The sequence below is a fragment of the Triturus cristatus genome, chromosome 3_2, assembly GCF_964204655.1.
Source record: "Triturus cristatus chromosome 3_2, aTriCri1.1, whole genome shotgun sequence".
NCBI classification, from domain to species: domain Eukaryota; kingdom Metazoa; phylum Chordata; class Amphibia; order Caudata; family Salamandridae; genus Triturus; species Triturus cristatus.
In genome coordinates, this window is record NC_140584.1 from 922,042,081 (window position 1) to 922,618,796 (window position 576,716).

A 576,716-nucleotide genomic window follows, 5' to 3' on the forward strand; every position below is an offset into this window, starting at 1 on the left:
GTTGCTTCGTGTGGATCATAGTGTTCTCCTCCATATCAAATGCTCGGACAGGCACCCACAGTGCCATCCATCTGTGCCTCATTTTAAGCCTGGCCATTTTTCATGTGAATCCTCGACCTCCTTGAGCTAGAATTCCAAATGCACCTGTGCCTCCCTTCACAGCTTGTTCACTCTAGAGGCTGTGATAAAGCGTTTTCACATCATAGCCTTGAAAGATCCCATAAAGTGCCCTCCCCATTTTCCCCTCGTCATTGTCAGCATATATAATTTTAGGATATAATCTTTCACCTCTTCTCCAACCACTGAAAAATGCATTCTTTCAAGTGCTAGTGCCTGGTCCTGCTCACCTACCCCTCCTCTCAATCATCAAGTATATTGGTGCAAGAGAGCGATGTGCCTAGTCTCAGACCACTTAATTCTATTTACAACCAAAGTGCCAGCCTGAAAGTGGTCTAATCTGGCATAAATTATATGCACCAAAGTAAATTAGGTATAATCTATCTTGTTCTGATGTTGGTGTCTCCACATGTCTGATATAGCCACGTTAGCCGTTTGTTAGTATCTTCAATCTTTTTTCCTTCCTTACCATATCATACAGCTGATCTGCTTTTGCCTGGTCTGTGACAACACAAAAGTCACCCCTTAGAATATCTCACCCTGGGCTATTGAAATAGCGTAAGGCGCAGATTTGGTGAATTTGTTTTGTCTGTTGTGAGGGATAAACAGGCCACAAATGTTGTATTTCTGAGACTCCACCCCTTGTGGCCAAAGGTAAGGACCTGCGATCCTCCCTAGTCGTGACCCTTAAGACTTCATGCTGAAAGGATTTAGCCATCAGGATAGCTCCCCCTCCACTGGATTTCGAAGGTCCTGAGCTGAAGAACTGCTAGGAAAATCACTGGAACAAATGTCTGACTCAGTTTCTCTTCATCAACTGAGTCTCTTGTATGAGGGAGAGATCACAACCTGGTTTGTGCAACAAATTCAGCACAGCCCTGGCTTCACTAGTGCTTTCAGGTGAGGCATTTCAAATGTAGGCTAGTGCATATCAGTGTCTTATCGGAGCTTACGATTTAGTGCCTGTGAATGAGGCGACCTAAACTTCTCATGAATAACCCAGTATTGGACCCAGAAGGAAGAAAGTCTTCCTTGTTAAAACTCACTTAAAGCGTAACAATCCCCAAAACCGAACAACAACTAATTGAACAATTTCCTCTCATTCCTATCGCATGTAACCAATAACAGGTGACCATGTACATGACATGGACAATTCCCACTCTTACCAAGTGTACGAGTCTGATAGGGAAGAAGGTTTGAATACTGACCTTCTGGACTATCAGCCTCCCTAGGGTACCTCAAAGCCCATTCTTGTGAAAAGGGAGTCAGGCATGAAGGAACCCATTAATAAGGAATATGCGACGTTACAAATTATGCAATACATCGCATGCCATTACAACGTGGTCGTTACAACGACCGCGTTGTTACATCGCATACCATTACAACGCAAGTCGTTACAACGACTTGCTGTAGGGGGTGCTAGATGTTGGAATAGTATAACTTACTATTCCAACTCCAGTCTGTGCAACAGTAGGGAAGGTGTTGGATTTTAAATCCAACACCTTCTGCCCCCTACAGCAAGTCTTTGTAACCACTTGCGTTGTAATGGTTTACAATGTAACACCGTGGTTGTTGTAACAACCCCGTTGTAATGGAATGCGTTCGATCGCATTCGTTGTAAACAAGGTCTCCCATTAATAAGGGACTGCTAATGAGCCATTTGAGAGTCTATGTTCATTCCCTTATTTCTCGCATCATCTTGTTTTGAACCACAAAGCACTCTCAGATGACACAGGATGTCTTCCTTAGCAGCAGCCATTTCATTCTGTTTGGTCGCTGCCAAACTCCGGCTATCCCTACCTTTTTTTTTTTATGTTTCAATGTCAGCATGTCCTTTGCCAAGGGACTTACATTTTATCTATTGCATGCCCTTGGTGAAATATGCCCACTACAATGTGGGCCTGTCCTCATGCCTCAATTAGAGGGCAAGCAAGTTAGGCAGTTGCAGACAGGTCTTCCATTGTAAGCTACGGCTGTGGTCTCTCAGTCAGATGCTAACTCACCCCAGGAATCACCATCCTCCTTGGCACTCACTTTTAGGGTCGCTTCTTACTCTCAGGGATCCAGAAAATGTCCCTGTCTGGCTTTTGTTTCCTTCTATACTTGCAGCATGCCACTCAGTCAGCTCAAGGTGCCACCATTCTGTTTGATCTTGCAGTTGTTGTTCACTTTGTTCGGCCAGCAAATTGCCTCGGTTCTCAGTTTACTCCTTTCCGCAGCATCTGAAGAAGTGCTTGCTGCAACTGCGATGTCTCGGATGCCTGGGTGTCTGAGAACTGCAGTAGGGTTCCACAGTTCCTAGGTCTCAGGAAATGCTGCAAGAAGCCCGCAGCTGTGGTCTCTTGAGTTTCACTCACCCCAGGCTGCCTTCCCTCATGCTTCTGGCATACTAGCTGCTGCCATTGCTCCTCAAGCTCCAAAATGGCAATCACCTGCTTAAGGGTTTGCGTATGCCTTTTAAGCTGCTTCGCAGCTAGCCCAGTTAAGGCTTTTGTTCCTGTTTCTTTCCCACTTCCATCAAGGCTGTTTCTTTCTTGACTCCTTTCTGGTTTTCCCAATCCTTTGTGTTTCCTGTCGTGTGATTTTGGTGCTTAAGTTGTTAGTGAATGAGTGCTAGTGCCCAATTGCTCTACTCAAAAGCCTGTGGCCTGTGCTGTTAAATGTCGGCGCTTGGATTAGTAATAATGTTTAGTTTTGAACCCACCTGATGCCTCTTTAATCCACTACCAGACATTTCCTGCCTCTTTATCATTCTCCTGCGGGTACCTTCTTTCTCCCTTTGTGGCATTTGTTCGTCTCTCTCTTTGCTCTCTTTCCACTTTGTGTATTTTACCCTTTTTTTGCTCTCAGTAAATGTCTGATGAGGCAAAAAAAGGTGCTGGTCCCCAAAAATGAGTATTGATGGCCCCCCACCTGCTCAGAGTAAGCACTAGATGTTTGATGTAGGTTCTTTTCCTATTCTTTTTATTACATAAAGGCTGCTGGTTGTATGGTGTGTCACAGCAAAGCTGTGTTCCTTCACTTGTTTCCTCGTTCTCTCTATGTGCTGATCCTGACTCCTCTACGGAAGACTTCAACTATAGGAATCCAGACTGCTAGTTTTCTGGACCCCCTTTGAAGTTTCTGTCCTGCTACGAATCTTTTTTACCGCCCTTGGCTTTTTCCTCCTGAGAAGGCAGCAGCTTCACAAAGGTACTTTCCTACTACATATTCCAGTGTATGGTGACATCGTGGCTTTGGGGGGGGGGGGGGGAAACACCCATACATTGGACAGTGGAAGATCCTGAGCGGATTATAGATAAGCATTCAAACCTGAACAAGTACTTCACTTTCTCTCCATGGTGTTCCAAGGGAGCATCATCTGCAGGGGGCTTGCTGGGTATGCAACACAGGTACATTGTTTGGAACCCAGGTTTTCCCCTCTACATGGGGCATGAGTTTCATCTTGTTTGAAACTATTTTGGGATTATCTGATACTACTGACTCACAGTTTGATGAATTGTAAATTTAAGATGTCTGATTTATAGTGTTGCTGAGGACAAGGCATACAAGTTGATAAACAATTTCAGGTCAGTTATTTCAGCAGGACATGTCAGAATGGAATTGAAGCTTGTAATGAGCACCCCATGGTCTGGGGATAATGCATACTTGCCAACGTTTTAGAGGAAAAAAGTAGGAGATTTCAAAAAAGAAAATCTGGAGGATGTATTTCCCCCATTGACTTCTATTCAAGCAGTGGCCATTTCAGGCCGGAGGCAGCCAAAATAAAGCATTGTTTTTGCCTAAAAAATCGTGAGTCCCCCATCTGAATTGGGTTTATTGGCATGTATGAGAATGAAAGTAGTTAGGTTGACCAAAAATATTCTCAAAATTGTTTTTAAAATGGTTGCTAATGAGATTTTAAGAATGAAACAGATTCCCACAAGGATGACTATTCTTATCAGCCATTTTCATGCAAGAGAGCGCCAGGCTTCAACATTTTAGGCACAGCTGTCTTTTATGCCCGATGATGGAATATTTAACATTGCCAAGTGAAGTAACCACAATGTTTTAATCTGGCGTTTTCAGATGACCTGAAGTTGTGTGTAGCCCACTGCATCAAGGATTGCATTAACAGCAGCATACATGCCAATAGACCTGATTCGGGTGGGAGACACACGATTTTTTAAGGCAAAAATTGCTTTATTTTGACTGTAGAAGTCATTGGGGGAAATACATTCTCCCTCTTATTGTTTTAAATCTCCCACTTTCCTCTTTTAAAATGTTGGCATGTATGCAGTTAAGATATTAGGCTCAGATGACTTGACTATTGCCTTAATAAAAACATATGCACGTGAGAATGGCAAAGATGGCAGAGTGATGACACACAAACCTACAGTCTCTTCTGGGCCCAATTAGCGATCTGCGATCATTTTGCTGCCCACATCATCAAGGTTTGTTGGGTTAGCCTACATCTGAGTAGACTGAGTAAGAGCCCAAACGCAGCTTTTTGGCACAGATTGGAGGGGACCTGTTCCAACTAGAAGTCAGCCAACCCACAATGGCAGGTTGAGGCAGTGGCCCAGGCCGGGTCCCATTTCATGAGTGCTGTTTCATCTGCTGTGGGCACCCAGCGGAGAGCCGAGGCAAATGGTTGCCCGGTGGAGGGAACTCTAGGCTGTAGACCGATAGCTTGCAGCCACTCCTTTGCAGAAAGCGGCTCCTAGTGGGTGGTGACGGATGTTCTTTTGTGACAATCCCAAGGGAGGCTGCCGATATGGGTCTGGGCTGTTCCGTTTTTGAGAGACGACCTACCGGGAGGAGGACTGAGAAAGAAGTTTTTGCCCCGGGTTTGATAGAGGTGAGGGGTTTAACAAAGTCGGCGCCACTGCATTGGGTAATCATGGATATGGTCTCTCTGTAGTGGAATTGGTTTCCACGTTTTGGAAGGAGAAGTTGATAGTTCATGCCTGACAGCTTAATACTTGATGTGCCAGATGGCGGATACCCCAATCATTAATCAAGTTACGTTTCTTTACTTACTATGTCCTGAAGAGGCCCAAAAAAATACGTCCCGAAACGCATCAACCTTTTTTTATTGGAGGAGTCTGAACCTAGCTAAATTTGATATAGTTAATAAAGGACACCGCCACACAAACATTATAGAGGATAGGACGTGTCCTCATGGGTGTCACCATAAAGGACTATAATATGGACTGCCAAGTATATTGAGACACTGCAGTCATTCATTTGAGGAAAGAATCCTTATAAGAGAGATGGTTCCTATTTCTATAGGGACTTTAAGTATATGTATGTTTTTGTCATTTTTGTATTTGTTGATGTATTTTGTTATTTACTGAGCTATGTATTTTTTTTAAGTGTGTTTTGTGGTGTATTGTGAATAGGTATGTGTTCTATTATTGTTATATGTGAATACATTGCTTCTTAGACCCCAGTTTATGAGTTTTGGGGATTCGCGTTGTAAAAAGATGAGTAGAAGGCTGAATAGGGCAAGAGGCGGGAATACCATTGTGGTGCCTAGTTACAGGAATTCTATATCCGGACCAGAGGCTCAGATTTGGCTTCTCTCTCTTTACTGTATAAAATCAACAGCAGGCAATTAAAAACCATACAAATGAAAATCTACAAATCCCATGAACTTCTAGTCAACAATAATTCAAATGCTCAGATCCCTGCTAACTCAGTCCTTGAAGAGCAGGCACCTCCATTTTAGAATCCTCTTTCTTTGCTGCTTTGCAGCCAATTACGTGCTTTTTAAATCTGCTTTTATCTTGCTTGGTCATACGTAGCACAGCCTCGTGCAATTCGTCTAATTGAATTTCTGCACCCAAGGTTTGTCCTTGTTCAGCTGTGATGTGGGGGATCAAAACATCTTTGTTGTAGCCCAGTAGGGTATCAATGGAGTAAATGCCAATGACTCCCAAATGATCTCCTGCAAAGTTTGATATATCGCAAGCCAAAAGTGGTGTACTTCAGGACAGTAACACGCTATGTGTGCGAAGCCTGTGCCATCCAGACCACAACGCAAGAATGTAGAGTCCCTGCCAAGTCATAACAAAATAATCTGGCCGGTGTGTGATATACCTGATTAAGATATTTAAAGTGCACCAGTCAGTGGCGCCCATTTAAGAACAGAGTACGAGTCACGAAGCAACAATAAGCCCACTGTGCTTCGCTATTCTCTTTGCTCAAGTCCTCTTGTTAATCGTGGTATACCTTGGGCACGTCAGGCCTCTTGTAAAAAAGAGTATGACCTTACAGTCGCCCATAGTGGCAAAGTCGCCTGCAATAGATATGTGAAAGCCGAAAGCTCCAATGTCTCAGCTACTGAGTCATCATGCAATGCGCCCATCATGTGGTGTGCCCAATAATACTGAGATTGTGCTAATGTAGACGCCTCATTTCGTGTGCAAACCTGTGCTCAATCATGAAGCACTCCGTCTTGGAAGAAATCACCCATGTATCATATTCCGAGGTCATGGAGTGCCTTCCCTACTTCCTTCGCTTGCCCCAACGTGAACCATCAACACCACTCCAGGGGGAATCGTTGAGAATATAACAGCGGTCTTTTCATCAGGTCTAGTGTCTTCCTCCAAAGGCTCCGTGTGGTACTGTTAGAGGAAAATATATCTAATAAAGTAACACCAAGAATGACAAGTTAACAAGACAATATGGGTTTATTACAATACTGTAGTGAGGATCAGTCACTATAGGAGAGATCAGTTCACTTCAAGGGAGATACAACTCGATGTCTCTGCCCCAGCTTAGAGTCAGCTGTATTTATACCTCCAAACCACAAGAGAAAAAATTTACAAGCATAGAATGTACGTCACAAATGAGTAGATTAAAATCAGCAGTTACAACAATTTCCTGAAAACAAAGCACATATAGATATGGGCCACATGCCCCTCGCATCTCATATTGGCAGAAACCTCCTCCGTGGTTTTCCTATTCTCATACTTTTCAAACCCATCTGTTTCCCTGTGAAGCAAGTGGTTATATTTTTGCCTAAGGCTTTTTGGCCACTCTTAACTGACCTGTGGTTTCATCCATCATGCCTAGCATCGTATCAGTGAAAATCCGATTGGCCGCACTCTGCTAGTCCTACCAGCGTGTTACCCCAAAGAATTGTGGTCCATGAAGAAGCGTCGGCGGGTACGCCTATGCCAAAAGTTTAAAATGAAAATAAGTGTTGCGTTAGCCATCCCTGGACACGTGTTTCGAGGTAGTTGCCTCTCGTCAGCAGGGAGTAGGTATGTGTGTAGGGTTGCTGCGTAGGCTGCCAAAAAATATTCTCAGGTAAAATACCACTCAAGGCGCGCAGGTGCGTAGCCATGGGCTCGTCAGCCCCACCGGCTCAAGGGAGCCTGAATGTAAACAAAAATCCGATTGGCCGCACTCTGCTAGTCCTACCAGCGTGTTACCCCAAAGAATTGTGGTCCATGAAGAAGCGTCGGTGGGTACGCCTATGCCAAAAGTTTAAAATGAAAATAAGTGTCGCGTTAGCCATCCCTGGACACGTGTTTCGAGGTAGTTGCCTCTCGTCAGCAGGGAGTAGGTATGTGTGTAGGGTTGCTGCGTAGGCTGCCAAAAAATATTCTCAGGTAAAGTACCACTCAAGGCGCGCAGGTGCGTAGCCATGGGCTCGTCAGCCCCACCGGCTCAAGGGAGCCTGAATGTAAACAAAAATCCGATTGGCCGCAGTCTGCTAGTCCTACCAGCGTGTTACATGTGGTTTTCAATTGAAGCAACATCCACGTCATTATGAGCAGTGGCAAGGCTTTCACTCGGGCCAGTCCATCCTGTGTGCGTGCTTAATCTATGTGAGCATGCATTAGTAACACGATTGCAAAAGACATGAGTGACACCTTCCAACTCAGTTTCTCTAGCAGATGGGCTTGTGGTTTATGGTTTTTGTAGTTCCATCATTTAAAACACTACTGGTTTCCAGAGTCTGGAAGAAGATGTGATCTACGATTCATTCAGTAGCTTATCTTTGTGACTGCAGGCAATGTCCTGACCTTTCAACAAACTCTGTGACCTGATAAGTTCAGCTAAACTCAATGTCCTTTGTAACATGCTTTTTTCTGACCTATTTATCGTGCAGAGGCCTGGGCCTGTATTTCTACTGAGGCCTAAAGCTGCTTTTAACTTGAAACTTCTGACTAGAAGTTGCAGGCCTTAACTCTGTGTGTGTTTGCACAAAATGTATCCTATTTTTCCCTATATCAGTACCTACAAGATAAATCTCATGAAACCAACGCACCAACCTATCAAATATTGGGGCAAGAGTAGTGGAGATGCTGCATCTTGTTCTAGGCTGAGATGTGGTAATTCCAGTGGCCCATGAAGATAAAAATAGGAAAACATGCATTGTGCCGCCCTGTAGTAAGCCTCCAGGTCTGGAGCGTTAAGTCCACCCATTTTGAATGGTAGGGTGAGTGTATCCCAATGCATGCGCAGCTGCTTACCAGCCCTCACCAACCTCAACAATATGCCACGTAGGTTTCGAAAAAATGCATTAGGTAGGAGTAGCAGAATATTTGCAAAGAAATAAAAAAATCTGGGGAGCATTACCCTCTTCATGATGGCTATGTACCCACAAAGCAATAGGGGCAAGCAAATCCAACGGTCTACCACTTCTGTGAGGCGATGCACAGCCTTCCCGAGTTGTCGTGCAATATGACTTCTTGGTTAGTATGAATTTGAACACTCAAATAACAGACCAGCTCCATCGTCCAAGTTTGAAAACACAAGTGATACCAGAGTCATAGTAGCGGTTAGTGGGAGCATAAGTGATTTGTCCCAGTTTATACATAAGCTGGAATAGCCACCAGAATGCTGAACCTCTCTGAGGACTGGCGAAAGGTTATGTTCGGGGTCATGAACGTATAGGAGTGTATCGTCAGCGTACCAGCAGCGGCCCATGCAGGTAAGAGCGGTGGGGTCGGGTGGTAGGGGGATTTCGACAGACGACGACAAGGGAAAATGAATGATTTATTTAATTTTCCATCGTGATCGTCTATCAAATCTCCCCCCAACCTACCCACACCACCCTACCGCTATTACCTGCACGGGCCGCTGCTGCAGCATATGCTAATATGATACGTTCATAATGTGGAAAGCGAATACCACGATGAGTGGCACTCTTGCAGCACGCAGGCCAAGGGTTCGGCAACCAGTTCATAGAGTTAAGGGGATAAGGGACATCCCAGACGTGTGTCTCTTGTGATAGTTAACGGCACCAATACCCTACCATTTAGACGTACACATGACCTCGGTTCCAGGTAGAGAACCTGGACAAGTTGCGGGAAGACATCGCCCACTCCCACATGTCTCAACACAGAAAATATAAAGCCCCACTACACAGAATTGAAAGCTTTTTCTGTGTCTAGAAAAATCGCAGCAGCGCGAACGTGAGGAGCAAAGCGTGATATTACCTCGAAGAGAGTACGGAGGATATATATGAAAGACCGACCTGGTATAAAACCAGATTGCTTGGGCCCTACAATATTGGGGGTCAAATGCACCATGTAAGTGGTGAAAAAGCCTTGACAAAAAGCTCAGAATCTGTGTTTAGGAAAGGGGTTGCCGATAAAAAGACCATTAATCAGCTGATTTTCCCAGTTTAAACAGAGTAATGAGTAACGCGTAACGCTTCGCACATTGTTGGAGGCATATAGCCGTCCCGAACCATCTCAAAAGGGTTACCAGGTGTGGTATGAGTTTATCTTGGTAGGTCTTATAGAAGGCCACCAACTCCCTGGGATCATTAGTCAACCACTTCATGGTTATGTGCATTAGGTAGTCAGTCACAGCTTGCTCATCGTGTATGGTACACGAAGTGTAAAGATAAATATAATATCGATGGAATCGATCTGCCAACTGACTGGCCTCATGTAGAGGTATTCTTAATATTGCCCTATGTTTGCAACTAGGTTGTACAAGGGCGACCAGAGTAGCGCCCAGTCGCTCTCCCTCACCATAGATTCTGGGTGTAGCATACCTGCCCAAGTGCATGACCTCATCCTGAGCTAGCTGTTTATCGCTCAAAAGCACCTATTCTGCTGTCTCACCATGTGCGTGTTCCAGTGCGGCCAATTCTCCATCTAACCTTGCAAGGTGGCTTCAAACACACCTGCTTGTTTTGAGATTGTAACTTCCCGGACGTAAACTTTAAAAGCCTCCCAGACAGTGGCAAAGTTTGACACAGAACCCAAATTAGTGCTAAAGTAATTATCAATCTCATGCACCAGTCCTTGTTGAACACAGTGTCAAACAATTAGTATTTCGGGAATTGTAAGAGAACACACATGGTAGTGTGCCCTACAGCTCAAGAACTAATCGTACCGATGAATGATCTGAGTATGTTCGAGGCAAATGTTCACATTGCCGGACCATGGGCGTCAAACTGCGTTAGATTAGCCAGTAATCAATTTGTGTATATATGTTATGAATGACAGAATACTGTGTGTATTCCCTACCCTGTGGAGAACGGCAGTGCCATACATCCATCCGACCGGATCGGTCAGCCACATCCGCTATGGCACGGGCTGCCTGCGAGGATCGGCGAGGCGGGACCCGAGAACAATATAAATCGGGGAACTGAACGCAGTTAAAATCGCTGCCCCATATCTAGGGTAAACTACCATAATGGGCTAGCTTAGCATGGAACTCATGATAAAACTGTGGATTGTCATAGTTAGGCCCATACACCCCCACTAATACCACCTCGAAGTATTCAACGCGGCATCGCACCGCCACAAAATGCATTCCAGGGTCTAAACACACTTCCTGTAATTAGATCATGTAGTCACTTCTGGCCCAACCAGGACCCCACGGGCATGGGTTGTGAAACCAGCCGCATAACATGTCCCCTCTTGCGTCTCTGTGTGAGTAGTCCACTATTGGGAGCCAGATGTGTCTCCTGCAGTATAGCTATATCTACTTAATGACGTTGTAAATACAGGAACACTTTACGTATTTTCCTGCTGTCGTTCAGCATTTCTACATTGGGTGATGAGGGAGAAACTGAATAAACTGTTACAAATGTACCTGCATATAACTGATTTGTTATGCCAACATCCATCTCCCACACCATGTCCCCCCAACATATGACACGGTAGAGTACATCCCATCCCAGTCCCAATCGATCCCCAATCAATATACCCCTATGAAACCAATGTGGCGTACACATGGAGGCAGAGTAAGCCTGCCTAGTACCCCTGTAACACAAAATCATTAAGGGGCTGCATACTAAATAGATAATGCACCAATCATGCCGGAATCATTCAGGAATATGTTACCCCACCCCATGACCCTGCAGACAATGAAAATATCTTACATATTATAATATATCATCAAAGCTACACATTGAGATCCCAGCATCTCCAAGAGAGAACAACTATGCAAGTCATATTAGCAACAAAAAAAGCAAAGCCTTGCGATTTCTGGCATGCAGAGGATCGAAAGATAATTCATTATCAACCAGGTTCATCTAAATTAGAAGAGGTCCATGACTCTCAATCCTCTGCCCTCAGGGATCTCCCATCTAATGCCCGCCAGCCGACGTTGTTTAAGAAATTGTAGCAAACTTTTAGGATCACTGAAGATCTTTGATTTTCCATCAACAGTTACCTGTAGGCGAGCGGGGTAAAGCATAGCATAGTCGATTTTCAGTTCCTGTAGTTTCCTTTTAGATGGAAGAAACTGTTGCCATGCTTCCTGGATCTGTGGTGAAAAATAGAAAGTTCTGCACCTTCATATCGAAGGGTTTGTAGTTCTCTGGATTGGTGCAATGCTGAATCTTAGTCGCTATAATTAGCCAGTCTTGCTGTAATAGGATGGGACCTAGTCCCAGGTATCGGCTTTGGGGCCAGTTAGTGGTGAGCACGCTCCACAGCAAACATATTGGAGAATGTCTCTTGCCCCAAAAGGTTTACTAGGAGCTTCTTCACAAAGGTCTCCACGTTGCCCACATTCATAGATTCACAGAGCCTGGTAATACAAAGGTTATTCCGGCTACAGCGGGCCTCTAAATTATCTGCCTTGGCCTGCAGCACTGAAACTGCCTCTGTGCCCCTACCACTGAGATTTGCTCATCCTCAGTCTCCGATACACGTCTCTCAACCATATCTAGGCGCTCTGCATACTTGTCAATGCGTTCTGACATCCTATCCATGCATAGGTGATTTATCCATCGATCTTTGTAAGGCTGAGTTGTATAGAGGTCCAGATTTGGCGCAGGTTACCCCAACAAAGCTCAGGGCCAGAAGTACCTGCGTCTCTCTCCAGTGATGCTGTCCCATTCTCGCATAGTCTGGATGTTTTCACTGCTCAAACTATAGTTCGGGTTAAGTCTTGTCAGTCTTGCCCATGGTGATGTGCACAGAGTCTTTGCAAGCAAGAAGCTGTGAATGCGCGCTCACTGGAAAAGAAGAAGTCTCGGAAGGACAATCAAAAGATCCCTGTCGTACCTCAATCCTTCTAGCAATGTAGGTTATATCCTGAGGGTGCCACAGCACTATTCCCAGGGGAATTTGTGTGACAAAAAATCACCCAAACCAGGGGGCCTGCACCCCCAACTACCACTTCAACCCCCACTGTCAAAAGGCCCAAGAACCTCGGAGAGGGGCGACACAACGGTACAGCAGGGAAACTCCACCTGTGGCAGCAGTGGCTGCCCTGTAAGCTTAATGAGGCACCAGAGGAAATCGTTACAGGTCAAACGGCAATGGTGGCCACAGCCCAGAGCCACAGGCAGCCCTCACGTTGCAGTATTGTAAATAGGGCCCGTGTAAAGAATGTGGCGAAATCTCAGGCAAGTATTAGGCCCCCCATTCCAGTCAGGGCCAACAGTCATAAGGATCTGGTTTTGTCTCAAACAACAAGAGCTTGGGGATCTCTTACAGGCGTCCCAGGGACAAATAAAGCAACGCTGCAATCAATTAGTGCCTCCCTCCACCAGCCACGAAGGGATCAGACGTGGGACACAGTTCCAATAAATCCAGCCGCCCCACGCAATAGGGCAAGCTTTCAGGCGTAGGGGCAGGACTCTCCACAGCACACTTCCGCAGGGTGACATTTTGGGGTATCACCTGGGGTCCATGTTTCTAGCTCCCCTCAGAAGGCAGGGAAAGGCTGGAGGACAGATTGAGCTCTCTGCTCTGACGTAGGCCCAGAGAGTCCAACCCCTTCGCACAGTGCTCGGCCTACAAATATCACGGCGACAGCCACCTGTCTCTGGAGGGGGTCCCGATATGGCAAGGAGACCCCACCAAGCACTGGGGGCTCCAGACAGAAACCAGCAGAGGCACTGCAGTAATGGCACTCGGGACCAGACTCCGCGCGGCATGCCCCGCCTCCGATATGGAGCTGGCCGCTCTCCCAAGTTGAAGACCCCAAAAGAGGCATCCGGGTGCAGGAAACATAGGGCGATCGCTAGATGTGATCTTAAAAGCACAAAGGTGCAGGATTATGAAGGATTCTTGACGCAGCCGAAGGAGCACGAATAACAGGCGACCATCTTCTGGCCAGGCAAGCTCCCCCCCACTAGGATAACGTATTTGCTGGAGAGATCTGTGTTTTGCCTAGTCCTACTTTAGCATCAAAGTAGCAAACATGGTTAATATGTCTCCTGCGAAGCACATTCGGTAACATGCAGATGACAGATTTTTATATTATGCAGGGGCGGATTGTGCTAAGAAGCGTAAGGGGCGTTGACCCACTTGTAGAGTGCCAACCGGCCGATACGATAATTTGTATCGCTGCACCACCCCTCGTGACCGAGCTCGGTCCGAGGGGATAAATAAATGGGCCCCAGTTCGCACGTGACCTTCAGCCGGAATAAGCACTGTGCCTGGATAAGTGTTCACTGTGCGCGCCGGGTAGGCCGATTAAATTTACTGCCCTGGCGTGCTACACTGGCGACGAGGTGGTTAACGGATCCTTGTGTCTCCCCGTGCTACGTGGCCGCTGAATCTGGTGGGCCGAGTGCAGCAGTGTATGCCCTGGAAGTCCTGAGTGCGCGCCCCACATCATCACCTGCGCGGCCCGCCCGAGGCCTGCACGCGGAAGGCTACCGGCCTGCCGCTCGCAGCGGCGTGGTGAAGAACGCTGCAGGAGTGTGGAGCACGTCGTCGGCCTCCCCTTTCATGCCCAGGCCAGCCGCGTGTATTGTGGAGGGTGTGGGTGGGGCTACAAGGCTGGATGAGCAAGGAGATTCCCCAGCAACGGAGGTCGGTGTCCCGATCGGCTGCCTGCAGCGAGAAGGCCTGCCAGTCAGAGCCCTGTATCTCAGAGGACCAAGGTTCGGCAGGACAGTCCGGAGCAGGGTGCCTCCTCCCCTTCTGAAGCAGGGCAAGGTCAGTCTGAGAGAAAAGCACAATAAGGACATACATGGTCCACGGGAGAGGAGAGACCCATGCACAGCAGAGTAGTCCATATGAGGGAAAGCCCATCCCAAGCAGGTCATGGTAGACCCTCTGCCACCACAGCAACGGGCACAAATACCCACAGCGGGGTATTCTCATGCGTCAGTGACGTCCATAGCTCCATTCAGCCAGCTAACCGATCCGGCCACCGCCGCACCCAGATGGAAGCTCTGGGTAGGTCGTTTGAACCATTATTTCACAGGGACCTGGGAGACAGACGGGATAGTGACGCGCTCTCTACTAATGCACTTAGGGGCGTGCTCTACGAGCTGTTTGAGACACTACCGGTCACAGGAGCGGCACACGAATACGACGACGCCATTGCAGGCCTTAATAGGTACTTCGACACGCAAATGAACCCCGATTACCAGTGGTTCATGTTGCATCAGGTCCAGCAAACCGAGGCAGGAAAAGTAGACATGTTCTATGCCCGACTCCGAAAGCTGGCATGCACGTGCACAGGCATTGATCAGAATGAGGAGATCAGAGCACAAATTATTCAGGGATGCAATTCCGTCGCCTTGAGGTGCCAGATGCTCTGACAACCGGGGATATCCCTGAATGACATCCTGGTCCTAGCTTGCTCTCATGAGCTGTCAGACAAGCAGGCCGAAAAGATGGAAGCTGTTCGAGTCAGAAACAACCGGCTGCGTCAACGCAGAGATAGTACATGTGAAAGAAGAAACCGTAGAAGTCGTGCAGAGGTGACCCCCACCAAGCCAGAGGTGAAACAACGAAAGCCGGCCCGGCAACAAGTGTGGTCACTGCGGATTTGACTACAAGGAGCAGGACAGATGCCCTGCAAGAGGACAGACTTGCTCAAATTGTGGTAAGGCCAACCACTACGCCAGCGTCTGCCGCAGCAGTGGAGGACAATCCTGCGGTGGCACACCCAGGGGGTATTCGACGACACTTCGACACCTAACACTGGAGGAACGCGACCACTCAGAGACTCCACTGGAACAAGGTGCTGCTGCCTACTATGAAGACGACGATGACACATTCGTCATCTCGTTCGCAGAAAGCCCCGGACGGAAGGGACGTCCACCACCAATGTGTAACATCACAGTCAATGGAACCTGGGTACAAGCCCTTATAGACACTGGCGCATCCGTCAATGTAATGGACTAAGAACAGTATGAACAGTTATCCCCAAACCACGGCTCAGTCCAAGCGCGGCCAAGATCTACACCTAGGGAGGAACCGAGCCAATACCACTCCGGGGGATGATGGAGGTCGAAGTCTCGAACTCCAAGTACTCAGTGAAGACTAAGTTTCACGTGACCGAAGGGAAGAAAGGGACCCTGCTGGGGTGTCTCACTGTGGAAGATCTGGAGCTGGTCTTCTTTGCCAAGCAGGTTCATGAAAACCACGTCGAAGACATGCTGAGCGAGTTTGCCCGACTTTTCCAAGGACTAGGCAAGCTCGGAGGACGCCAGGTGAAACCACATATCGACAAGGCGGTCCAACCAAAAACGCTCCGGCGCATTCCCTTCCACTTTCGTCCCCTGGTGGAAAAAGAGCTACAGAACCTGGAGGACTTAGGAGTCATAGAGAAGGTGTCAGGGTCCACCCTGTGGGTGTCCCCATTGGTCGTCACGCCAAAGCAACCAGGCACCATTAAGCTGTGTGCGCACATGAGGATCCCCAATCAGGCCATGCGAAGGGAGAGACATGTGACCCCGACGATGGATGATATAGTGACGGATCTGAACGATCCCAGTGGTTCTCGAAACAGGACCTGAACTTCAGGTACCATGAACTGGAGCTGGCACCATAGAGCCACTACATTACCACCTTCTCCACGCACGTTGGTCTCAAAAGTATACCCAGCTCAGCTTTGGGGTGTCCTCCGCAGCAGATGTGTTTCAGGGCACCATCAGGGAAGCCCTCTCCGGCCTGGTAGGTGTGATCAATTTAAGTGATGACATCCTGATATCCTCTCAGAGTCTAGAAGAACACCATGCCCGACTGGGAGCTACACTACAGAGGTTGGCAGACTGCTGGCTCACCCTCCACAAAAAGAAGTGCACCTTTTACCAAGGGTCGATAGACTTCTTCGGCTATGTCTTTTCGCGTGAAGGACTTCGCGTAGACCCACGCAAGGCGGAAGCCATCTGGAGAGCCTCAGTTCCGCAGAATCCAACTGAAATAAGGAGTTTCCTCTGGATGGCAACCTACTCGCCACCATATCCGAGCCACTCCAGCAGCTGACAAAGACCGGGACTCCGTGGGAGTGGAAGCTGAGAGAGGAAGCGGCGTTTCAAGACATCAAAAGAGTCCTCCTGGATCAAACGACTATAGCGTACTTCCACACCTGATGAATGTTACTTTTATCCTTCATGCATTAGGCACTTTCACCATAAATATACAGCATTCTCTGGTAAAGTTCTAAGAAAAATATCACAATAAAAGTCCCAATTTCATTAACGTAGCCGTAGACATCCAAAATCAATCTTTATTCCTATATATAAACACAGCAGCCAGTTGGCTATGTTCAAGAAATTGGGACTTTTATTGTGATATTTTTCTTAGAACTTTACCAGAGAATGCTGTATATTTATGATGATAGTGCCTAATGCATGAAGGATAAAAGTAACATTCATCAGGTGTGCTCTGGTGTCTTTGGTTTGGAATGGTATCTGGACTGCTTCGATGAGTCCGGAAGTTTGATACTTAAGGTGGATAAGTATCTGACACAAAAGAAGCACCCAAAATCAAGTGGAAGTATATTGATATGCGCAAAAAAATAAAACAACCTAGGAGACATGATGATACGCAGATCTTTCTGAAGCATATCCACCTTAGCTTGTCCTTTAATGATTTAACTTACTGCCCTGGCATGCTACACCACTATGCGAGCGAGGTGTCACATAATGTTCTCTTTCTGTTTCACTGTTTTTGCAACTTTACTCTGGCCGGCAGAAGTGGGCTGCTCTAGGTAGATTGGCATCCAAGCTGCCTTTCACTTTGAAATGAAGTGCATATGTCAATGTATCCGTTTCTTTAACCACGGCCAACCCGACATGCCTACTTCAGCTCTTGTAACTAACGCTGTGTCTGTGAGCCAGGAGGAACCTAGACGCAGCCTCCTGGTCTCAGTGTGAACGCTGTGTCTGCCTGCTCTAACCAATAGCAAGAAGCAGCTTCGAGATTGGTTTAGATGACAGGATCCGTAGGAGTGCAGCAGTGAAAAGCGGTTTACAACTTTGATTGCAAAGCCATCCGAGCGTGGCACAGGGGAGCATGCCTTATTATTATGTGGCGCAGAGGAACAGCTTGGGTATCGTTTATTCAAGCGGAACCCAGGAGGTAAAATGGAAATGATCGGGCCTGTGATTGTTTAAACATCAATCAATCAATCAGTACATTTGTAGAGAACACAACTCACCCGTGAGGGTCTCAAGGCGCTGGGGGCGCTGCTACTGCTCGAACAGCCAGGTCTTGAGGAGTCTCCTGAAGGCCAGCAGGTCCTGGGTCTGTCGTAGGCAGATGGGGAGGGTGTTCCAGGTCTTTGCGGCGAGGTGAGAGAATGATCTGCCGCCGGCGGTCGCTTGACGGATGGGGGGGACGGTGGCGAAGGCGAGGTCAGAGGTGAGTCGTTCGTTGAGGTTCACTGGTCCGGTGTTGTGGAGAGCTTTGTGAGCGTGGGTGAGGAGTTTGAAGGTGATCCTCTTGTTGACTGGGAGCCAGTGTAGGTCTTTCAAGTGGGCTGTGATGTGGCTGTGGTGGGGGATGTCAAGGATGAGGCGTGCTGAGGCGTTCTGTATGCGTTGTAGTCGTTTCTGGAGTTTGGCTGATGTTCCTGTGTAGAGAGCGTTGCTGTAGTCCAGTCTGCTGCTGACGCGGGCCTTGGTGACTGTCCTTCTGGTACCGGTGGGGATCCATCAGTAGATCTTGTGGAGCATGCAGAGGGTGTTGAAGCAGGAGGAGGAGATGGCGTTCACTTGCTGGGTCATTCACAGTGCGGAGTCCAGGATGACTCCCATGTTGCGTGCGTGGTTAGTGGGTGTCGGTGTAGTTCCCAGTGCGGTCGGCCACCATGAGTCGTCCCAGGCGGAGGGGGTGGAACCGATGATGAGGACCTCCGTCTTGACCGAGTTCAGTTTCAGGCGGCTGGTCGTCATCCATTCGGCGATGGCCTTCATTCCTTCGTGGAGGTTGGATTTGGTGGTGGTAGGGGCCTTGATGAGGGAGTGGATCAGCTGGGTGTCGTCGGCGTATGAGACGATGTTGAGGTCGTGCGATCTGGCGATGTTGGCGAGCGGTGCCATGTAGATGTTGAAGAGTGTCGGGCTGAGGGACGATCCTTGGGGTATGCCGCAGATGATCTTGGTGTCAAGAGCGGAAAGGGGGAGGCAGACACTCTGGGTTCTGCCCGTGAGGAAGGAGGTGGTCCAGTCCAGTGCTCTGTCGTGGATCCCTGCATTGTGGGGGCGTGTGCGGAGGGTGTGGTGGCGGACAGTGTCAAAGGCGGCCGAGAGATCCAGTAGGATGAGGGCCGCGGTTTCTCCATTGTCCATCATGTCCCTGATGTTGTCGGTTTCGGCGATGAGGGATGTTTCGGTGCTGTGGTTGCTGCGTAATCCGGATTGGGACGGGTCCAGGATGTTGTTGTCTTCGAGGAAGGAGGTCAGTTGCTTGTTGACGATCTTCTCGATGATTTTCACCGGGAACGGGAGGAGGGAGATGGGGCCGGAAGTTCTTGAGGTCCTTGAGGTCAGCTTTGGGTTTCTTGAGTAGGGCGTTGATTTTGGCGTGCTTCCAGCTCTTCGGGAAGGTGGCGGTCTCGAAGGAGCTGTTGATGATCTTGCGGAGATGGGGTGCGATGGTGGAGCTTGCTTTGTTGCAGATGTGGTGCGGGCAGTGGTCGGATGGTGAACCGGAGTGGATGGTGTTCATGATTTTGATGGTGTCTTCGTCGTTGACGTGGGTCCAGGACAGCAGAGGGTCGATGTCGATGAGGCTGGGGGGTGGTGAGTCTGAGGTGTCTGTGTCTGTCGGGGGCCTGGTTGCTGAAGCTGTCGTGGATGTCTGCGATCTTGCGGTGGAAGAAGGTGGTTAGGGAGTCTCAGAGGTCTTGTGATGGCGGGATGTCGCTGGAGTTAGAGCTGGGGTTGGAGAGCTCCTTCACGATGTTGAAGAGCTCTTTGCTGTTGCGTGCGTTGTTGTCAAGGCGCTCTTTGAAGGAGGTCCTTTTGACGGTTCGGATGAGCTGGTGGTGTCTGCAGATGGCGCTCTTGTAGGCTGTGTTGCTGTCTGGTGTTAGTTTGTGGTGCCACTTCTTCTCGAGCCTACAGCAGGCCTGCTTGGATGCCTGGAGGTCGGCGGTGAACCAGATGGCCTTTCTGTCGGTGCGTCTGTTCGTGGGTTTCGTGATAGGGGCGAGAGTGTTGGCGCAGTTCTCGATCCATTATCCGGGGGTTCAGGGCGGTGGAGTCGGTGTCGATAGTGTCTGTTGGTGGGTTTCGGGCGAGGGTGGTGACTAGCTGGTCTTTGGTGACTTTGCTCCAGCTGCGGTGGGGGGCTCGTTGTGTGCAGTGGTGCGTGGTGGGTTTCTCGAAGGTGAAGTGGACGCAGCGGTGGTCGGTCCAGTGTAGTTCGGTGGTGTGGCTGAAGGTGACGTGGTTGCTGGCTGAGAAGATGGGGTCGAGCGTGTGTCCGGCGGAGTGGGTGGGGGTCGTGACGAGATGTTTCAGTCCGAGGTTGGCAAGGTTGTCGAGCAGGGTGGTGGAGTTGCTGTTGTTGGTGTTCTCGAGGTGGAAGTCCAGGTCTCCGAGGAGGATGTAATCCGTGGACGCAAGGGCGTGCGTGTTGACGAGGTTGGCGATGGAGTCGCTGAACTGCGGCCAGGGGGCGGGTGGTCTGTAGATGAGGGTTTCTCTGAGGGTGGTGTTGGGGTCGGTGTGGATCTGGAAGTGCAGGTGTTCGACGGTGATAAGCGTGTCGTCGCTGCTGGTCGAGATTCTGAGGGTGTTTCTGTGGACGGTGGCGATTCCTCCTCCTGTGCCGTTGGTGCGGTCCCTTCGGGTGATCTTGTAGCCGTCAGGGATGGCTATGGCGATGTCGGGTGCTGAGGAGGGGTTCATCCAGGTCTCCGTCAGGAAGGCGACATCAGGGGAGGTGGAGTCGAGTAGGTCCCAGAGTTTGATGGCGCGTTTGCGGGCTGAGCGGGTGTTGAGGAGAAGGCATCGGAGGCTGTTGCAACCTACCCCTGTGGGCGTGATGGTGGAAACATACTTCAATCTACGAAACAGCGTTATCTTAAACGAAGGGCATTAACATGTGCTTCAGTCTATCGCAGTATGAATTTCTTCTCTTTCTGTGCATTTTAAAATAGGAGTTTTGACCTTGAGCAGAGGTCTGGATTTCAGAATTCCTTGCTTACGCATAAAGACTTTGTGCATAAATGTCTAATGAATCAGACCCTTAAATCTTCTAGAGAATGGAGATTTACATGCTGTTCTTCTTAGACTAATTAGTTGGTAATTTCACCCGGCTTGTAATATAAAGCGTTTTATGCTCAATAATAATAAAACCAGTGTAAACTTTACTCTTTATTAATAAACATAATGAAATGAAATGAAAATTTATATCGCGCACTACTACCCAAAGGTGTCTAGGTGCCAGAGAGTTTGGACTAAGAGATAGAATCTGGACAAAGATGTAAAATCGGGAACAGAGCTTTAATTGTTGAACAGCCAGGTCTTTAAAGATTTCTGAAAGGACAAAAGATCTGTTTTAGTCTTAAGAGAAATTGAAAGACCATTCCAGAGTTTGGCTGCACCTACTATGAAACTCCTTCCAGCCCAGCTAGCTGTTTTGGCTTTGGGATGATAAGATTGAAAGTAGATGAAGATCTAAGTTGTCATAGTAGGACATATCTACAAAATGTATTTTTAAAGTAGTCTTGCCGTGGCCTTACTGTGCCTTGAAGGCAATGCAAAGAGATTTAAACGGAATCCTTTTTTTTTCATAGGGAACCAGTGTAGGAGTGGTAAGAGATAAGAAACTGGGTGGAATTTTGGAATTGCAAGCAATAGTCGAGGGGCTGCATTTTGCAGAACCTGCAACTTATTGAGGCCTTTCATCCGAATGTTTAAAAACAAAGCGCTACAATAAGCAAGTTTTCATGGAATAAGGACAGAGATGACAGATTTCCGCAGCTCCAAGGGAATGAAAGGTAGGATTTCCCAGAGGATTTTTATAGCTTGGAAGCAGGAGTATGTTATGGTATTAATTTGACCTTCAAAAGAGAGCTTATTGACAAATTAAACACCTAGGATTTTACCTTCCCGACCAGGGTAGGAAGTTCTCACATCTCTACGGGCCACCACCTAGGTGACCAAAAAGACCTGTCCTTCCCGAAAAAGAGGACCTCTGTCTTACCTGTATTTAATTTAAGACAGTTTCCAGACATCCAGTTTCCCTCAGAATGCATACAATCCTGAAATCTAAGAGCTGTTGTTTCCAGGTCACTGATCAATGAAATCACAATTTGTGTATCATCGGCATAGAAAACCATAGAGAAACCAAAAGACTTGATGAGCCTAGCTAGCAGTGATACATAGTGACACCTCTATCCTGTTTGGGGCTGAACTGCAGGCCGGGCTCTGCTCCGCCGCTCTGCTTGGCCGGGTTTGACTCCGCTGAGCCTCCACCCGTGATACCTGGCACACCTGTAGCTGCTTCCTGCTTGGGGCTGAATTCCGGACCGGGCTTTGCTCCGCCGCTTTGCTTGGCCGGGCTTGGCTCCGCCACACTGGGACTACATCTCCCATCAACCCTGACTGCAGCGAGGACGCTGCAAACGCCATCCGTAAGCGCCAGGAGGCGCATAAAGGACTGTTTGGATCTTCGTCCCGCGGGACACGCGCGGGATGTGCCGGGAGAAGCCAGGGATAAGGGCGGGTCCGTCTGTGGCCATCAGGGGCTGCAGGAGCCTGGGCCGGGCCACCCCTCTAGGCCCCCCTGGAGGAGACTAATTGAGTTATGGAACTTCCACATATGTGGTAACCGTTATAATACATTGTAATCAGTCAAAGCTTGCCCCGATACTTGCCTGTCACTATTAGAAGTGTTTCTGTGGGGCCATATTTTGTCATTATCTCTTATTCTGTTTATCTTAAACGATTGGTTTAACCTGTGCATGAGATTTTATTGTTATTGGTAGTTAGTCTTGTCTAAGCCTTCACAATGAGCAGCAAGGGCAAAAATAGTAAGCCCTTTGCTGCTCGCCCAATGACTAGACAACTAGCGGCAACGACCCAACCATTTCCGACCCTTACAGCCATTGATAAAATGCTTCAAAAAACAATAGGGGTAGTGGTAACAGCCATAGAAAATACTGAAAGGCGTTTTTCAATTACCCCCACTATGCCCCCTCTTATATCTGTGGATAATTGCTCCGTAGCCACAGCTAACCCCGCTGAATTTACGTCATTCCTTATGCCCTCTTTTTCTGATCTTCCTTGTGCTCAGACTGAGCCTGACGAAAATGTTCTAATAGAGGTTGCCCAGTCTCCATCTCCCCCGGTATGCATAAAGGCCCACAAACTAAAAAGCCAAAACTGGTTAAAATATCGGCTAAGAGATCAGCATCAACACCTGTTTATGTGCAGTCCGACCTGGGCCCTACATCTCCTTTCATAGGACCTCCTGTTTGGGCTACTCATCTAATAATTGATCTCCAGACACATATAGAACAACTTATCAACACCCATTTTAAATCTTTGTCTTCCAGGATTGATAAACTAGTCTCATTGATAAACAATAAAGGCCTAGGGAGATCACAGTCAAGCCCTTCGACGGGGAATCCCGCTATTATAGGGGCTGCAGGAGTAACCAAGTCTGCTATTAAAGGCCCAATCCAAGGTGCAAGTATTTGCCCTGACATCCGCACACACGATTTGGCCCCTCAAAATATACCGAATCCTACAGTAGTCACTGTGAGAAGTTGGCCTGATATGTAGTGCTCACTATTCTAGTGATCACTGTGTATCATTCCAAACGACCCTTATTGATGATTGGTTGTAAGTCAACCTTTTAGACCAGCTATCCTAGTAGCGTGGATACGAGCAGTCTTTAGGCTAAACTCTAGAGGGCGTGTTAAGCCAGCTGTTTACCATCACATATACCCCTTGAACACCAAGTGAAAGGACACCACACAAGTTGTTATGAAAATAAAAGGATATTTATTTATAACAAGACTACCCTGGCCCTTTATGAGCCAGGGAGCTAAGCACACTACAAAACTCTTAGGAAAATACTTCAGTTGCACAATTTACACAAATGCCCGAGGGGCACGAGAAACCATCTACACTAACAGTGAAATGCGAATGGTTAGAGTCTGGAGGTACTGATTCCGGAGTGATCCGATCAGTGGGACTAAACGAAAAAAGGAACTGGACACTTGTAGAGCGAACCTGCGATGGAGCACCGAGATGCTCGAGTTACCTAGCCCGGAGGCTGCGGCTGCGTGAAGTTCGGCAAGATGTCGGGAGTCCTCGTGTAGTCTCAGGAGCCTGAAAGAAGAAGTTGCTGGCAGGCGACCAGTGACGATGTTCAGAGCGATCCAAGCCTGGATCGGTGATGAAGGAAACCTGAAAGCAGAGGGGACTCAGTTCTCAACCGCTAGCCAGCGATCGTGTGGGTACCAGGAGGGTACCGGCTGAAGTCACCTCGACCAGGTGAGTGGGTGACGTCGGACTCGGCTGTTCCTCGGGCCAGGAGGCGCGGCGGCGACCAGGATGGAGGGCGAGCTGTCCCACGAAGGTTTCTGCTGTCGATGATGCTGGGCCCAGGCAGGGGCAGCGGATCTTGGCAGTGGCAACCCAAGCGGGGGAGTCAAGATGGCGTCGGGAGTGGACCAGGAGGGTCCGTGGTACTCCTCTGTTGAAGGGGAGCAAGAGCCAGTCTGGAGCAACCAGACTAGTGATGAAACAATCGTGGTGCGTCGTGAAGAGGGCCACAAGCCGGTCGGCAAGTGGTCGAACAACGCGGTGAACAACAAGGAGCGGAAGGGCCCCCACGCAGATCTCGGGGATGCTGGGGAGGCAGACTTCGATGCTGGAGCTGCTCAGGGTTAGGGCTTCTCAAACCCTCGGTGCACTCACTCAAGGGTCCCTCGGTGGGCGTGCTAGATAAGCGTCGTGCAGGTTCTGAAGATGGCCGGTCCCGCGGGTCTCGTCACACCTACGTCTCTCAGCTGGGCTGATGAGGTAGGTAAAAGGTCAGAGATGGCAGGGTACTCGGGTCTCGTCGAGCTGGGCAGTCTTGATCCGTAGGAGAGACTTACAGCAAACCGCAAGCGCTTAGATGGTGCCTGCTGGTGCAGGGTGGCTACTCCTTAGCCACAAGGGAGAGTCTTCAGAAATAGTCAAGAGTTCCTTTCGTGGAAAGTAGTTCGTGATTCGGAGTTATCCGATTATCTGATTATCCAATTTGGGAAGGGGACTCGCTCCTACCTTTATTCTAAGAAAAGGGGCTGGCCCGTGACTAGGTTCTACCTATGGGTGGAGCCAGGAGGGGGGTGGTTACACCCCTAACCTTTGTCCGGCTTCGCGCCAGCTCAGGGGCTGGTGTGCCCCCGAAACTGGTTTGAGCCGGGCTATGCACAGTGAGCACCGGGGTGCCACTTGCAATCACCTTCCTTTCAGCCCTGCCTACCTGGGATACACAAACCCTGTCTGGGACGGTGCTAACACCGCCCTCGACAGGAAACCCTTTGTCCAAGCTCCCCTTGCTGGAAGGTCCCCCAGCAGCAGGAGGTCAGACTTGTGTCTGGTGGCAGCATCCATTTTGTGATGCTGAGGCTTGAGTCAACTTTAACCGGGGTTCAAGGTTACTTCCATGTCGTGTCCCTCTAAAAGGGGGGAATGCTAACCCCGTCACCAGGACTGGCGAGGGGTTCGTATTCCCATTCGTATGACACCTTACTCGACATGTATAGGTGAGGTGAGGCCAAAGTTAGCAATTGCATTAAAAGTAGTTGGCCCGCGTCACCATGGAACGGCTATTAGGACTTGGTTCCGCAAGCCGTCGACGGGCTCAGCTCGCGCCAGAGCACCGTCCCACATGATCCCCTGCACTCTGCCTTCAGGATTGATAAGGCCTGCTATAGGAGTGACTGATAGGAATCCATGTGTCCATTTTAGGGTTTAGGTGTAGGAATACTACACCTACAGCAACGGGTGATTACACCACGTGGCCCCAGCTGTCGTGCAGCCAGTTGTGTCAGATTTGGGCGGCCATTCCAGGGGTGGCATAATACATGCTTCAGCCCCTGGTAGGCCCTGGGTACACCGATGCCCTGGATACCTGTGGTATGCTGAGACAGGGACTGACAAGGCGGCCCAGTTCCAATTAGTGGATGCACCTAACGTACATGTGTGTTAATTTCGAGAGAGAACAGCTAGGCTGTGGGTCTGATTGGCAGGCCCACAGCCGGAGAAAGTCGTAAACCAATGAAGCAAAAGCAAAAAATCTGGGTGATCATAGGATTGCAGACCCTACTCTCCTACATGACCCCCCCCCAAACTTCGGGACAATAAGCTAACCTTGACCAGGTGAGTCTTCTTGCTCTAAGTGGAAATACCTGGAGAGCCCATCTGCATTGCCATGATCAGTGCCAGGTCTATGCTCCACTGTGAAGTCCATCCCCTGTAGGGAAATGGACCACCTAAGTAGTTTGGGGTTTTCACCCTTCATTTGATTTAGCCACAAGAGGGGCTTATGGTCGGTCTGAATCTTGAAGTGAGTGCCAAACAAGTATGGCCTCAACTTCTTCAGGGCCCAAACCACAGCAAAGGCCTCCCTCTCGATAGCTGACCAATTCTTCTCTCTGGGGTCAGCCTCCTGCTAATAAAAGCTATGGGCTGGTCATGACCATCAAAATTCAGTTGCGATAGAACAGCTCCCACACCCAGCTCCGAAGCGTCTGTTTGGACAATGAATGGTTTGGAGTAGTCTGGACTCTTTAGGATAGGTGCTGTGCACATGGCCTGCTTTAGGTCATCGAATGCCTTCTGACAGCTTGCTGTCCACTGAACTTTTTTTGGCATCTTTTTACTTGTCAGGTCGTTTAGCGGGGTCACAATGGATCCATAATTTCTGACAAATTTCCGGTAATAACCAGTCAGGCCCAAGAAAGCTCGAACCTGAGTCTGGGTGGTTGGAGGAGCCCAGTCCTGGATGGCCTGTATTTTGCTCTCCAATGGTTGAACCTGGCCTCCACCTACAAGGTGGCCCAGGTATACAACCTGTGTCTGCCCTATCTGGCACTTGGTGGCCTTGATAGTGAGGCCTGCCTTCTGCAGGGCCTCTAACACTTTCCTCAGGTGGACCAGGTGATCCTCCCAGGTGGAGCTAAAGACAGCGATATCGTCCAGATACGCCGCACAGAAGTCGTCCAACCCAGTGAGAACTCGATTCACCAGCCTTTGGAAGGTGGCAGGTGCATTTTTCAAACCAAAGGGCATTACCCCGAACTGATAATGCCCACCCGGGGTAGAAAATGCTGTTTTGGGCTTGGCCTCCTCAGCTAACCTGATTTGCCAATACCCAGCTGTCAGGTCAAACGTACTTAAGTAGTTGGCCGAGGCCAACCGGTCGATAAGTTCGTCTGCTCTTGGTATCGGGTGGGCGTCGGTCTTAGTGACCGCATTGAGACCTCTGTAGTCCACGCAAAACCTCATCTCTTTCTTACCGCCCTGGGTGTGAGGTTTCGGCACGAGCACTACGGGACTAGCCCAGGGGCTGTCCGAGGGTTCAATGACTCCCAGCTCCAACATTTTCTGCACCTCTGTCTTGATGCAGTCTCTGACATGATCAGGTTGCCGATAGATTTTACTCTTTACGGGCAGACTGTCCCCAGTGTCGACCTCGTGGGTACACCACTTGGTCTGACTGGGTGTCAGAGAGAACATATGTCGAAAGGATTGAAGAACCTGTTTACAATCCTCTTGTTGATGTCCAGAGAGGCTGCCACAAAAGACAACACCATCTACTGATCCATCGTCAGGGTTCTGAGAGAGCAGGTCTGGGAGAGGGTCACTCTCCCCCTCCTGTCCCTCATCTGTGGCCATGAGCAAGCCCATGCCCTCCCTGTCGACATATGCCTTGAGCCTGTTTACATGGAGCACCCTGTGGGGGCTCCGGGGAGTTCCCAGGTCTACCAAGTAGGTGACCTCTCCCTTTTGCTCAATGATCGTGTGGGGCCCAGACCATTTGTCTTTGAGTGCTGCTGGGGCCACTGGCTCCAGCACCCACACCTTCTGTCCAGGCTGGTACACAGTCAGGACAGCCTTTTGGTCGTGCCAAGCTTTCTGTAATTCTTGGCTCGCCTCCAGGTTTTTAGACGCCTTTTCCATGTACTCCGCCATCCGCGAGCGGAGACCGAGCACATAGTCCACAATGTTTGATGCCGGCTTTCTGAGAGGTCTCTCCCATCCTTCCTTTACCAAACAAAGGGGTCCCCTTACAGGATGTCCGAACAGAAGCTCGAAAGGGCTGTAGCCAACCCCCTTCTGCGGGACCTCTCTGTAGGCGAACAAGAGGCAGGGTATCAGGACATCCCATCTCCGCCGAAGCTTTTCAGGTAGTCCGTGAATCATCCCTTTTAGGGTCCTGTTGAATCTCTCAACAAGCCCATTGCATTGTGGGTGATAGGGTGTGGTGAACTTGTAGTTGACACCACATTCCTTCCACATAGCAGTCAGATATCCCGACATGAAGTTTGCACCTCTGTCTGAGACGACCTCCTTAGGGAAGCCCACTCTGGAGAACACTCCAAGTAGGGCCCGTGCCACCACAGGTGCCGTAGTGGTCCTAAGGGGAATAGCTTCAGGATACCTGGTGGCGTGGTCCACCACCACCAGTATAAACTTGTGCCCTGATGCTGTCTGGGGTTCCATTGGTCCGACAATGTCGATCCCCACTCGTTCAAAGGGTACCCCCACCACTGGTAGTGGTATGAGGGGGGCCTTTGTCGTGCCACCTGACTTACCACTGGCTTGGCAAGTGACACAGGAGCGGCAAAACTCCTTCGTATCTTCGGACATGTGGGGCCAGTGAAAGTGTGGAACAATTCTGTCCCAAGTCTTATTCTGGCCTAAGTGACCTGCAAGGGGAATCTCGTGGGCCAAGGTGAGAAGGAAACCTCTCAGAGACAAGGGGATGACCAGCCTCCTGGTCGCACCAGGTTTGGGGTCTCTTGCCTCAGAGTACAGGAGTCCATCGTCCCAGTACACTTTGTGGGTACCTGTGGCGTTCCCTGCAGCCTCAGCAGCGGCCTGCTGTCTGAGGGGTTCAAGTGAGGGGCAGTCTAACTGTGCCTTCCCCAGGTCTTCCCTAGAGGGTCCCCCTGAGCCCAGAAACTCAACCTGACCAGGTTCAAGCTCTTGCGGCTCAGTTTCCCTCAGTTCTTTAAGGTTAGCCTCCTCGGAGACTTGATCCACGACCTGGGGCAAGGGGGAAGGCGAAGCCTTACCCTTACTGCTCCTTTTCTTGGAAGGTGTCTGGTCCGTTCTTCCAGGATCCAGCACCTGTTCAGTGGGGCATCTTTTGGCCTGTGACCTGGTCACAGCAAGGACATGTGCTGGCAAACCTAACATTTCCATGTGAGTCCTCTGCTCCACTTCTGACCATTGTGACGTTTCCAAATCATTGCCCAACAGACATTCTACGGGGAGGTCTGAACTAACCACAACCTTTTTCGGGCCACTTACCCCTCCCCAGGAGAAATCAACAACTGCCATACTGTGATTGGTAGTGACGTTGCTGGCATTGGTCACTAGGTAACTGGTACCTAGCATGATCTGTCCAGGGTCCACGAAGTTAGGCGTCACCATGGTGACACTGGCACACGTGTCCCTGTAGGCCTGAGCCACTCTTCCATTTATCAAAGGTGTCTGCCTGTATTTGCCCAAAGTATTGGGACTGGCATCAGGGGACATATCCATATCCCCTGTACAGACAAGGACGGCCTGAGTGAGCGTGCCGACTAAGTCGTCACTCCCGTCGGTTCCCAAGGTTAACCCAACTAATGCCTTGGGAGGCGCACTACCACTGCTGACTGTACTAGGGGGCGCAGGTGCCTTAGGGGCTGCAGTGGTAGGAGTTTGCCCTCCTTTCTTGGTGCACTCACTAAACCAGTGAGTCTTACTTTTACAGTATTGGCACCACCTTTTTGACTGGCCTTCTTGAGTCTTCTTCTTCTGTGAAGCCTGACCCCCACCCTCTTTGGTTTGTTGGGGACCTGTCGAAGACTTCTGGTCATTTTGTTCGTTCTTGTTACCCTTTTGGTCTGCTTTCTTCTGACCACCCTGATTCTGATTCTGGTTCTGCTTGACCCTTGTTCTGACCCATCTGTCCGCCTTCTTTCCCAATTCTTGGGGAGAGGTCAGATCCGAGTCGACAAGGTGCTGATGCAACAATTGGTTCTGACAGTTATTTAAAATCTGTTCTCGCATGATAAGATTGTACAATCCTGTGTAATCAGTAACCTTGCTACCCAGCAACCAGCCTTCCAAAGCCTTAGTGGCACAATCGACAAAGTCAGCCCAATCCTGAGACTGAATTTTCTGGGTGTCCCGGAACAGCACCCGGTACTGTTCCGTGGTTAAGCCGAACCCATCAATCAGTGTGTTCTTCAGGACTTGGTAGTTGTTAGCGTCCTCAGCTCTTGTAGTGAGGAGCTTGTCCCTTCCTTTACCTTCAAAGGAAAGCCACAGTATAGCTGCCCACTGACTTGGGGGGACGCACTGGACAGTGCAGGCCCTCTCCAAGGCAGTTATCCACTTGTGGATGTCGTCCCCTTGTTTAAAGGGGGGCACTATTTTACTCAGGTGTCTAGTGTCTATACCCCTGTCTTTCTCTCTATTGAGAATGCTGCCACCAGCGGGATCTAACCCACTTAATTTCTGCTCTCGGGCCAAGGCAAGTCTTTCTTTGGCGAGGGCAAGTTCTTCCCGCTCGATCCTCAGATTGACCTCCCGCATCTTCGCTTCATGCTCCCTCCTCTGAGGGGAAGTCATTCCTCTCTGAGAAGATGCCTGAGAGACATGTGTATGAACCGATCTGCCAGAGCCTCTGGAGAGAGACCTAGCTCGTCCGTTCCCAAGGTTAAGCCTGCTTGAGCGTGGGCCCGGGGCTCCCCCAGCTCCATTCTCATGCCTGCTTAAGTTGGTCCTTGTAAGCCTGCCGACTACCACTGGACCTTTGTCTGCCTCGTCTCCCGACAACTCGTCCTCGTCCTCTGTGCGGAGGTCGAGGTCTGGGTCACCGAGGGTTCCCTCTAAGGGCGGCATGTTCCCATCTGCACTGGGGGGACCTGTGTTAGAGGACCTCCTAGCATCGTACGCCTCTAAGAGACCTATCAGAATTGCGATGGTAGGGTTAGAACCCTGGTTTAGCTTCCTGGAGGCACACAGTTGTCGCATCTCCTTGAAGCTAAGAGTTGCATATCGTGACACGACTTGTGGAGGGTCACTGACCACTAAGGGAGTCTGCGAAGACTCTCCGTGGATCGACATGCTTTTCTAGTGAGGTGTAAGTGTTGCACCTACCTACACTATGGGTTTACCTACTGATCCCTTACTAAGAGTTGTAGTCAGGGTGTGCTAAGCCCTGTTACACTACAACAGCCGGTTCAGTAGAACTCGGAGTATTCTAAGTTAAGTTATATGTACCTGGGTACTTATGTGATCTTTCACTGCGATATTCTTAGGATACGTGTGTGGTAAAACAACAGCAAGCTCAAATCCCAACCGCTGCTCACCAATGTGAGAAGTTGGCCTGATATGTAGTGCTCACTATTCTAGTGATCACTGTGTATCATTCCAAACGACCCTTATTGATGATTGGTTGTAAGTCAACCTTTTAGACCAGCTATCCTAGTAGCGTGGATACGAGCAGTCTTTAGGCTAAACTCTAGAGGGCGTGTTAAGCCAGCTGTTTACCATCACATATACCCCTTGAACACCAAGTGAAAGGACACCACACAAGTTGTTATGAAAATAAAAGGATATTTATTTATAACAAGACTACCCTGGCCCTTTATGAGCCAGGGAGCTAAGCACACTACAAAACTCTTAGGAAAATACTTCAGTTGCACAATTTACACAAATGCCCGAGGGGCACGAGAAACCATCTACACTAACAGTGAAATGCGAATGGTTAGAGTCTGGAGGTACTGATTCCGGAGTGATCCGATCAGTGGGACTAAACGAAAAAAGGAACTGGACACTTGTAGAGCGAACCTGCGATGGAGCACCGAGATGCTCGAGTTACCTAGTCCGGAGGCTGCGGCTGCATAAAGTTCGGCAAGATGTCGGGAGTCCTCGTGTAGTCTCAGGAGCCTGAAAGAAGAAGTTGCTGGCAGGCGACCAGTGACGATGTTCAGAGCGATCCAAGCCTGGATCGGTGATGAAGGAAACCTGAAAGCAGAGGGGACTCAGTTCTCAACCGCTAGCCAGCGATCGTGTGGGTACCAGGAGGGTACCGGCTGAAGTCACCTCGACCAGGTGAGTGGGTGACGTCGGACTCGGCTGTTCCTCGGGCCAGGAGGCGCGGCGGCGACCAGGATGGAGGGCGAGCTGTCCCACGAAGGTGTCTGCTGTCGATGATGCTGGGCCCAGGCAGGGGCAGCGGATCTTGGCAGTGGCAACCCAAGCGGGGGAGTCAAGATGGCGTCGGGAGTGGACCAGGAGGGTCCGTGGTACTCCTCTGTTGAAGGGGAGCAAGAGCCAGTCTGGAGCAACCAGACTAGTGATGAAACAATCGTGGTGCGTCGTGAAGAGGGCCACAAGCCGGTCGGCAAGTGGTCGAACAACGCGGTGAACAACAAGGAGCGGAAGGGCCCCCACGCAGATCTCGGGGATGCTGGGGAGGCAGACTTCGATGCTGGAGCTGCTCAGGGTTAGGGCTTCTCAAACCCTCGGTGCACTCACTCGAGGGTCCCTCAGTGGGCGTGCTAGATAAGCGTCGTGCAGGTTCTGAAGATGGCCGGTCCCGCGGGTCTCGTCACACCTACGTCTCTCAGCTGGGCTGATGAGGTAGGTAAAAGGTCAGAGATGGCAGGGTACTCGGGTCTCGTCGAGCTGGGCAGTCTTGATCCGTAGGAGAGACTTACAGCAAACCGCAAGCGCTTAGATGGTGCCTGCTGGTGCAGGTTGGCTACTCCTTAGCCACAAGGGAGAGTCTTCAGAAATAGTCAAGAGTTCCTTTCGTGGAAAGTAGTTCGTGATTCGGAGTTATCCGATTATCTGATTATCCAATTTGGGAAGGGGACTCGCTCCTACCTTTATTCTAAGAAAAGGGGCTGGCCCGTGACTAGGTTCTACCTATGGGTGGAGCCAGGAGGGGGGTGGTTACACCCCTAACCTTTGTCCGGCTTCGCGCCAGCTCAGGGGCTGGTGTGCCCCCGAAACTGGTTTGAGCCGGGCTATGCACAGTGAGCACCGGGGTGCCACTTGCAATCACCTTCCTTTCAGCCCTGCCTACCTGGGATACACAAACCCTGTCTGGGACGGTGCTAACACCGCCCTCGACAGGAAACCCTTTGTCCAAGCTCCCCTTGCTGGAAGGTCCCCCAGCAGCAGGAGGTCAGACTTGTGTCTGGTGGCAGCATCCATTTTGTGATGCTGAGGCTTGAGTCAACTTTAACCGGGGTTCAAGGTTACTTCCATGTCGTGTCCCTCTAAAAGGGGGGAATGCTAACCCCGTCACCAGGACTGGCGAGGGGTTCGTATTCCCATTCGTATGACACCTTACTCGACATGTATAGGTGAGGTGAGGCCAAAGTTAGCAATTGCATTAAAAGTAGTTGGCCCGCGTCACCATGGAACGGCTATTAGGACATGGTTCCGCAAGCCGTCGACGGGCTCAGCTCGCGCCAGAGCACCGTCCCACATGATCCCCTGCACTCTGCCTTCAGGATTGATAAGGCCTGCTATAGGAGTGACTGATAGGAATCCATGTGTCCATTTTAGGGTTTAGGTGTAGGAATACTACACCTACAGCAACGGGTGATTACACCACGTGGCCCCAGCTGTCGTGCAGCCAGTTGTGTCAGATTTGGGCGGCCATTCCAGGGGTGGCATAATACATGCTTCAGCCCCTGGTAGGCCCTGGGTACACCGATGCCCTGGATACCTGTGGTATGCTGAGACAGAGACTGACAAGGTGGCCCAGTTCCAATTAGTGGATGCACCTAACGTACATGTGTGTTAATTTCGAGAGAGAACAGCTAGGCTGTGGGTCTGATTGGCAGGCCCACAGCCGGAGAAAGTCGTAAACCAATGAAGCAAAAGCAAAAAATCTGGGTGATCATAGGATTGCAGATCCTACTCTCCTACAGTCACGACTGGTCTTGGTCTAACCACTGGCTCTAATTTGTCTTCAGCCGTATCGGGTGTGAAACAGCCTGGTTTACTTACTATTCCAAAATATTCAGAGCCCAGATTTGGGTAGGCCTTTACATAACCCTCCCCGGAAATCTGATGTAAACGGAACATCAAAATCTCAGCCTCGCCCCCAGTTACCCCTAGAAGCGTCGCCGTATGTGGTGGTGCTCACGGGAGTACCTCCACTGGATAGTGATCGAGAGGAAACTTTCCCTGAGTTAAAGAATAAAACCATCTTCTGGCTAAGTAGACATAGACCTTTAATGGGAGCCGGCCAGGGGGAGATCCTATTTGTGCGAAGAGTCAGTTGGCTGGGGACTAGACCCAAAGATATTTGTGGCGATTGTGTAATTATCAACTTTAGGGATCCTAGAGTAGCTGGACTCATATTAGCTAATGGAGGGCCTTCTAAGAGGGGCACTATCAACACTTTTCACCTGGGGTATTTCTATTCTCGATTCCTTATATCGGGAAGGCCACAATCATCTCTCCCCCATCATGGTGGCAATGAATTCGACTACAACATCTCAGTGGGCAATAGATACAGTGCATGGAGCAACATAGATTGACCATTATCACCATCGCGTGTAGACGGAACGGTCCCGAAGCAGTCTGGGAGTCACGCTGTGGAGGGTTTGAGTATAGAGGAGGGGTCCCTTGAGCAGGTGGCTAGAACCAAGGTGGGTAGTGTAATTATACCCCCATCTTCCCAAAATTTTGGCCTAACAGGAGGTGAAAAGGAGTTGGACACTCGTATACACATAGCACCTCCACCTCCTAGCGTGTTCCAACCCCTCAAGGATTCCCCTGTCCACGTGGTGCCACGTAGACCACTAATCGGGTCTTGGAACATAGCAGGGATAGGGTCTAAGTTGCATAATCCGGAATGGGGAGAGCTGATGGATAGTTACGACTTATGTCTGTTGCAAGAGACTTGGTTATTATCTGTGACAGTGAGGATAGGATATGCGTCTTTTGATTCTCCAGCAGAGCAGGGACCCAGGGGAAGACCCTCGGGGGGCTTATGCATTTGGGTTGCTTCCCATTTAGGTTGTTCAGCTAAGAAAATAGACTCTCATTGCCCGGACATCCTATGTATTATACTTAATTTTCAGGATGGTTTATCACTGGCAGTGATCACCATTTATTTACGTCCCCAACCGCACCAGTTGGGTTTATCAATTTTGGATGCCCTAGAGGTTCTCCTTCATTCTTTCCCCTCGTTGTATCATAAAATCATTGGTGCTGATCTCAACTGCCACTTTGAACCGCTTATGGGGATCCCCTCGGTAACCTCGGACGAGGATGAAAATTGGCTGATCCCAGACTGCACTATGTACCCAGAAAAGCACTTACTCTCTTTGGCCCTTGCGATCAACAAGTTGGTTGTTTTACAAGGGCTTGTAATGTCAGACTCCTCCCAGATGTTCCGGGTTTAAGCACTTTTAACAGACCAGGGAAAAGCACGACTATAGATTATATCCTGGTAAATGTAGAATTTTGGGCCAGATTGAGAGCTTTTTCTGTCATCCAAAGGGATGATAGTGACCATAACTTATTGTCACTAGAATTATTAAATACTCTGGGCCGCCGTAACGAATTTGGGGGTGCTGAGATTACCAGTAACTCGAACTTGGTTAGCACCTGACAAGTTAGCGGAACTATATTGTCATGTTGTACACTCTCTAACAGAGGTTCTTCACCTCTTGAGCTCTAATGGCAATCCCCCCCATTTCCATCTCCAGGGTTTGCAGTGCATTCACAAGAAGCTTCTTGGCTCCCTGACCGGTTATTTTTATACCACTGATATTAAAAGGCAAAGGGTAAATAAGCATGATCACTGGTTTAATAAAAACTGTAGGCTGGCTAAAAATACCCTGCTTAAGGAGGTAAAATCGGGGTCACAGTCAAGCATTAGAAACGCCAGGGAAATCTACAAAACTTTGATCAAGGAGGCCAGGTTTGAGTGGGAGGCCTCAAGGTGGGAAAGTATTAAAGCAGCCCTGGAAGCTCGAGACTTTAGGTCCTTTCGGAACCTTGTCCAAGTGGGGTCGGCTGAAGGGTTGTCTGCCATCACACCTAACCTTAGTGAAGAGGTTTGGCTGGATCACTTCAAACCTCTTTATTCACTTAGTAACTCTGAATCTCGAGTAGATCCAGTGACTCAAACATTTGTGAACCAGTACACTTGGAGGCCTTGCGCCTTGTTTGCCCACCCTGCTCCCTCCTTGAAGTTCAGGTGGCCCTCAAAAGTTTGACTCTAGGGAAAGCTCCAGGCCTCTATAGGATCCCTGGTGATTTATATCTTAGTGAACAAAAGGTCTAGGCCCCCTATATATGGGTTTATTTTAACGCCATTCTACAGGGCTTGGAGATCCCCTCCACTTGGCTGGGAGCCGAAATTATCCCAATTCACAAAAAAATTTCCCCTCTCGACCCGGCTAACTACCGCCCCATTAGTTTTATTGACGTCCTCCAGAAATTATTTGCCCGCTTTCTTTTATCAAGGTTGCAGAGCTGGATGGATGAACATCACATCCTAACCTCCCTTCAAGCGGGCTTCCGTGCAAAAGTCTCCACCATTGACCAACTGTTCAGATTACAGTTGGTCTACTGGAAGACGGTCACTATTGGGGCAGGTAGCTTGTATCTGATTTTTGTGGACCTCCGGTCCGCATTTGACCTGGTCGAAAGGGATAAACTCTGGGCAATCCTGTTGGAGATGGGTGCTCCGGCCTACCTGTGCCATCTATTTAAACGTATGCACCAAGGTACATACGCAAGGGTGAGATTTGGGAGGTGTGGGGAGCTGTCGGCTCCGTTCCCGGTGGAAAAGGGAGTAAGGCAGGGGTGCGTTTTGACCTCCACGCTCTTCCTAAACGGGTTGATAGACCACTTATATGGAGCAAGAGATCTGGACTCTCCAAGTTTAGCGGGGCGGAAGATACCTGCCCTAATGTTCGCTGATGATATCCTCTTATTGTCAAAATCATCTACAGGTATACAGCGCACATTAGAGGCTTTTAGCTCCTTTTGTAGACTGAGGAACTTGGAGATTAACCTTGCTAAAACCAAGTTTATGGTCTATAATATCAATTTAGCCAATTGTCCCCTCCCTCACTTGGATGGAACCGCTTTGGACCGAGTGTCCACCTTCGATTATTTGGGGGTCACATTAAATGATCAAATGGATTGGGGATCTCATATGGTTAAGGCTAACCTGAAGCTGGCCCAATCAACTGGCGGTATTCTAAAGGTTTTTAATGACACCTCTTCTAAGCTGTTGAGTCCGCCCATGGAAATGTATAAAACCCAGGCGAGAGGGGGAGCACTTTACGGTGCAGAGTTATGGGGTCATGTCAGTGCTGCCCCCCTATCTTTCACTGAGAATAGTTTTATTAGGCGCCTTTTGAGACTCCCTATGAGTACCCCCCTGACCCCCCTTCGGTTGGATCTGGGCTTGGTTCCCATTCAGGAGATTGTCTCAAATCGCCCCCTCCTGTATTGGAGACGCTTATGGTCGACCCCAGAGCTCTCCATTTACAGGGAGGACCTAGGGGACCTTTTGTCCAGGGGGAGCAAGGGAAAAATTCCATGGTTAAACTACATCAAGCAACTTTGGTATGCTCTAGGTAGGGGGGACATGTGGTCGTCCCCCGAGGAGAAAGGTGCCCTGTACTCCAAGAAATTTCTGAGTGGGGCTTTCAAGCGCTACCGTATGGAATATATAACAACAAACTCTTCCACGGGTAGGCTGACTGACACCTTTTTGGATATCAAAGTCCATCCTCATTTTGAGAATTTTTTGGATGATATCCAGCCTCCCCTGGCCAAGAAACTACTTATTCAGTTTAGACATGGTTCATTGCCTCTTAGGGGCGTAACACAAAAGTGGTCAAACGCCGTATATACCACGAGTTCCTGCCCAGGTTGTGCGTGTAGCAGAGAGACAGATTTGCATGTCTTGCTCTTCTGCCCCTTTTACGGCAAGGCAGGAGCAAAATGGATCATTCAACTTTGTAAGTCTAGGGGGCTTAAGGACTACAGGGACGTATTTAGAATTTTCAAATATGATACCACCCCCATGATAGTGTTTGTGACTGCTAGATTTCTTTTGTCTATGTGGCACTCGAGGTGTAAAAAATTAAAATCTGAAAGTCCACAAACTATTGTTCCTGCAGTAGTTTAAATACTGTAATGAATGTGGTCTTCTATATATATATTATAGTCAGGGATTGACCATTAGGAGTGCTGTGCCCTTTTTAATGTATCTAAAGAAATTTTATGATCCTTTTTTGATTTTGTTATGAACTTCTTAAGTGTCCGGACCACAATGTATGATCTTTTAAATATATTTGTTTTTAGTTGTAATTGTGCTTTTGTTTATTGTAAATTTGTATATATGTCTTTTTATGGTTTTTTACCGATAATAAAAGCCTTTGACTGACTGACATAGATGTAATAGCTATTAAATAGCGTAGGGCTTAGGGAAGATCCCTGTGGAACACCACATGGAAGCGAAAAAGCCTTAGGCCTAAACTCATTAATCTGTACAAACTGCTCTCTGTCTGAGAGAAAAGAGGATGGGAGGATTAGAGCCCTACCTCCGATCCCTATGGCAGCGAGACTGTCAATGAGGATAGTGTGGTTTACTGTGTCAAAGGCTGCGGACAGATCTAATAAAATCAACGCAGCCCTCGCACCCTTATCCATAGTAGTCAATTTCCTTTGCCGCCATGACCATAACGGATTCTGTGCTATGTTGACTTCTGAAGCCGTATTGGGTCGAATCTAAAAGACTATTGTTCGACATGAAAGAAGATAATTGTGAATTTATAGCCTTCTCTACTAGTTTAGCGGGAAGGGTAGGCAAAAGATTGGCCTGTAGTTATTAGGGTCCTTTGTGTCAAGGTTAGATTCCTTTAGTAAAGGTAGAATAGAGGCCTGTTTCCATTCCTTGGGGAAGTATCCTTCACAGAACATCTTATTAAAGACATCCTTCAGATAGTTAGCGATAGTCACAGATACAGGATATAGAGCGCTCGGTGGACAATGGTCGAATGGAGACCCAGACTTAGCTTGATTTAACAGGGCCTGAATTGATTATGCCTCCAAAAAGCTAAACTCGGTTTAAACTAGACAATACTGTAGGAGAATGAGTGGCCAGCGTTTCAACTTTTGGAGGGGTGACAGTATCATCTCGTGCATGCGAGTCCACCAAAAGGGGTATTGAAGAAAGATTTACTGCCTTACTAATTCCTTGATGATGAATCTCTGAAGAATAATCAGAGATAAAAGAGTTAAAGACCAGTTCAACCTTATTAAAAAAAAGTCTGCTAATGACTGACAGAAATCTTGATTTATATCATTAGTGACCTGTTCAGGCAGTCTATCTAACTTACGTACTGTCTTGAAGAGTAAATGCTTCTGTCTGGCGGAAAACCGTAATTAATTTCTCTCTCTTCAATTAATCGGGATTGCTTACGCTTTAAAACGCTTAAAGCTTTGGATATTGGCTGCGTTTTTTTCTACTCAAATATATGCAACAATACAAAATGTAAGTGAAATTGACATGATATTTTTTCTGGTAACCATGAGTTGGCAGAAGTAAAAAGTCACCAAGGTCAGCGGTATGGCAGTAAAGGCTGTCGGAGGCAGTCACCTACCTGGGCCTTCCAGTATGGGGCTCAGATAGAGAGCAAGCAGCATATTATGAAATTGGTATTGGGTGAGGAGAAAAAAGAGACTTAAGTCCAATCTAAAACCATCAGAAACAGCTAAAAAAAAAAATTCATTCAACGTTGCTTTTTTCTAAACATAGTTTAAATGAATGAAAACACTTTAAAAAAAACTTTTTTCACCCAGGGAGTTTCAGTGATTTGGAGAGAATCAAGGATGTTGAACGGATGCCAAGACTTGAACCTATCTCTCTAGTTCAGCAGGCCGCATTTCTTATACATTACACGCCACCCATTCTCTCCTGCAATATGCTTTCCCTCTCATATGTCTCCCGTTTGCCTGTGCACCATTCGCCCGCCCCAAAAATTGCTTTCTGGGCCATGCTTCCTTTTCGGCCACTACTGCTTATTCCCACCGATAGACATCACATTTGAGCCCTCAAAGTTTGCCTTTATGTGACCCCTATCTCCATTCACCCCCTTCAGTTTAAACATTTCATACTACATTTCTCCACAGTTATCCTGTACGTTCCTCCCCACATTTTGGTCATATGCTTGTCTATAATTTTACTTGTGGCACTGCTGTACAGCAGGTAAAAAAAAATAGACAAAGCCAATACATTTCGCTTAGGCAAAACAGATTGGCTTTGCCAGTGCTTGTTTCACTTTGGGCTCGCTCGCATGGTAAACTTGGGTTTAGAAGTTATGCCCACCACTTTTAAAATCCACCAGCCACCACTGATGTTATGTAAATGGATAAGTGGGTTACTGCTTTTAAGAAAGAGGTCCTTTTGTTACTTACAGTTTATAAATTGTAATCCCTCTAATATAGCACAGTGAGGTATGAAGGACATGTGGCTCCTACACCTTGCAGTCCTCACTGCAATATGTCACACATCCTTTATATGGATGTACACACATATGATTTATTGTCGATGTATATGTGGTGTAAAGCGTTCTGACACCCTGCATTGGGATGAGTAGTGCTAAAGGGCTCTAAAAAGAAATAAGACATAATAGTGGTATTTAATTACTCTTTGTGTAAATACTGGGGCGACCAACACATCCGGCATTCTTACAGTGTTTGCATACCTCTTATATTCAGGGACTGAACAAAGTCAAAGGTATCTCTCTCTTAAGTACCGGTGAAGTGATTAGATGTGAGCCTTTGTTTCCCCTTCATGGCAACTAGGTGTGAGGCTCCTGATAGCTCCCAGGCAAGATACTCCTACAACACAGTGCCTAATGGCCCCTTACCTTCCGCTTTTGTTATGGGCACAGCTCGAATCTGATGAGCCCCTTCCTCGTCTGCATGTTGCTGCTTGGAACAAAAGCAGACAATGTTCACGCGCTGCTGAAAGTGTCCTGGTGTCAGAAATTACACAAGGACGAGTTCAGCACATTTCTGTGATTTCCAATAGAAGTAGGAAAGGAACTTGGCGCTCCGCTGAAAGGGGCCTTCTTTGCAGTAGGGTAGATGGCATCTACCCTCTGAAAATAGTGGGTCGATAATGTTTAGCTGCGTCTACTCTTGATTCGAGCCCTGTGTGACCCCCAGTGATATGTTAAGCTAGGATGAACACCTGGTCCACAAACACACAGACAGAAAGCCACACATCCTAGTCAGCAAACATCCACAGTGCTTGATACTGACCAGGAGCTTCTGATCAGTTTAGAAGGCCCATCGACTTGGTGTCTCAGCAAGGACAATCCTGATGGAAAAGGCTGTCAGTAGTGGTGCTGGAACAACTTTCAGACTGGGGGTGCTACCATCAATGTTACTGGTACATCACTGAACTCCTAGGGATTCTGAAAAACCCAAACATCACACAAAGAACAAATGTTGCAAGTAAATCATGCCCATTCAACAGAAGTGGTAAAGGGTGTAGTATGTAGCTGGTGTTGTATTTAGGAGCACTCCGTCACAAATGAAATACTAAAGTGTGATGTTTGAATTTGCTAATAAAACTTTACAATACATGGGCTTCTGTAATCCCTGTAGAAGGTCAGTCTCTAATTTCTTTATAATCGGCGACTTGTGATGCACTCACACGCTGATTTATATATAAAAAGAAAAGATATCTGAACTCGACTATTATAAGTAATTACAGTTGGGTTCTGACATCACTATGTCTGAGCCAGAGCCAGCAGGCAAGGTGAGAGGCAGGACACAAGCTTAATTGAAGCAGCTGTTTTAAAGCAGTGAAAACAGATAGTTGTTTATCTTTCTTCTTCTCTATTATTATAGCTACAAAAAAAAAACTACCAGATGAGGAAAAGAGGGTCTAAGGGAGGTTTATAGACCTGCGCGGATAACTCCCCAACCCATATACATTAACAACATATAATCCGTGGGTCTCAGGACAAAAATATATAGATAGACGTAAGGACTGTACACAACCCAGGAGAAAACAATAAAAGAGAAGTCTCAATTAAGAGGACGGAATCCCATCACCCACCAAAGTGGCATGCTTCATCATTTGGGATCTCCTCTTGGCTGCACACTAGTGCAACCAAGGAGCTACCACTCCTTGCTGATGTAAAGGAGGAGCTCGCTGATGTTTTAGTATAATCCAGGGCTAGATCACCTAAAATCGATGAAGCATAAGGCAGTGTGTTGACAAAATGTAGTGCAGAGTTTATAATAAGTGCATTTAAAATTGACTACCAGGAGAAAAATGAGTTTTATTGAGTATCCCGTGGTGTCAAGGGTTAAAAAGCAGTAGAAGCGTGATCTAAATAAATGTGCGGGCGGGTTAGGTGAGAAGGTCTACATGTTTCAGCCAACCTATAACTTATATTAAGCGTGGCTTTCTTCAGGACCAAGTAATAACTACAGCACTATAAGTATAGTGAAAAGAAAAGAAATGACACAAACTGTGTAGAACAATACAACCTTATACCTGTGTAGTATTTTTATGTAGCCACTACCGGCATAGGTGTTGCACTCCTGTTGAAAGAAGAAACAAGTTCAAATGTACAAGTTACGTCTAAATATATATAATATAAAGCATTTCACAACAGTGTAGAAATGTTACAGTCCTCAAATTGACTGCACGAGGACACTATGTCAATCGCCTTACCCGTATCAAATCGGTAGGATACCCACCGCTCCTGGCAACAGCTCAGGGCGTGAGGCAACGCTCTGTGAAAAAAAGAAGAAGAAAAAACTAAACCTACAGAAGATATAGGTTTTTTATTGAGAAAGGATGGGCTAACGTTGCACCACCACTATGAATACTTTCCAATTCAAAAAATGGGTTTGTCAACAGCAGCGTCATGTCAATATTAAAAGAGAACTGCTGAGTGTGTAAAAGACGGGGACAGACAGTTACACTCAGCCCTCTCCTAGTCAAACGCAGCACCCTCTGGCAGTAAATGAAACTGTATACAGCACATGTGCCAAACGAAGCTGCTAGAAAGTCTATTACCACGGGATACACATCAGGGAAAAATAAGTTTAAAATGATAAAACTAGTCTGTACTGAGTCTAGAGATCTCATCTAAACACCACAAAATGACCAGCTACGCAGAATAACCAGCTACAGGCTTGAGCAGGTGAGAAAATAACAAGGAAGCCATGCAACAGCCGTTGCGCTTACCTAGTCTGTTGTTACCCGGGCCAACTGCTGGGTATTGCAAGCGGTGGCAGCCAGGAAAACGCGCACGTTTAAATAATCGCCCCAAGTACCGCAATCAGCCGCACCGGACGGGCGACAAAGTCAGAGAGTCACCATCCACAATGTTGGACCGCGTGACACGCGGTGCGGCAGAATGACACACACCGCGATCATTGCAAACTACTAAGGACTACGAGAACCCTGGGAAATGTAGTTTGACTTATGCGACTATCTTATTTAAATACCCACATCGGCTTAAGCCTCGAAATAGTTACTTTATGTTATCACCAAACTACCGACCATAGTAAAGCCTCATGACTGTTGTGACACAATGCAGAGAAGTGGCAACTGTATCAGGCGTTGTAAAATGCCGAAATCAGTTGAAGCCATCTACTAATTATCATGTTACAACTCCGCACTAGAATTCATAATGAAACCCTGCTCAAGTGGAAAACAGCAAAATGCTGCAAATCAGATACCATGAACCACCGGCCCTAAACTCTCGTGTGTATGTGGAGCACTTTCGTCAGGTCCCACAAGGCTATTAGATATCAGGATCGTCTATCATCTCTGAATATGAAGATCTATGGGCAGCTATTCTGGCAGTTTCCACTATATTTATAGTGCAGTAGTTATTACTTGGTCCTGAAGAAAGCCACGCTTAATATAAGTTATAGGTTGGCTGAAACATGTAGACCTTCTCACCTAGCACGCTCGCACATTTATTTAGATTGCGCTTCTACTGCTTTTTAACCCTTGACACCACGGGATACTCACTAAAACACATTTTCTCCTGGTAGTCAATTTTAAATACACTTATTATACACACTGCACTACATTTTGTCACCACACTGCCCTATGCTTCATGGATTTTAGGTGATCTAACCCTGGATTATACTGAAACATCCGCAAGCTCCTCCTTTACATCAGCAAGGAGTGGTAGCTCCTTGGTTGCACTAGTGTGCAGCCAAGAGGAGATCCCAAATGATGAAGCATGCCACTTCGGTGGGTGATGGGATTCCGTCCTCTTAATTGAGACTTCTCTTTTATTGTTTTCTCCTGGGTTGTGTACAGTCCTTACGTCTATCTATCTATTTTTGTCCTGAGACCCGCGGATTATCTGTTATTAATGTATATGGTTTGGGGAGTTATCCGCGCAGGTCTATAAACCTCTCTTAGACCCTCTTTTCTTCATCTGGTTGTTTCTTGTTCTCGAGCAGCTGCGGCTGTGGGTCTTTTTACACGGCACACAGCAATACTGTTGTGTCCAGTCACGCTCTAGTGATTTGTGTTATTAATTTTTGCTTTCACTCAATTTGGGTTTGTCGTGAGTTTGCACCATGGCCGAATTTATAGGTTTGGCATTTGATGAAGATATGGCTAGAACCATCTTGACCACTACTCCCAGAATTATTGACTCTATAGCCACTGCAGGGATCAATGTCGGGGGTGATTGGACTAAACTGTTGGTCCTCAAGAAATCACACACTCGTACCAGCATTCATGGCGCGATTAAGACGGAGTACCTCCGTGGTAATTGCACCCCTACGGGCTTGATTGTTACAAATGCCCCCAGACTCTTTCTGCATGATAAACAATTTCTGAAAGACTGTTCATTAATAGCATGGCGATGCACTTGCGTTTGGCTGATCCTTATTATCAGCACAGCGAAACGTATCGCCGATGCTATACTTATTGAAATTCAAGTACTTGAGGGACAGATTAAAACTACACTATCTGGTGTAGCCTTTAAGACAAATCTTGAGGAAACTAATAAATCCAACAAGGAATTTAAAGACAGCATTCTCCTCACTAAGATTGAAATGTTTAAGAAGGATTTGGCATGATTTTCCATAGAGAAGGTGTATCCTTATACTCATGCAAGCTATGTACTACCAGAGTTTAATAAAAGAGGAAGGAAATATGGCTCTAATTATTCATCTTCAGGGTCAGAGGGTTGGTAGAGTGATTTTGATTCATCAGAGCAGGCTGCACCACGCACAAGAGGTAGGGGTGGCAACAACAGAAGACAGTGGAGAGGCCAACAGCAGGCTTAATGGTGGCCCCCGACTCCTTGGCAGTATCCCAATGCACCATTACATCCACAAATGATACCCTTCAACCCACCTCCTCAATATTTTCAAACCCACCCTTTTTTAGGACAGGGCCGTGGCCGCTCACGGGGAAGCAGAAGGGGACAACAGGCCCAAGTGCACTGGAGCCCCCCCGAAATCCCCCCGGAGTTTACGCAGCATGAAGAAAGGTCCACCAGTGGCAGGACCGAGCAGCGATTAGTGGTCAATTTGAGCAGACATACATTGACTGAAATGGAGGAAACAGTCCTCAACAGAGGTTTGGGGTTTGTCCCAACTAACACTGGCGACCCGTTTTTAATCCAATGTGAATTGGCTAGATTCTTCCAGAAGATAAGACTTCATTTTTTTCTTCAAAAACCAAACGGAAGATGGCACACAACCTCAAGCTGAGGGCACAGATAGTGGTTTAATACCCAAATCCACCTTTAGCCCCCCCAGTCATGCAGTACCTGATCAGGCTCTAAATTTTGAAAAAGCGGTGACTTATGAAGTCTCCAATCTGAGTATGACATCTAAGAGTCACTATCAGAATCTTCCCACGCTAGAAAAACAAGCATTAGATTCTCTTTCTTTAGACCCTTCGATCACTATCAAGCCCGCTGACAAGGGTGGGTCTATTGTTATTTTGGACACCTGTGACTACCGTGCTGAATGTCTTAGGCAATTGTCGTACGCAAGGTCCTATCGTGCTTTGACCATAGACCCCACGGCTAGACTCAAAAATGAGATTAGTGAGCTAGTCGAGGAAGCCAGAGTAGAGGGTTGGGTGTCTGCCCACGAAGCCAGTTTTCTTCTTACTACCAATCCTTTGATGCCCTATTTTTATGTGCTACCCTAGGTGCACAAGCCTCAGCGTCCTCAATCCGGGATACCCATCATTTCGGGTCTAGGCTCGCTTCTTGAACCTCTTTCCACGTTTGTGGATCACGTTTTGAGACCACTAGTCAAAGCGATGCCTACTTACCTTCAAGACACTAAGGATGTCTTACAATTACTTCCAGGGATTGATTTCAACATTGAGACGGATTTCCTCGTTAGTTTCGATCTTGACTCCCTCACACTTGTATCCCCCAGGCCGAAATGTTGGATGCCGTAAGGGGACGGCTTGATCATAGACCAGGCCCGATCACTTTCATTATGGAATGCGCCAGGCTGGCAATGACTGAAAATGTTTTCATGTTTGAAGATCAGATCCACCTCCAAACATCAGGTACATCGATGGGCAGTGTTTTCGCTCCCAGCCTTGCGAATCTGTATGTTCATTTATTTGAACAAAATTGTGTACTTATTGAGGACAACCCTTTTCGTAGTCACATTATTGAGTAGAAACGCTATATTGATGACATTTTTGTCATTTGGAGAGGGGAGATGGCCACATTAAATTGTTTTCATGACTGGCTTAATGCACAGAACAACTACCATAATTTTACAATAGATGTGAGTAAGACGAGTTTACCATTTCTCGACTTACGCATCTTTCCATCACCTAGAGGTTTAGAAAGCGAACTGTACACCAAGCCCATGGCTAGGAACTCACTAGTAACATTCAACAGTTTCCACCCTAAATCCTTGCGTGAAGGGCTTCCATTCGGACAGTTCCTTGGTCTCCGAAGGAAATGCTCGACTACTGATGACTTTAGGAAACATGCCAATGTGTTCTCCAAGAATCTCCGAGCCAGGAAATATCCGAAGAGGTTGATACGCCGATCATACAAGAGAGCCTCGAATAACAATCGGGAAGCACTAATAAAACCGACGGCGCCCAAACCTCCACACAACAGACTTACCTTTGTCAATACATTCAGCACTCAATATAATAATATAAGTTATAGGTTGGCTGAAACATGTAGACCTTCTCACCAACGCGCCCGCACATTTATTTAGATCACGCTTCTACTGCTTTTTAACCCTTGACACCACGGGATACTCAATAAAATTAATTTCTCCTGGTAGTCAATTTTAAATACACTTATTATACACACTGCACTACATTTTGTCACCACACTGCCTTATACTTCTTCGATTTTAGGTGATCTAGCCCTGGATTATACTAAAACATCCGCGCGCTCGTGTGCAGCCAAGAGGAGATCCCAAATGATGAAGCATGCCACTTCGGTGGGTGATGGGGTTCCGTCCTCTTAATTGAGACTTCTCTTTTATTGTTTTCTCCTGGGTTGTGTACAGTCCTTACGTCTATCTATATATTTTTGTCCTGAGACCCGCAAATTATCTGTTGCTATTATTTTAGCTTACAATGACAAGCGGAGAGAACATGTTTATTTTTTGTGTTCCTTAGATAGATGAATGTATAATCTTTCTGCACGTTTCTACATATTCCGACCTACTGCAGTTTTTTTGTAAAAACTGACTTATATTGAACTGTTTCTAATATCTGATTGGCAACAAATAACTGACAGGGTTTAGATTTTGCACAAGAGGTTTTATTTTTATTCTTCATTTTTGCAATTAGGTTTGCTCTTTCATATGAAAGCTACACACCAAGGTTTTAACTGGTTTATGGAAAAGGAGATGGTGTCATCATATTATATGGGATAAAGTCCCCCCTCCGTCATACATGATAAGCATATTGCAAGTCACCTCGGAGTGCCTTATTCTTATTAAGAAACTTGGCCTTCGGCATCGTTTCATATATGGAACTCCTTGGTGACTTGCAATATCCTTAAAATGTACGGCAGAGGGCACTTTATCCCTTATATAGCGCACAAACGATAAAATGTGGAAAATCGGTTTCAGAGAATATTGGCATTTGCGCATCACCAAGTAAAGTGTATTGATCCTACTACAATCTTTCCTTCCATCAGGCTTCAGAACTAGAAACAATGTGCTTCATTTGCGCTTTCCTGTTTATTTTTTTAAAATATTTGTATAGTTCATTTATTGGTGTTTAAATGTTGTTGTATAAGAAGAAAACAACGTCCTACAGCCTTTCCTTTCACACCAGCTCGTCGCATACTTCACTTTACAAAATCCCCACACTTTGAAGTAAGAGAAAGAAAAGTAGACACCAGTCTCTGTGTTAAAGAAATAAGCAATTTGCCAGAAGATGACTCACATTTGATTTTTGTGCATGAAAGCACAGCAAATGAGACATGAAAAAAACACAATTTATAGTAATCTTTAATGTTCATTCACCTTTGTAATTCCAAAATGGCTACTGTCGGGGTGCTCTAGTACCCCCCGCATACCCCCCCCCCCCCACCCCTCCACTCCCTCCCGCACCCTTTTTTCCAGCAACTATGGTTATCCGGAGCATTTGCAAGTGAAATTAGCCCACATGGGGCTTTAACGCCAACTGGCAAGATGCCCATTTGTCTGAAGACTGCCCAAGACTGTCCATTTGGATCCCTTCAAAAGGCTTAATGAGTTGCATATATGGCCTCTATGAAATAAGCAAAAACAGCTCCTATGCAGACACATGCCGACCAGAGCACTGGCAAGGAAGCACGAAAATCAAGAAAAGGAACAGACTGCTGATTCCAACCTAGACCCTGTCTGCGGTTCTGATATCCACCTGGTCACAAGACAGTTCCTAGAAGAACTCTTTCAGGGGCTGAGATATGGCTTTGCTGAATTTTGTGATGACCTCAAACAGGAGTTGCAGGAAGTCTGGCAAGATGTCAACGACATGGGCTAGAGTTTGCGATCTGGAGGAATCCAATGATGGTCTAGAAGAAGAAATTAAGTTCTTCAGGGGAGAATGTGGAGATATGGTAATAATTAATCACACAATATGGGCTAACACACTAATTTTTCCAGTTTATTGATCAGTTAATTTATATTTCACACATGCAGTTAGTAGTACATTGCAGGTGAAGTTATTTTTGGGTATTGATGTATTGTTGTTGTTCTTTCCTAGGTCCCAGACAGTCTATGCCCCTTCCTGCGGTGGTCCTCAAAGCAAACAAAAATAGCACCAGGTGAATCGTGGGGAATGTAACACTGGAAAATAAATGGAGAGGAAAAGGGGGTGGGGAAAGAGAACAAAAATGTTATGGGTTTAGGCTGTGCCCTAGCAAAGTAATTTGTGGATGAACACTTGACCCTGGAGTTCTTTAACCCATGCAAATGAGTCACATGGTAAGAAGAAATCTTAATTATTTTAATTTCTGGAGTAATCAACATACTGGCCGTACTCGTATTTTAGTGGATATTTAATATTAAGAAAATACTCTGTTGGGTGGGTGATCAGTGACCCTGCATGAAGATCTATTCCTTTCTTCCTTTTTCAGTTTAAGCAATATAATAATAATTTAAAAAACCTAATGAAGGAAATTAAAGGCAACATGTTTGGTCGGGCTCGTATGAGTCAATATGTTCCTAAGCAATTTTAACAATCTGCTTCTTACATGAATGGTTGTCTCCAAAGCAAAAATAAGGCCTGTTTTTAATTCATCGGGCAGGAAGCTCACATATTTAACATATAACATCAGTCTAGGCTTATCATTTACACTATCCCTATAACGTTTTGTGAGTCACCAATTTTGGTTATTTCCTTTACTCAAATCGGTGGGAGGTTTGGTTGGACTGGAGACCATCCCGAGTCCTCCCTGCCACTCTTCCTGCTTTCTCCTAAGACCAGCACCCACCTAGTATGGCCACAACCCTCCTAAATTGTTACAGCAGCCTTCTCTCTGTCACCGTTGGAGGAGGATTCTACCACTTCCCTGACCAGGTATCAGGTTCTTCTTCCTTGCTTGCCTGGTCCTTGCTCACATCCATCGGAGTCTCTGTATGCCTTCTTTCTTTGCTTTGTGTCTCCGTGTTCTCTCCTGTTGCTTCTCTCTATTTTTCCCTTCACTACTCTCCTCCCTTCCTGTTTACAGAAAGGTTTCCTTTCTAGTCTTTTATTGTCGCTTTTTTCTGCCTGTCTTATTCTTGTTCCTTCTTCTCTCTGTTTGTCCCCGACGTTGTCCCTTTTCTCTTTAAAGGCCCTCCAGACCAGCATCAGGTTGCAGCAGCATGAGATCCCTTGCAGGGAAGTCGATGTCTTTATCCTCCTCCCCCTTACAGAGAACTACTTGCACTCCTGCAGGAAAAGCTCAAAGATGTCAAGAACGGGTCATGTAGGAATAATTTGAGATTTCATGGCATTCCAAGCGGTGCTGAGGGCATGCACATCAAAAGCTTTACTCAAAGTCTACTGTACTCCCTCTTGGAGGAAAACAAGGCTCTGGTTAAGTTGGACTGAACACAGAGTGGTGAACAATCCCTCTCAAGGTAATGGCCCTCCTGGCCTTATCAAACTGGCCTATCACTTTCAACTGAGTGTAAAGATGACGGCAGCAGCCAGATCTCAAGTTAGATGCTTGTTTTGAGATTCAGCAGTTCTACATATGCCAGGGCTTGTCGAGAGTAACAACATTCCTCAAGAGAAAATAATTCCGATAGGTGACACAATTCCTACTACAATGAATGTAAGTACCAACGAATACAGACGAAGTCCCTGATAGAGGTGCAGGGGCTTCAGAGCATATCCTTGGAAAACTCAACATCAACCATTGGCCTTCCATATCGATCAGAAAGAGACCCTACCTCCCAAGCAAAAAAGGGTGCACATCAGAATGGTGTAGATTAAGCAGAGCATCAGGCCAGAGACCTTTAAACAAGAAAAGGTAGGTAAAATCAAAAACCGTAGCAGGACGGGGATTGTGATTTGAAGCAGAGATGGACAACCTGGACCGGGATAAGGGTCAACTACACAGCAGCTTACAAGAAAGTAGTCTGGGGTTAGAGGTGCACCGGAACTGTAGCTGCCAGGCAGAAGAATGGGGGAGACAAATACACACAATAGACATTTCTCATAGAGAGAAGCATTGGGTAGGTTTGCTGTAAGGTTTCTCAAAAGGGAATTTTATATCCTTGAACTAAACCAGGGTTATAACTAGGATACTTGAAATATGGTTACAAATTTCAAAGTTAATTCTGTTCATTGAGAAACTCATCGGGTTCACGCTCAACGATAGTGACAGTTTCAGGGAGTTATATGCAGAGTCTCTCACACAAGTTTTTACACACCAGTCCTGAAAATGAGTTAGGCTGGCCCCTCAAACCAACAGTTCTCAACCAAGACGTTTAGTACTTGGATAAACGTATAACATTGACATCCTTCAATGTCAGTGGCCTCAACGCCTCGGCCAAGAGAATTAGGGTTCTACAGACACTTAGAAACCTACACAGGATCTCAGTTTTATTCAGGGGATATACTTTGAAAACTGGGAGACTTGGCAGATGAGAACATGTGCCTCTCCTCAATAATACTACTACTCTGCCTGACGAAAACCAAGGGGGTGGGCATCGTAATAGGGCAACATGTGGGCCTTTCTGTTGGGAATGTCCACTGAAGGAGAGATGTCTATTGTTAAATGGCTCAATGAGTGGACACAGTATATCCTTAGTGGCAACCTTTGGACTAGACCTGAGCCAGGAAGAGTTTTTTCACTACACAATTCATAGACTAATCAAGTTAGCCTCCGGACCCTTATGGGAGAAGGTGCGAAGAAAAACAGCTCAGACTGCAAAGAGGGACATACCGTTGCCCTGTTTGCAGTAGGGTGCAACTGGCTAAGCAAATTGGGTCTGGTAGATGTTTGGATACGATTATACAGTGGCAGAGAGGGATTACTCACATTTCTCAGCATCCCATAAATTATACTCTGAGATTGGCTTTCTGCTTTATGACCATACACTGTTGGACAACATTTGTGGTGCTGAGATTGGCAAAATAACTTTATTGGTCCACTCCCCATTCACACTTCAAATCTCATGGGGAGAGGCTGACCAGGGTGGGTCGCCAATATGACTGTTTAATGAATACCAATCCAGAGATAAAGTAGTCGAAGAAGCAGCGCAGCCACAGATCAAAGATTTAATATTCCATAATGACAGAGGGAAGTGCAGTTATCAACACTCTAAGATTTTGTGAAGCCGTTCTAATGAGGTCATGCATAGAGTAAAGTTCTAGGCTGTCTGAGATTCACAATTTAGTCATACAAGGCCTTCAAATTATCTTGCAAAAGCTAAAAGAGAATCATAAGAAAACTCTCTTACAAAGAACGTGGCACTAGCTAATGCATGTCTGTGACTAGCTACGACCCATAGAACTGAATATTCTGTATTGCAGTTCCAACAAATGTTTAATGAAATGACAATGGCAATGTGCAACAAGGCAGGGAAATTGCTAGTGGCTAAACTTCAGAAAAAGCTACAATTTTAGCCTTAGGTTTCCAGGCAACACCCTTACAATAAAGAAACATAACAAGCAAGAAGCTTTCACGTGTTTCTGTCAGGCTCTTTATACAACGCAACCGGCAGAAGCTGTATCTATTGCGGAAAAATCTGCTGAGAACACAGTGTAAATTAAACCCACATCAGTTAGATGTTTAAGGAGCTTCCATAACATCAGAAGATCTGGGCCATCAAGGACCATACATGCTCCAGGCCCCAAAGTATTCACCCTGACCTACAGCATCTGGCCTTGTCTGTGGCCACTAACCACTAAAGTCCTTAATGATATAGCATGAAGAGGGAAGGTTACTACGTCCATGACAGAGGTGGGGGTCCCGGTTCTTCTTAAAAAGGAAAATGACCCTGAACACTACAGCTCCTACAGGCGGATTTCCTTTCTAAATGTAGGATTTAAAATATATAAAAAATTGGTAGCTAACAGGCTACAACCCATTTTAAGAGACCTAATACATGCTGACTAGGTGACCAGGTGGGATTTATACCCAAGAGAACTCTTTGGACATCACAAAAAAGTCTTACATCTTCTCGACGAAGCTAACAAGTGCAAAGATGCAGTGCTCCTACTGTCTCCCAACACTGAAAAGGCTTTTGATAGAGTGGAACGGCCTTTTCTGGAAAGAGACCGTGAGGAACCGGGGAGCAGGAAAATTCTTCATTAAGATAGTGTTAGCATGCTAAACTAACTCAGATGCAAAAATCTGTGGTAATGGATGGGACTTAAGCACTGTGCGGATTAAGCGGGGAACCGGAGAGGGTTACCTGTTGCCAACCTTGGTCTTTACCCTCTATTTGGAACTGCTGGTGCAAAAGATCTGCTCCCACCCATGAATCTAAGGGGTCAAACTGGGAAAAGATGAATTCAAGCTCACCCTCTTTAATGATGGTGTTCTGATCTTATTGGTGAACCTGAAGGTATGCCTGGGCCCATTAGATGAGCTACATGCTTTCTAAGAGGTGGCAGGATTCAAGTTAAATATGCACACATTGGTGACAAATGGAACCAAATTAAATACCAGTGATATAAACTGGTTGCAGGAATGCTCGTACTTCCAAATTACTAGTGGCACCGTTAGATATTTGGGGATACATCTTGGGCCCACCTCGACAGTCATTCATGATGTCATCTTCCAGTCACTAATGTAAGAAGTAAAGAGAGATTTACAAAGTTGGCACGGTGTCCCTCTCTTGTGGCTGGGATGTTTAGTCTGTCAGGATGTATGTTTTCCAAGAACTTTCATTTTCCAGGCAAACCCTTTAAAGATTGATGTTACAAAGAGTTTAGTGGATCAAGAGTATTAAGTCATATTACCAAGTGACACATCTGAGCTTCTTGTTAGAATGTCTAGGTCAGAATCAGAGAAGCAATGTTGCTTTATTTACTATCATTTGGTAGGGGGTGTCCTGTGGCCAAAACCAAAGTGTAGGACCAGCAGCGTGACACATTTCCCCATAACTAGGACAACACTGCAAATATGGGATGCAACAGCTAGGATCACAAAACATCCATCCCTCTTTATGCTCCTGTTCGGGAACCTGGACATCACCCCACGTCTGGACAGAGAGACTTTGAGGCAATGGAGGGAAGCAAGGTACATTAAAATAAGTGGTGTGTTCCATCAAGCGGAAATACAATCCCATGAACAAGTAATGAGAGACTTTGCTTTGGGGGAAAAGAAACACTATAGGTACTCTCAGATTAGACAGCTGGTTCTGCAGAAAGAGATTAAAGAGCAAGCTAGCCGCCCACTTATAGGCTTTGAAAAACTACGACAGCTATGGGACCTCTCGGATATACGAAATACCAGTAAAGGGTATAATTGCTGTAAAATGTGCTGCCCAAATAAGTTGGGAGTAAGAGCTGCCGGTAAAATAAGCTAAACTGCAGTCATGCTGTTGCCTCTTAGCTGAGACAGAGCCATTGAGGTACAGTAATAATAAAATGGCTGGGCGCCAGGCCTAGGCTGCCAGAGCACATTGACTGGAATTGCGGCCTTCCATGGAGGGTCTAGGGACCACATGGGGTGCTGTCATAGCATATACATTGCCAGAATGATCGCCAGAATGTGAGGTTAGATTCAGCTGGAAGGGGAATATCGGATCTGGAAGATGACACCACTACTGCTTCCAAGAAGGTGCTGAAAATTGAGAAAATGCTCACATCAACTGCTGCTAAGAATCAAGATCTAGAGGTATATTCTCGCTGCAACAATGCACAAATTATGGGAATTGAAGAATCGACCAACATGGGGCATTCTGATGCGTTGGTTGAAATGCTACTAGTGGAACTATTCTGTGGGGCATCTATTTTGGAGTCATTTCTGGTGGAGCATGCGCATTGCTCTTTGGGTCCAAGGCTCTTGAACCTCCACGATCAAGACACAGCACTGTGATTGGCACACAAGCTGGAACCCCTTCAGTATTGGACATACCCATCTATCCTGACATCTTGATAACTGTACAAGAGGCCAAGTGGACACTCTCCACGCGAACACATGTTGCGGGCTAAGGGCCTCATATTTGCCATGCTCAATCCAGCCCGATAGAGAGTGGAACTGGTTTGTAAGACTGTAAGTATGTAGGCAATACCTCACGTCCAACAGCCCTCCTGTAGCTCGCAGGAGAGAGCTAACCGACCTCAGACATCATCCACGGAAGATGTAGAGTAACGCTGGGTAACAGCGCCTTATCTCAATGTTCTTATACTGATTTGGTATGAACTGCCTAATTCACAGGCACAATCATTTGGATATTGCTGGTTGGTGAAGAATGTTTTGCTGACTTGTCTGCTCTCCCTGTCCGGATGGATTACACCACAAGCTCCAAATACGTTATGTGAATGTGCTTTTGTTTGGCATCCAGCATATATGCAGGTTTAAATTACCAAACCGGAAGGTGGGGTGTGATGGTGTGCGATTCCCGAGGTGTATATCACCACGTTTTGCCTGACCTATGTTCAAATGGAATATGGGTGGGTCCCAGGGCACCAAAAGTTTGGGTCTTCAGTGTGGGTAGGAGGATGGTTAAGAGGATTTCACTTGTTCTTGTAATGCCAAAAATCAAGTCCCTACAAACAATTTTGCTAACTTTTTGCAACTTCACATCTGACACAGATATGTTAGATGTAAAAGAAATGACAGCCCTGACTAGCAAGTCTCTGAAACTACTATCCTGGAATGTTAGGGACGTAAACAACCCCACAGAACATAAGGAGGGTCATGGCCTACCTTGACAGACACAAAACAGATGTGGCGATGCTTCAAGAAATGCACATATCAACAACAATGCCTGGCTGTATAACCAGGAAATAGAGTTCTCACAGATACTTTTTCCTCCTACAGCTCATATTGATTATGAGTGTGTATCTTAACCTGTGGGCATGTGGATTTTCGGCTGATTAGACAACACGTTGACTGTGAGGGCCACAATATCATACTAGTGGAGTCACTTTACAACAGAACATATCGGTGGTAAATGTCGGGACTTACTTCCCAATGGCAGAAGAACCAGTATCCTCAGGAGCGAAGACAGGGCCCCAACTCTCCCCTGAGGTACAGCCACCTTCAGTCAAATAAGGGGTAACAGAAAAAATGACTAATACCCCTAGGGAGAGAAGAGACAACAATAGGACCACCAGGGCAGACCTTCAGCAGGGCTAGCAGGTGAGAAGAGTGAGAACCAGGAGTTCTTGTCCCAAAAACTGCATCAACCAAAAAATAAATAAAAGAGAGGAAGAGAATTGGCAAGTGTTGATTAGGTTCTCTTCTAACAACGGTGAGAGTGATGTATTGTAAAGGCAAAGTTCAGAGAACACAGGTTGTGTTCCATCTCATACTCAGGGATTTGATGAGGTCTCTTTTGAGAATTGAAGAAAGAAACAGTGACTCTTGTCACGTTGCAGAGCGTGTGCGGCAGCAAAGCAAAAGTCGAAGGCATACGTCTGCCTACAGGGCAAATACAATGTTGCAATAGCGGAGTTTAACTGTTGCTGAATTTTGCAGGAGCTTCCCGACAGTAATGCGCTTCAATAAAGTTTTGTGATTCAAAAGGACAACGAAAATAGCACAGTCATCACATCCAGCTACATGTATCACATTGCGTGATTGTGAGAAAAGAAATCCCTCACATTTTATTTCAGGAGTGCTAAAAAAAAAAAAGATAAAAGCAACGCTGGCTGAGTCATGAGGCAAACGTAAAACCTCGATACCCAGCCTCGCGTCGGTTTAACAAAAAGGCAATCTTGAACTGCACTAAGGCAGCGGTATAGTAATGTGTCCACAGCGCGTCCTTGCGCTGACGGAGAAGTGTCCCGGCAGGGTAATCAAGGGAAAAGATCCAAATAACGCGGCCAGTCTACCAACTCCTCACCGCGTAATGACCAGAGATGTGCGAGGGAGAGGGCGGCGTGTCAGCAGGCAGGTCAGGCGGGGCCAGAAACGCTGCGAAGGAAGCGTGAGCCGGTAAAAGCTCCACGCGCGGCGGGCGAGAGGATCAAAATCAATTCCAGATAACAATCCAGTAGTAGCGTTCACCACTTTCCAGGAAGGACTGGCGAGGGATGAGAAATAACCATGAGGAGTCAGCAAGGAACAGTCCGGTTCAAGGAGTGTGGGCCACAAAGAGAAAGTAAGTCAAGCACCTGAGCTCGGGGGCAAGCTTCTTTTAATGCCTCGAGGTCAGCTGATCATGTTTTCGCAGTGTAGCATGGGATAGCACACAACCTGATCGCCAGAACCAATGCATTATGGGAGGGGTAGTGCTCTAATAGGTAACAGGGACAAAGTGCAGGAAGCCTGACAGGTAACAGTAAACACATATGCTCCCAATGTAGACACTCCCAAATATTTCCAAGAGATATACTCTATCCTTAGAAATGCAGACCCAGAGACTCCAATTTTTTTGGGGGGGTGGGGAGACTTTAATCTGACACATGATCCAACTTTGGACTACAGCTGCCCCGCTGAGGCCAGTAGGCCCCTATATGTAGGTCTGTTAGAAGATATTTTCTCGATATGTGTTGGTTCTTCGATGTCTGGCGACACCACAATCCCACAAAACAGGCGTACTCCTACTCGTACCTTAATAACTCATCTTCACAGATCAATAACTGGCTTATTACCAGAGACATTGGCTCTTGGATGAAGGATGCTAAGTATCTATTCCGGGCCCTGTCCTATCATTGCCCGCTGCTCCTGAAGTTTCAAATTCCACAATGCCAATGGCAGTGTACAGAAGTTCCCGACGGAGGTAGCACTGGACCAAATTTTCCTAGATGAGACTTGGATGGCTATAATTGATTACCTTAAACTAAAAGAGGATTCTGTGGCAACTTATATAATGGAATAGTTATTTTCAAATGTGTGGAAATACCCTGAGACATTCACATTCAACTATTCCATATTGAGTCCAACCCCTGGAGACCAGAGTGTCCTCACTACCACAGGCCCATTACCTCACTACAAAAATAATGAGACCTTACTGACAGATAAGTAAAATATTTGAGAAAAAACACCTGAGTTCGACACTATGGCAAGGACGAGAGACCTGGGAAAACACTAGCATGGTTGCTTAAAGGTGATCACCAGCGTCATCATATACTGCAGCTCTTCAATACGTCGAGTGAATCGGTCATGACAAGCAAGAATATGATAGAAATACTAGTCACATACTGTGAGTCTTTACTCCCCAGGCTAAGTGATAGCCCTTAAGGAGTACTTAAAGGAAGTGGCTTTGAGCTGGCTAGATGATTGCTACAGGCTGTTTTTGAATAATCCAATCACCACCGATCAGATCATGGCAGGCATAGAGGGGCTTGCAGGAGGTAAGGCTCCAATAGACTTCCATCAAAGTTCAACAAAGCATAGAAACATCCTCCCACCCAATTTACTGGGGGTTTACAATGAAGCCCTAGCAGCGGGATTGCTCCCACCGTCTATGCGGTAAACTATCATTAGAGTACTTTTCAAGACAAGAAAGACCAGAGAAGACATGCATCATATCCCCCATTGTCTCTTCTAAATCTCGATTATAAAATACTTGCCAAAGTGTTAGCCAATCGCCTCTCGCCACTCATGGAAAAAAATTGAATCCCCCCGTCCATGCTTGTTATGTGCCACGCAGGTCTATGGCAATAGTGTGTTGCAGGGTATTCTCGCTTATGCATCAAATTGAGCAGATGTGGAGCAGCTGTGACATTGTTGGATGCTGAAAAGGTATTTGATTCCTGAGAATGGCCTCTTCTAATGACCACATTGTTGAGATTTGGTGTCCCAGATGATTTCCTGAAGCTTCTCAAGCCACTATATGTGCAGCCGGTCTGAGCTGATGGTCTAATGTTGGGCCCATTTCCAATATATAGGGGCACCCAGAAAGGGTGCCCTTGTCCTCCTTACTATTTGTGCTTGTCATGGATCCACTGGTCTGATTCTTACAAGAACGGCGCATGCATAAAAGCATCCATTTTAACACTGGGCACAGTTTACACTCTATGTATTCTGACACTATTCTTAAATTATTCGGGACCTTACTGAAAATCTGCTGTCACTTGTATGTGAAATAATTCAATTCACAGGGATGTCTGGTATAAATATCAATTAAAATAAGACAGAACTATTTCCTCTAACTCAGCACACAAAAAGGCAGGTATCGGGAAATTCGGATTGAAGATTCGGTTAAGTACCTCGGGGTGATTCTCCATAGGCCTTCCAGAGATGTTGTCTGATTAAACTACGTTCCGGCAGTTCAGAGACTTTTACAGCAGCTAGAATCATGGAACATGCTTCCATTATCGCTGGCAAGCCGAGTAGTTCCTGTTACAAGGATAATACTCCCCATATTTTTATACCTGTTCATGACCAGTCCTATCTCTTTAAGTAAAGCATTCTTTTGCACACACAGAACACACCTCATTAGATTAACCTGGGCAGGTGGACAGCTGATAATTAGTTGGGATTCTATGGTGTTGCCGTATAAGGGAGGAAGTTTTAAAGTCCCGGTCTTTAAGTCGTATTGCCTAGCAGCGCAGTGTCATTCTGCGCGCCACTAGTGGTACTCGGGCAGACATGTTCCATACCAGATACCAGACAAGGCACAGTCAGAACCGGTGAAGCTGGCCGCATTGCTGCCAGCTGGGCTAGCACATCCGCAACTTGGGGATTAACCTGGGTGCTGCAACCTGCTGGGCTTGGCACTGTATGGGGAGGAAACTTGCCCTACATTTCATATATTTGCCTACAGTTCAGCCAGCAAATAACTCTCTCCTACGGCTCACAAATAAAAGTTGAGTTGTCGACTCGCTATTAAGGAGCTCAGACAGGTGTACAACGAGGTTCAGTTGCTCACAATAACTCAGCTTCCATCCTTATCTAAAACCACCCCCCTAGATGATTTTGTATTTTGCAGGCTTAGGCATACGGCCTGAAATAAATGACCAGGGTTACCCGCAGACCCACAGGAACTCACAACTCGTGACACAAGCATTCAGATCTCCGGATACAATGACATGGGTCTCAAGGCTGTAAACACTAATCCCTCAAGTGAGGCAGGGTGGGTAAGCAGCAATATAGACAATCCTGGGAGGAGTACCAGGGGTGTGAAATAACGGACTCGATTCTGGAGTATTACTGCCTTCAGATGACTATATCCTTAAATCCTAGGCATAAATGAACAAGTTACTTACCTTCAGTAACTCCTTATCTGGTAGAGAGTCTATCTAGCTGCAGATTCATTATCTTGGACTAATCCACAGGCATCAGAGGGGTTCCAGAAATGTTTCAAGTAGTACCCCTGCATGCCGATAGTGTCATTTGGTTCTGCTTTAGTATAGTCAGCAGTGACGTATGCGGTGCCTATATAGGCCCACACCAGCACACTGATATCAATTACTTGTTGCGACCTTTCAATGCCAGAAGCACAGTGCCACGAAGGTTGCTGATGCACCAATATGGAGACACTAAGGACCTCATAAGGGTTACCCTATGGAGAGAAATCTTCACAGAGCGGGTGGGATGGGAGGGTCAGCAATGAATCTGCAGCTAGGTAGTCTCTAGAAGTTAAGGCATTACCAAAGGTAAATAACTTGTTCATCTGATAGAGACTTCTAGCTGCAGATTCCTTACCTTAGAATAAATACCCAAGTAATACCTCTCCAAGAGTGGGACTGGGGACAGATTTAGACCAAGCAGTACCAGTGGAAAGAACGGGCAAAGTGCCTGTCAATAATGGACCTGACTGTCCAGACAGCAGTGCTTGGTAAACATGTGCAGTGATGCCCACGTCGCAGCCTGACAGAAGTCCAGGACAGGGACTCTGCAAGTACACGCAGTGGCCACAGCTTTAGTTCTGGTGGAATGAGCATGCAAGCCTTCAGGTTGCTTCTTGGCCAGTGCATAGCAGATTTTAATACAGAGTACAATCCATCGTGAGATGGTCCTTTTTTGAATGGCATTTCCCTTCTTTGCTCCAGTGAACCCAATGAAGAGTTGATCGTCCACCCGGTATTTCTTAGTATGATGAACGCAGAACAATAATGCTCTTTTTGGGTTTAGCCGTTGGAGTCTATCCTCTTTGGAAGAGTGAGGCCGAGCAAATGTTAGCAGTGTGATGGTCTGGCCGACAGGGAAGGGTGTCACCACTTTCGCCAGGAAAGAGGCACGTGTCCTCAGAACCAGTTTGGACAAAATGTGTTGTCTGGAGGGTGTATCGATGGTGCCTTCAGTTCTCTACCCTCCTGGGCGATATAATGGCCACTAGAAGTGCAGTTTTATGGTCAGACATCGTATAAGGTGGTTGTGGAGAGTCTCAAAGGGCGAGCACATCAAGAATGTTTAAACCAGATTCATATCCCATTGGTACATAATGAAGAGGTTTGGAGTGAACAGATGTTGTAGACGTTTTAAGAATTGAGTTACAACAGGTGATTTAAACAAGGAGGGCTGATCCGGCAACTGGTAAAACACAGATATAGCCGAAAGTTACCATTTAACTGTGTCCAAAGCAAAGCCTTGCCGGGCTAATAAAAAAATCGCTGACCGAGGTGCACATAGGGGATCAACTTGTATGGTAGTACACCAACCCACAAATTTGTCCCAATGACAGGCATATACAGTCTTGGTTGAGGGATGCCTGGCTGCCAACATTACATCACAAACTTTAGTAGGGAGGACGAAAACTACCAATTGCCGCTGCTCAATCTCAATGCATGAATGCAAAGTGTGCGCAGGTTCGAGTGTAAGACCCTGCACTTTTGCGTGACAGTAGATCCTCCCAAGAGGGCAACCTGATTAGAGGACCAATGCTAATGCTTAGGAGTTCGGGATACCATACTTTCCATGCCCAATCCAGGACTACAAGAATAACTTGGGCCTGGTCATTCCAGATGGTCTTGAGAACTCTGGGTTGGACGGGTTTTGGAGGAAAGGATTACAAGAGGCTTGAGCTCCTTGGAAACTTCATCGTGCAGAAGTGCTGACATTGCGTGTTCTTGGCGGTGATGAATAGATCTAATCAAGTTTTTCCCCAATCTCTGAAGAGACCTTGTACCACCTCCAGATGGAGCCGTCATTCATGATCTACTAGGGATCGGGCTGAGTGCGTCCACTCTGGTGTTCAGAGAGCTCGCCAGATGTTGAACCTCCATAGAAATACCTTGACATTCCAGCCATGTCCAGAGGTGCAAAGCCTCTTGACACAGGATCCACAACTACATCCTGCCCTGCTTGTTGCAATTCCACATGGCAGTCGTGTTGTCCTAGAACATCTGAACCAGCTTTCCCATGATAAGAGGAAGAAAGGCTTTCAATGCCAGTTGGATCGCTCTCAGCTTTGACAGGTTTATGTGGAGCTGATCTCTAGCAATCCTCACCTCTCCTAGATGGCCACTCCAGCCCAGGAGTGACACATCTGTCACTACAGTCGGCTCTGGGTGGGGTGCAGTGAAAGAGCCACTCTTGTGGTTGGGCATCCTATGATGACCTTCAACTACCACCATTTTAATTGACTTTAGTGTGTTATTTTACCCTGGCCTGGATATATGAGATGGTCCTGCATATGCCTTCTTCTCTTCTTTCTTGTAATCTTGCTGTCTTTCAGTGGGAGCTGTCACGGAGTAGAATAGTCTTGCCAAGAATAGAAGGTGTGGGATGTGCATTTGAAAGCATGAGAGGGAGAGAGAGGTGTGGAATGTATTCTTTGGTTTCGAAGTGCAGTGTTGTGAGCGATGGTGCACACATGTGCTCGGTGTTGCTTAATGATGAGTTCTTACTATTGGCTTTGACATGGTCTCATGTCATCTTGTTTTCTGATTATGCCTTGCTTTTGCGTGCACAGCAGTGCTTGCAAGTTGTTTGGGTTAATTATAAGTTCTTACTATTGGCTTTGGCATGGCCTCATGTTATCTTGTTTTCTGACTTTGACTATTGGCTTTGACATGGCCTCATGTCATCTTGTTTTCTGACTTTGACTATTGGCTTTGACATGGCCTCATGTCTGACTTTGCCTTATTGCTGCGTGGACAGCAGTGCTTGCGATTCATATTCAAGGTCTTTCTGCTCCTCCCTTGTTTTTCGCTCCTCACTGACCAGAGTGAACTGGATATTATCTGTGAGAATGTGCAACTCTCCCTCGAAGTCAAAATACGGGAGGCTGGCCAGCCTCCGTCTTGGCCTTGACGCAGACTGGTACAACCAGCTTGGGTTTTTCCAACGAGAAGCGGAACAAAGTTTTCTAGAAGCGTCTCCTCACGTTGAGTAATCGTTTTAAAGCTGGGAACCTGCGGGGGTCAGGTGGAAGTTCACCACAGAATAGACGTATTGCTGTGGAGGTGACAGAACTTGAGGTCTGCTTGAAACTCCTACCTGGGCTTTTGACAGGCTTCCCAAAGCTTGAGTTGGCAAGGATGATGCAACTTCAATCAGTGAGGTGTTCCTAACCATTTTGTATATATTTTCTACTCTTTGCTATTTGTGTATATACTGCATTTTATTTTACTTGTTCATTTAAAAGTGTGTGATACCTGAGAATCTGCATTTATTGATATATTTGGCCTACCTTTTTAAACATTGCATTAATAAACGTGTGTGTTATTTTAAAAAGCACCTGAATTTGTCTTTTTGTCTCCAGAGTGGGAGTGCTGTGCAAACATGTATTATTTAAAGGTGCAGTGGTAAATGTGCCTCCCAGAGTGGCAGTGCAGGGTTTGGATGTGTCCTTTTAGTGAAAAGCACATTCATCACATGGGGAAGGAAGAGGGTTCTGCCGCTGACCGAATCACGGTTTGTCAGCCACCACTGCAGGTCTTTTCCAATTCCCTCCAATATCTAGATAAGTTTGGAGAGATTCCTTTGATGCTGTGGCCATTGGAGCTTCAGGTCCCACTGCAGAGCCTGCATATGCCCTCGGGCATGAGTCACCAGCTGAATGCAGGAGGCCATGAGGCACAGCAGTCTCAGAGTCAGTCTCACCAAAATTCAGGATTTCGGCTGAAACATCAGAATCATAGCCTGAATATCCTGCACTCGCCGTTCCGGAGGATAGGTCCGAAACTGCACTTTATCCAGAACAGCTATGATGAAAGGGAAAGGGAGAGGAAGAGGGAGTCTGGTGAGTCTTCATCATGTTTATAGTGCATCCCAGTAAATGTAGGTGGTCTGCTATAGTCTGGAGGTGGGAGATGATTGCCTGGGATGAGCCAGCCTTCCATAGCCAATCGTCAAGGTTGGGGAAGACTAGAATCCCCAACCTCTGCAGGTGTTCTGCAACCGCTGCCATCACCTCGTTGAATACCCAAGGGGCGCCGGTGAGGCCAAAAGGGAGCACAGCAAGCTGATAATGCCCGTGGCTTACTGTGAACCCTGGGTAGCATCTATGAGCAGGCAGGACAGGAATGTGGAAATAGGCATCCTGCAAGTCCAGCGCTACCATCCAGTCGCCAGGGTGTAGGGCAGAGAGAGCCTGAGCTAATGTGAGGGTCTTGAGTTTCTCCTTCTTCACAAAGAAATTGAGAGGACGCTGGTCTAAAATCGGGCATAGCCCTCTGTTCAACTGGGAAGTCTGTTGGCCTTGGTGGCAGGGTGTGATAGTTAGTTAGTAGCCACTATCGTAGCCACAGAAGGGTCAAAGGCAAAAAGGGGTTGGCATGGGGTCATGGACAGGCCCTGAAAGTGGCTCAGCTGTACTTAATGAGCTCTAGTGCTGAGTCTGCCTAGTCTCCGAAGGGACACGTGCCATCAATAGGCATATCTATAAGGAATGCCTGGACATTCCCCGAAAAGCCAGTCAGTCTCAGCCAGGTGTAGCATCTGAGTGCCACTCGCGACACAATCGCTCTGCCTAGCAAGTTGATCGTATCCAGTCCGCAGCGAATTGTGAACTTTGTTGCATCTCTTCCATCTAAAATAGTAAATAGCCTGTGACAGTGTGGCTCAGGCCTCCGACAAGACCATGGGCAGCACTTGCACAACCTTATCCCAAACCATGTGGGTGTATCAACCCAAAAGTCACGCGGCGTTCACCGACCGCAGTGCAAGGCTGGCGGAGGAGACCATGCTCTTGCCAAAGGTGTCTAGCCTCATGGATTCCCTACCTGGTGTAGTGGTAGGGAATGCGCCAGGATTGACTTTTGATGTGGAGCCCTGGACATCCAGACTTTCGGTGGTGGGATATTGTTTGATGAAAGCTTGATACCCAGCAGCGGGGCGATGGTGGTGGGCAATTATCCTGTGCACAGGCGGCCGTGTACAGGGCTTGGTCCAGGCCCGAGTAGGACAATAGTGAGGGCTTTGTTAAAAGAGAGAAGGATTTCTGAAGGGGTGACTCCCAGTTGACGTACCTCTGTCAAGATATTAGTTTTGACTGCATCCAAGGGCGGGGTATGGTCCACGACCTAACCCGCCTTGTCACCACCATAGCAAATGAATGCCCTTCATCTGTATCCACACTAGGAGGAGAGACCAGGTCAGTGTCTTGGGAGGTGCCTAGGCCACTGGCATCTGCCAGTTCCTGGTATCACATACCTTCTGCCTCATCAAGTGGGTTGGTATAATCATAAGGATTCTTAGATCTTCCCCAGTCATACTTCTCTCAAGAAAGAAGGCAATGTGTCTGACTTGGAAGGTCGAGCTCTGGCTGGAGTCATCGGATAGCACCGATCCGGCACCGTATCTGAGTTGGGTATAATTATGGGGTCAGTGCCAACTGGAAGGAGCTCTGGGGTAGGCTGCAGTCTTGTGATCAGTCGTTCCACATCCAGAAGCGGATCCAAGGGGCCTGACTGGTGCCAAGGGCAGACCTACTGGTGGAACTCCAGTGGGGGGCACCTGCCTAACCCATAGGACCCAAATGCGCTTCAAGGGGTTGGCCTGCCTAAAAAATGAGGTGCATGTCCTCACAAATTCTCAGAGCTGAGCGGGGGTTGTTCTGGCTTCAGGAAACTCAGGGAGGCACTGAGTGCAGCCAGAGGCAGTAACAATACCTTGTCTGAAGATGTGGACCAGCGCAGTGAAGTTTAAGTTGAAGAGTGCTTCGACATGATTTTTTTTAAAATTTGAGACTTACCTGAAAGCTGAGCGTGATGACAAGCGCTGGAATGACTCCACAAATGCTCCGGGGGCATTCCTCTTGACTGTGACCTGGAAAATGTTGGAGGTGTCAGTAGTTGGGTGACAAGGAGTGCTCCCTCAGCGCCTAGGGGTTTATGTTGCAGCAGTCCTCACGTCTTGGTTGTGGTTCGACTCCAAGCACCAAAGGCAAACCAGATGAGGGTCCGTCACAGAGATCCATTTGTGACAGGAACCAAAGGGCTTAAACCCCTACTGGTGCATAGAAGTACTGCTCAAAATGTTTCCGGATCCAGCTTGACGCCTTGGGATTATTCTAAGGTAACAGAGCAGTAACAGAGGACAGATCCTTCTAGCTCGCATCACTGTCTCTGTTGTCAGGCAGAACGTGCAGGAAATATGGTATGGGCATGTGCCATCATACCTAAATTGTGGAACTATGGAATGAGATGGTAGACCACATAACTCAAACAACTGAATGTAGGCTGATTCTAAATCAGTTGACTGCATTACTCAGCTATGTCAAATTGATCACAGTGATCAACAGAAGGTTTATGGTCCTACATTAGCGAACTGGCTGCGCGACATATCGACATGCGATGAGAAAGCACTTTACAGCTCCTTTCTCAAAACTGAGGGACATATAGAACCACCGGCGTTCCTTTGTAGCAAGACGTGAGGTTTCAGTGGATGCAAGTTGAGGGTAGAGCACATTAACTAACCAGTGTTCCTTTACAGGTTAACGCCACCAGATGACTGTGTAGTCAACTCTTGTGTGGACTCTATATGTGAAGGGCTTTTTGGAGAGACTCATGTTAACGGCATGAACATATCGCCACAGGAGGATCTGTAGGCCATTCTGCATTTACATGCACACCCGTTAGACAAACTGCTTTGCTTGGCTTGGACAATGGGAAAGTGAGCTGTTTCTGGGAGAAAAGAAAGAACGTTTCTTAAGAGTTTTAACTAAAAATAAAGCATGTTGAGGTAAATGTATTAGTCTGTTTTTGAAATGATAGGGAAGGATCAAGGATCACCTAGCATTTCTCACCAAACTTGCCAGCTCTAGGACAGGATGAGGAGAGAATCAAGCCACCAACTGGACAATCAGGTATAGGAGAGACCTACTTGCATGGTATTTCTGGTTCCCAGACGAAAAACTCCTGGCAGCAGCAGCTATGTAGATGGTTGCCTAGCAAGGATGCTATAGACTACAAGGAGCCTATACTCTGGGCTTCATGATGGCTACCATCTTCAGCAAGTCTGTTAGAGTCCTGCGGACTCATGAGACATGTAGTCCTTGTTCCTACTCAAGTTTGTTACGAAATGTATCCTTTGTAGACGCAAGGTTTATGTCCAGGCAGCACACCCTTTAATACTCTTCGCTCTTGCTGACATGCATGCTCATGAGCCTCGGAGTAATGTGCTATTTTCCCAGGTCTGCAAGGTAGGTTCCCGAGATGCTATAAAAGGCTATTGGCTTTCCATCTGTACCAGAAATTCTCCATGCCAGCATCCAAAATTGCACTGATACCAACATGAGAAGTAGATGGCCTAATAGATTCGTCATAAGAGGTTCTGTTAGAGGAAACAGAATCAGGAAACCACTAAGCAGTTCCAGAAGTACTGGGTGCTTGTGGTCTCAGCCATGGAGTCACTAGAATAAGCTCTGCCTTCTGACGGCTGACCCATGTCATGACCCCAGGCATACTAGAGGCACACTGACCAATCCTGGAGTAAGGCGCCTATGGTCACTGCTTCAAGGGGTGGCTTCCAGCTGAAAAAAAGGAGGAAGTTGTTGAGTTAGGAGACAAAAAGATTAAAGGTTTCCTTAAAGTACAGCAGGTCTAATTTTCACTTGCTGGAGTCCCTAAGATGCCTGGGATTCCAGTCTGCCAACAGACCATCCTTATTAGGTAGGCACACTGTCACTACAAGTATCTGGGATTGGTGCCTCCCAGTTTTTTGATATATAATGTGCTGCCAAGATGTTGCCTAAATTCAGCAACACATAATAGCTTTTCCTAATCTTTCCGAAAGCCTTAACTATTTCAAGCAATTTTTATACATGCTCAGTTCCTCCTTTGACAATGTCCCACCAGTGAACAGAAAGCAGCACCTGGCTCCCCATCTCAGTCTGATGGCATTTGACTCTGACTAAGGGCTTGATTTCGAGTTTGGCAAACCGATTACTCCATCACAAACGTGAGGGATATCCTGTTTGCCTTATTACAAGTGCCATCGTATATAATGCTCATGTAATACAGCTGATGGAATATACGTCACATTTGTGATGGAAAGTATCATATGCCACGTTACAGTCTGCACACTCACGCAAGTCGTCTAGAAGCGACATGAACCCCACCTCACTAAGGTACTAAAGCCAGGGAGAAAGACAGCTGCCCCAAGTGGAGAACAGAAGTGGCATTTACAAATTGATAGAAACTACAACAAGCACAATATCTAACATCAGCCAGACAATTACAACTAGTATCTGTACAGACTGCCATTCATTTCTAGGCACCCATATCTTTCTTGGCATGGTTAATTCTGTTCCTTTAAGAATGGACCATATTCTAGTAACATACTGTGTAACATCAATTGCTTTTCTGTTAAATAAATAAAGAATTAACATACTCACTTAAGACACACTGCTTCAATGGGAAACTGAAACTCAGAGGGTCTGGCATCCAGGTTTATTATGATATGTCCAAAACAATAGATGGTAACATTAATAAAGCACTAACAAACTCTTGTAACATAGTTGTGTTCTGGAGGAGACTCCCTCTCTCAACCACCGGACGAATGTCATTATCCAAAATGGTGCTACAACCAAGAATCTTGTATTACTTTAGAAATATCCCAACAAAATTACCCCACTCGCTGTTCAAATTCCGGATCGTTCTCCGAACTGATCTAAGATGAGTATGGTGCAGGTGCAGAGTGGGACTTTGCAAACTCCAACTCTCACCTAGAAAGGGCAGCTCACGTTCACCAGATTATGAGAATTACTACTGGTCAACGCAACTGCAGTGGTCGCTGAAATGGCTTAGAGAGATAAAAATTGAAGAAATAAGGATATTAAGATACAAAATTGCAAACACTTCTCTGTCGGAGGCACTGTCTGGAAAAAGCGATTAACTGTTCAAAATTAATGTTTTGATAGACACTGCTAGGTATTGCTAGAAGTGATGTTTCCCAAAACTAAAACAGAATATGCCCTGAGCCTGCTGCTGTGATGAACTCTCGAAATTAAGGAATTGGTTGTAATTGTAACGCCCTGAACGTCTCAGGATCGTTTAACAGACACGACAATGAGGACGCAACCACTTGTGAAGGGTGAGTTCTTTTAATGAAGGCAAATAAAATACAAAGAACAAACAAAAGTTATAGTCACTGGAATCCTCCAGGCTAAGTACGTTACCAGCCCACAGCACGGATGGTCCTAACCGTCCTCTGCATATACGCCGATCCCGGCGTATGCCAACAGAGGGCAGAAATGAAATGGCCGACAATGCCAATCGGTAGGCTGTGAGGGGCACGAAGAGTGTTGGGGAGAATCGAGGAGTCAGGGAAACACCCAGCCGGGGTCTCTACCTGAAGGGAGCAGCCGCTCAACCTCTTCCTCAGACTGCACCGGGACGCGGAGTCACCTCCTGGTGATGCGTCACCGATACCCCAATCACAAGCAAGAAGACTGAACCGAGAGCAGCCGCTCGATCGATCCTGTGGACTTCCGAGTCTGTAACGCGGCAAACACCTCCTGGTGTGCGTTACAGCTGGCAGTCCCTGTGTCTCTGGTCGGGCTGGGAGTTACGACTCCAACCAGCAAAAGCGCCACTGCGCTTGGACTCAGCCGAGTCAAAAAGCGAAGCTCAATGGTTGACCGGTAGAGCTTCCGGGTCCTTCACAGGTGACGATGGGGCAAGACACGGCCCAGGGAGTAACGACTCGACCTACCTCCGTTCTTGCCTTACTGGAGCACCACTCCGGAACACTGCTCTTCACGAAGCAGGTACGTCGGTGTAAACACATATCCGACAGCCTTGTACCTCCCGGTTCCTCCCTTTATAGGGCGTGTTTTCCTTGAGTTATGTAACAGCTCTCCTGTTTACATAAGGGCGTGTTTCCCTTGAGTTATGTAACAGCTCTCCTGTTTACATAAGGGCGTGTTTCCCTTGAGTTATGTAACAGCTCTCCTGTTTACATAAGGGCGTGTTTCCCTTGAGTTATGTAACAGCTCTCCTGTTTACATAAGGGCGTGTTTCCCTTGTATGACAGGAATTCTTGACAGTACATCCTCCCTCTCAGCGGCTCCCCACGGGTCCAGCGCTGGCAGGAAAACGCCGATGGAACAAGGAGACCAAGCGCGGAGCATGAACCCCTTCAGCCGGTTCCCATGAATGCTCCTCCGGGCCATAGCCTTTCCACGCAACCAGGTACCACAGCTTCCCCCTGCGCCATTTGGACGCCCGTATGCCCGACACTTCATACTCCACCTCCGACTCCACGCATACCGGCCTAGGTGTCCCAGACGGCTTGGAGGGTGCTGGTTTGAGCAATGATACATGAAAGACAGGGTGTATCCGCAATGACTGGGGCAAGCACACCTTCACGTTCACGGGACCCATACACTTGGTAATTCGATAGGGGCCCATGTACTTGGGATGGAACACACTGTTCTTTCGAAACCTCATGTTTCTTGTGGATATCCAGACGTAGTCTCCAGTGCGGTACAGTGGCCCGGGCCTTCTCTTCCTATCTGCCGCAGCCTTGTATCTTCTCTTGGCCTCTATTAGGACAGCCCTTGAGCGCATCAACGTGTCTTTTATGTGTGCCACCCTGTCCGCTGTGGCGGGAATCCTGTCCTCTCTGAACGGATGTAGAAATGGCAAGAACCTGGGATGTTGGCCATAGTTGCTATAGAACGGAGATGACTGTGTGGAGCTGTGAGTGGCGTTGTTATAGGCTATCTCTGCAACCCATAGCAAGTCGACCCATTCTTCCCTGCCCTGGTCCACAAAACATCGCAGATACTGTTTGAGCGTTTGGTTCAGGCGCTCGGTTTGGCCGTCCGTTTGAGGGTGGTAGCTGGTGGACAGGGCGGTCTTAACATGCAGCGCAGTGCACCAAGTCTTCCAGAATTGCGCAGTAAACTGCGACCCCCGGTCCGACACGATCACCCCAGGTAATCCATGCAGTCGTACCACATTCTTTAGGAGTAGTGACGCCAATTCCCCGGCCGTAGGGACTCTCTTGCAGGGGATGAAGTGCCCCATTTTCGTCAAGTAATCCACCACCACCAGTATTGCCGTCATCCCCTGGTCTACCGGTAGGCCCACCACGAAGTCCAGTGATATGCTATCCCATGGTCTATCCGGGGTCGGAAGTGGATGTAAGAGCCCTTGGGTTCGGCCATGGTCGGCCTTCATGGTAGCACACGTAGGACACTCCTGTCCCCACCTCCTGACATCCACTCTCATGGTTGGCCACCAGAAATGCCGTCCCATGCTAGCCACCGTTTTTTCAAAGCCCAAATGACCTGCGCATGGAGAGTCATGGCACCAGATGAATGCTTGTTTCCTTAGCCTAGGCGTGGGTATCAATAGGCACCTGCCCTTCAGGGGTATCCCGTCCTTCAGCTGCCATTCTCTGTGACTGAGGAGCCACCTCCGCCATGCGAATGACCTGATCCCTCTCTTTATTCCCCTCAGGAAAGTATCCGGTTGGATAACCCCCAATACCATCCTCGGGGAAATGATGGAACGCTCGGTTGCAGGCAAAGGTTCCTTAACTGCAGATTGACGGGACAGGGCGTCCGCCTTCCGGTTTTCCGTCCCCGGCCGATATGTGATGCGGAAGTTGAACCCCGCAAAGAAGATCATCCACCGCAGCTGCCTGGGAGAAAGGTGTCTAGTGGCCGTCATGAACTGTAGGTTCCGATGGTCCGTGTACACCGATACCACATGTCTTGCCCCCATCAACCAATGCCTCCATTCGGTGAAGGCGTCCTTGATTGCGAGAAGCTCCTTCTCCGCAATATGGTAGTTGCGTTCGGCGTCGTTGAGTTTGCGGGACATGTACGCAACGGGATGAAGCACCCCTGTGTCGTGGTTGCGTTGGGACAAGATAGCCCCCAGCGCCACATCCGACGCGTCCGCTTCCACCACGTAGGGGAGATCCGGATCGGGGTGAGCCAACACCGGCGCCTTACCAAAGGCGCTTTTCAGGGCCTCAAAGGCTTTGTTCGCTTCAGGGGACCAGACAAACTCCTTGGACTTCCTCAGTAGCTGTGTGATTGGGGCCACCACTCCTGAAAATCCATCTATAAACCGCCTGTAAAAGTTGGCGAAGCCAATGAAACTTTGGACGTCCTTCACGCTTTGGGGCACCGGCCATTCTTTCACCGCCTTGATCTTTCGTTCTGCCATCTCCTGTCCCTCTGGACTCAGCATCACTCCGAGGAATTCCACGGATGTGACGTGGAAGTCACACTTGCTGAGTTTACAAAACAGCATGTTTTCCCTCAGCTTTTGGAGCACAGCTTTGACGTGGTGTACGTGCTCCTCCACACTGGACGAATAGATGAGGATGTCGTCGATATATACGACCACGTAGATATCCAACTCCTCTCTGAATACCTCATTCAAAAAGTACTGAAAGGCTGCCGGGGCGTTGCACAGACCGAACGGCATGACGAGGTACTCAAAAAGGCCGAACCTGGTCTTAAAGGCGGTCTTCCACTCGTCTCCGTCCCTCATGCACACCAGATGGTATGCCCCTTTCAAATCCAACTTGGTGTAGATACGAGCTTTCTTGACCTGTTCCAGAAGTACACTGATGAGAGGCAAGGGGTACCGATTTTTTATGGTTATCGCATTCAATGCCCTAAAGTCCACACAGGCTCTCAGCTCCCCATTAGCCTTCGGGATGAAGAAGAGTGGCGAGGCGGCCGGAGACTTGGACGGGCGGATGAATCCTAGCTTGAGGAGTTTATCCAGGTACCCCCGGAGATGCACGTTCTCAGGCTCCGTCAGGGCATACAGCCTGCCGCTGGGAACGCTGGCCCCTGGCACCAGGTCGATCTGGCAGTCAAACTGTCTATGTGGTGGTAGCACTTCCGCCTTCACCTCATCAAATACATCCTCAAAACTGTGATAAGCCTGGGGGAGAGCCACATCTTTTTCTGCCGCTGTAGCCACCGTCTGACTCCCGCTCTCATCTGCGTCAAGGGATTCCGTTCTTATTCCACAATGCAGGATGCAATACGGTGACGTCATTTCGATGCGATGTGTTGGCCAATCCACAAAGGGGTTGTGTTTCTGTAGCCACGGCAATCCCAATATGACGCCATATTGGGGCGCTCGGATGATGTTAAAATCGATTTGTTCCAAATGGTTCCTCCCATATCTCATCGGAAGGACCCCCGTGTGCTGTCCGATGGGCCCCGTCACCAATCGCCTTCCGTCTACCGCATAGACGTCTTCGGGTACTGCTTTGGGAAGAAGCACTAGCCCTAGCCTGCATGCCTCGTTGTGGTCCATAAACATGCCAGTGGCCCCTGAATCCACCATGGCCACAACGGGTATCCACTGGTCATGCACTCCCACGTGCACCGTGATAAACAGGTGTCGTTGTCCCTTAGTGACCGAGTTGGAAAGTGAAGGGATGGATGAGTGACTCCGAGATGCCCCTTCTCTGGTCTTGGAGTCCTCTAGTTTTCCGCCGGTATGTCCACCACGGCTGTTACCGACCGGTTGGCCCGATAACGTGACGTCTTCGGTTTGGCAGGGCATTCACGTACGTAGTGGCCTTTTTTGCCACAATATAGGCACAATCCTTGTTTACGGCGTGACTCTTTCTCCGTGGCTGTGAGGCTCGCTCGTATTGCGCTGATGTCCATGGGTTCTCCCTTGGATGCGGTGGAAGTTTCAGGACTTCCCACCGTCACATAGGATGGAAGGGATTTTCCTTTTCTCCCATGATCCCCCTTTCTTTCACTTAGCCTATGTTCCAGCCGTAATACCAGGTTGATAAGGCCCTCACATGTCTTGGGTTGAGGGTCAATATGAGCCACGGCGTCCTTGAGCTCATCGCACAGCCCTTGATGGAAGAGCGCCGTCTGTTTAGCAACAGGCCACTTGGTTTCCGCAACCAGCCTTCGGAACGCGTTGAGATACTGCACCAGGTCGTTGGATCCCTGTCTCAACTCAAGCATTTCACGGTCCGCCGTGTACGAGTCAGCCCTTCTGTCGAATACCTTCAGGAATTCCTCGCGAAAAGCACCCCAATCACATAAGAGGGGGTCGTCCCTGCTCACCAGAGGTACGGCCCATTGTGCCGCGTTTCCAGCCAAATAGGATATAAGGAAAGCCACACGAGCCTGACTCGTGGGGAACGCCTTTGGTTTGCACGATAAATGTAGCGCCACTTGTGTGAGGAATACCTGCACTGTGTTAGGATCCCCACTGTACCTCTCTGGTGTTGCCAAGGGGATGGCTACCGGCATTTCCACTACTACCGCAGGGGTCTGGTTCGTGAGGGAGGTGCTGGGCGTGAGCGGGTCCAATTGGATAGCATCCAGTCTGGCTTTTACATCGGCTGTTTCTTGCCTAGAGGCAGCCACTTCAACTTGCATGGCCGTTAAAGCAGCCAGCACATCATCAAGTGTTGCCATGTCTGTTATCGACCAGGAGACAGTTAGTGTTATTAAGGTCGGATATTTTGTAACGCCCTGAACGTCTCAGGATCGTTTAACAGACACGACAATGAGGACGCAACCACTTGTGAAGGGTGAGTTCTTTTAATGAAGGCAAATAAAATACAAAGAACAAACAAAAGTTATAGTCACTGGAATCCTCCAGGCTAAGTACGTTACCAGCCCACAGCACGGATGGTCCTAACCGTCCTCTGCATATACGCCGATACCGGCGTATGCCAACAGAGGGCAGAAATGAAATGGCCGACAATGCCAATCGGTAGGCTGTGAGGGGCACGAAGAGTGTTGGGGAGAATCGAGGAGTCAGGGAAACACCCAGCCGGGGTCTCTACCTGAAGGGAGCAGCCGCTCAACCTCTTCCTCAGACTGCACCGGGACGCGGAGTCACCTCCTGGTGATGCGTCACCGATACCCCAATCACAAGCAAGAAGACTGAACCGAGAGCAGCCGCTCGATCGATCCTGTGGACTTCCGAGTCTGTAACGCGGCAAACACCTCCTGGTGTGCGTTACAGCTGGCAGTCCCTGTGTCTCTGGTCGGGCTGGGAGTTACGACTCCAACCAGCAAAAGCGCCACTGCGCTTGGACTCAGCCGAGTCAAAAAGCGAAGCTCAATGGTTGACCGGTAGAGCTTCCGGGTCCTTCACAGGTGACGATGGGGCAAGACACGGCCCAGGGAGTAACGACTCGACCTACCTCCGTTCTTGCCTTACTGGAGCACCACTCCGGAACACTGCTCTTCACGAAGCAGGTACGTCGGTGTAAACACATATCCGACAGCCTTGTACCTCCCGGTTCCTCCCTTTATAGGGCGTGTTTTCCTTGAGTTATGTAACAGCTCTCCTGTTTACATAAGGGCGTGTTTCCCTTGAGTTATGTAACAGCTCTCCTGTTTACATAAGGGCGTGTTTCCCTTGAGTTATGTAACAGCTCTCCTGTTTACATAAGGGCGTGTTTCCCTTGAGTTATGTAACAGCTCTCCTGTTTACATAAGGGCGTGTTTCCCTTGTATGACAGGAATTCTTGACAGTAATTGCAACTTGCAAACATGGGTAGAAGGGGGGTATATTACATATGGATAACATATTTTAAAATGGAGAACGGCATACTTTTGAGAGCATTAGGGAAGTATATTCTATCCCTCTGGGCCTATTGGTGGCACTCAGAATTTTAGTAATCACAACAAAGCACACGTGGATTCTGAGCAAGTCAACACACTTGCACTTTACTAGCTACTTGGCTTACTATTGAAAAAGTAGAAGAGTGATCACAGTATTACATACGTCAATTAGGAGTATGATAAAGGTTGCATTACAGCAATTCAGGACCAGGTTGGGTAGGGATTTTGATAAGGAGATTGATTTACAGAGTGGGCTAATAAGCTGGCATTTCCAGTACTGGTCTCCAGAAATACCAGATTTAAATTCCATGACAGGATCAGGGGCGATCATTATGCTCTTCTTTACTTACTTTAATATAATCAGCAGATATCAAAGTGAAAAATACAAAAACTACAATAAACATCAGTGCAGCCTACAAAACACACGATCAACAAGGCCAAATCAAGTTTTTAAGTCAATACATTTCTGTGCAGCAGCCATCCTCTCCTCTTTCTTTTGCTGAGCAGCTCAAATAAGCGATATTCCAACCTCTTCTTATTACTGATTGCCTTAAACTCCTTGCGCCTAGCTTGGGGTTTACTGTTTTATATTCTATGACTAAATCCTTGTTTTTTCTTACAGCCTCCCTGACCTGTACTGTGCGATATAAGAGTGCTAATGCATGGGGCCTATGATGCATACACATGTGGCAATGTCCTTTCAAGGTTTATTTTGGTGCTTAAACAGTCTGAGACAGTTGCGTGCCCTTACCAATGTCAGGAGCTTATAATACCCCAACCCTGCTTTTAAAATGATTGAGGCGACTGTTGTGTTGAATCCCTTTAACGCCATGTCATGTTGTAGGCTGTTGTGTACATTCTTTTTGGAATGCTAGCTGTTGCTGGCTAACTGGCTCCTCGTGGGCTCTGGATGAGATTGGAGCAGTTGACCGAGGAAGAAGCTGGCAGTTCATCAGGGGCCATTTACTACATCAATAAATCTTCTTTAATTCATGCGGTGGAGGTCCTTTCTTTGCAAAACTGGCGACGAGGATGGGATGTGACCCTCCATCATGGACCTTGGATTTTTTTTAATAATTGATGTGTCTCCAAGGATTATCACGTGATCTGTGGCCCTTGAATTCATTATCTTTTTTGTGTGACTTTTTCTAGCCAGTTTTCGCATATACTCAGGAGAGTATTTCGTTTGAGGTACGTTTGTTTCCTATATTTCGACAATTTCAGGATCATACCTGTTAAAAGACTTGCAACCATCAGGTTCGCGCTAGACTTCTCTCTCGCTCGTTCTGCTCGAGCGCTTCAGATGCTGCAGGGTTCCTTGAGCGTCTCTGGAACTCCCGAGAGTGTTTGTCCAACGTGCATTCCTGATGTTGTTTCCACATGAGGTCATGTACTGGCCTACAATGTGCCTCCATCTTGGAACCAGGCAGGCTCAGACGTGTTTGCATCCGATGATCCACTAGTTCAAAGGACTTTTGGTTACGTCCTGATCAAGCGGACTTACGCTTGAAACGCTTTTCACATATTTACCACGTACGTTGCTTTGCCTGCAACGGATCAGAATTGTTTCTTCAGCATTTATATCAGCTGACCACCTGGATTTCCCAATCAGTTTGATAAACATCTACATTATCTCAAACATACTATCTATGCGGTATTGTGATGTGTCATTTCATTGGTGATACGCACACCTTTCTCATTCATTACATTTGTGGGCAATTTAAGGATTATCCATCATTATTTTGTGTTTCCTATTATATATTGGATGCAGAAAATTTCTACTTTCTACACAGGTGATACTTACTTTATTCTTGTTTTTTTTTCTTTTCTCTTCCATTTTTCGTTTGGTGAACTTTTCTACATATACCATTCTGCTCATTTATGTATATTTGTGCACCATGACAACGCAATCGATACCAGCACCTCTGTTATTTTTGCAAAGTCCTGGGCAACCATGCATGTTGTGGGAAGACTGGAAAGAGACTTTTGAAACTTATCTTGAGGCTATAGGAGGTGATGTGTATGTAGAAAAGAGGAAATTGGCTATTATTTAACATTGTTCCAACGGATGGTTACAGTTCCTACAAAATGAGGGGGGAGTAACAGCCAGCAGGTAAGATCGTGTCATTGTGTTCATGCGCAGTTTGAAAACAGAGTGCTAGGATACTGCCCAGCGTAAATGAGAAAATCATTAGTTTGAACCAGGGACCTCTTGATTAAAATATTTAAGGTCCCTGTCTCATTTTTAAACCTGCACTCACTAGCACACCCCTACCCACACACCCTCACTCACAAATGCGGCAACTCCTTAAAAGAACTCCACCAGAGAGCCTCTAACCAAGGGCCCGTGAGGGACTGCAGCGCCACCCCCACGAGGAGCAACTTTGCCCAATGATGATGCTATACATCCGCGAGGGTGTGTGAGGGCACTAAGTACCACAACAAGGAGTACTCTCTCCTCACTCTGCACACTCACTCTACCCTCGGAGACATCCCCTACTATTTACAGCTTATCTGCTGGCTGTTACTCCCCCCTCATTTTGTAGGAACTGTAACCATCCGTTGGAACAATGTATGACTTTTAGGAGCATTGGTTCAGGACCTTTTTCAAATTGCTCCTAGTCCCTCCTCTTATTGATTTGTAGAATATTATTTAACATTCTCTGGATTTAGAATGTAGAAGTGTGTTGAAAATCTTATCTGGGATTAACAGAAATATGTTAGAAGAAAATTCGGTTGAAGATGGAGGTGAAAATGGTGATAGTGGAGTAGATGTTTATTGAAGTTGCGCTGAAAGCATTAGAAGAGAACTTTGGCAGAAAGGTTAGCGCAGTAGTGGAAAGACATAAATTCGTTTCACGTGCTCAATTACAGGGAGAATCAATTGAGCAGTTTGTAGTCAATTTAAGGAAGTTAGCAGTCAACTGCAAGTTTAAGGATCTGAGAGATGAATTAATCAGAGACCAAATGATTAATAGATTATATAATGTCAAAGTTCAAATGAAATTATTAGGCATGAAAGATCCTACATTAGAAAGATCTATTAAGGTAGCAAGGAGAATTGAAAATATGTCTAGGTATCTAAAAGAATTGGGTAGTAATTCTTCTGAAAAGGATTTCCAAGATGAGTCTGTACATAGTATAAACAATTCTGGTAGACAGTTCAAGAAGGAGAATGATGTTAAATGCAGTGAGAAAAACATGATCAGTCAAAGATCAAATCCAAATATTGTTTTAGATGTGGTAGTCCCAAGCACACTGCGGATGCCAATCATTGCCCTGCAATAAAAAGTAGGTGTTATAGGTGCAAGATATTGGAGCATTTCGCAAGATTGTGCAAAGGCACAAGTGGTTATTCAGTCAATAGGAAATCCATACATCTGGTGAAAGAGGATGATTTTTCTTGAGAGTGAAAATGAGGAAGTAGAATTATTAATGATTGATTCTTCCCAAGTTTGCATTTGTGATGGGACCAAAGACAGTTATCGTCCTCCCAAATGCAGCGTTGGGATCCAGGGGAAGCAAATTCATGTGTGGGCAGACTTGTGTTCTTCTTTTTCCATTATTGATAAAATCACTTGGGAAGGTTTGGGTTTTGTGATGGAGGATTTACAAGCTACTGATGTCACGCCTGAAGGATATTGTAGAAACAGACTTCCTGTTTTAGGTTTTGTGATGACTGAGATCAGTTTTCATGGCAGGAGAACTATGGCCAAACTTGACATTGTTGAAAAAGGGAAATCTCTGCTTGGATGGAAGGAGCAACGGGCATTAGACATTATTTTGGACTCTAACCATCCAGAGCAGGTTTTAACTATTGCATCTCTTGGCACCAATTTTTGGGTCACCAAAGCCCCGGATCTTTTCAAAAGTTCCCTTGGTTGTTTGAAAAGATATAAACATCGCGTCATTTTAAAAGACAATGCTGTTCCCAAAGTACATAAAGTAATAAACGTTCCGTAAGTTCTGAGACAAAAATTGAGAGAAGAACTACAGAGACTATGCTCTGAAGGCGTGATTGAGCCTATTGAGGCGTCAGAGTGGTTAATTCCAGTCGTTTTAAAACAACGGAAATATTAGGATGTACATTGATTTGAGAGACTTGAATGATTGAATATGGATTGATCGCCATCCTCGCCCTCGAATCAATGAAATGTTAGCCAGTGTAGAAGGAGGTGCATGCTTTACCATGCTGGACCTGTCCAGCGCCTACCCTCAAGTTCTATTACACGAGGAATATAGGCACCATACTTCTTTTATCACTCCACAGGGGGCGTTTCAGTTCTTCCACATGCCATTTGGACTTGCTTCTGGATCCGCTGTCTTCCAAAGAGTAATGCAGAAAGTTTTAGTTTTTCAAGACGATGTAAGTAGAGTATTTGGGCTACACTCTTACTAAGGATGGTGTCAAACCTAAGACCAGTTTAGTAGAGGCCATTGAAAAAGTGCCTCTTCCTGCTGGCAAAGACCAACTTATTAATTTCTTTGTCTCTTGGAATATTACTCCAAATTTGTTCATCATTTCACAGACAAAGTACAAGAGTTAAGGAATCTCATGAAGAAGAGTGGGAAATTTGTGTGGACCAATGAATGTCAGCTCACTTTTGATGCTATAAAGAGGTCTATAGCAAGTGCTGTTAGTTTAAAACCTTTCAATCCTGATTAGGAGACCATAATTTCTACCGATGCCAGTAATCATGGTCTTGATGCTGTGTTAATACAAGTGCATGAAGGCAAAGAAAGAGTTGTAGCCTTTGCCTCTCGCACATTGAAAGGTGCTGAGCATACTTATTCTACTGTAGAGAAAGACGCCCTAGCTTGTTGGTGGGGTGTTCAGCATTTTCGGATTTTTGTGTGGGGCATTAAATTCATACTACGCATGGATCACAAACCTTTAGTGGATTTGTTTTCCGCGAGAGGCGCAGGTAGAGTGTCGCGATCATGTGCCGGAGAAATGGGCTCAGAACGCTAAACCGGCTTCCCATTTCCTCCAACCGAATGAGAATGCCTGTGTACGAATGGGCTGCCAGTGGGGGGGCCACTAGAGGGTGAGCGGAGAGATCGGCACTACAGTACCCGGAAGCCTGGTCTGCGGCATACCGGAAGCAAGCTCCGGCGCTCCAACCGCAAGAAGGCTACAAAGCCGCTCCTCATCCGAGGATCGGGGCTTGACAATAATTCTCCGTCGAGGTCGGAGGACCTATCCGAGAAGTGTTCCTGCCGGATTGTCACGTAGCGGCGCTACGGCTTCCAAGCTGCCTTTCTTCCGCGTCCCTGTGTTTCGTTTTCTGCTCAACCCCGCTCCGCATCCACGCACTTCTGAGACTCAGCCAGCGGAAGGTATTCCCCGCGGGAGTGCCGAGTCTCAGGACACTCCTTTCTCCTGGCTGCCTTCGGAGGATGGAACGGACTTTGTTTTCAAACCTCCGAAGGTTTGGATGTCAGAATACCTCCTCAGTGACTCAACTGAAGGGGGAAGCAGAACGTCAGCGGCGCTTTGCTCGCGCCAATATCAGGCATATCGGTTTTGTTCTGTTGGGGGGCGTTGCGCAGGAGTGCTTCCTACGGATTTGAACCCTATATGAGCTGGGATCTCCCTATTGCTGATTTTGGTTTTACTTGACATACATGTTGTGAATGAAATGACATGTTTGACTGCACAGGAAACCCTATTGCTGATTTTGGTTCTACGTGACATATACATGTTGTGAACGAAACGACATAAGTAATTGAACAGGATTCTAGACTGCACCTTTATTTTCCCTTACTGAATGCACGAGCTCCTGCAACCTGAAGCATTCTTTCTATTGGTTTCTGCGAGGTGGAGTGTGTGAATGTGATCGTTATTTCCATGTGGTTGGGATAATTGGGGTCCTGTATTGTTCTTCTCTGATCCCCGGCTTCTTGTCTTGTTTCCTTATGCAGTTGTCTCTACTGGACTCCCGTACTCCTGTACTGATGCGGCATGAATGATACGCAGAAGTAGAACTAGGAGAAACCAGTGTGTCCGCAGTGTTTGTTATTTTATCCTCTTCCCTTTTTCCCTGGGGTGCATTCGTTCATAACGGTGTTCGTTTCACCCTGTGTGGGTCTGCGCCCAGGGAAGTAAGGGGACCTCTCTGCCTACCATCGTTCCTGCTGATGATCTTCCGAGGTTAGTGGCTACAAAACCCCCTTTGCTACTAACGCCGCGACATAGAGATACACCTAGGATAGCCAAATGGCTTTACCGTTTACAAGAGTTCACTTTTAATGTGAAGTATGTTCCGGGTGTGAAAAAAGTCAATGCTGACTGTTTGTCCAGATTGCCATTGGAATGTTTGCCATCTGATGATGAGGATAAGTGGATGTTTGTGGTGCAATTTGTGAGGAAGAATGGAAATCAGCCATCGAAGAGGATGATACTATCAAAATCTAATTGAGGCTCTGGGTCATGCTCAAGGGTGGAAATTACATCAAGGTTTAGAGCCTTTCAAACTTATTTGGGCTGAGTTTGGTATTGTGAATGACATTGTAAGAAGTGGGTGTCGCTTGGTTGTCCCTCTAAGGTTAAGAGAAAGACTTTTACGTCTCATGCATGAAGGTCATGGCGGCATGTCGGCCATGAAAAGGCGTATCAGAGAGGATTTCTGGCGGCAAGGCATGGAGACCCAGATCGAAAGGTTTGTACGTAATTCCATTGCCTGTACTGTTAGTGACAAGTCCCATTCTGCCCATTGATACTTTACCATTGCCCAAATTACCTTGGGAAAAACGTGCCACTGATATTTGTGGACAATTTTAGAATCTTGGTATCAACTCCAGGTTCGCCATTGTCACGGTTGACTATTTTTCTAAGTGACCTGAGGTAGCGTTTGTAAAGTAAGTTAAATCTAATGTCATTATATGCTTTTTATGAGGACAACTTTAGAAGAGAAGGGTGTCCTGCTGAAATTGTCTCTGACAATGGTCCTCAGCTCATTTCTGGAGATTTTGAGAAATTTCTATCCAATTGGGGTATCAAACATACCAAGACTCCTGTTTATCATCCTCCCAGGGGAAATGGTTTAGTTGAGAGATTTAATAGAGTGCTTGTGGAGTGCATACAACTTGCTTGCAAAAGTGAATTAAATTGTAAATAAACAAGTCAAGGGCATGTTATGGTGTTCTAGAACCGCTCCACATTCTGTCATTAAAGCGACTCCTTTCAATTTACTCAAAGGAAGGGTACCTTGCACGGTTGCCGTGCCTGCCTGGATGAACAGGGCTGGTAAGCGCATTGTTGATCATAAGAGTATGCAAGACAGAGTCAAGAAATACCAAAATACGTATGAACAAAGGCACAACATGAGGATTCTTAAACCTAGTCGTTATTTCAAGTCTAGTATGTTTGTGAGAGTTTTTATTGGTGACAAAGCCAAAAAAGGATCTTCTAAATGGTCTTGTCCAAAGAAGGTTGCATATGTAATAGGTAATTGTGTGAAATTGGTGGATGGCAATTGTTGGAATACCAGAAAGCTTTCAATTTGTAATGCCACTGAGCTAAAGGAATGGTTGAGGCTCCACAATCCTGGGAGTTCTCAAGAGAATTCTCATTGTGATTCCAGTGTTGCTCAAGAAAGTTTCCATGATGAGGTTGTAATTGATTCTGCTGTTCTGAGTCTGCGTAACATTACCAATGTTGATTCCAATGTTAAGATGGGGGAAATTCCAGTTTGAGATCGCTCTTTTCGTGTCAGAGTTAAAACCAAATATCGACATGATTTTATATGTTCTTAAATGTTCTTGTTTTTTTTTATTGTTCAGGGGGAGGTGTGTTGTGTTGTATCCCTTTAACTCCATGTCATGTTGTATGCTGTTGTGTACATTCCTTTTTTTGTAAAACATTTTTATTAGCATTTGAAATAATTACATATATCACATCTATCATTGCCGATGGTATTGGCGTACAAGTGAATCATACATGGACATAAGAGCATATACTGTTGTGTACATTCCTTATGGAATACTAGCTGTTGCTGGGTAACTGCCTCCTTGTGGGTTCTTGGTGGGATTGGAGCAGTTGACCGAGGAAGCAGCTAGCAGTTCATCAGGGACCATTTACTACATCAATAAATCTTCTTGAATTCATGCGGTGGAGGTCCTTTCTTTGCAAAAGTGATCGGCAGAAATCTCTTAACAGGGCTGCTCTCGATGAAGTTCCCTCTCGCCACTCCTTAATGAGATATCTTGTAGGGTGCAGATTAAATTGAGAGACTCCATCCAAACCAAAGTTTGAACAAAAGCTTGAAGGGCGTGATCCAGGGCCTTCCCTGGTGTCTTCTACATGGCCTGTCATGGCTGCCAGGCAATGGATTCCTTCAGCAGGAGAATAGCTTGTGCCTACATTCATGTTAGAGGATAACCTAACTCATATTATTGATTTGCAGTGCAGGAGAAGGTAAAGCCAATCCAGTGCCAGGTTCTTAGCTGTTCAACCATTCCATTGGAAGGTGAAAAAGACCATAAAACTTGTGTAAATATAGAATATGGTTATTGTTGGGGATAAAAAGTCGCTCGCATGGTGATGGATGTGCACCCCTGCCCTGATTGCCCCAGCTGCAATGATCTCTGGATCCCTGATGCTGATTTTTGGTGTCAAGGGCATTGCTTGAACATGAAATACTTTGAAAAAAACAAGAGACAAGAGACGTTTGATGAAACAGGAACAGTTTGTTTAATTAAACAGAGCGGCCGGGAAACAGTTACATGCGCAGGGTCTGAGGACTGTCTCAGTTTACATTCGGTCTGCGGCCTCATTTTATACAGTTCATTGTAGGCAATAAAGTATTTGTGGATGTCCAAGTATGGTAAGGAATGTAAGTTGCTGCTTTTGAAGTTTTAAATTAATTGTCTAATAGAAAGTACAGGTGGGCCTCGACCTTGCCTGAACACAATGTGGCCAGTGGGCAACGTGTCCAAATGTACTGCATGGGGAGTGCATGATCGCTGCATGTGCTGTATCCTGATTGGCTACATGCTCATTACACGTGACATCTTACTTTATGGTATTTTGGGAGCACGCATACCCCATGTGCGGTTTATTGGGGCCAATCTCCCTGGACCATTGTAGTGTCGCTGGGCATATCTATGAGATTGATCTAGGGTTTTCCTGTACGTGCGTTTATCTGTTGGCTACGTGCCACCCCACCTATGACCTATCAATCAGTGACTTGAGGCCTAGGTCTCAGAGCCTGGCTAACTACGTATTTGCAAGTGGGGGTTGATGTGGAATTCGCAACGGGCGAATTCATTAATAAAGATGCTATTTCGTTCTCATATATGAATGTATTGTTTTTCATTTTAACATCTACTTATTCAATATTAACATGGAGGAACATGTTTCATGCCTGTCCACCATGACAAAGGCCTGTATTGCAGATTGTGATCTTGTTAGCCTGGGAGCGGCACCCAAAACGCTACCCTCATAGTGTTGAAAGGCTACTGCCTTTGCCATGAGTTAAGCAGCACTAGTGCAGTGGTGGCAGCATGCCATATGGTGATCAGTAGAAGTTAACAGGACTTTTTACCTCTTTCACTGGAGTAAGGCCTACAAGCTTACTCATGTAAAGTCCCACTGCTGTGTGCTTAACTCACCATTGTCTTACATCAAGTTTTGATGTAGTGCTGTGCAGTGCATGTGAGCATTATGCATGTGCTGTGTGTGTGTGTGCCTGTGAATGGTACAGTACATAGAAGATTCTAAGTTTTATTTTGGTATACTCAGGGCTGACTGGAAGAGCATGAGAAGGTAGAGGAATCCCCCCAGGCAGATTTGTGGATTGGTTGCATTTGTGTGAGCTGGTTGGGAGACACACAGGAGGAAGAAGAGTCAGGCTCTTCAGTGCATTTCAAAGGGTGCTCGGTGATGCCTAAGGCTGTAGGTGGTGAACTGGGAAGGGGTCCTTTTTTTGTGAGGACCCATTAGAATACAGAAGTAGTAGGCATGGCTTGTTGTTACTATGCTTCTCCTTTTGCTTCTTTTCTTAATGAACCAATGATTCTTGTTAATCCTGATGTCACACAATACACATATATTGTCTGTAGTGGGATCGAATTCCAGGGGTATGTATTAGTTTGACGCATACACTTGTACTGTGCTGTCACAAAACCTGAGAAAAATGGTTAAAAAAAAGAGTGCTCTGTGATTCATGGAGAAGTCACTGGAAAGGGGCCTGGGGACATCTCAAGAAGGAGATGGGACGATAAGAGAATCTTTAAGAGTAATGTTGAGGTCTGAGGTAACCTTTTGATAGACACATCAATGTGGCTGCAATCCAGTGGTGAAACTTTAGTCAAACCCATGGCCTGTGTTGTGGGGCTGTCAGATTTGGAGTCGCTCCTGCTGTGACAGACTGCTTTCTGGAGGAAGGGCGGGGCAGAGGTGAGTTGACTTAAAAAAAAAAGCAGAACCCCCAAAAAACTTCAAAGACTCAGACCCTAAATGACATTTGGTGTCTGGAAATGGACTACAAGAAGAGGAGCTTGAGGTCCCCAAAACTGTCTGTCAAGCAGTCAGTTGAGTTGTGTGAAGAGAAGCTCTGCCAAACTTCTGGCTGTAAACAGGGCTGTAGGCTAAGGCCTGCCATTTTCCCAGCTGGATGAGGGGACATTTCAGAGGAACATCCACGATCTCCTGCCCCTGGAGCATCAGTGTCTGCCCGCTTGCCAAGACCAGTGTGCCCTGTTAGGAAGGAGAAAGTGATGGAGGAAACAACGTCCAGTGGAGGATCCAGGCGAGTAAGTTCCTGTACCTGAGGAGAATTCTACTGTATTTATCAGGCCATTGCCCGAGTACAGAGGAAAGTCAGTGACTCCATAAAGCTGAAGTCTTCCAATTTTCCTTGAAGAATGATGTGCTACTCCTCAGATTGCATCAGTCACATCTGTAAATGTTCAGTAGTGACTAGTTGGGATTCAATAACTTCCTTGATAGTTATTTACTCTGTCTGCGACGTCTCATTTGGTCTTTCAGATTTCATTGCAGGACAGTCTTCACCGCCTTGATTTCATCCTTCACTAAATGGAAGGCGATGGTATGCTTTTAGAGATTTCTCGTGGGTACCATAGGCTGCGTTTTCCCCATGATATGTGGTGGAACAGGCTCATAGATCCTTGGCCACGCGACCTCCCCCTGGAGAGTCACCACGCCCGTTGATTGCTCAAATGCTCAACTTCAAAGACACCATCCTCAGACTAGCCTGTCAACACACTTCTCTCAATTATTAAAACTCTTTAATTTTTTTTTTTAACAAATGTTATTGACATTTAATGAGATCATGATAATCATAGGGTAGGCATGGCAATATTCAATAATAACCAGGCAGAGCATATAGAGCTGCTAGACAGTGAGACATAACTAATACAGAGTTTGATCTCTCGAAATAACAATGCAAAGTTTGTTCACAAGCCCTACCTCATGATCATAGTCCTATGTAAACGCTGCTTAATTCCCACAAGATGTAGCTCCCTCCTGTCCACCCAACATGGTCATGCCCTGCCACATACTGCAGTCAGGCATATAACATTGTGCTGTATAAGGTTCCAGCTTCCGAACATGTTGGAAGTTGTATTTAATTAGGATGCAAGCCCCTTCAAGAGTTAGGAACAGCTAGCGGGTTACCGATAGTCTTCCTGGTGAAGGGAGATCAAGGTTCTGCAGGGCATCTACCAATGACTCCCAAGCTCGGGCTCTATCCAATACACGACGATCATGCTGAGCCTCCCTCTTTTGTACCTCCCTCAACACCACCACACTCTCATAACTCGCCCATCTCTCCAATTCTCTCTTCCAGATCTCCACCTGGGGGGGCCCTCAGAGATTTCCTGTTTTACGTGATCTCGCTGTTAAAATATAGGCCAAATCTTGGAACCCACTTGTCGCCTCATTCTTAACTGTACGTGGGTACCAATGTAGTAGGCAATGGGCAGGCATGCACGTGACTTCCGGCTCAGTCACTATTGCTAAGGTCCTAGTAACTTCCTTCCAATAGTGACCTAGCTTTGCCCAAAACATGTGGGGAAACTCGACCCCCACCTCTTCACATCTCAGGCAGTTCACACCCTCAATGGCAAAATGTCAGGCAATCTGTCCAGGCGTAAGATATACCCATGAAGCACATACAAATTAATACATTTAAACCTGGCATTCCTGGGAACCTTAGACATGCGTTGTGAGACAGTCTCTCAGTAATCTTACGGGATGGGAATCTCCAAATCCCTCTCCCACAGTCCTCTACGGGCCTTCAAGGATAGGATCACATCACAGCGATTTATCCTATAAAGACAAGTGACCACCTTAAAGGGTACCCAATGACTTAACCTAATATTGACAGCTTTTAGAATGCGTGGGTTCCGACGTGCCCCCTCACCAGTGTTTGTGCATGGCCGCCGTTGCAGCGCTGTAGAGGAGGAACTGGCCCTGTGATAAGTCATAACAGGATCAAAACTCTTTGAATGGGAGGAGCTCACCATCTTTAAAGAGGGACCCAAGTGTTGATGCTCCTGCTTCCACCCAGTCTGTTAATAATTTCTAATTCCCCAGTGCAGTAGTTCCTCCAGGAATGTCAAGGAGATATCCGGAGAGTGAGGCAGTTGAATACCCACTAGTCGCAGACTCCGTGTCCAACAGCAGTATAGCACTTGAAACTCAAAGGGAAGCTGAAGGAGCACCCTGATAAAATTGGGAAGATCAGGTACAGATGCTCCCATCCTCCTCCCAGTGGTAAGGCTGCCGGCTATCCAGTGAGTGAGCCATTGCAGTTGTGCCACCAAAGAGTATGCTTCAAAGTCGGGAACACCCAGACCATCCTCCTCTAGCTTGCTGCATCATGAACAACGGCACATGTCTTTGACCTGTACCCCAAAGGAAGTCTGTGATAAGCTTATCAGTATTCCGGAATATGTCCTTAGGAATCTAGACCGGCAACACCATGGAGAAATACAGCAGACGGGAAAGGGCCATCATTTTCAATCAAGCCATGCGGCCCGCTACTGAAAGAAGAAGTGTTTGCAAAAATCAATGCTAGAGTGAAGCACTCGAACAGCCTGTCCTACATTCCCTTCCAGTAGGTCCATTGAATTATGGTAAATTTGTTCCCCGAGATAAGGCAGGCATCTGGACTCCCACTGGAGTGCCTCCATGCCTTCAGACGGGTCTCTAACCGTGGACTGTGAGGAAGAGATAAGACTTCCTCCAATTAATGTGCAGTCCAAAGGGAGAGCAAAATCGCTCCAGCAACCCCCGACCCCCCATAAGGGCCGTCTCCGCATCCCATAGAAAGAGTGAAAGATCGTCAGCGTATAAAGCAATATGATATTATTTGATTCCTACCTTAACACCCTCATAGGCATTTCTGGTCCTGGCATGGCAAGCCAGCGGCTCCATAGCTAGGGCGAAGAGAAACGGTGACAGAGGGCAGGCTTGACTAGCGCTGCGTTCTACCGCGTAACTCTGATATAATGTGCCCCGTTCTCTCCCTGGCTAAGGGAGTAGAATACAGCCATCTGGTCCAGTTGATAAAGTCTTGCCCCAGGCTGAAACAAGTCATCACATCATCAAAGAAGTTCCACTCTAAGCTATCGAAAGCAAATTCGGTGTCCGCCGCAAAGAACACAGCCTGCGTTTTATCATAGGAGTCTGCCTCCAGCAGCGCGAGGAGCCTGCAGATGTTAAGTGCCTTGTTTCGCCCTGGAATAAATCCCGCCTCATCTGCATGGATTAGAGTAGACATGTGGTGCAAAAGCCGAGTAGCCAAGATCCTGCTCAATATCTTATCATCTGAGTGGAGTATAGACAATGGTCTATTGGCATTTTTGGCACATGCCGATTTCTCTGGCTTCAATAGTGGCACAATCAAACCCTTCCTGGTAGATAAAGGGAGCAATCCCGTATCTCTGACAGACTTGTCAAGGTCCACTAACCCTGGAGCAGGTATGTCCACGTAAGTGGAGTAGAACTCAACTGGCAGCCCGTCTGCACCTGGCGTCTTGTTCAGAGCCATAGACTTTATAGCTGCCTGGATCTCTAGGAGAGTAATATCCCCTACCAAGACCTCAGCTTCTTTAGGTGGCACAGTGGGAAATCACAAAGATGCCAGAAAGGTTGCCACGTCTGCCGAGGAGCAATCAGTCATACTGTGGTACAGCTGAGAATAGTAGTCTAAAAACTCCTGGCTTATGGCATTCTGTCGATATAGCCGAGAGCCTTTAGCAGCAGTAAGCTCTACAATGATCGAGCCCCACTTCCCTGGATTTGCCAACCAAGCTGACAATGAACTGTGCGGTCTCTCTCCGAATGCGTCTGTACTATATACTGCCCATAATCAAAGCAATGCAACAACTCCACCTGCACCGTGACCTTCGCCCTAGCCGCCAGCACCTCCTGCTGCAGTTCAGGGTATCCCGGTGTGCACTGTTCCAGAGCCCTCAAGTCCTCCTCAAAGGACAAGCCCTTCGACAAGAGTGTCCTACAAATGCCAACTGTTTCAGAAATGCAGGACCCACGTATCACTGCTTTGAAAGCATCCCACTCCACCGGAGGGGATGACCCAGAGAGTGCATTCTCATCATAATAGCGGTTCGGATCGAGTCCTGAAAGACCTGGTCCCCCAAGGATTCCGGTTTCGCTCTCCACACCGGAATGCAAGGCCTGTCTCTTGTCCAGTCCAAACCCAATAGGAGGGAATTGTGATCAGAGATAGTGTGGGTTAGGTGCTCTGTAGTACAAACTATCTCGTGAACACCTGGCGAGCACAAAAACGTATCCAGGCGCACATGCAGGTCGTGTAAGCCAGAAAAAAAGGAATAATCGCGCCCTTTCAAGGGTTATAAGCACAAGGAGTCAACAACTCCCAACTCCCTCTGCCAAGCAGTAAATGCTCGGGCCACCCTATAGGTCGGTGAATCCCGTAACGGTGGATGGGAACGGTCTAGAACGGGGTCAGCCACACAGTTCTAGTCCCCTCCCAAAATTATCAAGCCCATCTGGTGAGGGGCCAACACTCGCGAAGGATCATCAGAGAACACAGATTGATCGACATTCAGGGCATATATACTACCTAGTGTCGCATCACGCTTATCTAGACGGACAGTGACCACGACATAGCGACCATCAGGATCCACCATTTGTCCCGTAATTGAAAAGGGACCCCTTGCACACTCCGATCATAGCCCTTCTGCCATAGGCCGCGTATACATTAAAATTGACCTGCCCTCTCCATCAACATTATAGCGCTTTACCCTCTTTGGCTAAAAGATGGGTCTCCTGAAAGAGCGCTATCTGTACTTCTCGTCTATTAAGAAAGGAGAATACATTGTGTCTCTTCGCTGAGGTATCCATCCATCTAATGCTCCAAGACCATGTTTTGTAAGTAATAGGGGTAGCCACTGCGAATGAGAGATTGATCTCATGGGGCACCGCCTATTCCCCATGTCCCAAAGATACAACCACCTGACCCAGCAGCAAAACAGAAGACATTGGCACAGGGCTCGCACCACGGTTTCCCCCTCAAAGGTCAAATAACAACCACCCCAACTCCCACACCCCAGGACAAGCAGGCAGGTATCCCCATCCAAACAACCAACTTGCATGCATTTGTGGGTGAACCCACCAAAACTATGGGAGAAGTCGGACGGAAGGCCCAAAAGGGACGCCCAGCCCCCCCCCTCATCCAGCCAGTAGTAAATAGTAAAGCAATAGGGTTCCACCATCTCCTTAGGGGCCCCTCCCAGCCCCCATAAGGATAACATAGGGATCTCAGCATAGGGATTGTGTATGCAGATACATGTGCCATGCATTCTGTGGGATCTGGACAACAGTAGCAAAATCACAGAATAGATAACAATTCACCTGTTAACCCACTGAATATGGATTGTCGGATTTATATGTTTCTATGACCATGCCCATTCCAATTATTTATTTTTGGAAGTAGGGACATGTTTCAGTGATGTTTAACAAAATGTCATTTAACTAATGGAAGAATAGATGGCTTCACATTAGCCACCATAAGTCTTACAGTAAACCAGGAAATTCAAATTATTTCATCTGCCGTGCCCGGGATAACAGTCGGTAGATTGTTATCAGAGTTCACATCTGAGCTGGCATCCTGGGTTCGAGCGGATTGCTGAGCAACGTTCGCATCCAGCAAGGAGGATGGACTCGTCCCTCTCCTACTCCGCGCCGCCGCCTCCTCCACTGTGTGTTGTTGCGCTCGCTGGGCCTCCCCTCCCATTGAAGCCGTCCTTCGCGGAGGCCCACCTCAGCGTCTTGACCTTTTCCGCCTACGTGTTCCATTTGGTAACACCCCATTATGATTGGTCTGCAGTTGTGTCTCGAGCCAGTCCCACAGGCAGAAAAATTGTACTCCCTTAGAAGGCACCACTCTCAGCCGGGCTGGGAATAACTTAGCATAACTTAGTTCCATTTGGCAGAGGCTCCACTTGGCTTCTCGGAACGTGGAGCGTTGCTTCTGCACCTCTTTGGTGAAGTCAGGGAAGATCATCATCAGATTGTTGTCCCCCTTAATATTGCCTCTTTCCCTGGCCTGTGCAAGGATACGGTCCAGGCCTTGGAAGTGGAGCAATCTGGCAACCACCGGCCTAGGTGGCGCACCAGGCAGTTGCGGACGGGCAAGGACCCTGTGCACCCTCTCCAAGGAGTAAAATGAGGAGAGGTCCTCTGGCGCCACCTTCGTGTGCAGCCACCGCTCCAGATAGGCCAGCATGTCCACTCCCTATGCGCGCTCAGGGAGTCATATAATACAGATATTTTTCCTCCGTGACCCATTTTTACTGTCCTCGGCCCTGAGCTCTAGAGTGCGCACCTTGTTCTCCATCTGTGTCATTTGCTCATGTACTGACACCATGTCCGTAGGGACATCGCCCATATCTCTTTCCATGGTTTTGACTCGGTTAGCCATGCGGTTGTGGTCATCTTTCAAAATGCCAAAGTCTGAGCGCAAGCCATCTAAGTTCGCTTCTAAAGCCTCCCTAGACGCAGTACTTGCCTGCAAAATATCCATCAGAGTAGACTCCCCTCGTAGATACTCCGGTGGCGGCCGTCTCGCATTGTCCATTGCCTCGCATGCCAGCACAGTTCCAGCTTCATGGCCAGCGCCCAGGTTACGCTTCCTAGAGACCGTACCCATGGTTGAAAAGAAGCCGGTGGCGGCGAGCAATCTACAGAGGTAAGTACGTGTGCTAAATGCGGCTGTCTCCATTAGCTGGTAAACTCCAAATGGATGAATCGGCCATATGACCCTCTTAGAAGCACGGCAGAGTTTGCTAGTTAACAGTTAGATTCCTGGCATATCTAGTAAAATCACAGTGGAGAATGGTAGCCAGGAATCCGCAGTGATGATGATCAGAGGGGAGGAGGTAGCTGCTCCCAGATGCATGAGGCTCCCACAGCAGGCCTAACTTTGACAGGCCAAGGCCTCCAGGTGCCAGCTCCCAGAGATATCTCCCAGCCACCGGTGCTAGGTGCAGATGATCAGGAGCAATGTATCAGAGTCCCAAGGAAGGTGAGCACCAGTCAAGGGGGGTGTCCGCTGAAATGTGGGTCGATCAGTGAATTGCGAGTACTGCGGTCAGTGCACCCTGCATGAGCACAGCCAAAACTGCTGGGCTGCAATTCACTACACAGGATCTCATCGCCACAAGCAATTGGGGCAGCTGGGGCATTGCACTCCGCACCCGGATCAGGACGGTTGACTCATCTGCCTCAGGAACCGCCGCACAGCAGCTTCGTGCTCTGCCCATGCGGGCCCCCACGCAGGCCGCACCTCTTGGAGAGAGCACCACTGCTGGAGCAGGTTGTGGTCCACCGCTCCTCTACCCACCTACCTGCTCCGTCGACACTGTCCCTCCCGGTGGCTGTAATAATGCGGGAGACAGTGGAACAGTCCACGTCTCCTATGGCGTTAGGGGGTGGTCCTGTTAGACCACCACCCCCCTGTGAAAGTGCAGGAATGGGTTTGGCTCGGCGTACGCCGAGACCACGTGTATAAGGTAATAAAAGCCCAGGGCTCTGGGCGTGGATCAGTTCAGAGCTGGCCACTAAGCAAACTACATCTCATAGCACCATTATTGTGTTAAGTCCAGGCCTTGGCCACGATTCTACAGGGGCCACCAAGGATTACCAGACGGCCGATTGCCCGGTCTATGAGATTTTCCTGACTATTCTAGAGTGGCCCAACAGCGCTGTCGCTCCTTTGCGGGGATCAAACAGAAACTGTGTGCACTTAATTTTCAAAATATACTGCTTTTCTCTGCAAAAATTAAAGTGCTCTTTAGCTTGAAAACGTAGTTTTTTTACATTCCTAAATAGGCCTGGAAATGGGTGACGAAGAAGAGATACTTGCAGGGAGCTGCTGGATGAGTAGGCCCAAGGGAAGTTGTTGAAACGTGTTGCTTTACACCACACCACGCCCGTAGGTGTTGTCAGTAGTTCCTCCACTGCACCACACACACACACACACACACACACACACAGTCCTTAACAGAAGTCGTCATCGACGGTGCTCCCACCACTTCCTACTGGTTGGGATTGCTGTTCATCCATTATCACACTTGCATCTCACATGTCTACCTTTAACCTGATGTCCTGTAACGTAAATGGCTTGATGGACATCATTAAGCACTCTGCTGATTTGCATCATGCCAAGCGTTTCCTGTCCGCTGTTTTAATGCTTCAGGAGAACCACCTGTTGGGTGCTCATTGTTCCTTTCTCATAAGGTTTGGCTATGATATATTCTATCACTCTGGGTTTGTCCGGAGATCCTGGGGCGTGGACATCTTGCTGCACTGGGGTTTCCCACTGATGGTCACCAGCATACACATAGATCCCGAGGGTAGGTACATTGGGTTGGAGGGCACCCTTGAGGGTAGGCAATACAACTTTATAACAGTGTACATACCTACTCATATGCCCTCCTCTTCGTTGACCACCTTGACTGCACTGCTTTCGAGCTGACCCCTTGGTATTACCATCAAAGGCGGTGACTTCAATGCAGTGCGTATTCCAGAGATTTATTTGACTGGACCCTCTAGCCCGTGGCGAGCCTCGCACGCCAATGACTCATGTATGGAGTATCTGGCAATCACATGACCAGGCATACACACATACCTCAGCGGCCCACAAAGAGGAGTCCCGAATAAATCTTGTTTCTGCTTCCTGCTGCCGACAGCCACCAAGTGTCAAGTACTGACATCTTCCCCTGGGGTATCTTTGATCATGCACCACTCACTCTGCCTGAAAGCCAAAGTGGCGCCTCAATGCATGGTACCTTACTGATTCCCACTGTGCGACCTACATATAATCTGAAATTCGCTCATACTTTGAGACCCACCAAGGAACGGTTGGATTGGCAGGCATGCTCTGGGCGACTAGTAAACCCGTAATTGGAGGACTTGCTAAAGGGTTCATTCGAGTTAGGGAAAGGGACAAACTGGCACAGGTTTCTGCCCTTGAGTCCCAGATCTGCTCCTTGGAGCGCCATGCCCTGAAGCATCCTTCCCCGGACCACGCACTTCGTATAGAGGTGGCTAGAGCAGCACCGCAACAGATCTCGTTGGAAGAGGCTAGACAGTGTTCGAGGACGAGGAAAGTACATTAATATGGTGATACATCTGGGAAGATCCTGTACTGCTTGGCCACTCGAGATGTGGCTTCTAGAATTGTACCTAAGATTAGGGATGTGGAGGTGTGCCTGCAGACGTGCACCCTTGACATTCTGCAGGCGTTCGCTGCCTTCTAATGGAACTTCTATGCCCACAGACCACGACCTTCACAGGAGTTGGCACATCCTCTGCTGGTGGGCATTTCTCTGCTTTCGATTCCTGCGTTGTTGGCCCTGTGGAACACTATCAGAAATTCCAAACTGAATTGACACTTTTCTTGCTCTGTATGCAGAAGCCACCACTAAGAAGTCCTTTCCCCTAGAGCTTGATGTGGCTGTAGTAGCGTTATTTACAAACCTGGTCACTCCTTAGACCTGTGTGCCTCATACAGGCCTTTGTTTAATTAACTCTGAGGTCAAGATATTTGCTAATAATCTCGTTAACTCTCTGCAGTACGTCCTTCTCTATTTGATCCACTGCAACCAGTGCAGTTTTATGCCGGGCTGTAGTACTTGGCATTGCATTACGAGGGTCCAAGTGGAACTTTCTCGCACGTCCACAATCCAACGCCCGGCAGCAGTTCTCCGTATAGTCTTTGAAAAAGTCTTTCACTCGTTGGACTGAGCATTTGTACATAGTGTCCTGGTAGGGACTGGACTGGGGGCTCATCTTCGTAGCCTCATTGGGCTCTTATACCACCAACTCTGCAGATCCAGGTCAATGGGTCCCTCTCTGCCCCGTTCCCTGTCTGTAGAGGCACCCAACAAGCATGCCCTCTCTCCACTCTATTATATGCCTTAGTAATCGAGCCCCTGTCTAGACTCACCCGTTTAGATGCCCAGTTTCAAAGGTGGTCCAGGGATGTTGGGCCATATTGTGTTGTACGCTGACGATGTTCTTCTCTTCCTGACCAATCCATAAACCTCTGGACCATGATGTCTGCATCTGCTGGACTTGTATGAAGACGCCGACTAAGGAACAAATGAAAATCCCTTCTGGTTCCAATTAAGGGTGACCACTCCTAGCAATCAGATATCCCAATGCGCCGTCCCTCCTTTGAATACCTGCGGATCTATATTTCCCTGCTTCCGGAGCTCACAAACATCTAAATGTGGCACCCCTAGTGTCAACTATGAAATTTAACATCCAGAAATGGACGAGATTACCGCTCCACGTTTAAGGTTGTATATCCCTATTTAAAATGACTATTCTGCTCCGTTTCTTCACTTCCCATTCCTAGTCAGTGATTTCACAATCTCAACTCCATTATTCATTCATTTCCCTGGTCAGGGGGTCGTGCCCGGATCACATTTGCCAACTGTTGACAATCCCCATTCACAGAAGGCCTAGGTATGTCTGATCTTTACTGTTACTATCGGGCCAGATTTTGAAAGTTGCCTTCTGAAAGGAAATAGGGTGGTTTCACAAGTTAGGAAATTCCATTTAGTGTTCTTGGAAAATACCATGTTCATTGTATTGTATGTTAAAAGACTGACTCCTTTATTTGACAGCAAGGGACTTTTCTTATATGTAAGCAGATAGGCTTTTAAGAAGAATGTAACCTAACTAATTTGAATGACATTTGTACATTGGAAGTGTCCCAAGACCAGAAATCATTGTAATGTGTACAGCAATGAAAAATGGAACACATTTAGAGAGATTCTCAAAAACAGCTGTTCCGTTGAAAAGGGCTAAAATTATCTAGTGACTGTAACAGACAGGTGAATGGTGGTTTTACAAGTAATATCCATCATGGCAAGGAACAATTACATTGATCCACTGACCAGACGTCTAAACTCTTGAAAGCACAGTTTGACAAATTAACTACCATAATTTAATTAAGACAAAACACAACATTTGAGTTGGAAAATGAATAATCGACAACACAAATTAGATCTGGGAGTGTGTACCCTCCAGTGTTGGTTGACAGCACAGAAACAATTTTTCTTGCTTCAAACACACAAGTACTATTTTCATATATAGAAGCGATTGGTAAGGGAAGGCTGGGCGCCGATGGAGATGGGAGCCTGAACTTGAGCTCCGACTGGTGATCCCCCATTACAGCCCATCCTGCCCGCTAAAGTGGGGCCCTGTCAGAAATAAACCCACCCCAGGACGGGTCAAGGACTGGGAACCGGCAGATAGCGACAAGTTGAGGGACAACAGATTTCCCCTCCTGAGCGCCGCGACAATTGGAGGAGACGCAGCCACGCAGGGACAGCTAAGATAGCGCCCGCGACCTAACACTTGCGACAGAGGAGGCAACCGGGGTCTGTCAGCGGCGTTAAGCGGAAGCGTAGAGCACCGGGGCACTGAAGTTGACCACTGCGACACAGGCGGGGCCGGACCTGCAAATCGGTTGCGAGGAGCAGAGAATCCAGCTGGCGAGGGGATCGGGAGGCGCCGAGGGCCGAGAAAATGGCGCCCGTACCCTGAAAGGAGGCGTGGACGAGCCTACAGACACTGAGAGAGCCCCCACCTGGAATCACTGCGAGGGCTTGCGGGGGGCTGTAACCGAGGCCCGCTGCCCGGGGTTTCGGCCGGCTGGGGCGAGCTGTGACCCAGCTACCAGGCGTGATGAGTGGAGGTGCGGTGGCTGGGGTCCTAAGTCGAGGAGCGGCTGATGCCAGGGACCGTTGCACACTGAGACGATCCCTGGCCCTGACACCGGAGGAGCGGCAGCTGGGGTGCGGCGGATGGGACCCTGGGCCGAGGCATGGCTGAGAGCGGCTGCCAGCGGTGTGCGGGGGCCCCCGTGAGGCAGGAGGAGTTAGCGGGACTCCCGGGGTATATGTAGAGAGAACGAGTGGCGGCAAGGAGGACCAGCAGCAGGGGCGAGGTCGAGGGCAGTCTACATGCGGTGAGAAGAGCCTGCCTGAGCTAGCAGCAGGCCCGGACTGACCGTGGCGGGCACCGGGCAATCCCCCGGTGCGCCGCACGGGTGGGGGCCGGTTTTGGGCCCCTGGGGGGCGTTTTTGTTACAGGACCGTTTTTGCAGCATAGTTGCAAAATCGGCCCTGTAACAAAATCGGCCGAAAACCGGCCCTGGCAAAGAGCTCGGCGGCACCCCCAAGCCCTGTGGGGCCGGCCGAGCACTTTACCAGGGCCGGTTTTGGTTCCCAGTCCGGCCCTGGCTAGCAGAGCCACCGGTGAGCCGGAATAGTGAGGCTTTGAGGCCCTCGGTTGGAGGCAGCGGGCCCGACAGGCGACTAAGTGGGAAGAAGGACTGCCGCAGAGAGTAGGCGCCGGGAATCCGGGCCCGAGAGGAGGCCGCCTTGGCAAGTGCGAGGAGCCCACAAGTGGAGGCGGCCAGGACCCCCAGGGCTGCATGGAGCAGTAGCAACGCCACCTGTGAGGGGACCTCAATGGACTTGCTGCGTGGGAGAGGCGAGGCGGGCCACTACAGTGGGGTGCTTAGATACTGAAACCCACCTGGAGAGTGGATCAAGGATGAGCGACCGTACGCAGCAGGGCGGGCCTAGTTGATATCGCGGCAGAGGAGAGCAGAGGAGCCCTGCACATCGGTGTCTGTGGTACGGTGGGACGCCCAGAAGTGCGTTGGGCTTAGCCTGCATCTGTGATGGGGAGAGTCACCAAAAAACACGAGGTGGAGTGCCAGGAGTCGGCGGGCGGAGGCAGCGGGGAATTGAGAACACCACTGGGGGCAGAAGGCGACAGGGCCACACCTCAGGTCGAAATTTCGCTGCATGATATACTGCAGGCCATAGAAACCTCGCGGGCTGCTGTAGAGACCAAAATCGACACTCTTAAAGAGGACCCGGGCCTCCTCCAGGCAAACCACAGGAAACTGGCGGAACGAGTCACGACAGTGGAGGAGGAGGTTTGGGGCCTGAAGCCCCAAGTCCAGGCATCAACCCATAACTTCACGGCCATAGAAAAGAGAGTCCAGGTGCTGGAACAACGGGCAGAGGATGCCGAAAAGAGGGCAAGGCAAAACAACATAAGGGTACTAGGCCTGCCAGAAAAAGTGGAGAGGAACGGCATGGTGGCTTACCTCGATAACTGGCTTCGCACGGAGGTAGCAGAAGAAGGCTTATCGCCCTATTTTGCACTTGAGCGGGCCCACAGGATCCCGGCGCGGGCACCTCCGTCAGGGCGACCTCCCCGGCCGGTAGTGGCTCGCCTCCTATTTAATAAAGATAGAGACCACGTGTTGAGCCGAGCGCGTATTTAGGGCCTCCTAAAGATTGAGAATAGTGTGGTTTGGATCTTCCCAGACTTATCCAGGAAGGTGCAGAGGCAACGCGCATCGTTTGTCACGGCTAAGCGAAAGCTACGTCAAATGGAGGTGTCGTACTCGATGGCATTCCCAGCCCGGCTGCGGATAGTCCATGCGGTGGAGATTAAGTTCTACAACACTCCACAAGATGTATGGGACTGGATAGAGGAACAGGGGCAGAGAGACAGGAGGCCCACTAGCAGAGATCAGTGAGAGCAGGAACATGCACGCTCCCCCGGGAAGGGAGGGTCACTCAAAGGCCATCCGACACAGGCTGAAGTATGCCGGGACAGGGAGAGGGCTGTGGTGGACATAGCCTCCCTGAGCGCATCGAGTCCGAGGGGAGATCCATCAGAGTTCGGGGGAGGATCACAGAGAATCGAACTCAGATACCAGCTCAGCTACTATAGGGGACGACAGCCAGACTCTACCGGAAGTGACCCCTAGAACGGTGGACGACCTATTCTGAAACGGTCATGGTCATCACTTGAAGGCTGGGTAGCCTGCCTAAGAGAGGAGGAGGTAATAGCCTGTGGTTCCGTCGAGAGCCATTGGGGCCTATAGAGGGCGGCAGGAGAGCTCATTGAGGAATGGGGGATCCGGAGGGGTGAGGAGGGAGGCTTCCCTCCAAACGGAAGTACACATAGCTACCACCTGAACGTTAGACATTTGAATGTTACCATGCCTGAGGGCAGTTTGGATGGGGGGGAATCTCTCACTTGTCCTGGGGAGGGGGAGTTGGGGAAGTTTACTTGTTCACAGTTGGGGGCACTGCTGTCTACAGATCCACGGGAGCGAATGAACGATGGGCCTGGCCGCCGACCAGAGGTAGCGCGATCATTTTGAGATGCTGGCTAACACGTCCTATAATCTCCTATCTGGGAATGTCCGGGGGATGCACTCCATGCGCAAGCATTACAAGATCTTTTCACATTTAAACAGAAGAGGGATCCACATAGCGATGCTACAAGAAACGCACACACTAGCAGCGGAGGGGGCAGCACTACACATCAGATGTCGCGGGCAGGCGTATTATATTTCCTACTCCGCATATGCCAGGGGGACTCTCATCTGGTTCATGGCGGGGGTCCCCTTTGAACACACTGGGCACAAGGTGGACCCAGACGGACAGTACGTAGTGGTCACGGGGCGACTAGATGGCCAGGACATCACATTTATGAATATTTTTGGTCCGAATCTGGACCAGGGACTATTTTTAGAACGACTGTCAAGGACCCTGGCGCCGTATCTGATGGGGACGGTTGTTATAGGGGGGATTTCAATTGCATTGCAGACCTGACGCTTGACCGTTCGCACCCGCTTCTCAGGGATTCTCCGGCACATAGGGTGGCCAGGGCATTTAGGGAATGGCAATCACAATGGAGGCTGGTGGATACATGGAGATGCACACACCCAGTAGATAGGGAATATTCCCATCACTCGCAGGTACATGATTTACATGTAAGGTTGGACACGTTTTTGTGCTCTCCGGATGTAAATGTCCGATTGAGGGATACGCAATATCTCACCAGAATGGTCTCCGACCATAGCCCAGTCCCGACCAGATTGCGCTGGGGATCTCAACAACAACCCATCCCTACGTGGCGCCTTAAACCAGAGGCACTGGAGGACCAGGTAGACCTACATGAGATCAGGGCCTAGATCACCACGTACTTTGAGGACAACGCTTAGACCATGGACTCTAGAGGGACAGAGTGGGAGGCCTTTAAGGCCGTAATTAGGGGACGATGTATGGCATTATCTATTGGGGTGTGGAAAACGCTCCTTACGGACGTGGACCGGGCTGATAAAGCACTGCAAGAGGCAGAACGCCGTTGCCCAAATCACCCAAAACTCCGCCAAGAGCTTCTGGAAAAGAAAGAGGAAGTGGCCAAGCAGGAGGCAAGGCTGAGATGCTTTGATTATAAGACCTATATGGACAGGACACACGCTGAGAGGGATAGGGCGAGCAGATTGCTGGTGTGGTTGGCCATCCCCACGAACAGGGGGAACACAATCATAGAGATTGCGGACCCTGAGGGGAATCTCCTCAACCAACAAGACTTCATCAACAACAGATTCCGTGACAATTACGAACAGCTCTACAGGAGATCGGGACCCCGACGGGAGGGGGAAATCGAGGGATACCTGGCAGATCTCCCACTACCTACGCTGACGGCGGAGGACGCGGACCAACTGGGAGCGGCGATATCAGAACACGAGGTACGAGTAGCTATCAAGGCGCAAGCCAGGGGGAAGACTCCGGGTATGGACGGGTTACCCAAATAATTTTATGCTGCGTAGGTCAATGAACTAACTCCCAAATTAGTAGAAATGTGTGCAGAAGCAGGTGAGAGAGGATGCTTACCAGCCTCCTCGCTAGAGGCAGTGGTGATACCGTTACTAAAGCCCGAGAAGTCCCCTCAGGAATGCACGGCTTACAGTCCCTTGTGGATGTTGAATCTCGACTTTAAGATCTTGAGTAAAATTCTGGCAATGAGATTACTGCCGCATATGACATCCCTAGTGCATCGGGACCAAGCGGGGTTTATTCCCCGCCGGAATACCATCCAAAATGTCTGCCGCTTATTCTCGGTACTTGAACACGGGGCAGCTGCCAATCAGGCGGGGGCGGTGTTTGATATCAACATCGAAAAGGCGTTTGATAGCCTTGAGTGGAGGTTCCTCTATGCCGTTTTAACTAAGATGGGCCTCGGACTCGGGTTCCTGCGCTGGGTACAGTTGTTGTATACCGATCTGTGGCGAGGGTGCGCACGGGGCGCACGATCTCTGAACAGTATTGGGTGGAGAGGAGCACGCAGCAGGGGTGTCCCCTCTCCCCCCTACTCTTTGCCTTGGCGGTGGAGCCCTTGGCTTGTGTAGCAAGTTCGGAGGAGGCTTACCGTGGACTCACCCTGGGGGAGCAAAGACATGCCATAGCGGCATGCGGGTGAGGACCAGTCAGGGGCACAGAGGATGATGGACGAGTTTGGTTCCCTGTCGGGCCTGAGAGTAAATTGGCAAAAATCCAACCTGTTTCCTTTGGCGGTAGATGTACCTCCGCCAGAGGAGCTCGGGGACCTCAGATGGGAATCTCGGTGCTTCCGATACCTGGGGGTACGCATATATCACAACATGGCAGACGTGAAAGAGGGGAACATTGAGAGAGCGCGGCGGTCACTCAAAAACAACATGGCGTTCTGGGGGAAGCTTCCACTCTCTGTGATGGGCCGAGTTTCCCTACTTAGGATGGTGGCCCTTCCCCGGTTACTATATTATTTCACAATACTACCAGGGTGGATCTCGGCGACATGGTGCAGGGAGTTGGACTCCTGCCTGTCGGCCTTCATATGGGGAGCAGGCCGGAGACGAGTAGCCCTTAGCACACTCAAACGACCTCGGGTGGAGGGAGGCCTGGCAATGCCAGATATGGGAATGTACTATCTGGCAGGACAGCTGCAGCGATTCACCCAGTGATTGGCGGATGGTCTCGACCCGGAGAGGGGGATACCGCCCTTCACCCCAGACAAAATGGCGGTGCTCCGCACAATGTTGGGTATAGTTGGCCCGCACCAGGTCACTAGTGCAGAGCACAGAGTGATCCGAAAGTGCTGGAGCAGATGCCTCCAGAAGACCAAAACAAGACGCCCATACACACCACATATGGCGATGACATTGCTGTGAGCTCTTCCACATGGGGGCCAATGGCATGGGTTAGAGGAATGGGTGCAGGCAGGAGCCACTAAGATAGGAGATCTCTACCGCGACGGGGAGTTGCTCTCCTTCGAGGACTTTAGCACGGACTGGGGTATCCCACAAGGGCACTTCCTCTTACATAGAGCAGTTACGGGAGCTGTGAGGCGACACTGGGGTACAGGCACAACGGAACCAACCCGACATGCAACCTGTGAATATATAAGCCTTGCAGGGGGTGTTATTAAGGTGGTGGCATGTCTGATCAGGGCCATGGGGCAAGATTATATACAGCCGCTAGACAGATTAAGAAATCGGTGGGAGGAGGACTTAGCCAGGCCCCTGGCAGACAAAGACTAGGAGCATATTCTGGAACGGGCAGCCAAGGTCTCCCGAACGCATGCTTTAATTTGATCAGCTTTTACACATTCCACCGTGTATACCTAACCCCGGAACGCATTAATAAATACTTTGTGGGAGAGGAAGCCCAATGCCCGAGATGTGCAACAGTGGGGACGACTTACCTCCACATGCTGTGGAGCTGCACTTCTTTAACACAGTACTGGCGGGAGGTGACACAGGTGACGGCTAGAATCAGGGAGGGGAATCCCTTGCACACCAGAGCATGCCCTACTGGGACGGTTCACGCACACATCTAAGACTAAGACTACTGATAGGTTTCAGGACCTCGCCTTTGTACTTGCGAAACGAGAAATAAGTCGAAACTGGAAAAAGGCAAATGGTCCCAGTGTGAGTGGATGGAAAAGGGAGCTGGTGATGTGGGCTGGGTGTGAAAGTAAGAGTCCAGATGCGGAATGCACAGCGAGGGATAGGTAGGGAAGAGAGGGCTAGAGCCTGGGAGGCGTTGGTGGATAGCATGCGGAGTGATGATAGGGCTTCGGGCACGTCAACACCCGAGCGACTATCGCAACAGGACCACCTTAACCGGGAAGTACAATGAGGGGCCACGAGGGAGTTACAGACAAGGAGAGGGATATGCCACACTCCTGACTTTGGTGAAGTTGAGGCAGACTGGGAGGAGGTCATGGGCAAGATAAGGTGCTCAGGTTGGAACAAGGGAGGAAGGCGCCTGGGCTGGGGTGGATCTACCCGAGAGACAGCAGTGCAGGGGGGAGCAGGAGGGTACGGTTGGTGGGTGGGATTGTTGGGGCAAGGGAAGGATAGGTGGGTCGGAGGTTTGGGGGCTAGGGAAGGCTATTATGCAATAATTTCTTTCTTATGAACTGGCAACGAGCAGAAAAGAGAGGGCGAGAACAATAGCATAAACTCTATGAGTATGTAATTGTCTTGACATGAAGGTAGTGAAATTGTGTATGACCTAAATGCCAATAAAATATGTTTTAAAAAAAAAAAACGATTGGTAAGGGAAAATGATACACATTCAAATGCGCTTTATGATTAGCTCCACAAAGACTAGGGTATTGAAAGTCTAGTTTAATTACTGGATTGGCTCAGATTATAACAGTGGGTGGAATTACACTTATAATGGTGATTCTGTTAAAGAAATAACAGTAGACCGAATGAGATGCTTAGTGTGTAAATCAACAGGACAATGGGCTATTAATAGCTCACAAGCACAAAAGCACTGTATCCTGAAAAACTAGAGTGTTTGAGGGCATGTATGTTGGTACAACGCATGCCATTACAATGCATGCCATTGCAACTCGGTTATCTCAATGCATATGCCGTTAAAATGCATTACCATTACAACTCAAACTTGTACCGCGCATATGTCTTTTCAACGCATACCTTTACAACAAATTTCATTATATTAGCATGATTAGTAAAGGCATACGCGTGATCAAGGTTGCGTCTGTAAATGTATGTATTTTACAGGTACTTATAAACACTAGATATATATATTGTGTGAATGCTGAGCGAAAAACGAATCTAGGAGGCTTGATGTGTCTCTTTATCTATGCGTTTTATTGGGAAAATGATTTTAACAACAAACAAAAAATATTTTGAGCGATGCCGGTCGTAAACTGCATTCAGTTCATCTATCGCTAATTCCACTCCTTCTCTTTCTCTTCTTCTTAGGTGAGGCCTTCTTCAGTGGCGTGCCCGGGATCTCGATAAAGAAGACAGGGAGATGGCGGTAAGTATAACAATACTGGCTTTCTGGATGTAGGATAGAGACCAGTATCACACCGAGGAGACCCAGCCAGGGATTAAGGGAAGTGGCATGAATACTACGTGCCCCCCCCTCTTTCTTTTTCTCCCTTTCTCTCTCTCTTTCTTTCTTTCTCTGGATAGAGTCATAGGATTGTCTTTTGGGAAGTGAGGTTATGGTTGACCGAAGATAAGGAAACAAATGTGGTCATGCAGAGTCAATCCCCCCCTTGTTTATCGGTAACTCAGTCCCTTTATTTGAATTTGCTTTACCAAAAGACCACTGTCCCCAAACGACACATTTCTCATCAGGATTCTATTGGCGTTTTGCTATGAAATAAATTGTTTGGCCTCTTCCTTGAGCCGACTATATCAAGTCACACAAACAAAGCGCAATAGAAAAAAACAAAAAACTAAAGGGCTGTGGGATCACGACAACCAGAGACTACCCTCTTTATTTGTTCCAGATCCTCCCCTCCCCCACACAGTCATCCTTTTTATTCCCTTAATTTTCCTCCCTCCTTCTCCCCCCGGTCACGTAGCGCAGAAGTCGCATCTCTCCGGAGTTGCAGCAGCATCTTCACATCTTCTGGGGTGACCATCAGTCTTCACTCCAATCTTCTGGAGCTTCGTCCTCCTACTCTGCTTACTCCTTCTCGATTGGAGGTGAGGGCGTCTTTTCTTTCGTGCTCCGCCCCACACTCACGTTGGGCTCCGGGACTGCTGGGATATACTGTAGCTCCTCTCCTGTATGCCTCCTCACTGTCCTTCTCCGCGTATTTGGGTTCCTCTTCCTGTCACTGCCTCCAGTTTCTGTGACGCTGGTCTTAGCCTTGCTTTTAGACCCTGGTTGGTGTCGGTAAGTCTGCCCACTCCTGACGTCGTCGGAGCTGCTTGTCACGGACATGCTGGGATGAGAAAGGTAAGTGAGGGGAGGTTATGGTTGTCGGGTTATGCCTCCCTAGGGGTAACGGGACAGGGATATATATATATATATATATATATATATATATATATATATATATATATATATATATATATATATATATTTATATAATTATATAGCCAAAGGTTACAGGGATGTTATAGTTAGGCTTACATTTCACTCTTACAAAACCAGGGAAATTCAGCTGGTATAGTTACCCGAGTTAACTATAAATCGCACCCCCGCAATCCACTGCTTATGATCTCACATATTACATCACTCATGACATGGTCAGTGACATCACTGATGACATCATCCACAGCATCTCTGATGCACTTACTCACACCCCAATAGAACCTTTTATATACCCATTGCCACACCCACACAACCATTCACAAACCCATTCACAGACTTATACCAGTACTTATACACCCACTCACTGATTCATAGGTCTACACACATATACACTGGTTCACCAATACTGCTACTCATACACCCACTTACTCACTCACTCACTAATACATCCATTGACATATCCAGTCATACACCCATACAGGCACTCACACACTGAGTGAGTCAACCATAGAACTACTCGAACACCTAGACACTCACCAAAACAGTCAAACACAGCCTCTTACTCACCCAAACAGTTACACAATCCCACTTACTTACTCATACAGGTAGTAACATGTACTCACTCACCTATAAAGTTAGTGATAGAAGCACACATTCATCCATATAGCCACTCTCATATTCACGCACTCACACATACAATCACTCATATACCCTGTGACTCACCTATACTACCTTTCATATACTCAATTACTCACCCATACTGACACATGCACTCAATCACGGACAAAGCCATACAGACACTCTCTCACTTACTCATACAACTTTTCAGACACACACACATATCCCATATGGCCACTGACTCACCCACTCATTCATCCATGCAGGCAGTCACGCACCTCCTCACACAGACACCCATACAACCATAGACATAGTCAGACAACCAATCAATCACCCATATAGCCATTCATGTACCCACCAACACACTCATACACCCACTTAGACATCAACTGACAGACAGATACACTCATTTACACAACCAGTGACTCACCTATCCATTCACTGAGACACCTAATCACTCACTTATACAGTCAGTCATGCACCCACGGACTCATCCATACAGACGTCTTAGCAGTCCCGCTGTGTGGTACTTACTGGAGGTAACAGGAGGGGTAATTGGCCCCCAAGGACGTCCTTGGGTCCCAACTACCCCTCCTGTTACATCCAGTAAGTCCCACACAGCGAATCATAGAAAGCCGCACCTCCTTTCTCCACCACTTTGCAAACGCACCTTGCGGTGCACTACTAGTAAGGGGATGAAGTCCTCTTGGCTATGGAGGGTCCTTGAGGGCCAACTACCCCTCCTGTTACCTCCAACAAGTACCATACAGTGGGTTTGCTGAGAGGTTTTTGGTGGCCACACCCCCTTTCTCCACCACTCTGCAAACGCGCTTGGTGGCACACTACTAGTAAGGGGATGAAGTCTCTTTGGCTCTTCAGGGTTCTTGGGGAAAACTAGCCCTCCTGTTACCTCCAGTAAGACCCACACAGCGGGATTCCTGAGAGCTGGTTGGACGCCCAGACCCCTTTCTCCACTACTCTGCAAACGCGCCTCCTGGCGCACTGCTGCTTGGGGGATAAGGTCTACTTTATTCCTGAGGTCCTGAGGAGGCCAGTGGACTAGAACCCTGATGGTCTGAAGCGCTAACCAGTTTCCTGAATACCCAACTGAGACCTTTCTTTTTCTCAACAGCAATTATACTACAGCAGTAATACTACAACAAACACACTACACTATGTTAGTCACAGAATTAAGCACTTGCTGAGTTTTAGTCAGTATACAAGATAAGGCAAGGGATGGTCAATTATGACAATAGGTGCTCAAGTCAGGGGTGTCATATATGGCAGGGATCTCGTACAATAATAATGCATGTTACATGCAAGACATGCTTGTAAACATGACAATTATAGAGAACAAATTGCAGTGGTAACAAAGCAAAAGTCAGCACCTCCGCACTATCTGCCACATGTATTAAAATGTCTATGTACAGGCGTGCTCAATGTAAAACACTGTGCCATTCACCCAGTGTTGTCCTGTATAGAGAGAAACAACATTTTCTCCATACAATCAAATCCAAAACATTGATTACAGAGCACAGCCGCAAATTAGTTTGTCAACCGACCTTGTTGTCAGTTTGTTTTAATAAACACAACACCATGCAGAATGTACAATAAAGTGAGCAACCAACTAAGTACAGAGGGCAAAAAACACAAATAATCCTGGTTATGTTGACGCGAAGTACGTGGAATGGATGGAATGGAATGGAAATGGATTTGTTAAGCGCGGTTGCTGCCCACGGGCGTCCAAGCGCTGAGTAGAAGCAGAGATGTGACGGAACAGGGAGATTAGGATTAGAGAGATTTGGCGAACAGTAATGTTTTCAGCTTTTTCCGGAATGCGAGCAAGTCGGGGTTGGAGCGAAGAGAGAGGGGGAGAGCATTCCAGAGCTTGGCGGTGTTCAGCGAGAACAGCCTACCCCCGGTCCTGGCTCTTTTCACTCTAGGAACAACTGCCAGGAAAGCATCCGTGGATCGAAGGTTCCTATTTGGGTGGTAGGGGATGACAAGATTGTTATTTATTGCTGATCCCGTCTTCCAAAAAGCCCGATGCGCAATACACAGCGCCTTAAATGTCACTCTTAGCCTCACTGGCAACCAGTGCAGGCTAAGTACGTAGCATAGATGCAGACAGCCAACACGTGGTTCGTCATTTAGACAACTTTTTCAAGGCTTAACAGCAAATTGATTAAGATGAGGAGTATGCTCATTAGATCCCGTAGTTGTTCGGGAAAGACAACAACGATAATGGTAGTCCAAACTTCCAATTATCAGGAAACACAGCTTCGGAACACTATCAAAGGTGTACAGTGCTGCTAAGTTGTGCGTTGAATAAAATGATATAATTCGGTGTATTCACTATTCAAGAAGCACAAGTACTCTTGTGAAACGTCAAAAATCAAACCACTCGTTATGATAAGTCGAGCCTCAGGGCAACGTTTATTGCAATTAGTAGTACAGCATCCAAAGTCGTAGCTGTACTGAACTGGGCATGTGACAACGCGCCCTGCTACATGTGGAGAAGTCGGTTGCTCACTTTATTGTACATTCTGCATGGTGTTGTGCTTAATAAAACAAACTGACAGCAAGGTTGGTTGACAAACTAATTTGTGGCTGTGCTCTGTAATCAATGTTTTGGATTTGCTTATAAACATGACTACAATTAACATTAGAGAATGTGCTTGTAGGCTTATAGATCCCAGACAAGAGGACTGTTTCAATGGTAATGCTAACAAATGTGTGTTTGATCGCCATGTTTTCAGTTTAGAAGCTCTTTTTTGTCTGACATTGTAGGAAATTACCATCTTTTGCTTGGCATTGACACAGATTTTTGCCTGAAGTGTTTCTGTTGACTTTAGAACTTTGCGGTCTTTACCCCTGCTAACCAGTTCTGAAGGGTTGTGCTTACCCTTAAAAAAACTCTGAAATTGACATATACCCGATTGAAACTTTTTTTTAATATATAAGCCCCTAGCATATGGTACCATCATGAGAACTTTATTTCGATCGATAACGATCATAAAGATATAAACAAACAATTATAAAGGTGTAAACAAACAATTATAAAGTAAACAAATACAAATACATGAGAATACAAAAATTGCGATAAGTAGCATATTTGTTAAAAAGAGCACTAGTACCCATTACACAATCACTGCTAAAAATATATAAAATATCAAAAATTTTAAGAGGCACAGATAGGTCATTTGTTGAAAGAACTCTATTACTAAGTTCACAGGAACAACCCCTAGACACGTCCTCTCTCTGCAACTGCCAGCTCTCCTCTCCTGGTTAACTCTAGAACCCTAGCATCCTGGTTACCAAGAGAAGAATGCAGAGCATGTTGCCAAGACACCATATTAAGATACAACACATCTTCCTTCCTTAAAACAAACACAAAACAAAGTATTATATATGTTACAACAATAAAGAAAAACAAAACAAAATAGAGAGTATTGATAAACTAACATCATAAATTCAACTTCACTTCATAATATAGAATGCATATGATATGTCAATAAGTCACATAATCACTGTGCCATTTTGGACTTTTCCTGACACGTTTGTCGTTGTTTACATCATCACACCTTTTCATCATATGATTGTCACCTTCCTTTTTCAACCAGGAATTAACTTCCAAAGCGTTGCACAAGGTGATACTACGAATATTCCACACCTTGCCATCACTCAGCCAAACACTGTTACCACAAACTTTGTTTATACATTTGGGTACACACCATTTTGACATACCTCTTTTTTTGTAATCCCACCCTCGTCGCCCCTTTTAAGAGGCGCAGACAGGTCATTTGTTGAAAGAACTTTATTACTAAGTTCACAGGAACAACCCCTAGACACGTCCTCTCTCTGTAACTGCCAGCTCTCCTCTCCTGGTTAACTCTAGGACCTTAGCATCCTGGTTACCAAGAGAAGAATGCAGAGCATGTTGCCAAGACACCATATTAAGATACAACAAAAATCACAAAATGTACCTCCATCTTTAAAACACAAAATGTCACAACTCAATGCCTGTCACATTAAAACCATTCTCATGAAAAAACCATAGCAGACTATAAACGTTTTACTCGCTTAATGCAAACAGCCCTAAGGAACATGGCCACGTAACAGGCTACTATCTGGTTAGTGTCATTCTGTAATATTCTGAACACCTCCCTGTGCACCCTACAACCCAGAATTTTACACGAGGGAACAAATCATCTTTTTGCACCTTTTTTTGTTGCCATCGACTGGTAAATGACCTTATGGGTAAGGTGCCTTACCTAAATAGCATATAAAGTTTCCTAGCCAGTGGAGGAGCAATTTCGTCAATAATACCTTCATAGGTGGCTAACGGTTTCCGGTCAAAAAAAGACACGGATAGGGAACTCATACACATCCTGATACTCTTAACAGCCACATTTTCCCAGAAAAGTTCTTTTATACTAGACTTACCAATCATGGACATACTTTTAGGGTTTGTCCAATACTCCTCCATATTCAATCTATTGAGCTAATCCTTCATAGCACAGAGCCAGGGTATTTTCCGTGCGTAACTCGGAGACCAAAAGGTCTTTGACACCCTCACTGTAAAACTGAAGATCAGGATTAGTCCATAACCTGTGCCAAAAGGTCAGCATTCTACATTCAATCTTATCTACTATTTTCTTTTTGCCAAGGTCTGAATAAAGAGGGGACAGTTGTGTACTAGCGGGCAGATTCAATATGGTGCTTAAAAACTGTTGCTCCACTATGGATAGGCCTTTAGTGTGGCAGTAACCCCCACAACTCAGCACCATAAAGAACCGCCCATTGGGCCTTCACATTATAAATTTCCAATGCTGGACTCACCCTTCTTGATATTGTTTTCCTGTGGATTTTTCCTATATGTGTGTTGAATTAAGGATACGTGGGCTTTTTCCACGTGTGGTGTGCAGCATAGGTTTTTGGTCAATTTAATTCCCAAGAACTCAAAGTCTGGTACCACATCTAAAGTTGTGTTGCCCACTAGCATCCTCCTCTTACAAGAAGTCAACGCATATGGTACCAGATGTACCCATGGGCTGTACATTAAATACTAATAGTAGACTCACACTACAATAGCACTTTAAAGCATGGTTTCAGGTCTGCCAATGCATCCTGGCTGTGCTGTCTTTAAACTGCCAATTCGACCTGTCAAAATCACTGCTGCGACAGGCATAAAACTTTCTTTTAAATATTTGTAAGTCACCCCTAAGGTAGGCCTGGTTACTAGTAAGGCAGGGTGCATGATGTCTACAAGTAGGACATGTAGAAATTAATTCTACACTTGTCCTGTGAAAAGGTTCAAGCTGTTTTCACTGTGGAATGTTTAGCTGCCCCATAGGAAAACACTGGATTACATTATAACACTTTATAATGATAATCCCTAATTAGCTGCAGCTAAAAATATAATTCAATGAGTCATTGTTATTCAAAATCCATTTTAATGATGAAATTTGAATTGAGACTATGTTGTAAAACGTATATTTTAGAAACATTATCTCTCCCTGCCTATGCCTCTTGTGGCCTTTCTGTCAGTATTCAAGTGTCACTTGATTACTGATGGCCCCTTGTGGTGAGATGTGGATTGCTCTTACAGAGAGGACAAAGTGCTTGGAAAGGTGTTTGCCTTCCTTGATAGGGTGGCCTGGGAGCAGTGCCCAAGTATTAGTAACACTTCAATGAGGCCTACCTAGTCACAAACAGATGAACCTAACACCAGGCTTTCTCCCTTCCTTTGTTTCTCTAGTCTGTCTCCAAACCCAGTGGGAGAGGGAGTTGCCCAATAACTGGTTTTGAGTGACCACAAGGGAGAGTGCCCACTATCATCATCTCAAACTCCAGGTGTGCCCAGTGAGCTCTAAGGGAAGAAATGCCCTGTCATCTTGGATTCAGGTAGAAAGGAGCACTGTGGAATAGTTTACAGTACAACACACAGGAAATGCTGCGAAAAGTGGGTAGTTTCACCTCTGGAACGCTTACCTCATTGAGTAGGGTGTAGCCAGTGGTTGCCCCCACCCACAGACTGGCACTGAGCATAAATGTGGCATCATCAACATCCTCTTCACAACACTTCTGGACCTGAGAAGAATCAGAAGAAGGACTGTCCTGCTATCTGAAGAACCTGAAGGAAGACTTGAACTGCTTACCTTGAACCCAAAACCACAGACGTGACTCAAAAGGTCATTTGACTGACCCCCTAATTGAGCTACAGGGCTTTTCTTGCTTTCCAATCCCAACTGGCCCGGACTTTGTCTCCTCTGCTGGCCTCCGTATGAGCGAGTCATGGCCCCCAAGTACTGTCCCCCAAGGAGCTCGGCTAATTGGTTATGGAGGAGAACAGGGCTGAAGCATCCGCAGCCAAGGCCCCGGAGAAAAAAAAAGACTGTTTCAGGAGAAGAAAATGCTGTGGCCGATGAAGTTAGAAAAAAAAAAAGCTGGACCTCAAGGTGAGAGGGGTCTCAGAGCCCAGTAGAGATGGTGGCAGCCAGACAGAGGTGCCTGGAGGAGGTAAAAGGGTCCGCAACCCCAAAGAACTGGTACCTAGCTTTGTCGTAGGGAACGACATTGACAAGAGGTCTGAGGCCTATGACATAGCCCTGTGCAGGAAGAGGGTTCCACAGGAGGATTCGGGGGTTAGTCTCTAGAAGCATATGCCAGTTACTAGGAGGGATACCCTTTTGGCACAGGATAAGGCAGACATGTTCACATGTAGGACACCCTTCTTGTTAAATTTGGTCTAACCCTGAGAAAATACGGCCTAAAGTTTAGGGATAGCCAGAAGTTGTCCCACCAGTCCTATGTTTATTTTGTGGACTACTCCATTAAAGCACTGGTTGGTTGGGTGAAGGGCAGCAAAGTGAATGTCTATGGTGCACTGTACAATCAGTTTATGAAAGCACGTTAAGTCATTGTTTTGCAGAGTTGCACCAACACCTTATTGACACCAAGCTCCGTGCATCCAGCGAGCTTGCAAAGGAGGCTGACTACTGGATTACTACCAGATTGTCCAAGAAGGTACCTGGGAGGGGAGTACCACAAAAAAACTGGACAGGGTATCCAGCAGCAGGAGGCTAGGGGAAACAGGGAAATACAAAATTAATTCTCTAAAGGCCCCCAAAAGAGGTTTGGGGGAAGGAATCACATTCTAATCCTGGCCAGAAGAAGGGAGGGTTTATGGAAAGAAACCACAGGTCTTTTTTCAGCCCAGATGCTTTGTGTGATATCAGCTTAAGCACAGAAAGGGGGATGCCATCTGCCCCTGCAGAAAGGGTCTACCCAGGGTATTGCCAGTGTAGTGCTGGGGGAGAAGATTGCCCCAGTTTCTTTTGAGGGTGGGGAGGAGTACAGAGGTTATGCTAGTGTCCCTGGGTGACAAGGAGATGGTACCTAAAGCTCACACACCTGACAACACTAAGTACAGGCAGTAGCTCACCATCAATAGAGGGCGGAGGGTTTGAGAGACATAGGAGCCAATATAACAACAGTGAGGTGGCATATGGTGTCTTCAGAGCATGTAGTACCTAATGTTGTCCACCTGTATGTGATAGATGATGACCAGGTAAGCCACTACTCACTGGTTTGGTTCCCTTTGAAAGGGGAGAAAAGCGGGGTCGCGGGTTCCTTAATGTAGCTATGAATCTAGGCATGCTTATTGACTGTCTGCTGGAAAATGACTTTAGTAAGTATACAAAAAAGTGATGGTATGCTTAAATTAAATGCTTAAATTAATCTCAGCCATTGGTAATTACAGGCCACATTTCAGTCCATCATTATTTTGCACCATGCCACCTCAGTTTGGACCCAGCCATAAGCAAATCATTGACCCTGCTCAATTTGGAACAGTCCAGGCCAGGCCCTTCATGAGCAGGAATGCAAAGAATCCAAGACCGGTTTCGCCCTTATGACGGCTCATCAGTTTGGCATAGCTTGGTTCCAGTGCTACAGTGTGGAGTTTGGCTGGATTCTTTCGCTAGGTCTGACGCCAAGCAGCCTCCGATTGAGTCTTAGACCTTGTGCAGCTGCGGCCTGACGTCACTGAGCCCTTCCTTAGATCCATAATAACAAAAGAACAATGTCTCAACTGGTCGATCATGTAAAAAGGACCATTAGAAAATAGGAATTAATCATAACAAACAGGGCAAGGGAGACCAAATTGAAAATTGCAGGTTGTTATTTATAATTAGAAGTACAAAAACAAAATTACAGTAACCATAACAACTATGTGAACACTGGGGGTGAAGTGTTGAGTGAAAACGGCGCAGTGACACAAAGGTGCAGGAACAACGTGAGGCGGCGCATATTAAATAAACAATAAGAGTCAGGCACAATATTTACAAAACATTGATCATTGCAGCATTATTTCATAATTGGGGCACGACCCTTTTCAAGACCGCAAATAACGTTGTGGGGTCGACGGCGTTTCGAAATCGTTAGCTTGAGTTCATCATGAGGACTACGGTTACAATTGCATCAATAGGTACTTCTAAAAGGTAAGAATAGGAGAAAGAAAAGGAAATCAGTGGAAACACCAAGAAAATGGATTCCGAAAAACAGCAAGTGGGAGGGGGGTGGGGGGGGTTGAGTTGTGTGGGTTGGGAAGGATTACCTGATGTCCACGAATAAGAAAAATTATATATACTGGATCAATCTCGGCAAGGTACAAACATCTGGGAGTGGTAGGGATGACTGAAGGGAAAACGATAATGCCTTAATGATTCTACTTCAACAACAAAGGCGACCATAAAGCCAAGACAAATTAGTGGGCGCTTACCAATAGTTGAAAAAGGGGACTGTAAGTCCGGGTGGTATTAAATTCTCACTGTATTAAATCAGCAGCTCTCTGAAATAACATGGGGACACAAGATAGGACCTATTAAAGATCCAATATCCATTTCACGAGAAAAAACGCCAACAAACTCGTACGTTTAAAAAGTAAGCGTTAGTGGATAAAACCGCTTACCGACTGAAAACGAATCCAGACAACCGGCAATCAATTTCAAATAATTAACAAATAATTATTCAGGGAAGCAAGGAATCGGGGTCAATCCGGTTTGCAGTATGCCAGGGAAACGAATGAAACGTTCTCGGCTCACGGAAGTAGAGACCGGAGTATAACCAGTATTGGCCGGTATCACGTGATTGGAAGTGAAAATAACAACTAGAAAAAGGGAAAGCGGGAAAAAAACCACAGCAGTACCCCAGGGGGAAGGTAAAAAGATTGAAGGGCCAAAGCGAGAAAAACAGACCCTATTGAAGGATTTCATCATTATTATTATCCGTTAGACATATAATAAATAATACAACATTGACAATAGAAATTCAATAAAGGAGAGATATATACACAATTATGCAGGAATAGACAATAAAACATAACAATATGTTTCTTTAAGGTCACACAGAATTATAAATTAAGCAAACAATTTGTGATAAGTAAAAATTACATACATTACATGACATTATACTGGCTAGGCCAAAAAGGGGAGATAGAAAGGAAAAGATCCTCAAAAAACATTGTATATGAGGATGGCAAAATTCCAATAAATCCAATTAGCACATATCTATGAAAAACCATTTAGGGAATGGAAAAGCAGAGGGAAGGTCAATAGGGAGAGGCGGGGAGAGGGGAGAAGCAATGCCATATACGATATGGCTTGAGAGAACAGTTATTATCTTAAATGTAAACAATAGCTACGTTCCACTCATCAAGGGAATTCAAACCATGTGTTACCGAGTTACAGCGAGTGATCCATCTACATTCACATTTGTTAAGTAGAAGTTGGAGATTGCCGCCATGTATAGTCAGTTGAGGTCGGTCTATGACTTGCCATATCATGTCATTCCCGGAATGGTTACAATCTCTGTTATGTGTTACCAGAGGTGCGGTGGTGACATTGCATCTGATGCGACTCTTATGTTGCGAGATGCGTTGTTTAATCATCTGTGTGGTCTGCCCAATGTAAAATAGATTACAGGGACAGCGGATAGCATAAATCACATTGTTGGTGCGACAATTAGAAAATTGTTTTAATGGATAAGTATGGTCAGGTGTGACAAATACTTTGGTGTTAAATGTAAGATCATATACATTACAATTCTGGCATTTAAAATGGCCAATGACCGGCGGGAGACCCCACATTGTAGTAACTGATAGGTCATGTTTTTCTTTAGATGGCTAAGTAATGGCATGGACCAATTTATCCGAGAGGTTATTACCCCTTTTGTATGAAAGTAACGGGGGATCTGCGAAGTGTGGAAAAGTACGGAGCAGTGGCCAATTTCTTTTGATTATACTCCCAACTTTATTGCTCGATGGACTAAAGGTTGAGACAAAAGGAATCCGTGTATTTGTACGTTTGATAGTCGGTGTCAGGATAATCTCTCTATGACTATACCAGGCCCGTTAGAGGGCTCTTTTAACCAAATATTTCGGATAGCCCCGATTGGTCAATTTTTCAGAGAGAATAGCAGCCTCCCGAAAATAATCCTTTCGCCATTTACAATTGCGACGGATCCGAAGGAATTGTCCATACGGTGATCCGTCGCGTAAGCCACGTGGATGATAACTGGAATACGAAAGAAGAGTATTCCGTTCTGTGGGTTTTCGGTAAAGTACAGTACCAATGGTACCATCTTCAACATGTAAGGTCAGGTCAAGAAAGGGGAGGTCATTTTTACGGATGTCTGAAGTAAAAGTCAAATGTGGTTGGGAATTGTTAAGCCAAATGACAAAAGCGACTAGTGCATCTTGGGTACCGTGCCATAGTAGAAGAATATCATCTATGTACCTCCGCCATAGAAAGATATTAGTTGTGAAGGCATTTTGAGTCGATAAAATGATAGTTTTTTCTAGATGATAAACATAAAGAACCGCAAAATTAGGGGCAAAACAAGAACCCATTGAGACTCCTTTGGTCTGTAGGTAATAGGAATCTTTGTACAAAAAATAATTGTTAGTCAAGGCTACATCCAGAAGCTCAATTAAAAAATTGGTAGGAATTCGTGTAGGTCTTGGTCTAGTGTTCATTAAGTCTTCTATGACTTGAAGTGCATCAGACTGGGGGATGTTGGTGTACAACGATTCGATGTCTAAGCTTGCCATAAGATCTGACTCTAGGTCAAACGGTAGATCCTCTATAATATTGATTAGGTGGGTACTGTCTTTAACAAAGGTATCAGTTAAAGGAACAAACCCCTTGAGGATGGAATCAATATATTTGCCTAAGGGCTCAAGTACAGAACCACAGCCCGACACTATTGGTCGTCCAGGAGGTGTAGAGGCATTCTTGTGAATTTTTGGTAAGGTGTACATTACCGGTGTCCTAGGGTATGGGTTATTAAGAAAAGAATGTTCCTTCTTATTAATGATGCCCTGGTGAAACGCCTGCATGGTAATAGTAGAGATTTTATTTTGGATGGTAGTAAGTGGGTCAGATGTAAGCTTACGATAATGTGTAGCATTGCTAAGTTGGCGAAGAATCTCAGTATCGTATTTGTCATGATCCATTATCACTATACCACCACCCTTATCCGCAGGTTTTATGATGATCCAGTCATCCATCTGACCCTGCCGATGACTGTCTACTCTACTGACATAAAAGTTTCTAAATAAGAAGGTATATTTGTGACCAGGACAAACCTGGTCCTTATATCCGAACAGAATGCCATCGTAGTGGGCCTTCAATCTTAAACTCGTCCCGGTCTAGCAGGACTAGTTGTACATAGTTGCCACTTAGCACTTTTTGCACTATTTTGTAAATACAAACTTTAAGAATGTATAACCCTGGTTCTATTCATTGAATTTTTGTTGTTTCTGTGTCATATTATTAATTAAAATATTCTCTCTTTTTCTAAACTGGTTTGAGATTTTTCTTGTGTTGTGTTTTCAATTTTACTGATTGAGTCCTGCATCAATTCTTTAAATATCACCTCTATGTTAAAGCCTGACTGCTCTGAGCCACAGCTAGCAGGAGGTGGAGCACAGGTTGATTTAGTGAGTTCCGTGATTTACTCTTACAAGGATTGTGATTATTATTTGAGGTAGGTTCTCACTCCCACCCTCAACTAATACTCTAATTTCTTACAGACAGAAATTCAACTAAGAGGATTGTGAACGAAAATGTTCAATTTCTTTGGTGCACAAATTTTAACTGCGGCTGCATGGATAGATTACCTTGCAGAGATCAGTGTCAGAAGGAATAATAACAAGCATTGGCATAGCCAATAGGTCTCGCCTTTGGGGCCTTTTAAGTGTTTAGCCAGAGCTAGTGACTTTGCCAATGTCTTCAAGCTGTGCTGTAGAGAAGTGTGGCTGCTGTGCAGCATGCTGAAAGGTTATAATAAATAAGTGTCAGAAGCATTTTTGTTACCTTATATATGACCAAGAAGGCATTATGTACAACTGAACGACCATATTAAAATAAGTATTTACAATAAAAAATGTCCTCAGTTAACTTTTGTTCTTGCAATGCTGGCAACTTGCTTCTGCCTATTCCAGTGGTTGTTTGTTAAAGCTTTTTTTGAGGGGGCATAAACAATCGGAGGGTGGGGGGTGTGGCCTGGCGATCGGCAAGATGGCCGCACAGTAGTGTTGCTCTGCCGGCCGCCGAAATTATCCGTTCAACATCCTGCTCCTACCGGGCTGCTTCTCTCTGTTACCTGCGTGGCGGCGCTTGCTGACGCTGGGGGCGACCCGGCGGTGTGATTATTGGCAGCGGAGCTCCCCTCGGAGGCGGTAAAAGCCTGACTGCGCACTCAGGCTGAGAGGATGCTGGCGGCCACAACGTGGTGAGGGGTCTGGGCGGTCTCCCGGTGGATATCGCGGCTGTCAGAGAAAGAGCCTGTGGTGGTCCAGGGAGCTGCGTGGACATCGGCGCCTCTGCGGTGCGGAGCAGTGCTGTGTCGGGTGAGAGCTGGCAAACCGAGGTGAGCGGGGAACACGGGCAGACGTGGATGGCGATCTACACTACGCAAGCAGCTGGCGCCGACTTTGGACCGTGGGGGCTGAGATTCACATGCGGTGAGACACGCTGCACCCGCCAGAGTTGATGTGATCCGGGCAGTGACTCAGTGCGGGATTGGTTCTCGCAGCTCTCTAGGCTTGGAAGCCCCCCCCATTGCTGAGCATTACCTGGCTTTAGGGATTGGTGTGGAGAGGGCCTGCTGCACGGTGTGTGGTTCTGTGACGGGGGAGACTGGATATCATCGGCGCCCTCGACTGTGTGTGTCGCGTGGTTGGCACATTTCTGGCTGTGTTTGGTGGCCCTCCCTGTGTACTATCTGCGCCCTGACACCGGACCTGGACCAAGTGATAGGGGGGGGGAGACACGATCCCTATATGGTACAGTGAAGGAGAGTGCAGCAGCCGCATTCTTCCTATTGCAGACACTGTGGGGCACGGAGACATAGATACTTGCCCCCGAATCGCTGGAGCGTTCTTCTGGGTGGAGAGTGTCATCCTGGGGCAGAGTTAGCACACAAAATCAAACAGCAGCTACGTGGTGGATTGAGGTCCTTTTTGTGCTACACGTGCAGCTCCCCCCCGCACCCAGAACAGGGAGTGGCGCTTCTCGGCTGGGTGGGGTGCTGTTTCCTAAAAACATCATGGGCAAGCCTGATCGCACACAGCCTCGGCTAACTTTCGAGCTACGCAAGGGTGGTAAATCTTCGCAGCATGCGGTCTCCGACTCGTAGATTGAATCGACGGCTCAGGCCCCCACCTCGCTGGAAAAGACATTATCCGCTATACAGGCCAGCCTAAAGGCCATTGATGGTAAGATTGAAGCCCTCAACGGCAGGATGGACCATTTCTCCGCAAAATTGGACAAACATGCGGAGTGGATTGGAGAGGCGGAACAGCGTATATCAGACGCCGAAGATGGCCTTCAACAAGTTGCTGTGAAGAACAATGATATCACGAAGCTCTTGGCTATCATCCAGGCGAAGAATGAAGACATCGAAGCGTGCTCGCGGCGGAATAACGTGCGCGTTTTGGGCGCCTGGAAGACTATATGGAGACTTTATTGCGGGACACATGTGGCGCTGATAGCTTATCGGCAATGTTTTGCGGTGGAACGTGCACACAGATCCCTTGCGGCGCGTCCGCCGCCGGGGGCCCCCCCAAGGCCAGTCATCACCAGGCTATTGAATTTTAGGGACTGGGACGCTGTGTTGCGCATCACCCGCCAAAAGGGCACAATCACATACCAGGGAAATGTGTTATCATTTTACCCGGATTTCACGGCTACAGTACAGGTGGCACGTAAGGAGTTTCAGGGAGTTAAGAAACTGCTCATGAAAGACTGGGTTCCTCATGCCATGCTCTACCCGGCGCGGCTGCGCATAGGTGAATCTGATCACACCAAGATCTTCACGAATCCGACGAAAGCAATGGAATACGCCAGGTCCCTCTGCCGCCGCCAGAGCCCCCCGGCTCCCACATCGGACATTGATGACTGAGTTGCAAGGAGCTGTGGGCTCTGATGGTTGTTTCGAAGTACACATGTTTGTATATTAAGGCACTATGTTGTATCACAGTTTTGAATTGCATGGCCGCGGTGTGACATGGGTGGTTTGTAATGCTGCCACATGGTGCATCTCAGGGGGAGACCCAGAAACTGACTGTTTTATATCAAGTGTATGTCTTATAATGCCTCAATGCTGGGTAAGAGCGGGTTAAAACCTCATTCACAGTGCTTGTGGGATTACGAATCTCTGTTGGGCTCCGCCTCATGAACCTACTGTTTAAGATGTGAGATTTTGTATCCGGTGCAGCCCGGCATATCTGCGCCCGCAGGGTCGGCGGGTCAGGTAATGCGTAGGAGACCATCACGTTTCTTCGGTGGTCCCCTCCCTACTTGATCGGGGAGTGGACTTTGCCACTGCGTCCCCCAATGGGTATACCCCACTTGATGCTTTGCGTCACTTTGTTTCTGTTGGGAGTGTTTATGATGCAGGGAATTGACTTTGGCAAATTGGGGTTGCTAAAGTAGGGGGGGAGGGGGGGAGTTGTTCTCTTTCATTATCTTTTACTCTGCAGGTACGATGGTCAGACTTTAATCTGTACATGTGGTCTTTATTGATATTTGTACATCCAGATGGTAATCCAACATGTGGGGAGGCAGGTGGCCTGTCTGTGTAGATAATGGGGGAAAGGTATAAATGCATAACTTGGAAACATCCGCGGTTTGAACACCCCAAAAAAGGTCCGACAGGTGTTAGCGCACCTGGACAGGCACGCAGTGCAGATCGCTTTGTTACAAGAGACACACTTGCGTAAACACGCAGAAGACAGGATAGCACATAGATGGGCATCCTTTCGATTGGCCTCCTCGTACTCCACGTATTCCAGAGGCGTGCTTATCCTCATCAAAAAGGGAGTAGCATTTCAGCCTGTGAATACTTGCACAGATACTGAGGGGCGGTGGGCTATGGTACAAGGCAAGCTGGGTATGGCATCAGTGACATTAGTAAACATGTATGGTCCCGTGGTGGATGATCCGACCCCCTTTTTGCAAATGTTTAATGTTTTGTGTGAGTGGCCGGAATCTGCAGTCCTATGGGGAGATGACCTAAATACTCACATTAATCCAGTCCAACCCTTCAGGTGTACGTACGATTATGGTTAGCCAGTGTATCGGGGATGTCATGGTGGAAATGGGGTTGACTGACATTTGGCGTTTGCGAAATGAGGGGGTATTGGAGGGTACACATGTCACGCCTGCGTTTAATAGTTGGTCTAGACTAGACTACTGGCTGCTGAGCGTCGAAGCTAATGGGTGGGTGGAGGGGGTCCATACGATACCACGTACATTATCGGACCACAACCCCGTTGTCCTTATCTGCATTCCCATAAATCCACATCGCCCCTTTACTTGGCGATTTCGGGCGCAAGCACTACTGGATCCGGTATATAATGAAACCATCAGAACTGCTATTGTACAATACTTCAAATCGAATGTGGGGTCAGTGGACAGTCAGGCCATACTGTGGGAAGCATTTAAAGTGACAATATGGGGGGAGTGCATAGGTACCACGGCGGGGATCCTAAAAGACATTAGAGGTCAGTTGTCCAAAACAGAATGTGCCCTGGAGGGGCTGAAGAGACAGTATTCACATTCGCCATCTTCGGACACGCTGGCGCGCATTCATGAGACACTAGCAGAATATAACAAATTAGCTAATGCTGAGGTGCGATACGTGGTTAGGCGGCGTGTCGCCCGAGCTTACGGCGAAGGGGGGAGACCGGCATAAATCTAGCTTAAAAGTTACGTTCCAGGACTGACACTCCCCTAATCGACCATATTATTGACACTAGCGGCACGGCACACTACACACCACAGGCTATCGTGGGCCAGTTTCAGCAGTTTTACTCATCTATGTATACCACACGGGGCGGGATGGATGCTGAAGCTATGGATGAATATCTAACAGACACGGCCTGTGCGTGGCTATTGGAAGGTCATAGAGAGTATTTGAGCCAGCCTATTGATGAAATTGATGTTCGCGAGGCTATCCTTTCTCTCCCTAATAATAAGGCCCCCGGATCCGATGGCCTCACGGCAGAGTTCTACATGGCTTACGCAGATCTTTTGGTACCCTATTTATTGGAGATGTATGCGGAGGCCCATGAGAATGGGACGCTTCCCCCTTCTCTACGCCAGGCCCTGATTATTACTCTCCTCAAAAAAGATAAATCGCCTACACGCAGTGACTCCTATCGCCCCCTGTCGTTAATCAATCTTGATGCCAAAATACTGGCGAAGATTCTAGCCACGAAAATCTAGCCTCTGATGCCTCTTTTGGTTCTCCCGGACCAATCTGGGTTTATCCCGGAACGGTCCAGTTCCCAAAATCTGCACACTATTTTTGCTATGTTCCACGTTCTCAACCCTAACTTATCTGCTGCTGGGGTCATGCTAGATGCTACTAAAGCATTTGACTCCATAGAGTGGAAGTATATGTTCCATATATTGCACAGACTAGGATTCCCTTTTATTTTGACACGCTGGATACAGGTCTTATACACTAATGCTTCAGCGAGAGTGAGAGTAGGTGGACTTACATCTGAACCCTTTAACATAGAACGTGGTACCAGACAGGGCTGTCCCTTGTCCCCGCTCCTTTTCGCCCTTGTTTTGGAGCCTTTGGCTTGTAAAATTCGACAATGTCACAGAGCTGCGGCTCTTAATTTTAATCACTGTCCTGTCGGAATTTCTATGTACGCAGACAATATGGTCCTGTTTGTCCGTGATCCTCAGATCCATCTATCTCCGATAATTCGGGAATATATTAAATTTGGTCTTTTTTCTGGCCTCCAGATCAACTGGGAAAAATCGGTTACTATCCCGTTGGCGCTGAATACGTCCCCGCCCCAGGTAGAATACCCACTGATATGGTCTGAGGATCCGGTAAAATATATGGGTGTCTGGGTGCACCGTGATCCTGATATTGTGATTAAAGAGAACAATGGCCAAGCATACACTATCTTAGTGCAACAGGTGGATAGATGGTCTCACCTTCCATTGTCATTGGCTGATCGAATTGCAGTGATTAAAATGGTCATACTACCTAGATTTTTATATCTGTTCTGCAACATTCCAATCAAGTTGACCAAGCCCTTTTTAAAAAAAGTGCAAACTCAGTTATTGTGATTGGTATGGGGGAATAAACAGCCTAGAATTAGTTGGCTCACATTAACACTTGCATATGACAAAGGTGGTTTCGCTGCCCCTGATTTCTATGTTTACTATCTCTGCGCGCAGGCCCCATACGCCCACTACTGGTTCAGATCCCATGACACGGGGATGCTTACCCTGTATCGCTGCTGAGTATTCTTACATACACGCGTAGGCAGACGCCCAGGGCAGAGATCAATACAATTGACACAACGGTTGCGGCTTGGCAGGCGATTGGCAAACGTGCACATAAACTCCCTTTATATGCTCCTGCATTACCTCTTAGTGGGCATGCGGCTTTATTGGTTACTCAGGAAAAAGGGCCCATGACTGTGTTGCAGGAAGCTGGTATAACACATATGAGTGATCTTTACCCGGGGGGCAGATATCTTGCAGATGAGGACCTCAATTACATCCAAAACCCCACTCCGCTCTTTCGATACACCTGCTACTGGTTAAAGCGAGCGGTAAGAGATCATTATGTGGAGTTTCCCGCTGAACCGGATACACTGAAGTCGCTTCAGTTGTTACTGGTAGCCCCAACCAAGAAAAGACTCATTACCAAGCTATACAAAGCGGTGCAGGATGAACCGGTTCGTAGACCAGATAAAAGTTTAGAGAGATGGAATGCAATAGTGACACCTCCGATTGATTTGAAAGAGTGGGAGCAGATCTGTACGGTAACGGGTCGTCTTACTCCGAATGGCAATTTGAGAATCATTCATTTTAAATTCCTTCATCAAATATACCATACCCCTGTTAAGTTACGTAGAATGGGGCTTAGGGACACTGATCAATGTCGTCGATGTGGGCGGAACTGGGCTGATTTTCTGCATTTAGCATGGCAATGTGATCCTGTGTTCCAATATTAGGTGAATGTTGCCACGCGTCTACATGACATGACAGGTCAAGTGGTGCAATGCACGCCGCTGGTGTGCCTGCTTGGTCATGTCCCTCACCTGAGGGCTGGCGAGGGGAGGTTTGTGCGAGTGGCCCTCTTATTGGCCAAGAGGCGAGTTCTGTTTACGTGGGAGAGCAAAATGGCTCCGAAAGTTGATGTCTGGGTTAAGGATTTGGTGTACTGCTGTGAGCAGTTGGACATCTATGCTGAAGAGCTGCCAACGACATCCAGACCCAAGGACATTTGGGCTCTGCTGAGGGACTATTTGCTAACCCAGTCTGATGGGGACTCTGCGTGATCTTGGATGGGATGTTAAAATGTGCCTGCTGTACCCTACTGTCACCCGCAATATCCGAGACCATAGGATGTACGGGATAAATCAGATGCATGTGTAACATTTTCTGGCTATGGGAATGTACCTTGAATTGTGTATGGGGGTTGCTTTCATTTATTGATTTATTTTTATTATTCCCTATTGTGTTTCTTTTTTTCTTTTTTTCGGGTTGTTTTTGTCCTTCGCAGTGTGCTTTTGATATGGTTATGTGCTGTAAAGAATGTAAAAACTTTAATTAAATTCTTTTTTTTAAAAAACATATCGGAGGGTGAAGGTTGCAAACTAGTACCTGTATTATAACACTAGCAGCGGCCAGACGCTAGGGGAGAATCAACAGATGCCAGATTCTGAGAGCAGGCTGAGGTGGTGCTGAGTGATGCTGAGGTGGTGGTGGTGGTGACTGGTGCAGAGACAATGCTGAGGTGATGCTGAATGATACTCAGGTCTTGCTGAGTGATGATGATGTGGTGGTGTACTAGTGCAAAGGCGATGCAGAGTGATACTGATGTGGTGCTGCGTGATGCTGTGGTGGTGCAGAGTGACATTTTTGCGGCACTGAGTGATGCTGTGGTGCTGCTGAGTGATGCTGTGATGCTGCTGAGTGATGCTGTGGTGGCGCTGAGTGATGCTGTGGTGGCGCTGAGTGATGCTGTGGTGGCGCTGAGTGATGCTGTGGTAGCGCGGAGTGATGCTGTGGTAGCGCGGAGTGATGCTGTGGTGGCGCGGAGTGATGCTGTGGTGGCGCGGAGTGATGCTGTGGTGGCGCGGAGTGATGCTGTGGTGGCGCGGAGTGATGCTGTGGTGGCGAAGAGGGTGCAGGTGGGAGGGAGAGCAACACTGAGGGAACTGGTAGGTAGAAGAAGCAACGGATGAGAGATCAATGTAGAGTTGTCAGGAGAGAAGCACACAGGCAAGCATGTAACCAAATGGTAGTGCAAGGGTGTGGAGGAGAAGCAATGGGTGAGAGAGAATGGTGCAGGTAGGGCAAAGCAGCACAGTGGAAGGGGGTGTGGAGGAGGAGCAACAGGTGGATACAACATAGGGACGGGGAACCACTTGAGGAAGAGAGATGGAAAACACACGCATTCTCATCGAGTGCATACACAAAAAGAATAAAAGTAGTTCCCTGAAAGTGAGCTTTGCAACCAGGCAATCAAATACAATGTAAAGAGGCAATGCTGTATGGGAGGGACAAACACAAGATTGGAGCCATCAAAAAAGAAGCAGGAAAATGAGTGACAAAAAAGCCAACTAATGGCAAGCAATTGGTGGACTGCAAGCCCCTATACGTTTTTGATAAGCTCAAAATATGTCTCAGAACATGTTGTATGCGCTGTCTAGTATGCTTGAACTAACAAGACTGATAGAAAAGCAATCACATAAGAAGCGGAAAAATGAGAGTCACAGTAAAGCTAAGCAATGGGTGGGCCTCCAAGTCCTTGTAAGTTCTTGGTAAGCCCAAAATATGTCTCACAACACACAGTACATGTGCTGACTAGTAGGCTTGACCTGAAAAGGGGAAGGTCTGAGAGCGATATATCATAGCAGAGAGAATCTGCTCAAAGTAAAGAGCGGTCATGGGAAACCTCCTATGCCCACTACATGAGACTAATTTCAGGGAAAGGGGCCCTAAACTGAGGATATGAAGTCAGTATACTCAGCATGGACAAGAGACATCCTGTGGTGAGACAACGATCTTCTGCACCCATACAGATGATATTCATGGACACAACTGGAAATTGTTCACCCATTACTATGAAACACATACAAATCATACATACACTAACAACATGTCCCACACAAGGACAGACAAAGGACCACAAATTGTGTGCCTTTAAAATGGGAGAGCCTGTAGGCAGTCTTTCTGAAAGCATGAATGTAAAAGGCCTGTGTCCCTAGAGTATAATTATACTGTCAATAGCGCATGTTGCATCAACCTGGAATCATGGAGTTGCAGAAACCATCACTTAGATGGCAGGTTGACTTAGGGTAAACATCAACACACAATAGGTGATGGGAGGAATGCTTGCAATAAGTCAACCCACTGGCAATCACTTGGAGTACCATTCCAACCCATCGTTCTTTTGCCCACCCTGCCACCTCAGATCAGACCCAGCAATATGCAAATCAGTCTTGGTCCTGCCCCAAAAGGAACAGTCCAGCCCGAACTGGCAAGCCAGGTTCTTCCTGAACCGAAACACAGGCAATGCAAGAATGGTTCCTGCCTGATTAGGCCTCTTCAGTCAGGTGTAGCACAGTGGCACAGTGAGCAAGGGACCCACTGACTGACATTGCGTTGACCACTTAGGGCGTTACATCAAACACTCAAACTGAGGTGGCACGGGAGGCCATAAAACAAAGGGTTGGAATGCTACCCGAGCGATTGCCAGGTTACACTTATTGCAAGCATTCCTCTCATCACTTTTTTATGATTGAAGTGCTGCACCTGTGCTGACAGCCACACCAGGGTACCTTTAGATTAAAGGAATTTGGAAGAGGGCAGCGGGCATCCTCCATGAGGGCTAAGTTAAGTAGCTGATACTTTTGTCTAGTATGCAGTATTACAATTTACTATGTGTTAATTTACTTTTTTTTCCTTCCAAAATAAGCGCTAGGGTGGCTAATTACATTGTTGTGCTATTTGTGTCTGTTGTGTTCTGATCCTGTTGTACCACCACACTAGCTTCCCTGAGAAGCATGTGAATGCCCCCATCACTAGCACCTAAAGTAAAGTGCTGAAAGCGCTGCACTTTACCCTGTTTGGACAGCAATAATAGGTAGGACCAGGGGACAATTGGCCCAGGGTCCCATGGAGCTGATCTAGCAGCCCCAGTTTGCCTGTGGCCCTCCAAAAGGGCGTCTGACACCACTGCATCATCATGCTAAAGCTAATTGTCATTAGCAGAGGTTGTTTCGAGTGGAAGGAACTAGAAAGTTGCCCATGTTCTGGCTGCTAAAACAAAATTACGCCCAGGACACCTTACTTCATCTATATTAAATATGCAGTTAGCCTACCAACTTTTAATGATCGTAGAGTAGGAACCAGCCGTAAAGTTATTTCAGTTTGCGCGAATGAATTGCTTGATGATTGAACAGTGGAAAAGCAGTCGGCTTCCGGTGTTTACCCGGTGAAGAGCTAGGAGGAAAACACTGGCAGTGCAGTGCTGATATCCAGAGGCATCGCTCTCCTCCGTGCATCAGCTGCAGTAATACCGGCTCAGAGGTCCGACGGGTCCTCTGCGCCCCAGTTATGACTGTATTACAATACCAAACCGGAAGTAGGGGGCCATTTTACGTTCTTGCCTAAGGGCCTCACCATGGGTGACGTGCTACAGCGCTACGGATAACGTCCACTTGTAAACCCGAGCAGATTGTTTTTAAGGGAGGAAAGGTCGTTTGGCGATTCACCCATGAGCCTAGTTATAATCTTCAGTGATAAGACAGCATCACAGCACTGGGGAACTTTGTGTTCCGCCGAAAGCACTCATTCGCTCAGCAAGGTCTCCCGAGAGAGGGAGGTTAAAGTTCACCTGCTTATTACAAGCATATTTCGTAGCAGGAGTCTTATCAGCGCAAGGTTTACAGAGAGTCAAAACAAAATTAAACTATCAGTCATTTGGGAGACACATGGAATCCACAAAGGTATACGACGAGTTAAAAACAAATATATTTTGGGAATGCTAATCTAATTTGGAATGTTAAATAAAAGAAAATGCGTAATGCTTTCTTATTTCAGAAGATTGTATAAGAACGTTCACCTTTCTCTTCCTCTGAATAGTTCTATTTCCAGTTTACTGCAGCACAAAGAAACTATCAACAAGCGCGCGGCAACAGGGCGAGGGGAGAGAGGAGGGGGCCTGTGCGATTCACTTGCGGGAGCGAGCGGCTGGCGCCGCGATAATTGATAACATATGGCGCCAGCCGCTCGCTTCCGCAAGTGATTTTCCAGACGTGCACGCGTTGCCATTGGAAGCAATGCAACACGTGCACGTTTTTGCCCTTAAAGCTGTGCCGATGGCTAAAGGTCTTTCCTATGCAGCTGCGTAGGCGAGACCTAAAAAGTAGTATTAGCTTAGGCATGATTCTGTAAAGGGGCATTATATGCTCATTTTTGCAGCAAAGCAAGAGCTGACCAAGAGCAACCCCATCTCTTTCCATTAGACACGATTAGTAATAGTGGCATATAAGGTACCTGTGCATGAGCGAGGTTAAACACAGATCAGTTGCAGAGGAAAAGATGCTGAAGGGGTGAATTCAGACTGCTGACCCGATGACAACATAAGATATGAGGGGAATATATATGTCGCTTGGCATAGTTGAAGTTTAACCAAAACATTACAGACACAATGGGTAGGGAATTGTCTAACAAGTTAGGGAAGTGTGATGAAATATGATAGGAGATTTTTAACCTTTGCACTAAGTTGCATATTATCTGCAGAGTTTATAACAATCAGGACCATAGTGATGCACTTGTTATGTAAACAAGTACCGCACAATAAATTAACATACAATTGGGAAACAATTGTGTGCATTTTGATTCAGGGGTGCAAGGGCGGAGTTCTATTTACCAACACCTGCATTAAAGATTCTCTGACAAAATACTTCCTGTCTAACACAGCATAACTTGCTACTGGAGCAGTGGGAGACACCTGCCAGCATTCATTTTCTCTGAAAAGGGCACATTTTCTTGTGAGGTTAAAGGTGGCGGGTCAAGGATCTACTGGGTGTGAAAACAATATGTGATAAGCATGCTATCCCATTGCAATGTAAAGGTGATTCAGTGATATATTTAGGAGTGGTCGTCTGCATTACTTGAGGAACTGTCTAGGGTTACTTTTGGGAGGACAAGTAGTTAGAAGATTGAGTTCACCATTGGGTTCTTCCCACTGTTAGTGGCAGATAAGACTGAGCCCCTTGGCTCGATTTTTCTATATTTTCCTGACTAAGGGGATGCTGCTGACCAGGGCATTATTTGATAAATTAAAGTCTCTTACACTCAGACTGGTCTATGCTGGCAGGCAATGCTATGTGAAATAGGAAGTTATGGTTCAGCCTTAAAAAAAGAAGGTGTATATGCTGGTTCTTGATTTTGAACTGTGCTACTGGACTACTTGGGAAAATTTCTCTTAGTTGCTGACCCAGGCCCAATCACCAGTCACATAGCAAAGCCTGGCCTGAAACACACATTTTTCATCTGTACTGATGCAAATCCCCATCCTTTATTTTGGGGAAGTTATGGAACTGAGAAGTGCTCAGGGAAACCAGTACGTAACTACATAGCACAGTCATCATCTCTTGTGCACATTTGGAGTGTTCATACATGATAGGGTAAAGGGCAACATAACCCTTTCCTGTGAGAACTCCAATTAGTTCAGAGGTTTTATAGGTATTTGGGCCCAGACAAGAGGCCAAATCTTTTGAGACAAGAAAACAGTGATTCCATAGCTTCACTTCTTTTTTCTATCCTTTGTTGCCTAATGAAAAACATCTTTGTAATGCATTGATAGTGAGTGAGCAGGAGACTATGACAATTGTAACCCCAATAACTGAATCTAGAGAATGATGCGGATACACTATAGTTCACTTTTTTGTACCCCAGATTAGATTCAGCTTGGAGTTATGTATACACACCTGCCCACTAACTGCACCGCCAGCAAGTCAGCTACTGAAAGAATTGGCTACCAAAAATATTTCTTGTGTAAATATACATACGATAATACAGTATACTGATACAAAAAGAATGCAGCATAAAAAAGAATGCCTCTTTAGTTGTCCTCCTGAGTGTTCCTTTCTGAATGTTGGATATAAAAGAAATGAATAAAAGCAAGACGTTTCCTCAGGACACGTGGTATTGAATGCATAGTACCTTATGAAACAAAGGATAGAAACATTATATAAATCCTTGTTTGTATAAAACATAAAACCAGATTTCCAGTTGGAATAAGGGTAAGCCCTGTATTGTGTGTGTTCAAATCTCTTGTTAGGCCTATAGGTATCTCTTCATGAAAGAGACCGGTAAAGAATCCTTCTCTATAGTCTGCATTGCCACCATTTAGAGTAACAAACTATTCAAGCATTGCCACCACTGCCATATAGATAGTTTGGTGACCCCTCTTACAAAGAAAGGATCATACCTTAGGTGCCACATCCAATGTTTAAATTGAGCCGGAGGTTGCAGGAGGGGCCCACGGGCACTCATTTTTGGGAGCTTTCCCTTATTTTTCCATATCAAAGTTTGACAGAGCAAGAGATCGAAAAATCGAAACGCGGGTAAGAAAGAGGAAGAGAAAGACTGAAAAACAGTGACAAAGAAAGCATTTTCTCTAGAAGAAACTTAAAGAGTGTCTAATGGTGGATGAAAGAGGTACGAGGTGGAAACAAAACTATGCAGCCTTGATATTAGGCACCCAATATTCGAAGAAGCTGGCAGTGTGCTCCTGAGCAAAACTTTGGCCCAGGCCTTATTTTACAAATTAAGCACTAACCCCATCATAACCTCAGGGACACACTCTGGGTTCCAAATGCATTTGGCATGAAAGCCTCACAGTGAACATGCAGGTCTGTCAGAATCACTGGGGCATAATGGAAATCTACTGCGACTTACTGGAGAAATCATCATAGGGCAAAAAAGCATTCTCTCCAGAGCTATGTAGGGGTCACTTCAGTCCCAACAAAGCCTATGACGTTAGGTGAAACAAAGCTCCGCTGACTTTGGAGGAATGATTCTAGTCAAGGAGCTGCTAAGGAAATCTTTGTCAGATGGATTACCTTCATTTTCACACACTTCTACACTTTGCATGGGCTTGACCCTCCACTAAATAATCAAACATACTCAACCACAGGTACCTTTGGTGGTATCCTCAAACATATGCACCTCAGTAATCTATGTCAGGCAGCTGTGGCCAACTCTACATGCATTCTGCACATTACACTTGAGGCATCTTATTCATGTGATAAAAACAAAGAAATATATATAAAAAAAAGCATTGGCAACACCAATCGGTCTGGCCTTTCACATAGCTACAATACCTCAAGTAATTACTAGATGTCCTTCTCTAGTCAGAAGGAACAGGGTAAAGTATTTAACAAGACTGCAGCCCTTTACTAGATATCGCTCTCAAGTCTTTAACAACTGCTTAAAGAATTCGTCACAAAGCTGCAATGACTCATGTTATTACTAAATGTCCCTATCCTACGCCGACGACACCCAGCTCATCCTCTCAAACACGAAGAATCCCGAAGACACTGCTTTCAGGAAGGAATGAAAAACGTGGCAGCCTGGATGAAAGACAGCTGGTTGAAGCTCAATTCAGAGAAGACCGAGGTCCATATCTTCGGACCCTGCAACTCCGCCTGGGACAACACCTAGTGGCCCTCCGCCCTCGGGAATCCTCCCACCCCTACTGACCAGGTACGAAACCTCGGCATCATCCTCAACGCATCCCTCTCCATGAACCGCCAGGTCAACGCCGTCGCCTCTACCAGCTTCAACTGCCTGCGCATCCTCCGCAAGACCTTCAAATTGATTCCCCCCGAATGCAGGAAGACCGTCACCCACACGCTCATAACCAGCAGACTTGACTACGACAACGCCCTATACGCCGGAATCAACAGAACTCTTTTACACAGACTCCAGACCATCGAGAACACTGCCGCCAGACTCGTCCTCTGGACTTCATGTCACGAACACATGACCCAACATATGCGAGACCTTCACTGGCTCCCCGTCAAGAGGGTCACTTTCAAACTCCTCAGCCACGCCTACAAATCCCTCAACAACATCGGTCCCAAATACCTCAACGAGAGAGTATCCTTCCACCTACCCAAGAGGAAACTCCACTCCACCGACCTCGCCCTGGCAGAGGTCCCCCGCATCCGCAGAAACACAACAGGTGGGAGAGCCTTCTCCTACATCGCAGCCAAGACCTGGAACGAGCTCCCTGTGAACATCAGACGCTCCCCAAGCCTGCACACTTTCAGGAAGGACCTCAAGACCTGGCTCTTCGACTGATCCGGAGCCGCCCCTTCCTCCCCCCAGCGCCTTGAGACCCTCCCGGGTGAGTAGTATGCCTATATAAACCCCTGATTGATTGCTTCAAATGTCCTTCACAGAGTTGAGTAGGTGTGGCTTTAAAATAAAAATGTACATATACAGTGTGTGTGTGTGTGCGTGCGTATATATATATATAGCGCATGTGAGCTGTAGATCACATGCTTTGCATAGTCTGCCATCTAGTGTTGGGTCCGGATGTTTGCAGTTTGTTTTTCTTCGAAGAAGTCTTTTCCAGGCACGAGGTAGGTGACTCCTCCTTTCGGTGATAGTGCGCATGGGCATCGACTCCATTGTTAGATAGATTTTTTTCCGCCATTGGGTACGGACATGAATTGCTGCGCTCCGGTTCGACACAGTTCTTGGGTTCCCCTCAGTGCGCAATCCACTACCCTCAACGGTATTGTTTCTCGATCGCGTTCCCATTCTTCGCGTATTGTATCATTCAAGAAATCTTCAATCAGAAAACTTGTGGCCTTGCCTGCATCGGGTCAGCTCGCAGTCGATGGAACAGACTCCATTTAAATTCTGTCCCGGGTGTCGCTCGAAGTATCCGCGCACCGACTTGCATGAAGTGTGCAACTTGTGTCTGTCCTCAGAACACAACAAACAAGACTGCGACGCGTGTCGATCTTTTCAATCGAAGAAGACGCTCTGTGATAGTCAAATGCAAAAACAACAATTGATGGACAGAATACAGAACAATGTCATACATTCACCCCAGTACAGAGATCTGGGCCTAAATCCATCGTTTTTTTGCTCGCCATTCCAGTTTGAACCCAGCCATATGCAAATCAGTCTAGACCCTGTGCCTCATGGGAACAGTCCAGCCCGAACTGCCCAAGCCGGGTCCTCCCTGGACTGGAACCAAGCATCCTAGGACTGGTTTCGGGGTTTCACCCCTCTTCAGCCAGGATTCCAGTGGCATGGAGAGCACAGGACTCACGTCTGAGCATACCCGTCCCACTCGGGGTGACAAATGCAAAAACAACAATTGATGGACAGAATGCCGAACAATGTCATACATTCACCCCTTTTGTACCGCTCTGTGATAATCAGGCTCGACGTCACAAGATGTGCCAACAAGGCGGCTCTGATCCCAATCTCTTTGGAGAAGATTCCAAACATGAAATCTTCGACGTACAAGGAGCCGAGGAAGAGGAGGAACACATTTCCCTGTCCGAAAACGCATCCAACATGAAAGAAGACGTTCAGCAGGGTCAGCGAGTACTGATACCCCCCTGCCCCAACTCATGCCCAAGAAAAAGGCTCTAGTCCTTCCTCTGCCTTCGGGCCAAGGTCGGCACTAGGAACATGTTTCCAAACGCCCCGCCTTTGGACTCGGCACCGAAACACCAACCTTTCGGCTCGGGATCGAGTCGGCCCCATTTGGGCATCGAACCAAAATCTTCGGTGCTGAAATCCAAACACGTCGTTGTAGACATCCCTTCGATACCAAAACCTAAATCTTTGGAGCCGAAAACCTCGGCAGCAAAAACCTTCTGCACCGAAAGACAAAACAGCTCATCCCCAATCAAAGGAGCCTCGTTTTGACGCCCCGCCTTCCAACACGGACCCAAAACAGAAAGAAGTTGTCATTAACCCTAAAACTGGTCATATTCATGTAAAATTGCCAGCTAAACGGAAACCAGATATGGAGGAAGCTTACCACATATACCATAAAAAGACAAAATGTTGTAACTAATCCTTCTCCTCCTCCTCTTGACCCCTCCTTCCCACTTGACCCTAATTTACTCATTACTCCTACAAATTCACCACAACCACAGTCCCCGGATTACCAGGATGACGGGGACGGGGATGAGGACGCACCAGATTACAATAGTCCTGATGCATGGGATGATTACAATACAGATCCTAACACTGACACTGTTTCTATACCCTACAAAACGCTCTCCACCTGACGACAATGTAGGGTACATAGAAATAATTAACAGGGCTGCTCATTATCACGGGGTTAAGCTTCACAAGGAGCCTCTTGAAGAGGATTTTCTTTTTGAGACATTAAGTTCTTCTCAGAGAGCAACTCATACACTACCCATGCTTAAGGGCATGCTTAAGCACACGGATGATATTTTTAAGGACCCAGAGCGTGCAAGAATACTAACACCATGGGATAAAAAAAATATAAACCTGCACCTATAGACCCTGTCTACATTAAAGGCCAAGTTCCCTTAGACTCCCTAGTCATTTCCAAGGCTTGCAAAACAGCAAACTCTCAAACAACAGGAGATGCCCCTCCTCTTGACAAGGAGTCCATGCTTATAGATGCCTCTGGCAAAAGTGAAGCAGCGCAGGCAGCCAATCACTGGCGTATTGCCGGGTTTACTGTGATGAAGGATTTTTAGTAGCTCAGGAATGTGGCGCTCTGTTCTGTAAATGTGACTGTAAATGGACTTTTATAGTATATGGTGCAACCAGGCAAGGGGATAATCCCTATAACCCCTAAAAAAACGTGTTGGGAAAACCCTGCACTACTGCAAATCAAACAAAGTCCTGGGCACACAAGATAATAACACAAAGCGAGGTATCAGCAAAATTCAAGAAATAATTTGCAAGCCAAGGTCAATTGTTTTTTTTTTTTTTTTTTTTTTGAAACCGTTTATTACAAATCTCAAGAATATACAAATATGGGCCCACAACCTTCCGGCCGGCCGCTAGGAATGGCAGAAACATATGGCATACGTTCATAGAACACTTGGCGTTACAAAGGAGCCTAAGCAGGAGTTATCAACATCATGGGCCACAGCCATAATACCCCACAGTACGGTTTCATTTTATACAAACAACAAGAAAACAACACCCACAAGGCTACCCACAGTCAAAAGTAGCAGCACGTGCTCCCCAATGGGGAACCCCAACTATCCAGAGGAGTCCAAAGAGGGGAAGGGAAACAGAGCGAGGACTGGGGGAACCCTGTGCCCGGGGCTAGGGGAAGGAGTCAGCTAAGGGGACGGGGCTGGTGAGGCAGCAGGCAGCAACGGTGGCGCGCAAATACTCCCACGGTAGGCGTTCCAGGGGCCCCACACTTTCACCCATGTCCCAGGCTTACCCCTCGCCACATACACCACCTTGTCTCGAAACATGCACCAGTCCATGTGCTCTTTCCAGGCCGACACCGCCGGGGGGTTCTGGGATCCCCACAGTTGCGCAATATCACGCTTAGCAATCATATATCCCAGAGTCACCCACCACGTTTGCGGAGCCGAGTAGTCAGTTGGTTCCCACACATTCAACAGGCATCTCCTCGCTTCCGGCAGCAGCGCAACACGCGTAACCACTCGCAGGACCTCGTGCACACCGCGCCAGAATCGCTCCACCTTCGGGCATTCCCATAAAATATGCAGGAAGGTCGCCACGGCACCACAACCACGCTTACACAATCCATCCTCAGTAAAGCCCATACGCTGAAGCCTTGGCCCCGTCATGTAGACCCGGTGGAGTATCTTAAGCTGGACGAAGCGAAGGCGAGCCGGTATAGCCACCTCCTTCGGAGAGGCCACCGCGGAGGTCCAGTCCTCATCGTCCAATTCCAGACCGTCAGCAACCCAAGCCTCGCGAAGGCCAATCAGCAAGCCCGATCGATCATTAATCAGTTTTTTATAAATAAGGGAGATCGTGCTGTCTGGGACGTGGCCATCTAGCACTCTATCCTCCAGGGGGGAAGACTCCGGGATGGAGGCGACGTCTGGGAAGACGGAGCCCAGTGCATGACGGATCTGCAGGTATCGAAAGTATTCACTGCCCTGCAACTGAAACTCCGTCTGCAGCATCTCGAATGTTTTAAATCCTCCCCTCGACCAGAGATCCCCCACTTTACTGATGCCTATCATGTCCCATCTCTCAAAGCCCTTCGAGGTCCAGAGAGAGCCCAACTTCTCAGACGCATACAGCGGTGACGCCCGGGTCAAACGGTCCTTCCACCCCATAGCTGCATTAGCCGCATGCCACACTCTGACCATGACACGCGTAGGTCCTGTCAAGCGAGCGTCGGGCGCGCCAGAGTAGAGCGCTCGATTGTAGTCGCCACCGGGCAGTAGCATCTTGTCCATCTCAAATGCCGGGTTCAAGGCGGGCCCATAGAGGCCATGGTTAATTGCAGCTAGCTGGGAGGCCCAGTAATACCGTTTAATATCCGGGAGGGCAATCCCCCCGTCATACCATGGGAGCGTCAACTTCGCCAGGGCAATGCGCGGCCTCCCGTCCCAGAACAGGCGGCGCTGTAAACTCTCCACCTCACGGAAGTAGCGCGCCGGAACTGGGTCCATAGTGTTCTGGAGAGCGTATAAGAAACGTGGCAACGACATCATCTTAAACAACGCCGCCCGGCCGAGCGGCGAAAGCGGCAGGCGCCGCCAGCGCACGACGTCCTCCTTCAAGCGCTGGAGAGGGGGAAGCAAGTTCCGCTCGTAGCGGGCCTCTGGGTCCAGAGTAATGTAGACACCCAGGTATCGAAACCCCTGAGAGGCAATCTGAATCGGACAACCCCGCGGAAGGACAGGAGCCTCCCCAGAGAGCACATACACGCATGATTTAGCCCAGTTGATGACAAGGCCTGAGTTCCGGCCGAATGAACGTAAAACATCAACCAGGACTATGAGTGACTTACGTGGGGAGGCTAGGTACAAAAGGATGTCGTCAGCGTATAGGGACACACGGTCCTCATACTCGGGGGTCCAACGAAGACCACGGATGGAGGGGTGCCACCGCAGCCACTCCGCCAGGGGCTCCAAGGCCAGCGCAAACAGGAGCGGCGACAAGGGGCAGCCCTGTCGCGTGCCCCGGCCCAGCTCGAATGGGGCCGAAACTCTTCCATTCACCACCACCTGCGCCAATGGGCCCGAATACAACAATTTGACCCAACTGATGAAGCCCGGGCCGAATCCAAACTTCGCCAGCATCGCCCAAATGTATGGCCACTCAAGCGTGTCAAACGCCATAGTGGCGTCTAAGGACGCCAAAATGGCCGGCTCCCGCACGAATGGGACACGTGCGAGCACCCCGTGCAAGCGCCGCAGATTAAGGGCCGTGTTGCGATGGGGGATAAAGCCGGACTGGTCTTGGTGGACCAGGTCGCCCACCACGCCGACCAGCCGATTGGCCAGCACCTTGGCGAGAATTTTGGGCTCCGCATTCAAGAGCGAGATAGGCCGATAGGATGTGACCCGGTCCCGAGGCCTCCCCTCCTTGTGGATCACCACGATAGTAGCCAGACGCTGGTCCGGCGGGAGGGAGCCCAGCGAGTGGGCCGCCAGGAACATCGCGCGGAGGTGGGGTGCCAGTACATCTGGTCGCAACTTATATAACTCGATAGGGATGCCATTCGGGCCCATGGCCTTGCCAGAGGCAACCGAACGTATGGCGAGGGCAATTTCGTCGGATGTAGGAGCGGCATCCAGCAACACCCTGTCCTCCTCCGAGAGGGAGGGCAGCGCGATATCCCTAAGCAGGGAATGGGAGTCCTCCTCCGAGCAAGGAGAGACCGGAGAATACACCTCGCGGAAATAATCCGCGAAACAGGAGACAATTTCTTCTGGCTCGGTGACACTCACACCATCCGTCCTCTCAATCAGCGGGACCACACGATTCACTCTCTCCTTTTTATCCAACCACGCTATCAGTTTGCCCGCCTTATCACCCACATCATACAGTCGCCCCTGTTGCTCCCTACTGAGGCCCCTGGCCGCCTCCGTAACGAGGGCCCTGTAGGCCGCCTGCTTAAGTTGTAGGACATGTAGTGCAGCATCCGTCACTCCGCCCTCTAAGTCACCCTCCAATTCAGCAATTTCGGCCTCCACCCGGGTAACCTCCTCCCGCTCGCGCCTCCGGGCATGGGAAATAAGGGACAGGGCCTCTCCTCTGAGAACGGTCTTGAAGGCTTCCCACAAGGAGATAGCCGAAGGGACGGACCCCACATTTTCCTCAAAGTATCGCTGCAAGGATTTAATCACATCAGCGCGAATGGTGGGGTCGCGCAGGTACCAGGCATTGATGGGAACTACCCTGACCTCACCCCTCGGAAGGACATCAAAATGGAACAGGAGCGGGGAATGATCTGAGATACCCCGCGCCAGATGACGCACCTCCCCCACACTCCCAGCATAGGCCGCCGGGACAAGGACATGATCGAGCCGTGAGAGGCTACCATGGGCCCCCGAGTGGAAAGTGTACTGCTGCTGCATGGGATGTTTTAAGCGCCAGCAGTCCACCAATCCCAGTGTATCCAAGAGGCCGGATAACCACGCCTGGGCCCGGGGGAGGTCCCTAGGGGGGTGACGATCCAGAGTCCCAGAAACCACCGCATTGAAGTCCCCCCCAACCACCAGGAGTCCCCCCGGAAGGCCCAGGAGGAGGCGCCCCAGGTCTGCAAAAGTGGTCGCCTGGAGCCCCGGTGGGACGTATACTGATACAAAGACCACTACTTTGCCTTCCATTCTCCCCACTAAAACAGCATAGCGTCCCCTATCATCATGGCGCACTTCATCAATTTCCAACGGGAGCGAGTTCTTCACCATAATGCCCACACCCCGTGAGCCCGACGTGAAGCCCGAGTGGGCCACCAAACGATAGCCACGCCGATTCATGGCACAAAAAGAGTTTCCAATAAGGTGTGTCTCCTGCAGGAAGACTACATCGGGTGAGATTCGTTTCAAATACTGCAGGACCACACCTCGTTTGATCCTATCCCCCAGTCCATTAACGTTCCAAGACAACAAAGTCAAATCCCTACCCCCCATCACACACAGAAGCCATCAGTCGTCCCCCGGAGAGCACCTTAAAAACAATACAGAAAAGGGTTTGCCTTGTGGTAAAAACGAACAACACCCCACCCCAACTCCCCCACCCCAACAGAACTCCCCCCTCCCTGCACCCCTGCATGAGCCCAAACAGCCCCCCCAAAGTGCAGTGTGCCTGTCGCCCCATAGATGGTGAAACTAACTAGACCCCCAGAGGAGGAGGGAGAACCCCCAAGAGACCCCACACGACCTCCACAGGAGGAGACTTACTCGAACAGGCGAACAGTCAAAAGTGACATCAATTTTGTCCAGAGCGAGGCATAATATTAGTCCCTCAGTCCTGATCCGGCGGGCCCTCTCCCCCCACCGCTCCCCCCCACCCCCCCGATCCCGATCCCCAGGCAAGGTATCTAGCCAGTCCCCGGCTGCTTCGGGACGATCAAAAAAGTGCGTGCGGCCATCCAACTCCACCCGAAGCTTAGCCGGGAAAAGCATAGCGTACTTGAGATTTAGGTCCCGTAGACGACGTTTGACTCCGAGAAAGCTTAGTCTCTGCTTTTGGACCGCTGGGGTGAAGTCAGGATAAAAATTTATATCCATATTGTCGAGTCTGACCGGCCCCTGTAGTCTGGAGGATTGCAGGATAGCGTCTCTGTCCCGAAAGTTGAAAATCCGGGCGATGAGAGGCCTCGGGGGGGCTCCGGCCTTGGGCCTTCCCCCGGGAACCCTGTGGGCCCGCTCCACCGCGAAGAATTTACTCAGGCCCCGGGGCTGGAGGTGGGTGAGAATCAAGTCCTCCACGAATAGATCCGCCGCCGCCGCCGCCGCCTCCTCACGTCCCTCAGGCACCCCGAGAATACGGACATTGTTCCTCCGGGCCCGACCCTCAGAATCCTCCAGGCGACGATCCATCAGCGCGCTCGCCTGGCCAAGCCGGCGCACCTCCTTTTGGAGGGCTGCCACATCCGTCGTGAGGCCCGATGTGGTGTGGGCCAAAGAATCGACCCGGTCATTAGTCTTGGATAGATCGGCCCTTACCAGGCCAACATCCACGAGGACCGAGTCAATTTTCTGCGCCAGTGTATCAAAACGCTGGTCCACCGAGGCCTTCATCTCAGCGATGGCGCCCATCACGTCCCGCAGGGTCAGATCCGCGGGCAGAGCAGGAGCATCAGTCGGGCCCTCAGGGGACCTACGCGGCACCTCGGGAGATCCCTTCTGGAGGGTATAGCGGTCCATGCTGTTAGACTGGTGGACTGCGCCACGTCGGGTCGATTTCACCTTTGCCCGATCTCCATCTTGCTTCGTGGACATGGTTCCAGTCCCACGGCCGTGCCAGGCACGTCGTAAAGGGCGGGCAAGCCGGTTCACGGGATCCGGGGGGGGGGGGTAACCTCAGGGCCGCGGGGCAAGTCACAGCCGGCGGGCCGGCAGGGCACCCCAACGGGGCCACACCACCTCACAGTGCCCCGCGACCCAACCTCGCCGAGACAGCAAGGAGGGTGCAAAAGCGAAAGTGAAAGTGCGGGGTACGCGAGCCGCCGCGCCCAGCCCGCCGCTGTTGTTGACTTTGCCTCCGGATCACCCCACAACTCCAATCCGGGGTCCGGCGTGGAGAAGGCCGCAAATCTCAATCGGTGCTACCGCCGGAGTCCAAGGTCCAATTTGGAAGCGGAAAGCGGGTGCCACCTCAGCTCGGGCTCACCAACACAGTCCCCTCATCTAGGACAGGATATTGTCAGGATATATGTAGGAGGTCGCGGAGGTCCTCGGGAGCCTCGCACCTACGCGGCCATCTTGGTTGCGCGCTAGGCTCCTCCTCTCCAAGGTCAATTGTTAATTGTAGGTGAAATGTTCCTTCGTCTTTAATTCATTTATATCATTTGTGCCAAAGAAACCAGCCAACAAGTGTTTTGTCGCATAAGGAAAATCATTCCGCGACTTCCTCAGGGATGGGAAAGATACAAAGCGTATTGAAAACAACCGATTTGTGTGTACCAAAATGGATTGTGTGTGAAATATTGGCGACTGAACACCTTAATGTGGAAACCCTAAACGAAACAACCAAAAATTAACAGTACACGATGGTGGAGAAAAAGTAGGTGAGATGTGAGCATAGTGCACGATGTATTAACACAATCGGAAGGTCACTTTTTGATGCACACAAATCGATTGTTTTACAATACGCTTTGTATCTTTCCCAGTCCTGAGGAAGTCGCAGAATGATTTTCCTTATGCGACAAAACACGTGTTGGCTGGTTTCTTTAGCACAAATGATATAAATGAATTAAAGACATTTCACCTACAATGAAAAATTGACCGTGGCTTGCGAATTTGTTTTTGAATTTTGCTGATACCTCGCTTTGTATTATTATCCTATGTGTGCCCAGGACTTTGTTTGACTGGCGTACTGCCAACACCTAGGCTCTCTTAGCAAGATACAACAGGGCTCACTATGATGAATTGGAACAATTGCTCCAATTCTTGCCAGACGGACATAAACCAAAGGCACATGGGTTAGTTCAGGAAGGAAAACTAATTTCCAACACTTCCATTAGGTGTCCTTTGGATGCAGCGTACACATCAGCTCATGCTGTCAACACTAGTGTTCTTCTAAGACGTCACGTCTGGCTAAGAACTTCAGGTTTTAAACCTGAAGTCCAGGCTTCCATTTTAAACCTACCCTTTAATAAAGAAAACATTTTTGGCCCTGTGGATGAAAAAGGACATAGAGGTCGCAAAATCCATGGGAGCTTTGCAGTCCCAGTCTGGTAGGGGTTCCTTTCGCAGCTCCTTTTACAGGGGGAACTCAAAAAATGTATCCACAGATACCATATCTTCCTATAGGAAACAATCAGTCATCCTCTTCCAGAGGTTACTTTAGAGGAGGATTGCGAGGCAATAATGACAAGGGAAGGGGCAAAGGTAACACACCCCGTACTTCCCCTGCAGCAAACAAAACAGTAACTAGCCTCCTCTTCCACCCGATCATTCCACACCTGTCGGGGGACGTCTCTCTCAATTCCTTCCCGTCTGGAATACAATACCTTCAGACAGATGGGTCCTAGATATTATCCAATCTGGTTCTTGCCTAGAGCTTACCGACAATCCCCCAAACATTCCTCCGCGAATACACAAAATGTCACCAGAACATCTGGAGCTTCTCAAACAAGAAGTACACTCTCTACTTCAAAAAGGAGCTATAGAGCCTGTCCCATTACAATATCAAGAGCTCGGGGTATACTCCCTATACATTCTCATACCCAAAAAGGACGAATCTCGCAGGCCTGTGTTAGACCTCAAAGACATAAACCTCTATATTCAATCGGACCATTTTCACATGTTAACACTCCAACAAGTGCTCCCACTCCTTTAGCAAGGCAACTTTCTGTCTACTCTAGACTTAAAGGACGCACACTTCCATATTCCAATGCATCCCGCTCATAGCAAATTCCTCAGGTTTGGGGTTGGGGGACAGCATTATCAATTCAAAGTACTCCCATTCAGAGTCACCACTGCTCCCAGAGTATTCACCAAATGCCTGGCAGTAGTCGCAGCACATCTGCGAAGACAACATTTTCACGTCTTACCATACTTAGACGACTGGCTCATCAAAGCCAGTACTCTTACAAAGTGTCTACAGCACACTCACAGAACATTACACTTACTGCACGACCTCGGGTTCACAGTAAATCTGTTAATGTCCCATCTTCAACCCTCCAATACGCTAACGTACTTAGGAGCCACTCTAGATTAGAGGTGGGCGGAATTTGCGGAGTTGCCCTCTGCAAAATTCCGCGAAGCGGCAAGAAATCTCCGCGAGCATGCGGAATTTCTCGTACTCGCGGGGATTTCTTGTTGCGCCCGGCCTCAATGAAATGTATATACATACGCAATCAATTACTAACTATAACACTTCCCAGAGACCCAAGAGACTAGTTAAGTGTAGAAAAGAACAATACAGCTTGAAGCAATTACGGGCAAAGTGAGAGAGCAGGGTAGCCATATGCAGGAACAGTTTGTGCTGGCTTGCGTGACTAGCCCGGACTAAATCTAAGCCAGCGGGAAGAAATAATGTAAGAATGCTGTAGGATTCACTTAGTGGACATTAATTATTTCTCCACAGCAAACTCGCCGATGATAGGGTAAAACTATTTTCAGTTTAATGAAATATTTTAACACAGCTGCAGCACGCAGAGAATACAAAAGCAGCACCTCGAGTTGCAACTAATTAGCCCTAGTGCATCATACAATAATTCAATTAAACCAGTCTTTGGTTAATCAAATTAATCAATTTCTAAATTGAGCAGATAGGAGATGCGGTCACAGAACAACAGTTCCTGTCAATCAGAGGGCAAAGGTGATATAAGTCTGCCATAGTCTTTTTTCTTTTTCTTAAACAATTATTATTCTAGCTGGTAATAGGAACACACAATTGCTCTTTTGAAATCTATGTGATGAATCACTACCTGTGTGCTGACAGTCTCGTGCAAGAGCTCCCAGGTGACAATTAGGGTTGGTTTTGCTTGGACAGAAATGCCTCGAATATGTTCCTTTCTGCTTTGATTTACTGTGGTATATTCCTCTATCTTCTGGGTACTGGTGGGATTCAGAGGTCTTCAGGCAGAGAGGGTGCAAGAAGAAACCGCTCCTTTATGTATAGAATAGTTTGACATCTAAGTGCTCGCAGCAGGTATCATTCCCGTTATTTTCTTCTGGGGAAAAGGGTAGCAGGAAAGCCACACTTGGGAAAACTAAGTTTTCCGGTGAATATTGCATAAATGGATTGCAGCCCCCTGCAATCTCTCATTTTCTGGTGGTTATTCACAAATCAGAAAACCCATGGAGTGTGTTTTGCTTCTTATCCATTAATTTCAGCTTCCACGGCCCTCTATGTGTTTATCAATGCCATTATGTTCGTTTTTCCTTCTTTCTGATCTAAGCAGTTCTTAATGTTTTGCATAAATAAGGTGTTCTGAAATGCAGGTATTTCTATTTCTCACACCCCTTGGCAGTCATAATGCAATATTTAAATGCCATCTACCATGCTGACAGACAGTCTATAATCTATTAGGAATTCAACCCTTTTTCATGTTAGTAAAAAACCTGTCTTTGTAAATAGGTCCATGCTTGTTTTTAGGGTGATTAAGTAAAGTAACAGCGTTATTTAATCCATTCGGTTTTACGTTCCTGCGTGTGTTTCAGGAAGGGTGTCAGTGTGGCACAGTGTGAGATGGTTACCAGTAATTGTACGCAAAGGGCGAAGTAGATCCAAGCGCACTGCAACAGCAGGTTTTTGGGCTGATTAATGCGGTACAGAATTTGAGCTTCAACTCGGGCTCCTGTTTTATTTGCATCTGTAAGTGCTTCCTTGTGAGGTTTAATTAAACCTCATGCCCTCGAATTCCGTTCCGCCGTGGATCGCGGAAGTTTCGAAATTTCGCAAGTTCCGCGAGCAGAACGGAATTTGCCGCCCACCCCTACTCTAGATACACAAAAAGCTCTAGCCTGTCCCAACCCAGCCAGAATCCACAATATTCAGGCTCTAATTTCCAAGTTTCAGCCCGACCACTCATTACCAGCTTGGGTATTCATGCAGCTACTGGGAATGATGGCATCGTGCATCATGATAGTTCCTTATGCAAAACTTCAAATGCGTCCCCTTCCGGAATGTTTACCACGTCAGTGGAATCAATCTCAGGGTCAATTGGCAGATCTAGTGTTGGTGGACGGCCGCACTCATCGCTCTGTGCAATGGTGGAATCCCCAGAACCTTTCCAAAGGGCAGCCTTTCATCAACCCAGTTACACAGACAGCGCTAACAACAGATGCATCGCTCAATGGTTGGGCAGCTCATCTCCAAACTCACACAATTCAGGCATTGTGGAGTCAAAAGCAACTCCACATAAATCATCTTGAGCTGCTAGCAGTTTTTCTAGTGCTCAAAGCCTTCCAGACTAACCTAGTAGGCAAAGCGGTCCTGAGACGCACAGACATGACAGCCATGTATTACATACAGAAACAGGGGGGACACACTCTTCAATTGTCACACCTTGCACAAGCCATTTGGAGTTGGGCCATTCATCATAAGATTTATCTCCTAGCGGAACACCTAGCAGGAGTGAACAACCAAATTGCAGATCGGCTCAGCAGACAAACACAACAGATCCAATTTCACCCTCAAGTTCTCCTCCCGCTCTTCCATATGTGGGGTTTCCCAGACATAAATCTGTTTGCCACACACCAAAACGCAAAATGCCCAAACTTCACCTCTAGGTATCGACATCCATTATCCAAAGGCAATGCTCTATGGATGAACTGGTCAGGGATATTTGCCCATGCTTTTCCACCTCTCCCACTCATTCCACTAGTGTTTCGGAAGCTCAGACAAACATCCCTCACACTAATCCAGATAGCTCCCACATGGGCCCGTCAACCCTGGTTCACTACCCTGTTGGAACTCTCAGTAGTTCCTTATCAAAAATGACATCTCACACCCAGTCTCCTCACGCAGAGCCTTGGAGAGATAAGACATCCAGATCCCAAACCGCTCAATCTTGCGATCTGGCACCTGAAATCATAGAGTTTGGTTATCTGAATCTTCCACCAGACTGTATGAATATCAATTAAGAAGTCAAAAGACGTACTACAAGAGCTTGCTATGCAGCTAAATGGAGGCGGTTTGTTATTTATTGTAATAACCACATTAACGCCTGGATGCTTCAGTTCAAAGTATTATTTGTTATTTACTGCATTTGCAGCCCTCAAATCTAGCATATACATCTATACGCTTACTTCTCGGTCTAATAGATGCATACCTTCAGAATAGACAACATCTGTCTCTTTACAGAGTGCCCGTTTTCAAGGCTTTTATGGAGGGACTTACAATTCACCTGCCCCAGCGTGCAATCTTAATATTGTCCCCACCAGACTAATGGGTCCAGCCTTTGAACCATTGCATAAATGAGACTGCAATTTCTCACTTGGAAAGGTGCCTTCCTCATTGCTATTACATCACTGAGGAGAGTGGGCGAGCTTCAGGCACTAACCATAGAAGAACCATTTTTACAAATACACCAAAGCAAAGTGGTTCTTCGCACTAACCCTAAATTTCTACCCAAAGTAGTATCTGCCTTCCACATCAACCAATCTGTTGAGTTGCCTGTGTTCTTTCCTCAACCAGATTCAGTGGCAGAACGAGCTCTACACACCTTAGATGTTAAATGAGCTTTACTCTCTTACATAGAAAGGACAAATCCTTTTCGAAAAACTAAACACCTCTTTGTTGCTTTTGCTCCACCACACAAAGGCAATCCGATTTCTAAATCAGGTATTGCCAGATGGATAGTCAAATGCATTCAAACATGCTATGCAAAAGCGAAGAGGACTTTACCAATTCCCAATGGAGTTCATTCCACTTGCAAACTAGGGGCTTATATGGCTTTCTTAGGAAACATTCCCATATCTGACATATGTAGAGCTGCAACATGGTCTACACCACACACATTTACAAAACACTATTGTGTGGATGTGTTAGCCAGACAACAAGCTAATGTAGGCCAGGCAGTTGTACGTACACTTTTTCAAACAACTGCAACATCTACAAGTTAACCACTGCTTTGGGAGATAACTGCTGTATAGTCTATGCCAAGCATGTGATCTAAAGCTCACATGCCTCGAACGGAAAATGCTACTTACCCAGTATGCATCTGTTCTTGGCATGTAGAGCTGTAGATTCACATGCACCCACCCGCCTTCTTGGGTACCTGTACCTGTTCCAGTACTATCTTACTTACACACATACATACGCATGGACATTTCTATTCAACTCTTTCTAACTCCATTCTCACCCTCGGCTGGAAAATAATCTAACAATGGAGTCGATGCCCATGCACACTATAATCGAAAGGAGGAGTCATCTACCTCGTGACCCGAAAAGACTCCTTCGAAGAAAAACAAAGTGCAAACATCAGGACCCAACACTAGATAGCAGACTATGCAAAGTGTATGAATCTACAGCTCTACATGCCAAGAACAGATGCATACTGGGTAAGTAGCATTTTCCATATATATATATATATATATATATATATATATACACATATTCACTTAAAAAACCATAGGTTTCACACATGTTATAGTTAGGTGGATATTTCACTCGTAAAAAACCAATGAAATTCCCCCGTTATAGTTAGTTCAGATAACTATAACTCACGCGACCGCATTGCACTGCTGATGACGTCACATATTACATCACTCATGACATGGTCAGTGACATCACTGATGACATCATCCTTGTGATAGAGTGGCGGTCGCGCGAGTTATAGTTATCTGAACTAACTATAACGGGGGAATTTCATTGGTTTTTTACGAGTGAAATATCCACCTAACTATAACATGTGTGAAACCTATGGTTTTTTAAGTGAATTTGCAAGGTTGTTTAAATGCTAATTCCTAACTATAACGTGTATGAAACCTATGGTTTTTTCAGTGAATTTGTACGTTTTTTAAAATGCTAAGTTATGTATGTATTATTATTTTTTTTATATATTTATTTTACAATAAACTACGTATTAAATTTTATTTTATTTTTTGGGTTTTTCACCGTGCGCGCACCCCCGCGATTTAAAAAAAAAAAAAAAACTCTACCCTGCCCCCTTTTCACATTCGCCACCTTCCTTTTTCACTCTCGCACTGAAAACAAACAAAATGGCGGCCGACACTTCCCGATTTCGACCGATTCGAACGTTGACTAACATGTAACCACCAATCAGAATTACGCTCGCGCACGTTAGGGTGCTCGCACGGTGCGCGCGTATAGATATTTATATGCTTTTAAATGCTATTTTCTCAGGAACTACTGAACAGATTGACACCAGAACTTCAAAAGGCACTTCCCTGACCTGAGGACTACCTCTCTGCCAAATGTCAAGTAATTCTGTTCAGCCGTTCGGGCTGTACCTTCGACTAAAGGTCCTATGGGAAAATGCATGGGAAAAATGCGTTTTGGGACCCCCCTTTTTTCTCGGCCCCCACTTGACGAATCACCCCGAGACTTTCAGGGTAGGAGCTGAGCGGAGCGCCCCATTAGTTTTGAAAATTTCGCGAGGATTCGTCAACCGGTGCCAAAGTTACTCAAAATAGAATTTTCAGATTTCCTATGGAAACACGGTCCTAACTATAACTATCTACTGGCAACCGCCAGTAGATAATATATTTATATATACACACACATATACACCCGTATACATACATATATAAACATACATATTATATATATATATATATATATATATATATATATATATATATCTAATTATATTACCTACTGGCGACTGCCAGTAGGTAGTTATATTTAGGACCTATTTTCCATAGGAAATGCGCAACATTCTATTTGGAATAACGTTGGTGCCGATTGACGAATCTTCACAAAATTTTCCAAAACTTTTGGCCACCTCCAGTCCGCTCCTATCCTGAAAATTTCACGGTGATTCGTCAAGCGGGGGCCGAGAAAAAAGGGGGGTCCCAAAACGCATTTTCCCCATGCATTTTCCTATAGGACCTGTTGACGCAGCTACAGCCCGAACTGCTGAACGGAATTACACCAAATTTGGCAAAGAGGTAGTCCTCAGTTCAGACTCGTGCCTTTTGCTTAAATGGTGTAAATCCGTTCAGTAGTTCCTGAGAATATTAGAGTTAAAAAGATAGATATATCTGGGCGGAGCCTAACCACACATCTCATCGTGAGATCTGATTGGCTGTCAGTACTTCATCCAAGAAGTGTTGGCAGCCATCTTGGGACCAATATACATGATAGCACCTCATTAAAAAGCATTGCAGTTAATAGAAGGTTTTAAGACTTTAGTTACATTATAAATCATTTGTTGATGGTACTATACTCATTTTAGGAATTGTGGTGTGTTCTAAGGTGATTTTACCATGTGAAAATGCCTTCTGCTGTGATATCATGAATCATGTTTGAGAAAAAACTATTTTCTTATGCTTTTCCAACAGAGGTTTGGAAGGTGATCTATAAGCTAAACTGAGAGCATATTTTCTGTAAATTCTCATTATCTTTCTCAGTCATGTGAGAATGAAGTCTGACATTCTCAGTAACACATGTACATCCAACAAGGGCAGAGACTGTCAGTTGAAAAGGCATGTGGTGTCAAGGTTCACGTGTAGCTACAGCATATCAAAATATAAATCATAGTGGTGCGTGTGATGTGACCTCGGCGAGAAGCGATGAGCCAAATGAATATGGAGTCAAAGGGTAAACAAAACAGAAGTTGAAGTAGTGATGCGTCAAAATCTGAATGCTACGAAAAGCTGCTAACAAACGTTAGAACAGTAAGAGAGCAGGACAGTGGAGAAGTGAAAGTAAAGATGAGAGGTGAAAGGAAAGATGAGAGGTGAAAGGAAAGCTAAGAGGAGAAAATGTGTTCACACCATGCAAGTGTGAGCAGGCGGTAAAGTCACTGGTAGAATGTATGACGGGTTACCTGATGGAGGCGAATCGTTCAAGTATCTATATTAGGGCGCGTAAATGAAAAGGGCAAGGGAGGGAAAGAACAGAGTAATGAGAAAAGGCGTAATTGTTCTAACGGGTGCTCGATAAGAATAGATGATGAAAAGAGCATGGGAAAGGAAATCAAATCACCGAAGTAACGGTGAAGATTCCAAAGGATTCGAAATTAAAGGTGGTCTGTTTCGGAAAAGAAGCTGATAGAAATCACACAGGCGGGTGCGTCCATGTTAAGGTAGCCTAAAAGGAAATGGGAGCAATAGTGAGTTTTAAGGTGAAAAGTAAGAAGGAGGAAGCTTTAATGAAGCATGGTGGGAGAGATGAGAATTACCTAGTGTAGGCTTGCCGGATCGTTGGTGTCTCGTTGCCGAAATGCGGGAGAGCTACGTGAAAACCGCTAACGGTTTAAAAGGCAAAAGGGGGTGTGGAAAGCTAGAGCGCTAAGCCTAATCATTGTGAGTGATGACAGTACGGAAGTGGTGCAAAATAAGTGATGAGCGGAATGGAAAGGTTGAAAGGTGGTGATTGTAGAAGAAGAGGTAATGCTGTTGCATGGCGGTCTGTCATATGTAGCCAAGAAATTGAAAAACAACCGGTTTAAAACAATAACTGTAGGTGGAAGCACGTTATACATTGGAAATTAATAGAGGGATTGGACATGAGTCAATACAACCAATAAAAGGGCGAGGATATCCAGATTAAGTGTCATTACATATTTCCACATATGTTGGTAGATAAAACAAAGCAAAAGTGAATTCAAAGCTGTTAGGATGATCACAGTTGAATTATAAGGGATTAAGGATTTAAGCATTACACGAAAGAAAAATGCAAATTAAACAGTATATGCTCAAAATAAATACAGACAAAGCAAAAAAGAATTTTAGTTTGTCGAGGTAGTAACTGTTGAATTACAGAGATTTAAAAATTTAAATAGGGCTTAAGAGGTAAATGCAAATTCCAAAACCATAAGCTCAAAATAATTGACATGATGCGACAAACAATGTATCGGAGAGCCCCCAGAATAAACACAAGTCAATCATTGAGTACAGGTAAACAAATAGAAAAGGAAGAGCATGGTGATCATAGAAACCTAAAGTATAATGCAGGCAGATTTGACAGATGAATTCAAAAGAATTTTTTAAAAAAAGGGAGAGACAAACAAGAGGAAAGGTAAATGATGCGCAGAAAAGGGCATAGCTCAAAAAGCATGGTAGGGTGACGATCCAAGATTTTTCAGTGCAGAGGAAGATGTATCAAATAAAGGAATTCTTTAGGAACCCAGAAAGTATTATAATTAATGGTCGGTGTTCTGCCCACGATTCACAGTGTGTAGACGCATAATCCAAGATGCCTCAAGGCGTCTCAGTCCACGATTACCCCCCCCCCCCCCCCCCCTGTCCCTTATGTTGGGTTGGGCAATGTCAATCCTAAAAAATGAAAATTTCTTGTGGGCACTCTGTGTGGGACATGATGCAATGTGTAAAGCCATAGGGTATCTTGCATCCTGTTGGTGAATGGCTCTAGCATGTTCGCTGATACGGTCTTTCAGGGCTCTGATGGTACTGCAGACGTATTGGCTTTTACATGTGCATTCAAGAATGTATACCACAAATTTGGTATTCCAGTTGATGTTCATCCTGATCTCATAGTGTCGTTTGTGGTGGCTTGAGAATTTCTTACCACCACTTTGTGCCCATTTGCATACACCACAGCACCCACATTTGTGAAATCCGTTGCTATGTGGCGTGAGCCAGGTGATAGTGGTTGCCGATGGAGGTACAGGTGGACTGAGTCTTTTTTTCAGAGTCCTGCCACGTCTGAAAGTGATTGAAGGCTTGGTGGTAATGATCTCACTAAGGGCCATATGTAGGAAGCCCAATACCGGTCGGTAACGGCCGATTTTCGGTAAATATCCCGTTACTGACCGGTATTTAGGATTTTGGTATGTAGGGGGCACATTTCAGGATTCGGTAATTTACCGAATCGGTAAAATTACAGAATCGGTAATTTTACCGATTCGGTAAATACCGAATCCTGACATGAGATGTAGGGGGAGTGTGTCGTTGGTGTGGGGATTCGTTATTTACCACCAACTAAAAGTTGATGGTAAATGACGAATAGCTGTAAAAAAGCATTTTTGTGCACTTTGAAGTGTGCAATGTGGCAGACATACATGCCCTTAGGGCATGTATGTGCGCCACATGTGCACACATGGACGACTCAGGGGTGCAACAGGGTGTCAATGTGACACCCTGCCACCCATGATGATGCCTCCCCCATTACCGATTCGGTAATGGCAACTGGCTTCCCATTCATTCCTATGGGCCTCCAGGCCCATAGGAATGAATGGGAAGCCAGTTGCCATTACCGAATCGGTAAATACCGATTCTAAAATACCGACACTTACCGATTCGGTAATATTTTACCTACATTACATTTACCGATTCATAAATACCGAATCGGTAAAATTCGGTATTTAAGAATCGGTAAATGTAATTTACCTACATATGGCCCTAAGTGTTTTGTCAGCTAGGAGGATATTCCAATGTTTGTTGAGACTTTTTTTTGATTACTGTGCTGAAGTCAGTAATCAATCTGGTTGGCTGGGTTCCTGTTTTTTTTGTGAGATTTTGGTCGCAATGTGCTATTTCTGTTAATTTTGCTGATTCTGGTTACTGCTTTGTTGATCATAATGGGTTTGTGACCACGTTGTGAAAATCTGTTTTTCATGTCAGACACGCAGTTTAAGAATTCAGTTTCTTCGCTGCAATTGCGTCTAGCTCTTACGAGTTCACCATAGGGGATGGACTATCTGATGTGCAGGGTGGGAGCTGTCAGCATGAAGAATCGCGTTGCAAGCTGTCTCCTTACGGTAGAGTCTACTGTGTAGGATGTTATCTATAACATAGAGTTCTATGTCTAGAAAAGTGATGAGTGATGTGCTGTGATTGCATGTGAATTTCATGTCCATATCATTGGAATTAAGGTGGATACAAAAGGCATCAAGCTCCTCCTGTGTGCCAGACCACAGGAGAAGACAATCGTCAATGTCGGTCCGGTGTGTACCTGTTCTACCCCAAATCCAAGTTGCCTCTAAGCCCATATAGAGGTTGGCAAAAGAAGGTGAAAACCTAGAGCCCATGGCTACACCTTTGGTTTGCTTGTACCATTTCTTTTCATACATGAAACAGTTGTTTTTCAGTATGATATCCATCATGGATATTAGCATGTTAGTGTGTTGCCACAGGGAGGTCGATCTGTTCTCCAAGTACTGTGTCACTGCTTTTAGTCCCATATCAGGTTTAATTGATGTGTATAGAGACACCACATCTAATGTTGCCATAATCATGCCTGGTTGCCATTGGAGGTCACTCAGGATACCCAGAATGTGCTTGGTATCCTGTATGAATGACAGGAGGTTTTTGACCATGGGGTTGATAAATACGTCGACGTATTCTGCCATTCTTTCAGTGGGTCCCCCTATCCCCGAAACAATGGGTCTGCCGGGGGGGGGGGGGGGGGGGGGGGGGGGGAGAAGGAGGATTGTTTGTGTATTTTGGGCAGTGTATATAGCCAAGGTGATACAGGTTTGTCTACTCTCATGTATAGAACCTCATTGTCAACGACTGGCACACTCGCTTACTTGATGACAATGAGGTTCTATACATGAGAGTAGACAAACCTGTATCACCTTGGCTATATACACTGCCCAAAATACACATGCCTTTTCTCCATTAATTTGACTTGATCCCCCTGTCCTTTACTAACGTCTACTTAGACGATCGATGTCTACGTCGTTTCTTTTTGACCAGATGTTGCTGTTTTACTGTATTTATACATTTTTATGCTATTCGGCATCCCAACTAGCTATGATGGCACATGTCACATTATATGTTTTGCTGCTTTTTCACTTAAATGTCATGATATTGTTCGGCACAGCTCCTGTTCTTGACAATCCCTTTCTCTGTGAACCACCTCAATAACCCCCCTTGCTTAAAATCCACGTATTCTTTTCCTTGAAACTTTCCACCTTTCAGTCACTTATGGTATTTTTTCGACCTTATCTTGTCACTGATATTTTGTCACTTTTTCTCTTCGTTCCCCGATTGTTGAGATTATGTTGTTCCCAGCCCTGAAGAGTCACAGGCCACTACCTGTAGACGAAACACGTGTCGGCTGGCGTTTGTGCTCTGATAAATCTCAAACTTGCATTAAACCAACATTTCGGGAACCATTAATGCGGACTTACTCCTGATTCTCTTTATTGTTAATGTCTCTTTATTTCTAAACGTGCGCGCAGGATTTATTTATAAATTGTCCCGGGGCTGTGTAGGGGCTTCTCCACCCTGTATTTATTTTAGATAAAGCTCCGGGGATTTGGAAGTCCCAGGGGCTGCGAGGGGCCCCGCAATCCCCCCGCTTTCATTATAGATGGAGCCCCGGGAAAGTGCCGGTCCCGGGACTGCGGGGGAGGCCGTACGAGTCTGCTTTGCACTAACAAATAGCCCCGGGGAGGTGGCGGTCCCCGGTGCTGCACGGGGGCCGTGCGGGCTCCCCATCAATTTACTTGTTTGCACTGGGGAGGTGACAGTCCTCACAGTGCGGGGGTGCCGCATGAGCACCCCCACCTATTTTTAAAAACATGACCCTGGGATTTGGCTCACGCGGGGACTTATTATAAAAGACATGCAGAAGCCGGCACGTCTTTTTTTATTTTTATTTTGCGAAGCTTCCCCTGCAAAATAAAATAAAAAACAGGTTTACCCTGTTGAACCCCCTCCTCCACCATATCTGGGGGCTAAGGGTATTCCAACTCTGACTCCTTTTCTTAATTTTTTACTTTTTTTTGTTGCACTCAGCTTCAAGCAGAGTGTCAAGATGGCTGCCAACACTTCTTGGTTGAAGTATGAGCAGCAATTCAAGTTTAGTAGGATCCGCGAGTCCACTGCAAGGACTTGCATCCGCAGATAACTTTAATATCTCTGAAACTACTGAACGGATTTACACCAAATCACAAAATGCAAGCTTTCTGGGCCAACAGCTAGTTTTCTGACAAAGTTGGTGTAATTCCATTCAGAGGTTTGGGCTGTAGCCTTGTTCAAAAAATTAAAAGTCCCCATAGACATAAGATGAGGAATATCGTTTTGGGACCCCCCCCCCCTTTTTCTCGGCCCCCGCTTGACGGATCACCCCGAAACTTTCAGCACAGTAGCTGAATGAAAACAGGGCAGTTTAAAAAAAAAAATAATAATTCTAAAGATTCATCAAGCGGCACCAAAGTTATTGCTCCCCCCCAAAAAAATTTCCTATGGAATCTTTGGTCCCAACTAGAACTACCTTCTGGCGACCGCTAATAACTTTTGGTCCCATTTGACGAATTTCCACAAAGCTTTCCATAAAAGTGCTACTTTTTGGCCAGTTTGTGCATGGAAAGTTTCGGGGTGATCCAAAAAGGAGGGGGCCGAGAAAAATAGGGTCGCAAAGCATGTTTCCCATTCATTTTCATAGGAACTTGAGACACAGCTACAGTTCCAACCACTGACCGCATGTACACCAACTTTGGCCGAAAGCTAGATCTTGGTCCAGAAAGAGTGCTTTTTGTGTAAATCTGTTCAGTAGTTTTTGAGCCGTGCATGCCGAAGTGGGCAGGCATGTACACACAGGCAGGATGCATTTGGTAATGCACTGAGGCCAGCTTACTGAGACATTATATCAAGGCATGGGTTAGATTATTTCAACAGTTCTAACAGACAGGTGCTCCCGACATGCTCTTGCCAATGTAGAGGTATTAGTGATACATCATAGTACCATTAGGAATAATTAACATGGTTGAATTGTATGTGTTTTTCCTCATTCTAATAAAAGCTTATAAGAATGATGCGTCTCGTCTGTCTAATAATCGCAGTTCAGGTTTTATTCACAAGGATTAGATTTTTCAGTAAACATTTGAAAATGTAATATTTATTTTCTTTATGATCCCTTGGACATGCAAAAGTGAAACAAAAGGATTAGATCTGTTTCCCTAGTACATTAAAATAGCAGTATACTGTGTAAAAATATACAGCATGAAATGTAAAATGTCCATAGGCCTGATTCAACATAGTATGTTTAGTAACGCAGCCACTCATTTGTAAGAAGCCAAACCGTAGCCAATGAGCTGGAAGCTTTAGCACTCTTACTCCCCCCTAGGGGCCACCATAGCTCAGAGTTTAAGACACAAGTGTGAGACTAGAATACAATGGTTCTCTGACTTGGGGGTAGAGAGGGTCACATGTGAATATATGAAAACTACCAATGTTGGAGAACTGGAGTTACAGGTAAGTAACTAATTTCTTTTATATTTTCACATGCTTGAATCCGAATAGCAAGCAGTACACATTATAGAATAACACAAAGCGGTAAGCTGGCTCACCTTTAATTAAACGGGTTTCTCATTACTGCCTGTCTCACTGCAGTGCCAGCTTCTATGTCCATGTCTAAGCAGTAATGCTTGGTGAATGTATATCGGCTCCTCCAGGTGGCTGCACGGCAGAGGTTTTTTAAGGGCACACCTCAGCAGAGTGCGCTGCAGCTGAAACCATGCCCCTGGTGGAATGCGCCCTCACTTTCCCACGAGAGTGTACACTTGGCTTTGGCATGCCAGAACAAATACAGGCTGAAAGCAAACAAGCTATACCTTGTTCGGACAGGGCGTGACCTTTTCATGGTTGAGCAAATGATACAAATAACTGGTCTGATGTGCATATGTCCTTTGTTTTGTCTATCTAGCCGCAACCCCAAAGAATGTATTGATGTTTCTGCTGGTGAGGATGGAGTGGGAAAGAAGGATCTAAGAATGACAGGCTCATTCAAATGGAATTCAGTAGACAGCTTGGGAATTAATTTAGGGTTGGTTCTGAGTATTAGTTTGTCCTTCGTGAACTGGAGGAAAGGTTCTCTGATGGCGAATGCCTAAATCTCTCTAGCTGTCCTAGCAGATGTCAGAGCCTGGAGCAGTGCTGTCTTCCATGAAATAAACTTTAAGTCCACTCAATGTATTGGCTCAAAAATGAGGTAACATCAGCTGACTGAAGACGGTATTAAGCTCCCATGGAATGGGAGGATGCCAAAGAGGTGGAAAAGCCCTGAAGAGAACTTTCATAAACTGTCAATGATCTTTGGGGAAAACAGAATTGATGCCAAACTGTCAGTCCTTCTAAATCTTGAGATTGCAGCCAGATGGGCAAGGACTAAACAATATTTAAAACCACTTTTGGCCAAACTTAACAATCCGAGAAAGCTTTAGTTGAAGCGGATGACCACCATTATTCCTGTACCAGACACAGAAATGCTTTCACTTGGCATTGTAAAGTCATATTAACTGCTGGAGCATGAGCCTGCACCAGATTCTGTTTACACTCTTGTGAAAGATTCTGGTGGCCAAATACCATGCTGTCAAGTTCAGCGACATGGGATCGTGGTGGAGAATCTCTCTATGATATCTGGACAATAGCCTGGGATGCACCTTCAAGGGAATGGCCGGATGTGCTATCAACTACAGAAGCTCTCTGTACCAGTACTGGTGAGGCCAAGCCAGAGAAATGAGGATCTTTTCAGAGTACAATGGTCTAATGTCACCTTCAACACCCTGGGAATCAGGAGGAAAGGTGTAAGCAAACACCTTGGACCAACTGATTGAAATAGCAGTACCCATCGTACATGGATGCCAAACATTCATACGTGACACAGGCATTTTTTGCTGTTTGGAGTGGCAAACAGATTGACTGTGGGGTGACCCCACTGATTGAAAATATAAACACCTGTTTCTGTTCTAGGACCCAGATGTGACAATCCATCATTTGCCAGCCAAGCACATTCACCTGATCGTTTAGCAGACTGGCAGATGCTCCACAGCAATGTCTATCCTGTAAGAAATGGCCCATTTCCACTGCATTTTGGCTTCTTCTGAAAGGATCTTGGACCATGTTTCTCCTTACTTGGCTATGTAGAACATGGATGTTGTGTTGTCTGTTCTTATTAGGACCGGTTGACCTGCCAATCTGGGACGGAAAGCTTATAAAGCTAATTGTATGGCATTGAGCTCCAGCACATTCATGTGGAGATACTGGTCTGCTTCTGGCTACAGGGCTCTGATAAAAAGCTCTTGCAGGTGGGCTCCCCATCCGTCCACAGATGCAACCTTTCTGTTAAAGTCAGAAAAGAAAGACCTGCATTCAAGTTTAAGGGAATTCTCCACCAGGTCAGTTTCAAGCACCTTGTGACAAGGACCATATCTTCCCATGAGCCTTCCACCTGTTTACATTGCAAATCCAGCTCTTATCGAACAGGTCTCATATGAAGCTTGTAAAACAGAATGAGACCTACGAATGATGTTATCATACCTATCAGAGACTTGTATTGCCTTACTTTGATTGTTTGCTTTTCAGTAATAGTCTTTGACATGATCTGTAACCTTCTCATTCTTTCTGCCTATGGAAAGGCTTATTCTGAGTTGTTTGGGGCACCAATGATGATTTCTCCCCCGTTCAAATTAAGACCTAATCTCCAGAAGACGTTGATGTCAGCATTCGTTGAAGCCATTTCTTTTCTCTGGATGGCGGTTTGACTAACCGGCCGCCCATGAACGGGAACAGCAGTTGATCACCTCTCCTGCGAAAGGCAGCAACTGGAGTGAGACATTTGACGAATATTCTTCGCGCTAACTTGAGCCCAAAAGAGTGCCACTTGAATTGGTAGTGCTGACCCACTACTGAGAACTGAAGGCACTTCTTGTGTTTTCGATGGATGGGTATGTGGAAGTAAGCATCCCGAATTTCCAGGGAGGTAAAAAAAAAAAAAAAAATCCTCTTCCTGCATCATCAAGAAGACTTATTGCAGAGTAAGCATAAAGAATTACTGTTTCTTTTTAAACTTGTTCAGCACTCCGAGATCCAATATCGGCTTCCATTGCCTTCTTTTATTTAAGGAAGAACCTGGAATAGAAGCCTTTATTCCTTTGGAGTTTTGGGAATATTTCTTGGAAAAGCACAAGAATTTCCATTTGCAGCACCTTCAAATGAAGATGTTCTCTGAATTAACTCCCAACGTATGGCCTGACTGTACAATTTATCCCATCCACTTGTCTGATCTTATATTCTTCCATGAGGGAGCAGAAAGGAAAATTCCTCCCCAATATCTGAAGACCAGATGGAAAAGGGGTAATGAGCTGAGAGTAGGGCTTTGTTCTGATTATCATTGGCTCATACTTGTGAGGATCTTCTCTTTCTTCCTGCCAACCTCCCATTTGTTTGCCTTTGCTTAAAATAGTATCCTGGATCATATCAAGACTGTTTTGAGGGCAATAAGGGCATCCTTGACCTTCATACTAGTTAAATTCTGCCCTGAAATTTCTTGATCTTCATGAGCCACGAAAAGTAGATGTCCCAAATCTGCGACACAGCAACAGCCGTTACCACTTTTGGCTGAAAGGAAGTACAGGTACAAAGGACCAGTTTATCTGGAAAATAAAGTAGTGTACAGGGGGTTAATAAGGAGCTTCTGTAGTTTGCTAACCCTCCTGGCCAGTGTTAAGAACACTGTTTTCATGGTTAGAAGTCGTGAAGGACAGTTGTGCATGGGCTCAAAGGGTGAACATATTACAAAAGCGAGGACTAAATGTAGGTCCCATTGGGCCATAATAAACAGAGTAGGGGGAAACAAATGCTGAAGGACATTGAGGAAACATGTCACAGGTTACTTCAACAGGGAGGGTTGATCTGGCAAATGCAAGACTGTAGCGATGGCCAAAATGCAACCTTTAACTGTGCACAAAGCAATGATTTGCTGAGTGACGGACAGTGAAAAGAAAAGGACTATGGACAGGAGTGCAGACAGAGGACCAATCATCAATTTTACAGTACACTAAGCCACAATTTGTTTCATCGGCAGGCTTGTATGTCTTTGTCGATGGATGCCTGGCTACCAAGATGTCACATACTTCGGAAGGCAGGTCAGATACTCTCAGCTATAGCCGCTCAGTCTCTAAGCATGCAGGTGGAGAGTTTGAAGGTTCGTGAGCAGAACCCTGCCCTCTTGCTTGGCTTTTAACAGTTTTAGCTGCACTTATAAACTATTGTATTTGCAACTGAATTTAACAATATGTTGTTTAATTATGAAGGGATTAAAACGTTGGAAATTCACTACACTAATACCCGTTACTTTATTATTTCTCTCGTCTTTGGTAGTAGATGGTCTATTATGGTGTTCTCTGCTCTCTTTCTTCCTCTATGGTTCTTAACCTTGATGCCCATAGGACATTAGCATTATTGTACCATAAGGTCTGGATCTCAGTTGTGAACATGGACATACTGGCATTCAGTCTTGTGGTACGTACATTTTTTCATATAATGCTTTTGACTTGTAGAGTACTATCAATACTTTGTGGCTTATGCATTATTGAAATTTTGTTATTTTGTTTCCATTTCTCTGTGCACTTATTTGCATTAGTGGCCAATTGATCAGTTTTTAAATTATTTTTAGCTTGTGTTGCATGTTATGTTGGTATATATGTGTATGTGATAAGTTGTAGCAGTAACAGTCAGTCTTAATGTATGATGAATGTTATAAAGAGATTCTAGCATAAGAAGTGTCTAATAATGATATTCAATATAATATCGTGTAGCTTTTAGACCTTTAAGGGCCATAGTATGGCTTGTGGGTAGTGTTTCTTCTAAAGTCACGTTTAATCAGGATTTCTGGACACTAGTTTTTATATTTAGCTGTTGCCTTATGTTGTAAATATAACTATGTATTGTATCTTTGTAAGGAGCAGTTTTTAGACGGACTTGTTGTTTATGTATGTTTGCAGCCCTAAGGCAGCCTGTAACTGGGCAAAACACGTCGACTGTACCTATCTATATTTGATGAACAATTGATTAAAGAATCACTGAATCAACCAAAAAGACTTTTTTGACTCACTTTCTCTTGTTGTTTCATGTACCAATCTTGCATGTGTATCTCATTCAATGTATTTAATTGCTGGCCATCAGAGGTGGGTAGCATTTGCTTGAATAAAACAATAAGGACACTTCCGGTAGTGCGGCAAACGGGTTTCCTAGCTGTCAATACTAGTTTAAGTTTGAAGTCCACAAGGGATGCCTGGACGTCCCCCGCCCCCTAAAATCAGTTGATCTCAGCCAAGCGCAGTGTCTGAGTGTAAATGACAAGCAATCACTCTGCCTAGCAAAACCGGTCATATCCAGTCCACAGCGTGTGCTTAACTTTGATGCATCTCTGCCATCAGCAATGGCTTGAGAGAGTATGGTTCAGGCTTCCTCTGAGACCAATGTAGAACTTATGCAACCAAATCCCCTACCGCATGCGAGTATCGGGCCAATAAACCAATGGTGAAAAGCTGTTGGAAGAAAAAAGTCCTCTTCCCAAAGGTATCCAACCTGTTAGGTTCCCTATCCGGTACAGTGGTAGGGCATGCGCCAGGTTTAACTTTGGATGTACAGGCCTGGATCTTTAAACTGTCAGGGGTGGGGTAATGGGTGAGGAAGACTGGGTCCCCAGACACTGGGCAAAACAGCAGGCGATGGTCCTCTGCACAGGAGTGTGCAGGGCTTGGCCGAAGCCCAAGCAGGACATCAGCAACGGCTTCTTTAAAAGGGTGAAGAGATCCTGAGGGAGATATCCAGAGTTGAAGCATCTTGGTCAAGACACTGATCTCGACCTCAGAGGGTGACGAGAGGTTCAGGACCTCAGCCGCCTACCGCACCACCACTGCAAAGGAGACCCCTTCCTCCGTAGCCACATTAGGAGGAGAGAGGAGACTAGTGTCGTAACCAGACCACTCACATCTGTCAGTTGCTCATACCTGCTGTCCTCAGCAATAGTCTTTTCTCGGGAGTTGGGACAGCTATAGGGATCCTCAGATACCCTCCAATCTTAATCCTTTCAGGGCCTTTTAGGAAAATAAGGCTCAGTCTTCTATTCTGACTGTCTGGCTCATGTACGCGCCAATATCATGCGACACCGGTCTGGCTCCGTATCCAAGTCAAGAATTACAATGGGATTGGCACTGCTGATGGGAGTCGGTGGCACCGGGAACAGTGCTACCAGAACTAACACCTATGGAGGTTGTGGATTGGAGACTAGGGATTGTTCTGGAACAGATCCAGTAGGTCCGACGGGTACGGACGGCAAACCTGCTGCAGAAACCCAGTCGGGCCCCTCTCAGACCCAGGAGTCCTGAAGGCGCTCCAGAAAGTTTGTCGCCCAAAAAATGAGGTGGGCAGGGATTGCTCTGGCTCCAGACAACCCAGGGGAATGCGGAGTGGACCTAGGCTCAGGCCCCACAGGTATGACATAGGAGTGGGGCCTTTACTAGTGGCATCATTCCTGTGCCTCATTCGGTGACTTTGATGGGCGTGGAGAAGTCAAAACACTTCAACTTCTATTTGTGGTACTTAAAGTCAGGGATTGAGACGATGACCAGCTCGAACAGCTCCAAGAGCGGTCCCCGGACCTCCCTTGCGACCAGGAGCGATTCAGAGTTGTGTGTCAAGCTGACATGAGCTTCATGGCTTGCTCTCAGATAGCCTTTGGATGCATGGTCTTGCACTCCATGTAGGCCGTTGAGTTCTGATCCGGTACCAAAGGCAATCCGAGTGGGGTGCGGTGGGGGTGGGGAGGAGTCTATCACAGTTATTTGCCTGTGATGGGCACTACAAGGTTTAAATCCCACACGTTTAAGGGTCATCTTCCGCAAAATGTTGGAAAAAGGAACACTGGTTATTATGTCAACAAAAGGGTAAAGAAAAATGGTGGAAAAATGATTGAGCACAACCTTGAAAAGGAACAGGTCAGCGCGGGGTGGTGCCAATCTGGGCACAGCGCTTGTCACTTTCGGCACTGATGCCGCTGACCCGATGGGCGCAACCTAACAGTGCGCAAAGGGGACTGCTCAGAACTATTTCCAGACCCAGTGTGACGACTGGGGAATATTCGAAGTTAAGGAATCTGTGCTATTAGTCTCTATCAGATATTGATAAATTACCATCAGAACACACTGTTGTGAAAGGAAGAAATTGGGGTGTTTGGGGACGTTTAGCATAACCAACAAGCCATAATTGATAGTGCTTTTTCCTCTAGTTTCTTCTGTACTGTAGTCTTCCAAAATATTTTCTTTCCCCAGGCAGACAACTGTGAATGTTTATATCTGGTGCGGACCTTATTATCAGTATGTGTTCCTATATGGAAATGAACCAGATAGCAAGCTAACCCCTGTCCCCCAAAAAAAGAAATAAAAAGTTCATCCGAAAAGTTTAACAAGGGAACTTAAGAAGAGTTTAGTTTTTTCCAACACTGGGTAAGACTTTGCAGACATGAAATCATGCAACAAAAAACATGTCAATAATACAAATAAAATTTTTATTGCACTTCTTTAGCAGGGATTTTCATTTCCCATAATGTGTAAAACATAAAATCAAACGTTTTGTTGCATTAAATAGAATCGTTACTCAAATGCAATTTACATGACGCACATAAACACACATTTCATTCTCATCAAAGCAAGGTTTAAGTCTGAATCAGCAACAGGGATGTCACCGCAAATTTAAAAGGGGAACTCGAGCCAGGAATATTTTTAAAAATCAAGAAAATCCCTGTCTGTCCAGGGCTGTCAATTCCCTTTTTAAATATAGTAGGACACGTTGTAAAATGTCAATTGATGCTGAAGCGCATAAAAAGTGTCTAATAAGAAAGTTCCTGAAACATCGACATCTTGGTGCCTGGCAATAATTGGGGATCACGGAACCAAAGGAGACAGGTCTGTTCTGCACAAGTACTTCTAAAGTGCTATTTCAACTAACTGGACGCGGGAAAAAACGAATGGCTCGAATGATATCACAAAAGTCAGTATTTAAAGTCGAAATATCGGCTGGAGTTACTCTTTAATAGCAGGTACCAAATCAGCTGTCAATGATAAAAGTTAAAACTCAGTACTGAACGGGCAGGTTCTCAGTTATCTGCAGAATGACGTTGAAGTAAGCCTGTAATATATTCTTCCAGAAGAGAAATTTCTTCAATTTGTAATTCAGACCATGCAGATTCCTTCTGTGCAAACTGAGAGCAAGTATGAAAAATTGATCAGTTTATAACATTTACAGATAAATACATTCACTTTTAATTGTAATTAGAATTATAATCTTTCGAAGCTTAAATAGAATTGAAGAGGATTCGCCATTACCTTTTACTCACAGACACACTATATATCAAATCAAAAAACGTTATTCGGCATAAAAATTCCTAATAAAGCACGCAATACTTACAGATACAGTACTAGTAAACAGGAAATTAAAACATACCTGATAAAAACATTCAAATGCAAGTTTAAGACTACATAGTAGTCTGTACAGTTTGCGATACGTGTGCAAAAACCAAACATCAATAAAAAAATACATAATTCATAGTCCTGTGATTATCAGCGCATGACCATATAAAGTGAGACCACAAAAAATATTTAAGCAGCATCAACATTATAAAAAGAAAGGACGAATAAATAGAACCACAAGTACAATAAAATAAATAATTAAAGGCAATCCATCCAGGGCTCATCCATACTCGATGATATAGCTATAAGGTGACTAGCCTTTTATTCCTGTGCCTACACATATTCAGTAAAAATCGAGAGGCGGCAAAAACTAGAGATTGTCTTACAAGAATATGGATTGCTGTGCCACAGCTTCTGTACCCCAGGTTGTGGCAGAGCGGTAAGATCCATTTCCTCCTGAACTAGACATAAAATGGGCAAAAGATTAGACCTAGAACAATAGTTTTGGATACCGCGGGATAAAAGGGACAGTTCCTGTCTGTTGTGCTGGATGCAAGCACCCGTCTGGCCGTGACTGACTGTAGAGGCAGGGTCACAAACCAAAATTTCATAAAAAATGTTTTAGCTTGAGGAGGTTCGAGCTCATCAAAATATCCCTTTGCAAAGTAGCTATCTTTGTGTTCTAAGAAGGTAGGGATGAGGGAACCCATACTAGCGGAGCCCAGTGTCAGATTATCAATGTACTGCCAATATAGGTGCTTAAGCGCATTTTTCAATATCTGTAGAGATTCTTGGGAGTAATCCACAGGTTCCCACACCACATACCCAACAGAGTGTTGAGTGCGATATCTAAACCAGGGAATTCTGAAAGCCCCTGGTAGCCTCAAAACATCCTCCAGGCCGTGTTTATATAGCATCAGAGCTGGGAAAGCCCAGATCCTGCGCCAATACAGTATTGGCCCATTTTTATTTTTAGAGAAAAGTCGGAGACCTACATCAAGGCGCAAGGGAATTAAGCAGGTGCTAGCCGGAAGATTGGCAAGGAGTTTCAGGAACCTATTTTCTACTTTTTCTAAGCATCCGGTGTCCATGTTACCCCACAGTTCTCCATCATAAAGAGTAGCCCCTAATGTTTGGAGATAATAGATTTGAAGTGGGGAGGCGGAGATTGGATGGAAGGGAGAGCCTTGATGGGACCTATGGATTGGCCTTACCAAGACAGACCTCCAGGCTTCTCGGTTTGCAGAAAGTTCTGAATTGATCCAACAGCCTCTGGACCCCATTGGAGACTTAGAAATTAAAAGTGGGTTGTCTGCAAACAAGAGGGCCAGGAGCTTCCTACCAGCAAGATGCGGACCGTAATTTTCACACAGCCCAAGCTGGGATACTAAATCATTACTGTACAAAAGAAAGAGGTTGGGAGCAAGCACACATCCTTGCATCATGCCCCTCGGGAACGGTATAGGTGATGTTAGTGTACGCTGTGGACCACATCTAACCTGGGCGAAGGCGTTAAGAGTGTAACCTGACTCAAAAAAAAAAAAAAAAAAAAAAGAGTGTAACCTGATGATTATGACAGAGGTCTTTCGGAACGCCCAGATCTACCAAGACCCTCCAAAGGGAAGCCCCAAGTACCAGGTCAAAAGCTGACCAGAGTACCACGAAAACCACAAAGTCGTCCTCCCCCCAAGATTACTTGTTTCCAGTAGATCAACTGGAGGCGGAACAACTAGTCTATGATGCTAATGCCGTCCCTAAACCCCGTTTGCAATGGGTTCAGCAAATCCACATCTACGATGCAGTCCTGTAGCCTCTCGAGGATAATCAGACCAAAGACTTTGTGAGCTACCAATCAGGCTAAAGTGCTTGTAGTTGAAAACAAGATACCTTGACCCCTTTTTAAAAACGGTGTTAATCTCTGCCCCAGCCCATGAAGACGGCATGAGCAAATCACTAATTATGGAGGTAAAACAAGATAAGGGGTCCAGGTAAACTTTTTGGCCTTAAAAAGGTCCCCGGGGATTTTATCTTGACCCGGTGCTTTATTCAGCGAAATCTAATCGATTGCTTTGTTAACCTCGTCAACTGTAATTGCAGAGGCTTCAGATCATCAATAGTAATGACTGTATGACCACTAGCAGTACATGGGCGTCTACTAGCCGAAATTGAACCGCTATCCTCACACAAGGGGAAATTCATACTAGTGTCATTAGAATTTTTTTTATATATAGATTTTTATTTTAGGTCAGTGGTTTGTCTTCAGTTAGTAGTTTCAGAGTCGAGGTTGCAGTGTACAATAACTCTTTGCGCTTTGTACAGGTCTGCTAAGAAACGCCTGGGAGACAGAAGCACCAAGAACTAAAGGGAGAAGAGTTGGCCTAACGGCTAGGGCGGTCGACCTCAAATCTGGGGAACCGGGTTAGAGTCTGGGCAAGGACGCGCAACATCCTGTGATTCTGGGCAAATCACAATCTCCCTGTGCCAAAAATGAATGTGTCCTCATGTAATGCAACTGGTGCTGGTGTAAAGCGCTCTGATACCCAATACTTTTGGGTCAAGTTCACGCTATATAAAACTCTGTAAAATAAAAAAATATATAAAAATATTCTACAATTCCAAGGGCCTGAGAAAGCTATGCAAGACACAATGCCGTCCGTGGCTACCTGTTTTAACGAAAGAAACAATCATGCACTCCTCTTAGCCAGGTAAAGCTTTTGGTTACAGTACTGATGCAGACGTAGCAGGATACACTCAGGAAATCTAGAGCCATAATGTCAGAAGTGTCTTTATTTTTACCTTTAAAATGTTTTCATAATGTTTTACATTAAGCTGATTTAATTGAAGCAACTCGGTCAGTGATGCGATGCGTGTTTTTTCTTTAATTGTATGTGTCTGAAGTCTACATATTGCCTATTCTTAAGCAGGGTCGTATTTGAACACACCGACTGTTTCAGTAAAATAGAATAGAAAAAAAAGACTATTAATCTTTAAAACGCAGGTTGTATTTTTAGAATGGTGCTTTATATACGTGATGTTCTAACACCCAAAAGCAGTTGTATCGCTATGTGCAGGTATCGACTCCCAGAACGCCTCAACAATGTTTTAAATTAGGTACAATGTAACATTTTCAGCTTGTGCCAGAGCCAGCGCACAAGCGCTGCTATGGCGGTCTGTTGTAGGTAGAGTACGGATGAGAAGCCCCGCCCATATTTCCGATTGGCTTGTGTCTTTTTCCTTTGTAAATGCTGAATCCTTAATAGTACTGCCATGTCGTAATTTGTATCCTCCCATAGCTACTGGCCCTTTACTTCAGTTTTTACACTGTACCTGTTATTTTAGTGGTGTAAGCATTATATTCTTTGAGTTTATCCTACTTGAGGCACGACGACGTGCATTGTTTACATTCAGTGCGCTGGGCGGCCGCGCTGTCACTTTCGAAGCTGCAGGGACAACGGCGACCTTGTGTTTTCCTGGGGGTGGCTTTTAATGCCTCACTGTTTTCTCAATCTGAAGTGAGCTGCTGTGAAGCGCGAGCGAGGCATCTGGGTGTGCTTCCAGGGCCAGATGTGTGCAGACGATGAGAGCTGGGCAGTCCCAGCCGGTAACAGAAACCCGAGTAGCATCGGACACTGAAAGAAAGAGTCCTTTGTACCTCAGGTGCTGCCGCCAGCAGCACCTACTCCTTCTGCATTTTGTCTCTCCTCTGCCTTTTGTCTGACAATCGATACCACGGTGAGGCCTTGGATGGGGCAGAGTGTATTCAGGTTTGTGCTTGAGGGTTTGTGTTCTAGTGCTCCTTTCCAGGAGGGCGCATGAGCTCCTTGTGCAATTATACGAGACAGGTTGGTACATACCAGACCAAAAACCTATACATCATCGAGAATAGATACGTTGTGGAATTTGCCAGCAGTGCAGGGACACTTCCCTTGCGGTTCTTGCACAGCATGCCCACAAACTCAACTAACCAAAATGGTAGATATAGGTACAGGAAGACCATGGGTGTTAACGAAACACATAAACTGCAATTCAGAGAGAGTGATTTACGTCATCACATGCCCATGTTAACTTAGATATGTATGACTACACGAAAAATCAAGTTGCGCATTAATGAACATAAAAGCACCATTCGGTGCAAGAAATAGGCAATAAGACTTACGAATCACTTTCTCACACACTAGCATAAAGCAGAAGAACTGAGGTGGACAGTATTAGAACAACCATTTATTCCCACACACATAAGCGATATCGCGGGATTCTTGTTCATGAGAGAACACAAATTGATTTTTAAGCTAAAGAGTGACATTCTGGGCCTGAACGATGATATTCCATGGGCAGCTCTTTAGATCCATGTTGCATAATAGTCAGTAATAGGCAGGAATAAATAAGAATAGCCAGCTAAGCGTGATAACTTAATTTTAAAAAAAAATCTTTCTCTGGTTCTTAAAAACTTTGCTCTATGCCTTTTGTTTAATCTTTTATTTAATCCTTCCAAAATGTTCTTGATTAGAAAGATGTGAGTATTAGATTTTTTTAACAAACACTCTTGAAACGCCCACCAGAGGGTATGTACAAGTTATTACAGACAAAGTCTTATTCCATGTGAGCTCTTCCTACTAGTGACTACTTTAATTTTGCTGCAAGACGGGCGATTTATATAAAATGAGAGTCTTTCCTTTGTTTTGATCAGGACAATTGTGTGTCCTACTCAGGACATTTCTTTCTCTATCAGCAATAGCATGTACAAAATCGAATTGAGCCTATAACGAACTACATATCCCATGATGCCCTGGCGCGCTCTTACGACGTCAAAGTTGTAGCGCTTGTCTGTGTTTTCTTTGGTTTTGTTTATTTAAGCATCGTGTAAAACCACGCCGGCACCTTCCCATCCAGCTCTGCAAGAGACGAGGTACCGACGGACAGGTAGGCGGTTTACAACGTAAGGATGCAATAGACTTGAACCATTAAGTAAGAAATAGAGAGTTAGTGTTTTTTCTGGTTCGTATCCAAACGGGCTTTATTCTTAATCATTAGTCAGAGTGCAGAAGCAATCCAGTGCCCGCGGAGAAATAGTTACAGGAACCGGACAAACTCACTACGATATGTTCACTTAAGTAGCTTCATGGGTACACGACAACATAATTGACAATACATTCCAAACGGTTGCATGAACCGTCATGTTTTTAAGTGTACACCCATTTGCTACGAAAAGAGTTGTATACCAAATGAATGTATCTGAAATACGCACAATTTGATCAGAGTATTGCTAGCTCGATTGATAGAAATACGGCTATTCTTGCCTTAGGGACACCATTGGCCATTTTTATTGAGGTGTGCTGGATATTCGCTAAAATATACTTCCTGCCTAGCCGGCGCGAGGTATTATTAAGTTATTATTCACGCGCAACTTAAGGATTGCACATACAACTAGGGTATTTGGCAGGTTCAATCAGTACATTGCCCTAGCAATGTATGTTCTACTTCTACTTTTTGATAGAAACACAGCTATTTCTGCCAGAGATTCAAGTATATAGTGGCATCTCTTTCATATTAGATTGATATTCGGTACGAGTACACGCAGTCAAGTTGTGCATGTAGTATAGATTTTCTGTTATAAAAGGCACACTGAGAACCAATACTTATGTACATAAAAAAAGATGATGCTTCAAACACGCACAATTCATCTAGGGACAGCCATATCATATTTCAGCATGTTGATACAGAAGTGTATGTTATTATTAGAGATAGACATTTGTTTTTAATGTAAGAATTGTGTCATACTCATTTGCCTTTATACAGAGCGGGGCCTCATTTTCCTGAGCGGATGCCAGGTGAGGAGAGCTCCCGTACACAGACGGGTAAGCTTATACTTAATTTTTTGGTACATGTTTTGTGGTACATTAGATGACAGAAGAGCATCTCATACTAAGAACAGTTGTTTTAGTATACATTGAGCACTTGTTTGAATAGTTAAGCAGGTTCAACAAAGTTATTATATAATTTTTTCCTTTTTTTTTATAGGACTTGGGTCGATACTCCAGAAAAAAAAAAATAATAAATCGATTGTCTCTGAAAACCCCAGAGTAATGTAGGTTGTATAATTCTAACCACCTTTGTTATTTACTTTTGAAATTTCACTGATACACAGATTGCGGTAGCATACGTTTTTCTAGGTCCTGACGAAAGCCTGATCAAGGTTGATCTACAGGCTGAAACATGTAGACCTTATTCTTTTGGACTTTAGCAGTTATTCTTTCAAACTGCATTTGCACTGGCTTTTTAATCTGGACAGTGTTATTAAAATGGTGTTTCTGTCCCGGTAGATAATTTTAACATTTGCACATTTTTCACCTGCACTACATCCATCACCACCAATTATACTTGCACTTTTATATCACAAGGATTCATGCTATGAAAGAAATACTCTAGCATAGACTACATCTGCGCTCACTAAGTGTGCAGACCTGACTTGTTGGAGGGCATTGCAACTGTTAATGAATCCCAAATGATGATATATGCTACTTTGGTGGCTGATGGGATTGGTCTTTAATGTTTTGAAACTTTCTCTAATGTTTATAATTTGCTTTATTATTCTTTACAGTGCTCATTTTGTTCAGACCTTAGTTTTTTATGGTGTTACTTCTAAGTGGATATTAGGGGATTTGAAACCTGTGGGTCTTTAAATATGTTTCCCTTGGACCCCCAATCTTAAATATTTTGTTGTTAAACATTTGTGACTGACCATTGTAAAAACATTTTGCTAGTCCTTTTTAGGTCGAGCCTGGCCAGCACGCGCACTGCTCTGCGGCATGCTGTATTGGAGTATGGAATAGAAGCCCTGCCCACTATCCACCCATATGTGACATTGGCTTGTGTCATTGTTCTTCGTAAATGCGGTCTTCTGATTTATTAATATGCTTGTTAGCCCTGCCTTGTCTTTATTTGTTACCTCTCATGAGGACAGGCCCTTTACTTTGGTTGTTACAAGGTACACCTTTTTTAGTCTGTAAGCACTATTTTCTTTAAATCAGTTTCTCCTACAGCAGGCAGGACATGCTTTCCTGTACCATTCAATACGCCATGCGCGCTTTCACTTTCAGAGCAGCCCGGGACAATGGCGGACACTTCTTTGAATAGGTCTTGCATTTACAAGGGGTTGAGCTATTGGCATGGTAAATGACAATGCCTGTTATGTGTTCATTAGCAAAACATATCTAAAAGGCATTGTCATTTACAATACCAATAGCTTAAACTCTCGCAAATGTGAGACCTATTGCATTGCAAATGCTTGTTATTGACTGACACTGTTGTGGGCTTCGGTGCAGTGACAGAGCTGCATTCTTTCCAGCGTACGATAAAGCTTCCACTTTATTTTAGCTTTTACTTTAAAATGTGTTCTGGGGATCTTGCATGACTAAAGAGATTCTCTACTGTTTATGGAATCCGATAGCACGTCAATATAGCACAACGAGCTCTGCAGTTCAAGGTTCGTCCTTGGACAGCAGGAATTAGCAACAATGTGATCCGTGCCAATATGTAAACATGGTTACTTTTGCTGCACACACTAGGCAACCCATTCATTTCAGAGATTGATTTATTTTTTATTTAAGATAAATGTTAAGGTTTTACATAAGTACGGTATAAGTACAGTAAAGATATATGGAGGAAAGAACAACAATTTAGCGCGTGGGTATCGTAAAATGCAGTTCCGAAGAATACTCTAGTTTTCAGTAGAAACAAAACTGTGTATTGTAGATGGTGTGCATTATAGTTGGCTGTTTTGTAAAGATGAGGTTTTTAGTGATGTTTGTATGTAGGATTATAAGGAACTGACTGGTGGTGGCCATCAGAAGTAGGTTATCCCTGTTGCCTGTATGGTAAATGATGAGAGGGAGAGGAAAGGATAAGAAAGCAGGTCAGGCAAGAGAAGAGTAGGGGTGAGGGTGTGGGGAGCGATGTATAGGGGTTGTGGAGTGTTAGGAGGGCGAGGGTAGGGAGTAGGTGGAGGGGGAATGGGGTAAGGGGAGTGTCCAATACTATGGGTATGTATTCTAACTAACGTGGACCAAATGTTGACACTTTACCTAGAGTTTATCTTTAGAAATGCATTGAAGGAGTTATCTGCCCCGCTGGTGAATTGTATCCATTCCCACAATGTGTGTGAGCTTGGTTTGGAAAGACCTTTACATTCGTAACGAATGACAATGAGATCAGTTGTTACAAGATTAACCCAGAGAAGGTGGTCTTCTTTATTAAGTTTATAGTGTATATCAGGGGGAAGGATACCCAGAGAAATAGAGGCTAGAGTTGGTGTCCATGCCAAGTTCAGAATTTGTGATATGGTTTTCCCATATTTTGGCCCAGTCGTTTTTAGAGAATGTTACTCTGAGCTAAAGCAGGTGTGAGCTTGTCAGTGGTAAGATTTGCCCAGATATGTGGCCAATTAAATGTGGTATCTGTAGGATTACTAGTGTCATGGAGGCGTGATATTTTGTATTGTTTTTGTTAGTGCAGAGCTTGTGGGGAAGGATAGTAGGGAGTAGAGTTCAGAGGCTAAGTGGCCCCTTTAGAATATTTTCATACTGTAGTAGGAAGGTTAGCAGTCTATGGGGTTTTGGGCTTGGATATGATAACTTTTTTTTTTTAGTTATAGAAGTCCAAGTCATTTAGGTCAAATTTAGTATTGAGTTGAGAGAAGGACAAAGGATTGTGGGGCGAACCTGGATATCCTATGTGTGTATTCTCTTTTCTGCTCAGTTTTCTAAGAATCAAGTTTTGTCTTCTAGTTTCGATTGATCGTTTTGCCATAGTGAGGCCAGAGTGGCGAATCGCATTTTATTTTGAAGTTTGAAGGCAATTTTACAGAGTGCTTGTGCTGTACATGTGAGGATGCTTGTTGAGTGTTTTACTTTCGTAGTAGCAATGAATGATATAAGGGAGGGGAGTCCGCTAGCGCCTTCTCAGTCTCAAGCCACGATGGGGGGAGATGTTGTTCAAGGGGGAGAACAAGAGGCTACCTTGTTTAGCTAGGAAAGTGTGTTGGTATAGTCTGTAGTCTGGCAAGTTTAAGGCACCCAGTGATTTAGGCAGCATTAGTTAATTTAAGGCAACTCTGTTTTTTTTTTGATTGCCATAAGAATTTGGTTATAGTCATGTCTATTTTGGTAAAGAAGAAGTCAGAGAGGTGAACTGGAGACATGCTGATAAAGAAGTTAATGAGTGGGGTAATCATCAATTTTATCAATTCAATCCATCCCCACCAAGTAATGTATCTAGATGACCAACTCATGTCTTTGATTTTGGATAAGATATCTTCTTTGTGGTTTATGGATTCTTTTAGGTTTTGGGAGAACTATAGGCCTAGGTATTTTATCGTAAGACCATTTCAGGCAGAGGTCGCTTATAATAGAGCTGTTGCCTTGTACATTGAAAGGAAGCACCTCCATTTTGGACATGTTTGGTAGGGCTAAATTTGCTTGGGAAGTAAATAGGAGAATGTTGTTGGCGTAGGCTGCCACTTTCTGCATTCCTGCTTTGAAGGGGATGCCTGGAATGGCAAGGTTCTCTCTGGCTGTATCAGAACGGGTTCCAGTGTTAGGAGGAATGGTAGTGGGGAGAGGAGCCAGCATTGTCTGGTACCTTGGTGGAGGTTAAAGGTATAAGATAGTCCGCCATTGATGCTTATTCTGGCTCTGGGTTTTTGTACAATGAGAGGTTCATTTTGAAAAAAGAGGGACCTAGGTTGTAGGCAGCGAGACTGGCGTCAAGGAAAGTCCAAGAGACCTGGTTAATGAACTTCACAGTGTCCAAAGATATCGCACAAGCATGCTTGTCAAGATTGTGGGCTCTCTCTAATATATGGCTGAGTAGTCTGATATTATCTGTGCTAAATCTTCCCTTAATGAACTCGGTTTGGGAAGTATGTATAATTTTGTTAAGGTTTTAGTCGCAATCAGGATTTATTAGTGATATAGGCTGGTACGGTCCATTATCTTCTTTGGGAATGACTATTGTCATTGCTTCTGCTGATGTACATTTAATGGCATCAGAGGAAGAAAAGTAGGTGAAAAGGTCCTCTAGAGGGGCGATTAACATGGATGCCCATGTTTGATAGAAGGATGCTGAGAAGCTATCCGAGCCTGGGGCTTTCCTAGGTGCGAGTGTTTTGATTAGGTATAGGATTTAGTTTCGGGAACTAGGCGTTTGTACATAGAGTCTGATGTCCTCATCTATTTTTTTAAATTGATCCTTTTAAGGTAATCTAAGCAAGATTCAGATGAAGAGTCATTACTTTTGGCATAGAGCTTGAACATAGTTAGAATGTCTCTCTCTTTGTTGGTTGGAATGCCTTTTTTTCCCCCCTTTCTTTATGGAGGTTCTTAGGTTTACAAAAGTTTTATTTTAAATAAGAAGTTAGTATTCTACCTTCCATGTTTCAACCGCATACTTTGATACCTTTGTTTGTCTGAATTAGAAGATGGGCTTTCTTGCTTAGGAGTTTGTTGAATTCGTATTTTTTTTGATAATCAAATTTATTGAATTTTCAAAACAAATAAAAAAAATAAAAAACTCATTGGTCGCATACATATACAGTATACAGATACATTGTACGGAATAGGATGTGTTCGACTCCGACACTTGTGGGCGAAACCCTGCCCTCGCCCGTTGCTCAGCACATGCCCTACCATTTAGACCCTTCACACTGGCGATAAATTAAACCATTTGCCCCATATTTTGCCAAAGAGTTCTGGGCAGCCTCGGGTGTCGAAAAGGGGCTCCTCTTGGGTACCGCACCAGTCCACTCCCTGCCTCCAGACCCTCACGGAGGGCGGTCTAGCCTGGGACCAAAGCACGGTGATATTGCGCTTTGCCACCGCCGTGCCCAAAAAAGACGCTTGTCGGCCCGTGATCCATCAATGCCGTCGAACACTCCCAGGATCCCACTTAACGGGTCATGAGGGACCTCCCACCCTAGAGCTTGCGTAAGCTCGCGCTCCACCTCTGCCCAAAACGGTGCAAGAGAGGGGCATTGCCATACCATGTGAAAAAATCAACGTAGCAACGCTGGAGAGGACCGCAAGCGAGCGCTGAACATACGCACCGGAGTGAGGTAAGCCGTGTGGAGGTTATAGAGTTGGACTAGATGCAGCTTGGAAGAAGTCGTCAGGGTCTTGGGTGCCATAAGGCCGTCCCTTCAGTCTGCGTCTTCCAGGGGGCCCAACCACCCCTCCCACCGGGCCCGAAGCGAGACCAAGGACGCTGGACCATTGTTCACCAAGGAGTGGTAAATCCGGGACACCCCCGTTCTGCCCAGGTTCCCCATCATCACTTGGGCCTCCAGGGGACTAAATTCGGGGAGGGAGGTGGGGGCCGGGATATGGACTTGGAGCGTGCCTCCACTGCAAATATTGGTATAATTGGGAGGAATGGAGGGAATAGCGGTGTTGTAGGTCTGCAAAAGATCTGACATGGTCCCCCACACAAATGTCCCCGAGCTGCGAGATCCCGGTGTGGTCCCATTTACGGAAGTGCTGGAGGGGACGAGACCTCCTCCAGCCAGGCACCACCCCACAGAGGAGTCTGCCTGGTGAGTTTCCGGACTCATTTAACGTACCGTAGGGTGGTTCGCCATGCCATGAGCACCATTCTAGTGATAGGGGGGGGGGGGGTGGAAGATCCCGGGGGACTGGGCTCCCGTACAGGTATGCCTGGAGGTGCGCAAAATCAGTTGTCCGGAGCTCCACTCAGTACGCCGAGTCGGACCAGCCGGATCACAATCAGCCTCGTGGCCAGATAGTAGAGATGGAGATTAGTCACCCCCATTCCTCAGTTGTATGGGAGTATGCGGCAATGTGCTAGAGAGACATGTGTTCTCTCTGCACCCCATAAAAATCGGATGAGGACTCCGTCCTGCTCCCAGAACTAACCACCTGGGAGCTGAATGGTCACGTTTTGCAAGATGTACAAGAAGCGGGGGAAGACCATAATTTTGAAATGGGCACTCCTACCGAGGGGGTTAAGGGGAAGGGTCTGCCATCTTCTGAGGTCCGCCTTGGCTTTAGTGACCAGGGGCGTAATATTCAGAGCCCACTCGAACTCCGGGAGGAGGGCCACCCACACCACCAGATATTGAAAGGATTGCCTCCTCAGGGGGATGGTCGTTTGCCAGTCGAAGCATGCCCGAGAAGAGTGCAAGGGAAATAGGGTGGACTTCGCCGGATTGAGCCTGAGGCCGGAGACCCGTTCGAAGGCCGAAAGGGCGTCCAGGCATTGCGCGCGCCAGAAAAAGGAGGACGTCGTCGGCGTACAGGGCAATTTTGTCAATCTGGTGCAGATCCCAGGCCCAGCCGCGGATGAGGGGGCCTGTCAGATGAGGGAGGCCAGGGGTTCCATGGCTAGTGCAAATCGAAGCGGCGAGAGTGGGCAGCCCTGGTGGATGCCCCTCCGGATCGGGAATGCCTCCGAAACCACGCCATTGATGAGGACCCTCGCCTTGGGGGCAGAGTAGAGGACCCGGACGAGGCGTTGGAAAGGGAGACTGAAGCCCATCCTCTCCAACACGTCCCCCAGGTAACCCCAATTCACCGCATCAAATGCTTTTTCAAAGTCTAGGAAAAGCAGTGCAAGATACGGGGTGAGGAGATGGCGATGCGCAAGAGCAAGGTGGAGACGGCGTATGCAGTGTCGGGTCCCCTGGCCGGGCACAAAGCCGCATTGATCAGGATGCACCAGTTCTTGTAAGTGGGGATGGAGCCGTTGGGCCACCACGGTGGCAGGGTTTAATTTCGGTATTAATAAGGGAGATGGGATGGTATTCCGCACACACGAGGGAGGGCGGCTGCGTCTTCGGGAGGACTACTATGGTGGCCACATCAGTCTCTGGTGGGAAGGCCCCCCACTTCGACTACGTGCTGGAATAGGTCCTGTAGGTGTGGAACCAACGTGTCTCGGTAGGCCGCATAATATTCTTGGGGGCAGCATCGGGCCCGGGCGTTTTGCCAGAGCGTAACAGTGAGATAGCCCCGTGCATCTCTTCCGGGGTGAATGTCCGGTCCAGAGCCTTGGGGTCCGCCCGGGATAGGCAGGGCAGTTGGGTCCCGGTCTCAGTCAGCAGAGCCGCCAGTGAAGACTGGGGGGGCTGCATAAAGGGTTGCGTAGTAGCCCGCGAATGTCTGGGCGATGTCTTGGGAGGTGGTGTGATGAGTTTCGGTTCCATCCCGAATTTCGGGAATAATGCGGTTGGCTCTAGGGTAGGACACTAAATTGTGGAGAAGTTTGCCATTTTTGTCCCCCCAACCATACACTCGCGCAACCGAAGAGCGCCAGAGCATTTTAGCAGACTCCATCGAGACCCGGTGAATTTATTCTCGGATCAGGGTAAGCTGTCGGGTGGAGTCCTCTTTGTCATTGATAGCCTGGGTCTCCTCCAGCTGCGCCGCCTGGGCTTCTAGCTGCGTAAGTTAGGCAGATTGCTCCAAGTGTTTCGCGTGAACCAAACCCCTGGCCACCCCACGCATTACTGGCCTCCCACAACATGCCAGACGAGGGAACCGAGCCCGCATTCTTGGAAAAATATTGCCGCAGTTCCTGCCAGAGGGACTCCGCGAATTTGGCACCCTGCAGGAACCGGGCATTCAGTCACCATACCGTCCGAGTGACGCCGGGGGAGTTGTCGAGACGAAGGGAGACGGGTGAGTGGTCCGAGACAGCCCTGAGTAAGATTGTGGACCCAGCCATCAATTGACAGTCCACAGCCGACAGTAGAAACAGATCGATACGAGAGTGGGTGTGGTGAGCCGCCGATGTGTGGGTAAATTAAACCTGGCGGGGATTCCACACCCTCCAGGCGTCGCAAAGACCCAGGGCCGAGGACCAGTCAGATAATCGTTTGGCAGAGGTAAGGTGGGCCGCCGATGGCGTGCCCATTGTGTCACGGGAGGGCTGTAAAATGGTGTTGAAGTCACCTCCTATCACCGTCAGGCCTTGTGGAAAGGAGGAAAGCACCAGTGTGAGGCAGCGGAGGGCGGGGACCATGACGGCTGGAGGGATATATGTGCATAGGAGATTGATGGGGTGTCCCTCAATCCTACCCGTCAGGGCCACATAACGGCCCTGTGCGTCCGTGTCGGCTTGTGTCAGGGTGAAGGGCAGCCCTTTCCAGAGTAGAATGGCCACCCCCCGGGAGCCCCTCGTGAACCCAGAGTGCCAGACCCTGTCAAACCCGTACTGGGCGAGGAAATTACATTGTGTACCCAGAAGGTGTGTTTCCTGTAAGAAAAGGATATCCGGTGCATACCGGTGGGCGCTTCTAAGGACAGCAGTGCGTTTTATGCGATCTAGTAGGCCGTTGACATTCCACAAGACTACGTGGAGGGCCCTAGATAGGGTAGACGCCATCGTAGTGAGTGGTATAGGGAAGAGGAGGTGCAAGCGCAGGCAGTGTATGGTCCCAATGTGAACGTGTTCCTGTGGCCGGGACTTCTGGGCAGGAGGTGGGCTTCGAGGTGAGTCTTGTGTCGGTGCTAGCAGTATATATGCGTGTGGAGCTACCAAAAGGAACAGAGAACAGTGGCCCGTAGGCGGTTAAAAACAAACAAACTGGAGACAACTGTCACCCAACCGCCCTTTGCCCCCCCCAGTTCCCCCCACCCTACACGTGAAGCCTCTATCGCCCTGAAAAGGAAAACAAGTTAATCAACAAGAGACTGGTCGCTAAGCTAAAACGATTAGCGGAACATGACTATGGCAGAGAAGGACCCCACTCCATGAATACGGATAAGATAGTCATGAACAGCTGCAACTACATGATGGGCAAGTAAACAACAAAGAATACAAGTTAATTCCAGGGAGTGAAGGAGGGAATAGTTCTTAGAGTCGTTAGTGTCGAAGAGACAAGATCACCCCCTTCCTAGGAAGTTCAAAGACCATTACCCTTGGGGCGCCTCAGAGGGTTATGAGAAGCTCACTTGCCGTGTGTTATCATTCAGGTGACCTCAGATTCTCCAGTGCCTCGGAGCAACGGCTCCTAGACAGGTCAGAGTCGGAAAGGGCATGATGCAGACTGTTCGAGGGACCCGGGTGGACACTCAAGTCAATCAGTGAGGAGGTCAGGCTAGGAGTGCTGGAACCCCGGACCGAGGCCCGGGATGGAGGGCGCGGGGACACCGCACCCGGAGAGCGGGACGTCTCCCCACGGCGGTCTGTCTTTCTGCGGGACCTCGTCCGGCGCCTCTGGGGCTTAGGGAGGGCCCGGCCCAACTGCTGAGGAGCCCGCTGGATGGGTGAAGAGGCCGGCCGGGGCAGGAGGGGCCTTTCCTCTGTGAGCCAGGTCCACGCCGCCTGGGGGCTGTCAAAGAAAAGGGTCTTATTTTGGAAGATGACCTTAAGCTGGGCTGGGAAGAGGAGACCATATCGGAGACCCATGTTGCGAAGCTTCTGCTTGACCTCATCGTAGGACAGACGTTGGGTCTGCACCTCCCTGGTGGAGTTCGGGAACACCATTATCTTGCTGTTCTGATAATGCAGCGGCCCCCGTGCCCTGGCTGCCCCAAGAATGGCGTCTGTCTCTAAAGTTGAGAACCCTCAAGATTATGGGTCGGGCAGGAGCCCGACGTGGAGGCTTGGGCGCCAGGGATCGGTGAGCCCGTTCAACAGCAAACTATGGTGACAAGGTGTCCTTGGGCATCCAGGAGCGCACCCAGGTTTCCACAAACGTGTCGACGCAGCCCTGTTCCACTCCCCTGGAAACCCCAGGAGGTGCAGGTTATTCCTCCGTGATCTATTTTCAGCGTCCTCGGCCCTATGGTGTAGCTCCAAGGTCTGCCTCAGCTGTGAAGATCCGGGATTCCGCCTCCGCGATGCGCGCTGTGGCGTTGCGCAGGTCCTGGCGAATGAGAGCTACATCCACCCTCACCTCACCGATCTTAGATTCTACGGAGGCCTGTGAGGTGCTTATCACCTGAAGGATGGTGGAGAGACCTCCCCCGGCCGCGCCCGGCGTCCCGCCCCCCCCCCCCCCCCCGGTCCCAGTCCGACGTTGTAAATTGGTCCATCTTTGTTTGGGTGGGAGGGACAGGATTCTGGACGGGGTGGCCTCTGCCCATTGCGGGGCGGCAACAGATCCGCTGGGGAGCGAGCGCGGGAGGGGGGCCCCCCAGACACCAAGGCCGTCAATGCTCGGGCCCAGGCATCCAGGTCCGACCCCCTTGGGTCCCCGACTAGGACGGAGGTGAGGCATGTCTCGTTACCACCCGCGGGGCCAAGCAGGACTCCTCAGCGAAGGGCACCCCTCACAACTACTGCAGCCGGATCCAAGCCTCCGCCGCGGGAGCAGCAGCAAACAGGTGGCGGGGCACAGTCAGTACGGAACATCCAGCGCAGCCCCAGGGGCTAGATACCCCAGGAGCCGGCAGCCCAGCAACAACGGGAGGCCTCCGTGGCGCTCCAGTACAATAGCGCCAAGTAGAGTACTCAGTGAGGTGTAGGAAGGGTGCCAATCCAAGTTAATGCGGGCCTAGGCCAGTGGGGTCCCAAATGCGCCCCCGGAAGGAAGTTCGCCACGGAAGGGGGGGGGGGGCGCGCTGGGGTCCCCGCTCCGCCCGCCACCCGACGCGGTGGCCGATCCCTACCACCGCAGCATGTCAGCCACCAGGGCCACCACCTCAGTCCTCAACCAGCCAGAGCCGTGGAGAGGACGGCGCGGGACAGCCCAAAGGAGATCACCCAGTAGGGCCCACCACCACACCACCGGAGGCTCCCCAAAGAAGAACGAAAGGGGGGGTCCGAAGCACAACTTTGCCACCCCAGCTATCGCACGACTTAGAGACCGCCCCCCCCCCACTCACCGACTGTGTGGACCAGAAGACTGTCCCTGATGTCCTGCGACCATGCAGCAGCCGCCCTTATCCCTCTTGGGGAGACACAGCATACCAATATAGCAGAGCAGCAGGGTGCGGGGGAGGGATCCTTCCTGCTCACGGCAGACGCTCCAGCAGCCCCAATCCTGAGGGTCAGTGTTGTAGCTGCCAATGCTTATTATGCTTACTGTTTGTTGTTTGTGTTTATGGCTCCAGCTAACACACGAGGATACCGGCACAGCTCTCAGGGGACGGCCTCCAGAAGCCCCGCCTCCGCCGACCCGCCAGGCAGCCGGATCATCAACAGATCCTAGCGGGGGTGATCAATCAAAAGCACCGCTGTCCGATGCGGACAGCCGAGGCGCGGCGGGCGCTACCAGGCCCCAGCACCGTCCAACCCAGCAGTGACACCAGTGCAGGCCCTGCAGTTCCCTCACTCCGCCACATCACCGAAGGCTCTGGGGGGCCCCTGGGGGCCCCTGGGGGGGGGGGGGAGACATCCGCCGTGAGGGCTCCAGCGGCAGTCGGATCAGACACGACTGCCGCAGGGGACCACCTGCCAAAGCGCGGGAAAACGCCAGGGCCGCCGGAAGAAGGAAGGCAGGTCTCAGCGCCGCAAAATCCGATCCGCTCGTGAGAGGGATTGGACCGAAGCTAACTAGGTGGGGGAACAGGATCTGCTCCCAAAAACGGTGAGTTGCAACTGAGGACGGGCGGATGCCAGGCGGATGACGGAGGGGGTCCAAAGCACTCTTAGAGTGCGTCCGACATCTTGACGCCTTGGCCATGCCTGAATTCGTATTTTAGTTTGGTCAGTTGGTTTAATTGTGACTAATCTTTTGAGAGTTTTAGGGATTTTTCGAGTGTTTTATTTGGACTTTGAATTGGTCTAATGCTTTATTATCTTGCTTGTTCTTTTTAAACATCAGTTTGATCATGTGGCCTTAAATTGTGGCTTTCAACGCACCCCACAGATTCTTTAATTTCTATGCATGGTTCAATTTCTTTTTTGATTTAAATATGGAGTTTTCTGAGATGAGGTCATTTTTTCTCCATGTTTTGGTTGTTGATGTGGTACATGACATTTACAATTGAAAATAAAAGCAGATCGCTAATATTGGTTCAATGCTGGGGTTTGAGGTAGCTGCAACATGCAGATCATCTACTAAGATGTAATCAATGCGCGAGAAGGAGTTGTGGGGGTGAGAGAAGAAAGAGTAGTCCTTGCCTGTAGGTTTGCAGAGTCTCCAAATGCAGCTTAATTTAAATGTTTTACATAGGTGTAGCATTTGTTTGTGAGACTTGTTAGGTCTAAAGGACAGGTGGAGTTTGTCTAGTATGCAATCACCATCTGTAATGAGTCTGCATTGGGTAGGCAGAAGTGGTAGTTGTTTTTGCTAAGGTTAGTCCAGGAGGTATGGGTATCACTATTGCGAGGGCAGATGTTCACTATTGCAAGCTAAGTATTGACTTTATTTAGTTTAGTGAAAAGCAATCTGCCCTCCGTGTCAGCTTCAGATGAGGTGATAGTGAGACCAGAGGCGGTAGAGATAAGAGTAATTGGGCAATTTTTCTTGTTGATTGCCGTGACGCAGGAGTAGCCACCCACTCAGGACTTCTTTAGTGCGAGAGCTCCTTTAGAGCGACTTTAGTCTCTTGTAAGAGTAATGTCACCCTTAATGTGTGTAGTCTACAATTTTCTGTCTCAGTCGGATGGTTTAAGCCCTTAACATCAAGCGAGAGAATCTTTATATTATGCATGAGGGGTCGGTGTGAATTATTTTAGAGTTGACCCATGTATCATGCCAGGGAGCAGGGTGGGAAGGGAGTAGGGTGCGGGTGAAGAGTAGAGGGGGATTGGGTGTTCTAAGGGGTGTAAGAGGAAAGCCTGCAGTAGATGAATGAAAGAAGGTTGGGATGAGAACATTATAGAGGAAGGGAGAAAGAGTGAGTAGGAAAGAACAGCTAGGTGGTATAGAGTGTGTCAAAAGATTTATCATATTGCTGGGTGACCTAAGGAGGTCCCCAACAACAAAAAGGAGCACCAGGGGGAAAGTAGTCAGGTTGCCCCCCCACTCAACAATATATCTCAAGAAAAACCTGGACCTACTAAGAACAGTATCTTATAATTCAAATAATACATATTACCCTTACAAGACAGTACAAATGTTACTTGCCTGTGTGTCCCACTGTTCAAAATTTATATTAAACTCGTCATGTACCACAATTTACAACAAGCTTATAAAATTGGAAAAATATATCACCACACAAACTAGTGAAAAATTGGAAAGCACCTCACATTAGTAACACCAAAGGGGGGGGCTGCTGGCATATGTTTACCAGTATGCCCACACTATCATCACTGGTAGCTTTCCAATTTGGAAAAAAAAGATGAAAGTAAAGAGATTCCTTGAACTGAGGAATGAGTGAAATGATGAGTGATAAAGAGAGCACTAACAGTGCGAGGGTCACCGAGTGCCCACCAGGTCCTACAAACAACAAACAGAGGAGAAGCAATCCTCAATTAAAAAGAGGTACTGCTTACTTGCGTAGGATATTTATTCAGTGCAGTAAGTGTCCTCACATAAAAACGGCATCTATTTGGCCATTCATAACAATAGCATGCACATGTTTACCTTTGGAAACACTATGATACAGTGTGCTGGAAAAGCAATTCTGGTGGCACACTGTCCCATACATGCAAAACATTTATTTACTGTGTGTTTTCTTTATTTTCTAGGTTGGATAATCTACTTGAAACAAGTATTTTCATCTAGGTGAATACCAACACTACATACCGCGTCTTTTTAACCCCTTGCGTGCTCATGACGGAACCACTCCGTCATGAGCCATGGGCGCCGTGTGCTCATAACGGAGTGGTTCCGTCATGCTGCGGCCGTTGGCGGCCGCTCCGCCCACGCAGCGCTATTTCCCCGCCTGTGCGGGCGATCAGCGCAAGTGGGTGGAGTCATGACGGAACCACGCCGTCATGAGCACAGCTCGCCCGTGACTCATGACGGCGTGGTTCCGTCATGAGCATGGCGGCGCCGCGCTCACCCCAAACCCCCCCCCCCCCCGCGCGCGGCGGAATTCGCACCGCAGCGAAGGGGTTAAAGGTCCTGAGGAAGCGCAAAGTGTGCCAACCTGACCACACGCACAGATTTAGGCTACTTGAGTGAATCACACCCCTGTAGTAGCCCCAAACAAATTATGTTTTTATAATCCTGCCAAGGAACCATTGCATTAAAGTCCAGTTTGGTATGTATTAACCTGTTTTAGTCGCCCTTCACTTCATTATACACATTCACTCCACCCCACACAACCAAAGCGCTCTCACACAAGCATTTCTTATTATGCTGCAAAAATAAAAAGATTTCAACTAAAACAACACTTTGGTGGGCCTGTAGGACATTGCAGTACCAGCCCTACGAGGAGCACGCCAGATGATGAAGCATGACATCCTCATGGATATGAGAAGGCACCAAGAAATAATCCTTTGGATTCCCCCTTCTTTGTCTGCTTTCCTTCTATGCTTTCTGGCTCTGGCCAACGTTTGAATCAAAAAGCTATTGTAACGTCTGTGCAAAGTTGTGTGGTAGTGAGATCATGTCTGAGTCTGAAGAATTCAATATAGGCTGCGACAAATGTAATCTGGATGTGGTCCTAGTCGAGACAAAACCTGCTGATTCGGATACCATGATGGGTTGCGGTTCCTTCTCTGGGACCGGTGGGGATTTTGGCATGGAGCCTGAAGCCGGTGATGCCGGTATGGAAACTGAAGCAGGTACAAGGGACTCATACCTGAATGAACGTCTCTGCGTATCCCTGGGATCCAAAGGCATGCCAGAGGGAAGCATGCTAAAGATGTGTAGCATGGCTTCTCGAAAGTCTTCGACCTGCTATGCCGCCAACGATGGACCTGGAAACTCAGGATGCATCATGACCAAGGATGGAATCAGCAACTCGGTGGAATGGCAGCGAGACCTGGAAGCAGGGTGACACCCTTGTAACTTCTGTGGAAAATGAGAATGGTGGGAAGTTATCGAGTCCCACTTGGACTTCCATTTCTACTTTGACTTAGCTGAATACTTGACCGCGCAGATGATCCACTGTGCCAGTGAGTGATGCAGAAAGCTAGCAGACTTAGCAGCAATAAGACAGTCACAACTGAAACGTGGTTTAACATTAGAATCACGGCATGAATATCCTTTATCCTGTTAGGAGGGTTAAAGGGTTGATCCGATGTAAATTCCAGTACTGCCCCCCAAGATGCGCTGTGACAGTACCAAGTTAGACTTAAGACCAGTTGATTGGAAAAACGTATTGAACAGCAAAGATAGTGTCACCTGCAGATGGTGTGACACCATCTTTGGGGACTTGGCTTTGAGATCCAGTCCAAACATGGGGACTCCCCTACATGCGAGATGGGCGGTGACTATTGCTATCACCTTCATTAAGACTTGAGGAGTTAAAGTCAAACCAAATGGATGGACCAAAAATTGGTGATGCAATGATCCTACTGTGTAGGAGGTACATGTGAAAATATGCTTCCAGCAGATACAATCAAGACTTCTGCTTTCAGCATAAATAACACCTGTGGTAGGGAAAGCATCTTCAACTCCTCCTTTTGCAGAAACCACTTCAAGATCCAGAGGTCTAGATCAGATGAAAAACACTGTACTTGGGGGATCAGGAAGTAAAAAGAGGAGCACTCCTGGCTCCGTTTGTGCTTTGGCACCACTGCCCCTTTTTGGAGTAATATCTCTACCTCCTGGTAAAGGATGGGAAGGTGGACTGCTTGGGGAAAGGAGAAATGGATGGAGCGGTGTATAGGAAGGGTAGAGTATACCCCCTTTCCAAAAATCTTCAGAACCCATTGGTTTGAAGTTATGGTCTTCCAGGTCTATAGAAAGGAGGGCAGCCAGTCCTCAAACAGGTACTCTGTGTTCCGACAAGCAGGAACTAAGGCTACTTTTTCTGCGGTCGATGTTAAAGAGGTGGAAAACGGAGAGGAAGAGGCACGGTACGGCCCCTACCCTTGCCACAGTCTCAATATGGTATGTACAGTGGATTGTGTTGCGGTTGTTGGGAGCTCTGCCCTTGATTCTACCCCGAAAGGAGAATGCTTTCATAACTAACAGCTACAGTGTCTGTAAACCAAGTGATCTGGCAGTGACCTTGCTCTCTCTGAACCGTTTGAGAGCAGCGTCTGCTTTAGAACCAAAGAGGCAGAACTCATCAAATGGGCAATCCATCATAGAGGATTGTATGTCTGTCAAGAAGCTATAGTTTATCAGCCAAGCATATGTCATAGACAAACAGACTTTCTCATAGCCTGTGACCTTCTATTTAGGCCAGACTGTTTTACTAATTTGGCTTCAGCCTGTCTGTCTCTCACCAGTACCATGAAGTGGGGTCGGAAGGGTTTTAGCATATGTGGGATAACTAGTTATGCCAGATTCCACAGGGAGTGGGAATAACGGCCAATGAGGCATGAGGAAGTTGGATTTGAGTGCCAAGCTTTTTGACAAGAAGGATGTTTTTTGCAAACTGCTCAATCTTCTTAGGCTCTCTGTCTGAGAATGTAATAGGGAAGACACAGTAGGAGAGCTTTGAGGTCTAGGAAGCAGAGCTTTGAGGAGTAGGAAGCTTGGATGACGAGATTTTCTGGTGATGGATATCAGCCTATTTCTTCTGGCCACTTTATGATTAACGGCGGAAGAGGAGGTTGACTTCGCCAAGCCGCAAGAATGGGCTCAGTTATAGCTTCATTAAATAGGAGTAAGGGTTTCAAAGGGTGAAACGCTGGATGCAATATGTCAGTCATGATATAGGACTTGGTATCTGCAGAAGGAAGAGACATTCAAAGACCCCTGCAGCCTTCTTAATATTCATGTGCTATCAGATGAATTGCACAGGTGGGAGCCCCGTTGGATAGTTTAGTTCCTACCCTGGACCTGTACCATCAAGACCACTGGAATCTCTAGTATGGTGTCGTATGGGATCCTCAAGTGGGTCAGATTTGCCAAAAAAAGAAGCAACATTCTTACACGAAGCATTCTTCCTCTCACTTATGTCTGGGCACAGGACAAGGAAGCTTCATTAGATGCAAAGAATCAGGGGCTGTGGACTGTTCTGGAGGTGTCGGCTGAGGCACCACTGCAGTCGATAGCAACGTCTGTGAAGAAGCTGGTGAAAGGTAATGCCGGAGCTGATGGAGAACAACCAATGTGGATAGTAGGGGTGAAGGGAGCCAGGGTAAAGCCTGCAGGCGTGCCCTAAAGATGAAACTAAGTTGACACAGGGGTCCTAAGGCACTCTAGAGGGGATCACTGTACTGCCCAAAACATCAAAAATGGTGTTAAAAAATAAAGTGGCGTCCGTTCATTCCAGGTGTCAGAAACTATAGGTATTGTGCAACAGAGTCCGGGTATCAGCTCAAAGGAGCCATGCGGACTAGATCCTCCGGATGGAGATTATGGAGTTCTAGCTCGGACGAGGAGCCCTGAAGCACTGGAGAATGCCTTGGTGACTTGCCATTTGAAGAACGTCGCTCAGAGTTGTGACACAGCTTCATATGTTTTCTGAGGAGCTTGTTCTGAGTCTGCATGTTCATCTGGCACATCTATCAACTCGAGCCTGGGCCATAAAGTGTTTAGCTTCCTTCTCCTTGATGGCCTAGGGTGCAAGCTTCTGCACGATTCACATGACTTTCAAATCATGATCTGACCCCAAGGCAGATGTCATGTGGGTCCATGATGGACATCTGTCCATCACAGTCCCTGCCGGGTTTAAAACATAAGTTTTGGAGGGGACATTACTGTACTGTAACAAAATAACTTTAATCAAAAGAGAATTTTAATAAGGACGAAAATCAGAAAATAATGTGAAATTCCTGACGGAGACCTAGCTCCAGACAGGAGCTGAAGTGCGGAAAAAAGTTAACGTCAGGGTGCCAGAGGGGGAGCTTTATGGCTCCAGTGATGTCACAATGGCGTGGTTACTGGCACAGAGAACCATTTAAAAGTTTCCATAGTCAATCTGATGCCTGGCATATTCAAAAGTTGAGTAATCTAGATGCAGAAGTATCCATCAGAACTGGAACTTTACAGGAGTGGGCCAGCAGGCCTCCACTCCTTGTCAAAAGTAAAGAGATCTGGTCACAATAATGGATTCATCTAAAACAATTACCGTGGTGGAGGGTCCTAGGGCTTATTTAAAGACCAACAACGAACTGTAGCCCCTGTACAATACTATAACAAACAAAAAAGTCCGGAGGTCTGCAAGTGTGAAACAGGATTAAATTACCAAATAACTAAAAGAGCACTATAAGGAACCCAACAACAAGAAGGAAAGACCTTCGCAAGAAGTAGGATTTCCATCAAATACCAGAGCGGTCAGTGTTATCATCTGGATCTCCTTCCTACCCACCCCTGTACCTCTTGATCACAGAGGACATTCATGTGGCTCGGGTTTTGACCAGGTCAAAAAGATTACAGGAAGGAAAGAAAGAAAAGAAGAGACCAACTCCTTCATGGTAATAAACATGATCATCAAATGATGGAAATTTCTATGGTGGTGTGCAGTGTGTGTGAGTGAATTAAAAGAGGAGGTAAAAGAGAAACACACTAATTCAAAATATCTCTAGTACTCCTAATTAAAAACTTGCAAAAAACAGCTTTGAACAAATAGGCTGCCTCACCGTGTGGTCGACATGTTTCAGCCTGATACGACTGTTGGTCATAGGCTTTCTTCAGGACCGTAACAACTAACTGTATAGCTACTGCATCTACAATTCACAATTGAGTGAAAAAGTGAATAGAAAACTATAAAGTTGGAGGAAATGCAACCTTATATGACATTGTTCCTTCATACAGGCAGAGTCCCTTTGACCCCTGTTTTGTACGAAGATAATACCTCGCCTCTCAGCCAGAGCCTGAGGTACCGACGGAGAGGGCGAGCTTCCTATACCCGAGTTGTGACCGGGTGAGGAGAGGTATTTTCCTTATTGCAACCCTCACCAAAGTTTTAGCAAGTGATTTTCGTCAATGATCACACGGTTCGCTGTTACTTAGTACCAAACATCAGCCTTCAGGTGGGAATAAACTGAGGATTGCAAGGCATTATTAAATAAAGGAAGTGAGGGGCATATCAACAACAACCGGCGATAATTATCTCTAAGCGCACTTAGCGCTAGGATAATTATCGCCGGCTAGCGTGAATTTTTATCGCTGAGATAGCGTGCTTTTAGCAACGCTTATCTCAATAGCGATAAAAATCCTCACGCTAACATGAGATTATCGCTGGAAACCCAGCGATAATCTCACGTTACCTTGTTGATAGGGACAGGCAAACTTAGCCAGGATATCCTCCTTCCATAGGATATCATGGCTAAGTCTGAAAAATACCAGACGTAAAAAAGCAGCGTTAACCGCGGTTAGCGCTGCTTTTTTTGTCCCTAACAGGGTTAGCGACATTCTTGATAATAGGAGAAATGTCGCTTAGCGACATTTCTCCTATTATTTTACTCTGGAACGCCTCCTTTGCATCTCATTAGAGATGCAAGGGGAAGCGTAGAATAAAAGGGTGCTAACATGCAAATTTGCATGTTAGCACCCGGTTGTTGATAGGGCGCTAGTTTTATCTCTCCTTTTTTGGCTTTTAAAGCCAAAAAAGCAGAGATAAAGCCCTTGTTGATATGCCCCTCAGTCCCTTGCAAACACTAGCCTCCAATTTCCTGATTTCAGCAAGTCCTGATTAATCCTATTTTCCCTAATTAAAAAAAATAGTACTGCACAGAAGCGCAAAAGTCAGATCATGCAGGTTCTAATACGTTAATTCCATTTTAAGATAACCCCAGTTATGCACATCCACACATCACTCACTCTGTAGTTTACAGTTCTCTTATTCTACTTCCAACTCACTTTCAAGTCTCCACCATCAGTTACTTCTACAGTTCATTAACCATCAAATTGTCCTTAGATACCATGGCGCAATGTGCTCGGCCCAGTAAAAAAATTACACTTGAAAGATTACAATTCCAGAATGGGAGAACAATGGCCATGGATAAAAAATAAAAATAAAGCAGCTATATCTACGCCAAGGTTAACTACGGAGTTTGTTCAACCTCTCTCTACCACGTTCAAGGCTGCTTGCAATCATTCATATGAATCTCAGCGACTGTTATTTGCTGCTCAATAGGTTTCCTGGTTTGACACATGCTTCCTGCTAGCTCTCCATGTACTGCCAACATCCGCATTTGTCACAGAAGCATTTTAACCTGCATGCGCCACCATGCATATCGTAGTACTGCCTTGCTTGCAATACACAAATATTCTTCAGAGAGAAAGGAGAAAGAAAATTCTTAAGAGATAAACAAACCGTTTTCAAATGAAACATTTTAAATAAAATGTATGCAAGAGAGTGGAGAGAGGTTACCAGCACAAAAAACTATTTCATGGATATTACCTCATCTACAGCCAGGCAATAGCATTAAACCTTGTATTCCAACTGTTGCAATGACGTCTGCTCCTCTTCAGATAGTGGTGAAAGCTAAAAAACACAAAATTTGAGAGACTTGCTTTGCTTCTAATAAGTTGTACCAGTGCCTAATCTGTTAAAAAAAAAAAAAAAAAAAAACATAAATGCCAGGGCTTTTGTCACCACACATTGCCCCAGCCATGCTGCCAATGACAACAACTCAACTAACCATCACGCACAAGTGTAACAATTCGGACTATTCCAAGTAATAGTAATTTTTATGTATATTGAATTCATTATTAACTGTTGTTGTGGTCATCTGTAAATTAGCCAGACAGCACCACCTTGTGACAGACTGTCACAGCCACCGGTGTTGACAATTAAGTGCTGGTGTACCAGCCACCATCGGCTCAAATTAAGCACTGTTACTTCATACTACACTGTTGGCATAAGCAATTAAAGTTATAGGATAGATATATAAAACTCTAAAGCTTTTTGGACAAAACTGTATCCAACAGTGAGAATTACTGCTTTAGGGTTAGCAAATAATATTTATAACAAAAAAGGTTGCAATTGTACCATTTCAGAAGGCAGAATTTTTATCTCTTTCGGAATACTGGATGCATCATGAGAGCAATTAGTTTAGAAGTACTATGTTACATTCTGTAACAGTATGAGACATTACTTTGTACTCCACCTTTAGACAGCAGAGTGCCTGTGTGTAGACCAACAATGGACTGTGCAACTGGTTGTAGTAAATGGTAAATTAATTATATTTGCTGGTCAGCCGGAGCCAAAAAGACAGGAGCAAAGTCCTGAGTCCAATAAAAAAAGCAGCTTTACTGACACCCAACATTACTGCATTGGTAAAGAATTTATTTAGGATGAGAAAGGAAACGTTACTTGCCTGTAATCCCTCACGGTTATTTTCATTACAAGCAGAAGACTTGTTTTTCTTCCTTTAGCACCCTAGTCAGTTGGACCCACATGCAGGGCAAATTTTGAACGAGTTTGACATAGCAATCTGGCAAGAAATGCTTTAAATCTATCTTTCATTATACATTTGTTTGGCTGAATTGCAGCAAGGGTCAGTTGTTTAAGAATTTATTGCAGATACACGTGATGAAAAACCAAGAATCCAGATAACTTAATGCTTTCCTTTAATGAGTCTTCATCCATGTTCAATGCTGAACAGAGTAGAAAGCTCTTCCTTCGACACTGAGCAAGTCTATAAACTGGACTCAAACCGCGCTGCGTCTGGGTGTTTGGCTTTCTAACAGGGGCTCCACGGGATATCAACTGATAAACATGAAGAAGAATGCATCTGCTTTAATAGTCGCAATTTGCATAATAAAAGATTAAGCTGCAAACTCATCTGCAGAGGCAATCTAAAAGTGATTGCAGACAAGTTATTTCCATCAATCTCACTTGCCCAACACTGTTACCCAACAAGAATCCTTCCTCTCCTAGACTTGTTACAATGCACAATTTACAGGAAACGTTTTTTCACTTGCAAATTGCACCACAGATCCATCTGGAACTTGGATTAACAAAATCAGGAACTCCCTAACACTACATTTATCAGACTCGGCTGCAGCATTTCAAATGCTAATTAAGACACCCTGAAGCACCATTTACAAGCTCTGCTAGAAGCCAAGGATGGCCCCACAAATCTGTGGGCCAAACAACCAAATAAAGCCACTGTAGATTTAGAATTCACTTCTGACCTGCGCATCACAGATTCAAAAGCAGCTCTAAAAACTACCATACAGTGAAAACTCAAGCTCATTTCACATGCCAACGCCTACACCACCTCGATTCAATTGAAAAAAAAGATTTGTGGGCGACTAATAACATTTTGACCATGAAACACTATCCAAAAGAATCACTAAACAAACGTAACCGATTAAGTACTGTAAATGTGCTTCCAGTTATTTCCATTATAAAAACTAGATGCTTTTTTGTTATGATTTTAAGGAAAATAGGCAAATTCAAGATGAAAGAAAACTACAAGAAAGTGCAGATGAACAAGCTTCTTCTCATGCGGAGAGAACCTTGTGATTACCTAGTCTGGAAATGAAAACTATATTAACCCCCAAAAGGACAAACTATGAACCTATGTAAAGGGCATATTTGACTAGTACAACACTACAGGATCTAGCCATCTTTAATTTCCTAACCCTCCTCAAGCAGTCAATTAGGGATCAAATGGTTATTCACAGCCTGATGTTTCTTGGAAGTCGAACTTGACTTAGGAATGATACATTAAAGGTGAAAAACATCAAATATGGCACATCCTACAGGCTAAGATGTTTTACCACAAAACAAAATAAAAAGACAATTCCATATACAGGCCATAAAAGAAAAAACATTCGACACCATTGGTTCATTTGGTGACTTAAAAGCGACCATATAGAAGAGGAAGCATCACTTGATATTCTCATTGACATCAAGATTCCCAAAAGAAAAGATTTCCCTTCATTTTTCGATATTTGAATGCCACTGCTAAGATTGCTGCCTCCATCAGGTACTCAGTGTGTGCCATGGCTAATTCACTATGTTGCAACGTCTTTCAGGTGTGCAAAAGAAATACAAGAAACGAACATGCAAACTAAGCGTGCTTATATAAAATAGGACAGTCTTCATACTAGATTCTTTAGAGACAACCCCTGCAGTGTTGACATTTCCTACAAAATATGTTTTACTAGAAAATCCCATTAAGACTAACAATTCAGATTCAGGCTGCTTTGTAAACGTTAGTATGACATAGAAGTAAAAAACATCAGTACTGCAGGTTCACAGGAACCACGCAGAAAAATAAACATTGCAGCTAAGAGATGAAGATGGAAAGAGTTGTGATGCCTTCTTTTGATTTCAATGGTACACTAAAAACTCAAGTTTTTCCTATGAAAGAAAAGCTAGGATCGACCCACTAATGCGAATCCATCCAACCGATTTCCTTAGCTTGGGAAAAAAACATACAACGTGTAGGAGGCTGGCTTAGTAAATGGTGTACACTTATTTAAGTGAGGCACCTTGCACTAATCTAGACAACCCCTATGATTTTAGTAGTCTTTGATAAGCATAGAAAGAAGTAGCTGTAGAGCAGCCTTCAGGCTTAACTTGAAGGATTGTAAAGCAACTTGTTTTACACGTTAAAATATAAAGAACCACACAGTGTTTGTAAAAATACTTCTATTTATTACACAACATTCACGAACATCGGTATATCTCCTACCTAGAGATTTCAGCACAATACACAAAAATACTTCAAAGGCAATCAGGCAAGTAGCGCAAAATACAGTGGTGTCCGGTGGGAGACCAAACCATATACAAAGAAAATGGAATGTGAACTGCAGAGGAGGACAGGACTTGGACCACAAAGAACCACCTAAGGTAAGTACCCAGGAATCCCAGTGCAGAGTGGAACCACAGACGCGTGCCTAATAGAAGTCAATAGAAAAGTCGCAGTTGCAATTTTGCAGAAGGACGACCCTTCCGGAGGACCCCAAAGAATTCACTTGGAAGACAGAAGGATGGAGAGCCACCACACCCGTGGATGCCGCGGAAACCAGGTTACCTACACCAGGGAAGCCAGATGCATAGGGGTTAAGAGATGTTGGAAACCGCCGTAGACGAAAATGGAAGACCTTAGAAGAAAATGCCTCTTGAGAAGATAGGGAAGAATCCATGGGTGGAGTCTAAAAGTGAAGAACCTCCAAGCAGAGGGGACAGAGTCTATGCCACTCGGAAGTGCCCAGTAGGCACAAAGAAACAATGTATGGTGACCATGTCACAGCAGCGGAGGACCAAGCAACCCTGAGGAAGACCAAGAGCCATGCATGAGCTGTCAGACATCTGATGTCTGTGACTAGGTGGTCGGTGTCTGGCATGAGCACAAACAAGCGTTAGTAGCCGCAACTGGCGTGGAAGGAACAACGTTAGCACAATCAAGGTCCAAAGGACTAACCAACAGCAGGAGAGTCGGAGCAGGCCCCGAGCAAGCAGGGGAGCCTACTGAAGCAGTAGAAGACCGTCCACAGGCTGCAGGCACAGGAGTAGCAAGAGGACTTACGGGCAGCTCACCCAAAGATGAAGGCCCATGATGCACATGATGCGGTGAGGATGCCAATTTTGGAGGGAAGAGATGCAGGAGCTTCTTGTATCCCGAAGAGCTCTGGAGTGCAGTCAACAAGCCTTAGCAATGTAAAGTCGATGCGGTGCACAGGGGTTTGGTCCCAGCAGTTCCGACAAGGTATACTGGCATCAAAATTGTAGAGAGGACAGGTCAAGTCTCAAGGGAGTTGCAGAACCACCACTTGAGTTTCTGAGCCTCGGGAAGAACCTGGCAGAAGCACAAACACAGAGGGCGAAGCTTGAACAGCGAGACCAGGAGCAGCAAGAGTCTTCCTTGCTGCAGTCTCGGTTCCAGTCGATGTCCAACGAAGTCCAAGTGTTCAGACGGTCGAAGAGAGACATAGTTCAGGGTGGAGTCTTGTACCACGACAAATTCTAAGGACCCACCACAGGTAAGCCCTTAAGTACCCTAGTGAATGGGTTGGAACAACTCAGGGGTCCTTCCCAGAGAGGACAGGTCAGGCCTCAAGGTTAGTTGCAGAACCACCACCTGTGTTGCTGAGCCTTTCGAAGTCTGTGGGACGTCAGCAGCTGCAGACCGGTCAGCTTTGTTGCGGTGCCTACAGATGCAGGGGAGTGACTCAAGGGAGATCATTCAGGTGTCCTTTATGCCCACAGGTCTTTTGAAGATCCTGGAAGAAGCTCAGACACAGACTACAAAGAAGACTTGCAGAACAGCAAGACCATGAGCAGCAGAAGTCTTCCTTGATGCAGTCTCTGTTCCAGGCAAGGTCCAATTGTCCAGATAGTCGAAGAGTGATGTGGTTTCAGGCTTGTCCAGTCCCATGAAAAATCTGAGGACCCACCCACAGTTAAGCCCTTAAATACCCTAGGAAAGGGGTCAGGACGACCCAGGGGTCCCTCCCAGAGGAGGGGCTGGACAAAGGGGAAGATCATCCCATGTCCTTTGTCCAGTTACACGCCAGAGCGGGAGCCAAGGGCTCCCTGAACTAGCTCAAATTGGAGAATGCAAGGAGGGCACAAAATATGCCCGCCAAAGCAGTCTGGTGGCGCTGGCAAGGGCCCCCACCCCAGCCCAATACACTAAGTCCTATCTGGGAGGTGGTCACACCTCCCTGAAACAGGAAACCTATTGATCTACCTTCCCCTGCCCGAGCTTGGCTCAGCACCAGGAGGGCAGAATCGCGTCTGTGGTCGGGAGCAGCACTAGCTTGCTGACAGACACTGAAAGGCTGTTAATGGGAGTACGGGGGTGGGGGGAGGGGTACCTAAGGGAGCGCCCTAGTACATGCGATCATACTTTCAACACTGGAATCAGTGTTTGGGTATGATTCCAACATGTTTGATACCAAAACTGGCCGGTTCCGGTGCAGCCACTATATAGTTACATTTCACACAGTGACTGATGTCTACTATATGTATTAAAATGGCTGACCGCACTTACAAAGCCTCGAGAATAGACTCGGGGGTTTGTAGGGGTGTTCTGCGCACGCGGGGGGCACCCTCACACTTGTGACCAAGCACCCTGCCCTCAGGACTGAAGAGCCTGCCATAGGGATGACTTATAGGTTTTGAATGCAGTGACCTCCGATGTAAGGAAACCTATCTGTCGTGAGAAGTGCAAGTACCACCTCACACAGACTGCAATGGCAGGCCTGTAGTCACAGTTTAAGTGGACTCCCATGGGTGGCACAATACATGCTGCAGCCCATGGGAGACCCCTGGCGCACCTATGTCCTGGGTACCTTAGCACATATACTGCAGAGTTACAAGGGAGCACCAGAAGCCAATTGTAGAGGTACAAAAGTACTTACCATGGCCAATTTAGGGGAAAAAGCACAGTGACTGGGGTCCTGATTAGCAGGATCACAGTCAGACTAGATCAAAAACATACCGACACCAAGCAAAAAGAAGGGGTAGCTATGAAGGCAGATCCTACCTTCCTACACAACAAAAGAAATAATTGGCAGCAAAGTCCTCTATTATATTATAAAATATTTAACTCTGCTATTGGATCTGTAATTCCAACAGTGGAATAAAATAAATATATATACTTTCAGTTGTTTCTCTTCCAGATATATATATTTTTTTTTTTAAGAACTGGGGAATTAGGGCCGTAGAACTGAAGTGAAAGAAAATATTAACCAACAGAAAATAAATACAAAGATGCGAATTAAGCAGTTTGCCAAATCTGGTATGATTACCAATTTGTTTGATGTCAACTTGAATTTATTACACATCCAACAAGATGTGGTAGTAAAGGCCCAACGCCTAGCTCTGGTATACTTAAAGCGCAGGGTTGGAAAATTTGGCACAAATTAACAAAGGCCCTTGGTTGTAGAAAACCTGGCACAAATTAACAAAGACCAGGGAGGAGCCAAGATGGCGACCGGAGCAGACGCTTGAGCGCCCGGCTCCGCCGGCCCTTGGCCTCGGACTATCATCCTGATTCCTATCCTCGCCGATTTTCGAGGTGCAACGTGCGCGACGACGCGCTGACCGCGCCGCCGCTTTCCCGGAGTCTGAGCCCGCCCGGATGCCGGAGCTCTGGGTGCCTTTGTTCTCCGCGCTGGACCCCTGCTCCATTGTGGCCTTGGCCGGCCCCCTGGAAGCTCCGCAGTCACTGGACCCCCGGCGCAAATCTGAGCCCCGCGGCCCCGATCCCGCCTCACACCACGGACTGTCGCCAGACGAGCCGGGGGAGAGACGCCCGGACACCTCCTTCACCTTTCACCTGACGGGCTGGAGCTATAGGGTAAGCCCCGGTGTGGCGGGTCTCCTGCCCCGCTCTGTGGCCCGCGCTGTGGAAGGCTGCAGACCCCCTTCTTCTATTGCCTAGTCGGCTGCAAAGAGAGTCCGAGGGAGGGGAAGCGACTGTTGGCTTTCACCTGTTGCGGCGCAGACCTGCGGGGAATTGCCTCCTTGTTACGACCCCCCCCCCCTGGCCACTGTACCGTTCAGCGGTAAAACATGGCGTTGATTGCCTGCTCGCTGCTGGGGGGTGATGCTCCGGTCTCGCCCGCTGCCCGCTTCGCCCTCCCTCTACCAGACTCCAGCTCCACAGTGCCGTCCCGGATTGCTGCCGATGTGGGGGCGCAGCTTCCGCTGACATGCGGCTCCGTTCTGGCTGCCCTGCGGGACTTTCGTCTGCAATTGTGTGTTGGCTTGCAAACGCTGAGTGAGCGGTTCGACTCCATACTGTCGGCTGCGGGTCGTGAGCGCCCCGTTTGTTCTCAACCAGACGTGGGTCTGCCAGTGCTTCTGTCCTCTTGCGGGGACGCAACGACTGGGTATAACCGTGCTACACTGGTGTCTGCATCTGGCTTTCCCGGCACCCAGGATCAATCGATCTCCTGCTCAATTGTGGACACTTTGTTTCCCCGTTCATTGCTGCCTGCTTTGTTGTTGCCTGCCTCACCGCGCCCGCAAGAGTATCCAGCTGAGCGACACCTGACGTCCTCGAGGAACCGTTCACGGTGGCCTACGGCTTCTTTTATGTGGAACTCCTGTACTTTACAGGCCAGGTCTGGATTTTATATGGTGCACAAGGGGACCTCAATAGATGATCGGCGGCCATTTTGTGACTCTACTTCTCCATCTTCTCCCAAGCGGCCATATTGTCTTTGTCTGCACGGGCTGCGGGGCCTTCATGTGGGGGCTAGTCTAATCTTACGCCCGCGATCGGGCCAGGGCTAGATTGATTTCTATCACCATGGTTTCACGGATGGGCTGGACTGGGACTGGAACTGTCTGCATATGTTGTGCGCACTCGTCGCGATTTGTCTGCCTTCATTATATTGTTGTGACACGTTATCTTCACACGACCGCCTTTGGGTGTAGTGGGTTCTCAGTGTGTGGAGACGTAGTTGGCCGGTGGTTTCGGGCGCTACGAGGTTACGTGGGCTCCTCCCCGCTTTCTTCTTTGTTTTCTTATTTTCTTTCCTTTATTCCTACTTTCTCTCTTGTCTATATTTCGGGTTCATTGGGCGACAGGCACTATGCTGGGGGGGGGGGGGGGCAGGCCGTAGCCTCCGCATTGGTGTAGGGTGGGGGGGGGTAATTTACTGTTTCTTTTTAGTTCTATGGGCCTTTTTCTTCTATGTCTCTGCGCTATCCTTGTTTCCGATTCGGGGTCCGGGTGTGGGGTGGATTGAGTGGGGGCGGCTTTGGAGGGGTGCGTATTTACTCATGTGACTATCCTGTTATATAACTGCATCGCCTCACTGTCTGAGATTTTCTATGGCCGTTTTTAATGATGCTGCTGCTCTCCCGTGTGATGAAGCCATCTTGCGGACTCGAATCTCCTTGGTTCTATCCTCTACTGACTTTTTCCTCGATAAAATTATTTTGAAAACCTTAAAATTAACCTTCACTTCTCCTTCCCCTGGTGTCAAGGATCTCTCCAGTGTATAACTCCTGAATCGTTGCTAATCTTGACCATTGATGCACAGGGGATGTAATGTTTGTCTCAGTGCTAAACCGTTTTGTGGCCGGCCTGATGGTTGTAGGCCCGTATTTGTTCTTTTAATATGCACAAATAAAGGTTTAAAAAAAAAACAAAAAAAAAAAAAAAAACAAAGACCCTTTGCTGTGTTTCAAACAAATCACTCAGAATCAATTAAGCTGTTGTGGTGGGAAAGGTTAGCCAATGCGCATGATTGTTGCACCTTAGAGACGCTCCTCTCCGACTGCTCGAATCCTCCAACATAGGGAGTAACGGAGGGCTTGACGGGGGCGACCGAGGAACCTGAGGGGCTGTGGCATCCTCTCTAGAGACACACAGTGTGGAGGGGGCCTTGTTGTGAGGCTCGGTCAATGAGCAGGTGACCAGATGGCACCCTCAGACCTTTGAAGACTTCAGCGGAGTTCCTTGAGGGAGCAGGAGACCCAGATAGCGATCTATAGTGGTCCACATGCGGGGGCCTGCTGCCTCAGGTCATCAACAAGCAGCGGGCCCAGTCTGACGGAGGCAGACAATCTGGTGGACCCCTCTAGATGCAACACATCCAGAAGTTTGGAAAGAAGCAACACTTTTACCTCTAGCAAATAAACCTGAAATTGATACTTTCATGCTCTCCATCGGCTGATCTCTCTTCTCTCATTTAGGTCAGAAATTTGGGCAAAACTGGTGCATAGGCAACTAACTAACTTTTTCCAATGCAACCATTTATTGAATCCTTCACAGATCGGTTTTGGAGCCAACAATAGCACGGACTCAAGACTCAAGCTGTATTGGATGATATAGGATAGGTAGTTGATCAGCGCAAAGCCGCTGCCCTGATCCTACTAGATCTTTCAGAAGCATTTGATACGGTTTCACACAGCATGCTTATCCACAAACCTTTTGATATGTAAATAAAAATAATATTGGTATTCATTTCAAAACCCTTCAATGGTTTTGCTCCTTTTAAAGAACAGATCGTACACAGTTTAGCTGGGTATTCTGAGATCTTGCCCTCACAAATCTTAATGTGGATCCTCTTGGAGTCCTCGCCTTTTTAATGTGTATGTGCCCCCACTTGCCAAAACTGTGAGGATATGGGGCTTTAGTGTCTGCTCTTACGCGGATGATACACAGCTTATCAGTTCACCGGGTGAGAAACGTGATGAAATTAGAGCCAATCTAAATGGGTGCCTCGCCAAAGTGGCAGGATGGATGACAAATCATTGTCTAAAACTTAATGCTGACAAAAAGGAGATCCTGCTGTTCAGTGGTGCTCACTTGATTTGGGATGCCTCTTGGTGGCCGACTCTTTGGGAGATATGCCCTTTCCAAAGAAATCAGCTAAGAATCTTGGAATCATCTTCTATGACACTTTCAATGCAGAAACAAGTTAAAGTTACCAGCGGGAAATGTTTCGGAATCCTCAAATTGCTGAGAAGGTTGTCCGAGTGGCTGCCAATCGCTTGGCGAAAAACCATTGTACAGGCTTTGATCACTATCCGCCTGGACTTTGGCAATGCCCTCTTTGTGGGTATTGCAGATTGCCGGTTTAGGAGAATACAGTTGATTTAGAAATCCACCGTCAAGCTAATCTGTAACATGGACAGATTCAGATCCGCATCGCCATGTTTGTCCTCTTTACAATGGCTACCAATGTGGAAAAGTGCTAGTTTCAAACTCCGATGTTATACGCACAAGGTCTGGTATAACACCGGTTTCAAAATTCTACAGGCCAGAGTGGAATTTTACTAACCATCTCTTGATTTGAGATTGCAAAAGCAATCGAAATAAAGAATGCTAGAACAGTTGATTGCGCTTTTTTTTACATCCGGCTGCAGCCCAGTGGAATTTGCTACCCTTGAACGGAGAACCATTTATGGTTTAGAAAGAAACCCAAAACCTGTTTATTCTCATGTTAGTGCTTTTCTGCATATGATGCTTATGAGATTCTTTTCTCTGAAGGTTAGGGGGTTGTACAGCGCCGAGCTATCCCCTAGCAGATGAGTGTTGCGTTTTATAAATATTTTAAATAAACAACGGTGGAGTGGATGGCCAGCTACGGGCTCTGTTGAGGAGATGAATAAAGGAGAATCCACTGGAGTAGGGGGGAGGGAGGGGGTGGGTAGAGCCTCTACTTCAAGTCTTGGGACTTTTGCATGATTGAACATGGAATACTGGAGGCCTAGCGGATTGACAGTGGCCTGAACCTCTCATGGACACTATGCAGCCTTTATCGTTACACTAGGGAACAGGTTATAGTTACTGGAGATAACTCCAATTATAAGTGCTACATTTCTATGGTTTTGTGTGTGTAAAATCTGAACCAATCTATAACGTCCCTTTAACCTCTGTTTTTGCCAAATATATATATATATTCTCCTCCCCTTTTTTTGTTATTGGCTGGGATGTGGGGTTGGGGTCCCTGGGGCCAAAATCAACCTGGGTTGTGGGGGTGGGGGATACACATACCTGATCCCTTAATTATATTTTTAGAACCACCCCCTGGGATCAGGCCCATCCGGGAGCCAGCACTTTAAAAAAAAAAAATAAAGAAATGTTACTGCAAATTCACAAATCCTCTGCGAATTGAAATAACATTGTTGACCCCAGGCAGGGTCCCTGTAGGACCACACTAGTGGGTCAGGGTATTCCTACCTTGCCAAAGCTATAACTCCTCTCAGACCTCTATTTCTTTTACCTCAGATTGAATCTGTGCATGGGTTGACCATTACTAGTATTGCATAGTCATTTTACATTTTAATTCATTAATACATAAACTTTTAGTTTTTTATAAAAATATTCATTTCATTTATTCATTCTCAAAAATTCAAATTTTTGTAATAATTGTCCACCAGATAACGTCATTTACTGATGCCAAACATTTCATTTTCTATGTTGATAAACGTACAATTTTTTAGACAAATTTTTTTTTTTATATCACTGTTATATAAAATCAAAACAACCCTACTCAGCCAAGACTACAACAGCACTCACAAACACACTCATAACTCAGTTATACTTTCATTCATACATGACACATACTATGTGGGTGTCAGGAATATCAGAATGATAAGACATCTCCAATAGTTGATAGTGATGACAAAACTCTTAATGGGTCTGGGCGCACGTGGTCTACGCGCGTTTCGGTGGGATAGCATGGAATGAAACCACCTTCATCAGGCAGGACCTCGCCCACCTAGGGTATGGTGTCAACATACTTGTACTGGATAGGGATACTGTGCAATGGTCAAATAGGATGTTCCTAATCGAAATTTCAACTGCAGCATCCCGGAATGCAGTAAGAGACGTTCGTTAAGCCAGGAGAAACTATCCGGCCTAAATGAGAGGAGGCCGTAATTTGTGAACTTCCCAAGAGAATACTTGATCAACGCCTCACCATTATTTTGAACTGGGGGACTCGTATCTATTTTAAAAAACGGAAGGCATCTTATACACCCAAATCAATTCTGCGCTGATGTACAACAAGTTTCTGGTCTTCTTATGAAATTATACCAGCTCAATCGACATCAAGTCTTGCAACTTGCTTAGCATTGACGCTTGCCTTTGCCGCTCTAGACACTACGTGCCATATTGCTGCAGTTGAAATTTCGATGTATTATCATTCTGATATTCCTGACACCCACATTGTATAAGTGTCATGTATGAATGAAAGTATAACTGAGTTATGAGTGTGTTTGTGAGTGCTGTTGTAGTCTTGGCTGAGTAGGGTTGTTTTGATTTTATATAACAGTGATCTAAAAAAAAAAAATGGTCTAAAAAATTGTACGTTTATCAACATAGAAAATGAAATGTTTGGCATCAGTAAATGACGTTATCTGGTGGACAATTATTACAAAAATTTGAATTTTTGAGAATGAATAAATAAAATGAATATTTTTATAAAAAACAAAACGTTTATGTATTAATGAATTAATATGTAAAATGACAATGTAATACTAGTAATGGTCAACCCATGCACAGATTCAATCGGAGGTAAAAGAAATAGAGGTCTGAGAGGAGTTATAGCTTTGTCATATTGTTTACCTTCCCCTCTTACTCCTAAACCTTAAGTGCCTTTGAGGGGGTCCCTTTATTTACAAGTGTATTCCTACCTTGCCTCCTGCTTTTTTTAAAGCATTTTGGGGGAACTCGGGCCGAGTCTCAAGACGGCTGCCAACACTTCCTGGTTGAAGTGGTGGCAGTCAATCAGATCTCACCCTGACATCAGTCAGATCCAGGGAGGCTCAATGATCCTACATATACATAAATCTTTTTTTATTTTTTTTTATTCCAAGAAATACTGAACAGATTTGGACCAAATTACAAAAAACCACTCCCTCGGGACCAAGATCTAGCTTTCTGCCAATTTTCATGTAATTCTGATCAGCGGTTCGGGCTGTAGTCGTGTTGAAATAACCTGTAGGAAATTGCATGGGAAGATGCGTTTTGGGACCACCCCCCTTCATTCTTAGCCCACGCTTGAATAATCGTCCCAAAACTTTACAGACAGCAGCCGAGGTGAGTGGCAAACTAATTTTGAAAACTTCATGACGATTCATCAAACAGCGCCAAAGTTATTAGCAAATTAAAAAACGTTTTCCTCATGGAAACACTTCAAAACCTGCATGGCACCTTTTCCAAACACTAATACGTTTAATACCGCAGCACCGATTTACAAAAAACAATGACAAATCACGCTTTGAGTAAAGTTATACTTTCTGGCTAAACTTGTTGTAAATCCATTCAGCAAATTTTGTTTTAGGTGCAAGCAAAATTACCAATTGGAGTTAAAATGGGACAACACAATTTGTTCTCGCCCCCTTTTAATTTTTTCCTCTGCAGAGAACTACATGTAACTTGGTCTTTCCAACAAAGATTGAGCACTTGCATCTAGCGATGCTGGAATCCTTCTAGACAGCTTAGATCCCTATGGGCTACTTCTGAAGGGCTATACATTTCTGCAGCGGTGGTGACTCCGACCACTTGCCTCCATGGGCACCAGCCTCGGTACCCAAAGTGAAGTCAAAATGGCTACGGATCTGTCGAAGTAAATAATGATACCGTAGAAGAAGCAGACTCTGGTGGCGGCCAAGCAGTCCATACATGAAAACATTCAGTGAAGTAAAGAAGGTGGTCAAGGCAAATTTTTAACGATGAACCAATATGAGAAACTCCCTCCAGGTCTGCAAATACTCATCTACTTGTACATTTTTGGCTCAGATTCAGATACTTTGGCTATGGAGGATAGGGAGTATGACCACACCAAGGATTAGGACTCGGAAATGATCATGTCCTCCACCCCTTTTACTTGACTTGCAAAATCCCAATGGCTTCATTGCTTCTCCAGAATGGAACATTTCCAGCACATTTGGCCTGACTTTAGGGGTGGTCTCCTCCACCACAGCAGTTCTCAGAAGGCAGCTAAGGTCTTAAGACTGATTTTGCCTCCTGCAGAAGTGAAGTCTAGCATTTTGACCTAAACCATATAGTAGTCTGCCTGCCAGAACATGTGGGGAAGCCAGTCTCTAATCTGGTGAGTGATGAACTAAATAAATATAACAGATCCAGAAGGATGGATTTTACTCTGCCGTTCCTCACCACTATTACACCGAGTTAGATACGTTCCACCCTATTTTCGAGAGATGTCCAGGCAACGCTCATGGGTATGCACTTTGTTGGCGAGCCGCTTTTCAAGGAGAACAAATATTCCTCAATGGAACCGAATGGCTACGTCTCATGACCTACGACTTATGTCCCCATGGCGGTTAATTCCTCTGACAGTATCAGAGGTTCAGTGGTTGTTCCAGAAGGGTGCATTCCAGTCAATGGCATCCACCTCAGCCTCTCCAAACACCACAGCAAATGTACCGTTCTTTTTGATGCAAGGGCGAGCTTTGCCACTGTCCATAGCAGCAGTTTCAGCATTGGTGAATGTGAGGTTCTTAAGCTTTGTCCACCCTTCTCTTTTCTACCCACTAAAGTTGGTTCTACACTTCTGCCTGTCTTAGCTTAACTAGCACTGCTCAATCCCACCTCCCAGGGAGGTACTGCTTTGGGACTCATGCATAAAGGTGAGAAATCTGCAGGAAGATGTATCCACCAGGAGAAACATTTACATAACTTTGTTATCAATAATTCTGTTGGATACATAATCACAGATTCCCTTACCGGCCTCCCTCCTGCATGATGAGCTAGTACAGTGATTAATGAGATGCAAACAGGTGCTGTATTGGTAACAATTATGTGTTTTGGTTCTTCACTGAACCCCTTGATATGGCATAAAAGAATATTGGGAATAGGCGCTAGTGGGCTGAATGGTGCACCTTCTATACTCCAGAGACGACATGTTTGGCGGAATAGTTGAGGCTGGAGCCACCAGGAACCTTGAAGGCGGCCAGGAACCTGTGAGATTAGTATCCTCACGAAACATTGCTACCAAAGGTAACTTTCTTTTTCCCCCTTCCTAGGACTGCCTCAACTACAAAGTATCAAGCTTTTCAAAGAGATCAAGAAAGAAAAGGACGGGGGGAGGAGCCAAGATGGCGACCGGAGCAGACGCTTGAGCGCCCGGCTCCGCCGGCCCTTGGCCTCGGACTATCATCCTGATTCCTATCCTCGCCGATTTTCGAGGTGCAACGTGCGCGGCGACGCGCTGACCGCGCCGCCGCTTTCCCGGAGTCTGAGCCCGCCCGGATGCCGGAGATCTTGGTGCCTTTGTTCTCCGCGCTGGACCCCTGCTCCATTGTGGCCTTGGCCGGCCCCCTGGAAGCTCCGCAGTCACTGGACCCCCGGCGCAATCTGAGCCCCGCGGCCCCGATCCCGCCTCACACCACGGACTGTCGCCAGACGAGCCGGGGTAGAGACACCCAGACACCTCCTTCACCTTTCACCTGACGGGCTGGAGCTATAGGGTAAGCCCCGGTGTGGCGGGTCTCCTGCCCCGCTCTGTGGCTCACGCTGTGGAAGGCTGCAGACCCCCTTCTTCTATTGCCTAGTCGGCTGCAAAGAGAGTCCGAGGGAGGGGAAGCGACTATTGGCTTTCACCTGTTGCGGCGCAGACCTGCGGGGAATTGCCTCCTTGTTACGACCCCCCCCCTGGCCACTGTACCGTTCAGCGGTAAAACATGGCGTTGATTGCCTGCCCGCTGCTGGGGGGTGATGCTCCGGTCTCGCCCGCTGCCCGCTTCGCCCTCCCTCTACCAGGCTCCAGCTCCACAGTGCCGTCCCGGATTGCTGCCGATGTGGGGGCGCAGCTTCCGCTGACATGCGGCTCCGTTCTGGCTGCCCTGCGGGACTTTCGTCTGCAATTGTGTGTTGGCTTGCAAACGCTGAGTGAGCGGTTCGACTCCATACTGTCGGCTGCGGGTCGTGAGCGCCCCGTTTGTTCTCAACAAGACGTGGGTCTGCCAGTGCTTCTGTCCTCTTGCGGGGACGCAACGACTGGGTATAACCGTGCTACACTGGTGTCTGCATCTGGCTTTCCTGGCACCCAGGATCAATCGATCTCCTGCTCAATTGTGGACACTTTGTTTCCCCGTTCATTGCTGCCTGCTTTGTTGTTGCCTGCCTCACCGCGCCCGCAAGAGTATCCAGCTGAGCGACACCTGACGTTCTCGAGGAACCGTTCACGGTGGCCTACGGCTTCTTTTATGTGGAACTCCTGTACTTTACAGGCCAGGTCTGGATTTTATATGGTACACAAGGGGACCTCAATAGATGATCGGCGGCCATTTTGTGACTCTACTTCTCCATCTTCTCCCAAGCGGCCATATTGTCTTTGTCTGCACGGGCTGCGGGGCCTTCATGTGGGGGCTAGTCTAATCTTACGCCCGCGATCGGGCCAGGGCTAGATTGATTTCTATCACCATGGTTTCACGGATGGGCTGGACTGGGACTGGAACTGTCTGCATATGTTGTGCGCACTCGTCGTGATTTGTTTGCCTTCATTATATTGTTGTGACACGTTATCTTCACACGACCGCCTTTGGGTGTAGTGGGTTCTCAGTGTGTGGAGACGTAGTTGGCCGGTGGATTCGGGCGCTCCGAGGTTAAGTGGACTCCTCCCCGCTTTCTTCTTTGTTTTCTTATTTTCTTTCCTTTATTCCCACTTTCTCTCTTGTCTATATTTCGGGTTCATTGGGCGACAGGCACTATGCTGGGGGGGGGGCAGGCCGTAGCCTCCGCATTGGTGTAGGGTGGGGGGGTAATTTACTGTTTCTTTTTAGTTCTATGGGCCTTTTTCTTCTATGTCTCTGCGCTATCCTTGTTTCCGATTCGGGGTCCGGGTGTGGGGTGGATTGAGTGGGGGCGGCTTTGGAGGGGTGCGTATTTACTCGTGACTATCCTGTTATATAACTGCATCGCCTCACTGTCTGAGATTTTCTATGGCCGTTTTAATGATGCTGCTGCTCTCCCGTGTGATGAAGCCATCTTGCGGACTCGAATCTCCTTGGTTCTATCCTCTACTGACTTTTTCCTCGATAAAATTATTTTGAAAACCTTAAAATTAACCTTCATTTCTCCTTCCCCTGGTGTCAAGGATCTCTCCAGTATATAACTCCTGAATCGTTGCTAATCTTGACCATTGATGCACAGGGGAGGTCATGTTTGTCTCAGTGCTTAACCGTTTTGTGGCCGGCCTGATGGTTGTAGGCCCGTATTTGTTCTTTTAATATGCACAAATAAAGGTTTAAAAAAAAAAAAAAAAAAAAAAGAAAGAAAAGGACCAATTCATAAACAAATTTGCCATCCAGATGACTTGAGTTTATTAGCTGTAGCTCCCGTGTGCCTCTTGTTCCTCCTACTGCGTGCTGATCAAGGCCTGACAAATCAAGGAAGGAATCAAAAACTAATGACCCTACAAGCAAGATCCAAAAGAATACCAATCTAGTCCAATAAAAATGTAACTCGTCATATAAACAGAGTTGGTTAGGACCATATCCTAATCAAACAGGATTCTATGGCGGGTTTGTCGCAAATTAAAGGCTTAGGCGCTTAATATACAAAACTTTATTAAGACTTAAAGCTTTGCTGTGTTAAAATATCATCAAAACTGCACAGAGGTGTTTGTGGTCACTAAGCATACTCACATAATGACTACCGTTTAAAGACTGCTCTGATAAGTACCGAATACAAAGATTAAACTTGTAGTTGCCTCCTACATAAAGTATAATTATCACAGTAATAACTGTATAAGGGATTATTGAAAATGTTTCCTTTCCGGGAAACTTCACATAATACACAAGTCACTTATGAAATTATGTTTGGCTATATTAGTAGAATAATGTGGGTGGGCTATTGGCAGGCTGATGGGCATGTTATTATTTTTTTCCATCAGAATATTGTCGTTATAAATATCACCTGGCTAAGTAAGTTGAAAAAAACAACTCGACAATATAGTTTCTCACACAGAAATAAATTTGATTAAGATACCAGAGAGCACTGCCTCCTACCTTTCCAAACAGCAGAAGAAAAAAAAAAACTGGAACATTGAAAGTCATTGTGATGCATGCTGCAACTGTGGTGTCTCTGCCTCAAAGAGACTGCCTTTTTGTACATCTTTTTCATTAGAATTTTAGAGTTTAAAAAAAAAAAACTACGTGCCAGGATTGGCGCATAGTATGCAAAACATATAAACCAATTATCATCACTGCACGACTCCACTAGAAGTATTTTGTTTATACCTTGGAAACACAAAGCCAGATCCCCTCCCAACAGGCCTCAACGCGGTGCGGCCTTAACAAAGTTAGACTCATTGTTCATGGTCCAACGCAAGGGTGGGCAAGGTTCGAAATGGATCCCATGGTGTTCTGCTCAGTTTTCCAAATTCTTGAAGTATTTACAGGGCACCCACTAGACGGATATATTGGGCGCTCCAAGCCCACGCAGAAATCCATTCCCTTTACACCCATCTAGCCCCTACATTTTCCCACTCCTTTGCAATGTCTCACTTGGCCACAAGCAGTCCCAACCAAAGTAACGCCTGCTTATATTGATTACTCGACAACATCTGAAATATGGAGTAAGAGTAGTTTTGGTTCCCTAGGAACCCTCCAGGCAAGCATCCTTTCCCATAAATGTGATGGGACTGGACAGCTCCAGAATGCGTGTAAAAAGTCTTCAGTAACAACACGGCAGCATAGGCAGCCCCGAGCCCACCAGCCCCATTCTGAATAGTCATACCCTCATGAGGTATGTGTGGTGTAAGATTTTGAATTGGATAAGGTGGAACTGAGCAGCAACCATCGCCTCCCTTGGGCCACCACTGCTTCCATCCAGTCCTCATCCTTGAGTTGGCCTAGGGTCGGGGGGATTTAGGAGGGAGGGCTAGGAGAGTGAGAGGAAGATGGCAGAGGGCTGGGGGGGAGGGAGTGTAGTCCCCTTCCACAACAGGGTATCCAATGTCAGTTGGACAGCTGATCCTGCAGCTTTCGTGTCCTTTTTCCAGATGGTCAGATCAAGCCGCGTGGAGGGGAGCAGAGTCTAGGAAAGCCCCACCATATAGCAAGTGTGGAAGACTATCGCAACCCAAGATTCACCAGTTCCCTGCGTAGGCCCGGTCCTCAAATACCACGAACCATCAGGCCTTAAGTACCAGAAGGTGCGCAGCTGTATTGTGTCAGGTCTGGGGTGGCAATGCCCCATTCCAAGCAGGCCTACATTTTGCAAGGGCAACAAGGGCTGTCCTCCATTTATTTTTAAAACCCAATTTGATTTTCTGGCAGGCACAATACTGTTGGTCTTAAACAACTTAATACAAATTGAAAAAAAAATGAAAACCCCAACACAGCATTGGCATGGTTTATAGTTGGCGGTGTGTCTACCTTGTCTCCAGGTTGTAAGTGATCTGCTTTAAACCAAAAGGGAAGCACCCTAAAGTGGGAGTACTGATTTGCAACGAACAGCAGCCATTTCACTGCGATGGGAATATGAAAGTAGGCAGCCTGGAAGTCTGTGAAGCATATCAAGTTGCCTTTGTTGAGCACCAGGAACAACTGATGTTAAGCCACCATTGTAGATTTTTTTCATTTTACATGTTTTCCAGCTGTTCAATACAGAATGTGCCCAAATTCTTCAGACTAGTTGCAAAGGTTAATACCTGGGAAGGAGATTTTGAACCTATGGATTTCAACAGTTTGCATTCCTCTCAACTGAAATCCATTCTTGATATTCTTCTCAAGTTCCTCAACTTGGGCACTAAAGCGTCAGAGGACTAGACACGGATGTTGCTAAACGAGAGGATCCTCCTATTCCCTCTTCTTGGGCATCTGCATCTTTGGTTAGATGATTTTTGACTCAATTTGTCGGCAGACGTTGTTACCTTTAAGGTGACTGAACTTACTAGTGAGGAAACAAATTAAGGGCCATAGACTAGGTATGATATTGTGGGAGTCAACCCTTAAACAGAAAAATAAGGCAGCAACTAAAAATCTCACGCTCCTGGCTGGCAGCTTTGTTTTATGCTTAAGATGTTGTTTGTACATTTTCTTTGCTTTACTTTCACAATCCGATTACCTCAAGATCAGTATGTTGTTGCAGCTGCTGCACCATCTTCATTGTGCTCGCTAGAGTACTTTGAATGCTGGCAATTGATTCCTTCTGCTCCACTGCTATTTTATCCAACTGTGCAGATAAAGACTTATATCGTAACTTCGCTGCAGACAACTGTTCCAGCAGTTTGACAGGATCTTCCTACATTAAAATTCACAAATGGTCATAACAGGCCGTATTAAGATATCAAAATGCATGGCAAATTATTCAACAGAACACCGCAACAAGCAGCTCACTTATGCTATCTATTAACACCCTATATTTCAGTGTAATAGGTCTCGATGAAGCTCTGTGATCCATGTTGAAGCTAAAAGGCTAGCACACTAAATAACTCTGTAAATAACCAACAACATTTGATTAAGAAAATAACACGCTTTAAAGGCATTCAACAGAACTTACTTCTGTCAGGTAATAAACTTTTGCCAATGTGAACTATGTAAAAGATTTTGTATAGTTCTTCAGATTCACAAAAACTCAAAATACCACTCATTGAAACCTACCTCACTCAAGACCACCTGAGGTCAGAAACAGATTTGGACTCAGGTCAGAGAAGGTTTTGTTTGGATGGACATACCCTGAACTACCAAAATGACCTGCAAAGCTATGCTAATGGCAGATTGTGCAATAAAGAAGTTGTTGAATAACAAGCTGGATATAGTATATGCAGAACTCTCTACTGCTGGTCTTATATTTTCCTCAGAAATCATGTTGTTGTTCCTAAGCTGAATTATGTGGATTTAATTCTTAAGACATTTAGCCTGTTTTGCTTTGTTAATTTTGAGATGCATGGTTTCTCTCACAACTTTTAATCCAGAAGCCATTTAATTTCTCAATTATTAAATTTGCTTCTCTTTTATCCTTCCAATTGTGGTAACTCATTTCTGACACCATGATGTTGGCCACTGTTATAATGAGGATGTGGTTTCATGCCACTGGATTCAAGCTAGCCTTGCTGATGAGGGGTGTTACCCTGAAACTGGTCCCAGGATGCTCGTTTCCGGTCCAGGGAGGACCTGGCCTGGCAGTTCGGGCTGGCCTGGTCCATGAGGCACAGGATCAAGACTGATTTGCGTATGGCTGGGTCAAAACTGGGTTTGCCTCGTGAGCTAAAGAACGTTGATGGATTCAACCCCGATCTGTGATTAGGGGTGAGTGTCTGAAATGTTTTCGCACTCCGTCCATCATCTCCATGTGTTTGCTTTGCAGGCCCAAAGTTGGCAGGGTATTCCCTGACGTGGGTCCCTTGCTCACTTTGCCACTGGATTCAACCTAGCCTGGCTGATGTGGGGTGTTACCCTGAAAATCAGTCCCAGGATGCTTGTTTCCGGTCCAGGGAGGACGAGCGCAGGCAGTTCGGACTGGACTGTTCCCACGAGGCACAGGGTCAAGACTGATTTGCATATGGCTGGGTCTAAACTGGGGGTGGCATAGTGAGCCAAAGAATGATTAATAGATTCAACCCAGATCTGTGACTGGGGTGAGTGTCTGAATAGTTTCAGCACTCCATCCATCTTCTCCTTGTGTTTGTTTCATGAAAGACTTCACAATAAAAACAAAAACAGTTTGAAAAAAAGGAAAGAAAAAGAAGGAAAATGTTTGTATACAACAAAGCCAAATTACTTCCCGAAGTCTACAATCCAATAAAACTAACTATACAGTCATGAAGGTAAATATTCCCTTCATATATAAGTGATACAGAAAGGAATTCGTTAAAAATAAGAAGATGAATTCCTTGCCGCCCATGGTGTGATTTCTTCTTGCAAACAAGTGGAGCCCTAACATGAATAAGAGGGTATGACTCTGGGAAGGTTTTACGGTACAGAGGGTGCAAAGCAGACCACAACTCATGGCTCTGGGACCAGTAGTCCCTGGCAACCCACTCCTAAAAGGAAGTAGCCTAAATTCTAGGATGATGGTAAATGTGTGGTTATTAACTGTTTCTGGGAAGGTAATCAACTCTTGAAACAATGGTAGTGTTCCATTCTTTGTCAGAGAAGACAGAAGATGAACTGTGTCTGAAAAAGGCATGGCAGAACAGAGGGATTGGGACCCAGGCTACCACAGGTGCCATCCTGCGACGACCTCAAACATAGCACAACAAACACCTATTCTAAAGTGATAGAGTAATAAGGCAGGAGTGATTTACATCGGTTGGACGGAGGTACACTGTGCCTACCAATGCATAATTTGGGGGTGGGTAGGTAAGATAAGGGAGTGGGGAAGCATACAGTATTGCCGGTGGCAATAAGTTACTGATAATGGTGATATACCTCTAAAAAGCAGCCACATGCGTTTGCTGTAAAGGGCAAGACAGTGGCTTTACTACAAGTGACAACTTTAAGATATAGGATATGCATAAATCTTACCTGGCTGAATGGATCAAAATAGCTATTTAAGAGAAACAAAGTGATATTTGTGTACATTGATACATGGACAAAAATACCATTTAAACACTATTTGAAGAGCTTAACACTAAAGCAACAACAGGGTGACATTTACCTGTGATGGAGGACTATCGGGATGACACTTCCTTATCTCAAACTCCAATTTCTGTTCGATATAATTCAGATCGGATTCAGCTTTCTGGAACTAAAATATGCACAATGAACCAAACTTTCTTGCAGAAATGCCTACCAAAAACTTTTGTACACCTCATCCAAATGAAACCACTGGAAATTAACAACTTAATATTCAAAGAGTACATTTTATTTGTATAGTATGAAGTGGACCTTGATTTTCAAAATCAAGAGCAACAAATTGATGGTTTATTTAGGACATTTATCAAAGTATATATTTCAACTAGAGAGCGGATCTAAATGGGAGTTAAACTGACAAAATCTGGATAACATCTGCAATCATTTGTTACAAAATGCACCTTTTACTCAGCAATTCAAAGGGCCAACCAACAAACTTACCAATTCAGACATAAATATTCTTAGAACTCGTCATTCATTTAAGTTAATAGTTTGTTTAACTCTTAAAAAGGACTATGCGTTACTACTCCCATGCTCACCGCTCATATTCTCGCATTGATTTTCTCTTCGTGTCCCACTCTCTGACCAATGATACCTTATTGGCGTCTCACTCCAGTATATCGATCTCTGATCATGCGCACGTGGAGTTACTTTTACACGAGCGTCTCTCCCGCCCGATACGGCCTAATAGATGGCGGTTCCCGTCCCATATTCTTAGAGATCCGGTAGAGAGGGAGGAGCTTCAGGCTGCAATCTCAGAGCGTATTTTGAAACTAATGACTTACCGGAGACTTCCCTCCCTGTCTTATGGGACGCAATCAAAGCTACGTGGTACCCATACGTCCATAGCCATCGCTAGGGCACGGGAAGCCCGGTTGTACGAAAATAAGCTCACGCTCGAGAAGATGATCAGGAGCGCCCTTTGGCAGCGCACAAAAGGCGTCTGGCTGTCCTCAGAGGCCAGCTTTGTGTGCATAGAACAAATAAGGCTGAACATACTCTACTTGCGTAACGACTGCGCTATTATGACGGTGGGGACAGGGTAGTTACTGTCCTAGCGCGTCGCTTGAGAACGCAGGCGGCCAAAGCTCACATTGCAAAACTACAGCTGGGAGACGTGTCATGGGCCATCACAGATGACTATTATGCGACTCTCTACACTAGTGATCCACCCGCACCGGATCGGATATCAGCCGCCCTGGACGCATGTGCCTGGGAGCCTCTGAGTGAGCCTCATTCCAAGCTCCTGGAAGAGTATTACACTGGAAGAAATAACCAGTGCTCTGAAGGACCTTCCATTAGGTAAAACACCTGGCCCCGACGGGCTCCCGGTTTCGTTTTATCGCGCCTTTCTGCCGCAACTGCAACCATATCTCTTACACCTCTTCAACTCGTTCACGGAATCAGTCGGGCCTTCTCCGGACAAGGAGATGGCTGAATTTGCCCTCATCCCAAAACCTGGGGAAGGACCACACACTCTGCTCCTCCTACCGTCCTATTGCCCTGCTTAATACGGATCTTAAGCTTTACACCAAAATCCTTGTCAAACGGCTCAGCCTTCACTTACCCAATCTCAATTAAGCGGATCAGGTGGGGTTGATTCACCAACGCCAGTGGGCAGACAATGTGCGCCGAGTAGCCCATCTTGTTGGGAAGGCTAGGCACTGGAGGATACCGGCCTGCCTGCTCTCGCTAGATGCTGAAAAAGCGTTTGATCGGGTGGACTGGATATTTCTTCGTGCAGTTCTACGAAAAGTGGGTCTGGGTCCTCTGATGACAGTGCGTATTATGGCTCCCTATAGATCACCGCTAGCCAGAGTACGAGTTAATGGTCAGCTTAGGCAGCCTTTCTCCATCTGCAGTGGCACCCGGCAGGGTTGTCCCCTGTCGCCCCTATTGTTTGCCCTTGTGGTGGAACCTCTCGCCATTGCGGTGCGCCGGTCCCCTGATATTCGTGGTATTTCTCTTGGGGGTATCGAACATAAGATTGCCCTATTTGCCGACGATTTACTTCTTACTTTATCCGATCCATTGCGCTCGCTTCCGGCGGTACATACGCTGCTCCAAACCTATGGGCAAGCCTCAGGGCTTAAAATTAACCACACAAAATCATGGGTCCTTAATATTACGGTCCCGGCTGAGGAGATTACGACTCTGCAGACTCTCCTTCCTTATCAATGGGCGACCAGGTCTGTAAGGTATCTCGGTCTCAACTTAACGCCGGATCTAGCTACCTGGTCGCAAGCTAATTGGCAGGAATATAAAAACTCAGTCATTGCTGATTTACACAAGTGGAAAGCCCTGCCGCTCTCCTGGTTAGGCCGCCTCAACACAGTTAAAATGTCCATACCACCAAAGCTCCTTTATCTTTTTCAAACTTTACCGACACCCATTCCAGAACACCAAATTCAGGGGCTGCAACACGAACTGACCGCATTCATCTGGGGCGGTAAGAAACCACGTTTTTCTAGTAAAATCTTAATGCTCCCCCGGCACAGGGGCGGACTCGTTTGCCCCAATCTGATAGAATATTATTGGGCGTCCCACCTCCGCTTTATTCTGGAGTGTGGAGCGTGGGAGAGCGAAAAGGTGTGTTTTCATATGGATCGGGCAGTCACTTGTCGAACGCTTTGGGATCATGCTTGGCTGCCTCGGAAGGCGCATCATCGTAGCGCCTACATGGCAGTCCCTACTAAAACAGTACTCGGGATTTGGGACAAAGCGGCAGTCCGCAGGGGCCTCACCTCTTTTCCGTCCCCGCACACTCAAATTGCTCGCAATCCGCAGTTCCCCCCTGCGTGTCGCCTACCCTATTTTGCAAATTGGACAGAAACCGGTTGTAGAACGATACGGGATTTATTTATGGGAGGTGATCTCAAAACCTTTGCTCAATGCAAGCAAGAATTCTGTCTAACAGAGAAGGACAGATTTCAATGTATCCAGCTCAAGCACTGGATACAGGGCTTCTCCTTAGCGCAGGCGGCTACACGACCTTTCACGCCGTTCGAGCGGTTGGCACGTACCTTCGGCACCTTTAAGGGGCTAGTTTCTCACATATATCAAGTGCTCCAGCGCTCACAGCGTTTGGACTCTGATCCATATCAGCAGCGGTGGCAGTCCCTTTCTGGTTCGGGCGTTCCCCCTTCTTAGTGGGCACGGCTCTGGAGCGACATCCCAAAAACTTTTCATAACATCCCCCAGCAGGAATCCGTCTACAAAGTAATGACTCAATGGTAATACCCCTGCTTGACTTAAATGTTCCCTAATGCGTCCCCCCTATGTTGGCGCTGTATTCAAGCATTAGGTGATTTTATACACATTTGGTGGACGTGCCCTCTCCTGACTACCTATTGGAAAGAGGTCCTCAGCCATATTAAACAGGTGCTAGGTTATCCACTGCCTGAGGACCCACTCAATCATTCTGGGCCTTAGGCCGGTGAACCTGAGAGCTATGACATGCCGTGATCGACATCTCAGCCTCCATATGGTGGGTGCTGCAAAACAAACTGTTGCCCTCTATTGGAAGAAAGCAGATACGCCTTCCATAAACGTATGGTTCACCCGCTAATGGCATGTTGTGGCAATGGAGTTGCTCACGGCGCGTCTTCAACTCTGGGATACTAAATTCTGGAAGCTTTGGAAGCCTTTGATTGACCACTTGGGGCGACTGGACAGGGCTCGACAAATCCACTCGACCGCTCGCATTTGCGAGGTAAATTTTATGAGGTCGAGCTATTTTTAGGTCCTACTCGCCCTTTCTGGCGAGTAGGAAAACATACTAACTTTTGTCCTCCGTCTTTGAAAACGGAGCAAATGTGACAAGATAACAAGATTTAAAGGCCTTTTTATTGCTCACAAAGCAAATGAGCAATAAAAATGCCTTTAAATCTTGTTATCTTGTCACTTTTGCTCCGCTTTCAGAGACGGAGGTCAAGTAGGTCACTGTTAGGGCGAGGAGATTTTTCAAGGTACTAGTCCTGCAGGACTAGTACCATTTTTCAGATTTTTCGAGCCCTGCTGGAAAACGTTAGATTACAGCCACCAAGACTCCGAGCCCTACAGTTGTTTGACGATGTAGTTCACCCCACCGATCCAGAGGGCTTTTGGAACCCTACAGACTGTTTACACCACATATCACTCTCAGACACTCTTCCTGACTTGGACACCCTGGCCTCTGATGCTTAAAGCATTGTTGCCGCCCTTAGCCCTACTACGCATGCTGCCAGAGATGGTGCCTGGTTTAGCCAGAGCGGCACTCTCTGGTAATACGGTGGGTCTAGATAGCGGTAGTAGGGAGTTACAACCTCCCCCCCCCCCCCGCCACATTCGCTCACCCTTCCCCGCTATCCCCTTCTTGCCCTCCCCTCCTCCTCATTGGTTGGTTCCTCTTTGTTAATCTTCGATTCATGATGTATAGCTAATAGATATAACAACGCCATAACGACGCAGCGCGGATGTGCTTCATAGCGCCGGGGTCCTGGGGCGCCGGCACGTGGCCTGGGGTACTAAGGTCTTTGTCCTGGCCTCTAGGCTGTCGGCGCTCTGGGATGCCGGTGTATGACATCTTTGTGTTCACCCTTTCCCTTTTCTTACGTCATGGTTGCCTTAACTGAGTTCTGGCGTATCACCTGTCATTCTAAGCCCGCAGGGTTAGCTGGACATGAGATAAGGTATGGCCCGGGGAATTTTTTGCACTGCCTGACTCAGTATTGCCTTGAGCCGTCTACAGGTTGATGTATCATGTAATGCACTATGTTTTATTTACAAATGCTAATAAAAACATCATGAAACAAAAAAAGACTATGCGCTCCTACGATCAATTCTCATCTGCCATTACAGATTAAAAAAAAGGTACACGAAAACAGTACTAATCATGCTCGTATTAATGTTTAATAATTTACTCAGCAATCATGTAAACAATTTTTACAACATTGTTATTAACCCTAAATAAAGTGAAGAACTACTACCTTTATTATGTTACATTTTTTTTAATTCTAGGCTAGGGGTGTGGAATTATAGAAAATATGTACCCTTCCATGGGACAGGGTGCATGAATCTACTTGACCTGTTTAAAGAAAAGAAAAGAAAAAAAAGTGTTGCTTTAGTGCTAAACAGTGAGGTGAAAAATTATGGCAGCATCTCATATCAGAGCTATGATAATAGTCCCTCAGATTATGCCAGCACTCATTAATTATAGTATGGTATGTAATGTAGCAACGCCCTGATTTTGCCACGGTTTTGCAAATCTACAAACGTGTTAGACGTAGTGAGAAGTCTTAGTTCATGGGTTGGCATGCCTTTTGATTTTGAGCACACCTACAAACTTGCATGTTTAATGGTTTTCACCAATTCTTCTCCATCTCTTCCCACACTGGGAAAGGTTAAAAATGTACTCCTGACAAGGGCAAGAGAACTTTTTCTAGGGTGGGGTGAGGAAGAGGATGTAAGGAAAGTGAACTTGCAAACGTTCAGCGGATTTTCGCATGGGCAAACATGCAATGTCTCATGCTAAAATGCAGTTCGTAAATCTGCATGGACACATTCCATAGGTGCGCTTTTGTGACTTTCTTTAATAAAATGCCCTCCAATTACATCTAGTATTTGAGAAGCCCATAGGTTTTTATTAAAATTATACAGATTCCATATATGGTTTAATCTACTGCGAGTGACAGCATTCTGTTTGTTCCCAAGGAGCACATCCATACACAAAAGTGGTCTCCTTCAGTGCAAGGGACTACTATGGGAAAGTGTGCTTTTTGTGACTCAAACATATATTTTTTTTACGATTCAATATTTTTATTACATTGCTGAGGGTCCAGCAGCTCCTACAGCAGTAACGTTTCTGTAATACTAGAAGAAACAAATCATGCATTGTCAAAACCAAAACAGTGGTATTCAGCGCCAGAGCTATCGAATTTGCCAATGCTCGCTTATTTTAATGTTCCTCATAATCTTGCCGAAACTGGGTTTACGCTGATTTTCCATTATAAACATGTTTAGGAAAAACTAGCATGTATCAAACACATTTTACTAAATTATGCCCCCTAGAAATGGTACCTAAAATTGCATTTTAGCAAAATGTTTTTCTTCAGGTTGCTATTTTCTATGTACTTTTTATTTTGAAAGCAAATAATCATCAATCTTGCTTGCAGGTTTCTGAAAGTATTTGCATCTAACCAGAGGGCATTCTGGGAATATTATACAAGGCCTCAATTTCTTAAACATTTTTATACTGGAACCACTGAATTTCCTTTGCGCGCTCATTGTATTAATAGACTTTGCAACAATGGACCACAAATACAAGTTTGAAAATCATGAACATATGGATACACATCCTACCCAAACTACAAACAATGTTCTTTCCCAGATCCACAATAGGTACTGTGATATGGCAGTCAAAGTGCTGCAGGGGTTGGGCCTACTTGTCCAACGGACAAAATAAACATGAAAACTTGATGTCCTTAACCCCAAACAATATGTATGGGCGTCTAGGTATTTTGATAGGACATTTACACCCCTGTAGACATTTTGATAGTTTATTTGCCTATCACTTAGCAACACGTATCAATATCAAATATCAATAAGAACTCAATAACTACTTTGGAGATGTTTATGTACAGCTGCCTCCTCCTTCATTCTCAACAAACTTTGTAACTCTACCGTATAAACAATAAGACAGGGGTGGGGCTTGGAATTTCTATCACCCAACGCCCAAGACATACAGTTTGAAGTCAAGGAGTACAAGTCTGCACTGCAGGAGGTTCAACCTCCTGCAGCGCAAACCCTTTGACTTCCAATTTACAGTGCTACACAATGGAAGCAAAGGCAAGATATACATACATAGGTATGTTCGAAAGTCCATATATGGTTCATTAATGCAAAGCCTCTAGTGTCAGTGTGCTCTAAAGAAATACGAAGTAAGCTCGAAAGAGGTGATAAAGAAACTATGCGCTATGTGACAAACAAACAAGATTGCAAACGGGGCCAGAAATAGGAAGCAGGCACTGTGTGACAAGAAAACAAACTTGTAGTAAGCAATTGGTAGGTCCCATGCCCCTTTATGTTCTTGGAAAGCCCAGAACGTCTTGCAGTAGACAGCATATGTGCTGTTTAGAAGGCATGGTCTAAAATGGAAGGTTAAAGACAATTAGCGGTTTTAAAGGACAACTTTGGACACCATTTCTCTAAACCATCATTTAATTAAATAGGTTTGATGCCTGCCAATATTCTTTTCAAAAATAACAGTGGGCCCCAATTTGTAAACAAAGTTACTTAGGATCGCCATAGATCTATGACCTTGCATTGTTGGTGAATTTTGACAGAGGAATTGACAAGAATGTACAGAAGTAGGACTGGAAACGTGTAATCGTTGCAGGCTTCCAGGCACACCCCCAGTGAACCTTTGTCAAATCAATTTTTCACATAAGTAAACATACATGTGTAATCTGACAACAGAGCATCTGCATAAGCAGAGCCTTTGACTAATCTAAAATCCGAGATAAACAGAGCCCTGATAGGTTCAGAGTTTGCTATAAAAAAGATGAATAATCAGAGACTTTATATAATCCAAAGAATGATTTAATGGGATCTGGCACAATCAGAACGGCTATTATTATAGCTCAGACACAATGAGAACACTGCCATAATTTGTCACCTAACCGCATGGCACAAGTAGATCTATTAAGTATCCAGTCCCCGTACCTAATTAAACACTTCTATTTTAAAGTTAAATGGGATAACCCTTCGAAATTATAAATGCAATGTACAACTTAAAAGATTTTAAAGCTATTTTTTTTATAAGTCAAGCTGTAAGAGATTGTTTATGATTAACTAGTTGACTGTACAGCACCTCATCACTCAATTCTTTAGGCAGGATCATAAAACCAGTTTACTCCAAATTCAATGGTACACATCTGAATGATCTTGGAGGTATTAAGAGGTGGGCCAACTGAAATTGAAACATGTGACCCTGCTGTTAGGCACATCTATATTTGTAGAAGACGGAGGATTAGTGAACAGATCTATCCTAGATGTAGAAAAAAAAACAGGTTGGAATCTGGTTGTCACAGAAAAGTTCAAACAATCCAAATTTTCAATTTCAACCGCTATGGATATGAAATGGTCCCTTAGCTATTTACAAAAAACAATCTCAAAAAGTGCATGCTGTTAAGTTCGGATGGACTAGACATTGTGCCTTCTTGGTCTAACCCATATTAATCTTTAAAATGACAGTTGTAAATTAAAGCCTAAGGCAATAGAGACACTGAAATACTTTTTTTTTTTAATTATTAGCCACTGTTAAGACAGTTGACATTTTATAGTTTTATTACTGGTTTCTATTTAAGGTAAACAGATATACAAATGGTTTTTAAACCATGTATCAAGCTGCTAATGTTCAAATCATTAATGCTAGACAGTTATTGCTAGTGATCTAAACCTATACATTACATAAGCATACATAATGATCACAAACCATTCAATTGAAAAATGTATTTAGTTCACATTTCTAAAAATATTACTTATCCTAAGCTATTAAAAGAAAACTATTATGATCTTTTTGCAAAATCATGTAGTGTTAAGAGCAAACCTGAAAGAGGACATTTAAAATAAAGAAAGACCTGTCCTACAACAGATTTCTGAATACACAATTAGAACATAATGTTTCCTTGTGAATTACATCAGCATTTGACCGAGACATTTAAGTTTGAGATACAGGCAAGGCAAAGATTCCCAACTAGCACTTCATCGCACACAAAAGACGTTCTGCCATTGCTTGTGAGTGCCTAATTTATGCACACACCATGTTTACATGCATGAATGCAAATTTCCTTTGTAGAGATCTGTGTCGCTTTTGTTGATTTATTCAAGCATTAATCGTGCAGATTTCATTTAAATAATGCTTAAATTAAAAGAGCGGTTATACATATGCTTCAGTAATAAACATATTGTAATACATACTGTAATACACTCTTAACAGATGAGACTGTCAATAACAAACTATTTATGTTTGGCAATCACATGCAATGCGGAAGCATTTAACAATTCTTAAAGCATCTAATCACGAATAGAGAAAAATACTTAATTATAATATGAAGTACATTAACAGTTAAAGGTGACTTCTGCTGCATATAAATAAAATATAATCAAATATTTTGATGCACAATCTAAGACACAAATTAAAGTGTTGTAAACTCCACCTTCAAATGCTTTGACAATACTATTGCACTGCTAGCTGTAAAGTACAGTAGTGCAATGAAGTCAGAGCATTTGTTGGCAGAATGCTCCATGGACAACTGAAGATTACTTCCAAAAGTACTCTTCTCCATTAGAAAGTAAATGTATGCTGGGACCTGCACATTATGGAGGAAAAACTGTTGTATAAATGCTGCAACCAGAACTGTGTAATTAAAAATGTTTTAGCTCTTGAGATTTTGATTCTGTAGACAGCATGGCTGGCCAATGCCCTTTTAACATTGCACTGCTTTCAGTGTATGGTCACTAGTAGTACAACGTGAAAAGGGCTCTGGACAGAATACATTAGAAAGAGAATTTGTATATTGTTTAAAACAAATCTCAAAAGATATTACTCCATACCTCTGCAGCAATTTGATGCACCATAATGGTTGTAGAACAGCTTGATAAATTGGATTAAATGAATGGTAAAATATGAATGTCTTTCTGGCAAGTGAAGCAAACATGAGCTAGACACTGGGGCACGTTACACCATAGGATTACTGTGGTAATGAAAATTCTAAAGAGCTTCTTAAAGACGAAAGCAAAAACTTGCTCAAAAGGGATGAAAAGGCAATAAAAAAGCTTCACTTGTGCCACTAGATTTTGCACAGTTTTTTTAATAACGGATATATTAGTAGAATACATTTCACTACAATGTTTTTACAGGCTTTTCAAATGACAAAATATGTGTTAATCATACTAGTATCACAAAGACGACTTTGGCAATATCTTGATATTGTGTAGAATGAATTCCTTTATAATAATGATGTATTGACATTTTAAATGACTCTGCAACTGGTGCTAGGGCAGTGTCTGACATCATTTTTACGGCAATCACACCATTTCATACGCAGCATTTATTTGAAATTACAATTTTAAAATCTCACCGAAATGCATGCTAAAACAATGGCTGGCACTACACCTAGCTGAGTTTTTTTTAATATGTTTTTATCAATTTACAATGGCTTTAATTAGCTAAGCATTAATAAATGAACTTGAAACTTGTGTTAAACAATCAACTGTTCAAAAAGGTATAACGATTCACTCACTGAAACCACCAACTGACACATTCACACATTAAAACACTTACACAAACTCTTGCTCTATGGTTATCAGCTAATAGGAACCTCAGAAAAATTTACCATGGCAGGAGTTATGTTCTTTGGTACCAGATGTAACCAGGTTTAGATGCTATAGTTGTGCAAACAGGCTAACCTTTAACTCTTTCCTGAAAGAACAAGATCTTCACACTGTCCTATGATGAAAAGAAATGATCTTCACACTGTCCTATGATGAAAAGAAATGATCTAAACACTGCCAATGAAAGAAAACTCCCCACCCAATACAATGTGAACAATACTGCAGAATCAGGAAAGTTCTGAAAAATCACAGGTAATGTACTGAATAGCATGAATATAATATCCGTTTTAGTGTTCTTCATACAGCCATTGCTTGCTGTTTAAAGCAAGAACACTAGAGGGTTGCCTTACCCTACTGAATAGTTCTCAATGAATCCACTGCCAGGTATAAAGTCAGGTATAAAGTCTGTGTAGGCTATTCTAGCCTAGACCTTAGCGCCCTTTGCCCCCAAACTGCCGATATTTGTGCTCATAACATGCAAGTCGGTGGCCCAGCTAGAATGTGCAGGCACTGTGCCTTCTCATTTAACTTTGGAGAAGAGATAAAGGGGGGTTTGCCCGTGTTGAGCTGCTGCCTACTGAACTGCCGATCTCTTAGGAAGCATAGGTTTGAGATCCATGATCTCTTGATCGATAAACAGGTGGATGTTATGTTTTTTACTGAGACCTGGTTGAATGAGGACTCTGTTCCGGAACTCCTTGAGGCGATTCCATATGGCTATACTGTAAAACAAATCGATAGGGACTCGGGCAGAGGAGGTGGGGTGGCAATGACTTATAAACACGCTATTCAGTGCCACCTTGAACCCATCCCTCTTATCGATAGTGAGGCAGGTCTCTTTACCATCACGGTTGGCAGTAACTGCATTATCAAGGGCCTCCTGGTCTATCGCCCTCCGGGCTACCCCTCCCGTTTTGTCTCTAACCTGGTTGAGGATCTCACTCAACCAGCCCTGCGCTATAGCAAGTTCCTTGTACTAGGCGATTTGAACCTACATCTGGAGAATGCAGGATGTACGGTGGCTGCAGCACTTATCCAGGGACTCGCGACACTACAACTAAATCTTAGTGCTACCTGGCCCACGCATCAGAAGGGCCATTTGCTCAACCCAGTTTTTACTAACTGGGAGGCGGTAGAGGTTGGTCTACCACAGCCCTTGGTGTGGACTGATCACCATCTAGTCCCTCTTGTTATGCGATTACCTAAGCCTAAGTTGCAGGAGAACTTGCAGGAGGGAATAACCTACCGCAAATGGGGTGGCTTTTCCCCACGCAAGTTTAAGAACGCTCTCCTGGTAGGGGGTCCACTGGGGGGGGGGGGGGCGGGAAGATGCCGACAGTGCCTGCTCTGAGCTGGATAGGAGAGGCACTCGACAGCACAGCCCCTTGGTCATGGAAACCGCTAACTAGAGCAAAGAAATCTGCTCCATGGTTCAATTCAGTGCTGAAACATGCTAAGGCAGTGTAGACGTGCGGAAAGGAAGTGGTGGAGGGACTTCTCAACCTCAGGAAGGTGCGAGTACAAAGCGGTGCTTAAGGCATATCATGGACTCATTAGGAAAACTAAGGCGGAATATTACCTTGAAAGAATTGGGTCTGCTGGGAATTCTACCAGGGAACTATTCAAGGTTTATAAAGAGATCTCTGCCTTAGATATAGTGGCAGCTCCGGCTGCAGGGTCAGTTGAATGCTGTAATCTTATAGCGAATTTCTTCTCTGAAAAGTGGTGACTATCTACTACACTTTTCCTGAGTCGGCCGGGGTCGACCAGGATCTTCCGGATGTGTCAGAATTTTTAGGTGAGGAGGAGAGACTAGAGAGTTTTATGATCCCTCCCCCTGAAATTCTGAAAAAAATTCTGCCTGAGCATCAAACCAGGTTCCCCTAAGGATCAGACCTCCCCGAGCAGGCTTAAGGGGTGCTTAGAAATTTTGGAGCCCTTTATCAGACATCTCCTGGAGGTTTCATTCAGAACCAATACAGTCCCTGGCTGTTGGAAGGAGGTAGTACTTCCCCTCCCAAAAAAACCTCAGCTAGGCCCTGAACGATTAGATAATCTGCGACCTATATCTCTTTTACCCTACTTTGCCAAGATCGCAGAGAAAGTGGTAAATGAACAACTTACGGATCACATTGGGAATTGTCACCTCCTTCACCCCACTCAATCGGGTTTCCGTAAACACCACTCGACAGAGTCGGCCCTTCTTCTGGCAACTGAAACCATTCGGGAATATGTGGATGCTGGTCAAACGGCTGCCCTGATCCTGCTGGATCTTAGTGCGGCCTTTGACACGGTAGCTCACCACACCCTAGTTCACCGTCTAAAGAAAGGAGGTGTATCTGGGAGGGCCTTAGACTGGCTTATATCATTCCTAGCTAACCGCAGTTTCCAGGTGAGACAGGGCGAATTCTACTCTAGGGTCATGGGACTGCAGCAGGGGGTTCCTCAGGGCTCAATTTTGAGCCCTACTTTGTTTAATCTTTACGTGGCTCCCTTAACAGAGATCGCTGATGGTTTTGGGATTAAAGTCGTCTCATACGCCGACGATACCCAGTTGGTGGTATCCTTGACCCAGGAACAGCAGTTGGCAGCTCCCAATCTGGTGGCGTGCCTGCAAGAACTAGCCTCCTGGATGGACACAAACTGTCTGAAACTTAACGGTAACAAGACAGAGGTACTGGTGGTGGGTAGAGCCCCATCCGTTTGGTCCTCTGCCTGGTGGCCACAGAATCTGGGCCCTACCCCTGTGCCATGCGCACAGGCTAAAAACCTAGGGGTTTGGATGGACTCTTACCTTTCCTTTGAATATCACACCAGACTGGTCGCAGGAGCTTGCTTCGGAATCCTTAAAAGTCTCCGTAAAACCTTGGATATATTACCTATTGCTGCTAGGAAGACCTTAGTTCACGCCCTTGTGACATCTCGGCTATGGGAATGCATTATACCTAGGTACCACCGGAAAGTGTATAAAGAGACTCCAAGGCGTTCAGAACGCAGCAGCCTGCTTGATTCTGAATCGCCCAAGGAGAACTGCCTCTAAACCGGCTCTGGCTTCTCTCCACTGGCTACCTATACAGGAGCGAGTCTGGTTTAAAGCGTTGTGTGTCTGCCATCGCATTATCCAGGGGACTTCGCCTGCATACTTGTTAAACCTCCTTACCCCTTACGCCCCTACCCGTTGCCTGAGGTCTGAGGGGAGGGGTTTGGTACGCATCCCGGCTGTAAAGAGAGCTAGGATGGGTGGTCGCTCCTTCCGTTTTTTGGCAGCCCAATTATGGAACAAACTCCCCGAGAGCCTTCGGTTGGAACCCTCCGAGAGCATGTTTAGGAAGAAATTGAAAACTCACCTGTTCCCGCCTGGATAGGTCTCTGTGATCACTAAAGCGACGTGCACTGCAGCGCGGGGACACACTGTTCAGTGTAACCAGGCGCTTTATAAGCCCGAATAACATAACAGGTTACGAAGATCTTTGAAATGCCCTACTCCACTGAACTAAATTAATGATAGCAGCAGTACATCCACTTTGCAAAAGGCTAATACAACACTGGACGAGCTTAAAATCAACTCACCCGCCTCTGGAAATTAGTAGGTCATTTAAGGAGAAAAACATGTGTAGAGAGCAGATTCCGATTAAGAAATGCCCTAGCTAGCCGGTTTGGATAAAGAATTAAAGCAAATCTACTGTTTTTCAGCACGTATATAATATGCACACACCATGCGAGTGAAATTAAATGAGGACCAATAATAATACTAAAAGCAACTGTACTACTAAACATGCATTCCTATGTTTATTATTACAGTGCAATAGTCAAGTCCATGTTATCACCATAGAACAGAAATACTGACACATGAAAGCCCAATTTACCAACTCAAAGATTACTTAAATCCCCATTTCGCATAGATTGTGATTCTTCTAATTTCTATTAGCAATTGCCATTGGGATAATTGTGACCCAAATTTATCTAGAAGCATGATCCTTGCTACTTTTTTCAATGATGTTTTTATTACGTTTCACATATCGTGCTTCAACAGTATTTAGATTGAAAGTTACCAATTGTATACCCCTACGTAGATTAGTTTTTTTCATCTCACAATTATAAGATCTTTCAAACACACAGTGGGTAAATAAATCTACGGTATGTAATACATTGCATATGTCTACTGCTTAGTGTGAGGTTCATTTTTCCTTGACTGTTGGTAAACTTTAACTAGACAATTTTTATGATTCTGTAGTCCAACTGTGTGCATACACAGCCAGTTTGAATGTGTGGAAGCTTTTAAATTGTAGGCTCCTGATCTTATGCCTTTTACAGATTGGGCTGAAATATGTAGACTTTGCTTTAAAATGAAGCTTGTTTGATTATGTGTGTTATCTAATTGCTTTATGTCAGTTTCATGTATATTTCTCAGCTGGGATACTGGGTGCATTTCCTGTTCACGGAGCAGCTCTTTCACTAGCTATTGTGCGATCGAATGACTCAACTACCTCGTTCATGGTCTGGTTACTGGCCTGTTCCTAAAACCTTCTCATTTCTTCTCTGCTAATGCAATGCTTTCACCTGTAGATCAATATATTTTTTTTTAAATGTTGTCTATTGTCATTTGAGATCATTACATGCGTCTTTATACTTAGCAGTTTTACAATAACACATACAATGTGATTTTCATTTTCTGTAAAGTCAACAATAACAACACAACTTAAGGAAGCAAGACAAGATCTTCGTATGCGTGCAGTAGACATTACAAAATTCCCGAGGTCCATACATATCTAGCAATTCTAAGCATATTTCTTATGGCTCAAGATGGCATGGAACATGTATACTAACTTTGATACGGTGAAAAAGTGAAGCGAACTGAGGAAGCGATTCATCTCTGTCCAAATCGGTGGTGTGCAAGTGGGCGACAGTGTCGGTTCTGGATAGTGTTATAGGTCGTTAACCAGGTTTGAATGGGTCCCCATATATCTTTGGGTCGGGACACAATGGGCATCAGTTGCCAAAATTTACCCAGTTGTTCTTGACAGAATGTGGTATGTACTACCCATTTCTTGATGGTAGGGATGTTTAGCTGTCCCCGGTGTATGGCCACTCTACGTTTCGCCAGGAGAAGCATGGCCAGAAGTCGTCTAATTGCCGTAGGCATCTTTAACATATCCCAATAGCCCCATAGTGGCTGTTGGTTCTAGGTTTGTTTCTAGTATTCTACTGATTGTTTGAAACATCTCAATCCAATAGGAGGCTATCGTCGGGCAACTCCAGGTGATGTGTAAAAAGGAGGACTGCGGCGCTCCACATCTCCAGCAATACGCGATTTAAGAATTTAAAATGTATTAGTCTTAATTTGTAGTTGGGGTAAAGTGATTCTAGTTGGCCACAGGAAAATTTCCATTGAGCCTCTGAGATGGGTACCAACTTCTGAATTCCATCCTTCTAGTGCATTGATCTTTGTCACCGAAGCTGACCTTTGCATTGTGTTGTACAATCTAGTAATAAGTTTACATGGAGATTCGTTGGTCAACATTTGTTCGAGGGCAGCTAAGGTGGGTGGAGGGGACCTGTAGATCAATACTTGATCTCTGATTGCCACTCAATGATTAGTGGGACTGTGATGGAGTGCCATTTAATAACCAAGGCTCACTTTACCAACAGGGCAAGGTCTAGGAACTTGCTTCCTACTTTGAGTTTGGGCCATGGGAACATTGTGTGAGTGAGTTAAGGTGAGAGTGGCTTAGTGTAACATCCCTCCAAGACGCACTCATGGCTGAGCATGTCCATTAAAGCACATGCAGTCACATAAGTAATTGTCTGATGAAGCTTCTGAAGCTTCCTATGGATACACATCTGGATATACAGTCAGTCAGTCAGTCAATCAATAGGCTTTATTTCGATAAAATCTTATCTTAAAAAGCAGTACATACAATATAGTAAAAATATATACAAAAAGCCCAGACTTCAGCCTCGTCTACAATCACTGCAAAGCAAAAACTAAGCATGTGGGCAATACAATTATTTATGCCATGCTGAACCCATCGAAGAAGTCACAGTCCCCACCATGCCTTTACTTATATTTGTTGAAAAGCTTGGGTTTTCACATTAAAATATAATTTTATTTTAAAAATTAAAACGAATATATGTCTGGGAAAATTTTTAGGATACCACCTTATTACTGTAAGCAGAGTTCTGTGGGTTCAAAAAGAGTACTGAACTTGACATGGGGCAGGCCTGACAAGTATGCCTGGGCAGTAACCTACAGACCATTATCTCACCCTTGCATGTATGGCTAGGGTTTTTGCTATATAACCTGACTTAAGTTCCAACAACTCAACATAGTGTGTTTAAGAGAACGAGAGGAGTTGCACAAGCAAATCCTTGCCCAAATCTGGTACGTTTCTGTCTAGGCAAAGGAGATAAAAATTGAGCATTTAGAAGGTTACAGAGGTTATACTCATTTCTTCAACGTTGACTGTTGTTCTATTCAGCATATTACTCATTTGGTTTACACTGTCATTGGTAACAAATATCGCTGCCATGGTTTCTTAATTTCTGCTTATGTGTGGTTTATTGGACATCCCCACTGCAGAAGAATTTGTTTGACAGAAATCATTGAATACATCAACACTGCAAAGATAAGCCATACAGTTTACTATCACTGTGCTTACAACAGACAGCACTTCTCAACGTCATACCGTTCAAGCCAAAATCCATCAGAACACAAGACAGAATCACCAACATGCATCTGAAACACAATGCATTTTGCTATAATGGAAGCCAACAGTACTTGCCATCACACAAACACCTGTCCATTCAATGGGCAACAGGCAGGTCCACGGACCAACAAGATGCATAAGGAATTGACAAAGCATTCTGGTGTAAAGCCTTAAACAAGAAAATCATATGTTTTCAGCTCAATGGGTATAACAGACAAATAACAGAGACTATGTACAGTACACAACATGAATACTTAAATAGTCTAAGGTTTGCAGAGGTAATCTAAGGACTATGTGGAAAGCCACTGGACAGTTTGCTACAAGCAAATACAACCAAGGGCAGAATATGCAAATGTCAATGGAACACAACATTTATTGAAACTTAAACCTGTGGAACGCCAACAAATAAATATGCATGATCTAACATTTTATATGGATAGGACACAAAGTTATCATTTTACAAAATGTTCTCCTGCGGATTCAAAATCACCTACTATAACAGTATTATGATCAACAAACAAAAGAATTAATGTTTCATTAAGTAGGTAACAGGAGACTTAGAAAATTCAAACTGCTTCAGGGCAACTTCCATTGTACGATTTGGTAATCCAAACTTACCACATCCTTAGAGTTGGTCTCAACAAAAGGATACTGCTTGCATATAGCGTTTCACAATTCAATTCAATATATTTATTAAGAATTTGGATCTCTAATGAGGTCTACTAAAGAAGTACATAAATAATCATATTATAGACCCAGCAACGATTATAACAGTACTTCAATAAAACCATTTTATCAACATCATTACATTAATTTATACAAGGTTAATCATCAAAAGACAGAAAAGGTTTCCAAAAATCGACTCTGGGGTATTATTTAGACAGCAATAAAGCCCTCCAGTGGAGGAGAGCAAAAGTAATTCCACCATATGGAATTTTAGAGCATGTACAATTAGATTAACATTAAAAAGCAGTTTCATCTAATGGCATATTATTGAATAAAGTGCATCATATAGCATCAAATAACAAATTAAATAAAGTGCATCTTACACTACCAATCGGATAGCAGCAATCGAACATTACCTCGTATACTAGAACAATAAAGGATCAGATCCTGTTAAATATAAGTACAATTTGGAAATAAAGCCTATCATAGCAGCACCATATATTTATATAAAGTGCATCATAAAGCAGCAAAGACATTTCCCTTAGGACTTTTTTGAGCTGGGAAAAAAACCTAGTTAGTGCAAACAGCATAAAATTAACAACAGTCATATATTTATAGTTTTCCGCAAGTGATAAAATAAATACAAAGGTCAAAGAAACATAAGAACATGGAGCGTTAATGGCAGTGTACGAAAACTAATTAGATGTATAGCCAACCATACTCGGGGTCTAATAAATCCATTTAAAATATATTCATAAAAACTCCCTAAAAAAGTTTGGTACATACCATTTCATTTTTTGGACAAAACAAAAATTCTCTAGCAGATAAAACTTTTTTGATGCCATTCTGGATAAACATTGGACGAAGCCGCCTAAATCGAGATGCAGTCAAAGCCGGACATACAAACAAGACATGATCGAGATTCCGAGTATCCTGATTACAAAAGTTGAATTTTTTTCCCACCTTCCCTATTAGGTGACCAATTTATGATTAAATCATTTAATGGTAAGAGGTTCATGCGGCAAAGAGTAATCCATCTGCGAATACCGTGGCTTAAGTTCCACGAGAGATACTTCTGAGGAACTCTCAGGGAAGCATTCTTAACTATTGTTTCTAGTCTAGCCCTCGCTCTGCAAATACTAATATCTATCCGATAGCTAATTAAGCCACTTTAAATGTTTTTAAAAGATTTTAATTCTATGGGAGAGAAGGATAGCACAAAATCCTCTTGCACATTAAAATGTTGCAGTGCCAGGAAAAAATCGTTCCAGAAGGAATATTTATATATTTGTCCGTCAAAAATTTCCTGTTGGATAAAATTCCTCAAAGAAAAAGGTTCACTGTTCTTTAGCTGATAACCCCAACGTATTACCCTAGCTAGACCTTGTGAAAAGCAGCTTACCAGGCCAAATTCTAGCCCAATGGCAGCTATTGGAACCATTGTATTAAAGTTACATAGTTTACGAAAAATTTGGCCTTCGATCTTATCCAAAAAGTTCCATTCACCTACTGGTATAGATTCAATTGCAAATAACACGGTAGGAGGAATTTTAGTTTTAAAAGCAAATGTGAGAAATGTCTTCGACCCATTGTACTATAAAACAGGCGTAAGCCATTTGCACGCGACGTTGCTTTAGAAGAGCTATGTTTAATATGTGAACTAATCCTTGTACTACTTGAAATAACTTTCCACAGATAAAAGGTAAGAATATACAATCTCCAATTTTTCGATTAAAATTACAAGCTTTTCTATTTTTTCTGCGTTTTTAAACCAAGACCTTACTTTTAGAAACATTTATTTTCAAAAATTGTGCAGACTTAAGTTCTGTAACCGTGAAAATGTTTTATTCAAACCAGCGTTTCCCTGCCACACGAAAACATTTTCACAGAACGTTTATGAGCAAGGCCTTCTTATGATCACCTTCACACAACCTTGGATATTCTCTAACAACATGCATAGCCCAGCTGGCGGTAATACTTTCAAGACGCTGATGCTTAATCCCCCTTACTCTAGAGTACTAACCTGCACCTCATTTACTGATCGCAATTGAATAAGAGCGAGATATTACCATGGGAGCTGTTACCTGTTTACAATGACGGGAACAAAACTGACCTTTGGACAATTCAACAATCCTTAGATGGGATTTAACCTTTTGGTAATGACTGAAACGTTCACCAAGAAAATTACACAAAACACTATTTAAAAAGTCGGACAATGTCATGAGAAGTCAAGAAAACAAACAAAAACGCCTCCACATGTCATGGAAAGAAGATTGGTATAGTTCTCATTAAAGAAACTTGCTTAAGTGAGTTTCAGAAACTAAAGTGTGTGTGTGTGTAACAAACTCTCTCTTGCTAGGTTGACAGGAAAAAGAAAAAAAAAAGAAAAAAAAATACACAAAAACTATCGTGATTTGAAAGATTAAAAAGCCACAATAATCTCACAGAAGAAACTAAAAAGAATTTAATATCTGCCCGAGAAAGAACATAAATCCTAAGGAGAGTGCGTCTTGCCCAGAAGATTCAATTCTGTACAAACGATACCAAGTCAGGTGCGCGCCATGAAAGAACTACTAACCATTTTGACCACTATCAAAAATAATGATTTGCAGGCGCACTCAATTTCGGCTTACCTAAACACCGTTACTACAAAATGGACTATTTATTTTTCACAGATGAACCCTCAAAAGGACATCATCTTCCACCCCTGACAGTACAACACTGCGCGTTGTACTATTTCAGGGTGGCACTTTCCCCAAAAAAAGTGAGAAAAGTTATAAAATAAAACCATAAACAATTGAGCTTTCCTTGAAGCAAGCCCGAGAATGCAGGTAACACATCCTGTAGTTGTAAATAAGATAAAGAACAATAAACTAATAGAACAAGTTAAAGCATTTAAACGGCACAGCTAAAGAAGGTGAAGAAATAATTAATATAAAATTAAAATGTAAATGTAATAGGGAAACCGCTGCAGAGGAAATGTTTACGACTTACTCTATGGTAAAGTAACGTGAGAAACAGCAGCACAGTAAATGGACATTCATTACCGAACTACTTGAAAACTAGCCGAACAAAAACAGATGTATTTTTAAATCTAATTAAGGCCGCATGAACTATAAAGATATGACGCTCTGCTTCCCGTTTTGTATCTAATAAAACTCTACACTGCACGTAAACACGACACCTTCGCAGTTTTTTTTTGTTTGGTGGTTTTATGTACACCAAATCAAAGCTATCGACACAACCTTTCTTCTTGACTAGGAGCACCATTGAATCGGCTTAAGTGAAGTCGTTAATACTGGGAAAATACAGCTTGGAGAAAGCTTGCCAGTCAGAAGTGTTGTTACTGCAAGACTAATGTTAAATTGCCTGCAACTTGGCGGTAGACAAATTAGAATAAACAAAAACTATAAGGGTCACTATTAAGAGCGAGCTACAAAAGGGGTGTGGCACTTTTAACAAGTGGAACTACATTCTGTTTTATACAAAAACGTCAACCTTAACCTTAGGAAGCGATAGACTTGCAGAGTATTGCTCGAATAAACAAATGCGTGCAAATGAATGAAAACAGGCATACCTAGGTTAGGAAGAGGACTACCTAGATTGGTCAATGCTAATAAATACTAAACCACCACACTGCAAGGTAGAGTACTGAACAAAACGAAATGGGGGCCCCGGTGTAAGCATAGCGATTGAAAGGAAGGGTCGCTATTTCGGTTGTGTTTACCGAGGGGCAATCAGATTCGACAACTCTTCCAACTGCACACTAAACCGGACGTCTCCTTCTGTTCCCCTCCAGCCATCTCCCGCCATTTTTACATCTGCCAATGTGCAACATCTTTCACTCTTGTGCCCGCGGTTCCCAAGCGTTCGCAGATTGTTAGCGCAAGAACAAGGGGTGACAATAAATGAAGCACATCCCCTTCCCCGAACTAATCGTCGAGGGCGCGACATTTCTGGCCAGTCCCTCTCTATTTTTACACTACGAAGGGCTGTTCGTCAGTGTTAATCGGGTTCTGAAATGTTTCTCTTCAAAATACCACCTTAATCACCGGTATTACAGACTGATACTGTATACACCGCGCCTCCCCAAACTCCAGCACAGCTCACCATCGCCTCCAGCTTATTAACGGTCGACTCCATGTTGAATAGTTTACATTCCTCAGGCAAACCCGTAAAAAAAAAAAAAGACTACCGAACAATGACTGTCCTAATTGGTCAGCTGTCACCAAACCTCGGTCGTTGATTGGGTGTGGTTATCAAAGTTACGCTATCATTGGTTGTCGTGCTGGATACTCAGCAGCAATTGAGTTTATTGCACTAAACACGATTGGCCACAGTCTATCACTGTTTTGCTTTCCTATTGGATCTGAAATGTAACTAGAAGCTCGGCGTGGTGCACTGCAAATACCGCTGTTTATGAACGCACAGAAAACAAAACTAAGACTGCAGGGAAAAGTCACCATTCTACCAGTTCTATTAATTTCGCCTCGATTAACCTTGGAAATCGTCCCTTTGTATTAGTTGGTTTCGAAAGTCGAAGGTAGCCGATTCGCTGCTGTCAAATGTTGACCAATCACGACATGGCTTAGAGCAAGTACGGGGGAAGTGGCGTCGGCGCATCCTATTTGTCAGAAGGTGTAGAGATGGGCTTTTTGAATTCTTAACATGCACGGGAGTGATAGAGGCAAGGAAACCGAGACATTCCTTATGTTTACCCTCGAACACCGGAACTAGTAAGTGTGGAGATGGTGTTGGTCCTTGTGTATCGTGACATATGACAGTGGAATCAGACTTATAACTGTTGTGCGGCTTGCCTTAAACGAGGAGAGCTGTACACGTAGTCAGTGAGTGTGCCTGGTTTAACGGCAACGCCTGCAATGAGTCAGGCATGCTAAGATTTTGCAGAATATGCGAGGAGACCTACTATATGCCATCTTGTGTGTGAGCTGCAGCAGCTAGAGGCTCGCCTATGGGGAGCTGCAGTAATCACAAAGGCATGGTGAGCTATAGCTAGGGTTGTCATTTTCCTCAAAGAAAAATACCGACCATTTGAGAATATTCTGGGTTTCTCAAATGGCCAGGAGATGGGCCAAAAATGACAGTTTATGTAAAAAATGTTGTACACAGCAGATCTGCCTTTATTTTGCTTTAGAAATTACCAGACTTGACCAGAATACCCTGCAGGCCGTGAATGGTAACCTTCACTGCAGCTTGCATATAAGTAAGTAATTGTTTATTTGTACATGATTAATTAAAATCTTTACAAAATATCATAAAACATCTAAATAAGTGTTTTAAAATTCGTAAATACATTGCCTTAAGCTTAAAATGTACTTAAGATCAGTTAAGTAACCCTAAAGAGTTTTTTAGTTATCATCAGGTGCTCTTAAGTCTTTTACGCATTAAATCAAAAAACTTTACGACCTGGCAGTACAGTTTGGTATATTTCGGGTTAAAACACAGTATTACAGCTTGTCTACAAGTCCGTATGCCATACTGCTTAAAGAAAGGGCGTAGTAAGTTATGCCTTAAGTCATTCAATTTAGTGCAAATACAGATCACGTGAACAATGTCCTCCTTGCCAGTTTTGCACAGTCGGCACTGCTCTGAGGAGTTATTCCTCTCCCAAGGTGGCAAATGTGGGAGTATAGGAATTACTCCGAGACGTAATTTCAGAAACCTTTCTTTGATTTTTATTTTCATGCCAGTACTAAGATATGCTTGTGGTTGTACTGGCCCGTAGTCACCCAGCGTTGTCCAACCATGCGCTCTTTTCGCTAGATCGTTCTTGTCTTCAATTACTGAGATAATGCGCGCAGATTTTTTTGCGATTTTTTTTTTTTTTTTTTTTTTTTTTTTGGAAGGACAGGTGGTCTGTTGAAGTTTCCCATAAGTCTTTCAGGCCCAAGGCTTGAAGTGATTCAAATAGATAGTCTCTGGCCAAAGATTTTTGATGTCGAAATAGCTCCCCCCATACGTTGGAACTTAAGGAGCCAGTCTCAGCGGTGCAAATCTTTTGCCAGGTTCCTACATACGCGCACTGCCTTTCTATTGTCTGTTTAATTATACCAAATTCCAGCCGAATCTGAGCAGGAGAAACATATGTGGGAAGATTGAAAATAGCCCTATATGATTTGGCCATAAGTATGTCCAATAGGGCAGCATCCTTCCCATGTAGGGATTCGCTCCCGTATGTGATGGTCGGCTGTAATTTTGCACGTAGTATTTGAAGGAAAGGTTTAAGTGTAAGATCAGGAAGTTTTGCCTTTAGTGATTTGATGGCCAGGTGGATCATAATCGCCTTCCCTCGTAGGAATTCAAGTTGTGGCTTGGACGTGTTTTTTACGTCCAGGATTACTCCCAGGTATTTATAGGTAGTTACCAGATCCATTTTCTCTCAATTCAGGTGCCAACGAATTTCTCTTTTTTTCCTGTAGTTCACAGCCATGGCCTTAGTCTTTTTAAGATTTATTTGAAGGGCGTTTCTTTCAGAAAAAGTATATACAACATTCAAAAGGTGTTGAAGGCCCATTGGGGTTCGACTTATTAACACTAAGTCGTCTGCATATAATAAGTTGGAGAGGATAATTGACCCGAATTTAGGCGCGTGGTTAGAACATTTGTCAAGTTCTCCTGGTAGGTCAGCTAGAAAAAGGTTAAATAAGAGAGGAGCCAGTACCCACCCTTGTTTTAGTCCTCTTGTTGTCTTGATTGGTTTCGAAAGGTGTGTTCCTGTTCCAAGTTTGATTTTAATCCAAGTATTGGAGTGAAGTAGTATTAACACGTCTAAGAGATGTTTCGGTATCCCCCAATGGCTTAGTTTCTGCCAAAGTTTGTTACGATCTATGTGATCGAATGCGGCAGTGTAGTCGATGAACGTAAGATATAAAGGTGATTTGGTCTCTTTGGCCTGTCCCATCAGCAGGGACAGTGCCATGATGTTGGTTGTGGTGCCTTGGCCTCTGCAGAATCCTGTTTGAGTGATCGGGATAATGGATTTTTCAGCTACCCATGTTGTTAACTCTTCCAGAATTATGCCTGCAAAATATTTAGCCTCTACATCTAGTAGTGCAATGAGCCGGTAGTTATTTGGATGCTTCTTGCTACCGTGCTTATAAATCGGGCTAATAACTGACCCCTACCAGGACTCAGGAAGTATCTGGGTGTAAGTTAGACTGTTGAATAAGGATGCCAATGATTTGCTCCAAAATTCCACGTCTTCCTTATACAACATGGGTGGAATACCATTTGGGCCCGGTGCTCCCGCCGATCGCCCTCATTTTATTTGTCGTTTAACGTCAGCTGGAATAATACAATTTTGCGATTGCTCGGCATATATCGAAACTTCTGCCGTTGGTACTAATTTATCGAGCTTAGGTGAGGTCGTAGACCCATTCTCACGCTTTTCCTGGAACCTTGTGGGTGTGCAGCTGGTTTCTTTGCCTTCAAATTCGGGCCACATGGTTACTGCATGAGGTATGCGTGTTACAACACCCTCTGTGATGTCCTCATTGTTAAAATGCAGTGACAGATATTTTGTCCAAACCTCCTCTGGTATGTGGGAGTTTTGACCCGGTGGTCTGGGTTATTTTTTTTTTTAACCATTTGCCAGAACTTCGAACTATTTTTCTGCTTCCCTTCATAATGGAGCTTTGCCCATAGATCTTCATTCTGTTCCTTCCTTTTTTCCCATTTCATCCTTTTCAGGCGTTTTTTTTGCTGTCTGTAGGACTGTTCGCAAACTGCAATTTGTTTGATCCTTTCGTAACAGCCTTAGTGTTTGATTTATTAGCCGTTTTTGAGTCTTCATTTCCAGGGTTACTGGATTTTTATTAGGGACTCTCTTCCCCTGGCGTAACGCGTTTGGCTTGTTATTTATCAGCTTCTCGCTAATTTTTGTAATGAAGCTTTGCCAGTTTTTCAAGGCTTTACATGAGAAATTGGCTGCTTGAGTAAAAAGGTTTTTTGCTGTTGTACTTACTGACCCAATGTTATCAATGTTACATCGTAACCGCCGTAGGTTTGACGTGACTTCCAAGCAGGGGCCTTTGTATAATTCTTTTTCCAATTTTGCGGTGACTTTTATTGTGGTTTCTAAGGGTAGATGGTCGCTGAGGTCACTCATCCCTATTCTGAACATTTTGGTCCAGCTGAACATGTTTAAAGATATAAACATGTAATCAAGATGAGAGGTTTGTTTATTAGAGTGGAAGGTTGCAATTGGTGGGTCGTCTTCGTCATAACGCCCATTTAAGGCCCTTAGGTTGAGATGTTCCAAATTTTGGAGCAAATTTTTTGAGTGCTTAGTTAGTTTGCTGTTTTTTACCGAGCCTTGTGTGGGTACGCCCCATGCCACATTCAAATCTCGAATAAGGTCATCGTCTTGGTCCTCGCTGATGAGAAGCATGTTAAAATCCCCCGCCATGATGATTAAGTCGGAGTCCTGTTCTTCCCTTATCTTCTCCAAGGCTGCTCCCAAATCTTTTGCGGCCTTTTGCTTTTGTTTTGGATGTAAGTATACATTAATTTTGATTACTTCTTGAGGCAGGTTCCGTAACCAAAGTGAGATCTTTACCACCTGTATTGCACTCGGGGGAGATATGTGGGAGTCTATTTCTTTAATTTCGCCTATGGTTTGTATAGATGCAAGAAGCATCAGTCCACCTGATCTCCGCCCAAAGGTGGAATTTTTATTAGCCGGGATACAACATGATGCAAACCCCAGCAGATCAAATGCTTTTTCTTCCCATGTTTCTTGAAGCAATAAGAGATCGAATCTGTTCAGATATTGAATAAATTCCGGTCATTGCTTTTACTGGCTAAGCCATTGATGTTCCATGAGCAGATGCTGATATCCCTCTTCTTATTTAAGGGATTAGCTAGTTCTTGCCCTTTTGTCAAGTTGCGCCAGTCGTTGTACTAATTGTGCGTTGGATTGACTTCAAATCACAGCCCGCAGAGCCACACAGCTCCACGCAGCAGCGCATACCTGATTCGTGGGTTCAGGGGTAGAGCACCTCTCACCTCCCTGCACTGTCGCTGACAGTCCGCCACGCCGCCTCCAGCTCGATCGAGGCCGCCTTCGAGGAGGACTACAGCCCCCAGCGTCCACTCAGCGACCCGCCCACATCCGGCGGAAAGCGCGCCCGGAGGCGCTACATCAACAGACGCTCCCCCCGCGTCGCGGGACGCGCGCGGGCGTCGCCGGGCTAAGCCCGGGCAAAGGGCGGGCCCTCTGTGGCCCTCAGAGGACCGAGTGAGGCCGGGCCGGGCCCCGTTATTTGCTCCGCACATCCTACAACTGGGATATACAGTAAGACTTTGTTTCCCCAGTTAGTTATGTCCCGTCTGAAGCTGTAAGTTATATCGTGTCTGTTTGTTTGACCAAACCTGATTGATATTGTTCATTCTGACTATGTCTAAATCGAGGCCTGTTAAACCAGTCCCAAATATTGAAGTAAGGACAATGGACAATTATCTTGTTAAGGTTGTCAGTAAGATCAACAAAGATAGGAGACTATCACTAACAAGGGTTAGCCCAGATTCTTCACCTACAAGGGCATGTACCCAGACTATCTCGTCGCCTAATTGCTGTTCGGTAACGGATATTAATGCTGAAACAAATAATGAGATAGTAGAGGCCCAACGGGAGACTGTTCCTGACTTCATATTAAGTCCAGGTGCGACATCCCCCTTAAGGCTTACACCAATTCAGTCTCCATTACGGAGAAGGGTACGCGAATGTAGGAAGGCACCCGTTAGAAGAGTAGTGACTCGGAAGACTAAAAAGGCAGGCACATCACCCACTAGTAGAGAAGATGCCCCTGAGCCAATAAATAATGTCGAGGGTAACATCCCGCACCCTTCCCAGATTATTTTCTTGACAACCATTTTTGAGTCTAAACTACAGGCATTGATTACTCCACTGGTAGAAAAATTAGATTTTGTGGCCCAAAAGGTCACTAGTTTGGAAGGTACTTTACATTCTTATATCACACAGTCTCAAAACGGGTCAAGATCACAACCTCGCCTATCGGGGGTGATGGGCTCTAGCATAGGGGGCCCTGGGGGTCCGGAGGCACGCACATTGGATGGCTTAAAGGTAAACGGCAATGACACCGGGGCGAATGCAAAGGCTCCTTTAGTCTTTAATTCATTGACTACCCTACCCACGTTAATGCCATCACCGGGTATTGTAAATGCACAGGCAACAGTACAAACACAACACGTCCAAAATAACAAGCATAATAATGCAGCAGGGACTGAATTAGTTGGGAAAAATAGACCGAGGAGGAATGAATGTGTAAATCTCCCACCGGAATGTGTGCCATATACTCTTGTACTAACCAACGTTCCGGAGATTGATAGCTGTCTGTCTGACTCAAGGCCAGAAACCTATGTTGCCCTAAGAAACAAAACGTTGGCCTGGTTGAACAGGAATTGTGGTTTTCCGTGTGCCCTTGCAGAAGATATATTATTTACTCGTAGAGCTAGCTGGATTGGCAACGGTAGGAAGAATATAAGGGGGGACTGTATTATTATACATTTTAAATATCCCCAACACGTGGCAACAGTCCTCCTTAGGGCAGCCGTTTTGCCAACCCTGGAAAATTCGGTACGTGTTAGACCTCTGGGTTTCTTTTATAATCATTTGGACAATATTCAACACTATCTGCCTGTACAGCAAAGGTATTCTGGTCATGGGAGGGGGCCAGTTGGTTCTGTTACAAATGTGAATAGACCTTCCTATCAAACCAGTGGGGACTTACAGGCTCAGCAGTTACCAAACAGTCAGTTGGGTAATACTTTATCTCTCTATAATCGTTTTTCTGTTTTATCATCACTGGAGGAAAATGACTGACTGTCTGAAGCATCAGTGAAGTCCACACAGCCATCAGAATCATCCCTTAAAATTGCCACATGGAACATCGCCGGCATAAAAAATAAAAGTGGGATTGTCGAATGGCTAACATCATTAAAATCATTTGACATCATTGCCCTACAAGAGACCTGGGACAATACGAACAGTTTCGCCTTGGATGGCTATTCCCATTTTTTTATTCTAGCAATTAGCAGTGTGGCAGGGAGGTCTAAGGGGGGTCTGTTGAGCTTATTCAAACTGGATTTGAAAGGGACCTTATCACAGTGTATGTCGGGCTCTGAAAATTGCTTGATTGTTGAATTACTAACCATAGATAAGGCTAAGATTTTATTTGTAAATTTTTATAATGCACATGCTAAGGAGTGTACCAGCCAAAATCTGGAAGTACTGGACAACTTCTTGTCGGTCTATAGTGCTAATGTAAATTCTTTCGAATTAATATTATTAGGGGACTTTAACATACATCCATGTACCCGCCCCTGTATTAGTCAAGAGGATGAAGGCCCCCCCCTCTCCTCACCTGTTCATTTGGAACATACCAGGTCTGGGGAGCTTTTGGAAATCTTTTTGGCTAGATGGAACTTATATGAATCAGGTTGTGGGAAGGGAACACATAGAGCCCCTACTTTTAAGGCAAAGGATACGGCTACTATAATTGATTATATTTTTGTGTCTCCTTTTTTGTTGAATAATGTGTTAAATTATTATACAGAGGTCTCAGTTTTTAGTGATCATAATCCCGTTGTACTTGCAGTGATGCAAACAGATCTAATCTCACTAAATAGAGTTAAAGACAGAGGGGGTGTAAACCTCAAGGCAAAAGACCAGAATCGTCGGCTGAAATGGACAAAAATTGTGCCGGACATCTTCTTACGAGATGTGTTGTCCAAGGTAGAAGAGGAAGTAACAATATGTTTAGAGAGTAGCACACAACCGATAGAGATTTTAATGGCTTTCGAAAACATCTGTAAGGAATTGAACCATGGTCTTCAGAATAAATCGAGTCAGAAGCCCTTGATGGGAAAAAGATGGTTTGACAAGGAATGCATGAAAGCGCATGGAGTCCTATTAAAAGCACTTAAGGCGACCCCTATAATTCGTGCTGACATAATCAGAGCAAGGACTGTGTATAAAAAACCATCTTAGAAAGAAAGAGGGTCCTGAAAGATAACGCGCTGGCCCAACTCCTTGATCCAGAAATTCTAAAAAACAGTAGTTTATTCTGGAAAATAATAAACCAGCCACTTTTCTCTGAGGATACCAACAGCCCCTTGGAGGCAAATATCCCAGATGAAGACTGGATCAAATATTTTAGTCAGATATGTTCAGAAACCATTAGTGTTGCTGCTAAGGATGGGACTCCGGAAACTGACGTAGGGGCCCCCTCCACTGTTGACACTGCTGTCTCCTTTGATGTAGTAGACGTTGAAAGGGCGATAGACTTAACTCTAAAAAATAAAGCCCCGGGCCCTGACGGGGTGCCTGGGGATGTTTATAAAAGTGAGCCGAAATTTTGGGCAAAAATTTTATGTAATGTTTTTAATGCTCTTCCTAACGCAAGAATCCCAGATTCCTGGAAAAAATCTATTATTATTCCTGTCTTTAAAAAGGGTAACAGGCAAGATCCTTCTTGTTACAGACCTATTTCTCTGATTGATACCTCGGTGAAAATATTGGGACGAGTTATTTTAACAAAATTGAATGAGTGGCTTACAGAAAAAGGGGTTCTGTCAAATGTTCAGTATGGTTTTAGACCAAAAAGAAGTACAATAGACCAAGGGCTCAATTTGCACTTACTAGTTGAAAAATATACAAGGGCTAAAGAGGGCTCTATGTACCTGGCGTTCATGGACCTCTCGTCAGCGTTTGACCTGGTAAATCGCTCTAAATTGTGGGAAATTTTGCTAGACATTGGACTAGATAGGGCCCTTGTCAATCTATTAGTAGACCTACATACGGATTTAACAGCCTCGATTAGAGTAACTTCAGAAGGGCGCTGCACGAGCCACTTTAAGTCGGAAAGGGGCGTGCGGCAGGGGTGCATTCTGGCTCCGCTACTATTCACCATTTATATAAACGCCCTGGACCCTATTCTCAAAGATGCAACCCTAGACATCCCACGCGTAGGAGAACTTGGTATTCCAGTTCTCTTATACGCCGATGATGCCGTCTTGCTCTCACGCACTGGGGTCGGTCTACAAAGATTATTGGACGCATTTGAGAATTTTATGGGATCATTGGACTTAAAGATTAATGCTAAAAAGTCTCAAATCATGATAATGGGAAAGAGTAAAAATAGCAAGATCTCAAAGACATTTATTTGTGGGAAGCAAGAGCTGTGTAAAGTAGCTACTTTTCCTTATCTGGGGATCACATTTGATGAAAGAGGCACTTGGGGCCCCCAGATAAAAAATAGAAACATTGCCCTAGCTAGATCATCTTCAGCCCTTCAGGGATTTGGTAAAAAACTAGGAGCTAGGCCAATAGCATCGCTACTAAAAATCTATAAGGCAAAATGTCTCGCTGTTGCCACATATGGGAGTGCGATATGGGGCAATTGCAACACTGAGAGTATACAGATTACTGAAAATAAATTTTTGAGATCGGTACTCTCCGTACCGCAGTCCTCTCCCACATATATTGTCCATACAGAACTTGGAATAGGTTACATCACAGATCTGATTAGAGTAGCTCCGGTGGTGGCCTGGTTAAAAACCTGGCTGAATCAAGAAATTCCCCTTAACCACATTATTTTAAAAGACTGTTTGCAGTTGGATAGAGCTATAAATATACCGTGGCTAGCTTACATTAAAAATTGTTTTGTTAAGTTAGGGAGATTGGAACTTTTTTCTTCTCCGGAACGGATTACTGCCAAAGATATTGGTCTTATTAAGGGGATGATGGGCGAGTTATTAAGCTCAGAAAGGGAAAGAGTTGAATTGGAGAAACCCTCGGTTCGGAGTAGCATTATTTTGAGTACTCACATAGGTACCGAACCCTATCTAACCACAGTAAACCTACCTTTTCACCGGTTCCTTTTAACCCGTTTCAGGTTTAACATGATCCACCTAATACTTGGACATTTTCCAACCTGGTGTATCCCAGAAAACGCATGTCCGTGTAAATGTGATAATTTTTCGATACAGGACACTACGCATTTTCTGATGTTCTGTGACCATTACACAGCTCCAAGAAAGAAATATTTGTTTCCCATTTTAAGGGAGGCAGGGTTTATTCAAGTTAAGCCTGCAATCCTGTTTTTACAGCTTTTACAGACCCCCAGGATTATGTATTATGTAGCTAGTTTCCTGGTGGGGGCTGTTAGTGTCAAGAATTCCTGTCATGCGAGGGGAGGAAAACGGTAACCAGCGAAAACGGACTACATCTCCCAGGATGCTTAGCGGTTGAGAGGTTATGTAAACAGGAGAGCTGTTACATAACTCAAGGAAAACACGCCCTTATGTAAACAGGAGAGCTGTTACATAACTCAAGGAAAACACGCCCTTATGTAAACAGGAGAGCTGTTACATAACTCAAGGAAAACACGCCCTATAAAGGGAGGAACCGGGAGGTACAACGCTGTCGGATATTGTGTTTACACCGACGTACCTGCTTAGTGAAGAGCAGTGTTCCGGAGTGGTGCTCCAGTAAGGCAAGAGCGGAGGTAGGTCGAGTCGTTACTCACTGGGCCGTGTCTTGCCCCATCGTCACCTGTGAAGGACCCGGAAGCTCTACCGGATAACCATTGAGCTTCGCTTTTCGACTCGGCTGAGTCAAAGCGCAGTGGCGCTTTTGCTGGTTGGAGTCGTAACTCCCAGCCCGACCAGAGATACAGGGACTGCCAGCTGTAACGCACACCAGGAGGTGTTTGCCGCGTTACAGACTCGGAAGTCCACAGGATCGATCGAGCGGCTGCTCTCGGTTCAGTCTTCTTTGCTTGTGATTGGGGTATCGGTGACGCATCACCAGGAGGTGACTCCGCGTCCCGGTGCAGTCTGAGGAAGAGGTTGAGCGGCTGCTCCCTTCAGGTAGAGACCCCGGCTGGGTGTTTCCCTGACTCCTCGATTCTCCCCAACACTCTTCGTGCCCCTCACAGCCTACCGATTGGCATTGTCGGCCATTTCATTTCTGCCCTCTGTTGGCATACGCCGGGATCGGCGTATATGCAGAGGACGGTTAGGACCATCCGTGCTGTGGGCTGGTAACGTACTTAGCCTGGAGGATTCCAGTGACTATAACCTTTGTTTATTCCTTGTATTATTTTTGCCTTCATTAAAATAACTAAACCTTCACAAGTGGTTGCGTTCTCATTATCGTGTCTGTTAAACGATCCTGAGACGTTCAGGGCGTTACAAAATATCCGACCGTAATAACACTAACTGTCTCCCGGTCGATAACAGACATGGCAACACTTGATGATGTGCTGGCTGCTTTAGCGACCGTGCAAATTGAATTGGCTGCCTCCAGGCAAGAAACAGCCGATGTAAAAGCCAGACTGGATGCTATCCAATTGGACCCGCTCACGCCCAGCACCTCCCTCACGAACCAGACCCCTGCGGTAGTAGTGGAAATGCCGGTAGCCGTCCCCTTGGCAACACCAGAGAGGTACAGTGGGGATCCTAACACAGTGCAGGTATTCCTCACACAAGTGGCGCTACATTTATCGTGCAAACCAAGGGCGTTCCCCACGAGTCAGGCTCGTGTGGCTTTCCTTATATCCTATTTGGCCGGAAACGCGGCACAATGGGCCGTACCTCTGGTGAGCAGGGACGACCCCATCTTATGTGATTGGGGTGCTTTTCGCGAGGAATTCCTGAAGGTCTTCGACAGAAGGGCTGACTCGTACACGGCGGACCGTGAAATGCTTGAGTTGAGACAGGGATCCAACGACCTGGTGCAGTATCTCAACGCGTTCCGAAGGCTGGTTGCGGAAACCAAGTGGCCTGTTGCTAAACAGACGGCGCTCTTCCATCACGGGCTGTGCGATGAGCTCAAGGACGCCGTGGCTCATATTGACCCACAACCCAAGACATGTGAGGGCCTTATCAACCTGGTATTACGGCTGGAACATAGGCTAAGTGAAAGAAAGGGGGATCATGGGAGAAAAGGAAAATCCCTTCCATCCTATGTGACAGTGGGAAGTCCTGAAACTTCCACCGCATCCAAGGGAGAACCCATGGACATCGGCGCAATATGAGCGAGCCTCACAGCCACGGAGAAAGAGTCACGCCGTAAACAAGGATTGTGCCTATATTGTGGCAAAAAAGGCCACTACGTACGTGAATGCCCTGCCAAACCGAAGACGTCACGTTATCGGGCCAACCGGTCGGTAATAGCCGTGGTGTACGTACCGGCGGAAAACTAGAGGACTCCCAGACCAAAGAAGGGGCATCTCGGAGTCACTCATCCATCCCTTCACTTTCCAACTCGGTCACTAAGGGACAACGACACCTGTTTCTCACGGTGCACGTGGGAGTGCATGACCAGTGGATACCCGTTGTGGCCATGGTGGATTCAGGGGCCACTGGCATGTTTATGGACCACAACGAGGCATGCAGGCTAGGGCTAGTGCTTCTTCCCAAAGCTGTACCCGAAGACGTCTATGCTGTAGACGGAAGGCGATTGGTGACGGGGCCCATCGGGCAGCACACGGGGGTCCTTCCGATGAGATGTGGGAGGAACCATTTGGAACAAATCGATTTTAACATCATCCGAGCGCCCCAATATGGCGTCATATTGGGATTGCCGTGGCTACAGAAACACAACCCCTCTGTGGATTGGCCAACACATCGCATCGAACTGACGTCACCTTATTGCATCCTGCATTGTGGAATAAGAACGGAATCCCTTGACGCAGATGAGAGCGGGAGTCAGACGGTGGCTACAGCGGCAGAAAAAGATGTGGCTCTCCCCCAGGCTTATCACAGTTTTGAGGATGTATTTGATGAGGTGAAGGCGGAAGTGCTACCACCACATAGACAGTTTGACTGCCAGATCGACCTGGTGCCAGGGGCCAGCGTTCCCAGCGGCAGGCTGTATGCCCTGACGGAGCCTGAAAACGTGCATCTCCGGGGGTACCTGGATAAACTCCTCAAGCTAGGATTCATCCGCCCGTCCAAGTCTCCGGCCGCCTCGCCACTCTTCTTCATCCCGAAGGCTAATGGGGAGCTGAGAGCCTGTGTGGACTTTAGGGCATTGAATGCGATAACCGTAAAGAATCGGTACCCCTTGCCTCTCATCAGTGTACTTCTGGAACAGGTCAAGAAAGCTCGTATCTACACCAAGTTGGATTTGAAAGGGGCATACCATCTGGTGCGCATGAGGGACGGAGACGAGTGGAAGACCGCCTTTAAGACCAGGTTCGGCCTTTTTGAGTACCTCGTCATGCCGTTCGGTCTGTGCAACGCCCCGGCAGCCTTTCAGTACTTTTTGAATGAGGTATTCAGAGAGGAGTTGGATATCTACGTGGTCGTATATATCGACGACATCCTCATCTATTCGTCCAGTGTGGAGGAGCACGTACACCACGTCAAAGCTGTGCTCCAAAAGCTGAGGGAAAACATGCTGTTTTGTAAACTCAGCAAGTGTGACTTCCACGTCACATCCGTGGAATTCCTCGGAGTGATGCTGAGTCCAGAGGGACAGGAGATGGCAGAACGAAAGATCAAGGCGGTGAAAGAATGGCCGGTGCCCCAAAGCGTAAAGGACGTCCAAAGTTTCATTGGCTTCGCCAACTTTTACAGGCGGTTTATAGATGGATTTTCAGGATTGGTGGCCCCAATCACACAGCTACTGAGGAAGTCCAAGGAGTTTGTCTGGTCCCCTGAAGCGAACAAAGCCTTTGAGGCCCTGAAAAGCGCCTTTGGTAAGGCGCCGGTGTTGGCTCACCCCGATCCGGATCTCCCCTACGTGGTGGAAGCGGACGCATCGGATGTGGCGCTGGGGGCTATCTTGTCCCAACGCAACCACGACACAGGGGTGCTTCATCCCGTTGCGTACATGTCCCGCAAACTCAACGACGCCGAACGCAACTACCATATTGCGGAGAAGGAGCTTCTCGCAATCAAGGACGCCTTCACCGAATGGAGGCATTGGTTGATGGGGGCAAGACATGTGGTATCGGTGTACACGGACCATCGGAACCTACAGTTCATGACGGCCACAAGACACCTTTCTCCCAGACAGCTGCGGTGGATGATCTTCTTTGCGGGGTTCAACTTCCGCATCACATATCGGCCGGGGACGGAAAACCGGAAGGCGGACGCCCTGTCCCGTCAATCTGCAGTTAAGGAACCATTGCCTGCGACCGAGCATTCCATCATTTCCCCGAGGATGGTATTGGGGGTTATCCAACCGGATACTTTCCTGAGGGGAATAAAGAGAGGGATCAGGTCATTCGCATGGCGGAGGTGGCTCCTCAGTCACAGAGAATGGCAGCTGAAGGACGGGATACCCCTGAAGGGCAGGTGCCTATTGATACCCACGCCTAGGCTAAGGAAACAAGCATTCATCTGGTGCCATGACTCTCCATGCGCAGGTCATTTGGGCGTTGAAAAAACGGTGGCTAGCATGGGACGGCATTTCTGGTGGCCAACCATGAGAGTGGATGTCAGGAGGTGGGGACAGGAGTGTCCTACGTGTGCTACCATGAAGGCCGACCATGGCCGAACCCAAGGGCTCTTACATCCACTTCCGACCCCGGATAGACCATGGGATAGCATATCACTGGACTTCGTGGTGGGCCTACCGGTAGACCAGGGGATGACGGCAATACTGGTGGTGGTGGATTACTTGACGAAAATGGGGCACTTCATCCCCTGCAAGAGAGTCCCTACGGCCGGGGAATTGGCGTCACTACTCCTAAAGAATGTGGTACGACTGCATGGATTACCTGGGGTGATCGTGTCGGACCGGGGGTCGCAGTTTACTGCGCAATTCTGGAAGACTTGGTGCACTGCGCTGCATGTTAAGACCGCCCTGTCCACCAGCTACCACCCTCAAACGGACGGCCAAACCGAGCGCCTGAACCAAACGCTCAAACAGTATCAGCGATGTTTTGTGGACCAGGGCAGGGAAGAATGGGTCGACTTGCTATGGGTTGCAGAGATAGCCTATAACAACGCCACTCACAGCTCCACACAGTCATCTCCGTTCTATAGCAACTATGGCCAACATCCCAGGTTCTTGCCATTTCTACATCCGTTCAGAGAGGACAGGATTCCCGCCACAGCGGACAGGGTGGCACACATAAAAGACACGTTGATGCGCTCAAGGGCTGTCCTAATAGAGGCCAAGAGAAGATACAAGGCTGCGGCAGACAGGAAGAGAAGGCCCGGGCCACTGTATCGCACTGGAGACTACGTCTGGATATCCACAAGAAACATGAGGTTACGAAAGAACAGTGTGTTCCATCCCAAGTACATGGGCCCCTATCGAATTACCAAGTGTATGGGTCCCGTGAACGTGAAGGTGTGCTTGCCCCAGTCATTGCGGATACACCCTGTCTTTCATGTATCATTGCTCAAACCAGCACCCTCCAAGCCGTCTGGGACACCTAGGCCGGTATGCGTGGAGTCGGAGGTGGAGTATGAAGTGTCGGGCATACGGGCGTCCAAATGGAGCAGGGGGAAGCTGTGGTACCTGGTTGCGTGGAAAGGCTATGGCCCGGAGGAGCAGTCATGGGAACCGGCTGAAGGGGTTCATGCTCCGCGCTTGGTCTCCTTGTTCCATCGGCGTTTTCCTGCCAGCGCTGGACCCGTGGGGAGCCGCTGAGAGGGAGGATGTACTGTCAAGAATTCCTGTCATGCGAGGGGAGGAAAACGGTAACCAGCGAAAACGGACTACATCTCCCAGGATGCTTAGCGGTTGAGAGGTTATGTAAACAGGAGAGCTGTTACATAACTCAAGGAAAACACGCCCTTATGTAAACAGGAGAGCTGTTACATAACTCAAGGAAAACACGCCCTTACGTAAACAGGAGAGCTGTTACATAACTCAAGGAAAACACGCCCTATAAAGGGAGGAGCCGGGAGGTACAACGCTGTCGGATATTGTGTTTACACCGACGTACCTGCTTAGGGAAGAGCAGTGTTCCGGAGTGGTGCTCCAGTAAGGCAAGAGCGGAGGTAGGTCGAGTCGTTACTCACTGGGCCGTGTCTTGCCCCATCGTCACCTGTGAAGGACCCGGAAGCTCTACCGGATAACCATTGAGCTTCGCTTTTCGACTCGGCTGAGTCAAAGCGCAGTGGCGCTTTTGCTGGTTGGAGTCGTAACTCCCAGCCCGACCAGAGATACAGGGACTGCCAGCTGTAACGCACACCAGGAGGTGTTTGCCGCGTTACAGACTCGGAAGTCCACAGGATCGATCGAGCGGCTGCTCTCGGTTCAGTCTTCTTTGCTTGTGATTGGGGTATCGGTGACGCATCACCAGGAGGTGACTCCGCGTCCCGGTGCAGTCTGAGGAAGAGGTTGAGCGGCTGCTCCCTTCAGGTAGAGACCCCGGCTGTGTGTTTCCCTGACTCCTCGATTCTCCCCAACACTCTTCGTGCCCCTCACAGCCTACCGATTGGCATTGTCGGCCATTTCATTTCTGCCCTCTGTTGGCATACGCCGGGATCGGCGTATATGCAGAGGACGGTTAGGACCATCCGTGCTGTGGGCTGGTAACGTACTTAGCCTGGAGGATTCCAGTGACTATAACCTTTGTTTATTCCTTGTATTATTTTTGCCTTCATTGAAATAACTAAACCTTCACAAGTGGTTGCGTTCTCATTATCGTGTCTGTTAAACGATCCTGAGACGTTCAGGGCGTTACAGTTAGGATCAAGAAAAGCAAGTTACCCAATGATCAGACAAATATCAATTTATAATGGTGTTATTACTAATATTGTTAGCAGGATCTCGCTTCTTTGGGGATTGTTGTATATAAACGTATTTTTTTAGGTGAATGTAAATAGATGGTTTTATTTGACTGACCTCTTTTTTAACATTTTTAATGATTGAGTTGTCTTAATGAAATAATGTTTTTTTTTAATGAATTTGTATTGTATTGTTCCTATGTCTTTTCATGATATTTATTTATCGAAATAAAAGTACTTTGACTGACTGACTTCCAATTAGGATTACAGTCTCGCGAAGAGTAAGTATTGTGGTTTGGATTTTGTCCTATTTGTAATTTCCTATTGTCTTTGGAGTATGCCCTCAGGGAATTACTCCTAGCACCCCTTAAAATTGAGTTGGTTCTTTTGGGTGCTAGAGACCTATTAGATGGTAAAAGGGGTGTTGGATAGCGGGGCGCTGTTCTAATCTCAATTCTATCCCCCATTGTTGGAATGTTGCTTCTTCTTCCATGATTGTACTCACTGTCTCGGCGGAGTTCCAGGTTGCTTTCGTTATTTCCGGGCGGTGGGGTTCGGTGTTAGGCTGAAACTCTATTTGTGCAAGTTCAGAAGGGCTAATATTTTCTAGGGTAGTGACTGAGTGCAAAAGTCTCAGTATATTACCCCTATTCAATATATCATCCCTTCCTCGGGATGTATATTCAGGAATGAAAAGGATTGATGCCTGACTATGCAAATACTGGGGTGCTATTAGATTTGGAAGTCCCGCGTTATCTTGGTGGAAGGGTTGAGGGGAACGTGCTAGGCGTATTGTATCTGAGTGGTTTAGTTGCTGCGTTGGATTGTTATCTGCTTTTTGTTGCCTTGTGTTGCTGTTTAAGTGCCATTTTGATTGAAGCGGCAACTCTGTTTTGATGACTGTAGCGTTGTCCGCACTTTTTATTATTCGAGTATGTACAACAGATGTTGGCTCAACATTGTGAGCATTATGTACCGATTGGTTTAGTTTGGTTTGAGGGCATTCCTGTTCTGGTTCTTTTAGGACAATTTCCTGGGTCGAACTGGTTATCTGCTTGTCGCAAGATTCTAAAAAAGGAGAGGTAGTGCTACCTGTGGTCTTATAGGAGGCTGATGGTTGATCATTGTTTTTTGCTTTTTGTCCGCAAGTTGCTGCTAAGGCGGGGGATACAGTTGTGTCTCTTTATAATGTCTTCCGTTCATTGACAACCTGTTCCTTCCTTTCCTTTTCTTCTTTCTACGAGTTTTACACTGCAGCTTGCATATGGGAACAAGGTTCACCAAATTATTGGTGAAGCCCAGGTCATATTAGCGGTCCAAAAGGGGGTGGTGATGGACGGAGCATCAGAACCAATCAAACACTCACACCCAGTCAACAGATCTGGGTTTGATCCATCACCGTTCTTTAGCCCACTCTGCCACCCCAGTTCAGACAATAGACAGGTCATATTAGCAGCTTGTACTTAGTACATAATAGCATCTGTACTATATTTTGTTGTGACTAAAGTCAAATGTTTTACTGTATGATGTGTAGAAGTGTTATTAATAATTAGAAATTCTTATTTCAGATGTATTTAAGTTAGCCTAACTAGGCCGATATGACAAGTCCGTATCCAGCTTGCATTAACATCCAATCAGAAGGAAATGTGCACTTTTATTTTACCTGAACGAGCCTTTCCAGGTGTGCGTCTCTGTGTGCTTTTCCTTTTTAGAAAAATACGTGAAATAGAAGCTCTTTTCACGGTGTCTGTGTGTTGATCAAATACAAATGTATTAATTTGTCCCCTCATGAGGAATCCGTGCCCTGGCTGTAACTGTATATTGCAATTTTCAACGCCCTTTGGCTAGGCTCAAACAAAAGATCCAATTATTCTCTATATGTATTATTGTTTGTTAGTCTTAAATACACTCACATTTCCTTTATTTCCTATGCACGTAAAACATCATCAATCACTCTTTATTATTAGCATATATGTGTCCCATACCATAACAAGCAATTGCAATGCAATAGGTCTAGCATTTATGAGAGTTTAAGATATTGGCAATACAATAACTTACACTCTCGCAAATGCTAGACCTATTGCATTGCAAATATTTGTTTCTACTAGTGCCCATGCAGTGCTTTCACATTCATGAAGGCCGCACCCCTTTCTTTAGACAAGTGACATCTAAAGAAGTGGGCGAGTCCAACATTAAAGTGAAATCGTGGCATTGGGGCTTTGACAAAAAAAAGCATCTGTTTGTCAAGTTGACAAACAGATATATTTTTGGGGTCATAGCGCATATGTTTCTTCGAGCAACACTCTGCTAAAAAAAAACAGTGGCCGCTATAGTTAAAGTGGATGCCGTTAGTAAATAAAAGGGCAGCATGCTGCGAGTTAGTGGGTGGAATAGGGGCAAATCAGTATATAAAATAGTGCTCAGAGCCAAGATAAAGCAGACCGTGTAACAAGACAAGTAAAAGGTCTAGTCTGTATGGGAGGTAACAAATGCAGAAAAGGCGGTACCAAGGAGGGACTAACAAGCCTAATAATGAATCGGAAGACAGCGTTTAGGAAGGACAATGACACAAGCCAATTACATTATGCCTGGAAGAGTTGGCGTGGCTTCAAGTCCATACTCCCCTACTGCTTGCCTCACAGATATTGTCTGTCAGAGTAGTTCCCTTTCCATTACGGAATGAAGGAGCCGCAAGGCAATCTGAGATGGTTTGACCGTTTAAGAGGCTTAAGTGCATTTTGGTGAGGAAGTTAATAAATGCTCTCCCTTTTCTATATCTGCTGAGTGGAAGAAGGCTTCCCTGTTCTGGTGACGGGATGCCCCAGCTCCCCTCCTCATCGCTTGGTGAGCTCTACCATAGAACTTCTGGTATATGGGTGTTAAAATCACCCCAAACTATTATTTAGTGCTTGCCTCTATTAGGCACCAAACACCTTATTTCGCAGAAAATTTATTTTAAGACTGCTAGTAGGTCCTCCAATTTGTCACATAGACTTTGGTTCAGATACACATTTGAGATGTCCATTATGATGCTAGTTTTCTTTTCTGCTTGAGGCAGTCTGACCTTCAGCGTGCATAATAGAGACGTGGATGATGAGATTTTTGTCGCTGTGTGATCCAGTTTATGTGAAATCTACTTGGAAAGGACCCAGATTGCTATCCCTCGACTTGACTTGATGCCCTAGGTGGCAAACCCCATTTAATCCTGGGGCACCAGGGTGATAATGCTGGTATCCACAACCAATGTCTCCTGGAAACTGCATATCTCCTTGGAGCTCACAAATTCCATCCTCGAGTTTCGATTGTAGACCAGCTATATTCCATGACCGAATGGTAATCCCCTTGGCCTCACTTTAAATGCTGTTGCTACCTCAGGTCATATAGTCATATCCAGTAGATAGGGCTTTATTTCCGTTAAAATAGTGTAGTCCTGATTGAGCAGGCTTTCAGCCTGAGTATATTGGGGCTGTGAAGGTCTGCTGGTAGCCAGTGCCAGCTGGTTCAGGCATTCTTTCCTGTTTAATAAAGACTGCCCTGCTGGCGGTATTTCTTCATCTGGTAACTGTCATGTTTCTGCATCTTTTAACATGCCTGGTGAGAGTTTAAACTCTCCCCTCTGGCCTATTGGGAGTACCCTTGACATTGTGTCGCTCACTGTTCAGAGCAAGCGATTCAATATGACAATCTTGTTGCGTGCCTGTTAGAAATGGGATTTCTGGTTGGCTAAGGCTTGCGCCAAAGTCAGGCAGAAACCACCACTCTAGTCAGGGCAAGGAAGTTACACGCCAAAGATAACCCCTGCTCACACCCTTGGTAGCTTGGCACGAGCAGACAGGCTTATCCCTGAGGCGATGTGTAAAGCGTTTGCGCGCACACCCAGCAACAACACCCAAGGCCCACCACAAAGGAAACTCCACACAAGGTATTATATAAAAATAGCCTTTGTATTACCAAAACACATTAGATAAAAACACACACTTTACAATGTGCCAACAGGCACGGGCAGAGTTTACAAGGGATTATATGTACAGGGGACAGGGCCACATGGACCACTGTCAGGAATTAGCACTTTGTAGAAATTAGCACATAGGATATAGGAATAATACTTTAGAACATAGCACATACAATCACTGTAGCACTAAAATAGAACATGTAGCACACAACCAGTAACTACTGGTAACAGGTAAGTACCACCTACGCAACCCTAACCACCTTAGGAAAATGTCACACAGGGAACTAGGACCTCACTAGCACCACCTGTACTAGGAGTAAACAAACAACCACCTAAGTATCACAATACCTGTAGGGGTAATAGAACGTTACACATGATGCATCACATTCAGAGGTGTAGGGAAGGAAAACACATGATGCATAAAATACATTCAGCGGTGTAGAACAAGGCACATGACGCATAAACACACATTCAGAGGTGCAGGAAAGATAACAATAGCGCAAAACTCAAATAAGCCACCACCTGTGGCAGTCCCTAGGCCAACTGGCCTTGAAGGGGCTAGGACGCCCTGTCCAGCAGAGTCAGGGCGCGCCTGCGCAGGCTGCGCAAACCGGGGCGCACAACCTAAACGTTGCAGCTGCCCACTAAGTGGTGGGCAGCTGGAGAAAGTGAGCGTGGGCACCACTGCGCCTTCTAAAACAAATGTGGCACTCTAGACAATGATGGGGCCAACACTGGAACCTCACCGGCTCTGGGCATGTCTAATGCCCCCAAAGCAACGTAGGAGCCATGTGGGCTCAAGACCACAAGAAATGCCCCCTAGGGCCTCCGGGGCTCTGCACAACTCTGTGGGGCAAGGTGGGAGTGGCCCGCTGCCATCTGGGGCCACTCAATCGCTGAAGAGATGCCCCTGTAACGTCGGAGCGCACTCGCGCTCTGGTCACTAAAGAAATGCCCCCAAGATCGTTGGAGCCTCACGGGCTCAAAATCAATGATGTCCCCCTTACGTGGGAGCGCCCCCCTTCTCTTAGGCGGGGGCCGCTCAGGAGATAGGCACCCACGACACACGCACGGAGTCCCCCAGCCCTTCCCTACTCACCGGGCTGTTCTGTGGGGACTCCGCTCCTCTGGTCTCCTTCTTTGCTGTCTCCTCGACATGCAGGGCTCTCTAACTACACGGAGCCCTGCGGGCGTCGCGCTGCTGCCTCACTGCGGGGTGGGCTCCCGCTCACCGGCAGACTCTGGCGGCGGGGCTGGGCAGTCACGTCCTTCTCTCCTCGGGGAAGCGCGGGGTAGGCTCCCGTCCGCTTCCTCCCACGACGCCCTCACTTCACCCGGGCACTTCTTCCGGCTGCACAGGAGCACGGGGTAGGCACCCGTCCGCTTCCTGATTCCGGAACGAGGCTTTCCGTCCCGCGGCCCGCCCCCCAGGGGACGCCTGACTTCCTTTTTCCTCGGCCGCGGCGGTGATTTCGAAACGGCGGCAATGAGGGGTGGGCTCCCTCAATAAAATCACTGCAATAAGCGGGGTGGCACCCGCGACAGCAGCAGTATGCGGGGTGGGCTCCCGCTAACCAAATATACCAGAATAAGCAGGGTGGGCTCCTGCTCGAGAATTTAGAAAAGAGCGCCAAGGGCTGCCAGGACGCCGTAAAATAACGAGGCAGGGTGAGGGGGAATCCCACACGGCGTAGATTGGCGCGGCAGGCCACCAGCAGTCCTTTTGGGCAGAAACACAGCGCTCCTCAGCACCAAAGTCAAGGGCTCCTTCAGGATAAAGAATAAAGCGCTCCCAGGCGCTGCAAGTAAAAGTCCAGCAATCAAAAGTCTTCAAAAGCAGGGGGGCAAAGACTGGGCCCAGGGGCCAGCTCACAGGGCCCTCCAGCAGGGAGGCAGTCCCCAGTGGCGGTCTCTCCTGGCGCCCAGCAGCAGCAGGCCCCCCTCAAGTTGGATCAGCAAGAGAACCCATTCTGTGGGGACACAGCCCCATTTTTATACAGTAAAACCCTTTGTTCTTGGTTCAGGGTGAGGGGGAAAACCAGTCGCAGCTGGTTGGGGAGCACCCTTAATGTGCTCAGCCCCTCACTCTATTCACTGGCAGGGCTAGGGTCGTCAGTCGCACCACAGGGGGCGGAGCCAGCATTGTGTGGGGAAAGCCCTGCCCTATTCAGGTCCAAGGTGCACTCCTCCCCAGCCATCAGCTTGCTAATCTCCCTATTCACCACCCGGTGACTCCTCCTGACTCTGGGGAATCTCTAGCCCGTCACATGACCTCAGCCAGCCAATCACGCGACAAGGCACACATTTTACACTGCACACCGAAGTGCCCACTTCTAGAAGTGGCACTTCCATACTAGCTACACGCACGCCGCACGCATCATTGCGCAGCATTTAACCACACGAATCTGTACATACCAGACTCGACCATGCACACCCCACGCATCAGGAACTACCAGGGACACATACATTCCCCATGCATTCCTATGGGAGGGCAGGCCTATCTCACCACATGCACTCAGAGTGCGCACGCACTTTACCCTGGGACACAAAAAACCACTATCAACAAGTCACCAATAAAAGCAAAAAAATTCAGGTGTGAACCTGCCAGAAGGGCCAAGTCCAACAGTGCCTAACGGCCTATCCCTACTATGCGGGAGCAAATCTATTGCCATCACATGGAAACTATCCATATTGTTGCACATTAGCTGATGTATAGAACTCCACATCCCTAAACACTCTATTTTTGGTTGCTTGGGTTGTTATGTAGAGCCAGACCACCAAATTTATTAGTTTTATGTCTTGCAAGGATATCATGTAGAGTGCAGAAACAGCCCAAAATACTTCCAGCAGTCGCATAAAATTTAGTGGGGCTGGGTTCACTGGATCTGTAAACAGATTGGTGAAGATGAACTGCGCTGATGTATGGAAGGACTCCCGACTAGTGGGGCAGATGACCCTAAGATCGTTTAATCAGTTTCCACTGGTGGGTGTACTGGGCCTGGAGAGCTGAGCTCGGGTCATTTGTTTCCCTTGGTTCTTCAACGGTGGAACCAGAGGCTCCTTCTTCCAGTGTGCCTAGGTACATTTCTGCTTGCAAAGTGATGCTTACTCCTTTTGGATGATGGGCGATTACACAATCCCTTTTTCTTTTCTTTTTAAAGAAGCATCCTGTTTATTTTGGATTTCTTGACATTCCTTTTCCTCTTATAAGCCACTTTCGGTTACAGTGCAATCTTGTCCACTACCTCAATCTTAGTGAGGGGCTTTTGGAAGGCTGAAATTACCTTTTGAAAAATTGGATAGAGACGCTTGTCGTCTTTTTGACCTTCTGTTGGTTCTGTAAAGAGGTCTCTTAGCTTGAAGATCTCATCCACTTCCATTGTTGCGTGTTTCCCCCTCCTTTGCATTGGCTGCCCTTATTGCCTGTCACTGTGATGCCCTGAGGTGACTTGTCGATTTATAAATCTGTCCCTGGTAACTGTTTTCCTGATCTTTCATTCTTATCCAAATGGGTGGTTGGGTCTCCACCTGGGAATTGATGTTGTATTCTTTAGCTGTACCAAGGCTGCCTGTGTCTCTTGATGGCTTGTCTAATGCCAATTTGCCCAATGATTGATCATGTCTGGGATTCACTGCATAGCATGTGCCAGAACTGAAGTGTGCCTCTTTGGTGTTCCGTTGCCCATAAGCTTCACCTCCAGTTTTCTGGACCTCTTTCTGATATGTCATTGCCATTGTTAAACTTTATTTCGGCTGCAAAGGCCATAAAAGCAACATAAGTTATTACAGATCACAGTTAAAAATAACCAAATCAGTTCACAGTTGTAAGATATTACATAAAAACATTCATACATTTCTGATATGTATTTGCCCCTAGTTCTACAATTCCTCCAGATACTAACAAAAAAGGGGAGTACAAGCATCTCTTGCTGATTTAGACAAAGGGAGACCAAGAGGGCTGACGTTTGTGCTTTGACTTCATGCTTAGTCGCTTTCATGGCCATAACTTTGAGTATGAATTTTAGAAGGTCGAAATTATTACCATTGTCACGTACTACATTCTCTAATAGAGTAAGTACCAACCTCAGTACCCTTTCTAACGAAAACAAGGATCTAGAAATTATGTTGTTTTAACCAGCACTACTGGGAGAACTCTGTGCGATCAGATTCTCCGTACCTGCCAAGAAACTACAGATCATTGTAATGGTCATGGATAGGTTGGTGTTTGATAGTTCGTCCATCTTTACTGGCGAGATGCTAAGTCCAGAAACAGTTGCCCTATTATTTAACATGTGGATGGGAACATCTGGCTATGTAAAGTTCTACATATATCTGGGTCTGAATGAGGTGGCAAAGTGAGCTAAAGAACGATGATGGATTCAACCCTGATTTGTGACTGGGGGTGTGTGTCTGAAACGTTTCAGCGCTCGGTCCATCATCTCCTTGTGTTTGCTATGTAAAGTTCTGCAGCAATTAAGAATTTGTTATTGAGCTCTCCAGCGTCCATGGGCCAGGGTGCATATTAAATACTTCCCTCGGCAGACTGGCTTCCATCGGTGGGAGAGCACCCTGCTGGGAAGAGTTGGTGGGTGATGGAGTCGTGTGTGCTCTGGTAATTGTACATAGTCCTTGCGAGCATGAGTAATTGCTTGTTTTCCTCCGCTGAGTGCAGGACTGTTCAGGGCTTGGGCTTCTCCGGTTGGGACATGCTTTGCCATTTCTCCTGTCGCACCTTCATACAAGGAGTTCATAATATTCGGAGTGCATTTCATTGGGAAACAAGGAGTGTTTGAGAGCGTTATGGCTGGTGACTCAGTTATGTCTTGGCCGATGCAGATGACTCCAGCCTCCCCTCCGTTGGCACTATTTTGACCTTGCCATAGTCTATACCAGTACAATCCTATGCCAGCGTGATGCTCCTTGAGGTATCAGGTAGGAGTGCACTTTCTCGTGTTGAGTCAGTGGCTCTAGTTCTCTCAGTTGAGCCTCTTTGTTATTTGCTGCATGCTCACTTCCTTAGCACTACGGTCACAGTAAGTTGTTTCGCCATGGGAATTTAAGTAGTAGTCGGTAATAAGTTTCCTGCTTTTGTCTTGCACTACAGTAGGTTGATATCTGTTCTTCCTTCCAGTGGGTCTATGCCCAAGTGATTCTTGTGTGTCTGCGCTATACAAGGTGGCGAAGAGTTCACATTGTGCATTTGCTGACTGCGCCAGGGGACGAGCTCTAGTTGTTACTTTTATTCAGGAGCTAATACTTACACTTCCCCCTTGTGCTTGGCATGTTTGAGGTTTTAGGTAGTACTGACAGTAGTTTGCTGTTCAAGCAAATAGATCTTCTGAGGACCAAGACAATTCTCATACGTTTGTAACAGTCATGCCTTATTGATCCCACAGTATTGACAGAGCACAGTGTACTTGTGTCTCGTTGTAATGCTTACAGCACTAAATAACAATATATGGCTGTGTGCCAATCAACCAGTTAGCAGGGTATGGGCCGGACACTTTGACAGGTGCTCAGATTGTGTTGTCAAGATCAGGCAGGAGCAAGAACACTAGTGGGCGATCCAAAATCAAATTGGGTAAATTGCTGAGGAGAAACTCCACATCAAATCCAACTACATCCTAAGCGGTACTCTCATCCACAGACCACTAGGACCCATTACCGACACCGTCACAGACTTCGTCATAGCACTCGCTTTTGATGCTAGTAATAACATCCTACTCTGAGACCTGAACTTCCACCTGGAAGACCATGCACAACCCAGTCATAGAAGACCGTGGAAACGTGGACCTCACTAGAAAGGGACCTACCCACATTGCTGGACACCTCCTGGACCTCATTTTCACCGCCTTCAACAATATCCAAGTCAACAAGCAAATACCAGTCTCCTGTACAGACCACACCGTCAAGTTCAGCGTCCCCATCCCAGTCCAATACACATTTACCGCTACCAGAGCAGCCTGCCGAAACTGGAAGAGCATCGCTGTCAAGGACTGGAACACCACTCTAAATACCCATCTAACCTAACACAGCAACAGCCTGCCCAAAGACATCAAGAATTTGAACAATTAGATCACCTCCTGCACAGACTCCCTGGCCCCCCTTAAACACAGCAGTGCAACAAGAAGTAGACCCCGGCTAGTTGGCTCACTGAGGAACTCAGACTGATGAAACACCATTGCAAACAACTGGAGCACAAATTAAGAATGAACTAGTACAATGCGGACAGGAGCATATAAAATTTGCCCTGAGTTGCTTTCACCAAATGATCCGGGTCCCCAAACGCGCCACTCTGGCGTACCGCATGGATGTCCGCTCTAACAGAAGCAAATACATTATCACAATTGTGAAAGATTTCCCCTCACCAGCACCTCCTCCAACTCAATCACTACCTTGCAGGAAATCTGCAACACCGTCTCAGTTCTTCAGCAACATAATTATGTCTATTTACAGCAACTCCACTCCGCAATTGTACCCAACAGACCTCACCAACACCTGACGATCTTATCCAAAGAACCAATGCTTACCACATGTCCTTGTATCACCCCAGAAGACACCTCTGCCCCCAGAAAGTCCATCCACTCACAGGCCTCATTGCACCCTCCCCCTCACGCCTACTCCAGAGGACTGCAAGATATCAGCGTCCTTCTCAGAGACATTCTGAATGCCTCCACCCCTTTTCTGACCTTCCCAGATCCTTCAAAACACTCAAGTGCCTTCTCTTCACTGTGTAAATCCTCCATAGGTCCTTCAATGCTCATCTGTTATAGACCAATCTCTCTAATACCATTCCTGGTCAAGATCTTGAAGAAAATAATTAAGACACCTCATCGACCACCAACTCCTCGACATCACTCAGTCTGGTTTCAGACCCAACCACAACATGAAAAGTGCCCTTATTGCTGCTACTGGTGACATCTGCATGACCCGGAATGGAGGAGACCGAACAACCCTCATCCTCCTGGACCTCTCCGTGTCTCCCACCTCATCCTCATTTAACTCCTACATGACATCGTAATCCAAGGGCATGCAGTCCGATAAATCTTCTTATTCCTGACTTTGAATGACCCTGTCAGTCAGCCTCGTATTGTACACTTCTGACGCCTGTGACTTTATCTGTGGCGTTCTGCAAAAACATTCCCTGATCCCAACCCTCATCAAAGCGTACCTGATTAATTTATTCACTGCTCACGACATTAAAGTCCTCTCCTGTGTTGACAACACTCAACTCATTTATCCATCACGGGCAAGTCTCCCAGTACCAGGATCAAATTCAATGCCTGCATGAATGAAATCGCCAACTGAATGAAGGGTCAGCTGTCTGAAGCTGAAAACCTACAAGATCAAATTTGTAATCTTTGGGATCTTTGGAATTAACCACCACTCCACCTGGTGGGTAACAGAGCTAGGACTGACACCCACCCACGCCAAGAACCTCAGGATTTCTATCAACAGCACAGTCTACATGATCCCAAGTCAATGCCGTCATCATCTTGTGCTTCTATATCCTGAAGATGCTGAGGAAGATTTTTAAATGACTCCTAATCAGCATCTGGAAAACTGTCATGAACACGGTAGTCACAAGCAAGCTGGACTACGGGAACATCCTCTATGTCGGGATCAACAAAAAACTCAACAGCAGGGTGCACATCATTCAAAACTCTGCAGCCAGAATCACTCTCGAACTCCCTCCCCGCACTCACATGACACCACACCTGAAGGAGCTCAATTGGCTTCCCATACACCAACAAGCACAATTCAAACTCCTCACTCACACTTTCAAGGCACTACATAACACTAGTCCAGCATACATCCACAATTGCATCAGCTTTCACTAACCAGACAGCTCCTCTCATCTTGAATCCAACTTGCACACATCCCTGGCATTCAGAAAACCAGATCTGGTAGTTGAGCCTTCTCTTCCATCGCTATTAAAGCCTGGTATGACTAGCAGCTACTCAGCATCCTCTTCACATCTTGAATTCTGCAAGAAGCAGAAGACCTGCTTATTCGAGTTGTCCCACTAGTTCTTAGGTTTGGCTAGACTCGCACTTGCTCAGCACCAAGATACTCTCTTGGGTGATAGTGCACTCTACAAATCTGAATAACATAAAAATAATCAACAATCAAAAGAGACATCTGTTGAATTAGTGACAGATCTAAATGACATAGTCCAATAAATATGAAGTAAGGATGTCAAGCAAGAAATATGCAGCTCCTGACTATACATATCTGACAAAAATTGAACCAGAAGAAAGAGATATTGACTTGAGAAATTATCGATTTCTGTTTTCAGACCCCACTCCCCCATGAATTGCCATATGAAGTAAATCTGAGGATGATCAACATTGAATTATTGTTATTTATGTAGAAATGGAAGTGAATTTTTGAGAACCTGTTTGTTAGCATAACTCTCCTAGAATATACACTTGCTTGCAATTTAGAATATGCCTGCATCTGAATAAGATTAATTTTATACCCATTTCAATTTTCTGTGGCTTAAGATAAGGTTTTTATGCCCGCATAATTTTTTTTGAACGTGTGAATCGAACTCTGTTTTGCTTCATGAATTGTTATTTTCTACCCATATTTTGGTGAACATTGATCTGATTGCATTATCTTCTTGCATCTATATTTTGGAGTTTGCATCAGCGTCTTGGAAGATTATTTTTGCCTGAATTTTTTTTGAGGTTCCCATAGCTGCTCATTTACTAATGCCCGTAGAATTTGCCCACATTCATTATTAATAGCACTATTTTTGTCAAATGCCTGCATCATATACATTCTAAAAATGTTGGCAAGTGCTTTATTTTTGAGACTGAGACTTTTTAGGAGACTGTTTTAAAAAAAAAAAAAACTCCTTTTAATGGAATGTGCTCGAATGGCAATTCAACATTACGAAATGTATACAAATCTTCAAATCGTGCTTTACATTTTCTTTACTTTCAATACCGTAGGAAGCAAAGCTCAGATCAACATTATCGGCTGTTCTCTCTCACCTACGCCCCTACCTCTCCCCCCACTGCCTGTGAAAACCTGCCAAGACCCCCCCAATCCACTCCCATTTCTTGGGACATCTTCTGCTTCTATATATTGTGCATTCAGCTTGGTGACACCAGTCAAGGTCCGATTCCCAGGCTGTGACTTATCGGGGAGCGGCACTCCCCCAGTGCTTTGCAACATTGCATTTAGCAATAGCTGCGGGCAGTGTTTTTTTTTTTTTATGAAACCTTTTTATTGAGTTTTTCAGGTTCAGACAGAGTGTACAACTTACATCATCATTTGCGATTAATTATCTTTTAGTACATTAAGTTGCCAGAATATAATACAATTAAGTTGGATGAGTGCTTGGGTGTGCGTTGTCCGGCACACACAGCATGCACGTTTGCAAGTGGTCTGGGTCTATAGTAATTTATTCGGTTCTTGAGCTTCATTAGTTATCTGCTGATGTCGTAGCTTATCTGCGAGAGTCATTTTCAACATACTAACTGAGGGTGTAACTTGGGAAGTAGGGTTGGGGTGGGTTTCAGGGCTTATGGCACCATGTTATTTTTGCTAGTTTAAGCATCCCCAGGCATATCTCTCCGGCCAGGGTGCGCGTGGGTTCTCCAGTAGGGTAGCGCGTGTAGGTCCCTCTAGGGCAGCTGTTTGTGAGGTGTTTTGACGCTATGGGGCTTGGGGGCGTCTAGTTGTCTGTCGGGGATTCCATGGGGTTTGTATGTGCCTGTTTAAAACCATGAAGGAGCATCGCCCACTCCATGGATATAGGGTGACACAGTGTTCCGCGTGTCTCTTCTAGCCTGATTGCGCCTTCTTCTGCGGCACCCCATTTCATGACTGCTCCCCTCCATGCTTCTATCGAAGGACCAGTAGGTGAGCGCCAATGTAATGTGATGCTTCGTTTCGCTAGGAGTAGGGCCAGTGCAGCAAATCGGGTCTCTGTTTTTTTCTTTTTCTGCCATTTGAATATCCCCAGGGTGCAAGCCTCCCATATATCGAAGCCTGTCAGGCCAGTGATTGTCTGTATCATGGTGTGTACTTCTGACCAGTAGGGCTGCAATGTGGGACATGTCCATAGCATATGCACGAATGTGGCACTGGGAAGCTGGCAGCGTGGGCATTCAAACTGTTTTGCGGGATCGAATCGTGTGAGCCGCACTGGTGTAAGATACGCACGGTGTAATATGTTGAACTGAATATTTTTGAAGCGCTGGTCGCGCGAAACTTTCTTATGGTGCTCCAGGGCTGTGAGCCATAAATTATCATGCAATGCCCAACCAAATTCCTCCTCCCATTTTGATCGGAGCCGCGTTAGCAGTGTATTCGTGAGGTCTATGATGAATCTATAGATCCATGTGATGAGGTGGTGTCCTGCGCCCTGTGAGAAGTTGGCCTGGCATATGCTGTCTCCTAGTTATAGGGACACCTTGCACCAGTGCAATTCGACTCTTATTGATGATAGGTTTAAGACCACCTTTAAAGAAAGCTATCCTAGTGGTAGCTGTGGAGAGCAGCCTTCAGGCTAAGTCTTGAAGGAGTGTTAAGCTTATTGTTTTATCATAGATAACCTCTTGAATAACCAAATGAAGGAGTAGCCAACACAGGTATATATATAAAATATATGTATTTATTCTAGACAGAATCCCACAGTCTCTTTAGGAAGCTGTGGCAAGGTTACAATTCAACAAGCATTTATAAACACAATAAATAGCACAGGAATCACAGGGCCCCAGGGGGGGGACCAAACCATATATCAAAAAAGTGGTATAAGAACCACGACAATTCTACAGACAATACCTAGGGCATTTAGGATCGCTGGCCCCTTAAGAATCCACCCCAGGTTATGAGGAAGAGGACCCACGGGAGGCGCGTGCAGTGGAAATAGCTGCTATCAGGATCTCTATTATAGCCTACGGTTGAAATTACACAGATTAAAGTCTCTTCTAGCAGGAGTACAAAGTTAAAACTTTAGACTTAAGCTTTTGAGGAGCCCACTACCACGAGAGTACCGAGGTACCACTGTTACCTGCCCCAGGGAAGCCGGGGGGTGCATAGGTCGTTTTCGATGTCAGGTCGCTGGCTGATTTTCTATAGGAAAATGTTCAAAAGTGCTGCTAGCCATAAGAGTTGATGATGCCGTGAAGATCAAAGATGTGAATTTTGTAGAGAAGAACCTGAAAGCAGAGGGGACAGAGTCTGGGTCACGGCAAGGTGACCAGGAGGCTCAAAGCAAAGAGCCCTTCGATGTCGGGTGCTTCAGGTGGAAAGTGGTGTAGCTTGATTCTGCAGCCACGGGCTCCGGGAGGCTTCAAGGAAGGCCAGCTTCTGGAGGGCGACTGTCCCACGTCGGATGAGGGTCGCTGCGGTGTTAGTGTCTGGGTTAGATCCACTAAGCCTTGGCAACCGCAACCCACGCCAGATGAACAAATCTGCTACAGTACAGACCCACGAGGGCTGGGAGAGGTCTCCTTTGGGGAGACTGTAGAGCAGGCCTGGAGCAACCAGGGGAACTCTTGATTGTTGAAATAGACAAGGCTAGGGCCCACAAGTCGAGAGACAAGGGACCGCGGGAGGCGGCAATTTGGAGTGCGTAAAAGGGCACCCACGGGCCACCAGAGGGGGCTAGGGCGCTGGTCTTTGGCACAATTGCTGTAGAGTGGTTGGCTCGTAAACGGGCCAAAGCACAACTTCCCCACTGGTCAGGGTAGTGTGCTACGCAAGATGTGGCCGGTGTCCTGGGGTATTGGGGATATCGGCACCCACGCGGTCCACGGTGCCTAAACTCATTGAGCACACTCACTGGCCTCTGGGATGCGCTGGAAACCCACCACAAGGGTGCTGGAAGTCGTCGAAGTCCGTAGGAGCAGCGAAGTTCCAACCGGGTCACTTGCAGTGTTTCAGGTGCCTGCCAAGCAGGGGGATAACTCCTTTATCCCAAGGGAGATTTCTTCCGTCAGCTGGGCAGCAGCAAGTCGAAGGTCAAGACCGTAAAGTTCAAGATTAATCTGAGGCTCTGGGGCCACGTTATTCACCTTTATCCCCAAGATTAGGGGAGTGTTCAGAGTAGTGTCCACCAATGAGAGGTGAGGCGGGAAAGGGTGGCTACACCCTCTCCCCTTTGTGTGTTTCCCGCCTGGGCGAGGGGCAGGATGCCCCTGAACCGGTTCCAAGCGGTGTATGCAGAATGAGGGCTCTGCAGCAGCTTACATGCAACTCTGAAAGGACATTTGGTGCACCCACCCTGTTCCAATCCACATTATCCTGTCTGGGGAGATGCTAGCACCTCCCTGCCACAGAAGCCCTATTGTCCAGCTGGCGAGGCTGGGGGTTTCTCCAGCAACAGCCAGCCAGGGTCGTGTAGGTGGTGGGCAGTAGCCATTTTGTGTTACTTGTGCGCTTTTAAATTGGAGTCCAAATTCTACCGCTTTTCCCATATCGCCCCTCTAGCAGGGGGGAATCGTACCCTCATGCCCATGGCTGGACTGGTGTATGATTCCTACATGTTAATCACCAAACACGATATGGTTCTGTGTAGCCATTCTCAAGTTATTGCGTTATCGCGTTAGACTTATAATGCGGTTAAGAGTATATGGTATGGCTACACTATCAACAACCAATGATTTTACGAAGGTTGCATGGAGGTCCTACTCGCGTAGGGGTCCCCCCTCACACATACCTCAGCACCCTGCCTTGTAGGATTAGCAAGGCCTGCTATAGGGGTGACCTATGAGAGTATATGTGTTGTAATGGGTTGGGATATAGGTTACCTATATCCCTGTAAGGGGTGCTAGCACAACCTTACCCAGACTACAGTAGTGGTCTGGTGGTGTCAGTTTGTATGGCTGTCCCAGGGTGGCACAATAAGTGCTGCAGCCCTGGTAGGCCTACTGAGGGACCCATGCCCTGGGTACCTAGGGTACCATCTACAAGGGACTGTCAGGGCATCCTCAGCATCCAATTGGTTTGTACCTAGGGTACTTCACATTAGTTTTAGGGAGAAAGCAGATAGGCTGGGGTCCTGGATAGCAGGATCCCAGCCAGACTAGTCAAAAACCACTCAAATACCAGGCAAAAAGTTGGGGGCAACCATTAGTCAGATTCCACTTTCCTACACGCCCATATTTAGTATCGCATGCATTGTGGGGTGCGTTTTTGCTCTCCCTCCGTTAAGTCCCCTGTTTTCCTGCAGTCAAATAAGAGCTGTTAGCTGCGGCCAGTGTTAACCAGAGTCTCGTATATCTCGGCCAATCTTCCTCTCCTGTTATCAACCTCAAGATCCACTTGGGTTCCACCGGGACCTCGGCTCCCATCACTCTGGCCATTAGTCTACCTATTTCAAGCCAGTATTGTTGTATCACTGGGCAATCTCAGAGCAGGTGAAAAAAGGATCCCTCCTACCCACGCCACTTCTGGCAGAGTCCGTTCTCTGTTCGCCCCATTCGATATAGTACTGTCCTAGGATAATATACCCGGTGCAGGATCTTTAGCTGGACCAATCTGAATCTGGAGCGTATTGCCACCTCCCTCGGGCCCAGGATGGCGTCCCTCCATTCCTCGTCCTCCACGTGGCCTAGGTCACCCTCCCAAGAGGCCTTTAGTGCTCTTACGGTATCAGGGATATTGTTCATTATTTGCTTATATATCAATGATATTGCCTTTTCTGGCATAGGATCTGTCAATTGCCTGCCTTCTAGGGGGGACGCTTCCTCCAGATTCACACTCTCTCTGATGTAGTTTTTGAGGGCGTGCCCCAGTCGGAGGAACTTCAAAGGAGACTGTTTTTATTGAAAAAAGGCGGCTTCATATAAAGAAACATTTTGCTTCGCTCCAAAAATAGTTTTTGTAATCTTTATTTTAATAGTATTAATTAGTTTAGTAAATTGTTTTTTACATCTGTATTGGACAAGCTTCAATCCATACAAGCAATACACAACAAAATAACATTACTAGAAAAAGTAGATTAGATCATAGAGGTAGTTTTAATGGAAACCTTGGAAATGCTAATGCAATTCTGCTTAACGAGTCCAATAATATAATGAATGCAACCAGTCTGTACACATTTACCTACTTATGTTTTGGAAGGCGTGTCCTATATCCAGCTACCCTTGTCTTATGGTCTTTCTGCACATATTTTGACATTGGCCCAACGGCTAGGGCGGTCGACCTCGAACCTGGGGAACTGGGTTTGAGTCTCGGCAATGACACTGAACATCCTGTGATTCTGGGCAAATCACTTAATCTCCCTGTGCCTAACACAAAAAAATGAATGTGATGTAATGCAACTGGTGCTATGTAAAGCGCTCTGATACCCGATTCGGGTCAAGTACGCGCTATATAAAAAACTCTGTAAAATAAATTGTATCCAGCAGTAATGTCTGGAAGAGTACAAAGTAGATTATACATTTTCTATACATAAAATGTCTGATGTTATAAAATGAGATTATTTTACTAAATATAATAGTTTGTAATTCAAAGACTAATAAGTGTTGTATGTGAATTGACTGATGCAGATTGTAATTTTATTAGAGACTATAAAGAAAGAATAGTGCAAATTAGTATAAGTGGTGGTGAAGGAATGGAGTTTAATTCAAAAGATGAGACCATGATCAAGAATTTGCAAGTGATTTTGAATACTTCATTTATGATTGGAACAAATGTGTGTAGTTAAAATGATATAATTGATGTTATGTTGGGTAAAGATTTTATATATACGGGTGCCTGCCAATGCGGGGGTGCTCCCACACAACTATTTGGCTCCAAACTCCACTGGGTAAACGTACCCAAAAGGAAGACAGCATTCACAGGGTGAGCTCCGTAATTTTATTCAAAACGGACTCTGGGCTCACAGACGCGTTTCGGCAACCGCCTTTTTCGATGTTAACCGAGAACGCCGGGCTGCCATTAAGTTATACATGCAAACGTCACATTCACGATACATTTCCGATGGCTAGACATAGTAAAAGGACAATATGTTGAAATCACCCAAATCGTCAGCGCAACAATTCCGCCATTATTAAACAAACAATAAGTGACTCAAATCCTACTTTAGCATACCGATTTTATAGCCATTACGGCTCCCAATGTTTTCATAAACTCATAACATATTATTATCTGAATCATGCATGACTGTCATAATGCCCTGTATGGGCATGATGCACCGTGGAAATTTCGCTGTTTCGGCATCTATCATTTCCATTGTGCATCGTAATTTATCATCCCGCCAAAAATAGGCTAGTGAGTGATTTAGAGCGTTTGGAGTTGTGCAATGGTGATCTAAAATAAGCTGCTGTAGATATGCTTTTGCCAAAAAGAGGTGAAGTGTGGCATGTAATTGCGATTCTCATATTAACATGACTAGAGAATCTAGATTTCATTAAAGACACGGAGGCTATCATTATGCATTAATCCTTTAATGCAGATCACAAGCAGCCGCACTACATCATAAAGACAAAACAGTTCTAGAATGCAGTGAGCAGAAGTAATAAAAGGCATGAGAGACAAGCAGACTGCCTCTTTTAAATGAAGTGAAACAACGGGAGTCCAAAGAATAAATCCAACTTGAACTTGAGACTGAAGATGGAGAGAAGTCTGAAGCTGGATAAGGAATGTAGCAGGACATCAGGTGGAGCTGTCTGAAAAGAAATATTAGAATGTAAAATACGTTAAGAGGTAGCTATAAAAAATACAAGCATATGTATATAGTAATAAGGCAAATACTAATAAGACCGTTCAAAAGCTACTCCGTCCAAGGGAGGGACGGGTGGGATAATGATAGCCTTCGTGTCTTTAATGAAATCTAGATTCTCTAGTCATGTTAATATGAGAATCTCAATTTCATTACAAGACCGGAGGCTACATTATGCATGTTGGTAGCCTTGAAGGACAACATCAGACATATGCTCGATAGGTTTACAGTAGTGGTTAGCGAAGGTAGAAGCATTTGACCAATCAGCCGCTTTAAGGATATCATTCAACTTACCGCCAGACCAAAATGATTTGCTTGCCATAGCACCTCTGAGAGAGTGTGCTTGGAATTTAGCAAGGTCAATACCAGCCAGCTTCATAACTGACTTGACCCATCTAGCAATAGACGAGGATGTAACTGGTTTAAAAGGCTTAACAAAAGAGATAAGGAGTTGATTAGCATCTAAAGAGCGAAGGTCTTTAAATCTCAAATCATACTCTTTCATACAATCTACGACACACAGCCTTTTACAGAGATCTAAACGAGGCTAGAAAATGGAGTCTGACATGGTTTTAGTCCTTCTAAATATATCAAATTTAACTCCAAACATCATATTGTCTATGAGAAATATCTAGGCATTTGACATCTGAAACTCTACGACAAGAAATCAAACATAAAAGAGTAGCAAGTTTGAGCGAGAGGCATTTCCTGTTAAGATAAGCATTATCAGGCCAAGCATTGAAAAGGTCAAAGATAGCTTTAACATCCCAAATGGTCTGGTATTTAGGTCTAGGTGGTCTCTTGAGTCTAATGCTTTCCATAACTCTACAAATAATAACGTTTTTACCTACCTTATTGTTGACAAGGAAATGTCCAGCGGAGATTGCTGATCTGTAGCAATTGATAGATCTATAAGATAACCCTCTGTCGAATTGTTCGACAAGAAAATTAACTATTTTGACGATAGGAGCTTCCACGGAATCCAGGTTCGTCTCCAAGCACCAACAAACCCATTTTTTCCAGATGTTGTTGTATCTATAGTGCGTTCCGGGTGCCCATGATTCACCGAGGAGAGTGAGAGCTGATAACGAAAGGCCAGACAATTTGTTGGATTGCCTGACACTTTCCAAGCAAGAAGGTTCAAAATCCCTGAAGTGACTAGGTGATGATCTTCTCCGTCTGCGTTGGAAACCAGTCCCTTGCTCGCTGGAATGAGAACGGGGATGTCGCAGGACAGTTCCAGAGCAGTCGGGAACCATGCCTGAGACGGCCAAAAGGGGGTTATGAGCACCAAAGAGCATTGGTCTTTTATGACCTTCTGTAGGACCCTTTGGATCATAGCAAAGGGAAGGAAGGCATAGCCCTGAAGATTCGTCCAGCATTGGAGGAAGGCGTTCACAGCCAGAGCGCCGGGGTCCGGCATCTAGCTGAACTATTGGGGAAGTTTGAATGTTAATCTGCTGGCAAACAAGTCCACGTCCAGTGGATCCCAAAAATGAAATAGAAGATTGAAAACATTCAAGTTGAGTTTCCAATCGGTGAGGTCTGAAAGGAATCTTGAGTTCCAATCCGCAGCAAGGTTCGACTTTCCGAGAAGGTACTCTGCCTTCAGAGAGATCTTGTGTTCTAAGCAAAACATCCATAGTTTCTTGGCTAAACAGGAAAGGTCTGCAGATTTGGTACCGCCAAGGCGGTTGATATAAGGGACTGCGGAGATGTTGTCCATCTTCAGAAGAACAGATCTCCCTTGGAGTGAGTGCTTGAGTGCATACAAACCTGCTGTCAGTTTTAAGAAATGTCTATGATTGGAAGATTCCGCGAGAGACCATGCGCCACCAGTGTTCTGGTCGAGAAGGCGAGCACCCCAACCGTGGAGGCCGGCATCTGATTCCAGAATAAATTCCGGAGCAGATCCGAAGATAGCTTGCCCATTCCAGGCATCCAAGTTCTCCAGCCACAATGAAAGTTCTGACCTGGCTTCCTGGTCTAAGGTCACCAAATCTCCATACCAGAGACCAGACCTGAGAGCCTTCCCTTTTATTCTTTGAAGTGCACGGTAATTCAGAGGACCGGGAAAGATAGCTTGGATGGAGGAGGAAAGTAGGCCTAGTAGTCTGGCTAATTCTCGAAGGGTTAGAGATTCTTTCCTTAAAACATACCTGCTCTCTTTTCGAATTTTCGCAATTTTGTTGGAAGGAAGAAGGAGAAGGCAGTTCGAGGTATCTATAGTAAAGCCCAGAAATTCTAGAGATTTGGAGGGGGTTAAGATTCATTTTTCCCTGTTTATAATGAAGCCAAGACTCTCGATAAGCTCCATCGTAGAATTGAGGTCTTCCAAAATTTGAGAGTAGAGTTGAGACATAAGAATGTCGTCTAGATAAATAATGAGACAAATGCCCCTCTCTCTTAAAAGAGAGACAATAGTTCTCATGATCTTGGTAAAGCACCAAAGGGCAGAGGATAGACCGAAAGGGAGAGCTTTGAATTGGAAAAGACAATTCTTCCAAGTAAACTGGAGAAAGGGTTGGTGTTCTTGTGCCATAGGGATGGTTAAGTAAGAGTCTTTTAAATCTAATTACACCAACCAATCTCCTTTCAAAAGAAGGTCCCTGATAAGGTGAATCCTTTCCATTTTGAAATGTCTGTAAACTAGGTATTTGTTTACCTCCCGAAGGTTTATGACTGGTCTCCACCCTTTTTCCTTTTTTTGAACTAGTAAAAGGGTGCTGAGAAAGGTTTTTAGTGACCATGGGACTTGAACGATAGCTCCTTTTTTAAGCATTGAAGAGATTTCCTCTTTGACAATTTTCTGATGTTCTTCCGAATGAGTTGGTGGTTCTGGGGTTCATGATTGAAAAGGAATGTTTATAAACTCTATTTTGAAACCCTGGATGGTTTCTAGAACCCATGGGTCTTGAGTTAGAGATTCCCAGACAAGGTAGAAGTATTTTAGTCTGCCCCCTACTTGGGAAGAAGAGGAAGGAAGAGGAAGGCTTACTTTGAGGGTTGGAGGAGTTGGGATTTCCTCTGGATCTGAAGCCTCTGTTTCGTGGACCTCTGCCTCGTTGAGGATAATATTGCTGGTTGGATGGGTAGAATCCTCTACCGCTACCTCTGAAGGTTGAAAATGGCCGTTGACTGCCACGGCCGGAAGAGCGGCCTCTTCTTCCAGCCTGTCTAAAAAGGTTGGAGTTGAAAACTCTTTTCATGTTAGATTCAGCCCTATCCAGGGCAGTAAATGTTGCGACATATTTCCCGATATATTTAATCATGTCTTCACCGAAGAGGAGCCCTTTAGAGTTATCGGAGGGTTCTTTCTCTGCCAAATCACCCAATTTGGGGTTGATCTTAGTGAGAATAGTTCTCCTTCTCTCGATGTTGAGGCTCGAATTGGCATTACCGAGGAGAACAATTGCCCTTTGGCTCCATCCTCGAAAGAGGTTAACATCAAGGGGGGTGTTGGAAATGTGGGATTCTTCAGCTACGTCTAGAATCCTTGTGAGTGGACCAAGGATGTCGAGCAAACAAGTCTTGACAACCTTTGAGAGCTCTTTCTAGCCCTTTTTGAGGGTCTTTACCCAATTTGAATAGGAATTTGATACGGTCGGGGTCAAGGTTGGGGGTTTGCGAAACCTTATCTGGGATGGAGGGTCTTGGACACTCTGATCTCAGGGTGTTTCTGGTCTCTCTCTCTCGATAGTTTCTTAGCCACCTAGTAATAAATGTTCTTGAGGAAACCATTTTGAGCTATTTGGGTGTGAAAGATTGACGGGAGAGAACATTTCCTCACCTAGTGGGTTGAGGATAATATTTTTAGAGGAAGAAGGTGACTCGAGGTCAACGGGGTTATTGAAGTCGAGGTCTTGGTCATCTAGGTCCAGTACGAATTCATCGTAAGGGTTATTAAAATTTTCTTCCTCCGTTTCAGAGTCGGAGACTGCATCAAACTGAGTTGAATTTGTGCCGCGAGGGACGCCCATCATATTTGTGTCGCTGGAGACACCCATCAAATTTGTGCCGCGAGGGACACCATTACCATTTTAGGCGCGGAGGCCTCCCATCGTAAGTGAGGTGCTAGGACCTTCCATAACAAATGAGGTGCTACGACCTCCCAGGTTGCAGTTGTGAGTATAATCGCAGTTTTTTGATTTTTTTTGCTTTTTTTACGCTGATTACCGAGTTCATCAGGGAGATCACCATGGGGAATGGAAAGGGATCTCTTAGAAGACATTACTTCTTTAAAGGTGGCGAGCATGCAGGATCTCATTTCTTTTTTTAGGAAAAGTTTGAAAGAATTATCATCATGGATGGGAGAGCTGGCAGTAGCTTCGTCAGAATCTACGTCTGACATAATGGAGAAGGGATCAAAAATGGTTAAAAGGTAAGTAATTAAGTTCTCCCCCTTTTTTTTTTATCAGGTTAAGTAATTAAGTCCTTCCCCTTTTTTTTTTTTAATCAGGTTACTATCAAAAGGGAAGGTAAAAGATAAAATTTTCTCTGTATGTATAAAAATATTTTTTGTTGTTTAAGAATTATATAAGGTGGCAAGAAATCAAATTGAGAGCTGAAATAAGTTAAGCAAGTGAATCTAGGGAGTATCCCCTTTTGTTTCTATCTCTCTCTCTTTTTTTTTTTGTTGCAGCGCTAAGACTTCTCCGGCAGCAGCTGATGAGCGAAGTAACTGAAACCTTCGCTCGAGCTCAGCTGCTGCCGTGGAGAAGATTAGAGGAATGGCCCTAGGGAAAGGGCTCACGCTATGGCACCGTTGCTAAGGTGCTTACATCTCCGATTAAGTAAGACGCGCTCGCTAGGAAGGTGCGAGTGCGTCGCGGAGATCGAGAAAAAATCCACAAAAAACAAACAAAAATAAGGGCAAATGTCCGGTAGGAGGGCAGAGAGGCGGCGCGAGAAGGGGAAGGTTTCTGGCATTTCAGCCGTCTTCAGCCAGGCTTGCTTGAATCCAGTGGCAAAGTGAGCAAGGGACTCACGTCTGAGCATACCCTGCCAACTTATGGCGAACAAAGCGGTACAAAAAGGGGGTGGTGATGGACGGAGCATCAGAACGGCTGAAATGCCAGAAATGCCAGAAACCAGTCCTAGGAAGCTTGTTTCCGGTCCAGGGAAGGCATGACTTGGCAGTTCGGGCTGGACTGTTCCCATGAGGCACAGGGTCAGACTGATTTGCATATGGCCATGTCTGAACTGGGGTGGCAGAGTGGGCTAAAGAACGGTGATGGATCAAACCCAGATCTGTTGACTGGGTGTGAGTGTTTGATTGGTTCTGATGCTCAGTCCATCACCACCCCCTTTTGTACCGCTTTGTTCGCCATAAGTTGGCAGGGTATGCTCAGACGTGAGTCCCTTGCTCACTTTGCCACTGGATTCAAGCAAGCCTGGCTGAAGACGGCTGAAATGCCAGAAACCGGTCCTAGGAAGCTTGTTTCCGGTCCAGCGAAGGCATGGCTTGGCAGTTCGGGCTGGACTGTTCCCATGAGGCACAGGGTCAGACTGATTTGCATATGGCCATGTCTGAACTGGGGTGGCAGAGTGGGCTAAAGAACGGTGATGGATCAAACCCAGATCTGTTGACTGGGTGTGAGTGTTTGATTGGTTCTGATGCTCAGTCCATCACCACCCCCTTTTGTACCGCTTTGTTCGCCATAAGTTGGCAGGGTATGCTCAGACGTGAGTCCCTTGCTCACTTTGCCACTGGATTCAAGCAAGCCTGGCTGAAGACGGCTGAAATGCCAGAAACCGGTCCTAGGAAGCTTGTTTCCGGTCCAGCGAAGGCATGGCTTGGCAGTTCGGGCTGGACTGTTCCCATGAGGCACAGGGTCAGACTGATTTGCATATGGCCATGTCTGAACTGGGGTGGCAGAGTGGGCTAAAGAACGGTGATGGATCCAACCCAGATCTGTTGACTGGGTGTGAGTGTTTGATTGGTTCTGATGCTCGGTCCATCACCACCCCCTTTTGTACCGCATCATCCCTAACATGACAAATGCACAAGCAATATATTAGCTACATTTGTTTTACAAAATCCAAGTAAGCCTAATGTTGTAAGAAAACAGTAGTATTGTGCCTTTGATAATTATCTAATTGAGCTTGATTAATGGTAATAAAGGAAAATGAACTTATCTGCTTGGAGCCGGATTTAAAAGAGTTAGATTGTTGATGGCTCATGCCTTTCATGTGTTGCTATTGTTCTATTCTGGAACCTTTTCATATTGTGATGTAAGCGGCTGCTTGGACTGCATTAAAGGAATAATGCATAATGTCAGCCTCCGTGTCTTTAAAGAAATCCAGATTCTCTAGTCATGGTAATGTAGAACCAATAAAAGCCCACCTCAAGGAGGAGTGGGGGCTTGGCGGTGCAGGAATCACCCGAGTCTACTCTTACCCTCCTTATATATTAAAGTGGACCCGGAAATCTTCGTCTGCAGAGAGAACCACCTTTATTACAATAGACCGGGCTATGAAACTGGGTCCCAAGCTAGTCAGAGACAAAACCCAGGAGGCTGCTGCTTTACTCCACAGCGAACAAGCCTTATATACATTTTTACTCCACTCTTTTGGGATTCAGTCCATTGTTCAATCAGGGCGGTGTTTGTAGTTGATGACCTGATCAAGGCTCGGCATTCAGACCATTGTTCAATCAGCTTGATCAAGGCTCGGCATTCAGATCATTGTTCAATCAGCTTGATCAAGGCTCGGTCAGTCAGACCATTGTCCAGATAACCTGATCAAGGTGTCAAGGATGTTTACCAAGCAGGAAGCAGAAGATGAAAAAGAAGCTTGTTTACACAGGGCGTAGGTGTCTCCTGGCTTTCTGTTGATGAATTGGCTAACTGCAAAGAACAGGGGGACTTGGGTATGCGATAGTTTTGAGCGTCAGCAGAAATGGAGGCTGTAGGCAGGGTTTTGTCACGAGATGGCAAGGAATGGAGGAATGTAAGGAAATTAATAGAACCGAGTAAAAACTCATTTTCTTCAGACCCTCCTTTTGCCATTGAGTGGCAAAACATGGTTTTTAGGAAATGTCTATCTGCATTAGGTCGCCAATCTCTTGTTGAAACATTATCCTTACGTTGGTGTCACTTGTACTGACCGGGGAACTTTTAAGGGCCTGTGTACACATAGCACAAAGCATAGTCAAGCACTGGATACACAGGCAGCATGAGATGACTGCTATTCCCAAGGCAAGAAAAATGAGGATCCCCCATCCCCATCTGGAAAGAAGGCCCCAAATCCTGCCCGTGAGGGACCAGTCGTCTTGCTGTTGATGAATCTCAGAGGAAAGTTTATGCAGACGTTGGATAGCTTGATAGACTGATGGAGCGCTATCAGGTATGTATATGCAGCAGCTGGAGCCGATCAGTTTACATACACCACCACGGTCAGCAGGGATGATGTCAAGTACCATTCGATGTTGTAGTGTCATCAGGCGGTCCGCCTGAAGCTCCGCGGTGATGTTGCCCAATTCCCCTGCTGTTTCAATAATGGTGGCCTCCACCACTCGGGTAAGGTGTCATATGTTGCGGCTGTTGACCATAGGTTGAAGAAGTTCCCTGCCTCCTGTCCTGCAGTGTCATCTGCTTCAATTCCTCCCCTAGGCATACGATGGTGGAGGTGGGGATTGGTCAAGTGATGCGTCCCAACAGCAGTAAAGGTAGGGGGGAGTAGAAAGGCCAAATAACACACACCTGACCAATTTTCGGGAAGCCAGGTACAAGCAGACTGTCCACAAACAAAATATGTATTTGGAGAAGCGATTAGGAGTGGTGGTGAGGTAATATTCAGTGTACTGACTATTGCGCAGTCACTGACTCCTACCTCCCGGGTCCCCAATCCTTTCAGGCACACCTGGCCATGCGTGCTGATCACATTGAAAGCCTGCAATTTGGTGGGATCTTTGCGTCTGGACCGGAAGCGAGAAAAGATGATTCTACTCAAGGTGTTGAACACAACCATCTCATTGCGTTCAGCACGACATATGTTCACGATGTCAGATGTCGTAGTAGGGCAGAAAGGATTACTGACATTGCCTGTTCTGTTTCGGGTGAAAGTGTCATAAAAATCGCCATTGCCGGCGTGCACCGAGGACACGCCCCCTCGAGGCCACGCCCCCCGGCACCAGTAGAAAAGCGCTGACAGCTAGCGCTCCTTAGAACAGTACTCCTGAGGCGGAAGCCGGGAGCAGAACTTAATTTTTAACATTTTGAGTGTCACATATTGTTTGCCTTTCTGTTTTAACTCACCGCTTGAGCACTAGCAGAAACGAAAGCCCTCCCTCGCTACACGCTTTACAGCAGCTCCTAAACGCTGAAAGCGGACTTGGGACGGAACAAACTTGCTCGGACGCCATTGCCGGCGTGCACCGAGGACACGCCCCCTCGAGGCCACACCCCCCCCCCATAATTATGTGCTTCTGGCGGAAGCGCAGCGGACGAGCGCAGCGGGCGCGCCTAAGGCAAGCCCGTCTGCGCCCGTCCGCGCCAGGATGGGCCTAGGGCCAGCAACCCTGGACCTCTCCAATCACGTAAATTTGTCATACTCCAGGGACTCCTTGCTTCGACTGAACCATCCCTTACAGCCTTCCTGCACCAATTCCCTCACAGGTGAGAACCAGGAAACCCACTGTCCAGATTGTCCTTTTAAACTCACCCCAGCTCCTAAAAACCAACTTCCCCCAACTATCATTAAAATGGGTTTGTTAAATTGTCGATCCCTACCCAAGCACACCCAGGAAATACATATGCTACTAGAAGAGGAGAAACTCGATATCCTATTTCTCACAGAAACATGGCTTAGGCCAGAATCGTACTTCAACATTGTCCATGCCTTACCCCAGGGTCTCCTACTGCAACATCTAGACCGAGCGAAGGGTAAGGGAGGAGGTATCGCGATTATTTATAAAAATCAATTCACATGTCGTTTTTACGATAGCCCCCTATCGAATTGTGAAAACGTCCATTTTAACATCCAAATGTCCCCTTGTAACTCCCTCTCAGGAGTCCTTATTTACCGTCCACCAGGGCCTTTAGGCCAATTCTGTAGTTCCCTACTCGAATTCTCAACTGCCCTTTCGAGCATTTCCTCTAACATGATAATCCTAGGGGACCTCAACATCCACTTTGATAAAAACGACGACGATACCACAGTAGAACTATTGGCAGACCTAACAACGCTTCAGCTTCGTCTCCAGAATAACCAACCTACCCACAGGCTCGGACATCTTCTTGACCCCATCATATGCAACATCGATGATCTCATAACCAACGCTCCGATTGCTCTGCCATGGTCAGACCACCTACTTATCCCTTTCAGATGGGAAATACCGAACATCTCCCCTCCCAATAAACCCTCTGTCGCCCCCACGCGTCCCTGGGCTAAACTTGATATCGAAAAATGGAAGGAAGCCTTAGAACGTCGTAAACCGACTCTCGATTCAGACCCTATAACAGCAGACATAAAGTTCTCCTCTTGGATCGAAAATTCCCTCAACACGATCCTCCCCAAAAAACCGCACCTCACTTCCCGTAAAAAAACCCCGGCCCCTTGGTTTACACAGGAGACCCGCCACCTAAAAAAACTTTGTAAAAAAGCAGAAAGATCGTGGCGGAAAGATTTCGACCCTGAGCAAAAGAAAGACTACAGACTGTCGATTCTTGCCTATAAAAAAGCCTTGAAAGAAGCACAAACCGCCTTCTTTCAAGAGAAAATTAATGCGGCTTCCCACTCATCAAAGGAAACCTTCCAAATTGTCAAACAACTCCTAAAAACACCAGAACCATTAGGATTTGTCGACCCTTCAGACAATCAATGTGACAAACTGGCTGCCTTTTTTGATCAGAAAATTCAACACATCCTACAAGAACTTCCCACCCTCGCCAACGCGGATCTTCCTCTGGTAACGGCAGAACAGACCAGCACGCCTAAAACTGGACTTGATTCATTCACCCTTATAAATCCCGACACTCTGGCGCCTATTCTTCAGTCACTCAAGAGTGGCTCTCCCTCAGACCCAGCCCCAGCAAGCATCTTAAAACTTGTCACCCCGACTATCCTCGAACCACTGGTTAACGTAATCGATGCCTCTCTGATCAATGGAACAGTTCCCCCAGCTGGAAAAAGGCGAAGGTTAGGGCTCTGTTGAAAAAAACGAATCTGGACCCTCTCAACCTTTCCAACTTCAGGCCAATCTCCCTTCTTCCACTCACTAGCAAGTTAACAGAAAAATTTATAAATTCCCAACTATCCAACTATCTCGAGACCAATCAACTACTCAAATCCTCACAGACAGGCTTTCGCCCGGGTCAAGGCACCGAAACCACAATCCTGACAGTGGTCGAGGAGGCCAGGAAGATCATGGACGCAGGAGGATCAGTGGCAGTGATCCTCCTAGACCTAAGTGCGGCCTTCGACACTGTCAATCATCAAATCCTGACCCAGCGACTCAGTGATCTTGGAATTTCAGGCCTTGCCTTATCCTGGCTGAACTCATTTTTGGCAGACCGCTCTTTCCAGGTTATAGAGGGCAACCATGCATCCAAAGATACACCTGTTCGCTGTGGAGTGCCCCAGGGCTCTTCTTTAAGCCCGACACTCTTCAATATTTACATGTCCCCCCTGGAACAGATAGTCACTCCACATGGGATAAAACTCCTTACATATGCTGATGACACGCAGCTGATAGTTTCGCTTACTCAGGAAAAAAATCAGAATATAGATCTTTACTCATGCCTGACCGACATCGTAAGCTGGATGGACAGATCCCATTTAAAGCTTAACGGCGAGAAAACGGAGATCATGGTAATGGGGAATCAAGCTCACCTCCTCAGACTCCCTCTGGCCGCCTTGCATGGGCAAACTTCCATCCCCCAAGCCCGAGATTAAAAGCCTCGGTCTATGGCTGGACAATAAACTCACTATGCAAACCCAAGCAAGAAAAACTGCCGGAGCCTGCTTTGGCCTCCTACGATCTACCCGAAAAATCTTACCTTTACTCCCTTTCCAATCAAGGAAATTGTTGTTACAGGGTCTCATTCTATCAAGGCTAGATTACGGCAATGCACTATACCTTGGTGCACCTCTAAAAACCATTACCAAACTTCAGGTAGTTCAAAACGCCGCTGCTAGGATTCTGACTAACACCGGGAATCGCTGTTCAGCCAAACCAGCCTTGCGTGCTCTGCACTGGTTACCCATCATGGAAAGAGTACAGTTCAAATCACTCTGCCTCACACATAAAATTCTGAATGGCAAAGCCCCCCCCATACTGAGAGATTTAATCATTCCCTATAACACCTCCAGACCCCTTCGATCATCCAATGCCAACCTTACTAAACCACCCAAGATTCTGCGAGCACGCTCGGGAGGCCGGCGCTTCTCCTACAACGCGTCAAAGATGTGGAACGCCCTCCCTCCCGTCCTCCGCGCCCAACCTAATCTTCTGGCATTCCGAAAATCCTTGAAAACATGGCTCTTCCTATAAGCTTCTCTCCCTTTCTTCCTATCAGAATCTGTTCAGCGCTGGGACGCTCACGGGCAGCTATGCGCTCTATAAATCCGATAACATTAACAATGATGGAGCTCGTTGTTCCATTGATCGTATATGCATCGGTGACGAGCATCCTCCAAGCCAGACAGGACCCAAAAACAGAAAATGGATAGACGAAATAGGGGACAGTGTGTGTCATAGAGTGTGGCATGAGCCCACATACCCAACAGTTCGAAGTATTAATCACAAGCTGATACTGGTGCAATAATTGTACAAAAGTATCGTTCATGAATTCCAGGCGCCATGGTAGTTCATGGGGTGACAAGGTGGCGTGGAGATGTTCCGCAGGTGTCGGTGTCGTAACCAGAGAAGCTGGGGGAGAGGTCAGTAACAGAAGCCATCCCACAACCAGCAGGATGAGGAGAGCAAAAAGTATAACTATCGTGGAAAGGAAACATTTATTGTTCAGAAGTCTGACATATTTCTTGTGCGCTTCAGATCCTCGGACTGCTGCCATTGTGCTCCGCCTGTTGTCACTAGCGGCTGTCTGTGATTGGTGGTTGCTTCACTGGATGTGGATGCCAAGAGTCCTATGGACATGCCCTTGGTCCAGCATACCAGCACCGGTCTCAGCCGGGATATCACAGCCCTACAGCCTATAGACACAAAACAGAGTCAAGGGCCAGCCCCTTTTCTTGGTCTAAAGTTGTAGCGAGTGGAAGAAGATATGGAGTGGTCTGGAAAGAGAGCTTCTTGTTCCTTCCCCTGATCCTGCAGAGGAGGGACGACTGGACCCCCCGAGATTCGATCAGTTTCGGCTTCCCGTAGTGGTGTAATGAAGTCGAGCATCACTGAAAGGGACAAAGGTCGGTACTACTTCTGTGTCGCAATCCGGCAGTCCTTCTTTCACCCATTGGTCGTACGGAAGGGGGAGAGGCACCGTCTTGCAGTGGGTAGCATGAATCCAGTTCTTTCTTCCTTCAACTTTTACAGCAGTGCGGGTGGCCAGAAGAACCTGTCGGGGTGCGACCAGCAGGGCTCCAGACACTTGGTACGCTGGAAATTTCAGATTACCACCCAGTCACCTGGCTGGATGGTGTGACCCGGGCCTTCGCTCTTGTCGGGGATAGCAGCGTGTACCTGATGATAAAGAGTACGAAAGGAATCAGTTAACAGGTATAGTTAATCAGTCAATACAGGGAACTCCACATCAGACAATTTCTTTGGCCTTGGTACGCCGCATACATTAGCTGGTCTACAGAATACCAATTTGTTGGGAGATAATCCTATCCTTGAGTGGGCAGTCGTCCTTACTGACAAGAGAGCAAGGGGTAGGGCATCTACCCAGGAAACACCTGTTTCCGCCACTATTTTGGCCAATTTTTATTTAAGTACCCCATTGTATTTCTCCACCAACCCAGCTGACTGGGGGTGATTAGCAGTATGAAACTTTTGTCTGACACCAAGCCCGGAACACACAAACTGGACCACATTGGCTGTAAAATGTTGGCCATTGTCACTCCAAATCAAACGGGGCAACCCAAATCGGGGAAAGTATTCTTTCACCAAAACTTTAGCCGTTGTAATAGCTGTGCAATCCTTGGTGGGGTAGGCCTCCACCCATCTGCTGAAGGCACAGACCACTAGAAGGACATATTTCAAATTCGCACACCTGTCCATGTGGATATAATCCATCTGGATGGCCTCAAAAGGAAACGTAGGAGGGGAGAAGCCACCAGCGGGGGTAACTGTACCTTTTCCTGGATTGTGCATAAGGCAGATCATACATGACTTAACCACTCGGTCAGCATTTGGGGTATTTTTTCATTATACCATGTTGGCTCTAGTAACTTGCATATTCCCTTCGCACTGATATGGGCAGGGCCATGGGCCATAGTGACAACCGGGGGGACATGACTGTCTGGTAACATCCATTGCCTCCCTTCGGATATACGCACCCAACATCCCTCTATCTCTTTCTCTGCCAGATGTTCCTCCCATGTGTGCAGTTCTTTTGCAGTGGCATGAGATTGAATCTCGACCACACTCTGACTAGTATTTGCCAACATTTCTCCTTCCACCACCCATCTGGCTGGTCCTGTCACAAACATTCCATCTGATTTACTAAGAGCAGTCTGTCTTGCTGTTTGGTCTGCAAGGGCATTGCCTTCCCCTACATCATCAGTCACTTTCTGGTGGGCTTTACATTTAATCACTGCAACTTTTCTAGGTAATGTCAAGGCATCTAGAAGTCTGTGTATCAGGGGACCATGTTGTATTCTAGTCCCATGTGAGGTGAGAACATTTCTTTCTTTCCAGAGTCTGCCAAAATTGTGAGCCACCCCAAAGGCGTATTGACTATCCGTATAGATATTAACAGTCATGTTTTTACTGATTTCACAAGCTCGTGTCAAGGCCATTAATTCAGCCGCTTGGGCCGATGCCTGTGGAATTTGTGCTGTCTCAACTACTGTAACAAGAGTGGTGAGGGCATATGCAGCAGATGTAGTTCCATCCGATCTTTTAAGACATGGACCATCTATGTATAGTGTTCCCTCAGCGTCTGTTAGGGGGGTGTCTTGTAGATCCACACGACCCTTTGTCTCTTCTTCAGTCCGTAATATGCAGTCATGAGGGTCAGAATTTTTCCCTTGTGTCTCAGTAGGGAGTAGTGTAGCTGGGTTTAGAATATTACATCTCTTAATGTCAATGTGACTGGTAAAAAGAGTGAGCTCATAACCTGTAAGTCGTGCACTGGTAAGGTGTTGTGTCTTGGTGTTGTTGAGCAAGGTATCTACTACATGTGGGACCATTAAGGTCAAGGGTGAAGACATAACAATACCTGCGCTCTGGCGGACCATAAGTGCAGCAGCAGCAGTTGCGCGTAAACATCCAGGGAGGGCTCGGGCTACTGGGTCAAGTGTAGCCGAGAAATAAGCACAAGGGCGATGTATGTCTCCAAAAATCTGAGTTAAGACCGAGCAAGCGCAGCCATGTGTCTCATGGACAAAAATAAAAATGTTTTGCCATAGTCTGGGGTGCCTAACACTGGAGCTGTACATAAGGCATCTTTGAGTGTCTGAAAGGCAGCCACATGTTCAGTTGTCCACGGAAAACCTCTTTCTGGCATAGCTTTAGTAGTGAGAGCTAAAAGAGGTTTGACAATGGCCGAGAAGTTAGGGATCCATTGTCTGCAATAGGAAGTGAGGCCTATAAAGGCACGTACTTGTTTCTGTGTCAAAGGGGGAGGTATGGAGGTAATAAGGGTCACTCGGTCAGCGGTAAGTTGTCTTCTCTCCTTCGAGAGGATGTGGCCGAGGTAGGTCACTTATTCTCGACAAAATTGCAATTTGTTCAAGGAAACCTTATGATTGTGGGAGGCAAGGTGGTGAAGTAGACGTACTGTTGCTTGTTCACTGAAGCAGAAGTGGCTGCAATTAAGAGGTCATCTACATATTGCAACAGAGTGGCTCCTGCTGGGAGTGTCAGGGAGTCCAACCGATTCTTGAGAGCCTGACTATAGATGCTGGGGCTTTCAGTAAAACCTTGGGGGGCGCAGCAGAACCGGAAACTCCGCCCTTCAATGGAGAAACCAAAAAGATGTCCACTGTCTGGATGTATGGGAATGCTGAAAAACGCATTCTTTAGGTCAATAACAGAAAAATGAGTGGCGGTCGCTGGGACCATGGTCAAGAGGGCTGTGATATGAGGGACAACGGGATACTGTGAGACCGTAATTTTGTTGAGAGCCCGCAGATCGATGACAAACCGATAGATTTTGGGGGCCGTGGGAGAGGGATCAATACATTTTTTAAGAACTGGAACAATTGGGCTGTTACACTCATTACCACGTGTCTCCTCAACTACTCCCGTCTTCACGAGATCTGATATTATAGATAATAGGGCAGCCTCACCTTCCTGGGGAAGGCGATACTGGCGAAGCCGGGGCAGTTGAGCACCTTGCTGGATACGGACCGTGTGCGGAGAAATGTCGAAGTCCTACATCAGTGTCAGAAGTGGCCCAAAGTGATGAGGGTAAGGCCTGCAGAACGGGAGGGAGGGGTCCAAAGAGGAACATAGTGGCGAAGGAATCTGGTGATATGGTAAGGGACACGCCATCAGGACTACAAGAAATGGTAGCATGTAAAGCCTTTAACAAATCCATACACAGCAATTTTTCACTACATCCAGTCGTGAGAATCAAAGGAGCATCCATATGAGCTGGACCGAGATCCAGCAGGAGAGGCTTGGAGACGGGGTTGGTGACAGGGACCCCAGAAAGACCCACGGAGACATTGAGCGAGCCAGAAAGGGGTGCCTCCGGTATCAAGGTGTGGGCAACAGAGGATCTAGTAGCCCCAGTGTCTAGGAGAAACTTCTTTTTATCCCCTGCAACTGACATCTGGACATAAGGACCTCGCTGATCCACAGGAATCGGCACTCTTACATTACCCCTTTCCTGGCTTTCCTATGGCTGGTAGAAACCTGTCTCATCGGTCTCATCATAGTCATCGTTAAAGTAGGTCCTACTGGCCTCATACCCGTTGTCAAATCTGTTAACTGTACCCTGGGGCGGACCCATACGGAGTCGAACATTAGGATCTGGTGCACGCCTCTGCCTAGGAGGTCCCATATTTCCTTCACTTTGGGTTCGGGCCTAGTTTTTCCTGACTGAATATTCTGGGCTAATACCGGGCATTCACTAACCCAGTGGCCATAAGCCTTACAGTAGGCACACTGGTCTTTATCAAAGGGACCTGCCAAACTGATGGACTTCTGTAAAGGAGACTGAAGGGGGCGCTGGGGCAGCCTCTGGAACTGGTCCGAAGGCGGACCTTGGCCTCTAGCATTTTGTCCCCGGGGTGGATAAGCTTGTTGTAACAAAACTTTAATTTTAAGGTTCTTGTTCTTCCTAACCTCTTTGTCTTTATCTTCATTCTCTCTATTCTCATGATATTGGGCCATGGCAAGGATGCCTGCCATAGTCTGAGCTGACCACGTACTCTTAACCTTCTTAAGGCGGGCCGAGAGATCCGGTAATAAATTGGATCCAAATTTATCAATAAACACTGAACCCGAGCCAGGGGCTCTAGGGTCCAATCCACTGTGACTTTTATACTCAGTTTCGAAGCGGATGAAAAAATCAGTAACAGACTCCTCCTTACGTTGTTTACATGCATTTATCTTATCCCAATTAACAGCTATTTCGGGCAAAAGGGTCTTCATGAGTTGCAACAGATGGCCTGGGAGAGCCAGAATAGCCGGATCAGGCTTAGTCCCTCCCTCTCTGTCATTCTCCATCCTCTCAAAGTCGGTCCAGTCACCATGCAAAGCGACATTATGGTTGGCATGGCGTATTTTGTCCCATATGTCGGGTGGTACTACTGATCCGAACAATAAGTCAATATCCTCTAAGGTAAGGACACCAGAGGAAACAATCTGACCTAATTCCTGATAGTAAAGAGCTGGATTCTTACGGGGGTCTGGTAATTGGGATTTCAATTGAAGAACATCCGCTCTTTTCCATGGGACATGCACCCACATCCTACGCCAGTGGGCTGGAGCTGCTCCAACACCATGGTTATTGGGGAGCACTGCCGGGATAAAGACGGGAGCTGTCTCTCTCATAGGCATGGCTTTGTCATTCGGAGGTGGCGGAAAAGCCGTTGTGTCTCTGAACGCAATCATGGTAACAAGGGTTTCATGCATATCATCTCCCTGAACATGACCCTTGGCAATAGTTAGTTTTAAATCAATCAATCCCCGGGAGTATCTATGAACAATGCTTCATATCTTTTCATTATAAGTGTGCACATATACTCGGCCATGTCTGTTTGTTGTATGGCCGTCCATTGTCTAAACGTCGGCCAGATATCTTTAACGCCATGAATATTACCATTATTTATCCTAAGTGCACATTGTTTTCGCATAGCGTCCCTTTCACTACCCCAGCGAGTTCAGCAGACCTCAAAGGCTCCTATCTAGGGGTACAGAAGAATCCAAACAGGGTATTGGGCATAAGAGAGGACCATCTTGTTCGGTCCGGAGTGGCATAAGGGTCATCAATAGGGGTACCAATAGACTGATTATCAAGCAGACGGGAATGTATGGTCGGGGTTGGGTCAATAGGTGGGGCGGTATGAACTGTTGGAGGGAGGGGTGCTGGCAGGATGACGGGAGTCAAAGGATCAGGCAGTGGTAAAATGGGTGAGGCAGCCTGAACCACCACTCGTGGGGGTGGAGCGTTAGGAACATTTTGAGGAAGAGCGGGATACATAGGAGCCGGAGCATGGGCAGGAGGTGGACCTTCAAGAATAGCATTCAGCAATGAGTCCCCCTCTTCTCCTTCAATCTCAAGGTCCCTGGGAGAACGAGCGGGGTAACATTTTGTCACCTTAGCCCTATGATGCCTATCTGCCATTTCAACCCCTTCCTGAACCTTATTTTCTAAATGCGCTTTCGCATGATCAGCCATAGTCATCCTCTCTTTCTTTTTATTAAACGCTTGCTTTTTTCTCATTCTTTGATCTATTTCTTTCCTCCACAACGCGGTGGTGTCAAACATGGCTTGGCGAGACCATTTGCGGAGCAGCTGCTCCTCCAGGCTCGAAAGGGCCTGGAGATCAAATGAGCCAAACTGTGGCCACTGTAATTCAACATTGCTTTGTTTCGTATATTTTACCCATAAGGAAGAAAACATGATAGCAGATGGCCCATATTTAACATACATTTCATAACTTGGAGTTCCTTCTGGAGGAAGCGGGCAGGCTGCCTCCAGAAGGGAGTCCTCTGTACATACGCAACAACATAACTTTCGGAACTTACTACTGACTGGCATATTTTTACTTCAGGCAGACAACAGTGGGAGAAAAACACTTGCCTCACTGGCTTGGCTTTTGCAAAAGTCAATACATACAGAAAACAGAGCACAAGTGGTGGATGATCAGTCCACCCTTACCCGAAAATGTTGTTCTCTTCTGCAGACTTAGGCACGAGTCCAGATCCAGACAAAGACCGCACTTAAGGGGACACCAACGGGACGCAGTCAGGTGGCCCAGATCTGATGGGGAAGACCGTATGCAACACTTCTGGTCTACCGTACTCAAAATGGTCCCTCGGGTAGGGTACCGCTGTAGGACCTCCACCACGGGCCTCTTCACGACCACCGGGCCTGACCTACGTCTCTGTGGTGTCCTTCTTCAGGTGCCATTTGTAGAACCAAGAAAAGCCCACCTCAAGGAGGAGTGGGGGCTTGGCGGTGCAGGAATCACCGGAGTCTACTCTTACCTTCCTTATATAATAAAGTGGACCCGGAAACCTTAGTCTGCAGAGAGAACCACCTTTATTACAATAGCCCGGGCTATGGAACAGAGTCCCAAGCTAGTCAGAGACAAAACCCAGGAGGCTGCTGCTTTACTCCACAGCGAACAAGCCTTATATACATTTTTACTCCACTCTTTTGGCATTCAGTCCATTGTTCAATGAGGGCGGTGTTTGCAGTTGATAACCTGATCAAGGCGGTGTTTGTAGTTGATGACCTGATCAAGGCTCGGCATTCAGACCATTGTTCAATCAGCTTGATCAAGGCTCGGTCAGTCAGACCATTGTCCAGATAACATGATCAAGGTGTCAAGGATGTTTACCAAGCAGGAAGCAGAAGATGAAAAAGAAGCTTGTTTACACAGGGCGTAGGTGTCTCATGGCTTTCTGTTGATGAATTGGCTAACTGCAAAGAACAGGGGGACTTGGGTATGCGATAGTTTTGAGCGTCAGCAGAAATGGAGGCTGTAGGCAGGGTTTTGTCACAAGATGGCAAGGAATGGAGGAATGTAAGGAAATTAATAGAACCTAGTAAAAACTCATTTTCTTCAGTAATATGAGAATCGCAATTACAAATCGCTTTCAGCGGAATAAAAAAAAAAGTTTGATTTATTTGGAGATGATGGATAGGAAATATTCGACCGTCTCGTACAAACGAACGTGCCCACAGGTCAGTCCATAAAGTGGGATGAGTATATGGAGTCAACAGCAACACTAAGGGGGCATTTCATGGAAGAGCATAGTTTGATGTTGGAACAACTCTGGCTCATCAAAAGAAATAAAGAATATTTAAATACAATGACTATAGCCTCAATCAGTGCTATATTTGTGCCAGTGTCCAGCCGGACAGGGCATCTTTAATAAATGATATTTCAGCAATAATACATCGGATGTAAGTCAAATAAAAGTGGGATACAAGCCCGTATCCAAGGACTTGCATATCAAATAAACAGTGAAGTACAAAAAGGCTCAGGCAGTTTAACGGTTGTTTCTATTAGTAGATACTTTGATAGCGAAACAACTGGTATACAAGGGGTCACCTTCACAGAAAATTATATACAATAAATAATTTGTGTAAGGCTGACAACTGTGTCGACGGCGTTTCGATCCTTATCAAGAGGATATCTGATCATCATCAGGACAAACAATTATAGTGCCCGAATAAAATTGCCTTATAAAACATACACAAAGAGCAACATAAATAAACAAAAGGGGATAAGATGGGGAAGAGAGAAGAGAACCATATATATGGAATTAGTATAAAAGTAAAAAACACACAAACAATGCAACGTGATTGTTTTAAGTAAATACTCAGGTGAGTAATAGAATAAAAAGGTAGAAGGAAAAAGAATGAGGTGTGGGTCAGATACGCATGTAGTTACACGAAATAGTGACCTGTTGGGTTTTACAAGATAGGAAACAAAATGAGTATTTGAAAACAGTTTTGCCGTAAATGCCGAAAATAGCAGAGTCACACAGTGACGAAGTAGCAAGCAGTGCATCCAAGACAATTCGAAATGATAAGCGGAGAAAGAGTATCGCTGAAGAGAGAAAAGAAAATACATGTATATACGGAATAAAGACAATTCAAATCTGTCCGGTAATCTACATCGTGGAGAGACAGTGCAACTAGCAGAATATACAAAAGTTTAACATGAAAATGGAGACATTTCTAAATCTATAAGATAATCTACAATGTGGGTAATAGAAGAGATTTAAGTCGTAATGACCAGAATTAGTAAAGTTGCACAATTATAGTCAGGGCCGACAATGCAACAATCGCGGTTCGGAACGTTAGGTGAAGGGATAGTGAAAGTAGCAGAAAGATACAGCAGAAGATGAATACGGCATGGAAGCTCCGTGAGTGTGCGGGTCAGAATGGCATGCGAGTTAAGGGTTGTGATGCGGAAGTAGTGAAACCACGCCGTAGTAAAATAATTACCTCAGATAACGTGTTGTTCGGAAACGAGTCTGATTCTGTTATGAACAGTGATGGCTCAGTGACAGTAAGACAGTGGTTGGATGTATTTGATACAGATGAAAAATTGGAATGTGTGAAAAAACATTTTGTCACTGGTTGCCCTCTTGCTGGGAATACTGATCCGGTTTTAGACCAGTCTCGGCGAAGTTAACTGTTGAGGGACAAATGTGTTTTTTAAACCCCATTTTATTGGGTTTTCAAAACAGTCTCTTCTTACATAAATCACAGTAACATTATACATACATTGTTATGTCCTTACTCTCTGGTGCATCTAATCTTACTGCTAAAGAACTAAACTCTCTCCCTCCCACCACCCCCCACACTTCCCTTGAGTTGCTGTCGATTCTAGGTAGATGTGCCGCTAGGTGTCGCTAGGTCATTATGGGTCTTGTCTTGATTCAGGATGCAGAGGAAGCCGATCTATCCCTGACCCGCTTGTTTGCCTCCTCCCTCCTCTTGGTTCTGTGCTCTCAGTTGCTGGGATTCTGCTCTACTGGATCCCTGCCTGTCAGCTGCTACTTCACCTACTAGTAGGTGTTCCCATGCCCTCGCCTGGTCTATTGTCCCTATTCCCTGCCTAGCGTCTCTGAGTAAGAGTCTTCCTTCCTTACGACCATTTTTCTAATCCCTTTTTCCATGTGCCCACCCATGGCCCCCTTGGTGTTTTCCAGTTCCTAGCTATCTCTCGCTTGCCTAGGACATAAGCGAGGTCCTGAAATTTCCCAGTCGTTTTGTTTTTAACCGTGTGTGGGAATCATCCTAGTAGGTAGTGGTCTGGGGTTTGCCGTGGCTCCTTGTCTATGACGTCTCCTATTGTGCGTTGTTTCTCTTCCCAGAATGCATGCAAGATAGGGCAATCCCAAAATGTGCAGTATTTGGGCTTCTCTCTCACTGCACATGGGGCATGCTGCGAGTCTACTCCAAAATTCCACCTTATGCGGGACGAGGTGAGATATGCTCTGTGGAGTACGTAGTAGTTTATTAGTTTGAACTGTTCGTTCCTGGACACCTTCAGGGTTCTTTCCACTATCATGTCCCAGTCTTTCTCCCGGATCTCTTTCTCCAGGTCCTCCTCCTATTGTTTTCGTAGGTGATCCAGCGTTCTTTGCATGTCCCGCTTAATTGCTTTGTAGAGGCAGGATACCGTTTTGATCGTTCCCGCCGACAATGTAACAGATCTGCATCCTGCAAGTGCTCGGGGCTCTGCACTGCCCGTACCCCAGTGTTTCTCTATCCTCCTCGTGAGCGCTATATGCTTAAGGAACTGGGCCCCAGCCAAGTCAAATTCCACTCACAGCTCTTCGAAAGAGAGCATTACCGATTATCGGTATAGGTTTCCCATCACTTTCAGACCTGTCTCTTCCCAGTCCTCTAGTCCTGCCCAGTGCTCTCCCTGTGGGAGGCAGTGAAGCATTGTTATGGGTAGGTCTAGAGAGTAAGGGGTGCTGCGCCCACACGCTTCAGGTATCTGCCCCAGCACCTCGTCACCACCTTGGTTTCTGCTGTGTATCCCGCCGAGTTCCTCTGCACTCGCAGTAGTATCTTCGGTTGAGGGAAAAATTGTAGAAATGGTTTGTTGATACCACCAATGGTTTTGAGAGAGAATTTCATCAGGATTGCTCATTGCGGTCATCCAAGAGCTGCAACCACAAAGAAAGTTATTGGAAAACGCAATTGGTGGCCATCTCTGGATATGGATGGGCATGAATATGTCAACCAGTGTAAGGAAAATCTTCTCTCAGACCAGCATTGGAAAGTCCTTAAGGAGCTAATGTCTTTTATTAAGTTCCTGGATAGACCCTGGGTAAATGTGCCTGTAGATTCTGCTGGATCATATAATGATATGGCACTGTACATTGTGTATTTTGTTGTTTTGACTGATTACATTTCTAAGTGGGAGTATTAATCATTCATAAGCAACCCCTACTGATGTAGTAAAACGTTCTCAAAGGGAGTGTTTAGCTTGCATAGGGTTGCTAAAACTCATGTTTCTGAAAACCAATCACAATTAGTTTATGATAAAATGGTGACGTTCTTAAACGTTTGTTAGATATAGAAGGAAAAGGTGCCTTGGTAATGTCCTTCTGCCACTGTACAGTTTGAACGCATTAACAGATTTTTGAACAAAGGTATATAGATTGTAATATCATCTCATTTGAATGTAGTAGACTACCTGCAGGAAACGTATAGCACTACCATAATACCCCACACTCTGTTACATGGTTTTCACATTCTTGTTTGTTTAGAGGAAGAGAAGACTGTCCCCTTTTGACTCCCTTAACCTATGGTGATGAAAGAAGGAACGGCTCTCTATCTGATACCCTGTTTGGAGCAGCAAGTAGTGATGATTCGGGTTCATACTCTTGCTGGACTGATTGCTTGGATGGAAGCTTAGCCCTTTCTGACTCTGATGCGCAGGGAAATTACATTGGGATCACTCTGCTTCCAATATCTGAACACAGGGAAGAGTCACTCCTGTGGGTAAGCATAAAGGCTTTTTATCTCCAAGTTCTCAGTGTCGTCATGATTTTCTGGGCTCTAAGGGGGAAATCTACTTGATCTTGATATTCCATTTCTGATCATAGGGAAGAAACTCACCGGGACTATCGGGCTAGTTGTTCAGAGAATCAGAAAACAGGTGGCTCAGTTTGAAAGGTATGCAAAGGCTTCATTACTTGAGTCACACATTTCAGGGCACAGACAATGGAATTGTGATTGTAATTGATAACATTTTCAGAATATTCCTTCCAGGCTATAAACAGTCCCTGAAACCTGCTTCAACACTACATTTGTATGTGATGTTACAAGTCATTTGGCACGCAGGTGTGAGTGCATGATTTTTACACGCCTCGTGGACGCGTTCAGAGGGTCTCTGTCAGTGTCTCACTAACAAATTTCACAGCTGGTCCAGAGGGACCAGGTCAAATGTTCCGAGTCTTGCAGGTGGTGCTGCATGAAGATGTCTCTTTCGAACCCCCAGGCGATTGTATTTGGTGTCTGGGTCAGGCCGTTATGTCCATAAGCTGTGACTCTTGTCTTGTGCCTCCTAGGCCATCGGGGAGCAGGACTCCAAGCTATTATGGCTAATGCAGTCTCCAAAATTGAATTTCCTCTACTAAAGGCTTGTCACATTCCAGGGAACATTCATATAACTGATCTTTTCACACAAAAACACAAGCGCCATAGGAAGGGGAATCCCTGTGCTTCCCTGAGGAACTGAACCTATCTCAGGTACATTTAGAGTCTCGACATTGTTCCCCGAAGCATATTTCTCCTTCAATATCAGGCTCCCAAACAAAGTAAGATCGTAGTTCCCTGGTCCTTTGTATACCCCCTATGCAGGTTGAGGCCTTCCAGCTAGTGAGGCTGGATACTCAACCCTCAGGTGGACTTCCCAAGTGGGACTTCAGTCCAGTGGCTTGGTGACTCCTGTAGCTCCAACTCCAACACCGCCCGATGCTGCATCTTCACTGCCTCTTGCCCCACTGCCTAAGATGAAGTCAAAATGGCTAAGGTGCTGTTACCAGGTAGTTCGGACCCTTCTTTGACGCCAGTGTCAAAGTCAATAACACCTGTATGTATAGCAAGTGTACAGCGTCACTTGTTGCCTGCCGCACATCATACAAATACATTCAACTAGCTTTAACAATTTTTATATCATAATATTTACTATGAACTCAATATTTGAAATCCATTACACCTTTGTTTATTGATTAGTGTTTTTCCTACTTCACAAATACTTAAGTTGTAAACAAAATTGAATAAATCATACATTCATATTTATAAGCTCGAACAAAAACGACTATTTTTCACAAAAGGACTGGTGCACATTTTCTTATACGCCATCAATCGATTCTCTTTACAAAGAAAGTTGTGTTGCATGTCCTATGCATTTCGGGAAGAAGATCCCTTCTTCAGGGGCCCCTGTGGAGATGAATGGTGAGTATGTTTATTGACAGTTTAACAATATGCAGAGAGTAAATACTTTTACACAACAAGTGTTTTGGTGTTTAAGTGTCATAAGAAGAGCACTTACAACAAAATGTGACCACATCATATTAAATAGACTAGCCCATGTTCTATTGATGTAAAAGATTATAAAAAGGAACGTCTACAAAAAGAGGTTACATAGCCGTTTAATTTTTTCATTGCCAAGTCAGCTCAAGCTGTATCCTTGACTTTCACAACCGGGTGTTTATATGCTTAGAATCAGCAGATTTGTGGATAGTGCAATACCATCACCTAGTTAATTACAAAATGATGAAACGTTAGTGACTACGAAAATATTAAAGGTGACCCGCTATATGATCCACTCCTCAGAGCAAAAGATTCATCCACTTGGAGCAGAGTTTTGGCTTGGATTTAGAGGCCTTTGAGGATTGAAATTATGCCTGAATTACAAAAGAATTTGCTTTTGTAATTCCTAATATATTTTTAAATATTTCTAATATTAATTTAAAGGCTATTTATTTAAATGTTATGTGTTAGAGAAAAATAATTGACATCGTCAGAGAGGTCACTTGACAAAACCTCGAACTCTAGTAAGAGAGAGAAAAATAAACCTAATTTTCCAAGCAACAAATTAGTTAAAAGACAAACTGACATATGACCAATTTCCTTGAACAGACAGTAAATGTGTCAAGATAAAAACAAGATTTAATGGCATCTTTATTGCTCATTCACTTTTTGAATGAACAGAACACCTGTTCCTTTCCAGACTAAGTTTACTGCCAGATGGGACTAGTAGGTGCAAAAAATAGCTCGACCTGATAAAACTTTACTCACTAATGCGAGTGGGCAAGTAGAGTTTTTGAGGCCTGCATCGCCACTACATATCAATGTTCATACAAAGAAAGCATGAGACAAGGAAAACCATAATGTTTGGTATACACAATATATGAAATTCCATGGTGCCACAGAGGGTGTAGCACTATCACACAAATCTATCTTACAAAATGGTAAAGGAGATAAAAATAGAATATAAACAAGAGAATTCTTGTTTAGCTTAATCAGACGCATATATATATATATATATATATATATTACCTACTGGCGGTCGCCAGTAGGTAGTTATAGTTAGGACCCTGTTTCCATAGGAAAACCGCAACATTCTATTTTGAATAACTTTGGTGCCGGTCGACGAATCCTCGCAAAATTTTCAAAACTAATGGGGCGCTACGCTCCGCTCCTACCCTGAAAGTCTCGGGGGGATTCGTCAAGCGGGGGCTGAGATAAAAGGGGGGTCCCAAAACGCGTTTTTCCAATGCATTTTTCCATAGGACCTTTAGACACAGCTACAGCCCGAACGGCTGAACAGAGTTCCTTGAAATTTGGCAGAGAGGTAGTCTACAGGTCAAGGAAGTGCCTTTTGTAGGTTTGGTGTAAATCTGTTCAGTAGATTCTGAGAAAATAGCCTTTAAATCAATATATATATCTGAGCCAGCTTACGGTGCGCTTACCGTACGCTTACCGTACGCGTACGGTGACGTGCGCGAGCGCGATTCTGATTGGCTGTTAGATCTTAGTAAACATTCGAATCGGTCGAAACCAGGAAGTGGCGGCCGCCATTTTCTCTCTCGCACTCTGAGAGGGGGTTAAAAAACAAAGAGCAAAAACATGTAAAGGGGCTGTTTAGACAGCTCCTAAGCACCTAGCCATGTTGAGGGAGTCCCCGAAGTTCCCCTAAAGCCAAAAACGGAATTTTCATTTTTTCGATAATTTCGCCGATTACGCTTACCGTACGCGTACGATAAAAATTATTTTAAAAAAAAAATATCCACATTCTCCCCACCCCATGTGCAAATGGTGCCCGAAGGGCACCATTTGTGCATGTCTTAATTAGCATAGTGAAATATTAAAATATTACCTTTCACAACGAAGCGCATCATATGTCCTCCATGTGCGCACGGTGCGCGAAGCGCATCGTGCGTACATGGCCCATCTAGCGTAACGTGGGCACGCGGTGCGCGAAGCGCACCGTGCGCGCACGGAACGAACTGCGTTAAGTGGGCGCGCACGCCACGAATGGCGTAAAGTAACTTAGCATTTAAAAAACCGTACAAATTCACTGAAAAAACCATAGGTTTCACTCACGTTATAGTTAGGAATTAGCATTTAAAAAACCTTGCAAATTCACTGAAAAAACCATAGGTTTCACACATGTTATAGTTAGCGGAAATTTTACTGATAAAAAACCTCTGCTGATGCTAATACTGTATTTAGACACTTATTTGCCCATTTGCCCATGTCTTCTTCCATAAATTTTTAGCTATACATATATTACAAATATTTTTTTTTCATAATGACACATATGTCATCAGCAGAGGATTGCGGTCGCGTGAGTTATAGTTGCCTTCACTAACTATAACGGGGGAATTTCATTGGTTTTTTATCAGTAAAATTTCCGCTAACTATAACGTGTGAAACCTATGGTTTTTTCAGTGAATTTATATATATATATATATATATATATATATATATATATACTTTGTGTTGAAATGCATTATGCCGCTCGATTTTATCTGCAATTAAAGGACGTTGGATTCACCTACCTGTGTGGGCTTACATCTCTCGTACTGGAGGGGTTGTGTGGTTCAGAGGTTGTGTGCGTTGCCACTCGCACTTGAGTCCCCACCCTCAAGAGTTCGGCGGTTCGTGGCAGAATGGTGTAACGTCTCAAGGCGCTTGGGAAAACGCCGAACCACCGTAAACTTTCAACGCATGGCTTGGCCGGTGCAAACTGGGTGATGACTTCATCATGTTGCCTCTGCCTATTTAGGAGAAGGGATCCCGGTGCGCTGGTGGTAATATCGGTTGGGTGAAGGTCAGTGGATTCAGCCCCCTACACTACAAGACCCACAATGCAAAGGGAGCTGCAGACACCGCCCACTGGGGCAAGGACTTCCACATGTGTTTCTGCAGCAAATGAACTCGAGGCAGCGAGTCCGGGAAATCTTCCTTTAAAAGGTGGAAGGAGTGTCGCCACCGACTTCAGTGGGACGCTCCATGTCTTCAAGTGAACAGTGAATTTTGGAACGAGCAATGGCATCTGAGGAAGGCACTTTGTGTTGAAATGCATTATGCCGCTCGATTTTATCTGCAATTAAAGGACGTTGGATTCACCTACCTGTGTGGGCTTACATCTCTCGTACTGGAGGGGTTGTGTGGTTCAGAGGTTGTGTGCGTTGCCACTCGCACTTGAGTCCCCACCCTCAAGAGTTCGGCGGTTCGTGGCAGAATGGTGTAACGTCTCAAGGCGCTTGGGAAAACGCCGAACCACCGTAAACTTTCAACGCATGGCTTGGCCGGTGCAAACTGGGTGATGACTTCATCATGTTGCCTCTGCCTATTTAGGAGAAGGGATCCCGGTGCGCTGGTGGTAATATCGGTTGGGTGAAGGTCAGTGGATTCAGCCCCCTACACTACAAGACCCACAATGCAAAGGGAGCTGCAGACACCGCCCACTGGGGCAAGGACTTCCACATGTGTTTCTGCAGCAAATGAACTCGAGGCAGCGAGTCCGGGAAATCTTCCTTTAAAAGGTGGAAGGAGTGTCGCCACCGACTTCAGTGGGACGCTCCATGTCTTCAAGTGAACAGTGAATTTTGGAACGAGCAATGGCATCTGAGGAAGGCACTTTGTGTTGAAATGCATTATGCCGCTCGATTTTATCTGCAATTAAAGGACGTTGGATTCACCTACCTGTGTGGGCTTACATCTCTCGTACTGGAGGGGTTGTGTGGTTCAGAGATATATATATATATATATATATATATATATATATATATATATATATATATATATATATATATATTACAGAGTGGCAGTCACCAATCTGTAGTTATACTCCGGGCCTAATTAGTTGATTTTTGATTTGATTGGCTAATAACTTTGGCCCCGTTTCACACATCTTCATGAAACTTTCAGAAACAAAAAGTTCACCCACCTCCGCTCCTCCCATGAAAGTTTGTATATCCGGATGGTTGGGTTCGGTGGAGGTTTACGAGAGTCCCGCAGCCGTGTGAAAAAAACAAATAGAGCAATGTGATCAGCCAGTTTTAAAAAAAATATATTATTATTTTTTTTTTTTTAACATCGGCCGTCTCTCTCCCGCGGGAGTGAGAGCTCCAGCAGGAGCCTTGCTCTGATTGGCTGGCTGCATTTTGAAATAAGTTTTGCAGCCACCATTTCAGGACTTTGACTCCATGTCCTGAAAATTGAAAATAAAAATCATGATAATGAAGTATAAGGGGCAGGTTAGGGGTACCCTGACCCCCTGGACCATATGGGGAGGAATAAAGGGGAGGGGGGCTCCACGATCCTGCGGGTGTATCCTCCCTGTGCACTGCTTATGACTTCACAGATGACATGTTCAGTGATATCAAAATAGCTGCATCATTTTAAATTATACCATTGATGACAACACTGTGCATGATGAGGGTGCGAGTTAAAATTACTTTAGGGCACAACTTATAGTTACTTGAGATAACTATAACTAGTAAATGTCATGTGTTTTGTTAGTTTAAAATGGTATGTTTTAGTTGACATTTGCACCTAACTATACAGTGGCGACTTGTAAGGTCACTTACCTGATCGACGTCTCTCATCCGTCCCACTTTGTGTCTCCTCCACTCGCGCTCATCTACCAGGAATTCCCAGGCTCCCCTGAGCCAAACACCACGCTGCAAAACGATTGGTCGGAGCACCTTGGTTCAGTGCTCAGACATGGAATGGGGGCCTGTACATGTTCTCCACCCAGGCTGTAGTGCAACCTGGATGGAGAATATGCAAAGTGCGCATGACACTGTGACCGGCCCAGACGGCTGGCCAAAGCGTCAAGCACCCTTAAGAGTCCAGCAACCACTCCTCCTCCTGGAAGGGGAGTCAAGCCGTGCTCTAACCTGAAGATAACTGAAATTATCATTTTATTTTTATTATCATTTAATTTTTTCTTTTACACTGCTCTGTGAGCAGTGGGGCGATGCTCCTCCACCTTAGTGGAGGAGCCGCCACTGTAACTATAATGTCCCTTTAATCTTTATTTTTTTCAATGAATATATACATATGTAGCATCAGTGATCCCAGTGGTGACATATACTCACCATTTTATACAGCACAATTTGCTTTTAGGGAATAACCGACCTTATATTTTTTACATATATGATATACATGAACAGTGATTAGAATTCTACTCCTTATTCCATTTGGTATGTCACCCATTAATTTACTATCCAATAGTCCATAAAGATGGTCATCTATAAATACGTTCTATGAATGCAATTATTCTACAAGTTAATCTCTCTCTACTTTAAGGATTTATTGTCATGTTGTAACATTTCTTGCAGTTGTCTGCTGAGTAAAGGATTACTATGCAATGTGATTAAGATGTTGACTTTGTGCATTCATTATTTAAAATACATTTCCATGGAAGATGGGCTGGGAATAATGTACTTTATATTTCTTTCATATTTACTTTTCACTATGGATTCGTCTGTTATGTTGTTCATATCAGAGACTTTGAAACTGTATTCTGTTGTCATATTTACTTTCTAAAACTATAACTATAGCAGCAGTGCACCAGTTAGCACAATAATATTTTGTTTCTTGGTTAGACAATATCTTTTACATCTCTTTATATACTTAGTCCTTGTTATCTACAGATTGGATTGTAAGTTCATTAATGAAAGCATGCAAAACTATCATATATAATTGGGTTGAAAAGGACCTGGTGCAGAGGAAAAGGGACATCCAATAAGAGCAAGAAGATAAAAAAGCAGTGATTCGGGATAGTCAAGGATAAAGAGAGAAACAATGAGGGAAGGCTGTCAAGAAGTGTAAGAGTTGCAAATAATGGATGGCCATAAGAAGAGAGTGACTTAGCTGGATAGAGGGACGGGTCGATTAAATAGAGAAGGAAGATGACCAGTTAAGCATAGAGAAGGACCATGTAAGGGAAAGAACCAAGCACTCGTGTTCTCCTGAGAGGAGACCGTTTTATGTAGGGCGAGTGTGTGAGAGGCTACCATGAGATCAGAACAAAACGAGAGAAGTGGGTTTTAAGAAGAGAAGCTAGAAATGATTAAGCAAAGTCTGATGGAGTGTGACGGTGTAGAGACCTACATGAGCCAAAGGAAAAACAAAATGATTGTTGAGGGAGAGGAGCAATGAAGGGAAATAGCACTGAGAAAAAGAGTACTGTCTGCATGGTATGAAGTTGTCCGCATGCAGGAGAACCCTCTGCACTCCCTCTGTTCCGGAGTGAAGCTGGGGCATGTCAGAGGGTTCCTTATCCTAAGAACACAGTGGGCTGCAAGTTGTCTGTGAGTGAGGAGCAGGATTCAGATATTATCTCCTCATTTCCTTCCCAATGTTCTCTCCACATGGTTTCTTGAGTGGTGATTGAAGAGAATGATAAATGTACTGTGTAAATTACAACTTTCATTATAGGCCCCTAATCCTCTCTCCTCAAGTCAGGAGTATAAACAAAGATGCTCTAAAAAGGATGTGTATGTTAGTTTTCGTATCTCCTCATCCACCCTCATCACTTGGGGAGTGACAACACCCTAAAATGAATGCTTTCTTGCCGCCATTTACCACATACACAATGTCTCTGAATCGTGATGCACACTAATGCTTTGAAGAGGCCTTGGTACTCAAAAATATGAACTTACAAACTTTTTGGTAAGAAAATTAAATTCCTATTTAAAGAATTACCATTGCCATGTAAACTGAACTCAGGTCACATGTTTTCTGAATTCCTTAGATCTTGTGAGTAGAACTGCAAATGTTTTGTTTTCTCACTCTAGATAATGGTAAAGTTTAAACAAGCACGCCGAGCAGTTAAATGCAGAACAAGACTACAAACGCGAAGGAAGAGGAATGTTTCCACAAGAGTTTTCCAAATTTCCAAACCTCAAAGGTAAAGAAATCCTTTTTATCCTGATTTAAGGTTTCTTCTAATAACCATGTTTGCTGTGTACTAGTGGTAATTTTTTAATTTAAAAGATTATTTATTTGGTTCACACCATTATAAATATAGGAAAAGGCAGCTCAGTGTAGAAATTGTCTATTCTGCCTACCTTAGTACCGCATATACTGTGTAATTTTAGTTAATGTGCTACTGTTTTGTGATTATAAGTTTGGACTTTAACAAAACATCGGTCAAGGCAATAAAGCAATGCACTGCAAAAACCCTGTTTCATTTTCTGTTGGTTGGTTATAAATGACTGTAATGAATGAAGTATATATTTCAGAAGAAGAAAATGTAAAAATGATATGGAGCATTCTACTTGGGTGTAAGTTCAGTTGGCATTGCTTATTGTGGCTTAATTCTTGGTAAGAGAGAAAAGCAAATGGAATACAGAAAGCGTACATTTGGAGGTTGTTCTTAATCAATATTATTGTAATGTAATATCACAATCACAGGCTGTATGATGGTGAGCATAACAGCTCTGCTCCCTATTGGATTTAGGAATGAAAACATGGTTGGTGCTAGTTAGAAATTGGGTTTCTGGTTGGCAGAGGTATTCACAATCGTAGTCAGGGTAAATCAGATACACACCCTAAATTAACATGTACTCACCCTCTGGTAGCTTGGCATAGACTAGTCGGGCTTAATTTAAAAGACCACGTGTTAAGTATTTCTGCAACACTTCAAACAGTATTTAATTCAATTCAAATTAACTTTATTCGGCTGATAGAGCAACCATGAAAGTACACAGAAAACAGCAACAAAAATAAACTAATACATACATAATTTCTTCAGTGCAAGGTTAAGATAATAGGGGAGTCACATAAGTCAGTAGAACGCCATTATAAAAATAAAGGTGACAAGAAAGCAACCCTTTATCCTGGATGCATAGAGCTGAGGGACCGAACAGCAGCTCACAGACGAGATCTAACATAAAAGCAGACTCATCATCCGAACATTTTGCAATAATTTAAAAGCTTGGCCACAATGCCTAAAATTCTGTGACTCCATAAAATGAATTACAAACAACTTATTAAATCTCTCATAAAAACCACATAAAAAAGTTACATGCATCATTGTTTGACCCGATCTATCATCACTGGGGCACGGGATGGATTCCAAGTTTCTTCGAACACCCAAAGGAAAACAGAGCATGTACTTAATAGTCTCTGCCTTGTAGCGGAAAGGTTAACAGCGCACCCACCGCTTATTAGTATCAAACAAATAGTTGGTAGGTAGGCTTTCTGTACTCCAGAGAAGATAAACTGCAACAGTGGCCTTTATCTCTTCTGATTTTAGTCTGTTGTATTTGGCCTGGGCAAGTAATAACTCCGGCGCATGCTTTCTACTTAAGTTGGTTCTCAAGGCAGGCTGAGCAAATGCATGAGACAACCTGGTCTCTTGTTGAGGTTTCTTTAAATATGGTAGCCACGGGATTGAGTTACCGTTATCACATGCAAGGCAGTCACTGATGATATCTCTAGTAAGGGACGCCTCCTCGATTCTCTCAACTGATAGCCACAGCATCGGTTATCGAGTTCTAATGCGATTGCTCAGATAATTTAAGCCCAACTCTGTATGATAGATGAAATTCGAGGAAGAAAGAGGGACAGACCGAACATTATGGCAAAAACTATTTTCCTCTACTTGTTTATCTGCACAATTTATATATCTGAAGTAGTGGGAAGAGTGCCCTTCCCCCTGGTGGTTGTGTAAGACTGTTGATGGTGACCTCAGCTAGGCCTACCAGTGCAAGGGGTTCGCCCTTCTCTGCACAGAGTCCTCAGACCAATAGGAAGAAGTTGGCACAGAAACTGGAAGAGAAAATACAAATTTTAATAAACCTCATGAGGTGGAACTACATTCACACAGCACCCTTCGGTGTAGAGTGAAGTAACACACTGAACAGAAGAAGCCTGGTCCTTTTATACCCACACAGGGGCTAAAAAGGCGGTACAAGTACACATGAGAAGTGTTATGCACATAGATGGTCATACAGAAACTGTACAGTCAACAAGTAGGAGGAGTAATAAGTTGCTGACATCAGTTAGAACAGCCTGACAGTTCTATACTAGGAACAGGTGCACTCTACTAGCTAAGCACATCTGCGCATGTGCAAGACTCTGGGAGAGGGTAACAGCAAATGGCCAGCACATAGCTAACTAAAATGGCTGCCAAGTACAAAATGGCTTTCAGCTCATGCTAAGAGATTAATGCAATCTTCAACAGATGGTCCTTTTAGCATGAGCTAAAGACATTCCCATAATCCAGTAGGAAATATGCATATTAATTTTTTTCCCATAAATTTATCAATATCCTAATTCATTGCTTGGTGGGCATTTCTCCTTTTAAATATTGTTAAGCTGGTATGTATAAGGTATAAGCAGGAGTACAAAGGGAACAGAGCATTGGGTCATACAGATAGCAGGAGAGAGTAATTACTATTATCAGAACTATTAGCTTTCTAGTCCTAAGCAAATCCTAGAACCATCCAGTAAAAACATTTTCAAGACTCCTATGCATTTCAGTGACCATCAATTTCAACTTCAAAATAGCCAACAGCACATATCTAATAAAAACATTTTCACTAGACTTTTCCAGTGTTTCCTTTATGAGGGCTAGAGTATTAATCAAGGAAAGGGTAAAGTAACATTTGTCAACTGCTCAGATGAACTTTTCTCTCGCAGAATAAACATTATTCCTAATACAATTATGAATGCAGTCAGACATATTATTACAAAAATGATCCTGGATCCAGAGGACCAGGAGGACCACACAGGACCATGAGAATTAGGACGAAGAGCTGCAAAGGGTTGCTCCTCCTCAAAAATGGGACGACCAATGGGGTACATTTTCAACAAAAAAGAAAAGGAAGTCCTTGGGAAATTAAAGCCGCTGTACAACCAACCAGAGGGGAGTCTTCTCCCTGTGTCCGTTTGAGCCTCACAGGCAGGCTCTTGTTGTTCCCACGGTGGAGCTGCACAACTCGCAACTCAGGAATCACGGCCCAGTTTCAAGGGAAAAGTTTCTCCTTTCAGGATAGGGCAATCACCCACCAAGGCAAATGCTCTCAGCGATCCTGTATAGTGTCTCAGGCATTGCACCAGTTTTCTTCATTTCAATCTAACAGGCACCAGAGACACAGCACCTGTACCCTGAACTCCAGTCCTTCCCTAACTCCTGTATTGCTCTGCTGGCACACTGCTCTTTCGTTGGGGCCATAGATTGCATTCAGAGTGCCCAGGTATCTCTTGACCAACAAAGGTGAAAACGTTACAGCCACTTTGGGACCAGGATTCAGAGGCCTGATGCTAGGATCTCTGAAGCAACCCTTGTTTCAAAGGGGGTTACCTCAAGCAAAAACTTTCTCGCCTTCCTGGTCGGTCTGTGACTCTCGGCTGGGCATCAAAAACTTGATCCACGATTTCTCCTTTCTGATTTGTGACCCCATCTTTCGCCCAAGACAGTGGCAGGGGTACACACTTCACATCCCAGTGCTTCCGGCCTTCTACCTTCACTGAGGTCCTGGTTGCCAGCAATGCCTGTGCTGGTTACCTTCACTTTGACTTCAAGCTGGACTGGTGCTGACTCTCCAAGCTGGATCTGATGTCCGCGCCCCTCTGGCAATGGTTGTAAGGCAGCAAATATCTATTGGTGGACAGAACAAAAGGTCTTTAGACAAGGCACAGAAATAATCTATCAACAGAGAGGATAGTCTCAGAATACTTCCTAGTCTAGGGACGCCCCATATATTAGCAAGGCACCCAAGAACCACTTTCATCTATGTGAGAGTAAAAAAAAACAACAGCCTCGACCTATTGGCAAGTATAAAAAGAACTCTTTGGTGAACTGACAAGAGTAATACGTCACCCAATCCCAAGCAGCCAAGGAAGTCTGTGTTCATTTACTAAATTCTGAGGAAAGGAGAAAAACAATACTGACATATTCCAAATCCTTACATCTGTATATTCCTATCTTAGTCATCTAAAGACCCTCAAGAAAAAAGGAAATGTTCTACACTTTTACTCATAGACTTTGCATTACTTGTACAGGACTGCAGACACTTCTAAAATGATTTCTCTTAATAAAAGCACCTACATTGTATGCTTAGGACCATGCTCTCATGTTATAGGAGCAACAGGAAAATCTAAAACTGCTACTTTAACAGGGATTCCTATTACATAAAGAACTAAAAACTTCAACATAATGGGTACATTTTCTCCAGCAGAACATCTTGTGACAAACCGACTCCTATAAAACAATATTTTCCTCAAAAATGTTTGCTAAGGATCACATGGGCATCTTCTCTGCATTCTATTTTTCACAATCCAAACTATGCAACATCAGCTCTAGTAAGGACTGTCAGTTTATTTACACAGACTAGCTAATAAAAACTAGCAATGCCCTTGCAAAACTGTATGTAGCATGAGAATAAGAAACAATAGTGGTGTTATCACCTGAGAATTTCAGAACAAAAACTACCCACAGCTAGTTCCCCTTAAAGATCAAATAAGGAAACCACAATCTAGACTACTCATCCTTTCATAATTTCATCAGACAGGATGGGCAGTAACATGGCAAATTTATTTATTCATTTTATTAATGCTAATAATGTTTAAAACAATATTACTGAATAGCCAATTAAATGTATCATGGCTATTTCACAGACCGTTTAGACAGGCTCAAAAGAAATTAGGAAAAAGTGAGAGAAAACATAAATTTGCCTACCCTTAATTTGTAGAGGAGCTAGCCTCCTCACCCCATTTTTGACAGTAGGAAACCTGTAACAGGTTTCATTCTGTCAACACTATCAACCCCTATTTGCAGCAACCGGGCATAAACGAACTCTGTGGAGCTAAATAGCACATTGAGCTAGCTAAAGAACATATTCCTTTAGCAAATGTACAAGTGTGACACGAGGGCACATGAATTCAAACTAAATCCCATTGCTTCCTTAATTCAGCCCTAAAAGCATTAGTGCTACATATATGGCAGAGCCATTGGCTTAATAAAAGCTCACATATACCATTATTATTATGCAATCTATTCATGTGAGTGAACAAAAACTTGCTTTTGCCAGAAAAAAAGTAAGCAAACCCTCTTTCTGTCCCTGCGCTGCCATTTCGTCTTTCAAATGTCGAAATGTCAAAGCAAATGTTGCGCTGAGCCCTGCTGTTCCATCTTGAGTGCAAGGTTTTCATGCAGTTTTACAAATTCAAAGTGACCCTGGAAACTGAAAGCTCAACAGCAAAACCCACTCCATTCCTGTCTACCAGCAATTCAGAGGTAAGCTTAATAACTTCTGCCAGTTTTTTTGTACATATTTATATTTGTAAGCAGTATGCCGAGTGCTTGTCTAGCAGTATAGATGTCAGCTATTCATTCTATGCTTACATATGTGCATTTACTGTAGCCTGAGGCAGTTTAAAAGCTGCTCTGATTGGAATAACCTCATTTAAATAGTGAATTCTACTCAATTTCGACTTTGATGTTTGGGGCACTTAAAAATGAATATCCTACAATGTTTTTGCATAATAGTCATCCCCAGAATGTTCCCTACATCTCCCAGAGATGTGGCATCAGAAATGTATAATGTATACCCTTATAAAAATGAGTTTTGTACGCCTGGGTAAAGTGACATTTCACATGTAAGTGACCCCCTATTGCTGTATAGCATGGCTTAAATTCAATTTGGATGCTAGGAGGTCACAGCATCATTATTAGGCATTATAAATATTAAAAAAACAAATTTAATGCACCTATTTTAAATAACATTTTTTATTTAATCAAAATATATATATTTTTTTAAAAATAAATCTAATCATTTTGATGAGTCCACATATGAAAAGCAAGCTGCATCCCTTTGCCTATCATATTTAAACACATTCATTCTTAGCCCTAAGCACAGAAACTTAACTTGAAAGTCTGCACCACTTTTAAATGAAGTACAGTCATTATTATTTAACATCAAAAACCACTCTTATCCTTATTTAAAAAGGCATTAAGAATATAAATCCCTACTGTCAATCTGTCCTCTGTTTATCAAAAATAATGAAACTATATTTCTAACTTTTAAAACAGCAGTCTGAAATGCAGGATTTTACACCGTGTTTGACTTCAGCTGTTTTCTGTGGCCGGAGTCAGAAATACCCACGTGCTGACACAGCTGCTTGACACGTAAAGGCGTCGAATTCACACGCCTTTCAAGTCCTTTCCACAAATCTGTCGTTCTGTAATGTATTCAGGTCTGCAACAACCAACTCACTCAGATAATGTGAATGCCTGTTAATACCTAATACAGAAGGATAAATGCTGTGACATTTTGTATCTTAATTTATCTATTGCAAAACACACAATTTCGTTTTTTGGAGCTTTTTTTTTTTCCTATTAAATGTGGATTCTAATTTTATCTTTAACATTGTGGCAATTTGCACACATGTATAGTGTCTTACTCTGTCAATTTAATTATAGCGTGCAGCTATTTAGCATATATTATATAATTAATTGCTGGATTCTTTAAAAATGTATTTTATTTTAATGATATTTGGCATAACCGAATGATGACAAAAAAAAAACATTGAGCTCATTCCAGACATTTTCAAAACGGTGTCATACACATAATACAGGGCACTTAAAGCTAGCCATTCTTGCACCAAGAGCGCAATCGCTACTTACAAGTACCACTAATGACAAACCACAGACATTTAAACACACATTTAACCCACAGATCAACACTTAGGACAGAAACAAAAGACAGTCCACAGACTGTACTTAAACCAAACCATTTGTAAATACTAGTTGTAAGTCATATTCACTAGATTTGGCTGGCAGAACACCAAGAAACAAACCGCTCTGCATATCACCACTTATGAACGTTACTAAGTGCACAGATCAGGATCCTTTCTATGTACATATTTAGTTCCTCGGGGTACTAGTTACCAAAGAAGAAATACTTTTTTATACCTAAACCTATTTAAGTATCCCTTCTTGGGGAGCCGGCTAATTATATACAAGTTTAAAAAGGGTACATCCAAGAAAGCAACACATTCATAAATTCACCTGGGGGAAAATAAAAAGACCATCACGCATTTGCTTACAATTAACTGCTTTGTTCTTCAGCTCTAATGCTTTCACATAAATGTTTTTTCGCTGTTCTTTTTCAATCAAGGCTTGCTCACGCTTCATTCATTCACGCACTTCTTTCTCCCACATTCGTACACAATCAAACATCTCTTGCCTAGTCTTTCTCTTAAACATACATTGTTCCACATACTCAATCTTTCGTAAATCAAATGACCCATGCATAGGCCAACGCAACTCAGGATCCTTACGAGTGTATTTATTCCATAATGCGCTGTACATTATAGAAGAAAGACCATACTTAATATACATATCCCTATTAGGCGTCCCCTCCGGGGGGCCGGTTGTGCTTCATCTAGTCTCAAATTGGTACCACTACAAAAGCAACACATCCTATGAAGTGTGCTAAAAACAGGCATGCCAAAAATAGTGCAGAATATGCAGTATTATAATCAAAGTAGCACTTAAGGTACCTTTAGTACGATGTGCCGTTCAAATCAATTCAGATAGAGAAAATTCTCCTCATTACCTGCCTATATAGATTGCAATCCATATATAAATCTCATAACAAACCAAGTTGGCCAACACCAATTCCAAAATCCAAAAGCCACAGTAAGTGTTACTAAACTACCTTACCAATCCCAGGCATCAAAACCAACAGCAAGCGCCACAGAGGGACACTTACCAATCACTTGGTGTCCAGGTTCCAACTGCCAAGTTCTTAAATCGACCAAACGGTCACTGCACGATGAATCAACAGAAGAGATCTCAGTCGAGGACCGGCGCCACCTGGATGGTCAGATCAGATAGAAAGGAAAAACGCCGTGGTTGCCAAGACTCGGGTCTCATCGGGCAGCGATCGCGTCCAGAGCGAGATTCCAATCCTTCGTCGCGACCAATCCTTTGGGCATCCGAGTCACCGATGAGCCCCAGTAGTTAAGCGCCAATTTGTTGATGGTGACCTCAGCTAGGCCTACCAGTGCAAGGGGTTCGCCCTTCTCTGCACACAGTCCTCAGACCAATAGGAAGAAGTTGGCACAGAAACTGGAATAGAAAATACAAAGTTTAATAAACCTCATGAGGTGGAACTACATTCACACAGCACCCTTCGGTGTTGAGTGAAGTAGCACACTGAACAGAAGAAGCATGGTCCTTTTATACCCACACAGGGGCTGAAAAAGGCGGTACAAGTACACATGAGAAGAGTTATGCACATAGATGGTCATACAGAAACTGTACAGTCAACAAGTAGGAGGAGTAATAAGTTGCTGACATCAGTTAGAACTGCCTGACAGTTCTATACTAGGAACAGGTGCACTCTACTAGCTAAGCACATCTGCGCATGTGCAAGACTCTGGGAGAGGGAAACAGCACATAGCTAACTAAAATGGCTGCCATGTACAAAATGGCTTTCAGCTCATGCTAAGAGATTAATGCAATCTTCAACAAGACCTAGGCACGAACAGACTGCCCTGAAAACCCTCATCCAACATTGGGTGATGTTTGGTCTTCATGAGCCTGCTGTGTCAAGGGTGACATCCAAATAAGAAACATTAAAACTGTGAAAACACCACACAAAAAGATACAACACCTGGTTAGAAAAATAGAACTTAGTTTAATAAATAAAGCAAGACCCAAAACAACAAACATCCAATAAGTTGATCCTGAGATGTGCAGTTTGAAAGATTTAGGTGAAATAGCACATAAAAGTGCCAAACGCCATATGTGGTTATCTGCTCGCACCGGACCGGGACAAAGTCAAGAGAGACTGACCGCAATGGCGCATGGGCCGGATTCAGGAACCACTTGGGTCAACTGGACAGAGTACCTCCAATCCTGGTCCGCGTTTGCATGGCGTTGCGAGGCTTCACAGCGATTCCAATGAGGACCACAGAGAGCAGAGCACCTTAGGCCCACTTCCAAGGGTCCAGGACTGGGGTGGTACCACTTGGCAGAGCAAACTCACAGATGGCAGAGTGCAGGAGCAGGTTGGTTGGAAGTCTTTTGTGTCCCTGAGTCTTCAGAAAACAGGAGGCCATTTAGCTGGCACTTGGAGGCACTCTGGGGTCTGGGTTGTAGAGATGTAGGTCCAGTCCTTCTCACTCCCAGGTAAGAGGGCAGTAGGAACAGGTCAGCACAGCAAAACAGGAGTTTAGTGTGGAAGTGGACTTATTATCTTTTTCAAATCTTCCACTTACTTATTAAAGAAAACCAGCAGACCGAGGCTACTGAAGATACCAAATACTATTTATTTTGCTTAAGCAGGTGCACCACTTCACAGCACTAAGATGGCCATGAAAGAGTGAACCATGTACAAAGGCTTCACAAGTGCCTGTAGCACGAGTCCAAAGGTTAATCATAGGTGCGCCTGGGGTTTACAAAGAAAACGCTGACAAACACATTACTCATTATGCAGATAAGAACATTTGCATCCGCAAAGCAGGTCACAAATCATGAGGAACATTTCTAGGTAAATAATTTATAGCCAAACAAATACAGCAACCGTCAGCAAGAATAAATGGATATAAAGTTACAGCTTGTTCCAATGAAGCAACATATTGGGGTAAAGGACAAAATGACAGAACTGATTACAAATTTTAAAATACAATTTTCCACAAACGACCCTTTTGACATTAGTTGAACATTTTGTTTCAGAATTTTCGATATAATAAACTTTATGCATTTCCATAGGACAGCATAGAATGTTTTGATCACTAGGGACCTTCATAAGAAAATATTCTCTCATCTATCTACATGAATTTCTCCATCTCCTCTTTTTGTGCCATTGCTGAACAAAAGGGTTCTCATGGAAGGTTATTCTATGGGGAAAATGTGATGAGGATAAGGTAAAATGGAAGTGCGGTGGCTCATGCGTAGTCTTGGGTATTATAGAATGTATCGGATAATTTTCTTCAAAATACCATGTTAAAACAAAAATTGAAATAACTAATACAAAAAAAATAATCATTAATAGTCTTCTCTTTTCCCTCACAGCATTTTTTACAGGTAGTAAAACACTTATTTCTTCTCCCTCAGTGGGGTAGTAGGGTGGTCAAAGGGATGTATCTCCATTCTTTCAGGTGATGGTCTGCAGTGTCCTTATTTTACTAAACTTACTGCACAAGTTATTCCTTTGAAGGTGGCACTCCTGACTGCCTGGCAGTTGGTGCTTGTTCCGTCCTAAGCACTTTCCTATCTAATCCTTCAATTTCCTTGGTCGTGAGTTATACCGTTGCACAGTCGGTGTGGGTCAATTCTTTTTGCAATGAGCACTCCACAGTCAGGGCTCAAGTTGTCTCCTTCCAAAGGTTGCTCTGGCCAAAATGGTGTGGCTCTCTTGACGTTGGACAAATTAACCCAATTTTTATCACCATCACACCGCGTTGCAGTTTGTGTCACCAACAATACTTGTATCAGCCCTTTCTATCTGAGCTGTTTTTTCCTCACAAAATTCTTGGTCAGCACCCAGTTCCCTGGCCTTATATCGTTTACTTCTCCTCCCAAAGGCAGGGACCAGGTGTCTCTGACATGCTGCTGAATAGCAGAGAGGCAATTAGTCAGCTCCTTACAGTATTCCAATAATGCAGAGTGAGCCAAGTCACTAAGCTTGGATGGAGATGCAATCTCATGTACGTTGGCTGGTCTACCCATCACCACATCAAAGGGAGATAAACAGTTCTTTACTGTCACTGTATTTCTCATTGAAAATCGGGCTAACGGTAAAGCATTCACCTAACTCAATATACTAGATGCACATATTTTTGACAATTTACTCTTCAAAGTGGCATTACATTTTCCAGTAAGCCTGCTGCTTTTGCATGGTATATTGAATGACACACTTGTCTAATAACTAAATCCATTATCTCATTTGAGAAATGTACCCCTTTATCACTCCAACGGCTTCTGAGCAATCCAAATCTTAGAAAATATGCTTTCAACAATACTTTAGCGATGCTCATAGCAGTATCTTTCAGTGGGAAAGCTTCTACCCAATTGCTAAAACTACATATTACTACCAAAACATATTGTTTCCCACTACAAGGGGGCCTCTGGATATAATCCATCTGGAGACACTCAAAAAGATATTCTGGTGTTCAAAAAAGGCCTCGGGTCCTGGTATCCCTTTTCCTACATTGTATTGAGCGCACACCATACCATTTTTACAGAAATTAACTGCTGTCTTCCTCACAATAGTGTTCTACCATATTTTCAAGATGTTGTTGATGATACAATCTGCTCCAATGTATGTAGGGCCATGTAGCATTTGGACCATTGGTAATGCAAAGCTATCTGGCAGTATCCATTTAGTAATTGACTTCTCATTTACCCAACCTCCCAGGTGGTCACTAAAAACATATACCCTTTCCTTCCATCCTTTATTTTCTTGTTGATCTGCTAATGCGTGTATCTCCTTTTCTTCAGCATAAGTGTCATAGATATTTCCTTGATCATCCACAACCATTACTACATATGTCAGTGAGTTAACAGCTAAGGCAGTGTTTTTGGCTACTTCATCTGCAAATTTATTTCCCTGTCCTACTGCATCTGTCACCTTCCTGTGTGCAACACACTGCACTATTGAAACTTTCTTAGGTAGAGTGATAGTATTCAAGAACCTAGTGATAAGATGGCCATGCTGTATTTTGCCCCATTGGACGTAATGAATCCTCTCCAGGCCCATAACCTCCCACAATTGTGGGCTACTCCGAAGGCATACTAGCTATCAGTATATGTATTAACTGTCAATCCCTCGAACAATTTGCATGTATGCATCCGTGCTATTAATTTGGCAGCCTGAGCTGATGTTTGCTCTATCTTACATGTCTCTACTACTGTTTTATTTGTGGTGATGGCATATGCTGCTGAGGTACCTCCATCTTTCTTCTTGAGATAAGAGCCAACCACATAGAGGGTGCCATCCACAATAGGTAGTAGCATGTCAACCAGATCCACCTGACGCTTTATTTTGGTTTCGATGACAATCACACATTTGCTTTGTACCTCATCCTGCTTCAAAAGAAGAGGCATCCGGATGGCTGGAATAATGGTGTTACATCGTTCCAGAGTAACATCAGCAGCCATAGGTGTTAACTCGTAATGTGTCAGTCTGGCATTAGTCAAATGTTGGGTCTTTGTTTTGTTCAATAAATGTCTACTGAGTGAGGCACATACACTGTAACCTTGTGCCCAAGAATAATTGAGTGTGCCTGTTTTAATGCAGCAGTCATTGCAGCAATATATTTAAGGCAATTCTGTGGGCCTCTCGCTACCGGATCCAGTGTTGAGCAAAATAGGCTAAAGGGTTATTCTTCTCTCCATGTGTGTGCATTAAAACAGCCAAAGCACAACCTTCCTTTTCATTCACAAATGAAGCAAAGCATTTAGAATAATCAGGGATACCCAAAGCAGGTGCATTGCAAGGAGCAGCCTTTAAGGCTATGAAGCTTTTTTCGTGTTCAGTTTCCCAGGGAACAGGATCTGATCAACTCTTTATGTGTCAAGGATAATAAAGGTTTGGCCACCAAAGACAAATTGGTATCCATTATCTACAAAAAAAAGCAATACCCAAAAATGCACGTATATCCTTTTGTGTTGTAGGTGGTGCTATATTTTGAACCACTTGTATTCTGTCCGGTGATAATCTTATCACTCCCTATCGACAGGAGGTGACCAAGATAGGTGACCTCCTGTTGACAATACTGCAAATTAGATGGCAAAACTTTATGTCCATGTGAAGCCAGAAATGCAAGGACATCATGAGTAGCTTTCTTACATTGGTGTTATGTTTCAGCAGTTATTAATAAATCATCAACAAATTCCATGATTACTGTACCTGTCGACATTGGGCAATTGTCCAGCTGTGTTTTAAGAGCCTGTCTATAAATGCTAGGGCTCTCTGTGTACCCTTGAGGTGCTCTATAAAATATGTAAGACCTGTCTTCAAAATTGAAATTAAACAGGTACTGGCTATCTTTATGTATAGGGATACTTGAAAAGACATTTTTTGAATCTATGATAATAAACGATTGTGCTGAGGGCCATATTGAAGAGAACATAGCAAAAATGTCAGTCACGACAGGGTATTGTATTCCACTATCTTTTTACAGCTATCAAATCAACCACCATTCGATATTTTATCTTTCCTGTTCCATCAGTTCAATTCAGCTTTATTTCTGCTCAAAAGACCATAAAAGCACATAAAAGACATTATTCAGTATAATACCTAAATAGTTAAAAGCATAAATGGAATCAAACACCAGTTCATTAAAGTTCTAAATACAGCAGATTTTAAATATTTAAAACACTGTTAGTTAATAGTCACAATTTAGTGAAGGATGAGGGAAAATAGCAAGGAAGTAGTCGAGCATTAAGATCCAGGACTGAGCGTAGGAAATGCAGCGTATCATATTACTACATCTACCATGGCTGGGTTCCCAGGTAATATGCAGAGCCGTGCCCCAACTTTCCACATAGCCAATAGATAACGTGTTTGTGCAAAAATTAATGGATTTCTGAGATCAGTTCTTAGTATCCTAAGGGCAACTTTATGTTCTCTAGTGCCTAGAGACTGGCACAGTGGTAATATCCAGCATCGCCTGCTCCTCTCATATGCTGGGCAGAAAAACAAGACATGTTCTAGGTTCTCTATTTAGTCTTCCCGAATAGTTTATCTGACTCATTGAGGATGTACTGGTTTAATATACCTGTCTTCTACCCCTACCCCTTCCTCTACCTCTTACATTCTGTATCCCAGTGCCCTGTCCATGGCTCTGCAAGGAAGGGCATTCATTATTTTTTTTAATGTTCCTCTTGGAAACGATAGGTGCAAGTATTGTAGCCTTTTCCCATCCTCTGTTGCGCCAGAGTCAAAGCGGCTCAGCCAAGCCCTCTTCCACATCCGCTGCCCCTCATGAAACCCCTCTGGCCCTGTGAGCTACCTCGTTCTGGGAATGCTTGCTGCATAAGTGCCTTCGTCTTCAATTCTTTTAATTTCTTGTCACTCCTTCCCTTCTCTGTATTTCTTTTATTTTCGTAGTAGCAGGCCATTGTCAATAGCTCTGCTGGGCTTTTTGCGGTCCAAGTCTTTCATATGTTCATATGGGCTCGCCTATTTCTGGTATCAAATTGACAGAAATACGTTGTCCGGCCACTGTAATGATATCCTGTCCACTAGGTGATTTAAATACTTCTTCTAATCTAGAAAAGAAATCTCTCACGTCCTCGCCCTCTTTCTGTTTACATGCCATCATCCTATCCCAATCTACCTTTTCTCTAGGCAGTATTTCATAAATTTTTCTAATTTAAATTCTGTGGCAGTTGCAATATGTTTTGGTGTGGGAAATCGCCTGGTCTCCTATTTTCGTCATTCTGCAGCAGTTGTTGCCAGGTTATATTAAAGGCAGGATAATCTTGGTTCCTTAATTTTTGCCATATTTCTCTTGGTACTACATAATCAAAGGGCATCTCTACATCGTTCAATGCCATTGATCCAATATTAGTAGCCTGTTCCAAATTATCATAAAATCCTTTAGGATCTTTACGTGGGTCGGTCATTCTCTTCTTCACGGCCATTGGTTCTGTCTTAGTCCAAGGGGTGTGGACAAACTGTGCTACGGGATTTCCTACAGCACCAGGTGCAGGTTGTATGGGATGTATTTCCCTCATAGACAGGGCTTTAGCTTGCCCTTCTATCTTATCCTCACTGTAGTATCAAAGGTATACAAAAGAAACTGGGGGTGATAAGCGTTCATTCCTGATGTTCGTCTAAGCAATTCCAACACTGCCTGTTGCCACTCATAACATTGATTAAACCAATCCCTGCACTCACAGTCAGTGTGGAGTTAGAAGCACTTCTCCAAAACTATTGTAAAAGGCCTTTGTTAAGTTTCCCTTCTCTGTGCCCGTTCCTCTACTCTCCCATACAGTTCATATAGTCAGGAACCCATACTCGTGAGGGTATAATTCTATGTTACTAAGGGCATATCTTTGAAAGTGTGGTAAGCGTTTTTCTTAGTTTGGGGCCCGTTGTCCAGCCATGTGTATGCAATGTTCCTTATCGCTTTCTCATTCTCATCCAATTGAGCTCTAGTAATTATTGGGGAATCCAGTTCCCATGACAACCTTTTAGTCTGGTATTTCCCCCCATTTGAGAAATACTTTTGGGGGCACGGATAAACAAGGACCACTTTCAGGGAGGGAATGATGATGAGGAGGAGGGTCCTCCTGTTGCACCCGAAGGAGTAGGGTTTGGGGTAGTAGATCCAGACTGTGATGCACAGGGCATATGGGCAGTAGACAAATTCTGCACTAGGGGTGTCGAATTGGTTGGTACGGGTGGTGGTACCCGAGGAGGTTGTTGTACAGGTACTGGCACTGAAGACGCATTAGGGATAGGTGGTGGATGCTGCGCAGTATTGTACGGGGGTGGTTGATAAAGTAATTTGTCCAATAATGGGTCTTCCTCCTCATGTTCATGTTTCTCTTTTTGGAATACAAAACATCAATCCTTTTTCATACAAAATTCTCTAATTGTTCCATACCTCGTTGTATTTTCCTATCATCATATTCTAACGCCTTAGCCTGCACAGTTCTATTTTGCTCTCACTCTTTCTGTTTCATTGCTAATGTTCATACATAATTCTCCCAAATTTGAAAAACCTCAAACATTGCTGGGAAACCTTTGTTCATCAAGCAATCTTGCAAATACTGTAATTTTGCAATATCAAAAGTTCCATTTATGGGGAACTGCAACGCTTCTTTTACCTTGGTATATTTATTCCATAAGTTGTTGTATGGGTTTATAGTTACTACTGTTTTTTAACCATCAAAATCCAGCCCGGGCTGTCTTTAACAGTAGTAGGTACCACTTCATCTAATCTATTCCCTGAGCCTACACAACACCAACATTTTGAAATGCATTTCTTCATCATGGTACAACTAGTTCCCATTTTATATTATCTCTATGCAAGAGAACAATCTCACCAATATATAGTCTGCCTTTATCTTCCGACTGCCAGCTTTCAGGCAAAACAAATTTTCCCAATAAGTTCAGGGGCCTCTGCCTTGGAAATCCTATTGTCGGAAGGCGTGTTTGGGACTTCAGATGGCAGCTGCTGAGAAATGTCTTCTTGATGCAGGGTGCCCCACGATCAGTCAGCCCCAGGTTGCACCTCCACAACCACAGTCTCAAAGTGGTTGGATGTCCCTCGGAGAGGTCCCATCTGGGGTGCCAGTTGTGGAAGTGGGCTTATTAACTTTTCCAAATCTTCCACTTACTTACGAAAGGAAACCAGCAGTCTGAGGCTACTGAAGATACAAACTACTATTTATTTTGCTCGAGCAGGTGCATGCACCACTTCCAAGCACTAAGATGGCCATGAAAGAGTGAACCACGTTCAAAGACTTTATAAGTTACTTATATATTTACACCAGACTTAGTGCGTGTAGCACAAGTCCAAAGGTTAATCATAGGCGCACCTGTGGTTTACAAAGCAAGCGCTGACAAACACATTACTAATTAGATAATAACATTTGCAGCTGCAAGGCAGGTCACAGATCAGGAGGAACAAATAATTCATAGCCACATAAACATGAACATGGCAACCATCAGCAAGCATTTTCCAGCAACCAGACAGTGGTCAAGAATTGTTTTGGCATCTTGTTTCCCTCACTTTCAAGTGTTCCCCAAGTGTTATAAGTAAAATCCAAGAGACAAAAGTCTGGTAGAACGAAGCAGGATTTTCCAGCAACCAGACAGTGGATACACAAGATTTGTTCGGGCATTCTGCTTTTCAAGGGCGTCGAAAGTGTTATATGTAAATTCAGCAGACCTGTCAAGCAGGATTTTACAGTGCAATGTCAAAAAAGATGCTCACTGTCCCGATCCTGTATGTTCTTGGAGGTACAGATGAGTTACCACTACCCATTCAGGTCAGCCTATTGTTTGCTGCTGGGAGGCATTGCACACCTATTCAAATGCTAATTACTGGCTGGCGGAACTGGGCGAACAAACTCGAATTTAGCCTCTAGTGACTTCAGGCTGGGACAATGCAACTTAGTAACATTTACACTGCATTTCTTTTAGATCAAAATAGGACCTCACATATGAGAAATGTGAGGGGTTAGAGAGATTTGCAGTAGTTTTAGTGCACTGCTACTGTATTACAATATTGAAAACACACGTCACTATCTCTGAATATTAGATGCAAACACATTTAGAATTTGGACGAGTGTGCATGTGCACTGTCAGTGACCTAGTTAAAGAGGGCATGAAAGAGCTGAAATTGGATCATAAATTCAAAGCTTTTTCGAACAGGGGCCCCCAAATGCATTTGGCCCAGGACCCCCAAAATCCTTAAGAAGTCCATGCCTAAAGCAGCTCACTGGCTCACACCTACTAACACATAGGTAGGATTTCACAAGACATTCATGCCTGTCACTGCCAAGTGAGGACATAACATGTGTGGATCCTTGAGACAGAACTGCCTTTTTAATAAGCAACACTTTGTCTCTGCAAATTTGGAGTTGATCATTGAAAAAGTACAAAGGAAACTACAAATCCCATAATGCAATTTACTGATGCATGTTACAAGCAGGCTGATGCAAGCTGGGGGTTAGGCAGGCGAGGTAAATGTGGTAGGAGATAAACGCTCCCTGATGTCACAGAGGTGGATAAAGAGCAAGACCCTTTTTCTGTTGGCACAATGTGCTTCGGAGAAGTAGCAGTTATGCAGATCTATCTCGATATAACTAGTTTTCCATATCATTTATTATTCTATGTGGCATATCTGTACTTAATAGGGCCTCACTGTGCTTCATGGGTGCTTTATGTTTCATTGTTTAAATTTGACGAGGCAAATAAATAGTCTACAAAGTATCCCATCTCTCTAGATTCCTCGTTTAAAAGTATTTCCTTTTTCCTGTTTGAATTATATTTCATGGAGGCGTTTGGAAGAATATTGCTGGGGTTATATTTGTTTAGGGAAATAGGGGGTCATAAACATCTGAAGAAAAAAAACACACACTCACTCTCACACACTCACTCTCACACACTTACTCTCTCACACACACACTCACTCTCACACACACACACATACTCTCTCTCTCTCACACACACACACACACACACACACATTCTCTCTCTCTCACACACACACTCACTCACACACACTCACACATTCTCACACACACACACACACACTCTCTCACACACCCTCACACACACTCGCACATACACACACTCTCCTCTGTACCACACTGCCACCACCTTACACCCATAACCGACCGACCAATACCATAACTAGCCTGCTACCACCTTACCAACCGACCAACCACATAACTGTTTTGTTACTACCCTAACCACATCCACCACTCTACCCTTACCATCACTAACACTCTACTCTAACCAGCACCACACTACTATAACCACCACCCTCCCCTAACCACCACCTTACCATAACAACCACCAGCATAACCACTGCCAGCACCCAGTCTACCCTAACCAACACCCTAAGCCCCACTACCACTTCCGTTTACCATCATCAACCATCTCACCACCACTACCACCATCCTTACCATTACCCACTCACTACCAGTAACCCAACCACCACCCTCACCACTTCCACCCTCACCATCCTAACCAGCTTACTGCTAAACTAGCACCATCCTACTAGCACCACCATCCTACCACCACAACCTTACCACTACCCTACCCACTACCCTAATCACCACCACTCTACCCACCACCACCACCCCTCTAATCACGACCACCACCATCACTCTACACTAACAAGCACCAATCTAACCACCGCCTTGCCCTAACCGCCACCTTCCTAATATCTACGACCACTCTAACCACCTCTATCACCGACACCACCATCCTCACCGCCACTACCTTCACCACCAACTTAATCACCCCACCACCCATTCATTCAATATGTCTCTCAATTCCTGTTGAAGCTTTTCATTTTTTAATAACCATTTCCAACTTATTACTTGATTGTTGTTTTCATGGAAACCTACTTTTGAGTTTGTTCATTCTCGAGGAACTCTAGTAAAGAAATATTTACACATAGTCTTTTGATATCTATCGACCTGCAACCTGTCAGCCTAGTCCAGGGAAATCAATTTCTGAACGTTGAGATGGCACTCTATGGTAGGACCCTAGGACTAGTGCTCGCTGGGCAGATTCACCTTGACATAAACTTCATTTTGATCGCCGTGCATATTTTAATTACTGTGCAGCGGGAATAGGGAATAAGAAAACGTGGTGTTCATCACATTAGGTAGCAGGCTTTTAATAAAGCAACCTATGAACGCAGTAAATCCTGCTTCGAAGACAGGTTGGATGGGCTTTCCTTCCTCTTCTTGTTTGTCCCAGCCCTGAAGCATGGTCTCATTAATTATGTCCTTCTATTGCTTACTTTTCAGGGACTGTGTTTTGATTTTTCTTTAATTACTCTATGAGAGTGCATGTGTTTTCCAGCTGTCTCCGTCATGTACTTTTCTTCGCTTCCTCTGCTGTGATCCATGCTGCTCTCCCCCATGTGCTTCTGCCCAGGGCCGGACTGGCTGCAGCGAGCACCGGGCATTTCCCCGGTGGGCTGCTAGGGTGGGGGCCGGTTTTGGGCCACTCTGGCGGCAGTTTTTGTTACCGGGGGGCCTTCAATATCGGCCCCCTGTAACAAAATCGGTCAAAACCGGCCGAAGCAAACAGCTCGGCCGCACCCACCTGCCTCCTCCTGGGGCCGGCCGAGCAGTTTGCCAGGGCCGGTTTCGGTTCCCAGTCCGGCCCTGCTTCTGCCCCACTTGCTCCATGTTGTACTTGCCCTTGTGTGCTATTCCAGCCACATTGCTTTCTCACCCATGTGCTTCTCCCTGTTCCACATTGTGATCTCTTTCGCCCTTGTTATGCACTTCTCTTGCCGCCTTCGTTTTGCTTCCATTCCCGCCCTCCATGAAGCTTCCCCCCACCGCACCCTACTTGTTGCTTCCCCCACTATCTCGTTGAAAAAAAGGAAATGCTTTAGCACCATGTTTACTTTTTTTCTTTTCAATCCACCAATCCAACGTGGATCAGTAAATAAAAATTATGAGCATCTGTTCCTTTTTAGGACAGTGCATGCCTGGTGCACCCGCCTACAAAATGACACCTCATCATAAGCAGCAGAGGAGTCCTATTTAAAAGGACGGATTCCCATCACTCACCAATGGTGACATGCTTCATCATCTGGGTCTCCTCCCAGTGTCACACTAGTGACATTAGGGTCTACAAACCTTTCATAAGGAAAGGGGAGCTTGCAGATGTTTTTTATCAAGAGATAAAGATGTAGCGCTCGATATAACGCGCTTTTAAATTAGACCTACAGATATGAGCGGTTGAGTAGTGTGGGAATGAAAAGTGCAGTGCAAAATGATAGATATTAGGTGAATTAAAATTGAGCTGTGAAAGACGCAAATCCTTTATTAATATCTCTCAGAGCCCAACCTAAAAACAGTGCAATGGACAGTTTTTAGAAAATAACTGTCTTTATGTGAAAAAGGGTCGACATGTTTCAGCAAAAAGAAAACAATGTACTATGCTTTCTTCAGGACCACTAAAGAATTGCTACTGCAAACGTACAAACAAAAATAAAGAGAAGGTTGGAACGAATACATCCTTATCACCTATAATCAGGAATGTATAACGTATCCTCTGCAAATGACGAAATGCCAATAGTATCTGCAACAAAGTGAAATAATAATCCAGATATAAAGGTTGGCACATTTATTCGAAAAAACAGAACTCTCATATTAAAAAAACTTCTATCATGATTATGATAGTGACGTGTTTATTCATCATCTATATTATAACTGATATAATAATACATGTATTACATGCTTACCTGTAATGCATGAGGAGAAGGCCTCATCTCACCTGGCTGTGGCTCAGGGAAAAGGAGGCACCGCTCTGTGAGAAAAAGTAAAAAAAGGACCACAGTAGTTATGGTACCTTTTGCTAATCTCACATTCCCTTCATTCATCCACTCTACAGCAGGAGTTCCGTGTCCACACACACAACACAGGTCTGTTTGAAAATATCTCAAATACTGTTTAAAATATCTAGCCCATTAATTGCTAAATATGATGTCAAATATAATTTGCATGATCTTATTGCATTTTGACTGTCCGATGAAATAGTATCGTTGTTCCTACCGATTTAAGCGGCTCACCGTGCGCTTTATACTTAAACGCAAGCCGCGATCACACCACCAAACCGCCCAAACGCGTAACGAATACAGCTATCAACAGTATGTAATATACACATCCCACCAACGCTTAACTTTCCGGTGGTACCTCTGGCGGTCTGCTGAACCGTCTGGGGAGGTGCCGAACGTAAGGTACCGCCATGTTTTTGTAAGGATCACTATAATATAGATGATGATTAAATAAGTCACTATCATAATCAGATCTTGATAGAAGTTTTTTTAATATGAGAGTCCTTTTTTTTCGAATAAATGTGCCAACCTTTATATCTGGATTATTATTTCACTTTGTTGCAGATGCTATTGGCATTTCGTCATTTGCAGAGGATACGTTATACATTCCTGATTACAGGTGATAAGGTTGTATTCGTTCCAACCTTCTCTTTCTTTTTGTTTGCACGTTTGCAGTAGCAATTCTTTAGTGGTCCTGAAGAAAGCGTAGGACATTGTTTTCCTTTTTGCTGAAACATGTCGACCCTTTTTCACATAAAGACAGTTATTTGGTAAAAATTGTCCATTGAACTGTTTTTAGGTTGGGCTCTGAGAGATATTAATAAAGGATTTGCGTCTCTCACAGCTCAATTTTAATTCACCTATTATCTATCATTTTGCACTGCACTTTTCATTCCCACACTACTGAACCGCTAATATCTGTAGGTCTAATTCAAAAGCGCGTTATATCGAACGCTACATCTTTAGCTCTTGATAAGAAAACATCCACGAGCTCCCCTTTCCTTATGAAAGGGTTGTAGCCCCTAATGTCACTAGTGTGACACTGGGAGGAGACCCAGATGATGAAGCATGTCACCATTGGTGAGTGATGGGAATCCGTCCTTTTAAATAGGACTCTCCTGTTGGTCATAATCCACAATAAACAGATAGGTTGCCAGACACATTGTGCCAGTTCTCTCATTGTTCAAATTGATTGTTTAAGACTCGTAGCTATATTTGTTGTATATTGAGTTTCATGTTTGGGGAGTTTACTTACGCTAGGTCTCAAAATATTCCCGTAGACCCTATTTAAATTGTAGTGTTTGTTGTTACCTCATCATAAGCTCCTTTTTTTGGCTTCCCCCTTTAGCAATGCTGCACAACACTGCTAAAACCCTTTGGCAAAGCTAACTAATGGGTCCCAAAGTCAAGACCTAATGGCTTTGCCAATGCTTGTTTCACTTGTGTCCCAAAGTGCGTTACACTACAGCATTGATTTCATACTAGTGCTGTAGAGGTTTTGGGTTCGGTGGAGTTGGAGGTTTTCAACGACACGTCTTTATTATTACTGATGGTCGTGACAAATGTCTGTTTTTTGTTATGTTGACGTTGTTAAACGTGTGGACATCTGTGTGCTACAATGTACAACCTACGCCTTCTGCAGTCGTTTCTAGTAAGCTTTTCACGGTACCTCAAGAGTCCCTCGACTGTCTCCCGCTGGACCTATGCCCTTCGATAGAAGACTCCGCCTCCCTTTGATGAAACAAAATGGCTGCGTTGAAGCCTACCTTTTTTAAGCATCCAAATGACACGCATTATAAATAATGAGTGATGTCACCAGTGCCATACAAATAGTGGTAATAAGAGGTGTGGGTAGGGAAAGGGAGGGTGAGAACGAAGTGTTGCTTTGGCAGAGTTCAATGGTAAACTTAAATAATGAGAGAGCTTTCACGACTGGTCTGGATAGAGACTATAAAGGATGCACAGCGAATATCCGAAAAGGGACCCTCCGAAGGATTCTGAACTTCTAATTGGTTGGTCTGTCACTAAACGGCTGATGTTATGTTGTAAAATAGGAGGAACATTATTTAAATACATCGTCAGAAAGCGCATTATAGTCCTTATTATGCAGGCTAGAGTAATAATTTTTCCATATATAAATGACAAACTGCTTCTTTATAAATATTTTGATTTTAAAAAACAATAGTAACTATTAACTAATCCTCACATTTAATTCTCATATGATTACGATGACGCTTGTTCTGACACTTTTTTCAAAATCTCTTGTTCGACAGCAATCCCGTGTTGACGCCAGGAAGCCCCCCGTGCCAAAGTAGAATGTTTTCAAGTGCGAAGCTGGCCGTTTCACGTGTGAAAGATGCGATGCTCTCAATCCGGAATTTTTCTTTTCCCAATCTAAGAAACACCGCGCTGTATCACTCATGCACTTTCACGTTTTTGAGCCTCCGAAAAGGAGTTAAGGACGCTGTAAATGTCACAGTGCACCCAGTAAAGAAGGCGTCCTTATCAGCAAGGACTCTCGCTTCCACCTGCACAAGAAACACTATGAAGTCCCTCATGGCGGCGATGCTCGGCGTGTTCTGGTGGTGCGGGAGACATCTAAGATTGGTAGGTGGATTTTAACTTATTCGTGTACATATGCGTGCATACATAGCAGTTAAACACATTTTGTTCTAAAAACATACAAGTGTACTACTTATTATTTCACCTGCATTTGTATAACGCATTTCTGCCAATGGTTTGGTCCTCGAGCTCTTCTGGGATCTGATTCTTGCTGCATCTCAGATTGAGGAGAGAACACAGCTTCTAGCCCTGGAGAGCCAGGAGCGCTGGGATCCAGTTCATTATTGCGTCATTGTTAAAGAAGGGCTCAGTGTGCTGCGATCCCCCCTGAACCTTCTTTGACGGCCTCCTCTGCGGTTAAGATCACCCTGTATGCTGTCGTTTTCAGCTGCAGAACAGATTGATGGGTTACAAACAGGGCTACTTATTTTCTTGACCTACTTTTAAGTGGCTTCATATGCTTCCTGAGCCTGCTTCGTAGCACAAAAGCGGCCCATCCTGATTGGTTGGGTATTACCTGCATCAAAACATGATCTTGGGGAGAGGATGTGGTCCGCCGGCTTTAAACTGCCGACTTTGGTGCTGGAAACCAGAGTTCGAGCCTCGAGCAAATCACTTAATCTCCCCGTACCTGAATGTGTAATGTAAATACGGTGCTCATGTAAAGCGCTCCAATACCTTCGGGTCGAGTTCGCGCTATATAAATATTCAAAAAAAAAAATACCTCCGTTTGTCACAAAAAGGCTAAATGATGTATCAGTTCAGATATTGACACAAGGGGGTAGAGGCACTTCTTTCTTGTACAAAGTTTGTATGTATTTTTGGGGAATGAGGTAAGACTTTTGAGAAAGGTCTAAAGAATCGAATGTGTTCCAGGATTCCTGGGCTTTTCACTTGTAGGCATACAGATACAGTTTCTTAGTGTCTTTAAATCGTTTTCTCTGGTTTGCTATTGGACCTGGTCCTTTTGCTTCAAGGAGCTCATTAAATGTGCTTTAAAGAAAAGCAAAGATGGATCTTTTCAAAAGGCTTCTTGCAGTTGCAAGTTATGGATGCAGCCCCCATGCCTGCCTGTTACTGCTGCCGACTTCAACATTGACTCAACACTTTCCTTTTTTTCTCTCGCTGATATATGTCAGTTCTGGATTATTTTTAGATGACCAGCTGTTGGGCTCAGTAGAGTTTTTGACTAGTTACCTCATAAGTGGTTAATGTCCTTACATGGTGGGCGGACCATCCATTGGTCCAACAATTCATTTCATGGAAATTTCATGGCACAGCTGTTTGCTTTTTTTAAATATGCCAAAACATATATGGAGGAGGAGACTTGCATGCTTGCCATGTTACTGCAATATCATTTTATATTAGTTATGTCCTGGGTGATTCTGAATTTAGCATTATTTTATCAGTTGTAAGCAGGAGCTTGTTGACATGCGGCAGATCATGGCTAGTTATATCTGAGTCTGTATGAATAACTTTTTCTGTATATTTCTACACAGTTGGTTCTATATTTGTTTTCGCATAACTCTAATGTGTTTTGTCCAGAGACGTTTCATTTTAATTCTTAATATTTTTGTATCTAGTAGTTCTCTCTCAGGAGATCTCCATTTATATTCATAAGCACTGAGTTGTCCCGTCCACGAGGCCTGCACACCTTACTTCAATGTCACATTTTCACAGTATCTTCTCCTTACTTCGGAAAGTCCAGGAGGTACATGTGATAAAAAAGTAAACTTTTGCAGCCTTAAGAAAGGATATATTCCAATTTAATTAATTTTAGTTTAAAAAAGGCACTAAAAATATGCAAAAGTGAAATTTTAAAACATCCTTCACAAACTCTTTTTGCTTTCTTTTAAAATGAATGATAAGGAAGTATAACGCACCGCTACCACATAGGCTGTAGCTTTGAAACAGTGAAAATAGAACACTGGCCTTTAAGGGCACTCTGACCTTCTGTGTTCCATCATGCCTTGCAGGTAGCAGTTTACCTAATCCTTTTTTCCCGGCTCCTGTTGACAGGATCCCTTAGCAGAGATTTGTCTTTTAAAGTCTTTTTACTCAGAATTTTCACCCAAACCAGTTTTAAAGTGGTTCACTCAATGGCCTTTAGGGCGAAGAGTATTTTCTAATATTTCCCTGACAGGGATTATTTCTATTTTATCGCAAAATGCCATGCCGTTTAGCAAAATGCCCAGAATGTGGCAGGAAAATCTCAAAGAATTATCCGTACAGGATCTTTATACTTTGTTTGCCAGATTCACATGATCTCACTGTTAAAATGTAAAATCTGAATTCTCTTGTTTTTTAATTAAGCAGTGCTTCATCCATTTTCACCCCTGTCCTGTTTTCAGCCTGGCTCTATCCTTGACACTGCACCTGCATCAACATTCGTAAAGAATCTAGATTGAGACATTGTAGGCTGCGTAAACGTGCAAAGTCAGCACAAAAGAACAGCTGTTGTCTGCACTGGGTTTCGTGTGTTTGTTAAACAATGGTAAAGCCTTAGATAATGTTTGCTCATATAGCCTATCTTGTTGTTCAGCTTCAGGACGCGACAGTTACACAAGGCACCAAAATTGTTGATTCTTACCAATTGTCTCATTTGTGTGTTCTTCCCAAAGCTCTATTTACCTCTGGGCGTTCCTTGTCTGTGATCTTTACTAGAAAAACCATGTAACCATCGTTCAGGGTGCTCTCTCCTTGGGTATCTTGATGGTACTTGTCGGATGGAGACCCATTCATGAATGCTTAATAAATGACCTATGGTTTGACTTCGCTCCAGTGTCGATTCCTCCTTACTTGTTAAGAACCCGTGGCGAAGTGGTGACCCTGCACCAGCAGATTATTAATTAATCTGTTCCACAAATTGGCACCCAACGTGGGACCCCATCAAGGGCTTGCAGTCGGACCGGGGTAGGAGATTGGGTCGGTAAAACAAACTTCGCTGAGGGGCACCCCACCTGAAGAGACTAGTGTTGCTCATGGTCCAAAGTGATTTTTCAGCTTTCCGACTCTGATCTTCCTGGTGGCTGCTTTCCTTGACTGAGGCCTTCGGATGGTCATTTTTGGATCAGGGCGGATCGACCGGTGGGAGTTGAAGACTACACATACGGGAAATCTGTTTTGAACCGGTTCATTTAGTTAGGATTTGCTTGGTTTGGTATTTGTCGGGTAGCTGCTTGAAATCTTTTTTTGGAACTTGCTATTTGTTTTGGCTAACATTTTTTCTTACAGGTAATGTGGGAATATTTTTTAATTCTCTCTGTTTATAAGTTTTTATATCTAATATAACATGCCTCTACTTAGCACCCTTTGGAAGTTTTGCTGTTGCTGCTGCTATAAGCAGAGCATTTTGGGAGCAAATAAGCCGGCGCCACCAGAAGGTACGCCGAATTTTGAGATGTACATCAAATATGGTCTTTGTCCCATTATGTATAATGCATTGTGGAACAAATATACAAAAGGGGATCCCCAGTTGCAATGGCCATTAGAGGGAACAATGGACCCTCACGAACTTGAGTGTTTAGAGAAACAATTGTTTTTAAAGAAAGTTAGGCCAGCTATGTTTGACAGTTTGCGTATGTGGAGGAAAGAAGTGAAGGAGCTACAGCTCAAGGCAGAGAAGGTACAAAGGAAACCGGAAAGGAAGACAGAGTATCAGAAGTATAAGGAATTGAAGGATAAGGAAGTTAAGGAGAAAAAGGAATGTTTAGACAGAGAGCATAGATTATTAACATCTAAGGAATATATAGTTAGACCAACAGTAGCAGTTCATTTCCACCAAGAAGATGTGGATTCAGATCTTGATGGATTACTGATCAAATGACCCCGCCCCCATATGTACCCTTAACACCCCTTCCCCATGGACCACCAAATGTTGTACCCCCGGTTCCCTCTCCTTTGCCCGCGGTTGTCCAGCTCCCTATTTTCCAACCAGTACCGGTACATTCCTTACCCCTTCTAACCAAGGCCACTGCGCCCCCAACCCAGGCCTCTGCACCTCCACCTCAGGCCACTGCACCTGAAATGACTGATGATCCCGTATTTCCTGTATCTGTCTCCACCCCTACAATCCTTCGTTCTACTGTACCTCAGTTTCTTCAGGACGCGATAAGGTTAATGGTATTAAATTGGTTAAGTGATCTAGAAATGGAAGTAGAAAAAATGATAGGTCAGATACAGGATTTTTCTGAGGGCGAACTTCTTTGTCTTATAAATAAGCTTTCTCACCAACGTATGTTCTGCCCTTGTGCATACTCGCCCACTGTCGGTACAGCACCCGGTCAAGTCAACCCTCAGCGCCTCTCGAACACACATTGGCCGAGTTGGGAAACGTCACGACGCCAGTGGTGAACTGTCAGGGGATCCAGGCTCCATTCGGGACGGGACGGGCTGTACCATCAATAGTAGGAAAAGGAAAGGAAACTGGCACCATCCTTGCATATAACCGTAGGCTGCTATCACAACAGGACGTTATTTGTTCTACAGATGCTGTGCATAGACGGAGAAACAGAGGGGAGAGCTACGAGCTCTATACCAACTAGGCGCGTTATTTTAAATGATTCTTTCAAATCACCACCCCCAGGTAATTCAGCCAATTCTGTGTTCCATCTCCAGAACGCGCTCGCGTAGACTCAGCTGAAGCGCGTGATCCAGGTCGTCAAGCACGAGCGCGGTGGACAACATACGCGTGCGCGCGCTCGGAGCCACCGGTTTGTTGTGCCGAGCCTGAGCCCGGCAACCCGGCGGTGGTGAGGGTGATGGAATGAGGCTCGTGAACCCACCCCCGTATATTCCCAGTTTGCAGTAGACGAGGCAGTAGAGGACACACATTAAGGTAAGAGCCTATTATGTGTTATTAATGACTCGGGGGGACTATCCTCTACCCGGGAGAGGCACGGAAAGGATCCGCCCCCTCTAGTCGCCACTTCATTGACACCTGCAGGGCTGCGGGATCTGAACGAGATCGGCAGCCCGAGCATTGACTGACTACCTGCCCCAAACTCTAGCAACAGCTACAATGCCTGGAGCCAAAGCCAGCACCGCCAGCTAGTTCCACCTATCATTCACTGACTGCACAGTATCAGAACCACTGCATGCTGCCAGAGAGGCAGTGCATATATTGCACACTAAAGAGGCCACTGCACAAGAGAGGCCTTTGCATTGCACAGTAGCAGACTGATCAAGGATGAATACAATGTATAGACAAGACCACAAGAATCAAGTCATAATACACCCCCTCAACAAAGTCAGTGGCTTAGTAACCTTCCAACAGAAATTCCTTGACCCAACTCGGGCCATACGTTAGCGAGGTCTGATTCTCCTGTCAATGAAGCTTTACCGAGCCCAAGTTTAGACTTTACTGTGTGGCTCATCGATTCCAATATAATATACTTTAATGAACTCGAGTGCAACTCGCCCCACCCCGACGCCATAACCACACTCTTAAACCATCTACTTTACCGAAGCACATGTATCACATTGAAATGCCTTTTACAAATGTCTCAGCCTTTCTGCTCCAAGCTCGGCAGACGATCCCCTGCCCCCGCGTGTGCACCAATCACTCATTCAGCTCCCAACTAGCCTGCAGCTTCCATCCGTCGGACCCGGTCCCATGCTCATCCTCTCGGCATAGAAGCGCAGCTCGTCGGCGCGAGCCCAGGTTGTCTATATGCGCTCGTGCCGCACCAGCGCTGTCAGCAAGTTCCACAGCAGGTCCAGGCGCGAGCGGGGCCCCTGCCCCATGCGGCGAGCTACGCGGCCATGAGAAATCCACAGAGTAGGAAACAGCCGCATGGCGCCCGGAATAGGTGCGTTGGGTGAGAGTAAAAGCAGCCGATCGCCAATGTGTCCGGTACTGCAGAATAGAGGTGAACGATGCCACCGGAAGTGAACAGTACAGATTGGAAGTTGTATAGGACTTATTGCTGGAAGTCAAGTGTGCCGAGCGGAAGAGGTGGTTGATGTTGTTGTTGCCGGAAGTTAAACTGTGCGGGGCGGAAGCGCTTTATTAGTGCTGCCGCCTGAAGTGGTAGAGGTAGGCGGTAGTGGATGCCTGCAATGAACTACAGATCGGCTATTGTTCGTTACAGACCCTAAAAAGGTCATTATCACAGCATGCCGACAGGCGCCCCACGCTGCGGACCTATAATTAACTCAGCAGGTCTTCCGGAGAGGAGCACTCAACGCGCAAATGCTGGTCATGTGAAGCGCGTTCACAGACACAAATCACAACACTGCGCGTGCCCCAGTCTGTCTGCGCGTGCCCCAGTCTGTCTCCCTTGAGAGGCATCTCGGCGACAATAGGTCTCGAGAGCGAGACCTAAAAAAAACAATTAGAACATTTTTTTTAGATGGCAACTTATTACTTTACTGTGAGGAAACTTTGAGAGTTGAGAGAATGTAACATGATTAGTCCCTCAATATCCTGTTGTTTTTCAGGTAAAGTCAATACACCTGTGGGATTTTCTGGCATCCACGTTCAAAGCCCTATTTCACAACAGCAGAATGTTAGTTCAAGGGTCTCCAACATTTTCTGTAACAAAAGTCACTAGTGATGAAAAAGTGACCACCCCATCCTAAGAGTGTCAGTAGTGATCACATTGGTGCATTAGCCAGGGATTTCAGCAGTAATAAGAAAAAAGGCTTTGACAATTTGAACTGAAATATTACATGGGTTCTAGATACAAACAATAGCTGCAATACTCCCTTGCGCCAAGATATAATTATGAGTAATAAATATCTCCAACTGAAATGATAGTTGTAAGTACATTTTCAAAATGTCAACAATTTTTCTGTAGACATCAATTTATGAGTTGTGAAAATACAAAAGAAATGTCTTGAATGCATGAGTTTTTATTTTTAAAATACAGGTTGGACTGCACACAGGAGAGCTACTCACATGTACATGGTGATCTACTGCTAGCTCACGAGCCACTTATTGGAGACATAGCAATGCAGCAGAAGGTTGCAAACAGACTACAGTGAAATTATTGCATCACTTAGCCTCCTTGGGACAAAGTATCTCTTTTCCAATTACAGTATTGTCAACAGAAGGTTACCTATTTAGGTCTCCTCCTGTCGAAGGGGGGTGAGACGCTACACCAGCGTAGGATATAATTAGTGCAGAACTTGCAGAAACCACTGACTCAATTCAATATCTGTGCGTTTATTACCAAATTTTTAACTAATTGCAAAACCCCTGCTTGCTTTAATATTAAAGCACGTATGCATGTTGCTTCCTTGGACTAATCAGTGTGAAGCTGTCTTTTTGCAATTGAAAAATGCTTTATGTAATACTTCTGCTTTAGTTAAAACCTGATTATTACAAATTTGTGCATGCAAAAGATGGTTGCAGCTTGGCACGGCCCCATGTAGGAAGGAAAAGGTCATGTGCATATTTCTTCTCCACATTGGATCCCACTGCAATAAAGAAAAATGAAATGTATATTTAAGGTCACAATTTGACAGTTATGGTACCACATTTAGTGGATATCTAAAAAAATAATAATAAATTCAGACCCAGCACCTGACCAGTGCGATATTAACAGGGTATGAGTAACACTTTTTGCTCCAAACATCACTCTGAAATACTGTAACATTTTGAATCCAGCCACTGTACTGCCCCTTTCTGAGTCCCAACAAGATGAGCAGCATGGTTGCATATTTATTATTGAAAAGGAGACTAAGGGACGGGTAGACCTGACAGATACCCCTATATCTGACCCACTAGGGGAACTGTTAGTGGATGGTTCATGTTACAAACTACCTGATAGCTCTAGTACAGCGGCCTTACAGTTACTCCCTTGAAATCTGTGGTTGAGTTGTGTAAAATACAACAAATGTCAGAGCAAACTATGGAGCTGACAGCTTTGACTAGAGCCTGTGAATTAAGTAAAGATTTGACCGTAAATATCAATTTATATACCTTTGGAGTTGCCCACTCATTCGGACGACTCTGGAAACAAAGGGGCTTTTTGACTTTGCATGGTGATACGATACAGTTTGGGGAATGAATAGTAAAGTGACTGGATACCTTGATGTTACCAAAAAGAGTTGCTATTGTTAAATGTTTTGTCCACAAGAAAAATTATAGATGAGGTAATACAGGGAAATACTTTTGCCAATGAAACAGCTAAACGAACAGCCTATTTAAAGTATAGTGTAATGTATATTGTAGGGACAGCTAGATGGACACCAGAAGTGACTATGTTTAATCAGACTCTAGATTGCATTAGGGAAGTACAGGAAGAAGCTACAGAGGAAGAGTGTAAAAGATATGGGTGTCAGGATGCGACAGGATGTTGGATAGATCTGTCAGGAAAGCAAAGATGAATACTTCCAAATTGTTATGTGAATGCTGTTGTTACCATGACCCACAGTTTAGCCCACATCAGTGCTAAAGGAATAGTGGCCATGTCAGATCATGTATGATTCAATAATCTGATTCCCAGGGCGGCAGAGTTCAATGCCAAGAGGTGCTATGATGTGCCATGCTTATAGCACAGGAAAAAGGTACCCCGTTTCAACAGGATATTTTACACCCCCAGATCTGCCCTTCGAGGTCTTGCAACCAGTTGAGGTGGTTATGGGGAGGCCAGCAAATGTATATAGGGTGTACCAAGATCAAGGACAATCTGACATTGAATTTACCTTCCTTGTTGATTACTTTGTTGACTAAAGATTTGCATTTGATCCATTCACAGGTGAAGGCCAGTCTCTCTCCCAGTCTCAAAGGTCCAGGTCACAAGTTGAGGCCTAGAGACTGTGTCTTTACCCAACAGTTTTAGAGGAAGTCCAGCCTTGAGCCATACTAGAAGGGTCCAGTGCAAGTTCTCTTCACCACTCATACTGCTGTTAAGTGCACAGGGCACAGACACTGGATCCATGCCAGTGATGTGGAGAAAGCAGGCACCACTCCCTTTGCCATATAATCAGTGGATAAAAAGAGGAATACCTGATTTTGAATATGATCTCATCTCTCAGCAAGTGCCTTTTGGGGATGGTGATCTTTTTGAAACATGGTGAAGTGGTGTCATTGGAAGAATAACTTGCTGCCATAATGCGTGACCCAGATGGACAGATCCTGTTTGAGCATCCTGACATTGTTCAGCCCTGATACAAAATGCGGGCAAGGGCTGAAAAGAACTATAGACTTTGATTGAAGAAACTATCTCTGGAGAGGTAGCAACCCAGGCCAGTGGTCAAGACCGCCAACGTCCGGCCCGGTACATAAGCTTGCCAGTGAGGCTTTGAAGCAAAAGACACTTGGGACTTAATGCTCTCTGATAGTGTAGTGAGGGAATTGTGGGAGAATTGAGATTACAATGCTCTGTTTCTGGCTGCTCTCTGTTACCTTGGCAATCCAACAACAAATACTAAAGTAAGAGGAAGGAAGGTTAAGAAACATACAGGTTGAATATAAAAGATCAGTATAGGGAATAGTGTTCTTCTGAAAAAGGTATTTCTATATATAGATTAGGTTGAAATGGGTAGAGTTGTCGATCCGCCATTAAGGCTCTTTGGGAAGGTGTTTTTATTAGGAGGAATAGAAGTATTTGCCCTGAATGACCCCGCTAAAAGCTGACAGTTTTGGATTAAAAGGAGAAAAATAGAGATATTTGTATGTTTTCTATTGTTAGTATTGGGATTTTCTGGTCTATTTTGGAGGCTTGAAACATATTACCCTATTCATAGCCTAGTGCCCCCTGCTCCTACTGCATCTGAACATTATCACGTCACCTTGTCCTCTTTTAAGAATTCACACTGCCAAATATATCAGCACAATACATTTGTTCAATATTTACATAAAACGCCCTTAATGTTAATTGAGCCACACAAAAGCTTCACCAAATAGCTGCAGAAATACATCAGGAAAAAGGAACATGGACTTGGTCAAGAATGGTTTTGGGGTATGTTTTCTACTTTGGGCTGGAAAATATTGATGGGAATAGTAATTATAGGAGCCATCATTCTAACTTGCTGCTGCTGCATTCAGTGTGTCCCTATGATATGCACCACCTGCATAAATATTTGCAGTAGTATTAAACCCACCCCAATCAATGTTAATGAATTAAATAGAGAAATGATTATGCACACTGAAATTCATGAATTAATTAATATTAATGTACGCGATTAATACATATAGCCCTTAGAATTAATTCAGCACAGCTGAAAAGGGAGGACTGTTAAAATCTAAAATCTGAATTCTCTTGTTTTTTAATTAAGCTGTGCTTCATCCATTTGCACACCTGTCCTGTTTTCAGCCTGGCTCTATCCTTGACACGGCACCTGCATCAACATTGGTAAAGAATCTAGATTGAGACATTGTAGGCTGTGTAAACATGCAAAGTCAGCACAAAAGAACAGCTGATGTCTGCAGTGGGTTTCGTTTGTTTGTTAAACAATGGTAAAGCCTTAGATAAAGTTTGTTCCGATAGCCTATCTTGTTGTGCAGCTTCAGGACGCGACAGTTACACAAGGCACCAAGGTTGTTGATTCTTACCGATTGTCTCATTTGTGTGTTCTTCCCAAAGCTCTATTTACCTCTGGGCGTTCCTTGTCTGTGATCTTTACTATAAAAACAATTGTAACAATCGTTCAGGGTGCTCTCTCCTTGGGTATCTTGATGGTACTTGTCAGATGGAGACTCATTCATGAATGCTTAATAAATGACCTATGGTTTGACTTCGCTCCAGTGTCGATTCCTCCTTACTTGTTAAGAACCCGTGGCGAAGTGGTGACAATGCACCAGCAGATTATTCATTAATCTGTTCCACACCAAGACACGTCGTCACTCCAAGAACCTCTCCAGGTATACCTGGAAAGAGAGAAAATCTGCCACCATTGCCAAATAGAGCGACGAGGAACGCAAGATTCCCTGTCTGGAGAGACATATGAGTAGCGAGGAGAGACTGATCCTTTAATGGTGCCCCTATCTCATTAAGATGCCAATGAAGATCTGGTGAGACACTACGTCCCCATTTGCTGTCGCCAGCTCGTTGAGAAGACGGATGGTGAAGGAGCACAGTGTCGGTGAAAAGGACCAGGAATAAGCCAACTGGAAACTACTCGAAGGAGTCGATGAAGCCCAGGGCTCCCGAGAAGACACAAGCATTGAGGAGTTCCATACTGATGAGTGGGACCGGAATATAAGCCGCCCGGCTATGTAAATTACGAGACCAGGTTGTTTCATATGAACCCACAGATTATATCCCCGTCCTGAGGAAGCCATAAAGAAAGTGGAGGCTGAAACGCGAACGCGTCGACACTTTGATAAAGGAGGAGTCCACCTTGTTGTGGAATAAATACATGAGTTGCATTGGCATTACAAATTTAGATGAAGTACTTATATCTTTGTGTTGCTGATAGGACTACCTTCTGATGTAGCACTAGGCAATGTGAAGTGCACACATGTTTTATGGAATAAGCTTATAGGGGAAAGGATTTTTGATTGAGTTATTTTACACATGAGTTTGTATATATGTGTTGTAGTGTAAAAGAAAAACATTGTTTTGTATTTGATGTATTGATTGTGTGTATTGTGGTACACTATGTGTTTGGATGTTCACCGATGGATACTTGTGCCTGCATTATAATTATTTAAATTTGCCAGAAGAAATTGACTTTTTGCCAAGGTAATTAATAAACTCTTGTGCAGAAATTAAATATGATCTATCCCTCTATATCATTTGTATATATACCTAAGAGGTAAAGCACCTACTTGCTTGCCTTCAAGGACTTGTTCGACATTGAGGACGCACACAACATCGAGGAGGAGGAGACTGTCAATGTTGAGAGGTACTTCAATGTCAAGACATCAGTCAACACCAAGATGTTCAGCATAGAGACATGGATCGATATTGAGACATAATTCCATTATGCCAAAGAAGATGTTGTAATGGCTTCCACACATGAAATCTTGCAGGATCCCATTAAAATCGGATTATGAGTTCTCCATAGCCTACTCTCCCTCCAGATCGGCTTCTCCAGTCGTCATACTAGATTCTCCACGTACCCCTCCTTCTTCTGCACCAACTCCTCAAGCTCCTGTGGAGTCTACTCTTCCACCACAACTGGTAATTCCAGCGTTAATACCACCAGCAAATTATCCAGCCATGCCTTGTCAGACACTACAGTCATCATCGCCAGTGGTGCCATGGCACCTCCACTGAGGCACTCGAGATCTCGATCACATCATACCAGACCTCACAACAGGTCTAGGTGAAGTTTAGGTCAATATCCTACAGTCATTAATACCGATCAGGCTCTCCTAGACACTTGCACTTAAGACAAAGACAGGATTCTCTATTCTGATTGAGGTCGTCACGATCACATCTCTCGGCCACTTCTACAGGTCCCTACTATCATACATTAACAGACTCACCAACAGTGGGGAATCACCCTTGCCGACGATATTAAAATCTTCTAGAAGGTTCTTATTAGGGGTGGCAATAAATTAGACACTGCACCAATTATCGGTATGCAAACCATTACAGCTTCTGGTCTCTGGCTTCATAGAAACAGCCATGGATTTGTTCCTGACTCCGGTATCTGTCAGGGCTTCCTCATCCCGCCTACAGATAAAGTACAGAACACCAAAATCAGGATCCTTTATTTGTTTTGTACAAATCCTACACAGGACTCCGTCGTCGTTTCTGCTACCCAAAAACTTCATGGCACAATCGCCTCTTCTACTGTACCTCCTGATAGGTAAGTTGCTAGATTCAGTGGGCAGAAAAGTATGCAGTACTTCAGCTGTTACTATGAAGATAGTGAGCATGCCTGCCCTTATTGGAAGATATGAAATGTCGCTCTGGGATTCTAGTCAGCATTTCATTGAAGACCTACCTAGAGACAGATATCAAGATTTGAAGCAAATAGTCAACGAGGGCATGAAGGTGTCCAATCAGATGAACAGTGCTATAGCGGATATCTTCATCGTAACCGCTCACTTATATTGTCACTGTTTATCTTCATGCCGCTCATTCTGGCAATGGCTGTCAGGGCTGAAATCTGAAGCTCAACACCAGACCATGAACCTCCCTTTTTTTAGGGAACACTTTGTTCAGTCTTGAGGAAATGTCTCAGACAAAGACAGAACTCAACACTCTTCGGGCAGTAGGGCTGGAGAAAAAAGGAGTACATTAGACATTCCTATAGGGTCCTTTGACTGCCGATATTTTCATCAGAAGGTTTCCCTCATTGGCCTTAAGGACAGCAACAACTGCCTCAGTACAGGCATCAGTCAAGAAGCAGAGGGGGTCAACACTAAACCAAACACCGGTGGCAAGCAATGAGTTCCTCCTTCCCCGTCCTCCGTTATCCACTTCAGTAAGGGAAGCATAGCATCTTTCCTGGAAGAGTGGAAAAATATAATATCCATCAACAAATGATTTTTGAATATCGTGACAAATGGATACACTTTCAGATTCAATTATCCTACACTGGCAATACCACAAAAGAGATCATCCCCATTCCATCGGGAAGAACTACAGCAAGAAGATTCCATCCTCTTGTAAAAACAAACAGTTGAAAAAGTCCCAACTCTTTTTAAAGACAAGAAGCTAGCAAGGAGGAGTGCTTAACAAGACAGAAAGGAAAACAAAGGCATCCCTTGGCAGAAAGCAAGTAACAAACCACACAAAGGAAGTGGAAGCTAGGGCAGCAGGGACAGGAAGGTAGCAAACTATAAACAGGAATAAGGGAAATGAGAAGAAGGCAGGTATTGGGGAAAAAGGCAAATTCAAAAGGTATGGTGTTCAAGGATACACTAAATAGTGGCTCAGAAATCAAGGAATCAAGGCAGCGCTGCAGATAGTGCTGATTCAAAGAACAAGGAATTAGCTACAGCTCCGGAATCGAGAATCTTCAGGAAACCTGGATTAACAAAAGCTCAGGAACTCAGGACATAAGAGGTCAACCAAACAGGAACACAGCTACAATGACTGATGCTTTTTTAAGAACATAAGAAGACTATTTCCCCCAAAATCCAGCATGCATCAGAAATTAACTGGAATTTCGGAATAGCAATTAAGTGCCTGAAAATCAGTATGTGGGTACAGTAGAAGGTGCAGAAGTTTATTTGAAACTGGAGAGTTCCATTTGTCCCCTGGTAGTGGGCACGGAATAAATCGTGGCAACCTTTAGGTTAGGGTCACTCACATGGACCACCTTCACATTCAAGGCGTTTGGTCTCTGAAGGAACAGACATGCCATACCAACCTTCTACAGTTGAGAGCAGCACACCTAGCTTTGAATGCTTTCCTTCCGTCCTTCAAGACAAACTCTCTCCTTAGTGAGACAGACAATACAATGGCCAGGCATTATCTGAAGAAACCGGGAACAACGAGATCCAGACCTCTGTCCCTGGAGGCACAATCGATCTGGAAATGGTTAATCTCCAGGGATCTCAGGATCAATGCTGTCCATATGCAAGCATCCAGAATGTTCAAGCGGACACTTTAAGCAGAACCATTCAAGAGAACCACAAATTTATATTAAAAGATGTCCTCCTCTGAGATGTCTTTTGCAACTGGGGTTTCCCTTAAGTAGACCTTTATGCCAATTGAGAAAACAAGAAATGCCCAGACTTCGCCTCAAGGTTTTACCAACCATGCTGGCAAATACCCTATGGATCAACTAGTCAGGAACATTTCTTTACAACTTTCCTCTGGTTCTCCCCTTTTCCCCAGTGCCAACAGTGATCCTGCAACTGTCTCACTTCAACGCCAGAAAGATTGTTATTGCTCAAGAGTAGCCCCGACAATGGTGGTTCACGGACCTCGTTCAACTCTCAGAGTGTCCACACAGGAAGCTGCCATGCAGACTGGACCTCCTTCACAGGTTTGGGTGCCAGATTCTACCCTCCCACCTTCAGTCATTGAATTTGGCAGATTAACTCTTGAACACATAAAATATCGCTAACTAAATCTTCCTCAGGAGTGCATGGTTTTGAGAGCAGTCAGAAGAACATCTACTAGAATGTCCTATTCTTTTAAATGGAAAACGTTTTGCATCTGGTGTGCTCAATACAAGTTTAATACTCTCCCCGGCCAAGAAGAGGTAATTCTTCCACACCTCCTTTATTTGGCTAAAGCAAAGCTGCAATCTTCCTCTATAAAGGTCAGTCTTGCAGAAATCACAGCCTATCGAAACTGTCCTTCGCAAATGTCCTTTTTCAAAGTTCCTTTAGTCAGAATTTCCTTGAGGGTGTTAAGAAAATATATCCTCCTATCAATTCAGGAGATCATCCCCTTTGTGGCATTTAAATAATTGTCCTTTCTTGCCTTGTGGGTCCTCCCTTTAGGCCTATATTTAAAGCTTACCTTTCAGCACTTATCCTGGAAGGCTTCCTTCTTGGTTGCTATAACCTCTGCGCGTAGAGTCAGCAAAATACAGGCTCTGTGTTCCCACAAACCTTACCCAAGTGTTTCACAGTAATAGCGTAGTGATGAGGACCCATTCTAAGTTCCTCCGTAAAGTAATGTCAGAATTCCATGTCAATCAAACTATTTCCTGAACGGCCATCTTTCAAAATCCAACATCTCTTTCAGAGAGCTCTCTCCACATTCTTGATGACGGGGTGTTGAAGTTGTAACTGGATAAGACTAAACCTTTGAGAAAATCAAAGCATCTGTTTGTAAACTATGGTCCTTTACAAACAGGATTTGCATCTTCTAAACAATCCCTGTCTAGATGGATTGTCCCCACATAATCCTGTTACCAGAAAGCCAACAAATCCTTATTTGCCTGGGAAACCTAAAGCTCATCCCACCAGAGGTACAGCAACTACTGCTGCATTAGTCAGAAATTTTCCAGTCTTTGAGATCTTCAGGGTTGCAACTTGGAGATCTATCCATATCTTTAGATGACACTATTGTCTTGGATGCGTAAGCAGATACCCAAGTACAGCAGGTCTCTCAAAGAAATCCCTTCGCTTGAATATAATACATCGTTTAGCTCATCCCCGTCAGGTTTTTGGGGGATGAGCTAATTATGCTGTTCAGTGCTTATGATTATCAATGGAGATCCTCTGAAAGAGAATGCATGGTTTCTTACCTGTAATCCTAGTTCTCTCTCAGGGGAATCTCCATTGAACTCCTAAACAAACCTTCCCCGATGGTATTGCATTGTTAAGTCTATCCATGTTTCTTACTGTCCTAAGAAGAACTGGGTAAGCAGCAACCTGCAGGGCATGATGGGACACTGGAGGTCGAGGTGCCCTTAAAGGCGCAGTATACTAGTCCCATTGTTTCAGTGCTGCACCCAGCAGTTACATTGCCTTATCCTTCCCTCTCATTCACTTTAAAAGAATGAAAAGGTGCTTGTGAAGGAGTTTTTAAAATTAGTGACTTTTAAAAGCTGTGAGATTTTTCTTCAATTTTTAAAGTACATTAATGGAATTGGCAATAGAGCCTGTCTTAAGATTGCAAATGTTTACATTTTTGTCAAATGTACATCCTGGTCTTTCTGAAGTAAGTAATGTGACACTGAAAGAAGTGATCTGGGATTCCCATACGTGGGCGGCAGCTACTCAGTTCTCATTATTTCAGTGGAGATTCCACTGAGAGGGAACTGGTAAGGTAGGAAACCATTCCTTTCCTGGTATTTATTGCTATTGTACACTGGTTATTCACTAGTCTTTCATCTACTGGAAAGGGCAGCTTCTTGAGTTTTGTGGTTGAGTTTGGAATGAACTACTGCTGCAGCTTGGACAAGTTTCAACCATAGCTTTGCCTGAACTATTCCACTGATTTAATAGGACAAACACTACACTAACCAGGTTAAGATTGCAATTGTGTGCCACAGAAATAGACAAAGATTGATCTTTGATCATACAAATCATTCTGGGGGCAATGATTATTGCTGTTTTTGGGATGACATCTATTACTTGCTTGCAGGATATAACGTATTGGAAAACCTTGCATTGCTACAAGCCAGGAATGACCTTTATTTGAAAATACCCCATCCAAAATGGTTTAACTCTTGGGTACATGATTCACTAATCTTTTCAAATAACTGCTAACAGAGGAAACTCTTTCTGAAAGATTAATCTGATAGAGATGTCTAGCTGCAGATTCCTTAACTTCGAATATCCCCAGGCGTCAGACTGGATCCGGAAAATCTTCCGCAGCAGCACATCTGCGCGCCGGGGGCGGCACCGCCCGGACGTCGTCCACGGAGCCATATATGCCTCTCCCGGCGCGCTGACATCAGTTTTTCTTCTTTTCCGCAGCCGAGCGTGGTTCCTGGAAAAAAGCAGTTCCTTGGCCTGGTTTTTGGGCCTTCTCAACACCCTCAGGTGTCGTGGGAACAGTGTGCAATGCCTTCCGGCTTTAAGGCTTGTGAAGCCTGTGCGCGTCAGATGTCTGGCACTGACCCGCACCTTATCTGTATGTGGTGCCTCAGTGTGCACCACGACTCCAAGGACTGTGATGCCTGTCAGAGGATGAAGCCGAAGTCCTTGAGGGAGCGTCGCATGAAATTGCTGGCCGCACGGATGTCCGGTCCGGCTCCCTCCCGTCGCCGCTCTTCCTCTCTGGTTCAGGCTCCTTCCCGAGATCGCTCCCGCGACTGCCGTGCGACAACAGGTAAGTGTAAGCACAGGCGTCTGTTACGAAGATCCTCCTCCGATGTCCGTGCCGCCGCCAATTCCTCTCACACTGTGCCGGGTAAGGGCGCATGGCAGCCTCATTCTCAGTATTCCCCCTTTCCGGGTGTTGGGGCAACGTGTGCCCAAATGAAGGCTTATTCTAAGGCACTACATGCTTGTTTTGAGTCGCCCCCTCTCCCTGATCCGCCTTCGGGTCCCACAGAGGTAGCAGGCACTCATGCCGGTTCTTCGTTTGCGGACGTTTCCCCGGCACCGGCTGTGTGCGTCGACTCCGATCCCGGAGCCAATGCGACAACACCGGGCCATGACCCAGAACACAGCCCTCCCCATCTGTCAGCGCCTAGACTTGTGCGGCTTCCTGCGCTAACGTCGGAGGCGGCGCCAGCGATGTCGACGCCGGGTACTACCCCATCCTCGACATCAGCCCGGCACCTCGTGCTTCCTACAGGCAGGTTGCGCTAGGATCGACGTCGGTCGGCGTCCCGGTCGCATCCTCTGTGGAGGCCGTCGACGTCCAGGCGACTCCGATGCGGCGTCTATCGACGTCGGTACCGACGTCGATTCCGCTTCCCTTGATGGTTGCTCCCCCTGACTCCTCGTGCGGCAATAGGTCTCTAACGTGGCGTCCGTTGCCACCGGTATTCAAACCTCCTCATTTGAAACCTGATGCTTCCCTGGACTCCCCAGATCAAGGAGCCAGGGTGCAAGTTGCCTGTACTTCGGGTCAGTCTCCGGCTCCTCCACTCCTAATGTCTAGTGGCAGGATTAGCCTTCAACCGTCTCCTACTGATGGGTTGTATTCCCCTACACGGATGGCAACTGAATCTAGTGCTGCCTTCGCGCGCGATATTCAGGGGGCGGCTGCTGTACTCGGCTCTCAGCCTCCTGTGGTGCCTCTACTTCCTGATCCTTTATTGGATCTGCTCCATTTGGAGCCTATTGAAGTAGAACCTTTGCTGCCCTTCGGGGACGCTCTACTTTACATCATGCGTGGCACATGGTCAAGACCCTCTTCTGGTGACCCAGTTGATCGGGCTATTGCTCGTAGGCACCGCTCTGCTCCGGGTGATCCTCTTTGTCTGTCTCTGCCCCCAGCGGCTCAGGGCCTAGTTGTTCATGCAGCTTTTGATTTACATTCTTCACCGTCTTTGCCATTGTTACCTCCCACCAGGGAGTCTAGGTGGCTGGATGATTGTGGTCGCCGGCTTTTCGCCTCTACCAGCGCAAGCGCCAGGGCTTTAAATATGGCCTGTGTGTTTGCACGCGCATCCTCCGCTCTTTGGGACTCAGTTGCTCACCTTCTCCCTTCCATCCCAGAAGGGCCACGGCACGAATTGCTTCATTTTCTGCTGCATGGCAGAAGCATGGCATAATTCTCCCTTAGGTCTTCACTCGATGCAACTGACTCTATAGGACGGGTCCTTGCTGGCGCTGTGGCTTTACGCCGCCATGCTTGGCTGTGCGACAGTCGCTTCCCTGATCATGTTCGTGATGCGCTCAAAGATCTGTCATTCAATGGGGTGGATCTTTTTGAACGGCGGTTTCCCGTCTCTTGTCTGGGCTGAGGTAAACCTTGGTGTCCTTTTACGGCACCCTTCCTAATGTACTGGTTAGTTTTACTGCCGGTTACTGTTCCTGGCTGGTTAGCCATTTCTATGTTAGTTCAGTACAGCCGTTTCGGCTGCTTCTCTCGTTTTTCAGTCCTCTGACTGTGTGCTTAGCCCAAGAGGACACCCCTACCGGGGATTAGCCTTACCCTATGTGGGATATTTGCTGGCATTAGGCATTATGCCTTTGCCTTGGCATGCTCCTGTGCAGCCACCCTGTGGACATACTGCTCGATGCCACTTGTTTCTTCCTACGGTGATCCTTGGACTGCGTTGTTGGTCTGTCTGTGGTGCATCGGAACATGGCATAGGTTCCATACCGTGCGGTGTCTGTCTCACACGCCTGGCGGGACACCTTGTTGTCGCAGTTTTTTCACAACTGACTGTGCGGCTTGCTTATTGGTGTTATTTGAACGACCAGCTCCTGGGTTTGTCCTCCAAGGTAGTGGATTAGCAGATGTTCTCTGCTGTGCGTGGTCATGGCCTCCTTCTGTCCACTTATTCTGCAGCGGTTTCCATACTCCCTGCTGCTTCCGTACAGGGGTTTCAATGCTTTTGCTTGTGTTCATGCTGTGCACTCCCAAGGGGGCGTGTTCTCCTTGGAATACTCGCTTATTGGGATCCGAGACCTTTACATTGTCCTCACTTTTTACAATGTTGTGACTAGTTTTCTCTCCCCTACTCTGTCTTGCAGGGGACTGTTGTTCCTCTCAGGAAAGGGGCATGGGTTACTTACTGCTTTGGATATTGTCCTACTCAGTTTCCAAATGGCTGCGAGTCATTTCAGCATACTCTAGACTCTTGTGGGGTCACGTTTTCATGGTTTTAATGTTTTTCCGCATGCTCTATATCTGCTCTGTGTTTTTACCAGGCGGATCCGTGCAATCTCTTTTATTCCTGTGGTGTCCGTGGTTCTTGGCTCGGTTTGCTTGTTCCGCCAGCTCTTATGTAGTGCCCAGCTTGTTTGGTGCCCCTTTTTGGGGCCGTTGCTGTCTTGTTATTATGCGCTTCTAGGCTGCTCACGATCCGCTTCCGGAGGTCCTTGCTTACTTCGTGTGGTTCCAGTATCCACAAGGTATGCTTAGCTACCTTCTGGTAGGCTTAAGTACCCTCCAGCCTTCGTTCTTGTTCGTAAAAGCTTGACTGCTTGTCCTCTGCCCTTTTAACGAGTTGTGACATAAACCCTGGCGTGTCTGGGCCTTTGTACTACCGGCACCTTATGGCCGCAGATTGACATCCTACCACTGCTGTCACTTGTATCTTGCTGGTGCATGTTTCAACAGGGCTCCTTTTCGCAGTTGAACATATTCGACCGGTGTGCGATGTCTCTGTCATACTGGTTCCCGTCGCAAGGTTTTGCTGCCGGCGACACGTTTCGGCAGCTCTCTCTCTCACACCCTCGGGTCAGCTCCACTTCTTCCGAAGTCATGACCTCCCTTTTTCCTCCAGCATATCTAGTATATGTTTCTTCCATGCTGGCACTGTTGGATAAGGGTAGCCTCTTGCCACTGCTACCCCACGTGTCTTTGCAGGTGCAGACTCTACAGCGCCCTTTTTTCCACTGTTCTGCTTGATCGACTGGTAATTGCTTTTGCTTTCTGTCGCCACCTTGGGTCCTGTGGATCTCTCAAACCCTTTTTCACAGGTATATCCATCTCACCTTGCCCTGGGCATCCTGGCTCAGTGCTTTCCTTCCTTCAACTCAGGAATCCACAAAGGAGTTTGTGTGCTGTTCTTAACGGCTTCTGGTGCCTTCGCCTCGAAGTGTTTTTCACTCTTTAGAGCTTTATGGTCTGGTGGTTACCTGCGCTACATTACTGTCCTCACTATGGTTCGTCCCAAAGGTTGACAGTGCTATTTTACTCACCTTATGGACGACTAAGTTCTCTCGGGAACTTGGTGGGGTGCAGTCGCAGACCCACCTCCTCCATGGGTATGGCTTTGGTATCTATTCTAAGTCAAGGAATCTGCGGCTAGACGTCTCTATCAGATGTACAAGTTACTTACCTTCGGTAATGATGTATCTGGTAGAGACATAATCTAGCCGCAGATTCCTTAACGCCCACCCGTCCTCTCCGTTCTGCGAGGACCTTTTCAGGTTGGGGCATTTTATACTCACCTCCTTTTGGGTGGCTTGCCCTTTTGCAAAGTGATATTCTCTCACTCCAGCACAGGCTGCTTCGTTCTGTTTCTCTGCTCCATTCCGCACATTCTCAAGATTAGGTGGCATGGTGATAGCTCCTGTGTTCTTTCCAGCCCTCAGCCTGGATTGTACGGTGTGAAATCTATTCACGCTTTTTCCCACCATCCCGCTCTCCCCTTCTCCATTGCCATGTGGTCTTTGCCACCCCTGTGGCCTTTTACTTCAGATCTATTGGCTCTGTACATTTATGGGTCTTGTGTTGGGATTGCGACGTCTCTTTCTGGTGACGTCTTGTGGTGACCTCTCCTTAATCTTGTGTTCCGGACTGGCCCTCCTTCATGCTTTACTGTCTGGATGTGGAGTTTCTATCCTCTGCAGGCTGTTTCTCCACATCCTTGTCTCCCTTTACCGTTGATTGAGCCTTCGCTCTTGCGGGGTGGCTCTTCAGAGCACTGCTCTGTCTCACCTGTCAATTTCTTCAATTTTTTTCATCATTTTTGCACACTGTTCCCATATTCTCACAGTTTTTTGGTGATGGCTCCGCGTTTTGACGTGAAAAGTTTCTCCGACGAAAACTGACGTCAGCGCGCCAGGAGGGGCATATATGGTTTCGCTGAAGTCATGTCCGTGGACGGCGTCAGTGCGGAGCCGTGCGGTGCCGCCCCCGGCGCGCAGAGGTGCTGCTGTGGAAGATTTTCCGGATCCAGTCTGACGCCTGGGGATATTCTAAGTTACGGAATTCCCGGCTAGACTATCTCTACCAGATACATTGTTACCGAAGGTAAGTAACTCGTACATCATCACCCTCACTGTGACACAAGCCGGATTACAGTGGTAGGCCTGAATCTATGACCAGAAACGTTTAGGGCAGTGTTTTTTAACCTGTGGCTCATGGACTTCTTGGGGTCTGAGAAGCCTACTCAGTGGGCCCGCAACTCATTAGAACATTAAATACAAGTGTACAATTTTCACAGAAGTGAAACGGTTGCTGGTTTAGGGAGGAAGCTGTAGTAGACGAATATCACTGCTGTTTAGTGGAACAAAGCAAAACATAATGCATGCTGATGTGATGTGACTGCATCCTTCCAGTACAATAAGATATGATGCAACAGTTTTTGGGATCGGTTTAGTCTTTTCTAGACAGGCTCCTCTGCCATCAACTAGACAATGTTTGCCTGGATTTTTATGGAAATTTACTGTTTGCAGCAGTGACAGTGGTGGGCTTGTTTGATAAAGCGTGTTTAGCAAACTATGGCTAATCTGGTATAAAACACATTTCTGATGCAGATATCTTCTGCCTGCAGCTTCCTCACCCGTTCCTCACCAGGCGCCACACTGATTCTAGAAATTTTGCAGTACCTGCACCAGTAGTTGACATATTGCAAAGTCTGAGTGTCCAGTACTACAGAGACATAATATCACCGGAGAATTTAAAAAACTGTGAAATTCCATAAAAACAGTATGTTTTCGTTGAAAATAGAAGTCTATATATATTTAATTTTTTTTAAAAGGTGCTGGGTTGGTCTTCTATGTTTACCACGACCCGGTAGCTATATGGTTAAATAAAAAAGAGAGAAAAAAAGAAAGACCACGCAGGAAGAAAGATCAGATCAGAACAGAAGACCAAGGTGAAAATTTTCGTGGAAAGATAAATCCATTTTGTTTAAAAAAAAAAAAAAAGGTTCTGGGGTGGTCTTCTATGTTAACCACGACCTGGTAGCTATAAAGTGAAATAAAAAAGAGAAAAAGAGGAAGACCACGCAGGAAGAAAGATCAGAACAGCAGACCAAGGTGGAAAGGGTAGGGAGGATGGCAGAGAGGATGGGGTAACAGAGATGGGGTAGGAAAAGTAGTCTGGCGAAAAATAGGAAAGCACATACAACTGTCACTGGAGCCATATTGCAACACCCTTGTCCCCAGACAATTATTCCCTTTTTTGTGTGCAGTTCGATGCACATCTGGAGCTGTTCTCCATAAAGTATTTTCACAGACCTGATCCTTTTTGCAGTGCGAGGCAGGATATCACCCTCCAAAAAAATGTTCGCATTCCTGACTTGGACAGATATCCATTTTGGACAAGCACAAGGTCTGTTTGCGGTGCTTGAGGCCTAAGCATGAGTTCAAGTTGCACGATCAGTGCAGACTCATTTACTCCAAGAACATAAGTGAGAGACAAATGTATTTATGGCGGTGGCCAAGCTATTAGCGCTGGCTCAGCACTGATCATACTCAAGGTCGCCCTTCTCCAAGTCGTTAAAAGAAAAAAAGGAGGTGTACATAAGCCAATCCCCGCTACCAGTTGAGTCTTCGTCTGAGCCAGAGTTAGCTGGCATCCCTCTAGCAGAAGAACTGACGTCAGCCTTGGCTTCAACTCTAATTTCTGCCCTGACACCAAAATCTCTTCAAGCATACACAGAGTTTCTTGTAAAGACCTGTTGCCTGTCAGCTTTTACGCAAGTGATGCTAGCCATGTTCTTTGGAGGATCAGTTTCCTATAGCACGCCTTCAGTTCCATGGAGTTGATGGGGCCTCCAACTGAGTACTGCCGCACGGTTGTTCTCCAACAAAGATCAACCCCAGGTGCTCAAGGCATGCCATTGGCCCAGGTGGTGATAGCGCTGGTACCCACAGCCAAGCCAGTAGCTTCCACTCTGAAGCCAACTCTGGCCCCAGTTCTAGAATCCATATCTCAAACTAAGTCTATTTAATGCACTCCAGGTGTCAAGCACAGAAGTTAAAAAAGCATACCAGTACAGAGAGGACTCTCAGACCTGACCCATGCCAAGGGATGGATACTTGCGAAGTGTGGACGTTATTTTCGGATTCGACTGTGACTATATTCAAATGCCCTCAAATGATTGAGCATGATGATAATGATGATGATGACTACAGTGACAAAGCCAATTTGCTTCTTTCCGCTGACACAGCGGATTAATTGACCCTTCAGAATGCTAGTGGCTTCAACACCTCCAGAAGTGGGGATGGAATGCACCTCGAGACCACATTCTGCAGAGCTAATTTACTTTTCTACAGCCATCAGAAAGGCTGCAAATGTGCTAGAATTGCTTCTTCTGATAAAGGAAGCCACATCTAATTTCCTGACACATCCTCCAGCCAGCCTCTACGTCTTCAGAGAACTTGCTCCTCCCACATAACAAGATGCTATCTAATAGAGACTTTTAGCTGTAGATTCCTTACCTTAGAATATTCCCCAGGTGTCAGACTAGATCCAGAAGATTTTCGAGCAGTACTCATGTGCGCTAGTAGGTGGCTTTGTTCGACTCTGTGCTGGAACTGGCATGCGCGGTACCTATATCGGTGCCACCACGACGTGCTTACGTAAGTTCTTTCCTTTCCACACCAGATCGCTCTGATCTGGTCTGAGCTACTCTTCAGTCACTTTTTGACTGGCTTTTTAAAAAGTGTTGGTGAATTATTTTGAGAAATGTTGTCCTGATGTGAAGTATGTCACCCAAAAACTTGGTTTAAAGCCATGTGCGGCCTGTCATAGGCAAATGCCAGTGACAGGCCTCCACTTGGTGTGTTTGTGGTGCTTGGAGCGAGACCATGACTACAAGACCTGTGGATATTACCACACTATGCACCTGAAGGTGCTGATGGAGTGTTCTCTCAAGTTCCTTGCTGACCAATATCAGTCGACTCCTTGACGCTCCAGGTCCTGATTGCGAGGAAGGTCACGGGACCATTTGCACAGTCCATCCCAATAGTTGTTGTCATTGCACTCCAAATCGTTGGGTAAGTCCCACAAGCATAAAAAAATCCAAGAAGAGGTCCTTTACTTCCCTGTGCCTGTCGAAGGCCGCAGACGAGACGCGAGAGAGTCAACACTTCACGCCTCGCGAGTCAGCACTTCACGCCTCGCGAGTCAGCTGAACCTGAACCCAGGTCCGCTCTGCCTCCCTGACTTTCCCTGAGCCGGAACAATCCCTACCCTGTTGAAGGAGGTCTATGAGGCCATGCACCTCATATTTGGGGGGCAGCCTGGCCCCTCTGCAGCGCCCTCTGGCCCCATGGGTGCTGTGAAGGGCCCCTACTGGATCCACAACCTTTCCAGTGCTGACACCCCCAGCGACATCCTCATTGTTATTCCGGACTCAACATAGAGACGAATGGGCGTCATCCGATGCGCACTGTGCCCATGCTTCCCAGAGAAGAGCCAATGCCTTATTTGTTTGATAGGCCTCGAATGGGAGGGGTCTTTGGACCCTTATGATTACCAGGCCTCCAATGAGGAACAGGACAGCTGGTACGAGGAACTAGTGGAGGACTGTGGGTTAAACACCTCACCTGACACTGGTCTGGTCTTTCCTCCTATTGTGACTAAAGAGGAGGGAGCCTCCTTTGCAATGGTAATGCGTAGGGCGGCTGAGGTCTTGTACCTTCAGTTACCCATGGTGGCAGTCAAGATGAACATCTTGACTGAGATGTTTCATTCAGGAGTCACCTCTACCTGGTGACTGGTCCAAGCCCTGCACAATAGGATGATTGTTTGCTGCTATTATCCTGCTCCTGGGGACCCCATTTTCCTTACCCAGCACCATACTCCATAGAGCTTGGTGGCCTAAGCCTCCACACCCAGGATTAACCCTGGCGCATTCCCTACTATTCTACCGGATAGGGACTCCAAAAGGCTAGAAAATTTTGGTAAGAGAAGATTCTCTTCCATCAGCCTAGCACTGCCTATTGGGCCATGACTCCATTAGGCAAGTGCTGCCTATGGTCTGCGAGGTGGCTTAAGCCATACTCACCCAGATTGCTGATGGGAGAGATGCAGCTAAGTTCACCATGAGGTGTGGGCTTGCCATGGCGGACTCGCTGGGCAGAGTGATTTCATCTTTGATGGCCTTGCAGCACCTTGCCTGACTGAGAATGACTTGCTTTTCTGGGGAAGTCTAGGCTTCTCTCATGGACATGCCCGTTGATGGCTCTTGCCTTTTTGGAGAGAAGGCGAACTCGGCACTGGAGTGCCTTAAGGACAGCAGAGCTACGGCAAGGTCCTTGGGCTTGTCTGTGGCCCTCGTCACCCCAAGGCCGCCGTCTGTTCCCATGGAAGGGGCCTCCATCTGCGTCCATACTTTGCCAGCCACCACAGCCTTTTCGTGTCTGAGAACACGGGTCCCACAAACCAAATGGGACAGGTAGCCAGGAGTCGGACAGTCTACCACCACCCCAGCAGCATCTGCTTCCAAGCCTCTTTAGTTTGCCATCTAACTCTCATGGGCACCCAGAGCGAAGCAGAATACGCCATCACCTGACCACAGGCAATCAGTGACATCAGACCGCTGGATCCTACAGATTGTCTAAAGGGGCTATTCCCCTCCTTTTGCGACTGCCTTGCTTTCCATACTAACCACTTAGTATCGGCTGACGGAAGACCATCTCTCCTTGCTCTGTGAGGAAGTGAAGGCTCTCTTGGCCAAGGGAACCATAGAGCAGATGCATGCATCAGAAGTAGGTTGTGGTTGTTATTCCCGCTACTTTCTGGTGCCTAAGGACAGAGGACTTTGTCCTATCCTACACCTGCAACTTTTCAACCCCTTCCTGAAGAAGTAGAAGTTCAAAATGTTCACGCTTTACCAAGTTCTGTCTGCCCTGAACTCTGGAGACTGGATGGTGGAATTGGACTTGCAGGATGCCTATTCCACACCCCTGTCCTGCCTGCTCACAGACGGTACCTGCAGTTCAGTGGGCCAAGAGTGCTTCCAGTTTGCTGTGCTCCCTTTCGGCCTTACCGGCGCTCCTCAGATGTCCACAAAAGTGATGGCATTGGTGGTAGCTCATCTACAGAAGTCGAGGGTTTCAGTCTCCCCCCTCCCCTCACCTCGATGATTGGCTGTTAAAGGCCGGCTCGCCCCAGGCATTCGTCTCCCACCTCCGATAACTGCGAACCTCTTGCATCCACTGATGTGTACTATCAACGTGCCGAAGTCTCACCTGACTCCCTCTCAGATGCTCCCTTTCATCGAAGCCCTTCTGGACAGAGTGCAGTTTCATAGCTATCCTCCTGAGCAGCGAGTCCAGAATATTCAGGTTATGATTCTGATGTTTCAGCCTCTATCCTGAATCTCTGTGGGACTGACTCCAAGGCCGTTGGGCCTCATGGCCTACTGCATCCTGCTTGTGACTTATGCCCATTGGCATATGCGGGCTCTGCAGTGTGCTCTGATAGCCAGGGTAATCTCTCTGAGATGGTCAGATCCTGGAAGAAACTGCAAAAGATCTGCAGTGGTGGCTAACTAACCACGATTGGGTGCCTGGTATACCCCCCTCTCCCTTCCCCAGCCAGAGCTGACTGTAGTGACAGATGCGTCATTCTTAAGTTCTGGCGGCTATCTGGGAGAGGTGAAGACAAAGACATTGGTCTCGGGCAGAGTCCGAGCTCCAAATCATTCCGTTGGAGCTTCTGGCAATTTGTTTGGCACTGAAAGCCTTTCTGCAAAAACAACAGTTGATGGACAGAATGCAGAACCCCGAAACCGGTGCTAGGATGCTTGATTCCGGTTCAGGGAAGACATGGCTTGGCAGGTCGGGCTGGACTGTTCCCATGTGGCACAGGGTCAAGACTGATTTGCATATGGCCATGTCTAAACTGGGATGGCGTGGTGAGCAAAATAACGGTGGATTAAACCCAGATCTGTGACTGGGGGTGAATGTTTTGCCAATGTGCAACATTCCGTCCATCATCTTGTGTGTTTTATTGAAAGCCTTTCTTCCTTTGATCAAGTGTGCAAGTGTTTATAGACAACACTGCCGCCATATGCTTCTGCAACAAACAGGGCGGGGTGGGGTCATGGACCCTCTGTCAAAGAGCCTTGCATCTCTGGACATGGCTGCAACACCTATCGAGCTCTCTGAACGCCAGAGCTTACAAACTCAGCCGCAGACACCTAGTGAATAACTAATGATGTTTTCTTCCAGAGGTGGTGCAAGGTGTCTTTCAGCAGTGGGATTGAGCCTTGGTTTGATCTGTTCACCACCACCAAAAACACGCAGTTATTTAGGGTGTGATAGCTTGCAGGAGAAGTGTGACTAGGATAGTAGGGACTAGTTTTGTCTCCACTTTGACTAAGGAATTCGGGTGATAGAAGTCGCACTGGTCTCTGGATTTCCCTTCTTTGGGGAGTACTATAATGGTAGCTCTCTGAAGGTCTGGAGGGAGTTCCCCCTTCGCCTTTACCTCTTGGAACAGGTTTAGCAGGTGTGGTCGTAACAGGTTTGCGTATTTGGTATTTTTCCCGTGTTTAGTTTGGTTATTGCAGCCTAGATGCCATTCAGCATGAGTTCCTCCTGCAGCTACTCTCATGCCTCCACATGTAGTACCGCGTGACATCGTCTGCATCATTTGCGCCGGTTATGACATCGCGGTCACCTATATAGGTGCCACCCAGGCGCGCTGACATCCGCTTTTTTCTTTCCACCCCAGTTTAGTGCCGATCCGGGAAGAGCTACCCCTCTGTTGCTTTTTGACAGGGCGTTTTCGACTTTTTATCGACTTCAGAAACCTTTTCCATCGTGTGCGAGGATGTCTTCGAGGAAGACAGGGTTTTAACCGTGTGGTGCCTGTCACCGCATGATGTCGGTTACCGACCCCCACCTCATCTGTTTCTGGTGTCTTGAGCGCGACCACGACTCAAAAAGGTGCTCAGAGTATCGGGCTATGGCTCCAAAGGCCTTGCGGGATTGAGAAAGGTCGTGGGACCGCTCTTGGAGCCCCAAGCCCTCTTCATCCCACTCAAGGTCATCAGTACACTCTGGGAAGAGGCACAAGAAGAAGAAGTCCAAGCGACTCAATCTTTGCCTCGACTGTCGTCAGTCGACGGACGAATTAAGAAGCACCGACGCTCTGAGCACGGTTCTGCGGAGCCAGAGCCATAGCCGACCTAATGTCTCCCTCCCTTTCCAGGAGCCGGAGCGACCTCACTCAAATTAAAGAGTTTTATGAGACCATGTGCTGCGTATTCGAGTAGGACGACCCCTCTGGTGAGCCCCGGGGGTCGGAAGGGGCCCCATCGGATTTGAAGGCGTCTGCTAGGCCCATGGCGCCGGTGGGGCCTTGGGGATCTGATCAGGGACGACACCAGTTGTGCCATTGCGACCTTCCCCCTGCGTTGGACCTGAAGTCGGTGCCACTGGGGCCCATCGGCCGTGGACTCTTTGTCAAGAGGCCCTGCGTCTCTGGACATGGCTTGGACAGCGGATCATCACCCTGGTGCTTCAACCTCTGGCAGGCTCTCTGAACATCCGGGCAGGCGAACTCAGCAATTGATGGCTAGAGGATCACAAATGTGTGTACGAAAGGCTGTTCTCGTTGAATATATTGCGTGACCATGCACCGTTTGATTTTATCACCAAGGCCGTTGACGTTCCAAGTCAGTACTGTGAGGAGAGAACCCTCTAGTTGCCATGGCTGTTCCATTCCATGAGGTGTAGTCCTAGTGTAGCTGTCAGTCTATCTGCCTATTAAGTGGAATTGGTGCATGTATCCTTCTGCTGTCAATGATGCGAACATCAATAAGAATAACAAATCTGAACATTTCCCCTCCAACCCAAACTACCCCCGACCTCACCCCCCAGTACCTCCCCATTACTATGAACCACATTACCTGATCCATCCCTTACATGAAGAGAATATGAGAGGCCTGTAGCCCACCACTCACCAAACACCAAATAACTTATAGTAAACCAAACTGACACCTAAAAGAAATTGAACATTCTCTCAGTTAATACAGAAAGTCTCTTGGAGCAGTGATGGAAATCAACTAATTTCCAGCAGCTCCACCATGGCACAAAATCTCAGTTCAGATGTCCTTATACCACATCCACGCATGATTCTGGGGATTTCTTGCCCATAGAGTCTTGTTCCATATTTGCAATTTCCAACGGGGGCTTCCCTCAGAGTTTGACGACTGATTCCCCTCCGACAAGTCCGGTGTGACGACCCTTAGTGTTCTGTCGTGCTTAGACTTTTTTAGTATTAGTAGGAAGTTAGGATCCTTCTAGCATGGTTACCCCCACTTTTTGCCTGGTGTCAGTGTGTTTTTTACTAGTCTGACTAAGATACTGCTGATCAGGACCCTAGTCACCGTGCTTCCTCCATACATTTGGCACGGTAAGTACTTTTGTACCTCCACAATCGGCTACTGGTGTACCCCTATAAGTCCCTAGCATCTGGTACTAAGGTACCCAGGGCATAGGTACACCATTGGTCTCCCATGGGCAGCAGCATGTGTTGTGCCACCCATGAGAGACACCTCAAACGGAGACTACAGGCCTGCCATTGCAGCCTTGGAAGCTGGTGCTGCACCACTTACGACAGATATACGTTTTCTTATATCTGAGGTCACTACACTTAAGTCACCCCTAAGACAAACCTTTCAATCCTGAAGGTAAGATGCTGGGTTACAAGTGTTTGGGTGCCCCTGCATTGGCAGGACAACCCTGCAAACTCCGGAGTCAATTCTCCAGGCTTTGTAAGTGTGGTCAGCCATTTTCATACATCTAGTGGTCATCCGTCATTACGCGATGGCTAACTATATAGTGGCTGTTCCAAACCTATGCATGTTTGGTATCAAACATGTTCGAATCATACCTCAACACCATTACCGGTGTTGGAGGTATGATTCCATGCACTGGGGGGCTCCTCTGGGAAGCCCCCAGTACTCCCGGTAACAGCCTTCCAGGGTCTGCCAGCAAACTAGTGCTGCTGCCGACCCCAGACACAATTCTCCCTTCCTGCTGCTTAGCTGAGCTCGAGCAGGGGAAGATAGAACAATAGGTTTTCTGTCATAGGGAGGTGTGACCACCTCCCAGACAGGACTTGGTGCTTTTGGCTGTGGTGGGGGCGCTTGCCAGCGCCACAAGACTGCTATGACGAGCCCATTTGGTGCACTTCTTTAACACTCCAGTTGGAACCAGTTCTTAAATCCTTTGACTCCCGCTCTGGTGCGAAACTGGACAAAGAACATGGGAGTATCCTCCCCTCTGTCCATCCCGTCCTCTGGGAGGGACCCCCCGAGTCTTCCTAACACCTTTCATAAGTTATGAAACAGCTTACCTGTGGGTGCGTCCTCGGATTCTTCATGGGACAAGACTCAAACCTGAAACCACATCACTCTTCACTGGGACTTCGCCTGGAACCAAGACTGCATCAAGGAAGACTCCTGCCGCTCCTGGTTTCACTGTTCTGCAAGTCTTCTTCGTCGTCTGTGTCTGGGCTTCTTCCAGGATCTTCAACAGACCTGTGGGCATCAAGGACACCCGAAGTAATCTCCCTTGGAGTGAAGGAGTCACTCCCCTGCATCTGCAGGCACCACAGCTAAGCTGACTGGTCTGCTGCTCCTGTCGTCCCAAGGACTTCGAAAGGCTCAGCAACACAGATAGTGGTTCTTCAACTCCCTAGAGGCCTGATTTGTTCTCTCTGCAGTTTCCCTCTTCCGAAACCTCGGGGACTGAACCCCTGTGCACCACGTCGACTTGCCGTTGCCAAGGCTTGTTGGCTCTGCACTCCAGAGATCTTCGGGCTGCAAGAAGCTCAATCATCATTTTCCTGCCAAGATCAGGGTCCTCACAGCATCCTCTGCACCGTGGCCCTTCTTCTTTGGTGAGCTGCTCGAGGTCCTCTTGCGACTCCTGTGCCTTTGGCCTGTGGGTCCCCTCGAGGGTCTTCTGCTTCATTGGGCTCCTCTGCTTGCTTGGTGCCTGCTCTGACTCTGCTGCACGTGGTGAGTCCATTGGACCTTGCTGGTTCCAACTTTGCTCCTTCTCCGCTTCCACGCCTGTTGCAGCTGCCAAGGCTTGTTGGTACGTTCGCCGGCCACCGATTCCCTGGTTTTTGACTTCGGCTCCTGGTCTTTCTCGGCATCGCCCGGTCCTCACAGCTGCAGCAACAAGGTCACCGTCAACTCCTTTGAACCTTCTGTCTTCGGTGGGCATTGCTCTTCCGTGCCTCCTGGTCACCTCCGAGTGGCATAAACTCTGCCCCCTCTGCTTGCAGGTTCCTCTCTTCAATAATCCACCCTTGGATTCTACTGGCCTCTTGCATAGTCTTAGCCAGTGGCATCATTACTGAAGTCCTCCATTGTGGTCTATGGCGGCTGCCGCCGTCATGTTACACCTATGCACCCGGCTTCCCTGGTGTAAGTATCCTGGTTCCTAGGGTATCCACGGGGGTAGGAGGGGTGACTCTTCAACTTTCTGTCTTCCACAGGGTTTCTTCAGGGTCCACTGGAAAGGGTCCTTCTTCTTCAAAACTGTAACTGCGACTTTCCCGATGACTTCTATTTAGTACCCGTCTGTGTTTCCACTCTGCACACAGCCACCTTGGGGTTCCTGGGTACTTACCTTGGATGGTTTCTTGTGTCTCCAGCTCCTGAGTCTCCTGGTCTAAATCTCGACTTTGGTTGCAATTCGCATTCCACTTTCTTAATACATGGTTTGGTCTCCCCCATGGAGACCACAGTATTTTGTTCAAATTACCTTATTGCGATTGAAGTATTGTGTATTTGTGTTTATATCTCCGGGTAGGAGATATACCAGTGTATTAGTAAGTGTTGTGTAATAAATAGACATTTTTTTTTAACTACACTGTGTGGTTCTTTTTTGTTTAACCTACACTACATGATTAGATCTGGTAAAACAAGCTGCTTAACACTCCTTCAGGACTAAGCCTGAAGGCTGCTCTCCACAGCTACTAGAGAGCTCTCTATAGTTGTCTAAGACCACTAACATCACCATAAGGGTTGTCCGGATTAGTGCATGGTGCTTCACTTAAATAAGTATGCACTATATACTAAGACAGTCTCCTACAGTATCCGATTCAATTCACCCTCTCTGTTTGAGTCTCCGAATCTTTGCCTTTGTCTCTGAGCAGGCAGAGGTGTACCTCTGTGTCTTGTGCTCATGGCGCCCCTGTGTCACCTCCTCCCGGGTCTTTTGACCTTTGGTCTTGCCTCCTCCGCTAAGGTGACTCGCCGGCTCATGTTCCCCCCTCTTTCCACTCTTCGGGACGGGTGCTTCTCCAGCCAGGTCCAGGCCTCTTCAGGTGATTGAAAGAAGAATGCCTTTCCTTCGCCGGAAATAATAACATATATTGAAGTTGGTGGGCCCTTCGCTTTGTTTTGACAGAGTCAAAGGTGCGTCTCTGAAAATCCCGTGTATAGTCTGGGAACACCATAATTTTAGAGTTTTCACTCTTCCCCAAGTATTATGTCTCTATCTTGAAAATTCAGAAACCTGGCCATTACTGGCTGTGGAGGTGACCACGGAGAGGTTTTGCGCTCAACACTCCGTGGACTCGCTCTGACAAAGCAGGATGAGAATTGTTCTAGGGGGGGGAGAGACTCCCAGCCATCTATCCAGAAAGGCACCCAATATTAGACCCTTCGATCCCCTCCGGACGTGAACCACTGCCTCTGGAACGTTGTGCTGTGAGGATCGTTGTGATCCAGTCACCGTGCAAGTAGGGTCATCGTCTGCGGTGCCACCAACTCCCCGGCAGCAGTCTCCTGGCCCCTGATTTTTAGTGTTGTTGTTGGAGTACCATCAATCGTGCCTCCACAGGGGGTCGTTCACTACCGGTGCACCAGAATTTTGTTTCTAAGGGCCTCTTTGTCTCCCTCTCACCTCCACCGCCCCGCCAGTACCAACTCACTGCTACACAACTCTAATTACAGTGTAGGACCTCTTAACACTCTAGGCCAGTGGGTGTGTTCTTCTAGGGCCTAGGCACGTGGGACTCTGCACCCCTCTGACTTGTACGGTGAGCTGCAGGTATGGGGCACTTTAGTTGGTCACAGTGTTGCAATGTATCCATGGGGAACGGAGGTGGAGGGCCAATGATCCGCCATGTACTGTTGTCCCAGCGTTCATGTATTCAAGGAGAGGGGCCCCCTCAGCAGCACCAGCAAGCAACGATGGTATATGTACTATTGCGTGGGCACTCCAAGCAGAAGGGAAGATGCACTCTCCAGCAATGTCCACTAGCCACTAGTTACATCTGCAGCTGCCACCTCTCTGATGGAGCAGGTGCATGCCATCCCACCAGTCCTTAGGATGCCGTAGGATGTTGACGCGTGCCTTGGGTGGGGGTAAGGGGGGTAGAGGAGGCAGAAAACCAATCTCTCCCTATCTACATGTACGATCGGCCCTGCGGCTGTTCACCCTGTGGCGCCTATCACCGGTGCTTTGGAGCCTGTAGCTGCTCACCTCCTGGCAGTCGCCTCAGCTTCTCCGGGTCCCCGCAGTAAGAACTTCCAGGCAGTGTCAATCAGGTGCAGCAGTGCCCTTCTAGCCCGCAGTGGCTCCTCCGAGGTCTCCAGCCGACCTTCCTTAGGACAATGGCATCACGTGCCCCTCTGAATCAATGGCGTTGTGTATGGGGAGCGGAGGGTCGCTGGGTCAGATGCAGCTGCTCTCATTCACTGCTCAGAGCTCATAGAAAATGCGGCTTGTCGGCCATCTTGTTGGCCACGTCCCATTGTTGTTCTATCTTGACCGCACAAAACAGTTCCATGTGCACAATCAACTCTTTGTGGGCTATGTAGGAGCTAAAAAAAGGGAAGGCTGCGCAGAAACTCAAGATTGATCGTTCTATGCATTAAGATCTGCTATGCACTGGCCAATAAGCAGCCCCTGAGGGCTTGCAGTCGCATTCCACCAGAGCCAAAGCTGCAACCACTGTGACGTTAACATGCAGCAAGCAATGAGGTGTAAGCTGTTGTCCCTGTCCTGGACATCTGTCAGGCAGCAACGTGGGCATCCCTGCACACGTCCGGCCAGCACTACTGCTTGGACATTCAGGTCCATTGTGAAGGGCACTTTACTTGTTCAGTCCCACAGAATTTCTGATTTAATTGGCTTTACAGACCTACCTTGTAGGACTCTGGCTTGGTATATGGTGCTTGCTTATATAAATATAGCACCCTGCACTAATCCAGACAACCCTTATGGTGATTTAAGCTTGTTTTACCAGTACTTATGGTATAGGTTAAGTGAAAAAGAACCACACAGTGTAGATATAAAAATATGTATTTAAAATAAACACTCACTAACACATTGCAATTTCTCCTCTCCGGAGACATAACCACAATACATGCAATACTTTGGAAATAGAACACGTAAGTAGCACAAATATACAGTGGTCTCCAGGGGAAGACCAAACCATATACTAAAATAGTGGAACGCGAACCACAACCTAAGTCGAGAATGGACCCAGAAGACGTAGAAGAGCTGGGTACCCAAGGAACCACCCAAGGTGAGTATCTAGAAACCCCACGGAGGCCGTGAGCCGAGTGGGAACACAACCGCGTGCTCAATGCAAGTCAATGGGTAAGTCGCAGTTTCAGTTTTAAAGGAAAAGGACCTTTACCAGCGGACCCTGAAGACACCCCGTGGAAGATGGAAGGTTGGAGAGTCACGCCACTTGTGGATGACCCAGGATACCTACACCATGGAAGCCGGGTGCATAGGTGCAAAGTGACGCCGGAAACCGCCATAGACTACAATGGAGGACTTCAGCAAAGATGCGCGGGTGAAGAAGGTGAAAGAGTCCGGTGGAACCCAAAGGTGCATTCAAGATGAGAGGTACCTGCAAGCACAGGGGACAGTCTATTCCAATCAGGAGTGACCAGGAGGCATGGAAGATGAAAGCCCACAGATGTCGGGATGCAGGAGAGTTGACAGTGCCCTTGAAGTTGCAGCTGTGCAAACCAGGTGCTCAAGCTTGGCTCAGTAGCAGGAGGGCAGAATTGTCTCTGGTCGGCAGCAGCCATAGTTTGCTGTCCGGGTCTAGAAGACTGGTACCGAAGGGCACTGAGGGCCTCCCAGAGGAGCTTTACAGTGCATGGAATCATACCTCCAACAATGTTGCGGTATGATTCCAACATGTTTGATACCAAACACAACAGGGTTCGTTACAGCCAGTTTAGTGATAGCCATCCCGCAGTTACACATAGCCACTCTATATATTGTAATGGCTGATTTGAGCCATTTGAGACATTATTGGACTTGCAGGACAGTGGACTCCGAAGGTTGTAGGGGTGCCCTGCTCATGCAGGGGCACCCTCCCAGTTATAACCGAGCACCCTGACTTCAGGATTGAAAGGCCTGCCTTAGGGGTGACTTATAGGTTTTAAGTGTAGTGACCTCGGATATGAGGAAACTTATATTTGTCATATACATGAAAAGAAGAAGCAGCCGGGTCACAGGAGACTGCACCACCAAAGTCAGTCACTAGTAGTATGCAATATTGCCCACCTCAAACGTTCTGCTGCCTGTAGAACGTGAATAGATACTTAAAAACAAATTGAATGAGAGGCAATATAATGGCACAAATAAGTCAAATACAACACAGAACAGATCAAAATAGAGATGTTTTATATCTTCCGTCTTTTATTGTTCTTGTTGTACTTCGTAAAAAACAGCCAGCCAACGCGTTTCGCCCAAACATGGGCTTCTTCAGGGCAAAATTATTGTGAGTATAGGATATTTCTTTTGATGATCAGCAAACAGAAAAACGTCAAATCCGTCAAGCCAATGTGTAACGACAATGAGACTCAACGACCTCAGAGACCCAAGAGTAAACGATCTCTGTCTGAGGTCTTAATCGAACAGTGGTATTAGCCACGTCCAAAATAGAGTATCCGACACCGTCTCCGTACGTCGCGTCCCGTACCTAGACTGGCAAGTAGTAAAAACTACTTGCCAGTCTAGGTATGGGGCGCGACGTATAAAAAGACGGACGAACAATAAAAGACGGAAGATATAAAACATCTCTATTTTGATCTGTTCTGTGTTGTATTTGACTTATTTGTGCCATTATATTGCCTCTCATTCAATTTGTTTTCAAACTTATATTTGTCATTAGTGGTGCTAGCACCAGCTTACACAGGCTGCAATGGCAGGCCTGTAGTCATGGTTTGAGTGGTCTCCCATGGGAGGCATAATACATGTTAGCCCATGAGGGACCCCTGGTGTTACTTTGCCCTGGGTACCTTAGTATCATATACTAGGACTTACAAGGTTACATCAGTAGCTAATCTGGGGTGTACCCAAGTACTCACCATGTCCAATATTGGGAAGAAGCACAGAGGCTGGGGTCCTGATAAGCAAGATCTCAGTCCCACTAGTCAGTAAAACATGACGACACCAGCAAAATGTGGGGGTAACCATGAAAGCAGATCCTATTTTCCTACATACGTCTAGGGAGGTGTTGCTTGGATATCTATTCTAAGGTAAGGAATCTGCGGCTAAAAGTCTCTTTCAGATGAACAAGTTGCTTACCTTCGGTAACGTCTTATCTGGTAGACTCTCTATTTAGCCCCAGATTACTTACCGGCCCTCCCATCCTCCCCACTCTGCGGACCGATTACAGTTTAAGGTACAACCTTTTCAGGTTCTTAGCTTGTTACACCAGTGGTAAGTTCTTATTTTGGTTCCTCGTCCTGGAGTGGAAAGTGGCATAAGTAACTGAGTTCAGCAAACCAGAGTGGTATGTATGTATATCGCGTCCCTTTTGGTGTAGATGGCGCTTATGTGGAGCCAAATGACACCACTTACCGGCGCGTAGGGGTACTATTTCAAAATCTTCCAGGTCCAGTCTGATGCCTGGGGAATATTCTCTGGCTTGCCTTAATTACGAGGGACATGTTTCATCAGAACAGAGTCCTGTTTCTTTGAGAGGTCATCTCTTTTGAGAAAGAAGAAAAAAGAAAAAACAAATCCTTCCTGAGGCCTTGGTTTAGATTGTCAAATATTCCTGAGAGAAAAAAAGTGTTAAATGACAAATTTGGCTACTAAGGCATCATGTCAGTCAACTAGAAGCACCTCACTAAAGCTAAGATGGCCGCTGAAGATCTGGTAAGGTTCAGTTTGAACTGGGTAGGAGTAGCCAAGGAGAGCTTTCAAAGTACATTTACGCCTCCCTGCAACATCTAGCAATGCACTCCTAAGTCAAGAAACGTTGTGTTGCGAGCTATCGTTTTTTATGTAATGGTTCGCCTTAAGCCATCTAAGTAGTCACAGCAGCCCCTGGTTGTAACCCTTGCTGCTTTGCTTCTTCCAAATGGTCAAAAACCTATTGTGTTGGGACCATATACAGGTTCTGCCATCCGTGCCCTTCACGCTAACTGCTTCCTGTGCTCACCAAACTCACTGATGTTACTTATCCATCTACAGTTACTTTGTAACGACTGTAAAGAAACATGTTCAAAAAGTTACTTTTCTTACAATATTTCCAAAAATGCCACTACCAAAAAGGAGAAATTCTACATTTTCATGACCTCTTCAGCACTTTGTGTGTTAGACAATTCAATATAAAGATGAGTTGTCTGTAAAATAAAGCACAGGTATTAACACAGTACACCTCTAATGCCAGATGACGTACTGTGTCATAGCAGATTTGTGTACTTGGGTTCCCTTTCAGGTTCTTATTTCAGTAGGAAACCTATGCATACATCTGCTTATGTAGATTTGCTGTATTCATTACTGTTTGAACATCAGATAGCTAGGAACTGAACTGACATTCATAGTCGGTAAGATCACATAGATTGCTTAAATGTCTTATAAATATTAAATTGTCATTTGTGCTGGATTTTCTAGTACAGTTGGTATCAATCATGGTGTTTCTTTGTTACATCTGTAGGGTTTTGACGTAGTGAAAGATATTCTCTTTCCTTCCCGCATCTACCTTCGAGAGCTGACTGCTGTTAAGAAACAAGTGCAAAAGCTGGAAACTGAACTCTCACGGTTGCAAAAAGCAATAACGGTCAGGTTCTCCTCCTGTTCTCTTTTTCTTCAATTTGTGTTTCATTTCATATTCTGGCATCCTCTGTGGTTTATTGCAGATAAATCAGAAAGGCAGTCCAGCAAGGAGTATAATTAAAAGAACGAAAAGGCATAATATACTGTTATGGTTCTTGCAGCTAGTCTGGCAACATTTAGCTTGAGAAATTATATGGTGCTAAGTCTTGAAAAACCTTTCAGTAATGAACATTTTGAAACTGGAAGCACATGTTTATCCTACATGGTGACTCAATTGAGCTTCTTCAACAGAGTGTTCCACCTATGTGTAGGATTCAGTAACCGTGTTAAATGGCAGCTGTATTTTGTTTAACGTGTATGTGATGCAAATCTTGAAAATGTTTTAAACCTCTTATTTAAGGAGGAAATTAATGTCTTAAAGTTAGGGAATACACAGCAGAGTCTGATAGAGGGAACAAAAATTATTAAAGAGATTGTTGTCCTTCTGACCATCTTGTGTTGCCGTGAATGGTGTTGTGTCTTTTCCCGAGCTATTTTGTGCTGAGGTTATTCATTATTTGATTCTTGACATTGATAACTTCTAGAGTTTCTCTGAGTTTTTCTATTCACAGTCAACTGAAAGTCAGTTGATGTCAGGGTATTCCATAGTGAGAATAATGCAGTTAAGTGAAGCACATAGGGCTTTCACGCCAGTCCGTACATCATCAACATGTCATGTCTGTTGGCTCTCATGAACGGGAGCCATTTCCTCCTACTTCTGAGATTTGTGGTGAACATGCCTATTTCAAGGTCTAATCTGAAATTATGATCGAGGTTAAAGTCTGCAATTGGACCATTAACTGTCTACAGTCGGATAGAAAATAGGCTAGAGTCATATTATAGCTGGCTAAGGCAAATGTAATTCTAGCTCTGGAGACACAGCTACAACCATGAAAATACCTATGTTTGGTATCCAAGGGCTTGAAGTAGAGTTTAGGATTTTGCCTAAATTGAACCACACATAGTTTAATTATTCTACTTCACTCCTGGCTCAATTCTAAGGTATTGGGGAAAGCGTGACATAGTTCTGGGAAATTTTGACGATTTAATGAGACAGATGGATTTAAATGTATCCAATTTGTATGATCCAATTGTAGGTAATAGTGGTCCTCTACTATCATTTTTGCGGGTATTGGTCTTATTTTCAAAGCCAGATGGGAAAGTGGGGGATTTCAATTTGGTTATTGATGTATCACTGGACCACCATTCGCATTATCCCTCAAATATTAAATATGCAGAGCGCTTTCCCATGAGATGATTGCTATTCCCAGCTTCCTGAATATATATGATGCTCTAAGCATAATAAAGATAAGCCATTTTTACTTTTCTTATGCTAATATCCAACATACTCGAGGACTGATTTGCTCAAAAGTGGGGCATAATAGCCTGAAGGCGGGGATAGATCATGTTAGCCTTTCTAACCATAGAATGGTGTTTTATGCTTGCAGATCAATAGACTCATTTTAGTACAGAGAGGACATTTCACAGTGTTACAGTGAAACGCTTCAAGAGCACACTATCAAAATGAATTATAGATCTTTTTTAATGTTAACACCATTGAGCCGAATGCACTGATAATGTGGGACACCTTTTAGTAACTTTTAAAGAGGAAGATTTAATTGTATTGTTGGGGGAAGGGTCTAGGCAAAAAGAGAGTGAAGACTGAAATAAGTGAGAGAACTTAAATCATTGTCAATAAGCATATTTTATTGCAGTTAAATAACAAACAAACATGAAGCTGGGCAATGAACTCTCAAGGCAAATAGATTGTGGTAAACCACATATGTCAGAGATAGAAGAAGACATAATTATCAAACAAAAATTATGGATACAAGGAAACCGGCATGAAATTAGTATCAAAGGGAGTAGATGGGCTTCCTAGGCAGCCAAGAAAAAAGAAAATGCTTGAAGAGTGAACATGCAATGGGATTAAATTGAAAGTGAAATTTAGGAGGAAGAGAAGGAATGGATTTTTGAATAATTTGATGGTACTTGTTTAACAAAGGTTTCTGGAAGCAACTTTTTCTCATTCTGATGATTTTCTTTATTTCTGCGATGTGCAAGGGTTAAATCCAACATAGATGTTATACAGTAGAATCGAAATTTGCCTAGCAGTGTAACAGTAAGTTTCAATTCTATTAAGGACACGGAGGCGAGGATTATGCTTTTCCTTTCTCCGCTTTATTATTATGCAAACCACACAGCAGCCAGAAAAGCAGAAACAAAAGTGACTTTATAACCAGAAAACAATCCGAAAGTTCATTCTGCAAACATCAACTCCCATCAGTCTTTGGGTTAACCAGCGTCCAAGTCCTTCCACGCTGTCCATAACTCCTTAGCAAGCTCCTCCATACCATGAAGCCCTCCTCTTTCTTCGCGCAATTCACGCCCGGACATTAGCTCCGTCATGCCCTGCATGTAAAGAAACATGAGACTTTACTACTGGCCACGCGGCCCAGCCGGCAACCCAATATCCTACAACAAGGTCACAAAACGGCAATCAAACAGCTGAGTGAAAAACTGGAAACCAGATTACTTACTGCAGAACGGGGGGGTTCGCACCCATTGTGCAACGGGAGGGATAATCCTTGCCTCCGTGTCCTTAATAGAATTGAAACTTACCGTTACCCTGCTAGGCAAATTTCGATTCTATGGCAGGACCGGAGGCTCCGATTATGCTAGTTCAAAGCTTACTTACCACCAACTGAGCCACATCCACCACTGGTTTGAAATAAAACCTCTTGAAGGTGGAATCGGAAGACCAATCCGCCGCTCGCATAAGATCCTCCAAGCGAGCTCCCAAAGAAAACGCCTTAGAAGCCATCGCACCCCTGGCCGAATGCGCTCCAAACTGCTTTGTATCAATACCCGCTTCTTGCATGACCCACCTCACCCACCTGGCGATCGTGGGAGAGGGGACAGCTTTGTGCGGTTTTCTCAAGGCAATAAGGAGTTGCCGTTCGCCCGGAGGGCGTATTTCAAGAGTCATGTCCTCATACGTCTTTAGACAATTCACCACACACAGTTTGGGCGCATCCGTAAAAGCCGGATAAGAAATAGTCCTTGAATCTGATTTGGTACGTCGACCCAACGTAAACGTAACCCCTTCCGGGGAAAAGGTCCTTGCCGTAACATCCAACGCCCGGACGTCAGAAACCCGGCGACAGGAAACTAGACATAACAGCATGGATAGCTTACCGGAGAGTTCCTTCAAAGAAAGATATTTATTCTGCTGCCAGGATAAGAAAAGATTCAAGACCAAATTGACGTCCCAGAGGACCGAGTATCGCGGTTCCGGGGGAAGAGACAGACGGATACCTCGCAAGAGTCGACAGACGAACGGATGCTCCCCGATCGGGGCTCCGTCTACCGGATAATGAGCTGCAGAAACCGCAGAACGAACCGCGTTAATAGAGCGGTAAGCCAGACCTTCCGTGGCCAAATCCGCTAGAAAATTCAACATGGGAACGACGCCTGCGACCATGGGATCCAGACCCCGTCGAAGACACCAATGCATCCACTTAGTCCACGCGGACCAATAGCGTTTAGAGGTACTGTCGGCCCAGGCCCTTGACAAGAGACCGTGAGCCGATCCCGAAAGGCCTGGGAGCGACCAGCGTCTCCTGAAAGCCTCCATGCCATGAGGCGGAGAGCTCCTTGGCGAATGAGGTGATGCTGCTCCCCGTTCGGATTCAGAAGAAGATGAGGAAGCGGGGGGGAGTAGGATTGGAAAATCCCAAGAAAGTTCCAGAAGAACTGGAAACCAAACTTGAGACCTCCAACAAGGCGTAACCATCACTAACTCTGCCTCCAAGAGGCGGACCCGGGTTGCCGCTCTTATCACCATCGAAAACGGTGGGAAGGCATAACCCTTTTCGTGGCTCCAGTCCTGGAGAAACGCGTCCGTGGCTTCCGCTAGCGGATCGGGCCTCCAACTGAAGAAGCGTGGGAGCTGGTGGTCGAGGCGCGACGCAAACAGATCCACCGAGAACGGGCCCCAGAGATCGTTCAACCACTGAAAGACCAGGACCTCCAGCTTCCATAGGCTGGAGTCCCTCCGATGTCTGGAATGCCAGTCCGCTACCTGGTTCGCCTGGCCCGGCAAGTACTCTGCCGTCACCGAAATTTGGTGTGCCAAGCAAAACTCCCAAAATTCCTTCGCAAGATTCGCCAAGGCCCGAGACCGGGGACCTCCCAGTCGATTGACATAACGGACCGCCGAAACGTTGTCCATCTTCAAAAGCACGCACGCGGTCGCTTGGCGCTTGGTCCAACAATGGACAGCGAACGAACCCGCCAAAAGTTCCAATGCGTTGATATGCAACTTCTGCTCCTCTGACGACCAAACGCCGCCTGTAGAAAATTCTCCGCACCGGGCACCCCATCCGGACCAGCTTGCGTCCGATTCTATGACCAAATCTGGTGCTGAGCCGAAGATTGCACGGCTGTTCCAGGCCTCCATGTGTGTCAACCACCATGACATTTCCTCTTTGGCCTCCTCCGACAGGGGAACTGCCTGGTCGTACGAAAGCCCCCTTCTGAGATGATGTGCCTTTAGGCGCTGCAAGGCTCGATAATAAAGGGGTCCCGGAAAGGGGTGGGGGTTTACTGACAGCTGGGGGGGTATTGAGCCTGTATGTACAGTTTATGCTGCCATTGTTACGGTTTTGTTATGTATAATCTTTGGACCTTGAGGGTATTTTGCCTGTTCTTCATTACCTGAATGGGGCGGGAAGCACTCACGCACAGGCACGGAGCCTGGCTGAGGTATGGTTAACACTGTCACTCTCGATGAGACTGCACTGGAACTGTCAAAGAGACTGTAGATGACTCCGCTGGGGACAGTGTTCATAAATAAGCCTGATTGCATGCCATAAAGTAGTAGTTATTGACCCTGATGCGGGGCGATCCCCCACCTATGTTTTCAACTCTCTGCTTACCTATTGTGTCATATGCCAAGGAATGTTCTTGTTTAAAACAATAAAAACAGATTTTCAAAAAAAAATAAAGGGGTCCCGGAAAGATTGCCTGGATGGAGGAGGAAAGTAGTCCTACTACCCGGGCAATCTGACAGAGGGATGTTTGGGGCCTGGCGATGGTCTGCCGCAAAGTATGGCGGATCTTGGCCATCTTGCGAGATGGGAGGCTCAGAGAGGCCTGAACGGAATCCACGACGAAACCGAGAAAGACGAGACTGCGTGTCGGTGTTAGGACCGACTTTGTCCCGTTGACGACAAACCCCAGGCTCTCTAAGAGGGAAACCGCCTGCTGCAATTGAACCTTCAGCTTCAGGGGGCACTGCGCCATGAGAAAGATGTCGTCTAAGTACACAATCAGCCTGATTCCTTGCCACCTCAAAAACGCTATCACAGGATGAAGCACCTTTGTGAAGCACCAAGGTGCGGAAGAAAGCCCGAAAGGGAGGGCAGTGAACTCGTACACCTGGCTCCGCCAGAGAAACTGGAGAAACCTGCGATGGGGAGGATGGACCGGAACCACCAGATACGCATCCTTGAGGTCCAGCCTCACCATCCAATCGTGCGGCAGGAGTACATCCCGAAGAAGATGGATCCCATCCATCTTGAAGTGCCGGTAGACCAACCACCCGTTGAACTCTTTGAGGTTGATCACCGGACGCCGCCCCCCATCGGTCTTCTCGACCAAAAAAAATATTGCTGAGGAAACCGTCTGGGTGCAGAGCTGATCGACAGATGGCTCCCTTCCTGAGCAGGGCGGACACCTCCTCGTCGATCAGCTGCGCATCGGGGGCCCGAAAAAACAATGGGCCGCGGGAATTCCGTCTGAACAGGCAAGTCGTAAAATTCTACGTGAAACCCTTTTACAGTCTGCAAGACCCAAGCACCCGCCGTGAGCTGTGCCCAAGCGTCCTGAAAGGCCGCCAGACGACCCCCTATACGCACGTGCTCCGCTTGCATGACACTCACCGCTTGATTGGCCTCCGCCGGAATTGTTCTTAAAGCCACCACGGCCCCGGAAGCGTTGACCCCTGGTAGGGTAGAAGGTGGTGTAGTTGGCCGAGGAGTTGTACTGCCCTCGCCCGGAGCCTTGTCCCCTGTTACTAGTCTGCTGACCGCCACGGCCGGTCGCGCGGCTCCTTCCGCGACCGGCCCCTTGGGAAAAACGAGTTTGGAAAACTCTTTTAATGCTGGATTGGGCCTTATCTAAGGAGGTAAAAGTGGCCACGAATTCCCCAATTCTTTCACAAAGGGATCCCCAAAGAGGCCCACTTGAGCCACAGCGCCTGCCTCGGAAGATGCTAAATCGCCCAGTTTTGGATCGAGTTTGATCAGTAGTGAACGTCGGCGTTCCGTTGATAGGGCGCAATTTGCATTTCCCAGAAAGATTATCGCCCTATGCGCCCAGTTAGAAAGTACCTCGGGGGAAATAGTAGAACCTGTGACTTTAGCCTCCTCCGCCATATCAAGAATCTTGGTCATAGGACCTATGGCATCCAGAAGCTTATCCTGGCACGATCGCCAGGATCGATCTATACCTTTGCGGGGGTCATTTACATATTTAGCTAGGAAGGTCGCCATTTTCGAGTCTAACTCGGGCTTAAGGGCTACTTACCCTCCAGAGTGGGGCGCGGACACTCCGCTCTGAGACATCCCCGTGCTTCCTTCTCTAGAGGCTTGCGGAGGTGTCCCGCCACGAACTTGGCCACCTTGTCCCCCGGAGCCCAGGCTGCGGATCGCGGATGCATGATCTCATCCGGATCCTGCATGCCTGTATCATCCTGGGGCAATGTGCCCGTGGAACTGGCCGGCCGCCAAGAACGCGAAGACCCTTCCTCATCATCGGTATCTGCCGGGGAACCTCCAGTCTGGGACGGCGAGGGAGGGGCGGTGGGAACTGCGGGCACCGGCGGTAGGGGAGGCGTCGAAGGTGGTGGACCAGACTTAGCCAAGAAAGCCTGTCTCAAGCGTTCAAAGGCGTCCTTGTCCACTCCCCGCGACTCCTCCAGCCGCCCTCCCTACATACTCTCTTGGGGGATGGGCCAACCACCTCAGGTAAAGGACCTGGTGCAGGGGAAGGAGCCCCCTGATGGGACTGCGCTAACCTAGCGCATTCCGCCACTATGCTGTTAGACAGGCGTTCCTCCATAGGGGCTACTACCTCATTAACACACCTAAAGATAGAACTATCTACCGCCTCAAACAAATTGTCGTCCAGAGGTAAGTACTGCGCCCCCTCTTCTTCCTCATAATAGTTCCCCTGCTCCATACTGCCCCCAGATAACTTGAAGGCAATGCCGTGACCTCAGAGGCTTGGAATCACGCAATAGGTAAGCCACAACGGGGAAGCAGCCCCAACAGACCAAGTCTTCACCAGGGTATAACGTGTACTGGCAGCGCCAGGACAATTTTGGGCCGATGCAAAGCATTAAGTGTGGCCTAGCCGCTGTGGGTGGCACAGACACGCAGGCCCTCAGCAACTGACAAGGCCACACCGCCACCCAGCGCGCTGCTAAGGTAAAAGTGCTTAAACCTGCCCTCAGGCGATTATGGGGCTCGGAGACCTCCGCTCGGTATTACGGACCCTTGCGGGCATTCAATGTTGCAAAATCGGGACAATTACTGACCCCGAAGGGCGTCTTGGTGAGGCGGCAGGGGGACAGGCTCCGGCAGACTCGGCCCTCTCCGCGCGGCTCCCTTTGAAGAGACAGCCGCGCCGAGAGCACGGGTGCCCTCTAGCGGCCAGCAAAGGCCGCCGCAGGTGGGACGGCCGCGAAAGGAGCGAAATAACGCTCCCGCGGCTGGAAAAAAGGGACTCTGTGAACAAAAACGAACACACCTGTCAAAATCCACAATCAAGCCCCTAAACTCAAGCCCACAACGCATCAAGAGCCCATATACACCACAAAAAATCCCAGTAAAAACCAGAAAGGGACTTAACTGGCTGCCCAGCAGCGAAGAAAGAGGAGGGCTTCACGGAATGGAGGAGCTTGCTAAGGAGTTATGGACAGCGTGGAAGGACTTGGACGCTGGTTATCCCAAGGACTGATGGGAGTTGATGTTTGCAGAATGAACTTTCGGATTGTCTTCTGGTTATAAAGTCACTTTTGTTTCTGCTTTTCTGGCTGCTGTGTGTTTTGCATAATAATAAAGCGGAGAAAGGAAAAGCATAATCGGAGCCTCCGGTCCTGCCATAGAATATGGTATCTGAACAACAATTGACTAGTCAGTAGATTTCATCTAATTTTTTTAAAAGCAGTTTTCCTGGAGTGACGAATGGGACTGTATAAGCACCCATCGGAATTTTTTTGGTATTCCACTGGGATGTATTTGGACAAATGTAGAAACAATTTCATTACATTTTTCGACTGTTCTCACCAGCAGAAGCTAATATTAATGTTTTGTCAAAGGAAGGAACGGTCACCCAGAAAGTTGAATATTATAGAATGATTTCTCTTCTTAATGGTGAGAGTAAGTCATACTTAGAGCTACAAGCAAGTTGTTAACATTCTGATTATCCCTTTTAATGTAATGTGGATTAGCTGGGTTCCATGCCCAACTCTTGATTATTAGATTGGATGCCGAAAGGCCTTCTGAGCAGAGTTGAGCTTCATATGAGTGATGATGGTTAGGATGGGATTTGGACATAATACCACTAGGGAACCTTTAGCCCTTTAGGCTTCTGAGGTCTAAATTCTTCTAAATGATGCACTGCTTTCATTCTTTAATATTAGCTGTGGAACAAGGCAGTGGTGTCCCTTCACCATTCTTTATTCTTTGTTTATTGATCATCTTGTTTGAAATATGCTACAGTGATAATAAAGTAGCAATCTGTTGATACTAGGAACCTGAGCAGGATAGTCTCTTCTTATTAGGAGTGGGATGATATCCATAAATAGATCACTGCCTTGGAGAGGGCCTGTAAAGTACAGAGGTTCCCTCAAAGGCAGTGGGCCTCTAACCTGTGTCTCTCCTTTGCTATTAGAAAGTGGAGACAGCCTCCTCACTGTCAAGGAGGAAGATGCTGACACCTATACAGCCTCGAAGAGTGCCCTCTTAGATGGGTTTGGTTTAACCACTGAGTAATACATGGTTAGGTTTAGGGACACACAGAAGGCACACACCCAAGACTGGGTTGATTTTGTAGACTGCTATTAAGGCTCTGGAAGGCTGGCTTCCTGTAAGTAACGTACATGACTATGAGGGACTGTACAATTTGTTGATGAGGGAGTACATCCTTAATAATTGTTAAAATCAACAGCTGCACAAGTAGCTGGTGGACTCTGATCTGACCTCTCCCCAAGAACTGGGAAAGAAGGCATACAAAGGGGTCCGCACCAGGGTCAAGTAGAAAAACAATGGTAATAGTGACCAGAAGAAGCAAGATTCTTTTAAGGGCTAAGAGAAGGGTGGGGTTAAAGGTAACGATAAAAAGGAGACTTTAGAAGGTACCCCAAAATCTTCCTCTGGGGGTGGGTTTCAAACCTACTCTTCCTCTGGCAAGAAACCATGGCGTTAACTGTTTAAGAAGAAAGGCTGTAGAGTAAGGGATGACAATTGGTCTAAAGGTAACACCAAAGAAGCTACTACTACTGCCCCTAAGGCAACTAGCGCCCCTAGCACCAGTACAAGTAGTAGTAGTGACCCCAAAGTATCAGTAGGGTTAACCTTGGGTTCTGAAGTGGGTTATACCCTAGTCAGGACTCCCACTCAGGCTGCCCTTGTCTGTGACAGTGGCATGGAACTGGCCACTTTACTTGCAAGTCCCACTAACATGTGCAAGTACAGGCAACAGCCTCTGATTAATGGTCAGGAATCTGTGGCATACAGGGACACAGGGGCCAGTGTCACTATGGTGACGGAGAAACTTGTGTCTCCTGACCAGCTCATACTTGGTCAAATTTACCAAGTGACCAATGCAAGTAATGTCAGGACTGATCATTCCTTGGCAGTTGTAAATCTCAGCTGGGGAGGGGTAACTGGCCCTAAAAGAGGTGTGGTTTCCCCAGACCTATCTGTGGAATGTCTGCTGGGCAACGACTTAGAAACTTCAGCCTGGTCTAAAGTGGAGTTCAGGACACATGCAGAGATGATGGGAATCTCTCCCAGTGCATTTTCTGTTACTAGGGATCAGGCCAAACAGTTAGGCACTTAGGGAGCCCGCTTTTTTAAGTTTGTTCGAGAGGTACAACGGGGAATTCTGGTGTAGGGCTTTGTGTGTGATGCATGCTGTCTTAAAGGAGGATCTACCTTCAGCTGGAAGCCAGTTGAGAGCTTTCAGGGATGGGGAGATGTGGTCAAAACGTTTGTAGCCAGTGAGAAGCCTGGCTGCTAGGTGGAGCACAGATCTGAGTGGGGCTAGGTGGACTTTGGGGGTTCCTGTAAGGATAGAATTATCATAGTCAATTTTTGAGAGTACCAGGGATTGGATGACCCATTTTAAATCTTCAGGAAGGATGAGGGGTTTGATTTTCTTCAGGTGACGGAGAGTGAAGAGAGCTCCTTTAGCCGAGTTTTTTATGTGGTCGTTGAGGGTAAGATTTTGGTCAACGGTGAAACCAAGGGATTTCGCTGAGTTGTACAAAGAGAGCGAGCAGTTGAGTGCATTGAGGTCAGAGATCCAGTTTTGGATGGGAAGTCCATTTTAAGGGGAGAAGAGGATGATTTCTGTTTTCTTGGGGTTGAGTTTGAGATGGTTACAGCCTTTCAGGGTCTGACAGCAAGCTAGTGCTGCTGCCGACCACAGAACCAATTCTGCCCTCCTGCTGCTGAGCCAAGCTCGAGCTGGGGTGGTAGAACAATAGGTTTCCTGTCGCAGGGAGATGTGGCCACCTCCCAGACATGACTTAGTGTATTGGGCTGGGGGGGAGACACTTGCTAGCTCCACAAGACTGCTTTAAAGGGCACATTTGGTGCCCTCCTTGCACACTGCAGTTGAAACCGGTTCTGAGAGCCCTTGGCTCCCGCTCTGGCGTGAAACTGGACAAAGGACATGGAAGTATCCTCCCCTCTGTCCAGCCCCAGTCGTTCGCCCTCGGGAATCCACCAACTCCTACAGACCACGCACAAAACCTCGGCATCATCCTCGACTCTTCCCTCTCCATGAACCGGCAGATCAACGCAGTCGCCTCCACCAGCTTCAACTGCCTGCGCATCCTTCACAGGACCTTCAAATGGATCCCCCCGACTGCATAAAGATCATCACCCACGTGCTCATAACAAGCAGACTGGACTACGGCAACGCCCTATATGCCGGAATCAACAGATCTCTCCTACACAGGCTCCAGACCATCCAGAATGCCGCTGCCAGACTCGTCCTCGGGACTCCACACCACGAGCACATGACCCAACACCTACGAGACCTCTACTGGTTTCCTGTCGAAGAGGGTCACCTTCAAACTCCTCACCCACACCTACATTTCCCTCAACAACATCGGACCCAATTACCTCAACGAGAGATTATCCTTCCACGTACCCAAGAGGAACCTCTGCTCCGCCGACTTCGCCCTGGCAGAGGCCCCCGCAACCGCAGAAACAGAACAGGCGGGAGAGCCTTCTCCCACATCACAGCCAAGACCTGGAACGAGCTCCCCGTGAACATCAGATGCTCCCCAACCCTGCACACATTCAGGAAGGACCTCAAGACCTGGCTCTTTGACTGATCCGGAGCCCCTTCCCCCGCCCAAGCGCCTTGAGACCCTCACGGGTGAGTAGTGCTCTTTACAAACCCCTGATTGATTGAGTCGTCGTAATCCCTTTGCTAGGATATTTAAGGGCTTACCTGTGGGTGGGTCCTCAGATTTGTCGTGAGACAAGACTGAAGACTGAAACCACGTCATTCTTTGACCGTCTGGACACTTGGACTTCGCCTGGAACTGAGACTGCATTAGAGGAAAACTCCTGTTGTTCCTGTTCTCGCTCTTCTGCAAGTCTTCTTCGTCTGGTTTGTCTGGGCTTCTTCCAGGATCTTCAACAGACTTGTGGGCATCAAGGACACCCGAAGCAATCTCCCTTGGAGTGAAGGAGTCACTACCCTGCATCTAAAGGCTCTGCAACGATGATGAGCGGTCTGATGCTTCTGACGTCCTACAGACTCCGAAAGGCCAGCAACACGTGTGGTGGTTCTACAAGTCCCTCGAGGCCTGCCCTATCCTCTCAGCAAGTTTGAGGCCAGTATCCCTTATCAGAACCACTGGAACAGAACCCTTGTGCACTGCCTCGACTTGCGTTACCAAGGCTTGTTGGCTCTGACCTCCAGAGATATTTGGGCTACAAGAAGCTCCAGCATCTCTTCCTGCCAAGATCTTCGTCCTCACCACATTCTCTGCACCACGGGCCTGCATCTTTGGTGAGCAGCTAGAGGTCCTCTTGCGACTCATGTGCCTTCTGCCTGTGGGTCCTCTTGAGGGTCTTCTTTGGATTCCGTGGGCTCCCCTTCTTGCTCGGGGCCTGCTCTGATTCTCCTGCACTTGGTGTGTCCCTTGTACCTTGCTGGCACCTTTTTCGTTTACCAGGCCTGTTGCTGCTCCCAAGACTTGTTGGTGCTCCCACTAGACATCGACCCCCTGGTTCTTGACTCCCGACGTGGGACAGCTCGTGAACAGCTCCTGGTCTTCCACAGCATCGCCTGGTCCTCACAGCTGCAGCAACACGATCACAGTCATCACTCCTGTAGCTTCCGTCAACAGTGGTCATTGGTCTTCCGTGCCTCCTTGTCATTTCCGAGTGGCATAGACTCTGTCCCCTGTGCTTGCAGGTACCCCTCTTCAAGAATCCTGCATTGGATTCCACCGGACTCTTTCACCTTCTTCTCCAGCGGCATCTTTCCTGAAGTCCTCCATTGTGGTCTACGGTGGTTTCTGGCGTGATTGTGCACCTATACACCCGGTTTCCCTGGTGTAGGTATCCATGAGTGGGGTGACTCTCCAACCTTCTGTCTCTTACGGGGTTTCTACAGGGTCCACTGGGAAGGGTCCTTCTTCTTGAAAACTGAAACTTCCCCGTTGACTTCTAGTGGACACGCAGCTGTGTTTCCACTCTGCACACAGCCTCCGTGGGGTTCCTGGGTACTTACCTTGGGTGGTTTCTTGTGTCCCCAGCTCCCCCGAGTCTCCTGTCCTGGTCCAAGGCCTGACTTTGGTTACAATTCGCATTCCAGTTTCTTAATACATGGTTTGGTCTCCCCCTGGAGACCACTGTATTTTGTGCTACTTGCCTTATTGCCATTGAAGTATTATTGTATATTTGTGCTGATATCTCCGGGTAGGAGATATACCAATGTGTTAGTGAGTGTTGTGCATTAAATATACATATTTTTATATATACACTGTGTGGTTCTTTTTAATTTAACTTACACTACATGATTAGAACTGTTAAAACGAGCTGCTTAACACTCCTTCAAGATAAGCCTAAAGGCTGCTCTCCACAGCTACCAGTCTGAGAGCTCTCACAAGGTTATCAATGTACCAGTTACGTTGCTGATTGTGCCCCTCATTCTGGATGCCACCAAATCGGATTGGTGCCCCTGGAACAGATTTTGCTCTTAAAGTAAATTCGTCCTCAAAGTTTAATATGTTTCCTGCCATACCGTAGGTTCTGAAGTTGAGGTGGTAAATATTTCATTACCGGTACTATTTTTTATGCGGTAAAGTCTAGTAAGAATAACTCAGTAAATATAAGAGGCAGAATCCGTGGTATTAGAGGTTCTAAAAGGCTTTATTCCTATACAAAGGAATACAATTCGAATTGCAGGCTTCTATTCCATCACCACGAAAGTTCAGGAAGGAAGGGCATACATTATTGACAGATAATCAGTTTTATAGAAAATACACTACAGTGAAACAGATGCAAGAGGCGTAACAGCTGATAATACAGATAAAATGTGCATACGTAACTAAAGAGGCGGACATATGGGTGTAATTTAACAAACGTCATCATACATGATGTCACAAGTGGGTGGATCCATAAGAGAATCCTGTAATGTCAGCAGAAATATTTGGCAGAGATGCGCGCGCAGCCGCATGACGTGTGATTGACGTGCAACTAGAGGGTGAAGGGGACTTGACATTTAGCTCTACATGTGGAGACAGAAGTCTGGGGGTCATGTCAACCTAATCCCAAATCATATCTAATATCCTATGTTTAAAGACCTGTGTTATCCAAAAGGAAAGGTCTCTAGGATAGAATCTATTCTATACTGACTGTTAATGCGTGTACAAGCGTCTAAGTGTCTACATGAGATGCGAGGGGGTGGGAATATTCCATGGTAACGGGGGCTATGAATTACTTGCATGAAGACAGCGAGGCCTGGCCCTTTGCACGGTAGCTGGAGGAATGTTTACCTAAACTACTAGACAGGAATGCATCGGATGAGGAGCGGAGCAGATAATCTTGAAGGTGAAATACAGTTTTTTGGCAGGCAACAGGCTGGATCAGGCACCGTTAGCCGCGCAGGAAGTAGGACAAAGTTCATGGATACAGATGCAGGCTCAGACTGGAGCTTTCAGAGGCAGAAGGCAGGAAAAGGCTTGACAGAATTCTGGGCCTACTCGCCTGAATGAATCTGTAAAATGTGGAAAGTGAACCACATAAAGTCGGTGGCCTTTCATACTTAGGAATGGAATATCTGACCCATTCATGGCGGATCTGAAAGAGGACATGTTGACGGTGGACGCACATATATTTGCGTCTTCAAAACTGGAACTGGAGGGAACATACATGTACTTATAGCATGCACATGGAGCCGTTGGGGTCTACGATAGGGGACATTACTGATCACAAAATTCATATTTCCTCATTCCCTCCTTGTCCCCTACGGACCCTCAGGAGATATCGATCTTCATCAATCCATCGATCTGTTCATATAGCATCATTTGTTCTTCTTTCTTCTTCCGGGATCTCGAACGAAAACTTGGATGTGGGATACACGATGTGGCACACAGACCACAAATCGCTGGCCCACATTGTAGACATAAGCAGCAACTGAATAGTATGAGGAAGCCAATACCTAGGAAGGATAGGATTCTCCATCCCCAGGCTGACAGCACGCTCCAAAACCAACCGGACCTGTATCTGGCTTACAATCTTATGAAGGCGAGTTATGGCTTTATATACTGACGGCGAATTTTCTGGTATGAAAACGCAGCAACTTGATCCGATGACCCTACAAGCTCCGCCCCTATCGGCCAGGATGACGTCAAGGACAAGACGATTTTGAAGCACAACAATCCGCATAGCAGACTGCTCTTCTGTTAAATTGCCTAAGGCGGAAGTAGTCTCGTTCACTACTGCTTCAAGGGTTCTGGTTAATCTACGTATCAGCTTACTATTAGTAACTGTACCTATATAGGGGAAGAAACCTTTATTGAAATCTGTGTATTGCTCCCATGCTGTTTCAGTGTAATCGACAATTGGGAGATCTCTCTGCTGTCTATTGTGTACTAAATGGGTATTTCTATGATAATCAGGAGGAGCTAGGAAAACAGGTGGCAGAAGGAATGCTATGTAACAGGTACCATCCCAGTCTAGAGGTAGACGTATATATGCGGTCTGGCCACATATGAAGTAAGAATGACGGGAAGCTTTAAATGTAGACTTGCCTTGATCACTGAATTTTATTACAATGGTGCATTTACTATGGCCCATGTGTATGGAACCATTCTTTCTTACACATAATTCCCCTTTTACTGGGAATACCGACATGGCGGGCAAGATTGGTGTAGCTTCAGATTCAACGTTCAGGATCATGAGGTTAAGTGTAAAATTACCTAATCCATATACTTCATTTTCTAGATCAGTTCCTGTTCTCTTGGGAAGTCCCTCCTTGTTAGGGTAGCAGACTTTAAGCAAAACTAGGTTCAGGTTTCCCCATACCCAGTTGTCTTGATAAACTGCGGAATTTGAATCTAGGGAATTAATCAAACTAAACCATGCTCCACAGGAGCCATTGTGTGTGAACGGATAGGGAAAGAGGGGCAAAACTCCCTTATAGTTCTGATAGGGAGGGAGTCGGCCACATATCCAACAATTTGTGGCATTGCTGGTCTGATGGGAATGATGTAACATACTAATGAATGTGTTATTGCGAAGCGCAAATCTATAGGACAACTCATGCGGAGGTAATTCGCTAAAAGAATGTTCTGCAGTTACATTGTAAGCACGCTTAAGAATAGGGTAATACATGTGCAATAGTATGCTGGAAATAATGATCAGAAGACTTAGAAAAAACAAAATTAATAATGTTACTATGCAGTGACTACGAAGTGATTTACAATACGCATGCTTTTTAAGCTGCATCTGTTGATTTCTTTCTCTATTCCGGTCTAGAGGATACATGTCAGAGACAAATTCAACCGATTCACCTTGGAGAGGACTTAAACAATCAAATTGTCTGACTTGCTAGACCTTAACTTTAGTTTATAAAGTTCAGTGTTTTTTAGTTCAACCAAGGGGAGCTTTGAGTCTGTCTGTGAGGGAATGCAGGGCTGAGAGTTCACACTAGATGGTAGTCCATAAAATTTCTTGATATGACTCGAGTGCAACCACCCTTTACGTCCCTCGATCTTCACGGCTGTCCTTGTAGTTAGTAGAACCAACTTTGGTGATTTCCATCTAGGCTCCAGTTGGGTCTTCCGGTCAAAATTCCGGACCAGAACCAGGTCACCAGGAACCACGTCATGGGGTTTCACCTCAGTATTATCGGGAAAAGCTGCAGCTACCTGTGAACGACAAGATTGTAGTGCAGACATCAAGGAAGCCAGGTAATCTGTCAGCATATTACAGTCAACATCAGTGATTTTGCGAGGTATAGGCGTCCCCCACATATTTGGTGGTCTACCGAAGATCACCTCGTACGGGGATAGCCCTGTTCGAGAATGTGCTACCATTCTCATGTAAAAGAGCGCAACTGGTAAGGCTACTATCCAATCGACACCTTTTTCCCTACATATTTTGGACAATCTAATTTTCAGAGTTTGATTATGGCGTTCCACGAGACCTGCTGCCTCGGGATGTCGGACACAGTGGAATTTCCATTGGTAGCCTAACAAAAGGGATACGTGTTTCATTAGTTCGGATGAGAACGGCTGGCCGTTATCTGAGTAGACAACACGTGGTAAACCGTACCGTGGGAAGAATTCTCGAACTAACTGTTTGGCAGTAGTCGGGGCAGTGTAATCTGAAACCGGGTAGGCTTCTGTCCAACGGGAAAGAGCACAGACAACTACGAGAACATATTTGAATCCTCGACATCGTTCCATCTGGATATAATCCATCTGGAGGACTTCAAAAGCATGATCGGGAGGTTGAAATCCACCCTGTTCTACGGGGATGCTTTTACCTGGATTAAACTGACAACATATCATACAGGTACGAACTTTCTGTTTAGCTGCGGCTCGTAAATGTTTGTTAAACCAGATGTGTTGAATGCTGTCTAGCATAGCTTTTTCTCCTAGGTGCGCTGGACTATGTATAGTGTTAATGATGACTTGAACCATGGAGTCGGGAAGAAACCATATAGATTTTTCCTTCGTCATCCATCCTTGATCTGTTTGGATCCCTCCTAATTCAGTCCATTTCTTTATTTCTTCTGGTGTAGCATGTGTCTGTATGTCAATTACATCAAGGGCGGGATCCTTAACTGTCATGCAATGTGTTGGTGTCGGAACTATTGTCTTTGTCGCGTCAGTTGTATGAGTCTGATTCTGAGCAGTCTGTTTAGCTGTTCTGTCAGCTAGGTCATTACCCTGAGAAATGATATCGGTAACTTTTGTATGGGCTTTGCATTTCATAATCGATATTGCAGTAGGTAGATGAATCGCGTCTAATAGGGCTTGAATGAGGGGTCCGTGTTGGATGTGGGCACCGTGAGAAGTTAAATAACCTCTCTCTCGCCACAGTACGCCGAAGTCATGGACGACTCCGAATGCATAACGTGAATCTGTGTATATGTTGACTTTCTTATTTTTGGCTTGAATACAGGCTTGTGTCAGAGCGATGAGCTCTGCTGCTTGGGCTGACAAAGTGTTAATACAATTTGTTTCAATGACTTCAGTGTCTGTTGTGACTGCATAAGCGGCCACTAACTCTCCTGTACTTGTTCTCATACATGACCCATCTACATACAATGTCAAGTCTGGATCTGACAAAGGGATATCTGTCAAGTCTTGTCTGGGTTTCGTCGTGATAGTAATGACTTCGACACAATCATGTGCCAATGGATCTGTTCCGCCCACTGGTAACAGTGTGGCAGGATTTAACGTATTACAACGTCTGATTTCTATGTGTGGCTGAAACAATGTCAATTCGTAACCGGTGAGTCTCGCTATAGTCAAGTGTTGTGTTTGTGTGCGGTTCAAGAGAACCTCTACTGCGTGTGGTACTTGTACTGTCAATTGATGTCCTAACACTATGGCATCGCTTTGTCTGATTGCTAAAGCTGTTGCTGCGACTGATTTCAGGCACGCAGGAAGAGCCTGAGCTACGGGATCTAATGTACTAGAAAAATAAGCACATGGTTTGTGTGATCCTGCTTGTTCCTGAGTGAGTACTGACAAAGCAGTACCGTCGTGTTCTGTAACAAAGAGTGTAAACTGTTTACTGTAACATGGTGTTGCTAAAACAGGTGCTTGGCATAAAGCTTTCTTTAAGCTTTCAAAGGCATGTGTATGTTCTGGAATCCAAGGGAGGACAGTCGATGTGGCTGCCTCCTGTGTTGTCAACTGGATGAGTGGTTTTGCTAGAAATGCATATTGAGGGATCCACTGCCTACAGTATGAAGTGAGGCCTATAAAAGCCCGCACCTACTTTTGTGTCTTGGGTGGTGACATGTTAGCAATTAACTGGATGCGGTCGGGTGTAAGCTGCCTTCCCTCCTTGGACAGCGAGTGCCCAAGGTAAACAACTCGCTGGACACAGAATTGCAGCTTAGAAGGGGACACCTTGTGCCCCTTGTCGGCCAGAAATTTTAAAACCGTCAGTGACGCTGTTTCACATTCAGGTTCGCTTCGGGCGGTGATCAGTAGATCATCGACATATTGAAGCAAGGCAGTGTTAACTGGCATGTGGATACTGTCAAGTTCTCGTTTCAGTGCTTGGCTATAGATGCTGGGGCTTTCTGTAAATCCTTGAGGTGCGCGTGTGAATTTAAAACTTCGTCCGTTTAAACTGAATCCGAACAGATATTGACTTTCCGGATCTATTGGGACGCTAAAGAAAACATTCTTGAGATCAATTACAGTGAAGAACGTTGCTTCTGAGTCAATAGCGGTGAGTAATGAAGAGATATCTGGGACCACAGGGTATTGTGGTACAATACATTTATTTAATTCGCGCAGATCAATAACTAATCGATATACTGGTGGTGCTTTCGGATCCGTTCTTTTAAGAATCGGAATTATCGGGGAATTACATAAATTGGAGTCGGTTTCGACAACCACTCCTTGTGCAATGAGCTCGTCAATGATTTGCAGCAAAGCCACAACAGCATCTGGTGGTAACTTGTATTGTCGCATTCGTGGTAGTACTACTCCTGTTTTTAGTGTGACACGATATGGTGTAATATTCATGCAACCAACATCAGTGGGGCCTTGTGCCCATAAATGTGTAGGTAAATTCTGCAGTCGGTGATCCATGTCTCTGGACACGTAGTGACCTTTAAAGTCACGTAAAAATAGTCGTACTCCTTCCGGAGAACAACATATTATGGCTCCTAGAGCTTTCAATGTTTTTATACCTAACAAGTTTTCTGGACATGATTTAGTAAGCAATAAATCTGTAGTACGTGTTAATGGACCGACCGTAAGTGGAAGAGGTTGTGTTACGTCATTGATTATAGGTTTTCCTGAGAATCCAAGGGAAATATTTTGTGAGCCTGAGAGGGGTGCTCCTGGAACTTCACTGCGTCTTATAGTTGTTCTGCTTGCCCCTGTATCAAGTAAAAACTTTCTGTCTTCCCCCAATAGTTCACTATGTACATAAGGTCCCTCTTGGTCTACAGGAACCTCTATAAGGGGTAAGCCAACTTCCCTCTCTAGGCTATTTCATGTGTATCGCTGATAATCGGGATAATCTGCTTGTGCATACTGATACATCTGATGTGTCGTTGCTTGTGTTGCAGCAATAGGCTGCACTTGTGGTGGTGCTACGGTCTGTTGTGGAGCTGCCTGTTGCGGGGCTAATTGTTGCGGAGCTAACCTAGGTTGTGCATGCTGAGGGATTTGTTGTTGATTCTGATCCTGTCTAGGTGGTCGTGGTCTCTCCTGGGTTCTACCTGTGGCAATATTATGTTTCAGGACTGGACAATCGTGTATATAATGACCTTGTTGTTTACAATAGTTGCATGTCCCTTTCGTTGGACCTGCGGAATCACCCTTTTGATGACCATCAGCTGGAACTGACTGTGCAACAAGCATTTTCATTTTTGTATCTTTCATACGTCTTTGTTCTTGTTCTTCTCTAATTCTATTGTGGTGATATTGTAACATCTGTAACATCTGTGATGGGGTATTACCTTGCCAGGTACTTTCGAATTTCAATACTCTATTCTTGACTTGCAGCAGAGAATTTTCAACTAATTTTGTCACAAACAGATGTGGATATGACTCGCTACTGGCTTTTATGCCACTATTTATACCAAAACATTTTTCAAATCGGGAATAGAAATCACTAGTGTCTTCATCTGGCTTTTGTTTACAGGCTGATATTGCACCCCAGTCTTCCTTTTTCGTAGTTAATAAACGTGGCAGTACCTGCACTAGTAATCCTGGTAGTGCTGTAGTCTTTTCCCCAAGCCCTGCTCCTGCAGCTCGGGCCCTTTCTTCGTTTTCTAATGCTATCCAATCTATCTTTTGGTCTCCCACCTCCCATTCCTTTTCTTTGAGTTTCTCATAAACACCGGCGGGTAATAGGACTTTTAATATTTTCATAATGTCAGGGTAGGTATACTCTCCCATGAGTAACATGTCTTTTATTTCACGGTGGAAACCTGCTGGATCCTTGTCATGGCTGGGTACTACTTTCTTCATTTCTAATAATTCCAATTTAGTTATAGGCGTGTACACAAACACGCGTGTAAAGTTATTACCGTCACCTCTGATTGGGTGTACTTCGCGTAACGGGTTCTGTCTATCTATGTGATACATTTTTCTTCCCATGATGGGAACTGGAACGTGTTCTGGGCATACGAAAGTTAAATATTGGTTTCGAAATTCTAGAATTTCTTTAATCAAATCAGTACCTGACCCTCTCCATTTATTCGTGAGTAGTTCTGTCAATATGTCAGGTAAGGGTCCTGGATCGGAGTGTTGGCTTTTATATAATATAAGGAGGTGTTGAATCATGTATATACTAGCTAAACGCTGTTCGTATGGGTCAAGATTCAGAAACGTGTGTGCAAGTACATCATCATTGTATTCGCTGGGACTGTCAGCCCATTGTACTGCTGACCTGGCTAATTCTTGTTCGTCCATGGAATCGAGCATGTGGTACCCCCTTCGATCTCGGAGTAATTTATCAGCGGCTTGGAATAGGTGTTCGGGGGATCTTGTATTTAACATAGGGGTTTGAAAATGTCTATTATATTCTGGACGTATCGGACATTAAAGCCTCTAGTATTATTATGGGGTCTTCCTCTACCTACATAAGCTATCGTGTCTAATTGTTCTGATTCTTGCTCCTCCTCTTCCTCTGATTCAACTCTGTCTGCTTCTCGTCTTTCTTTATGTATTCGTTCTACTTCCTTGCGGATCTTTCGATACATGGCGATTATACACGCCTGTCTATCATGTTTCTCTTCTGATATGTTCTGACCCCATTTGGCAAGTCTTTGCATAATATCGTGATCTGCCCCAGGCCTGTCTTGATTCCTAATTACGCAATTTATGAAAAAACGGAGTAGTTGTCTTTGTACATCCACTTTCTGGTATTCCATAGCTTCGTTAATACTTTCTGGACCTCGCCCTGTTTGGACAAAGCGATATATATTGTCTAGGTGTTCAACCATTCCTGGTATCGTCATTAAATATAATGTAGCTCGTCGTATACGTAGTGATGATATGAGCAATTTGTCCTGTTTACCTGGTACTGGGTCGTATCTACAATCTACAAGCTGCTCTTTAAACATGTCGGATGTCGCTAGTTGGGGTGTACGTTGGAGTGCTAAATCTCTAAGGGTCTGTTTATTTCGCGGCGGTGTGGCAAACATGTCTGTCGTACCTCCTGTAGCACCATCTGAGGTGCTGGGCAAGAAAGGATTCGTTGGACGTAGGATAGAAATTGTAGATGCGGGAAAAACTGTAGAAACGGACGGACCTGTTGGGACTTGCATAGGAGTTTGTTGTTGCGGGGGTACAGACGGATGCTCTTGGTGTTGAACACCATCGGCAAGCGGTGTGGGTGGTATGGCATTAGCATACTCGGGAGCTATGTCATCTAAATAGGAGGAAAGGAAAACGTCCTTTGCTGTTTTGGGATGTGTTTTGGGATGTGCTTTTATCGGGAGCAATGGAGGAGTTAAGTCTTTTGGTATTTCCGGGGTAGCCTTAGGTAACCCTTCGGCCAGAAGAGGATACATACCATTCAAAAGAGTGTTTCTTTGTCTATCTACTTGTTCTGATTTTACTCGGGTACCCTCCTCAAGTAATAGATTTTCTCGAGTTTTATTTGAATTCTCTCTACCTTTCTCTTCCTGTCTGAGTGCTTTTTCTGTACGTCTATATGATTCTTTACGCCATAATTCAATGGCATCTTTCTGTGACTGTCTGGCTTTCTTTTTCCATAATTCTTCTTCTACTCTCATGATGCAATCTGCATCCCAGGTCCCCGCTGCGGGCCATCTCTGATTTTCTGGCAAATCCTTGGTGTAGTCCACCCATAAATCAAGAAATAATATGGCATCTAGGCCATGCTTATGATACATAAAGTACCCTGGAGTGTCCCTAGGTGGGATGGGAACAGCTTCTTCGAGTACCCCTTTTCTAGTTTTGATCTGTCTTAATTTTGAAAAGAGCGGCATTTTTAGATGGTTGCTAGAACACACTTTATACAGTAAACACAATAATGAACAGTCATTCACACCACAATATATAGGACGTATTAAAACATTTAACACTTAACAGTTTTACGAACGATGATAACTAATAGAAAACTAGTTACTAACATAATATTGACACTAGATAATACTTATTTATATGCAAGACATACCAGATACACTGCTGAAACAGTGCAGACCGGATTTGTGTACCCAAACCCGTCTTGACCGGCACAGACTATGTGCACGTTAAATGCCTCCCCGGTAATGGTACTCACCGGGTAGCTCGGAACGGAAGGCCTCGGAACGGAACTGAAACTGGACCGGACTGGACTCGACTCGACTGGACTCGGGACTTCGGAACCTGGTGGGCCTCTGTATACCTCGGATCTTGCTCTCTCAGCTAGGCTCTGGTCGGGATACTTCGCACTTCTCACCGCCTCGTCTGGGTGTTGATCGCAGCCTCAGTCGCCTCCGCTTGGCCGGAGGGAGATACAGGAAATCCTGCAGGTACGCGTTTTTGTCCGTTCAGCTGTGGCAGGAGACCGGGCCTGCAACGCACCGCCGGCGCGTGAGATGAGAAAGTGTCCCTGTTCGGGCGCCAATTTATGTGGTAAATATTTCATTACCGGTACTATTTTTTATGCGGTAAAGTCTAGTAAGAATAACTCAGTAAATATAAGAGGCAGAATCCGTGGTATTAGAGGTTCTAAAAGGCTTTATTCCTATACAAAGGAATACAATTTGAATTGCAGGCTTCTATTCCATCACCACGAAAGTTCAGGAAGGAAGGGCATACATTATTGACAGATAATCAGTTTTATAGAAAATACACTACAGTGAAACAGATGCAAGAGGCGTAACAGCTGATAATACAGATAAAATGTGCATACGTAACTAAAGAGGCGGACATATGGGTGTAATTTAACAAACGTCATCATACATGATGTCACAAGTGGGTGGATCCATAAGAGAATCCTGTAATGTCAGCAGAAATATTTGGCAGAGATGCGCGCGCAGCCGCATGACGTGTGATTGACGTGCAACTAGAGGGTGAAGGGGACTTGACATTTAGCTCTACATGTGGAGACAGAAGTCTGGGGGTCATGTCAACCTAATCCCAAATCATATCTAATATCCTATGTTTAAAGAACTGTGTTATCCAAAAGGAAAGGTCTCTAGGATAGAATCTATTCTATACTGACTGTTAATGCGTGTACAAGCGTCTAAGTGTCTACATGAGATGCGAGGGGGTGGGAATATTCCATGGTAACGGGGGCTATGAATTACTTGCATGAAGACAGCGAGGCCTGGCCCTTTGCACGGTAGCTGGAGGAATGTTTACCTAAACTACTAGACAGGAATGCATCGGATGAGGAGCGGAGCAGATAATCTTGAAGGTGAAATACAGTTTTTTGGCAGGCAACAGGCTGGATCAGGCACCGTTAGCCGCGCAGGAAGTAGGACAAAGTTCATGGGTACAGATGCAGGCTCAGACTGGAGCTTTCAGAGGCAGAAGGCAGGAAAAGGCTTGACAGAATTCTGGGCCTACTCGCCTGAATGAATCTGTAAAATGTGGAAAGTGAACCACATAAAGTCGGTGGCCTTTCATACTTAGGAATGGAATATCTGACCCATTCATGGCGGATCTGAAAGAGGACATGTTGACGGTGGACGCACATATATTTGCGTCTTCAAAACTGGAACTGGAGGGAACATACATGTACTTATAGCATGCACATGGAGCCGTTGGGGTCTACGATAGGGGACATTACTGATCACAAAATTCATATTTCCTCAGTACCCATTTTTTAGCTGGTAGTGGAGCGCTTCCTACCGCTGTCCTGGCAGAAGGGGGGATTTCACACAAGACCATGGCTTCACTACCATTTTCATTAAATTAACAGCCAAAAAAACATAGTTTATAGATATGAAATTCCTGATCATATGTAATCGAAATGGATAACCCACCATAAACCGGTGAATGAATAAAAGCTAAAATATCAGCTAGAAATTCCTTACATGTATTAAGATTGAGATTGTTCCTAGCCAGGGTAACTCTAAACCAACAGATATTTGAAATAAGACTAGGAAAAAGTAACACATCTTCCTGGCTCATCCTGGTACTCTGATGTTCCAACTTGCCCTATGAGATGTCATTTTCTGCAGAATGGTAGGCAGCAAAGGGGTGGGAGCTAATTTACAGAGCTTCTGAAGGAAATTCACAAACATCTTAAGGGAGCATTGAAATTCACAAGATAAAATAATAAAAAGACTTGGATTAATTCCACTTAAACCTTATTTTTAAATAGCTTCATACCTCAGTTTTTGCCATTTTAATCTCATTTGAGTAACTGGTGTTACTATTACTTAGTTTGATGTTACTCTGTTAATCATATTCAGAAGAGTGAAAGTTGGCTTTCCCAGGATTTGAACTTGTGACATGCTGGCTGCACCAGATGTCATTGAGCCATCCTGCTGATGCTTTCTTGTGCTCAGGAAGACCAGAGTCCTCAAGCTGATAGTGGACCCTTAGGAGGCAATCTAGTTTTTCTAAAAGATAAAAATAGTTCAGACTTTGACGATCTGGATGGCCTTCAAAATGTGTACTTTAACATTCCGGCTAAGGTGTAGCATTGTAAACACATATAATCATCAGAAGTCACTATGGCCAATACATTTGCCTCCTTTTCTGTCATAGCTCTTCTTCTACAGTATGTATTAAGTGCTGTAATTAGTAGTGGACTCCCTTCAATTTAAGGAGCTATGCTTGTTCCACTATTTATACAACTGGCTAGTTAAGGCTCAGTCTCCACTGTCTTGTTAAGAGACCAGTTTTGAAAAGTCACCTTAAAATAGATGCCAGTAATTTCCAAATGTCCGGCCTAAATCCATGCCAGATATATTCCCAGTGTTCGTGATGGTGCATTTATGCATGTGTTGCATAAATGCACATCGTTCGAAGCTCATCGACTTCTAGGCCGAGGATGGCTTGGAAAGGGGGCGGGGCTGATAGGTCCTCGGTTTTCATTTCTTTGTGTCTCTAGAGACATAACTGCTGCTGCTCCCATTGTCCTGAGAAACATGTTGCCGTTAGCCTACTCACAATGAGATGCTCGCATTCGCATCTGAAAGAATAGTTTTGCCCCCCGACCCAGAGAGCGTTTCAATCCATGACCAGCTCCAATAAGAAAGGCAGAAAACCTGGAACTACATTTTATTTCACTTTCCACAATTCTGCACTTTGGCTCTGGGATACTGAAAGGACGTTGGGTCAAGTTGATGATGTGAGATGTAATGAAGTATCCATAAACTCCCTCGGGCTTCACCACATCTTCAGCTTCTTTTCTTAACCTCGGAATTGAACTGAATCATAACATTTCATGTCACGCTAAGGGGCACATTTAGTTCTAAGAATGCCTGGCATCTCCCACCTTTACAGTCAACAAACTATACACAATAGCAAACATTAAAAAAAAATAACAGAACATATGTGTGAGAGCTCGTCATCTACAGAAAACATGTTGCTGTGAGAGTGCATCATGTATGCAAAACACATATCATGACAGTCCATCATCTACACAGAAGTAAAGAATATAAACTATTTGTAAACAGATTCTTATTTTATAGTCTTTCAAATATGCTGGGGTCTTTCGGTAACTCTCACTCCCATTACTCCTGGTTTTTGCAAAACACCACAAATGGCCCTTCCAGTGCCCTGAGCAGTACTTGTGCCTGGTCATTTTACCACTCCATTTAAATTCTGAATTCTGTGATCTTCTGTTTCAATTGCATTTTTGAACAGTTAACTTTAATTGGTTTCATAAAGGTTGACATGTTGCTACTCTTCGTTGGGTCTCGGGGTTTCACAATGTCACCAATTCGCTCTTCTCTAATCTTGGTAGCTGTGCTTTCATCATACCGCTCCATTATTTCAGTCATTTTCCTCTCTTCCCTCTTCCTTCACTTCTCTTTTCATTCATTATCATGATTTTCATCCATCCTCTTTTCCTTTACCCAAGAAGGACGCACCTTTGTAATGGCCTTCCTGTTCTTAAAGAGGTCAAACAGTGTAACCCTTGTGGTTGAGTAGGGTGTCACTCTGTGCAGCCTCACTATGTTCTTTAACTCATCAGTCCAACTCATACCACAAACTAATTTTCTTTGTATCATTTCATTTAACAACTTATTAAATGATTCCACCATTTCTCTGGGATTACACAAAGCAGTCTATTTGCGACCAATTTACCTCTCAACCAAAAATTCTTCAATTCCTCTTGAGGCTAGTTGCACCCAGTATCTGTTAATATAGTATTTTGTAAGTCCTCCTTGCTAAAATAAATCTCCTCCAGAAATGTTATAACATATATTGTTTCTACTAATTTCACCATTGCTGTCTCAGGCCAGTATGAAAAATATTAATAACCACCATGACATACTGGTCTAACTTGAATGGGCCCAACTATATCAAAAGCAATCAAAGAATCTCCTGAGCACCGATCAGTGTTCAAAAATTCAAAAGTCCACCAAAAGTTGGTATTTCTTCCTTTCATTTTATTTCTTTCTCTCCACGAGTTCAAACATCTTCAGCAGAAATTGTAGTCAACACGTGTTTCGTCACACGGTAATTAACCTTTGACCTCATCAGGGCTACAAAGACAAATTATGATTCTTTTTACTCACATAACATAGTAATACTGTCAAACATTTTTCTAGTATTAACACGTCCATCCATGTAGGTGAACATTTCACCAAAGTCCAGGCTTTTTCACCCGGTTGATTTCCAAACCCATGTCAATATGCAAAGTACATAAAACAATACATGTCTAGTTAAAAGTTAACCAGACATATTGTTAATGAGGAGATTTCAGAAGGGGGCTTGAAGCCCCTCACCTCATTTTCATTGGATGGCATCGTTGTTTATGGTAAACGGTGGCCTTCCATTGAAAATGAGGCTTCTTTGTTACCGCCCTTTCTCCTTTTGGGACGGCCCATCCGGAGCTTCACGGCTGTTGTGAAGAACTTTCTTATCTAAAGGAGGCATGTTATGTAAACAAGCCGTGCAGCAAAGGATCCAGTCCGGATGGGCTGTCCCAAAAGGAGCACGCAACAAAGTGTTTAGGTGGAGGGGCGAGATGGAAAGCAACTGTGTTTGTGAGTGTGGTTGGCGTTGGGGTCTCGGTTCTGGGGGGGGGGGGGGGGGGGGGAAGTTTCATAAGAAGGCAATCGCAGCTTGGAAGCCCTGATGACCGAGCTGGAGGTGCTGTGTGGAATTCACATCTGCTGTGCATGCAGCGAGACAAGACACACTCCCCGGGTGTGCCCAGACGGAACTGGCGCGGTTGCAGTTCTTTGCGGAATTTCACACTCAGGGCTGCACCGTGATCTGCGGACGGTTCATAGAAACCCCGAGCTCGTTCTTATCTTAGGCCAGTGGCGAGTCCATAGATTAGAGACTGTAAGTTTACGTCATTTCTCGACACACATAATGTACGTGGCGTCCATCTTTACCCTGCCGTACATTGTACTGTTGTGCCTCACTAGCCGAGGCTTTTATTTTTAATTCATTTACTATTTGCCCCCATCGTTCCGGCTGAGAGGTATGTTTTCACTCTCCTTGTGAGAACGTATGTAATCATAATGTCGCCGCACCCCTTTCAGCGTCAAACTGCTGAAAGAGCCTTCTTTTGGTTTTTATTTTATTAAGAATGAGAGTATCCTTCTTGTGCCTCGCACAGACCCTGTTTTCTTCAGCATACATCTGTTTACATTGTAAAACGTCTCGTAGGGCATTTGCTCACCTTTATTTGGTGTAAATATATAGATGGCTCTGTGCATGGGAGTTTGGACTGCAGAACTGGACTCCGTGTTTCAGGTTAAGTTTAGAGAACTTGTCTCAGTACTCTACGCAAGGCGTTCAAGATTGGCACAAAACATCAGGTGAGGCCTCAGAAGTGGTTACGTGTGTGGTCTCCAGAACTGGGCACAGCACTCCTGATGAGTGAGGTCTCTCAAAATCGACACAATACTTAAGGCCAGGTATTAGGAAATTACACAACACTGAGGTGTTGTCTCTTTAGGTTCCTGCTTTGTGTGGTACAGACCTGCCCCATTGAAATAACAAGCTCTGTGGGATCACCGCGGATCCTGTGCAATTAACCAGATATTTACGCTGATGAAAGCTTAATTTTCCCAGTAAAATGAGAAATAGCTTGTGGAATTAGGTACAGAATTACTGATTCCACAAGTAATTCCTAGTTTTTTAAGGCTACACCTAATAAGACATGACAATTCTGCCTCCAGGTGTAACTGATACCCCGGCTATAAGTATATTGGCTGATGTGTTGTAAAAGAATATGGAGTTTCGAGAGAGAATGTACTATAGTACAAATGCGATGCAATATATTTTGCAATTACAACAAAGTGAGCTATTGCCATTTTTTAGGTCTCGCTGAGCCAGCGCATGCGCTACGAGACATTTAGTGTGTGGGCTTTTAAAAGTCCTACCACGCACTTTTGGCAGGCATAGAGCGTGCGGTTACGTGCACAAGCACGCGCGCCTCGCTCCGCCTCTCCGTCTTTCTCACGCTCCTCCCCCTCCCCAACACAGAGCACGTCGCAGCCTGTTCATTCACTTTAAGCGCGCCTTTAATTGTTTAAGTATGGCTCCGCTTTTAAATTTTCATTTCTTTCCCGAACGCGCACAGATTTCCGCTGTATCTTTAAAGACATGAGTGATACAGTTTAACATATAGCATGGTCTAACACCATGATTTGTATATGAACGGCACCACATTCACTTTAAGCGCGCCTTTAATTGTTTATGTATGGCGCCGCTTTTATTTTCATTTCTTTCTCGAACGCACACAGCAGCCTGTTCTTCCCCCATCCCCCAAGCAGCCCCTCCCGCTGTTCACTGTTGAGAGATCTCGCTGTCCTGTCCGACCCTCATCTACCCACCCCATCTACACTCTTAACTATTTCCCTTGCTGCTGTCTCCTGAGCGCCCCTCGCTTGTCACAGCAGACAATCTATAAGACATGTAACCTTTTAAAACCAGCATCTACAATGCAATAGGTTTCCCAATACTGAAAGTTTGAGCTATTGTTGAAGCAGTAATATTTGCAAAGCCAGTATCTCAAACTTTCAATAATGCGAGCCCTATTGCATTGCAAATACTTCTGATTTAATGTGGAGTGGGAAGCAAGATAACGACAAGCGCCATCTTGCGACCCGACTGCGGGCTCCTTGTTTACCTTTCCCTCCGTAAAGTGTTCACCTGTTATTAACTCCTAGCTATTGCCTCGCTATACTTGTGAGATCCCGCATGACTGCTCAATCGCCCCACATCTGGAAACTCCTAACAAGCTCTATATGCTTTCGCTTGCTTAGTTTGCTGGAAACCTTCATGCTGTGTTTTTAATATAAATCTAGAAATTCGGTATTTACAAGCGTTAGGCCGCATACGCATCTAGACATTAACAGCGTCACTTAGAAAGCAGCTCCAACCCTTCTCAATCGGAGACGCTGGTGGGCATTGAACTTTTATATTTGTTATTGATATGATTAAAACAAAAAAAGGTGGGGAGAACTCTTAAAGCCCTGGGGTTCGTGTAGCTCATCATTGAGCTCAAATGTGTTCTTTTAGCAGCATTACAGTCGTGCCAGCTTTTTATGAGGGCAAACATGTAAAATAGACAAATGAGCTTTTCTCCTAAATTGGGACATCTACTCTCTATGCTTATAGTTTTGTTAGTAAATGTTACAAAGATTTATAAACTGCACTCCTTTTTGTATACTTTTCCTACTGTTTTATTAAGTCAAACTCAAGACATGCTCAAGTTGAATGTATGTTTGTTTTTAGTTCTTGGTGAATTGGTGGACAAGATAAGCAAGATCTACCTTGTTAAAAGGAGGGTTGATTGGGTAAACCTCTGCAAATCCTCCTTATATGTTCTTGTGGCTGGCCTAATAGTGGATCGCGTTCCACAGCACGGATCCAGTTAAATACAGGCTATGTGCTTGGCACTGAACTTTGAGGTTACCCTTGTGTAAGGGTGTGTTTGGATACAGCCATCCAGCTAACTTCCATAAAGTGGTATCGTCTGCTGCTGGGCATGAGCAGAAGCTAAGCACAGCTAGCATTCACTTTAAGCGCCCCTTTAATTGTTTATGTATGGCGCCTCTTTTATTTTCATTTCACATTGGCAAAGCAATTTATTGCCTTTCTGAACTTGCACAGCAGCCTGTTCTTCCCCCATTAGTCAAACACCCCCTCCTGCTGTTCACTGTTGAGAGATATCGCTGTCCTGTCCGACCCTCATCTACCCACCCCATCTCCACTCTTAACCATTTCCCTTGCTGCTGTGCCCTGAGCGCCGCTCGTTTGTCAAAGCCGACAATCTCTAATCAATCAATCAATCATGTAATATGTAAAGCGCACTACATACCCGTGAGGGTATCAAGGGGTTGGGGGGGTGCTGCTGCTACTGGTCGAAGAGCCAGGTCTTGAGTTGTCTCCTGAGGGTCAGCAGGTCTTCGGTTTGTCGTAGGTAGAGGGTGTTCCAGGTCCTGGTGGCGCGGTGGGAGAAGGATCTGCCTCCGGAAGTTGTTCTACGGATGCGCGGAACCGTGGCCAGGGCGTAGTCAGCAGAGCGGAGTTTCCTATTAGGTACGTAGAAGGAGAGTCGATTGTTGAGATAGGCTGGTCCGGTCTTGTGGAGTGCCTTGCGTGCGTGGATCAGTAGCTTGAAGGAGATTCTCCTGTCGACGGGGAGCCAGTGCAGGTTCCTCAGGTGGGGGGGTGATGTGGTCGCTGTGTGGTACGTCGAGGATCAGGCGTGCAGAGGCGTTCTGGATTCTCTGCAGTCTGTTGATGAGCTTGGACGAGGCTCCGGCATAGAGGGCGTTTCCGTAGTCGAGTCTCCTGCTGACTAGGGCCTGGGTGACTGTTTTCCTCGTGTTTGTTGGGATCCATCTGTAGAACTTGCGGAGCATGCGGAGGGTGTTGAAGCAGGTGGAGGAGACTGCGTTGACTTGTTTGGTCATGGTGAGTTTTGAGTCGAGGATGATTCCCAGGTTGCGTGCTTGGTCGATTGGGGCCGGGGGGGGTCCCCAGTGCTGCGGGCCACCATGAGTCGTCCCATGCTGAGGGGTTGGACCCGAGGATGAGGATCTCTGTCTTGTCAGAGTTAAGCTTGAGTTGGCTTTCCTTCATCCAGTCGGCGATTGCCTTCATTCCCTGGTGGAGGTTGGATTTGGCGGTGAGAGGGTCCTTGGTGAGGGAGAGGATCGGCTGCGTGTTGTCGGCATAGGAGATTATGTTGAGGTCGTGCTGTCGGGCGATGCGTGCGAGTGGTGCCATGTAGACGTTGAACAGCATCGGGCTGAGGGAAGATCCTTGAGGGACACCGCATATGATCTCGAAGGCCTCGGACCGGAACGGGGGGAGGCGGACTCTCTGAGTTCTGCCGGAGAGAAAGGAGGAGGTCCAGTCCAGTGCCTTCTCCCGCATCCCTGTGTCTTGGAGTCGCGTGCATAGTGTGCAGTAGCAGGCGGTGTCGAAGGCGGCGGAGAGATCCAGGAGGATGAGGGCCGCCGTCTCGCCGTTGTCTAGAAGGATCCTGATGTCGTCTGTGGCGGCGATGAGGGCGGTCTCGGTGCTGTGGTTGCTGCGGGGACGGGTCCAGGATGTTGTTATCTTCGAGGTGACGGGTGAGCTGGGTGTTAACTATCTTCTCAATGATCTTTGCTGCGAAAGGAAGCAGGGAGATGGGTCGGAAGTTTTTGAGGTCGCGCAGATCCGCCTTGGGTTTCTTCAGTAGGGCGTTGATCTCGGTGTGCTTCCAGCTCTCGGGGAAGGTGGCAGTCTCGAAGGAGAGGTTGATGATTTTGTGCAGGTGGGGTGCGATGGAGTTGCTGGCTTTGTTGAAGATGTGGTGCAGGAGAGGGTCGGACGGGGATCCGGAGTGGATTGTGCCCATGGTCTTGATTATGTCCTCGATGCTCACGTTGGTCCAGGTTGTCAGGGTGTCATGGGTGGTGGGGTTCGGTGGGTCCGGTGCGGTGAGGTCTGCAGGGGTCGTCCGGGGTTTGAAACTATCATGGATGTCGGTGATTTTTCGGTGGAAGTAGGTGGCAAGGGAGTCACATAGGGCTTGCGATGGTGGGATGTCGTTGGCGCTGGAGCTGGGGTTTGAGAGTTTCTGCACGATAGTGAAGAGTTCCCTGCTGTTGTGTGCGTTGTTGTCAAGGCGGTCTGTGAAGGAGGTCCTTTTAGCGGTCCTGATGAGGTGGTGGTGGTTGCGGATGGCGTCTTTGTGGGCGGCGCGGATGTCCGGCGTCTTGTCGTTGTGCCATATGTTCTCAAATTTCCGGCAGCTGCGCTTTGAGTAGAGGAGTTCTGGGGTGAACCAGCTGACTCTTTTGCTGGTGTCTGTTGGTGGTTTTCTTCAGCGGGGCTACGGTGTTGGCGCAGACGTTCATCCAGCGTTCGAGGGTGAGTGCACCATCATCGGGGTTGGTGGGGTTGGTCGGAGGGTTGAGTGCGAGGCTTGTCTGTAGTTGTTCTTCAGTGACTTTGCCCCAGCAGCGGCGGGGGGTCTGTGGGGTGCAGTGGTGTGTGAGGGGTTTTCGGAAGTGGAAGTGGATGCAGTGGTGGTCTATCCAGGTGAGTTCGGAGTTGTGGCTGAAGGTGACGTGGGGGCTTGAGGAGAAGATGGCATCTAGCGTGTGGCCGGCGATGTGGGTCGGCGTCGTGACAAGCTGTTTCAGTCCGAGGTTGGTGAGTTTGTCGATCAGGGTTGAGGAGTTGTTGTCGTTGTTGTTCTCCAGATGATAGCTCAGGTCTCCGAGGAGGATGTAGTCGGTGGAGGTCAGCGCGTGTGTGCTGATGAGGTCGGCGATGGAGTCGCAGAATTGAGGCCGGGGTCCTGGTGGTCTGTAGACAAAGGTGCCTCTTAGGGTGGTCCTGGGGTCCGTGTGGATCTGGAAGTGCATGTGTTCGGCGGTGCTCAGGGTGTCGTTGGTGTTTGTTGAAACCCTAATGGTGTTTTTGTGGACGATGGCGATTCCTCCTCCTGTTGGTGCGGTCTCTGCAGGTGATCTTGTACCCGTCAGGGATGGCTATGGCGATGTCTGGCGTGGAGGCTTCGTTCATCCAGGTCTCGGTCAGGAAGGCGACGTCCGGTGATGCGGTGTCGAGTAGGTCCCAGAGTTCGACGGCGTGTTTGTGTGCGGAGCGAGTGTTGATTCGTTTGCATCTGAGCTGGTTGGGTTCCATCGTGGCAGGTGTCTCGGCGCTTTCGAGGCAGGTGAAGCTGCAGTTAAGGCAGGTGAAGGGGCCGTGGGTGCGCTTCGGGGTTGCCTTGCAGCAGGTGTGGGTCCTTCCTAGGTTGAGAGGGACGAGGGTGGCGGCGGCGGTCTTCGTGGCTGCTGCGGGGGGCAGAGGTTCTGGCGCTAGGCGCAGTCCAGGCGCGGACGGGCTTGCCTTAGGCGCGCCTTCGGCGCGCCAGCGGTCGCCATTTATGGGGAGGGAGGAGCAGCTGGGAGACGGGAGGTGTGTTTAGCAGGGGCAGCGAATGGGCACGGAGGGGGCGGGGCCGCAGAGGAAGCAGCGGTGGTGGCAGGGAAGCAGAGCGGGGTGATCTCGGTAAGAGGACAGAATCAAGGGGGCGACATCAGAGGGAAACGGGGCACACAATAAGAAGGGGGCACCAGCAGAGAAAAACGGGGCACACAATAAGAAGGGGGCAACAGCAGAGAAAAACGGGGCACAATAAGAAGGGGGCAACAGCAGAGAAAAACGGGGCTCACAATAAGAAGGGGGCAACAGCAGAGAAAAACGGGGCACACAAGAAGGGGGTAACAGCAGAGAAAAACGGGGCACACAATAAGAAGGGTGCAACAGCAAAGAAAAACGGGGCACACAGTAAGGGGGCAACAGCAGAGTAAAACGGGGTACAGAATCAGGCAATGGGGCACAGAACAGAGCGGCATGAGACATGTAACTTTTTAAAACCAGCATCTGCAATGCAATAGGTCTCCCATTACTGAAAGTTTGAGCTATTGGTGTAGCGGTATTATTTGCAACGCCAGTAGCTTAAACATTCAGTAATGCGAAACGTATTGCATTGCAAATGCTTTTTTAAAATTGCAAATGGGTAATGTCCGCTCTATATAACACCGCGCCGCGCTGAAGGGGTTAAAATGGTTTTAAAACATAAATATAATGCATTGTCATTGACAATGCCAATAGCTTAAACTTGCATGAATGCTAAATACTTATAAGGCCCTAAAAGCGAGACCTATTGGCTATGCCAATGCTTGTTAATTACACCATTTGATTAATGCTTCACGAAGGGGGAAAAAAACATTTTCAATGTGAATAGCTCAAAACAATGTCATTGCGAGACCTATTGCAGTTCAAATGCTTGTTTAGAAAAGCTTTGTTTGCCTTTTTTGCCTGCATGCATTTCCCATTCCGAAGTAAGCGTACTGCAATGACCACATCAGCCTTTTTTCCCAGTTTCTGCAAATATACCCATATTTTCCAAATGGAGGTATATTGTACGTTCTTAGCAATAATCCCCTCTGGAATGAGTGTTTAATGTCTTGTGTTTAAAGGAGCTTAATCTAAATGCTACTCCCAGTAAGATTTGTTGACACGGTTGCAAGAACCTACTTTATGAAATACTTTGGAAACTAATATCGGGTCACTAAAATATTTGAGGCCGTTTTAAGTAGATGGGGTTTGTTTTTGCCATGGAGGTAGAAGCATTACAACAGATTTTAGGACCACTAAAATTGCAGGTGTTGCTGTAGACGATGCCTTCCTCCAAGGGGAATTTTATTCGTAACTCATGATAAAATTAGTGTAATTGTCTAAAATACCATCTTGTTTATATTTTTATATAAATTGACATCTGTTTCATAGACCACGAAGGTTTTATAATTGAGATAAAACTTTAAATGCTTTGTATCTATGGGATGCTGTTTGACAATGTACTCTATAAATAATAATTTTATAGTCAGGAAAATAGAATTTTTGGAATTGCTTTTTAATTAAACAGGAAATAATCACGCATGTCTGTTTTTTCCCCACAATGTGTTTTTTCTCATTTCAGAGTGGTGGAACTCTCAGTTCTTCAGAACGTTCTTCTTGGCAAAGATGTCCCAACCTTTCTGTTTTGGACGCTAGCTTCCCAGCTATTCCTAGCAACTTTTTACAGCCTGAAATGCCATCTTCAGTCACACTGACAGTTTTACCACCTTGTTTGCCTATGCCACTGCTGTCACCGCCTCCTCCTCCGCCACCGCCACCACCACCTCCTCCTCCTCCTCTGCCACCTCCCACCTTCTTCGTGTCAAAGCCAGTTGTGATTATGAAGAAAGTAGGAAACTCCAAAATACGACAGGTAGGCTGTTGTATGTTGCTTTGATAGGTGCTTTTACATTTTATTTGTAAGGCATGTTCTATTTCTTAGGTTTCTGCCTTTATTTTTAATCTGCTATACAATTTCTTTTTTCTTCTTTTAATGTGAAAACCATTTTGTTTTCCAAATTATCTGCTATGTACTGAGCTCTTGCTTCTTGTGATGCCTTTGTGTCTGGTTTCTTGAGTTAACCAGTCTAAATAATTTGGGCAATAAGAAAACCATCAAGAATTGGTCCTTGTTTCCCGCCAGCGAAGCCACATCTCTCTTTCTGTTTGTCCTTGTTGATCATAAAATGACCTTGTTGATCATAAACATGTCACACATTGATCTTGCCAATAAAAGCTGATGCTTGACAGAAACTAGAAAGAAGCGAACTCAATTAAAGTACACAACATTCCAGAAATAAAATGCTACTAATAATTAGTCTTTATCTTTGTTTCTCTTCACGTCACCTTCTGCCCTACACATTCTGGTAACTCTAGATAACCCCCCCCCCTCTCTCTAAGTTTAGCACGTAAGCGACATTTTGCTTACCGCCTACCTACAAGTTGTTCAACATGCTAATTCATGTTAGCTGCATCTCTATCAAGCATTGTTGCTTCTAACACTTAAGTGATTAGAGAAGACCTGCAAAATAGGGCTCAAAGTGCGCAACTCCTAATTAATGTTAGCACAGGGTGTGTGTGACTTTTAGTGGGTGCGCAATTTGAACCTGATTCAGAGTTTAACATCTCAGAATGAAATACAACGCACTAATAGTGCATGGTATTCCCTGTTCCGATGTGCCCAAACAGCACGTCTGCTATTTTCTGTAGAAGTTTGTGGTGAATTTTGCCTGCACAATTTGTGGGATAAAACATCTACATCGGGTGCAAGTTGTGTCTGATTTGTAGTCTGACTTGTAATCTGATATAGAGTTTTTGCCCCAAATTGAATTTGCAGTGTAATTAATACCTACATTTCGGATGGATACTTCCACCTGTAGAATCCTCACGTGTAGAATAATTAAAGGTGTAAGACTGGATCTGGAAGCTTCAAAGCTCTCACTTCGCAAGTATGGGGGTGGTGGCTTTGTAACAAAGACAAATGTAGCTCCATATGACGTCAGTGAAGCCATATAGCACCCATCTTAGCCCACAACATCAGGTTCCTTTTTTCCATGCCTTTGATGCAGAAACTCACATAAATATTTTTTTCACAATGTGCAGTGCTATGCCTCCCTCAAAGCTTCAAACCCTGTAAGGATCGTGAAGGACAAATGTCCATTACCGACTTGCATGCTGGTTGCTCTTGGTGCCTTGGCTTGGATCATGAGTCTTCACAGAGTATGAACCCAAAGGCCATCAAGGATCTCAAGCCCATCTATTGATGGCCTAGGCCCATTACTGCAGGTGACGTAGTCGTAAATCAAGGCGTAAGTCAAGATCTCCTTCTTCCCATTTATCTGTAACAAAACTCAAGAGGCATAGGAAACACAAGAAGCACTTAAGAGGTAAGACCCCTAGACAGCCCCGGCTTCCTACAGGATCTTCATCTTTGGAGCCAGAGTTAGTCATGGTAGAGCCTTCTGACCCTAATCCTGCCAGCTTCAGGCCTGTTTCATAGCAAGACCTGAACTTCAGTCCGGCTCCACCGGTAGCTTTGGATCTGTCCGCATCGGCTCAGTCATTACCAGACTTTCCGTCACCATATCCTAGTTCTCCAGAGCTTCTGGCGCCAGTTTGGACCCAGCAGCGTTCCTTAATGCGATGTTTGGCACCTTCATCCTGACCTCGAACCCTTCTGGTGTGCCTTTCAGAGCTGGAACACCATTCAGCCTACCCATGTTTATGCCGATGGTACCATATGGCTCTAGGCCTGCGGCCCCAATGCCTGCTCCTGTCTTCACTGCCGTACAGGTATGGGATTACTGCATTGGCACCGTGGTTGGCACTGCCACTGAAGCCACAGGCCTCTACTGTATCTGCCATCGAAGCCATGGGCCCTCCTCCACTCTCGTAGCCCCTCCGCTCAGAAGAGGCCCTAGAGGGAGGCTCAGAGGATGAATGAAGAAGAAGAGTTTCATGAGAGGATCCATGACCTCTTCAGGTCTGATTCAGTGACTCAAACCCTCTTAATCTTTATCCCTCTGGGGCTGATGAGGGAGAACATCTTTGAGATTCCAGGTCTATCCTCAACTAGTGTTTTTGTCAATTTTCCAGAGATGGAGATTGAGTTTTCTGCTAAAATCCTCCCTCCGCAAGGTCATGCCTTTTCATTCAGTGGCCAAAAAAGCAGCTGCAGTACTGGATCTACAACTACATTCAGTAGCTGTAAAAACGAATGTCCTTACTGAGGTCCTACAACCCACAACTCCTACATAAGAACCATTACTGCCTTTTACTGAAGCCTTGGTGGACCCTGTCATGGAGGCTGGCAGAAACCTTTCTCAGCACTGGCAGTTAATAGGCTAGTAGCTAGACCCTATCTTTCTGTTCCTAGGAACCCAGCTTTTCTCTCCACATACCCTTGTCCAGACACTTTAGTGATACAAGCATCCTGTTGCTCAGACAGATGCAAGGCAAGTTCCCAACTGTTCCCTTGGATAGGGAATCCACACAGCTAGAACAACAGGGTAAGAAGATTTTCCCAGGTGGAAGCATGGCTCTCAAATCTTTGAACATCAATTACCCTGTACCATGTTACACCCATGCTCTGTGAGATATGACTCCACTGATCACTCTGCATGTTCCAGAAGGTATGCAGGCACGTTTCCAGGAGGTGTTACATGAAGGACACAACGTTTGAAAGCACATCATCAAATTGGGCCGTGATACCGCTGACTCTATGGCAAGAGCGATGGTTACCCCGATCTCCATCGAACGCCGTGTCTGGCTCAGAACTTCAGGATTTTTGAATGATATGCAAGCCAACCTCATGGACCTACCATTTGATGGCACCAGTCTATTCTGAGATAAAGCAGATGCAACCCTGGAAAGGTTTAAGGCTAGCAAGGCAACAGTCCGATCAATCGGTTTCCAAAAGCCTCAACCCCAAACATATCACCAGCAATTTCAGGGATTCTCCAGGGGCTTTACCTTTTGTCAGCAACAACCCTACTTGTAATTGTTTCCCCCTTACTGCTTCATGCTAGGGTCTAACATGTACGCCACAGCTCCCTTCTTTAATGAACTTGCTTAGATGCGTGCACTGTAGCCCCTCTCCTATGCAGTCCGCGCTCAAACACATACAGAAGCACCGCAACTCCTCTCCTTTGCAGTTCCTGTCTGCATCCCGATTCCTACCTCGCGGATGGACTGGCATCCTCAAGTGCCATTTTTTCTTTTTCGGTACATGTTGGCTCAGACATGCCTGAAAGTAATCCTAGGACAACTTCCTAATGCATGCTATTAGAATGCCGCTTGGTAATATTTAAAATGACAAGAACTGTACAAAGTGCAGGAATTCCTGCAAAGTACTAATTGTTTTGTTGTGTTGGGTTTAAAATGTTATAATTTTTTTTTACATATTCTTGCCCAAACCAAGATGGCGGAACTATTCAGACTTACATCATGTCTTGTTTAGACACTATAAAAGAGGAGTCCATTTTGAGTCTATTTGTTTTTAGCAGTTGTTCCTGCTAGTTTGCTCGCTCACTCCACTCTGTGGATTTCCTGCCTTCTCGAGTTCCTGTTTGGGATTCTTGTTCTTTGTCTTGCTGCTTTGCCTGGACAGCTGGAAAGTTTTTCTGGTCTTCATTTTTTTTTCCTTCCAGCTACATATTATATCATTACTATGAAAACTCTGCGACGCATCTTCACCCACCTCAGATTTCCACACAAGGTCCATGGTACTGTGCTCTCTTGTAATGTCTAAACTTGATTACGGCAATGGCCTTTACCACGGATCATCTTTATCAACTATGAAAAGACTACAATGGATACAGAACTCTGCTGCCACACTGCTCCTACATGTAAAGCCATAGGTTCACATTTTCCCTGCCTTGAGAGCCCTACAAATGTTATCAGTTGCCAGAAGATTCACTTTCAAGCTGCTTTGCATCACCCACAAAGCAAAACATGGAACACAGCCACTTTTCACCAGGAATAAAATCACCAAATACATTCAACAAAGGTACCTTCGCTCCAGATTGGCACCTTGCCTCAAAATATCACCATACAAGAAAATAAAACATAGGTGGCACATCTTCTCTGTTTGAACAGCTAAACTATGGAATTCATTACCTCCAAACATAAGATCCCCGGATAACTACCTTATCTTCAGAAGACTATTTAAAGTTGGCTCTTCCCTACATAACCAACATACTCAAACACAAATGTACAGCATATCCCTGTGTATATAAGAATTTAATTTGATTATATGGATGTATCTTGATATGTGTATTTCTTTGTATGAATATGTATAATAATTATGTTTATAAATATATAGATATTCTTTAGGTCTGCTTAACAAATGTACATATTACTTATGGTTATATTATTCCATGCTTAACATGTATACAAGTGCATAGTTTTCATATAAGTTATTTGACTAGATACTTATGGTTCTCTGTTTACCTATCACAGTATGTAGATTCTATGATAACTATTTATCTACAATTGCTTCAATACTGAATTATAGAAAAGAAAAACGCACACACAAATCAATTAGCTTAAAGTACAGCAACACTTGAAAGTCTGAGTTCATTAAATACATCTTAAATCTTGAAATATTACCTTTCTCATACATGTATACCTTCCATGTACTTATGTATCATATATGCATTACTTTACTGTTAGAAAAACACATTTGCTTCTCTCCAATGCACTACTCTGTTTCACCCATACCTCTCTATCTCCACTGTCTGACTCATCCCAAACCTCATTCTACTACTATCCTCTCCAAAATAACCCATTCTACTACTATTACCTCCAAATTAACCCTTTCTAGAGGCTTCTATCCTCTATCCCTCCTTGCTTCACCTCAAACCTCGTTTTACTACTAAGTTCTTACAAACAACACTTTCAAAATTCTTCCCTAATGTATTCATCCTTAGACTCATCTGACACCTCATTTTACTACTAGGACTTCCCTAATCCATTTCTAGAGATGCCAATGAATTCTTTATTGTATGATTACCTAAAATCATTTACAAATACAGTACATGTTACTTTCGTAATTAAAAACGTTTGGTTGGTTAAGTCTAAAAAGATTATAAGAACAGCTTATGACTTTTACATCATAAACCAGTGCAATGTTATTAGTAAATCTAAAAGGTAAGACATAATGCAGAGTGATTAATGGGCGAGCTATACAGTAGTGATAGTGCACAACGGAAGGCTTCAGCCTCAGTTCATAGTATGTGGCTAGTGTATTATTTTGCTGTTATCTTCTGTTCTTGCGTTTGGCATCGAGTCTTTCCAGTTAGTGCTTAGAACTTCCCAATTCGTGCGAGCTTCATCGGTACTGTAGTGGTGTAAATAAACATTAGAGCCTACTTGCATGTTCTTACTTTGTTTTGGATGAACATAGTTCTTAGATAAAGGCGCCTCAGACTTAACAAGACTAGACAGCAGCAGAAGACATGCTCTGCAGATTCTGTGTGATATTGGCACAAGCGACATCCACTGCTTCCTGGTGGTGTGGTTTTCCAGTGTGCCCTGTAGTCCTGTATTGGTAAAGTTAGGAGCCTGGTCCTCAATACATTCTGCAGGGCTTGTATGCCCAGCCCTGCTTTCAGGTATGGTTGGCATAGATTAGCTTCATGTAAGTGGGCATGGCCCTCTGCGCCACAAATGGATCTGATCCTTTCAATATCCTGATGTCTTGAAGTCAACTTTCCCTGCTTCTTTAGCAGGTTTTTTAAGCTGGCCGTTGTCAGTTGGGTGTCCATTAGAAAATCAGCCTGGCAGGCCCAGTGTGTTATTGGCTCTCACGAGGTACCTTGCCCAGTGACTAGTGTTGTCGGTGAAGACTATTTGAAGTGCTTCCCTGATGGTGCCAGGACTTGCCTTAATCACATGATGACGGAATTTCACTATATCTTTTTTACATTCTATGTCCATTGCTGTTAAATTGAACTCTAGTCGAATCAATGTGCGCCTTGTCAAGTATGGCAGCCTAAAAACCTTTCTGAAGGCCGTGATGTGCTGATGCTCCAATTTGTCGGTCAACAAGCCAGGGAAAGCAAGATGGCCATAGCTCAGTGTTGGAATTAGCTTTGCTTGCATTACTCGTTGTATGCCCTCCGTTGAGTGGCTTTACAAGCTTCTGATGTAATCTGTATAGGGCATGAGTGACCTTGGCCACTTTTGCCACCAATGTTTTGGTCTGTAGTGTTGTTCTACCGGTGTCATTTCTAGAGACTCTTCCCTCCTCTATCTCTCCTTTACTGATCCCAAACCTCCTCCTACTATGCTCTCCCAATAAACACTTTATAGACTCTTCCCTCTTCTATCTCTCCATTATCCATTTCAATCCAACTAACGACTCACATGTCCACTGCTCAAATTAAGTCATATTTCACTAAACTAATTCACCACTTATCCTTTTTGGGTTCTAGAGTAGCGTGCTACTTGCCAAAAAGCACTTTTACTCCTCATCAGGGGTAGTAATCACTACATAAATACATTTTAATATTATTTCTGCATTAATAGATATCCAGTTACAGTCTGGTGTTGTTTCTGGAAATAGTAAGCCATTCCAACTCTTGGAGAAGACTTGCCACTGGTCTTCAAGAAGATCTGCCCTTGACACTACCAAGCCACGAATACAACAGCCCTTTGGTCCGCCAATTCAAGGGTAGAGACAGAGCCAGCTCTACCTCCTCTGCCCCTTAAATAAACCAGTGTTAGTTCTCTTCTGAAGACACACCCGGAATCTGTGGGAGGGCAAGTGCACTTCTTTCTTCCGGCCTGGAAGGCTATTACTTCAGACCAGTGTGTCCTACAAGAAGTAGAAAGAGGCTACACCCTTCCCTTCCTTTAGGCACCACCCACCTTTACTACCACCACATTCCTCCCCATCCCCAGACCACCTGACTAATCAACAGCAAGAGGTGGCAGCACTCCTTTGGAAAAAAGCTGTGGAACTAGTGCCGGAGTAGGAAAAGTGTCAAGGATGTTACTGACGTTATTTCCTTGTACCCAAGAAGGATGGCATTCTGCGTCCAATCCTGGACCTCAGTTGCTGAACTTCTTCCTCAAAAGGGAAATGTTCAAGATGCCGACCCTAACCCAAGAGTTACAGCCGTTGGAAGCTAGAGGCTTGATGGTGTACCTAGACTAGCAGGTTGCATTCTTCCACATCCCAATCCTGCAGTCTCACTGGACTTATTTCCGCTTTGTGGTGCATTCTACCCACTACCAATTTGCACTACTGTCCTTTGGTTTAACATCACCACCTCAAGTCTTCATCATGTGATTGCAGTGGTTACTACCCTTCTTAGACGGCCGGGCATCCCTACTTTCCTCTACCTGGATGATCAAAGCTGGGTCACCATGGGTTGTGTTGATTTACCTGTAGTCAACAGATTCCCTACTATTTGACCTGGGCTTTTTAATCAACAAGCCCAATTCTGACCTAAGATCCTCCCAATGACTCCAGTTCATAGATTTTGTACTTAATACCACTTCTTCTCTGTGCCTTCCCTCCCACCTCAGAGGATTACCAACATAAAGGAGATGGTACCATTCTTTCATAAAAGCACAAGTCCTAGTCCTGATGGTCCTATGATTCCTTGGTCTGCTGGCTTCCTATTTTCTCCTAGTCACATGCGTACATTGGCACATGTGGGCCTTGCAGTGGTGCCTCCGCAGGAAGAGTCTACATTATGGGAGAGACATGGTGGACTCCATTGTGATCTCTCCCAGAGCTATCGCGGACGTAGCTTAGTGGGGAAACGAGATGAACTGAAGCTGTGGGATGGCCTTCACTCCTCCTCTGACCATGACTACAGTAGTGACAGATCAGGAGCTCACCTGGAGGATCTGGAGTTCAGGGGTCTCTGGTCTCCGTAAGAACAGGTTCTTCACATCAACCTGTTGCAACTGTGGGTGATTTCACTGGTGCTCAAAGACTTCCACTTTCATCAAGGGTCGGTCTGCCCAGATCTTGATAGACAACATGGCAGCACTGTGACACATCAACAAGCAAGGCGGAGTAGGGTCTCACCTCCTTTGCCTGGAAGCATTGCGACTGTGGTCTTAGGCACACAGTCAAGGTATTTGGCTCACCGCCAATCACCAGACAGGGTCTCTAAATGTCAGGGCTGGTGGCCTGAGCCGGCATTACCTTGCTGATCACAAGTGGCGTCTCCTCCAATGGGTAGTGTAGGATATCTTCGCCAAGTGGGGCATGTCTCAGGTGGATTTATTTGCCTCATCGGAGAATGCTCAATGCCAGCAGTTTTGTGCCCTCCGTTATTCGTTGAGGGGAGCCTTGGGGGCTGCCATCTAGGGGTGGGCGGAATTTGCGAAATTAACTTTTGCAAATTATCGCGAAAATGTTTAAAATTATCGCAAACAAGCGGAAATATCGCGAAGATGCGGAAGTTTTTTTCCGGCATGTTCGCGAGATTTTCTGCATGGTTGCGGCTCGCCAACTTACCCATGTGGTTGCTTGCGGGCACGGCCATCTTGTTTTGAGTCGTCTCGCGGTGCATGATCGCGAGAAGAAAGACGTGATCGCGCGACGCATGACGTCACTGCGGGCGCGAACTGTCGCGAGACAGCGCAAATGGCTAAAAACAATACAACATCTCATGGAGAACGCGACCGGATCAAGAAAACTTGTCGGCGAACGCAGGGATTCAGGTAAGGCGATCGCGCGAGAATGTATTATCTTACAGCGCGAGCAAGAAACAAATTATCGCCAAGCTGCGGAAACCGGAATTTTTGACATTTTCGCGCTCTCCGCGGAACGCGAAAATGTCAAATTATCGCAATTTCCGCGAACGGAACGAAATTTTCGCCCAGGCCTACTGCCATCCAGTTGAGTTGGAACCTCCAGCTGCACTATGTATTTCCCCCTCCCCATACCTTTGATTACTCTGCTTCTGAGGAAGATTTGTCAAGACCGGACTCAAGTCACTACCATTGCCCTGAATTGGTCAAGTTGCCTTTCAGACCTGACCTTTTTTCCCAATCGGAGGGGATAGTGCTGCATCCCAATGTGAAGCCTCCACCTACATGCCAGGACAATGAGTGGGGACATCAGAGTTCCTTCCAGTTGCTACAGGAGGTGGTTGATGTCCTCCTGTCAGCGTTTCACCCCTCCATCAAAACCGCTTAATCAGCAGATGGGGCAACTTTATTGCATTGTAAAAGGACAACAATGTAGACCCCTTAGAGGCCAAGTTGTCGCAGCTCCTGCATTTTGCACTTTACCTTTCCCAGAGGGGTTGTGCGATTGGCACTGTCAATGGATATTTAGCTGTATTGTTAGCATTCCTTGTCTGGCAGATTAGTCGTCCCATTTTAAAATTCCATATTTACAAAGGTGTTTTTTTAAGGGGCTGATGAATATGTATCCTCCAGTGGGACCTTATTTGGTTTTAACTTTTCTTATAGGGACTGGCTTGAGCCCCTACAGAGTTGTTCTGTACGGATGTTAACCCCTGAAAATGATGTTTTTGGTGGCCACTACTCCTACCAAATGGGTGAGTGAGCTGCCGTCCAATCCTTACTTCCTTTTGGTGTTGCATACTAGGACTGCTTTCCTTCCAAAAGTAGTGACACCTTTCCATCTAGGTCAGTCCATCCTCTTTCAAACTTTTATCCCCCGTCCCATCCCACAAAAGATGAGGAGAGGTTGCATAGGTCTGATCCTAGGCCGCCTGTCATTAGTACCTGGACCACATCAAGGTCACAAGACTGGATGACCAGCTTTTCATCCGATATCGCGATGCAATGAAAGACAAAATGGTGCAAAACAGGACCCTTTTGAGATGTATCGGTTTCTGCACGAAGACATGCTATGCCCTGGCCAAGAAGGGATTAGCTCATTAACCAAGTGCTAAATCCACCACTTCTGCTCTTGTAAAAGGAGTCCCAATTGCAGAGATTTGCAAGGCAGCTACCAGTGGCGTAACACAGGACACCGCAGCTCCAGCGGTGGGGGGGCACGCTGCAGGGGGCCCCCTCAGCACAGTACTCAGGCCTGAGAGCTCCGGATAAAATCCGGAGCTCTCAGGCCCCTCCATGTACCTTCCAGGGGGGCCCCCTCAACTTTCGTTGCGCCAAATGTGCAACTCTGCACACCTTTGCGAAGCATTACTGCCTGGATTCCGAGATGCACTGAGACGGTCACTTCGCCATATATGTCTTTCAGGATTTCCTTGTATAACTATCCATCAACCCTCCTCCTAGGTACGGTATTACTCTGCACTCTATTCTAAACTTCAGGTAGCAGTATTTATCAAAAGAAAAAGTTACAATTTTCTGTTGGATATTGGGTCTATCTGCCGATTCCTCACCCACCCGTACGCCTCCCTGGTAGATAGATTTTTAAGCAAAACCACTAGACCAGTCTATCCCCCCCCCCCCCCCCCCCCCCCCCCCAAAAAAAAATAAAGTAATTTTTAATCAAAAGGTGTGGCCAGTGTTTCTTGATCTCTTGTTGTTAAACATTTGCTATTTCTAAACTTTTGTGTGTTGGAGAACCCTCAGTCATACTTTCAAGTAATACTAAAATCACACCAAGTTGTGACCAATGTCATTTGATTAAAAATGTGCCTTTTGTTCCTGAATGTCTTTGTCTTAAGACGAACTCTAAAACTCCTCAATATAGAGATATTGTAACCCTGCCAATTGTTATCTAATATTATGGTTCTGAGGTGCTTAAAATGGTCCATTTGCTACTAGATGTCCCAAACCCCCAGAATTGAAAGTTTACCTGGAATAGGTTTACAGTTATTGGTAAGTATTGCAAATTACCATTTCAAATTGTAATATTTAAGTGTATTACATTTATAACGTTTGTTGTACTCATTCTGCTAACAGTGTACACTGATCTGTACCAATGAATTTCGAACGAGCCTTACCGTTTTATTAAGGGTGCAAATGTTCTTAACTCTCAAAAGATTGGAGTCCCCTATGTACATACATCTGGGACCAGATGTTCTACAAACACAGTTTACTATCATCAATTGAATGGTGCAGAAATGTAAGTACTGGGCTCCCCATTATTGATTGAAGGAGCAGATTTAGCCTTTAACTATAAGATTCATTTCACAAAGCACACATTATCTTAGTCCCTATGATGATCAACTTTAAAACAATCTCGTTCTTTCTTTAGGATCCTTTGAAGAAGGACGGGCCTGTGCACGTAACCCTCAAAGATCTGTTGAATGTTAAACTCAAGAAGACCACTGACAATGTTGAAAAACAAAAGGTAAAGCAAGAATTATCATTGACCACTACGTTGGGTTTCATCACATCACATTACATAATGTTGAACAAAGCCTTGCTACTGTTCATAGAGGTATAGCTGACCCGTTACCTGGTCCATAGGAATATAACTCTCTCGTTTTTGCTCTTCTCTCCTTCTCAACTGGTTGCGAACTTCTTAACCACTGTCAGAACCGGCAAAAAGGTGCACTGACTTTATAGGCTGAGAATGAGACCTGTGCTGGCATCTGCTCTTCGTATCCACGCCCTGCAAATGTCCCAGGTTTTAATTTCTTTTCTCCACTTGTCAGAGAACAGGGAGCTGCTACTCTTAGTGTTCCCCTTTTTGTTGTTTTCGTTTCTATGATGGCTTTGTTGTTTAGTTTTTTTTAAATCAAGTCAGCCAAAGTATTAAGAAAGCATTGCCCCTGTTGTGCATGCTGCTTTATTGAATACATTCTGTGCGACAATCATTCCTCGACAGCTTACCCTTACCAGACCTGTGTATCTTGCTTTGAAGCTATCCACTGGGTGTGTTTGTAACCATTATATGCTAATTCACCACGGTCGCTGATTAGGACATCCCTGTCAATGTCACAGAAAAGCATACCACCAGAGGATACCATCAACTTTATTGTGTAACATAAGATGTTGTCTATCAGTCAGATGAATTTGAGACTGCCCATGGTACTGAGTCAGCATGCCCATTTCTTCTGGTGTGAGGGTTGCTTCTCCCATTTCCTCAACTATTAACCGCCGGTTTAAGGAGAAGGAGTTAGCCTGGGGCATGCATGTGTATGTTCCTTTTGGTTTAAGGCACTCAGACGCAAGACAAGAGGCACTGAATCTTTTGAGGTTAAGAGTACTGCTTCCTTGGAAGCACACCATAAAGGCTCTGAGCTCTTTGGGACTGATCAGGTTACCCCAGACACATTCCCATGGAAGGGCAAAGGTGCATGCCAAAGACCTAAAGCTGTAGATTGAAGCATCTGGAAACCAGCGCAACAGTGCTAGTGTTTCCTGGATCCTGTGAGGCTAGGTTATGTAGCTGAATGCATTCTGATCTTTGACAATGTGCAGAAGGCGCACCATACAGTAGGAAGAGAAATAGCTTCTTAGCCACACACATGATAATGTCTACACTTACTCATCAGGAATCACTGCTATTCCTCTGCTTTGTACCTTACGTAGTGTTGGACTTGAGGCACTCATGCTGATGTTGGAGTCAGTCAGTTAGTCAGTCGGAGAACCCATGGTGGGTTCAGGCGGTCTTGTAGCTATAGCTGAGCCCAGCACATCCCGCTGCACATGGTTTGCAGTGTAGTTGGATTCTTTAAAAGAACACATTATACTAAACTTTCAACTATACCTCTAAACTCAACAATATTTGTCACTAGCCATTTAACTTCTTTCTCTGGTCCACTTGCAGCTACATTTTTATATATCATGTTGCAATGAACATTCCAACATATGATAAACATACCTAGGTATCAGTTCAAGGAAGGCCACCATGTTTCCTATGACTGTTGCACTCAAGTTCATTAATCAGCAGCAGGGTCGTCCAATGAAATGTTAATTTCTCCCACATTCAGCCAACCAGTCATCATCACTGGCTGAGTTTGATGTCAGCGTTCATACTGGAGGCTAGTGATCATCTGCTACAGTGGGCTGTTTCAGCAACCTCTCATTTCAGACCTTCCAATTCACGGTGTTACAAGGTATCGGGTGCCACACACGCACATGGTCACCTGGTGAGGAGCCGATATCACATGTTCACCCAATTAGCAGGAAAATCGTGCAGAGAGCACGTTTCCAGCGAATTGTTAGGAAGGCCTGTGCAGCTGATGCTGATTCTGGGGTGTGAAACCTACCCAGCACATCGACGGCAGCACCAGAAGATTTTTTAGGTCTCGTGTAGCGTTGCAGCGCTATGCGCTGCTTCGCTTTGCGAGGCATGCTGTATTAGAATATATTTTAGAAGTGGGGTGGAAGCCCAGCCCCTATTTTTCATTGGCTGGCATCATCGTCTATGGGAAACGCTGGCTTCCAATTGATAATGAGGCTTCTTAGTTCCTCCTTGATACCGCCCTGTCTCCTTTTGGGACTGCCCATCAGGACTGGATCTTTTACTTGCGGTGTTATACTGTCTCCTTCAATTAGTGGGTGAGCACTTTTGTATTGCATTCGAGCAATGGTGACCGCTTGTAGAGTGTATGTTTCGGGAGACAAGTCCACTGTGCACGAAGCTTCCCAGAAGTGACGTTTCTGTCCTGCACTACTACAACACACAGTTATTCTTGCAACTCAGGCTTCACTGATTGCCGTTTTGCTACACTTGTTATCTTTGTTTCAAGCGCCTTCTTTGTATTTGTATTATTTATTTATTTTATTGAGGCGCGGCTTCCTCCCGTTTTTGTTGCGCTGTGTGTGACATGCGCACCACTGTGTCTCAGAGGAAGCTGGATTGCCGTAAGAAGGCCTCTGATCCCCTTGCACAGTAGAGTAACTGCTTTCTTTTGCACGATGTTTATTCAACTTTCAACCAATTAATTGTCCTGTTACGCTACGCTTGGTGCGCGGCGCAGCTAATCTTAGACGGCAATCGTAACTTCGGCTCACAGTGACCGTTGCTCCTGACACTCGATATGACTGCGCCCTTCCTTCAGCATAAGCATATTTAGTGCAGAGTGGCTCTCGCACAAAATAACGGCCTGCTCCAACCCCTTTATAATGCTCAAGCTTTGTTCTTTATTCTTTTCTACGCTCGAAGCGCGGAGCGACTGCAGTTCTAACTCAAAATAATGTGTGGCTCACTGTGACAGTTGCTCTTTTCACATAGACAGCGCCCTTCCTTCCGACATGAGCACATGCAGTTAACTCTTCCAATGTAGATCACGCTTGATGTCACTGCATGCACTTTCCTTCATCGCGCTTCCACTTTCTCCTTCTTAGGTTTTAAACTGGCACTGTATGTGCTCTTTTTTCTTCCTTCAGTGCAGCTCTCCCTCACTTTTTCGGGCTCACACTTTCTCAATGCCTCATGCTGTGCTGGATTAGTTTTCCACATAAAGTCACTCTGCAATGTTTTCATAAACTCGCACTCCAATTCACAGTTTGTCTATGCTTGGCTTCACTCACCATAATACTGTAGACAGTCTTTCTTACTGTAAAAGTTGGTGAACATCATTGCCCACCTCCTTCCTTCTTTGGTTCGTGGTCCTGAAACCGTCACACAGGACTATAAAGTTCACGCTGCGACCTCGACCTGGCCCCTCGTCGCCAAAATTATACAGAGGCATTACAACGTGTTAGTTTTAAAAGATAATTCTTTATTTAGCTTAAAGGTCCAGCATGACTTCGCTCCTCGCCAGCTCAACACCAACCACCGGGAGTCAAACGTCAGGCTCTCTCTAACACCACGGAAACAACAGAACAAAGACATGAATAACATCACATGTCATAACATTGTGTGAAGTGTTTGAGCACAAGATTACAACACTGTACTTCACGTTATCAGCCCTCCCACTCACCTCCGAGCGCACACAGCCCCTACAGTAGTCTACGCCGAGGCGCTGTCAGAACAATAAATGATTGGCTTTAGAACAAGCATTTGCAATGCAATAGGTCTCGCATTTGCGAGAGGTTTTTGGCATTGTAAATGACAATGCCTTTTATGTATGTGTTTTGAAAAACCTGCAAGCGGCGCATAGTCATTGCTTATTAGAAGCAAGTCTGGCAGTAACTGCGCCTCTTTTACTGCCAGCCTTGCTTCTCGTAAGCAGTGACTATAAGTACAAAGTGCGTGTTAACGCACCGCTTGCAGGTTTTCAAAACACATAAATAAAATGCATTGCCATGTAGAATGCCAATAGCTCAAACTCTGGCAAATGCGAGACCTATTGCATTGCAAATGCTTGTTGGTGTTGACGAGGGGAGGTAGTAAATTTGAAGTGCCTCCACTGTCCTCTGCACAAACCTCGCCCCCATCAAGGCGTCGCCGCTCCTCCGTGACGAAACCTTTTCATAAGTAGTCAGGTCTGCTATTTACTGTATGAGGCACGTTCAAAACTGTCTGGTGTAGATGTCTGCGCCTGGGATTATGTTATTTTCTATAGGTAAGTGTGAGTCTATCAGTTAGTGGCTGCAGGAAGCAGGGTTGGCATATGGATGTGCAATATTTATCACTAGGTATAATTGTCTGTAAAACACTGCCTATTGTTTACAGAACAAAGTGCACCTACCCGAGTCATACAAAAAAGGATCGCCCTGTAATGGTATCCTTGGGTTCAGGGCGTAGGCAACACATGTGCTTGTGAACAGAATTACCTCTATGTCCCTCGTCCTTGTCCCAGTCATTACATTTTATTCGATGCCATCTCCAAGACAGGAAAAAGTGCAGGAAAATTCTGTAAAAAAATTCTGTCACTGAAGCCCCACCCACCCTCCTGGGTGATCTTTGTAGGCTAGCATTCCCAGAATCCTCCTGTTTTCCTGTTACTGAGATAAGGATGAGCGACGTAGGAGGATAATGCCTGGCAATCATGAGGACTGAATGAAACGTGTCTAATAATCATTTGGACTCAACTCCACTCTTCTTCTTTGGAATTTACACCAATTAACATAACATGACATGTGTATTTGTAAAGTGCACGTTCACCCGTGGGCATCTTGGCACTAAATAACAGATGTTTATTGTTACCCAACTCAGTGGTACTCATTTTATCGACCTCAGAAGGATGAAACGCTGAGTGGACCCCCGGGATTGGAACCTGTGACCATGAGGTCAAACACAGGCCCCTACAGTGGACGTCTTAGCCCACTAAGCCACCATGTATATTGGAATAATCATGGGAAAAAAGCAAGCCCACACTTCCTACACACACACACTATGCAATGGTGTGCTGCTTGAATACGAATTATTGATTATTTAGGGAAACATCCTTCAAAGCTATACAACGCTTCCAAGCCAGACAGCTTTATTTGAAATGTAGGTATGGCACACTCCCGATCCTCGGGTTTACCTTAATAGCTCCAACGATACATGCCCTGCATGCTCCCAGTCATCTGAGTCAATTTCTCACACATCATTTTTTGCCCAGCTTACAGGGCCCTCCACAAAAGATGAATAATTCCAATGTGCCAGCGCCTAGAAGTTGGGAAGTTGCGAAATAGCACTTCGTATCCTGAAATCTGACACGAGGGAGGTGATAGTCGTTAGCATGGCCGGCAACTTTACCAGCAGCATGGCTAATCCGTAATAAATGTTTGGTGGCCTCTTTACTGAAAGGACCAGGAGATAGTCCTTGAGCATGCACCTGGAGCAATAGAAAATTCTGTATAAATGTTCAACGGTCCTAACAGTAAGGATAAGGAGCCAGCCTTCATCTATGACCCTAGTATTTAGGGCCTTAGGTAATCAGCCTTCAAAAAAATTAGTGGCCATTAAGTGAAGAGGGAGTAAATAAACCCATAGGAATGTAGGGCCTTCAGCAAAACTGTATATTAGCAACATACAAAGCTGTACCAAAAGTTAACATCGACAGGAATTCTATCAAGTTCTTGAAAAATGTTTTTGTTTTATTCTATAAATTTAAGAATTACTGCTTATTCGATGGGAAGTATTTGGGAATTGTAAATATGATATTTTATATGATGTGCTCTTTATTATGCACGCTGTATGGATTTTGTAGCTGTAAAAACTATGGTGATGTTGTTGCTTGGAGAATCCCCCTTAGTTGTCCTTGCCATAGCTCTTAAAAACTATTCGGTACTCCAGTAGAAACACATAGGATTTATATAGTTATCTAGATCATCTCAATAAGATATGTGTATTTTTCTTACATCTCCCTCTTGAGTCCATGTTTCCAGTGTTGGCAAGGAATTACCAAGAATAGAGGTTATTTTAATAGATTCCTGTAGGAGGGTTGCTAAACTTTATATTTTTATTGGAATTTAAAAGTGGGGGAAATGAGGAATGTTTCGCTGCTCTGTCAGATCTGCACAGAACGGAAAGCATTTTAATGTAATTTTAACCAGGATAGCTGGTGTATCGTTCCTTTTGCACAATATAGAGGCGATATAATGTGTTCTTATTTGACCGTTTTAAAATGTTGGAATTGAGTATTTTGTAATTGTTGCATATGAAGAATTTGTTGTATTTAATTGTATTTTCTATGGATTTGTAATCCGAATTAAACAGTTATGACGATGATTATTTAGTGACATATGGACACAATCGGAAAGTGTGTATTTTGTACCTTTCCTGAGTGCTGCCACGCCATATTTCATCAATACACACAAGTGAACGTGTTAGTGCTTTTGTCCTTCAATTTATATCTATGATTCCATCCTACATAAAATGGCTGGTAGTATTCCTATGTTGATGGAAGAAAAAATGAAAAAGAAAGTAGATACAAATAAAAATCAGCAATACTCGTAAATAAGATGAATTTGGGAAGGTAAACAAACCTGCGAAGTTAAATATGCATTTATGTAGTAGAATGCAGTAGTATGTTTATAGGCACTTAGAATATGTATGTTAGTTACTCCATTGATCTGAGAATCAATAGGTGTTTTTCCTTAGTGGACAGTATCGTAGATCAGCCTATAGTATTGGACACTAACAAATATTTAAATCCACGAGGTGGGTATATCACAAGAGTATAAACTTTTTTTTCCTGTCTTCAACTTTCACTTTTTTCATTAGTTCCTCCAGGTAGTAGTGGCTTGCCCTTATGTTCGTTGGGCCTTTCTTGTTTCCTGACCCTTTTTTATTATATCAATAGTGAGTGATATCCTTTTATTCAAAATTGGTATAATAAAAAGAATTCTGGTCCTCTGGTCGAGCAGCAGCGGGCCTAAGGCAATGAATTTGTCTGCTAGCTAGTGCAGGTGCAGAGAGGCGTCGGTGCCTACTCGGATACAGATTTGGTGACCCCTGACCTCAGGTTTGTGTAACGCTTCGGTGCAACCTTATTAATGTCATACTGCAGTGTCCCCAATAAAGGGAGCCGCAGGCGCCTTAGGCTTAAACCTTGCAATTCCCCCCGGCTAACTATCAATCGTCCAATTACCTCAATCCTTCCCAGCTCGTTGTAGGGTGGGTCAAGAGGCCACTGACCCTACCCTATGATGCGTTGGGAGAGGGTGAGGCGAAACTCATGAAGTTGAAAGCTGGAACCTGTGCACTTCTGCAGAGGTTTCACTTTTCCTGCTTCAGTGCTCGAGGTAAGAGAGCACTGTGTGCCTCCCCTGAGGGTGAGCACCATCCGTTCAAGGTAAGTGGAAACAATCTGTCAAATGTGTACTTGGATGATGGTGAGAGTGTGTGTGTGTGGGAAAGTTGGGGACAGCGAGTGTGGTTTTAACTGTGAGTGATAAGTGTGACTCAATGAGACTGAGGCAGCACAAGTGAGAGGCACTGAGAGTGAATGCGAATGAATGAGTGTGAGGAAGTATGAGAGTGAGTGAGAATGTACATCTGCATGAGGGAGTGAACATGTGTTTGTGAATGTGTTACTCTTGAGATTCTACAACTGGCCCTGGCACACAAGCTAATTCTTGTCAGATGAGGTACCCACTACAAAATTCTGGCAGTGACATATAGGTAATTCTTGACATAAGGTTACTCTTGGCGCAATGCTGATACTGGCAAACCACAAGTAATACTTGGCAAATGGGACACCCATGGCATTGGCATATTGGAGGTCATTTTTTGCATAATGAACACTCATTGCAAAATACCGGCTTGCTAGAGCCACATCTTGGCATACGAAACACCTGTGGTAAAATGCAAGCACTAAAATACTGGTCGTAATCCTTGGCATAAGGGGCACCTGTTACAAAATGCTAAATTGGCACCCTAGAGGTAATTCTTAGGATTAGGGACAGCTGTGGCAAAATGGTATTGCAGGCATACTGAGTCTTAATTCTTGGCATAAGTTGCACCCATAGCAGAATGTTAGTGCTGGCATTTTTTTAGGTAATTCTTGGCATATGGCGTGCCGTTGGCAAACTGCTGAAGCTAACCAATTGGAAATAATTCTTGACGTAAGTGTTACCCATGGCAAAATGCTGATGATTACATACTGGTAGTTTTTCTAGGCATTAAGGAGGACAGCTATGGGATATGGGGTAGGAGGGAAAGAAGGCAACCATGACATAACAGACTAGAGATTATTTTTGAAATATGATTCACACATGATTTTTGCCATAAGGGGGCACCAATAGCATATATGGGGCACCTATGAGAAAATACTGGCACTGGCCCCGGCACATAGTAGGTCGTTTCTGACATACAAGCCTCCCCATCCCCTGCACACTTTGAAAACTATTGGGTTAAATACCGGGGAGCATCAGGCACGCTAGTGGATTTTGAGTGAATATGCGTGCACATTGTGTTTAAGAAATACTATATGACTGCAGTTTTTCAAAAACTTTCTTGGGGAAAGAACCCCACCGGACTTACTCCCTTGATGGAATTTGTGGGAAGTATTATGTTCCACCACTTTCAAAGATCACCAGCCGCTACTGCCTCTCATCACTAGAATGGAAGAAGAAATGAATAACTACCTGGTTAGGCTTAAAAGTGAAGTAGAATGTTAGAATACATATAGAAATATCTAGAGGGTCTCCACTCCGAAAACACGGACTGTTCAAACCATTTGACTGTACATAAGAAATGATGGAGAATTGTAGTAGCATGTATTGGAGCTAAAGATAGATAGCATATACCTGGTATATAAATAACATTCAATATTGCATCAAAGCTCATGATTTTCAGCAAAAGAATATCTGTCTTAAATGCATTCTTTTTTTTATTGCAGAGATCCCCCAAAAAGCGACGAAGTCCACTAGTGAGTGTGTCTGATTTGCAAAGCGTGAACCTAAGAAAAAACTCCACGTTACCTCCAAAGCGCATCACACATATTCTAATGTAAGTAATATTGTCAATACATATTATGACTTCATTAGAAGACTGTGTTGGGGAGCCCTCTGCATAGCATAGATAACAAATAGTGTGTGCATCATTCAGTGATCGAGGAAATATAAATCCTTGAGACACAAGAAATCTAGTGTCACACACTTAATCGCTGTCTGTTGTCCTGCAAGTTTTAGCTATGTGTGCCTTCTGTAATTGAGCAACTAGAAAGTCAATATTGGCTCCAGTGGGATATTCATTTGGTCTTCCAACTAGAAGTAAGTCTGCGACATAAAATAAGCACCAACTAGAACCCTCTACTTGTGAAAGGTAGGAGGGAATTTTGGAAGAGATCGGCTACCAGAGGAACAGAGTAACTTGTGGACTCTTGAAGTTGACACAGAGGTGTGTTCTACTAAAGCAAGAGAACAGTCTGCCGCACAGCAGATTGGTGTCTGCCACCCACCACTGAAGTTCCTAAGCAACTTTTTTGGATATACGGATCGTCCAATGCTGGGCCCACTGAAGACTCCAGTTCTATTGTGGGTGATGAATGCCCGAAGACTATACAGTCTCAAAATTGTTACAGCTTGAACAGTAGCTCTTTCTTGAAACTTCAGAAGCAAAGGCGGAATTTCCCAGACATGCTGCAAAAGTGGAAAAGCATTCAAGGTGACTGTGTCTAATACCGCTCCAATAAAGGACCATATTGGTGATGGTTTAAGGTAAGATTTGGACACACTGATAGAAAATCTAAACCTGGAGAGTAGCGACATTGGTTTCAAATAATGACACTGCTGCCCATGTCATAAGCCATGAAGTCAGTGGTACCCAAGTCGGAACAAAGAATTTTTTTGGCTGCATCTTGTCTATTTTGGACCTTTTATGCTGAAGCATTATATGTGTCATCAGGAAAGGCTGGAAAAACCTCACACCACAGGTCCGAGAACATGTGGTTATAGCATCACAAAGAGTAGACAACATTCAAGGAACATGGTGGTGAAATGTTCAGAGAAACTAGTTTCTTGCCCATTGCATCTGAAAGAGACATGTTAGTGATAGATTCCTTACCTTAGAATATCCCCAGGCGTGAGACTGGATCCAGAAAGTTTTGCTAGCAGTACCCCTGCGCGTCAGTAGGTGGCGTCGCGCGGCATCCGTCGCTGGCATCGTAAGTACCGAGAGTACGTCACGGAGACTACTTAGGCGCCACCCATGCGTGCTGACGTCAGTTTGTTCTTTTTCCGCTCCAGAAAGAGCAGATCCGGTTAGAGCATGTACCTTTAGTAACTTTTTGACTACCCTTTTTTGAGACTTTTGTCTCCTGTATTCCTTGGTGCACGTAGGGATGCCTGGCTTTAAGTCTTGTGGGGCCTGCCGTCGCAATATGTTGGTGGCGGACCCCCACGATGTCTGCCTCTACTGCCTGGAGACTGAGCACGACTCCCGAGACTGTCGGGCCATGGCCCGAAGGCCTTGAGGGAGCGGCGCCGGAAGCTGCTGGAGGTCCGGCACCCGTCCCAGCGCCGTTCCGGGTCAAGGGACCGTTCCAGGGAACGCTAGCAGGGCCACAGTCGTCGCTCCTCAGGCTCCAAGTCTTCACCCTCGGATTCGGGTAAGAGACGTCACAAAAAGAAGTCGAAGAAGCGAGTTCGCTCTCCGACGTCCCCCCGTCGGTCCTCGGATGCGGACGAGGGGGACAGGGGTTCTGCCCCTGCAGCTCCTTCGGAGCCCGGGAGTCCCGCGGCATACCCACCTTACCCGGGTCCGTCGGCGACTCCCGAACAGGTGCAAGAATTTCTTGCTACCATGGACCGCCTCTTTAGGCGTCGGGCTCCCGCCAGCGTGCCTTCGGGCCCCGCGGTCCCGTGTTCGGATCCTTTTGGGCCGCCGGCGGATCCCGCTTTGGCGCCACAGGATTCTGCGCCGTTGGCTCAGGCCCCGGCACCACAAGGTCCAGCGCTGCCGGCCCCAGGGCCACCCTCGGCTCCGCCTCTGGCGCCGCAGTGGGTGCCCTTTGTCCCGCCTTTGCCCTGGTTCCAGGACCATTTTGTTCCTACCTGGGATCCGCATTGGGACGTGGCGCCGGCTCGGCCCCGGCCAGCGCCGTTTCCGACGCCATTTGTTCGGTCTGTTCCCCATGCGGCAGAGGTGGAGGACGACTGGGAGGGGTCTGAGGACCCTCTTGCCCATCAGTGGGACTCCGAGCAGGACTGGGTGGACGACTTGGAGGATGCCGGCGACCTCGACGTCTCCTCTGACCCGGGGTTTGCCTCTCCCCCCGCCTACCATGGAGGAGTGCATCTCCTACACGATGCCGCTTCGTTGGGCAGCTGAGGTATTCAACCTTGATCTCCCTAGGTGGCCCTCAAAATTAATCTCCTCACTGAGGTGCTCCAGACGGCGTCCACTTAGTCGGAGCCCCTGCTCCCATTTAACGACGCCCTCACTGACTTCTTGTTGGGCACTTGGTCGCGACCAGCCACTGGGGCCCCTGTGGATAAGAATGTTGCCCGGCGTTACCGCCCGGCACCTGGTGACCCCGCTTTTCTGACCACTCATCCTACACATGAGTGTCTGGTCATCCAAGCCTCGACGTCACAGCGTGCCTTTCCCACGGCTCCGCCGGATAAGGACTCTAAGAAGCTGGAACAGTTCGGTAAGCGGTTGTTCTCTTCGGCCAGCTTGGAGCTGCGGTCGGTGAACACCGCCTGCCTATTGGGCCGCTGTTCCCACGCGGTGTGGGATACAGTTGCACAGGTGTTGCCTCAGTGTCCTGAAGAGACCCGCGCTGTGATGTCAAAAGCTGTTGCCGAGGGTAAGGATGCGGCTAAGTTCGCCATTCGGTGTGGTTTGGACACCGCAGACTCACTGGGTAGAGCGATTTCTACTACTGTGGCGCTTTGTCGCCACGCCTGGTTGAGATCTACCGGGCTCTCGCCAGATGTCCAAAGCTCACTCATGGACATGCCCTTTGATGGCACTTGCTATTTGGCGATACGGCCGACAGTGCACTGGAGCATTTTAAGTACTCGTGGGCCACGGCCAAGTCTTTGGGTCTTTCTGCAAAAAGCCCGGCCACTCCTGGTTTTCGTTCCTTTACTGGCCACGCAGAGGTGCCCATGCGCGTTCCTTCAGCAAGCCTGTGCAGAGCCAGCCTCAGCGCGGCCGCGGACATGGCTTCCACAGGGGCGGGTCTGGGAATCAGCGTGGGGGTCAGTCTACCTCCGCCCCCACTGCTTCTACCTCCAAACATTCCTAATCCGAGCTTGGTGGAGCACCCCACGCAGGTGGGTGGCACGATCCGCCACCACCTCCCTCACTGGCACGCTATCACATCGGACAAGTGGGTGTTGCAGATCATCCGCAAGGGTTACTCCCTTCCCTTTCAGTCCTCCCCTCCAGCCATGCCACCTCGGTACCACCGCATGTTGGGGGAACACTTGGTACTTCTCCAGTAGGACATTAAGGCACACTTGGCCAAGGGGGCCATTGAGTGCGTTCCTGGGCGGAAGTAGGGAGTGGTTGTTATTCCCACTACTTTCTGGTCCCCAAGAAGGACAAAGGGGGCCTGCGTCCCATCTTGGACCTCCGGAACGTCAATCGCTTCCTCCAGAAGGAGAAGTTCAAAATGCTGACTCTGGCTCAATTCTTGGCCGTCCTCGACGCTGGAGACTGGATGGTGGCGTTGGACTTGCAGGACGTGTATTTTCACATCCCCGTCCTGCCGGCTTTACCTGCGGTTCACAGTAGGCCCGGAGCATTTTCAGTTTGCCGTGCTCCCCTTCGGCCTTACCAGCGCCCCTCGGGTGTTCACGAAAGTGATGGCGGTGGTCGCAGCTCATCTGCGCAGGTCAGGGGTGTCAGTCTTCCCCTACCTCGATGACTGGTTGCTGAAGGCGGGCTCGCCCCAGGCAGTCGTCTCCCACCTTCAGACTACAGCCGACCTCCTGCATTTGCTGGGGTTCTCCATCAACGTGCCGAAGTCGCACCCGAGTCCCTCTCAGAAGCTCCCCTTCATCGGAGCGTTTCTGGATTCGACGCGGTTTCGGGTTTATCCTCCCGAGCAGCGAGTCGGGGATATTCTGGCTATGATTCCGATCTTTCAGCCTCTATCCCGGGTTTCAGTCAGGATGACCCTCCGGCTCCTGGGCCCGATGGCCTCCTTTATCCTGCTCGTGCAACATGCCAGGAGGCATATGCGGGCTCTGCAGTGGTACCTGAAGTTCCAGTGGGCACAGCATCAGGGCAACGTGTCCGATCATGTCCAGATCTCGGAGGGCACTGCACGTCAATTGCAGTGGTGGCTCACGCATCTCGATTGGGACAATGGCAGAACCCTCTCCCTTCCCCAACCGGAGCACAAAGTGGTGACGGATTCATCCCTCCTGGGATGGGGTGGCCACTTGGGAGAGGTGGGGATCAGAGGCCTCTGGTCTCCGTCAGAGTCCCAGCTCCATATCAATCTTTTGGAGCTTCGGACGATCCGACTTGCACTGAAGGCGTTCTTTCCCTCTGTCCGGGGAAGTGTAGTGCAGGTGTTCACGGACAACATCACCGCCATGTGGTATTGCAACAAGCAGGGCGTGGTGGGGTCGTAGACCCTATGTCAGGAGGCTCTGCACCTCTGGACATGGCTGGAACATCAAGGCATTACCTTGGTGGTTCAACACCTTGCAGGTTCTCTGAACGCCAGGGCGAACGAACTCAGCCTCCAGTGCTTGATGGATCACGAATGGCGTCTGCACTCAGATGTGGCGCAAGGACTCTTTCTGCAGTGGGGAGAGCCTTGGTTAGATCTATTCGCCACCGAAGAGAACGCGCAATGTCATCAGTTCTGCGCGTTGGAATTTCCAAGGCGGTACTCGCTCGGCGACGCTTTTCATCGCGAGTGGAGTTGCGGTCTGCTGTAGGCCTTTCCGCCTATATCTCTTCTGCTCAGAGTGCTGAAGAAGATTCGGCGCGACCGGGCCCAAGTTATCCTTGTGGCTCCGGACTGGGCACGAAGATACTGGTATCCCGAGCTACTCAGCATGGCGATCGATCCCCTGATCCGTCTGCCTCTTCGGGAGGATCTTCTGTCGCAGCAGCAGGGGATGGTCCTCCACCCGAACCTGTCCAGCCTCCACCTCCATGCGTGGAGATTGAGCGGCGACAGTTGACAGCTTTCGATCTTCCTCCCGAAATCTGCGATGTCATTCTGGCAGCCAGGCTTCCCTCCACTCAGACGGTATACGCATATGGCATGGTGCGCAGCAAAGTCTGTGGATCCCCTTTCTGCCCCTCTTTCCGAAGTCCTTCTGTTCCTTCTTTCTTTGGCCCAGCAGGGCTCTGCTCTGGGCACTATCAAAGGTTATCTTTCGGCCATCTCCGCCTTTTTACGGCTTTCAGATCAGCCTTCTCTTTTTAAGTCCCCGGTTGTTAACCGTTTCCTAAAAGGCATTACGCACACGTTTCCTCCCATTTCGTTCATAATGCCTCAATGGGACTTAAACCTTGTCTTGACATATCTGATGTGCGCTCCCTTCGAGCCCCTTCATACCTGTCCTTTGCGTCTTCTTACTGTCAAGACGGCTTTCCTGGTAGCTATCACCTCTGCCAGAAGAGTGAGTGAGCTCCAGGCTCTTTCTTCCAAACCTCCTTTCCTTTCTGTTCATCCGGACAAGGTGGTTTTACGGACCCGTCCTTCTTTTTTGCCAAAGGTTGTCACGCCCTTCCACATCGGGCAGACCATCACTTTGCCCACCTTCTTTCCCCCTCCGCATCCTTCGAAAGAGGAAGAGAGGCTCCACCGTCTGGACCCAAAACGTGCGCTCTCGTTCTACCTGCAGCGCACACGACAGTTCCGGGTGGATGACCAGCTCTTTGTTGGCTATGTGGGCGCCACAAGAGGTCGGGGTGTGCACAAGCGGACCATCTCTCGGTGGGTCGTTCCCTGCATCAAGGCCTGTTACTCGTTGGCTAAGAAGGAGCCTCCTGGGGGGCTGCGTGCCCATTCTACCAGGGCGACGGCAGCCACCACTGCCTTTGGACGCGGTGTCCCCTTGCAGGACATTTGTCAGGCAGCTACGTGGGCTTCGCTGCACACGTTTACCAAGCATTACTGCCTTGACAGTTTAGTCCGGAGAGACGGCTTCTTTGGCTGTTCTGTTCTCCGTGACTTTCTGGTGTAATCTATTCGCAGACCCACCACTGGGGTTGGTATTGCTGGGGTATCTATTCTAAGGTAAGGAATCTATCACTAATGTGTCTCTTTCAGATGCACAAGTTACTACTTGTGTAACGATATATCTGTAAGAGACATTAGTTAGTGATAGATTCCTTACCGCCCCACCCATCCTCCCCGTTTCTGCGAACTGATTTCTAGGGTTAAGGTCATCCCTTTCAGGTCCCTAGTTTCTTGGCACCAGTTGTCTGTTTCTTGCATGACTCTGCGTTCCTGGCACGGAAAGTCGTGTACAGAACTGACGTCAGCGTGCATGGGTGGCGCCTAAGTAGTCTCCGTGACGTCATCTTGGCGCTTACGACGCCAGCGACGGACGTGGAGCCGCACGACACCACCTACTGACGTGCAAGGGTACTGCTAGCAAACCTTTCCGGATCCAGTCTGACGCCTGGGGATATTCTAAGGTAAGGAATCTATCACTAACTAATGTCTCTTACAGATATATTGTTACACAAGTAGTAACTTGTGCATCAATTCTTTTTGATTTTCTGCCTGCTAAAAGGAAAAAAATTAGGGTTGACCTTACAAGTGGATGTATGCTCCACAAGCTCTCCATAATAGGGTGCTCCATGAAGAGCTTGGGCTCTCCTGGTGCTGGCAGTGGCTGCTTGCAATGGAGCAGAAAATGTTTTTGACCAAGCTGTTAGTGGATTGACCAAAGCCTCATTAAATGGCAACAGAGACTGACGTGGAAGGGCTAGGTTGCAAAATATCTGCCAGATTAGCTTTAGTCTCTTCAGTGGGGAGTGGCGACTCCAAAACGTCTGCCTCCCTCCTGTACATACAGCAAACGATGCATGTTGTTTTCCTTCGAGTGTCTCATCATGAAGAGCTGACTAAGGGCCCTATTTAGCAAAATAGTCTGACCCCAAAAAAGACCCCAACCTTTGGAAGTACTGCTTCCGAAGTAGAGGGATCGTCAACGAGTGGGTCTTCCTCTACATGATTGTGGCTTAGTTATGGTGTAATGTAACATGGGGGAAACTGTACCCAAAGTTGTTTTTGAATCTGGGGCAGGAGCGGACACCAGAACTGGGATCCATGGAGCCAGAATTGAAGATGATGAGAGAGTAACTAGTAAGGCCTGTTACATAGGAGTAGATACGCACAGCCTGGGAGCCAGGGATGAAAAGGGCTAACTTCATCCCAGGTCAGTCAGTGGCAGATGTAGACCATGACCAGCCTCATGATCTTAATTGGGACTGACACTACTTATTGTACTCTTCAATTTAGAGCTTGACATCCTGCATCATGATGGCTTTAGGCAGGGGAGGTTTCTCCTTTGGAGCGGAGGAGCATTGCCTTCCTTGAATTATCATTTTATTTGTCATCTTTGGGGGTAATTTATGGCTATTTTCTTTTTCATCCTCCCGTTCTGTACCGAGCGTCAGGACTGGGGCGGGGTCGCTGCTGAATGACCGCAGCAGGGAAGAGGATGTGCTGTTTGGCACTTTTCAAAGTGCGCATGTCCCTTTGGCCAGCTGCACATGCACAATTTGAAACCTCTAAACTAGCGACAATTGGGTTAGAGTAAGTGCAGGCCTCCATGGCGCCGAGTGAGGCCGCTCCATTCAATCCAGACGCTGCTCTCACAGCTTGAGCGCAGCGCTAGCATTGGGGTCCGCACTGCAGCATCCAGTTCCTTTGAAGAGGGCCGGAACGGGGACATCATCGGTTCAGGTCGGTTTTACTTTTATTATTAATATTTGCGCGCACCCGAGGACTTGGAGTCGTGGTGGTGCACGGGCATCACAGGCAGACGTCTTGTTTTGGATCTGCACAACATCTATTTCCAGCATGCACAGCACAGTCTGAAATTTGTTGTCTCTGGGAGCAACAACCCTGCATACTAACTTAAAATCATATGTTGAAGCGACATGGCTTTGGTAAAAATATTAAAACCTTATGAGCCGAGCTCTGTATAAGCGAAAAAAGGTGACCTTTATTAACGGCTCAGTTTCGTCATGTCCAGAGTAGGAATAGAGTTGCAATGGAGGCCGATTATACCACCTCTGGCACGCAGGAGCTCTTACAAGAATTTCTAGATCAGGTTTGGTGCCTGGGAAAATTCCTAGGTTAGGTATCTGTGATTAGAGTTATCCGTCAGAAAGATGAGGAATCTGACGCTAGCCAGTGCTTCAATGTGTTCAGGTTCGGCAATGTTTAACTGCCATAAGAAACAACACCGTTTATTTTCAGTATTTTTGAAGCATTCGTATGTGTTTTAACAACGTTTACTAGCTCGCTTTTCTAGGCATAGATTAGCAAAGCAAAAATCTCGATCAATGAATCCTTCATAGAGTTACATGGTTTTTAAATATTTCTAGTGAAACTTGGAAACCTTGCTACATTATCAGCATATCAGTAAAAAAACGAAATAAATAGAGTAACCCACACACGTCGGTTTATTCTTTTCCAGCTGATTATTAGGTTGATAGGTGCTCGCCCTGCTGGCCCTGTTGGATTCTTTCACTGCTCTCTAAAAAGTTCTTCCTCTTTTACCAGTTCTTCATGCAGTAAAAATGAAACCTCGCAGAATCTGAGCAGTGAGCGGAATGGCCCCCTTCCTTTAAGCCACGGAAGCCGCTCCGGCTTCCAGAGCTTTCTGTCGACCCCTTGAGCCTGGTTTGTTGTCGTTCTGCGCCTGTGAGGTGGTACTGCTGGTGAAGTAATGAACAGTTCAACGCCTGTCCGGAAATGGGAGGTCGGAGTGTGCCCCTGGGCTAAAGAGGGCAAACGGTCGCCTTATACTCCATTATACAAAGGGCTTGGCAAAGTAGAGAGGCTCTGTGGCGGTGGAAGCACACCTGGACCAGCTGGAAACCAAAATGACTACAATAGAGTCCTCTGTGTAGGAGACTGGGTCCAAGGTACTCTCGGTGGAGTCAAGTCTGGATCAGAATGAGGAAAGCACGGAAGGAATATCAAAAGAAGGTGACTTGGGCCCTTCTGTCACTTGATGCCAGGGTTGATGTACTAAAAAACTAAGACTCCAGATCCCACCATGGAGCCCGCATGTGGCCCCTGGCATGGTCCACAAGGAGGCTTCTGTAGGCCCAGAAGCCTCTGCCACTCTTACTGAGACCCAGGTCAAGCGTTGAACCATCAGCATAACAACCTGAATATCCTGGACTCATTGAGGCAGGGGAAGGGCTGAAACGCACCATGTTCAGGATGGCTCCAATGAAGTGGAGCCATTGTTAAGGAGCCGGGTGTGACTTTGGCACGTTGATGGAAAAACCCAATTATGTCAACAGGTCGGCTGTTGTCTAAGGGGGCTTACTACTGTTTGAGAAGACCTTCCTTCAGTAACTAGTTAACAAGGTATGTAAAGACTGGTATTGCCAAAATCCGCAGATGGGCTGCAACCACCACCACCATCATCTTTAGTAACACCCGAGGTCCGCTGTTTAGGCCAAAGGGGAGCACAGTGAACTGAAAGTGCTCTTGGCCTACATGAAACTACAGGTAGCGTTTCTGGGATTGCAGGGCAGGATGACGAGTAGGCATCCTGCAGATCCAACACCACCACCCAGTCTCCTGGATCAGGGCAGACAGAGCTTGGGCCTTGGTGAGCAGTTTAAACTTGTCTTTATGAAGTTAAGAGGATGAAGATCTAGGTTGAGGCGCAGGACTCCATCCTTCTTCGGCACCAGGAAATACTGAAAGTAACAGCCAGCCACAATCTTTGATGCAAGCATCCCCTTTATCGCTCCCTTTCCTAAGAGGGCCTGAACGTCTTTGTGGAGTATGGACAAGTGCTCCTCCAGGAGGTGTTGTGGTGTAGGAGGCATATCTGGGGTGTGAGACAGAACAGGGAGGGAGTAGCCCTACTGCACGATCTGGAGCACTCCTTGGTTGGATGTCATTCTCCTCCATTTGTGGAGGTAGAAGGTGATGCAACCTCCAGCCGGGTGAATTTTTTCTCCCAAAGGCAAATTAAGTAGTTTTGCAACAGCTGCAGGAGGGGGTGCTGAAATTTGGATAGCATGTTGCTGCTGGGGTCCTGGATGCTGTTGGTCTGCTCCCAGGCCTCTTCCCTGAAAGGACGGCGTGGTCTACTGTTGCTGAGGTACTAATTGGCAATGCATCTGCTAGTACCTCCTGCCGAAGCCCGTAAAGGTGTAAAGCTGGAGGGGGGTCTGCAGAGTACAGGCTAGACATCCGAGCGAGCGAGCGGACTTTTGCTCTCTGTTTAAAGCTTTCTAAGGCTGAGTCAGCTTTTGCTCCTAGAAGCGTCGAAGGGCATGTCCATCACAGACTATTAAGTGTCTGAGGAAAAGCCTGTGGAGACAATCTAGGCATGGCGCCGAACTGCCCTACCCGTGAGCAAGGTGGCCTCTATATTGTGCTTGTTGACCTTACTTTTGTGGTTTCTCCATTTCATCTTGGATTTTAACATTCAAATGGCTGAACGAATGCCTAATGTGATAAAGGAGCTTGTTATTCTTTTCAGTGTACCTGAAATTCTAGTCCTACATTGTATGTATGTACGTGCGTGCGGTATTGAATTTTTTAAAATCATGAACCTTGTTAGGAATTAACAAAGTCTGCTGCATGGTCTTCAAGGGGCAAAAGGTGTCAGAAAGTTCCTTCTCAGTCCGTATCTTAATTAATTCTTAGATTAGCCACCACATCCCCATCAAGAGATGCCAAGATATGGTGTCATTGAGATTTTATCAGTCAGTAGCTCGGCATTGAAAATTAACTGAGTTAATGCAGTGCATTTTGGGATAAGACAGAAGTCAAATGAAATGTCAAATTTTTATTTAATTATGCTTTTGCCTGTTATCAACATTTTCAGCATTTTTTTCCTCTTAGGAAGGTAATAATAAGGAGATTTTGTAATCATGTTTAATGGTTTTCTTTTCTTTTTAGTTTCAATAAGAAATTGTATTTATGGATAGGTAATGTAATAATTTTTTTTTTTAAAGAAAGGTTTCCTTGGAATAACTCTTACAGGTATGGATATATTTTATATTCACAAATGTGATGAAGATACTGAAGAGAAATACAACTACTGATAATTATATTTACTGCCGGTATTGCTCTGTTTTGTCAGAATTTGTATTGGATTAAGAATTGAATTAGTTTCTAAAGCAAATGTTGTTTTCAGCAGATCACCCAGCAAAGGTCAACTAGATCTTCGAAAACATCTTAAAAAGATCAATTTGCAAAGGTAACTTGCAATGTATTCCTTTACATACATTTGGGGGAAAAGTGTGTGCTAGTATTCTTTTTTCTTTGTTACAGATCTTGGTTCTGGATGCTTTAAACTTCCATCTTCCTAATTTTTTTGCAACACTAAGGATAAGGTAACACAAACTAAGCAAGTAGCTTGAAAAGTCAAGACAGTACTGTGAGTTCATGGGATGCGTTTTTCCACTTTTAAATAAACGGTAGGCTCTTTGACGGATTGACCAGGGACCTTAATTTAGCTTTTTACTTTGACTGCTAGGCCACTTGGACCCAGGGCGCAATTCAGAACATCCTCAGGAGGGAGCTCCTTGTTTCCCTTTAGTCCAAATGCCAGCTGTGAGCCTTCGGTCTTTTGAATGTTTTATGATGATTTTAATTTTGTTTATGTGCACTCAGGTTTCCAAACAGGGTGTTTCATTAAACAGAAACAATGTGTGCATATTGGTTTTGAAACAATGCCGTCGAACGTGAGAAAGATCAGCTCTGCTGCACACAGAATGTGCAGCAGGCTACTGTGATCAGCCGGGGGGGCTTCATGTACACCCTTCGCCTCTCCCATCCCTTCGCCTCTCCACGGGATGGGCGGACTTGCCCGGGGATTGGAGGGGCGGAGGGTGCACTTCCCGCACCTCTCCCGCCTCCAGCAGCTGCTGCTGCCACATGAGCCTGTGAGAGAAACCCCCCCCCAGAGGAGCCCCTGCATCTGTCTGCCCTGCACACGTGTGAAACTGATTATCATGATCCCGCGAATCACGGCTGTGCGTAGCCTCGGCCGCAAACGCCATTCAGTGGCCGTGGGAGCCGCCGTAGAAGAAAGAGCTAGGGGTGTCTTGCAATGCTCGGGGCTTTGGGAAGCTGGTATGTTTTGCCTCCGCCTCTACAGACGGAAATGTCCAAAGAGCATCAGTCGGCGACAGAGGATGGACTCGGCAATGAATGACCCCTCCCGCCGCTTTACTGTTGCATTCGCCACACTCCAGCAGGTGCTAATGGTTAATACAGACCGCGGAGTCCGCTTTTAATATGAGCTGAAGACATGTTCCTCTGGCGAAGGTATTCCCTGAACTTTCATTGCAGAATTTTAATCTGAACTAGTCCGATGTACTAGCCTCGTTCTTTCAGAATTATTCTACAAGTGAAGTTAACATTTGTGGGGAAATGTATAGTTTTAATAATTCCAATAAATGTAATTGTATCTAGTTTCATCTGATTAAAACAAGCATTTGCAAAGACAATAGGTCTGGCCTTGGCAATATTTATATTTTTGTTTTTCTAATTGTAAGCATAGGCCTCAACCGGAAAAGAAGAAAAAAAATATGCTGATGGCTTAATATGGTGGCCACATTGTAAATAGAGTAGTACTGGTGCCTAATAGCAGCCAGGCGTTCTTACAATAGGTATAGAATTTTTTTTATTTTGAATGCATATCACAGGAAAACGTGATTCTTATTGGAGCAAAGAAAAGTACTATTGGCTTTGAACTACTGTAACCTGACGACAAATTGTAAACACATATAGTCAACTAAATAGAATAAAAAAGTATAGAGAATGGAAAGTAAAATGCATTGGTAAATAAAAATATAGGCTTACCAGCACTTTTACTGAACTCCTCTTTTAGAAGCTTTGCACCTATCATCACTCAAATTGCTGTCACTCAGAGTGTCGACGGGTGAAGGGAACTGGCCCATTGCCTATGCTGGACGCTGTGTTGTGCAGAAGCAAAATGTGAATGACAGTTTACCAGACCTGTCTGTGTATGTATGAAGTTATATATGCATTTTTAAATGTATTCTTCTTTTGAATTGCGTGAGGCTGGCGAGACAGCGGAAGCCATTTTAGACCACATTCAAGTAGTCCAAAATGCCAAATCACTCCTGTTTCTGTATATTAACTACTAAAACTTTCCAAATCAAGCATATTGCAATCAATTTATTTTCTGTGTATGAAATCCAACTTTTGGTGCATATGTCCCTGAATGTCCTGATTTTTATGGACCTTTTTAAGCAAGTGTTTTTGACCTCCAGATAGTGTGAAGCTACTAAACAGTATCTCACTGCATGTTCCTTTACCTAAATATCGAAAGGCAACATTACAAGTCAAGTATCCTGTGTGAGCTGTATCAGTGCTTTTGTCACCTGCATGTGGGACTTCAACTTAGCACAGGACTGAATAGGAGCCATGTCATACTGTGGGCTAGGCTTCAGTATTTAAATAATATTTTTTTTGCTATACCGAACTATATCACGTCAATTATTTAACATTCACTACATCAAATATGACAGCAAAGGTACGTTTAGGTTAGTACAATAGCTAAATACAATAGTTATGTAAACGTAGAAAAATAATATCTCAATATAGAATCACATAGCCAAACTGATATTAGGTAAGTTCAGTAGTCAAAGCAAGGCCCAGCTGCATTATGTATTTGGGAAAAAGGGGGTGGTGATGGACAGAGTTTCTGAATGATGCAGAATACTCTTACCAAGTTAAGAGATCATGGTTTTAATCCATCACCGTTTTTTAGCTCACTGCACCATCCCAGCTCAGAACCTGGCTACATGCAAATTAGTCTGTACCTGTCCCAGTGCATGATGGGAACAGGGCAAACCAAACTACCAAGCCAATTCTTATACTGGGAAGGAAAAAAGCTTCCGGGGACCGGTTTCTGGCATCACAGCCTTCATCGGCCCAGCTTGCCTGAATCCTGATGGTGCAATGAGCAAGGGACTCACGTCTGAGCATACCCTCCCACACTGAGTGTGGATAAAATCGATTTGGGAAAAAGGGGGTGGTGATGGACAGAGTTTCTGAATGATGCAGAATATTCTTACCAAGTCAAGAGATCATGGTTTTAATCCATCACCGTTTTTTAGCTCACTGCACCATCCCAGCTCAGAACCTGGCTACATGCAAATTAGTCTGTACCTGTCCCAGTGCATGATGGGAACAGGGCAAACCAAACTACCAAGCCAATTCTTATACTGGGAAGGAAAAAAGCTTCCGGGGACCGGTTTCTGGCATCACAGCCTTCATCGGCCCAGCTTGCCTGAATCCTGATGGTGCAATGAGCAAGGGACTCACGTCTGAGCATACCCTCCCACACTGAGTGTGGATAAAATCGATTTGGGAAAAAGGGGGTGGTGATCGACAGAGTTTCTGAATGATGCAGAATACTCTTACCAAGTCAAGAGATCATGGTTTTAATCCATCACCGTTTTTTAGCTCACTGCACCATCCCAGCTCAGAACCTGGCTACATGCAAATTAGTCTGTACCTGTCCCAGTGCATGATGGGAACAGGGCAAACCAAACTACCAAGCCAATTCTTATACTGGGAAGGAAAAAAGCTTCCGGGGACCGGTTTCTGGCATCACAGCCTTCATTGGCCCAGCTTGCCTGAATCCTGATGGTGCAATGAGCAAGGGACTCACGTCTGAGCATACCCTCCCACACTGAGTGTGGATAAAATCGATTTGGGAAAAAGGGGGTGGTGATGGACAGAGTTTCTGAATGATGCAGAATACTCTTACCAAGTCAAGAGATCATGGTTTTAATCCATCACCGTTTTTTAGCTCACTGCACCATCCCAGCTCAGAACCTGGCTACATGCAAATTAGTCTGTACCTGTCCCAGTGCATGATGGGAACAGGGCAAACCAAACTACCAAGCCAATTCTTATACTGGGAAGGAAAAAAGCTTCCGGGGACCGGTTTCTGGCATCACAGCCTTCATCGGCCCAGCTTGCCTGAATCCTGATGGTGCAATGAGCAAGGGACTCACGTCTGAGCATACCCTCCCACACTGAGTGTGGATAAAATCGATTTGGGAAAAAGGGGGTGGTGATGGACAGAGTTTCTGAATGATGCAGAATACTCTTACCAAGTCAAGAGATCATGGTTTTAATCCATCACCGTTTTTTAGCTCACTGCACCATCCCAGCTCAGAACCTGGCTACATGCAAATTAGTCTGTACCTGTCCCAGTGCATGATGGGAACAGGGCAAACCAAACTACCAAGCCAATTCTTATACTGGGAAGGAAAAAAGCTTCCGGGGACCGGTTTCTGGCATCACAGCCTTCATCGGCCCAGCTTGCCTGAATCCTGATGGTGCAATGAGCAAGGGACTCACGTCTGAGCATACCCTCCCACACTGAGTGTGGATAAAATCGATTTGGGAAAAAGGGGGTGGTGATGGACAGAGTTTCTGAATGATGCATTATGTAGAGATTTAAATCAAGTAATGTGGACCAACTTGCATGTTTCAACAGTAACAGCCTAACTACCGTTTTACCATTTGTGTCTGCAGCAGCCTTACACTTGGCAAAAACGCCTACTCTTTCAAATTTTTATTTACAAGAAGCTAGAAACATCATTCCTGCCACATACAGCTAATTAGTGAAAATACAAATCATTGGTTCACTACCCTCTGTGTTTTATGTCACAAGAGCGACTTTTGATATGTTGCTAAAGTAATACCTCTCGGGACCAACTTTCAAACTATTGACTATCACCTGCTGCCAGGCTGGCTCACTGCAATTACGCCTTAATTCGTTTATCTAATGCATTTCCTTCCGTTTAAAGAGGTGTGAAAAGGTGTTGAGAGAGGCAGAGCCCATGTTAAAGGGTCTCACAGACAACTAGTTCCGTTATCCCTTTGGGAAGATGACAAATTGGTGCATGTAAGGGGTATGTTTCATTTTGCTCATGAAGGCATAGGAAGGGGTGAACTTAATAAGGATTCCCTACACCAATACCAAGAGAGGAAATATGGCCTTATTGGATAGGTTCCTGCCACAATTCATTGGAACTGAATCAAACTGTGGAGAAAAAATGTGTTTTTTTTTGTTTGTTTTTTTAAAGTATCTTTATTGGCATTTTGCAAGTTTTGTAATACATTTCGTATATGGAAGCAAAGCAATCTTAAATTCAAATAATTCAATGGCAGCAACAATACAGTACTGAAATACATTTTTCAGCGTCCATATAAATGATCCAAGAGGAGAATCCGATTAACAATATACATTACGTTGGACCCAGAGGGGTGTTGCATAGCCCTTATGTACGAGAGTAGGATCTGCTTCTTATAGTTACCCCCACTTTTTGCTGATGTTTCACTGTTTTTCGACTTTAGTCTGGCTGGTATCCTGCTATCCAGGACCCCTGCCTAGCTGCTTCCTCTCTAAAATGATTGCATGCATTTTAGGTACACCACAGATTGGATTCTGGGGTACCCTTAGAAGTCCCTAGTATATGGTATCCTATACGTTCGAGGCATGTGGGCTGCTGAATTCATATCTGTGCATAGATCGCCGCCTAGTGTTGGGTCCGGATGATTGCACATTGTTGTCCTGGAAGAGTCTTCGAAGTATCACGAGATAGGTGGCTCCTCCCCTGGACTAAAGTGCGCATGGGCACATTGGGTTCGGATGTCCTAATCTTAGCTCTTAGAGTATTTAGGCCTCTTACTCGTCGGTATCGTTTTCATTCGGCGCCGAGTATCTTCTTCGAAGTTAGCCATTTGCCCTTTGACGTTGGAACCAAAGACATCGAATAGCCCCTTCAAGCGTTGCCCTCTTTGCAACGCTAAATATGCTCGCTTCGACGTGCACCCGGTGTGCAACAAGTGCCTCTCTCCAAACCACGACGAAGCCACCTGTATGGCGTGCTCCAGGTTTCGATCGAAGAAAACACTTCGCATTCGTCGAGCAGCTCGGCTCGAGGCGCAGAAAGTAGCGCCAAACCCGGACAACATCTTCGGGACCGAACATGAGGAGGTCGTGGACCTTGAAGTTCAAGGAGAGATATCGGATCCGGCGTCGGAGAGTGAATCCGACTATGATGCCGAGGACGAACATATTCTAGATGAAGAGGAAGATGAAGTCGTCGAACAGGTAGGAGACGACGGAGAGGCCCTTGGGGCTGAGGAGGATAGCTCGGAAGAGGAGCTACGCCCACAGGTCCACTCAGGGCCCAAAGAGACACTCTATAAGGCTCAGGTCGCGGGATCGCCACAAGGCCTTACCCAAGATCATTCCTCTCGTTCTTCCGCCCCGCTTAAATGCCCGGCGTCGAACTATCCTAAAGAGCCGTCGGTATCGAAAGCGCCATCACTCGATCGACGAGAATCGAAACTGAAGGCAACGGCACCGAAAGTGAAAGAGTCTCACCACGGCAACAAGGCCTCGAAGCCCTCGGAGCCGAAGCCACAAAAGAAGGCCGTCGACGCAGAGAGGAGTCTTACAAACGTCGAGCCGAAGGCGGCACCTACAATCAAGGTCACGGTTGCCGACCCGAAAATATCGACGCCAAGGAGCGTCGACACACATATGGAGAGCGGCCCTCGGGAGCCACCCCATTCCAGTATTCGTGTCCCGAAAGCGACATCCGGTACGGGGCCTGATGCCACAACCAAAAAGGCGTCGAAGGACCGTGTCCAATCCGCAGCACCGTCTCCCTTTGTAAAGCAGACGGTGTCGGAGTCGTTATTACGCATCCAAACCAAGGCTTCCATGATTGGCGCCAACACGGCCCCGCAGCCGAAAGCGGTCAGCGCGGTTCACATCGCGTCGACGCACATCAAGTTTGGACTCCCACCAGCGGTGCGACCAAAAATGTTCGACGCCAAGAAGGGTCTCGACCCCCAAGAACCCATCGACCCGAAGAAAAATGTCGAGGCACCGACAGGAATTCAAACTGAAAAGAGAGCTGTTGCACTACCTCGCGACGATGAGGATCCCAGGCAATTTATCGACGCCAATACTAGTAGACTTTCCATATACAAACGGAAAATAGTAACAGAGACACCAATGGAGCCCTACAAAATTCCATTGAAGAAAAAAAGACCCACATCACCAGTTCTAGTGGAACAACTTCACTATTGTGCCACAGAACCCCAGTCATTCTCACCCACACACTCTAATGTGGATGCTGGAGATGTTGATGATATTGAGGGCACTTATCCTATGGACACTGACCCTGAAGACCGGAACCAGCCTTGGGTGGACAATACTGATGCAGGGGACCCACATACTGCTCCAGACACACAGGCATATGTGGTGAAAACGTCTCCTACTGAGGATACAGCTGCTTTCAATGCCTTAATTGAAAGAGCCGCCAACAATCATGACGTACAGCTCCACACTGATCCTATTGAGGACGACTTTCTAATGGATACCTTCTCTACCTCAGAAAGATCTGTTAAGACTCTGCCCATGCTGAAGGGGGTCCTCAAACAGGCTACTGACATTTTTAAGGAGACCACAAGGCCGATAGACCTTAACCCTAGAATTGAAAAAAAATATAGGCCAGCTCCTGTGGACCCTGCCTACATAAGAGGACAGTTGCCTTTAGACTCATTGGTGGTTTCCAATGCTCGGAAGAGAGCCAACTCACAGACAACGGGTGATGCTCCTCCCCCAGACAAGGAGTCTAAGGTCTTGGAAACATCAGGAAAGAGGGTTGCTGCACAGGCAGCTAACATCTGGAGAATTGCCAACACTCAGGCACTTCTGGCTCGATACGACAGGGCACATTATGATACCCTAGAGACACTGCTCCAGCACCTCCCAGATCAGTATAAAGAAGGAGCAGAATCCCTAATTACAGAAGGGAAGCTTATCAGCAACGCTTCCATTAAGTGCTCTCTTGACGCAACTGACACTGCAGCTAGGGCTATTAACACCAGCGTCATGTTAAGACGGCATGCTTGGTTAAGAATCTCTGGATTCAAACCAGAAATACAAACAACTATACTTAATCAACCTGTCAACCCTAACTCCCTCTTTGGCCCCGAGGTTGACACCACCCTAGAGAAACTCAAAAAGGATACGGAGACTGCAAAGTCTATGGGGGCTCTGCAATCACAGCAGTTTCGGAGTGGGTCCTTTCGTCGCTCCCGCAACAGAGGACCATCAAAAAGCCAAAACTCCCAACAGTCGCAGTACACTAAAGGAGGTACACAGACCGCCTATAATAAAAATAGAGGTGGATACCGTGGAAACAACGTCAAAGGCAGAGGCCGTGGAAACAACAGCTCCAGGTCCTCCGCCACCAACAAACAGTGACGCCTTGTCACTGCCCCCCGACCATGTAACACCTGTCGGGGGAAGACTCCAACAGTTCCTGCCAGTCTGGGAATCCATTACCACAGACAGGTGGGTGAGAGAAATTATCCAGTACGGTTATTGTCTAGAGTTCACGTCCACTCCACCCAACATACCACCAAGACACCATCATATGTCCGCAGAGCACTTGCACTTATTCCAACAAGAAGTTCTCAGTATGCTCCAAAAAGGAGCCATAGAACTCGTGCCTGCAAAGGAACGAGGATCAGGGGTGTACTCACTGTATTTTCTGATCCCCAAGAAAGATGGATCTCTCAGACCCATACTAGATCTAAGACCTCTAAACCGTTAAATTCTCTCAGAGCATTTTCACATGCTCACTCTGCAACAAGTACTACCGTTGCTCAGTCAGGGAGACTTTCTCACAACATTAGACCTCGAGGATGCGTATTTCCATATACCCATACACCCCTCACACAGACAGTATCTCCGGTTCACTGTTCTCAATCAGCATTACCAGTTCAAAGTCCTCCCTTTCGGGGTAACTACGGCACCCAAAGTTTTCACCAAGTGCCTGGCTACAGTGGCGGCACATTTAAGGAGACAATACATACATGTCTATCCTTATCTGGACGACTGGCTTGTCCAGGGACAGTCGGCCCAGCACTGTGCCAGCCACATGTCCCACACCATTCACCTTCTTCACAGCCTGGGCTTCTCACTGAATTATCCAAAGTCCCACCTTCAACCCAACCACGTACAGCAGTACCTAGGCGCAACCATAGACACTCTGGCAGCCACAGCACAACCAAATTCAGTCAGGATCGACAGCATTCAGTTGCTCATAAAGAAATTCAAACCTCAACACTCACTCCCAGCAAGAGTGTTTATGCAGTTGATAGGCATGATGGCCTCCTGCATCTTCATAGTCCCGCACGCAAGATTACATATGCGCCCGCTTCAGGAGTGCTTGGCACGTCAGTGGAATCAGGCCCACGGACAATTAAAAGACCTAGTGTTGGTGAGCGGTCGGGCATACAACTCTCTGCATTGGTGGAATCCACGAAACCTTTGCAAGGGCCGACCGTTCCAGGAGCCTGTTCCACAAATCATACTTACGGCGGACGCGTCTCTCCAGGGATGGGGAGCTCATGTACTCAATCACACAGTGCAGGGACTATGGACGACACAGCAAAAGAATATGCACATCAACCTTCTGGAACTGATGGCAATCTTCCTAGCCATGAAAGCATTCAAAATGCACCTGTGCAACAAAGTCGTGTTGATCCGAACGGACAACATGACTGCCATGTACTACATACAGAAGCAGGGAGGAACACTCTCGCCACAGTTGTCTCATCTGGCTCAGAGCATGTGGAAGTGGGCCATTCAGAGGAACATCATCCTCATGGCGGAACACCTCCCAGGCAAAGACAACCAGATGGCAGACCTGCTCAGCAGGCACAGCCACCAGATGCACGAGTGGGAAATACATCCATCAGTACTCCAACCGTACTTCCAGCAGTGGGGTCATCCAGAGAGAGACCTATTCGCCACAAGGCAAAACGCAAAATGCCAAAACTTTGCCGCCAGGTTCCCACATCCACAGTCGCAAGGCAATGCGATATGGATAAACTGGTCTGGCAAATTTGCGTACGCTTTTCCCCCAGCGCCGTTAATACCGCTAGTGGCACGCAAACTCAAGCAACACTCGATGACGCTCATCCTGGTTGCTCCAACGTGGGCACGTCAGCCATGGTACACCACGTTTCTGGAACTCTCCGTGGTACCGCATCAAAGACTACGGCTCACACCCTCACTTTTAACGCAGAGCCATGGCGAGATTCAGCACCCAGATCCGCAACAGCTGAACCTGGCGATCTGGCTCCTGAGATCTTAGAATTTGGCTACCTAAACTTGCCTCCAGAATGTATGAATATCATCAAGGAGGCACGGAGACCTACTACCAGAGCCTGCTACGCGGCTAAGTGGAAAAGATTTGTCATTTATTGTAAAAATAATGACATCAATCCGCTGGATGCATCAACGCAAAACATTATCTGTTATCTATTACACTTACACCGATGCAATCTAGCGTACAATTCCATCCGTATACATTTAACCGCACTGGCAGCATACCTTCAGAATAGGCAGCACCTCTCTCTGTTCAAAGTGCCGGCCATCAGAGCTTTCTTGGAAGGACTCAGACGTGTGATTCCCCCACGACACCCTCCTTCACCAGTCTGGAACCTAAATGTGGTCCTCACCAGACTGATGGGACCACCTTTTGAACCTCTACACTCCTGTGAGATTCAATTTCTAACATGGAAAGTAGCTTTCCTAGTTGCCATTACTTCCCTAAGATGAGTTAGTGAACTTCAGGCACTAACCATTCAAGAGCCATTTATACAAGTTCATGCAAACAGGGTAGTACTACGCACCAACCCTACTTTCATGCCCAAGGTAATCTCGCAGTTCCATATGAACCAATCCATAGAACTGCCCGTGTTTTATCCTAATCCTGAGAATGTAGCGGAGAGAATGCTCCACACACTTGATATCAGAAGAGCTCTCCTGTACTATATTGACAGAACACAGACTTTCAGGAAAACAAAACAACTGTTTGTTGCCTTTTCTCCACAGCACAAAGGCAACCCCATTTCCAAAGCAGGAATAGCTAGGTGGATAGTTAAGTGTATACAGATTTGCTATGAAAAAGCTAAGCGCACACTAACAATTCCTCCAAGGGCCCACTCTACACGAAAGTTAGGGGCCTCCATGGCTTTCCTGGGAAATATTCCTTTAGAGGAGATATGTAGAGCAGCCACATGGTCCACTATACATACATTTACCAAGCACTACTGTGTAGATGTACACTCAAGACAGCAGGCAGCTGTAGGACAGGCTGTTCTCAAAACTCTTTTTCAGACTGCTGCAGCTGGCACAGGCAGCCGCCGCTAAATGGAGGGACTGCTATGTAATCTATGCACAGATATGAATTCAGCAGCCCACATGCCTCGAACCGAATATGCTACTTACCAGTATGCATCTGTTCTTGGCATGTAGGGCTGCTGACATTCATATCGCCCACCCTCCTCCCCGGCGCCTGTAGCAGCTGTAGCATTCAGTAATTACTAGTTAGCATGGTCATCATTCACTGTATTATCTATCTATGCCACAATGGCGAAAAACAATCTAAGGCTGGAGGGGATACCCATGCGCACTGTAGTCCAGGGGAGGAGCCACCTATCTCGTGATACTTCGAAGACTCTTCCAGGACAACAATGTGCAATCATCCGGACCCAACACTAGGCGGCGATCTATGCACAGATATGAATGTCAGCAGCCCTACATGCCAAGAACAGATGCATACTGGTAAGTAGCATATTCAACCCACGGCATAGGTACCCCAGAGGCCTCTCAGGGGCTGCAGCATGTATTATGCCACCCCTGGGAGACCATGCAAAATGACACCACAGGTCTGCTACAGCAGCCGTTGTAAGGTGGTGTATGCACCCCTTACTTAGATATAGGTTCCCTCTATCTATCCATATCACTGCACATATAAACCTATCAGTCACCCCTATGGCAGGCCTTATCAATCCTGAAGGCAGGCTGCGGGGGTTTATGTGAGAGGGTGCCCATGCATGAGCAGAGCCCCTCTGCAGCCCTCTGAACCTTTATCGCGGGGTTGTTTGTGATGCAGCCAAACCATATACTCTTAAGTGCATTATAACCTCGCGATAAATGCTAACTTTGGAATGGCTGCATGGAAACATGTCGTGTTTGGTGTCAAACACCTTGGAATCATACCCCCCCTCGCCAGTAACTGGCGGGGGAGGTATGATTCCACCCTACTAGAGGGAGAAACATGACTTCACCGGTACACCCGGTACCAGCTTCACAGAACCCTGGCATCACAAAATAGATGATGCCAGCCACAGACACGAGTCTGCCCTCCTGCTGCTGGACGAAACTCCGGCAGGGGAGGCTGGACAATAGGTTTCCTGTCACAGGAAGGTTTAACCACCTCTTAGACAGGCTTTAGTGTATTGGGGCTGGGTGGGTGCACTCCAAGCGTGCTTTGAAGTCTGCACTGGGGGAACATTTGGTGTCCCTGTGCATAGTCCAGCTCCAACTGGTTGCAGGGGCTACCAGCCCCTGCTCTGGCGAGAAACTGGACAAAGGACATGGGTGTAGCCACCCCTCTAGGTGGGTCCCCAGAGTTTGTCCCACCCCTTTCTTGGGTATAAAGTAGGAACCCCTGGCTACAGGACTTTACATTTACCTGGACGAAACTCTGGTACAGAATCCCAGAACTTCTACTATCTACACGACGTTGGATGACTGAAGAATCTCCCTTGGAGTAAAGGAGTTACTCCCCTGCAAGGCAGGCACCAAAGACACATCTGTCCGGTTTGCAACTACACAGCTCCTGAAGGACTCCGATGACTTTGCAATACAGGAGGTGGGTTTCCAAGCTTCCCGAGGCTGATCCGTGCTCTCAGCAATCCTGAGATCCAAAGCCCTCGTGGGGACTAGGCAACCAGAACCCCTGGACACCGTGCACATTCGCAGCAGCGTATGCTTTTTGGCCATCCCTGAAGCTGTGCTTTGGGCTACTTGTAGTCCAGACCCGAGCAGTGATTCCACCGAAGATTACTGGCCTACACTCCTCGAGTGTCCCGTGGGCTGGTATTTAGTGATTCCTCTCGAGGTCCCTTCGCGATCCCTTGTCCGTCGACTTGTGGGTCCCTGAGAAGGGTACTTTGACTTTCAATGGGCTTACCTGGTTGCTCCTGATGTGCCCTGACTCTCCATCGCTTGGGGAGTCCACAGGACCTTGCTGGTCCATACCAAAGCCGTTTTACTCTCACCACGTGTGTTGCCGTTGCCAAGGCATGTTGGTCTCCAATCTGGACACCGACCCCCCCAGCACTCGACATTCTTCGTGGAACAGCTCGCCTGCGGCCTGTGGTCATCGTGGACGCCTCCTGGTCCCCGTGGCAGTGGAGTCAAGCTTCACCTCATCGCACCTGAAACACCCAACATCGGTGGGCATTCGTCTATCGTGCCCATGGTCACTGGCAAGTGACCCAGACTCTGTCCCCTCTGCTTTCAGGTTCTTCTCATCTTCGATCCAGGCTTGGATCACACCGGACACTTTTCCTTTTCCCGGCAGCAGCACTTTGCAGCAACTCGCCATTGAAAACAGCGAAGATTCCCAACACCATTTGACACCTATGCACCCGGCTTCCCTGGGTTAGGTAACACGAGTACTCCGGTGCTCACGCGGCTGATGGCCTTAGAACCTTCTAAGTCTAAAAGGGTTTGCTCCAAGTCCTCTCCTAAGTGTCCTTAATCTTTAAAATCCCAACTGCGACTTTCCCATAGCATTGTACGGAGCTCGCTTCTGTGTTCTCACACTGCACGCGTCCCCGGTGGGTCCCCTGTGTCACTACCTTGGGTGGTTCCTTGGGGTCCCAGCGATTCTACATGCTCTATGCACTGTGCTTAGTCAAGTCGTGGTTTTTCTACCACTTTCTTAAAATATGGTTTGGTCTCCCCCTGGGGCCCATTGTATATTGTGCTATTTACTGTCGTTTTAGAACTGTAATATTGTGTGCCTTGCTCTCTAATCTCATAAAAAGGTTAGTAGAGCGCGTTTAGTAATAAATACATATATTTTATATATATATACCTTGGGTGGTTCTCCTTTAATTTGGTCATTCAAGAGGTTATAATCTGGTAAACCAAGCTGCTTTACATTCCTTTAGAGACTTAGCCTGAAGGCTGCTCTCCATAGCTACCACTAGGATAGCTTTCAATAAAGGTTGTCTTAAACCTAATCATCAATAAGGGTTGTTTGGGCTGGTGCAAGGTGCCCTCTATAACTAGTGGACAGCATATACCAGGCCAACTTCTCACACCATATTCCAGCAGACGTCTGTCACATCCAGATTTAGACCAGATTCCTCAGTACATGCTTCACAGTAGGTTGTGCATGACAATACACAGTTTGAGAGTACCCACCAACCGATCCAGGTACCAGTATAACATCTTTGATTTACAAATTGCTACTTCAATTGTCTAAAAACAATTCCAACAAAAGGAAAAAACAAGGAACCAATTAACCCAATTGAAACAAAAAAAGAAAGAAAAAGAAAAGCAAAGAAAGACCTTATGCAGAGGGGGGAAATATATTGTAGACTTCAGTACAAGCGTGTGGTGAAGGCACAATATAATGAAGTGTCACTGAAGGCGTAAGCAGTACAACACCGGGAAGGGGTCCACATCTGCAGGTAAATCTGCCCAATCTCGTACGCAGGTGGCCAGCAAGTAATTCCCCATATATTATATAAATCCCATCTGGGTGTCGACCGGGGCCCGAGTCTGAGTCTGAACCCGTCTCACCCGTCCCCCGTCCCTCAGGGTTCTCCAAGGTCGCCAGCGCTTCCCTCCACTGGCCTGCAATGGGGAGCTTCCTCATACCTTTAGATTCCTTCCAGCTGAGTGATCTACCTTCCGCCCCAGCCCACACAATGACATCTCCGTGTCAGGTCTCAAATTGTGGTCCCCTATTAGATTTCCATTCGATAGTAATGCGGCGTTTCGCTAATCCCAGCGCCAGGTCTATGAGCCTATTCCCTACCTTGCGCTTCGGCGGTCTGTGAAACAGACCCAGAATGTACTTCTTTAGTGTGAAAGATAATTCTCTGCTCAGCACTGCTGCTAGCTTACCAAGCTCCGCCTCCGAAAAAGGGCACAAAACTACACAATCCCAGACCAAAAAAGATGGAAATTTTGAAGGAAAGTTTATACGAATTTTCGGGAAATTCATTCAATCACTGGTGGGTCAACCTAGAAAGCACTGCTTCCATCATTCACAACTAAAGGCCCAATTCATAGAGCAATTTACAGCCTTAAAGCTATGTTTATGGCTGAGAATGATTCCATCTATGCCTCACAGCTATCCACAAATGGATTTCTGTTTGTTGTAAATGGTTTCCTATTGCATAATTGTCCACTACTACTGTGTAGCAGTATACATAGCAGTTAACCCAACGCAAGGGGTCGGGAGTCAGCAGCTCAAGGCATGGTTGCTTTGTAATTTTCTCAGTGCCCACAAACTCAAGGGTTTGTTGCTATTCTCAGACTCACCTTGGAAGTAGTTGCAGTTTCACTCCAGCAAAGAGCTAATGTATATGTATGTGGATATTATGGTTCTGTAGTAGGGGATCTCTGTGTATAGTCATAATCTAGTGAATAGTCCCGCCCATGTGCGGGGACCCCGGAGCAATAAAAAATAATCTCTTAAGGTGTCAAATCATGCAGACCTGCATCCACCTTTAAGAGAGAATTTAATTTAAAGACAGATAATGCAGCCTATATCCACAGGCTACACTGTCCAGTACTTCAACTAGAAAATTCCACCAACATCCACAAACAGCACGGCCTGTCCAGCTTTTCTCCACAAGGGAAAAAACCCTGCCTCTACCAGCAAAAGCCTCTGGAATGATAGAGAGGAAGGAATGGACAGACAAGCCCCATAGGCTGCCATTATGTGGCTCAGAACAGGATACTGTGCCTTTAAGAAAACTTTCCAGAACTTTCCCAGTATCCCAGAATACACAGCAGGTCCCTTTTACTTTCCGTTCTTTTTTCCGGCTCCTGCTAGCAGGACCCTGGAGCATTGAGCTCTCCCTTTTCAAGGGTTTATTTGTTACTTTTCAAGTGATTTAGAGTTAGTAAAGTCCTTTCCTTCTGGTGTTGTCAGCATGCCTGGCTTGTTCGACAAGTGTCCTGATTGTGAAAGGAAAAAGGCTAAGTCAGACCCACACAGGGTGTGCATCGTCTGCCTTCCCCAGTCCCACGTGCCTGAGGAGTGTGAGATCTGCCGCTCTTTTTCAGCCAGGACCCTGAGAGAGAGGATGAAGATCAGGCTCCAGGTCCTGGAGGACAGAGGGCTGAAGGCACGAGGTGGGTCTGGAGGGGCTGATTCTGCCCATGCTGAGGCCTCTGGTGGGCTCCCCAGGGGCAGGAAGACCAGCAAGCGTCCCCACTCCCCGTCGACGTCGAGGGCGTCGACGGTGGCGTCGAGGGGGATGACTACGGTCTGTTCGTCATCTCCCCAGGGCTCTGGGGAGAAGCGGCGTCGACGATCGACGTCGAAGGAGCTGAACAGGCCGCCGTCTACGACATCGGCATCTTCTGCGACGACGTCGCCATCGAGCCATCGGCGTCGAGATCAGGCCCGGCGTCGGCGCTCGCCGTCGAGGGGAGAGCGCCGCTCGCCGTCGGTGAAGAGAAGGTGGTCGCCGTCGAGGCGGCGGTCACCGTCGAGGCGATCGACGTCACGAAGATCGACGTCACGAAGATCGACGTCGAGAAGATCGACGTCGAGAAGATCGACGTCGAGAAGATCGACGTCGAGAAGATCGACGTCGAGAAGATCGACGTCGAGAAGATCGACGTCGAGAAGATCGACGTCGAGAAGATAGACGTCGAGGCGGTCGCCGTCAAGGCGGTCGCCGTCGAGGAGGCAAACGACGTCGAGGAGGCGATCGACATTGAGGAGGAGACCGACGTAGCAAAAGGGTTCGTCTTCGAGACGGCGCAGGGGGAGCCCTGACGCCAGGAGTAAGAGGGGAACGGAGTCGCCGGGATCGGTGTACTCCGTGGTGTATACACCTCCTCGGATCCCTACGCCATCGCCACCTCCGCCACCACCACCACCACCACCACCGACTCCTCCTCCTCCACCGCCATCACCACCACCGCCTGCGTCACCGCCTCCACCTCCCCCTCCTCGGTCTATACCGCCTCGCACTCCGTTGGGGCCACCTGCAGTTCCTCCGCGGTCGGTCTCCCTGCCCAGGTATCCGACTCCACCGCAGGGGACTCCGAGGCCGCGACATCCACGGTCGCCGGGCCCGGCTAGACCGGCGGACAGGCCGAAGCCGAGGAGGTCGCGCTCCCGCTCCGTCAGGAGGAGAAGGTCGCGGAGCCATAGGCGGTCGTCGTCATCAACATCAGGACGGCGCCATAGGAGGCACAGGTCCAGGTCGCGCACACGGTCCTCGGCCAGGGATTTCTCACCGACGCTGTCGGACTCACCGGGGACTAGGGTGTCTCCTGTGGACGATCTAGTCTCCTTCCAGGAGGTGCTGCTGAGGGGTGCAGCCAAGTTGGGGATCACGGTGACGGTACCGACACCCACGACGTCCGTGATATTCGAGACTCTACACAAAAAACACCTGTCTCGCCCCCTGCTGCCTCTAGTGCCGGGCTGGTGGAACCCGCGTTGGAGTTGTTCCTCACTCCCGCGGTGACAAAATCCGCCCCTCACGGCTCCTGAAAAAGTATCGGGCCCCGGACTCGGACCCTGCTTTTTTAAGGATGGACCCGAAGCCGGACTCTGTCATCGTGACGGCGGCGAGGAAACAGCATGCGACAGCTCCTTCATCGACGGTCCCGCCCGACAAGGAAAGCCGCTGGCTGGACTCTGCGGGCAGGAAGGTGTGTGGGACCGCGTCTACCGCCATGAAGGCGGCGAGTGCGGGGGCGCTGTTGGGGCGTTACGACCGGGCCCTGTGGGAGTCCCTCCAACAGTATGCGGACCTGCTGCCTCGGGACAGGAAGGAGGACTTCCTGGAAACGGTGCGAGAGGGTATGCTGGTTTTGAACCAGGTCATCAGTGCGGCAGGGGATGTCTCATTGTTGGCGGCGCACGCCTACTGTCATGGCGTCCACCAAAGGCGTCACTCTTGGCTGCGCCTGACGTCGCTCAAGCCAGAGGCTCAGCACAGAGTAGCCAATTTGCCCTTCTCGGGGGAAACTCTGTTTGGTAAACATGCGGATGATGAGATGGCCCGCATGAAGACGGAGGCGGAGACCCTGACGGCTGTCGGGTTGGAGAAGGCCGAGAAGAAGAAGCGCCCGTTCCAGAGACGGTTCGGGTCTACGGGCAGAGGGCGTGGGCAGGGTTTGGGACAGCAGCAGCACCAACAGCAGCAGTTCCGGAAACCCTTCCAAAAACGCCAGAAGGGTAGAGGAGGCCAGCAGGCCGCTACTACAACCAAGGGCCCGGCCGGGTCTCGACCCTGAGCGGCTACTTCCCCTGCAACCGTTACCCACTCCAGTGGGGGGAAGCATTCAATTTTTTCCGGCAGAGTGGAGAAAAATTACTCAAGACAAGTGGGTGCTGAATATTGTTTGCAATGGATACAGTCTTCGGTTTGTCAGCCTGCCTCCAGCGATTCCGCCGGTAAGCTCTCAGTTTCAGCTGCGAGAGCTCCAGGCGGAGGCAGACATCTTGTTGAGAAAAAAGGTGGTAGAAGAGGTACCTCTGTCTCAAAGGGGAAGAGGTCTGTACTCTCGGTTCTTCCTCGTTCGCAAGAAGGACAAGAACGAGTTCAGGCCCATTCTGGATTTGCGACAGGCAAACAAATGGATTCGCAGAGAGAAGTTTCGCATGCTATCGTTGCATCAGATTTACCCTCCGCTGCAACGGGGAGACTGGCTCTGTGCCATAGATCTACAGGATGCGTACTTCCATGTGCCCATTGCACGGAAGCACAGGAAGTTCCTGCGATTCCAAGTCGGCGCCAATCACTATCAATACACAGTACTGCCATTCGGGCTAAAGTCTGCGCCCAGGACTTTCTCGAAGTGCATGGCGGTGGTGGCGGCACACCTGCGGAGGAACAAGGTGTTTGTCTACCCGTACCTGGATGATTGGTTGATCAAGGCCTCATCCTTCTCGGAAGCGCAAGAACACTTCCGGTGGACGTGCGCTCTCTTGCACAAGCTGGGGTTACACGTCAACATGTCCAAATCGGTCCCGACTCCGGTCTAGTGCATACAATACTTGGGAGCCTCCATCGATACGCGGTCAGCAAGCGTGTCTCCTTCGGAGGACGGACGGTTATCACTCCTTCGGAAGGCTCAGGACCTCAGGACTGCTCCATCGACGACAGTGAGGAAGGTGTCTTCACTGCTGGGATCGATGGCCTCCTGTATCTTCCTCACGCCTCACGCATGGCTGCACATGAGACCACTGCAGGAGTGCTTCGAGGATCAGTGGGATCAGAAGACAGGTTCTTGGGACGACAAGATACGGCTGTCTCTACATGCTCTTCAGTCTCTGAAGTGGTGGTGTTCGGCGGAGAACCTCCTCAGGGGGGTTCCCTTCCACAAGGACATTCCCACGAAGAATGTCGTGACGGATGCGTCTCTCCAAGGCTGGGGAGCGCATTCCGGGGAATTGCAGATTCAAGGAAACTGGTCCCCATTGGAGTCGACGTATCACATCAATTTCCTGGAACTCAGAGCTGTCATCCTGGCGTTGAAGGCCTTCCTTCCGTCCTTCCAGACCAACTCGCTGCTGATACAGACGGACAATACAACCACTATGTATTACCTCAACAAGCAGGGGGGGTCGAGATCGCGCACTCTGTCTCAGGAGGCGCAGGCGATCTGGCACTGGCTTCTGGCCCGAGGACTGACGATTACAGGCACGCATCTGCCAGGGGTGCAGAATGTTCAGGCGGACGCACTGAGCAGACTGATTCAGGAAAACCACGAATGGGTCATAAACGACGAAGTACTAGGAGAAGTCTTCGCAAGGTGGGGGACTCCAGACGTAGATCTGTTCGCCACCGCCGAAAACAGCAAATTCCGAAACTTTGCATCCATGTACTACCAGCGGGGAACGCTGGGGAATGCGCTATGGATCGACTGGCCGAACAGCTTTCTGTACGCTTTTCCACCCATTCCCCTGATTCCGGCGGTGCTCATCAAACTGTCCCAGTCAGGGGCTCGGATGATCCTGATTGCTCCGGAATGGCCCAGACAGTGGTGGTTCACGGACCTACTTCACCGGTCGCTCCTTCCTCACATACGGCTGCCGTGCAGGCCGGACCTTCTCGCGAAGTTCGGGGGGCAGATGGTGCACCCCAACCTCTCGTCTTTGAGTTTGGCGGCATGGCTCCTGAGATAGTGCAATATGGCCATTTGAATCTACCAGAAGATTGTATGGACATACTGAAGGAGTCTAAACGGCCTTCCACTAGGACGTCCTATGCCTACAAGTGGAAGAGGTTCTGTATCTGGTGCAAGTCCAAGAGCTTTGACCCTACGACATGTAAGGAAGATGTCATCCTTCCATATCTTTTACATTTGGCGCAGTCCGGCCTTAATTTCCTTTCCATTAAGGTTCATCTGGCTGCTTTGACAGCTTACAGGAAATGCCCTTCACAGACTTCCTTCTTTCAGATCCCTGTGGTCAAAGATTTTTTGGAAGGCTTAAAGAAAGTGTTTCCTCCTGTCAGACTTCCCTCGCCTTCCTGGGACTTGAATGTGGTGCTGTCCAGACTGATGAAGGAGCCTTTTGAACCCATTCACAAGGCTTCGTTGCAGCACCTATCCTGGAAGGCGGCGTTCCTAGTGGCCATTACATCGGCCCGCAGGGTAAGTGAACTTCAGGCATTATGTTGTCAAGAACCTTATACTGTATTTCACGCTGCTAAGGTTGTTATGCGTACTCGCCCTAAATTTCTTCCTAAGGTTATCTCTGATTTTCATTTTAACCAGACCATAACTTTACCTACGTTCTTTCAGAATCCCTCTTCGCCAGCGGAAAGGTCTCTCCATTCCCTGGATGTTCGGAGGGTGTTGAAATTTTATCTTGATAAGACCAAGGATATTCGTAGGTCAGACCAATTGTTTATTAATTATGGATCAGTCAGGACCGGTCTCGCGACCTCTAAGCAGTCCATCTCTCGGTGGATTGTGTCCTGCATACAATTGTGTTATCAAAAGGCTAATAAGACCTTAGGGGGTAAACCTAAGGCTCATTCCACCAGGGGCAAAGCTGCCACGATTGCTTTGCTGCGTAATGTTCCCATTGCAGAAATATGCAAGGCGGCCACTTGGAAGTCGGTCCATACCTTTGCTGCGCATTACTGTCTGGACGCGGATGCCAGGGCAGATGCTCAGGTTGGGCAGGCTTCGCTGCGAAATCTGTTCGCACAGTAGTGGTATTGTTTTGTATCTTCTCCACCGCAGTTTTTGTGTGGGGATGGGCTTGTCATTCTATTCACTAGATTATGACTATACACAGAGATCCCCTACTACAGAAGGAGTAGTTTCTTTTCTGTAACTCCAGTTCTGTAGTAGGGGTATCTCTGTGATAGTCCTAAGCGCCCGCCCTCCTCCCCGGTGGAGAGATGATTATTCATGTAAGGAATGCTACAGGTCTGGCGTGCTACGCCTTCAAAAAGAACTGAAAGTAAAAGGGACCTGCTGTGCATTCTGGGATACTGGGAAAGTTCTGGAAAGTTTTCTTAAAGGCACAGTATCCTGTTCTGAGCCACATAATAGCAGCCTATGGGGCTTGTCTGTCCATTCCTTCCTCTCTATCATTCCAGAGGCTTTTGCTGGTAGAGGCAGGGTTTTTTCCCTTGTGGAGAAAAGCTGGACAGGCAGTGCTGTTTGTGGATGTTGGTGGAATTTTCTAGTTGAAGTACTGGACAGTGTAGCCTGTGGATATAGGCTGCATTATCTGTCTTTAAATTAAATTCTCTCTTAAAGGTGGATGCAGGTCTGCATGATTTGACACCTTAAGAGATTATTTGTTATTGCTCCGGGGTCCCCGCACATGGGCGGGACTATTCACTAGATTATGACTATCACAGAGATACCCCTACTACAGAACTGGAGTTACAGAAAAGAAACTACTCCATCTGTATAAGTCTGTATTCCCCAGTGCTCCAATTATGTAGATATTTCTTTAATATCACTTCCATTTGTTATCTTTTTACCGTTTAATGATTTCCTATATGATAGTATATTGATAGTAAGGTGCTCTGACACCCAGTGGATATAAGAGATAGACTATATAAAACATCATAAATAAAATACATAAAATGGTCCTCTCCTGGATGCAAGGACGTCCCAGCTTGTTTGTGATATTAAGGAGTGTATAGATTTAGACAACAAAATTGACCCTCTTGGTTTTTTTTCTTATGTTTTTTTTCAGAAGCCCAGGAGGTACTCCTATATATGACAGAGAGAACAAGGACAATGGAACAGGACTCACCCCAATAATGGCACGGGCGCTAAAGCAAAAATTTCAGGCAATACCCTTTTCCTACTTGTACCCAATTCCATGCTTCGAATGCTCAACATTCATTTATCTTTAAATTGTTATTGGGTTTATGCCACGAATTAACTAGTGGATTCAAATGCCCGGGATTGTCTTGTCACATCAAGAAATTGTTTGGTCATCTGTTATGCACTGTCTTTTCTTTGTGGTAAGGTGTTGCTGGATTGGGGTTGAGACAAATGGATCTGCAGATAGGAACCTTTTGGTATGCAAGAAAGCAGTTCTAGAGATGCGCATATTTTTTCAAAGGGTTCAAGTGCCCGTAGAGCCTTAGAGGGGTATGTCGCAGCTGTTCATGTCCTTAATTGGTACATACATTTCTCCAGTATTGGGGTGTCTTTCATAGATTCACATGCTTGAATATTCCCCGTCGTCGGAGTGGGAGTCCCACGGTAAATAATATAGCAATATATACAGCCATAATATATATATATATATATATATATATATATATACATATACATAAGTAATCATATAAAAACTGAGATATAAGTAAGTGATGACATCAAGAATGTCCCTATATGAAATCTCCATAGAGATACATGGAAAGAGAAAAAAGGACATTCGCAGTCTATCTCTGTCATTATGTTAGTCCAAACTACGGCCAATCAGGCGCCAGCTCCTCTCTAGAACCTTCTCCTCAGAGCTCCTCACCTCAGATTTTCTACCGCACGTCGTGTGACAGGGAGTCTCCCTGAGCTCTGCTCAGTTTTTGTCAGTCAGAATGTCTTCAAGTAAGAAATCTTTGTTTAGACCTTGTTCTTCGTGTGGAAAGCTGCGTTTATTTTCTGAGGACCCACACAGTAAGTGTATTTACTGTTTGTACCCAGATCATGAAGTGGCAAAATGTAAATTTTGTAGAACCTTTTCTTCAAAGACTTTGAAAGACAGAGAAGGCCGTCTCTTAATATGGCTACAGAGACTGAAGGATAAAGAAGACCCAGTTTCTGATATGGAAAGTCTTCTTTCTGGTCGCTCTCAGACAGCCTCTAAGCGCAGTAGTGTGCAGGAGTTACCATCTCCTTTCCTGAAGAAAAAGAAACTGTCTTTGACTCTGACAGCTGTCACATCTGCTGTCTCACCTACTGTTTTGTCGGCTTCGGGACATAGTTCTCAGTCTGTTGAGGCGTCTACTTCCCAGTCCTCAGGAAAAAGACTGGCCGCCTCGTCGGCGATTCTACCGACGACGAGATCTGCAGTGTCCGGGTCGTCGACGGTGACTCTGACGACGACATCAGCTGCGTCTTCGTCGACGAGTGTTCTGTCGACGTTATCCTCGTCGACGGTAACCATCAGTACCTCAAGGTCGGTAACTTCTATATTGCCCATTACATCGTCGTCAACGAAGAAGGCAAAGGTTCCGTCGACGAAGAGTGTGAAATCGACTCCGTCGACGATCTCGTCGACGTCCACTCCGTCGACGAAGAAGATTCCGTCGACGGTGGCTCTGTCGACGGTGGCTCCGCCGTCGGCGGCGGCCTCGTCGACGAAGGCTTCGTCGACGACGGCTCCGTCGACGTCGAGTTCGTTGACAAAAATTTCGTCGACGACTGTTCCGTCGACCATCGTTCCATCGATGATAGCTCCGTCGATGAGGCCCTCCCCGAAGACATCCGCAGTGCATACCATGCAGCAGTCGACGGCAGGTTCATGCATAAAGATAAGGGTGAACAGAATATCATCTGCCCAGAGGTCAATGAGTGAGCAAATACCTCCCGCGACTTCAACGCCGGTTTCATCTTTCACTGGGGTTCCCTTGATGCCATTGCCACCTAGTACTAGCCTAGATAGGCAAGAAGAGATTATTCCTGTAGAGGATGCGCAGCTTCCATCACTATTATTTGCAACGGATTCGGATCAGGAGTCTGAAGGTTTACCAGAGTCTTTTGGAACGGCGCAAAGCCCATCCAACTTAATAATTAAATGCCAGGACGACAGTAGTGAGGATGAGGATCCAAATTACGTTCAGCAGGTCCCTGTGAGGCATACAACGGCGACTCTGCCATTGTCGCTCATAACTAATCTCCAACGCATGTTGGACGATTATAACCAACGTTTTCCTCTATCTCCACAACGGTCTGAGGTACCGTTAACTCCTGTGGTTCCGACTAATATACCGCCGTTACCAATTGGAAATCCTTTAATTTTGATACCATCTGCACCACCAAGACAGGTTCCTGAGAGATTGTTACCTCACTCGGAGCCTGTGGAGGAAGCCCCTCGAGAAACGGAAGAGGGTGAAATCCCAGATGATGATGGGGATGTTGATAACGACGATGATGATATGGCGGAGTGGGACGATTACCAGGCACAGACACCATCCCCTTCTCAGATAGTATCTGGTGATTCACCTCCAGTGGATATAGCGAATTTTCACCAACTAATGGAAAGGGCGGCACACCGTTTTAAACTCACAACGGAGCGCAGAGAGGAAGATTGTTTCCTTTATGATTTCAAGAGTCAACCTTTTAAACAAACTCGTACTATTCCCATTGTGGAATTTATTCGGGAAGAAGGCAAGAAGTTGATGAAGACACCAAATACCTTGCCAGCACAGGTGTCTCGACTAGAAAAGAAGTATAAGGCACCACTAGGAACCCCAGCAAGCCTCACGGGTCAGGCTAGACCTGAGTCAGTCGTTACGCAGGCAGCACAACGTAGGGCGAAAAATCCTGCGTCTACTATCACCGCGCCACCAGATCGTGACGGACGTTGAATGGATGCCATAGGGCGTAAGTTTTCTTCAATGGCTTCTACTGTGGTTAGAGCGGCTAATGCCTTGGCCATCTTGGGTCGCTATGACCGACAAGTGTGGGCTGACATTTCAGATTTGGTTCAAGAATTGCCAGAGCCATCTAAAGTTGAAGCAATGAAATTGCTCCAAGAGGGAGAAGCAACATCTGCGGAAATAATTGATTGTGCAGTGGACATCGCATGCACGGGTTTCCGTCAGCTTGCCGGAGCGGCTGTTCTGCGCAGGCAAGGATGGTTAAAATCAACATCCTTTCGCCAGGAGGTTCAGTCCATGATCCTAGACATGGCTTATGACGGAGAGGCGTTATTTGGTAGTCACGTCGATGAAGCACTCCAGTCCATAATGAAGGATACTGAGACTGCTAGATCTTTAGGAAATCTACAATTTCAAAGACAACATTTTCGTGGTGCACGCGGACGTGGCACCTCCTCAAATTTTCGAAGGGGTAATAATCAGTACAGACCCTATAATCAAGGATCCAACCGATATTCGTATGGCCAGCACCAGCAGTCATCACGACAGCAGGCCTCCAAGTCGTATAGAGGGAAATCCTCATACAGAGGAAACGGGTCAAAGAGACAGTGACTCTTACCGGACAGACAAGGTTGGAGGTCGAATCTCTCTGTTCTTTTCTCAATGGTCCTCCATCACAAGGGACCGTTGGGTTTTGGACATTGTGAAAAAAGGACACGCTTTAGAATTCACCAAATTCCCTCCGCCCACACCACCTTCCGGACCACCACCAGCTCACATCAAAGAACTTTTACATCAAGTTCGACTTCTAAAGCAAAAAGGAGCTATAGAATCAGTGCCAGTATCTCAAAGGGGAAAAGGATTTTATTCCCGGTTCTTCCTGATCACAAAGAAGAACGGAGAGTGGAGGCCCATCCTCGATCTGAGGGCACTAAACAAATATCTAAAGAGCCAGTCCTTTCGTATGATGACGCTAGTAGAGATCTTGCGTTTACTCTTGCAGGAAGATTTCATGGCAACGATAGATCTCCAGGATGCCTATTTTCATATCCCTATATTACAACGGCATCGGAAGTTCCTGCGTTTTCGAGTGGGTCAACACAATTTCCAATTCAAAGTGTTACCGTTTGGTCTGCGCTCGGCCCCTCGAGTGTTCACGAAGGTACTAGCCCCAGTGATAGCGTTTCTGCGACTCCAGGGAGTGCAAATATTTCCATATCTCGACGATTTTCTCCTGAAATCCCAGTCAAGCACTCACCTGCGACAACACACGCTTCTATGCCAGGACGTGTTTCGCTCATTAGGTCTTTCTGTAAATGCAGCAAAATCCCAAATTTACCCTTCACAAAAAAGGGATTTTCTGGGAGCAACTCTGGAGACGGTATCAGCAAAAGCGTTTCTCTCCCAGGAGCGTCTACAGAAGATACTGCGACTGGTCACTGTGATCAGGTCAAAAGAGTCAGTTTCTGTGAGACTGTTAAAATCGTTTCTGGGGATGGCGTCATCGTCCATTGCCTTGATTCCTCATTGCAGGCTGAGAACACGTCCTATTCAGGAAGCACTGGATGCTCAGTGGCGTCAAGTAACGGGATCTTTTCACGACATGGTATGTGTCACAGATCAAATGAGGTCTGCTCTCGCATGGTGGACAATTCCAGACAACTTGCCAGAAGGCACATCATTTCTGTCGGTGACGCCGGACAGGACAATCACGACAGACGCCTCATTAGAGGGATGGGGCGCTCATTTGGAAGATCTCTCGGTAAAAGGAAGGTGGTCCACACATCAAAGAGCTTGGCACATCAACAGGTTGGAGCTGATGGCCATTTTTCTGGCTCTAAAATCATTTCTACCTTTGATCCAAGGAGAATCAGTGCTAATACAGACAGACAACACAACCTGTATGCACTATGTAAACAAACAGGGCGGAACGAAATCTCCAAGTCTGTCCAAGTTAGCTCAATCAATTTGGGACTGATCGCTCAATCACCAAATCATGATTACAGCAGTTCATCTACCAGGAGTATCCAATGTCTTAGCGGATTCCCTGAGCAGGTCCTCTTCTTCGACCCACGAGTGGGAGTTACACCAACCAACTCTGGAGAGGATATTCCAACAATGGGGTCGTCCGCGGCTGGATCTCTTTGCTACTCCGGAGAACCGGAAATGCCGCAATTACGCAAGCTGGCATCCCCACAAAGAATCGCAGGGAAATGCCCTTCTGATGAACTGGTGCAATCTATTTGCGTACGCTTTTCCTCCAATTCCCCTCATACCTCGGGTACTTTGGAAGATGAAGAGACAACCTTGCCACCTGATTCTAATAGCCCCACGCTGGCCCCGACAGGCGTGGTTCTCATAACTGCTCCTGCTGTCTCAATGCCAACCAATCCTCCTGCAACATCGGGCAGATCTGCTCACGATGAGCGAAGGGAGAATCTGTCATCCGAATCCCTCCTCACTGAGCTTATCGGCCTGGAACCTGAACACCATGAGTTTGCCCATTTAGACATCCCACAGGATTGTAGGGATATTTTGGCCCAAGCAAGAGCACCCTCTACGGTCAGGACGTACAAGTTTAAATGGAAAAGGTTCTGCCACTGGTGTGCTTCTAATGGAGTCCACCCGATACATTCCACGGCGCACCAATTACTACCATTCTTCTTGCACCTAGCTAGTTCTGGACTGTCTCACGCAACCTTACGGGTTTTCCTAGCGGCAATTTCCCGTTTCCGACAGGATGGATCAAATTCCCTTTGTTCCTCAAGAATAATCCGTCAATTCTTTAAAGGCTTGTTTAGAAAATTTCCGCCAATTCGGCGCCCTCCTCCGTTGTGGCATCTTAACATTGTGTTGGCGCAATTGATGAGACCACCGTTCGAGCCCATTCACAAGGCTGACTTAAAATATCTATCTTGGAAGGTGGCCCTACTTCTGGCACTAACGTCTGCACGTCGTGTCAGTGACATTCATGCTTTTACCATCAAACCTCCGTTCCTGCAGTTCAAACCGGATGCTGTAGTGTTGCGTACCAATCCATCATTCCTACCCAAGGTACCTACGGATTTTCATATTTACGAGCCAGTGATATTAAAGACTTTCTTTGCTAATCCTCAGACACCTGCAGAGCAAAGATTGCATTCTTTGGCCGTGAAGAGATGTTTAAAGTTCTACATCAGTAAGACAGCTTCGTTTCGAAAATCTGATCAACTCTTTATAGCGTATGGACGCTGTCATAAAGGACGTCAGGTTACTAAGCCGACGATTGCACGCTGGATTTCGGCAGCTATTGTTTTCTGCCACCAAAAGGCAAACAAACCTCTGCAGTCTTCAGTGAGAGCACACTCGACTAGGGCAATATCATCATCTACCGCCTTATTTGCTGGAGTACCTGTGCAACACATCTGCAGAGCAGCTACGTGGTCGACCAGACACACGTTTACTAAGCACTACTGCTTGGCAACTTTAAGCGAGGAGGACGCTGCAGTGGGACAGGCAGTGCTACGCAATCTTTTTAAATAAGGTGAGCCTCTTCCTTCCCTCCTCCATATTGTTTTCATTTACTGTTGAGATAATGGTTCATTTACACTTATATAGATATTCAGTAATATCATATATATAAGGATATTGATTGGCATTACAACTGTTTAGTGCTGTTATAACTATGGAAACAATAATAATTGTTACTGCTAGCTATTCTATATTCAAGCATGTGAATCTATGAAAGACACCCCAATACCGGAGAAGAACAATTGTTACTTACCTGTAAACGGGTGGTTCTCCAGTATTGGTGTCTTTCATAGATTCACATGCGACCCTCCCTCCTCCCTTCAGAGGCTCTCTTCTCCTCATACACTCTAAAGTCACTTTGGTGCTACGAAAATCTGAGGTGAGGAGCTCTGAGGAGAAGGTTCTAGAGAGGAGCTGGCGCCTGATTGGCCGTAGTTTGGACTAACATAATGACAGAGATAGACTGCGAATGTCCTTTTTTCTCTTTCCATGTATCTCTATGGAGATTTCATATAGGGACATTCTTGATGTCATCACTTACTTATATCTCTGTTTTTATATGATTACTTATGTATATGTATATATGTATGTATATATATATATATTATGGCTGTATATATTGCTATATTATTTACCGTGGGACTCCCACTCCGACGACGGGGAATATTCAAGCATGTGAATCTATGAAAGACACCAATACTGGAGAACCACCTGTTTACAGGTAAGTAACAATTGTTCATATGACTCATCCCAGGACAAAATGATGTGAGATAAACTCCTAGAAAAAATAAATTACACAAAAGTCCAAGAATGACTGTTTACTCAAGACCCCTTCTTGGATGAGACCGCAGAAATAACTTGAGGAATGGAAAATACTGCAGTACTCGAGAAGTGTTTTTAAAGAGCAGTAAGTTAAAAATTTTCACACCATGAAACTAGAATTAAAATATAAATCATAGGGTGGAACTGGGAGTAAGAAATTTAATATAGAATGTTACATTTGCAGCAGCAGAAATCTCTTGGATATTATAAACTATTATAGCAGTAAGTGCAACAAAAAGGGGACACTATGCCCAGGTAGAGAATTGGAGAAAGGAAACAGGTTAACACATTAGCAATCACCAAGGTTAGGAAATCTGCTCAAGAATATGCGCAGGAAGATTATGTATTGCAAATGGATGGTTGTAGAGTGATTGGATCTTATTATGGCATGAGTGTAAGAATGATAGAAGTTTATGGATCTCCTTGTACGTTGATTAGGGAACAGCAATGAAAAATATTTAGGCAGAGACCATTAAGTAAACCATAGTTTAAATCAATACCATAGTGGAAAATACCTATTGAAGTGTTGGGGTGTTTTCTGTTATTCTACAGTTCCCCGGGAATACCACTTCAGGTGCTTTGTTTGTGATGAAAGGGGAGGCATGTTTAATGGGGTGGGTGAACATAAGAATTTGTGGAACACATTACCCCAAGAAAGTTTTAGTGAGAATGGAAGTTCAGCAAATGAGGTGGAAAGTCCTATTTGGGTTTCCAGAGGATTTTATCTACACATTTAAAACAACTTAGTGGGTTTGGGTGCATTCAGTTAAGTCCGCTGCACAGCCACATGTATACAAAGTACTTAGGATGCTTGTATCATGAGGAAGAAGCTAACATAGAAACTAGAGAGGATAAGCAGAAACAGTATTGTTAGAAATGAAGTCTCTAGTTGGCAGAGGTCTGCACCCTGTCCAAGTAGGGACCCTCACTTTAGTCATGGTAATTAGGAGACACACCCACACCAGTTTAGAAAAATAGCCAATATTTATCTGAATAAAACAAGACCGAAACAACAAAAATCAAACATACACAAGTCAAGATGTGAATTTTCAAAGACCAAATAAATTGTAGTTCTTAAAAAATCAATGGTTGCACTTCAATCAATCAATAAAACTTTATTCGGATGTATTGTAACATCCATGAAAGTATACACAATAAAACAGTACAAAAGCACCGTAACACATCAAAAAATAACGCACATGTTTTTTAAACAGGAAGGATCCGTGTGCACGAACAGCATGTTCTTGTCTTCCACATCCCTCAAAAGCCTTGGATCGATGAGGATTGACTGCATTCTGATTTGACTTTATTCAGCCTTTACTAATGCGAACCAAGGGATTAATAATCCATTGTCTAAGGAGAGACAATCATTTATTATCTCCTTAGTTAGGGCTGCCTCAGAATTTCGCCAAATAGAAAGCTATAACAGAACTGGCTGAACCCTGATTAAATCTGCTATGTAAGGGATTATCCAGTTCCTTATGACAGATGAAGTGCGAGGCTGAAATGGGGACAGATAACAGTGATCTGCAAAACCTTTTTTCTACGCACTGATGGCTATGCAATTTGAAGTCCCCCATAGCTCGCCCCCATACATGGCCATGACTATGCATTGTGAGTTATATAGAGACTAAGTAATGACCATAGAGCCATAGAGAACTTGGTAGTGCGAAGAGCAACATTGGAAGACCAAAATCTCAGGCAGAAAAGGTAACTCCCAAATATGGAAAGTTGTTTACACTGATCAGGCAGTGGTTACCAAGTGTCATATTCCTTAAGGTACCACACTTAGGGCCACAAGACATATGTGATATAGAGAACTTAGGGGCTCATTACGATGGCGGATGGACTGGCTCCGTCTGCCACAGTGGCGTGAACTGGGACCGTCCGCCATGCTTGCGACGGTCCCGCATACCCTATTACAATGAGACCACCACCGCGGCGCTCTTGTTTCGCAACGTTAACATTGCGGCGGTGGCTGCTGACAGCAGCACTGCTGCGATGCCAAAAAGAGCAAGTTGTGCGTTTCACTGCACTACGTGGCAGGCACTACACTGTGCCTGGCACTTGGTGTTTTGAAATGTTGGGGGGTACCATGTGTACCCCCCCCCCCCCCCAGTGCACCCTTACTTCCCCCCACTACAAGTGGGGCCGGCAACTGGCCCCCAAAACCAAACTGCCTGCCTTTCAACTGCGGTTGCACCGACGCGGAAAGGTTGGCTGGAGACCGCATTATAATTTGACAGACGGTGCTTGCTAGGCACCACCACCGTTTTGTGGATGCAGACCGCTCCGCCGGGCAATCGTAACGATTGCCTTAGGCAGTTCCGTGGCGGACGGGCTTTGCCTCCGCCATGGTCGCGGTCTGAATCCCATCGCCATCGTAATATGGCGGTTGGCGAATCGCGGTCTGGCGGTGGCGGTCCTTCCACCATCATAATGAGCCCCTTAGTCTCCAGATCAAGCAAGGACGTAAAAGAAACAAAAGCGTGCACAAGCAAGCTCAGTGCCCTGGGGCTACGAGCCAAAAGCACTGTGTCACCCGCATAAAGGAGCGAAGTAAGGGGGCCTTCTTTTATAATTGGTACATCGGGAGTGGCACAAATGAAATGGGTGTGTGGCTCATTATTATTTTTATAATGAATTTAAAGAGAGGAGCCAGCACACAACCCTGTCTCACTCCCCAATGAATACTAATATCCCAGATACCGCATCCTGTGCGCTGATGCAGACCCTGGCCCTCATATCCTTGTGCAAATAAGCAAGAGAATGCACCAAAACTATATCTAACCCTGTAATTTGTCCCAGTTCACACATTTGAATACTGATGAAAGGTCCATAAAGGCCAAATATAGCGGGGGCTGTTTTGCAACCATATATTTTCCTAAAACCAAGTTTAGGTTAAGGCATTGCTCAATGGTCCCCACTTTATGCCTAAACCCGTATTGACAGGTTGCACTTGATCGGGACAAAGTACCTTAGATGCGTAAAAAATCAAAGACGATGCGAGGCGCAGGAGAGGTGTGGAAAAAGGGAGTGATGTGTTGGTTCCTTCCTACTATAGGGGAGGTGGTGTGTGGTTTTTGGGCATAATACCTCGGTTCCTTACTGCGGTGCAGTGTCAATGAAGAAATCTATGCCCAGGGATGATCCATCAAAAGTCAAGTCGCATTGTGTCAATTCCACAGCTTTGAGTAGGCGCTGCATTGGAATCAGGCTGATGCGTCATGGACTTCAGTGATCCAATGCTCGAGGCCAGCACAACGGCAGTTCTCTGGACGCGCTGCGACGAAAAGTTGAAGCCTACGTTGTAAGTCGCAGTTGTCGCGTCAAGTGGGTACCACGCTCTGGTGTAGGCAGCGGCGATGCCTTGAGTTTCGGCAATGATGCGCCATTTCCAAACGATGCTTGGAGTCGATACGTGTATTTTCATCTTTCTATCACCAGAACTCACTTCCAAGGGCCCAGGAACTGGATTTGGAACCACTTGGCAGAGTAGGACTCATAGCAGCAGAGTCCAGGTGATTGCAGGTGACGTCTTTGATGGCCCTGAAACTTCTTAACAGGAGGCAAGCTCAACTCAATCCCTTGCAGTCCCTCCTGACAGCAGTCTTGGCAGAACTTCCTCAGCCTAGAAGTGTTCTGAGTATATGGTGTGTGAGGTCAAGTACTTGTACACATTTCAGCCTTTGAAGTAGGCAGACTTCAAAGAGACGTCTTTGTAGTGCATAAAACCCTGCCTTTCCCTGCCCAGGCTTCAGACACACTACAGGGGGAGGAGACTTCTTTGTGTGAGGACAGACACAGCCCTATTCAGGTGTTATTGTCAACTCCTCCCACTGCTCTAGCTCACACGTGTGGACAGACACCACCTACTTTAATATGTTTGAAATGGTGGCCCTGCTCAAAAGTGCAGTGAGAGTTTTCAATTTCAATGTTATCTGGGTACCATCAAATAATGTTGTGCAAAAACTCACAGCACTTGACTTACTACATAACACTGGAAGGGCTCATTTTGACTGAAAAGAATACCATTGTGTCCATCCTCGGCCTCACTTGCCATTAAACGAGCGATGGATGCCATGTTGAAGGGGTCACATATTTTCAAAATATTTTGATGTTTGTGGAGAATAAGAATGTTGTTCATGAGAGATTGGACAGAATCTTAAGAATTATGAAGGGAAAATTAAGGAAATTCATGGCACAGAATATTGAATTTGGAGTGAGGGTCATGGATTGTTCACTTTGTCACCTGCCAAAAGATGGAATAACTCCAAAAGAGAGTTTAGTTTGCACAGTCAAGGATCCTCCAAGTCCACAGAACAAGATCCAGTTAGTTATTTCCAGGTTTGTTCTAGGTTTATTCCCAGTTTGATTAAAGACTCAACACTTGGAAGTTGTAATTTAAAAGAACAAAAAGGTATGTGAAGAAATATGTCCACTGTTTTTAGTGAATAAAGTCAGATATTGGTAGTGTGGCGCTATTAACGCCATGCATAATAGTCACCAGTGTCTGTGCTTATGGCCAAGGAGTGGCCCTCCTATAGAGAAGGGATCTAAGAGATAAGATGGTGGTTTTTCCTCCGAGGTCTTGAAGGGTGCAGAGGCAGTATATTATGTCTTCGAAAGTGAAGCACTGCTATATCAGTAGGACAATCACGTTTTTAGTCCTTATTTGTGAGGGAAGGTGTTTGTTAAATGAACAGACAACAGTTGAATTGTTCACCAGCAAGGGTATCAGCAGAGTAACTCCACACATTGCCAAGGTTCAATATTGGTTGCATGATTATATATATATAAAATGGAGTATCTGCCAGGTGTGCGTAATACTACTTCAGATTTGCTGTCCAGGTTACCCCAGGACATTTAAGTACAAAACCTGTTGAGGAGGTTAAAGGGGAAACTTGGGGGGTTGGAATGGCAAATGATGTGTTGGTTTTAGCTTAGTCTCTAGTAAAGTGATTTTAGAGTAGTTGTGTGAAACATATAGAGTGTGAAGTAAGGAACCTTGAGCATTGTATCACTTGTAGAATGTTAAGCAACGAATGTTAGCCGGAACTCCAGGTTGGCAGTTGCTGCTAATCCATGTCCTGCCGATTTCCTACATATGCATTTCATAAAATTAACTTCCGAAATTCTCCATGTACCTAAGGCCTTTAAGGACTTAGGGAAATTCATTTGAACTAAAACAGTATTTTACACAATGTACTTTAAAAAGACATAAGCTAATCATCATAAAACTATACAGTTTCAGTCCCTTTGCCAAAACAGTATACCTTCCTACTAGACCTGTCTTAGCATTCTGTGGACCTGTTACTGTTTATGCCCATTATATCTGATAGAGACTTCTAGCCACAGTATCCTTACTGTAGAATTATCTCCGGGCGTCGACTGGATCAGGAATTTTGTGTCAGCAGTACCCCTGCGTGCTGCTAGGTAGCGTCATTGGAATCTGCGTGGTGTGTTACAGCGCACCAACATCAGTTCTTTTTTTTTTCCATGCCAGTCAGAGCAGATCTGAAGAGAGCTACCCCCAGTCAATTTTTAACTGACCTTTTTTTACTTTTTGTCAGTCTGTTAAAGATTTTTCTCCTGGTGTGTCAGTATGTCCACTAAGAAGGCCAGCTTCAATCAGCAAATGTCAGTGACAGACCCGCATTTTGTTTGCTTCTGGTGCCTCGATCTACGTCGACTGCTGTGCTATGCACCTTAAGGCCCTTAAGCTCCTTGCAACCCCATGTGCAACGCTGTTATGGTCTTGATCCCGGTCAAGAGGAAGGGCCCGAGATTGGTTGCAGACCAAGATCCTTGCCGCTCTCCAAGCCGTCGGGTAAGTCCCACAAGCGCAAGAAGAGTAAGAAGTCGAAGAGGTCTTTGACTTCACCTTGTATGTCGAAGTCATCAGATGAGATTTGGGACCGTAGATAATCAAGGCCTGGCTCAGCAGTTTAGCCTGTGCCTGTACCAGCTCAGTGCCTCCCTGAGTTTCCAGGAGCTGGAGCAGCCCCCGCCCAACTCTGTGAGTTGTATGAGACCCTGCACCTCATATTTGTACTGCCCAGGCCCGCTAGTTCGGGAGGGGCCCCCACTGGTTCACCGCTGGCTCCAGTTAGGCTCCTTCGATCCATGGATGGATTCATACTGGCGCCGGTCATACCACATCGACCTACTTCGGTGCCGGTCCCGATGCAGACAGTCCGGCAGCGCCATCCCCCTTATCATGCCCCTGCTCCGATACCGACCTGAAGTGCGTCCAACTCTGGTGACTGGAACCATGCCATCCTGGCAGGACCGTGAGCCCTATTATTATAGGTTAGGACTAAAGGAGGATTGAGAGGGGTTGCTGGACCCTGAAGAATACAAGCCCCAAGACCCCAACATGGACTGGTGTGAGGAATTGGCCGACACCAGCAAACTGGACACCTCTCCAGATACTGGCATGCTGTCTCCCCCTACAGTGGCTACTGAGGAGGGGTATTCTTTTGCTATGGTGGTGAGAATGTTTTCTGCGGTCCTGGATCTTAGCCTACCCTCAGTGGCAGTCAAGACTAACGTCTTGACGGAGTTGCTTCAGCTGGGAGTGACCCCTCAGAACTGTTTCTCCCATTTAATAAAGCCCTAACGGACATAATGCTGGGGACTTGGTCCAAACCCTGTACAGGGGCTCCTGTGAACAATACGATTGCCCGCATTTGCTAGTAAGTACTTGACCTTTTATGTTACTTTTAAGCAGACTCCAAGGCATCTGTCAGTTTAATAAATAAATATGATGTCACTTTCAAAATCACTATGTTTGCCTTTTCTGATAGCCGAGTCCCGCACATACGAATCTTTAAACATTTTTTTTTACATAAGCTGAATGTTTGTAGCTTTTAATCTCTAGGCTAGTCTGGAAAAAGCATAACTCATAGTTTTAAAAAGAGAGTTTTGTGACCAAGTCCATCACAAATGGTGATACATTACAGAAGCTTGGCCCTGGGAGTAGAAGCTGGCACCAAAGTGTTATATGTTGTGGTAAACACCCAAAATATCGATTCCAAAATATCGACTGCCCAGAATATCGAAGTTAAAATATAGAGTGGACAGAATATCGAATTATCAAAATATAGATAGGTCAGAATATCGAAATTGGGGTACAAAATATCGATTTCCAAAATATAAACTTTAAAAATATAGAATACCATAATATCGAATTTTAAAATATAGATTACCATAATATCGAAAAAAAAAAATGTGTTATGTATGGTAGTATATGTGTTAAAATGATGTATTATTTTTGTAATGTATGTTTAATTTATTTCAACAAATGAATGTTATGTAATTTAATTATTGCGTAATTTAATTCCGTAGCGGGTTGTGGGTTTATATGGGAATAGGGTTGGAAGTAATTTAATTATGGTTAATTAAATGTTAATTATATTTATATGTTTTGATAATTAATTAATTGATAATTATTAATTGGTAATTAATTTTTATTAATTGGTAATTAATTTATATTAATTGATTAATTGATAATTATGTTAATTGTATTTGTTATTATTAGGAGCGGGTTGTGGGTTTGTAGGGGAATTGGGTGGGAAGTAAATTAATTGTAATAAAGTAAATAATTAATTTTTTATTTGTGTATTGATAATTAATTGATAATTAATTAACAATTGGTAATTAATTTGTATTAATGGGTAAATAATTTGTATGAATTGCTAAATTTTTATTTGCAAAATTATTTTTATTAATTGATTAATTGATAATAATGTTGTACTTTTTATTATTGGGAGTGGGTTGTGGGTTTATAGGGGAATTGGGTGGGAAGTAAATTAATTGTAATAAAGTGAATATTATTTTTTTATTTATGTGTATTGATAATTGATAATTAATTTTTAGTTGGTAATTAATTATTATTAATTGGTAATAATTTTTTATCGATTGATAATTAAATTTTTTTAAATGGTAATTAATTGTTATTAATTGGTAATTATTTTTAATTGACTTTTTATCGGTATTGATAATTAATGTAATCTTATTTTAAATTTAAATCATTACTTTCCCTACTTTTGCACTCTCAGGAGTGGGAATAGTATTTTTTACCCTCCGCTATCCAACTCTTTCCCTACTGTTGAACTCACTGGAGTGGGAATAGTAATTTTTACCCTCCTGCTATCCAATGCTTTCCCTACTGTTGCACTCTTTGGAGTGGGAATAGCAATTTTTACCCCCACGCTATCCAACGTTTTCCCTACTGTTGCACTCACTTGAGTGGGAATAGTAATTTTTACCCCTACGCTATCCAACGCTTTCCCTACTGTTGCACTCACTGGAGTGGGAATAGTATTTTTTCCATTTGCGCTATCCAACGCTTTCCCTACTGTTGCACTCTCTGAAGTGGGAATAGTTAATTTTATCCTCCCGCTATCCAACGCTTTCCATACTGTTGCACTCTTTGGGGTGGGAATAGTAATTTGTACCCCTACGCTAACCAACGCTTTCCCTACTGTTGCACTCACTGGAGTGGGAATAGTATTTTTTACCCCTACGCTATCCAATGCTTTCCCTACTGTTGCACTCTCTGGAGTGGGAATAGTAATTGTTACCCTCCCGCTATCCAACACTTTCCCTACTGTTGCACTCTCTGGAGTGGGAATAGTAATTTTTACCCCTACGCTATCCAACTCTTTCCCTGCTGTTGCACTCTCTGCAGTGGGAATAGTAATTGTTACCCTCCCGCTATCCAACACTTTCCCTACTGTTGCACTCTCTGGAGTGGGAATAGTAATTGTTACCCTCCCGCTATCCAACGCTTTCCCTACTGTTGCACTCACTGGAGTGGGAATAGTAATTTTTACCCCTGCGCTATCCAACGCTTTCCCTAGTGTTGCACTCTCTGGAGTGGGAATAGTAATTGTTACCCTCCCGCTATCCAACGCTTTCCCTACTGTTGCACTCTCTGGAGTGGGAATAGTAATTTTTACCCCTATGCTATCCAACGCTTTCCTTACTGTTGCACTGTTTGGAGTTGGAGTAGTAATTTTTAACCCTACGCTATCCAACGTTTTCCCTACTGTTGCACTCACTGGAGTGGGAATAGTAATTTTTACCCCTGCGCTATCCAACGCTTTCCCTACTGTTGCACCCACTGGAGTGGGAATAGTAATTTTTACGCTCTCACTAGCCAACAAAATCTCGACTTTTTTAAATTACTTATATTATGTTTACATTTTAAGCTTTTTTATATTATATTATGTATGTTTTATTTAATTGTTTTTAATATTTAATTTTATATTATTTTTAATACATTTAAAAAATTCGATATTTTGGCTAACTATATTTTAACAGTCTATATTTTGGAATCGATATTTTAGTACTTACCTGTTTGTAGATAGGGAGTCGATATTCTGTCCTTCTATATTTTGGTGTCGATTTTTTGTGTAGTCGATATTTTGTCCCTCGATTTTTAGTCACTGAACCATATGTTGTACCTCATATTGTTAGCTCTTTTATTTCTGAAGTTTTGGGGGCCATAAAGTGCTATTGGATGGATCTGGTGTGGCAACTGAGCCTGGTCACCAAATCAATAAAATCAATAAATCTGAACCACATTAGGCTCAACATTAAAGACCAAGAGAAATTTAGTTTTTAAACCATGAAGGTTATTTCAGAGTTTATGGTTTACAGAAAGCAAAAATCAAATTAGTATCAATTATTAATCAAACAAAATGCGAATGCTTAGAGTAATATTCAATTCAAATTAAATCAAAATCTTACAAAAGAAAGTGAGTCCTTTCTCTGAGAAGGTACTCTAAAACTCCAACTCTGCTCTATTTTTAAAACATCTGAACTCAACTGCTAAACTAAAAACACACAAACTCAAACATTTTTCACACCTATGCGCAGTTCTCATTAGACTTTCTAACCAGGTTAAAACAAGACGATACAAATATGTGTTTCTCAGGTTCTTAAGGTTTCACACAGTACAGCTTCTGTCTGTGTCCCTTATTGTAATAGGATGAGATACATGTACCAAGCTGCACACTGCAGGTGTCTTCTTGAATGCACTATTCATCAAAACATTCCATGATCATCACAAAGAAATGTAAACATTTCATCATATGCGAAAGAAGGAAAAGGAACATCTTGTTAGTTAATTAGAACTCCAGCTTGCCTAGAAACAAAATGCACATGTGTCATAAAGCAAAGATGGCAACCAAAGTCGGCTATTTTAAAACGTAGGCCTAAATTAGCCATTTTAAAATGTAGGCCAACCCTAACCATAGTCAAAGTAAATGTGTTAAAACATTATTTCTCTCCCCAAATAACATTTGCATGTCTGTGTCAAAAGCGTGTGAATGCAAAACACTTTAATTTAAAGAAAAACGTTTTGAATGTTAATATGCCCCCCCTGGCCGCCCTCCTCTAGTCTTTTCAGTTAGACATCGTTAATATCAGGTCTAGCACATATGTTACTGCGTCAGACCTCACATTTACTTCTCTAACTTCTTTTAGAGATCGGATGTTTCCAAGCACGTAGTCTACACATCAATAACTAGTGTCATTATGTGACAATCTTGCTTTTTTAAATCAAACTATATTTCCTCTTGCACAGTTTGGCTACTCTGTGTTTTGTTTGATTTGAATGACGAAAAAGTTGCATTTGCAACAGGCTCTCTGCTGTTTTGTTCTTGTTATTACCCATGTGCTTATGTAGCCTATCCTTCTTTTTCTCATGTGACATCCCTGCAAAATCTAGAACTAAAGACCATGAGATGAAACCAAAGTGGGAAAGTGAAGGTTGATGCTCAGACTCGGATGTATTGATTCTCAGTGTTTTCATCTGGTTCCCGTCTTGCAACAAAAGGGGAAAGGCTCCGTAAAATGCTGCAGCTATGTCAGCCCGGACCACCTCAGTCTGAAACCCTAAATGAGTCTAACCTAAAAATATATGGTTTTACAGCAGGAGGAAAATATTAATGTTCAAAACAAATAGCTTAATCCTGAACTGAGTCCGAGACGATCTGCCACTTGTTGATTTCTTGATGGTAACATCCTACCCCTAAAGCTAATAGTGAATGGGAACAAGTCACATTATGCTGCACCTTGATTGCTTCCGTCATGACCGTAAAAGGAACCCAAGTAGTTGTACAGTAAAACGTGTGTATTTACGTGTTGGAGACATTCGCTGGAGTTTTTGTGGATATTAGTTGAATGGGAAAACCACATGATTATGGCAAGCTGTACATTATAAAGGTTCTGTATTTGCTATGAGTGTTACTAAAGACAAGGTACATCTTGTTATGAATGTTACTAAAGATGAGGTTCATCAGGGGTGAAACCAGACCAGCTACAGATGATAGTGGAAAGCAAAAATAAAAAAGTGAAAGGAAAGAAAAAGGAAACATATAAAGCTAAGCAGGACACTGCTTAATAGAAATAGTTCAAGTGCTTCACCACTTCACTCTCTCATTATACAGTGAGCCTTATCAAAAAGACTATGTACTGAATATGATCCAGAATTGTTAATTGATCGCTTCCGATGAAACGATCAATCAAGGGCAAAGAGCGCCCATTGTGTCTCTAATCGTTCAGAGTGAACCCTGGATCAGCTAGAACAACCTTCTTGGACCGAGCTCTCTCTACTCAGGTTTGTACAGGCCCTGCTACAGACATGCTACACATTGTAGAGAGCATCCTCAAACTCCTTGCAGTGGTCTCCTCGTTCAAGAAGCAAATCTTTTCCCCAAAAAACTTGAAGGTTTCCCATCATGCTCAACCAACCACACCATCCAGACCCTTAACTACTTCACTATAATTTTGCTCCTTCATTACCTTTGTCACACCTCCACCCACCTGCGGAAGTCTTTCTCAATTTCTGGCTTCCGATTCACTTTAACTCAAAACAGCAAGGAATGGCAGTAGAACCAAGCACAGAGAGCCAGGGTGGCCTGTGAACAGTATTCAGTAATTAGTAACTAAGTAAATAGCCCATAAAACAATCGCACATCAAAAATAATAAATAAGCACAGTAAAATACATACATCCTAAAACAGATGGCTAAAAATGCTTTTAACAAACTAAATGCATATTGGGCAATAATTGATTGTTACAATCCGGCATCTTAAATCGCTTGTGAAATAGCATATGGAACAGTAATTCATAACATAGTCTATAAAAGAGCATTGCACATTGAATACGTTTAATATACATCCATGCTAACAGACCCCTAGCCGCAAACAATCCAAAAGAAGTAATTAAAACAACATTCGGATAAACATCGATTAATTCAGAAACGATAACAAAATGCACAATGACTTTCTTAATAATCAAACTGCAAACAGATATCTGCTAAAGCTAATAACAAAGGAGGGGTTGCAACAGTCATTTTTAGGTGCAGATCTCGTGGTAGCTAGAGTGAGTGGGTTGAGTGGTTATACACAAGGAGCCACCATTAGATGCTAAGTGGCCACTAAAGCAAAGGAGGTGGATAGGAAACCAGGATAAAGGTAGGGCCTACAGCATGTGGTACTCCACCCACATACCTTGCATACTGAGCTCGCCCGGGCTGGGAGTCAGTCGCATGTCTGGTAGACCCAGTCTTGTAAGCCATGACACAACCTTTCTAAACAACCTTTACTTCATAACATGGGGCCTTATTTAGAGTTTGGTGGATGGGATACTCTGTCACAAATGTAGCAGCTATCAATTCCGCTGTATTACAAGTGTATTAGATCCTATGTATGGTACTTGTAATGCGCCCAATGAGATATCGAACACGTTTTCACGAAGTATCCTGTCCGACAAAGTCGAAATAAAGGCCACAGTTTGGTTGTGAGCCCTTCTATGGGGTTCCATGGTGTAACTATATATCAATCACAGAAGGTTATTATTTTAGATTGTATTACTCTATACTTTATGCTCTTATTACCCCTTTTACTTAAACCTATATTGGGACATGTTTACGCAGATATGGATATTTAAAAGCACTATGTAGTTGCCCAGGTTAACTGTTGATGCATATTGTTCACTAAATATTCTTTGCACACTGTCTGATACAGAGCTATTATCTGGATTACTATATTTGAATAAACTGTTTCCTTATAGATGGCGCTTCCCAAGAGCCCGCCCCAAAAGCACTTGCATGCCGACAACAGGAGCTACGAAGAACTCCAGTAGAATAGGAGCAGGCTTATTATTCAACCAAGCTGGAGACAATTGGGCTCTGAGCTAATGTCATGGACTACAGCCACAAAGTGGAATTTCATCATCTAAAAAAAAGTTGTTAGAATTTACACAAAGTTTACAAGGTGTGAAAATGTGTGGAAAATTGGCAAATCCATTCCACTTGTTGGCCTATTTCATCAGGTGTTTTTCCATCAGCACGTAATATAAAGATCGCCATGGTTATCATGACAACTTAATGACGAGATATCACTTGACATGCAGGCACATGGCTAAACCGCATTTTTTTTTAATTCAATCACGGTGGTCGGTTTATGCGGTGGCTCGGGGTACCGTTCTGCAACTGTTTACTATGCTTACCCTTTGAGGAACACTGTATGGTATGGCCTACATAGAGAACAACATTGCACAGTTGTTTTAAGGCATTGCCATGGTTTGAACGTTTAATGCAAGAACATGTTATATGCTTGAAACTGCTTTCAAAAGTGAATTTTCTCATAGAAAAAATAAAGATTTGATACGTTGCTTAACCATTCTCCTCAAATTCCCCCCACCCCTCAAAAACAAATTACGGCATTTTGCACTTTTTACAGCTTGAGCCTGTACTCATGCTGTTTATGGCGTAATTAAACAGGATTTTATTTTTTTTAAGCTGCTACATTCATTATTGTTCAGAATATATAGTGGTTGTCTATTACATTGTATGTTTGTTCTGCAAATTTGATCAGAAGCCGCCTGTTTTTGCCACTTTCATTGCTTGCCCTCTTCATGTATCTCTTAAAGTGACCGCTTTATCTTTTCTTGAAATCTGAAAATATGCAATTGAGTCACTGTCTTAACTATGTTCTTATGTTGTACAGTATGACACATAGTAATCCGCATATCAGTGGCCACGTTAGTGTTAATATACCCAGCACCAATTGCTTCTTTTTAAGTTGGAACAGTATTTTTGATGTAACTAACAGGTATTGGATACTACAATGTCATAGTTATATCTGCTGTTCATCATGAAGGTCAGTATGTGCAATCTCTCAGTCAGTATTATAGTTGTTTCGCCTGGTATGAGTCCTGCCTGGTTTCTAAAGCATGAAGAAATGTTGTCTGGATGAAAGGTGTCAATCGCCCTCCTGCTCAGCAACCTGGCAAAATCCAAGCGCTGCACAATCTTGAATCAGAATATTTGCAATGCCCTGTGTTCTCATTGGCGTCATTGTTTGTCCTTTTCTTTACAGTATTTCCGACCATATGAATTCCCAGATTCAGGTTATTCTAATATTGTTTTGTTGTCTTTAATCCCTAGTTGTATTCTTTTCATTCTGAAAGGCTGTACATGAGCTTTGCTGCGCTGAAAACTAAATTTGCACGCAGTCTAATTGTTTGTAAAGAACGAAGTGTCTTGCTTTTAATATGGTGTACTGTACCATGTTTAAAATATTGCTTTTAGCTTATGATTTAGTTACAGATTGTACTTACCTTTACCTTTCACTAAAGTTGGAGTACTGCCCTGTGTTTCGTCTATTTCTTAATGACTTCGTTATCCGTCTCTCGGGACCTTAATTTGCATTATTAAACCTTCTTTTTTGAAAACATGCTAATGATGATTTACGATGAAATGGGTCGGGTGGAAACAGTACATGTCCAGTATAAGTTATGCCTTTTTATTTTAATGTTTTCTTTGTTTTGTAAACAATCAAAAGAATACATGTTAAACAGCTCAAAAAAAATCTCAGGAAACAGTCTATCGCTTTGAATATCCCTCCCAAATAATTTTTTATTTATTTATTCTTGCTTTTCAACTAAATTGCACATTCAAGAATGCTTTTTAGGTCTCGCCTGACCCAGCGCATGCGCTGATCTGGCGAGACTTATTGAGAGGGCTCCAAAAAGTGCTACCAGGCCAGCCTAGAGCTACAGTGCATTACTGCGATTACATTCACTATGGCGGCCGCACGGCCACTTTGATGTTTGAGCGTGATCGCGATCACTTTCACGGCCACAGGGCCGCTTGGCATAGCCAATAGGTCTTGCTTTTGGGACCTTATAAGTATTTAGTTATGCACTTATAAGGTCCCAAAGGCGAGAACTATTGGCTATGCCAATGCTTGTTGATACTCTTTCTGCAGCAGAACTCAATGGGGAGTAATTGAAAGTGCAGTAGCACTTTTGGCAAAAATGTAATGGCGACCAGCTGTTAAGTTATGGTTGGCAGTGGTCATTCTTGGGTTTCACCTATGCATGCGCTGCATAGGAGGGCCTTTAGCCGTTGCTCTGCTTATTTTTAAGCACACACTCGTGCTTATGTCGGCATCCACCTTGCGGGAGCGAGCAGGGGCGCGCATGCTAATTGACAACATATGTCTCTCGTGCTGCTGCTGGCTCCTGCAAGGCACATGGCAGCACAAGCACGAGTGCTTGTCCCTCACGCTTGTTTTGATGAACTTTCAAGCACGCGCTTGTTCCCTTTTCTATTCATTCTCCTATCTCTCTTCCCTTCTTCACAATTTTCTTTCATGCTTTCTACTTTTCTGCCTTCACTGCTTGTGTAACTACCGCTCTCTTCTCCAGTCTATTTATTACCTTTGCTCACTCTTCCTTTAATATTTTTACACAGCCTGGGCGAAATTTTTAATATGTTGGTGAAATTCCAGAAATTTTCGACTTTTGCGTTACGTGAAAGGTCACTTTATACTTTTTTAGGTCTCGGCTAGCGAAGGCTGCGCTCGCGAGAATTAATGTTTTTTAGTACGGGGCTTGAATCTGCCCCTCTTCTCCATTGGCTGGCTTCCTAAACGGAGGCCAGCCATTGGAGGAGAGGGGCGTCTGTCCGTTTAAGCCCCGTCTTTTTCGGATTCGGGGGCGTGTTTTTTACTTTCTTTCTCTCCTCTGGAATGTAAACATTCCAGCCAATAGGAAGAGGAGAGAAAGAAAAACACGCCCCCCAATCCGAAAATGCCACTGCGTTTCTCCGAGGCATTTCTGCTTGACCTCGGAGAAAGGCAGTGGTGTTCATGGCGTCATCCCCGTCCACCACTCCCCCTGGTCTCGGCTCCCTCGGTGCTCCTCGGTCTAAACACGGTCCCTCCAACTTGGATGGTCCCGCCTTTCCGCGGATGGCTCGCCGTCTGGTGAAGCCCATCCATGAGAGAGCCTTTCCGTCCCTCCGCCCCCTCGCTCATCATTTCACTGATGACTGCCCAGGCTTCACAACATTACTCACACAGACAACAGTCACTAGAAAGACTACACAAAGCACTAAAAACACCATTAGAGCTGCCGCTCCTGCTAGTCAAACAACTCATGCTTTAATTATGGGTCTATCTGCTGGCTAAATACCACTGGCACACACTGCTTGCCATCAAGCCTCCGATGTGCTATGTACTTCCTGGCAATCACCAACGTTGAAACGCTTGCAGGATACAGTAAACTGGTTTATAGAGATTAGAAATGGCAGAAGCGCGGTGTGCAGGAAAGTCCGCTACATGCAGCCCCCTCCCCCCCGTACTGTACAGGACAGTAAAAAGGGGGCGTGGGTTACATAGCAACAGAACAGAGGCGACCCAGTCACATATCTACAATGAAGCTCTCCAAAAGTCTTCCAAGTGAAAAACTGCCAAAAGTTGTGCCGCTCAAGCACCCGAGCTGGCGTCACAAGGAGGTTTCTAGCCACACTGCTTGGCTGGCCTCGTGGTTTTAGATATTACACCCCATCCTTCAGTAAAACAACATGGCGGGCGTTTCACTGCGACATTTCAAAGAGCACTTGAAGGAGACTCCTAGCATTACAAGGAATTGACATGGGAGTGCGGCGATCAGTTTATCGCTGGACAGACACAGAAAAAGCCCCACAACACAGCTAATAGAAAATATGTACACCTTTATATACGAGCTCTGAACCCACTGCAGCCTTTCATTCAGTTGCATAAGCAAATTCAACATCTCCCTTTGCAGGCTTCATAAAGACGATGATGCGAATGCGCATGGAAGCAGCTTGCTATATAGTTACACGATAAGATGTCCATAGTATAGGGGCCAACGCGAGCATCCAGGCCCTGTTCCTTAGACTGACAGCTCAGATTGGCCTGATGTCTTACATACAATGAATAATTACCGCAAAGCTGTCATTAACGCGCGCAGCAAACCAAACAATGGGGACTAGCTTATCCTAGTGACGCCAGCACAAGCACATGGGACGTTACACTCACAAGCCGGCTGAGGGAGCGCAGATGGCTGTGTGTGTGTGTGTGTGTGTGGGTGGCTCTGTGTGCGGAGGCTCTGTGTGGGAGTCCACCTGCTGGTGCTAAGACACCAGCGCTTCTACGCTCTTGCGCCGCCTTCTAAGGTCTAGCATGGGATTGTGCTCTCTCAGGAGAGTCGTCTGCTGGACTGGTTATTAAGGCTGAACCTGGTTCTCCAGTTCCAAATTCAGTAGCTCTGGCCATAGTGCCACATCCTCTCCCCCACTGAACACCATACTGCCCCACTGAGAAAAACTCACACTGCCTTCAACTACAACCCAATTGTTGCTGGCACATGGATGCGGCTCAATTTAAATTACGCACTAGACAAGAGCAATATGCGGCCTACAAAAAAAAGTAACAACATCCTGGAATAAGCAAACACTCATAGGGAATGCTAAATTTAGCAAACCATGTGAAATGTAAGCATGAACAACATGGTTACCTTATCGCGTTTACACTCGCTATTCAGAAATGAATGAGTGCTTTTGCCTGAAAAGTTAAGGACAGGACTACAGGGCCCTGAATGGACCCATTTCAATGTCCGTTGCTTATATCCTTACAAAACGTAAGCAGTATGGTAAAAAGACCACATCCCTGGACGCAGAGCCGCAGTACACATTTTGTTTTCCAATCCACACATCCTGTACCTCCAGGATTGGTGCACTAGTTGCAAGCCCAGGGAAAATGACGACAAGAAAACAACAATAGCGCTTCACTGACAAACTCTGTAAAAGTGGCGCTAATGTGTTTGGGTGTGAATAAAATCAATCTGGCCAGTTTGCTACCACTCTGTCTTACTTTATTTAGTTATTTTTCATATTTTTAACCTTTTATTCCAGATGCTGCACTTTGGAATTAAAATACGACATTTCCAGCGAAAATGTTTTTCTTTTTTGGATCCATTTCACAGGGGAGCAAATAAAAGAAAGGAGAGGAAAGAGAGTGAGAACCCCGTCTTGTAGTCACGGTTTTCAGTAAGAGGAGAACTGCTAGACAGAAGGAGAGGGAATAAGGAAACAGTGGGGGGGGGGGGGACACACAGCTGATGTGGCCACTTCAACCACTGCTCGGCGGTCTCTCCATCTCTGGATTGCATGATCTCTTTTTAACCCTCTGAGTTTTTCACTTAAGAGTATTCACTGCTATTCTGAGCGAGGCTGGTGTTATTACTCGACTGAGTGGTCTCACGGCTAGACTGCCGACTTTGGAGCCGGAAAACCAAGGTTCGAGCCTCAGAGCACATCACTTACTGTCCCGTGCCTACCAAAACAAGCATTGGCAAAGCCAATAGGTCTCGCCTTTGGGACCTTATAAGTGTTTAGCCATACAACACTTGATATTGTTGCACCAAGGATATTGTGCTGAATAATTAAACACATAAGGTCCCAAAGACAAGACCTATTGGCTATACCAATGCTGGTTTAATATTTCAATAAGAACACCCTCTCCCCAAGACCCCAAAATAGCTTTGTTTCTGAAATATAAATGACCCAGAATAACAAAGTTTTCTCCTTCACATTCTTCCTACCATGGAAACAGAGTAGGAGAATCTTTGCCGGATCGTTCCAACCCTCATAACCCTGCTACATACGAGCACCCTGGGGCAGCTTTTCAGTTGCAGTCAGTCGAGGCTTCTTTGTTAGAAACCTGGTGGTTTCTTATCTCTCAGTTAGGCAGGAACTCTCACTTGCAGGAATTGCTTACATTTCTTAATGGTCCAGTGTTAGAAATTAGGATTCTGGTTGGCAGAGGTATGCACCTTGTCCAAGCAGGAACCACCATCCTAGTCGGGGTAAGTCACAAACGCAGCCTTACTTAACCTGTGCTTACCCCTCCTGGTAGCTTGGCACAGATTAGTCAGGCTAACTTAAGAGGCAATGTGTAAAGTATTTGTACAACACTTCAAACAGTATAATAATGAAAAGACCTCCCAAAAATATACCACACCTGGTTAGGATGGATCATAGAGCACAATTTAATGAACAAAACACCACCAAAATGACAAAAATACAATACGTAGAACCAGAGTAATGAATTTCTAAAGAATAAACTGAAAGTAGTGCTTAAAAGCATAAAGCACCAACCAGGGCTATCTGGTCACGCTAGACCAGGTCAAATCCAAAAGTTCAGGCCGACCGCAATGAAGCACGGGTCGGATACATGGACCAACATTTGTCTGCTGCAAAGTACCTTGTTGCGTCATCGTCGAAGACTAGTTGTGGGGTGCAGGCAAGCAAATGCATTGTTGTCTATCCAGCAAGGAAGTTGATGCGCCGGTTCCGAGACGTGCATGGCGAGGACATGTCGAGGATAGAGTCGATGTGGGGCACAGTCGGTGATGTGTCCGAGTCGATCCTCACAAAAGTGGCGATGTGTCTGCATTACAGGGTATGCGCTCGTTCCGAGTCCTTTGCATCAATGGTGATGCATGGATTCTGCCGGAGCAGCACTTCAGATCCACTTCCAAGAGTGCAGGACTGGGATGGCACCAATTGTCAGGGCAGACTCTCAGATAGCAGAGTTTAGGTGCTGTAGCAGGTGAGTTAGAAGTCTTTTATGTCCCTGAGACTTCAATCAGGAGGCACGCCTTGGAGTCACTCTGGTTCTGGGTTCAAGTGATGTGGTTTCAGTCCGTCACACTCAGGCAAGGAAGGCAGCAGGTCAGCACAGCAAGAAAACTTCTTCCAGAGCAGCCGTCCAGCGGATTGGCAATCCTCCAGCAGCATGGCAGTCCTTCATCCTGGCAGAGTATCCAAAGACCCAGAAGTTTACTGAAGTTGTGGTGTCTCAGGTCCAGTACTTATACCCAGTTGGGCCTTTGAAGTGGGGGAGATTTCGAAGAGATGTCTTTGAAGGGCACATATTCCCTGCCCTGGAAACAGACTTACTGCAGGGGGGTATGCAGCTTTGTGTGGGGACAGGACACCGCCTATTTAGGTGTAAGTATGAGACTGTGTCCAGCTCCTCTATCCCTTCTTGCACAGGATGGCCCATCAAGTCATGCCTAAGCTACCTCTGTGTGGTTGTCGAGAAGGAATGCTCAAAGCCCAGCTATCACCCACCTCAGAAGTGTATTCAGAGACAGGCAGCAGGCAGCAGGCACCAAATGGCTAAGGTATGAAAATGCCAACTTTCCCCCACAAACATCAATCAATCAATCAGGGAATTGCAAGCGTACTACTCACCCGTGAGGGTCTCAAGGCGCTGGGGAAGGGGCGTAGGTAGCTCCGCTCAGTCGAAGAGCCTGTTCTTGAGTGTCTTCTTGAAGATGTTCAGGGAGAGGCCGCGTCTGATGTCGATCGGGAGTTCGTTCCAATTTTTAGCCGCGATGTAGGAGACATACAAACATGGGGGTCCAATCTCTTCCCAGTTGGAAATTACACTTATAAAATGTGATAGGGTAATCCCAATGTTATCCTATGGGAGAGCTAGGTCTTGCAATTGAGAAAAACAAATTTAAGAGTATTTCACTACTAGGACATGCAAAACTTAAAAGTTCATGTCCTACTTTTTAAATATACTGCACCCTGCCCTTGCACTTTCAAGAGCCTCCCTTAGGTGTTACTTATATGTATTAAAAATACCAGTTTGGGCTTGGCAAGAGGGTTAACTTGTCAGGTTGACATGGCAATTTAAAACTGCACACACGGGCTCTGGAGTGGCAGGCCTGAGACATTTGTACAGGGCTACTGAAGTGGGTGGCACAATTAGTGCTGCAGGCCCACTAGTAGCATTCAATTTACAGTACAGGCCCAGGGCATATGTTGTGCACTTTACTAGGGACTTGTAAGTAAATTAAATATGCTAATTGTGGATAAGCCAATGTTATGTTTTAAGCAGAGAGCACATGCCAGTCAGTGGGCACATGCACTTTAGCACTGGTTAGCAGTGGCAAAGTGCCCAGAGTCTAAAGCCAACAAAAACTAACTCAGCAAAAAGGGGAGGAGGAAGGCAACAAGTTTGGCGGTGACCCTGCAGAAAGGGCCATTTCCAACACCCAGTACTCCACTAAAGCTTTTTTTTCTTCGTATTGAAATAATTTTGATCGGCTTATCCCAGATCTCTAGATGGAAAAGCCAGTTACCACACCAACATTTTGTACTTGATTTAGAACCGCACTGTGGGATGGATGGGCGGAAATATAAGCTTGGAGGCTTGATAGGTCTATCAATGGTTATGATTTATTGAAAGTTATTTGCACAAACAGGTCTTTCAGAGAGTGAGTCTGGTCGTCTGGCGTCGTCATCTGGTTCTTGTCGCCTTTGGATTTTTGGTTTGGCTCTGCTACCAGCCACCACCAAGGAAGCTCAAAGAAAGAAGAAAGGACAGTAAGTAGCCATTAGGAAGTACTCCCTAATCTTAGTAATTGGGTCTGGGTCCGCCACCACACCAGGAGCGGGAAGGAGGGTAATCTCCTAAGTCTCCGTGAAAGAGTTCAAACTTGACAGGATGAAGACAAGAATGTTCTGGTCCCGCGACCTGTTTCTCTACAAGGGACTTTAAATAGATGTGCACAGAAAAGGCGATATGTGAGGGGGTGTGTGATGCATGGGTAAAATAAACTCCACAACCGAAATACGGGCTGGCTTGCCCCAGTGAGCCCTACACCCAATGGTCCTTCCCATCCCTTTTCTCTATGGCCTCCCCGCTCCCTCTTACTCCCACCCGGTCCCCACAAACACCTGTCCCAGTCCCGTGTACGGCTTTACTCACTGTCCAGGCTGCAACTCTTCTGAGTTGCGGTGGCGTTTATGCACCTCCTGGGGGGAATCCACTACTGCTCGACCCCTTCGTCACCGTCCTGGTCTTTGTCGGCTTCCTATTTTTTCCTCCTCAGCGTTTCCTCAGTTCCTTCGTCTCCGGAGTTCTGCGACTCTCTTGAGTTCCGCCTTCCGGTCTCTGCCTCGTGACATCCTTCTTCTTCCTGTATTGCCTATTCTTCAGCCTGATGGAAGTCCGTCTTCCTGCTATGAAGAGTTCATGAACCATGGGTTAAGCACTGAAGCTCCTGAGCGTTTCCTGGTTTGGGAGGCTGAGGCTTCTGTCAGAGGTTTGAGGGGTGCTTTGGGCGGTACAGCATTGGGTGCCTGCTGACATCCCCCTGCCCTAACTTTCTTGTTTACAAGAAATGGATCTAGGAAATGCCTAGAGAGAAAATCATCATTGATTTGTTCCTTTCCTTCACGATGCAGAGTAGTAAAGTTAAAAGGTTGTAAAGCCAAGAACCAACGTAAAATCCGAACATTATGTCCTTTGTTTCAGGAAAGTCACTCTAATGGCGCATGATCCGTGTATAAAGTGAATTCTCGACCATCAAGGTAATACCTTCGAGAATCGATGTCCCATTTGATGGCCAGTGCTTCTTTTTCCACCACTACGTAGTTTTTCTCTCTGGGGAACAACTTACGGCTAATGTAAATTATAGGTCTCTCATTCCCTTGAGTCTTGTTGTGACATGACGGCTCCAATGCCATATTCTGAAGCATCAGTTTGTAGTATGAAGGGCTTGGAGTAGTCTGGGCTTAGAAGTACGGGTTTAGTTGTCAGAGCCAGCTTCAGTTGGTGAAAGGCAGGCAAGGCTTTGGTTGAGGGTTGTTTGAGTTCTTTTTCTGTCCTTAGGTCTTTCTTTAGAAGATGTGTCAGTGGGAAAGCTATTTGGGAAAAAGAGTGTATAAACCATGTATAATAGCCCAGGATTCCCCAGAGGCACGTAAATCTTATTTTGTGAGAGGGAAGGTTAGTTAGGATATGGCAGCCACCTTTTCCTCCTGTGGCTTATTGTATCCTTCCCTGAGAGATACCACAGGTATTTAACGGAGCGACCAGCCAGATGGTTTTTGGCAGGATTTATAATCAACCCTCCCTCCTTTAAAGCCTGGATTACCTTGCACAGATGGATTAAATGCTGCATGTATCCCATGTACTATAAATAATGATGTTCTCGATGTATGCGACAGAGAAATCTTCGCATGATTTGAGCATGCGATTCATCAGCTCCTGGAAGGGGCAGGAGCTCAGTGTAACTCAAAAGGGAGCATGATAAATTGATATAATCCCCCAGGCGTGGAGAAGGCTGGTTTTTCCCTATCCTGTTCTTGTAGGGGCACCTGACAGTATCACTGCATAGGTCAAGCGTACTTATGTATTGGGCTTTGCCCAATCTTTCCATCATTTCGTCTACTTGGGGTAAGGGATATGCATCGAATTGGGATATTTTCTTGACCTCCCTGAAGTCAATGCAAAACCCGATAGAACCATCATGTTTGGGTACTATCATGATGGAGGAACACCATTCACTGTGGGAAGGTTCGATAATTCTTATCTTCAACAGCTGCTGTACTTCCTTTTCTATGGCCCCTCGTCGGGACTTGGGTAGGCGATAGGGTCGGAGCCGTACCCTTTTTCCTAGGGTTTTATGTATTTCGTGGTGTACCATGGTTGTCCTCCTGGGGATTACCGAGAAAACACCCTGGAGAGGGAGTAGCCTATTCTATAGTTCCTGACTAAGGGGCGTTGGTAGGTCGGTATCAATGCTTTGTTGGAACAGTGGGGTGGATTCCTCTACCTTTCCTATCATAGCTGGTCTAGCGCCTTCCCATTTTTTAAGCAATTTGATATGATCGATCTGGATATTATTTTTGTTCTGGGGGGGGGGGTCTATTTCTAAGTGGTATGTAACCGGGGTTACTTTGTCTACGACCTTAAAAGGGCCCTGCCATTGCCCTACTAGTTTGTGGTCTGATGTAGATATCATCAATAAGACCATGTCACTTATACTCAGGGATCGTTCAGTGGTTTTTTGTCGTACTGCTTTTTTTTAGCTTCTTGTGCTTGTTCTAAGTGTGTCTTCACTATACTCCTAATCTGTTGTAAGTGTGATTTCAGATTCCAGACATACTCTGGGAGAGGTTTGGCTCCAGTTGCTTCCTCCCCCCATTACCCCATCACCATATCAAGCAAAGTTCGGGATTATCTCCCGTACAGAAGTTCAAAAGGGGAGTACCCTGTGCTTTTCTGTTGCTTGCACCAAACGAATGGCGAAGAGAGCTAAAGGCAATATGTCTTCCCATTTATGGGTCTCTAATTCAAGTAGTTTTTTTAGGGTGCTCTTAAGGGTGGCGTTATATCTTTCAACCAATCCGTCTGTTTGGGGATGGTAGGCGGCTGTGCGTATTTAGTTTATGTTTAGGGATGTTGGCACACTTGTTTCATCCCCTAGAGACAAAAGGCGTTCCCTGGTCTGTTATAATCTCCTTTGGCAATCCTGCCCTGGAAAATACATTGATCATGGCCTTTGCTATCTGGGTTGTGTTGGGTTGCCTTAATGCAGTTGCCTCTGGAAACCGTGTGGCGTAATCTACGATAACCAGGACATACCGGCAACCACTGCGTGAGGAAAGCACAGTCCGATTAAATCCATTCCCACCCTAGAGAATCGTTTACCTATAATAGGGTGAGGTTACAGGGGCACTTTCAGGGGTACATATCTACTACTCTTTTGGCATGTTGGGCACTCCCGGCAGCATTTATGTACTTGATAGTAAATACTGGGTCAATAGAATTGCTCTAAGATGGTTTTCTCCGTTTTCTCCCCTCCAAAATGTCCCCCAAGGAGATGGCTATGAGCAAGAAATAGAATATTTTCTCTGAACGCCTGGGGTACAAGTAGTCGTGTTTTTCTTTCTGCCTCCATTCCCCCCCCCCCCTTTCGATACAGTAACTCTTTTTTATCAGAAATTGGGGACCTACTTGCTGGGCATCTTCCGTATCTACTGCCCGGTTCCAGGCCTCTTTAAGGGTAAGGTCTTCTCTTTGGGCTATATAGAACTGTTGATCACGCTCCCAAATACAACTGTCTTCTGCCCTTGCTACTGCAATTCGGGTCCATTCTTTCTTTTCTTTTCTGTCCCTTACTTTTCTTCAGTTTGACCGGGGGCCATTCTTGATCCGTTAGGTAGGCTAACGGGGCGGTCCATCTCCATTTGGCTTTATTCGACCTCGTCTCTATTAGCAAGTCCTCTATATAAGGGTAGTAGTTCCCTAGAACCAGGGTTTCAGGCAGCTTAGGAATGAGACCTACATTAAGTGATAATGGTTTGACTGCTAGATCTGAAAGAAACACGAAGTGATAGATTCCTTACCTTAGAATTACCCCCGGCGTTAGACTGGATCCGGAAAGTTTTCGTCAGCAGTACCCCTGCGTGTCGGTAGGCGTTGTCGTGCGGCTCCGCGTGCGTCGTTGATGCCGGGATGATGTTGCTGGAGCTACTTAGACGTGCCCACACGCGCTGACGTCACTTCTTTCTTTTTCTGCGCCAGCAAGCGCAGATCCGGGAAGAGCAAGTACCCCCAGTCACTTTTTGACTGAGTTTTTTTCGAGGCCTTTTGTCTCAATTTCTTCAAGTCTATCGACTCCTGGTGTCGTAGGAATGCCCAATTTTAAGAACTGTGGGGATTGTCACAGCATGATGTCGGTGACGGACCCACACTGCGTGTGTCTCTACTGCCTGGGGCGCGACCCCGACTTTAAGTCGTGTCCCCCGACTGCCGTGCCATGGCGCCAAAAACGTTGCAGGAGCGGTCCTGAAAGTTGCAGGAAGTCCGGCAGTCTGCTCCGTGCCGCTCAAGGTCCCGGTCCCGTGGGAGGTCGAGGGACCAGTTGCGGAGCCGTCACTATCGTTCCTCTGGATCTAAGTCTTTGCACTCAGGGTCAGGTAAGTCAAAGCATTCCAAAAAGCTGAAGAAGCGTCGTCGCACCTCGACTTCCCCTCGCCTGTTGCACGACGCGGCTGAGGGTGCAGGTGGTTGCACCCCCGCGGCTCCAGCAGAGCCTTCGACATCGCCACCGGCCTACCCACCCTTTCTGGGTCGTCGGTGACGCCTGCTCAGGTGCAAGAGTTTCTTGCGGTCCTGGCCCGACTCTTTGGGCCGTCTGGCCCTGCCGGTGGTCCTGTCCTTCCATCGCCGGCGGCTCTGGCATCGCCGGCAGCTCCGGCCCCAGCGCAGCAGGAACCCGGGGATCGGACCCGGTCGACGCCGGTTGACCTTGTAACACCTCCACCGACGTCGACCCCACCGGCACCATCGCTGACGTCGCCCACTCTTCGGGACGGCGACGTCCCCAGTTTCAGCCCTGAACCGAACACGGTGCCAGATCGACGCCGTTCGGCACCGATCTCGACGCTGATGGGGCCCTTTTTCCCCTATGTCCGTCCTCCTTATTTTCAGCCTATTTCGCAGACTTCGGAGGAAGGGGAGGACTGGTGGGGGTCTGAGGACCCTCTCACACAACAGTGTGATTATGATCCGGACTGGGTAGAGGATTTAGGGGATGTCAGTGGTCTTGACACCTCACCTGACCTTGGCATTCTCTCTCCTCCTACCGTGGCTACGGAGGAGGGAGCCAGTTACTCAATGGTAGTACGTAGGGCAGCCGAGGCCCTCCACCTCAAACTCCCTATGGTGGCTGTCAGGACTAACCTGACAGAAGTGCTTCAGCCGGCGTCAACCTCTTCGGAGCCCTTGCTGCCTTTTAATGACGCACTTTCTGGTGTCCTTTTGGGCACTTGATACAGGCCCAACACAGGAGCTCCTGTGGACAGGAACGTGGCCCGCCGCCATCGCCCAGCTCAAAGCGACACCCTCTTTTTCTCCCAACACCCCACTCCCGAGAGCTTGGTTGTCCAAGCTTCTGCTTCCCAGAGCGTGTTCCCTTCCGCACCGCTGGATAGGGAATCCAAGAAGCTGGAGCAGCTTGGCAAGAAGCTGTTTCCTTCTGCCAGCTTAGGGCTGCGGTCGGTAAACACTGCATGCCTCTTGTGCCGTTACTCCCACTCTCTGTGGGATATGGTTGAGCAGGTGCTGCCCAACTGTCCAGAGGAGGCACAGACAGTACTCTCCCAAGCTATTGCAGCTGGGAGAGACGCAGCAAAGTTCACAATTTGTTGTGGGCTTGATACCGCCGACTCGCTGGGCATGGCGATTTCCACGACGGTGGCACTTCGGCGCCACACCTGACTTAGGACAACTGGCTCCTCAGGGGATGTCCAGAACACTTGGATGGACATGCCCTTTGATGGCATTCGCCTTTTTGGCAATAAGGCGGTTAGTGCGTTGGAGCGTTTTAAGGACTTGCGGGCTACGGCCAAGTCCTTGGGCCTGTCGGCCACTCGCCCTCCTCCGCCTTCCACTCCTTTTGTGGCCACGGAAGGGGTGCCCCAACATGCGCAGCAATATCCTCAGCGCGGCCGTGGACTTGGGAACCGTCGAGGTGGTTCTGAGGGCCAGCGTGTGGGTCAGTCCACCTCCACCCCCGCAGCATTCACTGCAAAGCCTTCCTAGTCCAACCTTTCAGGCCCATCCAACACCAGTGGGCGGCAGGATTCGCCATCATCTCCCCCAATGGCCCAACATCACCTCGGACAAGTGGGTGTTGCAAATTGTCCGAAGGGGCTATTCCCTCCCCTTCGAGACTTCCCCTCCAGCCATGCCACCTCTGTACCACCGCATGTCGGGGGACCATCTTGCTCTTCTTCAACAGGAAGTCATGGCCCTCTTGGCTAAGGGGGCCATCAAGCACATTCCTGGGCCAGAAGTAGGTCGTGGTTGTTATTCCTGCTACTTTCTGGTCCCCAAGAAGGAAATGGCCCTGCGTCCTATCTTGGACCTCCTGAACGTCAATCGCTTCCTCCAGAAGGAGAAGTTCAAGATACTCACACTTGTCTTGTCTGCCCTAGACCCGCAAGACTGGATAGTAGCGTTGGACTTGCAGGACTCTTACTTTCATATCCCCGTCCTGTCGGTCCACCGGTGTTACCTGCGGTTCACAGTAGGCCACGAGCACTTTCAGTTCTCCGTGCTCCCCTTTGGCCTTACCAGCGCCCCTGGGGTGTTCCCGACAGTGATGGCGGAGGTCGCAGCTCGTCTGCGCCAATCAGGGGTTCCAGTCTTCTCCCTATCTCGATGACTGGTTGGGAGTCGTCTCCCACCTCCAGACTACGGCCGACCTCCTGCATTTGCTGGGGTTCTCCATCAACGTGCCGAAGTCGCACCTGATTTCCACTCAGAAGCTCCTCTTCATCGGAGTGGTTCTGGACTCAGTGCAGTTTTGGGTTTAATGTCCCGAGCAGCGAGTCCGGGATATTCAGGGGATGATTCAGATCTTTCAGCCTCTATCCCAGGTTTCGGTCAGAATGACCCTCCGGCTACTGGACCTGATGGCCTCCTGTATCCTTTTAGTGGATCATGCCAGATGGCATATGCGGGCTCTGCAGTGGGACCAGAAGTTCCAGTGGGCACAGCATCAGGGCAATCTGTCTGAACACGTCCAGATCTCGGTGGGCACTGCACGACAATTGCAGTGGTGGCTCACGAATCGCGATTGGGTCAATGGCAGATCCCTCTCCCTTCCCCAACCGGAACACACAGTTGTGACGGACGCATCCCTTCTGGGCTGGAGCGGACACGTGGGAGAGGCGGAGATCAGAGGACTCTGGTCTCCGGCGGAGTCCCGGCTCCATATCAACCTTCTGGAGCTTCGGGCGATCCGACTTGCACTGAAGGCATTCCTTCCTTCTGTCAAGGGGAAAGTAGTGCAGGTGTTCACAGACAATACCACTGCCATGTGGTAATGCAACAAAAAGGGCGGGGTGCGGTCGTGGACCCTATGTCAGGAAGTTCAGCGCCTCTGGACATGGCTGGGACAACAGGGCATTTCCCTGGTGGTTCAACACTTGGCAGGTTCTCTGAATGCCACGGCAGACGCCGGTGCATTATGGATCATGAATGGCGTCTGAACTCGGACGTGTCGCAAGGTCTTTCAGCAGTGGGAAGAGCCTTGGTTAGATCTATTCGCTACCGAAGAGAACGCCCAATGTCATTAGTTCTGCGTGGTGGAATTTCCAAGGCGGCACTGGCTAGGCAATGCTTTTTGTCGCAAGTGGAGTTGTGGTCTACTATATGCCGTTCCGCCTAAACCACTTCTACCCAGAGTGCTGAAGAAGATCAAGCGCGACCGGGCCGAAGTCATTCTTGTGGCTCCGGACTGGGCTCGCAGAGTATGGTACCCCGAGCTATTCAGCTTGGCTATCGATCCCCTGATCCGACTGCCTCTTCGGTAGGATCTTCTGTCGCAACAGCAGGGGACGGTCCTTCGCCCGAACCTGCCCAGCCTCCACCTCCTTGAGTGGAGATTGAGCGGCGGCAGTTGATGTCTTTTGACCTACCTCCTGAAGTTTGTGATGTAATTTTGGCAGCCAGGCGTCCCTCCACTAAGACGGTATACGCCTGCAGGTGGACTAAGTTTGTGGCATGGTGCGCATCAAAGGCTGTGGATCCCCTTTCTGCTCCTCTTTCAGGGGTCTTTCTATTCCTCCTTTCTTTGGCCCAGCAAGGCTCTGCTCTGGGCACTATCAAGGGCTATCTTTCGGCCGTTTCAGTCTTTTTACGGCTTCCAGATCAACCTTAGCTTTTCAAGTTCCCAGTTGTAAATCGATTCTTGAAAGGCATTACTCATCTTTTCCCTCCTGTTCCATTCATAATGCCTCAGTGGGTCTTGAATCTGACTCTGACAAATCTGATGTGTGCTCCCTTTGAGCCACTTCACAACTTTCCTCTTTGTCTTCTCCCTTTAAAGACCGTTTTCCTGGTGGCCATCACCTCTGCCAGAAGAGTGAGTAAGCTCCAAGCTCTTTCTTCTTAACCTCCCTTTTCTAGGAATCTATCGCTACGTGTTTCTTTCAGATGCACAAGTTACTTACCTTCGGTAAAGATATATCTGTAAGAAACATTAGTAGTGATAGATTCCTTACCGCCGCACCCATCCTCCCCATTCTGTGAACTGATTTCTAGGGTTAAGGTCATCCCTTTCAGGGCCCTAGTTTCATGGCACCAGCGGTCAGTTTCTGGCATGGCTCTGCGTTCATGGCACGGAAAGTCGTGTACAGAAGCGACATCATCCTGGTGCCAACGACTCATGCGGAGCCGCATGACGAAGCCTACCGGCGCACAGGGGTACTGCTGATGAAAACTTTCCGGATCCAGTCTGACGCCTGGGGGTAATTCTAAGTTAAGGAATCTATCACTACTAATGTTTCTTACAGATATATCGTTACCGAAGGTAAGTAACTTGTGCTTCATGTAGTATGCAAACTTCGGTGGTCAGATAAGGTTTTTGGTCACCGTGCACACATTGTGTAGTGATGATCGTTATCTACCTGTGTGCAGCGCTGGGTTGGCATAGCCGCGTTTGAATGTTGGAGGGCCATCTTGCCGCTTTTGCTGCTTTTGCGCACGACACTGTAGTCACATGTTATTGGAATTGAGGGGTGCTTGCTCGACTTTGCTTCACATGGGAACTGTCTGTTGTTAACATCTTTAACGGTGAGTGGCGACCTTGGTCTGCACACAGTGTAACAGGGGCGGTCTGGATCGCTGGACGGTGCATGTTGTTGGGTTCGGGTTGATCGGCCCACTAGTTTGGCCATGGCACGCACGCAGCTGCGAATGCCTGAGGGTCGGGTGCTTTTGATATTGCAGTGCTGCATGTTTTCAACACATTCTGAAGAAGAGCGTTCCTAGGAGCAGAGCATAGCTGATCCTGTGATGTGAACTCTCTGAGCTGATCTATACGGTATGGGGTTCCCCATTCAAGCCTAGCGACCTTTTATTAGTCTAATAATACTATTAGTGTGTTAGAGAAAGGAAGGTGGCCTAGAGCCACTGTCATTTTATTATGATTGCTCCTTTCATTTTCTATGGTATTGTAACTATGCTGATGGTTTTGATTTTAATCGTTTGTCTGCTGTTAGCCAAACTGCTGCATATTAGGACACTAGGTTTATAAAATAAACTCTTTAAACTTTTCCCGTGTCTCTGTTTATTCTGTTGTGGACTGGTACGAGGATAATTACGAAAAGGTGTTTCTGTTTCCCACCATTCCTGAGAAATATACTAAGTCGCTTGTTCTGGGTTGTTTATACATTGGGACCGCCGAGCTAAATCTCGGATAACGAATGGAACACTGATGCTGGCCGGATAGGGGTTCTGGGTTCTGAGGTGAGTTTTTGGTACACCGCAATTCACTGAGGGCCTGGGTTCCTGCGCATAGTTCTGCGCATAAGCAGGATCCCTGCAACATGGCGCACCTAACGTTTGGTCTATTGATTTGAGACGCCTTAGTAGTGCTTGTATTAGTCCACAACACCCTCACTCTGGTTTCCGGATAACGGGAGTGACGGTTTAACCTACCTGTGTTTCGACTAAATAGGTTCATTCAAGCTTGATCATTAAAAAGGTTATTTAATCTGAACCCTAGTGCTACTGATATATTGTAGATTTACTGTGTGTGTCCTAATGGCGGTCGATATTCCGGCTCATAGCCGAGCACCCCTGAAACGTCATTTGGCGAATTATGGGGTGCCAGACGATGGTATGGCTGTGATTTTTGTTGTGAGTGCCGATGCCTTGTTTCCGTTTGAGTTGTTCTACTCTTGGGTTACTTTCCCGGCAATAAGTGATGACGATGATACGTTCCACAATTATACTCACACGGCGTTACCAGCCAACTATACGCCATATAGGACTCAAGAAATTCCTATTTCTGCCTGGCAGCATAACATTTGGTTTAATGGCGCCCTTCCCCATGCGGTAACTCCGGCGAGAATAGGCCCTTTGTCAATCCCAGGGGCCACATGGCCGGTGTTAGCCGGATTTACGCCTCATCCCCGTTACCTGCAGGTAGCGGTGGCTGAGTTGCGCGTTCTGCACACTGCCCTGATTACAGTACATAGGGCTCTAGTGCAGTACGTGTCACGCAACGTGCAGGTGGTCGCTACTGCTGTTGCGGGACAACCGACGGACCACCACGCGGTGGTCATCAGTCCTGTTATGGTCAATTCGGTGGTAGGCAAACGGCCCCAGAATAGGGATGATTTCCCTTATTGGCTTGCTGAGAAATTTGATCAAATAGAAGCGGTTTATCCGCGTACATCTCCTGTGGAGAAGCACAGGATCCTTACCATTGCTTTGCCTAAAGACTTAGTCCCAGATATGGCAGATTGTGAAAACTGGGGTAAGGTCTTTGCAGCGACATACTCGAAGTGCTATGGCACTCCGTCTCTGTCGGTACTGCCCTCCGTTATCAAACGTGTTCAGGAGAATCATGGTGCGGAGGCTGCTATTGAATTAGGTATGCGGCTTGTCGGTGTCTTTGATGTGGTTGCTACCATGATATTGGGCAACCTCAAAGGAGATGCTATGCAGTTCCAAGTGCTTAATAAATTAGACGCGGTGGACGAAGGCGACAAGCCGAGGGAATTCGCAAAAATTATTGCGATGGCCTATAAACAGGTTGGTCGTAGCGCTTTAGGGGTTAAGCCACCTGTGAAAAATCCTGATTCTCAGCAGACAAAGGCAAACTCGTCTGGTAAGGACGAGTGCCCTAACTTTCCTAAACAAAGTTGGAGGGCGAAAAAACAGCAACAGAAACAGGGGTCTCGTCCTGCCTCTCCCGTTCAGTCAAGTAGTGAACGCACTTATGATTTGCGCGATCGTGCTACTATTAAGTCACCTGATAGATTTCAGGTTTCTGAACAACGCTCTCCTCATTCTTCACAGGAAACATCGGCTTCACAATCCGGTGGCGGAGGCGCTGGGAAAAGTCGGGGTGCACCGCAAGCACGTGAGCAATCCCGACAGACTGACGGCAAAGGGAAGCAAGAAGACTCTGCACGTCAAAGACCCCCGTTTCAGAAGAAGAAAGTTGCTGCTCTGACAGCGAGGTATGCCTCAGATGGTACGGACGCAGCTTCAGAACCTAACATGGGCGCTAACGCTGCTGGACAGCACGGCGGAAGTTACAGTAGTGCGACAAGCACTGCGTCCATATCTGGTGGCGACAGCAACTGATATATTCGTGAATATTGAAACTGCTGACACTCGTGTGTCTCCCCCTGATAGGCTATATAATATAGTTCTTCACATTGAAGGTGACATACAGCGTACAATTCAAGGGTTTTTTTGGGATAATCTGACCACTACCTATGATATTTTGTTGGCGGAGGCAGATTGGCCCCCGGCTTTCGTTTTGGCTGCTCCTAGAGGCGAGGAGGTAATCCTCCCGTCCTTTGCGCACACTGTGCCTAAGGTCCTAGCTGATAAGTATGCCGGGGAATGGGCTCAGGTGCAAGCGCCTGCGTTATATGGGACTCAGGTGGGCTGGGATAAATTTTCCCCCGGCCATGAGATTCCGTTACAGACTACGCCCCAGCCACAAGCCCAATACCCCATGCGTCGTGAAGCTAGATCTCACGTAGCATCTATCCTTGAACAATTGGAATATCAGGGAGTAATCGAAACGTGTGTCACCTATGAATAATCCCTTGTTTACTGTGACGAAGCCTAACAGGTCGTACCGCCTAGTTTTGGATAACCGGCACCTTAATTCTCATTGCCGGACCTGTGCAGTACAGAACACCCACAGTTCGGCTCTCGTCGATAGTCTCGTGAGAAAAAGGTTTAAAACCACACTTGACATTTCCAATGGCTTTTACAGCCATAACCTGTCCTCTCTTAGCAGTGAGTGGACGGCTTTCACCTCTGGTGGCAAACAAAAACAATTCAAAAGATTGCCAATGGGTTATAAAAACAGCCCGGGAGTCTTTGCCGCTCGCGTGGTCTCCCTCTCGGTGGATGTAGACCCAGATGCGTACTCGTACGTGGATGACATTTATCTCACGGATGACGAGTTAGACCCGCATCTGCGGCGCGTTGATCGCATTATTGTTTTGTTTGCAGACTTCGGTTACAAATTCAATTTTGCGAAGTCGCACATTGCAGAGTATACAGTGTTGTTCTTGGGGTACGAACTCAACAATGAAGGTCGAGGATTGGCTCCGCACTTTCTAGAAAAGTGCGCATGCCTCCGTGCTCCTACTTCACTGAAAAAATTACAATCCCTGCTGGGTTTTCTGAATTTCGGTCGAATTTATATTCCGGATTATGCGCAGCGTATCAAGCCGCTTTATGCCTTGGTACAACCTACTTTTTCCAAATCCTGTTGGCTGCCTGAGCATTCAGCTATATTGCAGTTATTGCAAGCTGATCTTCTTGCTTCTAAGTACTTACTGACACGTGATAATCACACTAACCTGGTCATAAGAATAGTGCCCGGCGCAGTTGGTTTCACATACTTAACGTTCAATGAGGGCAACACCGTCCCCATTGCTTACACTTCAGCTGAACTGCGTTTTTCCGCTGTCGAGAAAGTTCTGACAGCAGTGCAGATGGCGATTCTGAAAGAACGAGCTCTGTCGCAAGGGAAACGCATGTTGGTGGTTAGACCTTATCCCGCCCTAGAGGCAGTGACGAAAGCGAGTGTACCGAATTCTAAAGCTTTGCATCCAAGGTGGATACAATGGGCCACTTCCTTGACCTCGCCGGACGTCACTTTTATCTTTGACGCGGCACTTCAGACTCGGGAGTTTTTGCAGTATGAATTCGTTCATCCAGCTCCTCTGTCCTTGAGCCCGCTCGAGGATTACCATTGTGACATATACACTGACGGGTCTGTGCAACCCGCAACTGGATCGAAGCACGCCTATTCAGCGGCTTGCGCAATTGTAGTTGGTATTTTCGTGAATGGTGAATTCATGTCCGATGTAGTGCACACGCAGTCATTGGGTGATTGTACCGCTCAGTTGGCGGAGCTACGTGCCCTGGTGCTCGCACTGGAGTTTGCTGATCCCCGAGTCACTACACTTATAGTGAGTGACTCCTTTTATTGTGTTCAATCTTACAACGACAATCTACACTTTTGGTCTCAGAATGACTACCATGATTCCAAAGGTAGCACTATAAAGCATAAACTGCTTTGGGTTCGAGTGGCAGATCTTAAAGACCGTCTGCCTCTCGTGAATGTAATTCACACTCTTGGTCACCAACGTGTTGGTGTCCATGCTGTCGGCAACAGCTTAGCTGACGAGGTAGCAAAAACAGCAGTGGCGACATACTCAGTAGCAGCAGTTACAAGATCCAAAAGTAAGATCGATGATAACATCTTGGCAGCTCTTGCTGCTACAGAGCAAGGCACGAAGCCACCAAAAGGTTTCCCTGCTCGTTACCGTTATCGCTTAAGTACTGATAAAGTCCCTTTAGTGAGGATTAATGACGTTGGTGACAGATTGATTCCCAACGCGGACTGCAGACCTTCTTTAGCGGCCCACGAGGGCATCGCGTCCGCGCATGCCGGCGTTGCGGCTACTATATCTTTGTTACAACAACGTTACTGGTGGTGCGGTTTGTACAAACAGGCCAGGGCTTATGTTCTTTATTGTGATATTTGCCAGCAGATTAAACCTTCTGCGGCACGCCCGCCACAAACTCAGTTGTACATATCTAGTAAACCATTGGGTTGTGTTTATTTGGATCACTGCGGTCCTTTTACCTCTGATACTGCTTTCAAATACATCTTGGTTGCAGTGGATTCGTGCACACGTTTTCTGTGGGTGTGGCCACAACGGAGTGCTGATTCTCGCACTGTCATTAAGGATTTGCGTGTCTTTGTTGGGAGTTTTGCGTGCGGTGCCTTTCATTCTGATCAGGGCCCGGCGTTCGCCTCTAAGGCGTACAAAGAGGCCATGAGAAATTTGGGGGTCCAAGTCAAATTTTCGTCTCCCTACCGGCCTGAGGGCAATAGTGTAGTGGAGCGAATGAACCGTGACTTAAAGCAATCTTTGACAGCCCGAGTTTTGGGTACTGGCCGGAACTGGCTTGCCCACTTGTATGACGTTCAACGTGCACTTAATAATCTCCCTAGAAGGTCTCTGGGTGGGCGGACCCCATACATGATGCACTTTGGTGTTCGAATGTTTGTTCCAGACCTTCATGGTCTAGACATGGCGGCATCAGCCGCACCCTTTGACGTAGATGAACACTGTGCTGTATTGCAGACTCTACAAGAAGCCAGGAACAGTCTAGCGAAGGAACACGTACCCTCCTCATCTGAAGCTGAGGTTCAGATTCCGGTAGTTGGCTGGCTACCCCGAGTTGGTGATCTGGTCCGTGAGAAGGTGGAGAACAAGGAGGAGTTCGGCCCCTCTTATCGTGCACCGGTTCCAGTGCTTGGAGTGCAGGGTACAAGAACTGTCATTTTACCTCCTCTTCCTGGTCGAAAGGAGAACAGGTACATTTCGATTAACAATGTCAAACTACAACGAGTGGCCGATTCTTCTTAGTATGACTCCGGCAGTATCATGCCCTTCGATGCTGAGGAATTCTGTTATGGCCCGAGCTTCTGACATAGTGCCTGATGTTGCCGTCGAGATGCATGCAGTTACTGGTCCCTTGTTGCCACAAACACCTAGTGGCGTGCTTGAAGAAATTGTATGCTTATCCTGCGGATTTTACCTTGAATGTTTTACAATCCACCACAGTTGCCGTCTCACAAGACTCTTTTGATTCTCGTTCAGTGACTTCCAGTGCCCCGTCCAAGGTTTCGATTTTTGTGGCTTGGTTCAAGAGACATTTTTTGATACCACCTTGGACTTACATTTGGCTGGTGCTCATATGTGTTTTTTTTATTTATGTCCATTGGCTTTGTGGTGGTGTTTTTTAGACTTATCAATGGACACTACCTGAATGAACGCTCTGCGATTCGACTAATTAATGGAACTTTGGCCCCCCACTCCTCATCACACATAATGAAGAGGGACCAGACTTTTGTGAACATTACTGCCTGGCCTGCACGTGATGGGATTGCTTGGGATGCTGTTAAATTCCAAATCCATGGCCCCACTGAAGTGATTAATGTGCCAAATGTATTTCGTGTTTCTATGGGTGATGTCGTTAAACAGAACATTCACTCAGATGATTGGGATGTTAAAGCCATAGAAGCACTGTTTTCTGATTTGAAATATTATGCTGCGTTTGATGCTGAGGATTTGTATTTAGATACTGCTAATTATGATGAACAATTTTGTTATCAACATTATGGCACACATTTCCTGCACAAGGCAAATACGTTTAGAAATTTTTTAAATTTTACACAATGGGAACACTGCCCTGCCCCTAGGATGGGCAGCTCTACCACGCTAGTGGGAAAGTTCACTTATTTTTCTGATTTTAGTGTAGCCCATCCAGCGTCCTTTCATTTTAAGGTTGCGCCTGAGGCTGCTTCTAAAATTAGACTGACATACACCAAATTATTGTATTCCAAGTCCTTTATGGACGAGTTGGCAATTGGCGGGTATGATCTGTGGAAAGCTACGGTCGATCTTAAATCGGTTTGGGGTTCCAAACGATGGCAAGTACAGGGAACAGAGGCTTTGCATCGTGCCTGTCTCATCCCGAATCATATGTTGTTTTTAAATTCCTCCATTTTTCAGACGATTTGTTTTGGATTGGCTACCTCTAAAAAATTAAATTCTCCCTCCATGCCAGATCTGGGTGCTTATCCAAATTGGGGTAATCATACGGGTCTGTCCCTTGATATGTTGCAGACACAGGTTTCCAACACTACCTTCAATATTTCTACAATGAACCCGAAGGGGTGGTTGGTGTGGCAAACGAGTGCGGACTCTTGTCAACATAGGTTTTTGGATTTGCAGCAGGGGTATACACAGGTTCGCGAGGACCCCCGTTTTGAATCCTCTCGCACTGTAACTACCTACTCAGTGGGGAAGTTATGCCAGTCTTGGCTGCAATATTCCACTTTAGCGTCTGTTAAGCTCCATTTAGCGCAATTAAATGACAAAATAGATTTGAATGATTTTGTTAAGGGTCCTGCTGTTGGCAGACCCAATAGATGGGTGTATGCTGTTTATAACGAAGTTTGGAAATTGTCACAAATTGAGGCTGCTTCCAGATTGCGTGCTATTGATCAGGCCAATATGGAAAAAGTGCTGGCTGTTATAGATAATAGCATTAACACCCTGTCTTCCAGAATCTATACTTTAGATAACATTGTTTCATCAGTAGCAGACATTGTGCAGGATGATTTATCTGTATTGCATCATGGTCACAACCAATTGCGCTCCATTATGCAGTTTGCATGGACATTGCAAACATTGAGGGCAGGGAAAGTCCCTTGGGATTACATGAATACTTTATCTTTATTCCTTCCCTTTAATTTGACTGCGAAGCAGCAATTCATGTCCATGAAGGATGCTACATATTCATTGCTGCACATTGAAAAGCTAGAACATTTGCCTTTCTCTGTTGCCGAACTGAATTCGGCCGTGTGGCTTGTACATGGGTTGATCACTCTACCGTTCCCCCTGTTCAAGTTTAGTTCGTGCATGAAACATTATGCCTTGGGCAGGTACGAACAATTGGGTACTGCTTTCTTACATGAAGTCTGGTCGCTCCCTTTCACGTACAGATGTGTGAGGGACGGCAAGGAGGTTTACTTGAAAGGTGAAGAGTGCACTTCTGCACCGGATCACTCTGTTGTGTGTAGGCACATTCAATTGCATGGTGCATGTAATGTACAGGCCCCTAATTTAGCTTGCGTCCTGAAAGGGATCCCTGTCCCTGTTATAACCCCGTCTTTTATGCTGCTTGCTAACGGTAGTTATTTGCTGTTAATTAATGAAGCTTGCTGTGGGATGCTAGTGGGAATTCCCTACATCGTGACTGTCTCACAGAGGGTGGTTTGCTGTAATAACGTCCTTTTCCCGCCCCCGCATGGCCGTCTGGATGTATCCATATGGCCTTCAATTCCAACCTTGAAAGCAGAGTTCAATAAAATGAGCAGAATAAGGGCTCTATTGTCTCAGAAAGAGGTCGCTTTGACTTCATCCCGGGAAACATGTGTCCTTCACGTAGCAAACACGCGCACTGAGGTGCAAGCGCTTTTAAATACTGATCTTCCCCTTCATTTTGGGACCTTGATACAGACTATCTTTAATGCCTCTTCCACAAGTGGCATAGCTCATTTTTTTAAAATCGTGGGCTCCGGCCTCGTGACCTCTTTTCAAACTATTTTTTAAGTGATCCCGGCCTTTTTTCATTCTATTTTTTCCAGTGTCTTCGGAGGTCTCCCTTTACTTCTTGCCCTCGTAGCTGGAATACTATTGTTGATCTGTGCCTTGCGCTATGGATGCACAACTTGCGTGGCACAACAACATGTCCCGGCTGCACCATCTTCGTAACCAGATGATTGAATTCTATGGCGCCTTACCACTGGCGACTCTAAGCGTAGCCTATGGATTGTCCTTCCAGTTTGCCTACTTTACTTGTGTGCAGCCTGTCTTTCATTGCCTGGATTGTCCATTCCAATGGGCTCTGGATTTGTGTCTGTCAAACCCGGTGTCTCCTGATCCGGATTATGATCGACTTATGAGCCCCCTAGTAGCCCACGAGTCAGACTGTTCTGGTGTCGGGATTATGGCCTCTGCTGCAGCGCATGGAGTTCTTGGTAATTGGGACATCGGAAATGCAGCAATTGACTTCTTGGCGAACAGTTATCTTGAGATACCCACCGGTTGTCCTCGCCAGGTGCTGGAGGCTCCGGTGGTTGAAGAGCACGTCTGTTCTTTCCCCGTCCTGAACTGGATGGCTGATACTTTTGCGGAACGTTCCAATGCTTTCCTCTTGGAAGCAGTAGCAACGTATTGTGCTTACACTTTGATGGATTGACTTTTGTACTTTCGTTCGGTCCTCAGTCCTTGATTTTTTGATTTTTGTGGTGTGATTTTTTCACCTCCCTTCTACGTTTTTTCTCTTTCCATTGAAATTGTTTTTCACTTCCCTTATGTGGACTTCTAGTTCATGCCCTTGGTTCCGTTCTATCGAACTTGAACTCTGTGTTCTTGCTAGTGCGCCCCTAGTGGTTACTGGTCCGATCATGGGGGGATGTAGTGATGATCGTTATCTACCTGTGTGCAGCGCTGGGTTGGCATAGCCGCGTTTGAATGTTGGAGGGCCATCTTGCTGCTTTTGCGCACGACACTGTAGTCACATGTTATTGGAATTGAGGGGTGCTTGCTCGACTTTGCTTCACATGGGAACTGTCTGTTGTTAACATCTTGAACGGTGAGTGGCGACCTTGGTCTGCACACAGTGTAACAGGGGCGGTCTGGATCGCTGGACGGTGCATGTTGTTGGGTCGGGTTGATCGGCCCACTAGTTTGGCCATGGCACGCACGCAGCTGCGAATGCCTGAGGGTCGGGTGCTTTTGATATTGCAGTGCTGCATGTTTTCAACACATTCTGAAGAAGAGCGTTCCTAGGAGCAGAGCATAGCTGATCCTGTGATGTGAACTCTCTGAGCTGATCTATACGGTATGGGGTTCACCATTCAAGCCTAGAGACCTTTTATTAGTCTAATAATACTATTAGTGTGTTAGAGAAAGGAAGGTGGCCTAGAGCCACTGTCATTTTATTCTGATTGCTCCTTTCATTTTCTATGGTATTGTAACTTTGCTGATGGTTTTGATTTTAATCGTTTGTCTGCTAATGTTAGCCAAACTGCTGCATATTAGGACACAAGGTTTATAAAATAAACTCTTTAAACTTTTCCCGTGTCTGTTTATTCTGTTGTGGACTGGTACGAGAATAATTCCGAAAAGGTGTTTCTGATTCCCACCATTCCTGAGAAATATACTAAGTCGCTTGTTCTGGGTTGTTTATACATTGGGACCGCCGAGCTAAATCTCGGAAAACGAATGGAACACTGATGCTGGCCGGATAGGGGTTCTGGGTTCTGAGGTGAGTTTTTGGTACACCGCAATTCACTGAGGGCCTGGGTTCCTGCTCATAGTTCTGCGCATAAGCAGAATCCCTGCAACAATTGGATATTTACAGTTCCAGTGGTGTTTTGTACCCCTCCTGGGATGGCTTGGGGTTGTATGCCGCTCTGGAGGCAGCCTGTCAATCAAGGCCTCCCGGGATTTCCCGTTGACTGATACTTGCCGATGATAGGGGAGAGTTTTGCGATCCTCTGGCATACACAATTGCCCCACCTCCATGGGTTCTTCCTTTTGGGGGCATATCTGGACTATATGGCTGAACATTCTGCAGTGGAAGCACTGGGGTCCTGGTCCCCACAAACACCCCTCCCAGTCTCGTATACGGCTTCACTCACCGTCTGGGCCGCAACTCTCCTGAGTTGCAGCGGCGTTTTCGCACCTCCTGGAGGGAATCCACCACTCTTTGAATCACTCCTTGACCCCTTTGTCACCGCTCTGATCTTTGTCGGCTTCCTTGTTTTTCCTCCTCAGCGTTTCCTCTGTTCCTGTGTCTCCTGCGTTCTGCAACTCTCCTGAGTTCCGCATTCCATTCTCCTCCTCATGACGTCCTTCTTCTTCCTGTACCGCCTTTTCTTCACCATGATGGATGTATGATTGTTTCCTTCACTCTGCAACGCCTCCGTCTTCCTGTGGGGAAGAGTTCACGAACCATGTGTTAACCACTGAATCTTAAGAGCGTTTCCGGGTTCGGGAGACTGAGGGTTCTGTCAGAGGTATTATGGGTGCTGTAGGGGGTACGGCAATGGGTCCCTCCTGACACACACCTAACCCTATATCGCTGGAATCCGTGACGTGGCAATCCAGGCATAAAGCTCTGCAGATATTACACAGAAGAAAGCTGGGATTTAATACCAAAAGCTTTGATGAAGCTTCACTTCATATGAATGCAACATATTACTAGTCTTACTTGCAAAATTGGCAATACATTGCACACGAAATTCTGCCATCCCTAAAAATGTCTGATCATTTCTCTGGGGACTAGGAAAATTCTGAACAGTTTCAACCAGTTCTTTTCTGAAACAAATAACCTCAGCTGAGACTACATGCCCTAGTTAATTCAACTCCGTACAGTCAAACTTGCATTCGTTGGCTTTCAAGGTCAAATCATGCTTTCTAAGTACACCCAGCACCAGTTCTCAGGATTCTAAATCACAAAAGGTTATCAACAATTGTTGTCCACAACATGGCCGAGTATATGCTGCAGTAATGACAACCCAAGTTCATTGGCCTCCTGCATGGCACTGGGGTGCAGTGGACGGATGTAGGCAGCATAAGCACCAAACGGAGTGCTTTACACAGCTTACTGGCTCCTCTTCTATACTCTCATCGTCATGGCCCCACTCGGGGTATCATTATTGCAGCATATACTCTGCCTCGTCGTGGACAACAATTGTTGATAACTTTTTGTGATTTAAAATCATGAATACTGATGATGTACACTACAGCGGGGGTCCAATTCGAAACCGTACCGGATGTCTGGATTAGGATGACATTCTCCTATATCTACACCTGCTCCTTCATTTTATGGACAAAACACGTTGGCTGTCTTTACTGAATATATGTGAAACTTTATAAAAAAGAGAGAGAAAAAAGAAAATAAAGAGAAGAAGCACAACCTTGTTTTTTTGGTTATTGTTGTGGTGTATCTCCAAGTTTCATGTTGTCATTTATAACCATCTCTTGATTTATGCACCTTGGCAGCAGGTGCTTGTAGTGTGTGCACACATTGGTACATATTTATGCTTAACAATATTATTTGGGTCAGGTGCAGTTGTTGTGGTCTGTTGCCCTTGCCTCATTGGTTCTACACCCAGCACCTCCTTCACCCTACCGCTGTGTTCCTCCAATTATGCCACACAGACTGACAGATTACTCTGCAAGAACTAGACCTCAGTAAACTTTCCAAGCAATTTGCTCATAATTCTTTGAAAGATAGGTGTTGCAGAGTACAAACACTCTGGCATGCGGTTTAAGCAAAACATCCCCCTAGTTATCAATGTTGTAAAATTGTTGGATTAATTGCTTAGTTTAACCTCATAATAGGCTGGGGTAAGGTCTAATGTGAAAAACGTAGCACTATCTAACAACCCAACCATATCATAAATACCAGGTAGGAGACGTCTATCTTCTATAACCCATTTAACTCTTACACAGCCATACAAAGACTGATGTCTCCAAATACCTATTGAGCTATAACCACAAGGGATAGCCACTCTGTGGCTTCCACAGATTCAATAATACCCTCACCACACAAACGGTCTAGTTCAGTTTTGAAGGCAAACTGATAGGTATCCCTCTTACTTTATATGCAATATGTTGATCACCTTTTTCAAATGAATTGAATTTGCATTACCTTGCACACTTCTGATCTTATCTGAGAATACTTTGGGGTACTTTTGAATAAACTGTCTTTGTAACTAATTATCCTGTGTATTTGTGGGATTAGCAGTCACCTGGAGAAAAGCATTAGGGACCAGTGAAAATGCCCTGTTGTTTTCGATGTGGCCAGCTTAAAACAGTGTCACCCACCACAAGAATGTATACCTTCCCTTTAGTCTTATTACTTTGAAATTCTATGTTGACATGGAAATATTCCTGTAATTCAACAGGTTTGCCACCATAACTGAAGGGTTATTTCATCAGGAAACAGAAAACTCACTCTTCCTTTCATTTTTTTTCTTCTTCATAGTTCTGGTTGAAAATGAAAGCGAGACGAATCCCCGAGTCCATCATCATTGTAATACTTAACCCATTCAGAGAAAATATTTCTGAAGAATGATTACAATTTATGTTTCTGATACCATCACTGACTTTCAACCGTTCCATCTTGTTCTTGGACTATCATGCCAAAACCTTAGGCCTCTAATGCATATACGCCTTTTGTATAGCAATATGAAATTCATTGAAAAGTGCTGTGTAAGGATGTCCATCATCAGGGAGATCTGGCCAATTTAGAAAAAAACACTTGCTCCTCCGGTCTGAGACCATGGAGCAACAAAGATATTTTCTATCCAGCATTTGGGTTTTAACATTTAGGTCTGAACATACTTTCAGATAATTTGTAAAAACCTCCTTCCATGTTCACCACCGAAAAAGTGATTCACCTGTTAAAAGTAAAAATAATGGCGAGGGAGCAAACTTTTGCAATGTCACACACAAAACACAGCGCTTGTAAAGCTAAATCGTGATAATTATAAACAGGTGTAAGCTCACTCGAACAGAAAAGAAATGATAAAAGAAATACAGTTTCTCTGCTTTTTTTTAGAAGGCAAGATATCTGCTATCCTTCTGAAGAGGTGAAAAATCCACGTATATAAGTGTATAAATAGCTCTGTGTATGAAGTTAAAATACATAGCTTTAAGTCCACTATTTGGCAGCATACACAAGGAAAAACTACCAAAGCGAGTGATATTACAATGGCAGAATCTAATTCAGAGGGAGCATGCAATGCCAAGTGTGTAAAATAACATAAATGTATCCATTCCAAAATGCCTTCATGAGGATGTAAAATGCGCTCAGCAGTGAAACACAGTGCGCTTCACCCATCCGCAATCTGAGCCTCACAAATTGCTTCAGCTACCTGGAGATAGAGCCAAGCCCTCCCCTGCGCTCTCCTTGACAGAAGTAAATTTTCCCTCGCTCAGCAAGTCCAAAGTGTAAGCTGAAAATCCATTAATTAGTATGGGGGCATGGCCAACAGTATGAACGACTAGCAACTGTCTACGCCAGCCTGTATTTCAATCCATACTTATATCCTGCTACCATCACTACATCCGACCAATAGCATGGCTGCTGAGATGTAATGGATGCCTACTGTATGATCTGAACCGAAGCTGCTGCGGATTCCTGACCAGAAGCGGCTGTGAAGGAGAGACTGCATAGAGGGCCTAAGTGCCGCCTTCACGATGGTAGCCACGAGGTGAGGCGCCCTATTGGACCAGAGGGACCTCACTGTGCTGAGAGCGTACCATTAGTGGGGAGCTGAGACCTGCCCGGTCTATGTCGGAGCTACAGTCGAGCGCGTGGGCTGCCATTGAGACTCCAGCCAACGAGCCTGAACATCCCTGATCCTGCAGAGTGCTCTGATCCCTCCGGTTGGGGAGGCGAGTGTAGTCTATCAACAGAGTTTGTGAGAGAGGGGAACGGGTGGGAGCTACACCAGGAAGACAGTGGGGCTAGTCCCTCCATATCCTGATGCTTCCAAACTCGAAGACTCTGCCTTGGAGGGTGGGACGGTGATGCGGCCCACCACCCCCGCTGCATCGGAACAATGACAAGGGGTCGATGAGATTCAATCTCCGTCGCTTATATAATTGACTTGAAGCAATACACCACAGAGAAGAACCCCATGTGTTGTTGTCCATTGATGCGGAAAAGGCATTCAATGCTTTGCGAAGACAAGTCTTGGTGAAATATGGGTTTGATCCCCAGTATCGCGCATAGATAGGCTTCCTCTACAAAGACCCCTTAGCCCGTCTGAGGGTAAATGGTGAACTGTTAGCGGAATTCCCCATTGAGAGGGGTACGAGGCAGGGATGTCCTCTTTCCCCGCTACTATTGGCCCTGGTGCTGGAACCCTTGGCATATATCATACTCGCACACCCTGACCTTACAGAATTCAGGGAACACCAAAAGGCGTTGGGAGACAAACGGATATCCCTATATGGCGATGACATTTTATTATATGTCACAAACCCACAAAAGACACTCCTAGAACCCTTTAGTATATTTGAGATATACTGGGCACACGCGGGATATAGGATCAAGTGGGTTTCATCCAGTTTATACCATGCAGGTACGACAGTCCTGGGCAATTAGCTAAAGAGGGTTTTTGATATCTGGGTATATCTTTAACTATAAACAAGGAGGCTAGTCTCATACGTAATATCCGCAGGGTCTTGGCACGGTTCTACGAAGATGTGGGAAGGATGGAAGTTGTTGTCGCTGACATTTTTGGATAAAGCTGCACTGTATAAAATTATAACGTTACCTAAGCTCTTATAAGTGTTGCAGAACACTTATTATAAACTTCCGGTGGAGATCCTTGGCAGAGTAGAAGGGCTGACTCGGACGTTCTTATGGAATTGTGGTCAACCAAGAGTGGAGTTGCACTCCCTACCAAGAAATCAATTTAATGGGGGTATTGCCCTTCCTGATAATAAAGCTTACTATGATTGGGATTAATGATTGGGAACATATGCCGGAAGATCACCCTATGTACGCGTTGGATTGAACCCAATTCCACTCCCTTGCCTATATACACAATTTATATGGTGGAAAAGGGTTGAACAAATTACTGCCAGCAACCTAGGCAACTATTGACGCGTGGATGAGATGGAATGTGCGAGTCACCTGGGAAACACCTCAGTGGGTGGGGACACGCCGAAAGGAATTTACAAGGTTTTAAGGCCTAGGATATGCTCTGATTTCTAAATTAGGGGACATCATGGAGGAAGGTGTTCTTATCCCTCTTAGCTGCTTGAAAAGAGACTATCAACTCAACATGATACAACACTTTAAAAACCTCTAGCTTTCATGTGCCTGGAAGACAGAGAGACTTCACACTGATATTATGCCGAAATACGCATTACTTGAAGGGAGGTTACTCATGGGGGAAATAAGAGGAATGAAAGCTGTGTCATGGACGTATTAAACATTAATTAATAATAGACCTGACACCTTAATGCAGCTGAGGTCTCAGTGGGAAAATGAACTGGTGAGCCTTGATAACCTGGATTGGGAGGCAGTGTTGATGCACCCCAGGGAAGTTGCAATTAAATCACGTCTCCAACTAATCCAATTTAAAATCTTCACAGGGTCTATTACGAGAGGGACGCTTGCATAGTTTTGGTAGAGATGACTCTGCTAGTTGCCTTCGATGTGGGTCTGAGAGAGGGTCATATGTAAATACCCTATGGGAGTGCCCCAGCATTCACACATACTTGAATGTAATCATAACAGAACTTAATGAGATATTGGATGTGACAATACCATTGGATCCTAAGTATCTATTGTTGGGCATTCTCACCTATATAGATATCCCGAGAGTCAAACTCCTATTCATTAATTTGAGAATTGTGGTGGAAAAGCGACATGTTGCTAACCACTGGGAAGCACCGGAACCCCCTATATTGTAGGAGTGGAAGAATGGCAGATGAAAAAGTAATGTAAAAGTCTAGGGAGTGCCCGAGGAAGTTTACTAGAATGTGGGGTCCTTGGTTGCGATATTATTGTATTGTCACTGGAGACGGCAATGATCAACCCTGACCCACGCAACCCTGAAAACGTATGATGGACTGGATGCTGCTTTGTTAACATGCGGTTCCTATCTATTATTTATCATGTCACAAGTATGTGTTGATGTAGACATTATGTGTATACATTTACTCCCATGTACCTTTGGTTTTATTTGTATGTATAACAGTGGAATGTGTTGAATACAAAAAGTTGCAATAAAAATATATTTAACAAAAAAAAGAAAATCAATGAGGTATATGATATAGGCTTAGCGTTGATGAGGGCATATGCAATATACTTCAGCCACTTTCACATATTCCAACAGAGCTGTATCCCTGGGAAGCCCAAAGAAAGCTATCCAGCAGTGCCCAAAATCTAATGTGAAAATGAGTCGTCCACAGTGCATGGTAAGCTCATTGAACTGAAGCATCAGTTTAAAGATGTTTGCAGATAAGATTCAGAGCAGAATAAGCTTGCATTAAAATTGAAAGTAGCGTATTGGGCAGAGGAGACAAAAATGCAATGGCAGATACTATCATATACCAGGCAACTCTATACCCTTGGTGTTGGAGCTGCATATGACACGTAGGGTAGTCAGTCATCGCCAAAATATGTGGTTGGGAATCTTCCAGGAAGGGAATCGCAATTGTATCCATTGTAATCTTCAGTTTATTGCAGCATGAAAGCTCCAGCCATCATCCAACAGGTTTAAAAAATAATTGCAGCATAAATCTTTTTTTTTTTTTTTTTTTTTTTTTTTTTTTTTTGAAACCGTTTATTGCAGTTTGAAAAAGTTACAGGTATGGGCCCACAACCACTCGGCCGGCCGCTAGAGTAACAGAAGCATATTGCATACATACAGTAAGAGTCTCTTGGCAGTGCAGATTAGCAAAACAGGAGAAATCAATGTTGCAGGCCGCATAGCTCCATGCCCACAGTACGGTTCCCTTTTATCGAAACAAAACAACACAAAAAACCACACCCGCAAGGCAACCCGCGATCCAAAGTGACAGCACGTGCTCCATAAGTGGGGGATCCCAACCAGCAGCAGAACTCTGGAGAGGGGAATGGGAATAGATCAGGGACTGGGGGACCGCGTGCCCAAGGCCGAGGGAGGGGGGCCATCTAGGGAGACGGAGCAGGCGAGGCAGCCGGTAGCAGTGGCGGCTCACAAATACCCCCGCGGTAGGCGTTCCAGGGGCCCCAGATTTTCACCCACGCCCCAGGCTTACCCCTCGCCACATACACCACCTTTTCACGAAACATACACCAATCCATATGTTCTTTCCAGGCCAACACCGCAGGGGGCCTCTGGGATCCCCACAATTGGGCAATGTCACGCTTAGCTATCATGTATCCCAGAGTCACCCACCGCGTCTGCGGGACCGAATAGTCATTTGGTTCCCACACATTCAGCAAGCATCTCCTCGCTTCAGGCAACAGCGCGACACGCGTAACCACACGCAGGACCTCATGCACACCACGCCAGAATCGCTCCACCTTTGGGCACTCCCACAGTATATGCATGAAAGTTGCCAACGCGCCACAGCCACGCTTACACATTCTGTCACCAGCAAAGCCCATACGTAGAAGCCTTGGCCCCGTCACGTAAACCCGGTGAAGGATCTTAAGCTGGACGAAACGAAGGCGAGCCGGGATGGCCACCTCTTTTGGAGAGGCCACCGCGGAAATCCAATCCTCGTCGTCCAGCTCTAGCCCGTCGGCAACCCAGGCCTCGCGGAGACTAGTCAGCAGGCACGATCTGTCGTTGATCAGTTTTTTATATATGAGGGAGATCGTGCTGTCTGGGACATGGCCATCCAGCACTCTGTCCTCCAGGGGGGAAGACTCCGGAATGGACGCGACATCCGGGAAGACGGAGCCCAGCGCATGGCGGACTTGTAGGTACCGAAAGTACTCACTGCCCTGCAGCTGAAACTCCGTCTGCAGCGTCGCAAAAGTCTTGAATCCCCCCCTCGTCCAGAGATCTCCCACAGTGCTGATTCCGATCGTGTCCCACTTCTCAAAGCCCTTCGATGTCCACAGGGAGCCCAACCTCTCAGGCGCATATAGCGGTGACGCCCGGGTCAAACGGTCCTTCCATCCCATAGCTGCATTAGCCGCGTGCCAGACACGCACCATGACACGCGTCGGTCCCGTCAGACGTGGGTCGGGCGCGGCAGAGTAAAGCACTCGATTGTAGTCGCCACCGGGCAGGAGCATCTTGTCCATCTCAAACGCCGGGTTCAAGGCGGGCCCGTAAAGGCCATGATTAATTGCAGCCAGTTGGGTGGCCCAGTAATACCGTTTAATGTCCGGGAGGGCGACCCCCCCATCGTACCACGGGAGCGTCAATTTAGCCAAAGCAATGCGCGGCCTCCCGTCCCAGAACAGGCGCCGCTGGAGGCCCTCCACCTCACGGAAGTAGCGTGCCGGAACCAAGTCCATAGTATTCTGGAGGGCGTAGAGGAAGCGCGGCAAGGACATCATTTTAAACAAGGCCGCTCGGCCGAGCGGCGAAAGCGGCAGACGCCGCCAGCGCACCACGTCCTCCTTCAAGCGCTGGAGGGGGGGCAGCAAATTCCGCTCATAGCGGGCCTCCGGGTCAAGAGTGATATATATACCCAGGTACCGAAACCCCTGGGAGGCAATCTGGATCGGACAGTCCCGTGGTAGGACCGGAGCCTCCCCGGAAAGCACATATACACAGGATTTCGCCCAGTTGATGACAAGGCCTGAGTTGCGACCGAATGAGCGCAAAACATCAACCAGGACGATCAGTGATTTACGCGGGGAGGCGAGATACAGGAGGATATCATCAGCATAGAGGGACACACGGTCCTCATGCTCGGGGGTCCAGCGGAGACCACGGATGGAAGGGTGCCACCGCAGCCACTCCGCCAGGGGCTCCAGGGCCAGTGCAAACAGGAGAGGTGACAAGGGGCAACCCTGTCGTGTGCCCCGCCCCAGCGCGAATGGGACCGAGACTCGCCCATTCACCACCACCTGCGCCAAGGGGCCCGAGTACAACAATTTGACCCAGCTAATAAAGCCCGGTCCAAATCCAAATTTCGCCAGCATCGCCCAGATGTATGGCCACTCAAGCGTGTCAAACGCCATGGTGGCGTCCAAGGACGCTAAGATGGCCGGCTCCCGCACAAATGGGACACGCGCGAGCACACCGTGCAAGCGCCGCAGATTGAGCGCCGTGTTGCGGTGTGGTATAAAGCCAGATTGGTCTTGGTGGACCAAATCGCCCACCACGCCAACCAACCGGTTGGCCAACACCTTGGCGAGGATTTTGGGCTCCGCGTTCAAGAGCGAGATCGGCCGATAGGATGCGACCCGTTCACGGGGCTTTCCCTCCTTGTGGATCACCACGATTGTGGCCAGACGCTGGTCCGGCGGGAGGGAACCCTGCGAGTGTGCCGCCAGGAACATCGCGCGCAGGTGGGGCGCCAACACATCCGGGCGTAGCTTGTATAGTTCGATGGGGATACCATTGGGGCCCATGGCCTTGCCGGACGCAACCGAGCGAATAGCCAAGGCAATTTCGTCCGAGGTGGGAGGAGCGTCCAGCGAATCCCTGTCCTCCACCGTAAGGGAGGGCAGTGCAATGTCCCGTAGCAGGGCATGGGAATCTTCCTCCGAGCAGGGGGAAACCGGGGAGTAGACTTCGCGGAAATAATCCGCAAAGCAGGAGACAATGGCTTCCGGCTCGGTGACACACGCACCATCCGCACTCTCAATCAAAGGAACCACGCGACTCGCTCTCTCCCTTTTATCCAACCACGCAATCAATTTGCCAGCCTTATCACCCACATCATACAATCGCCCCTGCTGCTCTCGACTGAGGCCCCTGGCCGCCTCCGTGACGAGGGCCCGATAGGCCGCCTGCTTTAGGTGTAGAACATGCAGCTTGGCATCTGTTACCCCGCTCCCCAGGTCACCCTCCAGTTCTGCAATCTCGGCCTCTACCCGGGTCACCTCCTCCCGCTCGCGCCGCCGGGCATGGGAGATAAAGGAGAGGGCCTCCCCTCTAAGAACTACCTTAAAAGCCTCCCACAGGGAGATGGCCGAAGGGACCGACCCCACATTCTCGTCGAAATAACGCTGTAAGGATTTGATCAAATCGGCACGAATGGTGGGGTCGCGCAAATACCATGCATTGATTGGAGCCACCCTGCCATCCCCCCTCGGGAAGACATCGAAATGTAACAGCAATGGGGAGTGGTCTGAGATACCCCGCGCCAGATGGCGCACCTCCCCCACCCTCCCTGCATGGGCCGCCGGGACAAGGATGTAATCAAGCCGCGAGCGGCTACCATGGGCACCCGAGTGGAAGGTGTATTGCCGCTGTGCGGGATGCTTTAGTCGCCAGCAATCCACCAGGCCCAGCGTGTCTAAAAGGCCGGGCAGCCACGCCTGTGCCCGGGGGAGGTCCCTGGGGGGATGGCGATCCATAGACCCAGAAGCTACCGCATTAAAGTCCCCTCCAACCACCTGCAGGCCACTCGGAAGGTCCAGGAGGAGGTGCCCCAGGTCCGCAAATGTGGTGGCTTGTAACCCAGGCGGGACGTACACTGATATCAAAATAAACACTCTACCCTCCATTCTTCCCACCAGGACAGTGTAGCGTCCCCTCTCATCATGGCGCACCTCATCGATCTCCAACGGGAGCGAGTTCTTGATCATAATACCCACCCCCCGCGAGCCCGAAGTGAAGCCAGAATGGGCCGCCAAACGATAGCCCCGCCGATTCATTGCCTGAAAGGAGTTACCTATAAGGTGTGTCTCCTGCAGGAAGACAACATCTGGTGAAATACGTTTCAAGTACTGCAGGACCACACCACGCTTAATCCTATCCCCCAGGCCGTTAACATTCCATGACAACACAGTCAAATCCCTACCCCCCATCATACGTCGAAACAATCGGTCGTCCCCCACCGAGCATCTTAAAAACAACAATACAGTAACGGGTTTGCCTTGCGGTGCAAACAAACAACACACCCCCCCCACCCCCCCATCCCAACAGAACTCCCCCCTCCCTGCACCCCTGCATGAGCCCAGACAGCCCCCCCAAAGTGCAGTGTGCCTGTCGCCCCATAGCTAAAAACTAACTAGTCCCCCAGAGGAGGAGGGAAGCCCCCAACAGACCCCGCACGACCTCCATAGGAGGGGAACATATGCAATCAATAAATGGGGAAGGAACATCGTCCAGAGCAAGGCCTATTCAGTCACCCCTCAATTCTGATCCGGCGGGCCCTCCTCGCCAGCCGCGCCCCCCCCCGCCCCCCCGGCCCCGATCTCCAGGCAGAGTGTCCAACCAGTCCCCAGCCGCCTCGGGCCGGTCAAAGAAGTGCGTGCGACCATCCACCTCCACCCTCAGCTTAGCTGGAAAAAGCATTGAGTACTTAAGGTTCAGGTCCCGTAGGCGACGTTTAACACCAAGAAAACTCTGTCTCTGCTTCTGAACCGCCGGAGTAAAGTCTGGGTAGAAATGCACATCCATGTTGTCAAGCTTGACCGGTCCCTGTTGCCTGGAGGTCTGGAGGATAGAATCTCTGTCCCGAAAGTTAAAAATCCGGGCGATGAGAGGCCGCGGCGGGGCACCGGTCTTAGGTCTGCCCCCAGGGACCCGGTGTGCACGCTCCACCGCAAAAAGCTTACTCAGCCCCCGGGGCTGGAGATGGGTAAGGATCAATTCTTCCACAAAAAGATCTGCCGCCTCCGCCTCTCGTCCCTCCGGCACCCCCACAATACGGACATTATTCCTCCGGGCCCGACCCTCGGAATCCTCCAGTCGCCGGTCCATCAGGGCGCTCGCCTGGCCAAGCCGGCGCACCTCCTTTTGGAGGGCCACCACATCCGTCGTGAGGCTCGTTGCGGTGTGGGCCAGGGAATCGACCCGGTCGTTCGTTTTGGACAAGTCTGCCCTCACAAGGCTCACATCCACCAGGACCGAGTCTATCTTTTGCGCTAGGGTGTCGAAACGCTGGTCCACCGAGGCCTTCATCTCTGCGATGGCGTCCATGACGTCCCGGAGGGTCAGATCCGCAGGCTGAGCAGATGCCTCCGTCGGGCCCGCCGGGGTTGTGCGCGATGTCTCCGGAGAACCCTTCTGGAGAGTGTAGCGGTCCATACTGTTAACTTGGTGCGCCGTGCCACGGCGGGTCGTCTTCACCTTCGCTCGGTCGCCATCTTGTTTGGTGGACATGCTTGCTCTCCCACCGTCGTGCCAATCTCCTCGAACGGGCCGCTATACCAATTCACGGGCTCCGGGGGGGGTGGGGGCGACCACCGAACCGCAGGTCAACCCACAGCCGGCGGGTCAGCCGGGCACTTGGACAAGACCACACCACCGCACCCCGCTCCGCAACCCTACCTCGCTTGAGGGCAAGGAGGGCGCAAAAGCGAAAGCGAAAGTGCGGGGTACGCGAGTCGCCCAGCCTTGCCCGCCGCTGTTGTTCACCTCGTCCCCGGATCGCCCCACTACTCCAATCCGGGGGGCCGGCGAGGAGAAGGCCGCAACCTTCGATCGGTGCTCCCACCGGTGTCCGGGGTCCGATTCGAGCCCGAAAAAAGGGTGGCGCCTCAGCTCGGGTTCCCCGACACAGTCCCCTCAACAAGGACAGGATATCGCCAGGATTAATTCAGGAGGTCGCGGAGGTCCTCGGGAGCCTCGCACCTACGCGGCCATCTTGGTTGCGCGCTAGGCTCCTCCCCCAGCATAAATCTTTTGACGGATTTTCATAGCAACACAATCTCACAACACCTTAGATACATTCTATAAAATGAGAACACAATAAGCATTCCAAGGAGAAAGACTGAAAAGACAACCCTAGGTACCACCGCAAGGTTCCCAGAGCATTCAATAACGGGGCTCTATAGGCGAGTCCAGCATGCAGCAACAGGGTCAGCTGCATAATTCATTAACATGTAGACCATTGCCATGCATAATTAGCAGAGTTTGTTTACCAGTCACGACTGTTCCATTTATCTATTTTTCATGTGTGTGGGCTCTGCAACCAAGGCTATGGGTACCAGAGATATGCAAGAACTTGCTCAACGAGCAAGAGCTAATAAAATCAGTGGTGTTTGCCATTCTAAATGTGTCATTTAACACATATTGGCTGCAAGTAAAATTCACTGTTAGGCATGTGGGCCCAAATGGTTTAATCAATCACATATATCTAAAAGAGACTTCTAGCCACAGATTCCTTACCTTAGAATTCTCCCCAGGTGTCAGACTAGATCCAGAAGCTTTTCAAGCAGTACATCTACACGCCGGTACGTGGCATTGTTTGGCGCCACAGTGGAAGACACATGCTCTGTGCCAATATAGGCACGTCCCAGTGCACTGACATAAGTTATTTTCTTTCTGCACCAATCAGTGTGGATCGGGAGAGAGCTAACTCCAGTCATTGTTTTACTGAATTTTCCTCGACTTTGTTTTAAGCTTTTTTCACAACGTTTTCCTTGGCTGACAGGGATGTCCCCTAAAAAACCTACAGGTTTCAAACCGCATTGTATCTGTCACAGGTTGGTTTGAGAGGCAAGTTCATGCAACAGAAGTAAGAGCACATTGCGTCATTAAGCACAAGAAAGGATTAATCGAGAGGTCTGTTTTTGAATGTTGTAACCCTTTTATTCAAGGTCTTCTTGACCATAAGGGAACACCTCCGCGCAGCTACAGGTTTCGCCCAGTTATGGGCTTGTTCAGGGCCAAAGAATTCTTTTTGAACGGATCCTGAAGAACCCTGGATATGTGTGTTATTGGAGGACCGAACACAATCTCTGGTTCAAAGAGAACTTGGGAACAGTGAACTCCATTATATAACGGCCATTTAAATCAAGTGGCATGTCTCTGAAAAACCTTTCTGCCCTCTGTGAATAGAAATGTGCGGTATTCAAGCCGCGTACGGATCTGGACAAACTGTGGAATGCCCTTTGGGAATTGAGAATAAATAAATGAAAAACACTCAAGAAACAGGCCTCTTGATTCATCTTTTCTTGTGATTAATGAAGCAATGTGCTCTTCTGTTTCTTGAAGTTGCCTCTCAAACCTTGTGTGTACTCATTCACCCACGTGTCCATTCTAGGGAACCACACGTTGTCCCTCAGCCTTGCTTTGGTTTTGACCTCCCATTGGTAGCCTTGATGAGCCAGGCCAACCACTCTGGCCCACAAACCACGGTGCATCATGATCTGCCATCCCCTGTGCAGTAGGCCTGCTACGCAGGTGCTTAATCCGTCCCTGACCCTCCAGAGCTAGTTCAAGTTTGCTTGCTCTGTGGGTATCTGCAAATTCGATCCGTCGAGGAAGTTGCACCACTGCTTTCGAGAGAGTGCGTCATTAGCTTTGGAGAGGCTCATGTCCAGCAGAGTCGCCTCATTGATTTCCTCGAGTGACAGTCCCTTGAGACAGGGCTCTTGCACGATCATCCTGTTGTGCGGTTCAACAGGGCACTCGCTAAAGTCAACATTTTAAACTACAGGTTTAACTCGACATCTTTTTCTAAATGGTGACTTTTTACATGCTTTGCACTTACAAGATAGAATACTTCGAAATTATTCTGCATGCAGTACACTTCCTAGTATGCACATTATCAGGCTTGCCTGTACACTCTGTACAAGGCTAGGAACTGGAACATGATGCCTTTGCATTTAGTTGTCCGGTTGGAGACAGCTCTGCGTCTCAAGAAAAACAACCAGATCAGCTCTGCAACTTTGACACAGTTCAATTAGAACAGAACTTTTATTATGTAAAAGGCTCGGTGCCACATTTCAGTAGAGAGCACTTCTGCTGCGATTATCCTGGAATGCTGTGCACTGTGACTGAGATGCATCTCTGCTGACTCTAGTTTTCATCATGCCAAGGATGATAGCCTGCTCTACACCAGATAGGCTTCCAGATACATCATACTCCGGTATGTGGGTTTGGGTTGTCACAAGAGATCTGGCAGAGAGTACTCCCACTATGCTGTCACTAGTGTAGGTAGAATTAGGTAGATTATAAATATAAATACACATTAATGTTATAATGGTTGACCTGTTTAGTTTGTTCACCATTCTTGTAAAGACGGTTACAAATGTTTCATCCTACTACAAATTGCAGCTCTCTCTTTTTACACAAGAATACAATTGTTTCAATAAATGTTTGATAAGCTAATTCATTTTAATCCTGTATCTCCCTTGGGTGTTCCTGAATAATAATGAAAGGGTAGATTGAAGGACTGGGTTATTCTTAAGACCCAGCGGTGCCAGGGAACAACACCTGAAACCTTCGTGGGTTACCTGTTCTGGCGTACCAAACACAGAGACACGGGACACTTCCAGCGACGTCAGAGATCAGCGTTTATTTACTGCAGGGATACAGAGGTCACAAGAAGTACACAACGTGTAGGTTCTCGGAGACTGCTTCAAATTCGTAGAAGTGGGTCGCTCCTTTTATACACGTTTTTGCCATAGCACAGTATGGCGAACAAAGGTTACAACTCGGTTCCCACAATAAACTTCAAAAGGGTCGCATTCATGTTTCAGGAGGCCGGAACATAATTACAACAGTCCTGTCAGTTCCCAACTGTAAAAACATATTCCCTCCGCAATAAACACATTTCCTCCCAACCATAAAAGCATTAAGGAAGGACGAAAAACAGAATGCGGGGAAAGAACGAGGATGCACAACAGGTTAGAAAAGAGTGTTAGGGGCAATAAAGGAAACTCGATAGAGGGGTCAAAGACCTCGTGTCTAATGTATGCGTGACTGAAACAATAGACCGGAGCGGCAAGATGAGCCTCAAGCAGGGCCATCTGCCTTAGTCGTGTCATTTCCCTCATCGTAAAAGTCACCTCAAAGAAACACGTGTCCTCCGTGTAAGCTTGAAAGTTCCAGGGTCACGAAGCGGACAAGAAGCCCGTTCGCTGGCTACCTGAGGGCAAGAAACAAAATGGACGCTGTATCTAAAATGGAACCCGAGGGTTCGGATGAACGAACCCAAAAATAAGGCGAACCATACGTAGCTGTATAGCGAAACTTCGTACACCCACTATACTCGTCATTTGCGGTTCATAGATACCAAACTCATCCATATTCGTCACCACTCAGAAAGTGCCGTCCCGTCTCACACGGAACCTCAAGATCCGTTTCCACGATTTCCTTGGGGAATTAGAATGGTCATGTTCTGAAATTGCAGATACCATCCAAGGCTGAAATACAGTAAAGATAGCCTTATAACGATTGGCAATCAGGCAATGTGTTGCACACCAATGAAATTATCTGCTGACTTTGACCAACTGCTATGTAATGTTTGCAATTGGAAGGCAGTCCCTAGAGGTGTTAAGGGATGGGTCGCTGAGGGAAATGACTTCATCCCCAGGTCACAAACTCCTCTGAGTGATGCGACCGGGGAAAATCTTAAAGCCATTCTCATTAATGCGCTGGTTTCAGTGCCGTTTGCCCAGGTTCGAGCTCACAGCAGAGGGAGGGGCGTGTTTGCAAGGGGAGCTTTTCTCGAGCATCCTCAGCATCTGTGATCTGTGCAGGCATGACGAGGACTGCTCGGAACCAGAGCGCGTTTCCTAACCATTCGTGACGTCAGAATTTCTGGAGAGTGCTCCCTCGAAACCTATAGGGGTTTTAGGTTTGTTTGTCGGGTGGCGGTGATTGTAAGGACATTGACACTGTTGAGAACTTGTGGGACCCATTGAAAACCTACCTGCTGTTCCTTGTGGTAGTTCTGGCTGTTCCTGGCCTCATTTCCTCCCGCCGCCGCCCTGCCGAAAACGCGGCCGCCGAGTGGAGAAAACTACATTACCCAGTCTCCCCAGCTCCGGAGGGCCAATCAGGTGACGCTACTCACGCGCCCGGAGGCGCTTTAAATTCCTGCATACCTCCGGGGGAGCGGGTGTTGCCCTGACGCTGTTGAGAACTTGTGGGACCCATTGAAAACCTACCTGCTGTTCCTTGTGGTAGTTCTGGCTGTTCCTGGCCTCATTTCCTCCCGCCGCCGCCCTGCCGAAAACGCGGCCGCCGAGTGGAGAAAACTACATTACCCAGTCTCCCCAGCTCCGGAGGGCCAATCAGGTGACGCTACTCACGCGCCCGGAGGCGCTTTAAATTCCTGCATACCTCCGGGGGAGCGGGTGTTGCCCTGACGCTGTTGAGAACTTGTGGGACCCATTGAAAACCTACCTGCTGTTCCTTGTGGTAGTTCTGGCTGTTCCTGGCCTCATTTCCTCCCGCCGCCGCCCTGCCGAAAACGCGGCCGCCGAGTGGAGAAAACTACATTACCCAGTCTCCCCAGCTCCGGAGGGCCAATCAGGTGATGCTACTCACGCGCCCGGAGGCGCTTTAAATTCCTGCATACCTCCCGTGTCGCGGGACAGCGCGCGGGCAGCGCCGGGCTAAGCCCGGGCAAAGGGCGGGCCGTTGTGTGGCCGTTAGGAGGCCGGAAGAGGTCGGGTCGGGCCACCCCCTTGAGCGGTGCTGACTGTGCTACAAATGCAAGTACTTTACGTTTCTGCTTAAAGGAAGCAGTTAGGCTAGTCTCGTTGTTCATTGTATTGAGATTCTGTGACACTGTTATACTGATATCATACAGGTCATATCCCTTGCGTACTGTTAGTCATCGTTATCCACGCTATAGGAAATATATGTGAACTGGCAATCATAGGTATACCAGTGGTATTTATGGTTTTGGTGTTGGCTCTTTAAAACTTGATACTCTACTGTTAATTCTATCCTGTTATCAATTGTCAAATAACGTGATTCGTGTTTTGTCATGGCAAAAGCTAAAACCACAATGGACAACTATTTGGTTAAAAGAGTTAGCAAAATTAACAGTGAAAGAAGGAAATCGTTGGGTAAGGAGTCCTTCATAGATAATACGCAGCTGCCCCTAGATGTTAGTATTAATACTCCTGCCATAGCGGACCTCTCAATTGAAGCATCCTTAATGGAAAATTTGACTTATTCTCCCTTGGACGATGATAACGATGCTCAAAGTTGTGCTGTATTGGCGTCGCCAAAAGAGATTGTATCACCCCCTTCCCCCCCGAGAAGAGTGGTTAGAAAATGTAGGAAGCTTCCAACCAAGAGGGGAAGTGTTCATCATAAACCATTGTCGGACCAATCTCAGAGAAGCACCGTGGTCCACACTGAGATCCCGTCCTCTAACAAGGTTGAAAGCTCTGTTTTATCGGGGCTTATTGCTAAGATATTTGAGGAAAAATTAGCATTAACGATTAAACCTCTTGTGGAGAAAATAGAATTGTTGTCGAATGAGGTACTGAGACTGGGTGGTCTTTTAGATAAGTTGAAACAGCCTACAAATGCGCCTGAGGCACTAACACAACCTGCTCACTCTGTTCTGCTGCCTACACCTGAGGTTGGGAATTCCACCAGTTCTATCAGTTCTACGAGACTACCGCGACAAGTTGGCAGTAGTATTAGAATTAATTCAGTTCCATCTAGTAGTGAGGGGTCTAGAGCTTTAGTGCAAAAATCACACTGTGTCAATCTTCCACCAGCCTGTGAACCTTATGTCATCGTTCTTTCTAATGTTCCACCCCTTGTCCAAGCAACACCTAATTTCCGTGATGAAACTCACGATTCACTTAAACGGAAATCAGTTGCATGGTTAAATAAAAACTGTGGCTTTCCTACAAATTTTTCTGATCAAATATTGTCCACTAGACGAGTCTGCTGGATAGGTAATACAAGGAAAACATGTAAGGGGGATTGTGTCATTATAAATTTTAGACACCCCCAACATGTTGCTACAGTCCTATTAAGAGCAGCATCTCTTATATCGGGGGAGAATGTTGTGGGTGTACACTCTTTGGGTTATTTTTATAGACATTTAGACAGACCAGTGCAAATTATGAACAGGGAAAGATTTATGTATACTGAAAGCTTGCCAATCTTTGATATTCCAACTGAGAACAGATACACAGCACTGAGTTCACTAGATGCTAATGATTGACTCCCAAAGCCTGATAAAAAATATCTAATTTCAGTACCAGCATTAGTTAACCAGGCGAGGGGGACCCTTATATGTAGTGAAGATCTTGCTTCACAAATTATAGTATCACCAAGGCCACTGGACGCGTCTGAAGACGAGTTGTCAAACAATGTCGGGATTTCGTGTGACCGGCTGGGCGAGTTGGCTGGAGCAGATATGGTTATGAAGTCCCATCCAGTGTTAGAGGCATCAAGTAATATTAAAGATAATAACAAAGCGGAAGCAGTAAATTCTCTAGCCACACTTGTGGAAGATACTATCAGCGATGATAGTATATTAGGAAAATCTTCTCTATGTGTAAATGATAATTCTAATATTAGGTTGCCATCTTGGAATATTGCTGGCCTATCCAGGAACCTAAAGGATGTAGTATGGTGTTCATATATTGAAAATTATGACATTATCCTTTTACAAGAGACCTGGATGGTTGAAACCCCCCATAGATTAGGATATAAAACCTTTAACTCTAAAGCAATATCATCAAACAGAGGAAGGGCATCCGGGGGGTTGGTCATCTGGGTAAAAGTCACCTTGGAAATAGAGGTTAGCCAGTTATCCATCCCCTCCCCTGATCTGCTAGGTCTTAAAATTGTGACTAGTGGGAAAGGAGCTATTCACCTAATAAACATTTACAATAGACCGTACCCATCTAACAAGGAATCAAAGGTGGTAGAAATTCTGGATTCCACTTTGGAAGATTTAGGACATAATGCCCATGTTTTAGTTTGTGGAGATTTTAATTGTAAATATGAACCCATTCAGGGCCTAGATAGACTGTTTGATGAACAAGATGCTGTCAACGATATTATACCCCTGGAGACCTCAAGTTTTGTTAAAAGTTCAATAGCTGCCACACAGATATTACAGATGACTGTGTCACATGACTTAAAAGCATGTAATGGCCGTTTTTTTTCAGATAGACCACCAGCTCCCACTTACTTTAAGGGAAACTCTAGGTCACACATAGATTTTGTAATGGCCTCTCGGAACCTATGGGGATCATTAATTGACTTTAAGATCGATTCCAGAACGGAGAGTGATCACTTTCCTCTCCAATTATGGCTAGACTCTGCTCCCTTTTTCCTTAGACCATATGTAGAAGGCCCATTAAACTCTCCAGCGGGGGAGTTACAGATATCTAATAATAGGCGTGCTCTAAAATGGTCATATATCTTGGGTAAAAAAGAAGTGTTGACCAACATTTATAACAGATTCAATGAAATCATCCGAACACCCCAGTTGCCCTCAATAGGAACACAGGGTGTTGTAGAATTACACTACAAGTTGGTCGACGCCTTGACCCCCCTTCTGAGCAAAGTATATAAAAAAGAGGGAAATAGAAATAAGGAGCATTTAGAATTGGAAAATCAATGGTATAACCAAGACTGTAGAAAAGCAAAATCAAGGTTGATTCTTGCAGTAAAACCTGGAAGTCAAATTGACATGAAAAGTGCAAGAATCACCTATAAAACCATTATGAACCAAGCAAAAAAAGCATGGGATGCTGATCTATGGGAGGACCTATTGGATGCAGCTAAGCTACATGATCAAAGTACGTTCTGGAATCTAATTGCCAAGGGAAATAAGAAGGGTAGATCACCTAAGGATATTTTTTTGGATGAAACTACTTGGTGTGATCACTTTTCTAAGCTTTATTCCAATAGTAAGGATGATTTGCCCCCTGATAATGTAGGAAAAAATTTAGACAATAGTATTGTACCATTACATTTCAGCTTAGAAGAAACTAATCAGGCATTATTCGCGGTTAAAATGGGTAAAGCCCCCGGTCCTGACAAAATCCCTGGTGACCTACTGAAACATGATGTGGAGGTGTGGGGACCATACATAAACTTTTGAAGTAATTCAATTGTGGCTGGAACTCCGATCCCAGAATCGTGGAAAGGGGCAGAAATTATAACAATTTTCAAAAAAGGTGATCGCCATGATCCTTGCAATTACCGCCCCATTAGTTTAATAGATATTTTACAAAAAATCTTTGCCAGACATATTTTCTTTTTTTTTTTTTTTTTTTTTTAAACCTTTATTTCGGTAAATGCACAATACACAGCGTCTGCCTACAACCCCTCGGGGCCGGCCGCTATGACATTGTAGAACATAGAACAATAATGTCAGGATAAGAAAAGGTTTAATTTTATGATTTTGTCGAGTACAATGTAGTGAACTACGAAAAGAGTCGAAGCTGACACTGACCAGGAGAGACATCACCGTTCACGGAGCACCCAGAAGGAGGCGTTATATAGGAAGGCATTTGTAAGGAAACAGGTGGCCACCATCCAGGAACTAAGAGCAAACACTATACCACAGAATGATAGAACACAATAAACTCCCTACTAACACTGAGCCCCGACCCCGAAGAAACAAAGAAACATAAAAGAGAAAGAAGCCGAAGAAGAAGAGAGAAAGAAAGAGAAAGAGGGCCATAGAGACGAAGAAAAGACATAGAACACATCCCATCCCCCCACCCTGCATACCAGCGGAAGGCCACGGCCCACCCCCCCCCCAATAGGCATGCCTGTCGCCCCAAATAAACCCCAAGTAGGAAAGAGAGTCTGGCGAGTGGGAAAGAACATCCCAGTCTCCGACTCCCAGAGAAGGCAGGAGGAGGAAATTTCACATACTCCCGGTCACCACAGCCCCATAAGCATCCCCCACCCTGAATATCATCAGCACAACTGAAGTAGCAAGCAAAGCAGCAGGTGGGGAGACTCCATTCCAAATGTGCGAATAAATCAGATAATTAGCAGCCCCGTTCTAGTCCCCGCCCGCCAATACGTACAGCAAACTAAAGGGAATCGCCCAGCCCTGGCCCGATCCTAAGTGGCCCCACAGATCCATCCCCGCAATCAACAATGGCAAATTACACACATGCGGCACAGCAGATACATAGACAAATATTCTAGTCCGGGTCATGCCAGGCGGTCAGGCAGGATCATCAAGGGAGGCAACATCAGCCCTGGCCAGAACGCTGAAACCCCACCAAGCATGGCCACCGCTGGGAGTGTACCTCTGGCAGAACAAAGGAGCAAGATGGCCGCTCCCGGCATAGAAGACGCAGAGGAAGAGGAAGCGAGAGTTCCCAATCATAGACCATCACCACATCGATAGTGACCAACACAGTTTTCCCCACAGAACGGCACACACTCCGGCGATGTTGAGGAAGCCGTGGCAACACTTGCAGAGGCAGAGTCTCAGCTTGTAAAGTGGAAGGGAACTTTGTATCTGCAACTTTGTCATTAAAAGAACACTCGACACTGTAGCCAGGGAGAGGACGTTCCACAGTATCCCCCTGTCGCCACATTGTATCCGCCTCGAAGGGAATGAGAGGCATTGGGGGGTCAGACAACCGCAGTAGTTCCCTGGATGGCATAGCGGCATCGATCTTCCGCTCCAGTTCTCGAGTGTTTTGGCACCATGTCGCCCTCAAGTCTTCCAGGGCTAAAAGGATATCACCATAGGTCAGGTCTGCTCCCCGCTTCCGCATGTCGGCAGTATGTAAAGGCGCCACCGGGACACCCTCCAGCTCGACAGTAGGCAGGGAAGCTTGCGTCAGGGATATGGAGGCTTCCGTCTTTCCGGCGAGGTAGACCGGCACCGCCACCATGTTTGCAGTTAGCCCACATCGGAGGGGTGAGGGCGACTCCATAGGACGGAGGAATAGTAGTTAAGGCAAGAAGAGTTACTGCTCGCTATACGGAGCTCACACGATGGGAGAGCCCTCGGCTATATTGCAATGCGGGTGGTGGGCGCTCTAAAACGGATACCGCTCTGACCGCTGGTAGCAGGACAAAGTAAGGTTCGCCAGCCCGGACCCAATCATACAGGATTTCTCTCCGTCGCGAAGAAGGCTCCGCCAAGCCGCCCACTCCACCTCCGGTCACATTTCCCCAGGCGCCGGTCCAGCCCCAGGTCGTCTCACCGTACGTGATAAGCGGTGTCCGGTGGCGGTGGTCGGGCCAGAGTGCGTGGGCAAAGTCCAAAGTCGGCAAACTCTATGAATCCTCGACCAAAAAAAAGCCGGCGGGGACATCGGAGGAATGCGGAAAGTATCAGCGCATTCGTGGTTACATTTGCTCGCGCCGTAGGCAGGATTAAAGATCAGGATGTCATGTAAACAGCAGACGGGCTGCGGAGCCGGGAGCTCAGACGTCCTGTCCGTCCGCCATCTTGGCTCCTCCCCCGCCAGACATATTTTCAATAGGATTTTAGATTGGATTGAGGAGACAAAGATATTAACCAAATACCAAGCAGGCTTTAGATCTAAAATTAGCACAGTCGATCAGGTGTTCAGGTTCATGTGCATTTGCTGGAAATATATTAACATTAGGAAGGGTAGTCTTTATGTGGCGTTTATGGACTTAAGGGCCGCCTTCGACCTTGTTCCTCGTAAGTTGTTGTGGTCTACGTTAAGGAAAATGAAGGTCCCAGGTGAGCTACTTAATGAACTCATTAAGCTACATACAGGGAATTATGCTAAAATTAGATGGGGGAAGGCTGGTGAATTATCAAAAGCCATTCCTGTAGATCGAGGCGTACGCCAAGGCTGCGTTTTAGCCCCCACACTTTTTTCGCTGTATGTTAATGACATTCCAAACTACCTAAGGAATTGTGTCCATGACTCCCCGAAACTGGATGGAGAAATAATTACGTCCCTATTATTTGCTGACGATACTATTCTTATTTCTCGACCAGAGAGGTTTGCAAAATTTGGTTAACTCCTTCCAAAGTTATTGTGTGGAGAAGGGGTTAGAAATTAATCCAACTAAAACCAAATATAAGGCTATAAATTCCAAAAAAACCCTCAGGAAAAATCTTTTCCTAGAGAATCGTATATTGGAACAGGTAGGAAGTTTCAATTATCTGGGTCTGACGCTGGATAGTAATTTGACTTGGAAAGGACAGTTGAATAAAAGCTCATTAGTGCTTAAACAAAATTCACTGCCCATCTTAAAAGTGCACGGCGCAAGCTATTCTAAAGCCATTTCTCCAGCACTTGAGGTATTTAAAGCCAAAGCCCAATCGGCAGCCCTCTATGGTGCTAAGGTATGGGGATATTGTAGTACCAATAAATTTGGGAAGTCAGAAAACAATTTTGTGCGTAGTCTACTTAAAATACCGATTAGAACCCCCGTTGTCCCCGTATTTTTGGATATTAACCTTAAAAGAACAGAGCACTTAGCATCATTGAGACCACTGTTGTATTGGGTTAGGGTTTGGATAACCCCAGAGCTGAGGGATTACAAGTTTGGCTTGATCGAACTAATTAAGATTGACGAGTACCTGAAAACCCCGTGGCTGAAGTATATATGTATGTGGTTTAAGAGACTAGGGCTTTTACATTTTTGGGAGGAGCCTCAGAATATGACTCAGCTCTCCAAAAAAATTCTAAAGGATACTTTCTGGTCTTATGTTAACGGTGAGCTAATCCTTGGATCTACGATTGGCACATTGACCCAGAATTTCCTAAATATAAAAGACACACCCAAATTTGAAGAATTTATGGATGAGATTGCCCCTCCACTAGCAAAATCACTATATTTGCAATTCGGGTACGGGGTTTTATTGATCAGCGCTTACACATGTAGGTGGGCCGGGGAAAACGGTTGGGATCTGTGCACCTTGTGTTCATTAGGGGCTAGGGAAGATGATGTTCATCTACTCTTCTTCTGTCCGGCTTACAAGAAACCGAGGCTCTGTTGGATCAAACCCCTTTGTAAACACGGGGGTTGGGGTTGGGTCATATAGAGCAGCGGAGCGCATATTAAAATCTGACACCTCACAATTAGTGGTATTTGGTATAAGTAGATTTTTATTTAATGTGTATATTATTAGGGAACGGTCTGGTCATAAACTGTAATTGCAGGGGGGGGGGGGAATTTATTAATTTATTGATCTCCCCGCTTTATGGTATTATGACATCTAGTCTACCTCAGTTTTTAGATAGTGGTCTGGTTTTTAACTAATTTAATATTCTTATTTATATCTTATATTTGGTATTGCCTAATTCATGGAGATAAAATCACCTTATGTCTATTGTATATAATTGTATATCATGGCTCTGTATGCAAATGTTCATTTATTGTTGTTTTTGGCTTTTATGGCTGTAAAGCCGAAATAAAGTATTGACTGACTGACTGATTAATGCCAGGTCTATGAAGAAACATGAATTTCAACGTTATGGTCTCCTTGTGGAAGCCAAGCCGGATATCTTATATATCACCGAAACCTGGCTCTACGAAGCATCAAACCCTACTCTCGCGAATGCTATACCCCTTGATTATATGATAATCAGGAAAGACAGAATAGGTAATAGAGGTGGGGGGGTAGCTATTATATACAAGAATTCTCTCCCTTGCTTGGCTATACCTATTACTGACCTGGAGGGAGCGAAAGGCCTAGGTTTCCATTTGTCTATCTCCGCCAACCAGTCAGTCGCGGGGATGGTTATATATAGACTGCCAGAGCCGTCAGGTCGCTTCCTAGAGTCAATTGGCCATGCCATAGCACCTATTGCTACTAGATTTAGTCAATGCATGGTCCTTGGGGACTTCAATCTTCATTTTGACCAAAAAGAAGACCCAGAGATTAAGAAGTTATGTGAATCCTTGAATATTTTAGCATGGCACTGTATGTGATGGCTCCCACTCATGAAAAGGGTCACATTTTGGACCAGATTTTTTCAACACAGAATATTGATCTAGACAACCCTCTCCCTATTATTTTGTCCGACCATTTTTTGCTCACTTTCTGGTTGAAAAAAGAGCTTAATAGGACCCGGTCTCAGGGTACTCAACAAGCGAAAGAATTTAGATCCTTCAAACTAATTGCGCCCGATTCTTTGGCAGAAATACTAAGCCATCATCCTATTTCTGTGGAGGGGTCTTTAGACGATGCAGCACTTGCTCTAGAAAGCTGGCTACAGAATTGGGCATTACACCTTGCTCCTCCTAAGACGCATAGGGCTGCACGGGGTAATTCTTCTGCTCCTTGGTTCACCGAGGCTTTGAGGAAGAGGAAAAGTGCTTGTAAATGCCTTGAGCGCTTATGGAGGAAAAGTTATGACCCATTGAGTAAAGTCGCCTACAAACAGGCACTTAAAGCGCACTACATTAAAGTGCGTGATGAGAAAAAAAGCTTCCTGGCCACAAAAATTGATTCTGCCAGAAACTATAGTAGGGAACTATTTAAGATTGTGAAAGACTTTGCCTCCCCCAATGTTACCCAGTCTTTTCACTCCCACTCGTGAATGGATGAATCAGATTGCAAACTTTTTTTTTTTACAAGATCAAGTCCATCCATGACACATTTGATATGCCTACTTGTATGAGTCAGGACGTTGTGCCAGACCCTAAAGAACATCTCAGGGAGGAATTACTTCTGGAGTTTCCTCCCGTTTCTTTGGATACCTCACTTACTATCATGAAGGCGTTAAAATCTGGGTCGCCTACGGATCCTTGCCCTGCGAAAATAGTAGCTTCTGTCGCCGAGGTTTTAAATCCAGCTGTTAACCAAGTCCTGAACCTCTCCTTGTCCAATGGAAAAGTTCCAGTGAGGTGGAAACAGGGTAAAATCCTCTCTCTTCTGAAGAAACCCTCAGCTGACCCAGCTGTAGTTAGTAACTATAGGCCTATAACACTGCTTCCTTTCTTTGCCAAGGTATTGGAGAAGTATGTGAATGTGGTAATTACGAACTTTATTGAGGCCACAAATGCTCGCCATCCCAGTCAATCGAGTTTTAGAACTAACTATAGCACTGAAACGGCCTTATTGGAAGTCACTGAAAGTATCAAAGCCACCCTTGATAGAGGAGGTAAGGCAGTTTTAATACTGCTGGACCTCTCTGCGGCTTTCGATACTGTGCCCCACAGTCGACTCCTACAGAGACTTGGGGAATGTGGCTTCGGGGTACGGTTCTTAGGTGGTTTTCCTCTTTCTTGAATGACCGTCAGCAATCTGTCTGGTCCCCACCTTTCTCAGCTGATATTCCTTCGCTGAATGTTGGAGTGCCTCAGGGCTCAGTTTTGAGTCCAACTCTTTTTAATATCTATATGGCACCTCTGGCACCTCTAGCGGAGAAACTTGGGGCCAAGGTTATAACTTACGCTGATGATTCCCAACTTTTGTTCACGTATGAAAAGGATGAGCCGCTAAATGAAAGTTTAATCCATCAGTGCCTGATTAAAGTGTTTGATTGGTTTCGACAGAACCAATTGTCATGCAATTCCACCAAAACTGAAATTATCTTTTTTGGACACATGATTATGTCAAGACTGGATTATGCCAATGTATTATATCTGTACCAAAGGGGATGATGGACGGAGCGTTTGAGAAAATCAAACACTCACCCCCAGTCAACTGATATGGGTTTAATCCATCATCATTCTTTAGCTCACTCCACCACCCCAGTTCAGACATGGCCATGTGCAAATCAGTCTGATCCTGTGCCTCTTGGGAACAGTCCAGCCCGAACTGCCAAGCCATGTCTTCCCTGGACCGGAAACAAGCATCCTGGGACCGGTTTCGGGTTCATAACCCTCATCAGCCAGGCTAGCTTGAATCCAGTGGCAAAGTGAGCAAGGGACCCACGTCTGGGCATATCCTGCCAACTTATGGCGAACAAAGCGATACCAAAGGGGATGATGGAAGGAGCGTTTGAGCAAATCAAACACTCACTCCCAGTCAACTGATCTGGGTTTAATCCATCATCATTCTTTAGCTCACTCCACCACCCCAGTTCAGACATGGCCATATGCAAATCAGTCTGACCCTGTGCCTCATGGGAACAGTCCAGCCCGAACTGCCAAGCCATGTCTTCCCTGGACCGGAAACAAGCATCCTGGGACCGGTTTTGGGTTCATAACCCTCATCAGCCAGGCTATCTTGAATCCAGTGGCAAAGTGAGCAAGGGACCCACGTCTGGGCATACCCTGCCAACTTAGGGCGAACAAAGCGATACCAAAGGGGATGATGGACGGAGCGTTTGAGCAAATCAAACACTCACCCCCAGTCAACTGATCTGGGTTTAATCCATCATCATTCTTTAGCTCACTCCACCACCCCAGTTCAGACATGGCCATATGCAAATCAGTCTGACCCTGTGCCTCATGGGAACAGTCCAGCCCAAACTGCCAAGCCATGTCTTCCCTGGACTGGAAACAAGCATCCTGGGACCGGTTTCGGGTTCATAACCCTCATCAGCCAGGCTATCTTGAATCCAGTTCAGACATGGCCATGTGCAAATCAGTCTGACCCTGTGCCTCATGGGAACAGTCCAGCTCTCCATGCCACTGGAATCAAGCTATCCTGGCTGAAGAGGGGTGAAACCCCGAAAACGGTCCTAGGATGCTTGGTTCCAGTCCAGGGAGGACCTGGCTTGGCAGGTTGGGCTGGACTGTTGCCATGACGCACAGGGTCAAGACTGATTTGCATATGGCTGGGTTCAAACTGGAATGGCATGGTGAGCAAAAAAACGATGGATTTAGGCCCAGATCTCTGTACTGGGGTGAATGTATGACATTGTTCTGCATTCTGCCCATCAATTGTTGTTTTTGCATTTGTCACCCCGAGTGGGACGGGTATGCTCAGACGTGAGTCCCATGCTCTCCATGCCACTGGAATCAAGCTATCCTGGCTGAAGAGGGGTGAAACCCCGAAACCAGTCCTAGGATGCTTGGTTCCAGTCCAGGGAGGACCTGGCTTGGCAGGTCGGGCTAGACTGTTGCCATGACGCACAGGGTCAAGACTGATTTGCATATGGCTGGGATCAAACTGGAATGGCATGGTGAGCAAAAAACGATGGATTTCGGCCCAGATCTCTGTACTGGGGTGAATGTATGACATAGTTCTGCATTCTGTCCATCAATTGTTGTTTTTGCAATGTATTATATATTGGCATCCCGAACTATTTATTGGGCCCTCTTCAGATTGTGCAAAATGCGGCAGCTAGAGCGATCTCGATGGTTGGGCCTAGGACTCATATGGCAAGTCATTTGAAAACTTTACACTGGCTATCAGTGAAAATAGGATTGATTTTAAGTCGCTTGTGCTGGCCTTTAAGGCTCTTCATGATAGTGGTGCCCAGTACATTAGAAAGAGAATTATGCCCTACATTCCAGCCAGGACGCTGAGGTCATCGGCCCAATAGCTGTTAGTGGTTCCAAAATGTTTCCGGACTAGGAAGGGGGGACGCTCCTTCCAGGAAGTTGTGGGCAGATTATGGAATTCGCTGCCTCTTTCCCTCAGACAAGAACCAGAGCTTCTTAGCTTCAGACGCCAACTTAAGACCTGGCTGTTCCATCAGTAATGTATGCTGTGTAGGACTGGGAGTATCAAGGGTCTCTCTTTCCAAGGGGTACTTTCTTAGCGCCGGGACACTCCTCGGAGTAGCCGTGCGCTTTACAAATCCCCTATAACATAACATAACATAACATCTAGTACCCTGGTATGGCTAGGGATTCAGATGGGGCACTGTGACCTAGCTTGGAATTAGGCAAACACATTCTAATGGTGTGTGTGCACTCAGTCCCGATATTTTGACAAATATGTTGTCTGGATACACAGTATCCTCAAGCTCAATTTGGGCATCTCAGGTTTCAGTGTCTGGAAACGATCTGCTCGCATACGCAATGGGTACACACAACGCTAAACTCAAAGGGCTCGCATTGACCACAAGCTCTGTCGGACGTCAAAGGTTAAAGTGTGACTAGTGGCATCAGCCAGCAGTGCTTCCTTTACCTGTCAAAATGCCATGTATGTACGTATTTCCCACTCCAAAGGAATATCAGCCCTCGTCAAGGTCCTCAGTGGTTTAGACAGGTTCGCCAGGTTCCAGATGAAACGGTCGCAGTATGTTGCCATACCAAGGATGCTTCTCGCCTCCGTAGCATTCTGGGAGACCAATGCATTCCAAATCACCTCCACTTTCTTTGGGTCCACCCTCAGGCCATCTCTCGAAAACACGTACCTAAAAAATTTCACAGATTTATCGTAGAGCAAGCACTTCTGCTTGTGCAGTATCAGCCCACAGATCGTCAGCCATCTCTTGGTAGTTCTAAGCCTCGCATGGTGATCTTCAACAGTATCGGAGAAGATCAGGAGATCATCGCTAGTGTATAATAACCCCACCAGGCCAGAGAGGCTCTCTCGGATAGTGTTTTGAAACACCTATGCTGCTGAGGAGATACCGAAGTTGAGCCTCTGATTCCTCTGGAGACCTATGTGAGTTGAGAATGTGATAATGTGGTGGCTAGCAGACTCTAGCTCTAACTGGTGGTAGCCGGCATTCAGGTCAAGCTTGGAGAACCATTGGGCACCATTCAGTTCTGCCACAATGTCATCCATTATTGGTGTATTGTGTTGTTCCCATCAGATTACCTTATCCACATGCCTACACATAGTTGAATGGGGCCCGGCTGCTTGGACTTTGATGTGATCACTAGCGGGGAGACACAGGTTGTGGGGCTATTGCCCATTTCCCATTTCTATGACTCCCTGCTGTGCCACTCCCCATAGTTGAAAAGGGACCCTTTTGTGATGAAGCACCGTAGTCCGTACAGTATCATCGATGTACAGATGAACCTGCGTGCCCTTCAGTCACCCAAGGCCCTTGAACAGCTGGGGAAACTCCTGCATGATGGCTGTGGCATGCAACTCGTGGACCTGTCTTGCAAAGAAGACGAGCCCCAGGCCCTCTTCCGTTTGGCAGTCTAGAAGGGTACCTGTGTCCTCTTCAGTGAGATGGAACCGGGCTTGCATTGAGTGTCCTTCAGTCACCACCATGACCTCTACCACTCCTTTCAAAGGTAATGGTTCCAAACCACCATATGTGTCGATCCTTGCTTTGGTGGGGGGGCAGCCAGGTTAGGGCATTTTGTGAGCTTATCAAACTGCAACAAATCCATGACATTGACAAAAGCCCCCGTGTCTATCAGGGCTTTAACAAAGGTGCCCCAATCTCTACAGTGCACATGGGCGGTGGCTGCTTCTGGTTGCCCTCTTTGCCTGTGAAAGATATCATGAAGACCTCACTGTCATTGTTGCCTATTTATGAGATTTGCATGCCACTCACTGAATAGCCCTCCCTCTCTTCGATTGATAAGTTCCGCAGAACAACCATTGTCTTGCCCTGGCACTCAGGCTTGGTCCGTCCCTCCAGTACACCTTGGCAAAGTGATTCATTCGCCCGCATCTGGAGCATGAGCACCCACGTGCAGGGCAGACGTCTGGTGCTCAATGCTGCAGTTTTTACATGTCAACCAGCTGTCTTGCTGTGCTGGAGCGATATCCCCGGCTGGTGTAGGATAATACGCCTCAGGACTGCAGATCGGCAGCCCTTTGTCAGCTGGGCTTGTATCTCTTCAGGCTGATTTATGTTGACGGACATGCTTGTAAGCTTCCTGAGACTTGCGTAAAACACATCGACCGACTCATCGTCTGCCTGTTGAGCCTGCCACAGTTTGAAACACTCATCGTGTGGGTTGAGCTGCGGGTCGAAATGCCAGTTTAGCACTGCCAACACAGCATCAATGTCAGTGTCCCCACCAATATTGGGCAGATTTTCAAACAAATTGTACAGTTTGCCCCACTGCAGTGTAGCAACAATGATCTCTTCACACCCCCATCAGTTTAGCGAGTGGTGCAGAAATAGTGTTGCAGCTATCCAACCCAGGAGTGCCATCACAGTGCTGAGGTGGCCGGGTCCACCAGCTCACTAAAGGGGGGTAGTGATGAGGTCAATGAGTGGGTGATGGTGGAGCCTGGTTCTGCTGCTGGTTTGTCATCCTGTTGGTGGCTTTTCACCTGCTATCCACCCTCTCTACCAGTCCATGGGTAGCACATCTGCTCTTCCTCTTTATGCATGCTGTCCTCTTTTCTTTTATGGCAGCATTTAGCAGCATTTCCTGCACAGGCTGGACTGCCCGGCACGCTTTCAGGCCCTCCTTTCCTTCAAGGGCGCGACATGTGTGGCCAACTGGAGGAGCACAGCCACTGCAGGGGAGCCCCATTCCACGTGCATGTCTGATGCAGGCCGGCAGCCACAGCAGGAACTCAACTGTGCTGGCCACACTGTAGCGCGAGATGTCGTGCAGCATAGCTGCACTCTCAGCCGCCGCGCTTCCAACAGGTAGGGCTGTGCTGACAGCACTCCTGGGGTGCAACAATCGTCGTCGCCAGTGTGATGTTCGCCGAGGGGCGAGCATGAACCTAAGCCTTCACTTGCAGTGTCAAGACACACATGGAGATGCACAAAGCTTACTGGCTTCGGGGGTGTGACCCTGAGTGACCACACTGCAGTTTATTTGTACCCTTTGCTGCGCTCAGCCCTTGGGGTGAATGTGGCTCCATTGTAGCATAGAGGCCAGGTGGCACAGAGCCTGCGTCCCACACCCAGGGATAAGAAATTGTTTTCAAACAAATCATTGATTAAAAAAAATAAAAATACACCGGAGCTCTCTGCTCTAATCTCCATGTGCAGCTGATTGATGCCCGAGCTGACTGAGTGATTGTATGTGAATGTGCTTTTTAGGTCGAGCTTGAGACCTGTTGTATATACTTCAGTATATACCTCTCTTTGTGGGCTTGAAGCCCACCCACTGCTTTTCATTTGTTTGTTTCAGTGTCCTTTAAAAATCCTTGCTTGCCAGTAGTCAATCCTTCTTCTTTGTCCCTCCTTTTTATCTTTCGTTTCCTACCATGGAGTAGGTACCAAGTACTGTATCTGTGGAAATGTGCCTTTTAATGGGCACACCGGTGCAGGGGTCACCCTTCTCTGTCCACGGGTCCGTAGACCAACAAAATAGAGATTGGCACTGAAGCTGGAATTCAAATAACAAGCTTATTAATCACTCATGAATGGGACTACATCCAAACAGCACTCTCAAGTGCTGCCTTAGGTAGTACATTGAATACACAGACCATGGTGCTTATATACAGAGTTTGTTGCAAGGTAAGCATGTAGTTACAAATAGAAGGTACAAGCCTACACAGGAATAGTTACAGCCAGATATGGGCAGATGGGTAATCACTTAGTCAGCAAAGTGGGAGGGAGAACAGAACGGCTTACAACAGCATAAATGATTGACAGTTACATTTTTAACCAGGTGCATTTTAGCAGCTACAGGCCTTTTCTCGGCACATACATCGCTCTGGCTCAGTACATAAAGAGTTAAATAAAGCTGATGACACAGGCAGAATAGAATAGCAAGCAACAGTGAAGACGGAAGATTTACATGGCTAACAAAATGGATGCCACAACCAAGATGGCTTCAGCTTATGCTAACAGAAATTATTTCAGATTTCCACATATCATTTTCACTTTTTTTTTTTTTTTTATTATTAAATCTGTTTATTAGGTAAAATAAAGTACATTTCACAGTCATCTGTGAGCAGCATACAGAAGAACAAAACGTTATAACGACAGTACAGTTCCGGACAGAGTCATAAATCACAGTGTGCACTTTGGAAACACGGCGCGCGCCCTGCTGCGGGCCCGCCTTAATAACAACAGTGCAGCAGTAACCCTAGCAATATACGTGACATAACCGCAATCATTCAGCATCAGCCAGTGTTGTCTCAGCAAGGAAATGTCTTAGCGGCCCCCAAATATCTTTCGGTTGGGATGAGGCGGGCAGCTCCTCTGCATACAGTTCCAAGTTTTCCCTGCAATATACCATGTCCGACAGCCACTTACTTAATTTTGGTTTAGCCACACCGTCCCACGTAAACAGAGTGCGCCGTTTAGCTAGCAGAAGAGCGAGCCTTGCAAATCTGCCCACCACGCCCTTCAGCTGAGGTACATGAGCCAACAGACACACCGCAGGCACACATGGAAGCAGAGCCCCCGTCATTTTATGAATGTGAGTCAGCACCTCTCCCCAGTACTCAAACACTGGCACACAGCTCCAAGCGAGGTGCAGAAAATCCGCATCTTCCTGCCCACATCGTCTACAGTGAGCCGACTCCCTCAACCCCATTCTGTGCAGTCGGGCCGGGGTGTAGTATACTTGATGTAGGAATTTTAAGTGGATAATTCGCAGGTTGCCATTGGGGGTCAGGCGGCCCGTCAGCTGACAAATCCACTCCCATTCCGCAGCCGTGAGCTGGGGATCTAGAATAGCATTCCATTTTGCGAGACTAGCATCGGGGCCGCTAACCGTCTCCTCCTGTACAGCTCTGTACACTTTAGTAATTAGTTTCTTCCTAGATGGAGCTACCAACAGCAATTGCAGTGCCTTGAGTGTGGGGGGCTCAGCTGGGAAACAGGGGTAGTGAGCTTTCATGGCCTTTCTGAGACGGTGACAAGTATACACAAACAAAGGCGTGGGGTTTTGTATGTAGGCTAGATCATTCTGCTCTAGATAGTGTCCCTGCGGGTACAAGTCTTGCATATGAGTGATACCAGCTTCTTTAAGCGATGTTAGAGGACCCGCCTCCCGCGTGACCGACAAGGCAGCGTGGTGCGCCAACGGCAGGGCCGGCGCATACAGCGGCAGCCTCTGCGTCCTACGGCCTATCGCTTGCCAGGCCGCAATTGTCATGTCCAGCGTGTTAATTTCAGCGCGTGGCGTGTGTCGGGCAGTGTGCGTGAGCATACCTCGAAGTGGGGTGGGATGGGCGTCCCCATCCTCCACCGCCACATGCGGAATGAAGTTGTGTGGTCCATACCAATAGTATGCATATTGCGCCTGTGCGCAGAGATAATACACGTAGAAGTCTGGCGCCGCGAATCCCCCTCTGTCGTACGACAAGGTCAGTGTTTTCCAGCTAATTCTAGGGTGTCGTCCCCCCCCAAATTAAGCGCAGTAGTTGGGCACGCAGCAGTGCGAAAAATTGCTGAGTCAGTTTAATCGGTATATTGCCATATAAGTATAGAAAGCGCGGAAGGACAACCATTTTTATCACAGCGATGCGGTCTGCCAGGGACAAGGGGAGACGCAGCCAGCCGTCCACCTGCCGCACCAGTGTGTCGTAAGCCCTACCGTAATTTTCCCTGATCACCACCTCGGGATCACGATGGACCCACACCCCGAGGTATTTTACTGGGTCTGACGTCCAAATCAAAGGGTATTCCAGGTGGGGCTGGGACGTAATCGCCGTAAGTGGAATGACGACCGACTTGTCCCAGTTTATCGTGAGCCCTGAGTACAGACCAAATTTAATGTATTCCCGGAGGACCGGGGCTAAGTGTGTTTGGGGATGTCTGATGAACAAGACCATATCGTCCGCGTACATTGATATTCCAACTGGCCTATGGTTAAAATTGAGGGCAGACGCCCTGTGACATTGCCGAATCTTACAAGCCAGCGGTTCGAGAACAAGGGCGAACAGCAAAGGGGACAGCGGGCACCCTTGCCTCGTATGATTTCCACATATCTTTACACTTTGGTTGTATTGTTTGAGGGACAATTTTTTTCTTGTTTTCCTGCTCGTGTTACTGTTTGCCTGTGTTCAGCTTCGGCACGTAGCTGCTTGCATTTTTTTATCTTTTCGGTGCTCTGAGCTTCGACTTTCTCTAAACAGGCATGGGAAGGCTACCTGTACTCACAGCTGCTAACCCTGCCTTTTGAATTCGAGCCTGAGCTCCAACTTTCTCTAAACAGGCATGGGAAGGCTCCCTGGTCATACAGCTTCTCCCCATGCCTTTCGATTACGAGTGCAATTGAAAAAAGGCTTGTAAATCTTGCCACAGCTCCCACTTTCGTGTTTCACCATTGCATGCCTTTTATTTTATCAGAACGGCACCCCACAGCTGGTCATCAGCACTGCAAGGACTACGGAATGTGAAGCATTTTAAATGCACTATTCGATAAAGTAAATTCCAGCGTTTCTTCCTCTACAAGGACATGCTTACTCACAGCCAATCGCCATTCAGAGCTGTGGGATGTGTGGCTGTAACTGGACTGTACCAACCCTGTCTGTGGGGGACTAAAATAAGCTTGTTTTGATCTGTATTCAGCAGTACAGTGTGCCTATCTGTGAATGTTAATCATATAGCAATTAAAAAGCAAAGAACTTGTGGCCTTGGTCAAAGGAAGCAGCATTTTTAGCGGAATGTTGGAGTGTCAGCATTTCCGCTCCGCCTTAGTCTCCCTGAATTGGTAGATCCCACAGTCCGCCCTCTTCTTCTGTAAATCTCTGGAAATCAGAAAGTGGAAGCTGGACAGGGTAGGGCGATTGGTTGTGGTTTTCTTGGCCTGGCTGTCGCTGGCAAAGGATTACTAATTGTTACTTAATGTATGTTTTCTAACATTCCAAACATTTTTTGATTTCTGGCCATAACACTTCTCAGGAAATCATATGCCATCTGTTTCTGTTTGTTTTCTTTAATGTCTCATACATTTTCTTCTTATGTTGTGTGTGAACAGCCAAGCAAGAATGTTTCTGTCATCAACCTCCTTCTGTGCTCAGAGCGCACATGATAACATGCCCTGGCAGCAGCAGGGAACAGCTCCCTTCTGATAAAAGTCACCTCTTCTCCAAGTGGGGCTGACAGTCCTTTGCTGCGAGTTATCTTCATAGAAGGGAAATGGACTGCAACTTTAAAAACCGTTTACATTTATGGCAACTAATAGGAGTAATATAAAAAAGAGGGATGGAGTGTTCCACACCTACATGACGCACAGCTGAATAACTCATAGAGTTTTCTGAATAACATATACAATTTAATTGCACAATTTTCAAATGAACATAATAATCAAGTTCTCTGTCATGTGACATGGAGCATAATCATGTGAAAACATTCATTTTAGTCAGATTGAAACGAAACTGTGATTGTCACTTAAAACATGAGAAACGAGTTTACATAAACAAAAATGCATCTATATTTCCATGTTCAATCCCAATGCATTTCGGGTTTATTAACCCTTCTTCAGGGGAGAGAATTCAATTCATATGCAATTCTGAACACAGTTCGACGCAATAAGCACTACAATAAAAAATAACAAATACACAGTGTCAGCAGTGGGACTGCTAGGATTTGCACTCAAAGAAACATTGGTCTTGTGAATGTCAAACTAAACGTGATGAGGTCCTCAAAAATGTGCAAGCCCACTCTTTAAGAAATGTCTTCAATTGAAAAATAAGTGTGAACACCAGTGTTGATTGAAAAGTATTTAAATTAAATCAACGAAGTCAAGAACAGCAGAGTGAAAAACTAAAGAATATCCTGTGATGAGTAGCGTAATGTGAAGGTGAAAAGAAAGAAACGGGCAGAAACGTGAGGAATGTGAATCTATCCCAATAGTGCGTAATGAGAAAAACTGTATGAGCAATACTGTATAAAGCTGGTAAAATTCACTGGCAAGATTTCATCTCAGTGATTCTGAGTCTCGGTTTCCTAACGATATGCGGGCTGCATACCTGTAATATATATGTGAAAAACAGGCGGGCGGAAGATGCCGAAAATCGCGCCCGTCGCAACAACCTTCGCCTGGTGGGCTTTCCGGAGGGGGTCGAGTCTGGCCGAGCGGATGACTTCCTCGAAAAGTGGTTTAAATCCTGGATGCCGCCGGCTGGTCTGTCGTCCTGGTTCGTGGTGGAGAGGGCGCACCGGTCGTTGGCTGCCAAGCCCCCTGTGGGGGCCCCCCCGCGCCCCTTTATTCTTCGGATCCTCAATTTTAGGGACAGAGACGCTATCCTGCGGGAGGCGCGGGTGAGTGGCCCTTTGAAGTTCAACAACCACACCGTTATGATCTTCCCGGACTACACCCGGGAGGTCCAGGAGCAGCGCCGCTCCTACACGGATGTCAAGCAAAAGCTGCGCTCCCTGGGCCTTCAATACCAACTCCAGTTCCCGGCCCGCCTGCGGGTCGTTTTCCAGGAGAAGACGCTGTTCTTTGACACCCCCAGGGCGGCCTGGACCTGGCTCACTGAGGAAAGACCTTTGCGCCAACCCGGAGGGGGGCCGTCCATTACTGTGCCTCAGGGCCAGGGAGGAGCTGGGTCCCAGCGACCAAGGCGCAGGAAGCGCACACACTCCCGGCAGCGCCGCGGTGCGGCGGGGGCCCGGACCCGGTCTGCGGACGCATCTGGGAGAGGGGTGAGGGACTCCTCGGCCTCCTCTGGAGCATCCTCTCGTGCGGTTGGGGGGTCCCAGCGCTGCCCGTCGCCCCGACCGGATGGGTCTCAAACCCCCCTCAACGTGCAAATTGACCTGTCGGACCTCTCCCGTAGTCCTGCTATATGACTTAACGTTTGCTTCCTGCATTCACAGGGGGAGGCGGCGACCCTGTCGAGTGGCGGGGGTGGGGGGCTCTGCAGTCTCAAGCTGTCCCACAACAACCTAGGACGTGACACTGGAATCCGTGCTTCAGGAGGGGTCCACCACGCTCTTTACACCCGAGCACCTACGCTTGGGGCTTTGTAATTGTTGGTTCAGTTAGGGCGACAGATGCTTCCGTTCTTGAAGTGTAGGGTGGGGGGTTGGGGTTGGGTAATTGTTGGTTGTTCCTCCTTGGGGGACTGTTTTGTTTGATTTGGGTCTGCTATCCACTGAGCCTCTTATGCAGCATCGCGCCCCGCGTGTCGACACGCTTCTAAATGCAGCCGCTCCCGCAGGTTCTGCCGCTGACCGCTCTCCTGCGCTGCCCGCCGGCTTCCCTTAGTGCGAGATGCATAGTCCTGCGTTCCCCCTGGCTGCTTCACTCCCGGCGCGTTCCATTCCCGTCACTACTATGGCCGACCTAGCCGCTAAGGCGCAGATGCGCATCCTGTCCTGGAACGTGAACGGTTTGCTGGATAGACTTAAGCGCACCGCCGTCCTTAAATACGCCCAACGCGCGGAAGCCGATGTGCTCCTACTTCAGGAGACCCACCTGCTAGGCGAGCGATGTCCCTTCCTGGCGCGCTACGGGTATGACCGGGTGTGGCACTCGGGGTTCTCGCGCGGATCGCGGGGGGTCACCATTTTGCTGCGCCGTTCCCTCCCGTTTGTGCTTACCCGGGTGATCCATGACCCCCAGGGGATGGGGATTGCCGTTTGCGGTACGCTAGAGGGTCGGCCGCTTAGCCTCCTGTCGCTCTATGCGCCGCCTACCGGGCTATCTCCGGCCTTTTCTCACGTCGCGTCTCTGTTGGCAACTCTTCCACCGGGCGCTATCGTTCTGGGGGGGGACTTCAACGCTGTCTCGGCTCTGCAGCTCGACTCCTCCGGTCCAGTTTCGGCGCCCCGCGCTGCGCGGGCGAAGCAGTTGGCGAGTTGGGCGGAGGCGCAGGGCTTATGCGATGCGTGGCGGACCTGGCACCCACGCGCCCGGCAATACACTCATACTTCGGCCGCCCATCACACCCATGCCCGTATCGATGCGATCTTTGTTCCTCCCGCTGACTGTGTAGGCATCCAGGATGTCCGCATCCTCCCTAGGGGGATATCAGATCACTCTCCGGTCCTCCTGGGTCTGGATCACCCGCCTCGGGGGGCCCGCCAGGTGTGGCGCTTCAACACCTGGTTCCTCCACGATAAGACACTCCGCAAGGAGGTGGGGTCCGCACTGACGCATTATTTTGGGGACAACGACGGGTCGGTCTCCTCGGCGGGCACCCTTTGGGAGGCCTGTAAAGCCACCATCCGGGGGACTGCCAAATCACAGGTGGTGCGGCACCGCCAGACGCAACTCCAGCGGCTCACTGCTTGTGAGGCCCGCGCGCTACGACTGGAGCAATCTCTTTCTGGGTCCGAGGATCCGGCTGGAACCCGGCAGCTGCGACTTCTGCGTGAAGAGATTCGCCAACGGTCGCTTGACGCGGCTAGGCTTCTCTGGCAATCCTCGCTGGCGAGGGTATATGGGTGGGGAGACAAGAATGGTGCGCTCCTGCATCAGCTGGCTACCTACCCCAGGGCATCACGCATCATCCCGGCGGTGGCCGACTCTGATGGCCTGGTCCACTCTTCCTCCGTGGCCATAGTGGAAGCCTTCGCTCAGTATTACTCGCAGCTCTATCGGGCCCGAGCGGCGGACCTTTCCCTGGCTTCATTGCTTGCCACCAGTGGCCAGCGGCTTCCCCGTCTTCGGTCGGGTGATTGGGAGAGTCTGGAGGTACCCATTTCTCCTGAGGAGATTGGAGATGCGATAGGGCGCACGTCCGCGGTGGAAGACCCCGGGACCGGATGGCTTTCCCCAGGAGTTTTACGCCACCTATAAAGAACATCTGGTACCGCGGTTGGGTGCTCTCTACGCTGAAGCGGTCAAGCAAGGCTCCTTCCCGCCGGAAGCCGACATTGCCACGATTGTGGTCCTACCCAAGTCCACGCCGCCTCCTTGTGATAGGTCGGCCTACCGGCCGATCTCCCTTATTAATACAGATCCGGCCCTTCTTGTCGGGCTTGGTGCATTCGGACCAATGCGGCTTTATGCCGGACCGGGGCACTCGCCACTGCCTTCGTCGCCTTCACGTGGCCTTGGCTCACCGCCACCGCCTATCTCCATATCTCACTCTCCTGCTTGCCGATTTCGAGAAGGCTTTTGACTCGGTCGGGTGGGCCTACCTCTTTGAGGTCCTGACCCACATGGGTTTCGGCCCCAAGTTTGTTGGCATGGTGCGCGTCCTTTACGCGCGCCCCCGCGCCAGAGTGTTGGTCAACGGAGCACTGTCGAGACCATTTCGGATCGAACGGGGAACACGGCAGGGGTGCCCGCTGTCACCCCTCCTCTTTGCTCTCGCAATGGAACCCCTTGCCGTCCTGATCCGAGCGGATCCTCACCTTTGGGGCTGGGAGTGGCCGGGTCTACCATCGGACAAGATAGCCCTCTATGCGGACGACGTTCTGTTGTACCTTAGTGACCCAGCGCGTTCGGGCCCCCGTGCGCTCTATCTCTTAGGACGCTTTGGCCGCGCGTCCGGCCTCTACTTAAACCCGCGGAAGTCGGTTCTTGTGCCTCTGCACCCCTCCCGGGAGTGTTTTGATTGGCAAGCCACTATTCCCCTCCGTCGGTTGTCCTTCAAATATCTGGGCATCTGGGTCTCCCTTCTCCCGGAACTGAGCTGGGCTCTTAACGTGACCCCCTTGGTCAAGAAGGCCAAGGTCGATCTGGCGCGATGGCAATCGCTCCCGCTCAATCCGCTGGGGAGGGTAGCACTGTACAAAATGATGATTCTCCCCCGGTTTCTCTATGTACTACAAAATATTCCCGTGTCCTTCCCACGGCCTTGGTTTCGTGAGCTGGATGGGTTGGCGACCAGGTTTCTCTGGGGTGGTGGGAGACCGCGGCTGGCCCTGTCGACATGTCGCCTGCCCACCTTTGATGGGGGGCTGGGCATGACCAATCTCTACCTCTACTATTTCGACTGGTTTGGGGGGGGATGGTCTGATCCGGCCTACAGGGTGGAATTGGAGGACCTGGGTTTCTCCCGCATTCAGGACCGCCTGTATGGTGCCCCCGTCCCCGCCTCCTGCCCAGACATCACTAAGGCGGTCTTCCTGGCTTGGCGGGCGGCGCTTCGCCACACCCAGTGGACCGGGAGACTGACTCGTGCCACTCCCCTCTGGCATGGGACGTGGGTGCGGGACGTTGCGGGCCTGGGGGGTTTCAAGTCCTGGGACCTGCTCGGCATCTCCCAGCTGGGGGACGTCTGGCGGGGGGGACGCATGTGCTCATACTCGGAACTGCGGGCGCGCTTCTCCCTTCACTCCTCTCAATTTTATAGGAACCTCCAACTGCGGCACGCCATACGCCTCTACACCCCTCTGGACATTAGGCTGCCGGATCACAGCCCCCCGGAGGCTCAGGTCCTGCTGGGTAACCTGGGGCGTGAGGGCATCTCCCGAATACATCGCTCCCTTATTAACAATACCCCCACGGCCCGGGAAGGCCTGAAGGAACGGTGGGAGGAGTGGGTGGGTCCCCTGGACGAGGTCGACTGGCGGGACGCCCTTATGGCCCCCAGGCTGGTGACGGCCTCCGCCAAACTGAGGCTTATTCAAATTTATTATCTGCACACAGCCTACCTCACACCGGCTCGTCTACGCCGGGCGGGCCTCTCCGCTGCGGCAGCTTGCCCCCGCTGCGGTTTTGACCCGGCTGATTTCATCCACATGGTGTGGTCTTGTCCAGACTTGGGGGGTTACTGGAGGGGCATAGAAGCAGATCTCACGGAGGTCTTGGGATGGGTGGTGCCGCATAACCCTCGGTACACCCTTCTGGGCATCACTGAGGGCCTGGATGGCACGCGCGCAGAGAAGCTATTCCTTATGACAGCATTCATGGTGGTGAAAAGGGATATAGCAGCGGCTTGGAAGCATCCGCAGCCGCCTAGCTTGGCCAAATGGAGCACTGGTGTGCGACGCAGGAGCGAACTCTCTATCAGGCGAGGGGCTGCCTTAAAAGAGGTGGAGGGGGGAGCTTTGGGTGGGGGCGGGCAGACGGTGTGCTCTTATGCTGTGTGATTGTAACTTGGTGGTTTGTCAGGCTCAATGTTTTTTTTTTGTGTGTGTTTTTTTTTCTGTTGTTTCACGCAAAACAATAAAAATTTGTTTATCAAAAAAAATATATATGTGAAAAAAGTTTCGGCACCCCCGAAAGATATATGTAATGGAAAGACAAATTATTACAAATAAAGTTCTTACCCCAAAATGTTCCTAAGTATTCTGAGCAAATTTCAGACGCTAAAAAGTACCTGTGACGATGAGAAATGCATAGATATTAACAAACCGAACCAAAGCGAGAACGCTGCGGGAACCTGTCAGAGCGCCCTGCTTACTGCTAGTAAGAGTTGAATATGCGTCAAGCGTGAAACGTCATAGAGCGTGCGTGGGAGGTCACGTCAACACTTAGAGTCGTGAGACGAAGCCGTATTTATCTAAAAAAACGCGCGAAGCCTTGAACCAACTTTATTCAAAAACTTCATGTTTTGCCATTATAGTGTTTGTTGAAACCGTATGAGTAACCAGGAGAGTAAACACGTGAAATGAAAAAGGTTCGCTGATGTGTGAAAAACCTCAACGTCCTCAGATTACATAAAATATAATGCTTAAATGATAAAAGAAGAGAAAGGCTGAAAATGAAAAAGATAAAGAATAAGACTTTTTTGTGAGGGTTATAGAAAAGCGAGGATGGTGTTGTGAAAGAAAAAGGTGTTGTGAAAGAAAAAACAAGAATTTTGTGTGCGGAGTTCAAAGAATGAGATCCGAACGAATGAAATCTACAAAAAATGTGAATGAAAATTAATAAGCGAGTGCAAATCCTTTACAATTCGAAGAGCGAGCGTGTGCCCTCTATATAGAGCTCTTGATAATTATGAAAAAACATGTCATAGAAAACATTGGAATTCAATGTGATCATTAAGCCCACCCGGGCTCAAGGTACCCAATTTTTTTATCCAAATGGATTCTTTTCTTGCTAAAGTGTTATGCAGATCAACACAAGATGTAGTGCAGATTTTTTCTAGGATAGTAAACCGTAATTGGGGTATGGTATGTGCTGTGTTTGTCCAATGTGTGGCTAAACATGATTTGGGATTTTTGTTGCGAATGGTACTCTTATGTTCTATTATTCTTGTTTTGATCTTCCTGGAGGTTCTGCCAACATAAACTAGTCCACACGTGGACACTATATCGCATATATATCACATTCTGTGTTACAATCTGTGGTAAATAAAATTCCTTTACCTGGACTTAATTTGATACAGAATCATAATAAAATAGCTCAGTAAAATGAGAGGCAGAATCCGTGATATTAGAGGTTCGGAATGGGCTTTATTCCAATGATCGATTATAATCGGATGCTCCAAGTTCCATCACCACGGGGGTTCAGGAAGTGAAGTACATACTTTATTGACAAGAAGTAACTTTTATAGTACATACATTACAATGAATCGAATGCAGTAGGCGTAACAATTGATAAGGAAATTGACGTTTTACCTGCGTAACCGAAAATGGGTGTAATAAGGAGTAAAAAGGAACATAATTGGTTATGATGTCACACATAGGTGGATCTATAAGATAATACTTGGCATAGATGCGCGCGCAGCAGCATGACGTGTAACTAGGGGGTGAAGGGGACTTGACATTTAGCTCTACATGTGGAGACAAAAAGTCTGGGGGGTCAAGTCAACCTAATCCCAAATCATATCTAACATCCTATGTTTAAAGAACTATGTTATCCACAAAAGAAGGACTCTCGGACAAGATCTATTATATACTGACTGTGCGTGCGTGTACAAGCGTCTAAGTGTCTACACTGAATGCGAGGGGGTAGGAATATTCCCTGGTAACAGGGCTATGAATTACTTGCATGAGGACAGAGAGGCCGAGCCTTTGCTCAGTAGCTGGAAGAATGTTTACTTAAGCTGCTAGACAGGAATGCATCGGCTAAGGAGTGAAGCAGATAATTCGAAGGTGAAATACAGTTCTTGGCAGAGAATAGGCTGATGTCAGGCTTCGTGAGCCGCGCAGAGAATGAGACAAAGTTCATGGTCACAGATGCAGGCTCAGACTGGAGCTTTCAGAGGCAGAAGGCAAGAGGAGTTTGATGACAGAATCAGGGCCTACTTGCCTGGACTGTAAAAATGGCATAAGTGAACCATATAAAGCCGGTGGCCTTTCATATTTAGGAATGGAATATCCGGCCTATTCATGGCGGATCTGACAGAGGACATGTTGACGGTGGACGCACATGTATTTGCGTCTTCATAACTGGAACTGGAGGGAACATACATGTACTTGTGACATGCACATAGAACCGTTGGGGTCCAAGATAGGGGACATAACTGACCAGAAAAATCCATATTTCCACATTCCCTCCTTGTCCCCTACTTGCCCGTTAAGAGATATCAATCTTCATCAATCCATTGATCTGTTCATGTAGCATCATTTGTTCTTCTTTCTTCTTCCGTGACGAATGAAATCTTGATGGTGGAATACACGATGTGGTACACAGACCACAGATCGTTGGTCCACATTGTAGACATAGACAGCAACTGAATAGTATGAGAAGGCCAATACCTAGGAAGGATAAAACTCTCCATCCCCAGGCTGATATCACACTCCAAAACCAACTGGACCAAGTCCAAGTGCCTGGGTTCTGGTGTATCTGGTTTACAATCTTATGAAGGCGAGTGATGGCTTTATATACAGATGGCGAATTTTCTGGTATGAATACGCAGCAGCTTGATCCGATGACCCTACAAGCTCCGCCCCTATCAGCCAGGATGACGTCAAGGACAAGACGATTTTGAAGCACAACAATCCGCATAGCAGACTGCTCTTCCGTTAAATTGCCTAAGGCGGAAATAGTCTCATTCACTACTGCTTCAAGGGTTCTAGTTAATCTACGTATCAGCTTACTATTAGTAACAGTACCTATATAGGGAAAGATGCCTTTATTAAAATCTACATACTTGTCCCATGCCGTCTCAGTGTAATCGACAATGGGGAGATCTCTCCGCTCTCTGTTGTGTACTAAATGAATATTTCTGTAATAATCAGGAGGAGCTAGGAAAACAGGTGGCAAAAGGAATGCAATGTAGCAGGTACCATCCCAATCTAGAGGTAGACGCATATATGCAGTCTGACCACATATAAAGTAGGAGTGGCGAGAAGCTCTAAATGAAGATTTGCCTTGATCACTGAATTCTACTATAGTAGTGCATTTACTATGGCCCATATGTATGGAACCAACCTTTCTTACACACAATTCACCCTTCGCTGGGAATACTGACATGGTGGGTAAGACTAGTTCAACTTCGGATACAACATTTAGAATCATGAGATTAGGTGTAAAATTACCTAATCCATATACTTCATTTTCTAGATCAGTTCCTGTTCTTTTGGGGCGACCCTCCTTGTCAGGGTAGCAGACCTTGAGTAAAACTAGGTTCAGGTTTCCCCATACCCAATGATCTTGGTAAACTGCTGTGTCTGAGTCTATGGAATTAATTAAACTAAACCATGCTCCACAGGAGCCATTATGTGTAAATGGATGTGGAAAGAAAGGCAGGACTCCTTCATAATTCTGATAGGGAGGGAGCCGGCCACACACCCAACAATTAGTAGCATTACTAGTCTGATGGGAATGATGTAACATACTAATGAAAGTGTTATTGCGCAGCGCAAGTCTATAAGACAATTCATGCGGAGGTAAGTCACTAAAAGAATGTTCAGCAGTAACATTATAAACATGTCTAGAAATAGGGTAATATATGTGCAACAATATACTTGCAGTAATTATTAAAAGACTCAAGAAAAACAAAATTAATAACGTCACTATGCAGTGGCTACGCAGTGATTTACAATACGCCTGTCGTTTCAACTTTTTCCGGGTATTTTCTCTACTCAGGTCCAAGGGATACATGTCAGAGACAATTCAACCGCTTCACCTTGGAGAGGACTTAAACAATCAAATTGCTCGACTTGTTGGGCCTAAGCTTTAGTTTGTAGTTTTCAGAGTTATTCTGTTCAACAAAAGGAAGTTTTGAATCAGTCTGTGAGGGAGTGCAGGGCACAATGTCTATATCCGAGGATAGTCCATGAAATTTCTTGATATGACTTGAATGAATCCAGCCCTTGCGGCCCTCGATCTTCACGGCTGTCCTTGTGGTGAGCAGAACCAACTTGGGTGTCTTCCACCTGGGCTCCAGCTGAGTCTTTCGGTCGAAATTTCTCACAAATACGAAATCACCCGGAACTACGTCATGGGGTTTCACCTCAGTGTTGTCGGGAAAGGCTGCAGCTACCTGTGAACGACAAGATTGTAGTGCAGACATCAAGGAAGCCAAGTAATCTGTCAGCATATTACAGTCAATATCAGTTATTTTGCGTGGTATGGGCGTCCCCCACATATTTGGTGGTCTGCCGAAGATCACCTCATACGGGGATAGCCCTGTTCGAGAGTGTGCTACCATTCTCATGTAAAAGAGTGCAACGGGTAACGCTACTACCCAGTCGACACCTTTCTCTCTGCATATTTTGGACATTCTGATTTTCAGTATCTGGTTATGTCTTTCTACGAGACCTGCTGCCTCGGGGTGTCGGACACAGTGGAATTTCCACTGATAGCCTAACAAAAGTGAAACGTGTTTCATTAATTCGGATGAGAACGGCTGGCCGTTATCTGAGTGAACAACACGTGGTAAACCGTATCGTGGGAAGAATTCTCGAACCAACTGTTTGGCAGTAGTCGGGGCAGTGTAATCTGAAACCGGGTATGCCTCTGTCCAACGGGACAGAGCGCAGACAACTACAAGAACATATTTGAATCCTCGACATCGTTCCATCTGGATATAGTCCATCTGGAGTACTTCAAAAGGGTGATTAGGAGGATGAAATCCACCCTGTTCTACGGGAACGCTTTTTCCTGGGTTAAACTGACAACAGATCATACAGGTACGGACCTTTTGTTTGGCTGCTGCTCGTAAATGTTTATTGAACCAAATGTGTTGAATGCTGTCTAGCATAGCTTTTTCTCCTAGATGTGCTGGACTATGTATAGTGTTAATTATAACTTGGACCATTGAATCAGGAAGGAACCATACAGACTTTTCCTTCATCATCCATCCTTGGTCCGTTTGGATCCCTCCTAATTCAGTCCATTTCTTTATTTCGTCTGGTGTAGCATGTGACTGTATGTCAATTACGTCAAGAGTAGGATCTTTAACTGTCATACAATGTGTCGGTGTCGGGACTATTGTCTTTGTCATGTCGGGGGTTTGAGTTTGAGCAGTCTGTTTAGCTGTTCTGTCGGCTAGATCATTGCCTTGGGAAATGATATCAGTAACCTTCGTATGAGCCTTACATTTCATAATTGATATTGCAGTGGGTAGATGTATTGCATCTAATAAGGCATGAATGAGGGGTCCGTGCTGAATGTGGGCACCGTGGGAAGTTAAATAACCTCTCTCTCGCCACAGCACGCCGAAGTCATGTACAACTCCGAATGCATAACGTGAGTCAGTGTATATGTTGACTTTTTTTATTCGTGGCTTGAATACAGGCTTGTGTCAGAGCGATGAGTTCTGCGGCTTGAGCTGACAAGGTATTTATACGATTAGTTTCAATGACTTCAGTATCTGTTGTGACTGCGTAAGCGGCTACTAACTCTCCTGTACTTGTTCTCATACATGAACCATCTACATACAAGGTCAGGTCTGGATCTGACAATGGGACATCGGTTAAGTCTTGTCTGGGTTTCGTCGTTATCGTAATAACTTCAATACAGTCATGAGCTAGTGGATCTGTTCCGATTACAGGTAAAAGTGTGGCAGGATTCAATGTGTTACAGCGTCTGATTTCTATATGTGGCTGAAACAATGTAAGTTCGTATCCTGTAAGTCGCGCTATAGTCAAGTGTTGTGTTTGCGTTCTATTCACAAGAACCTCTACTGCATGTGGTACTTGAACTGTCAATGGATGTCCTAACACTATGGCATCGCTTTGTCTGATTGCTAAAGCTGTCGCTGCTACTGATTTTAGGCATGCAGGCAGAGCCTGAGCTACGGGATCTAATGTACTAGAAAAATAAGCACATGGTTTGTGTGATCCTGCTTGTTCCTGTGTGAGTACTGACAAGGCAGTACCTTCGCGTTCTGTAACAAAGAGTGTAAACTGTTTTCTGTAACATGGCGTTGCTAAAACGGGTGCTTGACATAAAGCTTTCTTTAGGCTTTCAAAAGCTTGTGTGTGTTCCTGAGTCCAAGGGAGAACAGTCGGTGTGGCTGCCTCCTGTGTGGTTAACTGAATGAGTGGTTTTGCTAGAAATGCGTATTGAGGGATCCACTGCCTGCAATATGACGTGAGGCCTATGAAAGCTCGTACTTCCTTTTGTGTCTTGGGTATTGGCATGTTAGCTATTAACTGAATGCGGTCGGGTGTAAGCTGCCTTCCCTCCTTGGACAGCGAGTGTCCAAGATAAACAACTCGCTGGACACAGAATTGCAGCTTAGAAGGGGACACCTTGTGCCCCTTTTCGGCTAGAAATTGTAAAACTGTCAGTGATGCTTTTTCACATTCCGGTTCGCTTCTCGCGGTGATCAGCAGATCATCGACATATTGAAGCAAGGCAGTGTTAACTGGCATGTGGATACTGTCAAGTTCTCGTTTCAGTGCTTGGCTATAGATGCTGGGGCTTTCTGTAAATCCTTGAGGTGCGCGTGAGAATTTAAAGCTACGCCCATTTAAACTAAATCCGAACTAATATTGGCTTTCCGGATCTATTGGGACGCTGAAAAAGGCATTCTTGAGATCAATTACAGTAAAGAATGTTGCTTCGGAATCAATAGCTGTCAGTAATGATGAGATATTTGGGACCACAGGAAATTGTGGCACAATGCATTTGTTTAACTCGCGCAGATCAATAACCAATCGATATACTGGCGGGGCCGTAGGATCTGTTCGTTTAAGAATCGGAATTATCGGTGAATTACATACATTGGAGTCTGTTTCTACAACTACTCCTTGGGCAATAAGCTCGTCAATGATTTGTAGTAAAGCCACTACAGCATCTGGTGGTAATTTGTATTGTCGCATTCGTGGTAGCACCACTCCTGCCTTTAATGTGACTCGATATGGTGTAATATTCATGCAACCAACATCAGTAGGGCCTTGTGCCCATAGATGTGTAGGTAAAGTCTGCAGTCGGGGATCCATGTCTCTAGACACATAGTGACCTTTAAAATCACGTAAAAACAACCTTACTCCTTCCGGAGAACAACATATTATGGCTCCTAGGGCTTTCAGAGTTTTTATTCCTAACAAGTTTTCTGGACATGATTTAGTAAGCAATAAATCTGTAGTTCGGGTCAGAGGTCCTATCGTAAGTGGAAGAGGCTGTGATACTTCATTAACAATAGGTTTTCCTGAAAAACCAAGGGAAATATTCTGAGAGCCTGAGAGGGGTGCCCCTGGAACTTCACTACGTTTTATAGTTGTTCGACTTGCCCCTGTATCGAGTAAAAATTTTCTATCTTGACCTAATAATTCACTATGTACATAAGGTCCTTCTTGATCTACAGGAATCTCGATAAGGGGTAAGTCAACTTCCCTCTCTAGGCTAGTTCATGCGTAACGCTGATACTCAGGATATTCATACTGTGCAGTCTGATACATTTGTCGTGTTGTTGTCTGTGTGGCAGCAACAGGCAACGGTGGTGCAGCTGGCACAAACTGTATTGGCTGTTGTGCGGCTGGCATGGCCTGTGCATGCTGCATAGCTCCTTGTTCATTCTGATCTTGTCTGAGTGGCCGTGATCTTTCTTGTGTTTTACCTATGGCGATATTATGTTTTAAAACTGGACAATCGTGTACGTAATGACCTGGCTTTTTACAATAATTGCATGTCCCTTTTACAGGTCCCGCTGAATCGGAATGTGTCATACCCTTTTTATGTCCTTCAGCTGGAACTGTCTGGGAAACTAGCATTTTCATTTTCGTGTCTTTCGTGCGTCTGTGTTCATGTTCTTGTTCCTCTCTAATTCTATTGTGATGATACTGTAACATTTGTAACATTTGTGATGGGGTGTTACCTTGCCAGGTACTCTCGAATTTTAATACTCTATTCTTTACTGGGGGCAGGGCATTTTCTACTAATTTTGTTACAAACAGATGCGGGTATGATTCGCTACTTGCTTTTATGCCACTATTTATACCAAAACATTTTTCGAATCGGGCATAGTAATCACTAGTGTCTTCATCTTGCTTCTGTTTACAGGCTGAAATTGTACCCCAATCTTCCTTTTTCGTAGTTAATAAACGTGGCAGTACCTGTACTAATAAACCTGGTAATGCTTTAGTTTTATCCCCAAGTCCTGCTCCTGCAGTTCGGGCCTTTTCTTCCGCTTCTAACACTGACCATTCTATCTTTTGGTCTCCTACCTCCCACTCTTTTTCCTTGAGTTTCTCATAAATGCCAGCAGGCATCAATACCTTTAATATTGTCATAATGTCGGGATAGGTATACTCTCCCATGAGTAACATGTCTTTAATTTCTCGGTGAAAACCCGCTGGATCTTTGTCATGACTGGGTACCACTTTCTTCATTTGTAACAATTCTATTTTTGATATGGGCGTATATACAAATACGCGCCTAAACTCGTTGTCCTCGCCTTTTATTGGGTGCACTTCTCGCAAGGGATTCTGTCTATCCATGTGACACGTGGTTCTTTCCTTGACGGGCAATGAAACATGCTCTGAGCATACAAAAAGAATATACTGCTTTCTTGATTCTAGAATTTCTTTAATTAATTTAGTACCTGCACCTCTCTATTTATTCATAAGCAATTCAGTCAATATGTCAGGTAAGGGACCAGGGTCCGAATGCTGACTCCGATATAGTATAATGAGTTGTTGAATCATATAAATCCCAGCTAACCTCTGTTCATCTGGGGTGAGATTCAAAAATGTGCGTACTACTGTATCATCACTATATTTTCCGGGACTGTCCACCCAATGGACAGCCGCCCTGGCTAAATCTTGTTCATCCATAGAATCGAGAAAATGATAACCCCTTCGTTCTCGGAGTAGTTTGTCGGCGGTTTGGAACGAATGCTCGTTAGACCTTATATTAATTATAGGTATTTGGAAATTCCTGTTATTATCTGGACATATCGGACGTATTGAGTCAGTATGACATCTAGTCTGATTTCTATTACAAGATCTTCCTCTACCTACATAGGCTATGGTGTCCGACTGTCCCGCGGGCAGTCCTGACCCTTCTTCCTCGCTTTGTTCGAACTCGTCTGCCTCTAATCTTTCTTCGTGTAGGCGTTCTATTTCTTTACGGATCTTTCGGCACATGGCTATTATACAATTTTGCTTATCATGTCTCCCTTCTGATATATTCTGGCTCCATCTTGTAAGAATTTGCATTGCTTCCGGGTCTACCCCCGGTCGGTCTTGATTTCTGATCACACAGTTTATGAGGAAACGTAACAGTTCCCCCTGTATCTCTACTTTCTGGTATTCCATAGCTCTGTTAATACATTCTGGATCTCACCCTGTTTGGACAAAATGATATATTTTATCTAGATGCGCAGTCATTCCTGGTAACTTCCCTAAATACACTGCGGCTCGTCTGATACGCAATGATGCCAGGGTCATTTCGTCCTCTTTACCGGGCACCGGGTCATATCTACAATCTATAAGAAGTTCCTTAAGCGTACGGGCACTTATGAGTTTGGGTGTACGTGAATGTGCTGACTCTTGAAAAGTAAGTTTATTTATTCTAGGTGGCGTAGAAAAAATATTGGTAGCACCTCCCGTGGCCCCATCTGGGGCGTCGGGTGTGAAAGGATTCGTCGAACGTGACACAGCAACTATAGGTGTGGACACAGCTATAGAAGTAGCTGTAGGAACAGATGCAGAAACAGATGTGCTTGCCGGAACTTGTGACTCGATTTGTTGCTGTAGGGATACGGGTGCTGGATCTTGGCGTGGGACCTCCCTGGTATGCGGTCTATGTGGGGCGGAATTAGCATACTCGGGAGCTACGTCATCTAAATATGAGGAAAGAAAAACATCTTCTGCGGTTCTAGGATGCCCCTTAGGATGTACCTTAATTGGGAATAATGGGGGTGGCAAGTCTTTCGGTATCTCTGGAGTAGCCTTAGGTAATCCTTCGGCTAGAAGGGGATACATACCATTCATAAGGGCATTTCTTTGTCTATCTACTTGTTCTGATTTCACTCGGATACCTTCCTCAATTAATAGATTTTCTCGAACTTTGTTTGAACTTTCTTTACTCTTCTCTTCCTGTCTACGTGCTTTTTCCGTACGTCTATGAGATTCTTTACGCCATAACTCAACGGCGTCTTTCTGTGACTGTCTGACTTTCCTTTTCCATAACTCTTCCTCGACTTTCATGATGCACTCTGCATCCCAGGTCCCCGCTGCGGGCCACCTCTGACTTTCTGGTAATCCCTTGGTGTAGTCTACCCATAAATCAAGAAATAATATAGCGTCTAAGCCATGTTTGTGATACATGAAGTGCCCTGGAGTATCCCTAGGAGGAATAGGGACGGCTTCTTCGAGTACCCCTTTTCTAGTAGTGATCTGTCTTAATTTCGAAAAGAGCGGCATATTGACAACTGATCCGATACTTAATCTTGAACACACTTAATACAAAAGCACACTAATGAACAACCATTCATACCACAATATGCAGGACGTTTAACACATTAAACATTAAACATTAAACATTTTTAACCTTTAAAATAAACAACAATGATGATCGTCTGCATAACTAATCACCAAGTATAATTCTTGACAATAACTAGATACTTCGGAATACTTGATATACTGCTAAACAGTACAGATACACTGCTAAAACAGTGCAGACCGGATTTGTGTACCCAAACCCGTCTTGACCGGCACAACCTATGTGCACGTCAGAAATGCCTCCCCAGTAATGGTACTCACCGGGTAGCTTCGGAAACGGAAGGCCTCGGTAACTTGAACTTGAACCGGACTGGACTCGACTCGACTCGTCGGAAACTGGGCTTGACTTCAAACTGGTGGGTCTCTGTATACCTCGGATCTTGCTCTCTCAGCTAGGCTCTGGTCGGGATACTTCGCACTTCTCACCGCCTCGTCTGGGTGTTGATCGCAGTCTCAGTCGCCCCCGCTTGACCGGAGGGAGATACAGGAAATCCTGCTGGTACGCGTTATTGTCCGTCCAGCTGTGGCAGGAGACCGGGCCTGCAACTCACCGCCGGCGCGTGAGATGAGAAAGTGTCCCTATTCGGGCGCCATCATGTGGTAAATAAAATTCCTTTACCTGGACTTAATTTGATACAGAATCATAATAAAATAGCTCAGTAAAATGAGAGGCAGAATCCGTGATATTAGAGGTTCGGAATGGGCTTTATTCCAATGATCGATTATAATCGGATGCTCCAAGTTCCATCACCACGGGGGTTCAGGAAGTGAAGTACATACTTTATTGACAAGAAGTAACTTTTATAGTACATACATTACAATGAAGCGAATGCAGTAGGCGTAACAATTGATAAGGAAATTGACGTTTTACCTGCGTAACCGAAAATGGGTGTAATAAGGAGTAAAAAGGAACATAATTGGTTATGATGTCACACATAGGTGGATCTATAAGATAATACTTGGCATAGATGCGCGCGCAGCAGCATGACGTGTAATTGACGTGTAACTAGGGGGTGAAGGGGACTTGACATTTAGCTCTACATGTGGAGACAAAAAGTCTGGGGGGTCAAGTCAACCTAATCCCAAATCATATCTAACATCCTATGTTTAAAGAACTATGTTATCCACAAAAGAAGGACTCTCGGACAAGATCTATTCTATACTGACTGTGCGTGCGTGTACAAGCGTCTAAGTGTCTACACTGAATGCGAGGGGGTAGGAATATTCCCTGGTAACAGGGCTATGAATTACTTGCATGAGGACAGAGAGGCCGAGCCTTTGCTCAGTAGCTGGAAGAATGTTTACTTAAGCTGCTAGACAGGAATGCATCGGCTAAGGAGTGAAGCAGATAATTCGAAGGTGAAATACAGTTCTTGGCAGAGAATAGGCTGATCTCCCTTATTAATACAGATCCGGCCCTTCTTGTCGGGCTTGGTGCATTCGGACCAATGCGGCTTTATGCCGGACCGGGGCACTCGCCACTGCCTTCGTCGCCTTCACGTGGCCTTGGCTCACCGCCACCGCCTATCTCCATATCTCACTCTCCTGCTTGCCGATTTCGAGAAGGCTTTTGACTCGGTCGGGTGGGCCTACCTCTTTGAGGTCCTGACCCACATGGGTTTCGGCCCCAAGTTTGTTGGCATGGTGCGCGTCCTTTACGCGCGCCCCCGCGCCAGAGTGTTGGTCAACGGAGCACTGTCGAGACCATTTCGGATCGAACGGGGAACACGGCAGGGGTGCCCGCTGTCACCCCTCCTCTTTGCTCTCGCAATGGAACCCCTTGCCGTCCTGATCCGAGCGGATCCTCACCTTTGGGGCTGGGAGTGGCCGGGTCTACCATCGGACAAGATAGCCCTCTATGCGGACGACGTTCTGTTGTACCTTAGTGACCCAGCGCGTTCGGGCCCCCGTGCGCTCTATCTCTTAGGACGCTTTGGCCGCGCGTCCGGCCTCTACTTAAACCCGCGGAAGTCGGTTCTTGTGCCTCTGCACCCCTCCCGGGAGTGTTTTGATTGGCAAGCCACTATTCCCCTCCGTCGGTTGTCCTTCAAATATCTGGGCATCTGGGTCTCCCTTCTCCCGGAACTGAGCTGGGCTCTTAACGTGACCCCCTTGGTCAAGAAGGCCAAGGTCGATCTGGCGCGATGGCAATCGCTCCCGCTCAATCCGCTGGGGAGGGTAGCACTGTACAAAATGATGATTCTCCCCCGGTTTCTCTATGTACTACAAAATATTCCCGTGTCCTTCCCACGGCCTTGGTTTCGTGAGCTGGATGGGTTGGCGACCAGGTTTCTCTGGGGTGGTGGGAGACCGCGGCTGGCCCTGTCGACATGTCGCCTGCCCACCTTTGATGGGGGGCTGGGCATGACCAATCTCTACCTCTACTATTTCGACTGGTTTGGGGGGGGATGGTCTGATCCGGCCTACAGGGTGAAATTGGAGGACCTGGGTTTCTCCCGCATTCAGGACCGCCTGTATGGTGCCCCCGTCCCCGCCTCCTGCCCAGACATCACTAAGGCGGTCTTCCTGGCTTGGCGGGCGGCGCTTCGCCACACCCAGTGGACCGGGAGACTGACTCGTGCCACTCCCCTCTGGCATGGGACGTGGGTGCGGGACGTTGCGGGCCTGGGGGGTTTCAAGTCCTGGGACCTGCTCGGCATCTCCCAGCTGGGGGACGTCTGGCGGGGGGGACGCATGTGCTCATACTCGGAACTGCGGGCGCGCTTCTCCCTTCACTCCTCTCAATTTTATAGGAACCTCCAACTGCGGCACGCCATACGCCTCTACACCCCTCTGGACATTAGGCTGCCGGATCACAGCCCCCCGGAGGCTCAGGTCCTGCTGGGTAACCTGGGGCGTGAGGGCATCTCCCGAATACATCGCTCCCTTATTAACAATACCCCCACGGCCCGGGAAGGCCTGAAGGAACGGTGGGAGGAGTGGGTGGGTCCCCTGGACGAGGTCGACTGGCGGGACGCCCTTATGGCCCCCAGGCTGGTGACGGCCTCCGCCAAACTGAGGCTTATTCAAATTTATTATCTGCACACAGCCTACCTCACACCGGCTCGTCTACGCCGGGCGGGCCTCTCCGCTGCGGCAGCTTGCCCCCGCTGCGGTTTTGACCCGGCTGATTTCATCCACATGGTGTGGTCTTGTCCAGACTTGGGGGGTTACTGGAGGGGCATAGAAGCAGATCTCACGGAGGTCTTGGGATGGGTGGTGCCGCATAACCCTCGGTACACCCTTCTGGGCATCACTGAGGGCCTGGATGGCACGCGCGCAGAGAAGCTATTCCTTATGACAGCATTCATGGTGGTGAAAAGGGATATAGCAGCGGCTTGGAAGCATCCGCAGCCGCCTAGCTTGGCCAAATGGAGCACTGGTGTGCGACGCAGGAGCGAACTCTCTATCAGGCGAGGGGCTGCCTTAAAAGAGGTGGAGGGGGGAGCTTTGGGTGGGGGCGGGCAGACGGTGTGCTCTTATGCTGTGTGATTGTAACTTGGTGGTTTGTCAGGCTCAATGTTTTTTTTTTGTGTGTGTTTTTTTTTCTGTTGTTTCACGCAAAACAATAAAAATTTGTTTATCAAAAAAAATATATATGTGAAAAAAGTTTCGGCACCCCCGAAAGATATATGTAATGGAAAGACAAATTATTACAAATAAAGTTCTTACCCCAAAATGTTCCTAAGTATTCTGAGCAAATTTCAGACGCTAAAAAGTACCTGTGACGATGAGAAATGCATAGATATTAACAAACCGAACCAAAGCGAGAACGCTGCGGGAACCTGTCAGAGCGCCCTGCTTACTGCTAGTAAGAGTTGAATATGCCTCAAGCGTGAAACGTCATAGAGCGTGCGTGGGAGGTCACGTCAACACTTAGAGTCGTGAGACGAAGCCGTATTTATCTAAAAAAACGCGCGAAGCCTTGAACCAACTTTATTCAAAAACTTCATGTTTTGCCATTATAGTGTTTGTTGAAACCGTATGAGTAACCAGGAGAGTAAACACGTGAAATGAAAAAGGTTCGCTGATGTGTGAAAAACCTCAACGTCCTCAGATTACATAAAATATAATGCTTAAATGATAAAAGAAGAGAAAGGCTGAAAATGAAAAAGATAAAGAATAAGACTTTTTTGTGAGGGTTATAGAAAAGCGAGGATGGTGTTGTGAAAGAAAAAGGTGTTGTGAAAGAAAAAACAAGAATTTTGTGTGCGGAGTTCAAAGAATGAGATCCGAACGAATGAAATCTACAAAAAATGTGAATGAAAATTAATAAGCGAGTGCAAATCCTTTACAATTCGAAGAGCGAGCGTGTGCCCTCTATATAGAGCTCTTGATAATTATGAAAAAACATGTCATAGAAAACATTGGAATTCAATGTGAACATTAAGCCCACCCGGGCTCAAGGTACCCAATTTTTTTATCCAAATGGATTCTTTTCTTGCTAAAGTGTTATGCAGATCAACACAAGATGTAGTGCAGATTTTTTCTAGGATAGTAAACCGTAATTGGGGTATGGTATGTGCTGTGTTTGTCCAATGTGTGGCTAAACATGATTTGGGATTTTTGTTGCGAATGGTACTCTTATGTTCTATTATTCTTGTTTTGATCTTCCTGGAGGTTCTGCCAACATAAACTAGTCCACACGTGGACACTATATCGCATATATATCACATTCTGTGTTACAATCTGTGGTAAATAAAATTCCTTTACCTGGACTTAATTTGATACAGAATCATAATAAAATAGCTCAGTAAAATGAGAGGCAGAATCCGTGATATTAGAGGTTCGGAATGGGCTTTATTCCAATGATCGATTATAATCGGATGCTCCAAGTTCCATCACCACGGGGGTTCAGGAAGTGAAGTACATACTTTATTGACAAGAAGTAACTTTTATAGTACATACATTACAATGAAGCGAATGCAGTAGGCGTAACAATTGATAAGGAAATTGACGTTTTACCTGCGTAACCGAAAATGGGTGTAATAAGGAGTAAAAAGGAACATAATTGGTTATGATGTCACACATAGGTGGATCTATAAGATAATACTTGGCATAGATGCGCGCGCAGCAGCATGACGTGTAATTGACGTGTAACTAGGGGGTGAAGGGGACTTGACATTTAGCTCTACATGTGGAGACAAAAAGTCTGGGGGGTCAAGTCAACCTAATCCCAAATCATATCTAACATCCTATGTTTAAAGAACTATGTTATCCACAAAAGAAGGACTCTCGGACAAGATCTATTCTATACTGACTGTGCGTGCGTGTACAAGCGTCTAAGTGTCTACACTGAATGCGAGGGGGTAGGAATATTCCCTGGTAACAGGGCTATGAATTACTTGCATGAGGACAGAGAGGCCGAGCCTTTGCTCAGTAGCTGGAAGAATGTTTACTTAAGCTGCTAGACAGGAATGCATCGGCTAAGGAGTGAAGCAGATAATTCGAAGGTGAAATACAGTTCTTGGCAGAGAATAGGCTGATGTCAGGCTTCGTGAGCCGCGCAGAGAATGAGACAAAGTTCATGGTCACAGATGCAGGCTCAGACTGGAGCTTTCAGAGGCAGAAGGCAAGAGGAGTTTGATGACAGAATCAGGGCCTACTTGCCTGGACTGTAAAAATGGCATAAGTGAACCATATAAAGCCGGTGGCCTTTCATATTTAGGAATGGAATATCCGGCCTATTCATGGCGGATCTGACAGAGGACATGTTGACGGTGGACGCACATGTATTTGCGTCTTCATAACTGGAACTGGAGGGAACATACATGTACTTGTGACATGCACATAGAACCGTTGGGGTCCAAGATAGGGGACATAACTGACCAGAAAAATCCATATTTCCACATTCCCTCCTTGTCCCCTACTTGCCCGTTAAGAGATATCAATCTTCATCAATCCATTGATCTGTTCATGTAGCATCATTTGTTCTTCTTTCTTCTTCCGTGACGAATGAAATCTTGATGGTGGAATACACGATGTGGTACACAGACCACAGATCGTTGGTCCACATTGTAGACATAGACAGCAACTGAATAGTATGAGAAGGCCAATACCTAGGAAGGATAAAACTCTCCATCCCCAGGCTGATATCACACTCCAAAACCAACTGGACCAAGTCCAAGTGCCTGGGTTCTGGTGTATCTGGTTTACAATCTTATGAAGGCGAGTGATGGCTTTATATACAGATGGCGAATTTTCTGGTATGAATACGCAGCAGCTTGATCCGATGACCCTACAAGCTCCGCCCCTATCAGCCAGGATGACGTCAAGGACAAGACGATTTTGAAGCACAACAATCCGCATCGCAGACTGCTCTTCCGTTAAATTGCCTAAGGCGGAAATAGTCTCATTCACTACTGCTTCAAGGGTTCTAGTTAATCTACGTATCAGCTTACTATTAGTAACAGTACCTATATAGGGAAAGATGCCTTTATTAAAATCTACATACTTGTCCCATGCCGTCTCAGTGTAATCGACAATGGGGAGATCTCTCCGCTCTCTGTTGTGTACTAAATGAATATTTCTGTAATAATCAGGAGGAGCTAGGAAAACAGGTGGCAAAAGGAATGCAATGTAGCAGGTACCATCCCAATCTAGAGGTAGACGCATATATGCAGTCTGACCACATATAAAGTAGGAGTGGCGAGAAGCTCTAAATGAAGATTTGCCTTGATCACTGAATTCTACTATAGTAGTGCATTTACTATGGCCCATATGTATGGAACCAACCTTTCTTACACACAATTCACCCTTCGCTGGGAATACTGACATGGTGGGTAAGACTAGTTCAACTTCGGATACGACATTTAGAATCATGAGATTAGGTGTAAAATTACCTATTCCATATACTTCATTTTCTAGATCAGTTCCTGTTCTTTTGGGGCGACCCTCCTTGTCAGGGTAGCAGACCTTGAGTAAAACTAGGTTCAGGTTTCCCCATACCCAATGATCTTGGTAAACTGCTGTGTCTGAGTCTATGGAATTAATTAAACTAAACCATGCTCCACAGGAGCCATTATGTGTAAATGGATGTGGAAAGAAAGGCAGGACTCCTTCATAATTCTGATAGGGAGGGAGCCGGCCACACACCCAACAATTAGTAGCATTACTAGTCTGATGGGAATGATGTAACATACTAATGAAAGTGTTATTGCGCAGCGCAAGTCTATAAGACAATTCATGCGGAGGTAAGTCACTAAAAGAATGTTCAGCAGTAACATTATAAACATGTCTAGAAATAGGGTAATATATGTGCAACAATATACTTGCAGTAATTATTAAAAGACTCAAGAAAAACAAAATTAATAACGTCACTATGCAGTGGCTACGCAGTGATTTACAATACGCCTGTCGTTTCAACTTTTTCCGGGTATTTTCTCTACTCAGGTCCAAGGGATACATGTCAGAGACAATTCAACCGCTTCACCTTGGAGAGGACTTAAACAATCAAATTGCTCGACTTGTTGGGCCTAAGCTTTAGTTTGTAGTTTTCAGAGTTATTCTGTTCAACAAAAGGAAGTTTTGAATCAGTCTGTGAGGGAGTGCAGGGCACAATGTCTATATCCGAGGATAGTCCATGAAATTTCTTGATATGACTTGAATGAATCCAGCCCTTGCGGCCCTCGATCTTCACGGCTGTCCTTGTGGTGAGCAGAACCAACTTGGGTGTCTTCCACCTGGGCTCCAGCTGAGTCTTTCGGTCGAAATTTCTCACAAATACGAAATCACCCGGAACTACGTCATGGGGTTTCACCTCAGTGTTGTCGGGAAAGGCTGCAGCTACCTGTGAACGACAAGATTGTAGTGCAGACATCAAGGAAGCCAAGTAATCTGTCAGCATATTACAGTCAATATCAGTTATTTTGCGTGGTATGGGCGTCCCCCACATATTTGGTGGTCTGCCGAAGATCACCTCATACGGGGATAGCCCTGTTCGAGAGTGTGCTACCATTCTCATGTAAAAGAGTGCAACGGGTAACGCTACTACCCAGTCGACACCTTTCTCTCTGCATATTTTGGACATTCTGATTTTCAGTATCTGGTTATGTCTTTCTACGAGACCTGCTGCCTCGGGGTGTCGGACACAGTGGAATTTCCACTGATAGCCTAACAAAAGTGAAACGTGTTTCATTAATTCGGATGAGAACGGCTGGCCGTTATCTGAGTGAACAACACGTGGTAAACCGTATCGTGGGAAGAATTCTCGAACCAACTGTTTGGCAGTAGTCGGGGCAGTGTAATCTGAAACCGGGTATGCCTCTGTCCAACGGGACAGAGCGCAGACAACTACAAGAACATATTTGAATCCTCGACATCGTTCCATCTGGATATAGTCCATCTGGAGTACTTCAAAAGGGTGATTAGGAGGATGAAATCCACCCTGTTCTACGGGAACGCTTTTTCCTGGGTTAAACTGACAACAGATCATACAGGTACGGACCTTTTGTTTGGCTGCTGCTCGTAAATGTTTATTGAACCAAATGTGTTGAATGCTGTCTAGCATAGCTTTTTCTCCTAGATGTGCTGGACTATGTATAGTGTTAATTATAACTTGGACCATTGAATCAGGAAGGAACCATACAGACTTTTCCTTCATCATCCATCCTTGGTCCGTTTGGATCCCTCCTAATTCAGTCCATTTCTTTATTTCGTCTGGTGTAGCATGTGACTGTATGTCAATTACGTCAAGAGTAGGATCTTTAACTGTCATACAATGTGTCGGTGTCGGGACTATTGTCTTTGTCATGTCGGGGGTTTGAGTTTGAGCAGTCTGTTTAGCTGTTCTGTCGGCTAGATCATTGCCTTGGGAAATGATATCAGTAACCTTCGTATGAGCCTTACATTTCATAATTGATATTGCAGTGGGTAGATGTATTGCATCTAATAAGGCATGAATGAGGGGTCCGTGCTGAATGTGGGCACCGTGGGAAGTTAAATAACCTCTCTCTCGCCACAGCACGCCGAAGTCATGTACAACTCCGAATGCATAACGTGAGTCAGTGTATATGTTGACTTTTTTTATTCGTGGCTTGAATACAGGCTTGTGTCAGAGCGATGAGTTCTGCGGCTTGAGCTGACAAGGTATTTATACGATTAGTTTCAATGACTTCAGTATCTGTTGTGACTGCGTAAGCGGCTACTAACTCTCCTGTACTTGTTCTCATACATGAACCATCTACATACAAGGTCAGGTCTGGATCTGACAATGGGACATCGGTTAAGTCTTGTCTGGGTTTCGTCGTTATCGTAATAACTTCAATACAGTCATGAGCTAGTGGATCTGTTCCGATTACAGGTAAAAGTGTGGCAGGATTCAATGTGTTACAGCGTCTGATTTCTATATGTGGCTGAAACAATGTAAGTTCGTATCCTGTAAGTCGCGCTATAGTCAAGTGTTGTGTTTGCGTTCTATTCACAAGAACCTCTACTGCATGTGGTACTTGAACTGTCAATGGATGTCCTAACACTATGGCATCGCTTTGTCTGATTGCTAAAGCTGTCGCTGCTACTGATTTTAGGCATGCAGGCAGAGCCTGAGCTACGGGATCTAATGTACTAGAAAAATAAGCACATGGTTTGTGTGATCCTGCTTGTTCCTGTGTGAGTACTGACAAGGCAGTACCTTCGCGTTCTGTAACAAAGAGTGTAAACTGTTTTCTGTAACATGGCGTTGCTAAAACGGGTGCTTGACATAAAGCTTTCTTTAGGCTTTCAAAAGCTTGTGTGTGTTCCTGAGTCCAAGGGAGAACAGTCGGTGTGGCTGCCTCCTGTGTGGTTAACTGAATGAGTGGTTTTGCTAGAAATGCGTATTGAGGGATCCACTGCCTGCAATATGACGTGAGGCCTATGAAAGCTCGTACTTCCTTTTGTGTCTTGGGTATTGGCATGTTAGCTATTAACTGAATGCGGTCGGGTGTAAGCTGCCTTCCCTCCTTGGACAGCGAGTGTCCAAGATAAACAACTCGCTGGACACAGAATTGCAGCTTAGAAGGGGACACCTTGTGCCCCTTTTCGGCTAGAAATTGTAAAACTGTCAGTGATGCTTTTTCACATTCCGGTTCGCTTCTCGCGGTGATCAGCAGATCATCGACATATTGAAGCAAGGCAGTGTTAACTGGCATGTGGATACTGTCAAGTTCTCGTTTCAGTGCTTGGCTATAGATGCTGGGGCTTTCTGTAAATCCTTGAGGTGCGCGTGAGAATTTAAAGCTACGCCCATTTAAACTAAATCCGAACAAATATTGGCTTTCCGGATCTATTGGGACGCTGAAAAAGGCATTCTTGAGATCAATTACAGTAAAGAATGTTGCTTCGGAATCAATAGCTGTCAGTAATGATGAGATATCTGGGACCACAGGAAATTGTGGCACAATGCATTTGTTTAACTCGCGCAGATCAATAACCAATCGATATACTGGCGGGGCCGTAGGATCTGTTCGTTTAAGAATCGGAATTATCGGTGAATTACATACATTGGAGTCTGTTTCTACAACTACTCCTTGGGCAATAAGCTCGTCAATGATTTGTAGTAAAGCCACTACAGCATCTGGTGGTAATTTGTATTGTCGCATTCGTGGTAGCACCACTCCTGCCTTTAATGTGACTCGATATGGTGTAATATTCATGCAACCAACATCAGTAGGGCCTTGTGCCCATAGATGTGTAGGTAAAGTCTGCAGTCGGGGATCCATGTCTCTAGACACATAGTGACCTTTAAAATCACGTAAAAACAACCTTACTCCTTCCGGAGAACAACATATTATGGCTCCTAGGGCTTTCAGAGTTTTTATTCCTAACAAGTTTTCTGGACATGATTTAGTAAGCAATAAATCTGTAGTTCGGGTCAGAGGTCCTATCGTAAGTGGAAGAGGCTGTGATACTTCATTAACAATAGGTTTTCCTGAAAAACCAAGGGAAATATTCTGAGAGCCTGAGAGGGGTGCCCCTGGAACTTCACTACGTTTTATAGTTGTTCGACTTGCCCCTGTATCGAGTAAAAATTTTCTATCTTGACCTAATAATTCACTATGTACATAAGGTCCTTCTTGATCTACAGGAATCTCGATAAGGGGTAAGTCAACTTCCCTCTCTAGGCTAGTTCATGCGTAACGCAAATACTCAGGATATTCATACTGTGCAGTCTGATACATTTGTCGTGTTGTTGTCTGTGTGGCAGCAACAGGCAACGGTGGTGCAGCTGGCACAAACTGTATTGGCTGTTGTGCGGCTGGCATGGCCTGTGCATGCTGCATAGCTCCTTGTTCATTCTGATCTTGTCTGAGTGGCCGTGATCTTTCTTGTGTTTTACCTATGGCGATATTATGTTTTAAAACTGGACAATCGTGTACGTAATGACCTGGCTTTTTACAATAATTGCATGTCCCTTTTACAGGTCCCGCTGAATCGGAATGTGTCATACCCTTTTTATGTCCTTCAGCTGGAACTGTCTGGGAAACTAGCATTTTCATTTTCGTGTCTTTCATGCGTCTGTGTTCATGTTCTTGTTCCTCTCTAATTCTATTGTGATGATACTGTAACATTTGTAACATTTGTGATGGGGTGTTACCTTGCCAGGTACTCTCGAATTTTAATACTCTATTCTTTACTGGGGGCAGGGCATTTTCTACTAATTTTGTTACAAACAGATGCGGGTATGATTCGCTACTTGCTTTTATGCCACTATTTATACCAAAACATTTTTCGAATCGGGCATAGTAATCACTAGTGTCTTCATCTTGCTTCTGTTTACAGGCTGAAATTGTACCCCAATCTTCCTTTTTCGTAGTTAATAAACGTGGCAGTACCTGTACTAATAAACCTGGTAATGCTTTAGTTTTATCCCCAAGTCCTGCTCCTGCAGTTCGGGCCTTTTCTTCCGCTTCTAACACTGACCATTCTATCTTTTGGTCTCCTACCTCCCACTCTTTTTCCTTGAGTTTCTCATAAATGCCAGCAGGCATCAATACCTTTAATATTGTCATAATGTCGGGATAGGTATACTCTCCCATGAGTAACATGTCTTTAATTTCTCGGTGAAAACCCGCTGGATCTTTGTCATGACTGGGTACCACTTTCTTCATTTGTAACAATTCTATTTTTGATATGGGCGTATATACAAATACGCGCCTAAACTCGTTGTCCTCGCCTTTTATTGGGTGCACTTCTCGCAAGGGATTCTGTCTATCCATGTGATACGTGGTTCTTTCCTTGACGGGCAATGAAACATGCTCTGAGCATACAAAAAGAATATACTGCTTTCTTGATTCTAGAATTTCTTTAATTAATTTAGTACCTGCACCTCTCCATTTATTCATAAGCAATTCAGTCAATATGTCAGGTAAGGGACCAGGGTCCGAATGCTGACTCCGATATAGTATAATGAGTTGTTGAATCATATAAATCCCAGCTAACCTCTGTTCATCTGGGGTGAGATTCAAAAATGTGCGTACTACTGTATCATCACTATATTTTCCGGGACTGTCCACCCAATGGACAGCCGCCCTGGCTAAATCTTGTTCATCCATAGAATCGAGAAAATGATAACCCCTTCGTTCTCGGAGTAGTTTGTCGGCGGTTTGGAACGAATGCTCGTTAGACCTTATATTAATTATAGGTATTTGGAAATTCCTGTTATTATCTGGACATATCGGACGTATTGAGTCAGTATGACATCTAGTCTGATTTCTATTACAAGATCTTCCTCTACCTACATAGGCTATGGTGTCCGACTGTCCCGCGGGCAGTCCTGACCCTTCTTCCTCGCTTTGTTCGAACTCGTCTGCCTCTAATCTTTCTTCGTGTAGGCGTTCTATTTCTTTACGGATCTTTCGGCACATGGCTATTATACAATTTTGCTTATCATGTCTCCCTTCTGATATATTCTGGCTCCATCTTGTAAGAATTTGCATTGCTTCCGGGTCTACCCCCGGTCGGTCTTGATTTCTGATCACACAGTTTATGAGGAAACGTAACAGTTCCCCCTGTATCTCTACTTTCTGGTATTCCATAGCTCTGTTAATACATTCTGGATCTCGCCCTGTTTGGACAAAATGATATATTTTATCTAGATGCGCAGTCATTCCTGGTAACTTCCCTAAATACACTGCGGCTCGTCTGATACGCAATGATGCCAGGGTCATTTCGTCCTCTTTACCGGGCACCGGGTCATATCTACAATCTATAAGAAGTTCCTTAAGCGTACGGGCACTTATGAGTTTGGGTGTACGTGAATGTGCTGACTCTTGAAAAGTAAGTTTATTTATTCTAGGTGGCGTAGAAAAAATATTGGTAGCACCTCCCGTGGCCCCATCTGGGGCGTCGGGTGTGAAAGGATTCGTCGAACGTGACACAGCAACTATAGGCGTGGACACAGCTATAGAAGTAGCTGTAGGAACAGATGCAGAAACAGATGTGCTTGCCGGAACTTGTGACTCGATTTGTTGCTGTAGGGATACGGGTGCTGGATCTTGGCGTGGGACCTCCCTGGTATGCGGTCTATGTGGGGCGGAATTAGCATACTCGGGAGCTACGTCATCTAAATATGAGGAAAGAAAAACATCTTCTGCGGTTCTAGGATGCCCCTTAGGATGTACCTTAATTGGGAATAATGGGGGTGGCAAGTCTTTCGGTATCTCTGGAGTAGCCTTAGGTAATCCTTCGGCTAGAAGGGGATACATACCATTCATAAGGGCATTTCTTTGTCTATCTACTTGTTCTGATTTCACTCGGATACCTTCCTCAATTAATAGATTTTCTCGAACTTTGTTTGAACTTTCTTTACTCTTCTCTTCCTGTCTACGTGCTTTTTCCGTACGTCTATGAGATTCTTTACGCCATAACTCAACGGCGTCTTTCTGTGACTGTCTGACTTTCCTTTTCCATAACTCTTCCTCGACTTTCATGATGCACTCTGCATCCCAGGTCCCCGCTGCGGGCCACCTCTGACTTTCTGGTAATCCCTTGGTGTAGTCTACCCATAAATCAAGAAATAATATAGCGTCTAAGCCATGTTTGTGATACATGAAGTGCCCTGGAGTATCCCTAGGAGGAATAGGGACGGCTTCTTCGAGTACCCCTTTTCTAGTAGTGATCTGTCTTAATTTCGAAAAGAGCGGCATATTGACAACTGATCCGATACTTAATCTTGAACACACTTAATACAAAAGCACACTAATGAACAACCATTCATACCACAATATGCAGGACGTTTAACACATTAAACATTAAACATTAAACATTTTTAACCTTTAAAATAAACAACAATGATGATCGTCTGCATAACTAATCACCAAGTATAATTCTTGACAATAACTAGATACTTCGGAATACTTGATATACTGCTAAACAGTACAGATACACTGCTAAAACAGTGCAGACCGGATTTGTGTACCCAAACCCGTCTTGACCGGCACAACCTATGTGCACGTCAGAAATGCCTCCCCAGTAATGGTACTCACCGGGTAGCTTCGGAAACGGAAGGCCTCGGTAACTTGAACTTGAACCGGACTGGACTCGACTCGACTCGTCGGAAACTGGGCTTGACTTCAAACTGGTGGGTCTCTGTATACCTCGGATCTTGCTCTCTCAGCTAGGCTCTGGTCGGGATACTTCACACTTCTCACCGCCTCGTCTGGGTGTTGATCGCAGTCTCAGTCGCCCCCGCTTGACCGGAGGGAGATACAGGAAATCCTGCTGGTACGCGTTATTGTCCGTCCAGCTGTGGCAGGAGACCGGGCCTGCAACTCACCGCCGGCGCGTGAGATGAGAAAGTGTCCCTATTCGGGCGCCATCATGTGGTAAATAAAATTCCTTTACCTGGACTTAATTTGATACAGAATCATAATAAAATAGCTCAGTAAAATGAGAGGCAGAATCCGTGATATTAGAGGTTCGGAATGGGCTTTATTCCAATGATCGATTATAATCGGATGCTCCAAGTTCCATCACCACGGGGGTTCAGGAAGTGAAGTACATACTTTATTGACAAGAAGTAACTTTTATAGTACATACATTACAATGAAGCGAATGCAGTAGGCGTAACAATTGATAAGGAAATTGACGTTTTACCTGCGTAACCGAAAATGGGTGTAATAAGGAGTAAAAAGGAACATAATTGGTTATGATGTCACACATAGGTGGATCTATAAGATAATACTTGGCATAGATGCGCGTGCAGCAGCATGACGTGTAATTGACGTGTAACTAGGGGGTGAAGGGGACTTGACATTTAGCTCTACATGTGGAGACAAAAAGTCTGGGGGGTCAAGTCAACCTAATCCCAAATCATATCTAACATCCTATGTTTAAAGAACTATGTTATCCACAAAAGAAGGACTCTCGGACAAGATCTATTCTATACTGACTGTGCGTGCGTGTACAAGCGTCTAAGTGTCTACACTGAATGCGAGGGGGTAGGAATATTCCCTGGTAACAGGGCTATGAATTACTTGCATGAGGACAGAGAGGCCGAGCCTTTGCTCAGTAGCTGGAAGAATGTTTACTTAAGCTGCTAGACAGGAATGCATCGGCTAAGGAGTGAAGCAGATAATTCGAAGGTGAAATACAGTTCTTGGCAGAGAATAGGCTGATGTCAGGCTTCGTGAGCCGCGCAGAGAATGAGACAAAGTTCATGGTCACAGATGCAGGCTCAGACTGGAGCTTTCAGAGGCAGAAGGCAAGAGGAGTTTGATGACAGAATCAGGGCCTACTTGCCTGGACTGTAAAAATGGCATAAGTGAACCATATAAAGCCGGTGGCCTTTCATATTTAGGAATGGAATATCCGGCCTATTCATGGCGGATCTGACAGAGGACATGTTGACGGTGGACGCACATGTATTTGCGTCTTCATAACTGGAACTGGAGGGAACATACATGTACTTGTGACATGCACATAGAACCGTTGGGGTCCAAGATAGGGGACATAACTGACCAGAAAAATCCATATTTCCACACTGAAAATGAAAAAGATAAAGAATAAGACTTTTTTGTGAGGGTTATAGAAAAGCGAGGATGGTGTTGTGAAAGAAAAAGGTGTTGTGAAAGAAAAAACAAGAATTTTGTGTGCGGAGTTCAAAGAATGAGATCCGAACGAATGAAATCTACAAAAAATGTGAATGAAAATTAATAAGCGAGTGCAAATCCTTTACAATTCGAAGAGCGAGCGTGTGCCCTCTATATAGAGCTCTTGATAATTATGAAAAAACATGTCATAGAAAACATTGGAATTCAATGTGATCATTAAGCCCACCCGGGCTCAAGGTACCCAATTTTTTTATCCAAATGGATTCTTTTCTTGCTAAAGTGTTATGCAGATCAACACAAGATGTAGTGCAGATTTTTTCTAGGATAGTAAACCGTAATTGGGGTATGGTATGTGCTGTGTTTGTCCAATGTGTGGCTAAACATGATTTGGGATTTTTGTTGCGAATGGTACTCTTATGTTCTATTATTCTTGTTTTGATCTTCCTGGAGGTTCTGCCAACATAAACTAGTCCACACGTGGACACTATATCGCATATATATCACATTCTGTGTTACAATCTGTGGAGTGTCTCAAAAGGATTTTTTCTCCAGTATGAGGGTGATGGAAGATGTTTCCCAAAATTACATTGCCACATTGGTTGCAATTAAAACATTTCTGCATGCCTTTATACCTTTGTTTTGTGGGTAAATTTCTTGATTTGAGAGTTTCTCTTATGTTTTTGGACCTGGTGTGTGCGAATAGTGGAGGGCCTTTGTACAGATCAATAAAATCAGTTTCTGATGCTATGATCTCCCAATGTTTGTTGATGATTTTCTTAATCTGAGATGCTTGTGTGGAGTATTTTAGAACAAATACTTCTCGTTCTTTTGTTGCTTTCTGTGCTGGAAGTAATAAATCTTCTCGTTTCTTGCCAGATACTTTGTTGACCGCTTCAATTAATGTTTCTTCTGGGTATCCACGTTCTTTATATCGTGTTTTCTGTTCCTCGATAAGTTGCAAACATTCTTGGTTATCTGAAGTGATCCTTTTAATTCGGATGAATTGTGACACTGGTAGGTGTTTTTTAAGAGCAAAAGGATGTCCACTCGAAAAATGCAATGCATTATTCACATCAGTTGGTTTCCTGTAGACAGAAGTTTGTATCCCATCGGGAGTTATCCGAATTTCAATATCCAAAAAGTGTATTTTTTGGTTTTGGATCTCGTGGGTGACCTGTATTCTTGGATTGCAATGGTTTAACGTTTGGATGCAAGTTTCCAGATCTTGTCGTGGGCCTTTCCAAAGAACCAAAA

General features: G+C 46.1%; 2 protein-coding genes and 1 long non-coding RNA gene across 14 annotated transcripts; 1 reads left to right on the plus strand and 2 right to left on the minus strand.

Annotated features, from left to right (window-relative positions):
- Positions 1–164,969: 164,969 nt before the first annotated feature.
- On the minus strand, positions 164,970–236,760 carry SKA2 (spindle and kinetochore associated complex subunit 2). Of its 4 annotated transcripts, none has more exons than XR_014980027.1 (5): positions 236,646–236,760; positions 214,814–214,903; positions 212,279–212,455; positions 192,211–192,355; positions 164,970–165,681 (listed from the first exon to the last, which is right to left on the minus strand). XR_014980027.1 is itself a non-coding variant. In XM_085649383.1 (5 exons), the coding sequence occupies exons 1-4, from the start codon at positions 236,676–236,678 to the stop codon at positions 192,235–192,237; spliced, it is 360 nt and encodes a 119-aa protein (XP_085505509.1). In that variant the 5' UTR covers positions 236,679–236,760; the 3' UTR covers positions 164,970–165,681; positions 192,211–192,234. The 4 variants fall into 4 exon arrangements, 2 of the variants coding, with proteins under 2 accessions (XP_085505509.1, XP_085505508.1); XR_014980026.1 differs by lacking the exon at positions 236,646–236,760 and adding an exon at positions 231,945–232,022; XM_085649383.1 differs by having other exon boundaries at positions 192,211–192,294.
- A 377-nt stretch (positions 236,761–237,137) lies between these two features.
- PRR11 (proline rich 11) lies at positions 237,138–479,592 on the plus strand. Of its 9 annotated transcripts, none has more exons than XM_085649390.1 (11): positions 296,047–296,199; positions 296,304–296,373; positions 304,524–304,636; positions 328,017–328,350; positions 367,329–367,451; positions 403,612–403,902; positions 415,198–415,293; positions 424,115–424,224; positions 435,555–435,614; positions 457,738–457,834; positions 478,013–479,592. In XM_085649390.1, the coding sequence occupies exons 3-11, from the start codon at positions 304,527–304,529 to the stop codon at positions 478,082–478,084; spliced, it is 1,293 nt and encodes a 430-aa protein (XP_085505516.1). In that variant the 5' UTR covers positions 296,047–296,199; positions 296,304–296,373; positions 304,524–304,526; the 3' UTR covers positions 478,085–479,592. The 9 variants fall into 9 exon arrangements, with proteins under 9 accessions (XP_085505517.1, XP_085505513.1, XP_085505520.1 ...); XM_085649385.1 differs by having other exon boundaries at positions 296,064–296,199; positions 435,552–435,614; positions 478,013–478,225; XM_085649391.1 differs by lacking the exons at positions 296,047–296,199; positions 296,304–296,373 and adding an exon at positions 237,138–237,271.
- LOC146858801 (uncharacterized) lies at positions 369,176–375,167 on the minus strand. The gene is made up of 2 exons (XR_014980028.1): positions 375,090–375,167; positions 369,176–369,898 (listed from the first exon to the last, which is right to left on the minus strand). It is a non-coding gene; the product is annotated as an uncharacterized LOC146858801 (long non-coding RNA).
- Positions 479,593–576,716: the final 97,124 nt, after the last annotated feature.

Bases quoted from the DNA above. Each gene is read 5' to 3' on its own strand.
- SKA2 (XM_085649382.1), bottom strand. From the start codon at position 232,025: ATGCTTTGTCAATTCCTTATGCATCTTGTTGGTCCGTGGACCTGCCTG. The intron at 214,904-231,944 runs GCAAGTACTGTT...TGCATATTTTAG, and splicing joins GGACAGGTGTTTGTGTGATG to TTCCAGAAAGCTGAATCCGA. The intron at 192,295-212,278 runs GTAATCGGATTG...TGTGTTTTTTAG, and splicing joins AACAACATACTGATCTTGAG to CTTTCACCACTATCTGAAGA.
- PRR11 (XM_085649387.1), top strand. From the start codon at position 304,527: ATGGTAAAGTTTAAACAAGCACGCCGAGCAGTTAAATGCAGAACAAGA. The intron at 403,903-415,197 runs GTAGGCTGTTGT...TTCTTTCTTTAG, and splicing joins GAAACTCCAAAATACGACAG to GATCCTTTGAAGAAGGACGG. The intron at 415,294-424,114 runs GTAAAGCAAGAA...TTTTTATTGCAG, and splicing joins ACAATGTTGAAAAACAAAAG to AGATCCCCCAAAAAGCGACG.